At 34.5% G+C, this 576,716-nt stretch overlaps 3 protein-coding genes across 3 annotated transcripts; 1 reads left to right on the forward strand and 2 right to left on the reverse strand.

Moving 5' to 3' along the window:
* Positions 1-507: 507 nt before the first annotated feature.
* On the reverse strand, positions 508-26,132 carry LOC129224383 (vacuolar protein sorting-associated protein 29). Its single transcript, XM_054858824.1, has 4 exons — positions 26,015-26,132; positions 25,650-25,841; positions 12,060-12,295; positions 508-868 (listed from the first exon to the last, which is right to left on the reverse strand). The coding sequence occupies exons 1-4, from the start codon at positions 26,015-26,017 to the stop codon at positions 751-753; spliced, it is 549 nt and encodes a 182-aa protein (XP_054714799.1). The 5' UTR covers positions 26,018-26,132; the 3' UTR covers positions 508-750.
* Positions 26,133-26,802: 670 nt separating this feature from the next.
* LOC129224719 (hydroxymethylglutaryl-CoA synthase 1-like) lies at positions 26,803-112,678 on the forward strand. Its single transcript, XM_054859265.1, has 9 exons — positions 26,803-27,078; positions 64,528-64,972; positions 76,062-76,187; positions 77,842-78,009; positions 80,244-80,403; positions 92,348-92,518; positions 98,936-99,168; positions 105,252-105,394; positions 110,751-112,678. Exons 2-9 carry the CDS (start codon positions 64,534-64,536, stop codon positions 110,847-110,849), a joined length of 1,539 nt encoding a protein of 512 aa, XP_054715240.1. The 5' UTR covers positions 26,803-27,078; positions 64,528-64,533; the 3' UTR covers positions 110,850-112,678.
* A 23,315-nt stretch (positions 112,679-135,993) lies between these two features.
* On the reverse strand, positions 135,994-467,741 carry LOC129225066 (tyrosine-protein phosphatase 69D-like). Its single transcript, XM_054859614.1, has 27 exons — positions 467,732-467,741; positions 466,758-467,060; positions 438,439-438,671; positions 379,701-379,770; positions 372,905-373,020; positions 355,465-355,684; positions 324,812-324,920; positions 320,229-320,378; positions 314,754-314,961; positions 302,046-302,094; positions 279,998-280,139; positions 274,824-274,924; positions 246,402-246,514; positions 237,776-237,866; positions 209,359-209,435; positions 198,089-198,223; positions 190,373-190,498; positions 182,083-182,237; positions 180,139-180,274; positions 166,143-166,292; positions 161,611-161,704; positions 153,374-153,447; positions 147,744-147,875; positions 146,249-146,377; positions 142,031-142,191; positions 139,411-139,546; positions 135,994-136,117 (listed from the first exon to the last, which is right to left on the reverse strand). Exons 1-27 carry the CDS (start codon positions 467,739-467,741, stop codon positions 136,034-136,036), a joined length of 3,504 nt encoding a protein of 1,167 aa, XP_054715589.1. The 3' UTR covers positions 135,994-136,033.
* Positions 467,742-576,716: the final 108,975 nt, after the last annotated feature.

Here is a 576,716-nt window from a genome sequence, read left to right on the forward strand (position 1 = left end):
ACTGTAGAGACATGTTTCAGGGTTACAGGTAACGCCTTTTTCAATGCAATTTCATCCATAAGCTCATTACTTTTTGCATTGAAAAAGGCGTTTCCTGTAACGCCGAAACAAGTGTCTGCAGCAATCTGCAATTTGTGCTTTTTCGACATTGTTATTTCTTACTTTACCTACCTAGGATCTGATCTTTAAACGCGTTTTACTCAAAACTTGAAAATGTCCACTTGCATCCCTTTGCTTCTCACTGCCTCAAATGTAATAAATATATTTTACATAATCACGGCAAAAGAAATCATGTAGGCAGCACCACTCAAAATCCATAAAAGGATTTCTTAAACCCTCTTCCCCTCCCCTCTATCTCATAAAATTGCGTTACGATTTGTCAAGACTCCAGGATAAAATTTCCCCGACATCAATCTAACAGCTCAAGTAATGCCCAATGTTTTCTCTACCTTCAAATCATGAGAAATTACTCATAGAAAGAAGAGAAATACAAAATTATAATTTAGGAATATTTTAATTTACCTATTAGACACTCTGCATCATCTTGCTAACTTTCAGTTTCAACAACAATATGACCACCAAGCTGATATACATATAGTGTATATATATATATATAATATATATTGGCAATGAATATATAGTTTTATGAGTACAAAACGAATCACAATAATCGTTGATGTATTTACAAATTTACCAGCCAGGTGTTTATAATGGAATAATTTTCTATATGAAAGTTAACAGTTCGGACTATCATGCTTTCTTGTACTCGATCCTCTCGACTTTCACGTCGTCTCCGACAAGTTGATATACGTATGTCACAACTGTAGCTGACTGGATGTCCATTAAGACAAACGATGGTATGACAGAACTGGAAGAGAAAAGAGTAACTAAACTTTTGAACAAGCAACGATAAAACTTTTTTTTTTTTTTATTTCTAATGGCTGGCAGCAAGAAAAGGTTACAAAGAACAAAATAGCAAAAACAAACACAATACACAGAACAAGGAACAATACAGGAACAATCATAGGCGGATTAAAGACTGAGTTCCTGGGGGGGCAGGATTTTTTTTTTTTTTTTTGGAGCAGCATTTTTAATTCCCCCCCCCCTTCCCATGTTTTTTGTCTGTTTTCTGCGATGTGTAAGGCCATTCTTTACTTTTTATGTGTCGTTTTCATTACTGTGTGTAATCATGTTGTCCTTTTTAAATTGACCTTAAAAGAAAGGGGGCTGGTATTAAGAGAGTAACGCAGTGCTCCCTTTTAAGTGGAATATAGAATATCTCCAGTTTTAGGGGGCCCGGGGGTTACTCCCCCGGGGGAAATTATCTAAAATGGATATAAAATTCTGCATTTTGAAGTCTTTTAAGGGTTAATTGGAAATAATAGGCAAATAATTTTTTTTTTAAGTTTTACGCTTTAAAAGTGCTTTGTGATGCAAGTTAATTCTTTAAAAGAAATGGTGCACAGATTTAGAGAATAGGTATCAAGAGAGTACATACTACAAATTTGAACAATTCTTAATTTATACACTTGATAAGAAATAAAATTGAAGCACACTTTGCTTAGGAGTTTCAAAGACTTGCCTAATTATTTTCAAGGTTTGGTTGGTTAGATTGGGATTTTCATTCAAGAGCCCTTGTAGGCTATACTGCGCCAATTCTTTTCAGGGATTTTAGAACCTATCAATAATTTGCACTTTCCAGCATCTGAAATTGAGTAGTAGATTATACACTTGTACAGTAGTGTTCAATCTTCGTAAGAAACGGCTATTTTAAGTTTAAAAGAAAAAATAAACTTTAATTTCCTTTTCAAAAAAGAAAAAAATCATGATTTTTTTTGTAAGATTTTGGAAGCTAAGTTGTTACTATATAAACTCTTCCCAAAACTGGGGAGCATTGTCCCCTTTGCCCCCTTCCCCCCCATAAATCCACCCATGCTCTTCTGAACTATTCAAAAACGAAAAAATAATGATTCTTTTTTTTTAATTTTTGGAAGATGTGTTGTTACTACATAAAGTCCTCCCAAAACTGGGGGGCATTGCCCCCCTCTGACCCCCCAAAAATCCGCCCATGGGAACAATAGAGTGAAATATTTAGCTGCCTCTTGCTTCCCAATAACGGTCACACAGGCTACGTCTGGAAAGCTGGGTGCAAGTGTGCAGGTGACGAATGTCCATTTCTTCGTTTGAATTGCAAAGGGGACAATTGGGACTCTTGACAACCTTCAAGCGGTGAAGGTGTTTTGGTTAACAGTCATGGCCAGTTAAACGTCGAAACAAAGCTACCGACTCGGCTCTTGGTGCTTGAAGGCACAAAACCACGGTTTATAAACCAAACTTTGTGGTTGCTTCTAGCTTTTAGGTCTTGCCGAAAAAAGACTCTTGATTTTTTTCCTCATACATAACTTTATTGCATTGTATGGGACTGGCTCATTTGGTAGTTGAACAATAGCAGACCCCCTCTTGGCCAGAGCATCAGCTAGCTCGTTTCCTCCAATCCCACAGTGTGCAGGGATCCACTGCAACACCACTTTTATATTCTGCTTCACCAGATCGCTAATGAAACTGCGACATTCAGAAATTTCCTGCGATTTACAGCTCTTTATCGATGCTATCGCCTCGATAGCCGCTCGAGAATCCGATAGGACGACACATTTCTTAAGTTTAAAATCACGGTATTTCAACTGATCTAGAGCCAGGTGTATAGCTTTTACCTCTCCATCGAATGCAGAGGCATATTTACCAACAGGCAACGATAAAATTAAAAATTTAAAAAACCTCCGACCGAGTCGCAACTGCCGAATCAAGAGGGAAAATTGAAAACCCCTTTAAAAGCCTTATATTATTAAAAATCAATGTCAAGTATTTGATTTGCTATTGAATAGAAACTGGCAACTGATGAAAATTTTAAATCGTTGCTTTTACTTTCCTTGACGGCCAACAATGAATTCAGTTACTAACCGTTCAATAAAGTCTTGGCCGTTATTAAAATCTGCTTTAAAAAACATTATAATTCGAATTCTATGAAACATGGAGGTTCCAAACACATTCTATCGAACATGGAAAAAATTCTCTTTATTTCGGTTCTAAATTTAAAAATTTTCAACTATGTTTTCACTGCAAAAATCGCAGAAAACCTTTTAGAGGTTTTTAACTACTGTCTTTGTTAATTAATGACATCCAAAGATGCAACCCAGCTAAGAACACTCTCGATCAACTCTCCTTTTGAACAAAATTTTTTTTTTTCAAAATCGATCCATCCGTTTAGGCGCCAGAGTGCCACAGATAGACACACAGATACACAGACACGTCAAACTTATAACCCCCTTCCTTTTTGTGTCGGGGGTTAAAAAGGCATTGTTCAAAATATTTTAACACTAGAATTACGGGAGGGGTCATTTTGACCACAAGCAAACTTTTTTTGCTAACTGCTCTTCTGTATTTACATAAAATGCTTAATCTTCCTTTGACTTTTCTTAAATCATCGTGCCATGTAATACACCAGCGTTTCTTAATTTGTTTGATAAGTGGAACACTTTTGAATGTCCACTTTCTTCGTGGAACCCGTGTTATCCTAAAAAGCATAGTTTGCAGCAATATTCTAGGAATAGTTTATTTTCAATAAAAGCCCTTTTTTGTTTAAAAAAATATTTTTCGATTTAAAACACTAATTTAAAAATTAACTCTAATTTCTCGGTACAGCTTGTTTCAAAGTAAATTTGAAAGGTTTTATATTAAAATTTCTTTGGATAGTATTATTTTAAATTACTGGTGCAAGGAAGGATCATTTGCCGTTTCAATAAAAGTCATTTTACAGAGATGACATGATTGAAGGTCGCATTGACAATAAAATGACTTTTTAATCCACGATTGATGTTTTCTCAGCGGAAAATACTCATTAGACACTTAGCTCAAACCTAATTTTTAAGTGACTAATTTGACCTTTTGTTAAAAAAAAAAAAAGCAAGTTTCGTAGAACCCTAGAGTGATCTCCATGGAACCCTGGGGTTCCGCGGAACACAATTTAGAAAACGCTGTAATAATGCAAATGCAAATTTGGCGACCAGCAACAGGCTCTGGGCCCAGCTAGGCTGGTCCTAGTCAGTTTATAAGTCCCCAATGAAGATTGATGGCCCTCTTAAAGCTATCCACCCCCTTGCTCATTACCACCTCTTCCGGTAAGCTGTTCCAAGTGCCCACGACCCTACTAAAGTAGTAGTTTTTCCTCATTTCCAGGTTAGCCTGAGATTTGAATAGCTTAAAACAATGACCCTTCCTCCTGCTTTCTGTGCAAAAATGTAATCCATTGGAGTCTTTCATTTTGATAAATTTAAACAACTGAATATGTTCCCTCCGACTTTCCTTTGCTCCAGGCTATACATGTTTAGCCTCTTAAGTCTGTTAGCATAGTCTAAATCTGAAAATCCCCTTACTAGTCTAGTAACCCTTCTCAACACAGAAATATCTTTCTTGAGTTAAGGAGGCCAAAACTGAACAGCATACTCCAAATGAGGTCTTACTAAACTTCTACATAAATTTTTCAAGTAGATTGTACTTTTTTAAAACCCAAACTAAAGGGTGATGCCTAAAAGTGTGGAGAGGTGTCATTTTGATCCTTTTGAGGTGGGGGAAAAAAAAAAAACATTTACTGATGCTGAAACAGAGTACAAACTCAAAAATGTCTCTTAGAACATTTTATTGTAAGAACTTTAAGCATCCATAATGTTTTTGTAAGTAAAAAGGAGCATTAGCAGCTAGTTCCTGAAATGCATCTGAAACAGTGCTAGTTATTTCAAGGATATTTAAAACTTCCTTTAAATAATTTATTCCATATCCATAAAATCATTACATCTTTTACATAAAATGCATTTATTCTAAATATGTTTATTTTAAACTAATTTTTGCAAATTGTGTAGGGAACTATTTATAATTTCTTTTTAGGAGTCAAAATGACCCCCGTCGTAATTCTAGGTACATGAAGACAACTGTAATTCTAGTGTTAAACATGGGCGGATTTATGGGGGGTCAGAGGGGGGCAATGCGCCCCCCAGTTTTGGAAGGACTTTATGTAGTAACAACACATCTTCCAAAAATTAAAAAAAAAAAAAAAAATCATTTTTTCGTTTTTGAATAGTTCAGAAGAGCATGGGTGGATTTATAGGGGGGGGAGGGGACAATGCCCCCCAGTTTTGGGAGGAGTTTATATAGTAACAACTTATCTTTCAAAATCTTATAACAAAAAAATCATAATTTTTTCTTTTTTGAATAGGAAATTAAAGTTTATTTTTTCTTTTGAACTTAAAATAGCCGTGTCTTACAATACTGTACAAGTGTATAATCTACTACTCAATTTCAGAGACTGGAAAGTGCAAATTATTCATAGGTTCTAAAATCCCTGAAAAGAATTGGCGCAGTATAGCCTACAAGGGCTCTTGAACCAAAAACCCAATCTAACCAACCAAACCTTGAAAATAATTAGACAAGTCTTTGAAACTCCTAAGCAAAGTGTGCTTCAATTTTATTTCTTATCAAGTGTATAAATTAAGAATTGTTCAAATGGGTAGTATGTTACTCTCTTGATACTTTATTCTCTAAATCTGTGCAACATTTCTTTTAAAGAATTAACTTACATCACAAAGCACTTTTAAAGCGTAAAACTTTGCCTATTATTTCCAACTAACCCTTATAAGACTTCAAAATGCAGAATTTTATATCCATTTTAGATAATTTCCTCCGGGGGAGTAATCCCCGGGCCCCCTAAAACTGGAGATATTCTATATCCCACTTAAAAGGGAGCACTAGGTTACTTTCTTAATACCAGCCCCCTCTCTTTTAAGGTCAATTTAAAAAGGACAACATGATTACACACAGTAATGAAAACGACACATAAAAAAGTAAAGAATGGCCTTACGCATCACAGAAAACAGACAAAAACATGGGAGGGGGGGGGGGGGCGGCAATCAAAAATGTTGCTCCAAAAAAAAAAAAATCCTGCCCCCCCAGGAACTCAGTCCTAAATCCGCCTATGGTGTTAACATCTCATATGAACGGGGTTTGTTGAATTGAATTAATGAATTTGTCTTAAATCATTGATTTAAAGAGCATGCATCACGGCAAGATTTGGGAAATTTATCTGCTGCAAATTTTTTGAACTGGTAGTTTTTAGACGTTTCAGGATAAGGCCAAAGGTATTTTGCAAAACTATGATATAAAGTACATGAAATACACCGGCAGCTCAGTTAATTCCAGCCTAGGACTGCAGTTTCGTGCTTATTAGCACTCATCGCCCCGGCATAGGAATGACTGAGCTGGAGGTGGAAAACCTCTTAAGGAAAGCCTAGAGTGCCAAACAAATAATTCTGTATTAGCTACCAGTTTGTTTTTCTGCCTTAGATCTGGCTATAGGGCGGTACCTTACTGAATATGATATAAAGTACAAAATCTGGTGAGCTAAAGGTAAGGCTATTAAAAATGCTAATTGCCAAGAAGAACCATAGAGGATGAACTCTATCTTCAGACAAAATGCAAACTCTAAAAGTCTGACCTTGTAACTTCAAACATTGTAAGTTATTCATTTGATGGGACAGCTGGTATGAGAGCACAATTTTGTGGATTGCATGCTCAATAGGGAAGTTGTAACCTATTAAATATTCATATTTTGGCTATTGGATATTGTTAATTGACCCTTAAAACTAAAAAATTCACCATCGCCGAATTTTAAAACACCGTGATTGATTTTTAATGAATTTTTAAAAATCCACGCGCAAAAGTGCGCTCTTCTGAAACGTCACGAGCTTACGTCACAGGGCACTAATGGGCAGCCTTCCGCCGAAGATCCCTTGTTTTCGCTACGGACATTTTGAGTGCGCTGATATTTTTATTTTTTAGAACTTCAACAATCCTTTTGAACACACTATGGGGGCCGGATTCGTTAAAGCACAATCTAAATAATCTTCCTCATGTAACATCAATGATGATATTCAAATATTTCCGAGAGGATGAGAGGTTTAATATTCCAGAAACGCGAGGAGTTAAATGCGCAGGGCCCGATCAAGCCAAACTGGTGCCCAGGTCCTGAGTAGAATTTGTTGCCCCCCCCCCATGAGAAAATCCTTTCAATTTTAAAGTCAATGTTTTATACTAGAAGCCGATTGTACTAGAAACTACATTTTAAAGGAACATTACTACATTTAAAAGGAAATCTCGGATTTGAATACCAAACACTTGATAGTCACCAAACTAATCACAGTTAAAATTGCCTCTTAAGGCAAAAAAGAGTTAAAAAACAATTTAAAACTGAAAAAAACACTTACTAATTCTGACATCAAGCTTTAAAAAGGCTTTTTTCTGGCTTTAACAGAGGCAAATGTGTCCATCAAATAATCGAAATCTATGTTTGATGTCACAGCATTTTCAGTGGTCAATAAGGAAAACACCCGTGAACAGGGCCGTATCCAGAGGGGGGGCCTGACGGGCCCCCCCCGAAACCCGAAATGTTTTGTACCGTAAAACAGAAGAAGGTTTTTTTTTTCTTTTTTTAAAATTCCTATTGTCAGAAAAGGAAAATAGCAATTTTTTTTTTATTCTTAATTTTGCTACTATTCAAAATTCATAATATTTTGAAGAAATACAGAAAAAGCAGTTCTAGTTCTCATTAGCTGCAAGGCACGCTTGAAATTTAGACCTTTAATTAGGACTTCCTGCTCTCTTTCCCAATTCAATTCAGGGCAGTCCAGGGTCAAGGCAGGCCCTTTGTCAGTTCGGTAGACTTTTCAAGTCTACCAAACTGACTTCTGTGCACTTCCTCTTCCAGAGGCGTGCACAGAAATTTTGGGGCTGTCACAAATGCTTTTTTTTTGGCCCCCTCCATATTGTTTACCCATATTTTCAACCCTAGGTTTAAAAATATTGGACCCCATTTAAGCTCGGGCCCGGGCCAACAGGTGTCCCTTCTCCCCTCTATGCAGGACCCTGCCCTCCTCCCCCTAAAACTCTTATAAAACTTACACTGTACTGATTTCGAGCCGAGGACTCCTCAAAGGCTGGGCCCCTAGTTTCCGATTAGGCGAGTATCTTGTTACCAAGATGTGCCAAATTCAGCTCCTTGATACATCCTGAGTAAAAAATGCAAAAATCACGATTCTCGCGTTTCTGTAGCATAATTTTCGAGATCATTTTTGTGACTGATATGTTTCTTGTCTTGCATTTATTTAATGCCGAATTCAGTACCATGGAAGTTCTTTTGTTATTGCTTGTGTTTTTTTTCTTACTTCTACTGCATACTGTTAATACCTTAAAGTATGAGAAAAAAAATAACACTTACTCTACTCTCTTTAATTTTCTGCACTACTTGTGATTGAAAAAAAAAAGTTTGTTTCGAGAAATATTTCGTTGCATTTATTATTTTTAACTTAAAACGGGTGTGTCTTACAAAGTTATAATCGTTTTGTAAGACTGTGCAATCAACTTCTGAAAAGTGTAAATAAAAAGTTTCAAATTATTTCAACTGTTTGAGAGTCTTTGAAAATTATTTAAGTTTTTGAAATTCCTTGAAAAGTTCTTCAATTTTGTATCTTATCAAGAAAATAAAGTATAAATTGTCCAAATGGCCAGACTATTGCTCTTACGTTCTTATTTTCTGAATGTCTACACCATTTCTTTTAAACTGTTTTGTACAATTTTCATACTGTAGGGCATTTAATGGGAAAAAATGGGGGTAGGGGGAGTGATCAAAAACAAACTTCACTAAAAGCCGATATGAGCAGATGGCGGGGTGCTTCTCTTTTCTCCTCTCTCGTTTTTCCTCTCTATCCACTAAGTTCCATGATTTGTCGAGCAAGCAATTTTTATTTTGTTTGATCTTGATTTGCAAAAGAATGTATAACTTTTAAAAGACTTTGTTTGCCTATTTTTTTTCATATTTTTGTAGTCTCAATTACCTAATATAAGACCTCAAAATACAGATTTTTTTTTTTTTCAAAAATTTCTCGGGGGAAAAACCCCCGGACCCCCTGAAATTATGGATGTTCTACATCCAACTTAAAGGGACACTCTCCTGTTATCCTTACCACTACAAGGTGAATAAGAAAAATAATAAGAAAATAACAACAGTCCAAACAGTGGCATCATTAAAAATCGAGACAAAAAGTCTTCTATGTTAACATTTTTATGCGTTTGGTGTGTCTATATATACTATGTGTGTGTGTGTTAGGGCAATGTGCTAATCCGGGCCCCTCCCGAAAAAAATTTCTGGATACGGCCTTGCCCGTAAATTATTCTGAGAAACGCAGCTTCTCAAATGATTTTTGATTCTTTTCAAAAATGAAAAGTAACGTTCACTGGAACAGCTGCTGATAGGCAAGGTAAGAAGAAGCTGGAGGGGTGAATCCACATTATGAAATGTATGTGTAATGTTTAGTGATCTTATCCTTTTAAAACATTCTCCAGCAGAAGGGTTACCTTTTGCAAAAATTTGAAAGTATATTAATTCTTCTGGAAAATGTTCATCTATGTCATCCGAGGAATTTTTTTTTGGAATTCCAGAGCTAAGGGACAACGACTTCTTTACGCGAAATTTTTTTTACTTTATGAGTTTTTGAGCTGATTTTTAAAAAATTTTGAGCGCCCTTTCCCTTAAAGTTGAGAAAAAGTAAAATGAGCTTTAAAAAAAAAGTAAGTAAGTAAGTGAATTTAGGCTAGGCTATTTTGGTGCCCAGGTCCATGGACCCGCCGGACCGTGCGTTAATCAGGCCCTGTAAATGCGAGGAGATAAGCCTTTTACATTTCGTCTTCGAAGTCGAATGCACGTTCTTCGGTTTCTCCCCTATCGGAAGAGCGCATGACGTCACTTCCTATGCCATTTGACATCACAAGTGCTTGAACTTTAAAAATTAATTAAAAAAAACTACTTATTGTATCGCAAAATTTCTTTTCTCGGATGATTTTTCATCCAGAAGCTCACACCTCTTTGCATTGAAAAAGGTGTTTCTTGTAACACCAAAACACGTGTCTGCAATATTTTGCAATTTTTGTGCTTTATAATGTTGGATTACTGATTTTTTGAATGTTTGACAGGATTTTCTTTGTTTTAGACAGGAAAAAAAAGCAAACATGAATCAAATGTTCACATTCAATAGCAGCTAACATCGATGATTTCAACTTTGAAATTACAGTATAACTTTGATTCAACGATACCCGATTAAACGATTTCCACAAATTAATGATGCATTCCACTGGTTCGGATTTGACGGCATTGAATGTCTATGTTCCTCGATTTAACGATAATTTTTTCCAGTCCCTTGACAATCATTAAACCGGGGTTGTACCAGTGGCGCAGCCACGGGAGGGGGTTTTGGGGTTGAAACCCCTCCCAGAACACAAGCACATTCATTTCCTCTGTTAAAAATCAAGGGGGAAAAGCAGAGTATTTGAGCTTTTCCAATCGGAATAGGTTCCAACAAAATATCTTAACTGAGATAAACAATTTTAATAAATTATTTCATTCAATTTCAAAGTTTTTTTTTTGCATTGTTTTGGAAGAGTGCTTTGATAAACTGTAACATAATTTTAATGCTGTTAAAATTTTACTTCCAACTTCTGGAGTCTATGAATTTTACAATACTTGGTATTATTCATGTTTATGGTAAAAAAAGAAGAAGAAATATAATAGTTTGTCCACTGTAATAGGAAATTTGAGTTTATTGTTTCAAACAAGTTTACGTATTACCGGTAGAATTTGATATGAAAAACATTATTATCCAGTATCGCAGGTTGTCAGGCAGTATTTTGAACATAATACGAACAAATATGTAAAGTTATATCACTGAGCAAGAACAAATAAGACATGGGTGCCCCCTGCAAAATTAAGGGCGCACCACCCTAAATATCACAAAAAAACCCCCTAGATAGGAAGCCCCCAAAAACAAATACCCCTTAAAACATACACCCCCCGCCCCCCCCAAAAAATTCAACGACACAATCTGCGCCATCACCCCTCTAGGTGGACACCCCTGGTTAAATACAAATACATTTTTTTTTTTGCATTGTTTTGGAAAAGTGCTTTGATAAACTGTAACATAATTTTAATACTGTTAAAATTTTACTTCCAACTTCTGGAGTCTATGAATTTTACAATACTTGGTATTATTCATGTTTATGGTTTATACTGCCTTCATCTTAAAACTAAGTAACAAGTTAAGAGAAAAACAGCAAAATATTTATTGATATGTAATTCAGGATTACAAGGAACATTTCTTTCTAAATGTTACTCACAACTTATTTCTGAGATGATCATGCTTTAGAAAAAATAAATTTGATAATATTTCATATAAATACTAAGCTGTTTTCAAATTCATATATTTTTTTTCTTTAATTTATCATTTTTTACAATAATTTTGAGTAAAAATAGTTGCGCGATTAAAAATTATATATCAGTGACGTGACTGGGGGGGGGGGGGAGGAGGGGCGATATTGTACATTGAAATTAGAAAAAAAATCAAGCTTATTTTAACATGGAAATTGCAGCATGGTATATACATATTTCTTTAAGGTATTTTTGGTGCATACGCCTATATTTCTTTAATACGTTATTAGACTTCAAAAGCAAGACACCATTTTAAAGATTTGTTCACCAATATCAGTGAAAAATAAAGAAACTTTTTTTTGTCACTTAAAATGTTACTTAAACTGGGTTTTTTAACTTTCAGTCAAGTGTGAATGTCACATATAGGTCAGCTAGTAGCTCTATGATAAGTAAAAGTAGCAAAATAATAGTTTGGCATAATGTTTATACACAACGGATTGAGATTAAAATGATTCTTTAAAAAATCGAAAAAAGCTCGGGTTTTTCAATAAAACCTCAGTTATTGCTTAAAAATCAAGGTGGGCTGAGCTTTCAAAAAAAAAAAGCAAAGCCGGGTTTCTATCAAATTTCCCCTCATTAAAACCAACAGAACAGTTTTAGAACAGATTTTGGAGCTCTCTAAAGTCGGCAACTTATTTCTTGCTTATATTTTGAAGAGTCATGTTTGGCAGCAAAATTTTGTACAAAATTATATTCTTACCTGTCCAAAGGATTATAAGCTCCAGTAGCTGATCCTGGATTTATGTAAAATTTATTTTCATGTTCATAAGCTTCAAATTTATGGGTGTGCCCAGATATTAAAATGTCCACATCCAGCTGCCGTTGTACAAGGGCGAGACTGTCTGGGTCACCCCAAGGTACCACTTGATGCCCATGGCACAACCCGATTCGAAACTGTCCAACAGTTACGACCTTCTGCTCTGGATAATTTAGATTCTGAAAAGGCAAACAAAAACATAAGAGTCACATTTAACAACTAGTATGTTGTGGCCATCACGAAACTTTCTTCTATATTTTTCCTTTTTCTGATCCCTCCCCATGCTTGACAATATGCAATATTCCCAACAAAAACAAAATTACACATGCAAAAACTAGACGACCATCCCAATGTCTGAATTATTGCAAAAGCAAAGCAAAGAGCAAAAATTGAAAGTTATTTTAAAAGCCTTGCTTGAATTAATTACAAATATTTTATTTGTTAACAAACATAAGATGGCAACAGTTAAAAATTTTAAATCATTGAGATAATATTTTTGATCATTTCCATACAATTAAAATCGCGAGAAATAAGCAGACGAAAATCTATTACGATTTATCTTTCTTATTGTTGCATTAATAAAGCTATTTTTATTCGCAAAAAAAAAAAAAAAAAAAATCAACACCTCTTGGAGCGATTGGCATCAAAATTGAACCAAAGCCTGTTTACGTATGGATTCACATATATTCCAAATTTCAACCAGAACGTAGCATTACTTCTTGAGATAGGGCACTCACAATGGAAAAAAAGAACGGGCGATTGCGTTACTCCCTTGTTAGCTGTTGACACCAAAATAAAATCAGTTCTTATACCCACTAAGGGCTACTTGCCGATAAATTTTTCTTTCATTGTGTTCATTATTTCTTGAGATACAGCAGTCACAATTGACGACAAAAAACGTTCTATAGCTCAACCCCCGTTTGAGTTATTGACACCAAAATCGAATCAGAACCTGTTCCTGCTGATGACAACATATGGACCAAATTTTGTTTGATTCCGCCAGTTACTTCCTGAGGAATAGCAAGCACGCGTAACTCAAAAAAGGTCCCATTGCTCCACCCCCCTTGGAGGAATTTGCGCTAAAAACCAATGGGCACAAGTTCACATAGGGGCACATATGTGTACTAAATTTCGTTCGATTTCATGCGGTAGTTTTTGTTGTAGAGCGGCCACAAAAAACTGGTCACACACAGACGTGACACACATACATACACACACACACACACACACAGACAGACAGACATTTTCCAAAAATGGTCGAAATGGACTCAGCACACCTCAAAACGTTCGAATCCGTCAAAATTCGAAATTCGAAAATTTGCACGAATCCAATACTTTCTTCTATATATTAGATATAGAAGAAAGTAAAAATAGTCTAAATGGACTCGCACACCTCAAAACGTTTGAATCCGTCAAAATTCGAAAATTTTCACGAATCAAATACTTTCTTCTATATGTTAGATATAGAAGAAAGTAAAAATAAGGCACTCTAGTAGTCATTTTTCAAAATACAGTGAAACTTCGACCAGTTGAAAACTTCAAGGAGCCTCTGCTTTTTTTCCCCCATCAATCTTAATGGAGAACTTACAGGTATATTTTTTTGCAACAAGCAGAACTTAGCTCAGTTAAGATATTTTATTTCATGACTTTCAGGGGATTTTCCTAGCTAACTCCCCCCCCCTCCCATTAGATGAAAAAGGCTTTTTTTTCTTGCAAAAATATATTTTTGATGTAAGACTAGTTTTCTCCGGGAATTTATTTTTTCTTGAGATGCGCAATCTTCCGAGGGAGCAAAAACCCCGCCAAAAGCGCCAACACACGCACATTTTTACTGCTCGCGAGGCCAAAAATAAGTAACATGTAATGTCAGCATTACAGTGTCTGCATCTATTTAAGCAAACATCTCATCGAAATCACACTACCCACAGTTAAAAGCCTGTCCTTACGTCCAAAAAATTGGGAAAATGATTATCCAGTTCATGAAGACCTCTTCTGCCCTTACACTCTAAAAAATTTCCGTAAATTTAGGCGCATTGGCCATAAAATTATACGGTAAGTGCCCTTCTTCGAGGAAACAGGGCAGTGACCGTAATTGTAAAAAAACTACAGTAAATTTAAGTTGCGTTGACCGTAAAATTACGGGGCAGTCGTCCAGTCCCTTAATCTGTGCAGAATACGGTCATTCCCCGTAATATGCTAGCTGATAAAGATCACGTGTCGTTGTCACGTGTTTCTACGCAAAGAAGCGGGAAGGAGAAAAATCAAGATGGATGGCCTGTGTTGAACGAATGTTGTCTTCCAACTAGAGTCCCTTCCAACAACTTAACGTTTTAAATATGTAATGTATGATATAAGTCCCACAATATCTGAACCAAATATACGTATTGGAGAGTAGGGACTCTGACATACAGGCTATCATCTAAGTATTGCGCCTAGGCATCGAAAGAAAGATGTTGTCTTCGTGCTTCGTCGCCTCGCCATGTGATTCCAATGTCTGGATTCAAAATATTAAGTAAGTAGTTTTTTTTCTATACTATTGTTTAAGTGTAATTTTAATCCACTGTTCTTTTTTTATTAGCTATTTTGATAACAATAATTTGTGAGCATTGATTGATGGCGAGTACCGAAGCGTCGCTGTAACGTTGAAATTTATAGCATTGATATTGATTACATAGTACAATGCATGCAAACGTGATGCAATATAAACGCACAAATGAATATCATATTATGCTCCATGTGTTTTAATTTCCATAGTTTCATTAAAAAATTTCTGCAGTATTTTTCTAAATTAATGTAATTAATTAAAGATGTTGTGCATGAGGACAAAATGAATTATTTACTAATTCTCTGCATGCTTTATATTCCTGGTTTTAAATAACCATGATCAATGACTAATAGGAATTGGTTACATTTTTTAGATTGTTTTTAATGAACTCAAATGTTACATTTAAACCAATAAAATAAAACATAGGTACGTAGTTGAAAATAAATTGCTTTAGGCTACCTCTTAACGACAGATTCGTTTTTAGTACAAAATATAAATAATGACATCATTGTTTTCATTAGTTTCACAGCTATAAATGTTTAAAACATGTTTCATAAATTTTTTTTTTGTAGCTAAATCTTTAAACAGTTATTCATACAATTATTATAAACCAAAAATAATGTGATGTAACATGTATTTCTTATCAACTTTCAACACTTAATTAATTACTGAATTGTTTCTGGTTCAATGTGCCTAAACTTATAAATTAAATGTAAATTTCTATAATAATACTATGTTTTACTATAACTTACACGAACGTAACGAATACCTATTATACTTTTTTCATTTAATAGGCTTGTTTCATGCAGTACTTTCAAAAACGTTTAAATCGTGCTTACTTCAAGTTTTCTTATATACGACTAATGAAATTATATGCGAAACACAAATATTTTCATTTTTGAATTTTCTTGGTCATTTCAATTTGGGTCTAGATCCATGAACGCTCCCCCTGGTTGTACTGCTGTGTTTTGAAGTGTTTCCTTCAAATAGTGTTATAATCGAATGTTTGTTGTCAAAGGCGCGTTTCATATTATTCTTTTGAATGATTTGGTTCTGGTATGAATGTTTTTGACTGGAATGTGTTTTAATCATAATGGCAGGTTTATAAGAGTCATGGTTGCAGGTCCTTGAAGTGGGGGAGGGGCAGTGGTGGATCCACAGAGGGAGCAATTGGGGTGATCCCCCCCCCCTCCGAATTCACGAACCTAAATTTACCTTTGCAAATTTAAATTTGTAAATTCGAAAAATTTCCGGAAAAGGTCTCCAAACCTCCCCCCCCCCAAACTCATCACAAAAAATCGCCAACTGTATTTTTACGACTTTAGTTCCAAAATTTTTTCAGGGGAGAGTCCTCAACCCCCTCTCTCCAATGTCATCAAAGATCGCCAAAATTTTTGAATTTTTCGATCTTCAATTTCGAAAAACTACCCGAAATCGAAAACGTTTTCGAAAATGTCGTTCATTCAAACTTTACGGGGTTCTTGAATCAGAAAGGAATGGGCCGTTACTGTTGATCCTTCTGTTCTGCTTTTGAATTTATGCTTTGTCTTATGTGTGTACGGTTATAAAACTATTTCAACGGTGTAGTTATTTAGTAGTACTTAATACATTCTAAACTACTGGGCTTATACATTTTTCTTTTTAGTTTTTTTGGTTTTTACGCAGTCGGGTTTTTGTTTTTATTTAATAATTTTTTATTTAATCTGGAGTTTTTTTATATAAATGATGCATAATCATACCTACCATTTTTTATTTTGTTCCATATACTTAGTTGAATTTTCTTTCACCCAGACAATCCTTGCTTTTAAGTTTGATCCAGTTTGCACAATTGGATGAAAAATAATTTCTGGATCAAGAAGTGTTTCATCGGAATTTATTTAGAGGTATGTATTAATATTTTATTTTAAGAAATGTTTTTCTAAACTCTATTGAGCGACGATCAGTTTCTTTGCTCTTAAACTAACAATTTTAATTTTTCTACTTGTTACTTGTATTCAGTGCTTTTATTTCTGGTCGCTGTTGTATTTAATATTTAAATGTTATCAATATGAAATAATAAAATTTTATAATAAATTTAAAAGAATATAAAATGTTCAGTATAATTGTGCCACAGAGTGATGTCTGATGAACTGGACACGAAAACAGAACTCTTCATTTTGTAATCTTAGGTAGTCTATTTGTATTGTATAGGTATGAGAACACGTCCTATTTGTATTGTATTGTATAGGCAGGGCGCCCATATGCAAAGTTGCAGGGGGGGGGGGCTCAAATATTTTCCCTGTGGTTTAGCTATATGTTTTCCCCATGGAAACTGATTTCAGGACAGATTAGAGTCATTAAAATTTGACATTTTTAATAACTTATTCATTAATGGCTGGAGAAATGTTTTTACATTTTTGCAAGGAAAAAAGTACTAAAAGCAAGGAAATTCTAATTTCAAGGGGGGCTCTAGCCCCCCTTCACCCCTATATGGGCCCCCTTGCCTTATACGTATATAAACTACTGTATTTCGGATTGGCAACATGTGCTACAACCAAGGATACTTGGGCAGCTTTCAACAGTTAAAATCTCAACCCTGGCTGTCCCACTGCATACCCATCCATGCTCGTCATTGGAGGGGGGGATTTCCCCCCTCCCTTTCTTCCAAGAAAAAAAGATGAGCATGGCTAGGGTATGCACGGACGCTGCCAGTTAGGAGGTTTTAGGGGCTCAATTCCTCCCAGAATCCTTGGTTTTAACCCCATTGCCGATCCTAATGCCTAACGCATTCACAGTAGTTAAAATGCCGGGCCTGATCCTACTTACGACAAAAGAAGTGCATTAGCCATCTTTTGTGGTACAACTTGTAAATTATGAAAATGTTGATATCAGGGGGTTAGATACTGCTATTTTAGGGCTGATCATGCTGAAGAATATTTTTAAGGTGCATAAAAAATTCTGAAAATACTTGGGTGTCAATTAAAGCAATAACTTATCCAGAAATAAAGCACCTTGTGGGACATAAACAATACTAATTAATTTTAAAAGCAATGAAAGGAAGTTGTATTCCAGATTTTTACTTTAAAAAATATTAAGTGAATTTAAAAAAAAAAAATACTCCAATTGTTTGCAGGTTATTCATTAAGTATATTTGAGCACAAAGTGATTGGATAATAATGTCGGCAGAGAATTATGACCCTCACCTTGTATCCATCGTTGCATGTAAGATGCACAGATTTCCATATTTATTTTGAAAATACAGTCAAACCTTATTAAAACTAACTCCAAGGGACCTTTATAATCTATTGGCCTTCACCTTAGTTTATCTTATCCAAATATCAATCATTAACAATCAAAAGGACAGGGATCACAAATGTAGTTTATCTTAGCAGAAATTCATTTTAAGCGTGTTCAAAATAGTATGATATGTTTGATATTTTGTTTTCCAATTGCGATGTTTGCAATCTAAGAATTATATTAATCATATCAGTAACACTCATTTACTATTGAAAAGAACCAAAAGTAGACTGCTAATAAAATTTACTGTAAGGGTGTCTTTTTTAGGAATGTCCTTCTTTGAGGCACCGTCTTTTAGGGGATGAGCCTCCACTATTGTGGAACAGATACCTTTGTGTTTTTTAAATGATTGTTTCTTTAGTGTTTTAATTAAATAGTGTTATAAAAGAATGTTTGTTGTCGAGAGTTTGGTTATTGATTTCTTTTGGATTATTTGATAGTTCAATTATGTTTTTGAGCGAATATTTTATTAGAATTCTAGTCGAATATTTGACTGAAGACTGAATATTTGGCTAAAAAATGTAATTTTTGTATTTTTATTTTATGGCAATTCAGAATTGAGAGGATGCTTATCTATTTTCTGTAGATTAATTATTTTGTTTTAAGCATTACATAATATTTTGAATGGTAAAACTTCCGAAATCAAAATGCTGCAAAATTTAATTTCTGAGTGTTTTCTTTGCACGTTATAAATTGCCTTTTTTAAACATTTGTGAGACGAGAAACGTTTCACAAATTAATTTTTTCTGCTTAGTGTTTCATACCTAAGAAGTCCAGTGGCACTTTGTGCCTCCTCATTGCAGATTTGAGTTTAATTCCCCGTTGGGCACAGTTGATTCGACCTTTCATCCCATAAGTGGGTCAATAAAATGAGTACCAAGCATGCTTGGAAACTAAACACTGGAGGTTCCACGTTCGGCTGTCCACCTTACTAGAACACCTGCCTTTGCACCCCACAGCCCTCTGTCATGAAGATTGATATGGGCACGGTGGGATTGCCTCTAATTTTGCGCCACTGAGTTTAGTTTCATACTTATGACTTATAAGCGGTTAAAAAAAAATGTTTATGTGGCGTAAGATATAAAAGAAAGTGAAAAGCTACGAAACTTAAATGTAACATCTGAATGTTTTCTCTTGCACTAAAATCACCTTAAATGAGTCATTCTTCAAAAAGTAACTTTTCTGTCACATGCCTTTTACAGTAAAAAATTTTAGGAACAATTCATTTAACAATGATTTTTAATTTCATCAAAAATATATCGATTTAAACCGCCACCAATTTTTGAATAATAAGTTTTATTTTAGTTTATTTTTGGTTCGTAATGTGTGAATTTCATTTCCGTGGCATGTCACACACCTTGTGTGGCTGTTTATGTTGCTTAATAACTTAATTAAAAGTATATACTTATTTATTAATTATTCCTTTCACAAGTGCCTCAAATGATAATTGTTTAAGTATATTTAACTTTTTAATATTGTGGTTTAGTTCATTTTAGTAGTATTTTACATGTATTTGAAACTACTAATTAAACCATACTTTAATTAAGAGAACTTAATATTATATTCCTACTAATCATTAAAATAGCTGATTGATTGCACAATTAACAAAACTACTACTTTGATATTAAATTGGCCTCAATTTTTAAATACTAAAAGTTTTTTTTTCTTTTTTTAAAAAAAATTTCTACGAACAAGGGATTATTTTATTTTTTATTTATGCGTAAAATAATTAAAACTTAGCTGGGCCATTGTTTATGGTTACTTCTAGTAGGTAACACTTTCATGTAAGAATGGGAAAAAAAGGAAACAAAATTTTTCGAGATTGAAAAATATTTGCATTCAAAAGTTACGTTTTCTGAAGAATTACCCAAATGTGATAATATTAGTAAATAGCAGGTTGGAAGTTTGTACTAGAGTACTATACATTCATTGTATAAAAAATTGTTTGCCTACTAATTGTCAACTATTTATGTTATTTACTATTCAATTGCTGACTAAATATTAAGGTATTCAGCCAAACCAAGTATTCGGTTTTGTGTGCCAAATAGCCATCAGTATACCAAAAATCAACTGCATACTCAATGTATCCCTAATTTAAATGATGAGCTTTTTCAAAGTTGGTGGGTATGCATGTTTAAACCCAGTGTGCATGTGTGGTTGAAAACATTGTCCTACTATTGATTGCAGTAATTTAGTGTAGTTGAGTAGTACTTAGGATGATTACTGAGTACTCGACCCAAGTTCTTGCTACTGGGTCAAGTACCGAATATAGATCTTTTTTTAACAATCAACTGACATACACAAGGGAAAATTTTCACTTATTGGAACATCTATATGGATCTTGAGCATGAAATAAGTTTTCAGTTAAAAAGGAAATCCAAAAAGATTTAAAGTTTAAAATTTAAAACTAGATTTTTCTGAATGTATGGAGGAAAAAATTGAAATTGATTTTAAAAACTTAATTTTTCCATGACAGTTCTTTCAAGCATTAAAAATTGGTTAGTCATACATTGGTTAGCTTCTTTGCACTTAAAAAATTTTTGACCAATAAATTTGCTGTCTCTTATTTTGGGGTAAAGGAGTTGAAGATTCCCGGAGTTTCTTTTTCCTTCCAACAATGCAACATGTTTTCTGTCTTTACTTTTCCTTTCGAACTTGGAAAAAAAATACAAATATTAAACCAGTACAAATGCATCCTTTAGGACTGGACTCGGACTCCGATATTATTCCCATAGCGAACAAAAGTGGTTTTATTCAAATATGTTTTATGTTTTTATTTATAAAATTTGTTTAAAAGTTTTATTTATGTATGGGAAAATGAATGAAAATTTATCTAATAAAATAGTTTATTTTTATTTATCCCTTGTGGCCCCCCTTAGCCCCTCTATTAGAAAATCTGCTACCATTCTTATGTATGGGGTCCAAAAGCTTAGATGCTTATGCTCTGAAAAAAGGAGTTTTCAATATCTGTCTATCATACTGTAGATGCCCGTCAGGAAATAGCCCAGTATTGGCACTAAAAATGCCAAAATGTTTTTTCCCTGAAATTTCCCCTTATACTTGTACTACAGTTGCAGGTTACCCCCGAGATCTTTGCAAGACTCCAAAGTGCTTTATGTTTAATTATATCTCTTAATGATCATCATTATTGTTTATGTTTTCAATTGATTTTCTTTCTTTTTTTGAAATTCATGTTCACTAAATATTCATAACCTCATTTTGTTTTCTTTTCAAAACAGACCACATATTTTGAATTGATGTCGGAAAAATGCTTTTCTTTGTCATTCGTTTGATTTGATGAAAAATGTTTTTCGATATTTACATGTTTACCAGCTTTTATGCATTAAGCTTAAGATTTATACATTTTAGCAGTTACGATGTCTTTTGATCTAGCCTTAATTTTTTGTTTAATTTTATTATAGCTTATATTTCTATGTATGCATGTGCTTTTTCCTAGGATTCCTGGAAATTATGTAAAAATCCTTTGAACATCATATTAGGGAGGAAAACCTTATGAAACCAGGGAAAGGGGTGAAAAAAAAATAGGGTGCTTTAAAATGCTTTATTTTGATTTTCACTATTTAGTAGAGACGTACCGAGTACTCGGTAACTACTCCGTACTCGGCCTACTGGGCCAATTTGCCGAGTACACTGTACTCGGCTAAATTCTGATCAGATACTCGGCCAATACCGAGTAGTTCCAAAAAATTGAATATTGTCCAAGACAGATACTAAAATTTATAAAAAAAAGAGCGAGCATTATATTCTGCAATCATTTACAATTAAAATTTATAAGTCAAATTTAAATTTTGAGAATAATGAAGTTTGTAATGCTTCAATGGAATAAATCTTAATTTTAATGTCCCCAAAGTTAATAAAACTTATTTATTAAAAATTACGCAAGAAATGTAAGTATAGAAAATATGGAATTTTTATATTAAAAATGGATTTTTGCTACAAACAAAAATTAGTTATAAAAAATGTAAAAATACCTTTGCTTAAAAAATAAAACAACCTTAAAAGTACAATGCAGGAACTCTGCAGACACGTGTTTTGGCATTACAAGGAATTCCTTTTTCAATGCACAAAATGGGGGCTCGTAGATTTAAAGGCATCCGACAAAAGTCATATTTTTTTGTTGAATGTCTTTACATTCTTTAACTCACATGTTATGCACTGAAAAAGACGTTCCTTGTAACGGGGGGGGGGGGGGGGCAGAAACACGCGTCTGGAGTGTTCCTGCACATTTGTTTTATCTGCTTTTAAAAATTATTTATGTTTGGCAGATTAAAACTATAATTGATTGGTATACAGTGAAACCCTTCCTAACGGACACCCCTCAAAGGCGGACACCCCTCTTATGCGGACAATTTTTAATTCCCCAGTTCCAATGCAAATAACATTATTAAACCCCTGTCCTGCGGACACCTCTATATTGCAGAAAAAAAATTTGTCCTGTTAGTATCCGCATTAGAGGGATTTTACTGTAATTTGTTTTAATTCCAACTTGATTAATCATACCTTTTATTTATTTATTTTTAATTTAAAAAATTTATTATTTTTATTTTTTGTAAAATTTTTGACACAAACAAAATTGTATATATATAATGTGTAATTAAATTTCAGCAGGAATTTAGTTTTAAAAACTATTATATGGACAAGGAGGTTTATACTACTATTCCAATAAGTTCAAAATTCATCACATGTGTGTCAGTGGTTCTTCTTAAAACATAATTGGTACTTGAAACTCTGCCAAGTACTCGGTAACTCGGTACTCGGCCGAGTAATAAAAGGCCGAGTACTCGGTACTCGGCCAAAGTGCTACTCGGTACGTCTCTACTATTTAGTCAGAATACTGCTCTGCTTTAAATGTGTGAAAAATAAATCGTTCTTAATTTTCCTTATGGTGATTTCTTTTTAGGGCAATATTTTGGATAAGTTACTGAACTAAAGGATCCAAAAGGAATAAAGATTTGGAAAAAGTGATTCAACCAAGTTTTGAAAAATTTGACCATAATTTCTCTTCAGAAAAAGTTTATTTGTAATTATGTTGTTATTTAACTTGTAATTAGTGTAAAATAAACCTTTTTGATGTTTTAAACTCTTTGTTTTCATTGTTGACACTTCTGGATATTGTCTCTTCTTATTTCTTATGTAGACATGCTCACATATTTTTTTGGTAATAATTTTTGAGCTAAAATTCTTTCTCTCGATAAAATTGTTTTCGAGATGCTTACCTTTAATGGATACTTATGGTGTTTAAAAATTAATTTATCCACAAGTTTATGCTAGCTAGTAAAAAATGTAGTCTATTTTTGAAGTCGACTGTTTTTAATTTATGTATAATTTAATTAATTTATAACTTTTTAAATATGAAGTATAAATATGTTTTTTAATAATTTATATAACTTTTTTGAATGTTCTATGTTCTTTGAATGAACGAGGTTAGCAAACAAGTAAAGGCAATGGACGAACCATTAAAAAAACACTAGTTGCCAATATTGGTAACATGTGTTTTAGTGATGAAACAAATTATTGTGTATGTAAGCATTTTACATAAAATATTAAGTGTTGTATTTTACTATAATCCATACAGTAAAAAAGCTTTACTGAATTTGTTTTTTGGTTTTTTTTTCCAGTTAAGTTTCCCTTATTTCACGGGATTTTTTTCTATATTTCTTTTTCTACTTCTCTCTCTTAAACATGCATTCTCATTTTTAGAGATCATTTAATAGAATATTTATAATTCTGGCAACTGCGGTCCTCAAACTGCATTACTAACAGTGTTAGCCTATTTTACGCATTAATTGAATTGTAAAAATGACTTGCATTTTATTGTGTTCTTAAAACTTTTATTTATAACTTGGTTCTTATATGACAATAAACTAAGTTTTAAAGCACCTAATAATTTGTGAGCAGTGACAATAAAGAATGACATTTTTTTATGAACATCATGTTAATTTACAGGAGGCAGTGACCATAGATAAGTTTTATGAGCATAACGCCAATTTACGGGCAGTGATCCTAGAAAACGAATTATAGCTTTTACGGAAGTAATATCAATTTACGGGCAATAGGCGTAGAGAATAAATTCTAGCTTTTACGGGAGCAATATCAATTTACGGGCAATAGGACTAGAAAACAAATTCTAGCTTTTACGGGCACATCGTCAATGTACGGGCAGTGGCCGTAGAAAAAGGAATATAATTTTCACGGGCACATTGTCAATTTACGGTCACTCCCCTTTTATTTTACGGGGAGGAAATTACGGGCAAACCTATTATTTTTACGGTCATGAAAGATTACGGGCAGAATATTATTTTTACGGGCAGTGACCGGACCATTTTCTGCCGGTCACTGACCGTATTCTAACGGTGAAATTTCTTAGAGTGTATATAGAAGTATGGTAAGACCCCATTTGGAGTATGCTGTTCAGTTTTGGTCTCCTTATCTTAAGAAAGACATTAATGTATTGGAAAGGGTTCAAAGGCGGGCTACAAGGCTAATAAGTGGACTTTCCCACTTAGATTATGATTCCAGGCTTAGAAGGCTAAAAATGTACAGTCTTGAGCAAAGAAGAGACCGAGGACACATGATTCAGCCGTTTAAATTCATTAAAATGAGAGATGTTACGAGGCTGAAGTTTAGCACTGAAAACAGGACAAGGGGTCATTGTTTTAAGCTATTTAAATCTCAGGCTAACATGGATATTAGGAAAAATTATTATTTTAGCAGGGTAGTGGAACCTTGGAACAGCTTACCGGAAGAGGTGGTAATGAGCAAGGGAGTAGATACTTTTAAGAGGGCCATTGATCTTCACTGGGGAATGTAAATTGACTAGGACCAGTCTAGCTGGGCCCAGAGCCTGTTGCTGGTCGTCACTTTTGTATGTGTATTTGTAAAAGTCCAGTATGACATACAGTCACCCCATATATAGGAAATTTGAAGGGACTAAATAAAAATTTTGTTATAGCTGTTTTTTCCTTTAAAAAAATTAAATGCCCAGTGCACTACTTATGATTTTCCTGCAAACAACCCCCCCCCCCCCTGGATGTATTTGAATTTTACCTCTTCAGAAAGGCATTCGAGATCGTGTTAACAACAATCTTCAAGCTTAGAAACCACCAAAATATGATTTCCTTTCAAGAATTTCATGAGGCAAAAAAGGGACATAATAGGATTGCTTCGTTTAGTCAACAGTACTACTTTCAGTCACTGAAATTGATAGAATAAGAAAAAAAAAAAAAAAAAACAGAGCGAAAAAAAACTTTCATTTTTCCCCCAACGCTTAATATTTAATTCATTTTTTAATATGTCCAATTTAGAAAATTAGGCCTGGTCTGCACACCTTGGCTCCTTTTAATCATAACTTTTCACATTTGTGTATTTTATAACTGAACAGTAACTTAATAAATAAATATTTTTTTTTGCATTTATGATTTATCTTAAAATGTGCTATTAATTATAAGGAAGAAGTAATGGTGAGCAGATAAACGTCCTATCCGGCTTTTTTTCGAAACCCAGTCTACCCTACAAGATTGCGTCGGAAAGTCGAATGTAACTTTAAACTAGTTGTTCTAGCACTTTCCTATCAGGTTCATATAGAAGGAGGAAGTTCACAAAATACAATGGGAAAGACTGGTTAAAGGACTGAAGATTAAGTTTATCAATACCTTAGAATAGATTTCATTTGCAAAAGTATCTAACAGTACCTCATCAAAGTCTCCTCGGACTACATGGACATCACTAGCCAGCGTTTTCAAGTAGTCGTAAGATTCTTTAGTACATAAGTTACCAGTACATAATATATGCTGAATCCTTCCTGGTACTAAGAGCTTTTTGAACTTCAGAGGTAAGCTGTGACACCTGTGGGGAATATGTAGATCTCCAAGCACCAGGACCAACTGTGAAATGGAAAAAATGACAAGTTAGAGCTATGTTTTCGGCAATTATAATGCTGTTTAATAGCCGTTTACTAAGTCTGAAATAAGGAATACAGCTAACAGACATTTGAGACATGCCAAGGACTTACTTAGCAAGCAAAATTTTAATAATTTGTCAGTACAATTCAGCTTACCATAATTTGAAAATTTAATTCCGCCCCTTCAGGCAAAATTTAAAGCACAGCAAGACGACATTCTCGAGTTGAGATGTGAGATCAGCTGGTTATTAAATCCGAGGCTTCGTTTGAGTTTGAACTGTCAAAAAAGAGTACTTTTCAGAAATATTTCACAGGAAAGTATGAATGAAAGCAAAATGCATTACTTTTTGTTTGTTCAAACGACATTTCAATTTTGCATTACAGCAGACGAGAAAATGTATTTTTTAAAATGTTCAAATCAATCAAATTCCAAAAATAAATAGTCACTCCTGCTTTCTTCGATGCAAGATTTTTTCAAGTGTTTTGATGCTTTTCATTTTTTTCATTCTTACTTCTCGTTTAGAAATGTTCTTATTTAGAGTCACAACTGACTTCAACTGTATTTATGTCGAGGACTGCATATTAAGTGCCTTGCCTCCGTTATTTTATATACCGATAGATGGCAGCACCATCACCGGATCGAACAGTTAATGAGAATTTAGAACTAGTCCAAGAGCTAATAGCTACCTGGTGCTAGCACCCCCAGAGGTATTGTTTCACTTGGAGGACCTTTAATGACGACGGTGGGTCTTCGACCAGCGAGGATCGAACCCGAGACCCTCCGGCCCCGAGTCCAATGCCTTACCGATCAGGCTACTACGGCCCTTCGTTTAGAAATGATTTCATAGTTTTCTGAAGTGGCATCATAACAACCGGTAGTGACGTAAACGTCCACGATACGTAACATGCGGATGTGATTCGAAAACTTGAGTCGTGAACTTGGCCGTGACTTTAATGCCTTCCCTCGAGGCATGAATTTTACCCTCAGGATGTTAAGAGTAACTTCCTGAAATTTTGACGAAATTATTAATATTTGGTGCTATTAACCTGTCTTTAGGCTTCAATCTGACCACCTCCATCAATTACTTTCCCAAATACACCTGATTCATCTTTGACTCATCTTCCCGATCACTACATGTTAATGTTTTGAATTTTTGTTGTGACGTGTGCTACTGTGTTTTCTGTACTCACATTTTCCATCGGCAAAGGCGCATATTGAGGTGAGTGTTTATTGCTTTGTTTCTCGTAATTCAAGAAAGTTGAGAGCCGGCGGTGTTAAATTTCTGGGGTTAATTCTTAGTCCGCAGCTTTGTATTCTTGTTTTGATTTTGTGGATGTAAAAAGAAAAGCATAAACAAACTATGAATCTTGTCATCGGAGAGCTTGCTGCATTGTATATAGGACCTAACTTTTACTCAAATCATTATGGTGTTAAATTGTTTTGTCTTACAGTCGCTTTCATCGTTTTTGTTTATTTATTATTATTATTTTACAGAACCCTTGTACTCATTGCTTTTGATGTTTGGAGCCTTGTTTTTCTGTAGAAATTTAAATGAACCATAATTTTGTGGATTTTGCTTACTTTCAAAATAGAGCTCCTGTTTTAGCTTTTTAATTGAAGTATAGTAGTCATACAAATCGATCTACCAGTACGCTCTTTCATTTGCTCTTAGACATTAATCAGTTTTCTTTAAAGTTTCAATCTAGTTTGTTGAAATTACTTGAAAATGAGATTTCTTTTATGTAACTGGCACCTACAATATTCGTTATCCTGATAGTTTGCTAGGCCTATGTTCAGGAAATATATTGCTTTATTGAAGTATGTAGGAAGAAGTACATAACTGTTACTATAACTCCACTCAGAACCACCTTGCATCATTTTCTGAGGGATTTGCACCCCTCCCCCCCACTTTGTGTAAGCCCTCGTAATTGCTGATACTATTTATAAGGAAAAGATTTTGAGAATTAGTAACTAGGCATTTCACTTGTAAAGAGCTGTACTAAAGCAAATAGGCTCCCTTTGGCAAAATTACATTTGAGGCTTTCTCCTCTAGGGCAGACGTTTTCCATGTCCAAGCCACCACGGACCTAGTGGCACAGGCAAAATTTTTTTCTGGGAGCAGTTTTCAAAATTAAAAATTGTTGCTTTCTTTCATGTTCATTTATTATTCAAAAATATTCGATGGACTTTGAAAGAGTTTCTATGGATTAGAAAATATTTAAATATAACTCCTTTCAAAACAATAATTCGTATTGATATCACTATGACTTTAAAACAAAGAAAGCAGAAAAAAATACAGAATATATATATATCATTGGTTTTACTTTTACATTATATTCATTTTTTGGGGTCTTTTAAAACTTCATCATCATCAAGATTCATCTTCAAATACATCAATATCTTTACGAATGTCCTGTTGCGCTTTATTGAGAACGTTTCATCTTTTTTATAAACCATAGCTTTCTTATACATTCATCATGAAATATCGTATATTTAAGAATTGGAAAGTAGTTTGCAACTGCCTCCCTATCATAAAAAGCAGTAAGCATAGTAAGATAAAAATGCAAAGTATCTGCGCATACTGCTCAAAACTATCTGCAAGTATTTAAAACAATATACAGTGGGTAGGATAAAATTTTCATTATGCTTATTTTGCTTTCAATTATGTATCCATGAAAGCAAGAGATGAATTTCAGTAATTTAACTGCAGATTTTCAAGATAACCATTGTTTAATATTGATATTAATTAAAATTTTTTGAGCAAAGTACATATTTGCAGCAAATGTGTCTGCACAGTGGCAAATGTATCCATGCACGGACTGCGCCTGTGTGCTTCTACATTATCTAGCTATGGCAGTAAGATATTTTGTTGAAACCTTCCTCGCTTGGATAAGTTCAAATACTGTTATTTCCTTTAATTTGAACTGGGAAAATGAATGTATTCGAGTTCTGGGAGAGATTTTAACCCAAAACCCCTCCCGTTGCTGCCTGCACTGCACGGAACCCCACCTGAGCTCGTACCAATCTTACACAATAGAAAAAAAAAAAACTTTATATGATACGTTGTTTTCTTATTTTATGACTAGTGATACCCGCACGGCTTTGCCCGTAATAGAAAAATCAAAAGGTCTTTTGGTTCGCCTGTATATTTACAAATAATGTATGGTGAATTTTCTCGCCAGTTGGCTCGTACCCATCTTACGGTTCCACGTTATGATCATTTCGTATCTCGCCAATTGGCTTGTGCCCATGTTACGGTTCCACGTTATGATAATTTCGTAATTTATGATAGTTTTTTTCTTAAAATTGGAATAGAAAAGGAACCACATCGAATTTTCGAAAAATCGCTTTGAGGTGCACACCCCCATGCTACATACTAACTTTGTGCCAAATTTCATGAAAATCGGCCAAACGGTCTAGGCGCTATGCACATCACAGACATCCTACAGACATCCAGACATCCTCCGGACAGAGAGACTTTCAGCTTTATTATTAGTAAAGAAGATAAGTACACAGTAGAACCTCGTTTATCCAGACTTACTGGGACCAAAAGCAGTCTGTATAAACAAAAATCTGGATAGTATGGGTACTAAGCAAAACACATTTTGTAAATAAGCAGACTTATCTTTTATTGCAGCAAAAAATGCTGCTTTGTAACAAAATTACACAGAGTTGTAGTTTTAGCTGAACAAAACCTATTACAGTAGAAGACCGTTATAACGCACACCTTGGGACCAGAGCTTTTGCGTTATATAGATCATTTCACAAATTTTGAAACTAATATTCAGAATATATCTATATATTAGCACTTCAGAATGAGTTTTATCTGCAATGAGTATTAAAGCACTAATATTACAATTAGTTATTCACAAATAAATATGTTTCACACTCAAAATCCTGCACTTCTGCTAGCTTCATGGTTTGCATAAGAGCTGCATTTTCAAGAACCATCTGGTATTTCCATTTTACTGTGAATGCTAATTTTCATTTAAAAGCTTTGAATTAAGATGAAAAGATGAAAAACTGATTCAAAATTTAATTTTCCTAACAATTTTCATGTTTGCAAGGCAAAACAGAGGGATTTTTTAAACTTCAAAACCAATTGTTTACTTCTAAAAAGTAGTGCGGTTTATAGAGAATTGCGTTATACAGGTCGGCGTTATAACGGTCTTCTACTGTATGGCCATTCCATTGTCAAAAGCCGGCCAAAACTATTGCATAAAAGCACACTAATGTGTATACACATACAGTTTGTATGCATAATTTTGCACATTTTAATGCATAGTTAAAATAAATAGGATGTCTATTTATCATTATTAAAATAATTTTTAAAACTGATTTCTTGATTTAAATGCAACTTTTCTTATTAACATTAAAAATTGTTCACAACAAAGGACACTGGTTTATTAGGAATTTACGAAACAACTTGCAATATAAACTAATAGCTATTTTTCAGAATTCAACAAATTAAAAAATAAGTACTGTTGGAAACATATTTTTAAAGAATGATATATTATGACATATTTCTCCTATGATGTGAATAATCTTAAACATGCTGTTCCTTTATTACTTGCCTAGGGTGTAAAGTTACTTGTTTACTTAAATAATGAATAGTGACTGATCATGGGATTGGTGTTTCATATGACTTTTAATTAGGTACTCATTTATTTTTATTTCTAATTTTATAATTTCGTATATCCACCTCCAATAGCCAAAACTGATTTTATCCAAGCTGGTTTTAACCCGTTTTACCCATGTTTAAAACCACCACTGGCCAAAACTCATACAACCCTGAAATTACATAGGATTGTTACTCGCAAGCACTTTATCATATTCAGTTCAGCTGCAGTGGTGTCGGACTGACATTGCATGTTTGTTAAATGAGAAAAATTTATTTTGCGATCAATGCAGGAGTTGTGCATTGTATGAATTATGTTAATGGATTAAACTTTTGCACCGAAAAACAGGACGAGGAGTCATTGTTTTAAGCTATTAAAATCTCAGGCTAACCTTTAAATAAGAAAAAAACTATTACTATAGTAGGGTGGTGTGCACTTGGAACAGCTTACCGGTAGAGGTGGTAGTGAGCAAGGGGGTGGATAGCTTTAAGAGGGCCATTGATCTTCATTGGGGACTAATAAATTGACTAGGACCAGCCTAGCTGGGCCAAGAGCCTGTTGCTGGTCGTCACATTTGTATTTGAACCAAAATGAAAAGCAAGTATATTTGGCATATTTAAAATTTTATTCTTACCTTCATAATTTCAAATTATCACTTAAGTGTATATTTTTTTAACTCGAGAAATTTGATGTGGTGGATAAATCAGAGATCGGATAAACATGGTTCTGCTCGACTAAAAAATTGTTGAATATATTTATTCATTTTTCTGTTTAGTTTTTATAGCTGTCTAGTTTTTATAACTTAAAGTATTGTTTTAGTTTATGGTACCATTGTATATACTCTTGTACAAGTGTATCTCGCACGTAAGTCGACCCCCCTACTTTTAGGAGGGAAATCGGAGAAAAAATCGAAAACCTGCGTATAAGTCAAGCTCCTACTTTCTGAAAAAATCGGGAACGTTTTGCTGCTAATTTTCAATATAAACATTATAAAAAGGAGGAAAATGAAATGCAGTGAACATTTTTTATTTTAAAAAACATCTCATAATTTTGTAGTAAGTTATCGCCCTAAGCCAGAGCTAAGGCAGAAATACTTAAAATACACCACCTATATTTTGGCTCTCTTGGCTCCCTTAAGAGGATTTTCGCCACCAGCTTATGTGATTCCTGTTCCGGGCTGATGAGTGCTAAAAAGCACGAAACTGCAGTCCTCGGATGGAATAACTGAGCTGGTGGTGCATTTTAAGTATTTCTGCCTTAGCCCTGGCTTAGGGCAGTAACTTACTACAAAATACCATGCCTTGCCATCAATCTTTGAGTTGAACCGCACCATTGCTGCGGTCACTCATCTGGTGTTCTAATTCTACATCAGCTACCAGTTTGTTTGGCTCTCTTGGCTCCCTTAAGAGGATTTTCGCCACCAGCTCATGTGATTCCTATTCCGGGCTAATGAGTGCTAAAAAGCACACAACTGCAGTCCTCGGATGGAATAACTGAGCTGGTGGTGTATTTTAAATATCTCATTATTATTCTTTTGCACAAAAAGGATTCATTTCTGCAATCGCGATTTTTGTAAAGGGCTTGATTTTGCTACGACGATTTTTGTTGCCTGTTGCTTTTATTTTGAATAAATATCAATAAAATTCTGCCCTGTAGCCATTTTTTATTATTGTTTTAAAAAATGAGTGTTCATTCTCGACTATCGGGAAAATCGGCAAATATGGCAATTCCTGTACTTTTCTCGTAGTCGGCCGTTTGCTGCAATTATTTAGTCTTTATTTCAGTCATACCATGTAAAATTATAGCAGAATGTGTAAGCATTTACTCTATAGCATCTGCTTAAAAGGGTTGGGCTAAAATCGGAAAAATGTTCACGTTTTCAAGTGTTTTTTCTTCCAAGAATTGTTAGCAAAAATATTTTTTCGGAATTTCTGCCCCACGTATAAGTTAACCCTTGAACTTTTAATCTCGCTTTTTCTAACAAATTTCTCGACTTATATGTGACTATATACGCTAGTAAAAATTAATTGAAAAGGGAATGTTAATGAATAAATGTTGTCAAATTATGTTTCTATTACAAGTTTACCAGTAATAATAGACTTATTGGAGTTTGTGAACAAAACTGTTTTATAGCTTTCTTTAGGTGAGATCATTCTTCATTTGAGTTGTATATGTACTAGGATTTTAAATTACATTACCAAAACACACTAATGAGTTTAATTATGTGTTGAAGATCGTCAGTCCGTATATAACAGTTCTTAGCCGATTTCAAGATGTTTGACATAAAAATTACACTAATTTTTTACTCATTAAGACCGAAACTTCTAGTGGTGAACAATTTTGAAACTGATCAAAATATTTTTTTCTATTACTTACCCATATATGTAGAATAATTTAGCATGAAAAGAATTTTTGCTAAATGTTCTCATTAAAAATGAGTGAAAAATAAAACGTTTGACTTATTTTGTCGGACGTAAGTGCTGAAACTAAAAATTGACTTGCAAAACAAAAATCTGAGATTCAGGTCAATTATTGAATTTGCAATATTGTGTTATGCTAAAAAGCAGTGATGAAAGATTAATAATCTCATAAATATTTTTAAAAATTGTAGTCGTATTAAGCTGCAAAATATGGATTTTGGTTTTGGTGACGGGTTTAGACAAAAGTGTTTAAAACCAATATTAAGTAATTATTATTGTTGAATATAATCTTGAATAACATGTTAAACACAGTAAACTCATGTATTTATATTATTACACATTGAAGAATTTCAGTAAATGGATATTGTCCCCTACTTCCAATTGGGATATGGGGAGAAATTATTTTAAGAATTTTTCTTCATGTAACAGATTAAATCCACTTCTTTTGGTTATTTAAAACTAGTGGTAACTGCACGGCTTTGCCCGTAATAGAAAAATTAAAAGGTCCTTCGGTTCGCCTGTATATTTACAAAAAATGTATGGTGAATTTTCTCGCCAATTGGCTTGTGCCCGTGTTACAGTTCCACGTTATGATAATTTCGTATCTCGCCAATTGGCTTGTGCCCATGTTACGGTTCCACGTTATGATAATTTCGTAATTTACTCGTCCATCTTATGATAGTTTTTTTCTTAAAATTGGAATACAAAAAGAACCACATCGAATTTTCGAAAAATCGCTTCGAGGTGCACACCCCCACATGCTACATACTAACTTTGTGCCAAATTTCATGAAAATCGGCCGAACGGTTTAGGCGCTATGGGCGTCACAGACATCCAGACATCCTCCGGACAGAAAGACTTTCAGCTTTATTATTAGTAAAGATAGCCACTCATCACGGGAAACCAGCATAGTCAAGCAAGAATGAAGGAATGTTTCCTGCAAAATGTTTACCACAAACAAATGAAAGATAAAGGAAGTAGCTTTTATGAGTCCTTATGGAGAGGCGATAATGAGCAAGAGGGTGGATAGCTTTAAGCGGACCATTGATTGTCATCTTCTTTATCTTTACTAATAATAAAGCAGAAAGTCTCTCTGTCCGGAGGATGTCTGGATGTCTGTAGGATGTCTGTAGGATGTCTGGATGTCTGTGACGCGCATAGCGCCTAAACCGTTCGGCCGATTTTCATGAAATTTGACACAAAGTTAGTATGTAGCATGGGGGTGTGCACCTCGAAGCGATTTTTCGAAAATTCGATGTGGTTCTTTTTTTATTCCAATTTTAAGAAAAAAACTATCATAAATTACGAAATTATCATAACGTGGAACCGTAACATGGGCACAAGCCAATTGGCGAGATACGAAATTATCATAACGTGGAACTGTAACACGGGCACAAGCCAATTGGCGAGAAAATTCACCACACATTATTTGTAAATATACAGGCGAACCAAAGGACCTTTTAATTTTTCTATTACGGGCAAAGCCGTGCGGGTGCCACTAGTTACTAATAATGAAGCTGAAAGTCTTTCTGTCTGGATCTCTGTGACTCGCTTAGCCCCTAGACAGTTCGGCTGATTATCATGAAATTTGGTACAAAATTAGTTTGTAGCATGGGGGTGTGCACCTTGAAGTGATTTTTCGAAAATTCGATTTTGTTCCTTTTATATTCCAATTTTAAGAAAATTTTGCCGAGCAAATTATCACAACATGGACGAATAAATTACGAATTTATCATACCTAATGTGGAACCGTAACACGAGCAAGCAAATGAACGTAGCAAATTGGCGAGAAATTCATCATCTATTATTTGTAAATTTACAGGCGAACAAAGAAATTAATTCCTAATGTTATTTTCAATAATGAATTTCTATGAAAGGGTATGGAGGTAGGATGCTATCGTTTAAGTTCACCTGGAATCATCTTTATTTTTCATGAAGAGCATGATATTCCTTGATATTTTTACTAAGTGTTAAAATTTTTTGAACTCCTTTCGTGTAAAAAGGGGGTTAAATTTCATTTGATGGATGTCAAAAAGAGCTCCCCACCCCCCTATTCAAATTTCAAACTTGACTTGATTTCGCGAAACATTAGTTCTTGCACCGTTTCATGAAAACATTTTTTTAAAAAACTATCATAGCATAAATGAAATGCATACAAGAAGACGAAATTATGAAAGCTGAGTGTGTGTGATGTAGAATTTGGTTAGGAGAAGCTTCTTTGCCAGTCAGCCACAGCAAAACATGGTGCTCAGGACTTCTAACCTCGTCGATTTTTTTTTTGAGCTAATGGGAGTAATGCAGTACCTCTGGGGACCCCCGTGTGCATGCCTCTGAGGGTTTCGGCAGGAGTGGCTCTCGTCAAGGGAGCAGCAACTGGGGGGGGGGGGCATTTCGACTAACTTACAAAAAACATAATTGGGGCTTTTTCTTTTTTTTGAATTTTTAAAAAAAATAATCATATGGGTAGAAAAGGTTTTTGTAAATAAAATAAACTTTCTAAAAAAAGAGCTAGAGGGGAAAAATGAAACAATCCTTAATTCTCAAAAAAAAAAAAAAAAAGGGTTGGGGGGATTTCACTTGTGGCTTGAAATTGTATTCTGATTCATTGAGTTAGCTAAACACACACACAATTTGTATGCCAGAGAGCGGTGGTCGTTCGATGCCTGATGATTTCATTTTTTTTCAAGGAGGAGGCGATATTTTTTCGTGTATAGCTTTTCTTAGGCTAAGTATTTATTCTCATTATAATTAATAATCTAAGCATAAAAAGTCTTATTTGAACAAAATATTGGGAGGCTTACATTAGCAAATATATCGTACTTTTGTTTTGGCCGTATGTAAATAGTCATGTTTTTTAGTCAATTTCAGATAAGCCATGCTTATTGTGTTTGCTTTGCTCTCCTAATTATAATAGAATTTTTTTATTACTTTGATTTTTACACTCCTGTTTGTGAAAAATGCAACACCACGAAGGATTTACGCGAGAGAGCTGAAAATTGCATCAAATGTAAAGTAGGGCATGATATGCAAATGATTAGAATTGCAGACCGGTAGCGCATGCGTATGTTGAGCAGCGCCATCTGAACGGCGCACAGTGGAGTATTTGACTGAAAATCCTGGCCAAAAGTCCAAAATTAAAAATTTACCCGATTTTTATGAAAATTTATTCCATGATAGTTGACTAACTGGTGCATCGATCGGCACCTGTTTTGAAAACTTGAGTCACATACAATTTCTGATAGCCTCGGTGAAAGATGAGATTTCTATAAGAATTTTCGCTTTTTTGTTACGTTTCAGCTTAATTATTACGTTTCAATGTAGATTTTTTTGTGGCTTTCTAAATGAATGGAATTGAACCAAACCAATTTTACGGTATAAAGAAATGTCAGGGCTTAGTGCTAATTATAAATAAAAGTAAATATTTTTATTTTCTTTTAGTGAAAAAAATAAAGAAAACTTGGTACGTGAGATTTTTAAAGGCTTTTCGCCTTAATTTATAACTAGAGAAAGCTTTTTAAATGGGTGTCGGGCTTGGTCGGGCTGTTTTGAAAGTTGCATCGTATTTGGCAAAGTCTCTAGTGCTAATTTCAGCAAAAAAATCTTCCGCCTACAACTGCCCTTTTTTTAAATGATTTTTTAAAAAAAAAGTGCATAATCCGATCTTTTTGTGACAAGTCATGATTTTAAACTGAATTTACCTACAAAGATTTAATAAATTTGCAAAAAAGTTATCATAAGTACTACTGAATGAAAAGATCGACATATTTGAGCGCACAAACAACAATAAAATTTCAGACACGAGTTTCATGGTTATGAGAAACCGCTTCATCAATGTGTAAAGATGTAAGTTATGGAATGAGAATCATCCAATTAATTTCGAAAACGCTTACCTATATGCATCGCTAAAGAGATTCACTGCACCCCTAAACCATGTGTTTGCGTTCAGTTATATTAATTTTCTCATGTACGTTAATGAGTTAATAAATTAAATTATTTTGTGATCTCGCTAAGAAAATGTGCTCTTCCTTAAAATTGAGATAGATTTTAGATAAAATAAATAAATATTTATATTTTTTCAGCTCATTGCTGCAAATAATGTGCCGGGGGAGGGGGGCTTTCCCCCTTATACGTAGAAAAAGGGGGGAAATACCCCCCCCCCCCACCACACACACACACTTGCTAGCGTTAGGAGACAATTGTAATTGTCTCCTAACGTTCCTACGCTAGCGAGCTATCCATATTTAAGACATTTTACCTACTCATTGTGAAATTAAAGTTATATAAAATTTTAGTTCCAAATTTGTTCGTACAATTTTTAGCGGGACACATCACACGATGTAAAACTAAGGATCGACCCAAGGTACGAGCACAATATATACAATTCAAAAACAAAGAGCTTTTGAATATCCATTTTCGAGTGTTTTTACAGTTAAAATATCCTAGTTCATTTATTTATTTATTTATTTATTTTCAATAGAAAAAAGGTTCTTTGTAAACCCGAAACCCTTGTCTTTAATTCTTTTTGTGCATGATTAACTCGTGGTTTTAATAATTGAAACCAAACGAAAATAATAAAATTGATTATTTTTTTGGTTTCAAATTAGTGTTTTGTACAGAATACTAGGATTTTTTTAACCGCTTTTTGCTCTTTCCCCCATCGAACAGTGCACTTAATTACATATCTTCAAAGGAAAACAGCAATTCGCATCGAACATGTTTACTTATCACTTGTCTAAGCATTATTGGCAAAGAGCCAACCGTGGCATTCATTTCGGATCGAGTGAAAATTATTGAAAATTTTTATTTCAACTCATTGAAAAAAAATTCATTATAAATCAGTGAAAGAACATAACTTCACCGTTTTCGCTGTAAATGAAGGTAAGGTGTTTATATTATTTCCTTAAAAAGTTTCAGAGCCATAACATTATTAGAATATTAGATGCGAGAATTTTAGTTTACATGGATTGAATAATTGAAAAAAGTCGAAAAAGTGACCTCCCTTTGTAAATTCTTAGAAATTCGGTTAATTACGTTAGAACTTCAAACAAACCATAATCTTGAAGAAAATTATTTTTCCTATCTAGTGATGCATTGGGTTTTTTTCTACGTTTACTAGGATCGTTTTTACGGTCGTAAACATGCAAAAGTCTAAACCGTGGATAAAATATTAAATATTTCATTTTCTAATTCAAATTTTAAAAATCGAGTTTCAAATTGTAACATTAGACATTTCAGACAACTTGTATACCAAGTTTCATGTCTATAAGTGGGATAGCTTCGCCGTACAGCGCACAAACGCACACAAGGATGTCGCCTTCAGAAGGGTGAAAATTTCAAACTAGTTTTGGCCAGGATTTTCAGTCAAATACTCCACTGTGCGGCGGATCGAACCGAATATAAATAGACGGCTGTAGCGAGGCGTCTATGATTATCGGCGGTTATATGTTAGAGTAAACGTTAAACTGAATCTTTACTATGCCTCTTCGACGAAAGAAAGCGAAATCTGAGCAAATTTTGGAGTTTGAACGGGGCAGAATTGTCGGCCTTCGTGAGGCTGGATTGTCTTATCGTGCCATAGGCGCTCATGTGCAGCGTAACAGCAGCACAATCATGCGCCTTTGGAAGCAGTGGACGGACGTTGATCAAACGGCTCAGAAATCCGGGATTGGACCCCGAAATGTGATGTCAGCTCTCGAGGACAGACACCTGGTGCGTATGGCATTGACGGACCACACAGCTCCTTCTAGACGATTTGCAGCACAGTGGTCAACAGCTACAGGTGTTTCATTGTGTGCTTCATCAATTCGGAGACGTCTGCTGCAGCGTGGGCTGCACGCAAAGATTCCTTTATACAGGATTCCTCTCATGCAAAACCATCGCCGCCTACGGCTACAATGGACCAATATGCATAGGAGCTGGCATGCTGATTGGAAGCAGGTCGTCTTTTCTGACGAATCCTGCTTCAATTTGTGGCACCATGATGGCCGAATTCGTGTCGGGCGCTATGCCGGTGAACGACACATTCCGGAATGCATTATCGAACGCCACAGTGGACAAATACCCAGAGTTATGGTCTGGGGTGCCGTAGCATATTATGGACGATCACAATTGCTACGAATTGTGGGCAATTTGAACAGTACCCGATACCTAAATGAAGTTTTACAGCCCCAAGCTATTCCTTTCCTGCAAGGATTGCCAGGGACTATATTTCAGCAGGATAATGCCCATCCACATGTCGCCAGGACTGTCAAATCCTACCTTGATTCGCAGCAGGTACAGCTTCTTCTTTGGCATGCATATTCCCCGGATATGTCACCGATTGAACAGGTGTGGGATTTCGTTGGGCGGCATCTCGCTCGTGATCCTCGTCCTGTTGCTTCGACAGACAAACTTTGGTTGCGCATACAAACAATATGGAATACTGTTCCGCAGGCAGATATTCAAACTTTGTTTCACTTCATGCCAAGTCGTGTAGCAGCTCTTATTGCAGCGCATGGTGGCCACACAAAATGCTAATTTCCACCTCTTTTTATTGTTTGTTTGGTTAGAAAATGTAATCATTTATTTGTACCATTACCATTCAACAGTATATTAAATTTCATTCAACTATGATGCTTCCTTCATGGTGTTGTAATTTTCACCAACAGGAGTGTATTTAAAAAAAAAAAAGGTTTCTTTCTTTCTTTTAGTAAATGTGTAAATTATATTTATTGTACATTCTCCTAGTTGTTTGAAATAAATTCTATAAAAAGTTAAAGCGGTTTTGAAAAAAATAGTAAATACATTGCTATCATTGCTATAAATAGAACTGAGAAATGTTTATTGGTTTTATTGATTTAATGTGAAATGATGGGGGGGGGGGGGACTAAAACTTTTGGGAAGGAGAAAATTCTCAATTTGCCAAATGAAATCCCAACTTTTCCAAATGATAAAATTTGAGCATATACACATATATATACATAACATCTACTGCAAAGGAACATTGGGCATTATTATCATTGAAGAAAATTAAAAAAAAAAAAAAAAGAAATTAAGAATATTAAAATTACAATACTGTCTCCTAATTTGTCAAATCATTGAGTCAAATGTTCTCCCCAAAATTTTTTGGGAGTTCACAGTGACCTCCGGTGACTTCCCATCAGGGCAATCCAGGGGGGGGGGCGCAATTTCTTAAGTTTGCAAGAGGCGCCAGACTCTGTAGGTACCCTACTGGTCTGGAGTAGCTAATACCATGCTCAAGCAAAAACCTCATATGAAGCTGAGTACATTATCACATTGGTTGATAAAAATACATTCACCTAACAGAAAGAGGTGTGCAAACATTGTATGCCTCCCTATTAAAAAAGTGAAGATAAAAGCTAGGGTATAAATGTTATACCCCAGCTGTTGCTAGAGAGAGGTAGTAGTCAAAAGAAACGGATGCGTGAAGGGGATCAGGACCCTCCGTAGAAATTTGTAAAATTGGTGTCAAAAACGCTATTTTCGGAACGTTTTAATGGTAAGGTTGGGTGAGATGGGGTTGAGGTTCCTTCCCCGAGTATTTTTCCTTACTATAGTCAATTTCAAGCTATCTTTTGCAATATTAGGGGATTGAATGCTCTTTCCAGAAATTTTCACGGATAAAAGTCTTCATAAGTCGAAGCTTTCATACTCTCGCCCTATTCATCTTCCTTCAGGATCATTGATCAAGTTTTTAAAATTTATTTTTAAACGCAGTAAACAAGAGAATTCATAAAATTTAAAATAAGTTTAAAACTGACATTCTTAATGTGCAACTTATTACTTTGAAGCAAAATGGATACTAAAAGTCACAAGTCTTAAAACTCCAATAGTAAACTATCTCTGGTTCGTCAGAAGAAGGACGTAGGTAGGGGGGCATCGGTGGAAGCCCTCAAAAAGTTTTCGAAATTGAAATTCTAAAAACACTTTTAGAGATGTGTGTATGGATGAGGGAGCTACCAGGAAGAAATTTTCAAAATTTGAAAACCTCTAAGGATCTGTACAGAAATAGTTCGACGTTGAAGCACAACCCAGGACATATTTGGTAATGATAGAGAAAAGGAGAGGAGGTTCCCTCCTGATTTTTTTTTTTCAAAACTGAAGTCAATTTTAGGATATCTTTGGAAAAGAAGAGTTTGGAGACCCTCCCCTGAAAAGGTTTCGAAATTAAAAAGCCCAATTTTAAGTTATTTTTAGAGTTGAAAAGTGTTAAGGAGCAGTTGAGATCTCCCTCCAAAATTTTTTAAAAATGAACTCTTAAAAAGATCCATTTCAGGACCCTCCTCCGGAAATGTTGTGAAACTGATGTTCTAAAAAACGCCTAAATAAATGCATTTTTAGGACATCAATTTCACATTCTTCTCATATTATTCTCCGTCTCCGACAGACTAATTAAACCTTTTTCTAAATTTCTTGCGTGGGAGAAGAGCTATGAAGGTAGCATTTTGAAGACGTATTTTAGATTGACTGGAAAAAAAAAGGGTAGTGAAAAAAAAGAGAGAGAGAAGGGAATTTAAATTTGCTAACCAATAATCTACATCGTTAGAAAATTTTAATTTAAAGATTTATTTTTAAGAGAATTAAGATTTTTTTCCAACATTACTTGCTTTTCTTATTAAAATAACTTTGTTTTTCCCAAGACACGCTCTTTTCTTTTCTTAAGTAAGGGACGCCCTGGACCCTCTGGTTGCACCACTGCCTGGTGTCATCTAATGTATTATTATTATCATTCATTCTTTCTTTTTTTTTTTGAGGCTAAAAGTTTGGAAATTATTTGTGAGCAAACTAAAACCAAGTAATAATAGCTACCTGTAACTTTTAATATCTTAATAAATTCAGATTTTGGGAGGGGCCAGGTTCCCCTCGGCCTCTCCCTCATACACTCCCTTGACTTCTAATGTGGCTTTATTAGAAAATTTTGAGCAATTAACAACTCATTGCTACCTCGAATTTCTACTTCATCAAATAAAACCAAATTGGTTTTACTCAGTGCTGTAGGTGGAGTGAAAAAAATAGGAAAACTCAACTTGGGGGTTGGGTTTAAAAGAAACAGTGGTTTGAAGCTAATTTGTACAAGATTTTCGTTATTTGTACTCTAAAAAACCAAATATAATTCGGGGGACGGTGCCCAACTACATCACTGGCTTTGCCAATTAAGCATGGTTAAGTGGTCAGGGAAAACATGGAACTGTTAAAGAATTTCATTTTGATCATAAAAGTCACGGGAAAATTATTAATTTTGTCAAAAACCTAAAAAAGTGTAGTGGGAGGGGGGGGGGGACGAACCTAGCATGAAATACATTGTTTTTTGCATTATAAACTGTTACTGGATGCAGGTTAGTGAACTCATCAAATAAATTTACTCAAGATCAGTTCGTAAAAAACATAATTTGGAAATTTAAATAATATAAAAATAAAATTGAAGAATAATTTAAATAAAAATCATTAAAAAACTATATATTTTTTTTGCATTTGTTACAGAGGAAATCATACTGTTTTGATTCATAACAAGAACGTCGCAAATTCAAAAATTGAGTCTGGAATTTTTTAGAAATTTTTCGTTGGAACCTGGAAACGTCAGGGTGTGTGAAAGTGAGTGGGAACCTCACTTTCACACAAGTCGTTCGTTTATGTCGTTCGTTTGTGATTAGCAGTGCAGTAAATATAGCGTTACATTCAGATTTCTTAGTTTCTATTTTTTTCCTGCAATTCATTAAATGCTATTGAAAAAGAGTTTAATAATTTATTTAAAACAGTTAATATGAATCGTTTAACAATCAAGTCCCTTATGCTCTTAATTAGTTTAGAATACTTTTAAGAACCGAATAAACACTAAAAAATTTTTTTTTTTTTTATTCTGATAGGTACTAGGGGCAAAAAGTGTTCAGACAACAAAATTGGGTTATATGTGTCGTTAAGAAATTATATTGGCAATATTACTTGCATCTCAAATTGTGAGAAAAATATCAAAAGAGTTTTATTAATCGACGAATTGGAGCCTGCCTATTCGCAACTCCAGAGCTCGAATACGCTACCTTACTGTGATAAACAACACTAAAGCAAAAGGTAAAACATTCCATTCCACCTGTTTTCTTTGGGGTAAATTACAGGCTTCAGGCAGTTTGTGATGTAATGTAATTTCAGAAGAATAGAAAAGAAAGCTTCCGACAAACACGATGAAAAATTACTGTTATGCACTAAGCTTCAAAGCAAGTTACAAGTTATGGCATTTGTTTGTTTTACCTTTTCATCCGCCATTAGACAGTGGCTGCAGCGACCCCTATAGTTTATTGGGGTTGCGAATACCAGTAGTTGGCAAAAATGTTTTTAGGTCATTTGATCAAGAACTATTTTTTTTTTTGTTGAAAAATTCTGAAAAAAAAAAGAAAAGAAAAAGAAATTTCTCTCTCAATCAAATATATGGAAGAGCCAAACTTTAAAACACAATATCTCAGCTTGAGCTCAACTGCAAATTCCATTTTTGTGCTTTGCACGGCAGTATACAGAGTGCGGCAAAAAAAAAAAAAAAAAAAAACTTGGAAAAAGATTGCATAATCGAATGGAAGTAAAATCATTTTAATGAGTTTCTTATTTATTTTTGCTTCTCACTTTATTAGAAAATAATTTACAATGTATCTCCTAGTTTATGTATTGTTTTTCGGTTTTCTTATAATTTTAGGCTAAAGATCAGATATTTTAAAGTGGTTTAACCAAGTAAAACGACAGTTCGTTTGCTTGTTGTGCCTCGGCAAACGGTATTTCATGCTGTATGCCGCTTCATGTGGCTTGGAAAGGATAGTCGATGTCCAGGAAGTGTACAAAAACAAACAGTGGACATTTCAGTTAATCTTCAGGTCATCCAAAAGTGAGTTCAATGAAATCCTTGGGTTTACACGAGAGTAGTCATTCGTGAGATGGGGAATTTGTGGCCGATAAGTGCGACTAAGGGCAAAAGCAGCTCAAACAGAAGTTTTACGAGTTCCAAAAAGTTCAGGCATTCGTATGACTCCAAAGATGCCAGAAACGTTTAGAACGGGCCGCAAGTCCACGCTGGAAGAGATACCTTTCGCTGATTTACCGTTCAACCAGCTCATAACCTCCAGAGCAATAGGATTTGGTTTGAAGCACTATAGTTTGAAGGACACTCCAAACACCTTAGAAAATGTTAGCGCCGAAATCAGAAGTCACGCTTTGTCTGTGACAGAATCAGCACAAGCGACAAAAAATCTTTTTTTTTTTTTTTTTTTTGTGGACGAGGGCCATAAAATGAATCAAAAAGTGTACCAGAAGGACATTTTAGAAGCTGTTGTACTTCTGTGGACCTAAGAGCACTTCAGCATAGCAATGGGACATTTCAATTTGACACACCAGTTCATACGACCAAAAAGACAAGAGTGGTGCAAGGCGTTGTTTTTGACATAATATCATCTTTAGAGTGGGCGCTCTACTCGCTAGACCTCAATTCCATTTATTACACCGTACCACGGGCGCCCATATAATGGAGAAAGTGGGGGCTCGAGCCCCCCTCCCCCTTAGAAATTAGAACTTCCTTGCTTTTAGTACTTGTTTCTTTGCATAAACGTAAAAACATTTCTTCTCCAGCCATTAATGAATAAGTTATTAAAAGTGTCAAATTTTAATGACTCTAATCTGTGTTGAAATCGGTTTCCATGGGGAAAATATCATGCGAAACCATGGAGAAAATATGAGGCCCCCCCCCCCCCGTACTATTTTGCATATGGGCGCCCTTGCACCGTATGGCCTGTTTTAGAGTCAAAGGTCTACCCTAAACTACACATAAGCTTCGACTCTCTAAACCAATTGCTTTATAGGGAATAGGATTGATTAAAGGACTTGCGGGGCCCTTGAATGAAAATTTGAATAAGCAGTTGCACCTGTGTATTACTGCAAAAGGCGGCCAGTTTGAAACCAATTAAATTTTTGATTGCCAAAGGTCTTCTCATATGATTTTTTGTGTTTTGTTAATTTATTTTTTTAAAATAATGTTACATGGAAAATTGCTTGCCCGGGTTTTTTTTTGCCGCACCTGTACATTTGGTTCGCGGTCAGTATAAACAGTTCTGTGATTAAAGTTATGCTTGTTTGTATAATGAAGAAGGAAAATATATTCTTCACTAAAGATATTGGTTTAATTTTCTTTGCAAAAAGTATTAAAAGGTTTTTGATCTATATGCAGATTATATTATCATACAACAACTTGCATTATCAAAGTTAGACAGTATTTTAACATACAAGGAGAGGGGGGGGGAGTTAATTGCATCAGAATTTAAGTATGAGAAATTTCTAATCACTTTTTGTTAAGAATTTCAATTAAAACTTCCTGAAAAGTTAAAAAAATTCATTTTTTCAATTTTTCCGGAGTGGAAATTAACCCCTTCGGAAAAAAAAACCGGTTTTTTCCGAAATTTTCCAACCAAAAAGGAAGGTTTTTTGCCAAAAACCTTCAAATAAAATTCACAGTTTTGAAAGAAATGCTCATATCTTCGTGAATATCAGTGATACTTTCTCAAAAAAAAAAAAAAAAAAAAAAGTAAACTAATTGTACATATTCAGCTAACTAATTTCTGTAATTTACAGCTTATTCTCAGCTCTTTACGATGAATGATGATCGAAAACCTTTTTTGTTTTCCTCAATTTGTTACTGATCCTCTAAACGCAAGAAGAATGTACCTTTTATTGGAAAATGACAGCTGGAGCATACCCTTTTGGTGACAAAAGTTGCAAAGCAATTGGTCTTTTATTTCTTTAGAAATTCTTAAAAATGTGAATTTTTGAAAGTGTCCCAATACTTTTAGTCATATAGTGTACTAGCATTCCCGTACCCGGCATTGCTCGGGTAATGGAATTAGCAAAGGGTTAACAGTGCTTTGGTGCACCTAGTTTCGAAAATCCCCTATAATAATTACTTATTACCTATAATTTTTTTGTAAATTTGGGAGGATCCCGGGGCCCCTGGACTCCTTATATATATGCCATTGTCCTTAATTGATCTTTAACGGTTATTAACGATCCTTTTAAAGTATTGATTATCTTTGTAAACACAGGCCATCCACATTTTATAGTTATACCTAGTTGAAGCAAGAACTTTGTATACAAAATTTTTAGTTTTTTTTCTGGTGCTCTAAACTATTAAGCTGCTTGATGAACTGACTTTGGAGCGAGCTACATAAAATTGGCCGTGTGAAAAAAAGTCTTCTCTTAAATCGATCCCTGCTACTTTTAATGTCTGTCCTTGTGACTTATCAACGGTTATTGCAAAGCAAACTTTTACAGGAAACTACACTCTTCTAAATTCAAAAGGATAGTCCGCCTGTGATGATGTTCTTAAAAACTTCGTTTCTAGTTTTGAAAAAATGAACGCAAAAGACAGAAACATTATTATTTGACTTGAGAAAAGCCTCAAGGAATCACGTGAGAAACAAAAAAAAAAAAAAAAATACTAAATTTAAAATTCGCTATCGCCCAAAAGTTGAGATGAAGTACTGAATAATGATTTGAATGAAGGAAAGCCTCCGAAAATAAATGATTTAAATTTCAATGACAGGTTTTAATTTTACAGGAATTAAGGGGTTTTAATTAATTTCTCCTAAACTAATTGATATTTCGGCTTCAGCGGTATTGGCTGTGCGTTGATATATATATGTTATCTCAGGACATTGATTTTTATATATTAAGATATCCGAGAAGAATACCAAGCTTCCTGAGCTTTTTTAGCAATCAGACCCTGATCCCTCATACAATGTTTTAAACACCAACAATTCTTCACTCTACACTTTCCCACGGGTAGTTTAGTCTGAATCACTACAAAATATAAGTTTCGTTTTTCCCCCCCGAGTCCGTTGCGGTGGTTAGGAATGTAGGTTGCATTCTTTGCGTCGGAAAAAAAAAAAAAAAAATCGAAGCACACCAGAGTGTAAGGTGTGTAACTCCGATGCAATATGCTTGTTCCGGGTTTAACTCAGAGCCGCCGAAATAACAGGGCAGCGCTCATCACTCGGGCTAGTTTCAGGCGTTACGAGGTTAACCCAGACTCAGTGACTTGGGCACGGGCAGGACAAGGGGATCGATGAATGGTGTGTCAGAAGAAATTAGGCCAGTGAGATTTTTCTTTTTGTTGGATGTCCTGTATTTAAATGAAGTCGGTGTATTCCTCTTCGCTTGCGTTTTCATCTCCGGGCCATGCGACACAATTTCGATTCCCTTCTTCAGCGGTGATGACCCTTGGTCTCGGTGGGAAAAGACGAAGAACCGAGTTTTGAAAGTAGATACATTGCCTTCGGCACCATCAAAGGCGTTAGTTGCTATTATTACTTATATGTATGTCGTTCGTGCTATGGGAACGTAGAAATGGATAGCGGAGCATTAGTTTTTTGGTTTTTTCTTCTTCTTTCCATTAATTATGTCATTTGGAAGGAAAGTAGAGTCATGCGAAATGTGTGATCTTCGGTAACTTGCTGAGAAATGCTGGAAATTTCCTTTCTGTGGATGAGTTTCCTTAGTATCAAGGTCAAAAATAAAAGGGCATTCCTTTTAGTGTCGGTTTGACGAAAAAAATTAAAAGTTTTCTTTTTTAAGCTTTTGATAAGTCTTCTATGTGTTTGAAAATGTTTTGTTAGTTGCATCTGTTTTGACCTGATTTCATTGCTTTTTTTTTACTTTCCCCAACAATCTTTGCACGTGCCATTTTCTCTGTGTTTTTTGTATTCTTCTAAATCTTCTATTGCTAGGCATAGCCAGAGGAGTCCCGAAGAAGGTCATGGGAGGTCAGTGACCTCCCAAAAAATTCCTCTTGCGGAAAATTTAGTCTGGCGATTCGGCAAAATTATCATCCGGTAAAACTTGGTGTTTCATTTGGCAAAATTATCATCATTCGGCGAAATTTGGAGTTCCATTCCGCAAATTGAGAATTTCCGCCGTTCCAAATATTTAAGTTCAGGACGCCCCTGGGCATAGCAGACAATACCGCTCCTTCCTATTTCTATTATGTACGACGTTTTCTTCTGACGAATATGAAGATAGTCAGGTAGTCAGGACCCGATTAAGATGCCGTTAGGGCCTACGGCCAAACACTTTTTCGGGGGTCCTTTGTAGTCAAACCTTACAATTTTAGTCAATAACTAAAACAATTTTAGGAATTTGGGGGCCCCTAAGAAAGAGCAGACCCAAGGCTTGGCCTAGTCGGCGTATTCAGTAATCCAGGCCCTGAAGATAATCCATGGTTGCTTCTCAACATCTACGCTGTTTTCATATTTAATAGTATTCTTTCGTGGGCAAATAAAGGGCAATAACTGCACATTTTTCATTTTTTTTTTAAATTTTCGTCTTCTATTGTACTTTAGCCTTATTGTACAAGCTTGCTTATTTGGTTTCCGCTGAAAAATAGCGCGAAAAGGACATCTAATTTCGACACCTCCCTATTGTTAGTATTGAATCCAAAACGCATTTCTTTAACTATCTCAAAAGCTCATTTCTGCAAATACTGCCGTTTACACTGCCCACGGCAGTGTATTCTAAGCTGTTCATCTGAACCTTTGAAATTTCGGGTGTAGAAGTTCCATTGACTTTTAGTATCAAGGAATTTCACTTTCATCTACTTTCTTTGCTCACGAGATTTTATTTTTTAACATTTCATACAAAATTAGTTCAAACTGCGCTTTACATATAACTTCTACACAAGTACTTGCGTCACAACTTTCTGAATTTGCATAAATTTACCTACGTTTTTGACGTATTCAGCAATGTGTTTTTTTAAATTTTGTTACACGGCATTTACAATGCTTCCTACTAAGGAAGTAAAAATGCGACTGGTTTCATTTTTTGCTTCCGCGATTTGAAGATTCCGATTGAGCGAGCGAGGGTTATTGTACGATCCGTTTTGTGATTCAATAAAACGTCCTAAGTTCAGTGAGAAGCAAAGGCATCAAGTGGACTTTGTAAAGTTTTTAGTAAAATGCATGCAAAGTTCACATTCTTTAGGCATTCTTTCATTGGAAAGTTTTTCTAAATCATGCTTTATAAGCATCACCTACCAACACTACTAGTACTGTAGAACCTCGATTAACCGAGGTTTCTGTTAACCGAGCCGATAACGAAATCTATTTTTTGTAGATAGGTAAGCCCTGACAAAGATAAGACGCTTCATTTCTCTGTTGTTCAGGTGTTTTATGCGTTTTTTTTTTTTAAACAAGAATGTACATTTAATGAAATGATGAATTTTTTATTTTAAAATAAAATATTTTTTCGGAAATTTCTGTTTTAAACTTGATATTGTAAAAATATTTAATTGACTTTATTAAACTTACTACAAGTTATTTTCACTTTTAGTTTTTTAACTGTAAAACATTCCTTTTTATTAGTTCATTTCCATCCTTTAAGAATATTCTATTGTGTTTTTTATTGATACTTTTTGAAATTTGCGATCCTGACAAGTTTTTGTACAAAGTTTCCACTAACCGAGATTTCCAACATCCGAGATAGTAGAGATCCCAATTAGCTCGGATAGTCGAGGTCCTACTACCAATCTCTTGCCCCTAAACAGATGTGGGTTTCTTCTATCGTTTGTTCTAGTTCTCTCTATATTTTTAACTTTGGCCTATCCTTTGCTTTAAAGTGTTTTAATTTGGCTTCAAGTTATTTGTCGTGAGAATTGAATCAATGAACTGCGTTTGTGACTTCATTAGCTCTTCGTGGGAAAAAAAAAAAAGTTTATCTTCTTATTATAAATGTCAATGTGGTACTTTAACGCTTATTTGATTAGCAGTCTTCAAAATAACTACATTTCCAGTATTTCAGCAACTTATTATGATTTTAACTTTTAATTGTAGATGTCTTGATTGATTCTAATTTGATTGTGGAACCATAATGACAAGGAAATAAAAGTGTAGAGGGCAATGATCGAATAAAAGTCTTTCATTCTCTGATTTTACGAGGTGGGAAGAATGCGTGTTAAGTAGTAGTAATGTAGTTTTTCTTTTCCTCTAGTTTCATGTTCTCATTTTATATTATGTGTGTTTTTTCCGGAATTTGTTTTCGATGCCATACAGTTGATACTTTATTTAAGCACTAGTGGTACCCGCACGGCTTTGCCCGTAGTAGGAAATCAAAAGATCATTCGGTTCGCCTGTATGTTTACAGATAATGGATGATGAATTTCTCGCCAATGTGCTAAGTTAATTTGCTCGTACACGTTATGGTAATTTGCTCGTCTATGTTATGGTAATTCGTTCGGTTCGGAGGAATTAAGTTCACCAATGGTGGTAAAAATAAAATCATAGAAAAAGAACAAAATCGAATTTTCGAAAAATCGCTTCAAGGTGCACACCCCCATACTACAAACTAATTTTGAGCCAAATTTCAAAAAAATCGGCCTAACGGTATAGGTGCTATGCGCTTCACAGAGATCCAGACATAGACTTTCAGCTTTATTATCTTAATATATAAAAATCTTCTGTGCGTATGTTTGTCACCATAAGGCTTTTAAACGGCTGGACCGATTTTGATCAAATTTTTTGTATGTAATTAAGTTGTGGCAAGTATGGTTTCGAAGCGTGATGGATCGAATCGGAAACGTTTTTGTTAATGAATTAATTAATTTAAACATTGGATGGTAATATCTCCCAAATGATTAATATTTATTTTAACCTATTGTTGAGCGAGAACTGAAATAAATATTTAACCCGTTGCCAAAGGACAATAAGAAAGCCAACTCTGCTTTTTATAATGAAATTTCCTACTGTGATATGTCAAATGAGAATAGACGTAGAGAGAGAGAGAGAGAGAGTGAAGCCTTCACATTTCTTAAAAGCAGCGATTTTAGATCCCGTGATATATTTTAAGGTATAAAGTACTGGAAGGTTCACGCAAAAATTGTGTTCTTTCGTCGTAGTTGAACAATGTGACTGGATCGGTGCTTTAGGTTTTCTTAACCATATGATCAGAAAGTACCGTACCTAGCAACATTTGTTTCTAGGCTCAAATCCATCTGAGTTTTGGCACCAATGTCAAGAATACTTGAAGGATTATCTAACTAATTATTAAATAACATCATTAAATGAAAAGATGATGGAATTTAAAGACGAAACAAATTTTATTTTGGTCCAGATAAATTACAACAGGATGATTCTGTACACAAAAGATCAGTGCAGTGGAAGATCTTTATCTTTGGTGGAAAGAACAAATTTGGCAATATATGAAGTTTTAAAGGTTTTTGTTCAAAAGATCGGATTGCTAATGGGTCGGAGTTAGCTTCACGCACTGATCGGCTGGATTACAGTAACGTGGTGGCTTGACGACTTTGGCTTTAAACAATAGAGTTGCGTGATCATTTCTTTCCATTTTAAAGCTACTGTTAATGTAATTGATTGTGTTTTTTGTTTATTTGGCAAAATATTTCAAATGAAAAGAATTGCTTTTCGTTTTTAAAGAGTTTTTAGGCATTTTAGTTAAAGAATGTTTATTTTACATCGGGAGGGGGGGGGAGGGATGAGTGATTATTTCTTATTTAGAGAACTGTTTTTACCTCTATCATTTTTTAAACGATATACTTTCGATTGTTTTATTCTTTTTCATGTGGAGGATGTTGCACCGGGATTTCCCGTTTGTTCTAGATGGATTGTCAGTTTTTTACACTTAATATCTGAGGGCGCTTTTTATCCTTTGAGTATGGCTGAAGGAACAAACCATCAAGTACGGGAGAAAAAATAGTAAATAAAACAACTGCTCAGTGGGTATTAGATAAATCAAGTTGTAATAAATATACACATTCTGACACCAAACAGCTTAAAACATTTTCTTTTTTCTTCAACAAAACGGTTCAAACACTTGATAGTTTATTGAAATTTTTTAACTCTTCAATTTCGAAAGTTTGAACAGAGCAACGTCTGTCGGGTCCTCTAGTTAGTAATAATAATAATAATAATAAAGAAAAGATTCAGGTTAAAGATAATTTCGATTTAAAGTGTAAAGTTTAAAAAATTGAACTCTTTTGATCTTCTGAAATTCAGTGACCAGGAATTGACCTAAAGCATATTTCTGTACTTGAGAACAACACCGGCCGTTGTCAAAATTCTGCAAAAAGTGGTATTGAATTTCTTATTATTTTTTTCCTGGCTCTAACTTTTTATCTCTATTCCAGCGAAATTTTGAATACTTTAAGAGATTTTTGTCTTTTGCTACATTAGAAACGAACACACAATTAGAAATTATCTTAACGATAGGATTATTTAGGATTTAGGTAATTGTGATTACTTACCATACTTGCCAACTGTACTGTTTTTAACTGGAGACTCCTGTTTTTTGCTTCCATCTCCCGATTTCCCGTTTTTGATGATTTTCTCTCGTTTTTGCAGTTTTTTCAGTCAATCATCAAAAAGTTTCATTTTCTTGGCATGGCACCCTTTTCTAGTCTACCATGTCAGGGAATAAGAATTTTTCTAATTAATAGTTCATTTAGTAAAAATTAATTTTTTGGAAGCTTTCCACATAGTTCCACTGTTCAACGAAGCACGTGCTTTGCCGAAAATTGCAGCAGATTTCAATCCTTTTGCATCTTGAAAATATTTCAATTATTTTGAAAGTTTGAAGTAATTTTAACATTTGCTGCCCTATACCTACTTATTTTATATTTTATTTTCATCATATATTGATTTTTTTTTTCGGATTTTAGTAATTAATTTTTTGTAGCAACTTTTTTTGGTAAAGACTGGGGAATGTACAAAACTAGAAGCAAATTCATTCCTTATTATTTGGTTTTTCCTTTGCAGTATGTTTGTCTTGCAACGTGCTTACGTCTGCAAAAAATCCCCATTTCACTTTAAATTTTGTGTTCATGTTATTTAAAAGCATAATTTAATAAATCTGTTGTGAAGATATGTCGCTGGTGAATCATCTATATATACCTCTGGTGGAATCTCCTGTTTTTGTTTCTTCGAAGGTTGGCAAGTATGACTTGAGAGTCAAGTATGATTGAGTACCCAAAGCAGAATACTCCAAAATTTGCGACGTATGTCGCAACAGATGCCTGAGCTGCAGAACAATTCTGTTCAAACGTGAGATTAAAATTCAGACAAATTTTCTGCAGAAATTCTACAGATTTCTGTGAAATTTCTGCAGATTAATTCGGCGGAAAGCCCGCTAAAAATGTTGTTTTCTATTATAAGTCATTTGCAGGAACTTTAGTTTTACCTTGAACTTAAAGAAATCTGCAGAATTTGTGCAAAATTCTATCTTGAGTTGGAAGGTATTCGTAGAAAATTTGCAGATTTTCTGCAAAAATTTCCTATTCTAAATCTAAAAAGATTCATATTTTTCTTGCGTTTTTGGTTCCCCTTTACCTTATTTTTTCAAATCGATATTCATACAGTGCAATTTCTTCCACAAACGTATGTTTTGGAAACATGCCCCCCCCCCCCAACATTGAGGCACATCCATCGCCGAAAATTGCGTATCTTGTTTGAGATTTCAATCCTTTTGCATCCTGAAAATATTTTAATTATTTAGAAAGTTATGACTTACTCAATACTCAGACACAAGTTTTGGAAATACCATATCCTTGCATTAATAACAATTTTGTCTACCCATCACATAATGTTTTTCGTGCCAAAATGTCAAATTTTGAGCCGAAGAAGCGTCACTAGCCGGGACTTGAAATTTACTTCTACTTAAAATCAATATGTGTAAATTGTGCAAAACGCAGAACTTCTGCCGAAATATTTCTTTGATTTGAAAATATTTGCAAAATAACCTGCAGAGTTTTTGAACAAATCTTGCAGAATTTCTACAGAAAAATTTGCATTATTGGTTGTCCGCAGGGCCGCCGAGAGCCAAGGCGGGCCCTTGTCAGTTTGGCCGTTGGACCCCCCTCCCACCATGAAACATTAAATTTACATTACGACGACGAGGCTGTGACATGGCCTCTCGTCGGCTCTCTCTGCAGGGGTAGAAGTAGTCCTATATATCCTATATTTCCTATATTTTCAAAAAAAAGAATCAAAAGTGTCCTATATTTCCTATATTTTTGAAATTGTCTTATATTTCCTATGCTCTTATAGTTTGTTGTAAAAAAATTGTAGGAAATCACCATTGAAAAACCTTTTGGTCACTTGATTCGCACTTTCTTTCACGACTTGACAATTCAAGACTGCTTAAAAACAAGATGCTTGTTTATAAATATATATATATATATATATATATATATATATATATATATATATATATATATATATATATATATATATATATATAATATATATACAGTAAAACCTGTAAAGTTGACCACCTGTCTATGTTGACCATTTTTGTCAGGAACGGAATTTGTCATATCTCATATAATGAAGGAAAACCTCTGTAACTTGACCACATCTTGACCACCTGTCTATCTTGACCACTATTGTACGCCGAATTTGGTTTGAAGTATTGTAAAAAACCCTTTGTAAGTTGACCACTTGGTTTATTATTTTAAACTTTCTTCAGCAAGTTATTTTATTTTATTATTTATTAATTATTATTATTATTATTATTTTTATTATTATTATTTGATAGCTTTCTAAGAATGTTTTTAATGCTTTGATGACAGACTAGCATTTTACTAACTAAACAGCATAAAGCTTATGCTGCTCTTTATTCTCCAAACTTGTTTTTCATTTGTTGTTCTATTTGAGATAGCTTTTTGTTCTCTGTTCAATGAAAATAGGTGTCAGTAGAAATGTTCAAAATCTTTTCTTTCAGTTGCAATTGGCAACACAGGAATTGTGTAAAAAGAGCTGGCCCGGATCTAGATATTTTGGGCCTCTTTGCAACAAAATATGTTGGGCCCCTACCTAGTGGCCAGCAGTGTCTATTTGTAAAGTGCATAATAAGTCTTAGTGCTAGTTTTTTTCTATTTTATCTTCAATTTCTAGGGTCATTAGCCCCTTTAAGGACGCGGGCCCCTCGTACTGCGGGTACACAGATCTGGGCTGCTAATGAGTAAAGTTACATGTTTCTGGTGCAAGGGATTAAGAGATAGGACATTTTAATTTTGCCTTTATGAACTGGGAGAGTCGAGCTTGTTACTCTTTGTGCTATACATAAAAAGGTTTCAAAAAGAAAGTTAGTTGAACTTGAGATTAATAAAAAGTATGAAATATTAAAATTAATTGAAAAAAAGAAATCCAGAGGAAATTAGCTGGCATATATGGAATTTATAAATCTACAGTGTTTAATATATTTAAAAACAAGGAAAAAATAACAAAATGATTTTTTGTTTATTATTAAAAAGACTAATAGGTATTTTTAATTATTGTTTCACTTTCAATAATGTTAAACACTGAAAGTGAGTTTAACAGAAAGAGTAAGGGTGAACTCCTCAAAAAATGAATACATGATGCAAGAAATGACAAAAAAAAAAAAAAAAAAAAAAAAAAAAAAAAAAACATTACCGCCCTTTATAAGTTGACCACTTGTCTAAGTTGACCGCCAAAGTGCTGAACCGCAAGTGGTCAACTTACACAGGTTTCACTGTATATATATATATATATATATATATATATATTGGAATCTCTACCAGCACCTGTCTCTTTAAATTTTGTAGAGTATTTTTGACAAAATTTTCAATTTGTTTTAATAGAAAGCTTCAATGATCTATATTTTATGACAAGCTCTCCAAACTATTGATGAAGCACTTTGCCAATGAATTTTCACTAACAACAAAATGTGGGAAGATTCAGCCGCTATTAATGTTTAAACGAAAGGTATATTTGAAATATTTAAATGTTGGTAATTATGCAAAAAAAATAAAAAATAAATAAATAAATAAAAATAAAAAAGATAAATTAACCCTGCCTGGCTTCAAAATTTGAACTTCTTACTAAAATCAGAATTTTACATTATTTGAACACTATATTTTTAGCAGAATTGGTTATTGAAAAAAAAGGCTTTTCAGAAATTTAAAAAAAAGAAATAAAATTTTTACAGGATCCTTCCATTGATACGTCACCATCTTGCTAAAACTTATGCGGAATGGGGATCGGATGTTACTTGGATGTAAATTAATTCATTTTGGAAAAATACTTCATAATGATAAAAATTGATCAGCTTTCTAGATGCAAATACTTAGGTTTTTTAGTAGTGAAAAACTTAAGCACCTTTCATAAGATGTAGCATCAGTTGAAAGAGGTTTTTCTCGCAAACAAAAAGATACTGACAGAAGAAAGATCATCTTAAAGCATTGACACTATAATACGAGTTTTACGGTTAATTAAGGTACTGCAATTGGGAAACCAATAAATTATGCATGCATTACCAAGGAAAGAGTTCTGTTTTATCATGATTTATTATAGTACTAAATACAAAATTCATAAAGAAATGGGAAATTCTTGTAGAGATGCATAACAATCAGAGGCAAAAGAAAAGGTTCATGAACCTTCCAAAAAAAAAAAAAAAAAAAAATAGTGAAACTTAGGGAAAAAATTGATATTGCAGTCTGATTAATGTAGGCAGTCAAGGCATAGAAAATGGCCTTAAACGTAAATTCATATATATGTATAAACTTTTTTTTCTGAAGCTATTCATTCAAAAACTGCATACTCATTCTAAGTAAAAGTTATAACTTTTATTTGGGTTTTTTAACTGTATGCAATATGATTAATTGAAGTCATTGATAATAATTTATTCAAGAATATCTAGATTATATATACTATGTATTGTTTATTTTTTTTATATCAGTATTATTCATCAAACGTGTCCTATATTTGTCCTATATTTTTGGTGGAAAATGTCCTATGTATTAAAAGTTGACTACTTCTACCCCTGTCCCTGTCGCTCCCACTCAAGGTTCGAAAATATCATGATATTTTCGAAAATATCCGATGTTTTGATATATATATATCGGATATTTTGATAGATATCCGATATTTTCAGTTAGCACAAACTAAAGTCTTCAAAATAGTAAATATATCCTTAAATTACCCTAATTTTTTCATATTATGATTTGTATATGTAGACTTAAAATCAATGCTTCTTTCGGGATTTACATCTAAAATTTCATTTTGCATTTATATCAATTTTAATGGAGTTAATTTAGCATTTAGCTGTTTTACTCATTTTTCTTCTGCTAGCTACTTTTACAGTAATATGATTCAGAAATAAATAATATGCATTAGTCGGTGCACAGTCAATAAAACATTTTCTTTTTTTTCTGAGCAATGTTTAAAATTGAACTAGGCACTTTTAATGTGAACTAAAATTGTTACATTACTAATAATTTTATGAATATAAAATACAAGTAAAAAAGGAATATGATAAATTACTTTGTTATATTACTGATGACATCATAATATACTCTCGATTATCCGTGTGCGGATTATCCGGTTTGCGGATTATCCGTGCATCATTTCGGAATCACACTTTTTTAAAGCTTCTTTTAGGAGCTAAAATCAAGGTAATACGAAGCGTACCCTACTATCCGTGCACAGAGGTCAAATCGGGCACGTGCCCTATCCATATTTTGGATGCAGTGCATGGTATAGCAGCTGCATGGTCAAAGGTAAAATCAGTTACCCTTGCAACGATCTTGGAGAAAAATCTTGCCACAAGTGTCATTGGATGAAGAATCATCTTCGATTGCCGAAGATAATATCGATAACATCATTGAGGAAGTTAAAGAAATCGAAGGTGTCGAATCAGTTGACGCTGAAAATGTCGAAGAGTGGTTTAAAAGCGACGAATGTGAATCAGGATTTCAATGTCTAATTGACGAAAATATCGTTGAACTTGTTACTGAATCAAACGCAAGTGATGATACGGAAAACGAAGATGAAGAACATGAAGAAAATACAATTTCACATTCTACGGCTCTACAATCTGTGGAACATTTATTGGTATACATGAGTGAAAGAGGTTACGATTACGGAGAAATAATTGCAGTTAGAAAAAATTTGTACGGACATACGCAACAATTTAAACAAACAAGGAAAACAACAATGTATCATCGATTTTTTAAGCAATACATTTCGAAGAAAAGTTCTTGGTCTGTGTTAGTATACATATATATATTATTTAGTTTTTTCTAATTTATCCTTAAATAGTTAGCCTGCATATTCCTTAAATGATTTTTCGGATTATCCGTGTTTTTCGATTATCCGTGCTACGCCGCCCGGTGATTAGCACGGATAATCGGGAGTATACTGTAGTACATAACTTATTGGTTATTTTTTATATAATAAATGAAGAATTTAATTATGATTAATATACTTTTCATATTAAAAATACCATAATTGAAAAAAATAAATATCGAAAATATCAAAATATCATCATATTTTCAAAATAAATATCGGATATATACGCACCCTGCATACCAATGATCGACCAATATGAGATCAAGACTATAATGACTCTTCGCACGGAAAACTTATCCTTCTACCTTATGATCAACTTTTTTTGTATAGCTCTTGGTTGTATAATATGCACCAGTTAATTGTGGCATAAAATCACTGTTTTATTTCGATTTGGGAACTAAAATTATTTAATGAGGAGTTTGACTGAGAATACAATTCTGGCAATTATAATGACACCTGCCTTGTGGTCACGTGGAAAACTAGTTTCTTGCAGTCAAAACTAGATATTTACAGACATGTCTTGTTGCAGTCGGTTGTCCAAATATGCTAAATGTATTATTATTTCTGGAATTATTACTGTCAGAAATGGTGTTAGTCCTTGTTGATATCTAATAATAAGGGTAAAAGTAGCGCCCCCTACTGTTTTATGGGAGTTGCTTAAGGTTTTCCTTAACAAGACGTTATCTTATATTTAAAGCAGAGAAATTCGGTATGAAGTTAAGTTCTTTAGTGCTCGAAGCGTGGAAGGACTAAACTTCGTTTTTCTCTCCTATTTGCAGTTACTGAATTATCAAAGTTGCTGCACTTTAGTGTCCTTTCTTCGTTCAAACAATTCGCTTTGTTGTTGTTAAGCAATTATTGTCATTTTCCAGGTAGGTTTTGTATTCATTTAAAAAGCGTCTACTTAATAACCATTTGGTTGTTTTGTACATTTCAGATACCATTCCTTTTTATTGTATCAGACAGTATTAAGAATCGTATTTGATAGAATCTATTGCTTAAAAGTCTGTTTTCCCTACTTTTTCGGATTTTAAAACGATATCTTCATTGTATTCACAATTTCGAAAAACGGCCTTGCACCCGAAAACCGACATTTTTTAAATGTTCATTTTTTAAATGTTTCATTCATTACTTCTGTTATTTCATACAGTTTATTTAAAATAATGTTGAATATTAGTTCAGTTTATTTAAAAAATGTTGTTCTGTTCATTCATTACTCTGTTCATAACTTCGTTTTTCTCTCCAATTTGCAATTACTAAATAATCAAAGTTGCTGCACGTCAGTGTGCTTTCTTCGTTCAAGCAAGTCGCTTTATTGTAGTTACGCAGTTATTGTCATTTTCCAGGTAGGTTTTGTATTCATTTAAAAAGCGTCTACTTAATTACTATTTTAGTTTTGTACATTTCAGATACCATTACTTTTTATTGTATCAGACAGTATTAGGAATTGTATTTGACAGAATCTATTGCTTAAATGTCTGTTTTCCGTTCGTTTTCGGATTTCAAAACGAACTCTTCACTTTATTCACAACTTCGAAAAACGGTCTTACACCAAAAATCAACATTTTTTAAAATTTCCTTAAACGTCTAAATTAAACTATTATCTTACTCAGTTTGAATTTCATTCTGATCTAATGTCTTATTTTCCGATTATATATATTTTTTTCTTCTTAATTAAAAAGAAAAAAAAACGCATTTTTAAAACGTGAAAATTTCGTTTGACGAAATTGACTGCATTTTCTCAATTTATCCTCATGTAACAAAAATTCGCTATCTAAAGCTTGAATACGCTACCTTGCGGTGATTTAAGAAACTACCAAGGTGAAAACATTCCGTTCCATGTTTTATCTGTGTGATAAAATATGGGCTTCAGACAGTTTATAGTGTAGTGTAATATCAAAAGAATAGAAAAGAAACCCTCCATAAACACGGTGAAACATTACTGTCACCCACTTAAAACATATTATAAGTTACGGGGTTTGTTTGTTTTACCTCTTCTGCTGATATTAGCTACAGTCAGAGATTGCTGGGTCATTATATATAAAAAAAAAACGTAGGTTTTTGAAGTTAGGATTCATGAAAAAAAAAAAAAAATCAATTTTTTTAAAAGTTACTTTATATTGTTCCTTTTAGGCACTTTTTTACTCTCACATAGTTAGTCATTCTTTATTGGTTATTTTGTAATTTTCTTTGTAGTTAAAATTTTGGATGTGAACGGAGGGTAACGGATAGTAAATATATCTTTTAAGTGTTATTTTTAAACTTTTCATTTAAATAAACATTGCATCTTGTATGAGGAACGCGATTTGAACTGATTAAAATGTACACATCTTTCTTAAAATGGATTTTTAAAGAAAGTTGTATGCTCCATTTCTGATTGTGTATCCTCCATTACATCTATACTGTGACGGAGGATACAAATACTTATGTTTTGCTATGATCATTGTGTTGATTTAGGGTTAACGCAACATGTTATTTAGAATTTACTTAAAAAAAGTGATTCAATTTTAACTATAAATTATTATTTTTTTTTTTTGTGCACAAGCAATTTTTTCCTTTTTAACTCAAGAACGGAGGGTACAAAAAGTTAAGGACCTATTTGACTTCAAAGAGAATAATGCTGAAATAATAATTCGTTCACACTAAGTTCTTTAGCTTCAGTACGAAGATCCAGAGTTGAAAAGGGCTAACTTGTGATTCTAAACCTCTGTAATGAGCTGCCAGTTCTGCCGTCTATAGGGAATTCTATTACTTAATTAAATCCTGAACGGAGGATACAAGAAAGACTGTGACAGCGATTCAAAAGATTATGAATGCTATACATTTTTTTTTATTTTAAAACATAATTATTTTATCCTATTAAAAAAACATCAAGTGATTCAACTTTCACTATTAAATCTGTTATATTTTTTTTGTATTGAGTAAATAAATGAAAAAGTACATGGGAGGAAATGTGTTGGGACATGTAACGGAAGGGCATACAAGTATCCCTCCGTTCAGTGAAAAAAAAAAAACATAAAAAAAATTTATAACATTATTAATTTGTATTGATCATTTTCAAAATTTGTTATACTTTTCTAAATCTCATAAAAAAGTGTTTAAAAATAAATATTTTTGAAACTAAACACCCTGGACCTAAAAAAAAGCGCGTTTTTTGTAGAACGACCCTGCTGTGCCTCTCCTATAGTTTATTGGAATTGCGAATAATAAAAACAGAACAAAAATGAACCGTACAAAATATTTTTGCTAATTTTATTTTTTAAAAGTATATCATCATATTTGTTCAATGATACGTGAAATTTTATTATGAAACTTGACTTAGATTTTTTTTCCCTCAGAAAAACGCTTAAGTTTCATTTTTTGTTGCTTCCAAATCATACAATATTCCATATTTCGGCCCTCAGTGGGTTTGAAACTTCAAAAGACTTTCCGTTTTGAGCTGATTATTGACTTAGAGTTGCGAGCAGCAGTTTATTATTTTGATGCCCTACTTTCTGTGAAAATCGCGTGCACTGGTGCACGTGATTCGTTTTGCGGGGGAACCTTTCTTCAGCATGTATAAAAAGGGGGTGGGGGAGATAGGCAGGTTCGTCATTTGGGCATTCAGGGGGAGGGGGGGGGAATCAATTGCCCCTCCCCCACCGAATTTTTAAAACAATATAATTATACTTTTTTGCTTATATGTATTTCGTTTTTTCCCCCTATGAAATGCATTAAATTCATAACCTTTGTCAACCCCTTGCAAACGTTTGAAATGGGGGCCTGAAGGGGGGGGGGGACGTGATTAAAGGGTGTAAGTACTAGTAGTATTTGCTGATTTTTCACAATCCATTTCTTTAAAAAAAATTCTAACTTTGCAACATCATATAAAAGCTCGATTTCCCGGAGTTTACTGAAATTCATCAAAACAGATTCTTTTTGGGTCTTAATTTGCCAAAGATTCGTGTTATTTAATATTGGGTTTGTTTATGAACTAGCGGTACCCGCACGGCTCTGCCCGTCGTAGAAAATTAAAACGTCATTTGGTTCGCCTGTATATTTGGAAATAATGGATGATGAATTTCTCGCCGATTTGCTCGCCCATGGTCGCATATGGTAGTTCGCGCTTATGGTATTTGCTTGTACTAGTTATGATAATTTGCTCGATAAGATGTTCATGAAATTGGAATAGGAAAAGAACGAAATCGAATTTTCTAAAAATAACTTTTAGGTGCGCACCCCCATGCTGCGAACTAACTTTGTGCCAAATTTCACGAAAATCGGCCGAACGGTCTAGGCGCTATGCGCGTAACAGACATCCAGACAGAGACAGATCCGGAGACAGACTTTCAGCTTTATTATTAGTAAAGATAAAGATCTCACAATTCTCTAAATATTGGTGATCGATATAAAATGAAGATTTTTTTAAACGGCAGATGCGCTATTTCACTTTGACATGTTCGCCTTTTCATTCCATGTGTAACCTTTCGGGTGGGCTAACACGCCTCGGATACATTGATAATACATTCGTGAGCAATGTTCTTTTCTTCAAAAATCATTTGAAACTAGTGAGTTCTAGTGAAAACATTCTAATTTCATTATCGTCATGCATTAAGGACATATTTTAAAAGGTTTTCCTGAAACAAAAATAGCAGATGATAACTTTGCTGAAAGCTGATCCTTCGTGTACAATGAAACGTTATTTTTTTCTTCTACTTTGAATTTTCAACATTGAATTGTTTTATCTTTTGAAGCAAATTGTAAAGCAATATTGTTAAGAAAATTGTAAAACAAGTCACAAACTTGAAACTCCCAAAGCAGAATACTCCAAAATTTGCGACGTATGTCGCAACAGATGCCTGAGCTGCAGAACAATCCTGTTCAAACGTGAGATTAAAATTCAGACAAATTTTCTGCAGAAATTCTACAGATTTCTGTGAAATTTCTGCAGAAAATCTGCTGATTAATTCGGCGGAAAGCCCGCTAAAAATGTTGTTTTCTATTATAAGTCATTTGCAGAAACTTTAGTTTTACCTTGAACTTAAAGAAATCTGCAGAATTTGTGCAAAATTCTATCTTAATTCTGGAAGGTATTCCTAGAAAATTTTCAGATTTTCTGCAAAAATTTCCTATTCTAAATCTAAAAAGATTCTTATTTTTCTAGCGTTTTTAGTTCCCTTTTACCTTGTTTTTTCAAATCGATATTCATACAGTGCAATTTCTTCCACAAACGTATGTTTTGGAAACATACCCCCCCCCCCCCAACATTGAAGCACATCCATCGCCGAAAATTGCGTGTCTTGTTTGAGATTTTAAATCCTTTTGCATCCTGATAATATTTTGATTATTTAGAAAGTTTTGAAGCGTTTTTTTATATACTAACCTAACTCAACTCATTTTACTTGATACTTTAGTAATTTATTTATTTATTAACATTATTTTAATTGCGCCTTCATATCATGCAAAATTAACCAAAGAAAAAAAAAAGTGGTTTGATATTTAGGTTGGGATTTTTATAAAAATTTGTATCTTTGCTCTTTCTATGCATTTTAGAAAGAATATAAAATATTTTTGGAGAATCTCAATCGGCGAAGGTGCTACAGAAATGCATAGCAACAATGAAGTTAAAAAAAAAAAAAAAACTGTATGAAACAATTTTGATTTAGGGCTCCTGATTTGTAGATTGTCCTCATGTTGGTTGCTTGGGTAAACAATGCTTGAAGTACTTGCAGAAAAATTTTGGTCAAATGATTTGATGTTGCAGAACAGTGTCAAGTATTCTGCGTTGGGGCTCGAAACTAATCTTAAATAAGTTCATGTACAGTTTCTTTTTTGGTGTCTCTTCTGTTTTTAAGTTCAATAAGAGGTGCATTTTTTTTTCAGTCAAAAAAATCAGCCCCCCCCCTCAATATATTTATTGTTATTAGAGTTACAGAATGAGTATGTGTATCAAAGAAATAATATTTTCGAATAATAGATTTTCCTTGAGTTTATAGATGTTAGGCTTATCCTGAAGTACAACTTGATCTGTGTAAGAATGAAGGCTTTCATGTTCACAGCCTATATCAATCATGTTGTAAGATTCTGGGCTGTTGTGCTGTGGTCTGACTGTTATTACCCCAAACGTTTCAACCATGGCAGTCACCTTCAGTGCCAGTCAAGGACGAACATTCTCAGCCAATCCTGACCCAAAACGAAGTGAGAGCTCTAGATCTTCTTACATAAATATGGACAACACTTTGATATCTGCATCAGTTGCTAGGAAGTCGCTTCTCTGGAAGCTTCGACCATGTGAACACTGAAGATGACCGCCGCAGATGTGGTCGAAACGTTTTGGGATAACAACACTCAGACCACGGCACAACAGCCCGGAATCATACAACATGATACAACTTAATTTACTGGATTTGCTTTGTCAGTTGTTAAAGTTATCTGTGCTTTTAATTTTATTTAATCTATTTAATATAGATATTGAAAAAATAATCTTGAAAATCATTATACTTCTTGCCGACTGTCTTAACCCTGTTTATTTTTGCAGCAAAAGATGAACAAACAAAATGGACATCACAGCTGGCCTGAGGATGTTGGCATCATCGACATTGAAATCTACTTTCCTGCCTATTTTGTGGACCAAGGAGAACTAGAAGTGTTTGACAATGTCTCGAAGGGAAAGTACACGATTGGACTCGGCCAAAATCGAATGGGATTTTGCTCGGACAGAGAAGACATCAATTCTCTGTGTCTCACAGTTGTGGAACAGCTCATGCGCAAGCGGGGACTGACTTACAATCAAATTGGAAGGCTAGAAGTCGGCACCGAAACTATTATAGACAAATCTAAAAGTGTAAAGACTGTCCTGATGGAACTATTTAAAGACTGTGGTAATCACGACGTGGAAGGCGTTGACTCAACAAATGCTTGTTATGGAGGCACTGCAGCGCTTTTCAATTCAGTGGCATGGGTTGAATCTAGTGCTTGGGATGGTAAGGTTTTTATTAAACTGTTTCAAATTTAGCTGTAGAGAACTGAAATTTTGTATTCTGGATCTGTATAAGGTCTAGTTGAACTCTTCTCTTATGGTTGCAATCAGATGTTCCAAAATGGCTGTTAAGTCGTTTTTTTTTGGTTAATGTTTCAATGCAAACAATGCCAAACTTCATAGACTGGCTACCACTACCACTGGCTATATATTGCCAAGTTTTTAATTTCCAATTGTTTCTCGCCAACTTGGCGATATAGTCCATAATTTTTGTCGCTTTTTGTTTTTCGCCAGTTTCACGATGTATCGCTTGTCAACAACTAGGAGGTATATTGCCAAGTCGGCGACAAATTTGGTCCCTGAAATAAGTTGCTAAATTCAGTGTTAAAAACAGCATTAATGCTGTAAAAAAATAGGCATTGCTTTTTTGAAACATATTAATTACAAACAGATTTTGAAGTTATACATCTCCACACATGAGTTTCTTTTTAAGTGTTTTTATAAAAACAAAAATTAAACTTTTTATAGGGGATTTTATATAGATGAAGCCATTGAGTTCTTTATACAATGTAATTATTACTATTATAGAATTAGTTAAAAGATCTTTTTTTTTTTAAATCCACGAATGCATAAGTTTTTGCTCTTGTTACATTTACTCCTCTGTCTGTAATTTAAGGTTTGGAATGAGAGGTAAGAAATAAGAAGTTCAAATTGGGAAAGGAAAAAACAAGAATGTTTCTTCTCTTTTCTAGAAATATATCAGATTTTTTAGTATGTATTTCAAAATGAGGCTTTTATGTGATTAGATTTTATGCATCTATTATTTAATAAAAAGAAAATTTTGTCTGAGGTCACATTGCCGACGCAGGGTGCTGAAAATATTCTCCTTGCACTCTTGCCTACCTTACCTTGAAATCGCTTGCTAATTTTGATTTCTTGCCAAGCCTTAAAATTTGGCTCTTTTCTTAAAATTTTGGCTACCTTTAAAAATATCTCGTTGACAGAAGCACAAGGGCAACTAATGTTTCATCAAAAAAGTGTTTCAATATGCTCTTTCAATTGCTACCTGTTTCAACTTTTTTTCGTTATTGCAGTAGTTGTGTGGTTTACTGGTGAGGACAAACACAGAGCCTGCTCACCGTTAAAAAAAGTTTCTAACTTCAACAATTTGAACTAGTTTACATAACTGGCAGGTTTAACCCAGGAATGTTTTTGTGATCTGAAATTTCCAAAAAGTTTGGATTGCCGTTTCCGAAACTTTGGGCTGACAACACTTTCTAAAACTGAAAAGTTATTTTAAAAAAAATGTTTTTTTTTCAATGATTTTTGTATGCATTTTGAGCTTCCTCTTCCTCATTGTTTCCGAAAATTTCACACTATCTTCAGAAAATTTTACTTGAGTCCACTATCGCCTCTGGATGCCGGATATTATCAGTTGTGGAACATCATTAAAATTTCATTAGTTAAAAAAAGTATTTTCGAAGTTGAACTGTATGCTAATAATTTTGACTAGGGGTATCTCCAAATTTTTTGTTCAAAGAGCCATTTTGGAAAGTTTCTTGAGAGTTGATTGATTACCAATACCCCCCCCCCCCAAATAAAGACAGCTCATCATATGAAATGTAGTTCAGAATCACAGGAAAATTTTTGTATTAAAACTAATAGACATGAAAAATTACATTTTTAACCAAGTTCTGGCACTCCCGGAATTTAAAAACACACCTCAAATTTTAATCAAATCGTCAGTTTTGTTTCAGTCAGTCTGCTAGATCTGGGATTAATCAACACCTAAGTTTTAAGTAAAGCAATATTTCTCTCTTGTCGCTAGAGAACTAATTCATTAATCATTGGGTTAAGAGATTAAATAATCAAAATTAATTCAAAACTGATTCCAAACAGGCTTATTTCAGTTTCGACTAAGGGGCCATTCATTAATTACATAAGGGTACCGAGGGGAGGGGATGTTGGAAAAATCTCTACATGTCCTTACTTTGGGGGGGGGGGGGGGGAGGTCAAACCCATTCTTACATAATATTTTCCAAGTCAATATTTTACATTAGAAATCACACGGTCAAGTGGTTTGGCAGGGATCATATTTCATTTGTATCTGTGGAAGGTAAAAAACATATTAGGATGAGCTGTTTTTTACTTGTTTTACAAAGAATGAAAAGTAAAATATAATAAAAGATTTGCACTATGGTATGACATGTTTTATTTTTAATTAGTATCGTAGCATATGTATTAAAAGTGTCAAAAAAACATTCAGTCCAGAGTCCACCTTTTTAGTAAATATTTCTTTGCACAAAAATATTTAATCATAGTGAATTTAATAACGTTTCCAGTGATTTAAGATTCGTTATATTATTATTTAGAGAAATTAAATTTAATTTTACGTAAAAATAGGGTGAGGGGTTTGAAAAATCTTACGTACCATTACATGGGGGGGGGGGGGGGGGGGGGGGGCAAAAATTTGCAAAATCATCCTTACATAATTAATGAATGCCCCCTAAGTGCAAAACATTGAATTTTTTTAAATTCATCATCGTTTGTTAATATTTGTGAAAAAGTAAATTGATTACTTGTTTCAAACATTTTTATCTAACCTTAAGTCTCTAATTGGCTTAGGAATGTTCTCTAATGATTTTTCAGTACCAATTTACTTATTTCAATTGGAGTCTCACTATCCTTACTTTCCATTGAAGCAAAGGTCATCAAATTATAAGGAACAATTTTAATGCTTGATTAAGGCAGAATACAGGAGCTGAATTACACAATAGTTTAACGCAGTATTTCTCAACCCTTTCTGCCTCGGCAAAGCCTTTTGAAAGAATTCTCTCGCCAATGATGTTTTTTTTTCTTTTCTTTTGTTTTTGTAAAAATAAACTGGCAGAGCGTCAAAAACTTATGAAGAAAAAAAAATCAAAACATTCAGACCAGAGAAGTAGTTCCCTCCTCCCCTGCACACCTTTTTCTTCTTTTTTTAAAAATGTTTTCTTTTTCGGAAAAATAACTAAATGAGTCGCTGAGGGTTCTTTTTTTTTTACAAAGTAAGTAAATAAAATAATAATAAATAAATAAAACTTTTCTTAGTACATACGATCTGTCACAAAACGTTTAATGAATGTAGATAGCTAATTATTTTAATAACTGTCCATAACTAAGTAAGAATCTGAGAAAAATCATAGTTAACTTTGAAAATTAATCACAAAATTCTCACATAAGAGTTATATTATTATAATTGTTATTAGTTGAATTAGGTATTTTTAAAAATTGTGAATGAGAAAAATATCTGATGACCAGCAAAGTTTTACTGTGGACCGGTGCCGATCCCTGGACCACCGGTTGAGAACCGCTGGTTGAACTAATGATATTGCATTTATTTTAATGTATGCTATTAGAAACTCACGAAATTTTAACACGCAAGAATTTATCGCTACAGATTTAAACTTGCCTAGTAGTTATGACTTGTTTGAATATGCAACTAAAACCTGGCACAATGCTGTAGGTCAGATTTTAGATGCTTGCAGGCCACTTTTAGCATGGGGACAATAGTTTGGAGACCCCTGGTTTAACCTACAAAAACGAAACAGTAAACATAACATCATAAATCTTTTGGGTTTATTCAGAGGTGTTTGTGATCCAGAAATTTTGGGTTGCTGTTCCTGAAAATTTTGGGCATTCTAAAACTGAAAAATGATTACAAAAAAAAAAAAAACTTTTTAAAAGTTTTTTTTTTTTTTTAAATTATTTCAATGACTTTTGGATGCATATTTGAAGAGTTTTAACGGGGGGAGGGGGTCGATCTTCTTCATAGTTTCCGAAATTTTCACACTGTCTTCAGAAAATTTTATTTGAGTTCTCTACTACCCCTGAATATCTGGGTATATCATACAAGGTGCCAAAAATAAAAGGGGCCTGTAAAATACAGAATGTTATATTTTCTGGGCCACTTTCATGTGCCACCTTGTTGTGTTCGAGAATAACTCGGTTAAAAGTAGCAGCCACCAATTTATGCCAAGCCTTTATTTTCTCCAATGTTTTTTTGGAGTTGTGCCACTATTGTTGCTGATGAGCCATATGTTTTATTGCTTACGCTTAATAAGACCAAAGCTGTTGTTGAACAATTTGTGTTTTTGTCTCTGAAATTGATTTTTTTTAAAACAACAGTGAAGAGAGTTGGTTATTTCAACCAGGTATTTAAAAATTTTCAATCTACTGCTGTTCTCAAATGTGGAGTAGCTTTCTGCTGCTGTTGAATTATCTTAAATCAAGTAAAAAATATCCCTATTAAAGTTTAGTTTTTAATTGAGTATTTAAATTTTAAAATTCTATTGTTCATTTTTTTTCAATCTTTCTGAAAAAAAAAAAAATTAAATAAATAAAATGTGGCTTAATGAAACAATTAAAACTATCTTAGGATATGTATGCAACATATACAGGGTATTTCGTTTTAACCTGCAAGACCTTTATTTTCGCAACCGTTAGTCCCTAGATGTATACTTCCAATTGCAAAAATGTTAAAAATCAAATGCAGAGTTGAAAGTTTGAAGCAAAAATAAAAATGTCAAAAAATTCAAAGTTTAACTTTTTATACGGTCCGCAGATCCCCTAACTTATGTTTAGGGAAATAATCTCTACTGAAAAACAATTCCAACACAAAAAGTTTGAAATTAGTACGACCAATATTCATGGAGGTATGAAGCGCATCATTTTGTGACTTACACCATTTTTCACTCGCTGTGAATAACACCTTTTGGGGGAAAATATAGTGGTTAACAAGGGTTTTTAAAATTACATGTGTGCATAGAGTGTGATTTTTCAAATTATTTGAGGTTTTGTAGTGTGTTCTTGCGTATCACCGCATAACATTTTCATTTATTTTTGAATAACAATGAAAAATATAAATACCTTGTTTCTCTTATTTTGACGACCTGTCATTCTTCTGAAAGGGCGATCAGTTCCAATCTCATCTTCTGTATGGTGCCTTAAAACTTTAAACTGGAGTATCGCCTTGAGTTTTGGTCGCACAAATGTCAAGTTTTTTGTGTTAGTAATAGTTTTCAATGGATATTATTTCTTTAAATATTAGTTAGGGGACCTAGGGCCCGTATAAAAAGTTAAATTTCATATTTTTTGACTCATTTTAATTTTTGCTTAAAACTTTCAATACCTTATCTTTTTTTGGTTTAAATGCATGAATTATTTTTATTTCATGCTTCTTGAACTAATGGTACCGCTGCCCATTCTATTGGTGAAACGGAGAGTCTCCCAAGTTTTCAAACTGTAATCTCCTAAACTTCTGAAAAGAATGAAAATCAGTTTTTTTCCCTAAATTCTTTCTTTCTCTCTCGCAGAAAAGGAATCAAGATTGCTAGTATTATTGATTATTCCTAGTCACAAGGGAAAATCAATGTTCTTATTATAGTTGTTATTGAACACTTGGTGTGAGTATTATGTCTCACTGCGGATAATTTAATAAATTAGTTTCCAAAATTATATATCCAAATAGTAACAACTTACTAAACTTACAACTTGCAACTTTTTACCTATTAAACTTACAACTTAAGTAAGTACTATTGTACTTAAATACAATAGTAACTAATAATAAATATAATAAGTTAATTTTATTTAGTTATAATAGTTACAAATAATATATGCTTTTAAATTTAAGTTTTGGTTGGAGTTAGGAATCACATTGGTTTTTTATTTGAATAATGAATCAAAAATGAAGTGAATAATGTTTAATATTTAAGAAAAATAAATGTTCTCAATTTTAATCTCGTAAAAAGATCCGCAGTTGCAGAGGAAATGAATTTCTGTGAAATGTACTGAAATCACAAAATTCAGTGTCTTTAACAAGGGAGCTTGATTTTTAAGTCGATGTAGGTACAAGGAAGTTTAATATGAATGATTTATTAAAAATGTACATTTATGTACAATACCCAGCAATGTTTTGCAATGAGTGTCTTTGTGAATTTTAAATTTTCACTTTTATTTTGATATCCTGGGTATAAGAAAAATGTAATGTTTTAAATTTTAATAAGTTTTTTTTTTAAATTTTAAATTCGATTTGTTTTATTTTTCAAAAAAAAAGAAACTTTTTAATTTATATTTACAAATATGACAAATGAGTTGATATTTTAAAAAAATGCACATACGTTTATATTTCCAGTTATGCAGTCCATTGTTGCGGGTGTGACATTTTTTAAAAATATATTTGCACTTTATTCCAGGAATTTTAAATTGTGGGCTTTAATTTTCATACATTAAAACCCACAGCAAATAGGAAACCAAAATGTACCTTAGTATTTAGTATCAACTATTTAATAAAAAAGTATATTTATACAAATACAAATACAAAAGTGACGACCAGCAACAGGCTCTGGGCCCAGCTAGACTGGTCCTAGTCAATTTACAATCCCCAGTGAAGATCAATGGCCCTCTTAAAACTGTGCCCTTGCTCATTACCACCTCTTCCGGTAAGCTGTTCCGAGGTTCCACTACCCTGCTATAATAATAATTTTTCCTAATATCCATGTTAGCCTGAGATTTAAATAGCTTAAAACAATGACCCCTTGTCCTGTTTTCTGTGCTAAACTTCAGCCCCGTAACATCTTTCGTTTGAATAAATTTAAACAGCTGAATCATGTCCCCTCGGTCTCTTCTTTGCTCAAGACTGTACATTTTTAGCCTTCTAAGCCTGGAATCATAATCTAAGTGGGAAAGTCCACTTATTAGCCTTGTAGCCCGCCTTTGAACCCTTTCCAATACATTAATGTCTTTCTTAAGATAAGGAGACCAAAACTGAACAGCATACTCCAAATGGGGTCTTACCAAACTTCTATATAAGGGCAGAAGAACTTCTTTAGATTTATTTGAAATAGATCTATTGATAAACCCAAGCATCTTATTGGCTTTGTTGCTAGCAATGCTGCTTTAAAAAAATGTACGGCATGACATAAAAATTACACATAAGTCACACAAATAAGGGAGGGGAATGGAAAGAAAACTATCTTTTTGAAATGTTTTGTTACAATTTTTTTTAACGTCTTGAACTGAGAAATATTTTCTTAACCATCAGATACCTAAAGTTCCATTTAAGAAATTTGCTAATGCTTTGACAACTATCATTTGCATTTTTTACTTAAAAATAGGTTTTTATGTGTTAATGCATGTCTAATTTAAAATATATTCTTTAAATGCTTGGATTTTGCTCTGAGGCAAAAAGGAAAGAGGTTATAAGTAAAAACCCTGAAAAAAAGATTAGTGCAGTGAAACCTGTGTAAGTTGACCGCTTGCGGTGCACTCAGGGTTGGCTTTTTGCCGGCAGAAACTTGTTTTTGCCCTGCCAGTGGCAGAAACTGGTTATAACCGGTAAAAACCGGCAGAAACTGGTAGAAACTGGCAAAAACTAGAAAACGCTTTGAATAGCTCTAGTAATTACTTAATGACAGGCAATTAAGTAAAATAAAAAATATAACTCTATTTCGTCATTGCAAAAACTTAATATAATAGTTATTTAATAATTAGTGTAAAAATATGTTAAATAACAAAACTGACATTTCCAAAGCAAAGTAAAATTTATCATAGTTGAAATTGCTATGTGTTAGAAATTTTAGCCTTGTAATGTTGTAACAAATTTTTCAGTTTGTTGTTTATAATTATTTTGTTTGCATTTAATATAAAGTGTTATATATATATATATATATATATATATATATATCTCAAATATTTAAATAAATACAGATTTGTTTTATTTCATTAAACTCTAAAATTCAAGAACTTCTCATTTTACAATTAATATAACTGAACAAAGCTATTCTCAAAGAGCTTAATCAAGCAGTTACTGATAATCATTTACTCTCCTATATGCTCCATCCAAAGTATTTGGGAGTAAATTTATCATGTAATCAAGAAGAAAGTGCATGCACTTTACTCACAAATATTAACCCTGATTATGTACCTTATACCATTGCTTTACAAAACAAATCGGCCCCTTTTCCCAAAACCTATTTTTCCAATCACGTTGTAACAACTACTCCAAATACCGCATGGTGGTCCAGTTTCAAAAAATGTGCTATAGATGAAAGTTATGTGAATCTTGCTTGTTCTTTGAGGATAATGCCAGCTAGTTCTGCTGGGATTCAAAGAATCTTCTCAAATTTCTCCTTTGTGCACAACAAATTGGGAAATTGGTTAGGTTTAGAAACAGCGTCAAAACTTTTATTTTGTTACAGGCTGCTGCAGTGGGAAAACAATGTAAAATTTGATTTTGAATGGTGATAGTGTTGTAAATAAATTGTATTTGGGTTAATATTTAATTATTTTTCTTATACATTTTCTGTTGTATGTCAGGAGTTGCATTTATGTCATTTTTTGAGTTTCTGCCAGTTTCTGCCATAAATGTGGCAGAAAGTGGTTTTTGCCATGCCGGTTTTAACCGGTTTCTACCAGTGGTTTTTACCTTCTCGGCAGAAACCTGCCAACCCTGGGTGCACTACTTTAGTGGTCAACTTAAACAGGTGGTCAACTTATAGAGGTTGAATTATATGATACTAGCAGTACCCGCACAGCGATGCCAGTGCTAAAAATTTAATGGAAGTCCGTTGAATAAAAAAATTTGACTCCCCCTCCCCCTCTGATGTAAAATGAGAATTTTTCTTTGTATAAAATGCATACACACCTTTTCAAAGAAAAAAACCTATTAAAGTTTCTTTGGAATTTAAAACTTTTCGTTAAATTATTAAATTAGATTTACAGTTGCTTTAAAACTCTATTTAGCGAAGTGAAGCGGTTTTTACTGCAATTTAAAATACTTCGCCAAATAAACAGAAAAAGACATCAAATAATGTAAGACTCCTAGTTGTCAAACTCTTCTCCCAATTTCTACATTGTCTGGGGGAATTATCATAACGTAGATCGTGAAATATGCAGAATTGGCGAAAACATTTCCCTATTGCTTATAATTCCGTTGCGCCAAGTTCGTGAAACTTTAAGAAATTAAAATGAAGCGAAGCTAAAAGACATAACCATGGCAATGCGAAACAGAACATCAGTAATTTTAATGGATATTAGATTTATTCGGACTTTATTTTTAGCGGCTTGTAACTTTTTTTCCTTTGGAGATAGAAGGTTATTTTTTCGACCATAGGTCGAGAGAGATCTAGAGTAAAAAATCTCGCTTTTTCCAACGGTGTCAAAACGAAAACTGTGGGGCAATTCCTTCACTTTTTATTGATAGATTTAATGAAGAAAGTATTGCCAAAATTCCAGCTAAGCCTAAAAAAGTTCGAGATAAAAACGCAAATTGCTCCCGTCGTAATGAAGTTAGAGCATTGAAACAAATTGCTTAGAACGCAGAAAATTCTACCCTTTTTAACGATATAAAATATTAATACGTGCAAGTACTTTTTCCTCCTCTTTAATAGCCAATAATAGGCAATTTACGTGAAATTTGGGCTTAAATTGGAATAAAAAAAGAACTATTTATCGGATTTTTTTTGAATTATAGCCTATGTCACTCAGCAAGAAAGCACCTTTCATATAGTGAAAGAATTTTTAAAATAAGTGCAGTGGTTCCGGAGATTACCTCGAACATATAAACACACAAAAATCCGCTCTCTCTCTCTCTTTATAATATTAGTAAAGATAGATCTAATTCTGTGTCTGAAAATAGGGGTCAACTTAGATAGGTGGTCAACTTACAAGGGTGGTCAACTTCACAGGTTTTACTGTACTTATCGAAAGAACAAATTCTTTTGTGTCTGTTGGAATTTTTTTTGAAACTTCGAAGTTATATACAACTTGAATTATAGCCTTTAGAGCAGATTTGAAATACAATTATTATTTTTTGTTCATGTGATTGATAATGATTTCATTATTGTAAAACAAGGACGGACAATGATTTTAAAATTTTTATCTGTTTCTAGTTTCTATTTTATTAATGAATAAAATAATTTCTAATTCATTTTTAACTTCTGATGCAACAAGTAAGGGGTTAATAAGTTTGATGTGTGTGTGTATCTGCTTGTGGCTCATGGCTCCTATATGGATGAACCAAGTTTGATAATTCCTTTAAGAGTAGCTTTATTTCACAATTTTGGTCATGAAAACATACAGTGCAGGCAAAAAAATCCTTACATATGGTTGGCAATTAAAAACTTTACATGCAAACTTCTTGTCATAATGTTATTGGCATGCTCCCTAGTGATTTGGCCGAATACCAAATATTCGGCCTAGGTTGTGGCCAGGTATTCGGTATTTGGCCAAATCACTAGGGTGCATGCCAATAAAATCACAACAAGAAGTTTGCATGTAAAGTTTTTAATTGCCAGCCAAATGTAAGGACCTTTTTGCCAGCACTATACTTGCACATTTAAAAATATTAGTACTAAAAGAAAGAGCGCTGTATGTTTTTCTGCTTCTGAAATTTGTGTGGAACTTTCAAGTTACATAGAACTGGAATTATGTTACCTTTTTTAACAGATATTGAATAAAATGTAGGCTTTTATTTGGTTGATAAGGGAAGTTGCCAGTTTATATCTGTTAAGATATAAAATACTTGTAATTCACATTAGCATATGAGAAAGGCTTTTCAATTTTTACTCTTTATTCTGCTTTTGCAACTGGCAAATTTTAGTTGTGATTATCTTTATTTTTATGTGTGTTCCACATTATTTAGAAGTGTTAAGTGCATTTAAATTTTGTAAAAAATTGATGCCAAATTTATTGTAATATAAAGTCGGAAATATGCTCATGGTTTTTAAAGATTTTTAATTTTATATTCATTATAGTCAAACTGTTACTATTTTTTAAAGTAAAATCTGGATTCATATTTAATTCAATTTATTCCAAGTTAATTAATAATCTATTCTGAGTTTAGCGAGATGTTGATCATATATAATAAGACTACACTTAACTGTACTATTTTAAAATAACAAGAAATCTCTTGATTTTTGTGATTTCCAAAGGAGTAACTGATTAGTTGCTCTCAGCATGACAATCTCTTATTGTGATGTGCAAAATTTATATTTTGTGCTCAAGATTATTTAAACGGGCAGTGTAATTTTTCTCTTGTATTTTTCATGTTTTAGGTCGTTATGCATTGGTTGTCGCTGGAGACATTGCAGTATACGCTGAGGGAAATGCAAGACCTACTGGAGGGGCTGGAGCTGTGGCAATGCTTATTGGTCCTAATGCACCTATTGTGCTGGAAAGAGGTTAGCTGTAACAATTCATCTGCTACATTGATTGAGGCTTATTCAGGAGACTCCTATATTTGATTATTGGATGATTTTAATGCATTTTTTCTCACTTGAATGCTGATTTTCTTAAAGTAAAAATCAAACAATTGTATTTTTTGGGACATAGGTTTCAAATTTCTTTTGTTCCATATATTAGTTTATCCTGTAAATTGAGTCATGTGTAAAATTAAAAAAAAGTTAAATAGCAAAATTCAAAAATGAATTCATCAGATCTGACCGTTTTCCGTATTTTGACGGATTTCTGTCTTTTTAAAATAATTTGTCACGAAATGAGACAAAACAAGATAAAAGTTTAAAAGTGATTAAGCGATCAGTAAAATGTTTGAAATATGGGATATGTTTAGGTACTACACTTTCTAAATAAGCTAGTACATATTAAAAAGAAAACTTCTCATTAATGAGTAATAAAAAATAAATTATAATGAAATAAAGTGAGAATTTTATATAATTTTATTTTTTAAGCAATCGGTTTAATTCTCGAATATATTTTATGTGTATTATCTATTTTTGACCATCTTGCAGAAAACAGTTTTAGGTATACAACTCTATGTTCAATCCTTATATGTAGGGGTATCAAAAAGTAAGGTAACAAGAGCTCTGACGGGTGTGCAAATTATCTGTATGAATAAAAATCCCTCTGAAGGTAACGGAAACAATCACAGCATTCAAACGCTGTCGGTAGATGGAGCTGGTAGGCCGGTAACATGAAGAAATTGGAGTTAGAAGATGGCCGCCTTGACAGAAGCATGGTCCACAATTGAAATAAGAAGTGTGATACGGTTTTTGCGTTTAAAGAAAAATTCTCCAGCTGAAATTAATCTTCAATTGGTGGAAGTGTATGGTGCCAGTGTTATGTCACGAAAACAGGTGTGGTTTTGGTGCACAGAATTTGACAAAGGCAGAACAGATGTGCGAGATGAGGAAAGATCAGGCCGACCAAGCACGTCCACCTCAAATGACAATGTTTGCCATGCTGAAGCTTTGATTCAATCTGATCGTTGCATTAATCTGCATCAAATTGCGGTCGGGCATGAGAATGCCCGACTGCATACGGCCACAAGTACGCACAATTCATTAGAGCGTTTTCGGTGGCAGATCTTGGACCACCCTCCTTACAGTCCCGACCTCGCACCAAGTGATTTCCATTTCTTCTGACCGTTAAAGAAATACTTGGGAGGTCTGCATTTCAGAACTGATGCTGAGGTTCCGCAAGCCGTCTTGATGTGGTTGCACAACCTTGACGCTGATTTCTTCCGTGCCGGTTTTGATGGTTTGGTGTACCGATGGAACAAATGCTTTGATAGACATGGTGACTATGTAGAGAAGTAATATGTACTTGTGCCTTCCTTCATTGTATACATTTTTTAAAATTCCTGAATAAATGTTTTCTCTGATTGGGCTTGTTACCTTACTTTTTGATACCCCCTCGTACTTTGTTTGAAATTGAATTCTGAACATCCCCCTTTTTTTTTAAATTAAAATAAATTCCGTTTTGAGAATTCTTGATAGTACTGCATTGAAGTTATTTTAATGTGCTAGGCCTAATTTAAAATCATTTATTTCGATTTTGCTTCTCGAAATATATTATTCATTTCTTAATTTGATTTAGGTCTTCGATCCACATACATGGAGCATGTGTATGATTTTTACAAACCAAACTTAATGAGTGAATATCCTACTGTTGACGGAAAACTTTCTGTTCAAAGTTATGCCAAAGCTCTTGATAAATGCTATGAAGGATTTTGCAGAAAAGCTGAAAAGCTTTCCAAAGGGAAAGGTAACTTTTTCATCTTTTTATTGTAATTTGTTTGTATATACAGTGAACCTTTTGTGACTAACTATCTTTCTTAAGAACCAAAATTGATGAAAGCGAATTTCATCAACTAATTTGAGGCCAACTTGTTTTCCATTAAATGACCTCCCTAAAATCCCACTCTCTCTCAAAACAATCATGTTTTCCCTAGTAGATCTTTTCTTTTTTTTTAAATTCTGTATTTTACTATCTGATCAACTAGTTAAAGGGTAACTGGAGCAATTCTTAAGTCGACAGCAGCAGTTCCATTAGTAGACACTTTTTTGAAACTTTTTTTCTGCTTTAAGTGCTTAGGGATATGTTTTTTTAATTTGTTGAAATTACCATCCCTAAACTCATTAATTAATGCAAGTAATATATTTTTAGTAAATTAGTTTATAAAGTTTGCCTCTCGTTTTTGGTGGAAAGAATGTTACCAATTACTTAATGTCTTTTGTATACTTTAAAATCCTTAATTAATTTTTTTAAAGAGTGCAATTGATCAGCATTTGGCAGATAATTTTTTAAAAGCCATTTAGCATCATTTAAGTTAGACGCTATGACCACAAAAGCACTGCATTATTTTTTGTTATTAAGCGGATTTTCCCCTAGCTTGCATATAATTGAACAACTACAACAATTACTGCATGAGAAAATCCAAAGCATGTCTTGGCTGTTGTCCAAGAAAATCCTCATGGAACTTTTCAAGGTGTACTTTTTGGTCTTTCTGATGCATGATTCATTCAAATTTTTTCACTTCTTTCTGGCATAAGCATATTAATTACTCTCTCATTTCCCCTTTGCAGAAGTTAAACTTCTCTGGATTCTGTGTTTTTTAAACTAACAGGCTGGAAGAATTCAGGTTACAAAAAATTTAAAATAATTTTGCTATGACTTGTGAATCAACATCCAGAATCATTATTAGTAAAGATGTAAATATGTTTAATACTTTCAATATTGCAAAGTAAAATGTATTATTAATGGCTTTTCCCCTTCAGTTCAAAAACATATAGAACAGAAATTCTTAACAGCTGGTCTGTGCTAGCTTTAGTTAGGAGAAAACTTAAACAAATTCTCAACTTTTTTGCCTATGCACATTAAAAGAGTCCCCCCCCCCCCCCCCGAAAAAAAAAATGCAAATTTACTCCATGCTTTTTTGCTGAAAACATTAACTTAGGACCTGGAATCCATTATTTTGTTATTGGAGGCTGGCAATATTAGAGTATGCTCATTATTTTTCACTTGTTACATCCCACTTTTTTAAAACTTGAACTATTTTAAATAATAATTTCTCATTCTTTTCAAAAGTTAATTCACTCATCTTTACTAATAAGAAAGCTGAAAGTCTTTTTGGATCTCTGTCTCTCTGTCTAGATGTCTATTACGCGCATAGCGCCTAGATCGTTTGGCCGATTTTAATGAAATTTGGCTCAAAATTAGTTCGTAGGATAGGGGTGAGCACCTCGAAGCGATTTTTTGAAAATTGTATTTTGTTCTTTTTCTATTCCAATTTTAAGAAATTTTATTGAGCAAATTATCATAACGTTGTCGTGTAAATTATCATAACATGTGCGAGCAAATTACTATAACATGGGCAATGAACATAACAAATTGGCGAGAAATTTATCATCCATTATTTGTAAATATACAGGCAAACCAAATGACCTTTTAATTTTATACTACGGGCCAAAGCGGTGCGCGTACCGCTAGTACATAATAAATATAATCATTGCTTATCTTAACTGTTTTATTAGAGCAGTGATATTAAAAGTGATACTATTTGCTTCTAAAGTAATATTTTGATGATGGGGGGGAAGGGGGGGGAGGATCATCAGTCCCTGAAATTACCTTAAATTTAACTGGCCTGTGGGCCAAAAAAAGATTGGGAAAGGTGTCTTGAATTTTTTTCCTTTAATAAATCTGGATTCATCTCTATTCATGTATGCATTTATATTTTTTTATTTGTATGTTTGTGTTTTGTTAATAATTGAAATGATCTGCAAATAGATGAAAATTAAATTTTAGTTATTAATTTTGAACTGCTACGGCATTGAAGTTGTTGCAGTTGAAGGGACCATTATTTCTTCATGTTATAACCATATTGTTATTATTGACAAAATGGCTATGATTAAGTGCAAAGGTAGTAATTTGATTACATGTAAAGAAAAAAAAAAGAGTATATGTATTGAAATGCATGCTAATTTTCTTTAATGTTTCAGACAAAAAGTGCTTCACGTTAAAAGACTTGGATGCTATGCTTTTTCACACTCCCTACTGCAAACTGGTCCAAAAAAGTTTAGGTCGTCTTTCATTCAACGATTTCAAAAGAGATCCCGATCCTGACATGCATCTTGAATATAGGGGCCTTGAAATTTACAGGTAAGTAATTCAAATTAAAACAAGCTGATGTGTGCATCACATGACTTCCTTTTACTCCAATTTAATGTCATTTTCCCCATTATTGGCAATTTTAATGTGATTTAATTATTTACTCTCTAAATATCCCCAACAGTGGCCAAATTTAAACCAAATTAAAAAAAAAAAGCCAAATTTGTTGCCAAGTTGGCGACCAAAAGACTGACGATATATCGCCAAGTGTACGACAAATTATAACACCACTTGAGTTTACATCGAAATTAACAATGATTTCGCCACAAAAAAGCTCAAAAGACCCCCTTAGGAACATCCGAATGCAACCGAAAGGGAAGATGCACAACTAGACCCCACTAGAAGTCTACATACCAAATTTCAACTTTCTAGGACATACCCTTTTTGAGTTAAGTGAGATACATACGCACATACGTATGTCACGATAAAATTCATTGTAATTAACTCGAGGGTCGTCAAATTGGATATTTCGGGTGTCTGTACGTTCCTAGGCATATATCCACGTGTGGTCGGGTCGAAAAAAAAACTCAACATTCATTCGGGGGTATGCAAAATGGAAATTAAGGCTGATTTTTGAGTGAAATTTTTTTCGCAAATACAATACTTCCTTTTTTGTAAAAGGAAGTAAAAAACGCTTTCAGGTTTGTCTATGCAGTCAAATACGTTTGACACGAAAACTCTTTTCATGAAAAATTAGTTAATATGAAGTGATATAGCGGTCCAGATGGTATCCCAAGCACTTTAATACAAATCTTTTAGCACGAAATTCTTTTAACATGAAAAGCTTTTCCGGCCCCTTCAGCTTCGTGTTAAACGTTTTCCACTGTAGTTCTATATTATTTTGTACTAATTATACATTCAAATTTTGCTATTAAGTATACAAAAATTATCAATTTGAAGTATTTTAGTCAAGGTTAATGTTGTTTGATTGATAATTTAAATGCTTTAACTATAATATTGAAGTGATTATTTTATAGAAGTTTTTTTTCTTTTATTTTTATTATTTTTTACACCATGCACCTGAACATACAGTGTGACATTTGGAAAATTAGTGCCAATCGTGCATTGGCACACAAAAAGAAGAAGAAAGTGGTTATATTAAATTTAACAATAGTAATCGGAGCACCTAGAAACAAAGGGGTGTAAATCTCAGTATCAAAAACTTGGAGATGCCTAGTACAAATTGTAGGAGAAACCTTTCTTCTGTTTTGTGACTAAAGATGCTACCAAACAAGCCCTGGTAAATGCTGCTGTACAATATGGAAGTATGGGAAGGAGCCCGAAATTTTTTTTGCTTTGTTTTCATTCAATTTTATTAAATTTTTCCGTAATTCTAAAATTTATTCTGAGCCCCTCTAGGGTCCCAGAACCTATTGGCTTAGAGCCCGCCCACGATTAAGATATCAGAGGTCGTAGGTCAGACACTTTTTCGGATCCCTCTTGTAGCCAAATTTTACAATTTCTACCATTTGCTAAAACAGTTTTCGCCATTTAGGGGCCCCCAAATATCAGGGTCTCAGTAAACAGGCCCTGACATTAGGTGGCGGAATAGCCCCCAACTCCAGACATCCCAATTTAAAGAAAAGAAATTTAAATAGCTACTTTAAACTTTTGTTTGGGAGGGGGGGGGGCAATTGCTGATGTTTTACCTACTAAGTTCTCAAATTTTTTTTTCCCCAAAATAAATAAAAGATTGGGACTGAGCTAAAAAGGTGGGGAAGAAAGGATTCTAAAACTAAATAATTTCCTATTATTTCACCAAAGACAGCTTATTGTGTTTTTAAACTTCAATTTAGGAAACATTCTGGGAGATAGTCCGAAAAACCTCCTTCTCTCTAATCTGTCCAAAAATCGCTTAAAATTGCTGTTTTAGAACTTTGATTTTGAAAAACTCTGGGGCAAAAGTTCCAAACCTCATCCCATTCCAAATTTGTGATGTTAAAACTTTGATTTTGAAAAAATGCCGGGAGAGCCCTGGAACCCTTCTCTTTTGAACCCTCGTTCCTTTTAAAAGTACCGAAGATCATCTAAAATTGCATTTTGGGAACTTCAATATGAATTTTTTTTTCCAGAAGTCTCATCTTTGAACAGCTTCCCCTTACGTAACATCCTAAAAACGTCCTGGGGAGAGCACCCGAACCCCTCCCCCTTTTTTATTAACATAATGAAGATTGTCTAAAATTATATTTGTGAACTTTAATATCGATAGATTTTCCGAAGAGTCCCTGACTCCTTCCAAATTTACGGGTAAGGCCTTCGAAGCTTCCATTCTTTTAACATTAAAACACCACAATGTAATCATTTAAAATCACTATTTTGGAAATTTGAAAAACTCCGTTGGAAAGTTCTGAACCTCATCCTTTCACCTAATGTCACCAAAGGTGTCTTATTGCATTTTTACATGTTCAATTTCGAAAAATTTCCGGGGATAACCCCCGAATCTGAACTCTGTTGTTTTAACATCATCGAAGGTCTTTTAAAATTGTGTTTTTCAAACTTCCAATGACAAAATATTTGTGGAAGAGAGTCACTGATCCCTTACGTTTCAAAAAATGTCTTGCAATCGCATTTCTAAAACTTGGGAAAATTTATGATGGATTGAAACTTTCTTCTTCCACATATAGTCTAAAATTCCGTTTTTAAACTAGAATTTCAGAAGAATTTTAGAAACTCACCACTAACCCCTAGTTTTGTTCAAATATTATCTTTACCATTAAATTCATATTGCTAATTCTTTTTCTCCTCATTGTGATGAATTCTCCGGATTTCTATAGCTAATGATCACTTTGCAAACTAAAAACTCAACTCTCCCCTCTCTCTCTCTCTCTCGCTCCATGTATTGTGTGTGTGTGTTAAAAAAAAATTGTGGGTCCTACAAAATCGAAAAATTGTACTACAAATATACATTAATACAATTTTTAGTAGGGGGGAGGGCAAAATTAGATTTTGCACGCGGTCCCAAATTTGAAGTTAGGCTACTGCCTGGTGGCTTTATTTCTCCTTTGGAACTGTGATTAACCCTATCGTCAATGACCGGGTACCCAGGTATCTTTTTTTGACTTTTATCATAATTTTTACCCTTTCTAACTAAGTCTTGGTAAAATTGCTTTTAATCCATGTTATTTACATGAATATAAACTAAAGAAAGTTGTAACTGTTTTCAGAAACATTTTTCGGGGGAGTTTTGTAACATTTAAAATTTTTATACCTATATTCAATAACTGGATACCCATTGCGCTGCACACAAAGGCGCCCATATAGGGGGCAAGGGGGGGGGGGGGGCTCGAACCCCCCCCCCCCCCTTGGAACTTCCTTGCTTTTAGTACTTTTTTCTTTGCAAAAATATAAAAACATTTCTTCTCCAGCCATTAATGAATGAATAATTAAAAATGTCAAATTTTAATGACTCGAATCTGTCTGAAATCTGCCTCCATGGGGAAAAAATCCTGTTAAACCATGGTTAAAATTTCTGAGCCCCCCCCCCTTACAATTTTGCATATGGGCCCCCATGGCTGCACATGAAAAAGTACCCCTTCAAAATGCTTCTGACACCATTTTTGATGATTCTCATGTAAAATGAGCCCTTGAATCAAATCATGACTACCGTTTTCCCCAATCACTCCCCCCGCTTTTTGATATCTTGCCCCCTAATTTTATTCAGTTTTCGGCAGTTACAAGCAATTATTTATATTTGATAGGAGAAACAACATTGTACTCACCATTAATATTCTTCTGAAGGGTTAGGGAAATGTATAGTTTATCTCTCCTTTGGAGAAATATGATCATTTGTAGCAAGATGAGACACTCAAGCCAGTACTCCTCCCCCCTCCCCCCCCCAAAAAAAAATCTGAAAAATCCTCTCAAACAATTTTTTTTTTGATAAAGGTTTGTTTTACAATTTTTTCACTTATTTTCTTGGTGTAAAACCGAAGTATTGAACTCGCTTCCCATACACAAAAATTTTTGTCCCTGTAAAAGAATAAAATTAACAAACACTTGAAAACATTGCATATTACATACGCAATCACACTGCAGATAAGTCACACTGCAGATCTTAGATGCAAAGAATCTTTCCGTATTATAGACATTTATTCAAATTACTTTTACAGACATAATTAAGATTTTAAATGAAATTAAATATACTCATGATAGGGATTAATGTATTTTTATATTTCAGAGGGCACCCATTGTTTATCACCATTCGATCAAATGCTTCGAAATTATCGAAGCATTTGATCAATCGTGTCAACACCAGATTTTCTTTTGTTATAAAACAAAATAGTTGTGACTTTTGGTTGCTCCAGAGTTGCTTTTGTTATGATGTCAAGTGGAAAACAATATCATGGCTTTTTTTTCTTTTTGCTGTTGTACGAACATATTGTTACATTGTCAGTGATACCAAATTAGGAACTTTTTGTCTCTCGAGATGTAGACACTATTTCAGTTGGAATATATGCCCTGTCTCTTTTTTTGAGTATATCAAGGAATGTCAGATGCCATGACAACAAAGGTTGAGCAAATGATAGTGATGATAAAAATGACAGATAATATTTTTAGATGCAACGGGCCACATGTATGAGCTTCGTGATACCATTGATGAATGATACCACCTGTTAACTGTAATACTTCTTGCAGAGTTAGTGAAAGAACTAACATTTCATCTACTTTCTGTGAATAACTGATGAAGAGACTTCTTTAAAAAATAACTAGAATTTATTAACAAGTGAAAAAATGTAAATATAATTGTATAAACATAACTGAAGCCAAAGGTAAAAAAGATTAATTAAATATGACTAGCAAGTTAAGCTCATCCTAATACGGCTCGCTAATCTATTACTACGATCAGCCAAGCACAGTCGGCAATCCGCCGAACAATACGAGCTCTACCCTAGCTACCTTTTACAGGACAGACATCACCGAACGAGTCTTAAAAAAAAGAGAGCCAATCTCAGCTCCGATCGCTATTAAATAGTCTGTCCTCATCATTATTCACATCGATGCCCTCACGTCCACGCAACCAATGAGGATGCACCAAGTGGCAGAGACGCCTCCCTGCTAAGCCAATGGCGGGAGTCTGTTACGTCACCCTTCCGATCCGATCACTCTCTTCCGATTCACTCGGATCGTTGGTCCGAACAGGCTTCGGTTGATTATCTTGAAGTTCAGTTACCTGGGCAAAAGTAAGTGTAGAGATATTTGTAGAAATTCTATTTCTAACAATGCCCCTCCTCTCTACATCTTACAAGAAACATCTAATAAAATTTTTTTTCAAAAAAAAACATCTTTGGCTTCTAGTTTCACAAATCCATTCTATAACTTCATAGAAAAGTGAAAATATAACAATAATTAAGCATAATACAAAACATCGTTCGGCGATATAACACATTCCATCAGGACGAAAATACATGCATCCAATCGCAAATTACAATCCAGACTTTAATCTAAAACTCGAGAAGAAAAAAAACATTTGCAAAGACACAAGTATAAACACATTCGTAATAAAGTATGCAAAAAAAGTGTACATATTAAATTTTTAGCTAATTACTACAGTGTATATTAGAGCTGTAATTTGCAAAAAAAATTCTAACATGAAAATTCAACACCCTAAAATTTCTCATTTAAATTCGATTGTATAATAAAATTTCGCGAATATTTCATTTTTGAGAAAATTACACAATACAGAAAAGTATTTCCAAATACATAAAATTTCCTGATACAATGTCGAAATTACATCTTTAAAATTGAATATTCATCGTTAGCAAAAGTGATTAATGAAAAACTGTTTCACAAAATTTTACAAGTTCAGTTCCAGAAAGTGGTTTTGTAAATACGTCAGCTTGGTTTTCTTTACTTCTTACAAAATTAATGCAGAAAATTTCTTGATAAATTAAGTCCCTCACAAAAAATAATTTAACATCGATGTGCTTCGTTCTATAATTTTCAATTGGGGATTTACAGAAATCTATCGTGGCCTGATTATCCGCATACAATATTGATTTTACTTTCTGGCTATTGGTAATTCCAAAATTAATGCACTCATCTAAAATTCTGTCAAACCATAGCAATTCTTTTGCTGCTTCCGTAAGTGCAACGAATTCTGATTCCATGGTTGACAAGCATATGCTTTTTTCTTTGAACGTACGCCAAGAAATCGGAGCATTATCAAGTGAAATTATTTGTCCCCCCAAGGAAGTTCTGTCATCTTTGTTACTGGCGAAATCAGCATCGCTAAATCCCACGATTTGTAATTTGTTACATTTTAGACTGAGTTTGAAATCTTTAGTGTGAGACACGTAACCTAATAATTTAAGTAATCCTCCCCAATGAAACATTCCAGGATTTGACTGAAATTGGCTGAATATGTTTACGGCGTAGCAAATATCCGGTCTGGTCCGGTTTGCAATAAATGCGAGACAACCTAACAAATTTCTATAAGGAATTTTAGACATTTCAAGTTTTTCACTTTCTGATTGAGGACAATTTGAATTGGAATAAACTATACCTTTACTTATAGGTAATGAAGAAATTGGAAAGTTAAAATGCCTAAAACGGTCACAAATTTCTGTAATATAATTTGTTTGATGCATTTTAATTTCATTTTCATATTCTTCAAAAATTACACCAAGTAGTGTCTTGGTTTTTCCCAAATTTTTAAGGTCAAAATGTTTATTCAACAAGTTTAAAACAAATTCAATATTTTTACTATTTTTCCCGAATAACACAATATCATCAACATATAATAAAAGTATTACTTTGGATTGAAAAATATAAACACAATTACACCTTTGAAATTTGTTAAAACCTATATTTGCTAAAACGCTGTCGATTTCATAATACCAATTTCGACCACTTTGATGAAGTCCGTAAATTGCCTTTTGAAGTTTACACACATAGTTTTCCTTCCCTTTTTCAACAAAACCGGGAGGTTGTTGCATAAACACATCTTCTTTTTAAGGAGCATAAAGGTATGCACATTTTACATCACACTGGACATTTTCCCACTTTTGAAAAATTACAAGAAATGCGAAAAAGAAACGGATTACACTAAATGATACAACTGGGCTGAATGTTAAATCGTACGAATCAAATTGAACTTGTTTGTGACCTTGTGCACACAACCTTGATTTCCACCTTACGATTTGGCCCTGTTCGTTTCGTTTAACAGTATATACCCATCTACATCCTATTACATTCGCGTTTTCTGGAAGTGGTGTCAAAGTCCATACCTTTCTTTCCCGAAAAACTTTCATTTCTTCCTTCATGGAATTTTCCCAGTTTTCCCTCTGTTTTGACTTTAAAAATTGTTTGTAAGTATTGGGAATAATTATCTCTTCTTCATCTAGTCATAATTGAGAAAAATTCGCGCTCGTGGATTGACCATTAACTTCCCCTTCATACGTATTTTTACCTTGGAAATTAAAAATATGCGGTTCAAAAACTATAGCATTTCTGTTACAATACTTTCTGATATCATGAATAGATCTTAACCGTTTCGAACTATTTTTTTCGTAATAATACACATCCGTTCGCGATCCATCTTTCCGCGGTGCTATTTTTCTAAACCAAGTTGTTTCTTTTAGGGGTCTAACTTCTTCATCAATGGAACTTTCATCTTCCGACGTAGTGTCGATTTCGCGATCTGAACCCGTAGAATTTTCTACGTTCTGGGATTGGCTCGCATCTTCGTACACGGAACTTTCATCGTCTGAAGAAAAATTAGATTTATCGTCAAAATGACAATGGCCCATCACCGCTCCACTGCGATTACTTTTAAATTCATTTTTATAGAATAAATTCTCATTAAAGGAAATATTAATGCTTTCTACAACCTTATCAGTTTCTGGGAAATAAACACGATAACCCTTCGTCTTAAAGGCATATCCGATGAGAACACCTTTTCTAGCTTTTAAGTCTAGTTTATTACGTTTCTGCTTCGGAACTCCGACGTAAGACACGATTCCGAATGGTTTAAGGTGTTTTACTGAAGGAATATTTCCCCCATAAAGCTCAAATGGTGTTTTTCTTTGACCCGAATGGCAAACTCTGTTCCAGGTGTAAACGAAGTGCAGCATTGCATCTGGCCAAAACTTTTTATCTAGACCGCTTTCCTCAAGCAATACAGTGGCCCCATTAGCAACTACCCTGTTAAATACTTCACTGACACCGTTCTGTTCTGGACAAAAAGAGTTTGTTAATTCGTGAGAAATACCAGAATTCTTACAAAACTGTTGAAATTCATTATTGACATATTCCCCTCCGTTATCAGTTCTTATAGCTTTCACTTTACTTCCTAAAAATCTTTCAGCCCTCCTGATATGCTGAATAAGGATACCAGTTACTTGCCTCTTTTCTCTGATCGGATACAGCGAAACTCGTTTGGAATAGTCATCAATGACTGACACGAAGTATCTCTCCCCATTTCTTCCTTTTACGGGATATGGTCCCCAAACATCAGAATAAATTAAATCAAGAGGTTTTTCAGATTTAACTTTATTAATGGGTTTGAAGGATACCCTCTTAAATTTTCCCAATTTACAATCTTCACAATTAAATTTCCCCCCTTTGAATTTCGGCAAACCCCGTACACTTTCTAAGTTGCTGGTTTTCTTTATACAATCAGCATTTACGTGGGCTAATCTTTTATGCCAAATTTCTAAGGATTCAACATTTGAAGATTCAACATTAACGATATTACGAGAAAAATGACTAGAGTTTTGTTTATCCTTCAAATTTACGTTATCATGACTAGACTTTGAATGTTGAAAACATTTATCAACATTTTGGGGTTTTACATAATATATACCATTATTTAAAAAGGCTTTAAAAATAACACCTTTCTGGTCTGATACCGTCAAAATACCATTTTTAGCTTCAAATTTTGCCCCACCTTTATCAAATTTAGATCCCGAAATTAAATTTCGTCTCAATTTGGAGGAGTAAAGTACATCTTTTAAAACAATTTTTCTTTTACCAAATCTTAAATAAATATCCCCCTTTCCCTCAATCGGGAATGTTTTACCTTCAATGGCTACAGCCATTTCTTTGTTACTTAATTCTACAAAGTTATGAAAAATGTCTCTGTCCTTTGAGAAGTGGTGGGTGGCGGCACAATCAAAGATATATGAACTGGATCTATCCATTAGACAGTTTGCCTCACTTAAAAAGAAATCTTCATACTCACAAAAATCAGCCGATGGAGAACGGTGGTGGTCATCACTTCGCCGTTGAGAACCGCGCCTTTTCCATCTCGAACGACCTCTCCTTGGACTTAAGGGACGACTCTTTGCTTCAGGACAATACCTCTTGATATGACCAGTCTTTCGACAACGGAAACACGTTACGCTTTTGTTGTAGTCCTTGTTCACTGCGAAAGTTGTCTTGGCTTGAATGTCAAAATCATCATTTCTCAAAGATAGACGATTTTCCTCAGCTACCAGGTCGGACACAATCTTTGAAAAAATGAAATCTTCATCACTTCTCCGCAGTATACTCTGGACAATTCCGTCGAAACAGGATGGGAGGTACCGGAGCAGTTGGAATGACAGAAATTCCTCCGAAAATGGGGTCTTGAACTCCTTCATACGATCGTAAATTCTCCTCAATCTGGCTGCGAATACGTTGATTTTCTCGTTTTCTTCCATTCTAGATGAGGTTAACTCCGAAAAGAGCTTCATCTTGATACTTCTGTTGTCTGGAAAGTAGTTTTCCCTCAATTGGTTCCACGCTTCGTGGGGATCTTCGGTATTCTCAATAATTTTCCTGAATTCATCTCCGACGTGTAGTTATATCACGGCAACAGCAGATTGTCTCCTAGCTTCGAAATTTGCGACGTCTTTCGCGGTAACCCCTCTATCCGTGCTAATTTCGGGCTTGGTCTCTTTTCCAGTGACGATATTCCATAGATTCCGGTCGATGAGAACAAACTTCATATCACTGCACCAAGAAGAGTAGTTGTCATCCTTCAATTTTTCTATCATTATGCTAGAGCACGCCATTCTCTAAAAATATAATTCCAAAAATCTTCGGCCCCTCCTTCACCAACAGTCTCAATTTCTCACAGAAAGCAAGGTTTTTGAAAAAAAATTTGCGCGTGAAATGTCAGTTATGGCAGGAATCGCCCATAACCATCTTGATACCATTGATGAATGATACCACCTGTTAACTGTAATACTTCTTGCAGAGTTAGTGAAAGAACTAACATTTCATCTACTTTCTGTGAATAACTGATGAAGAGACTTCTTTAAAAAATAACTAGAATTTATTAACAAGTGAAAAAATGTAAATATAATTGTATAAACATAACTGAAGCCAAAGGTAAAAAAGATTAATTAAATATGACTAGCAAGTTAAGCTCATCCTAATACGGCTCGCTAATCTATTACTACGATCAGCCAAGCACAGTCGGCAATCCGCCGAACAATACGAGCTCTACCCTAGCTACCTTTTACAGGACAGACATCACCGAACGAGTCTTAAAAAAAAGAGAGCCAATCTCAGCTCCGATCGCTATTAAATAGTCTGTCCTCATCATTATTCACATCGATGCCCTCACGTCCACGCAACCAATGAGGATGCACCAAGTGGCAGAGACGCCTCCCTGCTAAGCCAATGGCGGGAGTCTGTTACGTCACCCTTCCGATCCGATCACTCTCTTCCGATTCACTCGGATCGTTGGTCCGAACAGGCTTCGGTTGATTATCTTGAAGTTCAGTTACCTGGGCAAAAGTAAGTGTAGAGATATTTGTAGAAATTCTATTTCTAACACTTCGTGGGCCTCATATGGTCCGCGGGCTGTAAGTTGAACATCACTAGTATAAATAAATAAAATACTTTGAAATTCCATATACTATGAAATACCAAAGCGTAAAACCTTATAGTACATCCAGTATAGCAAAAAACTGGAGAAGTGCATTTTTTTCTAACAGACCATTTAGCGCGAAACGAAAACATAAAATGCTGGAAAAACAAAAAACCGTTTCGTTTTTTGGTAAAAACAGGATACACACGTTTCCCAAGATGAGGGTGGAAGAAAAAGTTCCAATTAAATAGAAGAGGTGTAAGAAAAGAAAATTATTTTTCTGGTCTAAATCTTCAAAATTCAAAATGTGTACCTGAATACCTGGTTATTGAGAATAAGGGAAAAGATTGGTCATTGACGCTAGGGTTAAATTGTTGAGATGATGGTAAATGTTGCCCTCTATCAGTCCTGGCCAAGCTTCGCCCTTATGTAGGCCGCGCTTTCACAGTAGCTGATCCCTTCTGCTTTCATTTCTATTTGCTATATTATGCAAATTAGACTTCAGTCTCCCAAGTAGTATTGTTTAACTACCAACACAACATCAAGTGACTAACAGTTAATGTGTTTTCATGCAAATTTTTTTTACTGCAAATTAATTTTTTAGTAAATTTTATGATTATGGCTAAAATATTTTGAAAAGTTAGTGTTGTACTTAAAATAGTTTTAAATGTGTTAGTTGCCTAAACGGATTGATATGAACATAAAAAAAACACAAAAAAAAAAAAAAAAAAAAAACCTCAACATTAACCCTTTATTTGGTTTATTATGGCTTTAATCACATACAATCTTTACAATAGCTTCTTATAATGGTTGTTAGTCGAATTAAGTGTTTAGTATCCAAACCAAATCAGTTCATGAAGTTTCAAAAGCTTTTTCCTTCCTCGGAACTTCGTACTTCTTGCTGAGTACTGTCCAGTACAAAGGAATTTATAATGAATCCAGATCATTCAGGTCAAAATCTGAGGCCAAAAACCAGATTTATTTAAGACAGTTCAATCAGTGAATGTTTTTTTTTGTCTCCTTATGTAATATTTAAAAAAGTGCATTGAATAGGATTTGGTACTAAACATCTCATATGAAAGTGTAACAATGCTTCTAACTTATCTACAAAATAACTTCCAACTCTTTTGTTTTCAGAGACTTAAATCTGGAAGACACTTATTTCAACAAAGACGTAGAAAAGGCTTTTGTCGACCACAGCAAAGCTATGTTTGAAAAGAAGACAAAACCTAGCTTACTTATAGCAAAAGAAGTTGGGAATATGTACACTCCTTCGTTATATGCTTGTCTTGTTTCTTATATTGCCAGGTATTGATAATTTTTACAAATTTACTAGAACTTTTTGTTCAAAATGTAATATTAATGTTGGTTGTAATGCTTTTGGTGCAAAATGTATAATTATGAACCAAGTAAGCAATGTTATGTAACAAAATGTAGCTAACGATTATACTGTCAATTCCGGTTAATAGGGCCACATTAGGACGGGACCATTTTGGTCCTAGTAACCGGCTGGTCCAATTAAGCGAACAAGACCTGTGCAGCTTGACCCAACAAGCTATATACAAAACATTTAAATGCCCTTATTATTACTGTGATAATCATATGTATGGTGAGCACTACCGCAGCCAGAAAAATCTTCTGGAGAGAGGGTGTTTTGATCAAAAATACCTTCTGGAAGAGTTTTTTTGATCCATAATACCCAGTGAAGCAGGTTTTTGATCAAAAATACCTTCTGGGGTTGTTTTTTTTTTGGCCAAAAACACCTTCTGGGATTTTTTTTTTTTTTTTTTTGACCAAAAACACCTGGCTAGTTTTTTAAAAATCAAAACAGTCCTATCATATGTTTAAACTACCGTATTAGAATACGCAACCATGTTAAAATCAATGCCTGGGAGGGGGAGGGGGTTCAACCCCGCCTTTGCTGCGCCACTGATGGTGAGCACACCAAGAAGAAAAATTGCTGTTTACAAAAATTTTCCATTACAAAATGAATTAAAATAAAGCGAATAATTCTTTTACAATTATTCAACAGCGTGTTCAGACTGATACAGTTTTAGTTATTCCTTCGAGTCAGTAACAATTCAGTTCAATAACCAGAAGTAACTAAGAATGCGATAGTGAAAAAATAAGTGCTAAAAAGTATTAATTGGTCAAAAAAAAAAAAAAAAAAAACAATTGAATGTAAAATACGTATTTTATAAAAAAAAAAAAAAATTTTTTTTGAAAAGATTTACATATTTTTTGAACGTGTTTACTGAACTGAAAAATTTGAAATTTCACTGAAATTTTGATCATTGCTCGAACAGTGCCGCCATGCAATGGCAGTTTCATTAACTTTTTCTTCCTGTAATTATTGCTGTGTTTAATTGAAAGTTACAAGGAACCATTATTAATTTTTATTGCACTAACTATTAAGTTTGTTGAACCACTAGAAACTTGCTTCAAGATGGCGATTTAAATTTTTTTTTTCAATCTGTATTCATGTTCCTGGCCGAGTAAACGAATTTTTGGTTCCAATAATCGAACAATATTAGGCTTGTGTAATGAGATTTGTTTCAGTTTTTTAAGATTTGGTCCGAATAAGCAGCTGGTCCGATTAACTGATCCACTGTATCTACATATGATCGTTAACAATATAAATGGATGAATAAAAACACCATTTTGAAAGCAAGGTGTTTTTAACCCGTTCGCACCCAGCGTCACACGGACGCTACGCAACGATTCCTCTCTTATCAGCCCAGCGTCACTTCCCTGCTACGCGCTCTGATCGACGCTGACGTCCCAGCGTCACATATATGCTTTCTCGAAATGGAACGATTGAATGGAATATTTAAACGATAATAGATGGCGCTAAATGGCTATAACTTTGATCATATTCGAGTCACATGGTATTTGACCTTCATGTACAGGCTTTAGTTTCTTATTTGGGCCTCTCAATGGGATATATTTTTTCAATGTAAACAACAGTGAATCACTGCTCTGTGCATATGATTTATGAGGTCTCAATTGCTCTTGTTTATATCTTTGCTTCTCTTTTTTTGTTACGAGTGGTTGAAAGAGATATACAGCTAGCTTAATAAATTATGGGGGAGGGAGGAAGGTTAAAATATTTTTGCCTATGTGTTCCAGACTTTTGGGATTCCCCATTCCATGAGAGTGCAGGAATGATTTCAAGTGCACTGAAGTTTATGATTATTTTTGAATCCTTTCTAATATTGTTCTTCTTTATTTATTCTTTTTCATTTGGAGATTAGAAAACTGCAATAAAAATGGTTAGCGAAGTGAAAGAAAGGGAGTGTTTTCGAGTGAATTATGAAGTAGTTTTGAGACTTGTCGTGTGGGAATTTAACTAGTTTAAATTCGTTGACCTAAGTTGTTTTAATTAAAATTACACAAGGAACATATTTTTTTGCTACATTTCTTTTTCTTTCATTGCACACTCACAACGTCTAACTCTAACTTTGTTTTTGTGCACATATCATTTAACTTTGTGCACATAGTTAAAGTTTTAGTATTCTACTTATTTCACTCCCTTCTAATAATGTAATCGTCTTTATATTAATAATTAGTAATCAGTAGTACATTGTTACAGCAAATTTAAAATTTCAAGTCATTATTTTGAGATGCTGATTTTATATGAATATTTTTGTTCAGTTAGGCTTAACTGCTGTAAATGCTCGGGCCGATGGCGGCGTTCCATTTCGGAACGTTCGGTCTCGTAGCTGCACTTCGTTTTCCGGTCCTCAAGGGGTTAACATGCCTTGGATAGCTGCAGTAAACTCTCAAGTGCTATTTTTTTCTAATCATTAAAACAAATATTCAAAGCCCCCAAAAGTATAATTTTTGTTAAATTTTAATTGTGTTGCTCAACTTTTCAATTTAAAAAGAAAACGACCATAGAGTGCTATGTAGAAGAGAGCTACCGCAACGTTTTTATTAAAGTTATGGCAAGTTATTCGAAAATCTAGAATTAAATGCTTTAAAATTAATAAAAAGAAATCGACATCTCGCTTACAATGCCATTTGCATCAGTCTCTGATGAACTTGTATTCTTCCACGCAACTTCGATTCACTTCCCTCGAAAGTATTGGAAATTGTTTACATTTAAAAACTTTTCTAATAATACGAGGTGTGGCTAGAAAAAAACCGAACTGATGCTATAAAAAATTTCTATTTTCCATTATTTACAATTTGATGTTATCTCCTTCAATGTACTCTCCTCCTCGGTCTATACACCGCTCCATACGAATTTTCCACTGTTCATAGCAATGCTGCAGATCATTTTCGGTAAGTCCATACATTACTTCCGTCGCTTTTTCTTTTACTGCTTCAACACTCTCAAATCTAGTTCCTTTCAAAGCTGACTTGACTTTAGGGAAAAGAAAAAAACCACAGGGGGCCAAATCAGGGGAGTAGGGTGGATGGTCTAAGGTGGGAATGTTGTGATTGGCTAAAAAGTCTTCACTGACAACGCATTGTGAGCTGGGGCATTTCATGTGATTCAAACTTTCATGAAGAATCTGCCTAACACTTTCCTTGTCAATTCCTGTCAACTCAGACATTGCTCTGGTTGTTAAACGGCGATCTTCTCGAACAAGTTTACCGATTTTTTCAATGTTGGCATCAGTTTTTTCTGACAATGGTCTGCCAGCGCGAGTGTCATCACTCGTGTCTTCGCGGCCATCTTTAAATCGTTTAAACCACTCAAACACTTGTGTTCGCGATAAACAATCATCGCCGTAAACTTGTTGCAACATTACAAACGTTTCACTTGCAGATTTTCCAAGTTTGAAAAGAAATTTGATGTTAACACGCTGTTCTTTCTGTACACTCAACATTTTTCCGACGCACAGACAAAACGTCAACTACTTAGAACAGACGCCACGGGCAGACTGAGTGCAGGAGGCAGATGAAACTCGAGCAGTAGGCGGAGCAAGAGTCACGTGACAGGCCAGGCGACTTTCAGCGTTATTGCATTCGTTTTATTGTTTCACCTGTGCTAGTTCGATTTTTTTCTAGCCGCACCTCGTATATCATTGATAAGTGAAGTCCAGTTTTGTAAACTCCAACTACCCATTAGTTGGAGGAACAAAAATCTTGCTAAGTAATATTGTAACTGTACTGTTACTGCTATTTTAATTTATCGTCTCCTGTATTTTAAATTTGATGTCTATGTATCGTTGACTTATCTACTATCATCTGCAATGTTTCTGCTTATTTGCATTATTTAATTTTTTTTTAAAATCATCTGCACTATCAGTTGTCTTTTAGTAATGGTAATGGTGAAAGAAACGAGAAAGGACTGTTGAAATATTTTGATGGAATGTGAATGTTGGTTTTTCTCGGCCATCGTTGGCGGGGAATATAATTTATTTTTAGGCAATTATGTAATTAAGTCTTTTTTTTTTAAATAAAAAGTGATAAAGAGTTTGATATATTTACTGTTGTGCACAAATAAGTTTATTTATTAAAATTCCTAAGAAGCAAAAAGGAAGAAATAAACACTTCAAGCAAAGTAAGCCATGTGACTAATGTGCGAGAGGAAACGATGCCTGACCAAACAGTGTAACATTTCAATAGAAAAGTGTTTCTCCAAAGTCTTTTGACCATAGGATATTAATGTGTAATGCAGCATTCAAAATCATCGTCAGTTGGTTCGAGCCTACTGGAATCTGATTCGGACCACCACAAAATGAAACTCATTTGTCCGCAGGACTGGTGACCGTTCCCAGCCAATCAAGTAATTTCATAATTTTTACCTACCTTAATCATTATCTTTTTTTACATACAATTGCAGTGCATTTTATGTACGATATTTTACTATCGATATTTTATGTACAATTTGTTTTAGATGTGAGGAGTTTGATGTTTTAAATACTAAATAAAAGTTATTAGTCGATAAATTTTGCTGCTTTTATGAAAAATAAGTAAGGTGTCAAATACTTTTGTGCTTAGGTAGACATACAGTGGCTCCCAAAAGTGTTCGTACACCTTGAAATTTTTTAGTAAAACCAAAATAGCACAAAACTGAATTCAAATATGAAGTCCAATTTTTTTTTGCACCATTCCTATGCCATTATGAATAAAACCCAGTAGTTTTTTTCAAAATATTGCCAGATTTTATTTTTGAAATTTGTCAAAAAACGAAGAGATGGAAAAAATGCGCCACAAAAGTCATCGTACTCTGAAATATTTTGGAATAAATTCATGATTAAAACTATCATGTGTCGTTTTTTTTTATTATTTTTGCATTGTAATGATACTGTAAAGTCATTACGCTTTAATTTTTTGTTTATTTATTCCCTAATATTCTGTTCATTATTTTAAAATGGCTGGTATGAGTAAAAACCAAAACGCGATTCGAAACTTGATTTTTTTCCCCTCGCAGTAGCCGTAAATTGGTTTGAAATGTCTCTAAATTAGTTAATTTATACCATTCTATAGTGAAGTGCTTGATAAAATGCTTTAAAGACAAGAATCAGGTCGAAAACAAGGTAAGAAAAGGTCAACCAGCGAAGTTAACAAAGCATGATCGGACATTTACAGGTTAAAAAATTATGAAAAATACAACATTTGAGTGCTGAAAAAGTTTCTGCAGAATTGAATGAAACATTTTACGTTTGATTTTCTTCTAAAATTGTTCGCCAAGTTCTCTGATTACCTGGGTTAAATGGGATCTCGATAGAATAGATATGAATAGATGAAAATACATTCAACATTTTGGGTCAAATTGTTGTATAATTGTAAATGGAAGAAAAAATGAGGAATTTAATCTTAAGAACTTAGTTGGATCAGTTAATCAGTACAGTGAAGGTGTTCTTGTGTGAGGGTGCATATCAACATCAGAACTTGGAAGTTTGGAATTTTTTGATGAAATAATGAATCATGCTGTTCATTTAAATATTTTAAAAAACAAGTTTAAACTATTAGCCCAAAATTTGGTAATCAGAAACAACTTTGTTTTTTATCAAGATAAGAAGCACTCGTTTGCGTTTGGTACCTCAAAAATTGTCCTTACGCTTAGAAATATCTCCTCAATCGCCAGATTTAAACTTAATGGAACATATTTGGATATATCTGGTGGCTAGATTACGAAAATACATCATTGAAACGAAAAGCGAACTAGAAACAGCAAGACTCGAAGTGAGACTGAACACTTACTCAGAAATTGCACAAAAAAGAAAGAAAAAACAATGAAATCTGTTCCCAGACTTTGAAAAGCTGTTGTTAATACTGCATGATATTCTTACTTAATAATAACTTAGTAAAAAGTCAGATTATTTACTAATTTTTTGACATTTTTTTCAAAGTGTACGAAGATTTTTGTGAGATCAAGTTTCTGGCACTTTTTGATTATTGATTTCTTAAAAATCAAGTTTTATTAGGTTATTAAAAATTTTCATGTAGTTTTGTTGAAAATAGATAATAGGTCTTAAAATTAAACACCCATTCCAAAATACTAATTTTAACGAATAGATAATGGCTTATTTCATTGAAAATCGTAAGTGTACGAACACTTTTGGGAGCCACTGTATGTATTTCATGTTAAATTTGAAATGGACTAGTCTCATTCTTTGCGGACGAGTACATCTTTATACTTACTGGTCAGAAGAACCAATAACTTTTTAAAGGCTTTTAACTGTTGTAATGATATGAAAATGCAGTTTAGTACATACATTTTACCACCTGTGTTACAAGTTTCTAGTGTGTGTTTCTTCTTTCTAGTCAGAGAATTGAAGATCTTTTGGGAATTCGTGTTGGCATGTTTTCGTATGGGTCTGGTTTGGCAGCTACTTTGTTTTCCTTACGTTTCACAGAAGATATTGCTAAAGGTTCAGAGCTACGCTACTTACACGAGAGTTTACAGAATGTTCAATCGAGACTTACCAATCGAATTAAAGTGAGCCCGGAAAATTTCACGGAAATATTGAAGCTCAGAAATGTTACCCATCACCAAGGTAATTTCTTTGAAATCATCGTTACTTTATTTGTTTAACAACCCCTATCTTCTTTCAATTGTGAGTTTGATATTTGCTGATTTGATCTTATTTTTAACCCCTGACACACAAAGGAAGGGGGGTTATAAGTTTGACATGTCTGTGTAACTGTCTCTGGAACTCTAGTGCCTAAACAGATGCAACCAATTTTGAAAAAAAAAAAAAATGTTTGAAAGTAGAGTTGATCGAGAGTGTTCTTAGCTAGGTTGGGTCTTCGGATGACATTAACTAACCAAGATTTTAATTAAAAACCTCTGAAAGGTTTTTCGCAATTTTTGCAGTGAAAACATGTTTAAAAATTCAAAAATTCAGTACCAAAATAAAAAGTAATTTTTTTCTGTATCTGATAGAATGTGTTTTGAATATCCATGTTACATAGAATTCGAATTATAACATTTTTTAAAAGCAGATTTTAACTACGGCTGAGCACGATTGGAAAGGAAATTCATTGTTGGCCAACAAGGAAATTAAACACAATGATTTAAAATTTTTATTTGTTGCCAGTTACTATTTGTAAACAAATAAAATACTTGTAATTGATTTTTAGCAGTATAAGGCTTTTAAACTGATTTTCAATTGTCCCTCTTGATTCTACGTTTGCGACTCAGTCAGGTTTTTTAAAAATTTTAGTTACATGTTATAAGGAAGAGAAAAGTTATACAACTCATAAATTTTTTTCTTTGGAGATACACATATGTGTATATGCTTTCTTACTTAGTTTAGTTCCATTCCATAAATACTAATCTTCCTTCATGTTAGTTCTTTGATATAGGGTAATACAATCAGGGTTGCCAGACGTCCCGGATTTCAAGGGACAGTCCCGTATTTTGAAAAAGTGTCCTGCATCCCGGGAACTTCCATACGGGACGGTTAAAGTCCCGTATTCTAGCTGATAATAATATTTTACAGAACGAGACATTATTTTACGGAAGAAAAATAAAGCTAAACAAGAAATGTGAAATGATGAGCAATAAGAAAATTATGTGGCAGCAAACGCAAAAATTATTTTCCTCTTTATTTGGTTTGTATGTTTTTGTTTTGGGCGGCAGACCATGAGGAACCGAATGGTTGCTTCTTTTTGCTCTTTGACTCATGTTCGAAATATATCTTTGCGCATGCGTCGTCAAACGCAATGAAAACGATTTTTATACTTTGATAGGCAACACTTTGTGAGGTTTAATGCTTGGTTGCCATGGTATTTTTCAGATTTATCATGAATAGACGTCTCAAAAATATCCCCTTCCCCCTTTTCACACCTAGAAACCTGTCCCGTATTTACTGTTCTTGATTCTGGCAACCCTGGTAACGGCACCAGTAACATACATGCTTAAGACATCGCTCTCAGATTAACTCAGTTTTCTGAGCCTTTTAATGTATTTGGACTTTTAAAACTATTTTTCTCTCATGCAACTACATCTCGTCTAGCGTTTGGCTGCTTCTGGATCCTTTGAATGAGTTAAGTGTTTATCTGCTCAATTTCGAATAAAGGTCCGGCCCCCCAGTAATAGACACTGAACATTTTGACCATGCCCAGCAACAGATAGGATGAGGAAAGGATGAGTCATGGACAGAATTTCCCTTTTCTCTTCAAAATGTGCAAAAGTTCTTTATTTTTAGAACTAAAGCCTTAATATTGTTACAAATTCTGTTAATAGTAATTATTTTTGTGATTAATTTGTCGTAATCTAGCTAAATTTGGTCGTTTATTCCATTATCTTTCATCTAAAATTATTGTAGTAACGTAACCTGTAAATAGTTTCTTGTAATGAATATGCAACCCCCTGACATTCGACTGAAGTATACGTTCCTCCTTTTTTTTTTCATTGATAAAATTTGTGAATGAATAAAAAGAAAGTATGAGATATTTGTAGAATGTTATCGAAACTTCTCAATGGAACATTGTGGAAACTTTTCAAGGATTTATAAATAGCCCCCGCAGCATAAAAAGTCGGTCTCGATTGAGAATTTGCACTGAGAGTGTATTAGCTCTGTTTATTGCGAGGCATTTCGCTGTGTTGTTTTCGTATTTGGAAGTATATACGTGTGTAAACGTTGAGTTTATGGTGTTGTGTGATAATTGCTTAATTGCTGATGAATAATTTTGCAGTTGTTGACGATCTTTCCTGTACATAGTGTAAATAAATTTCCTGTATTTTTCATCAAGAACTGTGTCGTCCTTTCAAGAAATTTGAAGCTGCACCGGGACCTGTAACAATATAGTGAAGCACCGTTTATACGTTTTTGAAGAGACTGTATAAAAAAAACGTATAAACGAAAAAACGTATAATAGGTTATTGTGTATTAGACTTTGCTGGGACCAATTTTAAAAACGTATAATTGATAACAACGTATAAAAGAGAAACGTATAAACGGTGCTTCACTGTATATTCACCATGAGGTCTGCTGGTGTTTCATTGAACATGAAACACCAGCAGACCTCATGGTGGCTGTTCATTACCTTTCACCACTGCCTTGTAAATACCAACAGGCTCATGAAATTCATTCTGACAACACTAGGATGGTGGCACCGTATTCATGGTCGCAGCAACATCAGCTTTACTCACCTAAAATTCTTATTATTTAAATCCAAATTTACGACTGTCTGTTACTTGGACCTTTGTCTGTTACTGGTGCCTTTATTCTAGTCAAGCTACTTAGTGAGATGCCCTTTTTATAGAAAATATTAATGATTTCCATGCTGACAATGTTTCTAAAATTAAAGTGATTTTAACAGAAAATTTCAGACTTTTAAACTTTTTCACCTTTATAATGTGCATATTTATTTTATTAATGACTAGCTGCGTTTCCCGGCTTTGCCCGGTCTACCTTGAAAAAAACCATTGTGTCGAGTGAAGTATCTTCAATAACCAGGATTAAATGAAAGAAAAAAAACCATCATGCAAAATTTTCTCGCCAAACAATGACGACAGATACTAAAATAATTTTGAGAAATCAAAATAAAATGAGAAAGGCATAACCATGGAAACACAAAATAAAATAAGTTTAAGAATTGAAAATGAGAAAGATGGAAATAGACAATGGATTCAAAAAGCGTTACCGTGGAAACGCAAAATAAAATGGTTAAAACTTGAATAGAGAACAGATTTTTGACCTTCATTTAATTCGCTTGTAACTTTTTTCTAATACAGATAGAGGGTTAAACTTTCGACCTTAGGTCGAGTTAGGTCTGGAGTTAAAAAAGCAGCTCTTTCCAATGATGTCAAAAAGAAAACTGTGGGACAATTCCTTCACATTTTATTGATGGATTTAATGAAGAAAGTAGTGCCTAAATTTCAGCTAAGCCTAAAAAAGTTCGAGCTAAAAACGTAAAAAACTCCCGTTGCAATTAAGTTGGAGCATTGAAAGAAATTGCGTAGAACGCGGGAAATTCTTCCCTTTCCAATGATATATAATATTACTATTTGCGAGTAATTTTTAACCCCCCTATTCGGGAATTTATGTGAAAATTGGGCCTAAATTGGAATAAAAAAAGAACTATTCATCGAATTGTTTTCGAACTGGTCTGCAAACCTTCTCAGGACTTAAAGGAACAAACTGTGAAAATTTCAGCGAAATCGGCCAGGTAGTTCTCGAGTTTAGCGAGTTTAAACACACAGACGCTTTTTGGAAACTTCATTTTATACTATGTAGAGATTTCAACGAAGTCACTGCAGGCTTGTGGAGAAAAATCTTTGATGCTGTTAGACATACTTCAAGGCACCTTTATCTGTGACTTTGTCTGTGTTGAAATTTTCTACCATTTGTTCTGTTGAGCTGTCGAAAATGTGAATTGGTTATTTTTCTGTGTTTATCAAATAAAGCAATATTTCTATGGATGCTAACACTAATAAATTTGTTGAATTTTCAATTCCTACTAACTTGTTTTTTTTTTTTAATTCCTTTACTTTGCATGTACTTACTGCAGTGTAAAAAATAAACCATCAGCTAAGCTTCAGTTAATGCAGGTTTAATTCAAATCAGGTTTAATCAAGGTTTAATGTTGTGTTATTTTGTTAGTTTCGTTTTGGTCAATCTGAAATCAAATTGAATGATATGATCAAACTGTGAAATCTTGAAACCTGAAGGTAGTTGGCAAACACTCAAAATATCTTTTTTCTGGAGTATCATTGCACCTGTTTGAAATTTAACATGATTATTTATTATTATTTAAAAAAAAAAAAAAAAAAAAAAAAAAAAAAAAAAAAAAAAAAAACTTTGAAACTCAAGAACTTCCTTTTTCTTTTGTAAGAAGCCTTTTTTTTTTTTGCAACGACTAACATTTCCTGAGCACTTTCAGTGTGCTCAGTTTTTCTTCAACTTTTGATTTTTCTGTCTCACTCTTTGTTGGATACCAGAAAATGCAATGACCTCCAAAACTATAAATTAGTAACTAAAATCAAGTATTACAAATAAAATTTTGAAATTTCTCTGGAAAACTTGACCCTCCCCCCCATTTTCATTTATCATTATGTGGAAAACAAATATTGCATGTACATAACATTTTTGAGCTCTATTGAACAGTAGTATGTGAGTTAACAATTTTGCAAAGTTTCAAAAGTATAGTTTATACTCTTTTTGCTGGAGCTAATCGCGGTAAATTAAACTTCTAAAAGATGTTTTTGAGAAAATTAAGGGAAAAAAAATAATTTCAGTTAAATTAGTTCCTTTACGTTTTTCTTTTCTAGTTGTGTGTGTGTGTATATATATATATATATATATATATATATATATATATATATATATATATATATATATATTTTTTTTTTCTTTTCAGCTGGTTGTTATCAAAATGTTTAAAATGAACATGAAAAATTACACAACATTGTTCTTCCATTGCCAACTCCCCTGGCATTCTATGTCTGAATTATATTTTGTTTTCTGTCATACAGAGCTGATAATATACAGGGCGTTCCGTTTCAACCTGCAAGACCTTTATTTTCGCAACCGTTACTGAAAGTTTTAAGCAAAAACGAAAACGAGTCAAAAAATATAAAGTTTAACTTTTTATACAGGCCCCAAGGCCCCTTATGTTTAGAGAAATTTTCCCCATTGAAAAATGATTCCAACAGAAAAAGTTTGACATTAGTACGACCAATATTCACTGAGCGATGAAACACAGCGTTTTGTGACTTGCTTGTATACTTCCAATTTCAAAATGGTTCAAAATCAGATGCAGAGTTAAGATATTGAAAGTTTGAAGCAAAAATAAAAATGAGTCAAAAAATACAAAATTTAACTTTTTATGCGAGCCCTAGATCCCCGAACATATATTTAGGGAAATTATCACCATTGAAAACTATTACTAACACCAAAAAATTGAAACTTGTGCGTCCAAAACTCAAGGAGATATTCGAGTTTTAAGTTTTCAGGGACCACACAAAAGATGAGATTGGAACTTATCGCCCGTTCAGAGGAATGTCAGGTTGTCGAAGTAAAAAAACTAAGTATTTATATTTTTCATTAGTAATTCCAAAATAAATGCAAATTTTATGCCATGATATGCAATAGCACCCAACAAAACCTTGAACAATTTGAAAAATCACACTTTATGCACACATATATTTTTAAACCCTTGTTAATCTCTATTTCCCCCCCCCCCCAAATGGTGTTAATTATGGCGGGTGTAAAGTGGTGTAAATCACAAAACGCTGTGTTTCATCGCTCGGTGAATATTGGTCGTGCTAATAATAAACTTTTCCGTAAGGGGACTTGGGGCCTGTATAAAAAAGTTAAACTTTGTATTTTTTGACTCGTTTTTATTTTTGCTTAAAACTTTCAGTATCTTAACCCTGCATCTGATTTTGAACATTTTTGCAATTAGAAGTATGCATCTAGGACTAACGGTTGCAAAAATAGAGGTCTTGCAGGTTAAAACGGAACACCCTGTATTCTTTGCTTAATACATTAAGAAAAACAAAGTCTCACAGAATTATTAGATATTGCTACAAAAGCAATTATGATAAGTAGTGATGCATGTTTTAATGAACTTAAATTTACTCTTTTTTTTAAAAAATTGTGATACATTTCTTTTTATACTTTTGTAGCACCATACTCTCCAATTGGGACAGTAGAAGACTTGTTTCCTAAGACGTGGTATTTAGAATATGTTGATGATAAACACAGAAGAAATTATTCTCAGCTTAGAGGTGCTCCATGCATTACATTAAATGGACATATATCAAAAGTAGTAAGTGAAGCTTCAGTAATTTTCATTCTCAACCAAAATTTTATTTAACAAGTCTTAACACATTTTTTTCAGTAAGTTACCACCCTATAGCCAGGGCCAAGGTAGAAATACATGAAATACACCGCCAGCTCAGTCATTCCGGGCGAGGACTGCAGTTTCGAGCTTATTAGCACTCATCAGCCCGGCATAGGAAGTGACTGAGCTGGAGGTGGAAAACCTCTTGAGGAAGCCAAGAGTGCCAAACAAACTGGTAGCTAATATAGAATAGCATAAAGAATTGATTGGTCAGTGCTAATTCTATATTAGCTACCAGTTTGTTTGGCACTCTTGGCTTCCTCAAGAGGTTTTCCACCTCCAGCTCAGTCACTTCCTATGCCGGGCTGATGAGTGCTAATAAGCACGAAACTGCAGTCCTCGCCCGGAATGACTGAGCTGGCGGTGTATTTCATGTAAGTCTTAACACAGTTTATGCAAACTAAAATTTGTAGGGAAGAAAATGTACCAGCAGTTTTATTTAAAACTAGTGGCACCCGCACGGCTTCGCCCGTAATAGAAAAATTAAAGGTCTTTTGGTTCGCTTGTATATTTACAAATAATGTATGGTGAATTTTCTCGCCAATTGGCTTGTACCGACGTTACAGTTCCACGTTATGATAATTTTGTAATTTATGATAGTTTTTTTCTTAAAATTGGAATAAAAAAAGAACAAAATCGAATTTTCGAAAAATCGCTCCGAGGTGCAACACCCCCATGCTACAAACTAATTTTGTGCCAAATTTCATGAAAATCGGGCAAACGGTTTAGGCGCTATGCGCGTCACAGACATCCAGACATCCTACAGACATCCAGACATCCTCCGGACAGAGAGACTTTCAGCTTTATTATTAGTAAAGAAGATAGCATTAAATATTTATGTAAAATGACATGTGATTGTACCAGCTGCTTGCACAGAAATTTTGGGGCCCGTCATAGATGACTTATTGGTCATAGATGACTTATGGCCATTGGTCATAGATGACTTATGGCCACTCTCCATATTGTTTACCCCATGTCTCTGCATGTATTTCGCACCTCATTAAAAAAATCTTGGGCCCCCTGCAGGCTCGGGCCTGGGACAACAGGTGTCCCTGCTCCCTCCCTGTGCACTCTCCTGGGTTGTACACTGTATGTGAAGACAGAAACTAGATAAATAAGGTTATTTATTGAAGAATATTTTAATTTAGCAATTGCTAGCTGCGTTGCCCGGCTTTGCCCGGCCCACCTTGAAAATAAAAATTGTGTCTAGTGACGTATATTCAACAATCAGGCTTAAATAAATAAATAAATAAATAACATCATGCAAAATTTCCCTCCCAAACAATAACGACTGATATTACAGTACTTTTTAGGAAATTAATCCAGAAAGATGGATTTAAAAAGCGTAACCATGGAAACACAAAATAAAGTAAGTTTAAGGAATTAAAATGCGAAAGAAAATGGTTAACAATTTGAATGGAAATGAGATTTTTTGAACTTGATTTAAAAAGGCTTGTAAGAGATAGGCTTGTTTTGAGATAAAAGCTTAGTTTTTCGACCATAGGGGTCGAGTTGGATCTGGAGTAAAAAATATCGCTTTTTCCAATGGTGTCAAAAAAAAAAAAAACTGTGGGATGATTCCTTCACTTTTTATTGATAGATTCAATGAAGAAAGTACTACCTAAATTTCAGCTGAGACTAAAAAAATTCGAGCTAAAAACGCAGATAACTCCCGCCATAATTAAGTTAGAGCATTGAAACAAATTGCGTAGAACACGAAACATTCTACACTTTCCAACGATATGTAATATCAATATGTAGAAGTAATTTTTCACCCCCATATTTGGGAATTAATGTGAAAATTCGACCTAAATTGGATTAAAAAAAGAACTACTCATTGAATTCTTTTGTGACCGGTCTGCAAACCTCAAAAAGAAAGATACTGTGAAAATTGGCTGGGTAGTTCTCAAGTTTTGCGCATTCAAACAAACAGACGCTTTTTGGGGACTTCATTTTATACTATGTAGAGATAAATTGAAAACTATTGTTGTTATAGACTCGCCTAAATTACCATATTCTTGATAGCTTTTTAAATTTATGATTACTAAATTATTCGTCTCAAAGTAACCATATTTATCTAGTTTCTATCATCAACTGCAATTTTCAACTTCACTTCATATAAATATTTAATGCTATTTTTTACATCTGTTGAGACATTTTCTTCCCTATAAATTAAAAATGCACCAATTAATGGGCCATAACTTGCCACATTGCCCATTACTTATAATCGGCTCCAATTAATTGATGGGATAATATGTTTTGGTTAAAATTAATGTAAGTATGCAACAAGAAACTATGTAGAATGAGTTCATGAACAATAAGTACACCCAAATCTCTTTTTGTGCAGTGGATAGGGACCGCATAAAAAAGAATCGCATAAAAGATGTTCGTTTGTTTTACAAATAACTTCGTCCGTTTTATAAATACTATCGTCAATTGAGTCCCAATCTGACTGATATTTTCATACACCGCACAAAAAAAGTCGCACAAAAAAAGACTGCGCAAAAAGAGGTTTTGGGTGTAAATGAAATTTTCTTATTTTTGTTTTTCAGATATTGTTTGTATTCACTGTCTATATACATAACTACAACAAACATTTAGCAATTTGTTTGCAAAATTGTTACTTTTTCATTCTAAAAGAAAAAACTGTTATTGTTGTTTTGATTTTTAAAACATGCTTTATTTATTTTGTTTTTTAGAAAAAAATAATGATCATAGCAATGTTAATTGTTTATATTTAATTTTACTACTTTATCTACAAAATTATATGTTCCAACATGTGTCATGAGTCAATGCTATTTTCTACTGTTCTACCTGTATCATAGTGTTTTAAGATTACTTTATAATTTTCATGAAGAATAAAAGTCCTGGATTAAGTGGCTTCTAATAAAATAAAAAGAAAGCTACCTCATTAAAAGTGTATACTGATCATGGGCAACTAACTAAATATTTGAATATTTATGTTTAGTGTACAGAATACAACTTTACTACAATAATAAGAAAATTGACTTGCAGAATTTGAATAAAATTTTAAGTATTTTTTCCAAAATAACCTTGAAAATGGAGGAAAAAAAATCATTTATCAAGTGTTTCTGAACAGTTAAAATTATTTAAAAAATAATAAAATAAATAAATAAAATAAAAATAAATTAATTTAAAAAAAATATTGATAAAAAATAAATGGTTATGGAGAAATCATAGCATTAAAATCCTAATCATTTCTACTAATTTGCTGCCAGTTAATCAGTAATTGACAGATTATCTTCTTCCAATTAATCGTTGACACTAGAAAGACTGAAATTTTCTGTATACCTAAAAATACCGAAGGGGCCAGTGTGGTCCCTACCCAATTTTTTGGGTGAATACTTTTAAAAATTCTTCCTGAGTGAGTCCACATGTCCGATGCACCTTCTTATATGACTAAATAAGAACTTAATATGTTATTATTTTCCGCTTTTCTGTCTTTACTTGCCAAAAGGTAGAACTAGTTTATCTTTCAAAGAGCAATGGCCACCGTTTGGCTGGTAAGCAATCGGTGCTGTTTATAGCATTTATACATCCAACCGACTGCGTGAAGAGAAAGTTACAGGTTAAACTAGAGTGAGTAGTATTTGTTATATGTTATAGCAATTAGGTGAAAGTTAGAAAAATATCTTTTTTTATTGTAAAATAACTTAGGGGCCACTGTGGCCCCTCCCGTCTTTCTAGGTATAAAGATCAATATTTACAGTACTATGAGGCGAATCATTAAATGAATAAACAATTATTCAAACCGTGACTTATAATGAAAAGTCAGAAAGTTCCATCAAGCTCCGTTAGATATTATTCAAGTTATTGCACAACAAACTACGCGAGGGGCCACACAGATCCCTCCATCTTTCTAGTGTTAATTGGCCAACTTGTATATTCATGCATCCTTGCTACAAATTAAGTCTGCTACGGTGGAATTGCCCTTATGTAGGCTTGCCAGACGTCCCGGTTTGACCGGGACAGTCCCGGTTTTCAGGGAAAGTCCCGGTGTCCCGGCCAGTTTACTTCAGGTCCCGGAAAATTTGATTAGATGACCAAAATAGTCTAAAAAGTATTAACTGTGAAGGATCATTTTGGATAATTACTTTGTCATTTTAAACACTGACTTGTAAAATTAATATCGAATCAGCTTGTGAGGATTTTTACAACAACATTAAAACCAAAGACTTTTCAAAAAAAGTCCTAGCGAATGAAAAATACATGTAAATATTGTTCAAGTTTTTATTCCTCATTCAAAGTTTTTCTTCTTACTAAAGTAACTAATAAATATTAACACGTAAAAAATAAAATGTTTAAATTTATCTGCTTGTGTCATTTATTATTACCCCTGGTTTAGGCTCATAATCAGTATTTATTCATAGCATTGAGAATGAACTACCCTCTTAAATATGCTAAGAACCAGCGATGGGGTGTGTTCCCTCCCTTAAGGGGCGTTTGTGATTCGAAATTTCCAAATATTTTGGGCTGACATCACATTTTAAAGCTGAAAAATTGTTTAAAAAAAACTTTTAAAATGTTTCTTTTTAATAATTTCTGCTTTCATGTTGCAAAATCTTTTATGGGGGGGGGGGGGATCGAGTTCCTCATAATTTTTGAAAATTTCACGCTGTTTTCAGAAAATTTTACTTGAGTCCACTATCACCCCCTGGTTTCCTTTTGAGTACTCGCGACAAGGGGGGGGGGATTCCGGTGGGTTTCGATTGGCCTTTTCAGAAATCTGGCAAGCCTACCCTTATGTAGTTTGTGCATTTATGTGGTTTATGCAGTTACTTGGTGTGCATTCAAATGGTTGGGTGAAAATGAAGACTGATATTTTCTGCATTAATAGCATGTGCTATTCATTGGTTTTCTTTACTGATAATAAAGCTCAAAGTCTCTCTGTCTGGATCTCTGTGACGCCTGAACCGATCGGCCGATTTTCATGAAATTTGACACAAAATTAGTTTGTAGATAGGGGTGTGCACCTCAACGATTTTCGATTTTATTCTTTTTCTATTCCAATTTTAAAAACATTTTACCCAGCAAGTTATCATAAAGTTTAAGAGAAAATTACAAAATTATCATACCGTGGAACTGTAACATGGGCGAGCCATTTCTTGCAAATTGGCGAGAAATTCATCATCCATTGTTTGTAAATATACAGGCCGACCAAACGACCTGTTAATTTCTACTACAGGCAAAGCCGTGCGGGTACCGCTAGTTGACTTTTAATCCATTCCAATATAAAAACATTTTTCTTTTTGTCCGACAGAGCAATTCTTTGCACATCGAGACCAGCAAAGTTACGGATGAATTTTGCAAACCCAGTGCCACACCAATTTCTATTAAGGAAGGACTCCAACTTGTTTGATTGGTCACCCTCAGTGTCTCGCGTCTTGCAAAAATGGAAGCTGTGCACCTGAAGGTATACAAGCAATTGTCTACTTGTGTCGATGTAATCATTTTAAAGTTCGGAAGCTAATAAGTTATTGGAAAAATATTAGACAAAATAGCATTTCTATTTTTTGTACATCTACTTACTCATGTCTATTCATATTGAACAAAAAGAACTGTATATTGTTGCTGAATAATGGCAGCAATTTCACAAACCTTATATTTTATTTGTTATGTTTTTTTTTTCTTGTGGGAGCCAGTTTTAGCTTTTGTTTATAATTACTTTTCCCTTTTCAACTGTTCTCTTATTTGTTGATGGTCTAATGTACTTGTTGGATTTATGGTTCTGTTAATGTTGAATGATCAAATGAAGAAGGTTTAAGAAATAATATTGAGATTTTATAGTTCTTTGTTTTAATCTTGTGCATAAAATTTTTTAAGTAAATTAACCAAGCGTAACCAAAACTGGAACACACTGTCTCATGTAAATATTGTTGGGTAAATCTGTGAAAGTGATTACCAGTGTTACTGTTTAATAACAAAATTCCTAATAGTTATTTATTGCTTAGTTTTAATAATCAAGTTAAATAAGTGTATTTTAAGCGGAGAATCAATAAATAGTAAAACATGAAACATTATCGTTTATTCAGGAACAATAAGTAAAAAAAAATCAATATTAAAAAAAACACCAGTTGAAAAAATACAGTAGACATGTGTTTTTTAACGTTGTTTTTCTTACTTTATTGTTCAACAAAAAGGTGTTTATTTATCTTATGTATTTTAGGGTTAAGCAAAAGTTCCTTCATTGAAGCAAAGGTTGTAAGCATTGAGGTGTAAGAAATTTTATTTAGTGTATTTAAGGAAAAGTGACAGCAGAAGTGAATTTAGAATTTTGTTGTTTGGTTGCCAACGTTAACCGCATTTACGATTTTCCCGCTGAATGGGCTTTTTGTTTTTCACTGAACCAAGCTTAGAGGCAGTTTGTTTTTTTGTTTTATTAAAATTTTCAAGCTACCACGCATGAAATTTATGCAAATGGAAAGCTCATGCATTCTTCCTTCAGAGGATATCAATTGTTTTGTAAAAGTATGGATTTATAATGGAAGTTCAGAATGAAATTGCAAAAGTAAACAAGCACGCGTAGCTCAAAAAACGTCCCATTGCTCCACCCCCCTTGGAGGAATTCGCGCCAAAAACCAATGGGCACAAGTTCGCATAGGGGCACATATGTTTACCGAATTTCGTTCGATTTCATGCGGTAGTTTTTGCTGTAGAGCGGCCACAAAAAACTGGTCACACACAGACGTGACACACACACGGACACACACACATACACACAGACAGACATTTTCCAAAAATAGTCGAAATGGACTCGGCACACCTCAAAACGTTCGAATCCTTCGAAATTCGAAAATTTGCACGAATCCAATACTTTCTTCTATATATTAGATATAGAAGAAAGTAAAAATGTTTATTACTTACAAAAGTTTTTGCTCAAAATGTCTGATTCCAGTCTTACCACCTCAAAGCAGACCAGAGTGTTGCGAAATGCCTCATTGCTTCACAGTTTTCATTTCTTTACCTTGGCTATCACTTCTCATTGATTACGCTCTAGCTGTCTTAGTAATGCTATTTTTTTATTTTACTAGTATGTGCAGCTTGTTTGTGGAGATAATGCTTGATGATGAACTTTATTTCCAAAATAGATAAGCATTATGTAGAAAACTGGTTTATAATTTTCATTGCATTTGAATGTGCATTGATTATTTACTGCATTTATTTATTTATTATTTTTTTTAAATTTTTGCGTGCAATAGGGAAAGGGGAAAAAATGTGTAGGTACTTGCTCATTTGCAATACTTATGCTCACTTGCCTGGACCAATGCTGTAGTTTGGAAAAAAAAAAGTTTACTGGTACTCACCTTGGGGGTGAGAGGGGGGGGGGGGGACTCACCTCAAAAAAAAAGTGGTTTGAAACCAACTTACATTGAATTTGCATCGTTTTTACTATACGTTTCAATAATGTTTTTACAAATACAGTCAATTCTCAAAAACTCGAAGTTCGAATTATTGGTAGGTCTAGTTATGAGAAGTTTCCACAACAGACTCAAGAATTTGGGACCCTCTGAAAGCTTAGAGATAAAGGAATATTCAAGTTATACGCTTTGAGGTATCGAGATTCGACTGTATTTTGGGGGGCCCCCCCCATCACTACAGCACTAGCCTGGACCATTGTTTTTAAAAACTAATCAAACTATACATTTATGTTATCATTTAAAAGTTTGTCCTGCACCTTAATTTTCATTTGGAAAAACGGCTATTTTGAGGTATAATACGTTTTCAATGAATGGCATCTAAGCTTTTTGAAGCTTCAATGCTAATCAGAGCAGTTAAAGCAAAATGAACTTAAATTTGAAATGAAATTTTGATTGAAACTCACCTCTATTTACATGTACAAGTGAAGCAAAGTGAAATTTGCTCACTCATCTGAAAAAATAACTTTATTTCACAATCTATCAACATCAACTATATTTAAGTGCTTAACCACAATAAATAATCAATTTAGTTGAGGTTTTTTTCCCCAGAAAAATGCACTTTTTGCTTCATTTGATTTGCTGTTGATGTTTTGAGATTTTATTGTGTAGAAAGACTGTATTGTGTTGAACACTAAAAATAGTTTACGATATTCCATCTAAAATTCAATGAAAAGTGGGATGCTGGAGTTTTAAAAACTGCTATAAATATATTTCCCCCTCTATTTTTAAATAAGTTTGTTTCGTTTATTGCCAAATGCTTCTTGCATCGAAACGTAAACCCCGAATTTGGAGGAAAATTACAATTGTTTAGCCCACTCTCAACATGTACTCCAGAAATTTAACATGTGCATTACAGTTTTTGATTGACCAAAAATGGTTTGCTGATTCAGTTTTTAAAGGTTTTCAATCCTGTAGTGTACGCTTGACACCATATGAGGCAGTTTGAAATTTATTGAAATGAATTACATATAAAATTACTAGTTCTTCAATATTAATTTCTATTTGATTGCCTTTGCATTTTGCTAAGTGTATGCTAGTAGTAACTATAAACAAAGCTAGCCTTTCCAATTAAATCCTTGTTTACTCTATTTCCACTGCTGTATTTAAACACCAAAGTGTTACAATAAATTCAACAAAATTATGTAAAGTTTAAATTGTATTTTTTTAAAAAAATATTAATCAATTTTTGTTCAAAAAGAAATATGCTAGGAGCTAAATCTGCAATATTTAAACTACTTATTCAAAGGTGTGCTTATTTTTTTCTGTTGTAGCAATATTTTCTTGTGAGATGTTGCGTTGTAGAATGTAGAGTTATGTTGATGCTTGCGTAAAGTTTATTATGTAGATTTTTGATTGTATAAATCTTGTATTTGTATAAAAATCCTGTTTTATGCTCAGTTTTCTGCATTATATATGTAATATATATTATATATGTATTATACATATGCATCAATTTGTATGCAGTTTAAATTTTATTTTCTTTTTGGGTTTTAAGGTGTTCCATGAAACTATATCATACATATTTGTTATCATAATTATTTAACCCATCTTTTCTGTAGTGTGGTGTAAGGTGCGCAAAATTTAATCACTAATAAATGGGATGGCTTATTACTATCGTAATAATATGTGATATTGAAATCATGTATGTTTAAGCAAATTTAAAAAAAAAATCATTAAAAGCTTTAAAAATCAAATTTTTGTACAGTAAAATTTGATATTAATGATTTGTTACCTATTTTACTATGACAACTGAATTTAATTTTTGTTTGGTTAGTTATAGATCTAATTAAGGACTGAGTTCCGAATGCATAAAGTAATATTTGTTCATTTTTTTTCTTGATCAGAGTTTTTAAAAAATGATTAAAGAATTTCAGTGATCATTATCAAAAAATAAATATTGATTCATTGTACGGTAGGAACTCGATTATCGAAGCTATAATTGGGACCTCTAGTGCCTCGGATGTTGCAGGGGTGCCCATCCCCCCCCCAGAAAAAAATCCTCAACCCTTTTTTATTTTAAGCTCACTTTTTTATTTTATTTATTTTTTTTAAATATTGTTTATTTATTTTTAATTATTTTATTAGAAAAGTTCTGTGCTATGCTAATGACATACACACATACTAAATAAATAAATGAAATAAAATATAAACAGAATAAAAAAAAAATAAAAATAAATCTATGAATAAACTTAAATAAATAAAATTAAAAAATCCCCCCCCCCCAAATTTTGATGTCGCAACTTGCGCCATAATTCCCCCCCCCCCCTCCTGTGGGCACCCCTGGAATGTCGGTAATCTCGGTTGATGGAACACTTGTCAGGATCGCAAATTTTTAAAATGTGCTCGTTAAAAATACAATTGACTATTTTTAAAAGATGAAAATGAACATATATAAAAGTAATGTTTTACAGTTGAAAAACTGAAGTAGGAAAATAACTTGCAAGTTTTAAAAAGTCAATTGATTTTTTTTTACTATTCCAAGTTAAATATTGAATGCATCATTAAAAAAAACACCAATTTCTCAAAAATATTTTTATTTTCAAATTGAAAATTGATCGTTTTATTAAATTTACGTTATTTTTTTAAAAAGTCTGTTACCTTTCTTTGAAATTATCAGCTCGGTTAATGGAAACTTTGTATAAACACTTGTCAGGATCGCAAATTTTTAAAATGTGCTCATTAAAAATACAATTGAGTATTTTTAAAAGATAAAAATGAATATATATAAAAGTAATGTTTTACAGTTAAAAAAAACTGAAGTAAGAAAATAACTTGTAAGTTTTCAAAAGTCAATTGATTTTTTTTACAGTTCCAAGTTAAATATTGAATGCATCATTTAAAAAAACACCAATTTCTCGAAAATATTTTTATTTTCAAATTGAAAATTCATTGTTTTATTAAATATACGTTATTTTTTTAAAAAAGTCTGTTACCTTTCTTTGAAATTATCAGCTTGGTTAACAGAAACCTTGGTTAATCAAAGCTCAATTTATTGAGGTACTAATGTAGTTGAAGGTTTACTATCTATAAGCCATACTTAAAAAAAAAAAAAAAAATTGAAAAAAATGTATTTAAAAAGTTATAACACCACTGTGTTCTTGTATCTCTCATCTCTTTTTCTTTATTCAATCCTTTTTCTTAAGTGTGAAAGACATGGATAAAAAAGTTTCCCTCAGGTTGAATCTATTAGAATCTAATAAATTAATTTTCTGGTGAAACATTGTTGCAGACATCTTTTTTTTTTTTTGAATTTTCAAGCTTGATTTGCTGAAGGTAGGATCATTCTTTAAAAAAAAGGAGACCAATCAGCTGAAATACTTGAATGTGACCTCTATTAATGAAAAGTTTGGTTGCATTTTTTGGTAAAAAGCAATATTTTACTGTAATAAAATTTGATTTTGAACCTTTTGAAATTTCATTGTTTCCAAAATTTTGCTATTTCTCTGCCAGTAATCTATATATCTCTTTTACGGTTTGCCATGTGAGCGCATACTGTTTTTGTAGTTTTTCATTACATATCTTTGTACATTTATTTTTTTAGAAGTATTAGAATTTTTAGGTGCTTTTCTGAGACAAAAAAAGTTATATTCCTTGTTGATCAAGTGTAATTTTTATGGAAGGTAATAAAATTTTTATTAGCAAACATACTTTCTCATTTATTCTCTTGTTCAGTAGAGAGGTCATTCCTAATTTCTCAGCTATCATGTGCAGGGCCGGATTTAGGGGAGGGCAGGTGGGGCTACTGCCCCCGGGCCTCCACAACAAAGGGGCCCCCACAATACAATTTTTACAAAATATCCTAACTTTCAATAATTAATAACTTTCAATTGTTAAAAATTGCACATTGAAGTAAAGTAAGTATTTTCAGTCATGTTTCATGTTTCGGATAATTAGTAGTACCGTTTGGGGTACTTTTCTTATTTCTTTATTTTGTCTTTTTTACTGATTGAGTGTTGATATATTAAAATTAAAAGTCAATTGTTAAATGTTGTGAATTTTTGAGGTTGTTCGGTAAAATAGAAAAATGCTTTTATTTCATTTTATCAGAGGCGTAAGAAAAGACATGGTGTCGAGATCTGGAAGCCTAGCTTGAAGCTCAAAAGCAATCAATTCCTATGAAATATAAGTTCCTTTAAAATGCAATCATATAATGAAAATTTAAGTTTTTCTCTTTTGTTTAAAAGATGCATTTCATCAGCTAAATCAATTTTATGTATCTGTATATCTAGTCTATGTAAAATTTAAATCAAATTACGACTGGATTTATCTCAATTTCAAGTAGCCGAGTTGCACTATGAATACTATGAATGAAATACTTTTCACTTTCAAGAAAGGATTAAAAATTTGAAGGTTGAATTCCTTCCACTTTCAAATCCTTTCTTGCAGGAAATATTCGTGCAAATGGTAAAAAAACGTTTGGATTGACGAATCGTTTCAGTAAACGAAAGAAAGAATAAATAATTTATAGCAATATTCCATGTTCAAATGAGCCAATATATCAATCTGAGTAATTTTTTCATTCAATCCTCAAACGGTGAGTATGTGTATGTTATTTATTTACTTATTTTTTTAAAAAGTAGCGAAGTAGCGACTACATTTCAAAAGTAGTTTGTAGTTGCTACATTTCGAAAAAAGTAGTTGTAGTTGTAGTTAACTACATTTGTGCTAAAGTAGTTGTAGTTCGCTACAAAAAAAAAATGTAGTTTTTCCAACCACTGGGATATATACATATGTATCAAATTATTCGGATATATATATCAAAGTGTCGGATATTTTCGAAAATATGATGATCTTTTCGAACCCTGATTAGGGGCCTCCACACTTCCAAATCCGGCCCAGATCATGTGCACTAAAGAAACAAGTAAGGTGAATAAAATATGACAACGTGTATAAAGTACAATTTCAGAATGAAAAAAGGTTAAAAAACCAGCAAACAGCTGTTTCGGCACTCTAAAATACAAGTGCCATCATCAGTGCAATTAAAAACGAAGACAGGTTCAACCCGACTAAAACACAGTCGAGGCGAACAATGGAATGAGAGACGAGTTGTAAAAGATATGAGAACAGTACCGGAAACGATGACGTCAAGGTTACGTCAGAACTCAGGAGGACAGTTGCACTCAGTAGAAAACGTCAAGGACAAAAAATAAATCAAAAAGCAGACTTCCAAACATTAGGAAAAGGGGGAGTGCTAGACAAATCATTGACGATTAAATTAGCATTTTTCCATATGTAATATGACTCCCAAAAATCTAAATCATGAATGGACGAATACTCGTGAATAACTTTGGCGGAAGAAAAAATAAAATTATGACCGCAGGACCAACAATGTTGAGCAATAGAGGAGCGTTTGAGATCCTGTTTTTTTGACGTAATTTTCGTGTTCTTTTATCCGGAATTTGAGGGATCGTCGAGTACCCCCCTCTTTTCCTAATGTTTGGAAGTCTGTTATTTGATTTATTTTTTGTCCGTGACGTTTTCTCCTGAGTGCAACTGTCCTCTGTAGTTCTGACGTAACCTTGACGTCATCGTTTCCGGTACTGTTCTCATATCTTTTACAACTCGTCTCTCATTCCATTGTTCGCCTCGACTGTGTTTTAGTCGGGTTGAACCTGTGTTCGTTTTTAATTGCACTGATGATGGCACTTGTATTTTAGAGTGCCGAAACAGCTGTTTGCTGGTGTTTTAACCTTTTTTCATTCTGAATTTGTACTTTATATACGTTGTCATATTGTATTCACTATGCAGTACAAAGTTTTCGACTACTTTTTATGTAAACAAGTAAGGTGTCGGTCAACATATCTCACCCCAGAGAAGAAAGTACTATATTACTCCGCATTATCCGGCATGCCGGATAAAAGCGAGGTTGACCAGCCTGCCGGGAAATTCGAATTTTGCGGCATGCCGGACAATTTGAGGTTTATTTTGCGAGAAAACAAAAGTAAATTTCTCCATTCAGTTCCAATCAGAAAGCAAACCACTGTAAGGAAGAAAAAAAAAATAATAATTTGAATTTTGACCTCTTGAATTCAAATTATGTTTTTCGCAATCACGAGTGTGTGTATGTAGGCGTGTGTGTTTGTGTGTGGGGGGTATGTGTGTTTGTGTGTAGTTGTATGTGTATGTGTGTGTAGGCATGTGTGTTTGTGTCTGTGTGCAGGCATGAGTGTGTGGGTAGTTGGGTGTATGAATGTGTGTGTGTGGGGGGGGGGTATGTGTGTAGGCATTTGTGTCTGTGTGCAGGCATGAATGTGTGGGTAGTTGTGTGTATGTGTGTGTATGTGTAGGTGTCTGTATGTTTGTGTGTGTGTATGTGTAGGTGTCTGTATGTATGCGTGTGTGTATGTGTTTGTGTGTGTAGGTGTCTGTATGTATGCGCGTGTGTATGTGTTTGTGTGTGTAGGTGTACGTGTGTGTATGCGTTTGTGTGTGTAGTTGTGTATGTGTGTGTAGTTGTGTATGTATGCGCGTGTGTGTAGGACATGGATGCAACCTGGAGATGGCTTTCGCTATAGGAGCAGCATCATGAGGAGGGTGGCGGTGGGAAAGATCAAAGGAACGTCAAAAACAGTCAAGCGAGAACAATAAGCAATCGTGATTGCTCAAAAAAAAAAAAAAAAAAAATCCCGAAAGTAATCTTTTTTAAAAAAAATATGCATTGCCTATAATATGTGCTTGCTATTTATGGTAGGTCATTATTAATGGATTTGATTATATGCCAGTCAAGTAATCAATTCAGAAGCAATCATTGTTACTGCGATTTTCTCATATTTTTTTTAAAATAAATTATTTTGGGTTCCTTTTAGAGAGGTAAGTTTAATTTTTATTTATTCAATATCGTAAATTCTTTAGCACAGTTTAGTGGCGGTAATTTACTGCTTAAATGTTTGCTTACTTAGTTTTAATTTAGTTTTTATAAAATTATTCGTCATTAAACAATATTTTTCTTGTTAAAATAACAAATGACATTGTTAGTAAATATTTTTTGCAAAATTAAACTGTTTATTAATAACAATAAGATATGCATATAACTTATATTCATTTTTAAGTTGAACATATTTTTTATAGCATTATTTTTTTTCCTTACCTAGATTTTTCTGGCATGCCGGAAAGGACCGGGCAGGTGTTATTGAAAATCTGGTGACCCCCGAATTTTGCGGCATGCCAGAAAATGCGGGGTAACACGGTAATAAGACTCAAAAAAGAAACAGCATTGGAGAAAATGACTTTTTCATGCAAATAGTAGTTTCAAGTGTTTTTGTCTCGAATAATACAATATGCTCAATTAAATTAAGATGTGATATTTACTGGTTAGTTTTTGTAGTCTAAATTAAAAATGATTACTTAAAGTTCAAAAAATTTTCTTTTACATTATTTAATTTTAATGATATGTCACAGTTGATTATATTGTTTTTACACCACCGTACCGTAGTCATGTAAGCTAACTTTGTGCGAGTTTTATGGCAAGAAAGAGCATTAAATTTAGATTTTGAATTGATAGTTAGTACGTTTTTCCGAAACTTTGAGTTATGTCACTTCTATTGGCATTATGCAATATGCTGAAATCTTCTTTTAAATTGCTTTGATAAAATTTAATAAGGGGCTGTATTCATATTAAAATGAATTCTAACTTGGGAATTAAGGCAGTGAGAAGCAAAGGGATGTAAGTGGACTTTTGAAAGTTTTGAGTAAAATGCGTTTCAAGATGTGGTCCTAGGTAGGCTTAAGTAGGCCCAAAGTTCAGGGACTGATTTACGGCGGGCATTCGGGGCCCGGGCTCGGGGGCACCAAAGGAAAGGGGGTACCAAATTTCTGTCATTTTTTTTTTTTGAGCAAAAAGATAGAAAAAACTCCAAAACAGTTTTATGATGGACAATGTGAAGAATTCATATAAGACTCTAAGCAAAGTTTCAAGGTTTCCTGTTTTTATGTAATCTGTGATAATTCGATTACAAAACTAAAATTCAGGATCTCAGCCTATGATGGCATATTAAAGAAATTTTCTTGCTTGTTTGAATGCGACAAGCAAAATATTCGAGAAAGTGCAAAAGATCTTTAAAAATCTTTCTCCTGTGATTTGGAGGAATTTTTTCCTGATGAATTTATTCATATTAGTTCAATCATCGGAAAAGGGGAAGTTTAATGACCGAAAAATCCATAAACTTGGTAAATGGATACTTTTGCCAACGTAGATACAGCCCTGAAGTTATTTTTGGCTTTGCCAATCTCCAATTGTAGTGGAGAACGATCATTTTCGCTATTGAAGAGAACTAAGTGTCCTTTGTGTACTCTCATTTCTGATAGTAAATTATCTTCATTAGCTCTATTATCAATAGAATGTTTACCGCAAAACTTGGTTATAAGGACATTATAGAAGAATTTACTACAAGAAAACAAAGGAGAAAACAGAGGAACGCAGAAAGCACATTATGATTTACCTTAACCATCATAGTTTCTCCATCTGCGACTGTAAAAAATTTTCTTACATGAAAATCAGGAATTTATTTTAAAGTTTTCTTTCTACCAAAATAATATCCAAAAATTACCTTCACATATATATCTATTTTGAGGGGGGCACCATATTTGTCAGTGCCCCGGAGCACCCAAGTGTGTAAATCGGTCCCTGCCAAAGTTCGAACTCTATGTTGGCTTTTATTGAAAAGTTTTTTCTAAATCATGCTGTATAGCAGCACCATCTGTTAACCTTATACGGACGATGTCCCAACATTTCTACCACTTGTACTGTCTGCTCATGGTTGCTATGGAATTGGCAAACGTCCAGTTAAGAGGAGTCGATTTGAATGAGGATGGAAAAGTAAAAATTTGATGCACAACGTTTTGTTCATTTCAATGTAACTCTGCTTCCTTTAGAGGTTAACACATATCTGAAAAAGCTGGTATCCCTGAAAACAAATAGATGCGTCCATTTTGGCCTGTAAACTAAATGCTAGCCTTTACATCTTGTCCGTGGTCAGACAGTACTAGTTATCTCCAAATTTTTAATTTTGCTTCTAGGTGCTCTCTCTTAACTCTTGGCTTCTAGGTGCTTCAGTTCTGATTGGAATGTCATGTTTTTGGCAACAAGAATGAATTTAGAGGGCTTAATTCAGCCTAAATACCATTTTTCTTTTGCAATCTGATCATTGTATTGAAAGATATTCATAAAGTGACCACCATTATTTGTTGCATACTAGTTTCCAGGTAGAAATTCCTGAAGCAATGGAAGCAAACATCAAGGTGTCCAAAAGAGAAAAGACGTTTGCTGTTTGCTCTAACACGTAAGTTAAAAGTGACTCCTTATAAATTATCGTGGTTTTTTAAGGTTTTGTTGCATTTATCAAAGACTAGCTGCGTTGCCCGGCTTTGCTCGGTCTACCTTGAATAAAACCATTGCGTCAAGTGAAGTATCTTCAATAACCAGGATTTAATGAAGGAAAAAAACTATCATGCAAAATTTTCTCGCCAAACAATGATGACAGATACTAAAATACTTTTAAGAAATTAAAATAAAATGAGAAAGATGGATTTAAAAGGCGTAACCATGGAAACACAAAATAAAATAAGTTGAAGAATTGAAAATGAGAAAGATGGAAATAAACTATGGATTGAAAAAGCGTTACCGTGGAAACGCAAAATAAAGTGGTTAAAAAATTGAATAGAGAGCAGATTTTTGAACTTCATTTAATTTGCTTGTAACTTTTTTTCTGATGGAGATAGAGGGTTAAACTTTCGACCACAGGTCGAGTTATATCTGGAGTAAAAAAAGCAGCTCTTTCCAATGCTGTCAAAAAGAAAACTGTCGGACAGTTCCTTCACTTGTTATTGATGGATTTAATAAAGAAAGTAGTGCCTAAATTTCAGCTAAGCCTAAGAAAATTCGAGCTAAAAATGTAAAAAACTCCCGCCGCAATTAAGTTAGAGCATTGGAACAAATTGCGTAGAACGCGGAAAATTCTTCCCTTTCCAACGATATATAATATTACTATTTCCGAGTAATTTTTCACCCCTATATTCGGGAATTTATGTGAAAATTGGGCCTAAATTGAAATTAAAAAAAAAAAAACTATTCATCGAATTGTTTTCAAACTGGTCTGCAAACTTTTTCAGGACTTAAAGGAACAAACTGTGAAAATTTCAGCAAAGTCGGACGGGTAGTTCTCGAGTTTTGCGAGTTCAAACACACAGACGCTTTTTGGAGACTTCGTTTTATACTATGTAGAGATGTGATATTTCATACATTCATGGATGGAATACAGTCCGAAATGGAATACAGTCCGAAATGTATATTTTTAATCTTATCAAAATGACTGTTCAAAAAGGATTTTTTACAATTGAATGGGTATTTAGAAGAAGGGCATGTGTCAGGCTTTGGGTATCGAGAAGGGCATATATCAGGCTTTTAAACATAGCACGTATGCCTTTATTTTATATACTCATTCAATCATCCTTGCTCAGTTGAATGAATGATGTCAAGTATTTATTTTGTTTAATTTTGTAAAAATTTTGATAATAATCTAGAAATCACACTCAATAAGAGAGCGTCACAAAATTAATTACACCACAGTCTCCTCTTTTGACAATGTTCTGAAGCTTAATAGTAGTGTCATTTTGATTTGTATCTGTAAATGTAATTAATACTTTCTGAGTAAACTTAAATAATAGGTGTATTGTGATTGTAAAAAATATTGCAATTTTTGCTCTATTATTTAAAGACTATTTCTTAACTTATTTTTTCTGTCATAACGACCACATTTTGCTTCCATTTTTAAATTATTACTTAAAAAAGAAAAGTAATAGTAATTATAACCAATTAGTGTTGGTTATAAATTTACTAATTAATTTCAATACTAAACATAAGCAAGCAAATATTTGCGGATTTTGACCGTTTTCAAGTTTCAAATAATGGAGATTTTTGAGCTTTCTTTGATTCAAGTTAAGTCACGAGTTTAAAAGCGTTTTAAAAGCTTTTTTTTTTTCTCACTATACTTGCTCAAAATTGCCTTTAAATTCTATCACTTGCAATATTTAGAGTAGATAACAGTAAATATAAGCTGTTCTCTACGTGCTGCATTGCGCTTATATACCGCACACAAATATAGGTGTTTTAGTAAAAGCTATTCGTACAGAGCTGTATAATGTGTATTTCATCTCTAAAATTTTATTGGTTGCTTTAGGTTGCTTATTGGTTATGTTTAAAACTAAACATAACAATATTAAGATTAACTGCAATTTTTGAGTGTGGTAATCAAGAAATCATATACTTATTTTATTTTATACTTTTTAGTTCAAACCAAGCTTATAGAATTCTAATAGAATCTTTAGAATTAAAAAAAAAAAATTTTTTTTTGCATATTTTTTATTTATTTGTTTTGAAATTTATTTTATTTTGGAATTAAGTTTTTGCCTTAGTAAACAGTTTAAGTTTTTGCAGATATGAAAGGTAAAAAATTGCAAAGAGTAAGTGCATCCTCTCTTTGTAGTCTGAAATAATCATTGTAGTACATGAAATACACCGCCAGCTCAGTCATTTCCAGCCGAGGACTGCAGTTTCGTGCTTATTAGCACTCATCAGCCCGGCATAGGAAAGTGACCGAGCTGGAGATGGAAAACCTCTTAAGGAAGCCAAGAGTGCGAAACAAACTGGTAGCTAATATAGAATTAGCAGACCAGACGAGTGACCGAAGCAATGGTTCGGTTCAACTCGAAGATTGAACGCGAGGCATGGTATATTCAGTAAATTACCGTTGACTGCTAATAAGCACGAAACTGCACTGCCGTGCTAAGCACAAAAGTGGTATCTACACTTTTTGTCCAAATTTAATTACTGTCACGAGGTGGTTCTTTATAACATGTTTTACCTATATGCAATGTTTTATTGTCATTTGTGAATAGGAATTATTTTTTAAAAAATTCTAAAAAAGTGGAATCTGAATCAAATACATGGAGGCGTAAAACTTTAAATAGCAGTTTTTCGGTTTGAGCTCAGCTGCAGATACGACTTTTGCGCTTAGCACGACAGTGCAGTCCTCGGCTGGAAATGACTGAGTTGGCGGTGTATTTCATGTATTTCTGCTTTATCCCTGGCTATTGGGCGGTAATTTACTGAATATAATCATTGTAGTGCTTAAAATAATTTTTATAAAGGGTTTATTTTAGAATTTGAAAATGGTTTCCCTTCGAGGATGCAAAAATATTAATTTTGTTTATCATTAAATTACTTGTGCAAATTGAGTTCTAAAAGTACTTTTTTCTTATTGGAATTATTTATAAAATTGAAATTGTCTTATAAATGTAGGTATATCATCAACTTTTATAAAATTTCTTGTTTTGAGAAATTTTTAAAAAGTCTCTGTGTTCCCCTTCCCTTCCCTTCCTCTAAAATTTTGGAGTTACCCAAGTTCTCAAGTTGAGTTATTGTTTAATCTAGTTATTTATAGATTTTTTGAAGTTAAGACAAATCTTGGGTTAATATCCATCGACCATCATCCAATAGGGAAGTTGCAATCTATTAAATGTTCATATTTTGACTATTGGATATTGTTAATTGACCCTCAAAACTAAAAAATTCACCATCGCCGAATTTTAAAACACCGTGATTTATTTTTAATGAATTTTTAAAAATCCACGCACAAAAGTGCGCTCTTCTGAAACGTCACGAGCTTACGTCACAGGGCACTAATGGGCAGCCTTCCGCCGAAGATCCCTTGTTTTCGCTACGGACATTTTGAGCGCGCTGATATTTTTATTTTTTAGAAATTCAATAAACCTTTTTGAACACACTATGGAGGCCGGATTCGTTAAAGCACAATCTAATAATCTTCCTCAAGTAACATCAATGATGGTATTCGAATATTTCCGAGAGGATGAGAGGTTTAATGTTCCAGAAACGCGAGGAGTTAAATGCGAGGAGGTAAGCCTTACGTTTCGTCTTCGAAGTCAACTTTGTGTATAATTTTTGGGTTCAAAATATTTTGACTTAGGCTACAGAGCGATAGTGTAAAAGCTTTTGTTTTGTTTTCTTTAGAATAGGTTTCTCAAGTTTAATAAGTATCGTGTTTGTTTATTATTTAATTATTATTACTTTTTAAAACTTAAGATGGAAGATAGTCATTTGTAGGTGTGACTAAAAAAGTACCCCCTACATCCCAAATTAATTACTATATTTGTATAATTTTATATTGATTATTGATACTGATGAGATTGTAGAATTTTGTTTATACATTTTTTAGAGATTTCAGAGTGCTATGCTATCAATTAACTATATCTTCTTATCAAGTATATATAATAAAAAGTACCCCCTCCATCCTAAATTAGTTGCAATATTTGTATAGTTTTATATCGAATATTGATAATGATGATTGTAGGATTTTGTTTATACATTTTTTAGAGATTTCAGAGTGCTATGCTATGCAATTAACTATATCTTCTTACCCAGCATTCCCTTCTTAAATCAGTTTCAAAAATCCAAAGTTCGCCCACTCTTAAGTCATGCCCCATTTTGTAAGGACCCTTAACACCAGTATAGCAGAAAGGTCTGTTTAATTTCAGGGTGGCGACAGATCAGGGAAAAGTCAGGGAACTTTATTAATCAGGGAAAATCAGGGAAATATCAGGGAATTTTGAAAAAATAACAAAAAAATCAGGGAAAATTGATTTTATGAAGGAAAAAAAAAATTTTTTTGCTTTACAAAATTAAGTACCCTAATTCCCTACTCATTTTCCGCCAATTATCTGTTTAAAAAAAAGTAAAATTAATGAGGTGCGATTATACACTGCCGCATATTCCTGCATCTTTTTTCCTCAACGTCAAAGTATTGAATCTTACTTATTAATCACAGGATGAACTTTCTATGATTGCTTCTGTGTCTGTTAGGTTGTTTATTTTACCTAGCTTGAAATTTCCTTTTACGCTTTCACTGCTACGTAAAATAAACAACCACACAGGCAAAGAGGAAGCCTTCATTAATGCCTTAGCTCCTTTGCCTTTATTCCATTGTCTCGAAGTAATTAGCGTACTGTAATCACGATTTCAAGAAGAAATCTTTGGTTTTTGAATTATTACTATAAAAGCTTAAAAGTTATTACTTCTTCAGGTTTTTAATTTAATTGCTAAAATTGAACTTTCAATAAAAAAAAAACTTTGTTTTTTGCCGTTATACTATTTGTTGTCACCGCAGATTATAAAGGTATTCTTTTCTTCAGACTTAGGTAATTCTTTAATTTTATAACCAAGTTGTATTCTTCTTTTATATATTTTGAAATTAACTAATTGCTTTCTTTTCTCTTTTTTTTTCTTGCATTTCAAAGTTGTTTGTTATAAAAAGCAATCTAAGATTTTTTTTCGTTACATACTGCAATCATTTGATTCCTATGTTCTTGATTAGAGAAAAGCTCCTTATGAATGGATGTCAAATGGTTTCATCTGTTTTGTATAAATATGTCAATTAGTTATATAAGAATAACTACATTACTTCTATTCTTTCACTATTACTTGTTATTCTTGCAAAAATTATTATACTGTTTGAAAACTTAGTTCAAAATAATTTCAATTACTTTTTAGTTCTATCATAAATACACATATGTTTTTAAGAGTAATTTTAATCGTTTCTTAAAATTCTTATGCTAAGTGATTTCTGGAAGTAAAGTATTTTTTTTTAAATTTTTCTATAATCTTTCCATGTATAAAAATTTGTATACTGTTTTGTAGGTTTACCCCCCCCCCCCCCAAAAAAAAAAAATCTTTTTTTTTTTTTAACCATTTTATTAAAAAAGTAGCATCTTTTTGAAATATATCTTTAGTTCAACAACTTTACACAACTTAAAACGTTTAAAGTTGCATTACTGCATTTTATAGAAACATACAATGAATTTCAAGTAGAGCAAAGAAAGAAAACCATTATCATTGGTAACGTAAATCAGGGAAATTTGGTGAACTTAATCAGGGAAAAGTCAGGGAACTTTTTTTTCACAGTTCCTGTCGCCACCCTGAATTTCCAGTGAATTCATGATTCATTAGCGTAAGGCGATGCTGGTGGACCTTACAAAATGGGGTGTGGCTTAAGAGTGAGCTAGAGTGCCTTGAATGATCAGAGTGACGACAACACACCCCCCTTGAGAAGCGGGGAAGTGCCTCTGTCCGCCGGAGGGCATCTTGACGAAAGTCTCGTAGACTTAACATGGGAAGATTGGATGGGTCTCAGAAAAACGCTTTTTTTGTGAATAATCAGTTTTGTACTGACATTTCACCTTATGTCTCAAGTGCATAAATGTATAGGCTATCACTTTTTATCATTTTTGGAACTCTAAGCGAGAAATTGATTTAATTATAGAGCATTGATCTTGAGATTTTGTATTCCGATAGTATTGGCGGGCTTTTTGGCTTCACTAACGTTGCGGCAACCATTCTCCGCTTCAGGAGCGTTTGGTTTTCGGGTCTTAGAAGTTAGTTTTGCTTGTAAATGGGTTTCATCCCGTAATATTTTTGCTCAAATGAAATAATTATCTGAGAATAAAATGCATCTTGTTTGTAAGAAAAAGAAATACATATTAGTTGTTATATGGAAACTATTTAAAGTTTATTCTATGAAGCTGCTTGTTATTTATGATTCATTATAGAGAAAATTGAAAGTGGTGCACATTTTTACTGTTTACACACAGAAACCATAAAGGGGGGTGGGGGGATGTGAAACTCAATTCCAATAACTCAGTGTGAATATTCAAAATTAAATAAGTTTAAAGTTAATTTTAAATCATTCATATTTCGGTATATCCTAAAGTACGCAAATTCAACTAGGTATTTCTCATATTGTTTCGAAAAAAATCAAGGGATTAGTATCTTTTCACGAAATTAATATATCATTAAACCACCATTTCGTAAAACATTCAACTTTGCCCAAATTTGCAGTTACCTAGTTGTAGCATTCAGCTGACGATATACTTTTAATTTTTTTCTAATTTCTTCGAAGTAGAAGGTTTTTTTTTTAAATATACGTTGCGATAACCATTCGAAGTTAATTGTTTATTTTGTTCAGAATTTGTCTGCATTTATACAGTGAGAAACTATAATTGAATTATTTTATCAAGAATTCTCAATTCAACATTTTTAAAACAGTACATTTCAGTATAGCTAATAGTCTGTTTTGATTTTTTCAATTCTTATTTTCGTAAAAACTGGATATAGTAGAAATTAGTTAAACTTATTCGTATGCATGTATCTGTACCCGGGAGGGAAAGGGAATTTAGTCACAAAAACAAAACCAAGAGACGAGTTAGAAATTTTTCTTTTCTAATAATTTTTATTACTCAATTGGATTGCCGTTTATGAGCTTATAGAATGAAAATTAGTTCATTGAAATCTTCGCATATAATTTTCTTGTACTTCTAAATAGAGTGTAAAATGTTGAGTAAGATAGTGCAAAAGACTCGTGCAAAGATCTTGAATCGGGTGATTTGCCTTGAACCGCCCAGCTATAAATATATTATTTTTCCAAATTTGCTTCAAGAGGAACTTTTTTTTATTGCACGTTACAATAAGCAATGGAAATTCATTATTTATTTTTCGAATTTTCTCTCGTTGAAAAACAATTATCATAGCTTTTTTTTTTTCCAAGAAGACTCATTTTTAACACCCGACAAACAATGGAAGGGGGTTATAAGTTTGACGTGTCTGTGTATTTGTGTATCTGTGTGTTTGTCTGTGGCACTCTAGCGCCTAAACGGATGGACTGATTTTGAAAAAAAAAAATTTGTTCGAAAGGAGAGCTGATCGATAGTGTTCTTAGCTAGGTGAACATAAATTAACGAAGATATTAATTAAACCCGTCTAAAAGGTTTTTCGCAATTTTTGCAGTGAAATCACTGTTAATTTTTTAAAATTTAATACCAAAATAAAGAGAATTTTCTTTCTGCGTCTGATAGGATGTGTTTGGAACTTCCATATTTCATAGAATTCGGATTATAACGTTTTTTAAAAGCAGATTTTAATAACGACTAAGCCTTTATTCACGCGATTGATAAACGAATTCATTGTTGGCTGACAAGAAAATTAAAAGCAATGATTTAAAATGATATTTTAATATGTTGCCAGTTTCTATTCAATAGCAATTAAAATACTTGACATTGATTTTTAATAATATAAGGCTTTTAAAAGGATTTTCAATTTTCCCTCTTGATTCTACAATTGCGACTCAGTCGGGGGGTTTTAAAATTTTTAAAGTAATGGTCTTTCTTCTCTGATTCGTTTCTCCTGTGAAAGTTAAAATTTGTCATTTATTTTGTTTTCATTCACGCACACATAATATGTGAAGAAAATGATGATGTTGCTTATCATTTTCAATACGTTTTTCTTAGAAATCTTATGTATGTATTTGTTTTTAGCGGATAAGTGAAAAGAAAGAATGGAGAGAAACTCAGTAGCCTCTGCGAAATGCTTCAGAAACTGAAGCCATGTCTGCTGCCAAAACCGCGATAACGATTCACACTTGGTGGCAAATCGCCAAACGGTCAAAATTTTCTCTCGTCGCATCTGGACGAAAGTTGCGGCCGCGCTTGTCCGGGGGGAAAAAACACCGCTGTTGTCGCCACTCTGTTCTCAAGGCACTCTAGAGTGAGCTAACTCTGGATTTTTGTAACTAATTTAATGCTGATTTAAGGAGAGAATGTGTTTGGCAGGGAAATGTTGATTGTTTGCATAGCACTCGGAAATACAGTCAACTCTCGATAACTCGAAGTCCCAAGGGACCGACTGAAACATTTGAATTATTGGTTGTTCGAGTTGTGGGAAGTTTCCACAACAGTCTCAAGAGTTTTGGGACCAAATGAAAGCGTTGAGATAAAGGAATATTCGAGTTATAAGCTTCGAGTCATAGAATTGCGAGTCTATCTAAAAATGTTTAATTAAAATCATCAGTAATAATTAGCAGGCTCATGATTTTTTTGATTTAAAAAAAAACCCAAAAAAGTTGGATTTTTTTGATTTAAATCAGATTTTTTTGATTTTTAAATTTTTTTTCAAAGATTTGGAAATATTTATTACTTTACATTTATAAACATAATATATTTCATACAATAGATGAATCCACTCAATTTACTTTTAAAATTAAGATAAGTTCTGTAACTATTCAATGATATTTTAAGATATATAAATATGTTATAATGCTTAGATAAGATGTGATTTTGTTTTATGCTTTGCTTAAAGATAAGGTTTCCATTATCATGTACGTTTTTAGTGTAAAATAATATGTTGAACAATTATTTTTCTGAACTATATTAGTCATGGTGCATAAGAAAAACTCAAAATTTTTATTTTGTTCTAAACTAATTTTGGAGTAAAAACAAAAGAGTGAAAATCTGTTACACCCACAGAAAGAGGGATCTACGTAGTTTTGTCTGTGGAGGTTAAGAGAGTATTATGCAGTGTAGTTAAATTTAGAGTAATACATCCTAAGAAATGCAGAATTAATTTATAAAAGTAAAATCAACTGATTTTAAGTAATGATTTTGTTAAAAAAAATCACTTAATTCAAATCAATTGATTTAAATCAATGTTTTTTTTTAAATCACTTGATTTAAATCATGATTTTAATCACGATTTAAATCAAGCTGATTTAAATCAACAAACCCTGATAATTAGTACAAGCTTTTTAGACTTAAATGTAGCAACTAATTTGAGATGGAGAAAATAATACTTGAACTTTCAATTTAAAAATTTGCAGAATACTTTGTTCATCCAGAAAATTGATTCCTGCATAATTTTATGTATGTATGTATGTAGGGATAAAACACGAAAGGAAAAAAGAATTAATAAAAATTAAAATTGAATATACGCAAAAGCATTTTCAACAAATCAGTAAACAATTTATTTACAATATTTTCTATATTAGAGCTTCAAAGCTACAGAGTCTTTTTTTTTTTTTTTTTTAGACGGTGTGAAGAAAAAAAGACGAGTTCTGTATATATATAGATATATATATCTTTGTTTTTATAGATGTGATTTTTCCCTTCTGACCAAAGGGAATGTTAGGCACTCTGTTTATAATTATTGTTTTGAGCTGAACCATACCATGGTTCATGCTGCTGATTTAAACTGGAGACAACAAGTGAAATTGGTTTATATTTCCTCTAATAAGATCTCATCACTTATTAATAAGCTTCAATATCAGTTAAAAGTTTTTTCTAATTTTTTTGCAGTTTCTAAGTGGAATTTTCAGCATGATATGTTATATGACACTATCTTTTAACCCCCCATTATTGTTTTTAAACATATTTTCTTCGAAATTGTGAGTTGTTTTGCAGCATGTTCTATCCAAGTTTGCTAATGAAACAATCTAGCGTACAAGAATTTACACGTCTAGGAAAAAACCCTTTTCTTTTTCACTTTAAATTTGTTGTAATTAAAGTTAAGTATTGCAATTAGAAATTTGTAAGTAATAATTTTGTAACTATAGCTCACATAACATTATTGTTTAGTATGGAAATTATCTGTGTTAACTTACCAAGCCTGAAGCGCAAAATGTGTTTAGGGGGGGGGAGGAGAGGGGAACCTTCTTTTACATGGCATACTTCATAAATGAGTTAAGTTTAAAAACTAATGCCAGGTATTTTTTTTCGCTTCTTGCATTTCTGCCCATCATTTATTTGTTTTATGCATTTCTTTTATTATTTTGTGAATACAATATCATGTTACTCTAAAGTATTGCTATTGCACCTATTGTATGTTAGGTTAAACAATATGTTAACTTAAATGTTAACATATTGTTTAACCTAACATACAATAGGTGCAATAGCAATAAATTCATAAGCAATAAATAATGTTCAAAATTTTTTCAAAATGTTGCTTTTTCTACTTAAGGGGGGGGGGGGGAAGGGGGCGAAAATCTGTAACTATGTAATACATGCACAATTGGTGGATTTTCTGCCTTAATGCCATTTTAAAACTGTATCAGTAAAGTTTAATTGCTTTTATTTTGATGTATTTTTAAACATATGGCACAATTCAAATCTAACTATATTGAATTCTATTTCCATATATTGTTTACTTTCTTCAGTATCTGTTCTTTAGAAGTTCCTAGTCACCATATATTTTGAATTTCACTGATATTTTTTCTATATGTGAGCTAAATATGAGAAAAACTTCGTCGTAAGTTAACATTTTTTTAACATTATTTGTAGGTGTTTATTGTTTAATAGTTAATAAGTGTGTCTTGAAAATTATTGAATATTTGTCATAAAAACATTATAATAAGTTATGTAGCTGTAAGCGAATGTCTTGCTTTTTTTTTTTAAGAGTTTAATATTATAACAGAAGTGCTCAGTCAGTTAGTAATCAACAGAAAATTTTTGTACATGAAAAAGCAGTGATGTGTGGTTTGTTTGTTGTTGGAATCGACGTAAGAAATCTTTTTCTTACAAAATATCTTTATTTTAAAATTGTTATTCAGCGTTTTTTAATCTCAATTAGTTATACAAAAAAACACAATTTCATCATCTGTTGTCTCCATTAACAACACATAATATAAACAACAGTCTAGGGCGTGAATTTCTCTTACAATACCAACAGTAGAACTTTCAAAAAACTGAAGCAACTTGAAGTCCTTCTTCAATTTCAACAATTCTATGTGCACAATATTATCTATTCAGAGTTCCAACAATTCAAGCTTACTTGGCTTCTTCTGACGTTCAAAGCTTAAAATAAGTCCTCTTATGTCAGAACTATTGATTATAAGACAGTGAATTTGAAACATATAAGATACAGTAGGCGCCGCTTAATGTAGTCACGGTTAATGTTATCATTCGCTTAATGTTATCAGAATCACGAAGTTCCGGAACACTTGTATGTTAACACACATAAAAGAGTCGGATATTGTAATCAGCGTCTTCGTTTATTATTATCACTTTTTCATAAACTTTCAATTTTTTCTCCGTTTTTGTTCATCAATTAACAGAAATACATAGGCAAACCCTGACGAAACTAACTTTCTGTGTGTCGCATTCTGTAGTTTTCAATAGCAGTTCAAAATTTTTCTAGGAATGAAGCTACAGAAAGTTCGCCCCCCAGTGACCACAAACTCCCCCTAAGAAAACTTCCTTTTGCACCTAAAAAAATTCAGTCGCTGGACATGTTGCAGGTATTGATGTAGGACCTCCATTGTTGCCATTACTTTGTAAACTATTAGAGAATTGTGTCGAGAATGAAAACAAAGCGAAGTTAAATTAAAATTTAAACAACAAGCAAAACCATGCTGGAAAAGATAGAAAAGCTGAATGTGCTTTGAAACTGGTTTATGAATGTTAGGGAAACGGTCATATTTTACTGCACCTATTACTATGTGATTAAAAATTGCATAATTTAGCTTTAACTTTTTATAATTCAGATATTTCCATTCTGTTAATTTAATAATTAATAATTCAAAACTGCGTTCAGTTGAGTCATTGTGATTTTAATTTGAGGTTGCCAAAATAAATGCACCTTAATTGAAAAAAAAAATAATTATTTTGTGTCTCCTGGATTCTTTTCGGTTATTGTTATCAAATTGTATTTGTGCCATAGTGATCGCATTAAGCGGCACCTACTGTATGTTTAATATTTACTACCCACGTGACTTTAATAATTTTCTTTAAAAGGAATACAGTCGTTCAGGGCACCTTTGAGCCATGCCGGTTAACTTCAAATTTTTGCATCAATGATTCTGAAGTTGCTGCAACTATTTTTGAATTTGCTCTTCCTACATCGTAATATTCAATATAAATTGCAGAAATCTCGTGATGTTGTGAAATACAAAGGGGGAGTTTAACATTTAGAATGTTATTTTACTGCGTTAATGTTGTACTACTCTTAAAATAATTAATTTTGCATCCCATTTCTGATGTGGCTCAAACGACCCTAAATTGCCTGGATAGCTTTGAACCAGGATAGTCACTAATTTCATGCTGGCTGGTGGCGTGATGGTAAGGCGCTGGCCTTCTAAACCTTCGACCCAGGTTCTGACCCGAGGTGGCCAGTCCGTGATTTTGGAGATGTAGAAAATAATCTGCGCCCATGTCGTATGATTATGCAGCATGTAACAGATCCCTTGGGTATTCGTTTGGCTTTGAATTCCTTCGGTAAAATTAAATTCTTGGTGCAGTTTCGCATCAAAGAGAGTTGAGGGGCCTCCATCTGGTGGAAACTGGGCGTCAAAAACTACTTGTGTCATACATCAGCACCTTTATGGTGTCACATGAAAAACTGATGTCTTGTTGGGGAGCGCATTAGGTCTGGTAAAGGATAAATAGTTTCTTACACAGCCCCATTGGGGAAAAAAAAACCTGATTTCCTTTCAAAGAAATTTAATAATCATCATTTCTTAATTTTGGACAACTATCCAATAACTTAGGAGTGTTACTTCCGTTGTATACCAACAAATACAATAAGTGTCTTATGAATGGCGGTTTAAAATCTAGAAATTGTGGCTCCAAAATACCCTCATTGACTGTATTAACTTTAAATACCTATATGACTCAAGTAAGGATCATTAAAATGAATAACTAAACAAAAATAAATAAATGTAAATAAATAAATGCTAAAGTTATTACATTTTGTACATAATGCAAAAAGTGATCAAGAATAACTCAACTACTGAAATGATTTTTTCCAATTTAAAAAAAAATCTGATATTTATTAACTAAAAGAAAATAAAAGACCCAAGAACTGCTAAGTTGATGTCAAGTTGTCTTATTTTTCTAAGTTGAAGTTTTAATATTTCAAAATTCGTGTGTACCATGAAGTTAATCGACACTTAGCGCCAGGAATGTTGGTAAGATTTTTAAAACTGTCGTAAGCTCGTTTTCTCGTACTTGGTATTTGCTAACTTTTTTTTTTATTGAACATAACTTTACGAATTCGTTATCCACAAATTTCTTTTGGTGACATTTCAAACTTTTTTTTTCTTTTAAAGTATTATTGCTTAAGTTTGAATGTCATATATTCACAAGCATGCAGCCGTGTCATAGGAACGTCAGAAGAAGATGTAAGTTTTTTTTCCACACTGATTCACGCCACTGGCAGCAGTACCTTGTCCATAAATGTGGCAGTGGGGCTGACGCCGGGTTTTAATGGCTGGTTAAGGAGACTAGGGTCCATCAGCCATCATAACTGAGTGTCTCCCATATTGCAGAGATTGTATCGCTCCACGTAATGAATGAGTCCTCGGTACAGGAAGTCGTATTGCTCCTGAAATGAAGTGAAGAGAGTTAGGTATAGCGTAATTAGTTGTGAGTAAATACGACATGTAAAATAATGTACAAATAAAAACAATTCAAAAGAGTTAAAAACTGCAAACAGCCGTTTCGAGGCTGTAAACCAAGCCTCTTCATCAGTGAATGAAAGAAAAATGGTTCAAAGTCCGAAATAACGGACAAGTGAACGACAAATGCAAGACAAGTAATAAATAAACTAGAATTGGCCGGAACCGGAAACGTTACGTCGTCAGAACAGCAAGAACATCTGAACTTACGAAAAAAGTCATAGACCCAAAAGTTTTTTTTTAAAGGAAAGATTTCCCAAACAGCTCATTTCTTAGTACAAAGTATTTCGACTGCTTTTTTTTTTTTTACATATTTTTATGTAGTAACTAGTTGTGTTTGAAATTTTACATTTCAGTTTGAAAGTTGAGGGAGAGAAAAGTCATAGCTAATATAGTAAGACAATACTGTGCTTTTTTGACCCTCAAATATATTCAGTGCGTTTAGAAGAACACTGGGAGTGTATTTGGATGACCCATAAGTATATATGACCCTAGAGCCTAGACCAATAAAAATTGAAAAATCTGAGCCGACAGGGGAAAAAGGTACCAGAATGATCAGCTTTCAGAGTTTATAGAACAATTTCAGTCACCAGTAATTTTTTAGTCGGCCGAGATTTTTCGGACCCTGTATGTAGCACAATATAGTTTTAGTGACATTTAGCAGCATGCAACATAATTTGGATTTAATTGAAGCACGAAAAATGTGTTGTAACTGGGCAATTCCACATGTAACTGACTGTCTTTTTTACGCAATATCGTATGCACTTTATCACCTTTCATGCGAAATATGCATTATTTTAAAAATATTTCTCCTGGATTATTGCTCTTTTTAAAGCTAAATTTGATGATATAATTGAATTCCCAAAAAATATTTTTTGGATGATTAAAAAAAAAAAAAATAGTTAAAAGCATGGTAACTGACTTTAATGCAACCAACATGTCAGTTACCATATTTTAAACTATTTTTTTTAAAAGCAACCAAAATTATTTTGAGAATTTTACTACACCTTTTAATTTAGCATAAAAAGAACAATAAAAGAGGGGATAAGAATTTTAAAATAACGAGTATTTTGTGTGGAATGTGACAAAATGCTTTGGTTTGCTTCGAAAATACTATGACTCAGAATTAGGTTGCTTTTCCTGCATTGACACTACACTGGCTGTGGAACAAGTTTTACAGAGTTCCTTTTCGTGTTTGAATTGAAGTAATTTATTTGAAAATAAGTTATCAGGATAAGTAAGAAGCAAATGTTTTTTAAAGCTCTAGAAAAGACTTTGACTTAAGTTTAAGTTAGTTTTCGTTGTTTCATTCACAGATGTAAGTTCGTTGCATTATTAACTTCAGAACTAGGATTTTTTTCCCTTCCATTTATTTGTTTGAAAACATTCATGTGTTTTTAAGTATGAAGGAATAAACTCAACCTGAAAGTAAGAATTCAGTCTGAAAAAATGGAAATCTATTTTGGAAATGTATTAGTCTTGTTAAAAAAACCTTTTTTGTTGCAATTGTCCTAAGAAATATATGGGAGTCAGTTTTGCCCCTTTTTAAAACAATTTTTCTCTCATGCAACTACACCTCATCTAATGTTAGGCAGCTTTTGGATCCTCTGAATTAGTTAATTCTATTTTTATGTGCTCAATTTCGAAAAAAGGTCCGACCCCCCCAGTAACAGACACCGACAATTCCGATGATACTCAGTAACAGATAAGATGAGGAAAGGATGAGTCATGAACAGAAACCCCCTTTTCTGTTCAAAACGCGCAAAAGTTCTTTATTTTTAGAACTAAAACCTTATTAAATTCAAATGAACATGAAACACCGGCAGACCTCGTGGTTACTGTACATAACCTTCCACCACTGCCTTGTAAATACTAACTGGCTCGTAAAATTCACTCTGATAACACTAGATGTTGGCACCTTATTCACGGGGTTGCAGCAGCATTAGTTCTACCCGCCTAAAATTATTATTATTTAAAACCAAACTTATGACTGTCTCTTACTGGAACCTTGTCTTTGAGATTTACGTTTTGCGAAAAACCTTGATGTGAAAGAACAAAAAATATATATTTTTTCAGTATTCAGTGCTAAAATCAGACATAAGAATCGATTATTTGAACCAAAGAAACGCTATGATCGCTAGTTAGCGTTTTCGATTAAGATATAATTTTTTTTTGTATAAATTGATCTATTTTTTTTTACAATTAATAAGAACTGCTACCAGGGTACAGCTCTACAATAGGAATTCTGAACAGTAGCCACTGGCTAACAAAGTCACAAAAAATGGCAGTCGCTTTTGCACTTTTGATAGCCATTTTTTAAAAATGTATTTGTGCAGCGCAGAAAGCAAATATCCTATTTGCTAATAGTATTATTAACAACAAGTTAAAAGATTATGATATTTTACAAAAACAACAAACAAAATTTCAGAAGATATATTTTTTCCGAATTACGTTGACTAAGGGGGCCGATTGATGCGCTGAATGAGACGGATAACAGAATAGAATGGGGTTGTTTCCTTCAGTCAAAAATACTACTTTTAGTCACTGAAATTGATAAAATAATAATAATAATAACAATAAAAAAAAAAAACATGAAACGATAAAAAAAACTTTCATTTTTTTAAATGTTATTTTTTAATTGATTTTTTTTAAATGTTCATTTTTGGAAATAAGGCGTGGTCTTTATGACGTCACAAGGGATGTACTTTGGCGCGCTACTCCATTGTCGCCCTAAATGTTTACGCTTTGCTTCAACCGCATTGCCAGGTTATGATAATGTGTGCTGTGCGCTAATGGCATCAGTGAATGACGTTTCATCACTTGTGATGTCATGTGCAGAAACGTAAAAAAGGAATTTCAATCTGTGCACTGATTAAAATAATTTTAAAAAGTATTAAACTTTGTTAAATTATTTAAAAAATGGTTAAATCCTATGGTTTTAAGCATGCTCTTTCAGAAAAAAATACTTTTAAAATTTCAAAAAACAACCCTATTGAAAGCGCGTTGTCGTAGTGCGATATTATTTTTAACAAATAAGGAATCACATGGTCGCCACTTTTGGCGACTGAAACTTGATTCTTCGGTAGCCATTTTCAATGAAATGGTTACCCGTTGGCGACTGCAAATCTAGAGCTTTATACCAGGGACAGCATTTTTTTCTTTGCACATTAGAAACTTTTTAAAATTTTAGTCCAATCGTAATGATGCAAATAATGATTACCAAAGTCTGTAATAAGCAGTGCCTCTGCGCCCTGGCATATTTAGTGGTCTGGAACACATCTACTCTCTCATCACAGCGAGCTTGTTCTATGAGATCGCTTAGGGCAACGTAGATGCCGCTCCGGTCTCCACCCCCACTGCAAAAGAACAACATTTGGGTTACATTTTTGGATTGGATTTGTTACTCACAACGCATTTCTTTTAATTAACTGATATCTTTCCCTTTAATGCATATTAACAGTTTGAGTAAATTGTGTTATAAAAGCTCTAACGATGATATTCACCAGTCGATTCGAGCTTCCGTCCGGTACTCGAACCGAAGATTGAAGCCTTATTATTGGTTGAAGAAGACTTCGATCGCTGTTCGACTTAGCTCGTGAATACGACCGTAAATAACGAGCACGTGGGAACTTCGACTTATTGTTACTAAATTTTAATAAATATGCATTGAGTTTACCAAATCAATACCATCATCCTCCCCAATCAATACCCATCATCAATAACTTCTAAATTAAGGTAAAACACCAGTAGTGGCCAGTGCTTTAGTTGTGGCCACTTCAAGTTTACTTATGTACTTTGAAGAAGGAAATGAACAATAATAATGTGATTTTTTGTTGGTACTTAATGTAACTAAACATACTGAATGCATTTTATTCATCAGCTATTTCAATTTAAAGTAAGTAATGTAAATTCTTCGGATGGGAGAATGTCAGATGGCCACTCCTGAAATGTTCAGATTTTGGAGTGGCCCCTACTGGACCAAATTTGAGGTTTGGGAAAAAAAATGGATAAAAAATCGAACAAATTGAAATTGTGGCATTTTTAGAAAATGGGACGATTAAGGAAGAGTTGGGTTATAATACGCTCGTTGAGTTTCAAGAAAGGTAATTAATATTGTAGACTCACTTTTTAAAAATATACTGCCCTGTGGCCACTACATACCGTGGCCTCGACTGCCAGCTTACTTGACAATGGAGAAATACGCTAAGGCCAAGCGAAGGAAATAGTTCCTAGCGCCTTGTCTGACATTCGGGTGAAACTACGCTCTTCACTTTAGAAATCGGATTAGTTAATTGAACCCACGCATACGTAACCTTTTTTTGTCATAATTTCTGTCAATCGTTAAATAATTTCAATTTTACAAGCGAAGCAGCGCGGAACTCTTTACATCCGTTTGAATCAAACGCGCCAGTTAGTGGCAGCTCATAGACAGGTGACGATCTTCTCTTATTCACGAAGCAGGTAGGGTAGGTAGCTAGTAAATGTCTCATCCGACATTTACTAGCTACCTAAAACTTATCCGACATTTTGGATCCAAAATTGTCGGGGGACAAAATTAGCATTTGTACAAAAGACTCGTTGCAGAAAGCTGGTGCCCAAGCTTTGGACGTGTTGCTAGATTGATGTTTGATTATTTTATTCTGTCAGGAAAGATTTAATTTACAGAAATTAAAAACAAGAAAGGTGTGAAAATGAGATTCGTTGCAGAAAACATTTTCTTGAATTTGTGAAAAAAGTAATCTTTCTAGATTTACCTTAAGTGACATTTTACTCAACTTAACATCCATTGATTTATGACATTGCAACCAGCGAACGTATTTACTTTGGTCAATCAGAAAGTTTGTTGTACTACTTCGTAAAAATGTTCAGTCTAAGACAATTTTGATGAAACTGTACCAACACTTCAGGCATTTGTACCTTTATCGTGTGACGTAGTGGTTTCCCCAAGGCAAGTTTAGCTCTTCCTTGATAATCAGTCACAAACATGTTTCGACAGCTGCAAGTAGCGTCCAAATTGGAATTGTGTGCAGTAATTCAATTTTGTGGTCAAAAAAGTGTATCTGCACTGAGGGAGAGAGACATTTATGGGGGAAGTAGCATAAAATGTATGGTGAAAATGCAATGTTACGTTAAGTTATCATGAAATGATGCAGCATGTGTGAGAATGGACGTACAGCTATTGACGACGCTGAGCGCGAGGGAAGACCGAATTTAGGTGGGAAGTGTGGGATCGCCTAACCTAGCCGCCTAAACCTTTCACCTCCTGATTTCAATGCTTTTGGCCCCATGAAACAATGGCTTTCAAAGCGACGGTATCATTCGAATGAAGAAGTGAAAGTGAAAGCTGCAACCCTACAATGTTTATCGGATATTGCACGGGATTTCTTTGCAGAAGGCAACGAAAAACTAGTTCCATGCCTCGACAAATGCATAAATAACGGAAGTGGTTACGTTAAAAAGCAGATTTTTAATGGAACCTTAAGATAACAATGTAGTTATTATAAAAATTTCAATCCTTTTTTTGTTTTCTTGAGCAGTGCAACTAACTTTCTGACAGACCCTCGTATAAATACAAGAAACAAGGTTGGATCCAAAGCTGTCTTGGAACCAAAATGTCGGATAAGTTGGCCTATCCTATTCAAGGGGTTCTAGGTTTTTCTTCCGCGCGTCGAGACGTCACTTTCAACTTAAGTTGCATGCATGCGTTTTAAACTTTGAAGTGGCAGCTACTGAAGCACTGGCCTCTACTGGTGTGTTTACCTTACATTTTTATGCTCCATTCATGAAAACGAATTTTTTGGTTTTTACGACGAAAGGCTTCGTCGTGCAACAGGGCTCACCTGCAGTGCACCGTGATGGGTCCCGAGGATGGCTGATTGTTGTAGTGCTGCTGCACGTGTTCGATGGCCACTATGAGGGAGGAGAGGTTGTCCGGGACGCCCGATCCGCACAACGACCAGTTCACCAGCTGGAACTGACTCAGCAAGTGCTTCTGATCATCCTGGAGGGAAAAGAAAGATTGAGATGCTGATTACGTCATCTTACTGGTAGTTACAAGAACTAATGTTAAATAAAAAAAAAAGGGGAAGAACTTAAGGTATCCGGCTAGGTTCGGAGCAGTTTTTTTTTTTTTTTTAAACCTCATTATGAAATAATATTAATGCTTTTTTTAGAAGCAGAAGGATCTTAAAACATTCATTTCGCTTAAAAACAAATCACAATATCATTAATTTTTTTAAATGGGTGATATTTCGGTATCACCCATGATGACTGAAAAACGTAAAAAAAATGACTGAAAATTACCAGTTAAGAGAAACACTATTAAAAAATAATAATTAACTAGCTATATACAATTTGCTTAGGTTATTTCACATGTCTGAATGTTACAAATGAAACAGTCCGCAGGTTAAGAAATGTTTCAAGATTTATGACAAATTACGTGAATTGATTCAGAAATTTCTCGAAAATTAGTCACCTTTTTTGGTTAAAAAGGCCATAAATAAAAACATATTTTGTCATTTACATAATCTGCAGTCTATTACACTCACAAGTACTCTTGTGACAGGCATGCCAAATTTCATGCTCCAATACTGAATAGAATTCGTAAAATCATGTTTTCCGTAGCCAGTACCGAGCGAAACTTGCATTCTTCAAAAAACGTAAGTACTAAGTAAAGATTAGACTTAACACGTGTTATACTGCAGACACTCAGTATTCAAATGCTTAGAACGTGAGTTCTAATTTGCGTAGATTTAAAATCTAAAAAGTTTTACAATCTTAAAAAAGTGGACTGTTTAATAAAATCATTTTAAGAAAAAGTAAATTAAGGTCGAAAGTCGCCTTTTCAACCTAATCGGATACCGAACTTAAATTCGTTTCTGACAAATGAAAAGTTTTTAGAACTGCATCCAGGTGTTCACTCAATGTTTCTAAAAGTTGTAATGTTACACAAGTTACAGTTTACCTTTTCATTTTTTTTTATTCATTTTAAATATTCATAACAAACATTATTTTATATTTTAAAGACTTCGTTGCAACCAACTAATATTTAGCGCGCGTCTGCAGCATTTCCTTCTTTTCTTCACTGGCGAGAGAGCCCAGAATGGGCCTCAGCAGTTCTTCCATAAAATAGTTAAAAATAAACCCATTTTAGGTGAACCACCTGACAATCAAATTTGATAGGTGGAAGTAATTTTATTGCTCTTTCCAATCCTCACATAAATAATACCCAATGATCGAGTAACTGCGTGTTTCAACAATGAAACTCGCGTCATGGTATGATCATTTGATATGTTTTGGTAATGTTTGACATGCAGGGAAAGGCTTTATTGTGACAAGGCTGAACTCGATCCGGTCACTTAACTGTTTTACTGGTAAGACTGTGTCATTTCAGGGGAATGAAGAAACGAAAAAATAGTCAACAATGAACGCTACCTACTGGAGTTTAGGGTTAATCTACTGGAGTTTGGGTTAAAATTTCCAACTATCAAAATATCTTAATAAGCAATTGCTTCGTTCGAATGCAGAAGAGTAAAAGCAATTTTCACTAGTCATACCTTGATGGGCGACTTTCTAGTTTCGGAATGATAACGATACAATTTCCAACTATAAATGCTGACCAAAAAAAAAAACATCGGCTCATTTTACTATTAATGAAACTCTCTTTCTACCGGAGTAAAACTGAAAATTTGATATCATGAGGAATTTTAATTGTACCCATAATTCTCTTTAGCGAGAATCCTCTTGCATTGCTTTTGCACAATGCAGTAAAATCTCGCACCTCCGGATCAAATTGTAGCTTAAAAAAATTTTTAAAAATTATTTTCACATAGATAATTTTAATTTACGATAAGAAGAACACGGCTTTTACTATGCCGAGCATTCACTTATTGATTGAATATACAGGATGTATCAGAGTACAGCGTTGACAGACATTTAGGAAAGATAGATTAGACCTAGACGATGGGAAACCATATGGCAATGCATGGTCGGAAACGCTTTCCTGGCGCGGTAGTGACGACACAAATCACCAAAAAGACAAGACTCGAATAAGAGAAGAAAACATGTGTATTATCCTTAGTACAGCAAAAAACTAAGAAAAAAGATCATTGAAGAAGCCAACGATCTTCATCAAAATAAGTGTTCGATATTACGACCCCGGGCCGTGATACATGTTTCGCATCTCCGGCTCATTGAAGATCGAACGTCAAAACGAGCGCGGCAACAAAAACCGCGTGTGCGCATGCACCGTCATCTGATGCTTCGGTTTATGTAACGACATCTATCGTGTACACCAGAGAAAAAATTCACAGTTATTTTTGCTGCATTAAAACTAATAAACATGTTTTCTCCTCTTATTTGTGTCCTGTCTTTCTTGTATTTTGTGTCGTCACTATGGCGTCAGGAAATCGTTTCCGACCATGCATTGCTGTGTGATTTCCCATCGTCTAGGTGTACTCTATCTGCACTGAAAGCATGTAAATACTGTACTGATACACCCCTTTATACAGTAGTAAATCATGGTAATCTAACAAATACTACTGAATTGGGCTTTCCCCCATTTTGTAAAAATATTTTTTTGTTGAAAGAGCATGGTCGAAAACATGGGGTGAGTTACTTTTTTTCTTGATTTTGAGTTATTTACTCTCTTAAAAAAGTAATCTTTGAAGACGTTCAGTCGTTGTTTTCACGTTCGCTGCTGACATCACAAGTGCATACGCTAGGGTCACCAGATAAACTTTCAGGTCATTGCCAAATTTCGCCATATTAATTTGTTAAACAATACTCGTTCTGCTAATGATTGTTCACAGTGAACAATCACTAAAAGGCGATAACCTGCCAGAAAAGACGACCACGTGCTGCTCCGATTCAAGATGGCTGTCTTCACTTGTGACGTCATACGATGAAACGTTTTGTTTTAGAAATATGACATTTTGAAAAAATAAGTAGAAAATAAACGCTAAGAAAATAAGTTTCTCTGGTTCTATGTTTCTTTTTGCTTATTCTATCAATTTCAATGACTAAAAGTAGCAATTTTAACTGAAGGAAACACCCCCATTATCATGATGAAGCGTTAGATTGGCCGTTCTTTATTCAAGCGATACACGTGTTTGAGCCAGAAGGCAGTGGATATTTTTTCTTAAGAAATGAAGTGAAAAATTGTTTTGATATTTTTAAATGTCTTTTAAATTCTATGTAATTTTGTTGAAAAATATGGGTTTTTATCGTAATGAACGGTAAGTGCCTGCTTAAGGATTTGCTTTGTTTATTGCCCATACTACCCAGATTGTCCGGATTTTCGACTATCCGGATCACTTTTGGTCCTAGTTAGGGCGGATAAACGAGGTTGTACTAAGATCTGGATTTTCGATCATCCGGATTGCTTTCAGTCCTAGTTAGTGCGGATAAACAAGGTTGTACTAAGATCCGGATTTTCAATTATCCGGATTGCTTTCGGTCCTAGTTAGTGCGGATAAACGAGGTTGTACTAAGATCCGTTTTTTGGACTGTTTGTTTTTGATACCAGTAGCATGTTATTTGTGTTTGCAAGTTTTGAGTTCAAGAATTATTGACTAATGCTTTTTTCTGTAGGACGACGTGAGAAATAATAATAACATGGGTAGTATGATCGGGTACCTACAGGGGTGTGGGGGGGGGGGATAATGGCGCAAGTTGAGCCATCAAAATGTGTGGAGGGGGGTATATTTTTTTAAATTTATTTATTTAAATTTGTTTTTTGATTTATTTTTATTTTAAGGTATTTATTTTATTTTATTCTGTTTTCATTTTATTGCATTTATTTATTTAGTTTGTGTGTGTGTATGTGTATGTATGACATTAAAAGTCAGAACGTTTCTAATAAAATAATAATAATAGTAAATAATAATTATAAATAAATAAATAAAAAATATTTTTAAAATAAATAAAATAAAAAAGAGAGAAAAATTCTGGGGGGGGGGGGGGGATTTGCGCCATTGAACTGGGGGGAGGAGAATGGGTCATCCCTGAGCATAACGAATACAACATATTAGTTCAATTCCCTCGAATCTGAATCATACCTCCATATCTGTGACGATGAACTGCCTGAGAATGTAATGCGAAGTGTGGCTACAACTTTTTAGCTTCACCCGCACTGTTTCGTAGATCTCTTCCTCTTCCTCGTTTGGCCAGTACTGAGGGCACTTGTTCTAAAAGAAAGAGGAGAAAAAGAAAACATCAGCTTCATTCTCGTTTATTGTGCTTTTAATCAGCTAATTATATCAGTGTTTTAAAACCGTTTTTTAGTTGACTTTTCGCTAAAATATCTGAAATCGTTCACAGCACACCTGAACATGAAAAATGTAATGAGTTCTACGTAGTCTGTCCAATAAATACGCGAACTCATGCAATCTAGTGACCATGACGCGGACTATAGTCCCACTAACTGTCGGCAATAGTTGCTTAACACCCAATGAGCTGTCAGTACTTGGCAGATCGCCAACCTGCGCGTATGTTGCAAGTTAGGTTAATTTCTGTTGTCCTTGTTTTTACTGTTTGCGAAAATGGAAATTGATGAAATCACGGAAATTGATGAAATCACAGTTTTCAAACGTTTTAGAGATCGAGTGCATCGTGTGTGACCAAGTTTGACTCAAGGCAATGGATGGATCCTTCACCATGACAATGCACCAGCACATTGAGCATTGATTGTTCGCCAGTTTCCGGCAAACAATTCAATCACCATCCCTAATCATCCTCCTTATTCGCCAGATCTCACACCCTGCGTTTTTTTTCTGATTCCCAAAATGCAAAAATGTGATGAGGGGACATCACTAGGAAGATTTGGACTCAATAAAGCGAGAAACGACGAGACATCTAAAGAGCTGAGGACTTCCAAAGGTGCTTTAAAGAGTGGAAAAGAAGATGGGATAAGTGCTTAGCAACGAAAGGAGAGTACTTTGAAAGGGACAAAATCAATGTGGATTAAATTTTGCAAAATAAATTTTTTATGGCCTCAGTTCGCGTATTTACTGGGCAGACTACGTACGATACAAAAACAAAATAAAAGAGTTATTTAAGCAATACATAGAGACTGCCTGTTTATGTCATTCAGAGACTGCAGTTTCGTCCTAATTATGGCCTCATCAGCCTGAAATAACCAATAATCGGAACACGGTTATTGACTAGTTACTGTCTGTTCTCGAACTCCGCGACTAGCAGCTGCGAACGGTTCCAATTGAAAAAGTTGTGATGGTTTAAGGAGGCGTACTTCCCGATGCATTCAGTTTTTGCTTGCTCATTACTTCCTTCTTGCTATCACCCCTGTTTTGATAAAATCAGAAGAGACCTGACGCATGCGCAAATTCGAGTAAGGTTTCGCGTTAAAATGTTGGACAGTAGATAGTCTGCGGTATAATTTATCTTGCATTCTTACATGTAGCTAGAATTTGCGCAGCTATCTGAAGTTTTATCTTGTTTGTATTTATCTTCTGGAGCAACAAACGCTTTTCTAACACTGATGCTTACTATGGAAAAAAAAAAGTAAAGGATTTGGCTAAAGACCAACAGACTCACCAGATCCGGGCCGAGTTCGGAGAGCATGACAAGAGTGGTGATGTGCTGTTCCTTGACCATCCTCCAAAAATCCCAGATGGTCTGCGGCAGGGGGTCTTGGGTGATGATGAATGACAGAGAGCGATAGTAACCCTGCAACCAAACAGACAGTTTAACTCATATGCCTAGTACCGGGGGGGGGGAGCGGTCCTCCTCAGGGTGACATACTTTTGGGAGGGGGGGGGGGAGGCACCCAAAAAGGGTTTAAGATTTTATAGAAAGTATCAATAGTTCAATAATTTATATTTCGTAGAAAATAGAGCACAATTTTGCGCGGAGGGGGTGGTTATTGCAAACTTTACATAAAATTATCTCATAATTTATTAATGTTGACTTTTGTTACACCAGATTAAAAAAAAAGAAAAAAAAAACTTTCGAATTTTCAAAATTAATTTGAATTCTGAAATTTTTAATTCAAATTATGTTTTTCGCAATCAAGAGTTGCGACAGGACCCTACTCATTGGTTACTACCCCACTCGCTTGTTTCTAGAAACGGTTCCTGTCCCTCCTCTTGGGCGGTTGCGTGTGTATAGTTGTGTATGTATAGGTTTGTGTGTGTGTGCACGTTGGCTTGTGCGTATGTGTGTAAAGACGCGTGTGTGGATGTGTGTGAGTGTGTATGAGCGTGCTTGTGTCTAGGACATGGACGCCACCGACCAGGAGCAGCGTCTACCGGGGGACAGTGCTCAGACCAGAGGAGTCGCGCCTGCAGAGGGCGGTGGGGTTGAAAAAGGAACCGGACATCAAGGACGGTCAAATGAAAAGAATTAGCAATCGTGATTACTCAAAAAAATCTGAAACCGCAAATTGCCACTCCGCGTGACACCCATGCTAGGAACGGCACTGCTTATGCTTTCACTAACGCAGTATAACTCGAGGATATTCCGAACATGCAACACATGAGGCAGTGAAAAGCAAAAGAATGTAGGGTAAGTTGGGGTTATAGGAAACATGGGGTAAATGGGAACATACTCTATTACCGCACTTGTGGTGATTTTTGAAACTAAACTGTTGGTGACGTATGGAACATACTGTTAGACAACGGATTGTATGCAATTTGGCAATCTGCCAAGTAAAGACTATTCCATTCGAATTAATCTAGCAGGGGAGAAGGGAAAATAACGATGGCATTTTTTGATGCACGCTTTTTATAATGTAACTAGTGCCTTATTCATTTATTGCATTCTCTAAAATAAAATGAAGGGAAACAAAAATAGTTACCATGGAAACAACAAAAGAAAAGATAATATTTTCATTTCGTTCAGGAACGTAAGAGCAAAATGGTAAGCTCAAAACTTTGTTGTGAATAAATCAATCAATTAATTTTTGCCGTGAGAATATAGATCGAATACACTTTAGATTTAAAAAATGTTGCTGTGAGCAAATTTTCATTCTTACAAAACAAAGGCTAAATAATAGAGAGGCAAAAGTGCACATCTGTAGCAAAGCAACTAACACCCCTATAAACTAATAGATACGTCCATTTCCGCCTATAAACCGGATATCAGCCTTTCCATGTAATCGATGGCCAGACAGTACATAAGGCGTTTTTGAGGGTTCCGTCTGCTTTCAAACAATTCTACATGTCATTGTTGTCTGTACAGGGTGTCATGAAATAGACTGACGGTTTTCAAAAATTTATAACCTTCGCCTCTCCCTACTTTGAGAACCTCTAGCAAGGGCGCAGATATAGGGGGGGGGGGGAAGGGGGGGCTCAAGCCCCTCCCCACCTTTAAAATGAGAACTTCCTTGCTTTTAGTGCTTTTTTCTTCGAAAAAATTTATTAAAAGATCTTTTCCAGCCATTAATGAATAAGTTATGAAAAATGTCAAATTTTAATATCTCTAATCTGTACTGAAATCGGTTTCCACGGGGAAAGTATTCTGCTAAACCATGGGGAAATTTTTAGAGCCCCCCCCCCCTTAAAATTTTTCATATGGGTGGCCTTGACCGATAGTGAAGATTAACCGACAAATCTGAACAACTTCTTGTTCGGGAAAAGTAAGCAGTAAGAATTTAGAATGATTGGGGTAGTTGTAAATCAGTTGATTAGCTCTAATGTTTATTCCTCTGAGTTTTATTTCTCGTAACGTACAAAAAACAATACAAACTAGCATCGAGAAACATTCTCCAAAAAAGTCTAGAAAAAAATGCATCAACTACATTATAGCGTAAATATATTGAGACATTGTATAAATTCGCAAATTTACGACTAATTATGCGTAGTTAGCAATTAACAGCAGATATTATACATACTCTTACCAAATATTATATATAAATCCTATTCAAGACTGAATATTAATCAGTTATGTATATAATTGGAAGATAAATGCCTTGAATTTCAATGGACTAAGCGAAGGATACCAAAATCCGAGAGATCAGACCAGCTAGAACCGGAATGAAGCCATGATCGCAGTCTTAGTTCTGTTGAATGATTATAATACAAACCGTGTCTATGGTCGAGACAGCGTAACAATAATTAACTACAAATTGTTGTTAACGCGCGGTAACTACAATTTGTTATACTCGAAGTTATGTTATTTCGCGGTCCTCATCCACCATACGTTTAATTTATGAAAGCAAATATCTACCATTCAAACAGTAAAAATTTTCTTGCTGTGTTCCAAACAAAAGTTCCATTTTACTGATATACGATTTTTACTCTAAAGTTGGTCGTACAAGAACTTAATTCCCCATTTACTTGCTTAAATGCCAGAACTAAGCACTTTTTTTTTTGAAACCGATTATACCGACTTTTATTTTTAAATACCTATGGAGATATTTTTAAGTAGTTAAGTAATAAAGTATGCAAAACTATCCCAACTGTTTTAACCGAATTTCACCATTAAGCACATCTCAGTTTTAGCCCGGTAGCACCTATTGAGTGTTATATTTCGTAAATATTTCGCCACCTACATTTTTTTTCTTTGTAATCGGTAGGTTTTATCCATAATCAGCCGAGCTATGAATCTTTATCCATAGTTTTATATTATTTACCTCTTATAAACTGTTTTCCCAGCTCACCATTCGCAGGGCCCGACTAACTAAAAGTGAGGCCCAAGGCCCACAATAATTTGGAGGCCCCCTAAAGGCTATTATTTTAAAAATGTGTGTAGTTTTTGTATAGTCGTAATTCTATGCATAATTTTTTAAGTAATTTGGGGCCAATTAGGAAGAGGAGGCCCCAGGCCTTGTAGGCCTGTGCGGTAATCAGGCCCTGACCATTCGGGTAACGCGAAAGGGTCTCTTTTTGATTTGCCCGAACGTCGCACGGGCAAGGGGCCATTCATTAATTACGTAAGAACGATTTCGGCAAGTTTTGACGCCCTACCCCCATGTTTAGGGGAACGTAAGATTTTTCAAATCCCTCACCCTATTCTTACGTAAGACTTCATTTCGTTTTTCAAAATTATTAAATGTTGTTAAAAAAGAATCAGTTACACTAAAACTCCCAGTTTGACGTAAATCAAAGATTTTTATTTTTCAACAGATAAGTTACTATCTGACCATCGATTATATGGAAAGGCTAATTTCCGGTTCATAGTCGGAAATGGACGTATCTATTAGTTTATAGGGGTGTTAGTTAGTTTGTTACTGATGTGCACTCTTGCCTGTCTGTTATTTAGCCCCAGTTTTGTAAAAATGAAAATTTGCTCATGGCAATATTTTTTTATATCTAAAGTATATTCGATCTATATTCCCACTACAAAATTAATTGATTTATTTATTCACAACTTTTGAGCTTACTATTTTGCTTTTACATTCCCGAACGAAATGAAAGCATTTTATTTTCTTTTTGTTGTTTCCATATCAACTATTTTTATTTCCCCTCATTTTATTTTAGAGAATGCAGTAAATGAATAAGGCCCTAGTGAAATTATGAAACGTGTGCATCAAAAGCCCATCGCTATTTTTCCTTCTCCCCTGCTAGTTTAATTCAGATGGAGTAGTCTTTACTTGGCCGATTGCCAAATTACAAACAATCGTGGTCAAACAGTGTATTATTTTATTGCTCTCGCTGACATCGTGGTTGGTCCACGTTACCTAAGCACTTTAAGTACTGTTACGCGCAGCGTTATTAAAAACGCTGCGCGTAACATAAACAAACATCTCAATACAATTCTTTGTCTATTGTATACGAATCTTACACCACTGGAACCGTGATTAAATTCACTATTACTAAATTATTATTTAAAAAACTTTTTTGTGTAAATAAATATTTACTAAAAAGTTAGAATTTAGACTGAATGTTTTTTCTGGTATTTTTTTTTTTTGTGTATGATGCGATACTAATTAAAAATAAACATGCCGTACATAGTGCGATTCTTCTATCTAAATTTTACACTATTCATTTTTTGTGAAACAGTTAAAAAACAGCTCATCCTAATAAGTTTTACATTCCAGGCTCAAATGAAAAATTATCCCTGTCAAACCACTTGACCGTGCGATTTCTAGTATAAAATACCGGCTTGGAAAGTTTTACGTAAGAATGGGTTTCACCCTCTCCCCCTATGTAAAGATTTTTTTTAACGCCCCCTCCCCTCGGGACCCTTACGTAATTAATGAACGGTCCTCAACATATTTTTCCACGCCACTCAGTTGATTAGCCTGAGGTTATCTTTTTTTTTTCGTTTACAATGCTTTCAGTAGATGCTTATCGTTTTTTTTACTTCCTTTTACAAAAAAGGGAGTATTGTATTCGCGAAAAAAATTTCACTCAAAAATCGGCCTTAATTTCCATTTTGCTCACCCCCAAATGAATGTTGAGTTTTTTTTTCAACCCGACCACACGTGGATATGTGCCTAGGAACGTACAGACACCCGAAATATCCATTTTGACGATCCCCGAGTTAATTACAACAAGTTTTCTCGTGACGTCTGTATGTACGTATGTGTGTATGCCGCATAATTCAAGAACGGAATGTCCTAGAAAGTTGAAATTTGGTACATAGACTCCTAGTGGGGTCTAGTTGTGCACCTTCCTTTTTGGTTGCATTCGTATGCTCCAAAGGGGGTCTTTTGCCAGTTTTTTGGGGGAAATCATTGTTAATTTCGATGTAAACTCAAGTGGTGTTATAATTTGGCGGACACTTGGCGATGCATCGCCAGTCTTTTGGTCGCCAAGTTTTGTCGCCAACTTAGCGGCAAATTTGGCGAATTTTTAAAATTTTTTTTAAATTAAAAAAAAGAAAAAAAACTGGTTTCAATTTGGCCACTGTTGGTGATATTTAGATAGTAAACTATTGAATCATATTAAAACTGCCAATAATGGGGAAATGACATTAAATTGGAGTAAAAGGAAGTCATGTGATGCACGCATCAGCTCGTTTTTTAGCAAAGAATCGTTCGAAAAACCACCGTAAACCAGTTTCACGGTTGGATAAACAAGGTTGAGTTAAGTGAAAACGCGGGTAGTTAAAAATGCACATAAATTAATAAATACAATGCTTGAAACATTTTCGACTGCAGGTTTGAATTTATGTAATTGACTTGAACACAGATTTATTTAGCGCCAGAAAGTGCTTATTTTTTGACACAACAGGACCAAAAAAATTTTTTTTTAAATGTTTATAAAACTAAAATGAATTACCTGAATATGAGATGCATTGATATAGGACGATTGATCTGTGATGGAAGGCAAAAGGATGACTCTGTTCATGTCATCTGGAAAAATAATAATTGAAATTGAGTCAATTTCCTTACTCAAAACAACTCACACAAGCTTCATACGATAACAAAATAGGATTGTTTAGATTAAACAATGAAAAAATTTTATGATTTCCCATTACCCTCATTAGAATTAATTAAAACAGTGCCCAAAAATCCCCAGTACAATCCCGATATTAGTCCCCGAAAAATCCTTACTTGAGTGAGGACAACAGTCCTTAAAAATACCCGTCTGTGTAAGGTCAACTGTCCCTAAAAATCCCCATTAGAATGAGGATAATAGTCTCCGAAACTTCCTATAAGAAAAAAGAAAAATATTCCCTAAAATTCTCCATTAGTAAAACGGCATCAGTTTCTAAAAATCGCCGATAGAATAAGTGTTACAGTTTTCAGATTACGTCAACAGTCTCTTTAAAAATATCTATCTGCATAAGTAAAATAGTTCCAAAAAACCCTTTCAGAATAAAAAAACAGTTTCCAAATAATACAGACATTTTTTAAAAACCCCCATAGAAGAATACCATAAAAAAATCTCTTTTGAGTAAAAAAATATCAAAAGGGAAACATTTGTAATTCCCCCCGTTTCAACAAAAGGAAGAATTTTATTTGTTCCCATTTAAGCAAAAAATGGCAGCCTAGCCTGTGCAGACGGTAAATATCCAATTTACAGTTGATTTTTACTTCCTTAATAATGTTTTACAACTTTTTTCCTGGTTAATTTGCGCTTTGGGGGTTTTCAAATCCGAAGAAATACAGTTTTCTAAAGTGGTTTTTTTTTCACGGGCTTATCGATGAAACTAAAACCGAGATGGTACGATCATTATTTCGTGCAGAGAGAGTCTTTTTCGGGTCTTAAAATTAAAATTCGAACGGTTCGGTGCTTCAAAACAACTTAAAATGACAAATTAGGTTGTGTTCTAATTATCCCCCGAACTTCAGGTAGATTTCACCTTGTACAACTTTTTGAGGGCTTTAACAAGTATCGAACAAATATGACCTTCTTTTGATGTGATACTCTCAAACTTATGATTTTATTTAAAATTGGAATGAAAATTGTGGAATATTTTTTTTCTAAACGAAAGGTATTCTATGTTTTATTCTGCACCTCTAATTACGTGTGTACAAAATTCCAAGATCAGTTGAGTAGTCAAGGCGTGAAAAGCGTAACAAACAAACAAGCAAACAAACTCACTTCCCGTGAACCGGAAAATTTTTTTGTAAAAAAATAGAACCGACTTCAAAATTGCTGTAAAAAGTGAAATTTTTTTTATTCTTTAAACACCATCGATAATGCTTTTAAACATAATTTTTGAAGTTGGCGCAAAAACAAAAGGTAAAATCCAGTGTAACCATGCTTCGTTCAGATTTTTTTCAGAAAATCATCCAAAGTTAGGAACGAAACATGTATATCGTTACTCAAATATGCTGTTATCATTGCATAATGTATGTGGTAGTGAAGAAACTGGGCCTGGTTAAATTTATAGTTGTAGTTGAGTTATGGCTGTGAAGGATTTATCTATCGTTTCTGCGCCAACTTCAAAAATTATGTTTAAAAGCATTATCGATGGTGTTAAAAGAATAAAATTATTTTTTACTTTTTAGAACAATTTTGAAGACGGTTCTATTTTTTTTACAAAATTTTTTTATTTCATTCCTTTGAGTGTAAATATGCTTCAGAAATAGTAAGGAGTTACCATCACGAAACTTCACCTTATTTTTTTCATAAAAATGCTCCATACTACGCGATTGGCACTAAAAATTTATCTTTGTTCATCTCTGAAATTCATTTGTGTGTTAATGTAATTATAACCGTCTAAATATTACGTTTTCCCTCACTAATTTACATTTCACAGCATACAAGTTGCTTGTGGTGCAATCCTGTATCTCCTTACTTAGCCCAGATCACCTGTTATTGGCATAGATAACAACGATAAAAATACCACTGTGTGTGTGTGTGGTTGAAGTAAACCTAACCTGGTAGCACTGTGATGGCGACGCAGATCCTAATCACTGCATTACCTCGCTCCCAGGTTAGGTTTACCTAGAGCCGCTATATAGATAGGCCGACGCATCAGCTCAAGTTTAGCCATTTTGGATCGAATTTTTTATTGTTGCACTGTTAGGGTTACCACAAAAAAGTTTGGGGTTTCGCCAAACTAGCCAAAATAATATTTAATTCACGAGCAGCTAATAATTGTTCCCAGTGAAAACTCAACAACTCGATAACTTGCCAGAAAACACAACCACTCAAACACGCGCTCCGATCCAAAATGGCTGAACTTAAGCTGATGCGTCGGCTCGTATATATAGGGGCCTTAGGTTTACCTCCACTAAAGAGCAATGACACTGAAGAAACTTGATGCTTGCTTCAGAGAAGCCTTCATTCAAAATTAGCATTACAATTTCTATTAATTTTACTGCTGTATGGCACCAAACTTTTGTAACAATGGGTTTCATATTTAATCATTTAATAGGGAAATTGCATGAAATTTACTGTTTTTTTGGCAAAAAAAAAAAAAAAAAAAAAAAAGCACATACATACGGTATGAACTGATAACCGTCTCCTTTTTGAAGTCGGTTAATAACTTTGCCAAGTGGGACATCATCGCGGGAGCTCTACTTAGTCCTGAAACCAACTAATAGACTTTAAAGAGGGCCAAATAGCATCGTTTTCAAAAACGCGCGAAGATGTCCCTCTTGGCAATGATGTCCGGTTATGCTTGTTGTGAGGGTATTCAATAGAGTGAAATTAATTTCGCTAGAGCGCTGAGTAACATTTTATAGAATATGAAATTAATTTCTTGAGCGTTCTGAGTAACATATTTTATAGAATATGAAATTAATTTCTTGGAAGCCCTGAGCTAGGTACTTTATGGGAATGGTCAATTAATTTCTTAGGAGCGTCGAATTAAGGCCACTATATATACGAACCGACGCATCAGCTTAAGTCCAGCCATTTTGGATCGGAGCGCGTGTTTGAATGGTTGTATTATCTGGCATCGTGTTTGGTGATTTGTCACTGCGAGCGATAATTAGTGGCACGTGGATTATTTATTAAATAAAGTATTATTTTCGGCAATTTTGGCGAAACACGTAACTTTGCTGAGGTAACCCTAACTCCGCAACAATGAAAAATCCGATCCAAAATGGCTAAACTTAAGCAGATGCGTCGGCCTATCTATATAGCGGCTCTACGTCGAATTAAGGCCCCTATATATACGAGCCAACGCATCAGCTTAGCCTTTTTGGATCGGAGCGCGTGTTTGAGTGGTTGTCTTTTCTGGCAGGTTATCGCGTTTGGTGATTTTTCACTGTAAGCAATGATTAGCGGCACGTGAATAAAATATTATTTTCGGCAAATTTGGCGAAATCTGAAACTTTGCTGTGGTAACCCAAGCAGTGCAACAATGAAAAATCCGATCCTAAATGGCTAAACTTAAGCTGATGCGTCGGCCTATCTATATAGCGGCTCTACGTCGAATCACATATTTTGTGACGTTGGAATTAGGGTTTATGTTGTAGTTAGTGGAGGGGCGGAGAGCAGGTGAAGGAAAGTAAATTTTCATGCATTTTTAATCCATATTACTGTTTTCAGGATATATACTGTATAAAAGTTCTATAATTATGAGATAATGAAAAGTAGGGGGAAATAATTCTTAATTGGGCCGTTTCCCATTTTTCAAAAACATTTTTTTTCTCAAAGAGTATGGCCGAAAACATGAGTTTTTGAGAATGAAGTGAGATGAGTTTAATTACTTTTTTTCCTTAATTTTGACTTATTTTTTCTCTTAAAAAAAGTATTTTAAAGCCGTTCAGTTGCTATTTTCATTTTCGTTGCTGACGTCACAAGTGAACAAGTCGCTAGGGTTACCAGAGCGAAGTTTCAGAACATTACCAAACTTCGCTAAATGAATATTTTATTTACACTTCTAACAATTGATCGCAGTGAAAAATCACCAAAAGGCGATAACTTGCCAGAAAAGACAATCACGCGTTCCAATTCAAGATTGCTGTCTTCACTTGTGACGTCACACGAAACATTTTGTTTTAGAAAGCCGACATAAAAAAAAAATTAATCTAAATTTTGCAAAAATAATATGAATAATTTTTGGCTCCATGTTATTATTTTTCATTATTATTCTATTAATTTCAGTGACTAAAAGTGGTACTTCGGACTGAAGGAAACATCCCCATTCTCAATTGTGACATAAATAATCTAATTTTTATTATAAGTGCCGATGTGTGCAAAATCCGAATCTCCAAACTAAATAAAAAGAACATAATCTATCGATTCCTCGAAAACCGTATTTTATTTTCTTCTTTCCTGATTATTTTGGCCTTTGTTTATTAATTTAATCTGACATTAGATAGAGGAATAAAAAGTACTTCCGATATCTTGCTGTTCTTAATGGAGCACTTCACTCAGGATTAAAGAAAAACCTTTTGTGAGGGGAATGCGATGCCGTAGCTCCAATAATTATTAAATAAAGGCTTTTAATTCTGATTAAAATCACTTTTGACCCCGATAAATAGCGAAGTAAAACATTTTTCAAGCATTTCATGGGAAAGTGCATTAAGGCTATAAATTCATAGCTATTATTAAATACCGTGAAGCAGGGATGTGAAATCTGTTAGGCATAAAATGCACATGACTAAATTTGAACAAGATTACACAACTTTATGAATGACTCAGTTTTAGGCAAGGATAAAAAAAAAAAAAAAAAAAAAAAAACACTGGGTGTCGTAATGATAGTACAATTTTTAAAAAGAAAAATTAATTTGAATTTTGACATCTTGAATTCAAATTATGTTTTTCGCAATCACGAGTGTGTGTATGTAGGCGTGTGTGTTTGTGTGTGGGGGTATGTATTTGTGTCTGGGGGTTATGTGCATGTGTGTGTAGGCATGTGTGTTTGTCTCTGTGTGCTGGCATAAGTGTGTGGGTAGTTGTGTGTATGAATGTGTGTGTGTGGGGGGGGGTATGTGTATATGTGTGTAGGCATATGTGTTTGTGTCTGTGTGCAGGCATGAATGTGTGGGTAATTGTGTGTGTATGTATATGTGTGTATGTGTGTGTATGTATGTGTGTGTGTGGAGGGTATGTGTGTGTAGGCATGTGTTTGTGTCTGTGTGCAGGCATGAATGTGTGGGTAGTTGTGTGTGTAGGTGTATGTGTGTGTATGTGTGCGTGTGTAGTTGTGTATGTGTGCGCGTGTGTGTAGGACATGGATGCAACCTGGAGACGGCTTTCGCTACAGGAGCAGCATCGTGAGGAGCCGGTCGACGGTGATGGTGCGGAGGGTGGCGGTGGGAAAAATCAAAAGACGCCAAAAACAGTCAAGTGAGAAAAATAAGCAATCGTGATTGCTCAAAAAAAAAAAAAAAGTTTAAAATAAGTAAATATAAAGTGTGATTCCAAATGAATGGTTTCTATCGATTTTGGAATAGTGAACTTACAAGTTTACAATGGATATTAACAGATATCTCTGCGTATAACCGTATGTGTCTCTCTTGTTATTTATTATTTTGTTTGTCAAAATGGCAATCAATGAAGAGGTTCTTTAGCCCTTTCTGATCAGCACCAGACCTTACACCATGTGATTTTTTCCTGTGGGATATGTAAAGGATATTGTTTTAATACTATCTTCACAACGAACTGAAAAACTGGATCCTGCCGCTGTTGATCCTGTGACTGCGCATATGTTGGTTACAGGTCCACCGTCATTTAAGTGTGTTAAAAAATCGTTTTTGTGCTATTTTTACTCTTAGAAATATACATATTTGAAACCTTCCGTTCTTTTAGAACCACCCTATATAATGAAATAAAATTACAAAAACGATTTATGGGTATGCACAACTTAAGATAATTTAAAAAAGTTTACAGCATTATTTTTGAAGCAAATTTCACCGCAAGCAATTTTTCAAAACAATTCTTATATCATGGCCAGATGATGTGTGAAGAACGAATCCATTATTGGTCCAGTAAAATTTTGGTTCAAATTTAGGAAAACGTTTCTCGTCCGCACTCAGTCAGCTTTTAACCTTCTAAGCTTATTTTTGTGTAGCATGATCGAAAATTCAAATTTTGTGTTCCTTTCATTTCGTGTATGGTCCCTTGCCAAAAGTTCATTTTAATAATTTTAAAGAAGACAATCGACACGTTTTTTTCTTTCGTCAAAGTTATGCATTCGTTGGATTACCACCATGGAATTTATTATTTTTGCAACGATTTTTGAAATGAACACTATTAGTAGTCTGAGCATTCTAATGTTGAAAACCGAGGCAGATTTGCACCAATAGCGACAGAGTATCATAGCTTACGTTCGACGAGCACGACCGGTAGCGACCGGTTAGTTAATCACGTGACAGCTAATGATCACGTGCTCCAATCAGCTGCTTAGAATGGTAACCGATGCGGTAACTGGTTGATCATAGAACGCTGTGGTTAGTAACCGGTTACTTACCGGTCGACCGGTGAGGTTCGTCGAACGCAAGGATGGACAGATATCCGTTTGTTGCCTATGTCATAGAATGATGACAGAGTGTCATAGAGAAAGTGTCAAGTCAGTCATAGACCTTTTAAGCACATCATTGGTATCCCGTTCCACATAGTTTAATTAAGACGCTCTCAAGCTGTCTGTCATTTATTCACACCGGCATTTTTTAATTCTACCTTTGAAAATTTCTTTGACTCACCCCACCATGATTGTATGATCTAAGGCCCCTATATACACGAGCCGACGCATCAGCTTAAGATCAGCCATTTTGGATCGGAGCGCGTGTTTGAGTGGTTGTATTTCCTGGCAGGTTATCGCGTTTGGTGATTTTTCACTGCGAGCGATTATTAGTGGCACGTGGATTGTGTATTGAATAAAGTATTAAACTAAAAACTGAGCGTATGTGCCTATGTATATACCTATGTATCTATGTATGTACCTATGTATGTCCAAGCTTCTTCTCCCGAACGACAGTGAACTGACCATCGAACCAGGTATCGATGGATTCGTCATCTTCCCGTCTTTATGTTTGGCTATTTAACATAATCCGCCGGTAATAATTAGTGGATATATCAATTAAAAACTATTAATTATGACGCTTAGATTTCGACATAAAACCCCTGTTTTTCGAAGGCTTTCCTCCATTCAAAATACTATTCAATGCTTCATCTCAACTTTCCGTAACAATGCTTTTGTTAAAATTTGTAGCGTGAAGAAAATCATTGAGACGAAAGATCTGCTGCCATTTTGTTTCTCGAATATGAACAAATAAAATTCTGGCTTTTGTTTTAAAGGCTTTTCCTGTAATCGGGAGATTTAAAATGTTTACTTTTTGGTTATTTTTCCGCAATCCGCCGCAAAATTTTACTGATTTTTTTTCCGTTCAAGCCTGATTGTTGAACACGCGTCACTCGACATAACTTTTATTTTTGAGGTAGACCGTGCAAAGCCGGGCGATGCAGCTAGTAAAGTATTATTTTCGGCAAATTCGGCAAAACCCGAAATTTTGCTGTGGTAACCCTAGTATGATCTAGTATGATCTTGAGCCGCTATATAGATAGGCCGACGCATCAGCTTAAGTTTAGCCATTTTGGAGCGGATTTCTCATTGTTGCGCTGCTGGGGTTACCACAGCAAAGTTTCGGATTTCGCAAAATTTGCAGAAAATAATATTTTATTCACGTGCCGCTAATAATTGCTCACAGTGAACAATCACCAAACGCGATAACTCGTCAGAAAAGACCACCACTCAAACACGCGCTCCGATCCAAAATGGCTGATCATAAGCTAATGCGTCGGCTCGTATATATGGGGGCCTTAGTATGATCCAGATGATGGCACAATGACGTCATAAGGAACGGATAAGCTCTCGCAATGAATGGATATTTAAAGCCACTGTCGATTGCAACGGAAGTTATCCTCAGTTTCGCCGACATTTCAAATTTGCCGCCCCCCCCTTTAATATATCAAAAGGTATGATTAAACTGAAAAACAGGGGGGTGGGGAGATTCATGTCGGCGGAAACTGGGGAGACACCATTTCGTTGGTGTATAACAATCGATGTGGATTTAAGATGGGTTTCATAAGCATACGGATTTAGGTAGCGTATTTTAGAAGATAACTCATCAACAAACAACTCAACAACATAAAGAAAAAAAACTTACATGGGATGATACATTCATATCTATTCTTACACCTATTGACATCCCACGCACCTACACAGTAGGTTTTGGGCTCTTCGAAGACATCATTCAATTTCTAAAGACAAAAATGGGAATCACTAAAATATGACGATTAAAAACAAATTCAGTAACATGAAAAAAAAATGATTAACTTAATTCAATAATAAAATTTTCTTTAAATATGAAAACAGCTTGAAAATGAGGTTAAGCAAGCTTTTAAAAAAAATACTTGTTTATTTTGATGAGCGTAAAAAAAAAAAAAAAATGTTTTTACGAAACGGATTGAAGGGGGGGGGGGGTGCAAGTGAATGGGCTAAGTGAAATGGTTAAGATGACTGAGTTTTTTCAAAACGAACAAATTGGAAATTTATTTTGAAAATTACAGTGCAAGAAGAAAGGACACTGTATTTTATAATAAAACTTGCGTTAAAACAGTATTTTTTATTTTTAGCAACTAATTTAAGTCTTCAAAAAAAGTGGAAATTTTTAATTTTTTATTTCATGGAGCAAAGTGAAAAATGCAATATTTTTCTAATGAAATATTTTGTATTCGAAAACAAAACATATTTTTGATCGAAAGAATCAATAAATAAAAGGTTGAATGAATAAATGAAGAGATAATGAATATAAATAAACGAATAATAAATAAAAGAATAAAGGTATAATAAATAAAAGATACGTAATAATAAACGAATAATAAATAAAAGAATAATAAATAAACGAATAATAAAATGAATAAATCAATTAATATAGGAAAAAAAAATAAATGAGCGAGTAAAAGAAAGAATGAATAAGAAAATAAGTGAACAACTAAAGGAAGGAATGTAAATGAATTAATAAATGAAAACGAAAGTGATTTATATTAAATGATTGAGTGAGTAAATAAAACAAACTATTTCACTTTACCCCATCCACTTTGCCCCGTATGTACTTGATTAATTGTACAATTTATTCAAAAAAACAAATAAGCTTAGTATTAACTAAACTAATTCTGCATTGAATATAAAAGGACTCAATTAATATTTAAAATGCAATAAACAAGAAAATAAACAAGAACTTGTTTATTTTCGGGCAACAAAAATAATTTTTGACTTACAACAAAATACTACAGTACCAATTTTTAACTAGTATGTTGTGGCCATCACGAAACTTTCTTCTATATTTTTCTTTTTTTTTTTTCTGATCCCTCCCCATGCTTGACGAGGAAGCAATATTCCCAAAAAAAACAAAATGACACATGCAAAAACTTGACGACCATCCCAATGTCTGAATTATTGCAAAAGCAAAGCAAAGAGCGAAAATTGAAAGTTATTTTAAAAGCCTTGCTTGAATGAATTACAAATATTTTATTTGTTAACAAACATAAGATGGCAACAGTTAAAAATTTTAAATCATTGGGATAATATTTCCTATCATTTCCATACAATTAAAATCACGAAAAATACGCAGACGACAATCTATTACGATTTATCTTTCTTATTATTGCATTAATAAAAATATTTTTATTCGCAAAAAAAAAAAAAAAAAAAAAAAAAAAAAAATCAACACCTCTTGGAGCGATTGGAGTCAAAATTGAACCAAAGCCTGTTTACGTATGGATTCACATATTTTCCAAATTTCAACTAGAACGTAGCATTGCTTCTTGAGATAGGGCACTCACAATGGAAAAAAAGAACGGGCGATTGCGCTACCCCCTTTTTACTTTCTTCTATATCTAATATATAGAAGAAAGTATTGGATTCGTGCAAATTTTCGAATTTCGAATTTTGACGGATTCGAACGTTTTGAGGTGTGCTGAGTCCATTTCGACCATTTTTGGAAAATGTCTGTCTGTGTGTGTGTGTGTGTGTATGTATGTATGTGTGTGTGTGTGTGTGTATGTATGTGTGTCACGTCTGTGTGTGACCAGTTTTTTGTGGCCGCTGTACAACAAAAACTACCGCATGAAATCGAACGAAATTTGGTACACATATGTGCCCCTATGTGAACTTGTGCCCATTGGTTTTTGGCGCGAATTCCTCCAAGGGGGGTGGAGCAATGGGACGTTTTTCGAGTTACGCGTGCTTGCTATTCCTCAGGAAGTTACTGGCGGAATCAAACAAAATGTGGTCCATATGTTGGTATTATCAGGAACAGGTGCTGATTCAATTTTGGTGTCAATAACTCAAACGGGGGTTGAGCTATAGAACGTTTTTTGTCGTCAATTGTGACTGCTGTATCTCAAGAAATAATGAATGGAATGAAAGAAAAATTTATCGACAAGTAGCCCTTAGTGGGTATAAGAACTGATTTTATTTTTGTGTCAACAGCTAAAAGGGGGGTAGCGCAATCACCCGTTCTTTTTTTCCATTTTGAGTGCCCTATCTCAAGAAGTAATGCAACGTTCTGGTTGAAATTTGGAATATATGTGAATCCATATGTAAACAGGCTTTGGTTCTATTTTGACGCCGATCGCTCCAAGAGGTGTTGATTTTTTTTTTTTTTTTGCGAATAAAAATATTTTTATTAATGCAACAATAAGAAAGATAAATCGTAATAGATTGTCGTCTGCGTATTTCTCGTGATTTTAATTGTATGGAAATGATCGGAAATATTATCTCAATGATTTAAAATTTTGAACTGTTGCCATCTTATGTTTGTTAACAAATAAAATATTTGTAATTAATTGAAGCAAGGCTTTTAAAATAACTTTCAATTTTCGCTCTTTGCTTTGCTTTTGCAATAATTCAGACATTGGGATAGTCGTCAAGTTTTTGCATGTGTCATTTTGTTTTTGTTGGGAATATTGCTTCCTCGTCAAGCATGGGGAGGGATCAGAAAAAAAAAAAAAAAAGAAAAATATAGAAGAAAGTTTCGTGATGGCCACAACATACTAGTTAGCTGTTGACACCAAAATAAAATCAGCTCTTATACCCACTAAGGACTACTTGCCAATAAATTTTTCTTTCATTCTGTTGATTATTTCTTGAGGTACAGCAGTCACAATTGACGACAAACAACGTTCTATAGCTCAACCCCCGTTTGAGTTATTGACACCAAAATTGAATCAGCACCTGTTCCTGTTAATGGCAACATATGGACCAAATTTTGTCTGATTCCGCCAGTTACTTCCTGAGGAATAGCAAGCACGCGTAACTAAAAAAACGTCCCATTGCTCCACCCCCCTTGGAGGAATTCGCGCCAAAAACCAATGGGCACAAGTTCACATAGGGGCACATATGTGTACCAAATTTCGTTCGATTTCGTGCGGTAGTTTTTGCTGTAGAGCGGCCACAAAAAACTGGTCACACACAGACGTGACACACACACACATACACACATACATACACACACACATACATACACACACACAGACAGACAGACATTTTCCAAAAATAGTCGAAATGGACTCAGCACACCTCAAAACGTTCGAATCCGTCAAAATTCGAAATTCGAAAATTTGCACGAATCCAATACTTTCTTCTATGTATTAGATATAGAAGAAAGTAAAAATTGTCTATACTACCAAATGCTTTAATCTTCGGCGGTAGTTTTTTCCTGACTGGAATAGACTACATATGGTACTATATAGTTAAAATAATGCCAGATAGGTGGAGCTAAAAGCAGAGTAAATATTTCACCATTTCACTTTGCCCCTCTAGTTCACTTTTCCCCATGTTTCCCTACATAACTATGATGCACAAAAATTCAACATTGTAAAAGTGAAGCAAAATAACACTATATCAAACTACGCAAAAGTATTGTATCTATTTCAGAATTATTTACAAATGGTAACAGACATTGTCATTTTTATATGTTTTATATTTATATTATTTAAAAGGTAAAAAAAGGTCTTTTATCATATTTCTTGGGGGGGGGGGGTCTTCATTTTAGGAGTGATTTAGTGAAGTAAAAAGAAAACGTTAAATACCCATCACTATAAGAGAAAATAACAAAAACACTATGAGAAAATTCTACAAGAAATATGACACATAATACATTAAAAGGAGAAAAATGGCGCTTTTAAAACATTGTGTTTAAATAATTGATATTTCCGAATTCAAAAGCATTTTATGATTATTACTGTTTTTATGCGCTTTCTCGGAAAGCTGCTATTGGGGAAATTAATATTTGATGTGTTTCTAGTATTTTCTTTTTGAAATATTTCATTTTCTTGTCTTTTTAAAAGAGAATAAATTATAATTTTGACACACGTGATTCTAAGAATACTCCAAACACACTCATATCAAAATACATAACCCAAATCATGTCGTGAATAGGTTTCGAAACTAGTTTGAGAATAAAACATTCTAACCAGATTAAAATGTCCTTGCTGATTAAATTCTGACAAATAGAAACCTCAAATTGCCAAACTTTTATTTAAAATTGATCGCAGGATTTGACACATGATAAATGACTTCTTACGTCCAACTCTGCGGGGAGGATTTCGCCATTTCGCTTACAACAGCAGACGAGTCCTTTCGGATTTGGAATGATTAATTACTGCTCTGGTGTGGATATTGCTGAATACGTACCTCGAATTCGACCTCTAAGCCAGTCCTACAGTTGTCTCGCACTTTCCCCTTTAGTAGCTCGTAATGGTCCCGCAAATGATGCAGCTCTAGTTCTGTGTCGCCGAACTGCGCATGCTCCATGAGGGCCCGATACACAAACATGTACTCTTCCTGTAAGAAATGACATAAATTTACATTACTCGGTTTGTGATGCTCCAGAAAAAAAAAAAACAATTTGGAGGAGGTCGCCCCAAGATTCAGTTATTTATTCTTTGTCCTGGATTTATTTAAGGTACTAAATAAGTTCTAAATTATATGAGGGCCATACTTTTCACTTCAGGGTCCCCAGGGACCACTCCAGGTCCTCCAGTACCTTCCCCGTATCAGTTGGATGGGACCTTGAAGACTGCTCTAATTTTTTAATCAGGATCGCAAAACGAGCTGTTCCTGGTCCAGCACCCCCAGAGGTATAGTTTCACTTGGAGGACTTTGTGACTACGAGCATACTTAATGTCCCCCAGTCACCATTAATTTAGACAGTGGATCTTCGACTAACTAGGATTGAACACGGGACCCTCCGGTCACAAGTCCAACGCCTTACCGATCAGGCCACCACGGCCCTTGAGGACCATACCGCCGTGTTAAGCATAGAAGTCGTATCTGTACTTTTCAATAAAATGAATTTGTTGTCACCAGTTGGCTTTTTGATACTTATTTTACCTAAATACATTGATCTATGGTCATTTAAGAATGGGAAATATATTCAAGAAAAATCTGAAATAGTGAACCAAACGTATGGAGGCGTAAAACTTTGAAAAGGAATTTCTCAGTTTGAGCTCGTCTGCGGATACCATATTTGTGCTTGACACGACAGCATATCGCACTATAGATGTAGCATAACTAGATGCGCAACGCCGTCGCAATAGCCACTGGCTGCCTTTGAACCTCGCGAAACTTGAAGTAAACGGGCAAAGCCTACGAGGATGCAACGCTATTTGCATCCTACCATCAGGCTGTGGTAAAAGTTGTTAGCGCGCATGCGCTTTTCGGATGCTTGCCCGTCTACAAGAACGGCTCGGTTGCCCATGGAACTGATTTCTCGTTGTGTATCAAGCAAATACCACATCTATCTATCGCAAAGGTTGAATGAAACGAACACATCTATAATGGTAAATACAGTGGAATCCATTGTGGACTTAATTGAATCGGTGGTTAATTGAATCAACAGCTTTATTGAATCAAATTGTCAAAAACAGAATAAAATCCAGCTTTATTGAATTTGCCGCTTTATTGAAGAGACATTTAGAGTTGTGCTGCTTTTATTGTATGTGTGCAATTTGTTGAAATTTTGTAAAATGGAAGCATTCAACATGCTGTTACATTTGAATTTCTGTTAAAATAAGCCAAATAGAGGAACACACATAGCTTACGTTCGACGAGCACGACTGGTAGCGACCGGTTAGTTAATCACGTGACGGCTAATGATCACGTGCTCCAATCAACAGCTTAGAATGGTAACCGGTGCGGTAACCGGTTGATCATAGAACGCTGCGGTTAGTAACCGGTTACTTACCGGTCGACCGGTGAAGTTCGTCGAACGCAAGGATACATATGTATGTATGCATACAGTGATGATGCCTGCCGTTTTGCGCGGGACAATCCCATTTTGAGGACGAATTTGCAGTGGTCACGGGCACAGTTTTGGGAAACCAAAATGTCCCGTTGTCTGAATTAATCACCTGGATGAGAAATTTAACCAACAGTAAACTTTTTTTTTTGATGTACGAGACCCGACCACTGACATGAATTTGAACCATGCAACCATCGGCATTATTATTATTATTGAATATATTATTCAATAAAGCATCCGTACGTTTTTGTTTGAATGAGATTAATGTGAAACATATATCTGTTCAAAGAATATAATAGAACATCTTATCAATACTATTCAATACTGATCATAGACTAAAAATAAGAGTAGACCGAGCTTTCCCAGACTTGCTAATGAAAAAATTGGTTCATGGATGCATCATGTGACTGGTGGGAGGCTTGGCGAAAACTTTGGCAGCATGGTTGCTAGATGGCAACATTATCTGTAATTTGGCACTCGACATGTATTTTAAGACGTAATGCGTTTTCATTACAATTTTTTCCAGGTGCAGAGGTTGAACTGTTTTTCTTTTAGTTATGCATTATTTTGACATTAGTAATTTGTTTTTGATCACAGTTTTCAGTAACTTTTATTTCATTTGGAACTGCTAAGTCAGCGTTGGCGTGAACGTAATGGCGTAAACGTTTTGCGTTAACGCAAAAATGTACTAACCGGCATCTTAAATTGAAACTGTAGGTAAAAATCTTACCGTTTGCCGATTCTTTTTGGGCGCTTGCATCTTTAATTGCTTAGAGAGTTATTGAAATTGACTAAAGAAAATGCACAGTACTATCTAAACGAAAAACTCACTATATTAACAAAATATTTACAACTTAGAATAACAAATTTACAAATCGGACTCCATAAAAGATCATTCTTCCGTGTTCCATCAATTCTATTTATTTTATTTCTCGCGGGCGTTGATCGTCTGCTACGATCAACGCCCGCTGTTGCTAGGATATCCACCAGTCACATGGTTTGGTTTATGAGCAGCAAAAGGATTGCCATAGCTCGGTCTATTCTTATTATTAGTCTATGATACTGATGTATTGAATAATGTACTATTTAATGTCTAGGCACAACTGCACAGTTTCGCTAGAAGCTGAAACATTTTGAGTTATGCTGTTGGTGTAATCAAAGCTACTCAGCCGTGGGCAGATAACTGCAAATTTGTTCTTTTTTTTTTGCATTTTTGCCATTTATTGTACGTTGACTTTATTTTACAAACTTTCTTAGTAGTTTCCGTTGAAAAAAAGCGCGAAAAATGCCTCATTCTATTATTTCCCTATTGTCAGAACGCGTTTCTGCAAATATCTCGAAAATTCATTTCTGCAGATACTGCCATTTACCTGCCTTAAGGGGTCCGGGACACATTTTGAAAATTTTTTTATTAAATACTTTAGAGTTTTGAAATTTTTTGCACTGATTCACGATCTATTTAATAAGCAAAATCATAACATAAACACTAAAATTTTTCTTTTTTTAAATTAATTTTTTTTTAAAAATGGGGTTGCTTTAAATTGATATAACTCAAAATATTATTAGTCAATTTTCAATTTTTTTTCAAAAAATTATGCACAAATATCTAAGCTTTAATTTTCATTCGGCGATTTTAATAATATTGATTCAATAAAAAATAGAAAATATTTGAAGAAAAATTTCGAAAAATTTGAAGATACTTTTTTTTTTTTTAATCATATTTTTTGCAGTAAACGTTTTTTTTCAAATTCGCCGAATAAAAATTAAAGTAAACTGTTTGAAAAAGATATGCTTCAAATTTCATTACTTTATCTCTATCGGTTCCTGACTTATACGAGTTTGAATGCAAGAAATCGGAAAAAATTGCATCATGGAGAAAAACGCGTTTAAAGTTTTAAAGTTAAATACACATTAGTTAGGTGCATGCAACAAAAATAATTATATCTTTCGTTCTAATTAAGATAAAAACAAGGTTGAAACGTCCTTTTAAGCAGATGAAAAAAGTAATTTTTCAAATGATAAAAAAAAAAAATTGCAAAATTTGACGATTTTTGTGTCCCTGGCCCCTTTAAGGTAGTGTTGTAGTCACAAATGATGCCAATCTGCAATTGATGTACATTGGATATCAACATAAGCCCTAGCGAAAAAGCGCAGTGGAGTAAGGTTTGATGATCATGGAGCCCAAATAATTGCAGGGCCCGACCAATTCATCTCCGAAGTTTTTTGTTTTGGTTACGAGGCTTGTTTTTAAAGTAAGGTCCGTTTAGAAATAAAAAAAGAACGAGTATAGGTAGAGCAAAGTCATTTATTGCACAAAAATCTACCACCCTTACGCTATATTTTGACATTGCTCCAGGGATTTTCCAAGCATTTGTCATAGCGTGGTACAGATTTTTGTATACCTATTCGTACAAATTTGCCGCCTGTGTAGACGACCATGAGGATTCTTACAGGACTTTGGCTGGGACGATTTTGAACATTCTCTGGTCTGCCCCCACCTCGCTCGCAGCAACTTTCATTTGTTTCGGCATCTAAAGTCTTTCCTAGGTGGTCTGTGGCACAACAGCAATAATGAGCTCAGAGAACATGTTACCCCATGGTTGACTACACAGGCGGCAATTTCCTACGAATAGGTATACAAAAACCTGTACCACGCTATGACAAATGCTTGGAAAATCACGGGAGCAGTGTCGAAATGTAGCGTAAGGGTGGTAGATTTTTTTGCAATAAATGTCTTTGTTCTATCTGTACTTGTTCTTTTTTTTATTTCTAAACTGACCTTACTTTAAAAACGTCTTTCGTATTTATCTCACGTTGAACTGATTTTTTCTGTCGCGTCCCAGTTCAGTTAATTCTTTTTCCAACAATGTAAAAGAGAGAAGCGATAGGAATTTTCGAACCTGTCAAATTTCTAATGTCATTGCAATTTTAGATGAAGTGGAAGAAAAGTTTTACTTTTATGTCAGTTAGGAAAAGCAAATAAAAAGCTTTGTTACAGGCCAGTTCTAGAAAATATATTATATACAATGGGGTCGTTTCCGAAATTTTAAAAGTATTTTTTTCTGAAAGAGCATGCTTAAAAACATAGGATCTGACCGTTTTTTGATAAATTTGTTTACGTTTAATATTTTTAAAAAATTACTTAAATCGGAGCGCTCTCATTGTTTATGTCTTCTGCCGATGACATCACAAATGATGAAATGCTATTCCGTGTTGCCATTCACAGTGCAAAATATTTAATTCGCATCTTTACTCACGTGTATTGGCAACGATAGGGTTGGTAGCAAGCGTAGAGCGCAATTTTAATTCGCTGCTTGATTATCATAACGTGGAAACGTAGTAGAAAGATGCGGCAAAGTGCATCATTTGTGACGTCATCAAGACCACGCCTTGTTTGAAAAATCGGACATTTAAAAAAAATTAATTAAAAAAACTGTTGGGAAAATGAAAGTATTTTCTGTTTCCATGTTATATTTTTTGCTCATTCTATTCATTTCAATGACTAAAAGTAGTACTTTTGACTGAAGGAAGCCAGCCCATTAAAAAAAAACTTCGCACCTCTTTTCAACATATGGAAGAAGCAAGAAATAGTAAACGAAATATGCCCTCATTACGAAAATGGCAGAAATAAAATGTGAAAAGCATAGTATAAGTACTGGTAGAATATTTGCGCCTCCGCTTAACAATCTCACATATAATTTTACAATCATTCATTATTATATTAAATAAATGAGCGAAACGTTTGAAAATAATAGGGTCTGTGTAAAGTAGGAAAGCAAAAGGCGTAAGATTTCAATTAAGGAAGTAATGGTATCAATTCTTCAAGAAATATGTTTAAGAAGATTTTGAACCTTACAAAATTAAATACTTAATAAAAGCGAATTTTAGTTTTCATTTAAAATTACGTAATTCATCTGCATATCTTTGTCTTCTTTACTAATAATAAAGCTGAAAGTCCCTCTGTCTGTAGGATCTCTGTCCGGATCTCTGTCTGTCAGGATTTCTGTGACGCGCATAGCGCCTAGACCGTTCGGCCGATTTTCAAGAAATTTGGCACAAAGTTAGTTTGTAGCATGGGGGTGTGCACCTTGAAGCGATTTTTCGAAAATTCGATGTGGTTCTTTTTCTATTCCAATTTTAAGAACAAAATTCTCATAAGATGGACGAGTAAATTACGAAATTATCATTACGTGGAACCGTAACATGGGCACAAACAAATTGGCGACAAAATTCACCATACATTATTTGTAAATATACAGGCGAACCAAAAGACCTTTTAATTTTCTATTACGGGCAAAGCCGTGCGGGTACCACTAGTATAATAAAAGCAAATATTAATTCTCATTTAAAATTACGTAATTCGTCTCTATATTTATTATAAAAGATAACATCACTAATCGCGATGCTGGAATTAAAATACATCACTAAAATCGCATTTAATCAGTCATTTCTTTTGGAATTTCTAAAATAATGAATTTTATGAACGCATTTAACCAGATTATTTTTAGCAGCTTGAATTGATCAGAGAGCACTTCATGCGTGAAAATTTAATCAACCAAATTTTCAAGTGTTTTGCTACAATAGGTAATTTTTCCGATTGAATTTATTAAATCAGATTATCTCCTCCGAAAAATGTGTTTCTAATCGGATTAAGTTTCTGTCGAAACTTCATTTAAATAGAAAACTCATTTGGGGATATTTTTAATTCGAAGAATAAATTAATGAAAAGGAATTTTCATAGATGCGTTATTTCAAATTTGGCGTCATCATTATAAATAATGTCATTTCTATCCGTGCCAAAAAGTTTAAATTGAAAAAAAAAAAAAATGTGTTTTTAAATTTTACTTCTAACTAGCAAACACATCCAGTGTTGCCTGGGTTGATAATAATATTGAGAAGCAATTTATACTTTCCTTTATTTATTTTTAGATGTGCCCCGCGGTATTAATATAATATAGAAAATTATAAGTATGAGAAATATATTTATTTCTCGTTATTCTCTTATGTTAACGTTTCCACTAAGAGCACAAGTTTATTAATTAATTCTTCGCTTGATATTATGACTCTATTTTTCGAGACAGCTATTAAAAAGTTTTGAATCCAAAATCCGGTTTTTATACTTCATAATTTTTCCTTCATCCTTATAATTTTTGTTTGTATTCTGTGTGTCTTTTTGATGCCTCAAAAAGAGTATCATTTAATTTATATTCTTATGATTGTAACATTTGTGCCTGTCGATTTATAGATGTCATGAAATAGAAGCAAAAAGTTAGGCACATGGTTCATTAAAAGCATTTCATGAACATTTCATCTGCACTTTGTAGACATTGATACATAATTGAAATGCATTTTGAATTGAATGTGTTATTTTTACTAACACAATACAAAAGAAATAAAAAGAAAACTCCCCGAAACAGGGAATTGAAATTAAAAATGCATTCCTCTGAAACTACATAAGTCTACATTTCTATGATCGGTCGCGTATAAAAGTACCTGTTTGAGGTAAACAGTATTTTCTATATTTAGGACATTTTCCACACTTGCATAAAGTACAAAATAAACCTACCACCTAACTATTTTAATTCTGTTTACATAAAAACTAGTTATACTACTTTTTTGACAAAAAGGAAGTCAAATTTTCTTAACATGTGCACAGGTGACTGCAAAAAATTCATTTTGTCTTGAAGGTATTTTTCAATTAGTTCTTATTTACATAAGTAAAACTTTTCGAGGCTAAAAATTCTATTTTTCAAACTACTTTTAGAAAACTAAGAGATTGACTTACGTGTTTTTTATTTTCTGATTGGAAAACAGAATGGAAGTTTAAGAGGCACCGATGAAAGAACTTCGTCCGCAAAGTAAATATTTAGAGTGGAGCTAATCAAAAGCTTCAGTTAATCTACTTTAGAAAGTCGAAAAAAGAGAATTCAGCATTTTTTTTAATGTAGAATTATAACTGAAAATTACTCCACCAGGTGTCCGAAAAGATCCTTTTGTATAAATTCGACTTTCAATAAAATTTAAGAAGTTAATTCAGCAAAAATAGAAATGTAAGTTTTTTTCGTTGAAATTCAGCCATTAACTTATCATTGAGGATATAAGAAGAAAGACACGATGGAGAAAACTTAAGAATGTACTTGGACGTATACAAAAATAAAGGATATGAAAAGTGTTGTTATTAAAAAAATTCACTTTACCTTAACATTTTACAAAATTTTTGGCGATTACATAGATGCCGTGAATACGGGCTAGTTTGGCCCGCATTTTGGAGCTATTTTCATCTTTTCCCATTATTTTGTTACTATTTCTATTTTTAAGCAGTGGTAACCCTTTTTTTCTCATTTTGAGAACTCTTAGTTCAATTTTTGAGTAGTTATAATTCTTTTCAAAGAGTTTTCATCCTTTTTAACTGTATTTTTATTTGGCGCAATTTTACTTTTTCACTTAAGTTACCACGGCCCAAGAAGGTTTTACCTATTTAAAATTATTTTGTAACTAACTACAGCCGAAGACAGACTTGTATTCATACGAATGTATTTTTTTTTGAAGAAAAATACATTTCACATGAAGTTGAAACAGATTTGTTTTGAGGGAATATATTTTTTAAAATGTGAGTGTAGGCCTAGTTATAGTTGCATCGACGGAGAGTTGAATAATTTCATTAAAAGAACACCATTTGTTGAAGAAAGAATCCTTAATTGTCGGCCACTTCCGAAACTTACTGGTGTACTCCATGTACTCAACAACTGTTCCTTCTTATTTCACATCAACAGCCCCTGGAAACCTGAGCCCAAACTATAACAACAAAATTCCCTAAAATTTCCAACAAATTTCCCAAAATTTCTAAAAAATAGATTCAAATGGGTAGACTTCTGCGGAACTACCAACAAATTCCAGCTCCTCTTAATCTTTCAACTTCTATACTAAAAACCATTTTACTATATCCTGATGAGCTGAAGCTGTAATCAACATCTCTTCATCCATTGACGAGACAGCCCAGTTTTTTCTTGTGTTTTTCCTGTTCAGAGATTTACTTTTAGCTTTTCTTTTCTTTTCTTTTCTTAGTCCTTCTGACGGAATTTTTTTCAAGTTTTTAAGCTGGTCCAAAGAAGGTCGTAATTTTGAGGTTAAGAGAGCTGGTGTTATTGCGAAATTTTTAAGTGAAAACCTTAACGGAAATGAGAAGTATACATCTTTGCTACTGTACGAAATAATAAATAAGATTTTTAAATAGGTATTTTACAAACTCTTCGCAGATGTAGAACTGTTTCCACATCTAAAAATTAATAGGTAAAAAGAAACGTGTTAGCCCAAAGTGAACAAAAACACTAAAAACAAAAATACTAATTTGAATTCTGAAATTCTGAATTCAAATTATGTTTTTCGCAATCACAAGTTGCGACAGGATCCTACTCATTGGATTTATTGTTTCTATGGGCGGTGGTGATGCAGAGGCCCCTGGTCCAAGCTGAAAAAGGAACATCAAAGGCGGTCAAGTGAGAGCAGTAAGCAATCGTGATTGCTCAATAATGCTCCCCCTGTGCTGTCCGACCATCGATTACATGGAAAGGCTAATATCCGGTTTATAGGCGGAAATGGACGTATCTATTAGTTTATAGGGGTGTTAGTTGGTTTGTTACAAATGTGCACTTTTGCCTCTCTATTTATTTATCCTTAGTTTTGTAAAAATAAAAATTTGCTCTCAGCAACATTTTTTTAATCTGAAGTCTATTCTATCATATTCTCACGGCAAAAATTAATTGATTTATTTATTCACAACAAAGTTTTGAGCTTACCATTTTGCTTTTACGTTCCTGAACGAAATGAAAATATTATCTTTTCTTTTGTTGTTTCCATGGTAACTATTTTTGTTTCCCTTCATTTTATTTTAGAGAATGCAATAAATGAGTAAAGCACTAGTGACATTATAAAACGCGTGCATCAAAAGCCCATCGTTATTTTCCCATCTCACCTGCTAGATTCATTCAGATGGAATAGTCTTTACTTGGCAGATTGCCAAATTACATACAATCCGCGGTCAAACAGTAGGTAGCTGTTAGGTCTCTGGTTAAACTGCTTGGCACATATCACTGCGTGCTTGATGCTACTCCTTATCAGAAACTGTTAAAATTAATTTAGAAACTGACTCCTGTAGATCAGCACAGAACGTTGTATTTTTTTCTCAGTTTGGGCCAAAGAAGGATCCCAGGGCCAAAGTAGCCGGTATTCACGGTACTAAACACATGCCAATTAGCTATATACCAGACAGCCCGGCTATCACATCCTGAGAATGCAGTTTCGTTCCTATTACAACTCTTCAGTCAGGAATAGTGAATCACCAAGCTGGAGGCAGATGGCATCTCATTGAAGCTGAGGGTGGCAACAAACTGGTAGATAAAGTGACTATATCTCACCAGCGAGTGTCTGCAGCATGGTGTGGTTCGACTCGTAAATTGAAGGCAAAGTGCTTCGCGTCAAAGTAAGTTTCTCAATTCAAAAATTCTTACCGCACATTTAACTTCTAAACGCTTTCCAAAAGTCGCCGGGCAATGAAACTATTTGAACTGATCTTCGGATATTCTTCCTTGTAGAAATTGTTACGCAAGCACATTTGGACAAACACAGGAACTTTTAACTGAGAACTATTTAATTAACACATCAACTACAATGTTAGACAGAAAAAAAAAAAAACCTTGTTAGATAACAAAAATAACCTGTATAAGATTTCATTACTTTATACAAACTCGGCCGAACTGTCATGAACTGTAAACTGCTGAAGACTGCCACGACGTGCGCGAGTCCGGCTGATTTATAGAACATAAACTACAGCAGACCCTCGTTTTACGCGGGTTTATTTTACGCGGTTTCGATTATACGCGGTTTAAGATTTGACACGTTTATTTTGTTTTACGCGGATGAGTTTCGGTTTTACGCGGATGCGGCAATGCACACAGATAACATTTTCCTCTCTTTCAAAACTCCTCAACTCCTAAAGACTGCAGATTACGCGTAATCAACTGCATTTTGGCGTGCTAATAATCAAGCTTGGGCCAGTGGAGACATTTTATTCGATTGGTTCCAGAGCTCTTTCCAGAAGTAAAGTTATTAAACTCACACAGTTCAGAACTCACTGGAAGAAGAGCTTTTAAGAGTGCCAAAAGAGGATAAAACCAACGAGGATACCGACGTCGGTGACGCACAAACAAGAACGTTCAGATTGAAAAATTTGAGCCTTTTCTAGACAATAGAAATGATCTTTCTGATTTGTTAGTGAAAAAGATTCTATCATGGAAATGACTCAAGTGATCATGGATGCGTTAATGCTCTGCAAAAAATTAGAGAGAAAAATTCTTAATGACTGCCAAAAGACTGTCATAGCCAGCTCCTCTTTATAAACAGGACACGAAATTAATTTAAATGTTTTCTTTATGCCTGTTGCGCATAAAAGTCGATATAAGCACACATGAAACTTATTATACAAATAGTCATCACTAGAATGAAGTATTTTGTTATCTACGGAACCAAACCCCTATTTTAAGACTAGTATTAGGTCTCAATTTACGCGGTTTCGATTCACCCGGCATTTCCGTGGAACGTAAACCCCACGTAAAACGAGGGTCTACTGTACTCAGTTCAGTTCTTAAAGGCGTTTTTCACACAAAGCTTGCTAAGTACCCAAGCTTTGCCTTCAATTCACGAGTCAAACCGCACCGTACTGCGGACACTCGCTGAAGAGATAAATTCACTTTACCTACCAATTTGTTGGCACTCTCAGTTTCAATGAGGTGACAGCTGCTTCCAGCTCGGATATTACAAATACAAAAGTGACGACCAGCAACAGGCTCTAGGCCCAGCTAGGCTGGTCCTAGTCAATTTATTAGTCGTGAATGAAGATCAATGGCCTTCTTAAAGCTATCCACCCCCTTGCTCATTACCGCTTCTTCCGGTAAGCTGTTCCAAGTGCCCACACAACCCTACTAAAGTAGTAATTTTTCTTAATTTCCAGGTTAGCCTGAGATTTGAAGAGCTTAAAACAATGGCCCCTCGTTCTGCTTTCCGTGCAAAAATTTAATCCATTAACATCTTTCATTTTGATAAATTTAAACAACTGAATCATGTCCTCTCTGAATCTCCTTTGCTCCAGGCCATACATAAAAAATATTCACCATTTCTGACTGAGGAGTTCTAATAAGAACGAAACTGCAGTCTCAGGATGTGATAACTGGGTTGTCTGGTATATTGCATGCACGAGGCACGATTTTAAAGTAAGTACCGTTTTGAAATAAAAAAAGAACAAGTACAGATAGAGCAAATAAATTTATTGGACAAGAAATCTACCACACTTACGTATTTTTCGACATTGCTCTTGGATTTTTCAAGCATTTGTCAAAGCGTGGTACAGGTTTTTGCATACCCTGTTCGTAGAAAGTTGCCGCCTGTGATTCACATGCGGCAACTGTGAAGACAACCATGAGGACTCTCACAGGACTTTGGCTGGGACATTTTTGAACATCCTCCGGGAACTGCCCGACCTCGCTCTCAACTTTCACTTGTTTCTGCATCTAAAGTCTTTCCTTGGCGGTCGATCGCACAACATCAATGATGATCTCAGGAACATGTTACTCCATAGTTGACTACATAGGCGGCAACTTTCTGCGAATAGATATACAAAAACCTGTACCATGCTATGACAAATGCTTGGAAAATCATGGGAGCAATGTCGAAAAATAGCGTAAGGGTGCTAGATTTTTGTGCAGTAAATTTCTTTGCTCTATCTGTACCTGTCCTTTTTTTAATTTCAAAATGGTACTTACTTTAAAAACATGCCTCGTAGTTCTGCCTTAGCCCTGGTTTAGGGGCGGTAACTTATTGCTACATATCAATTTGTTAACATCGAAGACAGTTCACCCAGTTTTATCGATTCGGAAGGTGCCGTAAAACTGCTATATAATATACAGGGTGTTTCAAAAAGATTGACCCGATTTAAATTGCGTATATTATGAAAACTTTTGAAAAAAGAAACTTCAGATTGATTTAATATTACATGGATAATGATAAAGTTTTTTTACATACAAATTTAAAGGTGCTCAATAGGTCCACCTTTGGATACGTGGCATATGTCTACACGGTAGTCAAATTCGTCCCAAACTTTTGCAAGCATGTCTGCATCGACTGCTTCCGCTGCTCACACAAAAAACCCGTGTCTTTGAATTGCTTATAACATCTTCTAGTGCTCTTCGAGGCAGGAGGTTCACCACCAGGGTATTCTCGACCAAAATCACGCTGGACAGTTATGGACTCGCACTTCGTGAAAAGTAAAACAATTCGATTTTTGTAGTGCCGTCGCCATTTTCACAAACACTGAAATGGCGGGCGAAGAAAGAGAGTTAGCGCTACTTGTCAGCAACTCCGAGAAACTCGAGATTTTCCCCATTCTAACGATACCTTTATTTAATGAAACGTATTAAAATCTAAATACAGTAGACCCTCGTTTTACGTGGGTTTATTTTACGCGATTTCATTTATACGCGGTTAAAGACTTGCCACTTTTATTTTATTTTACGCGGATGAGTTTCGGTTTTAAGCAGAGGCGGCAATGCAAACAGATAAAATTTTCCTCTCTTTCAAAATCCAAACTCCTAAAGATTGCAGATTGCGCGTAATAAACTGCATTTTGGCGTGCTAATAACCGAACTTGGGCTCCTGGAGACATTTTATGCGATTGGTTCCAGAGCTCTTTTCAGAAGTAAAGTTATTAAACTCACACAGTTCAGAACTCACGGGAAGAAGAGCTTTTAGGAGTGACAAAGGATACCAAAACCAACGAGGATACCGACATCGGTGACGCACAACCAAAAACGTTTGCATTGAAAATTTTGAGCTATTCCTAGACAATAGAAATGATCTTTCTGATTTGTTAGTGAAGGAAGATTCTATCATGAAAACGACGCAAGTGATCATGGATGCGTTAATGCTCTGCAAAGAATTACAGAGAAAAATTCTTAATGACTGCCAAAAGACTATCATAGCCAGCTCTTCTTTATAAACAGACACACGAAATTAGTTTGTTATCTTTATGCATGTTGTGCATAAAAATCGATATAAGTACACATTAAACTTATTATACAATTAGTCATCACTAGAATGAAGTATTTTTTTTATCTACTGAACCTAACCCCTATTTTAACACTACTATTAGGTCTCAATTTACGCGGTTTCGGTTTACGCGGCATTTCCGTGGAACGTAACCGCCGCGTAAAACGAGAGTCTACTGTAGTTGTGATTTTTTTTTTGTAATCGGGTCATTCTTTTTGAAACACCCTGTATTTTCTTGATAATTTGTACTTTATTTACGTTGGTTTTTTTTATTTCAACCATATATCTTACCAGTGTTCTTATGAGATGGCTTCTGTGGTACCTGAGGTGAGTGACGAAAGCAAAGATGTCTACAATACCCTCTTCATCCAGCTGCTGCCTCAGCGAATCGATGGCGACGTACGTCCCCGTTCGACCGACGCCTTCGCTGTATTTCAGAAGAAAGAACGTGAATTGAAGTAATGACAATAGATAACAAGTAACTAAAATTAAAACATTTAAAAACCCCCGACTAGAGCCGCTGTATAGATAGGTCGACGCATCAGCTTAAGTTTAGTCATTTTGGATCGGATTTTTCATTGTTGCGGAGCTAGGGTTACCCCAGCAAAGCTTCGTATTTCGCCAAATTTGCCGTAAATAATATTTTATTTAATAAACAATTCACGTGCAGCTAATAATCGCTCGCAGTGAACAATCACCAAACACGATAACTCGCCAGAAAAGACAACCACTCAAACACGCGCTCCGATCCAAAATTGCTGATCTTAAGCTGATGCGCCGGCTCGTATATATAAGACCTTTACCCCCGACTGGGTCGCAAATGTAGAATCAAGAGGGAAAATCCTTTTAAAAGCCTTATACTATTAAAAACCAATTACAAGTATTTTATTTGTTAACAAATAGAAACTGGCAACCGGTAAAAATTTTAAATTACTGCTTTTTATTTCCTTGTCTGCTAACAATGAATTCGGTTACTAACCGCTGAATAAAGGCTTAGCCGGTATTTAAAATCTGCTTTAAAAAAGCGTTATAATTCGAATTCTATAGAACATGGAAGTTCCAAACACATTCTATCAGACGCGGGGAAAAAAAATCTCTTTATTTTGGCATTAAAATTTTAAATTTTTAAATATCTTTTCTCTGCAAAAATCGCGAAAAACCTTTTAGAGGTTTTTAATTAATATCTTCGTTAATTAATGTCATTGGAATACGCAACCTAGCTAAGAACACTCTCTATCAACTTTCCTTTCGAACAAAAAAAAGTTTTTTAAAATCGGTCCATCCGTTTAGTCGCTAGAGTGCCACAGACAGATACACATATACGTCAAACCTATAGCCCCCTTCCTTTGTGTGTCGTGGTTAACCACAGACAGATACACAGATACATAGATACATAGATACGTCTAACTTTCAGCCTCCTTCCTTTGTGTCGGGAGTTAAGGGGTCTAAGGACCCTTAACCTTCAAAATTTTCGACTTTCTGGAAAAAATATATGTTATGCATAGTTTGATTCTGAACAATTTGATACCTTATTTTTTACCATACGCCAAAAACTTTTCAAGTTATCGTAAAAATGCGTAAACTTTCCCCATAGAGATTTATGTTAATAGCAGCTGTTTAAGCCTCTTTTTCTCAGGTACCGGTTTCTTCGGTTTTCTCGTTTTGCGCGCATAATATCTCAGAAAGTTTCTTATATATTTCTGTAAAACTTTTTATACATGTTTGTCTGGTATATATTTATGATCTGAACCTAATTTTTAACTAAAAATGAAAGGTAATATTAAAAAATATATATACTTTTGGCCAAAATTTTGGAAATTTTTGATTATGACTTGTAAAATTTCAAAAAATAAATAAATAATTTTAAAAAAATTAAACAAATTTAGGTTCAGGTCATAAATATTAACCAGACAAACAAGTATGAAAAGTTTTACGGAAATATATAAGAAACTTTATGAGATATTATGCGCGCAAAACGAGAAAACCGAAGAAACCGGCACCTGAGAAAAAAGAGGCTTAAACAGCTGCTGTTAACATAAATCTCTATGGGCAAAGTTTACGCATTTTTGCAATAACTTGAAAAGTTTTTGTCGTATGGTGGTAAATAAGGTATCAAATTGTTCAGAATTAAAATATGCATAACATATATTTTTTCCAGAAAGTCGAAAATTTTGAAGGTTAAGGGTCCTTAAATCCCTTAAAAAGGTTTAGCAAGACTCAGTCAGCAGAACTCACCTGCAATGGACGAGAAGAGGACCTCTGTCCGCCGAATAATGTTCGTTCACTCTTTTGATGAATCTGAGAAGCCAAGAGGGTTGGCCAGGGCTCAAGAAATCACTCCACATTAGGAAATGGAAATGTAGGACTTCCCGTTGGCACGTTTCTTCATTCTGAAACGGAATGACGAATTGGACATGTTCAACAAGCAGCAAGGAGGTCACTGCAGCAAAATAGGATGGATAGTACTTAAAATACACCTCCAGCTCAGTTATTCCATCCGAGGACTGCAGTTTCGTGCTATTTAGCACTCATCAGCCCGGGAAACCACCCTAGGGCGGTAACTTACTACAAAATACCTTAGCTTTGCCATCAATCTTCGAGTTGAACCGCACCATTGTTGCGGTCGCTCATCTGGTTTGCTAATTCTGCATTAGCTACCAGTTTGTTTGGCTCTCTTGGCTCCCTTAAGAGATTTTTCGCCTCCAGCTCATGTGATTCCTATTCCGGGCTGATGAGTGCTGAAAAGCACGAAACTGCAGTCCTCGGATGGAATAACTGAGCTGGCGGTGTATTTTAAGTATTTCTGCCTTAGCCCTGGCTTTAGGGCGGTAACTTACTACAAAATAATGATGGATAGTATTTAAGAACACACACGGGGAAAGCCGTCTGTGAGTACAAAGATAAGACTGAAGTTTTCGCAGTTGAACTAATAACTTTTCAACAGACCGAACCGTTTGGAGCAGTGCAGCTTGACTTTTTTTGGGCCATGGACTACCAAATCATATTTAAAATTTTCATGTCCTTCATGATGATCCAACCACTCATGATATGCTGTTGCCTTTTTATTTATACTGTCAAAAACTCAGGAAACTTTTACGGTAAATATTGCTGTAAAATCTAGTGTTTACAGTGAATTGTATTGAAAAAAAAAAAAAAAATTAATTTGAATTTTGACATCTTGAATTCAAATTACATGTTTTTCGCAATCACGAGTGTGTGTATGTAGGCGTATGTGTTAATGTGTGTGGGGGTATGTGTTTGTGTGTAGGGTTATGTGTATGTGTGTGTAGGGGGGGGGGCATATGTGTTTGTGTGCAGGCATGAATGTGTGGGTAGTTGTGTGTATGTGTGTGCGTATGTTTTTGTGTGTGTATGTGTGGGTGTCTGTATGTATGCGTGTGTGTATGTGTTTGTGTATGTGTTTGTGTGTAGTTGTGTATGTATGCGCGTGTGTGTAGGACATGGATGCAACCTGGAGACGGCTTTCGCTATAGGAGCAGCATCGCAAGGAGCCGGTCGACGGTGATGGTGCGGAGGGTGGTGGTGGGACACATCAGCGTAACGCCAAAAACAGTCAAGTGAGAACAATTAGCAATCGTGATTGCTCAAAAAAAAAAAAAAATAAATAAATAAATAAATAAACGATTGCAGTGCCAATTGATACACGACGTGACTTACAGTGCAAAGCATATAACACCGTATTTTCCTCATTCGATGAGCCTCAACTAGTATGGTGGTTAGCAAAGCCGCCTACCAATACGAAGGTCCCGAGTTCGAACCTGCTGCTCGCATGATGCTATTTTTTAACTCTCGTTTATTGTACTTTAAAAGTTTGCAGTAAAATAGGATTTTACGGTAAAAGTTACTGACAACATGGATGCCAGCAACTTTTACGGTAAAGTTTCAGGATTCTTTTAAACAGTGTAGGGAAACACTAAAAACTGCCTTCAAATGACAAGTCGGATTTTTTTTTAAGGTTAAAAAAATAAATAAATTTAAACCCAAGTCAGAACGGTTACTATCCGTAGTCGCTGCACTGAGGGGAAGGCTCTTTTAGAGTTTGGCGGATGTTAGCTGTATTTTTAAGCAATTTTTATTATGGAAATGATTTAACCATTTTTTCCTATAAAAATAACTTTGAAATTTATAAAATGTTCAGTTTTTAAAAAAATTTAAAAGTTTCTCGTGGTGCGGTTTGACGCTGAAGTCAAAGTGGTACTCTTTGAACGATATAGTGCTAAACCTTTTAACTAAGTAAGCATATTTATTTCTTTATCAAACTCATTTTATTTATCAAAAACTCATCGCACGATCTAAAACGACATTCAAATTCTGAGTTCAATTTCGTGCCAAAGAGATGGTGAAAATTTCTTTCTTCCAGAACATTTTCCCCCGAAAAAAAAAATCTCTTGGTGCCATTTTGTAAGCTAAATGAGGATGAAACATTCTATTTATTCAACATTTCCGTGTTTGGTATTCTTTAGCGAAAGAATCATTAGATAATGATGAAAAATACATTCCTACGAATTACAAACGCATATAAAATTTTATTTAAAATTAGTGTCTGGAAATGTGTCTTCGGGACCAGAAGGTAATCGAGATATTCCCGCAAATTATGCCGTGCCACACGAAAGACTCATCAGCAAGTTTTAAATTAGGTGTTTAAAGATGTGATTCAGGCTTGAAGCATGGAGTCAGATTGCTTGCTGACACGTCATTTGTTAATTAAGATCTTGCATATTTTGTTTGTTTCATTTGGTTGAAGCCTAAGCGCTTGCATTTTTTTAAGCGTTTTTGGCAGTTTTTACAAAACAAATCAAGCACGCAATCATTGCAGTCAGTAAGAATATTGGTTAATGTTCAACTAAACTTTGTTGTTCGAAGGATTCATGATTATGAATTTTTCAGCCCGAAGACAAAAATAATTATTTCAACTGGACAGACTTTCGTAGATCTCAAGATAAGAACAAACACTTGTTTGTCGAAAAAATTAAGAACAATTTTCCGCTAATTTTTTGTTATGAGAAAAAGTTAACTACTGTTGTTGTTGTTGTAGTCTTGTGCCAGCTAGGCTGGCAGTGTTGGGCATTAATCAATTATTTTTTAATTGCCTTGTTAATTGATTAAAAAATTGCAATTAACTCAATTGCAATTAAATTAATTGCGATTAAACTATTAATTGCACTTTGCAATTAATTTAATTGGATTAATGTACGTTAATCGTTTCTCACAATTAAAATAATTGCAATTAATTTTTTTAATTGTTTTATGAAACAATTAAAACTAACAATTAACTTTATGTATCAAAAGGTACAGCGCAGGGTACAGAGTCAAAAGTATTATTCAATTTCGTATTTTCGTTCAGTGCTGATCGCTTGCTCGCCGCGGGAACTAGTCTCGTCTAGGCAAGCTTTTTCCACACGTAAATGTTTGTGTTTTAATTAAGTGTTTTAAGTTTGTGTAAATCATTGTTTTTTAGCGAATAAAATATGACAACGTATATAAAGTACAAATTGAGAATGAAAAAAGGTTAAAACACCAGCAAACAGCTGTTTCGGCACTCTAAAATACAAGTGCCATCATCAGTGCATTAAAAACGAAGACAGGTTCACCCGACTAAAACACAGTCGAGAAGAACATTGGAATGAGAGACGAGTTGTAAAAGATATGAGAACAGTACCTGAAACGATGACGTCAAGGTTACGTCAGAACTCAGGAGGACAGTTGCACTCAGTAGAAAACGTCAAGGACAAAAAATAAATCAAAAAACAGACTTCCAAACATTAGGAAAAGGGGGAGTGCTAGACAAATCATTGACGATTAAATTAGCATTTTTCCCATATGTAATATGACTCCCAAAAATCTAAATCATGAACGGACGAACACTCGTGAATAACTTTGGCGGAAGAAAAAATAAAATTATGACCGCAGGACCAACAATGTTGAGCAATAGAGGAGCGTTTGAGATCCTGTTTTTTGACGTAATTTTCGTGTTCTTTTGTCCTTGATTTTTATCATGTCTGACATTAATAGGTTTTGTAGCCTACGGGTTAAAAAATTTAAATTTTTAGATTATTTATCCTTTTTGTGTGAATGTAAAAGGAGACGAGTTATTCCTAATTTTATTTCACTTGAGTGCAATTTATCTCGGTCAACGAGAATTGATAAAACTTTGCTCAACTTTAAATTGGCTCTGTTAAGAGCTGTCATCCAAGATACGCGACAAAAAGTTGCAATGATTGGGCAGGAGCTTTTTGATTTACATTTACGTGTTGCTAATTCTAGTCGTCATTTTGAATTTTTTGACAGGAGGTCTTGGCAGAGAGCTGCTTTTTGTTCAAACAAACACAAATCAGTACTTAATAAAAAGTTAACCAGTTTATATAAAGTTTCTTCTAATCTTACAACTTATAACTTACCAAAAGTTAATGTTAATGCTGTCGTCAATCTTTCAGATGTTTCCTTAAATTCTGTTCAAGTTAATGCTTTAAAATTCAATAGTAATTTTGCGGCTCCATCTAAACCGTCGTTTCCTCTTTTAATTGCTCCGATCGAAAAGGCCTTGAAATTTAGTACTTTAACTTCCACACAGAAGGCTTCAATCCGTCATCTCATTTCTAACAACATCAACTTCAATTCACAGTTCCATAACAACAAGCTATATAATGTAACTCGTACCGTAAGAGATTTATGTGCTAACTCTGTGTGTAATTATGTGCTATTCATTACAAACGCTGATAAGGGGGGCCAAATTGTTGTTCTAAACAAAAAAGATTATATCAACAAATGCAATAACTTAATTTTAGACGGGCCGTATGAAAAAAAAAAAATCAAACAAGATCCTTGTGGTAAAGAATTAAAAACTATCAGTAACGCCATTAAGTCATCTCCGTTGATTCCAGATTTTCACAAAAAAACGCTTGATTCCTTCTGTTGCACAATGTTCCAGATTCTACGCTTTGCCTAAAGTGCATAAACCACTCATTCCTCTCCGTCCCATTGTTTCTAACATTGGTAGTGCTTCTTATAAATTGGCCAAATTTTTAGTTTCCGTTTTTTCACCTCTTCTTTCCAGCAACTGTTTTACTGTTCGGAACTCTCTTGACTTTGTTCGCAAACTTCGAATTTTTCAGTTAAATAACCATAGAATGGCCTCTTTTGATGTGAAATCACTCTTCACTAACGTGCCTGTTGAAGGTGCGTTAGACTGCCTTAAAATGCGATTAACTGAACATCACTTTTCCTACCTTGAGATCAATGAATTGTGCAATTTAACACGCTCTTGCTTAAAACTTAACACGTTTGTTTTCGACGGTAATTTTTTCCGGATGACTGAAGGTCTTGCTATGGGCAATCCTTTGAGTCCAATTCTAAGTGATTTGTACATGCACTATTTCGAACTTAAATTATTTAAAATTATACAATTTGATTTTTACGTCAGGTACGTTGACGACATTTTTGTGCTTTTAGACTCGTCTGTCAGTGACCTTGATAACCTTTTATCCATCCTAAATACTATTGACCCACATATTCAATTTACGGTGGAATTGGAATCTGGTAATCATCTTTCTTTTCTTGATGTGTCCATCACTCGTCATGACAATACGTTTACAACTACTGTTTTCCGTAAACCCTTTGCTGTTTCTCTTCCCCCCCCACAAGTTATCCGTTCATCCTCCTAAACAAAAATTGGCTGCTTTTAGATCTTTTATTTACCGTGCTTTAGCCATTTGCTCAAATTCCAATTTACTTTCATCTGAACTGAATTACCTACGAAGTATTGCGGTGGATCGGGGATTCACATCGGATATTATTGATACCATTTATAAGAAGCTATGTAGCTCAACTAACAAAAATCAAACACTTGCTCCTGTGAACTATTCGAGTTCCGTTGTCTTACCCTTTTTTCCTAAAATCAGTCTACAAATTGCCAAAATCTTAAAAAAGTTTCATTTTTCCGTCACTTTTTCTCCTGTTAATAAATAAAAATTTTCACAGCTTAAACACCCTGTTCAGAACCTTGACAAATGGGGCATTTACAGTGTTTCCTGCCAGTGCAATTTGACCTACATTGGGCAGACTCGACGATCCCTCAAATTCCGGATAAAAGAACACGAAAATTACGTCGAAAAACAGGATCTCAAACGCTCCTCTATTGCTCAACATTGTTGGTCCTGCGGTCATAATTTTATCTTTTCTTCCGCCAAAGTTATTCACGAGTGTTCGTCCATTCATGATTTAGATTTTTGGGAGTCATATTACATATGGAAAAATGCTAATTTAATCGTCAATGATTTGTCTAGCACTCCCCCTTTTCCTAATGTTTGGAAGTCTGTTTTTTGATTTATTTTTTGTCCTTGACGTTTTCTACTGAGTGCAACTGTCCTCCTGAGTTCTGACGTAACCTTGACGTCATCGTTTCCGGTACTGTTCTCATATCTTTTGCAATTCGTCTCTCATTCCAATGTTTGCCTCGACTGTGTTTTAGTCGGGTGAACCTGTCTTCGTTTTTAATGCACTGATGATGGCACTTGTATTTTAGAGTGCCGAAACAGCTGTTTGCTGGTTTTTTAACCTTTTTTCATTCTCAATTTGTACTTTATATACGTTGTCATATTTTATTCACTATGCAGTACAAAGTTTTCGACTACTTTTTATGCATTGTTTTTTAGTTTAACTTATAAGAGGGAAGGTGAGAAAGAAGGACATAACAGGGGACGTGGCTCTGTTTTAATATTTTTTTTATTTTAATCATGTACATAATTAGGATACATTTCTGAAATTTCTCTCAGATGTTATTTAGATTTTTATTAGTAAAAAAATAACAAAATTAGGAGAAAAAATGTTTTTGAATTTTTAATTGAAATATACCTTTTCTGAGGAAATTTCGCAGGAGCCATAAGATTTTTGAGAAAAGTCATATGCTGCAGTAAATAATTTATTGCTCGTAATAAAGTTACTGTTGAGCATTGATCTTTTATTAGTTGCTAACATGTTGATTTAACTAGATAATAATATGGTATCCGTCCAGCGTCCACAACGACCTGTCGCCTGTACAGTATATTATACAAAACCAGTAATTTTTTTAAGAGTTAGTTTTACTTAAAATTCACAACACAATTGACAATTGTTAATTGTGATTTTCTGCAATTACAATTGATCAATTGTTAGTTGTTGTGGTTACATTTACCAATTAATCAATTGTTAATCTTTAATTGTACATGCAATTAAAATTTTCCCAATTCTGTAGGCTGGCAATTGGGGGTGCGCTGCCTCACTTTTCCAACTGTACAGTAATGTGGTGTGAAGTCCGAATTCTACAGTACACACATGCCATAAAGACCCATTTATAGGGTAGACAACCATTCACAGCACAACACATTCACACAAAGAAAGGACAACGACAGGATAGAGAAAGTACATCCATGCACGAGCCGGGATTCGAACCCGGAACCTTCCCATCGCATCCAGACTAGTGATGTTCCGGATATCCGTATCCGTATCCGCGGATATCCGAGGAAAAATAAAGATCTGTATCCGTATCCGTATCCGTTACTTTTTTGACGGATCTTAAACGGATCTTTTCTATTCTAAAAATTTTTAAATATTTGAATAAAAGACTTAAATTTCGTTTAAATTAGGTTTTATTCCCTATTTAAATTATAAGGTATCATTTCAGAAGCCAACGGCCATATGCGTTATTATTATTATTATTTTTTTAATTTTTAGTTTAATATTAGTTTTTGTTATTGATGTGGGGTTTCTGTTTTTCTTCATTTAGGTTTTTCCCGGCATCCTTCAAAAAAAGTGAGACAAAAGGCTCTATTTACTGTTTGTAAAGGTGTTCTCGGCTCTGTTATTTCGTCGGTCGGAGTAATTTGGGTGGAATGGGTCAGCGCTGCATTTATGCTGAAATAAAATGCGAAAAATTATTTCTAGCCTATCTAGTAGCAGCTTTACATTCTTGCTCCTGTATCCTACACTACCGAGCAAGATAGAAATAATTTTCACATTCTATTTAAGCATTAATGCTGCGCTGACCCGTTCCTTCCAACTCTCCATCAGTTTTAACGGAGATTTCTTCAAAGAGTAAATCATAGTCTTTATTATATTTTCGACGTAGATGACATTTTTTGAAGAAACAGTGTTTTTATAGTGACGGGAATACCTTCCGTAATAAATTTTACATTTTGGATAGTTGAATTGGGCAAAAACATTTTGAGATCCGTATCCGTATCCGTATCCGCGGATCTTGACAATAATGATCCGGATCCGGATCCGTACCCGCGGATCTACTTTTTTACCGATCCGGCACATCACTAATCCAGACCACTAGACAAGGTGGCCAACAGTTAACTACATTGAAATCCTGATGTAAAGAATTTGTTGTACAGAATCGGTAGATTTCTGCGTATACGATACTGCGTTAAAGGAAATGAATTAAACACAAGTTAAAAATTTAAAACTGTCTTTTAAATTTATTTATTAGTTTTCTATACACAAGATAAATTGATTGTCCACTTACTTTGGAGCATTTGAGGATGAGAGTTCGAAGAATGTAGTCGGAACATTTTTTGAAACTGACGAGTGTCACACTAAAATAACTTATTTCTAGAGGTTTTCCATCGGACCAATATTGGGCACATTTTTCCTGGAAGAAAAAGAGAAATATTTTAAATTCGCAACACAAAAAATACTCTCTAGCACTTAAAAACCAATTGCTCGAAAGTTCTTAAAAATCCTTGCGATTTTTTGTGACGCGAATTCAAAAAATGCTGAATCTGAAAAATTCTACAAAAAGCTAACCGGTGACATTTAGAAGTGAAATGATTCTTCAGAGTGGTAAATTTTATAACCGTCAATAATAGTTTTGTGTAAATTATTCATTTCTTAGTGTCCTTTTATTTCTTATGAGAATGGTGGGATATACCCACTCTGCAGCAAGAAAAAATAAATAAAAACAAAATCAAGAAAAAAAAAGTAAATAAAAAGCATCATTTTCAGCAAAGCTTTCCAAAATAAACATTTACCTAAAATAAATATTTTAGATTAGCAACAAGTATGTGAAATATACAAGAAAATTTGTACAATTTATATCTTTTGCACTTCAAGGTCTCAAACTTGAGTACTAGTCCTGAAAATGCTGGGTAATTTAGCTAGTACTCTTCAAAATACTTTCAAATCATCACATAAAGTATATGGTCAACTTTTCTTGCATGTAATGATTAACTCTAAAAAGCTGAAGAAATTTATCTGTAACTACACTGAGAGACAGGTGCATTCAGTAAGGAGCTGAAGAAATTAATATACTTTTACACTAAAGGGCAGGTATGTTCAGTAAGGAGCTGAAGAAATCTAACCTCATAATAAATAATTAAAAAAAATACTAAGCACTTTTCATAATGCACTCAAAAGGACAAAATAACTTTTCTGGGTCAGAAAGGACAATATTTAAGCATTCCTGTAGTTTTCAATTATTCTAAGAAAATGACTCCACAAACGAGAAAAAGTGTGGCTCAAGTCAGGCAGAGGATTTCTTATCATTATCTAACTTTCTGTCCTAATTTAAGTGTTGAAACATGCATATTTTTCTGGGAAATTTTGGTTTGAAATGACTTGAGCCGCACTTTTCCCCGTTTACGGAGTCATTTTCTTAGAATAATTGAAATTTACAGGAATACTTAAACATTGTCCTTTCTGACCCAAAAAAAAAAAGGTAATTTGTCTTTTTGAGTACATTATGAAAAATACTTAGTATTTTTTTAGCAAATCATTTAGTGAAATTCCAAAGTCTCTAAGTAGTCTAGTTGCTGTGATATAAGCAAAAACTAGCCTCAGATTTTTCCGTGACAACCAGAACAAGTATAATAAAAGTGCTCAATAAAAACGGGTGCATTCAGTAAGGAGTTGAAGAAGTTAGTCTAATTCTGCCCTAAAAACCAGTTGTTTGTTTAAATAGTTATTTTAATAGTGTTTAAAAAACTATTTTTCAACTTTTTTCGTACTCTTTTGGCGAAACAAAAGTGTGTAACTAAATAAAGGAAATTTTTTAGTCTTATATCGATGTTCTTCAAACAAGCTCAGAAAAGCTGAAAGTACACACAAAACACAAATTTTGTGTGTGAGTGGGAGGGGGGGGGGAATAACCGAGAAATTTCTTTTTTTTTTACAACAACTACCGACATTAAGATCTTTTCCGAAATAAAATTAACGGTGCAGACTATTTCTGAGGGTATACATAAATATTTTAAAAAAGAATTTGATTATTAACAAATTCCGGATCGTCCATCGTTAATCGGTAAACGAAGAAGCAGTCCATTGAAAATTTTTTTCACGAAACTGTTACTAACTTGCTCACCTTGTTATTTCATTTATTTTCACGCTCATAAAAAGGCAAAAATCGGTGAAATTCAAAACATTTTTAAGCGGCTAAAGGGAAATTTGCTAAAGAAATTTAAGAAAGGTTAATAAAAAAAAAAAATCCAAAGAATATCTCATCCTTTTTTAATTGACGAAATTGTTCCTTTTGTGTATTTTGGCGAATACTTGTTCATTATCTTTGAATTCGATAACTCTTGCCGATTTGATTATGCGTATCCCATTTCAGAGCTTTATTAGGATAATCAATTCTCTGTAGCTAGCCTAATTGTTTAAGATCGGAGTAGATGTATCAATAATCAAGGTAATGAAATTTATGGTTTAATTCAGCGAAGTTGCCGAGCTATATCTAATCACGTGAAACACGATCAAGATACTTCTCATAGAGAAATTTTGTGGTATATTCTTGCTAGAGTAAATGTTTCCATTCTTTCTTGTTGAAAACGGAAAAGAATTTTTGAGTGTTCTAAAATACTGTTTGACTGCGGATTGTATGTAATTCGGCAATCTGCCAAGTAAAGACGATTCCATCTGAATAAATCTAGCAGGGGAGAAGGGAAAACAACGATGGGATTTTGATGCACGCGCTTTATAATGTCACTAGTGCGTTATTCTTTCATTGCATTTTCAAAAATAAAATAAACGGAAACAAAAATAGTTACCTTGGAAACAACAAAAAGAAAATACAATATTTTCATTTCGTTCAGGAACGTAAAAGCAAAATGGTAAGCTCAAAACTTTGTTGTGAATAAATAAATCAATTCATTTTTGCCGTGAGAATATAGATCGAATATACTTTAGATTTAAAAAATGTTGCTGTGAGCAAATTTTCATTATTACAAAACTAAGGCTAAATATTAGAGAGGCAAAAGTGCACATCTGTAGCAAACCAACTAACACCCCTATAAACTAATAGATACGGCCATTTCCGCCCATAAACCGGATATTAGCCTTTCCATATAATCGATGGTGAAACAGTACTATTTAAAATTTATTGTTTGTAAAAAAAAAGTGATGCGATTCGCGCAGTTCTAAAGCTTGAATTCGCCTCATTGCGGTTGTTTAAGAAACTATCCAAAGAGGTAAACATTTCAATTTTGCGCGGACACGACAGACGTCTCATTGGACAGATCATATCCTACGCAAAGGGATCTGGCTTGGCTTTTCTGCTTTCAGCCAGAGACTGCAGCGCCTGCTATTGTTGAATGGTGTTGTTTCCATCAATCAAAAATGCTACTTTTAGTCACTGAAATTGATAAAATGAACAAAAAAAAAAAAAAAAAAAAAAAAAAAAACATAAAATTTGAATTTTGACTTCTTGAATTCAAATTCTGTTTTTCGCAAATCACGAGTGTGTGTATGTAGGCATGTGTGTTTGTGTGTGTGTGGGGGGGGGGGGTGTTTGCGTGTACGGGGTATGTGTGTTTGTGTCTGTGTGCTGGCATAAGTGTGGGGGGGGTATGTGTATGTGGGGGGGGGGGGGGGGTAAGTGTATGTGTGTGTAGGCATATGTGTTTGTGTCTCTGTGCAGGCAGGAATGTGTGGGTAGTTGTGTGTATGTGTGTGTATGTATGCGTGTGTGTTTGTGTGTTTATATGTATGTGTGTGTAGGTGTATGTGTGTGTAGGTGTATGTCTGTATAGGTGTATGTGTGTATAGGTGTATGTGTGTATAGGTGTATGTATGTGTTTGTGTGTGCGCGTGTGTGTGTGTAGTTGTGTATGTATGCGCGTGTGTGTAGGACATGGATGCAACCTGGAGACGGCTTTCCGCTATAGGAGCAGCATCGTGAGGAGCCGGTCGACGGTGATGGTGCGGAGGGTGGCGGTGGGAAAATAAAATAATAGGACATCAAAAACAGTCAAATAAAAGCAATAAGCAATTGTGATTGCTAAAAAAAAATTGAATTTTGACGTCTTGAACTCAAATTATGTTTTTCGCAATCACGAGTGTGTGTATGTAGGCGTGTGTGTTTGCGTGTAGGGGGTATGTGTGTTTGTGTGTAGGGGGTATGTGCGTGTAGGCATGTGTGTTTGTGTCTGTGTGCTGACATAAGTGTGTGGGTAGTTGTGTGTATGAATGTGTGTGTGAGGGGTATGTGTTTGTAGGCACATGTGTTTGTGTCTGTGTGCAGGCATGAATGTGTGGATGAGTTGTGTGTATGTGTAGGTGTCTGTATGTATGCGTGTGTATGTAGATGTATGTGTGTGTGTGCGCGTGTGTACGTGCGTGTATGTATGCGGGTGTGTGTAGGACATGGACGCAACCTGGAGACGGCTTTCGCTGTAGGAGCAGCATCGTGAGGAGCCGGTCGACGGTGATGGTGCGGAGGGTGGCGGTGGGAAAATAAAATGATAGGACGCCAAAAACAGTCAAATGAAAGCAATAAGCAATCGTGATTGCTCAAGAAAAAAAAAAAAAAAGCGAGGAAATTTTTTTATTATCAAAAGTTTATTTTTTAATTATTTTTTTTAAATGTCTGATTTTTCAAACAATGCGGGGTCTTTATGGCGTCACAACTGATGAACTTTGGTACGTACTTCACTGTCACGCTGAATGCTTTTCTTGCGATCTATCGCGTTTCCAGCTTAAGTTATAATTGTTTTCCCCTATTCATAAATATAATGGAACTCTTTTTGTCAACTTGCGGTAAATCTTAAAAATTATGTCGGTACTTTTTGAAAAGCTGCTTTCTAATAAGCAAACTAAATTAGAAATGTAACTTTATTTTTCTGAAACAGAAAAGGTTTTCATATTTTGTTGTTGCAAAGATTAACAATTGCTTGAACTTAAAAAAAAAAAAAAAATGTATTATATGAGTACTAAGTAGTCAACGTTAGTTCAGAAAAAATTGAGTATATAAATGTTTTTGGAAAAAAAAAAAATGTTTTTTGTTATATTTTGAAAACCTAGCAGAATTTGTTTTATCAAAACTCACCAGAAAAAAAAGGCAACTGCATTGGTTACTGAGCAACTCATGCATTATGTGGGTGATTTTCAAAACGATTGACAGTTTGGTGTCCTGACTTGATCCGCTAATTTTTATGCTGAAAAAAAATTTTTTTTTTTGGCATTGCAAAAAAGCGTAGTAAAGTATTGTTTTACACTTAATTCATTGCATTCAGTTCTTTTTTTCGCGACTGTTGATTAATAAGTTTTTTCTTAGTTACTTTAGTTAGCTAGTACAGGAAATTTCCTTGTCCTGACAAGATAATTCACATTTTCTAAATCTTTTTTGTACGCTTTAAAGCAGCTTTTTTACTTTTTGTTTATTGAAGAAGGAAGTAAAATACGTGAAATACACCGCCAGCTCAGTCATTTCCAGCCGAGGACTGCAGTTTCGTGCTTATTAGCACTCATCAGCCCGGCATAGGAAAGTGACTGAGCTGGAGATGGAAAACCTCTAAGGAAGCCAAGAGTGCGAAACAAACTGGTAGCCAATAAAGAATTAGCAGACCAGACGAGTGACCGAAGCAATGGTTCGGTTCAACTCGAAGATTGAACGCGAGGTAAGGTATATTCAGTAAATTACCGCCCATTAGCCAGGGCTAAAGCAGAAATACCTCCAGCTCAGTCACTTTCCTATGCCGGGCTGATGAGTGCTTATAAGCACGAAACTGCAGTCCTCGGCTGGAAATGACTGAGCTGGCGGTGTATTTCACGTATTTCTGCTTTAGCCCTGGGTAATGGGCGGTAATTTACTGAATAAGGAAGTAAAATATTTGTTAGTTACACACAGCTAAAGTAGATTTTACTGAACTGCTTATCTAAAAGTTTAAATTTTCAATGCAGTCTGTGCCCTTAAGTGCAACTCATGAGAGGTACCCCAGGGAGTTATTTTTTATGTGCAAAATATTTCTTTATCGTAGTTAAGCAATAGTGTTATAGAAGCCATATTTGTTTCTTAGAATGTGTAAGTCTAAAATGGATATATTTATTCCTTATATGTTGCATATTGAAATGTACAATTCAATGTAAAGAGTATTTTAATTATCTCTCATGAGTGTTACCCATTTATTTTGAATATTTTTAAGTATAGAAATATACAATTAGGCAGTAATGTATTTTTTGTTAAGGAAACAAGAGACCTAATTAAATGTCCAAAAACACCAATATAACTTATTTCAGCGAAGAATTCTTCTAAAAATCTCATGAGTGTTACTTTTAACAGGTAACATTCATGAGAAGGGAGTAACATTCATAATAAAAGAAACATTTGGAGAGAGATTCCAAATAATGAGCAGATCCATAGTCAGAGATAATGTATTATCTTTTTCTTATACCTTTATCAAACAGATATATTTTTTCACGCATTTATGTATAATAAATTCAATTTTATTAAAAATTGAAGAGTGAACATTGACACAAAGCTAATGTTTGCAAAAATGAAATTTGTCTGCGTTGTTTAGGAAAGTCTAATTATCAAAATATGGAATTCAAATAACTACATATTTTAGAAGAATTACTGCCAAAACTCTACAATGAATAATTTAATGAGTCCATCAATCATGAGTGTTACCGTCTCACATGAGTGTTACTATAGCTAAAATTTGGCATTTGTATTAAAATCTTGAATCTTTAGAAATTGGTTTCGACATTGAAAATTTTTAGCTCTTCATGGTAATTGCAATGAAAACATTTAATGCTTAATTCAATGTGATTTTATCGTAAACTTTACCCTTTATTTAGGAAACAAATTAACACTCTTGAGTCCATCTCTCAAGAGTGTTACCGTCTCTCATGAGTGTTACTATAGCTAAAATTTGGCATTTGTATTAAAACTTTTTCTCGAATCTTTAAAAATTGGTTTCAATATCAAAATTTTTTAGTTCTTCATGGTAATTGCAATGAAAACATTTAATGCTTAATTCAATGTGATTTTATCGTAAACTTTACCCTTTATTTAGGAAACAAAGTAACTCTCTTGAGTTCATCTCTCAAGAGTGTTACCGTCTCTCATGAGTGTTACTATAGCTAAAATTTGGCATTTGTATTAAAACTTTTTCTTGAATCTTTAAAAATTGGTTTCAATATCAAAATTTTTTAGTTCTTCATGGTAATTGCAATGAAAACATTTAATGCTTAATTTAATGTGTTTTTATCGTAAACTTTACCCTTTATTTAGGAAACAAAGTAACTCTCTTGAGTCCATCTCTCAAGAGTGTTACCGTCTCTCATGAGTGTTACTATAGCTAAAATTTGGCATTTGTATTAAAACTTTTTCTTAAATCTTTAAAAATTGGTTTCAATAGTGAATTTTTTTAGCTATTCATAGTAATTGCAATGAAAACATTTAATGCTTAATTTAATATGTTTTTATCGTAAACTTTACCCTTTATATAGGAAACAAAGTAACACTCATAAGAAAACTTTTTTACAAATGCTTAAAGTTTTTTAAAGAAATAAATATTTATACCATTTTGATCTAAAACTGAGTATTTAAGACAGTTCAATCAAGATTTGTAAGATTATTGAATTTTAGAAAATAAATTACAGGATGTTTTATAAAGGTAACACTCATGAGAAAAACGGCGACATGCCAAGATGTTTTTTGGAATTTCTTGAATCTAAGCAAAGTAACTCATAAATAATCACCTGGTTAGAAAGCTGTAAATTGCAAGGAATTTATAAATAGGAAAGTTTTAATGTTTATAACAATTTTTTTTCTAATCGTGTCGAAACTAATGTGTCAATGCATTTAAAAATCACCCATGTACTGTAAATCATTTTTTAAATTTGAAATGCAAAGGGAAAAAAACGCAGAGCGCAATAAATAGGTCTTTTATGACCATGAACGATTGTACGTCAGTTATGTACGAATTGAACTACTTATTAATTAGAGGGGAAAAAAAAACTCAGGTACCTCTCCATTTTCCTCTAGGCCAGTGAGCATGACGATGACGGACACGCCTTGCTGCCAGATCATCCTCCAGAAATCAGATATCGTGTGTTTGAGCGGAGCTTGAGCACAAATGTAAAGTTTCCTTTCCTTGTAGCCCTGAAACAAAATACAACACTCAAAATGGTGAATTAAATGCACGTTAACTTTTAGGATTTTGTGACCAAGAAAATATTTAACGGGCCCCAGTCACTACTAACGAACACGGAGGACCTTCGACCGGCTGGCATCGAACCCGGGATCCTCCAGTTACGTGTCCTACGCCAATCAGGCCACCACGGTATTTGACGCCCACTACCGGTGAACTCAACATGGATTCAAATACCGTTAAACCACGATGGAAACCAGACGTGCCAGATTAGATGTAACCCTAGTTCACCCCTCACTTTCAATGGAGAATTGAAAATTTGAATTTTGCTAGTGTTTGAGTTTGTAAATTATGAATATAGTAGTTTATTTAAATATCCCTTTTCATAATTTACTTGTTTATTTTAATTTAAGTTGCTACAGTTGCTTTTCAAAGGCATTATTATACAACTAGAAAGTCGCCCGTCAAGGTATGACGGGTGAAAATTGCTTCTACATTTGAACGAAGCCATTGCCTACTTGGTGATATTTTGATAGTTGAAATTCTAACCCTAACTCCAGTGGATTAACCCTGAACTCCAGTAGATAGCGTTCTTTGTTGACCCCTTTTTCGTTTCTTCATTTTCCTAAAATGACAGTTTGACCAGTAAAACAGCTAAGTTACCGGCCTTGTCACGATAAAGCCTTTCTCTGCATGTTTAACATTACCAAAACATAATATCAAATTATCATGCCTTGGCGCGAGTTTTATTGTTGAAACATGCGCGTTACTCGATCATCGGCTATTACATATATGAGGATAGAGCACAATATACTGTGAATAAAAATATTCAAAATTATTAGTACAGTTGAGCCCGCTCAGTGGAATAGTCAAATTTCCATGGAGCTTTATGTTAATAAGCGGGATTAAAGTAATTTGCAACTCCGGCGCTCGAATACGCTACCTTGCGGTGATTTAGAAAACTGCCAAAAAAACTAAAACAATGCGTTCCACGTGTGTCTGTTGGTAAACACAAGCAGTTTGTTAGGAGCATTTATTAACGCATTCGATGTGTCTTAGATTGCTTTCAGAAACAGAAATTGTTTCATCCCTTAATGGTATTCTCGAGCTTCTCAAAATAATGTTAGTTTTCATTATTTCCCTCTAAAAAGTGAGATGATTGTCGTAAATGGTGAAAGCGTAAATAATGACAAGCAAACTCTGGATTAACTAACTTCGCATTTGCTCTGTTCGATGCATTTTTTTTTTGAAGAAAAATAACGATATACCAGGTAAGTTTTTTTTATTTTTTTTTTGTTTATTGTTTTGTGTGAATTTGTAAGAATATGGATTATTTTTTTTTTTTTAAATCTTAAGCTCGAAAGAAGGATTTAATAACACTAGCAGAAGAATTTTAGAGCTTAAATCTCCGCCTAGTTTAAAAATAATGAATTTAACTAACCTTTATTTTACTGCAGCATTTAGTTGGAATGGATAGTACTATGCAAAATACTTTGTTGAATACATTATGAACGAAAGGAAAAATGCTTAACTGAGAAAGAACGTTTAGAATTTCCAAAAACAAAAGCTGAGAATTTTTATCGCCAACTTGTTTAGGGTTATAGTTTTAGTTATTGTTAGGGTTATTGTGCGAGCAAAGATACCTTTGGCGAGATTTTGCGTGTCAGTTAAACCATTTTTATTTTTTATCATGAGTTGATTAAAATGGTAGAAAGAATACAGAATTCGATAAGTTTAAAGAAATAATGGAAGATCAATTAATAAGAAAACTACCACCATGTATCCATGAGAATTTTTAGTGATGTTTTGCATTGCGTGACGAAATTCAATCATTTAACCAACAAAAAAACTTGCGGAACGGAAAAAATAAATAAATACCGATTAGACAATTTGAGAAATAACTCAGCTACAAATGTCAAACAATTAACGCTTGCCAAACAAGACAACGAATAATCATCTTCCTCTTTTAATAATCAATCGTAATATCATACAATTAAATTATCTAGCATTAAATCTTGTCACAATAAAAATGTAGTCCCATCAAGAATCGATAAATATCGAATTCAACATCGTGGAAATGGCTGCTTAGAACTACGAACTACATAATTTGCATTAATTTCTGACGTTTAGTAATGCTTCTTGAATTCTCGTTTCTTTCTACGTGGACCAGAATATCCACAAAACTTTAAAAAATAGTTAAAAAAAAAAGTCATGCGTACAAACAAAAATTACTAGGCTTATTAGCATTTTCTACGCTACTGCGTGCGTCTGTTTTACCTTTTTCATCCGCCATTAGACGGTGGCTGCACTGCCCCCTATAGTTTGTTGGAGTTGCGAATAGAGATTAAAGACTTGGTACATTGAAAATGCATTACATTAAGCGGGATATTCTTTTAAACGATATTCTAAAAAGTGTGTTTGGCTGTATTAAGTACCGTCCTAGAAATTTATTTCTTTGTTTTAATTCAACTATTTTTGTTTCGAAAAATTATTCTAAACACGAGTACGTGCATAAAATATAGTTGCTACGCTTTAGATTACTTTAATTTGATGTTTTCCCCTAAAAATTTCATGCCTAGATATTTTTATAAAGAGAGTGGCAACGGAACGGTTTTGACAATTGTTGTTGGCATCACGGAAAAAAAAAAAAAAAAAAAAAAAAACATTACCAAGTAACTCCGCACTTGATACCGCGTTTGAGGACTGAAGTTGGGGGGGGGGGGATCATTAGGATTTGAAGCATCAACTATAACATCTAAAGTTGACACAATTGATTCAGAAACTTCGCTGCGACATCATAGCGTGAGATGCATTTTGGAAATTGTGTTCCCGAAAGTTACTTTCGTGTTTTATTTTTATTTCAGATACATTTTTGAAGAGATAGTTGCGAATTTTTCTGCTTCAGTAACTCGAATATGATAAAAAACATTTTTCTTCATTCATTTCGTTGATTCTGTGGTATTTTGTTTTTAATGGATCGGTTTTTTTCTTTTTTTTTTAAATTCAAAATACATTGCTTGTGTATAGGCTTTAATATTTTTCCAATGAGTTATCTAGAGATTCAGTTTTATTTCATTCCAATTCGATGATAGTATTTTTTGAAATAAATTGAACAGAAGCTGAAGTTTACATTTATACTTGTGATTAGTATGTGAAATTTACATTGTTTGTGTATAGGCTTTAATATTTTTCCAATGAGTTATCTAGAGATTCAGTTTTATTTCATTCCAATTCGATGATAGTATTTTTTGAAATAAATTGAACAGAAGCTGAAGTTTACATTTATACTTGTGATTAGTATGTGAAATTTACATTGTTTGTGTATAGGCATTTATATTAATTGCTTTGCAATGAATTATTCGGAGTTTTAATTTTATTACATTCCAAACTGATGATAGTATTTCTACTTCCTTTTGCAAAAAAGGAAGTATTGTATTCGCGAAAAAATTTTCACTCAAAAATCGACCTTAATTTCCATTTTACTCACCCCCGATTGAATGTTGAGTTTTTTTTTTCGACTCGACCACACGTGCATACATACCTAAGAACGTACAGACGCCCGAAATATCCATTTTGTTTTTCCCCGAGTTAATTGCAACGAGTTTTCTCGTGACGTCTGTATGTACGTATGTATGTGCGTATGTATGACGCATAACTCAAGAATGGTACGTCCTAGAAAGTTGACATTTGGGACGTAGACTCCTAGTGAGGTCTATTTGTGCACCTCCCCTTTTGGTTGCATTCGGATGTTTCTAAGGGGATCTTTTGCCCCTTTTTGGGGGGAAATCATTGTTAATTTTGATGTAAACTCAAGTGGTGTTATAATTTAGCGGACACTTAAAGATATATTGCCAGTCTTTTGGTTGCCAACTTGGCGACAAATTTGGCGTTTTTTTTTTTAAAATCCGATTTTAATTTGGCCACTGTTGGTGATATTTAGAGAGTAAAGTATTGAATCCCATTAAAATTGCCAGTAATGGGGAAATGACATTAAATTGGAGTAAAAGGAAGTCATGTGACGCACACATCGGCTCGTCTCTACATAGTATAAAATGAAGTCCCCAAAAAGCGTCTGTGTGTTTGAACTCTCAAAACTCGAGAACTACCCGGCCGATTGCGCTGAAATTTTCACACTTTGTTCCTTTAAGTCCTGAGAAGGTTTGCAGACCAGTTCGAATAAAATTCGATGAATGGTTCTTTTTCTATTCCAATTTACGTCCAATTTTCACATTAATTCTCAAATATGGGAGTGAAAAATTACTTGCACATATTAATATTACATATCGTTAGAAAGGGTAGAATTTTCCGCTCTCTACGCAATTTGTTTCAATGCTCTATCTTTATTACTGCGGGAGTTATTTGCGTTTTTAGCTCAAATTTTTTTAGGCTTAGCTTAAATTTAGGCACTACTTCCTTCATTAAATGAATCAATAAAAAGTGAAGGAATTGTCCCAGAGCTTCCTTTTTGACGCCATTGGAAAAAGCGATCTTTTTTTACTCCAGATCTAACTCGACCTATGGTCGAAAAAATAGGCTTTTATCTCGAAAGGAAAAATAGTTACAAGCCTTTTTAAATCAAATTTAAGAAATCTCAATTCCATTCAAATTGTGAACCATTTTCTTGCGCATTTTAATTCCTTGAACTTAATTTATTTTGTGTTTCCATGGTTACGCATTTTAAATCCATCTTTCTGGATTTAATTTCTTAAAAGTATTTTAATATCTGTCGTCATTGTTTGGAAGGGAAATCATGATGTTTTTTTTTATTTATTTTTTACGGCTGATTGTTGAATATACGTCACTTGTCACAATTTTTATTTTCAAGGTAGACCGGGCAAAGCCGGGCAACGCAGCTAGTTTGAAATAAATTGAAGAAAAGCTGAAGTTTGCATTTATACTTTTGAACAGTATGTGAAATAAACGTTGCTTGCCTTAATAGTAACTGCTTTGCAATGAATTACCCAAGATTCAATTTTATTTCATAAACTGTAAACAATAACTATCCGTTAGAAAGTTGATTCAACTGAGTTGTCCCGTGTGTAGAAGGCCTAAAACTGAACCGAGCTGGCTCATCTAGTTTACTCGTGTGTAGTGGTAACGCCTCGCAATGTCCCAATGAGTTGAATCAACTAAAAAGTTGAAATTGATTCTCACGTATTGCGAGTGTGACTTTAATGTCACACCCACAACACGCACAAATCATTATTTTTTAAGTACAATTTTTTTTAGGGAGTTGACACTTTAGGTATATTATGATGTATAATGGTTTTTTTAAACTCAAATACAGTTAAATTAGTAGGCAAAGTTTAAAACTCCTGGATTTTGATGCTAATTTACACTTAAAACTGTCACAACTAGCAAATTAATTGAGCTTATAGCAGCGTTGAAAGTGCGGAAATAGCAATACGAATTGCAGACAAGTTTTCTGGGTCACCATCATAAAATTGAGGGAGTGAAGACTTTCATTCGTGAAGCAAAGACCTCAAGTCACGCGATAGATTTTAAAGCAAAGCATTGGAAGATATCAGGTTTCGTTCGCTCGTTTAACGCAAATCGTGCCAACCATTCGTCGTTGTTGAGTCACGTGGCTTGGGGTCTTTGCTTTAGTTTTTGCTCAGCCAATGATTGGACTTGCTTCCTCCATTTATTAATTCCTGCACTAAAATCACCACTATTTCAATAAGGAAGAAGAGATAATAGATGAAGAGATACAGCAGCAGAGATGAACAGCAGCGACGAAATGAAAAGAAAAAAGCCGGATTAAAAAAAAAAGAAAACAAAAGGTTATTTTCTGCACCGAAGAAGGAGCTCCCTGCATCCCTGAAACACGTGTCTATAACTCTTGTTGATATTGGCATTTTCAAACTTATTATAATGGCTTTAATTTTATGTTATTATCATCTTTCGTCAGCCTTGCAGTCAACTATATTACGTTCTTGTCAGGATCACCCCAATAGGAGAACACTGGAGGTCTCTGTGACCTCTCAAAAATTTCCTCATTCGACAAATTTGGCCGAGGATTCGGAAAATTTGGAGACACTATTGCAAAATTCATATTCTTTTTTCTTTTTAAAGTTTTTAAATTGTTTTTTTAATGACGCCTAATAATCTTATTAGATGTGTGCGTGTTTGCATTTTATCATTCGGTAAAATTGGAATTTCATTCAGCAAATTGAAAACTTCTCCCCTCCCAAAAATTTCAGTTCGGGGTGCCTCTAGTTCTTGTTCTTTCTCGTTCAACGTTTGTTTATTATAATTTTTTCCGTACTATCTTCAAATATTACATTCTTTGTATATTTAACATTGCATTTTATGCCATTTTGATCTTAATCCAAATAAATTAATGCAGACACATCTCTTCTGCTTATTTTCATAGTTTCGTCATTCAAGCTAGAAATTTCAGACGAAGTTTTCTTAAAAGATTAAAATTTCAGACTCATTTAATTTAAATTTGCTATGTTTCGAAAAAAAATTGAATAAAACAATTGCTTTGACTTGATTAGAGTAATGGCCAGAGCTGTTTTATATTCAACAGAGAAGAATTAAGGATGGGAACCCCACTTACCATTGTTTAGAAACAAAGCATCCCAGAAAGAAATATTGTCTAAAGTTTCGAGTAAAAAAAAAGCAATATACCGATGCATCCGTACAGAATAAACGATAACTGTTCTATACAGGAAAAAAAGAAAACCAAGCACACACAAAAAAAAAAAAACTTCATTGAAATAAAAATGGAAAAGAAATCAATTCTTCAGAGGAACCACGTCCCTGTAGCTTTCATTTCGTTTTATTTTTGTCATTATTTACTACAGAGATTTCAAGTTCTTTCCTCCGCATGGAGCTTTCTCCGTTTTTCATCGTCGTCACTCCAAGCTTTAAGTCCGTTTCCGTTTTTTCCTTCTTGTATAAAGTACGAAAAAAAAAGAAAGAAGGAAAAAAAAAAAAAGAAAAAAGGATGTTTCCGTACGGAAGCATTTCTCTTGTTGAGGATTCTTCTTTACTTGCGTTCGTATTTTTTACTAGCTATTTTGTTTGGTCTGGGAATAGTGAATGGAAAGGATCTTTTTTTTTAGAAGGATAATGTGGGAAATTTATTTTTAAGCGCTATCTGTAAAATTTAGTTCTACGTGATAATAATAGAAAAAGGACATTATATAATCCGATTGTGGAGATGTGATAGTCAATGAATGTTGTTACGTTTTTATTCTGTGTTGGGTGCGCATGCATTCTTTTAAAATATCCGACTAGGTTCGGAGCAGTTATTTTGAAAACCACATTATGAAATAATGTTAACGCTTTTTTAGAAACAGAAGGATCCTAAAACATGAATTCTGCTTAAAAATAAGCCATAATATCATTAATATTTTTAATGGGTGATTTTTCGGTAAAAATGACTGATCAACGGTTTGGTACATTGAAAATGTACTAAATTAAGCGGGAAATTCTTTTAACCGATATTCTAATAAGTGCGCTTGACTGTATTAAGCACCGACCTAGAAAGTTATTTCTTTGTTTTAATTCAACTATTTTTGTTTCGAAAAATTATTCTAAACACGAGTACGTGCATAAAATATAGTTGCTACGCTTTAGATTACTTTAATTTGATGTTTTCCACTAAAAATTTCATTCCTAGATATTTTTATAAAGAGAGTGGCAACGTAATGATTTTGACAATTGTTGTTGGCATCACGAAAAAAAAAAAAAATCGTTACCGAGTAACTCCGCACTTGATACCGCGTTTGAGGACTGAAGTTGGGGGGATCATTAGGATTTGAAGCATCAACTATGACATCTAAAGATGACACAATTGATTCAGAAACTTCGCTGCGACATCATAGCGTGAGATGTATTTTGGAAATTGTGTTCTATTAATTTCTGTATCTTTCCAAGTCTGGAAAGTTCCAGCACTTTCTTAAGTTGTATATAAGGAGATGTAACGTTCATTCGTGGTTCTGAATAAAGATCTCGAGTTGAGACTAACGAGTATTCGCTTCATTTGGCTTTCACATTGTCTTCGCTATCTTCATCTACGCGACAATAGGAAACTCATTGTTATAAAAGTTTGGTGCCATATATAACAGTAACATTAATAGTAATTGTAATGATAATTTTGAATAAAGGCTTTTCTAAAGCAATACAGTGATATAGAGCCGAACTTCTTACTAGGTAACTTCTTACTTTTACTGAAATATCTGCATTTACACTAAAAAGAATAAAATAAAAAAATTTTGAAAAAAAAAAAAAAAATAGAACCGACTTCAAAATTGCTCTAAAAAGTGAAAAATAATTTTATTCTTTAAACACCATCGATAATACTTTTAAACATAATTTTTGAAGTTGGCGCAAAAACAAAAAGTAAAATCCATTGTAACCATGCTTCGTTCATATTTTTATCAAAAAATCATCCAAACTTAGGAACGAAACATTTATATCGTTACTCAAATATGCTGTCATCAATGCGTAATGCATGTGGTAGTGAAGAAACTGGACCTGGTTAAATTTATACTTGTAGTTGAGTTATGGCTGTGAATGATTTTATCGATCGTTTTTGCGCCAACTTCAAAAATTATGTTTAAAAGTATTATCGATGGTGTTTAAAGAATAAAATTATTTTTCACTTTTTAGAGCAATTTTGAAGTCGGTTCTATTTTTTTTTTTTCAAAATTTTTTCGTTTCTTCATTCCCTTGAAATGACACAATCTTACCAGTAAAACAGTTAAGTGACCGCATCCAGTTGAGCCTCGTCAAAATAAAGCATTTCCCTGCATGTCAAACATTGTTAAAAAATATTATCATGCTATGGAGCGAGTTTCATTGCTGGTGCACTGTAAAAAAAATCCGTAAAATTTACGGAAAAAAACTGTCAGCCAGGACGCCAGTTTCCTTCCGTTTATTTTGCAGAAATCTTCCGTATTTTTATTATTTATTCAAGCTGATTTATTATTTTATGAAGATTAAAAAATGAAACTATACTTTCATAAATACATTTCAATATTTACTATACTACTACGAAATACATGTATACAAAGGTAAATTTCCGAATATGCCTCTGTAACAGATGACAAAAAAACATAATAATAAAATATTGATTAGGATGCAATGAAATGGAAGTTGCAAACGATTTAAGATTTACTCGCTTTAAATAAATATAAGATCAAAAACTCGAGCACGAGAACCAAAATCCAAACACGCGGGCGAAATTTCGAAGATTCGAAGAAAAACAAAGTATAACCGGTTACAGATTCAAAAAAACAGAGAAATCCTGTATTTTATTACGAACAGTTTTTTTCTGTAAAAAATACGGATAACTTCTTCAAAATGTACAGTTTTTTTTTACAGTGTGACGTCAGGAGCGTTACGCGATCAGTGAATTCGCTATTATATATATATACGAGGATACTGTATAAGCAACCTTTCTATTGAGGCTACTTTTTTTTCCCGCATCCGTTTTTGCTCTCGGCGACCCTGCTTATAACAATTGGAATAAAAGTGACAAAATATTTTTTTCCCAAAACGGAGGCATTGTTATGTCTACCATTTGTAGTACACAGCAGGCTCTCGTTATATCCTACTTGCCGGGAGACAATAAAAAAGCGCGATATATCCGAAAACACGGAGGTCATTAACAAAAACGATCTCTCTAACCTTAAAGTAACCGATTATGTGCATGTAAAATCAATCTAGCCTATTCCTATATTAAGCTGAATTTCGGAGCAAAAAAAAAAAAAAAAAATTGAATTTTGCCATCTTGAATTCAAATTATGTTTTTCGCAATCACGAGTGTGTGTGTATATGTAAGCGTGTGTGTTTGTGTGTGGAGGGTATGTGTGTGTGTGTAGGCATGTGTGCAGGCATGAGTGTGTGGGTAGTTGTGTGTATGTGTGTGTGGGGGTATGTGTATGTGTGTGTAGGCATGTGTGCTTGTGTCTGTGTGCAGGCATGAGTGTGTGGGTAGTTGTGTGTATGTGAGTGTGTGTTTGTGTGTGTAGGTGTATATATGTATATGTGTGTAGGTGTATATATGTATATGTGTGTAGGTGCGTGTATGTATGCGTGTAAGTGTAGGATATTGACGAAACCTGGAGACGGTTTTCGCTAGAGGTGCAGCATCGTGAGGACCCGGTCGACGCTGATGCTGCGGAGGGTGGCGGTGGGAAAAATGATAGGACATCAAAAACAGTCAAATGAAAGCAATAAGCAATCGGTGATTGCTCAAAAAAAAAAAAAAAAAAAAAAAAAAAAAAAAAAAAATTATCTTACCAAATGCTTCGAGAAAAGAAAATAATTGAAATACAGTAAACTCGTGATTATCTGCGGAACAGGGTGGCACGGTAACCGCGAATAATCCGAATAATAGGTAAAAAACTATTAGTTTTGTTAGTTACTACAAGTTTTGGCTGAAAAGGGAGGAAAGGAATAATCCCGGGAAATACAATTATTTTACTACTTAAGTGATCTCTCTCAAACCTAAGTTTTACTTTCTTTATTTTTTCGGGAGACAGACGAAAAGCTTCGAATGCACCATATAACGAGGCGCGATATAAAAAGGGGTTACAGTAGTTGGGGCAAACCTAACCTGGCAGTGTCGTAATGGTATGATGACAATCCACGTAACCTTGGCAGTGCTGCCCAGGTTAGGTTTGCCACAACTGTAGTTGTCTCCAAATCTTTGATTTTGGCACTTATTGCTCAATGCTTCTAGGTAATTCACATGTTGTGTTTTTTCTGTTATGTCCATGCATGGCCGCACTTGATTCGCTTACGCTTTAAGGGCCTAGACAATTCATGACTTTTCTGTGTTAAACCGATGCAGCTAGTAGCCTAAGATGATCTGCTCTTGAAATTCTCGAAAAATACGCCTTTTGACCGCAAGAGGCGTTGAACCCAATCCTGTGTATCCACCAATCAATGGCAAATTTTTCAAAGTTAAAAATGGGAAACAGGGATTGACCGCAAGAGGCGCTGAATTCAATCCTGTGTATCTACCAATCAATAGCAACGTTTCAAAGTTAAGAATGGGAAACAGGAATTGCCTATAGCGCCTTCTTTGTTGGCCTGAATTTCAGTGATTGTCACGGCCTATACGCGTAAGCGAATCAAGTGGTCTATGTCATTTCAAATAATCAACAAGTAAAAGAGTGCATACCTCGATGAAATTGGCATTGATGTAATCGGACCCCACAACGTCCACATCTGATGATAGCCGAACCCGGGTTTGATCATCTAAATGAAAGTAAGACAAATGTTTAATATTTCAATAATTAAAACAAAATTATATATTTGATATTTTAGGGATTTTTAGTTACATAAACTTTTTTTTGATAAACGAAAATTAGGGAATAAACATCTAATGAACGCAAATTTTGTTATATTTCGTACTGTAGTAGTTTTAGAAGAACATGAACGAATTTTTCTGTTGTATACAGAAAGTTTGGAAACTGATTTGATGAAATAAGAAGGTTTATATTGCACAACGAGCAAAACAATACCCCTTTAACAGTCATTTACACATTACTTTTAATACTCAAGTTGAACTTCAGAAGGAAAAGGGACGATAATATTCGATATAACTGTATACTGCACTGCTTCGTTTATTTAGATAAGAAAGATAAGTAAATGCTTATTAGCAGGGGCGTGCACAGAAATTTTGGAGCCCGTCAGAAATGAGTGTTCCATTTAAAATTTCATGAAAATAATAACGTGAGAAAAATTTAAAACACACACTTACTCAATTCTTCTTTGTTTTAAACACGTGAATTCATCTACAGTCACGTTTTTTGATCGATTGATAATTTTAAACTTAGAAAAGTAGAGGGGCAGGGTCCCTTTGATTTTGAAAGTTAGGGGGCAATCTTCGCCCCCCTTGCCTCCCCGTACGAGCCGCCTATGCACGCGTTAACAATATTCACCGAATTTCTTTCAATATTCCTGTGTTTCTTTGGTCAGTCCTTTTCGAGAACTAAACTCGATTTTTCCGGGACACATTTTGAAAAATAAATTATTAAACAGTGTATAGTTTTGAAATTTTTAGCACTCATTCACCATCTATTTAATAAGCAAAATCATAACATAAATATAAAATTTTTTTTTTCTTTAAACGTGATGTGTTTTTTTTTTTTTAATGGGGTTGCTTGAAATCGCTATAACTCAAAATATTCTTGGTCGATTTACGCTTTCTTTTTTCAAAAAATTATGCTCAAATATCTAAGTTTTAATTTTTTTTCGGCGATTTAAGAAATATTTATTCAATAAAAAGTAGAAAATATTTGAAGAAAAATTTCGAAAAATTCGGAAATACTTAAAAAAAAAAATATTTTGCAATAAACGCTTTTTTTTTCAAATTTGCCGAATAAAAATTAAAGTTAACTGTTTAAAAAAAGATATGATCCAAATTTCATTGCTTTATCTTTATCAGTTCTTGCCTTATAAGAGTTTGAATGCAAAAAATCAGGAAAAAATGCATCATGGAGGAAAACGCGTTTTAATTATCAAAGTTAAATATAATATTAGTTAAATGCTTGAAACAAAAATAATTAGATCTTTTCTTCTAGTTAAGATAGAAAGAAGATTCAAACGTCCTTTTAAGCAGAAAAAAAACGGAAAGGTTTTTGAAATGATAAAACAAAATTGCAAATTTGACGATTTTTTGTGTCCCGGTCCCCTTTAAAGAATACATTTTATGAAATTTCCTTGTGGCAACAACGACGTACCGTAAGCTTGAGCATTCTCTCCCAACCAAGCCTTTTCTCCAAATTCGAAGTACATAAGAATCCAATAGAATCCATCGACAACAACAAACCAAATTGAATGCTCAATTCATAAGCACTCTCCAAATGATCAACTAATGTATCCATAAAGCAGACGTCATACTCCCCGTTCCCAATATCAATAGATATCCCACAATGCAGCATCCTTTCATACTCGTACGTGATATCCCGTTAATCCACGGATGTCCTGAAGGACATTCGGGACCATCCTTTTGGGATTATAACGCTTGTCGCATTAATGGGTAGCAACATTATCAGCCATTTGCATTGAGGCTTTTACGTGAATTAGTTATGCGCGAGACGCAGACGTAATGTCAAAATTGTGACTATCGTAATGGATGAAACCGTGTGATGTTATTGCTGAATCATGTCCGTAAAGCATAAATGTAGTTAAGAGTAAGAGGCAAAATAATAAGAAGTGTGATAAGATAAAATAACCAGTATACATATACAGGTGTCCCTCGTATAACACGGTTAATTCGTTCCGTGTAGTATCGAAACCGTGTTATACGAAACTTTTTTTAAAGAATTTTTTAAAAATAACATTTTTACTTATTTTAAATACTAGTTATGTATGTGCATGAGAAAAATCAGGTCACACAAAATGTATCGTGTTATATCGAAACCGTGTTCCGTGTCATATCGAAACCGTGTTATACGATACTTTTTTAAAAATAACATTTTTACTTATTTTAAATAATAGTTATGTATGTGCATGAGAAAAATCAGGTCACACAAAATGTATCGTGTTATATCGAAACCGTGTTCCGTGTCATATCGAAACCGTGTTATACGATACTTTTTTAAAAATAACATTTTTACTTATTTTAAATACTAGTTATGTATGTGAATGAGAAAAATCAGGTCACGAGATGTATCGTGTTATATCGAAACCGTGTTCCGTGTCATATCGAAACTGTGTTATACGAGACTTTTTTAAAAATAACATTTTTACTTATTTTAAATACTAGTTATGTATGTGCATAAGAAAAATCAGGTCACGAGATGTATCGTGTTATATCGAAACCGTGTTCCGTGTCATATCGAAACCGTGTTATACGATACTTTTTTAAAAATAACATTTTTACTTATTTTAAATACTAGTTATGTATGTGCATGAGAAAAATCAGGTCACACAAAATGTATCGTGTTATATCGAAACCGTGTTCCGTGTCATATCGAAACCGTGTTATACGATACTTTTTTAAAAATAACAATTTTACTTATTTTGAATACTAGTTATGTATGTGCATGAGAAAAATCAGGTCACGAGATGTATCGTGTTATATCGAAACCGTGTTCCGTGTCATATCGAAACTGTGTTATACGAGACTTTTTTAAAAATAACATTTTTACTTATTTTGAATACTAGTTATGTATGTGCATGAGAAAAATCAGGTCACACAAAATGTATCGTGTTATATCGAAACGGTGTTATACGATACTTTTTTAAAAATAACATTTTTACTTATTTTAAATACTAGTTATGTATGTGCATGAGAAAAATCAGGTCACGAGATGTATCGTGTTATATCGAAACCGTGTTCCGTGTCATATCGAAACCGTGTTATACGATACTTTTTTAAAAATAACATTTTTACTTATTTTAAGTACTAGTTATGTATGTGCATGAGAAAAATCAGGTCACGAGATGTATCGTGTTATATCGAAACCGTGTTCCGTGTCATATCGAAACTGTGTTATACGAGACTTAGAAATAATGTAAATCAATGGATTTGCACCGTGTTATATCGAAACCAAGTGTCATAAAAACAAAGTAAAAACTTATTAGAGTTATCAACCATTAACAGAATGTATTAAACAAAAATTAAATTCATACTTTTTTAAATATAACATTCGAGTTATTTCAAAACCATGAAGTATGAAATTCAAGTTTCGTACCGTGTAATATCGAAACCGTGTTATAGAAGTACCATGTTATACGAGGGTCGCCTATATAAGAATAGTAAACTAACAAGACTAATATTTAGTCCCAACTTTGAAATAGTAATATCTTATATCTTTAAACGAGCAATTCTTGTGGGTATCGGTATATATATATTTCGTATCTCGAAAACGCTCTAACGATTTGGATGAAATTTTGGATTTAATTGTAGTTTTGCATTCTAAGTTCATCTACATCAGTGTTTTTTCTGTAAAAACGCGATTTTTTACAAAAAACAGTTTTTTATTATAAAGTCTAATTAAGTTAAGCCTTGAAGTAAACTGTGAATTAACGCATCAGGCAGACGATTTGCAACCATAACAATGAAAATGTGCCACTTTTTGCTTAAAATTTTAACCTTGCTTTGGGTTGCCAGGCTTGGCTGATATTGGCCACTTTGGCTAATTTCAAACACTCTTGTGTTTGAAATTAGTAAGTCGATGTAAGGCTTTTTTCTTTTTTAAGTGAAACTATTGTTTGACCGTCTTATTTTATTTTATTTTATTTATTTATTTTCTTTTTACACTTCAAATAGTTTAACATGTTTTTTAAATCACGCATCTAAATTTTATTTCGAAGAAACGTATTTCTTGAGACTGTTTATGTTTTGTTAAGACAGTTGTTATCATTTGTTGGAATGGTTTGTTGATCATCAGTTTTGATGGATATCATGCTGTATGTAGCATTTTCTGGCGTAAAGTGACCAACTACACTAAAAGTACTTATTCAAAAAAAAATCTCGATTGGGATAAAATCGTGAAATGCATCATAGTATGAAAGGAAGTATTCGGTTAAAAACCGATTTCCCCATAGCAAAACTGGCTAAGGTCAAAATATTTTAATTACTGAGAAGAAAATTGTATAGTGGAAACAAAGTAACAGATAGTTTAAAGCAAAATGTTAATTTAATTACATTCAGAATCTTCTTTGTTTGATACTTTAGTATTATTAAGAAGGTCGAGTGCTTAATATTTCGTTAACGTGAAGCTTTTCAATTATATTTGAAAAAGTATTGAACCTTAAAAAAACACGAGTTGACAAAAAATAATTCTTTTAAAGCCGAGCGAAGCTCGGTCGTCCAGGTACTAATTCTTAAAATGAGCAGAAGTGTACAGGCGCGGATCTATAAATTTTGATCCTCCCTGCAGCATAATCTGTAGGGTTCCTCCCCAGAGGCCAGCAGTGTATATTTGCAACATTAATAAATCTTAGTGCTGGTTTTTTCATTTTTTTCAATTTATTGGGCCATTGGGTCCTTTAAGGCCCTGGCCCTCCCCCCACTGCGGGGTCTACGGGTGCGCAGATCCGTGACTGGAAGCGTAACTTTATTACTTGTTAGATATCTAGAAAAATTCTGACCAGAAGGATTAGGATATTACTCTTATTTTGTTTTTAAACCCCTAAAAGCCGCTTGTTGTCATTTGACAACGTACCCATGCAAACACCCATACATGTATTATTTATGCAAAAATGAGATTGAAATTACTATTAATTAAAACTATAAATTAAAAGTTAATTAATTTGATCGCGGAATATTGTATTGTCACTGTGGGGGGGGGGGGGGGTCTGAGGTCACATTCCAAATTTCAAAAGAATCCGACGGCAGGAAGTGGGTGAAAATTGAGTTGCGAGATTCCATTGCGTACATACATACATACATACGTACATAAAGGTGAAGCTGATAAAAGCCTGTTAAAAAAGTCTTTCAAAGTAACTTTGAGTTACAATTTCTCTCTTTTAAACTACTCTACTCACATATTAAAAGATTTATAGTGTTTTCTGGTATAGAACGATTCAAATTAGCCTGGTTTAAAGCTATGCTGCCATTGGAGGTCACTTAAAGGCACGTCTCAGAAATTCGATGCAAAATCAATTATTTTGACTAAATTAGTGTAATTTTAATGCAGAAAAATAATTTTTAAATGTTTAAAAACTCTCTCTTTTTATGTCAAAACCTCACAAGGTTTTTATTACTTACTAGCATTCCCGTACCCGGCATTGCTCGGGTAATGGAATTAGTAAGGGTTAACAGTGTTTGGGGCACCAAGTTTCGAAAATCCCCTGTAATAATTACTTATAACCTATATATATATTTTAATTTTGGGAGGATCCCGGGGCCCCTGGACTCTTTATGTATATGCCCTTGTCCTTAACCGATCTTTAACTGTTATTAACGATCCTTTTAAAGTATTGATTATCTTTGCAAACACAGGCCATCCACATTTTATTGTTGTACCTAAGTTTAAGCAAGAACTTCTTTGTATAACAGATTTTTAGGTTGGTTTTTTTCTGGTGCTAAAATTATTAAGCTGCTTGATGAACAGACTTTGGAGCAAGCTACATAAAATTGGCCGTGTGAAAAAAAAAAAAGTCTTCTTTAAATTGATCCCTGCTACTTTTAATGTCTGTCCTTGTGACTTATTAACGGTTATTGCAAAGCAAACTTTTGCAGGAAACTGCACTCTTCTAAATTCAAAAGGATAGTCCGCCTATGATGATGTTCTTAAAAACTTCGTTTCTAGTTTTGAAAAAATGAAAGTAAAAGACAGAAACATCATTATTTGACTTGAGAAAAGCCTCGAAGAATCACGTGAGAAATAAAAACAATATCAAATTTAAAATTCGCTATCGACCAAAAGTTGAGATGAAGTACTGAATAATGATTTGAATGGAGGAAGGCCTTTCAAAGGGGGATTTAAATTTCAATGACAGGTTTTAATTTCGCAGAAATTAACGGGTTTTAATTAATTTCTCCCGAACTAATTGAGATTTCGAAAAATCCTTTCTTAGTGGTTACTTTCGTAATCATGCGGACATGCCTGCCAAATTTCAAGTCTGAGGTATCAGCGGTTTCGGCTGTGCGTTGATATATATATATATATATATGTATATATTATGTTATCTCAGGACATTGATTTTTATATATTAAGATTATATTGCATATAATATTTCAATGTAAAAGAGTACTTTCAACAACTTCAAAATTAGCCCTAAAACAATAGTTTAAGAATTATTGAACATAGACTAATTGAATGATGTAACTGGCTGGGCAAAATATTGGCAACTTTTTTTTTTTTTGCAAAAGAAAGAGTAGAAAACTTATTTAATGACCTTGCCGAGAGAGTGCAGCACTGGACCATCTAAGTATTTTTTAAAAAATTAAAAGTACTGAAAAAATTGAATAGGCTGAAAGCATGACTGAGTTCGAAGTGCAGTTGTATTTTATAAAACAAATAGAGGTAACATTTTAAAGAGAACAATAAACTGTCCACTTTACAAAATGTTTTAATTTACAAAATATCCAATGTATAAAAACGGATATTGATTAATTTCATAGCATTAACCGGAAAAATTTGCAATACTAAAAGCTAGATGGCCGGCTTAGTAGAAATTATCAGACATTAAAGAAAATTAGTTTATGATACACGAAAATAATAATAAAAAAAATCCCTAATTTATTTTCTCTGGAGAATGAAGGGAAAAGGGAAAACATGTTCTAATGACGTAATCAATTCCCTAATGAGAAACTTCAGTCTTCAAATCAATGAAATTCATTTACATAATTCATTAATTTATGACCTTTTGACGCCAAACGAACATCTTCTACAAATTGGAAATGATCGGGCCGTCGTAGGATTTTCAACCCGGTTCATCTGTTTACAAGGATATTTCTAGACTTCTAGGGCATTGTTAGAATGTCGTATACTAATGGCTTCATTTGAAAGGATACGCGGCAAAAGTTGGCTCATGAACTTTTAGAACAGTGAAATTTTTAAAGGTCTTAAAGTAATGTGTTATGACGGGTGCAGTTAATGCCGCTCGGGGTGTAAAGGTAAGCTGTTCGTTTTCGCTCTGTATGTTTAAGCTTCTATAATGAACCCTAATAATCTTTTACTGAAATATTTATTTTATTTCAAATTTATTTTAGCGATAAAGTAAAAAAACTAAGCTCACAAAAAATACTTTAGTGTATCCTCATATATATATATAATAGCGAATGATCGAGTAACGCTGACGTCATCAACAATGAAATTTGTTCTTCGACATGATAAATTGATGATATTTTTTTGTAATTGACATGGCAGGGAAATGCTTTATTTTGACAGGGCTAAACTCGATCCGTTAACTTAACTGTTTTACTGGTAAGACTGTGTCATTAGAGGGGAACAAAGAAACGAATGAGTGGTCAACAATGAACGCTATCTACTGGAATTTAGGGTTCATCCCATAGACTAATAATAAGAATAGACCAAGCTATGGCAACCCTTTTGCTGCTCATAAACCAAATCATGTGACTGGTGGATATCCTAGCAACAGCGGGCGTCGATCGTAGCAGACGATCAACGCCCGCTAGAAATAAAATAAATAGAATTGATGGAACACGGAAGAATGATCTTTTATGGAGTCCGATTTGTAAATTTGTTATTCTAAGCAGTAAATATTTTGTTAATATAGTGAGTTTTTCGTTTAGATAGTATTGTGCATTTTCTTTAGTCAATTTCAATAAACTCTCTAAGCAATTAAAGATGCAAGCGCCCAAAGAGAATCGCAAACGGTAAGATTTTTACCTACAATTTCAATTTAAGATACCGATTAGTACATTTTTGGGTTAACGCAAAACGTTTACGCCATTGCGTTCACGCCAACGCTGACGTAGCAGTTCCAAATGAAGTAAAAGTTACTGAAAACTGTGATCAAAAACCAACTACTAATGTCAAAATAATGCACAACTAAAAGAAAAACAGTTCAATCTCTGCACCTAGAAAAAAAAATTATAATGAAAACACATTACGTATCAAAATACATGTCGAGTGCCAAACTATAGATAATCCTGCCATCTGGCAACCATGCCGCCAAAGTTTTCGCCAAGCCTCCCACCAGTCACATGATGTATCCATGAACCCATTTTTTCATCAGCAAGTCTGGGAAAGCTCGGTCTTCTCTTATTATTAGTCTATGGTTCATCCACTGGGGTTAGGGTTAGAATTTCAACTATCAAAATATCACCAAACAGGCAATGGCTTCGTTCAAATGTAGAAGCAATTTTCATCCGTCATACCTTGACGGGCGACTTTCTAGTTTTCTAATAACACTGAAGAAGATACTAAAGTTTAAAATTCAGCCATGAAGCAATTACCATACGTTCAAACTTCAAAACCATTTCTAAAGTTCTTTGAACGCAATATTTGTTATATTTAATGCTTTATCAGTTAAAAAAATATATTCTACTGTATTTTTTGATAACGGTGAAGAAAGTACAAAAGTTAACTATGAACAACTACCATATATTTAAACTTAAAAACTATTTCTAAAGTTTTTGCAATACAATATTTATTTTAATCAACACTTTTTTAGCAAGAAAAAAAATTAATTTGAACTTTTTCCTCTTGAATTCAAATTATGTTTTTCGCAATCACGGTTGTGTGTGTGTGTATGTAGGCGTGTGTTTGTGTGTGGGGGTATGTGTGTTTGTGTGTAGGGGGTATGTGTATGTGTGTGTAGGCATGTGTGTTTGTGTCTGTGTGCTGGCAAAAGTGTGTGGGTAGTTGTGTGTATGAATGTGTGTGTGGAGGGGGGCATGTGTTTGTGTCTGTGTGCAGGCATGAATGTGTGGGTAGTTGTGTGTATGTGTTTGTGTATGTTTTTGTGTGTGTATGTGTGTGTATGTGTGCGTGTAGTTGTGTATGTATGCGCGTGTGTGTGTAGGACATGGATGCAACATGGATGCAACCTGGAGACGGCGTTCGCTATAGGAGCAGCATCGTGAGGACCCGGTCGACGGTGATGCTGTGGAGGGTGGCGGTGGGAAAATAAAATGATAGCACGCCAAAAACAGTCAAGTGAGAACAATAAGCAATCGTGATTGCTAAAAAAAAAAAAAACCTACTGCATTTTCTAATGATATTGAAGAAGAATTAAGTATAAAGCAACTCCCATACATTCATATACTTAAAAACTTACTCTAAAGTTAGTTAAGAACAGCATTTCCATTTCACATTTGTTTCAGCAAATAGGAAAAACAAAAATACCTAATACAAAAGAATAGTTTACTGCATTTCGCAATAACGTAAAAATAAATTAGAGAAATGTGGGGATAAGTGAAATAGATAAAATAATTTACCGTTTTGAAAATAAAGAAATTGGAAAATTATTGTGCAACAAGAAGGAACAATGCAAACTTCTGATGTACACAAAGCGAGCGAAGGAAATGCCATAACGGAAATGCGTTTTTACTGCAATAAGCGTTACGTTGTAAAAAAGTCACAACAAAGGGCATTTAAAGTAGATGGGGGGGGGGGGGAGTGAGGATAAATGACATTTAAATCAACTTACATTTATCGAAATGAACAAATTGCAAATATATTTTGAAAATGAGTAAATAAAATAGTGAATTAATAAGAAAATAAATAAAGCATTTCCTTGCACGTCAAGCATTACCAAAAAAATATTATCAAATAATCATGCTATGGCGCGAGTTTCATTGTTGATGACGTTAGAGCATTACTCGATCTGTGAATTTTCTATTATATATATGAGAATACATTTTATTAAATTGATTTTTTGATGAGAGAATAAGCTAAATTGAATATTGAGCAATTTATTTCTTGAACATCCTACGCAAGCCAAGTGGGCCGCTCTCACTCATCTACTATTAGGAACATTATTTTTGTTTAGTTTTGTATATTATCTGAAGCACAAAATGCTTCCTAATTTCTCTGCAACATCTATGCAATAGATTTCAAGAGAAAATATTGTTGAGTAATCCTCATATATATTATATGAGAATGATATAATTAAGTGATTAATAAGTGAAGGAACGTGAATGAATTAATAAACAAATGACTAAGTAAGTGATTTAATAATTTACTGAATGAGTAAACGAAATGAACTATTTTAACTCTTCCCCATTCACTTTGCTCTGCATGTACTTGACTAATCGTACAAAATATTATGAAGAAGCTTAATGTTTAATAAATAAATACTGCTCCGAATATTAGCTGGTCTCAATTAATATTTAAATTTCAATAACACTAGTTTTATCTTTTTAAAATAACAAAAAATATTTTTCGACTTACTACAAAATATTACAATATGAGTATCAATTTTTGAAAATTTCTTGCTTTACCATATGTTTTGATCATCAGAGGGTTTTTTTTCTTCCCCTGACTGGAATCGACTCAATGTGCTACTGCATAAATAAAAATCTGCCAGATTGGTGGCGCTAAAAACAGACTAAATATTTCACCATTTCACTTTGCCCCATATTCTCCTACATGTGCCCGACTATGATTTTTGAAGACACTGGGCAAGAAATTCATTTGGTGCCCCCTCCCCCCCCCGTCTGCTTATTCTATAGTGAAGACCTTTTGATACTTAGTGTTAACGCAGCCACGTGCTAAATATCGCGGTACCTTTTATTGCTATATAATATACTAGCAGTACCCGCACAGCGATGCTTGTGCTAAAAATTTAAAAAAAATCCGTTGAATTAAAGAAAAACAAATGACATCAAAATTAAATTTGCAGTAGCTTTCAAATGTAAAAAAACTGCATAATTCATCACCAAATTCGCTAAGCGACTTTCTAATTGAAAAGAAAATCAATTACCATACGCACAATGAATTGAAAATAAAGTAATGACAGTAAAATATTCATAAGCAACGAAGCAACTTCCTCCAAAATGTTTAAAAAGAAAGTAATTGAAAAATTGTCTGGAAAATGGACCTAGTGTTATGGTTGAAAATTGTCTGGAAAGTGGACCTAGTGTTATAGCAATTTCTCGAAAGAGAAGCCTTGAAAATTGGCTCAATTAGAATCGTTTATATCTCCTGTTCTAATTAATTGAGAAAAATGGAACAAACATCATCTTATTCGGGAAAGAAAACCCTTTCCAATGATAACTAATGTTAGGGGGTGGAGGGATTTTTTCAAGTACCAATTTGGCGAAACATGTGAATTTTTAGCTTAATTAATTACTAGAAAGAAACTAATTCGAAATTTAGAATTCGGGCTTCGAGGTGCACCCCCCCGGGGTACGTTCAAATTTTGTGCCAAGTTTCAGGGCTGTAGGTGCTATGGGTTCTTCTGGCTATCGGGTACAAACAAAGAAACACCGTCACCTTTATGTGATGAGACAATGCATTATAAAAGTAGAAGTGATACAGCATAAAATAATAATCCATTATAATATACGTAAGATCTTTTCAAGCTTTGCCCGTAGCTGTAAGCCGTTAATAATAAAAAAAAAGATCTATAATACAACTTAAAAAAAAGCAAAAGTGCGATATGCAATGAGTTCAACATAAGCTTTAACTACAGAATTGGTGCCCTCCAAATGTTGGTGCCCTGGGACCGTGCCCCATGTGCCTTAACCTGACCCTAGAAATTTAACTATAAAGCAACTATCAGCGAAAAAATTTCTTTTTTAGAGATCTGATTACCATTTACTGGTGAATGATTTAATTGAAATAGATGCTTTTGTGTGTGAAACATAACTTTTTCGGAACAAGTGATGTCACTTTGAACTGCTGTGAAAATTCTAGCAAGCACAGAAATCCATTTTGAGCAAAAAATCTGCCGAAAACTGAGAAAATACTAATTACTGGAAAATCGTCCGTCAAGATATGACGGGTGAAAATTGCTCCTACGTTTGAACGAAGCCATTGCCTGTTTGGTGATAGTTTGATAGTTGACATTTTAACCCTAACTCCAGTGGATTAAACTTAAACTCCAGTAGGTTCATTGTTGACCAGTTTTTCCTTTCTTCATTCCCCCGAAATAACACAGTCTTACCAGTGAAATAGTAAAGTGACCGGATCCAGTTCAGCCTTGTCGCGATAAGGCCTTTCCCTGCATGTTAAACATGACCAAAACATATTATCGAATGATCATGCCGTGGCTCGAGTTTCATTGTTGATGACGTCAGGAGTGTTACTCGATCATTGGCTATTTATTATACATATGAGGATTACTCAACAATATTTTCTCTTGAAACCTGTTGCATAGATGTCGAGGTGAAATTAGGAAGTATTTTGTTCTACAGATAATACAAAACTGTAAACAAAAATAATTATCCTAATAGTATATGGGTGAGAGTAGCCGACTTGGCTTGTGTAGGATGTTCAAGAAATAAATTGCTCAATATTTAATTTCACTTATTATCTCATCACTTACGAAGACTGAGCTCGTGAAAAAATCAATTTAATAAAATGTATCCTCATATATATGATAGCGAATTCACTGATCGAGTAACGCTCCGACGTCATCAACAATGAAATTCGCGCCATAGCATGATTATTTGATAATATTGTTTTGGTAATGTTTGACATGCGGGGAAATGCTTTATTTTGACGAGGCTCAACTGGATCCGGTAACTTAACTGTTTTACCGGTGAAACTCATTTTAAGAGAGTAAAGAAAAGAAAAAGTGGTTAACAATGAATGCTATCTACTGGAGTTATGGTTAAAATTTCAAGTATCAAAATATCACCAAACAGGCAATTGCTTTGTTCAAAATGTGGATGCAATTTTCACCCGTCATACCTTGACGGGCGATTTTTCTAGTTGTTTAATAGTTTGAACGAATAAATTTCATATCATTTTTATATTACAGCAATTCTACGCGTAATTGACAGTCATTTTTAAAACAAAACTAATTTTATACCTAATTTTATTGCTGTAGGTCACTTGGGTATCGCAAACGAACAAATAAAGGTCTCTATTTTATTTGTAGGTATTAGATATCGAGAAAAAAATAATTCACATTTAGAAGTTTTATTACTTCAAACACACTATTATTATCCGAAGATGAAGAATTTGGACTACGTTACTAATCAATACCGAACTCACTAAGTAACAAAAAGTAGATCGTCAAGGTCAGGATAATTACCCTTTTGTACGCAAGGTCTTTTCGACTCAAACTCCGCATCTTACTTAGTTAATGTGCTGTAATGAGTGAAGGAAATATTTTAAAGCGAAGAAAATTTTTAAGTCTATTAGATGTTAAAAGTCGAAGAGAGTTTGACTGTTAAAGTTCAAACGTTGCGTCATTTCGAGTTTGAATTTCATGAATATTTTGTCAATGGAAGTGAAATTGAGTAGTTTTTATAATGAATAGTATCACACAGGTCGAAATAAATATGTCTAGCAAGGATGATGGTTACTATAAATAGGGGTGAGTGTTGTATCTCGGGACGCTTTTCATATTTTAATTTTTAAAATCAATTATTTAAGTCAAATTTAAAATATAAAAGTCACACTAAAACACCCCAACATATTTCTCTGCAATACTATATTTTTTAAAATTCAAACAGTTTGAAAAGAAAAAAAAATGCCTGCCATTTAAAGCAAGATTTACAAACTGTCCAAATTGTACCTTAGGACACATCCTGTTGTACCATAGGACACTCGTCATGATTCAGGAAACAGCCGTGATTTAAACCAATTTTGCACAAAAAAAAAAAAAAATCTTGCGGCAATGAATTAAATTATGAATAATGAACAATCTTTACTAATAATAAAGCTGAAAGTCTCTCTGTCCGGAGGATGTCTGGATGTCTGTAGGATATCTGTAGGATGTCTGTGACGCGCATAGCGCCTAGACCGTTCGGCCGATTTTCATGAAATTTGGCACAAAGTTAGTATGTAGCATGGGGGTGTGCACCTCGAAGCGATTTTTCGAAAATTCGATTTTGTTCTTTTTCTATTCCTATTTTAAGAAACAAAAAATATCATAAGATGGACGAATAAATTACGAAATTATCATGACGTGGAACCGTAACATGGGCACAAGCCAATTGGCGAGATACGAAATTATCATAACGTGGAACCGGAACGTGGGCACAAGCCAATTGGCGAAAAAATTTACTACACATCATTTGTAAATATACAGGCGAACCAAAAGACCTTCAATTTTTCTATTACGGGCGAAGCCGTGCGGGTGCCACTAGTGAATCATAAATAACGAATTAATGAATTATTATCTAACATTAAGTATGTTTAAAAGACTACATCAGATTAGAACATTTTTCCATATTCCTAACATATCTTCATTATTAAGAACCATGCATATGTTGAACTTTGGGACGTGTCCTAAGGTGCAATATGTTCGGCTGTCTCGAGGTACAATCACCCCGTGGTTAATGAGAACCCAAAATGGCGGTCAATCTAGATATACACTATCATTATTTTCTCATAACCAAAATATTTAAAGTACTTCTCTTTTGAAACAAAATTCTGTTGATTAGTTTTACAAGTACAAAGACAGAAAATGAAATAGAAATGAAGAAAATATTTGCTTTGGAGTTGAGTAATTTTCTTTTCGTGTATTTAGACCAGCGAATTGGGTTGATAGCCATTTTTAGATAGTGATGACTGAAAATTAGATCGTGACTTGTATTCAATCACTTATGGAGTGTCACTGCATTCAATACCATGTTGAAATGTTAACTAAGTTGCTACAGTGCTCGCCGCTTATTAAAATCACATTCGTTCTGAGGACGTTTGATTTTATAAAGCGGCTGATTTTATAAACCGGCATACCTTAAAAAAAAAACATTTAAAAAAATTAAAGGTTTTGAAGTTTAAGTACTCGAAAAACGTAATGAATTATGTTCATTTATGAGTATTTCAAATACAGTTGTCATTTTAACTAAATATGAGGAGCGTTCTCTAATACTTGCACAAGAGTCTTAAAATATCGACGCATTCTTGTTTGGTTGACAGAATTGCAGATCAAAGATCCAATATCGTTTGAGAGTTCACAAAATGTTTTGCAACGTTCAACATTACATTTTTCTCTTTGCTCTAGTTCATCGTATATCAACAAGCGCTTTTCTGACATCTATTGAAAGGACAAATTTGGCACTTTGATTTCTTCATCTTCTAGGCCGATTCCTTCACTTCTTGCTGCTTCTTTATCAATTTTTTTTAACACGCTTTTATTAGCTTCACCTGTATGTATGTATGTATGTATGTATCTTGTAATGGAATCTTGCAGCTCAAATTTCGTTCACTTCCTGCGATCGGATTCTTTTGAAATTTGGCACGCGATCTCAGACCCGATGACAATGCAATATTCTATAATCAAATTAATTAATTAACCCTTTTAATTGTTAGTTTCCTCCAATTTTAATCAATATTTTGGCATAAATCCAACAATGTGAAAAAGGAAAAATTTTAAAAAATACATCAAAAAATGCTCGCAAAAATTATTTAAAAATATCTACAAAAACCTTTAATTTTCCTGCATCAGACAAAATTTGTTCCAATGTTCCATGGTAATTAGAACATGAAACATATTTGTTTTTAACTAATTTCATGCCAAAATTTAGGTGAGCCTTCAATTGGAAATTCATTGCTGATCAGACCATTGTTAAACAAAACTTTTATTCAAATGCATCTCAAATTTTCAAAGTAATATAAATATGATTTCCGCAAACATACATCGGTGACTCACAGTAACTTCCCATCGGGGTGCCCTTGTCTTAACTTTATGATATTACCTCGCACTCGTTTTATAAATAATTTCGTCGCTTGATAATTCTCCAACATAAGACTAAAAAGCAGAAAAAATAAAATAATAGTTTAAAAAACTAAAAAAACACGCTTTCGTAGCAAAATGAACTAAAAAGTGAAAAATAATCTTTGGATGATAGTAGTTGACCAATCACTTAATTTTAATGTAATACAAAAAAGCGTGGGGGGATTCTTATCAGTTGTCTTGAATTTCTTCCATTTGTTGTCCAAGCAAAAATGTAAATAGACAGCACCCCACGCTTTTTTGTATGACATTAAAATTAAGTGATTGGTCAACTACTATCATCCAAAGAGTATTACACATGACGCCCAAAAGTTTGATTTTATAAAACGGTGAAAGTGATTTTATTAAAGGATGATTTTAACTTGTTTTGGTATTGCAAGGATTCTGTTCTTTTAGATTTGATTTTAAAAAGCGGCTGATTTTATAATCCAGTGATTTTATTAGTGGCGGGCACTGTACTATCAATTTATGCGATATATTTCTCATAAACTATTTTCACCTCTGAGTGCCATTGAAAAAAAATACAGAAATCGGCCTTAAAGTACTTAGGCTGAGGATTTCATTTTGAAGGAGTATCTGACGTAGGTTGACGTACGAATATCATTTATGGCTAGGATGTTTCTGCACAGAGTGATAAATCTAGAAAACACCTCTCATGGCCTAAGAGTTACTTTTCGCAATTTTATGATTGCCCCTAATACAGCCAAAAAAACATTATCTCTGCATACAGGTAGAGAGAACTGAAGCAATCTCATTTGTCCGGCAAATCATAAGTGTCTTGTAAATATGTTGAGCGCTCGTGAGAGCAGACCGAAGACAAATCAAAACTAAAAATGATTTCACGGTAACTTCTTTCCGACAAGAAAAAACAACCAAGTACCGTCCGGGAAAATTAAACGCCGATGTTGATCGAAACTAATTAGAGACACTACACACATTTTTTTTCTTAAAAAACTTTTTTTTTTTGTTTTAATAAAAGATCCGTCACTACATGAAAGTTAACACTTCGTCGAGCATCATGGATCTTTGAAAGAAATGGATGAGCTTGTCTCATCTGTCTTTCCCCGGCTGAAGTGGCGTGTAACAAGTACTGAGGAATGTGATCGCTTATTTCTTACGCTAGCATTATTTTCAGTTTTTCAGAAAAGTTTCGATACGCGAAGCTAGGTAAACATCGTGACGAAAGATTGCTGTTTAAGGATTCTTTCGAACAAAAGCGTTTTATTTTTTAATTAATGGTACCCGCATGGCTTTGCCCGTAGTTGAAAATTAAAAGATCATTTGGTTCGCCTGTATATTTACAAATAATGGATGACGATTTTCTCGCCAATTTGCTATGTTCATTTGCTCGCCAATGTTACGGTTCCACGTTATGATAATTTCGTAATTTACTCTTCCACGTTGTGATAATTTGCTCGGTAAAATTTTCTCAAAATTGGAATGGAAAAAGAACAAAATCGAATTTTCGAAAAATCGCTTCGAGGTGCACAGCCCCGTGCTACGAACTAACTTTGTGCCAAATTTCATGAAAATCGGCTGAACGGTCTAGGCGCTGTGCGCGTCACAGAGATCCAGATATCCAGACAGAGAGACTTTCAGCTTTATTATTAGTAGAGATAATAGCAGAAATAGCAGAAACATTGTGAGTCTAGGAGAAGTTGAGCTCCGACTCTGACAATGTTTACCTCTGTTTCGGAAAATAGGGAGGGGTAATTGGCACTAAGTTGAGTTTAGAAACTTATCAGTAGTTTTTCAAAAATATTCCGACTAAAATCCAAGTCAATAACACGTCTAATTTTCACTAAGCTCCCCTAAAACAGGTAAAGATAGTGAAGGTCACAGCTCAACTAACCAGCACTGCACTGTTCGCTAAAATTATCGCAATTTAAGAAATATGCTAGTGTATTTTGGAGAATATGCGCAAAAATTATTTTTGTTTCTATTTGGCTGATGTTTATTAACGTCAATATCTTAAAGTACATGCTCAGTCCACTTATACAAGGGAGGCAGTGAGAAGCATAGGGATGTAAGTGACAAAATTAAACATTTGGATATAACATGTACAAATGAGGCCCCTAGTTTCAAAACCGGACACTTGTAGAAAACCAAATTTTACAGGAGACGTAAAAGTCCGGTTTTGAAACTGAGGCAGACCTTCCCGCCCCATTTCAAGGGGGAAAGAAGCGGTTTTTGAACCTAATATTGAGCAGGCAAATAAGCCTTATGATTCTCTACAAGATTAACAAAAAAAAAAAAAAAAAAAAAAATCGAATTTTTTGCAAGCATCCGGTTTTGAAACTAGGGGCCTCAAATCAATAGTAGTAGCCATGGGCGCCCATATGCATTTTTTGGGAGGGGGGGGGAGGGGGCTCAGATATTTCTCACATGGTTTAGCAGGATATTTTCCCCACGGAAACCGAGTTCAGCACAGATTAGAGTTATTAAAGCTTGACATTTTTAATAACTTATTCATTAATGGCTGGAGAAAAAATGTCTTTTACATTTTTACAAAGAAAAAAGTACTAAGGGAGTTCTAATTGCCAAGGGGGGGGGGGGGGGGCTTGAGCCCCTACTTGCCCCCATATGGGCGCCCATGGCAGTAGCCCTGGTAGGTTTTGTTAAACAGCATAACATAGAAGAACCTTTCAATGAAGGCCTACCTAGGACGTTATCTTTAAGCGCGTTTTGCTCAAAACTTGAAAATGTCCACTTGCATCCCTTTCCTTCTCACTGCCTCAAATGAGTTATTTTGACGCATCTATTTTCCGGAATTTTAAACTTAAACTTTTAATTCTGATATATTCAAATACCAGAAACCATTGTTTATTATAATAAGAAGTATCAATTCTTTGAAAATAATTTTTATACATGCAAAATACCGATTCGTACGTGTTACGGATGTGACCGCATGGTCACGCCCGTTTTTGAGCGCAAGAAAACTTTTTAAAAAGTTGATACTTCATAATGACATACAATATGGCCGTTTCCATGGACACTTTCGACCCCGGAAAAAACCTGCTTTTCACCGCATTCCGGTTATTTGCGGGGTTTATGTGGAATCTTTCTACTCCTGCTAGCTTCTGGAGTGAAAGCGGTGTTTTTACACAGAATGCATTACGCGAAAACAAGTTCGTCTACTAGCCGCTAAGGATGCTGGGTAAAAACCGCTTTCTCTGGTACTTTATGGGAGAACCTCTTTTTACATGGAAACGGGGAATTTTTCAATCGGTTTTTTGCGGATTTACCGGGTCGAAAAGTGCGTTATAAACGTGGCTAATGATTCCTCATATTCGAGAGGGTCGGGTATACTGCCGTGTGCAGGTAAACGGCAATATCTGCAGAAACGACTTTTCGAGAAATTTGAAGAAATGTGTGTCGGATTCAATACTAACCATTGGGACATCTTGGAATTAGACGTCTTTTTCGCGTCTTTTTTTCAGCAGAAACAGTTTTTCACAAACAGTAAATTAACTTACGTTACTCTTAGTTTAAATGCCTGGTTTGCAGAGCAATAGTTGATTGTTTAATTTCTAATTTCTTTGGCAAAGAAAAGTTGATTATTTATCAAGAAAGCTTTTAGAAAAGCTAACGATTGTTAAATTTATTATATTATCCATGTTTTAGTCTTTTTGATGAACACTAACATGAGTTTTAAAAAGTAACATTCTCTACTTCATGTTGAGCAATCACGATTGCTTATTGTTCTCACTTGACTGTTTTTGGCGTTCCTATGATTTTATTTTCCCACCAGCACCCTCCGCAGCATCACCGTGGACAGGCGGGCTCCTCACGATGCTGCACCTCTAGCGAAAACCGTCTCCAGGTTTCGTCAATATCCTACACTTACACGCATACATACACGCACCTACACACATATACATATATACTGCCGTGTGCAGGTAAACGGCAGTATCTGCAGAAATGAGTTTTCGAGATAATTGAAGAAACGCGTTTTGGATTCAATACTAACTATGGGAAAGGTTGGAATTACACGTCTTTTTCGAGCCTTTTTTTCAGCTGAAACCAAATAAACGAGCTTATACAATAAAGATGTCGTACAATAGATGACAAAAATGCAAAAAAAAAAAATGAAAAATGAAAAATTTGCAGTTACTGCCCTTTACCTGCACACGGCAGTATAAATAAAGTCCATTCCTGGGGACGAGGACGCCACCGCCCAGGAGCAGGTCTGCGGAGTCTGAGTCTGGTTGCTTTTGGGGTATAAGAGTCCGAGTTAGGAATGGAAAGTCTAAAATTACATGAGTTGGAGTCAGTTATTTTCCCTCTAAGTCCACGACTCTCTCAGTGCTTGCGGAGTAGGAGTCTAAGCGTTTTAAGGGTAAAGAAGTCTGGAGTGGAAGGTCTAAAATTCAAAGAGTCACAGTCGGTTTTTCCCCCTCTAGATCCAAACTTCTGACAGCGCTTGCGGAATCGGAGTCGAACTGTTTGAGGGTAATGGAATTGGAGTCGGAGTCGGGAGTGGAAGGTCTAAAATTGCAAGAGTCGGAGTCGGAATTTTTTTCGGAAAAGGAGTCGGAGTCGGGAGTAGAAAGTCTAAAATTCCAAGAGTCGGAGTCCGTTATTTTCCCTCTAGGTCCACAATTCTGCCAATACTTGCGGAGTCAGAAGTCGGACTGTTTTGGGGGCAAAGGAGTATGAGTTTGACTATTTTGGGGATAAAGAAGTCGGAGTCGGGAGTGAAAGGTCTAAAATTCCATGAGTCGGAGTCTGTTATTTTGCTTCTTAGTCCAAATTTCTTCCAGTGCTTGGGGAGTGGGGAGTCGGAGAAGGACAGTTTGAGGGTAAAGGAGTTGGAGTCGGGGGTGGAAGGTCAAAATTTCAAGAGTCGGAGTCGATTACTTTCCCTCTAAGTCCACAATTTCGCCAGTACTTACGGAGTCGGACTATTTTGGGAGGAAGGCAGTTGGAGTCGAATGCTCTATTCCCGGAGTCAGAGTCTGTCATTTTCCCTCCGATTTCGCATCCCTGCCCAGGAAGAGGAACGTGCTCGCGGAGACCCGTGGACCAGAGGAATTTGTATTGTTAGCACAGAAAAATAAAATCAAAACAACATCAACTACGGTCAAGTGAGAGAAACAAGGAAACATAGGAGTTACCCATTTTTGAAATACTTTGACAAAGTTTAATATTTTTAAACAACTATTTTAATCGATGCGCAGATAGAAATTCATTTTTCACGTTTCTGCACATGACATCATAAGTGATGAAATGCCAGTCACTGATGCCATTAGCGCACAGCGCAAATTATCATAACCTGGCAACGCGGTCGTAAACGTTTAGCGCGGCAATGGAGTAGTACGCCAAAGTACATCACTTGCGACGACATAAAGACCACGCCTTTTCCAAAATCGGACATTTAAAAAAATTAAATAAAAAATAACTGTCGGGAAAATAAAAGTTTTTCTAACTTCGTGATTTTTTTGTTTGCTTATTCTTTCAATTTCAGTGACTAAAAGTAGTAATTTTGACTGAAGGAAACAACCCCACTCTTGATTGTTCAAAAAAGAAATGAAACTTTAGGCTACTTTTTAGCCAATCGAAATCACCGAAGAATGCCAACATTATTTCGAGCCAAACACTCCACCGAAGCTCATGTATGTTAATTTCATTACGGCTTGCACCTGACATGCGATCGCTAGATCGAAGAGCCCCAGAATCCATTAAACGAAATGCGATCGATTATTAAAATCCAACTCTTGTTTGCTTGGTTCCGTGCACCGGCAGCGCTCATCAGTGCAATACAAATACAGACGACCACTAGAGGAAATGCTAATGGTTATTTTGATATGTAATTTCCAGCGCTTGTAGTGTGCTTGTGAACATTTAGAACTCTGGGAACAACGGCAGGCATGAATATTTACATACTGGATTTATGTTAAGCATCTGCTAGAACTATAACTCATAAAATGCTAGTAAAATGCTTTTTGATGTTCAGTTTTTGCACCAGGTTTTTGCACTATGTATCGTTTTAGTTTTTTATGTATTCGTTCGTTGTGTTCTGTACCCAGCAGCAAAATCTTACTACTATTATATATGCGAAAGTTTGTCTGTATGGATGTATGGATGTTTGTTACTCTTTCACGCGAAAACTACTGAACGGATTTTGATGAAACCTTACAATAATATAGCTTATGCATCAGAATAACACATAGGGTAGTTTTCGTCCTGTTATGGGGGGCAAAACCCCCTTAGGGGAGCAACAAAATACAATTTTTGTATAAATTCTCTAATATAGGGATGAAAAAATACTTGCACATATTTACATTATATGTCCATCGAAAGCTCTGATTTTTCTGCTGAAGATGGCACCTATTCGAAATTTCTAAGTAGAATAAAAAACGAGTTATGAGCTTTTTAGTTCCATGTTCGAAGGCTTTCCTCAACTCAATACAGTATTTAGTGTATCATCTCAACTCCCTGTCGATAGCGACAATTGTTGTATTGTTGACTAATCTTTGCTTTTCGTGACTGTTCAAGGCTTTTCTCAAATCAAATCTTGAAGTAAGATTTTTGCACAAGATTGGCAAATAATATATGATTTGGCTGACCATTTTCCATTTAAACGGAACTTTAATATAATTAATGGTTTTTATTATTATTTATGCTGATTGAACACTTACTCATTATCCAATCCACCAGCTGATCGCCAAAATTTTTGCAGAAAGATTTCCGTAGCTGATGCATTTGGCAGTTTTTTTCAACGTCGCTGTTTTTGAAGCCGAAGACTACGTCATAATGTTTCTCAGCTTTCACCATGTAAACAAAATATCGCCAATCAAAGAATCTTTAAAAAACTTTTTTTACTGTGTTAAATAATCCAGCAACTAAATTAGGCAAATCCATAAACAGCACAAAAACTTCCATTAATTTTTCCTTTTTGCACAATTTCAAACAATCGCCAAATTTTACTACTTATTTTGGAAACATTTCGGATGAAACTCTTTAGCGCCATTTTATGGTGACCAAAAGTATCTCAGCACCAGGCGATAATATCTTTGTAACGAAAATTAATACCATATCGTTTTACAAAGTAAGGAAAGAAGGAGGGAGCATCATCGAAGGTATCCCAAAACAATTCCCGCAAATTCGGTAAAATCGCACCAAGAGCCCACAATGATTGAAATTTCCCAAAATAACTAAAGCAAGTATAAGGGGATTACGAGCAACTTCAATAGCAATACAGAGAAGGTTTTAGACTCCATGTTAAGAAAAAAAAAGTATCAACAGATTAATCTTTTTAAACATGAGAAGAATAATTTCATGTTTTGGAAATTTGTATATGCTTAAATATAGTGCTTTCGTTTCTAAATCAATACTATTTTGTTCTTTATACTTATTGCTATTTTACTTTTATGGGTAAGGAAGAAACTCGATTTTTAATCACGTCAAAAAGATGTGTTTTAAATTCTTTCACTTAAACCAGAAAACAAAATCAAGTAACGATTTTTTCTCATAATTATTACTGACCCAGGCAACGCCGGGTAATTTTGCTAGTATTAATATATAGCGTTATATTCCTAAGGTATGAAAACGAATGCATTTCATTGCCACGTAAATGATACAAATAACGTTATTTAAACACAAAATTTGAAGCACGTGTTTTGGTGGCACAATGTCAAAAAAGTTTTACGCTACGCAGTTGTCATTGTTACACGGTATAAAATTTGAATTTTATATTGCGCGGTTTTGATTTTAAAATAATTTTAAAAGATTGAATTTTAACTTTGTTTAATACACTGTGAAAAAATTATTTGTAAAAAAGTCAACATCCACTATAATATTAAAATCTGTTCGCGTCCGTCTGTCTGTCTGTCTGTCTGAAGATCGATCTCCTCAAGAACCGCTGCGAATCGAGAGTCGAACGAGATACCGATCAATTCGAAATTTTCCAAAGAAAACAATAGAACCAATCTCGTAATTGTACGTCTTTAATTAGCGGAGATATTAATTAAAACGTTAATTAACATAACGTTATTCAGGAATTTTTATTTCTTTCCTGTTGCCATTTTGCGTATGAGCAAATAAAATTCTAATAATTGTTTTAAAAGAGATTTTTTTGGCTGCTGTCCAAATCTTAAAACAACGTTTCCATCTAGAATTTCATTTCAAATAAGTTTAAAATTGGTTGCTCTATTCGGATATAGCCTTTATTTTATCGTCTGTCCTTTTTTTATTTTTTTACACTCGACGTTCTTAACTCCTTTCAGCATAGGAAAGTTGTTTCTTTAGATATGTTTATTGATTGTAGTGCAAGTTTATCGTTCACCGGCCTCATATTTTGATACATTTAGGATGTGCGACTAATTATGTTTATTTTGTTGAACTTTTTCCCGTTACATGGGTGAGTTTTCGTATTGCAATAACTTTCTTTTTCTTTCCTGTTTCTATTTTTGAAATACAGTTTGTATCGTTAAAAGAACATGTTAAATTAAGAGTGGTTGGATTTCTTTAAGTGAAACAGAGTTGAACAAAAAAAAAATTGTTTTTAAGGATTTTAACTAAAGCTAGCTTGGAATCTGATGACTTGGTATTAAATTAATGCTTATTGGTATTTATTTAGTCTTGGTGCTTTAGTTTCACATAATCAATCAAAATGCGTGTGTCATTTTATGTAAAAAGATGATCGTAATTGTACATAAATGTTTCAGATATAGTCTATCAGATTTAATTCAGTTTAAAGTGACCAGAGATTATAGTTGATAATGCATATATTTTCATCTTTTGTGCTAATTGAAAATACTCATAACTTGTATCAATGATAACTATGATTAACGTTAAAGAGAATTTTGACAAAAATATGCTCTACTGGTGTTTTACAAACCTTGCATTAAGCGTATTTATTTACTCCTTAGCGCTTTAGAAACTGATGTCAGAGTAATACAAAAACATCAATTGGACATCTCTTTAATTTTTTAAGTAGCCCGTGCAACGCCGGGCACACAGGCTAGTATTAAATTATAAAATTTCATGACAATTCTCGTTTTGAAAATATGTAGAAAAAACATTTCAACAATATAGTTGGCAGAACTTTGCAAGGATCTTTTCAAGGCTTAAAATTACACAAAATTTTCAACTAGATGCTTTTGTTTACGATTGTGAAAATTACTAAAATTTCTTCAGCAATTAAGAACTGAAAAATACTTTTCCAGACGAGGACAATAGTGTGAAAACCGAACATGGGTACTATAAAAAATTATCCTTTGTTTTTACATTTATATCTTTATCTTTACTGATAATAGAGCAGTAAGTCTCTCTGTCCGGAGGATGTCTGGATGTCTGTAGGATGTCTGTGACGCGCATAGCGCCTAGACCGTTCGGCCGATTTTCATGAAATTTGGCACAAAGTTAGTTTGTAGCATGGGGGTGTGCACCTCGAAGCGATTTTTCGAAAATTCGATGTGGTTCTTTTTCTATTCCAATTTTAAGAAGAAAATTATCATAAGATGGACGAGTAAATTACGAAATTATCATAACGTGGAACCGTAACACGGGCACAAGCCAATTGGCGAGGTACGAAATGATCATAACGTGGAACCGTAACATAGGTACAAGCCAACTAGCGAGAAAATTCACCACACATTATTTGTAAATATACAGGCGAACCAAAAGACCTTTTAATTTTTTCTATTACGGGCAAAGCCGTGCGGGTACCACTGGTTTTAAATAAATTTCCATGAAAATGAATATTCGCCATCCTAAATTAAGATATTGATTCACATATGAGGCTGTGAGAAGTAAAGGAATGTAAGTGCTAAAATTAAAAATTTGGAGATAACCAGTACAAATAGTAAGGGAGCCTCTCCTTTGTCTTGGAGCAGGAAACAGTACTAGTAGCCCTGGTAGTTGCTGCTGTACAGCATTATTTAGAAAAAAAAAACATTCAATGAAGGCCTACCCAGGACGTTACCTTTAAACGCGTTTTACTCAAAACTTGAAAGTGTCCACTTACATCCCTTTGCTCTTCACTGCCTCATACTGGAAGACGACAATTTTCTACATGTACTGTAGCATTTTATTAAAATACTAGTGGCACCCGCACGGCTTCGCCCGTAATAGAAAAATTAAAGGTCTTTTGGTTCGCCTGTATATTTACAAATAATGTATGGTGAATTTTCTCGCCAATCGGCTTGTACCGACGTTACGGTTCTACGTTATGATAATTTCGTATCTCGCCAATTGGCTTGTGCCCATGTTACGGTTCCACGTTATGATAATTTCGTAATTTATGATAGTTTTTTTTTCTTAAAATTGGAATAAAAAAAGAACCACATCGAATTTTCGAAACATCGCTTCGAGGTGCACACCCCCATGCTACATACTAACTTTGTGCCAAATTTCATGAAAATCGGCCGAACGGTCTAGGCGCTATGCGCGTCACAGACATCCTACAAACATCCTACAGACATCCAGACATCCTCCGGACAGAGAGAGTTTCTGCTTTATTATTAGTAACTAGTGGTACCCGCACGGCTTCGCCCGTAATAGCAAATTAAAAGGTCTTTTGGTTCGCCTGTATCTTTACAAATGATGTGTAGTGAATTTTCTCGCCAATTGGCTTGTGCCCACGTTACGGTTCCACGTTATGATAATTTCGTATCTCGCCAATTGGCTTGTGCCCATGTTACGGTTCCACGTTATCATAATTTCGTAATTTATTCGTCCATCTTATGATATTTTTTTCTTAAAATTGGAATAGAAATTTTTTTCTTAAAATTGGAATAGAAAAAGAACCACATCGAATTTTCGAAAAATCGCTTCGAGGTGCACACCCCCATGCTTCATACTAACTTTGTGCCAAATTTCAAGAAAATCGGCCGAACGGTTTAGGCGCTATGCGCGTAACAGACATCCTACAGACATCTAGACATCCTCCGGACAGAGAGACTTTCTGCTTTATTATTTAGTAAAGAAGAAACTACGTTTAATCGCAGAAAATTGCAGCTTACTGCAAACACGTGTCTTATGGTTACATAGAACCCCGTTTTCAGTGCAAAATAAATGGGCTCGTGGGTGAAAAGATGTCCAACAAAAGCATCATATCTTTCAATCCACAAGCTCACTCATTTTGCTTTGAAAAAGGGGTTCCTTATAACCCCAAAACACGTGTGTGCAGTAAGCTGCAATTTGTGCTATTTGACGTTGTTGTTTCTTATTTTACTTTCTTAAGCACAAAGATAATTATCCAACTTTATGGTATTTTCTACAGATGTCATTTTGAACCTCTAAAATATAGCAACCCTTTCCCGTAACCACTTTAGAAAACTTCGCTCCTACACTCAAACAAAGTTAATTACCTTCTCATTTAATTTTGGGAAGTAGTTTTGTTATCTTCATCTTTCATGACCTAAAGAGTAAGTACCATTGACCAACTCAACGTGGTTATTGTTTCCTTTTACGGGCAAAACTTCTCATAAAACCCTTTTGTTAATTAAGCATTATTATTACTACTGAATTCCCAGATAAACTTCCGAATCTTCCCTCTTCAGAGACAACTTTTGATATCGCCTCTTTAATTAGCTAAATTTTCCCATCGGCTTCTTACGAACTAAAACTTTTGATGGTGTTTAATATTTGAACTGAGTATTGTTGTCGTTTCATTTTAAACTTTATATTTACTCCTAACTTCTTTGTTTCGACTAAGATAATTATTTAAAAGCTTCTATATTTTCTGGAAAATTAGCATTAGACTTGTTTTAACCCCTTCAAACCTGGTGTCCGGTATACCGGACAACCACTTTAAACAGCTGCTAATTACTTAATAATTAATTTAATTAGTTGATTTTTTTTTGTAGTTGACTCTTACATTCTGCTTATTATAATCTGTGAAATAATTTTTCGTTTTGGGATTGACAACACTGATATATAAGGATTGAGAGATAGAGAGTGGCTCATTTTTCCAACCATGGATTTACATCTGAAAAGAGAGTTTTTTTTTTCCTGATTTTTTTGAAAATATATAATCTTTAATTAATCGTTTCAAACGCTTATATTATGTTTTATAATTGTTGGTAGAACATTTTATAATAAAGATTGTTTGGTATTTTATCGTTTTTGTATATGAAATATTGATTTCAAAAATATAAGTCCGGAATATTGGACGTGCCATAACTCTTAATTTTTCTCCTACAAACTCAAAATGTTGTCTATAAGATACCCTTTACCATAGTACACTGTGTACCAAATCAACATTTTTGGTCAAATATTTCATAATTCCGACTGAAGGGGTTAATAGATAAATAACAAATGAAATGTTTTATCGATTATGAAAAGTCAAACATGTGTTTTCTTACATGCTTTGATTTCCGGATACCTGTTCTTGCACGCATTTTCTATACAATCAGATGCTGTGGTTGATCTGTCACGAAACACATCTGGCAAAGCCTAGAAAAGAAAACACAGTTAAGTATGAACATTGTATGTTTTATACTGATAACAAAATGATTTAAGCAAATGGACTAGCTAGGGCTAGAGCCGCTATATAGACAGGCCGACGCATCAGCTTAAGTTTAGCCATTTTGGATCGGATTTTTCATTGTTGCACTGCTTGGGTTACCACAGAAAGTTTCGGATTTCGCCAAATTTGCAGAAAATAATATTTTATTTTACAAACAACTCACGTGCCGCTAATATTTACTTACACTAAACAATCACCAACGCGATAACTCGCCGGAAAAGGCAACCACTCAAACACGCGCCTTGATCGGAGCGCGTGTTTGAGTGGATATCTTTTCTGGCGAGTTGTCGCATCTGGTGATTGTTCACTGTAAGCAATGATTAGCAGTACGTGAATAAAATATTATTTTCGGCAAATTTGGCGAAATTTGAAACTATGCTGTGGTAACCCTAGCAGAGCAACAGTGAAAAATCCGATCCAAAATGGCTAAACTTAATCTGATGCGTCGGCCTATCTATATAGCGGCTCTAGCTGGGGCGATAGAGGGACTCGATAGCAGTCCTAAATAGTCGTAAATACCTTTCCCAGTCTCACGAAATCTATAGGGTGTTCCTTTTTAACCTGCAAAGACCTTTATTTTCGCAACGGTTAGTCCTAGATGTATGTTTCCAATTGCAAAAATGTTCAAAATCAGATGCAGGGTTAAGATAATGAAAGTTCAAAGTAAAAATAAAAAGTCGTTAAAAAATACAAAATTTAACTTTTTATACGGGCCCCAGGTCCCCTAACTTATATTTAGAGAAATAATGTCCATCGAAAAATAATTCGAACACAAAAAGTTTGAAATTAGTACGACCAATACTCACTAATATATGAAACGCAGCGCTTTGTGACTTACACCACTTATCACTCGCCGCCAATAACACCTTTTAGGGGAAACTATAGCTGTTAACAAGTGTTTAAAATTTCATGTGTGCATCGTGTGTGGTTTTTCAAATTGATTGAGGTTTTTTAGTGCGTTTTCGCGTATCATGGCATGACATTTGCATTTTGTTTTGAATGGCAATGAAAAATATCAATATTTTGCTTTTTTACTTCGACAACCTGTCATTCAGCTGAAAGGGCGATAAGATCCAATCTCATCTTCTATGCGGTTCCTTAAAATTTTAAACTCTAATATCTCCTTTAGTTTTGGTCGCACGAATGTCAAATTTTTTAGGTTAGTAATATCTTTCAATGGAGATTATTTCCCTAAATACAAAATAGGGGACCTAGGGCCCGTATAAAAAGTTAAATTTTGTATTTTTTGACTCGCCTTTATTTTTTCTTCAAGCTTTCAGTATCTCAACCCTGCATCTGATTTTGAACATTTTTTGCAATTGGAAGTATTCATCTAGGACTAACGGTTGCGAAAATAAAGGTCTTGCTGGTCAAAACGGAACACCCTGTATAAGCCTTTCTTCGTTTTTTCACTGCGTTACTCATTAACGGTTGTTCTGAATAACGGCTGATACGAATAAATTCGAGGGTTTTTGACATTTCGTATTAACAGAGTTCAACTGTATTTACATAGCGTAAATCATGGCTATATGTACTGTGTTGTATCGAAACCGTGTAATACGAATCTTTAAAATAATGTAAAACAAAACAATGCGTCCCCTTTTCCCTAATGTCAAACAAGAAATCGATTGAGACCCTGCAGTAACTAAAAGTAAGAAAACTGCCATCAAGACCTAAAAGCTGCCACTCTCCATTAAAAAAACAGAAAAGATAAATAAGAAGGCGTGAAAAACGAAGCTCGTTGGAAGAATCAAAATCTCCAAGTTTAAAACGGAACACCCTGTATATACAGTGAATTCCTTCATACGTGGTATTTTATAGAGCAAAATTGCATGACATTGCAATCAAATACCTCAAAAACATGCAGTTTTCAACTTTTTTGATCACAATTCGGTTTATATTCTTCGGAAATATGTTGTTAACGAGAAAAAAAAAAAAATGCAATGATTGCAGATAAAAATTGTTGCTTCGGTAATACCCACCAGCAAACAAGCTCTGATGGTGACCGCCCATGGACAGCAGCTTCTAACTCTACTATTTCAGGAGGAAAAGATTAAAAAAAAATTACAAGGTGTACTTTAAAATATTGTTACAAATTCTGTAAATAGTAATTATTGTAGTAACGTAACCTGTAAATAGTTTCCCGTAATGAATATACAACCCCTATACATTCGGCTAAAGTATACGACCCCCCTATTTCTTTTTTGTTCACTGATAAAATTTGATAACGGTCTACTATTTTCGAGAAGCGTTTGGAATCTTGTGGAATATTTGAGAGATTTCTTTTCGGTGTGTATATAAGCCGTTTCGCTGGATGAAGTGTTAGTTTCGATTGAGAATTTGTGCTGAGAGTGTATTAGCTCTGTTTATTGCGAGGCATTTCGCTGTGTTGTTTTTCGTATTTGGATGAAAATACGCGTGTAACCGTTGAGTTTACGGTGTTGATTGATATTTGCTTAATTGCTGATGATTAATTTAGCAGTTGTTGACGATCTTCCCTGTACACAGTGTAAATAAATTTCCTGTATTCTTAATCAAGAACTGTGTCGTCCTTTCAAGAAAGTTGGAAGTCTCACCGGATCCGTTGCAATATGACTAAAATATCCTCCAAGTTAAAAAAAAAAGTTCTATTTTTTTCCCGTTTAAAAACCCACGAAAAACACTAAAATTGTGGCCTCCTAAACATATTTCAGTATTGAGAATCCTTTTTGAGCGCGACTTTTTCAATAATGCCATAAATAAACATGATTTAGTCGAAAACAAAACTCTATCACGAATTACTTTTATTTATTAGTTAAATTTAAAATGCTTTTTCGTTACTTGATCAGAAAGAAAATGAAATTGTATCTCCGTAAATAATTACACATATTTACATGCCTCAAAATGTAATTGCTAGTTGAAAAGAAACTACGTCGAAAAATGTTATCATGTTAAAGAAATTGAAAAAATAAAATTCATTCTTTGATTATTCAAATAATTTCTCAATTGCTTAATTTTTCCGGAAACTAAACGTAATTTTCAGAAAATAAACTTTCAACTTTAAAATATAACAGCATTCGCTTTCATTTAAATCTAAAATAAAAAAGATAATTTTTTCATCCTATTATTCTTATCCACTTCAAGAAGAAAAACGTAAAGAAACAAATTTTAAATGGTTTATATCGAAAGAAAAATTATATATGTTCTTTAGTAAATTGCTTGTTTTTTTGTATTTCTTAGAGATTCAATTAAATAAAAACCTAGTGAATTTAAAATGGGTTTGTGTATTTAACAGAAAAATAATTACCGTGTACTTTTTTACTTCAGATAAATTTTAAATTTTACTTTAGTCAATCTGAACCAAAAATCCTTTTTTCATGCAAACTTGTATCTTTTCAAATCACTAATTAACGCGTTAGAAACAATCAGTCGGAAAAAAAAGTTTAATTAGAAAATTTTAAACAGTAACGGCATTTTAAATACATAATGAAAGCGATATCTCTTGCAAATGTAAATTAAGTAAATATTTAATGATCGTTTTGTTTGTTGCACTCTTAAGTGAACTTTTTAACCAAAAGTTTCTTATGGTTAGTTCTTAATCAAAATATTGCATAGAAGAAAAGTATTTCGAATTGAAAGCTTTCAAAAAACACATTCTTAAGATATTTTGAAGGAAACTTATTGTGAATAAGTTCTTTAGGAAATCATTAGACTTCGGAAATTTTGCAGTAAACTTTTATTTTACGAAATAAGAGAGAGAGAAAAAAAAGGAATACAAACTAAGGAACTTTCATGCATTCCATAATAAAAAATAAATAAAAAAGAATCTAAATGCGTTTTTAGAAAATTAAAAATTTTGCAATCAGGAGTTGCAGTAAGGTTTTAATTTTTAATTTTTATAAACATTAAAAAACATTTTTTTTGAATTTTTTTTTAAAAAACCAATCGCTGTTTTCTATTTTAAAATGTTATTATTTTTCTTTTTCGAAACAATTACCCTTTTTTCCTTCGCAATGGGATCGTTTCCAAAATTTTTAAAGTATTTTTTTCTGAAAGAACATGCTTAAAAATATAGGATCAGATCATTTTTTAAATAATTTGAATAAGTTTAATATTTAAAAAACATTACTTTAATCGGTGCGCTTTCATTGTTTACGCTACTGCCGATGACGTCACAAATGATGAAATGCCATTCATTGTTGCCATTCGCAGAACGTAATATTTAATTTGCTTCTTTACTGTCGTGTACTGACAACGATAGGGTTGACAGCAAGCGTAGAGCGCAATATTTAATTCGCTTCTTGATTATCATAACGTGGAATCGCGGAAGACAGATGCGCCATAAGTACATCATTTGTGACGTCATAAAAACCATGCCTTGTTTGAAAAATCGGACATTTAAAAAAGTTAATTAAAAAATAACTTTTGGAAAAATGAAAGTGTTTTCCGGGTTCATGTTATTATTATTTTTTTTTGCCTATTCTACCAATTTCAGTACTTTGTAGTATTGTAACAAAGTACTACAAAGTACTACTTTTGTAGTATTGTAATTGGCACAATACTACAAAACTAGTATTGTACCAATACTAGTTTTGTAGTTATGGTACAATACTAGTTTTGTAGTATTATACCAATTAAAGTACAAGTACTTTAATTGGTACAATAATTAAAGTAGTACTTTTGGCTGAAAGAAACAGCCCCATTTTATAACGAACTCAAGTAAAATAATTATTTTTTTAATCGTTTTTGCTGAAACCTTGTCTTGCCATAATGGGATACTCGCTTTAAAAGAATTTTCGTAAACTGCATACTTTTTTCGTTTCAAGATTTGAGAATGTGTAGCACTGATTTCTGTGTCATGATCCATCATTACTTAATCTGCGCGTAGATGCAAATCCCAATTATCATTTGTATTCTCAAAAAATGTCTTATACGAGAAGGTGGGGCAAGTGCGGTCAAGGATTAAGAAACTCCTGAACATTTTTTGAATGCTAGCACCAGCGCAGCCAGAAATAACTTCTGGAGGGGTTTTTTTTTTGATGAAAAATACCTTCTGGAGGGTTTTTTCTGATGAAAAATACCTTCTGGAGGGTTTTTTTCTGATGAAAAATACCTTCTGGAGGGTTTTTTTCTGATGAAAAATACCTTCTGGAGGGTTTTTTTCTGATGAAAAATACCTTCTGGAGGGTTTTTTTCTGATGAAAAATACCTTCTGGAGGGTTTTTTCTCATGAAATATACCTTCTGGAGGGTTTTTTTCTGATGAAAAATACCTTCTGGAGGGTTTTTTTCTGATGAAAAATACCTTCTGGAGGGTTTTTTTCTGATGAAATTACCTTCTGGAGGGTTTTTTTCTGATGAAATATACCTTCTGGAGGGTTTTTTTCTGATGAAAAATACCTTTTGGAGGAGATTTATTGATTAAAAATACGTCCTGCAGGGTTTTTTTTGATGAAAAATACTTCTGAAGGGGATTTTTAGATCAAAAACCCTTTCTGAATTTTTTTCTATATTTGATCAAAATAGCCATTTTATATGCATAAACTGCAGTATTAGAATCTTCATTTATGTTATATCCAATGGCTCTGGGGGGTGTTTTCACCCCAAAACCTTCTCTCTTCGCTGCGCCACTAAATGCTAGCAGAAGAAATTTCTACGATACATCGAATGTATCATGAGATGTTCATTCCCCAAAGGTGATAGCGCATCTCCTTAAACGCTCTGGAGTGCCTCTGTAGGGCCGCAGAGAGCCAAGGCTTGTCATTTATGTCCCACGCCCCTTCCGCTACCCCCCCCCCCCCCCCAAAATGAAAAAAAAGAGGAAAAAAAAAGAAAAGGGAGAAGGAAGAAAGAAGAGAAGGAATAGAAAAGGGAGGGGGGGGAGAAACGGGGGAATAAGAAGAAAACGGAGGGGGGAGGGGAGAGGAGGGAAAAATAATCAAAACCGTTTACTAGAAAATAATGAACTCTATTTTAAGTGCCACAATAGTAAATATTAAAAGAGTAAACTTTACTTAATCTTTACATTTTCTCTTAGTCGTAGTCCTCCCAGTAGCGGATACAAAAGGCGAGTCATGGAGGTCATGAATCCCCCCCCCCAATTACAACGTCCACAATATTTTCCGTTCACATTGTATTCAAACACTTTATGGGCCATTCCACCGTCATGTGCGGGACAAAAATACGCTTAAATGTCATTTTATCATTTCGTCATATCTCTTAATATTTTTATGAAACAGGGGTAAGCGATGTTTTTAATCTTTGCATTTGATGCAAAGATACTCTTGACGCAGTAATATTTTTATTAAACAATTTTGTTAATTTATTTATGTGGTTCACGTGCGGGCCATCCAAAGTCAACCTCTGGTAACTTGCTTATGAATAAGCTAATATGTTTGCTCTATTAATACAGCAATGACGAAACAAATTGTAGATTTTGAAAGCTATGGTTCCAACGCAAAGGAAACATATCTCATTAGTTTAGAAATTATTGTTTAAACCATTGAAAAAAAAATGTGTGAATGCTCATTTCATTGGAAATGGTCATTTTGTCCCGCACGTGGCAATTCCTACATTTCATAACAAAGAAATAATTTTTGAAGAAGGTTTTTGCTTAAGAAGTCACACATGCGTTTGTGATTTCTTAAGCAACAAAGTTTTGTTCATCATCCTTTTAAATTAAATATTTTTAATGAAATAACGTGCGGGATAAAATTACCGTTTCCCGTGGAATGGCCCTTCTGGATAAAATGTAGACGACTTCAGTACTTTTTTCAATTCTTATTATTTTTTAAAAGTGCAAAACGTTCATGGAATGGAATTCATTCTAAAAGTACAAAAGTTCATTACTTATTATCCTTTATATTTATTAATTATTTTTTTTCAAGTAAATACTTGAAATACTACTTCTTTTAATTGTTTATAAAATTAACTAGTGACTTTTTTTCTCCTATTAGGTGCTATATTCCTGATCAATGTGGTGTTTTTTTGTTAACACCTAAGCAGTTTCAGAAAATTTTCACACCTAAAACCATAAGTTTATTAATGAGGGTGGAGTGGTTACTCTTTAGCATGATCCCCCTCCCAAAATAGTAGTCTGTATCCACCCCGAGTTCACCCCCTCTTTTTCTTTCTTCCTTTCTCCCCCCCTTCTTTTCGGATTTTTTTTTTTGAGCAATCACGATTGCTTATTGCTTTCATTTGACTGTTTTGATGTGCTATCCTTTTATTTTCCCGCCAGCACCCTCTGCAGCATCACCGTCGACCGGCTCCTCACGATGCTGCTCCTCCAGCGAAAGCCATCTCGAAGGTTGCGTCAATATCCTACACTTACACGCATACATACACGCACGTACAAACAAACACATACACACACATACATACACCTACACACATACACAAACACACACGCATACATACAAACACCTACACACAACTACCCACACACTCATGCCTGCTCACAGACACAAACACATATGCCTGCACACACATACACATTCCCCCCCTACCACACATAACTACCCACACACTCATACCTGCACACAGACACAAACACACACGCCTACATACACACACATTCGTGATTGCGAAAAACATAATTTGAATTCCAGATGTCAAAATTCAAATTAATTTTTATTTATTACTAGCTGTACCCGACACGCGTTGCTACGCCAACAAAAAAATACATCATTATACTGATTTTCATGACAATCGGTTGAACGGGGCAGAAGTTGCTACTCTGCAGTGCCACCTGGTGGCGAGTGGCTTCAATGAGCATATTATGCACCTTCTCCGTGGAAAAATACATATATATATAGAAATTTTCATAATAATCGGTCCAGGTATCAAGTGAAGCCGTGACTATACTCAAATTCTGTACTCACGCAGCTTGCAAGATCAATCCATCGCTAAAAATATCAAACAGAAAAAGTTTTAAATCCCCCCTTTGCATGAAAAGCCATAAAACAATAAAGAAAGAATTTATTTGTTCAAACTCAAGAAAAATGGCAACAGCTAACTTCTTATCAATGAGATCTTTCACGCGAATTAATTTCTGCAGCCGATCATTTTATTCGTATTTATCCAATGGATTGTGACTTAAATTGGAATAAAAAAGGAACTATCGATCGGATTTTTTTCGAACTGGTCTATAAACATTCCCAGTACCAAGAATAACAAACGGTGAAAGTTTCAGCCAAATCTGCCGGGTAGTTTTTGAGTTCATGGATGACATACAGACAAACATTCATTTATATATATATAGATTATTAATTTTTTTTTTGCGTCAGTGTCACCCCTCCCCCCCCCCCAAGCCCCGGGCTCCTAGTTTCCGACTAGGCTGACATGGCCTCTCGTCGGGCCTGCCAAAATATACATCCCCCTAAAAATTTCAATGATGCTGTCCGAGCCAGGCCCCCGCTGTTAAAAATTCAGGAACATTGCTGAAAGCAGTGACTTGCTGGGAGGTGCAGAAACTGTGTTTACCTCGAACTCGCTGCGGAAGAGTAGGTCGGTGTCCAGATGCTTTTCTGCGTAAACAGCCGGAAGCTCTTCAGCGGCGATGGGTCCGAAATACGGAAGTTTTGCTAAGTGACTACCTGAGGGAATAGACAACAGGAAAAAGAAGTATTAGTAGAGAAATAAAAAATAAATAATGTTTGCGAATGCTGAAAAATCAAGAAAAAGCACAGTCGGGAAGTTTCAACCAAGGGTTGCGGAGTCAGAGTTGGAGTTTTAGAGTAGAAATAAGTAAATTGAAGGAACTAGTCTAATCTAAGGCCCCTATAAACAGGGAGCCGACGCATCAGCCATTTTGGATCAAAGTGACCGTCTGTTTTTCAGCCATTGCCATAGTGTTAAGATCATAAAAATAAGTGAATGTGCCACAGTGTACTGCGCTAATAGTTCACAGAAAGGATTTTGTTTTTTTAAATTTCAAAATTAATAACCCAAGATAAAAAATCAATTTTATTGACGATTTGCTGGAAATTCGAAGCTAAAACTCGGCAGTGCGAAAGCAGTAAACATTGTTATGTAAATTCTCGGTACTACTTTTATTGCCATGGAGTAATTTAGTCTGAAGAAATATGCTTTTTTGTTTTTTTTATACAACTGTTGCATTTTTAAATCTGTTGATAAATTAATTGCTAAGATCCAGAAACGCAATGCTGCCAAAAATAGGATCAATTCATTATATTGGAAATTCAAGTATACAGTATCAGCACATAAAAATATATAGTTACACTAATACTACTAAGAGCATTAATAATGTAAAGTAATACTAGTTTTATAATTAATTAGCAAGTTAATTAAACATACAAATAACCGGATAATAATGATGTATGTAATATTTCACCAATTGAAATGTTTTCGATTTCTTGATGTTTTGTTGGTTTGTTTATTTGTTCAAAATATGACACTCTGTAGTTCTAATAACAATTCGGGACGAAAACGAATGCATTACGCCAACATAAAATGAAGCTGAAAGGAAGCGAAAACACATCGAGTGTGGTAATATTTCTCCGACTTTTGATCCAAAATGGCGGACATTTCGGCCTGGTATATGTAGGGGCCATAGACTAATAATAAGAGTAGACCGAGCTATGGCAACCCTTTTGCTGCTCATAAACCAAACCATGTGACTGGTGGATATCCTAGCAACAGCGGGCGTTAATCGTAGCAGACGATCAACGCCAACGCGAAATAAATTAAATAGAATTTATGGAACACGGAAGAATGATCTTTTATGGAGTCCGATTTGTAAATTTGTTATTCTAAGTTGTAAATATTTTGTTAATATAGTGAGTTTTTTGTTTAGATAGTATTGTGCATTTTCTTCAGTCAATTTCAATAACTCTCTAAGCAATAAAAGATGCAAGCGACCAAGAAGAATCAGCAAACGGTAAGATTTTTACCTACAGTTTCAATTTAAGATACCGATTAGTACATTTTTGCGTTAACGGAAAACGTTTTCGCCATTTCGTTCACGCCAACGCTGACAGCTCCAAATGAAATAAAAGTTACCGAAAACTGATCAAAAACTATTACTAATGTCAAAATAATGCATAACTAAAAGAAAAACAGTTCAATCTCTGCACCTGGAAGTTTTTTTTAATGAAAACACATTGTCTTAAAATACATGTCGAGTGCCAAACTATAGATAATGCTGCCATCTAGCAACCATGCTGCCAAAGTCTTCGCCAAGCCCTTCCACTAGTCACATGATACATCTATGAACCAATTTTCTTCATCAGCAAGAATGAGAAAGCTCGGTCTACTCTTATTATTAGTCTATGGTAGGGGCTCTAGTCTAATCATGAGCTTATCTAAAGCTGGGCAAAAGACCCCAAGCCACGTGACTCAACAACGACGAATGGTTGACAAGTTTTGCATGGCACCAGCGAAAGAAACCTGATTTCTCCCAATGCTTTGCTTTAAAATCTATCATATGACTTTGGGTCTTAGCTTCACGAATGAAAAGTTTTCACTCCCTCCGTTTTATCTCTTCTCAATGGTTGGAGTCGTGAAGTCGAAGTCTGCTGACTTAGAGGTAACGAAGTCGGAGTCAGTCATTTTTCCTCCACGATCTTCCTTGTCTGCCGAGTCTAACTGATTTTATTGTGCATGAGTCGGAGTCGAAGGTTCTGAAATTCTCGAAGTCGGAGCCGGTCATTTCTCCTCCGACTCCGTAACCCTGGTTTCAACCGGCTATACAAAGCTCTATTAGATACTCTTTAACCTACCTACAGTAACCTAGCTCTTAAACGGACAAGAAAGTTTTTACGTATTGATTAGAATCTTAGTCAATTAATATCGAGTTTTAATAATTTTTTTTCAGATCCAAATTTGGCAAAAAGAATTGCATTTATGTTTCACGAAATTGTTGTTTGAAACTTTAGTCGTTCAGTTAGTTATGTTGCACATTTATTACGAGGTTTTTTAAAAAATATTTTTTGCAGATTCGCGTACTATAGAAACTTTGTTTTCAAGTAACTCTGTGAGTGGGAAACAATTAAGAATTTCTAGTGAAAAGATTTTTTTCTTTTGACAACGTGATTGCTTTTCAAATTAGTTTTGTTTACAATATTACTAACGTCCGCATTTAAATCATCACACCAAAGTTAACTTAGAATTCCATATTTTATGTGCTTTTTTTTGCGATAAAGCTGCTTTTTAAAAAACCTATCATTATATTGCTTAGTTTGTTAACAGTCAAGTAAGAAATAACAACATCAAAAAGTACTAATTGCAGATTACTGCAGACACGTGTTTCGGCTTTACAAGGCGCGCCTTTTTCAATGCAGAGGAAATGAGCGTATGGATGAAAAGACATGCGAGCCAGATAAGCAAACAGCTTGAAAGATAAAAATAGCGGATTAACCAAACACCAATGAGAAAATTATAAACCATTAAAGAACCAATAGGAATGCAAACAAAAGGCAAGATCTCTCTCATTTCTTTTGCTTTGAAAAAGGCGTTCCTTGTAACGTCGAAACACGTGTCTACAGTAATCTGCAATTAGTGCTTTTTGACGTTGTTATTTCTTACTTTACTTCTCAGCACAAAAGTATTTATTTATCTTATGGGTTAACAGGTTTTCAAATTTCTGGCCAAATTTATAGATTTTTTCATCTAATATTTTTACAATGTAATAGTATACTTTTTAATACCAAAAATACTTCTCAACATTTTTAATTCAAAGGAAATTCAACAGAACAAGAAATCCATGTAGACCATGTTTTTTAGAACTCAGAGTATCTTCGTCAAATACCACAAAATCGTAGCTATTCTGCAAGATCAAAGCTTTAAAGATCAAAATTATTTTTTTCTCTTTGCTTGGAAACATGAATTCCAAAATTTATATATTCTCCACTCAGCTTAAAGAAAGAAAACTTTTCCAATAAAATGAATTCCCTTTTTTTTTTCTTTCCCGTTTAAGCTCAAAATAAGTATAGAATTTCATCTCCTACGTTTTAACTTCGTTGGAGGGGAAAAAACATTGTGGATACTTTTTTCAAGTTTTTGTTTGCATATATGAATGCGTAAACATTTACGCGTAGTTAATTTATGCGCAAAAAGTATTTGTAACGGATACTTTAGATTTTTTTTTCGTTTTATTTTTTATTTGATGAAAACATTGAGGGAAAATTTAAATTAATCATTAAAATTACTCCCGTTAAGGTATGACGGGTGACATATGCTTCTACATTTGAACGAAGCCATTGCCTGTTTGGTGATATTTTGATAGTTGAAATGTTAACAGTAACTCCAGTGGATGAACCCTAAACTCCAGTAGGTAGCGTTTCATTGTTGACCCTTTTTTCGTTTCTTCATTCCCCTGAAATGACACAGTCTTACCAGTAAAACAGTTAAGTTTCCGGATCGAGTTCAGCCTTGTCACAATAAATCATTTCCCTTCACGTTAAACATTTCCGAAACATTATCAAATTATCATGCAGTGGCGCGAGTTTCATTGTTGAAACACGAGGGTTACTCGATCATCGGCTATTATACACTAACTACCAATAAGTATTTGGACACCTGTGATAGAAAAGAAAAACTAACTTTATTCAAAATCAATAGTTGGTAGAGCTTCCACGAGAGGAAGTCTTTGTATGACAGCTAGTGGCATTTTCTTCCACTCAGCTTGGAGAAGACATAGAAGTTCCTTCACCGATTTTGCACGGGGAGTGCACCCCTGAATTCGGCGATGCAACTCGTCTCAGAGGTTCTCGATCGGGTTTAGGTCTGAGCTCTGGGCAGGCCAGTCCATTCGATGAACTCCATTGGCACCATACCAAGCTTTGGTTAACGTCGAAACATGACAACTGGCATTGTCGTCCTGAATGTAACAGGGGTCCAACCCGTAAAACTGCCACAACGTAGGAAGCACAATGTCATCCAAAATAGTGCAGTAGGCATCGGAGTTGAGCTTACCATGAATGGGGACCAAGGGTCCCAGCCCATACCAAGAGAAACACCCCCAGACCATAATTCCACCTCCGCCGAACTTGACTATTGGCACAATGCATTCTGGCAGGAGACGTTCTCCAGGTAGACGCCAGACCCAGACCCTGCCATCCGAACGGTAAAGGGTGAACCTTGATTCGTTACTCCAAAGAACCTGTTTCCACTGATCTACGGTCCAATTTCGATGTGCTTTGCACCTCATTAACCGATCAGCGCGGTTAGACTTTGTGATCAAAGGCTTATGGGCAGCATCACGACCATGAAAACCAAGCAGATGTACTTCCTTACGGATGGTATTATATGAAACAATACTCCCGGAAGCTTGTTGAAACTTCTCGCAAATGAGGGCCATCGTTTGGGTGCTGTTCTTCCGAATTTCTCGGGACAGCACTCGTCGGTCTCTATCTCCCAGTTTCGTTGGTCTGCCGACTCGGGGCACATTCCGACAATGACAACTCACCCTCCACTTCTTAATCACATAGGCCACTGTTGATTTTGGGTACTTCAGATCGCAAGTAATGTCCCTTAAGGATCGGCCACATTTGTGATACCCAATAGTTATACCTTTCTCGAAATCAGAGAGCTCCGAACTGCGAGGCATCTTGCATGCGCCTAAAGCCGATGCTGTTTCCTACACGATATATACCGGCGGAGGCCGTGACGTACCTTAGGACCGCAGATATCGACATTTGCATAGGTGTTCAAATACTTATTGGTAGTTAGTGCATATAAGAGGATTCTTCGTTAACATTTGGGGCGATACTTGAACTGGGTTTCTTAGGTTCACCAACCGTACTCAAAATTGATGAACAAAACCTATGCTGCTTTCTGGTTGAATGGGGTTGTTTCCGAAATTTTAGTATTTTTTTCTGAAAGAGCATGCTTAAAATCATGGGATCAAACAATTTTTTTAAAAAGTAATTTGACAAATTTTAATATTTTTTAACAATTATTTTTATTGGTGCGCAGATTGAAACTCATTTTTTACGCTTCTGCATATGCCATCACAAGTGATGAAATGTCTTTCTGATGCCATTAGAGCACGGCGTAAACTATCATATCCTGGCAATGCGATTGACAGCAAACCGTAAATATTAAGCGCGACAATGGAGTAGTGCGCCAAAGTACATCACGTGTGACGTCATAAAGACCATGCCATATTTTCAAAATCGGACACTTAAAAATATTAAAAAAAAGAAAAACCAATTTGAATTTTGACATCTTGAATTCAAATTATGTTTTTCGCAATCACGAGTATGTGTATGTAGGCGTGCGTGTTTGTGTGTAGGGGCTATGTGTATGTGCGTGTAGGCATGTGTGTTTGTGTATGTGTGCAGGCATGAATGTGTGGGTAGTTGTGTGTATGTGTGGGTGTCTGTATGTATGCGTGTGTTTGTGTGTGTGTATGTGTGTGTGTGTAGTTGTGTATGTATGCGCGTGTGTGTAGGACATGGATGCAACCCGGAGACGGTTTTCGCTAGAGGAGCAGCATCGTGAGGAGCCTATCGACGGTGATGGTGCGGAGGGTGGCGGTGGGAAAAATCAAAGGAACGTCAAAAATAGTCAAAAGAGAACAAGAAGCAATCGTGATTGCTCAATAAAAAATAACTGTTGGGGAAAATAAAAGTCTTTTTCTGGCTCCATGTTATTTTATTTAATTTTTTTTTAGGTTATTCATCAATTTCAGTGTCTAAAAGCAGTACTTTTGACCGAAGGAAACAACTCTATTGTGATATTATGCCACATTGCTTCTAGCATTTCGTATTTTTAGTATTTGTGCGTTTTTTTTCACTCATGAAGTAATAAAAAACAAATAATTTTAATTTAGTTCTGACAGATCAGATTAAGTACTACCCTTCTTCGTGGGCACCCATTGTAGTTATTTTTCAACGCATAATATGATCTTTCCCTAAAACTTGCCGAAAATACAAACGTGCTTAACATTTTTTTACAAACTAAGATTGAAACAAAATATCTATCCTCACATAAATAGTAGCCGATGATCGATTAACCCCCGTGTTTCAACAATGAAACTCGCGCCACGGCATGATAATTTGATAGTATGTTTTTGTCATGTTTAACATGCAGGTAAAGGCTTTATTGTGACAAGGCTGAACTGGATCCGGTAACTTACAGTTTTACTGGTAAGACTGTGTCATTTCAGGGGAATGAAGAAACGAAAACAATTAAAAAAAATTAATTAATTTGAATTTTGACATCTTGAATTCAAATTATGTTTTTCGCAATCACGTGTTTTTTTGCGTGTGTGCAGGCATGTGTGTGTGTGTATGTGGGTATGCGTGTGTGTGTATATATATGTGTATGTGTATGGGTATGTGTGTGTGTGAGTCTGTAAGTGCGTGTTTTTGTGTGTGTGTGTGTAGGCGTGTGTTTGTGTGTGTGCAGGCATGAATGTGTGGGTATGTGTGTGTGTGTGTGTGTGTGTGTATGTGTGTACGTGTAGGTATGTGTGTGTGTATGCATGCGTGTGTGTTAGTAGGATATGGACGCAACCTGAAGACTGTTTTCGCTAGAGGAGCAGCATCGTGAGGAGCCGGTCGACGGCGGTGCTGGCAGAGGGAGGCGGTGGGAAAATAAAATCAGCGTAACGCCAAAAAAACAGTCAAGTGAGAACTAAGCAATCGTAATTGCTCAACATTTAACGCTATCTACTGGAGTTTAGGGTTAATCCACTGGTGTTAGGGTTAGAATTTCAACTATCAAAATATCACCAAACAGGCAATTGCTTCGTTCAAATTTAGAAGCAATTTTTACCTGTCATACCTTGAAAAGAAACTTTCTAGTATATTTATAAGAGTGACGGTGTTTTTTTTTTGTCAGTCCTGAAGACGAATAAGAACAAGAAATTTTGTCCATTTTTCCCTTTCTAATCTATTGGGAGGGTTCCCCTAAATTACTTTCTTTCTTTGTAACCAATGGCCAGAAAACCCCATTGCACCTACAGCCCTGAAACTTTCCACAAAATTCGAACGTACCCCGGGGGTCTGCACCTAGAAACTCAAATTCTACATTTCGAATCAATGTTTTCATAACTAACTAATTAAGCACAAATTTCACTTTTTTTTTCACGTTTTTCGTCTAATAAGAGGGTAAAAATTCCCCCCACCCCCTAACATTACATATCGTTGGAAAGGGTTTTCCTTCCTAAAAAGGATAATGTTTGTTCCATTTATCTCAACTAATTAGAACGGAAGATATAATATTACATAAAACTAAATTACTTTCTTTTATATGACAACTAACCATAAATCCCTAATAAATTATTTTCACATGATTTTATCTAGTAATAAAAACTAATTTCCTTAATAATATTATTTCCTTTTTATAATGTCTCTTGGCAATTTACATTACGACATAGCATAACTAATGACATTAGGCTGATTTTGCGATGATTTAATTACATGACGAAAACGAAGTAGTCAGAAATGATATTAAATGTTTTCTTCTGCATAGGAATCTTTTTACAAAAATATTTCCTACTTGACTGCAGTAAACGATTCACAAACAGTAAATTCAATTACGTAATTCTAAAAGGCCTGGTTTGCAGAGCAGTAGTTGATTGTTTACCTTCTAATTTCTTTGCCAAAGAAAAGTCGATTATTTATCAAGAAAGCTTTTAGAAAAGCTATCGATTGTTAAATTTATATTATCCATGTTTTAGTCTTTTTGATGAACACTAACATGAGTTTTAAAAAGTAACATTCTCTACTTCATATTGAGCAATCATGATTGCTTATTGTTCTCACTTGACTGTTTTTGGCGTTCCTATGATTTTATTTCCCCACCAGTACCCTCCGCAGCATCAGCGTCGACCGGCTCCTCACGATGCTGCTCCTCTAGCGAAAACCATCTCCAGGTTTCGTCAATATCCTACACTTACACGCATACATACACGCACCTACACACATATACATATAGGGTCAGGTGGGGTAAAATGGGTATAAAATAGCCTACTTTTGGATTTTGACTGAAATATTTTTGTCAAAATATTTTGTTTCTAATTTTTTTTTGTTTTATGTATACATTACATATGTTGAGAGTAGAGTTAAATGATTTTCACACATAATTTGATACAAATTTATTTTTGAGAGGAGTGTTTGTGACTATATGTTTTCTATACCCATTTTACCCCACGCAGGTGAAAATGGGTAGCCTCTGGGGTAAAATGGGTATTGAAGTCTAAGAAGTGATAAAAAAGCAAACTATTTGTTCAATGCAGTGTGATATTATAGACTTAAGAGTCCGTTAACAAAATTTTACAATTTAATTTTAAAAAAATAATGCAAACAGTAAATTTGACAAAATATTAATGAGGTTTCTTTCAATGCATGATATCCATACTTGTCATTCTTTAAAAAAAGTAATGGCCTCTATTGTTAAATTGTGGCTCATTAATTTTTTTATTATTTGGTGTTTTTCAATGAAATCCATGCCGTCTATATCAGGAAAAATAAGAAAACTCCCCCATCTCGGATTTTAAAAAATATTTCATCTCATAATATTTCCCTCAACAGCCATATATTTGTGAATAAATTCTTTTTTGGTTTTCCTCTAAGTATAATATTTATACCAAGACACCTGTGGTTAAACTTTGCTTCATAAGCATATTTTTAGCAGTTTCTATTCCAGATACTTCCTCTGAATGGAAACTTTCTTTTTCCACTTTTTTTTATTTTCTTGTTTTTTAATTCATTATTTTTCCCACTTTCAACTCTTAGCCTTTCTGAAATATCTTTGCCAATGTTACCTGTATTTGCCAGCATACATTTAAGTTGTTTTAAATAACTCATGCAGGTAGTTGTCAAATCTGAAGCTCTTGTTGAAATTGCAGACAATATTGCACTTTTCAAATCTTTATAAGGTGACGAAATCGTGCTTTGTGACGTATAATTTCCGGATTGAAACGAGGATGTGTTCTGAGAATTTAAAGGTACATTAGAGAAATTGGTAGCATCTGATTGCAATCAAATACAATGGTGACGACCAGCAACAGGCTGGGCCCAATACATTCCGAAGAAATTGTTATTTTGTGCGCAAGTGTACAAAAACTCTAGAATAAGTATGCTGCTGGCTTCTTATTTGTTATGATAGAGCGAAGTTTATTTTATAAAGTCATGGCATTGCATACTTTTATGTTTCAATCATTTTAAATTAACCACAAATGAATTAATATTCATTTAAAGGAAACTATGCTGTCGTATCTTTTAAAACAACTTGTTGGAATGATAAGCCTAACCATATACCCATTTTACCCCATTTTCAAAATATGAAATTAAAAATTGAAAAAAATTTTTTTTTCTTCCCTGTAAGTTGAAGCAGCAACAAAAATGTCCAACTAAAGATATTATGACACAGTAATAAAAATTTCTCAAAAGTCACTAACTGGAGATAGAAGTTTAAGCAGACAACATGCGGCTTGAATTTATCTACTTCAATTTAAAGTGTTACCTCTCACTAAAAAATAATCTATTGGAAAAATATATTTTGTGAAACAATATTCAGAACAGTCAAGTATAATGTCCCACTCAAAAAAATGCAAATTTGATTTAAAATAATTTGTTTTTAAAACCATATATTTTGACTACCCATTTTACCCCACTACCCATTTTACCCCACCTGACCCTATACCCCTACACACATACATACACCTACACACACATACATACACCTACACACACAAACATACATACACCTACACACACATACATACACATACACACACATACATACACATACACACATACATACATACACCTACACACACAAACACACACACACCTACACACTCACATACACACAACTACCCACACACTCATGCCTGCACACAGACACACATGCCTACACACGCATACACATACCCTTCCCCCACACACCTACACACATACACACAACTACCCACACACTCATGCCTGCACAGAGACACAAACACACATGCCTACACACATACCCCCACACACAAACACACACGCCTACATATAAACACACACACTCGTGATTGCGAAAAACATAATTTGAATTCAAAATGACAAAATTAATATTAATTTTTTTTAATTTCAATTGTTTTTATTTTGCACTGAAAGAAAAATCCAAAATGACAGAGATTATTTTTTAGCAACGTTCGTGATTTCGCTGGTTTCTAGTTTCCTGTGAAACAAGTGTCCCAAGTCGCTCAAGTTTCATAAATAAAATCCTTTGACTGTTGTGAAAGCATTTTATGTACCAGTACGAAGATGTACTCAGAGTCTTTATTAAGTGTTTTGTCTCTAGCTCAGTTACTAGTTTGACCGAGGTTTGACCAGGGGCGAACGAGTGTCTATAAATATTTTAGCTTTTCAAGAATTGAACGCAATGGGGCTGTTTCCAAAAATTTAAAATTATATTGTTCTGAAAGAACATGCTTAAAAACACAGGATTTGAGCCTTTAAAAAATAATTTGACAAAGTTTAATATTTTTTAACAATTACTTTAATCGGTGAGCAGATCCTATTTCATTTTTTACGCTTCTGTTCATGACATCACAAGTGATGAAATGCCATTCACTGATGCCATTAGCACAGAGCATACAATAAAAAAGCTTTTAAAGATAATTTTACGCTCTTTGATTCATCAAATATCAATTTCGTTCGCAAGTAAATAGTTTTTGAGATAGTAGACGAAAACTGAAAAAACACGCCTATATATATATATATAAAATCCTAGGTGGCGCTACGAGCTCCCCCTACCACCGGGGACTTTTAGTATGTTCATCAGGAGTACCTTCCTGTACATGTGTGCCAATTCTCAAAACTGCATGTTTCTTTGTTTTTGTTTTTTAACCCTTATTTTGGCCTTCGTTTACTAGACGATTAATTAGGGATGCACCGATAAGCAAATTGGCCGAATACCTTTTAATCAGCTGTTGGTAATCAGTCGATTAATGATCGTAATGATTATTTTTAATGCTACCAATTCCTCCATCACTTTTTTTTTTTTGACTTTTAGAAATAGTTAACAGTTTTCTTCTGAGGTCGATTTTTCTCCCCTTTCTTAATGTCCCAAAAATTATTTCAACATTTCAACTTTGTAGTGTCATATGAGTTTTAGCTGTTAGAATTGTTCTTTAGTATTTCATTCAGTTTTACGCACTTTCTAAACTATTTGTTTTTACTCTGTACACTTTCATACAGCAGTTCTAAAACAATGTTTGCAGCAAATTACGTTTATCTATCTTTACTCTTTACTAACAATAAAGCTGAAAGTCTCTCTGTCTGGATCTCTCTCTGTCCGGATCTCTGTGACGCGCATAGTGCCTAGACCGTTCTGCCGATTTTCATGAAATTTGGCACCGAATTAGTTTGTAGCAGGGAGGTGTGCACCTCGAAGCGATTTTTCAAAACTTCAATTTTTTCTTTTTCTATTCAAATTTTAAAAACATTTTCCCGAGCAAAATTATCATAAAATGGACGCAAGCCAATTGTCGAGAAATTCACCATATATTATTTGTAAATATACAGGCGAACCAAAAGACCTTTTAATTTTCTACTACGGGCAAAGCCGTGCGGGTGCCACTAGTTGCTCATAAATGTATTCATCATAGTTTCTTGTTGAAGTAGGCTTAAAAAATTTAGTTTGAACAATATTGTTTTACGCCGATTAATCGACAGAATTTAGCCGATTATAAATAATCGGCGAAGTGGCCGATTAGGGCCGATTAATCACCGCATCCATAGTATTAACGCTGTAAAAAAACTTTCAGAGATAGTGATAAAAATAAAAAAAATAATTATGTTTAAACCTCAATTTGATTAAGGTGAAAAAACAACGTAAATAAAGCACAAATATTCGAGAAAATGCAGCATATAGCTATTTCAAGGCTACAATGGAGCCTCTTCATCAGTGCAAAAAGCTCACCAACACAACCAGAAGTTGCGAGAGAACTGACAAAAAAAAAAAAAAAAAAAACTTTTTTTTTTTTTTTTGGTAGCACAAAGCTTATATGATAATTTTTCATTTAAACCTCAATTGTTGTATTTTAAAAATTAAATTTTCCTTATCATTGCAAGATTTTATAGACACCCTGTATAATAATGTTGGGGTTATTTACAGTCCACGTTACCTCTTACGTTTCGAAAAAAATAACTTCACCAAAACTAAACGAAAAAAAAAGCTTTATCTATCACCACATACTAATTCTATAGAAACCTATACTAAATAATTACTATCGACTCACCGGTAAATCATTTAACGCCTGGTTATACATCGCCTGGAAATATCTTTTGTATACTGCGTGCAAGAAACTGAAATCAACCGAGGAACTCCCCCAAAGGCGTAACGATCTACTTAAGTAGGCTTAATTATTAACTAAGGGAATGGCGGTAACTTAACTTTGCATCCCCTAATCCTTTAAGCTAATGAAACAGAATTAAAAGAAATGTCCAATCTCTTGAAACTCGCCTCGAACATTTAGGCAGAGTTTAATTCAGTTCAGCCTCTTTAATTATGGGCTGAAAGATTTGGCTCCAAGAGCTTATCGCGTTAAAAGATTTAGGGCAAGTTTTAGTTAAGAAAAATTTGAGGATGAGCGTCGCAAAAGTTTAATGTCCGATGACTTCGGTTTCTTAAATTTATGATTTAACTCGAGATGGATATTGTCTTTATGTTGCCCATACGGAAGATGGGGGTGATCCCTGACAAGAGTGGGGGTGATTCACAAATTGCAATAAGTTTTATCATAGTGTATACAGGTCAGGGGCGGATACAGAAATCCATTTTAGGGGGTGTCATGCGAAAGAATGACCTCACCCCCCCCATAAACGGACCTACTGTTTTAGGGATGAAAAATTTCTGAAACTGCTAGGAGGTCAATGAAAAGCATCGAGTCGCCCATCTAATTGGGGATAAACGTTGCAAATTAATATCATGAGCAATGAAACTAAGTAGTAGTTCAAGTATTTACTTTAAAAAATAATCAAGGAATTGAAAATATGCAGTAATCGTTTACATTTTATGCATAAAATGTTTGAACACAATATGGACGGATACTGTTGACGACGATTTATTATGGGGGGGGGTGTCATGACCCCCATGACCCTCCCCTTGTATCCGCCACTGATGCAGACAACATACCGTTCGATTGCCTCTTCGTTTTTTCTTTACTAATAATAAAGCTGAAAGTCTCTCTGTCCGGAGGATGTCTGGATGTCTGGATCCCTGTGACGCGCATAGCGCCTAGACCGTTCGGCCGATTTTCATGAAATTTGTCACAACGTTAGTTTGTAGCATGGGGGTGTGCACCTCGAAGCGATTTTTCGAAAATTCGATGTGGTTCTTTTTCTATTCCAATTTTAAGAACAAAACTATCATAAGATGGACGAGTAAATTACGAAATTATCATAACGTGGAACCGTAACAAGGGCACAAGCCAATTGGCGAGATACATAATTATCATAACGTGTAACCGTAACATGGGTACAAGCCAATTGGCGAGAAAATTCACCATACATTATTTGTAAATATACAGACGAACCAAAAGACCTTTTAATTTTTCTATTACGGGCAAAGCCGTGCGGGTACCACTAGTATTTAATAATACTGTAAAGTCCAAAGAAATGGCTACAAACTATGCTTTGGTGGCTTTTTTGGACGTTATTTTTATCAGGGGGAGGATACAAGGAGAAAGTCACCGGGGTCATGAGCCCCCTTAGCTGTCGAAAATTTTATCTGTCCACCTTGTGCTCAAACACTCAATGAATAAAATGGAAATGGGCGATTCTTGGAAAAATGTCCCGTGCGTAACGCTAAGCTTTTTATTTTATTCAAGTAACTGTTAATTAAATATGGGATTAAATGTTATGCTTTGATAGTATATTCAAGCATGTGTTGTTCACCAAGGGCATTATTTTTTGAAGGATTTGGTTAGCTGGAAGAAATAAAAAACTTAGCGTTACGCACGGGACATTTTTTTGAGAATCGCCCAAATGATTTCAGTAGTCTGTTCAATTCATTAATTATTTTGAAAGTATTTCAACTTCTTTTCATTGCTTATGAAATTAATTTCCAACTTTTATGACCAGTTAGATGCCTTATTCCAGGCAGATTTACTGATTTTTATCGACAACGAAATAGTTTCAGAAAATTTTCCCCCCGAACCCCAAACCGCTGCTTCATTCTTTCAGCATGTTTCGCCCTAAAATGGTGTAAGAAATTATGTGCTCCACGTGGTTACATTGCGTAAAACTTGACAGGGATCCCAAGATTAATAACGTGGGATCTCCATAATTGCGCAATGTTGCTTTACACGATTGACTTCTGCGCAGATGCATGAGAGCGCCTGAGTTCATATGGCTATAGGCAGCTATGAAGGCGTGACTGCCAAAAAAAATCTTCTGACCGAATAGCGGGATAAATTTATGGATATCTCTTGACCGCTATTCGGGATAAAGGGCAAATTGGCTGCCCATCATGTATACTGTTTCCGTATATAGAAAATAAATTAGTTTGTGTGTTGCGAATGAACGTAGTCTCTTCAGTTCTCTCCCTCTCCAAAGTTGATACATGGGAAATGTGACAAAGAAGAAGGGGCGAAAATCCTCTTCAAATGGTAACCTGTGTCCGTCCCTGATTCTTATTATAGTGAACAGTTATTATTTCAATTGTTGAAAACAGTCCAGCAAAATCTACTGTTAAGGCAGTTACTAGTAGTATACACTCATTAAATAACTGTTCTTTGCAGTTTACAGCCTTCTTACTTTGATTTAAAAGAACAAGACGATATTGATATGGAGGAAGTGAAATGAATTTATTTTAAGGTCTTCTAAGTAGTACAAATAGGGAAAAAAAACGAACTAATAGTAAAAATAAAATAAAAAACCCATACATTTTGCATCTATTATTTCACAATATTTTCAATTTTAACCTTCTACCCCGTCCCCCATGACTTGGAGGTCACAACTGTCAAGTAATTTCATTTATAAAACTCAAAAAGGTCAGTTAAGTGTTCTTGGAGAGAACAAAAATGCCTTCTCTGGTACTTGAAATAGAACGTAAATTTAGTACAATAAGCAAATTTTTCAGATTTTAGAATTTTTTTTAAATTCGTTTCATGTGTGGATTATAAGTGTAATCGGATCACATTTTATTTCAGCTTGATCCATGATATTCTTTACTAATAATAAAGCGGAAAGGCTGTCTCTGGATGTCTGTGTGTCTGTGTCTCTGGATCTCTGTATGTCTGTTACGCGCATAGCGTCTAGACCGTTCGGCCGATTTTCATGAAATTTGGCACAAAATTAGTTCGCATCATAGGGTTGAGCACCTCGAAGCGATTTTTCGAAAATTCGACTTTGTTCTTTTTTTATTCCAATTTTAAGAACATTTTCTCGAGTAAAATTATCATAAGATGGACGCGTAAATTACCAAGTTATCATAATGTGGAACCGTAACATATGAGAGCAAATGAACATAGCAAATTGGCGAGAAATTCATCACGCATTATTTGTAAATATACAGGCGAACCATATGACCTTTCAGTTTTTTACTACGGGCAAAGCCGTGCGAGTACCACTAGTCCCTAATACAGTCTGCTCACGGATGATACGGAAGTGGCAAACGTCCAGTTCAGACGAGTCTATCTGCATGAGGGGTAAAGTAAAAATTTGATGCGCGTTTTCGCAAATCAATCTGACTGTACTTAGTTTAGAGGCTCTCACACACACCTGCAAAAGCTGGCATCCCTAAAAACTAATAGATGCTACCGTTTCTGCCTGTAAACCGGATCTTCGTCTTTCCATCTCATCGATGGTCGGACTATCTACACTGAAACAGCACATTGCACCCTACAGTCTGAACAGAATAGACGAAACGGACATTTGTCAACTGCTCAACTAATTTGTACAAATTAAACTTCGGAGTTCAATTGTATACAGGGTGTTCTATTTTAACCTGCAAGACCTTTATTTTCGCAACCGTTAGTCCTAGATGCATACTTCTAATTGCGAAAATGTTCAAAATCAGATGCAGAGTTAAGATATTGAAAGTTTGAAGTAAAAATAAAAATGAGGCAAAAAATACAAAATGTAACTTTTTATACGGGACCCAGGTCCCCTAACTAACTTGTAGGGAAATAATCGCCATTGAAAAATAATTCCCCATGTAAAAAGTTTGAAATTAGTACGAAAAATATTCACCGAGATATGACACGCAGCGTTTTGTGACTTACACCACTTTACACTCGCCGTCAATAACACCTTTTGGGGGGAAATATAGCGGTTAACAAGTGTGTAGAATTAATGTGTGCATAGAGCGTGGTTTTTCAAATTGTTCAAGGTTTTTCAATGCGTTTTTGCGTATCACGGTATAACATTTACATTTATTCTTGAATAGCAATGAAAAATATAAACAACTTGTTTTTTGAGCAATCACGATTGCTTATTGCTTTCATTTGAATGTTTTTGGCGTCCTTTGATTTTATTTTCCCACCGCCACCCTCCGCACCATCACCGTCGACCGGCTCCTCACGATGCTGCTCCTACAGCGAAAGCCGTCTCCAGGTTGCATCCATGTCCTACACTTACACGCGCATACATACACAACTACACACAAACACATACACACATACACCTACACACATACACACGCATACATACAGACACCTACACATACACACTACAACATACACACAATTACCCACACACACAATTATGCCTGCACACAGACACAAACACGCATGCCTACACACACATACACCTACCCCCCACACACAAACACACATACCCCCCACACACGAACACACACGCCTACATACACACACACACACTCATGATTGCGAAAAACATAATTTGAATTCAAAAGGTGAAAATCTTCTGTATCACTTCTGTATGGTCACTTAAAACTTTGAACTGGAATATCTCCTTGAGTTTTGGTCGCAAAAATGTCAAGTGTTTTGTATGAGTAATAGTTTTTAATGGAGACTATTCCCCTGAACATAAGTTAGGGGATCTAGGGCCCGTATAAAAAGTTAAATTTTGTATTTTTTGACTTATTTTTATTTTTGCTTCAAACTTTCAATATGTTAACTGCTGATTTTGAACATTTTTGCAACTAGAAATATACATCTAGGACTAACGGTTGCGAAAATTAAGGTCTTGCAGGTTAAAACGGAACACCCTGTATATTCGAATATGAGGGAGGATTATGCCTCATAATATGACGTGTCCACTTTATAAAAAAAATTTTATGCTTGAAAAATAATGATTTGTACTTGTTGCGGGCGTAAGCGTACGGTCATTACCGCCATACGTACATATCATTATTTTTCAAGTACAAAAATGTTTTTTTGGAAAGTTGGCTACTTTATGTGACACATAATGGTTCCTTATATTTTAATATACCTTAATTAAAAACTAAAGCTTAAATTTCACATATAAAGTGAAAAAAAAAAGGCTTAAAAATTTCTAATTTGTGCAAATGGATTAAGCAATACTCAGATTTTCTTTACTAATAACAAAGCTGAAAGTCTCTCTGTCCGGAGGATGTCTGGATATCTGTAGGATGTTTGTAGGATGTCTGTAGGATGTCTGTGACGCGCATAGCGCCTAAACCGTTCGGCCGATTTTCATGAAATTTGGCACAAAGTTAGTATGCAGCATGGGGGTGTGCACCTCGAAGCTATTTTCTGAAAATTCGATGTGGTTCTTTTTCTATTCCAATTTTAAGAACAAAAATATAAGATTTAAAATTGCGAAATTATCATAACGTGGAACCGTAACATGAGCACAAGCCAATTGGCGAGATACGAAATTATCATAACGTGGAACCGCAACATGGGTACAAGCCAACTGGCGGGAAAATTCACCATACATTATTTGTAAATATACAGGCGAACCAAAAGACCTTTTTTTTTTTCTATTACGGGCAAAGTCGTGCGGGTAACACTAGTTTAAAATAAAAGCAGAACAAACTATCCTTAAAGATAGAAATTTAAATCATGCACAAGACTCCAGGAAATTCAAGTAACCCTATTCTCCAAACCTCATTAAAAATAAAAACATCACAATGATAACAAAAAAGACCCAAAACTAGGCCTTTTCTTGCAGTGGGACATTGGAGACATTTACTAAAGTATATAATCCTATCTAAGACCTCTACTTAAAACTCCTAAAGCTCATTTCCTATTCACTGTTAAATAAGGCTTGGAACTCCAAATTGCCCTAATTAGATTACAGTCCTGAAGACGAATAAGATCAAGAATTTTTGTCCTTTTTTCCCCCCTCTGCTTGTTAAGGGCAAATGACGGTAAAGTTTCGTGTTTAAAGTAAAGCCATTAATATAATTAATCGAACCATCAGGCGTTAAGAGAAAAGTAACAATTTTACGCCTAATTACATTGGGCACTGTGATTCTAGCAGGATAGTGTGGGGTGGACAAAATTTGGAGATTTTGATTCTTCCAACGAGCTTCGTTTTTCACGCCTTTTTATTTATCTTTTCTGTTTTTACTTCCTTTTCCAAAAAAAAGGAAGTATTGTATTCGCGAAAAAATTTTCACTCATAATTCGGCCTTAATTTCCATTTTGCTCAACCCCGAATTAATGTTGAGTTTTTTCTCGACCCAACTAGACGAGGATATGTGCCTAGAAACGTACAGACACCCGAAATATCCATTTTGACGACCTCCGAGTTAATTACAACGAATTTTCTCGTGACGTCCGTATGTATGTGCGTATATGCGTATGTGTGTATGTATCTCAAAAACGGTATGTCCTAGAAAGTTGAAAGTTGGCACGTAGACTCCCAGTGGGGTCTAGTTGTGCACCTTCTCTTTTGGTTGCATTCGGATGTTCCTAAAGGGGGTCTTTTGCTCCTTTTTGGGGGGAATCATTGTTAATTTCGATGTAAACTCAAGTGGTGTTATAATTTGTCGGACACTTGGCGATATATCGCCAGTCTTTTGGTCGCCAAGTTTTGTCGCCAACTTGGCGACAAATTTGGCGATATTTTTTTTTCTTTCTTTTAATTTTAAATTTGGTTTCAATTTGGTCACTGTTGGTGATATTTAGAGAGTAAACAATTGAATCACATTAAAATTGCCCCGAATGAATGTTGAGTTTTTTTTTTTCGACTCGACCACACGTGCATATATACCTAAGAACGTACAGACGCCCGAAATATCCTTTTTGTTTTTCCCCCGAGTTAATTGCAACGAGTTTTCTCGTGACGTCTGTATGTACGTATGTATGTGCGTATGTGTGACGCATAATTCAAGAATGGTACGTCCTAGAAAGTTGACATTTGGGACGTAGACTCCTAGTGAGGTCTATTTGTGCACATCCCCTTTTGGTTGCATTCGGATGTTCCTAAAGGGGGTCTTTTGCTCCTTTTTGGGGGGAATCATTGTTAATTTCGATGTAAACTCAAGTGGTGTTATAATGTGTCGGACACTTGGCGATATATCGCCAGTCTTTTGGTCGCCAAGTTTTGTCGCCAACTTGGCGACAAATTTGGCGATTTTTTTTTTAAAATTTGGTTTCACTTTGGCCACTGTTGGTGATATTTAGAGGGTAAACTATTGAATCACATAAAAATTGCCAATAATGTGGAAATGACATTAAATTGGAGTAAAAGGAAGTCATGTGATGCACACATCAGCTCGTTTAATAGAGAGTGGCAGCTTTTAGGTCTTGATGGCAGTTTTCTTACTTTTAGTTAGTGCAGGGTCTCAATCGATTTCTCGTTTGACATTAGGGAAAAGGGGACGCATTGTCTTGTTTTACATCATTTTAAAGATTCGTATTACACGGTTTCGATACAACACAGTACTGTTTGACCGCGGATTGTATGTAATTTGGCAACCTGCCAAGTAAAGACTATTCCATCTGAATGAATCTAGCAGGTGAGATGGGAAAATAACGATGGGCTTTTGATGCACGCGTTTTATAATGTCACTAGTGCCTTACTCATTTATTGCATTCTCTAAAATAAAATAATGGAAGACAAAAATAGTTACCATGGAAACAACAAAAATAAAATGAAATATTTTCATTTCGTTCAGGAACGTAAAAGCAAAATCTTAAGCTCAAAACTTTGTTGTGAATAAATAAATCAATTAATTTTTGCCGTGAGAATATGATAGAATAGACTTCAGATTAAAAAAAAATGTTACTGAGAGCAAATTTTCATTTTTACAAAACTAAGGCTAAATAATAGAGAGGCAAAAGTGCACATCTGTAACAAACCAACTAACACCCCTATAAACTAATACGAGGCGTATCCGGAAAGTAAGTACCGTTTCGTTTTAATGCCGTTGCAGCGCTGCTGTCGGCGCTCAGTGCATGCGTACTTGTTTCCTCTGTTCATCGACTACAAACTCGCGCCATTACGATTGATTTGTCTTGCGTTTTGCGTTTACTGTGGCCGTATATAATTTTTAAAAAAATCAATGATCCCGCCGACTGTGAAATTCGTTCTGTGATCCGGTTTTTGAATGCAAACGTAGAGGAATGCTCAGTGCAGAATTGTGTTGCTGCATGACAATGCTCGGCACCATACTGCTCGTGACACTCAAAGACTAATTGAACAGTTCGGTTGGGAGCAGTTTAATCACCCGCCGTACAGCCCAGACTTGGCACCGTCTGATTTCCACTTGTTCCTGCACATAAAACGAGAACTTGGGGGTAGGCACTTTGCTTGTGATGACGACGCAAAAAACGCTGTAAATTTATGGTTCTCTTCATTGGCGGCAAGTTTCTTTGAGGCAGGTATAAATAAGCTGGTGAGCCGCTACGACAAGTGCCTCAACAAAGGTGGAAACTATGTTGAAAAATAATTTAAGGTATGATTTTTCATGTAAACATTAAATAATCTTTAAAAAAATTTTTTTTATAGCTTTTTTTTCAAAACGGTACTTACTTTCCGGATACGCCTCGTAGATACGTCCATTTCCGCCAATAAACCGGATATTAGCCTTTCCATGTAATCGATGGTCGGACACTACATATTGCTCGGATTTACGCTATGTCAATACAGTTGAACTCTGTTAATACGAAATGTCAAGAAACCTCGAATTTATTCGTATCAGCCGTTATTCAAAACAACCGTTAATGAGTAACGCAGTGAAAAAAAGAAGAAAGGCTTATACAGGGTGTTCCGTTTTGACCAGCAAAACCTTTATTTTCACAACCGTTACTCCCCCTAGATGTACACTTCCAATAGCAAAAATGTTCAAAATCAGATGCAGAGTTAAGATATTGAAAGTTTGAAGTAAATATAAAAAAAATAAAAAATAATTTGAATTTCTGGCATCTTGAATTCAAATTATGTTATTCGCAATCACGAGCGTGTGTGTGTATGAATGCGCGTGTGTGTTTGTGTAGGCGCGTGTGTGTGGATGCTCGTGTGTGTGTATGTATGCATGTGGGTGCGTGTTGTGTATGCAGTGCTGTGTGTGTACGAGCATGTGCGTAGGCGTTCGTGTGTGTAGGAGCGCGTGTGTGTGGATGCATGGGGGGGGGGAGGAAGCATGTGTGTGCGTGTTGTGTATGCAGTGCTGTGTGTGTACGAGCATGTGCGTAGGCGTTCGTGTGTGTAGGAGCGCGTGTGTGTGGATGCATGGGGGGGGGGGAGGAAGCATGTGTGTGCGTGTTGTGTATGCAGTGCTGTGTGTGTACGAGCATGTGCGTAGGCGTTCGTGTGTGTAGGAGCGTGTGTTTGTGACTGTGCGCAGGCATGAGTGTGTGTATGTGTGTGTGCATGTTCGTGTGTGTGTGTGTGTATGTATGCATGTGTGTGCGTGTTGTGTATGCAGTGCTGTGTGTGTACGAGCATGTGCGTAGGCGTTCGTGTGTGTGTATGTAGGCATATGTGTTTGTGTGTGTGCAGGTGTGTGTAGGAGCGTGTGTTTGTGACTGTGCGCAGGCATGAGTGTGTGTATGTGTGTGTAGGCGTGTGTGTGTATGCGTGTGTGTGTAGGATAAGGACTCAACCAGGAGACGGTTTTCGCAAGAGGAGCAGCATCGTGAGGCCGGTCGACGCGATGGTGGTGCTGGCAGAGGGTGGCGGTGGGAAAATAAAATGATAGGAATTCAAAACAGTCAAATGAGAACAATAAGCAATCGTGATTGCTCAATAAGTCAAAAAATACAAAGTTTAAACTTTTTATACGGGCCACAGATCCTCTAACTTATATTTAGTGAAATAATCTCCATTGAAAACTAATTCCAACACAAAAAGTTTGAAATTAGTAAGACCAATATTCAGCGAGATATGAAACGCAGCGTTTTGTGACTTACACCAATTTTCACTGGCCGTCAACAACACCTTTTGGGGGGAAATATAGCGGTCAACAAGTGTTTAAAATTATATGTATGCATAGAGTGTGGTTTTTCAAATTTGTCCAGCTTTTGTTGTGTGTTTTTGCGTATCACGGCAAAACATTTACATTTATTTTTGAACAGCAATGAAAAATATAAATACCTTGTTTTTCTTACTTTGACGACCTGTCATTCTTCTGAAAGGGCGATAAATTCCAATCTCATCTTTTGTATGGTCCCTTAAAACTTTGAACTGGAATATCTCCTTGAGATTTGGTCGCACAAATGTCAAGTTTTTTGTGTCAGTACTAGTTTTCAATGGAGATTATTTCTCTAAATATTAGTTAGGGGACCTAGGGCCAGTATAAAAAGTCACATTACCCCACACACAAACACACATACCCACCACACACGAACACACACGCCTACATACACACACACACTCATGATTGCGAAAAACATAATTTGAATTCAAAAGGTGAAAATCTTCTGTATCACTTCTGTATGGTCACTTAAAACTTTGAACTGGAATATCTCCTTGAGTTTTGGTCGCAAAAATGTCAAGTGTTTTGTATGAGTAATAGTTTTTAATGGAGACTATTCCCCTGAACATAAGTTAGGGGATCTAGGGCCCGTATAAAAAGTTAAATTTTGTATTTTTTGACTTATTTTTATTTTTGCTTCAAACTTTCAATGTCTTAACCCTGCATCTGATATTGAACAGTTTTACAATTGGAAGTATACATCTAGGACTAACGGTTGCGAAAATAAAGGTCTAGTAGGTTAAAACGGAACACCCTGTAGAATATTTAGAAAATATGAATACTAATGCACACACTATTATCTATTAGTACATTCAGAAAAAATAAAAATCATTTATTTCTTATAAATGAATGTTTTTGGAAAATATTGAAAAACGGAAAATGATAATCGACAATCGAGGAACAGGTTGTAATCCACAATGGAAGATGAACAGTTTAACTAGAGTAAATTGAAATGTCCTTGCGTAAAAAAATGAACGGGCTTTATTTTCTATGCAAAATGTTTAATATTTTCTTCTCGATACACAATGGGAATTCTACTACCTAACAAAATGAGGAATAATTTCTAAAAAATAAAATTACAGTATTCAACCACGAACATTTCAGGGAAAGAGGTCAGAAATTTTTGTTCGCCTTAGCCGAGGCTTTCAATTTACTGTACGTATTATAAGCAAAATTTTTAATGTAATTCGATAGCAAACCAAACTTAACGAACAAAATATTCGTTTTAGTCATGATTTCGTATTATACGTGATCGCATTAAGAGAGATCAACTACAGATATAAAATTAATAAAATGATAATTCAACCCCTTCAGACCTGGTGTCCGGTATACCGGACAACCACTTTAAACAGCTGCTAATCATTTAATAATTGATTTAATTAGTGGATTTTTTTTTGTAGTTGACTCTTTACATTCTGCTTATTATAATCTGTGAAATAATTTTTCGTTTTGGGATTGACAACACCGACATATAAGGATTGAGAGATAGAGAGTGGCTCATTTTTCCAACCATGGATTTTCATCTGAAAAGCGAGGTTTTTTTTTCTTGATTTTTTAAAAAATATATAATCTTTATTTAGTCGTTTCAAACGCTTATATTATGTTTTATAATTGTTTGTAGAACATTTTATAATGAAGTTTGTTTGGTATTTTATCGTTTTCGTATATGAAATATTGATTTCAAAAATATAAGTTTGGAATATTGGACGTGCCATAACTCTTTTAATTTTACTCCTACAAACTCAAAATTTTGTCTATAAGTTCCGACTGAAGGGGTTAAATAAATTTCTTGATATTAAAAATTTCCGTGGTACTATGCACTCGTAATGAACTCCATACTGGTCAAATATTTGCTGCAAATCTTAAAAAATTATTAAATTAAGAGATAAAAAAACCATAAGTCTGCCATTTTTGTACCTTATGTTAAATCTCTTACATAATTAAAAACTGAGCGTATCTATGTATGTCCAAGCTTCTTCTCCCGAACGACAGTGAACTGACCATCGAACCAGGTACCGGTGTATTCGTAATCTTCCCGTCTTTATGTCGGGCTATTTAACATAATCCTCCGATAATAATTAGCGGAGATATCAATTAGAAACTATGACTCTTAATTATGACTCTTAGATTTCAAAATAAAATCCCTATTTTTCGAAGGCTCTCCTCCATTCAAATTATTATTCAGTGCTTCATCTCAACTTTCCGTAACAGTGCTTTTATTAAAATTTGTAGTTGAAGCGTGAAGAAAATCGTTAAATGAAAGATTTGTTGCCATTTTTTTTTCTCGAATATAAACAAAAAAAAAAAAAGGTTTTTGTTTTGAGGCTTTTCCTGCAATCGGGGTTTTAAAATGTTTACTTTTTGGTTATTTTCCCGCAATTTGCCGCAAAGCTTTACTGATTTTTTTTTTTGTTCAAGCCTGATTGTTGAACACGCGTCACTAGACATAACTATTATGTTCGAGGTGCACCGTGCAAATCCGGGCGACGTAGCTAGTATTTAATAACAAATTGAAACACTTCCCCAGAAATCCGGAAATGTCACGAGCATATCTTCCACACTTAACAAAACGAACACCACTTTCTTCGCATGACACTTCCCTTTTTGACACGCGGAAGTTAACTACTCATTCTGAACTTAATGATGACGCATCGCTTCAGCGAGATGAAACAATTTATCAGCGCTGCAGAAGATTTGTTAGAATTCGAGATGATTTATGAAGAATTTCACACTTGTTTCCTTTCTCGGCTTGTCATCAGAGGGACTGGTAATATTTCTGAGTAGTCAACTCGTGGAGAACTTTATTACTTCGCGTGGATTATTTAAATTTTTCGTCTCCAACACGGCTCCTGCTGAATAAGTTAGGAGAGGAAGACATCGAGAAGGGATGGTGAATTTCTAATCAAATCTAGATGAGGAAACTGAATTAATACATTCCATAAATTGAAGCTACTATTATTCGGATATTTCAGGCACTTGAAAGCTCTTCTCGTGGAATATGTTGTACTTTAAAAATATTGCTATGTATCGAAGAAATAGTTCGTAGTAAGTTACAACTTGCAAATACGCGTTTCGGGCTTAAAAGAAATACCACTTAAGGCAATATGCACCCAAACCTGTTTTTATGCGGTCTTTTTTTATGCGATTTTTTTTGTGCTAATTTATTTATTTATTTATTTTTTTGTGCAGCAAAGTAAAATTTCAATCAGACTGGGATTCAATTGACGAAATTATTTTTAAAACGAGTGCGAGGTAGTATCTTCAAGTGACGACATAGGCACTCCGATGGGAAGTCACTGTGACCTCCCAAAAATTTCCTTATTCGGGAATTTTTGTCCGACTACTCGGCAAACATTATTGTCACTTGGTTTATTTTGATTTCTTTAAATATTACAATTTTGTAAGCTTTTGAGTTATTTTCTATGTGATACTTTTTCATGCGATCCCTATCCGCCGCATAAAAAAATTTCTTAACTGTGTTGCCAAAACTACATTTTAAAGCTACTCGTGAAGTTTCGAACAATTTTTTTATGCGATTTTTTATGCGGTCCCTATCCCCCGCATAAAAACAGGTTTGAGTCTAAACTGAAATAGAGAACACACACACACAAATTTAAAAAAAAAAAAAAATCATTTTGATGCCTTGACTCAAATGTTTTTCGCAATCATGAATTGCGATTAGACCCTACTCGTTTAGTTTCTTGTTTCTACAAATGGAATGGAATGGCTAAGTAATTTGTACCCATCATATTATGACTGGTGATTTTCTAGAATAGTTAATACGAGGCATATCCATAAAAAAAGAAATAGTGATTAGGATTTAGGAAAAGATCATTTGGTTCGCCTGTATATTTACAAATAATGGATGATGAATTTCTCGCCAATTTGCTATTCATTTGCTTGCCCATGTTACGGTTCCACGCTAGGATAATTCCGTAATTTATTCGTCCACGTTGTGATAATTTGCTCGGTAAAATTTACTTAAAATTGGAATAGAAAAAGTACAAAATCGAATTTTCGAAAAATAGCTTCGAGGTGCACACCCCCGTACAATAAACTAATTCTGTGCCAAATTTCATGAGGTCACGGTCTAGGCGCTACGCGCGTCACAGACATCCAGACAGACTTTCAGCTTTATTATTAGTAAAGAAGCTTGCTTATTTGGTTTCGAAAAATTGCTCCAAAAAACCTCTAATTTCAGCATATTGTTATCATGGAATCCGAAACGCGTTACTTCAAATATCTCGAAAACTCATTTCTGCAAATACTGCCGTTTGCCTGCCCCCCGGCAGAATCATGCACTCTAAGTTTTTCAAATTATGCAACAAATATTCTGATAACATTGATAATTTTAATGTGAACACGTTCAAAAATAATGTAAAAAATGTTTTAAAAACGTTCAAAGAATTTTAAATTTTCGATTCTTTAATGTCTGCGAGAAACGTTTTCTTAAAAAGCAATGTCCGGAGAGGCGCAAATTTTTGTGCAGTTTTATCAGACCCAAAAGAAAAAAATATTCGGTTGAAATTCAACCAATTCAAAGCATCTTAGCTCTATTGTTCCTTACCAATAACATTTTTTTTTAAATCTTCAAGACTTATTTGCGATACTTTGAAGATTTTGTGGACTTTTTGAATTTTTTTGGGAACATAAGTTAAATGTTTTTTCCTTGTTATATGTTCAGGTTCTAACTGATTGAAAAGTTTTTTCGAAGCTCTGTTTTGAATGAAAAAAATGCATAAAAAAAAATTACTGTAGATTTTTGCGTTTTATTATCGCTGTAGAATTCGACGAAGTGTATTTGGATTGATTAGCCAATTATTACTTTATTACTGTTGTGGGCTTAGCGATTTGTTCTTTATTGTTGCTATTGGAATAGACAATCCGTACATTATTGTTGTTGGATTCGACAATTTGAGCGTGATGTTTTCTGGTGAATTTAACGAGTTGTGCTTCATTATTGCTGTTAGTATTGGCGATTTGTGCTTTAATGTTGCTGTTGTAATTGGTGGTTTAGGCTTTATTGTTGTTTTTAGAATTATCGATTTCGGCTGTATTGTTGCTGCAAAAATTGGCGATTTCTCCTTACTTGCTGCTGATGGAATAGCCGATTTGAATTTTATTGTTGTTGCTAGAATTTGAAATTCGTGCTTTGTAGCTGCAGTTGGAATTGGCGATTTGTGTTTCATTGTTGCTGTTGTAATTGGTGGTTTAGGCTTTATTGTTGTTTTTAGAACTATCGATTTAGGCTGTATTCTTGCTGCTAAAATTGGCGATTTCTCCTTACTTGCTGCTGCCAGAATAGGCGATTTGAATTTTATTGTTGTTTGCTAGAATTTGAAATTCGTGCTTTGTTGCTGCAGTTGGAACTGGCGATTTGTGTTTAATTGTTGCTGCTAGAATATGAGATCTGTGCTTTGTTGCTGCTGTTGGAATTGGCGATTTGGGTTTCATTGTTGCTGTTAAAATTGGCGACAAGTGCTTTATTGCTGTTGGAGCAGTTAGAGATTTGAGCTTTATTGCTCATACTGGGTAACAATCAACATAGTTGGATTGCTTTAGAAAAGAATACACAAGAAAATTACTCACCTCTGGCCAGATGGGAACTTCTGTGAACGGTTCTTCTGAGCAGGGCAGTGAGACCTAAATGCTCCCCATCGTCACCGTCATAAGGACAGCTGTTACGACGCCTGGAAAGTAAATTCATTTTTTTTTTGTCACTTTTTCAGATTAAAATTGTTTTTGTAATCATCTTTTATAACATTGTCAATGGAAATTATATGTTGTTTTCTCTCTCAAATACACGAACAAAAAGTATGTACGCGCAGAAAGAACTTAGGAACCCTTCTACAGAGAAAATGTTAAGGGGGGTCAGTACCCCCTATACCATCAATATTAATTTGCAAAGGTTCATGTACCTTTTTCTGAAAATCTATTAAAGATACAATAATGAAATTTTTGCTGTACCTTAAGTAGACTCTTTTCTCTATACTGAAGTAAAATTTTACAGAAAAGGAGCTTACCTTTTATTTAAAAAATTCTAATGCGTAAGTCACTGTATTTTTTTCAAAAAATGCCATTTTGCAACACGAAATCAGTTCTATAAAAAATATTTTTGGAATATGAGAAAAATTTTACTTCAGTATATGCAACTAGATATATGGAATAGGTGATAAAAATTTCAAATCCTAACACAATTTAGTTTCTGAGAAAAAGGAACATTTAGTTTCAAAAATACCATTTCGAGATATTGCAATTTAAAGGGGGAAAATCATACCTTATCAACATATGTTTACCTTTTTTTGAAGCACTTTTTAACTTGCTAATATGAGCACGATCAAGAAATTTGTATCATTAAAAAGGTATTGAAATGGAGTTTCAAAATATATAAAAATCAAAAATCAGATTTTTGAAAGTATTCAGGGTACTGACTCCCCTTAACAATTTTACAGAAAATCGAGAGAGATATATAGTAAAAATTACAGACGCGATAAATCGACATATGACAAAGACAGAATGAAAATTAAACAAATACAAGCTGAGATAAGAAATCAAAAAGAAGCATTAAAGGGAGAAAATCTACACGGGTGTAAAATTCCACAGATGTAAAACAAACACATCATAAAACAGAAAATGAATTTCAACTTACGAAAACTAGTCCCACCACAAACACAGAACAATTGAATTCGACTCGAAAGTTTTTTGGAATTGCACTTTTTTGAAGCTCATTCGTTTCGAATCTGAGATTTTGTTTTGATCTTGAAAAACTGAAGATTCTTCAACGTCTAATACGCAGAATGACATTAATAATGCGCACTATTTTGAAAATGCGTTATTTTAAATGTACCACGAAAGTTGCAGGAGCGCATTTTGTAAAGAATCAAAATAAATCGTCATGGTTTTCGTACAGTATGGTTCTGAAAAGTAGAACTATGACTTGACAATGTTAACCTTGGTATATTCAGTAAATTCATTTCCAGCCGAGGACTGCAGTTTCGTGCTTATTAGCACTCATCAGCCCGGCATAGGAAAGTGACTGAGCTGGAGATGGAAAACCATCTCCAAGAAAAGAAAAAGAAAAAAAGAAATTTAAAAATGCCGGCAGCCCCTATGAAGTTATGTTTATTTACGTATTCATTTTTTACTTGACTGACGCTTGTCATAGATTTGTACTAAACACTGAATACTTTCTTTCTGAACTACTTTCTAAACTACTTGATACTTTTTTTCTTTACTTCTTACTGAAACGTTCGTTTCAGCGCTCCTCAGAGGTAAATCATAAAGCATAACCTTGCTTGGATGTTCCTAAATAATATTCAGAGATTGCATTTGCCCTCAAATTTTGTAGAAAAAGCTCTTTTTGACACTTTTATTCTATTTGTTCACTTATCATTTTTATTACATGTTCTTAAGATCGTAAAGGTTTCCTTTCTGCTTTTTTTTTTCATTACTAATATGAAATTGGTGACGCTATTTCTGAAAAACTGGGCGGGGGGGGGGGTAGCAAAACCCTTCTTTGTGATGGCTCTGGGGCCGGTGCCCCCCCCCCCAAAAAAAAAATGTTTGGTTATGCTACGTCTTTGGTGCTGATTTTCGCAGGCTGCGGAGTAGAGCCCACTTTCCCGCATTTCGGCAACCAAGAGTGTTTAAACAGTGAAAAAAAAAAGGTGAAAGGGAATTCAAGTGCACTGACCACTCCGTCTGCTCACTGCTTTTGTTGCTCATTGGGTAAATTCCGAAATTCCCAAAAAAGGCAGATCACATTTTTGAAATCAGGTTTGAGGTAAACAATGTACGGCAAAAAGCAGCAGTGCAAGAATTTTCCGGGGGAGCTAAGCCGGTCTGAAATATTCCAGGGGAAGCTCAAGCTCCCTCAGCTCCCCCGGTTCCGACGCCTATGTCTGCTGATACAGTTGAAAACATAATCGAGCTTTCAAGGGCGTAAGTAATTTATTTAACGCTATTGAAACTTCACTGAGGTATATTTTTACAATGACAGGAAATCATAAATTAAAAGCAGTCCAATGATCTTGTCAATATGTAAACCGTAAAAAAATAGCTGCTTCACTTTTCAAGATTTTATACTTCACTTCTTCCGCTTCTTCAACCAGTCAAACATCTCCAACAATCGATTGAAAAATCCTACTTCAAAAATCTGAAACTTCGGCCTGGAGTTGAAAGATTGCCAGGTATTAGAAAAAGCAGACGATTTCGGATTACAAATCTGGCAACCAGCATCGAAATTTTACTGGCACATATCCAGATATGATGCTCTTAAGACAAAAAGTTGTTATTGGAATACACTCAGGTTTTCAACTTGTATTGCTTTTTTTTTTTTAACTAGTTAATGTTGTGGTTCTTGTATGAAATTTTTCAAAATCGATTCTAAGTAATGAAGAACCGTTAGATAATATATTTTATGGTAAAAATATAGTGCAAATAGACTTTATTATCGAACATTGCTTTTCCAATATTTATTACTGTATCGAGATCGCAAAATTATTTTATTTTAATTTATTATAAATAGAATATTTTGCAAACGAAGCGCCCTTATATTTCTGAATTGAGCATGGTTATCTTACTTTTAGTTCTTGGCGCTTTTTTAAAAATTTGTATTTAGAAGGGAAGAAGTAGCTCTCCTGCCATTTTTTCTTTTTCTCAGATTTAGGCAAATATAATACATATTTCAATGTAGTTTGTGTAAATTATTAAACTGTAAGTAAACGTGGGAGATTTTTCTGTAGATACTATTGTAAAAATTTCAATTTAATAAACTTAAAGTTTTTTAAACTTTCTGTATAAATAAGTTTAGTTCAAATTCTGATCCCATTGATAAGTTGATCTAAATCTTTTTCTATTACTATATACTGTTACATTAACACACTACTTTCAAAGAGTAAGCAGTACGTAAAGATAACGTGCAAAAGTTCGTGTGAAATAATATGTTTTCCAGATGAAATTGTCACTGATCAGCTTTTAGATAATTGGAAAGTAATTCACGATTATGTTTGATTTTTTTAGTATGTATTTAAATAACTAAAATAAAATAGAGAATATAAAACACCAAATTGAGAAAGATATAACAGTATAAAAAAAACTGATACATTTTAGCTTAGATTTTTTAGTTGAATTTTTTTAATCATTAACGAAGCATCTAATAACGAAAATAAAAGCTTTTTGAATTAATAAAAAGCTTGAATTTAAAAAAAAAATATGATGAAGCTAGAATGAAAATTTTTGCACAAAAATAATAAAAACAGAGAAAGTTTCTGAATATATCTTTAGTTTTTAAGGAATAAATACATTTTTCTTCGAACAGTCTAGCATTAAAAAAAAAAAAAAAATACACATGACTAGATCTTACTAACAATTTACTGATGCTGAAAAGAAAACCGTTTTGAATTTCGCAAAAGAAAAATGTCAGGAAAAAATTATTTTTATACTGCATTGCAATTTTAATAAACTTGTATGATGCTATCTACTGATAACAAAAAATTTTACTGGTGAATTAATTATGTCTTGTGTCTTTGTTTTCGTATGTATGCAAGTTTATGAGAGTATGGTAATGACATTGATTTTGTGATCAAATTTCTACATTCTTTCTTTTGGTTTATGCTTTTTTTTGCTTTATAGTAGTTCTTTCATTTATGTTTTAACTTAATTTTTTTGTGTTTGATGTATCTTTTTTGATGAAGTAAAATTTTTTTTGGAAATGTGGCATTATTTCACCTGTATTCATTATTTTGATAGTTACTCAACATTGAGGCTTTTAAAAATAAAACCACGTATAGAAAGAACGGGATCATCAATAATTGCTATTGATAAAAAGCAAATTTGCCGATGAGACAAATGGCAAGAATATAAGTAACAAAGACAACAGTGACTAAAAAAAAAAGATAATAATTTGAATTTTCACATCTTGAATTCAAATTATGTTTTTCGCAATCACGAGTGTGTCTATGTAGGCGTGTGTGTTTGTGTGTGTGTGGGGGAGTATGTGTGTTTGTGTGTAGGGGTATGTGTATGTAGGCATATGTGTCTGTGTGCTAGCATAAGTGTGTGGGTAGTTGTGTATATGAATGTGTGTGTGTGGGGGGGTATGTGTATGTGTGTGTAGGCATGTGTGTTTGTGTCTGTGTGCAGGCATGAATGTGTGGGTAGTTATGTGTTTGTGTATGTGTGTGTGTATGTGCGTGCGTGTGTGTAGTTGTGTATGTATGCGCGTGTGTGTAGGACATGGATGCAACCTGGAGACGGCTTTCGCTATAGGAGCAGCATCGTGAGGACCTGGTCGACGGTGATGCTGCAGAGGGTGGCGGTGGGAAAGTAAAATCAAAGGACATCAAAACAGTCAAGTGAGAACAATAAGCAATCGTGTTTGCTCAATAATTACAATAATGAAAGAAACTTGTAAGTAACGGTTGGTTGGTTGGTTTATTTAATTTTAATGGCACAAGAGCCCTTGAGGACTATACTGCGCCAAACGTTTTCTTTATGTAATATTATTTATATGAAGTCATGATATTGTAATGGTAAACTTGTTTTGAGGTAAAAAGTATTAAACTTCAGTACTTTAAAATAAGTAGTGAAGAACATGTATACATTAAAAACATTTAAATAGATAAAACAATAGTTTGACAATAACCTTGGTTAACAAGAAGAGGACAAAATCACAGTTTGACGACGTTGTAAGTAACATTACAACGTTCAGAACCACTTGTTGATAAAAATGTGATCGTTTATTGATGAAACGAAAGTTTTACCTGATGAGACATATGACAAGAATGAGAACAAGCACAACCAGGATGGTTCCGCAGATGACGCCAAAGAGAAAGGTCATAGGGCTGTCGGCGGGTCTCACCGGGGGTGCGGTACCAGCACTCGAACCCGAACTTGACAGTGAACCTGAGGAAAGAGAGAGAAAAAAAAAAGAGATAACCCCTTTTATATCACTATTTTATTCCAGCGTACTTAGGAGCCATTCATTAATTACGTAAGGGTCCCGAGGGGGGAGGTGGAAAAATCTCTACATACCCTTACTTGGAGGGGGGGGGGAGGGGGTCCAAACCCATTCTTACGTAATATTTTTCAAGTCGATATTTTACATTAGAAAATGCTGGGTCAAATTGTTTGGCTGGGATCATATTTCATTTGCGTCTGGAAGATAAAAAACTTATTAGGATGAGCTGTTTTTTATTTGTTTTACAAGGAATGAATGGTGTGAAATAAAAAAAAATCGCACCATGTGTGGCATAATTTATTTTTAATTAGTATCGCATCATATGCAAAAAAAAAAAAAAAAAAATGTCAAAAAAACATTTAGTCTCGATTCTAACTTTTTAGTAGATATTTTTTGATACAATAAGGTTTAATTTAATAATAGTGAATTTAATAACGATTCCAGTGATACAAGATTCGTGTATTCGCTGTTTTATTATTTTGGAAAACAAAATAGAACCTTGCGTAAAAATAGCGCGGAGGGGGGGGGGTGAAAAATCTTATGTACCCTTACATGGGGGGAGAAGGGGGACAAAAATTGCCAAAATCATCCTTACGTAATTAATGAATGACCCCTTACGCCGTAACCATATTTAACATTTTATACACACGTATAGAAAAATAAATAAACAAGGTAGATAAAAATATGGATGCAAAGAAAGAAAAATATTTTAGCAAAACCAGAAAAACTGAGTAAATGTGCAATTACTTTGGTATTGCATTTTAATAATTAGTTATTATGATGAAAAAGTGGCAGAATACTATTTTTTTAGGGCCGGTTGCCAATCCTAATTCTCCTTTGGTTGGGCTTTTAGTTGTGCTAGCAATGGCTGCGTATCTGCTTTATCTGTTTAGATTCTTTGACTTTTCAGCCTGTATTTCATCGATATTTTCACAAAGTAAAAAAAAAAAAACATACAAACTTTTATAAATTGGGCCCATATTGACACTAAATGAGAAGAAGAGGGGGAGCGAGGGGGGGGGGGGGGGTAGAAAAAAGTTAATACTTTCCTTTTTTTTCACTCCGATATAATTCTTGTAGGTAAATAGGTGCCAAGTACCAAACATTACACCTTAACAGTAAGAAAGCAGTTGATGATTGAGAAGGCATCAAGCATTCAGTATATTTGTTGCAATGCATAATGATAGTCGAAAAAAAAAAAAAAAGCATTCTCAACAAGAAGATTACCCGGAAAACTAACTACAATCAATTTCTTTTTGTATTTTTAGACAAGTAGTCTATGGGTCAACTAAACAGGCAGCGGCAATGTATGTGCAAAGATTCTAAGAGCTAGAACTAGAGTATAAAATACCAACACATATTCAAAATAAATATTTTTGGGCCGACTATAGCAAGAAATGAAGCAAAATAATGAGGTAGAAAGACAAATGAAAAAAAAAAAAAAGCTGCAGCTCTGTTTTCAGGTACTTAAAAAATGTGTTCTTTAAAACTCCAAAACACTTGGGTACGATGTGGCCGGAATTTGTTGTTGTTCCAGAACTTGTGTTGACCGGAATTTGTATTGTTTAGAAAAGTTTCTTGCTTTTTCCAACTTACATGCCAATTGCATTCATAAATTTTTCTGTTACTTTTGAACTTACCCACAGTTGTTTCAGAAATAAGAAGCAAGTCTTTAGTTTTTATTTTTATTTTTTTATTGGATATTAATTGGACAAACCTAGCAACTAACAGACTTAACTTAAGAGCAAACAATGCTAACTAATAAAATATTTTGTCGGAATGAATGTTGGCTGTTGTACAATTTGCGAATGAAGGTTTGCATATTTGACATACAGTATAACTTCGATTTAACGATGCCCGATTTATTTCCTCAATTTAACGATACATCTCACTGGTCTGGCTTTGACTGCACTGAATGTCTAAGCTCCTCGATTTAACGAGATCCTTGTTTTAACGATACCTTTTTCCAGTTCCTTGCCAATCGTTTAATCGAGGTTATGCTGTATAAATGAACTGATGCGTACATTCACAAATCAGCTTAGTGTCTTTATTTACCACTAGCTGCGTAGCTCAGCGTTGCACGGTCTACCCCGAAAATAAATGTTATGTCAAGAGACGCATGTTCGACAATCGAACTTAAATAAAAGAAAATTAATAGCAAAAAATTACCCATCAATGTGCAGAAAGGAACAATGTTATAACTCAAAATTTTAGTTTAGACCTCTTTTGTTTTTTACTTCCTTTTACAAAAAAGGAAGTATTGTATTCGCGAAAAAAATTTTCACTCAAAAATCGACCTTAATTTCCATTTTGCTCACCCCCGAATGAATGTTGAGTTTTTTTTTCGACTCGACCACACGTGGATAAGTGCCTAAGAACGTATGGACACGCGAAATATTCATTTTGACGATTCCCGAGTTAGTTACAACGAGTTTTCTCGCGACGTCTGTATGTACGTATGTGCGGATGTGTGTATGTATGTCGCACAACTCAAGAACGGTATGTCCTAGAAATTTGAAATTTGATACGTAGACTCCTAGTGGGGTCTAGTTGTGCACCCCACTTTTGGTTGCATTCGGGTGTTTTAAGGGGGTCTTTTGTCCCTTTTTGGGGGGAAATCATTGTTCATTTCGATGTAAACTCAAGTGGTGTTACAATTTGGCGGACACTTGGCGATAGATCGCCATTGTTTTGGTCGCCAAGTTTTGTCGCCAACTTGGCGACAAATTTGGCTATTTTTTTTTTTAAACCTGGTTTAAATTTGGCCACTGTTGGTGATATTTAGAGAGTAAACTATTGAATCACATTAAAATTACCAATAATGGGAAAAATGACATTAAATTGGAGTAAAAGGAAGTCATGTGATGCACACATCAGCTCGTTTTTTTTTTTGGAATTGCAAATATTCTGTTAATGTTATTAATCGACGTAAACGTTACGTTTCACGGATTTTTTTCCGCAAAAACCTCCCTATGTGAATTCCGGAGCATCAATGACCCTCTGTATCAAATTTGTCAAGTATTCAACGTGGATAAGTAACACACACACACGCACACAAACAGCCACTATATAAGTACGTCTACAGCCGTTTATGTAAATAAATACAAATACAAATGTGACGACCAGCAACAGGCTCTGGGCCCAGCTAGGCTGGTCCTAGTCAATTAATTAGTCCCCAATGAAGATCAATGGCCCTCTTAAAGCTATCCACTCCCTTGCTCATTACCACCGCTTCCGTTAAGCTGTTCCAAGTGCCCACAACCCTACTGAAGTAGTAGTTTTTCCTGATTTCCAAGTTAGCCTGAGATTTAAATAGCTTAAAACAATGACCCCTTGTCCTGCTTTCCCCGCAAAAATTTAATCCATTTACATCTTTCATTTTGATAAATTTAAATAACTGAATCATGTCCCCTCTGACTCTCCTTTGCTCCAGGCTATACATGTTAAGCCTATTAAGTCTGGTATCATAATCTAAATCTGAGAGTCCCCTTACTAATTTAGTTACCCTTCTTTGAACCCTTTCCAATACAAAAATATCTCTCTTCAGATAAGGCGACCAAAACTGAACAGCATACTCCAAATGAGGTCTTACTAAACTCCTATATAAAAGCAGAAGAACTTTCTTAGATTTGTTTGAAATAGCTCTATTGATGAACCCAAGCTTTTTGTTGGCTTTGTTACTAGCAATACTGCACTGTTGACTAAACTTGAAGTCCTGATTTATAAAGACACCCAGATCCATAACATTTTCTGCCTGATTTATGACTGAACCCTGTAGACGATATCTCATACGCTTATTTCCATGACAACATATAGATTTCATCGCAATAATGAAGTATCAATGCTAGAATAACTTTTTTACTCAAAACCTCTTAGAACGTGACAAAACAAAATTGATGCTTAAGAATTTAGCATTGATAATCTTATTTTGATAAAAAATTTAAATTATATTAGAGAAATTTACAAAATACTAAGAGCATTAAAAATAGTTTACTTTTCTCTTGAAGCATGTAAAGTATATTAATTATTGATTTTCTATGTAGTAAGTGTTTTTGAAAAAGGTTAAGTTTTTAATTGCACCGTTTTAATTGATGTATTCAGAGAAATAATTATTTAAAGCTTCAAAAATAAGAAAATGCCACAGCTATACTTAGAGTAAAAAACATTGATTGACCTTTTTTTTAGTTAAAAGGACCATAATGACCAATTAAAGAGTAATCAATAAATAATTTTTACATTGAATAACAAAGCTATTTTAAATACCGTTAGGAAAGAAAGTTATCTGATTCCAAAGGCTTACAGACACTTGGTAATAGTTTTAAAGAGTTGTTTGCAACAGAATTAAACTATCGACAATTGAAATTGCGTAATTGAACAAAGATTATTTAGCAATAGTTTTAGCGAAAATGTTTAATTTCCTCTTTCACAAAGTAGCATATTAAAAAGTTTTCTTTAATTATAATAAAGCTGAAAGTCTGTCTGGATCTCTCTCAGCCTGGATATCTGTCAGGATCTCTGTGACGCGCATAGCGCCTAGACCGTTCCTCCGAGTTTTATGAAATTTGGCACAAAATTAGTTTGTACAGCCTGAGTAAAAACTTTAGATTTTCTTTGAAAAAGGGAAAATGAAATTAAAAGGATTTTAATATTATTGTATTATTAATTATTAATGTTCATTGGTAAGAAATAACGCAACAGACAGGATTTCTAAAGCATGCAATAACCAGAAAAGCAGTGGTTTATTCAAAGTTAGCATTTCAGCTTGAGTAAAAACTTTAAGGCTACTAGTATTTTTTAAAAAACTGCAAGTACTTATACTGTAATATATAAATGTCACCTCATTTAACAAGATTGTGTAAACCCTTTAACTTGCAGTTTTGTGATTAATTTCTTCAAAGTTTTTGTCCTACTTGTGACGATATTGTAAGGTGAAAAGTTAACTGTTCAAGAAAGAGGGCAGATTGAAGCTTTTTCTTCAACAAGGATAAGAAGCGTACTATTGCGAAAAAATAGGAAGATCGAAGACTGAAGTCAACATTTTTGTTTCACAATTAGGGTAAAAAGAAAACCCGGGAAAACTCAAAGCTTTGTCCTCGCGTCATGGAAGAAGAGTTTGGAAATTATTACATTACCTGAAAAGTACTTAACCAGGAAACTTACTCAGACGATAGGTTTAAAGGTTTGTCAAAAACGATATATAACACAATTAGAAGGTGTGGAAATTTTATGAATGCTGCAAAATTGCTTAAACTTCATTTATTGAAAATGCACAATATAGAGCGTTTCAACTTCAGCTAGGAAATCATGACCTGGGATAACCAATGAATACAAATAATTTTTTCTAATGAAAAGAAGTGGAGTTTGGATGGACCAAACGGACGGAAGTGCTATTGGCATGATTTACGAAAAGAAAAAGAAATATTCTACAAGCGCAAATTAGATGGAGGTTCTGTCATGCCCTTGGGGGTGCTTTGCTTACAATGGTGTGTGCTCAGTTGCGTTTGTTTCAGGTAAAATGAACTCACAAGCATATCTAAATGTCCTCCCAAGTCATCTTTTATCAAAAGCTGAATTTATTGCTGAAGAAAATTAAAAATATCAGCAAAACAATGCATCTATCCATCCGAGTAACAGTGCAAAAAATAGGCTCCAAGTAAACAATGTTGAAACTTTGAACTGACCGACTAAGTCTCCAGATCTTAACCTAATAGAGAACTTATTGGGTGACTTAGCAAGAAGAGTTTATGCAAAGGAGAGACATTTTACTTCATCAATAGAGCTGAAATCTATCATCGAAGATGAATGGTAAAAAATACATCCCGAATTTTGTCAAAAACTAGTTTCATTCATGAAAACAAGAATATTTGAAGTAATTTGAAGGAATGGCTCTCACACAAGCTTATAAATATTTGAATTTTTGGTCCTCATATGCTTTTTTCTATGTTGGCCTTAAAGATTTTACTCAGGTTCAAATATTGATCTGTAGTATTTTCTGATAATGAAACACTTACAATTAAACTTTTTTGTCTTTTTTACTTGTATTTAAGGTTAATAATTATCACTCATATGACCTTTTGATCCTAAGATTAAGGTGTGTCCAATTTCTCAAAAAGTGGACTGGACTTAAAGTTTTTACTCAGACTGTAGCATGGGGGTGTGCACCTCGAAGCGAGTTTTCAAAAATTCGATGCTGTTCTTTTTGAATTCCAATTTTAGGAACATTTTCCCGAGCAAAATTATCATAAGATGGACGAGTAAATTACAAAGTTATCATAACGTGGAACCGTAACATGAGCAAACCAATTGGCGAGAAATTCACCATACATTATTTGTAAATATACAGGCGAACCAAAAGACCTTTTAATTTTACACTACGGGCAAAGCCGTGCGTGTACTACTAGTATGAAATACAAAGGATAGAAAGTACAAGAAAATAAATTGTCATCAGACGATTATTATTCTAGGATCCCAGACAAAAATGAGTATTATTGTCTGGGTTGTTCCAGTCTAAGTCTTTGCTAATTGAGCAACAAAAATATTGATCATAAAATAGTAAAAAAAAACTTCTCATAAGTTCATAATTATTTACATGGGTTTAAAATAACGGAGTTTTCCCTCCGAATGTAGACTTTTGTGATGATTTTATCGGTAGGTAGTGATGAATTTCTTTAATTCTATTTTTTTTAATAAAAAATATGAATACATTTAAATATTGTGCGATGCGGGAAGGTCGATAATATATGCATTATTTTTATGCTTTTGAAGTGACACAGAAATAGAGAAAATAAGTATTGCCAAAGTTTAAAATTTTAAAAAAGCGCGAGTATAGATAACTGTTAGGTTGTTTAAAAGGCGTAAGAGCACTTAGATAAAAGTGAGACTTATTCATATTAAACACATTGTTTGATGACCAACTAATTTTGACATTTTTCTATTTTATGATTTTATGAATTTAAAAATTTTGAACTTGAAAAACTAAATATATTTTCTGCGTAAATTCCAAAAAAAAAAAACAATGAATTTGTTCATGTGAGATGCTATTTGTACTAATTTTTATACGTAAAATTTGCAAAGAACAATCACGACATGCTCGTTCAAAAAGAATTAATATTTGTTACTACTTATACATACATTGTGGCCTGATTACCAGTACATTTGGAAATATTAAACTTACTTCTTAAAATTTAAAGTTTTTGGAAAAGAAGGATGATAAAATGTACAATGGAAGAATATATGGTAATCATATATGGAATATATAGATAATTTAATTCCCAAGAAAGCTGCTATGTTCTCAATTAGACATGTCTGCGGGCTTTATTCCCTATACTAAAAGATTGAAGAATTATTTTTCGATACATGGTAAATTTTCCGAACCTCACAAAATATTGAATAATTTCTTTAAAAAAAATCGGTGCATTAAATTTCGAAACTTTTCAACGGATAGCTCAGAAAAAATTGTTTGTCGTAACTGAAGAGTCATTTCCATGTTACGTAAAATGTATGAAATTTTTGATGCAATCAAATAACATACCTAACTTAAATAACAAGATTTTTTAGGCTAATGAAATTAATGTTTAATCCACAACGCGTTTTAAATACACAAGCTAAAATTTTATCCTGGGGTTCTAAAGTTATTTTTAAACTTAAAACTTTTTTATAGTAATTCGCGCAGAACTATTATTACAACAAAGAGTTTTGTATGAACACTACATGCAGTTCAAACACGTTTGTTTATTGCGAAGTTATTGTTAAAAACTTAACAATAGACCGGATTAAATATTTTTCAGAGTTTTAAAACTCAATCAGAAACCATTAAATGTTTATTGTAACAGAAAATAAGGTTTGTTAATTGACTGAACCAAAAAAAGTTTAGTCTCATTTCAGCAGTTGGATTTTGGAAAAGATTTCAACTGTGAAATTAAGTAGCCAGTATAACCGCCGAACATTTTTTCCGGTTTGTCTTCTAGACTATCTCCAAAGTTTTGTTCTTTCAATCCATCTGTATTTGTTGGTAGTATATTTTTATTTTTACTGTAGTGTAGGTTTTAAGTATTTTAAACAAATATCGATTGCATTTTAAATTTGGAATAATCTTATTCGTTATTGTATTGTTTCAAAACGATGGTCGAAGCGAATATCATTTTTTACATCAACAAATATTCGTATTCATGCAATCCAAAAATGTATTTTATTCCTCTGTTTCGTTTACTCAAATGGTATTTAGACACGAGTGTTCTTTAAGCTCGCCTATCTGTTTTCGACCCACCATTAAACTGTTCTACAGTATTTTTGAAAAAATTAAGTTACAGTTTTTCTCTTATATGCTGATGTTACGTTAACATGCTATTTCTGCTATGTACTTCAGATGCTTTTACGAAAGCAAAAAAATAGCTCGTACTAAATGAACCCCACGCAAATGCTTATATTTGATTCCGAAATTTTTAAAGCATCTGTAATATCTTGTATGGAAAAATGCTTTTTAAGTTATGATAAATTTCATTTTATAAAGCATTCGCAATCACGAGTGTGTGTATGTAGGCGTGTGTGTTTGTGTGTGTGTGTGGGGGGGGGTGTTTGTGTCTGTGTGCTGGCATAAGTGTGGGGGGGTATGTGTATGTGTGTGGGGGGGTATGTGTATGTGTGTGTAGGCATATGTGTTTGTGTCTGTGTGCAGGCAGGAACGTGTGGGTAGTTGTGTGTATGTGTGTGTATGTATGCGTATGTGTATGTCGGCATATGTGTTTGTGTCTGTGTGCAGGCATGAATGTGTGGGTAGTTGTGTGTATGTGTGTGTATGTATGCGTGTGTGTTTGTGTGTGTATGTGTTTGTGTGTGTAGGTGGATATGTGTGTATGTGTTTGTGTGTGTGTGTGTGTGTGTGTGTGTGCGCGTGTGTGTGTAGTTGTGTATGTATGCGCGTGTGTGTAGGACATGGATGCAACCTGGAGACGGCTTTCGCTAGAGGAGCAGCATCGTGAGGAGGGTGGCGGTTTGAAAAATCAAAGGAACGTCAAAAACAGTCAAATGAAAGCAATAAGCAATCGTGATTGCTCAAAAATCGCCAAATTTTCCACAAAACCTGACGGCCAAAAGCTTGGCGATATATCGCCAAGTGTTTGACAAATTATAACACCACTTGAGTTAGCCTTGAAATTTACAATGATTTCCCCTCAAAAAGGTGTAAATAATCCCCTTAACATCCGAATGCAACCAAAAGGGAAGGTGCACAACTAGACCCCACAAGGAGTCTACGTACCAAATTTCAACTTTCTAGGACGCACCGTTTTTGAGTTATGCGAGATGCATACACACATACATACGTACGTCACGAGAAAACTCGTCGTAATTAACTCGGGGATCGTCAAAATGGATATTTCGGGTGTCTGTACGTTCCTAGGCATATATCCATGTGTGGTCGGGTTGGAAAAAAAACCTTAACAATCATTTGGGGGTGAGGAAAATGAAAATTAAGGTCGGTTTTTGTGTGAAAATTTTTTCGCGAATACAATACTTCCTTTTTTGTAAAAGGAAATAAAAAACAGCCGAGAAACTTTGTACTAAGAAATGGGTAAAATACGACAACGTATATAACTGTACAAATAAAAGCAATATAAAACAGAGTTAAGAAACTCAGTAAACAGCTGTTTCGAAGCTATGAGACAAATAGGTTTGAATTTGAATAGTTATAGCCTCGGAATAGCTGTTTGCTGCGGTTTCAACTCTTTTTTTTTTCTTTTGCTTTTATTTGTATCGGTATACACGTTGCCGTATTTTACCCACTTATAACGTTGTTGTATTAAGTTTCACGTTTTACATCAATGTTATTATTTCTCAGAATTTGAATGTTGTAAAATTATTATTCCCTTAGAAATACTAACGATAAGTATGTAAAGAATTTTTTTCTGAAAATCAAAAGAGTTATAATGCTGACTTGACCTTTCAGACTTTGAAGGTGTTCTTTATACCTGACGAAACAGATAGTCTGACCACCAATGAGATGGAAAGGCAGACATCCGGTTTATTAGCGGAAATATGCGCATCTATTAGTTAACAGTGGTGGTAGTTTGTTTGTTACAGATATGTGCTTTTGCCTCTTAATTATTTGGATGCAGTTTTGTAAAAATGACGATTTGTTCACGGCAATAATTTTTCAAGTCTAAACTATATTCGATGTATAATTCTGACTACAAAAATTTATACATTTTTTTTTTTACAACATAATTTTGAGCTTACCATTTTGCTTCAAGGGCGCCCATATGCAAAATTGTAAGGGGGGGGGGGCGGCTCAGATATTTTCCCCATGGGTTAGGAGGGTATTTTCTCCATGGAAACCGATTTCAGGACAGATTAGAGTCATTAAAATATTTCATTTGTAATAACTTATTCATTAATGGCTGGAGAATAAATGTTTTCACATTTTTGCAAAGAAAAAAGTACCAAAAGCAAGGAAGTTTTAATTTCAAAGGGGGGGGGGGGCTCGAGCCCCCCCTTGCCCCCCTATATGGGCGCCCTTGTTTTGCTTTTACATTTTCGGACAAGGTGAAAACATTTTACTTTCTTTTTGTTTCCACTCATTTTCAGCTAAGAGAATGCAATAAATTAATAAGACCCTAGTGACATTATAAAAAGCGTAAATGGGTCATTCCATGTCAAGTGATCCAAAATTTGGGAAATTTTTTCCCTCACCCTTTTGTATTTCTTTGAAATTTGGCTCATCGATTGTACCCTTTGAGGTAATCAAAAGTCCATATTTTTAGATTTTTATCTCTATTATTTTTTTATTTATGACACTTTGATTTTTCGAAAAACCCGCTTTTTTTCATGGATGCTTGACATAAAATGGATGATAACTCAACATCAAATATAGATAGAAAGATTTGGTAAAAAGCATTTTAAAGTACATTAGTTGCTGTTTAATGGGATATGCATTATGACTAATTTCAAAAAAATTTAATTTTTAAAAAATGAAATTTAAATTTTAAATTTAAATTTCTCAAAAAAGGTATAATGAATTTTTTTTTAAAAAATTCTCAAAAATTTGTGTGTATTTTATCTTCATTTGTGCAAAGTTTCAAGTTGGGATCTCAATGGGATCATATTTTTATGAATTTTTAAATAAAATTTGACTTATGAAATAATGACATTTTTTAGATTCCAACTAGTTAAATATGGGGTTCTCTTACTGGGGATGGTCTAGTAAGTAGTAATTGATCATAACTATGCTTGAAATGAGCTGACGTGCATTTGTAAATTGGCAAGCACCCCCCCCCCCGCACCATCACTTTTATTTATTTTATTTTTTTTTTTCAAAACTATTTTCAAAATGTAAAAAATAAATAAATGAATAAAAAACCAAAATGAATAGTAAACTTATTAAAAATTGGTAAATATTCTTCTTTAAAGTAAGAAAAAGACCCCTTCCCCCGGGCCACCACTTTTATTATTTTTTTCCAAAACTATTTTTAAAATGTAAAAAATAAATAAATAAATAGAATAAAACAAAATGAATAGAAAACATATTAAAAGTTGGTAAATGTTCTTCTTTAAAGCAAGACAAAGTACATTACCCCCCCCCCCCTCACATTCACTCACACATACGATTAACACTATACTATTATCACGCTTTACCTGATGCTTTTTTTTTCAGACCAAGCCTTTCTTTTTCAATCCGAACTTCAGAAAGTGTACTTGATTATTTCACTATCTGATAAGGAAAGTTATGATTCATTTCGTCTCTTACCCCTGCACCAACTTACAATTTTGGATGGAGGAAAGAAATAGTTTGCCCCAAAATCACAGCAAAATAGGAGTGTTTCCCCCCATGTTGTTTCATTCTTTTTACACTAAACTAAAAATAAATCTAAGTATCAGGTCATATGTCTGTCCGCATAAAACTGTCTTTCTACAACATTTGCAGTGCAGCTGTTTTTTTCTTTTCTTTAATGCTAGTTTTCTTTTAATTTCACTTGTAAACGAGAGCAATGCAGCGAGATCTATTTATACATATATTAAAAGCAGTTATAGATCAAACAAATTTTGCTAATTTGAGCATAACTTTCTTTGTTATTATGTTTCATTCCAGATTGCCCCCCCCTCCCCCTACCGTTCCACTTTCCGAAAGAAAAAAAGCTGCAAATGAGTGGTTCTCTTCAGTTTTTCTGACTTTTAGTTTTTATGACCCCCCCCCATTTATAAGCTTTAATCACTACTGATGTTTAGCTGCGTGCGTCCCAGTTTATTATGGTTATAACTCTTACGTGCCGGCTTTTTTTTAAACACAGTTTTGAAAAAAAAAAGATAAAAAGTGGTTGTGTGGCGGAGGGGGGGGGGGGGGGGTACTAATCTACAAAGTCATGTCAGTTCATTTCAAGCATAGTCATGATCAATTACTACTTACTAGACCATCCCCAGTAAAAGAACCCCATATTTAACTAGTTAGAATCTGAAAAATGTCATTATTTTATAAATCAAATTTTATTTAAAAATTCATAAAAATATGATCCCATTGAGATCCCAACTTGAAACTTTGCACAAATGAAGATAAAATGCACACAAATTTTTAAGAATTTTTTAAAAAAAATTCATTATACCTTTTCTGAGAAATATAAATTTAAAATTTAAATTTTATTTTTTTTAAATTAAAATTTTTTTGAAATTTGTCATGTTGCATATCCCATTAAACAGCAACTAATGTACTTTAAAATGATTTTTACCAAATCTTTCTATCTATATATGGTGCTGAGTTATCGTCCATTTTATGTTCAAGCATCTATGAAAAAAAGCGGGTTTTTCGAAAAATCAAAGTGTTATAAATAAAAAAATAATAGAGATAAGAATCTAAAAATTTGGACTTTTGATTACCTCAAAGGGTACAATCGATGAGCCAAATTTCAAAGAAATACAAAAAGGTGAGGGAAAAAACTTTGGATCACTTGACATGGAATGACCCAAATCCCATCGCTATTTTCCCTTACCCCCTGCTGTATTCATTCAGATGGAATCGACCTAGCTTGTCCGTTTATCAGATATGACACATCTTCAGTGGTAAGCTTGTAGTTATAAACCGTCCAAAATATTATTTCTCAATATATAACAATAAAATTTAAAAAAAAAAAAAATAATAATTTGAATTTTGACATCTTGAATTCAAATTATGTTTTTCGCAATCACGAGTGTGTGTATGTAGGCGTGTGTGTTTGTGTGTAGGGGGTATGTGTATGTAGACATGTGTGTTTGTGTCTGTGTGCTGGCATAAGTGTGTGGGTAGTTGTGTGTATGAATGTGTGTGCGTGGGGGCGGGGTATGTGTATGTAGGCATATGTGTTTGTGTCTGTGTGCAGGCATGAATGTGTGGGTAGTTGTGTGTATGTGTTTGTGTGTGTTTGGAGTTGTGTATGTATGCGCGTGTGTGTAGGACATGGATGCAACCTGGAGACGGCTTTCGCTATAGGAGCAGCATCGTGAGGACCCGGTCGACGGTGATGGTGCGGAGGGTGGCGGTGGGAAAATAAAATGATAGGACATCAAAACAGTCAAGTGAGAACAATAAGCAATCGTGATTGCTCAAATATATATATATATATATATATATATATATATATATATATATATATATATATATATATATATATATATATATATATAAATACGCTGTTCCTCTCCCTCGTAAAAAAAAGGACACAATTTAGAACTCAATATCACAAAATATCCGTTTTATAAACTTGGCCGAATAGCTCCGAAATAATTGTTCCAACGACAGTTTATGCCCCAACTTTCTCTTGGTGACAAGACTATTTACGCGTGTAACTGGATATTTCACCGGCTTTTACGCCGACAAAGCATATCTCGGACTTAATAAATTCACGCAGGTGCTGTACAACTCCTGTCTTAGACACCGCTAAAACTTCTCAAATCTATCTCTTGCAAGAAGAAAAATGCTCTTGAGACTGTGTTTTGGAAACAATGATGAACGACGAGAAGCTGAGGCGAGTAAGAGCACAAAAGACGCTTTCAAAATTAGGGAGTTACCCAGTGAAGGGGAGGTGACGTAAAGAATAGCACAAAATTTACGCTTCGATGTGTGTTTATAAAACCTTGAAGACGCCTTCTTGAAAGAATGAAATTGTGTCATGGTAGAAATAAATTATGATATACTATTATAAAAGACAAAATGTCTTTATTAATTTCTGAAAATATTTCAGCATTGTTTTTTTCTTCTAAGATTGATTAAACTCTTGGAACATAAAACAATTCGTTGTTTCAACACTTCCTCTTTTTATTTTTAAAAAATGTTCTTCCATGGAAGAAAAAAACCATATTTTTAAGAGATTTCTATGGATCATAACTTCGGAAACTACTGAATAAAGTCTTAGGCGCTTCCGAAAGCAACTGCTGATACTGAATCGAGGTAGTAAGAAGCAAAGGGGGTAAAAGTGAATTTTATTCTGTTTTGAGGGGTAAACTGAGCTGAATAAAGCGCTCAGTGAATCCAATACTCAATTGAGGCAGTAAGAAGCAAAGGGGTATAAGTGGATTTTATTAAGTACTAGTGGTACCCGCACGGCTTCGCCCGTAATAGAAAAATTAAAAGATCTTTTGGTTCGCCTGTATTTACAAATAATGTACTGTGAATTTTCTCGTCAATTGGCTTGTACTCATGTTACGGTTACACGTTATGATAATTTCGTATCTCGCCAATTGGCTTGTGCCCATGTTACGGTTACACGTTAAGATAATTTCGTAATTTATGATAGTTTTTTTTCTTAAAATTGGAATAAAAAAAGAACCACATCGAATTTTCGAAAAATCGCTTCGAGGTGCACACCCCCATGCTACATACTAACTTCGTGCCAAATTTCATGAAAATCGGCCGAACGGTTTAGGCGCTATGCGCGTCACAGACATCCTACAGACATCCTACAGATATCCTACAGACATCCAGACATCCAGACATCCTCCGGACAGAGAGACATTCAGCTTTATTATTAGTAAGTATTAAGCAAACCGCGTGCAACTGAAATGAATAAAGCGCGAAATGCTTCCAACAGCAAATTTAATTTAACGTTTTTAGAAATCCTGCTACGTAGCAGCACTTATGAAGGCTAGTTTGATTCCATTTCCTACCCCGAAACAGATAAGAGTTTCTTCTACAATTTGTTCTAGTTATCTCTAAATTTTTAGCTTTGACACTTACACCCTTTCACTTCAACGCGCTTGAATTCTAAAAATAGATTTCACTATTATTCTTTCTCGTGTTCAGGATTCGTTTCTGCAAATTATTTTGAATCTAAAGATTTCTGCTGACAGTTGAATCGCTGCTTAAACATATTTTAGAAATATTTCCCAATTAGTTATCAAAATTTCAATACCATTGTGTTATTGCGTATACTGAGGCCAAAATTTATCGATATTTTCGATACTATAGAGTTCTAGAAGTTGTTTTGTTCTGTCTGCCATAAAGGGCACGTGACATTTCAATATTTCTACATTACCTACTCTTATTACGTGTCAGAAATCTCTTTACAAAACCTTAAGCTTCATTTCAAATAGAGACTCTTATTTTCTTCGAAAGATAAAAATAGCTGAAAATATTCAAACGTTAAAAATACATTGTTTGCTTAAAAAAAATAAAGTTCTGAAGAGAAGTTTATTATTGAAAAAGAATTTTTTATACATGTGCCAAGTACTTTTTAATGAATTTTGTTCTTTTTCTTTCTCAAACTTCTCCAGTACTAATATTATAGCAAAAACAGTTCATGGTTGGATGATTTAGAAAGCAAATTTTACTTCGTAAAGTTCCAGAACTAACTCAAAATTCTTCCGTGCATTTTCATCCTTCAGTGTTAAGTATACAAAGTGGTGGGTGGTTTAAACCTAAATAATCTTCATTTTTCTTGTCCTTTTCTTTGTCCCTTGAGGGTGTTTCATTCAGCGATTAAATTTCGCTTTAAAGTTTTCCCTAATACTCTGACGAAAAGTTTAGAAATTTCAAAAACATATTTGAGCAGTTTTAGGTCAACTTTAGTTAAAAATAGGCCAGTGCCAATAATGTTTGAGACCAAAAAAATTTAGAACAGGATAAAACCAGTTCGAAAGGTAAGAAAATCTAATAACATTAACAGGAAAAATAAATTACGGGCGAGCTGAGTTCGGGAAGGGGGGTGTAGAGGGGTTTAAGGGGGGGGGGAAAACGGTTCATCACGATTTCCGGAAAAACTAAGAGTCCTATCGAGTAAAACTAAATTACAAAGTAGTTGGTAGTAAAAAGATCTACAACTTTTGTATTTGCACTTTTTTTTCTATAACTCATAATATACCCGAAAAATTCAAAAAACCGACTTTTTGGTTTTTTATTTTTATCTCCCACAAAAAAAAAAAAAAAAAAAAAAAAAAAATTTCACTAAATTTAATGAAAAGTGACCTTATTATGTCCCAAATACACTGTAATTGTTTGGATTTAAAATATTTATTTTTTCTCCTTATTTTGATTCAGTAGTAAAAAAGCATCAGAATTTTCAATCAAAAAATCTCACATCAAAATATCTGATTTTTTTAAAATATCGGAGCAAGTTTTTTTCGTTGGAATCTCTACTTTTTGATGGTATAAAAACAATATACAATACCATGGAAACTTTTCGCAAAAAATGAAGAAAATAAAAAAAAACTCGAATTTGAAAAAAAAAATCATCACTATGTAAAATTTTAAGCTATTTATTAAATTAAGAGCAAACAAAATAATTAGCAGCAAACACAATTTGAAAACTGATTATTTTTCATAAAATTCAAGGTAACGCAGCTCAAAATTGCTGAAGTAGCTCATTTATCCCATCCTACAGTGTAGCTTGGTATTCTCCAAAAAAACTATTGGGGGCACTGCAGTCACCGTCTAATGGTGGATGAGAAGGGTAAAACAAACGCATGCTGTAGCTTGATTTTTAATTATTGTAGTATATTTTTATTTTCAGTTTGTGTCAATGTAACATGGAAAATTTCATTTTTCGAGTAATTAATTTGTACATTTTAATAAAGAGCTTAAAATTTTTACATAGTTATGACTTTTTTTTTCAAATTCGAGTTTTTTGATTTTCTTCATTTTTTGCGAAAAGCTTCCATAGTATTGTATATTGTTTTTTATACCATCAAAAAGTAGAGATTCCAACAAAAAAAACTTGCTCCGATTTAAAAAAAAAAAAAAAACAGATATTTTGACGTGAGATTTTTTGATTGAAAATTCTGATGCTTTTTTAATACTGAATCAAAATAAGCAGAAAAAATGAATATTTTAAATCCAAAAAACTACAGTGTATTTGAGACATAATAAGGTAACTTTTCATTAAATTTAGTGAAAAAAAAATTTTTTTTTTGTGGGAGATAAAAATAAAAAACCAAAAAGTCGGTTTTTTGAATTTTTCGCGTATATTTTGAGGTTATAGAAAAAAAGTGCAACTACAAAAGTTGTAGATCTTTTTACTACCAACAACTTTGTAATTTAGTTTTACTCGATTGGACTCTTAGTTTTTCCGGAAATCGTGATAAACCGTTTTCCCTCCCTTAACCCCCCTACACCCTCCTTCCCGAACTTAGCTCGCCCGTAATTTATTTTTCCTATTAATGTTATTAGATTTTCTTACCTTTCTAACTGGTTTTATCCTGTTCTAAATTTTTTCGACTTTTTACCATTTTCAAAGCTATTGGCACTGGCCTAAAAAGACTGTCAATATCTGTTGATTGGCATTGGTCTTGAATTCAAACAGCCGATAATAAAGAAATCAAAAGGGGTTTAATTCAAAAATGTGAACTATTTTTTGAATTCCCAGTTTAAAGATTTTTTGGTGTGAAAAATAGATAAAAAAGAGATTCACAATTTTCTCAAATTTTATGCCAGTTTGAAGCTGCCAGAAAACAGCGTCAGATGGAGTTTGTTTGAAAAATGTTCAATAAACTGAGTCAAATAACTGCTATTAATTACTCTTTGTGAGACAAGACCAAAATAATGTATTCTTTTTCCACTGAACTTTTGAAGAGTAAGCTAAACCCTGTTGGTTGACAAAGAACTTGGAAAGAAGGGTTATATGGTATGAAAGATATTATTTGATATGAAATGATTTAAAGAAATATTTTTTGTCATTATGGTTAAAATCTGCTTAAGAGAATTTCTTCAAACTGAAGTGTTGACTACAACAAAACTTTAATGCAATCAATTGTTTGGCTCTGGATTTCCCAGAAATGTTGCTGATGCAAACTTCTTTTTCAGAGATCCACGCCCCCTCTTTCGATTGATCTCAGTCTTAGGTGAAATTCGCACTCTGTGACGCGACGTTTTGTACAGGGGTGGATTGTCATGGGGGGCCATGACCCCCTAAATCAACAGATAATGTTATCCATCCATTATTATTGTATGTGACAATAATTTAATAATTGCATGCAAGATGGATTGATGTACAATATCATGCAATTATGTATTATTTATTACACGTTCTGTTCCAATACTTTATGAATAAAGTGTAAGTATTTTTCATAACAATTTTGATTTATTATTTGTTTAAGTAAATATTTGAAATAATGCTTCTTTTCATTGCTCCTGATATTAATTAAAAAAGTTTTTGCCATACTAGGCCCCGTAATCCTTGTCGATTTGGTACCTTTTACTGACACCCAAACATTATGAAACATTTTCCATACCCAAAACACTACATTGACTCCCAAAACACTACTCTGAAGTTTGGGAAGGGCCGTGGTAGCCCGATCGGTAGAGTGTCGGATTCGGGGCCGGAGGGTCCTGCGTTCGAACCTCGATGGTCGAAGACCCACCGTCGTCATTAAAGGGGAATGGGCGACGTTAAATATGCTCGTGGTCTCAATGTCCTCCAAGTGAAACGATACCTCTGGGGGTGCTGGCACCAGGTAGTTATCAGTTCCTGGACTAGTTCTAAATTCTCATTAACTGTTGGATCCGGTGATGGAGCTGCCATCTATCGGTATATAAGATAATGGAGGCAAGGCACTTAGTATGCAGTCCTCGACATAAATACAGTTGTAGTCAGTTGTGACTCTGAATAAGAATAGGAAGTTTGGGAACCTCTGCTTTAGATGAACGAGACATATTTTATTTCTAGACATTCTTAAAATATTTAAAAATTAGGTTATAAATAATTTGCGACTTTAGCTAATTTTGAGAATTTTGATCACATACTAGAAAGTCGATATTGGTATACGGGAAAGTAGGCTCGTTTAGTTCTAGACGAACTTCTTGTTTTCGAATCAACTCATCAGTTGCTACTTAGGTGCAAATGTGGTAGCCGTCAAAAGTGCGTAGTTAAGGCGTAAGTAGCGTAGAGCCTTTTTTAAACTTTTACTCCACCCCCCCTACTTCCTCGAGTAGTGAACATATCTGGTATTTTTTAAGATTCTATGTTTTAAGATACTGTCTGGTACTTCTTTAAGGATAAAATGCGTCTCCATTTTGTTTGTCTCTTGGAAAAAAAAAACTTCACGCATTTTTTGTGCTATTTATCGATTTAGTATGCATTTATACAGGGTGTTCCGTTTTCACCTGAAAGACCTTTATTTTCGCAACCGTTAGTCCTAGATGTATTCTTCCAATTGCAAAAATGTTCAGAATCAGATGCAGGGTTTAGATATTGAAAGTTTGAAGTGAAAATAAAAATAAGTCAAAAAATACAAAATTTAACTTTTTATACGGGCCCCATGTCCCCTAACTTAAATTTAGAGAAATAATCTCCATTGAAAAACAATTCCAACGCAAAAAGTTTGAAATTAGTACGATTAATATTCACTGAGACATGAAACACAGCGTTTTGTGACTTACACCACTTTCCACTCGCCGTCAATAACGCCCTTTTTTTTGGGGGGGGGGGGGGAGTAGCAGTTAACAAGAGTTTAAAACTATACGTGTGCATAGGAGAGTGGTTTTTCAAATTGCTTGAGGTTTTGTCGTGTGTTTTTGCGTATCACGGCATAATATTTGCATTTATTTTCGAATAACAATGAAAAATATAAATATCTTGTTTTCCTTACTTTGACGACCTGTCATTCTTCTGAAAGGGCGGTAAGTTCCTATCTCGTCTTTCGTACGGTTCCTTAAAACTTCGAAATGGAGTATCTCCTTGAGTTTTGGTCGCACAAATGTCAATTTTTTTTGTTTGGTTTTTTTTTTCTTTTAATGTAGATTATTTCCCTTAATATATGTTAGGGGACCTGGGGCCCCGTATAAAAAGGTAAATTTTGTATTTTTTGACTCATTTTTATTTTTGCTTCCAACTTTCAATATCCTTACTCTGCATCTGATTTTGAACATTTTTGCAATTGGAAGTATACACCTAGGACTAACGATTGCGAAAATAAATGTCTTGCAGGTTAAAACACCCTGTATAAAGAAAATACAACCGGTAAAAGTCGTGCAAAACGAAATAGCTGATGAATGAAGAGGCAATTTTTCAAAGGACATAAATAAGAAATAACAATGAGCTTATCCGTATCTTTTGTATTCAAAAATTCATTGATTGTCAGAATTAAAAGTTCTTTTTTGCATACATGACTTTTTTGAGAATTAATAAAATGATATCCAAATACTGACATTTTGGGAGAACAAGATATTTTTAAATACATTGTAACTGTAATTTACACTCATTTTCAAAATACATTTTTCGTAATAGAAGAACAGTAAAAAACTTCAATTAAATCAATTTTTCTTTGAAGGAAATTAAAATATCATTCAAAAGAGAAGCATAAAAAATAGATAATAATTGCTTCCCCATTAATGAATGAAAAAACAAAATCTTTGAGAAAATAAAACTTATTACCTTTAAATATTTTAAAAAGTACGAACTCACGAAACCTAATTAAAAACAATAGTTTAATCTATGAGACTTTGAAAAGAAAGTTTTTTTTTTTTGAAAAAGGGGTCTTAACTTAAAACTTTAATGAAACGAAATCGTTTTTTTTTATTGCATTGAACTTTGTAATAATGTTTGAAAGTGTTATTTCTTGAAATATTCATTACATACAGGAATTATTTTCTTGTATGTACTTTATTACGTATTAATGGTACCCGCACGGCTTAGCTCGTAGTAGAAAATTAAAAGGTCTTTTGGTTCGCCTGTATATTTACAAATAATGTATGGTGAATTTTTCGCCAACTGGCTTGCCCATTTTACGGTTCCACGTTATGATAACTTGGTAATTTACACGTCCATCTTATGATAATTTTACTCTGGAAAATGTTCTTAAAATTGGAATAGAAAAAGAGCAAATTCGAATTTTCGAAAAACCGCTTCGAGATGCACACCCCCCAGCTACAAACTATGTGCCAAATTTCATGAAAATCGGCTGAACGGTCTAGGCGCTATGCGCGTCACAGAGATCCAGACAGAGAGACATCCAGACAGAGAGACTTTCAGCTTTATTATTAGTAAAGATAATTATTTCTTAAGTAATGGAGATGTTCTTTTTGAATTTTGCTCAATATTTTACTTATTTTCAGATCTTGCTTCGTTCAAAAGATTAGTATTAAGATCTGCAGACGTTTAAGAGATTTTTAAATTACTTAATCAAATTCTTAGCACTATAAAAGAAAATTTTTATGCATTTAAATAAAATTGTAATTTGTATATTGTTACTGATATAATTGGTTTATTAGGTCACTAATATTTTTAAAGTATTTGATCGAATTCAATGAACATACAATAAAAAACATAGTTGGAATATTAGAAAAAGTGGTGTGATTTTTTTAGTGATAATGAACAAAAACAATTTCTTTGAAAATAAGTTTCAGCAATTAGTAAAAGTGATAAAGGTAAGGATGAAAAGGAGGAGATAAAAATGATACTAACACTTACTAGTCTGAGCTGGCTTGAAATATTCACTCTGTTTGGCTAAAATCTGAAAAAATAAAAAGATATCTATGTGTATGAATATATATACATGACACGCAGAAGAGTTACAACAGTTCAATCTGAACTTTAAAAATATAGGAATACCGGAAACTATGAAAAAGTGCATACAACATGAAAGCGTGTAATCACTTTCTGAAAGGGGGCATTTTCATGAAATGGGAATATTTCCCTGAAATTGCTATAAAAAATGTTATAGCTAAATCAAGAGTGTCTACGAGGGGGGACCCGAAAGAAACCGGACTAATAGTGCGATGCCAATTCTAGATGTAGTAGAGTGTTCTCCAGCTAGATAACTCTAGTAGAGACCTTCACAAACCAGCTGTGCAAGTGGCGTCAGTTTAATTGATACCGTCTGATCGTCGGGTTGGTTTTCTCAGGTGCTGTTTCTTTCCGCCTGCGAACTCATTACATGGCAGATTTAAAAGAACAAACTAAACTTGAAATTTTGCTTCTCCTGCTTGAAAAGTCGGCAACGGATTAGCTTACCAAATGTTTCAACAAGCTTTCAAGACCGATGCTATGAGCCGTACATAAGTTTTCGAGTGGTTTGGGCGCTTTAAACGTGGTAGCCTGAATGTTGAAGATCATGCTCGCTCTGAGCGCCTTTCAACGTCTCGAAATGATGAAAACGTTGAAAAAATCTGCCAAAAAATCAACGAGAGTGGTCGTTTTACGATTGACGAAAATTTAGAAGAAACAAAAGTGAGTTGTAGCTCACTAGGGCGATTGGAAGGAGGGTTCCTTCACAATGATAACGCTCCCGTACACACAACCTTTACTATTAACCACTAATTGTCTTCTCAGGGGTGGCTAGTCGTTCTTCGACCCCCGTATTCGCCAGACCTAGCCCCCTGTGATCTTTTTCTGTTCCCGAGGATGAAAAAAAATCTGAAAATGAAGCGTTTTGATGATGTAGAAGCTGTAAAAACTACTTCGCAACGGGCACTGGACATGGTCAAAGTTAGAGAGTTCCAGGGGAGCTTTTAACAGTGGAAAAAAAGAATTGACAAGTGTATTGCATCTAAGGGTGAACACTTTAAAGGAGACAAAAGAAATTTTGTGAATAAACTAATATATAAATATTTTAGAACAAAAATCCGGTTATTTTTGGGTCCCCCCTCGTACTATTTATCATTGCGTTATACAGTAATATAGTTTGGAGGGGGGGGGGGAGGCGGGAGCGGACGCGTTGAAATGTCGTTTCTTGAAATCCTTGGATTATTTAATGTGAATTAGTTTAGAACATCCCTTTAAAAAAAAAAAAAAAAAAATCCAGCATCCATTTGAATGCAGACGTCTTGAATTCAAACTATGCTTTTATGGCAATAGGACCCTACTCGTTGGACTTCTTGTTTCCACAAATGAAATGGAATGGCCAAGAAATTGCACTTGTCATGTTATGACTGGTGATTTTCTGGAATAGGTATCACGACGCTGATCCATAAGTGTAGAAATGGTGATTAAGATGAGGTAATGAGGATAAATATGACCGATAGCCACCTGTACACACATCATAGAGATTACATTACAGCGTATAACGTCATGTATTTGTATTCCTTATCAATCTTAAATGGTGCGCATTAGTAATCTGGAAATTTTATATTTAGATGAAATTTTTGCTTTTTAACACGCTTTTATTAGCTTCACCTGTATGTATGTATGTATGTATGTATGTATGTATGTATGTATCTTGTAATGGAATCTTGCAGCTCAAATTTCGCCCACTTCCTGCGATCGGATTCTTTTGAAATTTGGCACGCGATCTCAGACCCGATGACAATGCAATATTCTATAATCAAATTAATTAATTAACCCTTTTAATTATTAGTTTCCTCCAATTTTAATCAATATTTTGGCATAAATCCAACAATGTGAAAAAGGAAAAATTTAAAAAAATACATCAAAAAATGCTCGCAAAAATTATTTAAAAATATCTACAAAAACCTTTAATTTTTCTGCATCAGACAAAATTTGTTCCAATGTTCCAAGGTAATTAGAACATGAAATATAATTGTTTTTAACTAATTTCATGCCAAAATTTAGGTGAGCCTTCAATTGGAAATTCATTGCTGATCAGACCATTGTTGAACAAAACTTTTATTCAAATGCATCTCAAATTTTCAAAGTAATATAAATATGATTTCTGCAAACATAGATCGATGACTCACAGTAGCTTCCCATCGGGGTGCCCTCGTCTTAACTTTATGATATTACCTCGCACTCGTTTTATAAATAATTTCGTCGCCTGATAATTCTCCAACATAACACTAAAAAACAGAAAAATAAAATAATAGTTTAAAAAACTAAAAAAACACGCTTTCGTAGCAAAATGAACTAAAAAGGGAAAAATAATCTTTGGATGATAGTAGTTGACCAATCACTTAATTTTAATGTAATACAAAAAAGCGTGGGGGGCTTCTTATCAGTTGTCTTGGATTTCTTCCATTTGTTGTAAAAGCAAAAATGTAAATAGACAGCACCCCACGCTTTTTTGTATTACATTAAAATTAAGTGATTGGTCAACTACTATCATCCAAAGATTAGTTTTCACTTTTTAGTTCATTTTGCTACGAAAGCGTGTTTTTTTAGTTTTTTAAACTATTATTTTATTAAGTTCATCTATATTGATGTGTTTCCTGGATTAAAAAAAAAACACCCGCAATTTTACACCCCCTTCCCGTTTTGAAAGTAAAACGCGCTTAAGTTAATACCTGATTGAACGTTAACAATCGGTAAGCATGGTGACGAAAATTTGGCCTCGTGGCAATCTGAAAAATCATAACAACATCAACTTTGGTCAAATGAGGATAATAAACTATTCGTGATTTCTCAAAAAGAAAAAAAAAAAGGTCAGCTTTTTAAACTAAGGCTGGCATAAATAATGAAAACTGGAATTTTCTGGTCTTACAAAAATACCGTAGACCCTCGTATTACGTGGTTTCGATTATACGCGGTTTAAGATTTGACACCTTTATTTTATTTTAGGAGGATGAGTTTCGTTTTCACGCGGATGCAGAAATGCAAACAGATAAAATTTTCCCCTCTTTCAAAATCCAAACACCTAAAGATTGCAGATTACACGTAATCAACTGCAGTTTGGCGTGCTAATAATCGAGCTTGGGCCACAGGAGACATTTTATGCGATTGGTTCTAGAGCTCTTTCCAGAAATAAAGTCATTAAACTCACACAGTTCAGAACTCACTAGAAGAAAAGCTTTTAGGAGTGAGAAAGGAGGCCAAAACCAACGAGGATACCGACTTCGGTGACACACAATCAAAAACGTTCACATTGAAAATTTTGAGCCATTCCTAGACAATAGAACGGATCTTTCTGATTTGTTAATGAAGGAAGATTCTATCATGGAAATGACGCAAGTGATCATGGAAGCGTTAATGCTCTGCAAAGAATTACACCAGAGAAAAATTCTTAATAACTGCCAAAAGACTATCATAGCGAGCTCCTCTTTATAAACAGAACACGAAATTAATTTATGTTTTCTTTATGCATGTTGCTCATAGAAATCGATATAAGTATACATTGAACTTATTATACAATTAGTCGTCACTAGAATGAAGTATTTTTTTTTTAATCTACGGAACCAAATCCCTATTTTAACACTACTATTAGGTCTCATTTTACGCGGTTTCGATTTACGCTCTTTTCCGTGGAACGTAACCCCCGCGTAAAACGAGGGTCTACTGTATGTCAAACTACAGTAAAATCCCTCTAATGCGGACACTAACGGAACAAAAACTTTTGTCCGCAATAGAGAGGTGTCCGCAGGACAGGGGTTTAATAATATTATTCGCATTTGAACTGGGAATTAAAAATTGTCCGCATAAGAGGGGTGTCCGTTAGGAGGGGTTTTACTGTATAACACCAATCCTGTAAAGTTTCGGTTAAACGTTTCAGAACTTTTAAGCTGGTTAGGGGACACTATGATGATTTGGAATCACATACATTGCAGAATGGGAAATAGCTATTTGATGCTATAGAAGGCGTTCTACAGGAATTCGAAGACACAAAAGTGTTCGCTTAGGATACTGAATGCATAGGAAGAGTTTAATTTCATGCACTCGTACTCTTTCTTTTAAACACTACAAATGTAACAAAATAAACTTCTTTAATGTAATAAAACAATCATGCTTCTTTGGTCGCTCTTGCTTAGCGTCGTAGGCTCAAAATTCTTCCCCGTTGGTAAAAAACATGCGTATCAGCAATGTTGCAATTTTTGTGCTTCGACAATGTTTATTTAATCCTTTAAAATAAACTGTTTCAAAGAATCTAGTACCCAAAAGGAACAACCTGCGTGCTCTCAAACTCTCTCAAAACTTGTGAGGTATTTGGAGATAATATTATCATTTGCAGATTCAGTTAATTAAAATGTAGCTTCTTTTAATATTTATTGTTGTTTTGATTTGAAGTTTCAAGGAAAAAAAATAAATCAATGAAAAATTCTTAATCTTCATTATATATTACTTCATTTTCAAAGCTCCAGAAAGCCATACGAGGCAGTGAGAAGCAAAGGGATGCAAGTGGACATTTCCAAGTTTTGAGTAAAACGCGTTTAAAGATAACGTCCTAGGTAGGCTTTCATTGAAATTTTGTTCTAAATCATGCTGCATAGCAGCAACTACCCGGGCTACTAGTACCATCTCTTGCCCCAAGACAGAGGAGAGGTTCACCTACCATGTGTACTGGTTATCTCCAAATGTTTAATTTTGCCACTTACATCCCTTTGCTTCTAAAGCAAAGCGATGTAATTAACAAAAGAAAAAAAAATGGTGATAACCAGTACAAATAGAGGGTAATACTTTCCTCTGTTTTGGGGCAAGAGATGGTACTAGTAGCCCTGGTAGTTGCTGCTATGCAGCATGATTTAGAACAAAATTTCAATGAAAGCCTACCTAGGAGCTAGTCTTTAAACGCGTTTTACTCAAAAAATGAAAATGTCCACTTGCATCCCTTTGCTTCTCACTGCCTCATATGATAGTGCAATGATGAAAAAAAAATAAAAATAAAATAAACAAGAAGCAAGTTTAACAGCACAGTAAAACCCACTTTTGGACGCATAAATTATTTGCCCTTGTGCCCTTGTTATCGAAATGTAAGGTCTTTAAGTTTGCCAAAACTTTAAGAAAAATCGCCAAATTTAGCGAATTTTGATGAGAAGTGGATGACATCTTTCACACGCCTTGCAGATGGATGTCTTGCCAAGGTGAAATCTCACAGTACATTCCATTTCTCGCCAATGCTTCTAATTAGGCGACTTTTCTGAAATTTCGGTAGACATTAAACCCTTATATTTCGATAACGGGGGGGGGGGGGGGGGCGAGGGCAAAAAAAAAAAAAAAAAGAATAAGTCTCAATACGGTCTTTTGATTGCTTCCTATATAATTTTTTTTTCATGATTACATTTTTTGTGTGGTTCTCTGCTAAGAAGGAAAAAAAGAGAAATAATTTTTAACGATATTTTAAAGATCAATTTATTCCCCTCCGCAGCTGTAAAAAGTTTGTTCTAAGGTTATTTGAAATCTCTAAGTTAAAAAAAATAATTAAGGAGCAGTAAATGAAGAATTTAAAAAAAAGTTATGCAAACTTTCCTTTTTAATTACCTTTCATGGATTTAAGCAAAATTGTTAGCATCATGAAAAAATACGAGCAGTTGTTTAATTTTTAAAATGGTTTTCTTCTACTTAACTTTTGATCTAATAAAAACTGCAAATCTAAACATTTTGAATCTAAACAAATTTACAATCTAATTTCAAAACCATTAGCTTTTTTTAAACATTCTACTGTTAAGTTTCATCGGATTTTTTTTTCATTTAATACTAAGTATTTATATATTATACTTAGTTCACAGACGGAAATTTCATTTCGTTTATAAACGCTTTTTGGTAATGGAAATACATAATTAAATTTTAGCGGCATAGATTCGGAAATAAAAGATTTAAGAAGTTTTTCAAAGTAAAATAGAAAACTTAAAAATATTTAATTTGCAACAACTGCAAATCAATTTTAGCACTGTTATAAAACTGGTTAAAATTTGAAAAGCACATACAGTAAGTTTTTGTGTTTATACAAATGCAATTAATTATTTTTCACGAAGTTGCACACAAAGCTGATATTCAAATGTACAAAATATCTTTAGAACACTCTTATTCGTATAAATAAGGGCACATACATAAACGGATACATATTTATCGAATTAACCTTATTTATGAAACATACATTTCTAAAACAAAACCTGTGCAATCTGAAACAAAAGCTTTCCATCTTACGGTTTAACCACGGATTGTATGTAGTTTGGCAATGTGCCAAGTAAAGACGATTCCATCTGAATAAATCTAGTAGGGGAGAAGGGGAAAAAACGATGGGATTTTGATGCACGCGTTTTATAATGTCACTAGTGCCTTATTCATTTATTGCATTCTCAAAAATAAAGGGAAACAAAAGTAGTTACTATGGAAACAACAAAAAGAAAAAAAAACTTTCAAATTTTAAAAATTAATTTGAATTCTGAAAATTTGAATTCAAATTATGTTTTTCGCAATCACGAGTTGCGACAGGACCCTACTCATTGGTTACTACCCTATTCGCTTGTTTCTAGAAACGGTTTCTGTCCCTGCTCTTGGGCCGTTACGTGTGTATAGTTGTGTATGCGTAGGCTTGTGTGCGTGCAAAGAGCTGTGTATATGCACGTTGGCGTGTGTGTATGTGTGTGAATGTGTATGAGCGTGCGTGTGTGTAGGATATGGACGCCACCGACCAGGAGCAGCGACTACCGGGAGACGTCGCGCCTGCAGAGGACGGTGGGGTTGAAAAAGGAACCAAACATTAAGGACAGTCAAGTGAAAACAATTAGCGATCGTGATTGCTCAATGTTTTTATTTCGTTGAGGAACGTAAAAGCAAAATGGTAAATTCAAAGCTTTGTTGTGAATAAATAAATCAATTTTTGCCGTGAGAATATAGATCGAATATACTTTAGATTTAAAAAATGTTGCTGTTGGCAAATTTTCATTTTTACAAAACTAAGGCTAAATAATAGAGAGGCATAAGTGCACATCTAAGTTAAATCAACTAACACCCCTCTAAACTAATAGATACGTCCATTTCCGCCTATAAACCAGATAGTAGCCTTTCCATGTTATCGATGATCAGACAGTAATGGGGTCGTTTCCAAATTTTTAAAAGTATTTTTTTCTGAAAGAACATGATTAAAACAAGAGATCTACCCATTTTTTAAATAATTTGATTAAGTTTAAGATAAGTTAATATTTTTAAAAAAATACTTAAATCGTTGCGCTTTCATTTTTTACATTTCTTGCCGATGACATCACAAATGATGAAATGCCATTCTGTGTTGCCATTCAAGGAGAAAAATATTTGATTCGCATCTTTACTCACGTGTATTGGCAACGATAGGGTTGATAGCAAGCGTAGAGCGCAATGTTTAATTCGCTTCTTGATTATCATAACGTGAAAACGCGGTACAAAATGTGCCAAAGAGCATCATTTTTGACGTCATAAAGACCACACCTTGTTTGCAAAATGGGATATTTTAAAAAATTAATTAACAAATAACTGTTGGGAAAATGAAAGAATTTTCTGGGTCCATGCTACTTTTTTTTTTTTTTTTTGTTTATTCTATCAATTTCAGTGACTAGAAGTACTACTTTTTACTGAAGGAAACAACCCCATTGTCGCTGATACGCATTCAAGTTTGACTTGAATCACTCTTCTATACTGCCGTGTGCAGGTAAACGGCAGTATCTGCAGAAATGAGTTCTTGATTTATTTGAAGAACTATGTGTCGGATTCAATACCAACAATAGGGAAATGTTGGAATGAGACGTTTTTTTCGCGCCTTTTTATTCAGCGGAAACCAAATAAGCAAGCTTGTACAATAAAACTAACGTACAATAAATGACAAAAAAAAAAAAAAAAAAAAAAAAATTTGAATTTTGACTTCTTGAATTCAAAATATGTTTTTCGCAATCACGAGTGTGTGTATGTAGGCGTGTGTGTCTGTGTGTGGGGGTATGTGTTTATGTGTAGGGGTTATGTGTATGTGTGTGTAGGCATGTGTGTTTGTGTCTGTGTGCTGGCATAAGTGTGTGGGTAGTTTGTGTGTATGAATGTGTGTGTGTGTGGGGGGGTATGTGTATGTGTGTGTAGGCATAAGTGTTTGTGTTTGTGTGCAGGCATGAATGTGTGGGTAGTCGAGTGTATGTGTGTGTATGTTTTTGTGTGTGTATGTGTGGGTGTCGTCTATATGTATGCGTGTGTGTATGTGTTTGTGTGTGTGTAGGTGTATGTGCGTGTATGTGTATGTGTGCGTGTGTAGTTGCGTATGTATGCGCGTGTGTGTAGGACATGGATGCAACCTGGAGACGGCTTTCGCTAGAGGAGCAGCATCGTGAGGAGCCGGTCGACGGTGATGGTGTGGAGGGTGGCGGTGGGAAAAATCAAAAGACGCCAAAAACAGTCAAGTGAGAACAATAAGCAATCGTGATTGCTCAAAAAAAAAAAAAAAAAAAAAAAAAACGGAAAATGAAAAATTTGCGGTTATTGCCCTTTACCTGTACGCGGCTCGGTCCGATTCCTTGAGTATTTACTAATAGCTTTGGATTTTTATTTTTACAAGTGAAAGGTGTTGTCTGCATGCGTTCGTGTAGGCATGTGTATGTGTGTGTATCTGTATGTATGTGTGCATATGTATGTATATATGTACGTGTGCATATGTATGTGTATTTGCATGCGCATATGTACGTATTTATGCATTATTTATATATGTATGTGTGTATGTATGCATAGGTACCTGTATGCATTTACGTATGTGTATGACGGAATGTATGTACCTGTATGTATTTATGTATGTGTGTGTGTGTGTACGTGTACAATGTCCTCACAAATCTACCCCATTTGTGGCCGTTCAATTAGAGGCACACATAAACTGAAAGCTCAGACAGTACCCGAAACTTTAATAAAAAATATTTTTAATTAGAGAATGTTTCATTTAATCCTTTGTCTTTTTTGGCTGTGTTGTCATGTGTATTTACATGTAGTATACCATATCTTAATAACTGCAGAAAAAGAAAAATAGCGCAATTTTTATTCTGGTGAAGTCTCGTACAGGGAGGAAAGAATGCATTTTCAATGCAGAAAAATCAGTTTCAGTCCAATTAAAGGGAAATGCGTACGTTTTCATGGTATCGCAGGGAGGCTTACTAAAATTCATTTTCCTTCATCGAAAATGCATTCTAGTCCAATTGAAGGAAAATGAGTATGTTTTCACGTGAACTTCTTTTACCCGTTCAGACCTGGTGTCCGGTATACCAGACAACCACTTTAAACAGCTGCTAATCATTTAATAATTGATTTAATTAGTGGATTATTTTGTAGTTGACCCTTTACATTCTACTTATTATAATCTGTGAAATAATTTTTCGTTTTGGGATTGACAACACTGACATATAAGGATTGAGAGATAGAGAGTGCCTCATTTTTCCAACCATGGATTTTCATCTGAAAAGCGAGGTTTTTTTCCTGACTTTTTACAAAATACATAATCTTTAATTAATCATTTCAAACGCTTATATTATGTTTTATAATTGTTTGTAGAACATTTTATAATGAAGTTTGTTCGGTATTTTATCGTTTTTGTATATGAAATATTGATTTCAAAAATATAAGTCCGGAATATTGGACGTGCCATAACTCTTTTAATTTTTCTCCTACAAACTCAAAATTTTGTGTATAAGATACCCTTTACCATAGTACACTGTGTACCAAATATCAACATTTTTAGTCCAATATTTCATAATTCCGACTGAAGGGGTTAATTAGGAAAAATACTTTCCCAAGTATTGATAATCTATTACATTTTAAAGCAAAATTCAAAGGAATAGTTTAGATTTAGACCATTAACACATATTGAGAAACATTCCTTTTTAGAATATTTTTACAATCTGGCAAGAAGCCAGTAAGGGAATTTCATATGAATGAACGCGTGATAATGAAAAGTTCATCATTCAGTTCTCAGCTACTAGTAATAAATAATTCTCTGCTCTAAAGACAGATAATTGAGCTGTTGCGTTAAAGATAAGAAATAACCGTAGTAGGTCACGCAATTTTGCACATATTTAAATCCAATGAAAGGTTTTCCACTTGTCAGATACAGGTCTTGGAGATAAGTACAGTCCATGCACGGTGGAAAAAAGTTATGATTTAAAAACATTTCTATTGTTCTGTTAGGTGTTCAATATCTTAAGAGTTTCATTAGGCTATGCAAATTACTTGGCAACACTCTTGGCAATTACTTTGATGCAATAAATGTTAGAAGAGCTGCTAGGGGAAAATGGTGGTTCTTTTAGGGGTAAACCACGTGACGAGAATAAGGTCGACTTCATACGAGGCAACCTACAGTTCATTCAGCAAGAATTGATAGAAGAAGGAAACAAAGAGGACTGCTATTTGGATTCAATATATGCCACTGTCATGAATCACGCATTGGATTGGCGATTTCGCTTATATGTTTGGCATTGTTTTCGCCTTCCCATTGTCAATCAGACAACGGTATCGCCAATTCCCAGTTGCTCTGTTTACTCTACCACTATCAGTTATTGCTGAATTCACTATAGTTGAATCAACTTTCGATCGGAGTTCTTAACAGAATGTGCAGCCAGGTAGAAACGTGAAGGAGTCGCCCGGCATCCTTCACACGACATTCTACTCATCAGGCCACACTTGCCTCTACCATTCTTATCCAGAAGAGTTGAATCAAGTTTTTAGTTGATTCAACTCATCGGAATATTACCAAGCGTTTGCTCTACGCACGAGTAAACTAATTGAGTCAACTAAGTTCAGTTTTGACTGCATTATGGATCAGCTGCTGGGATGAATTCTGCTTGTTGGAAGAAAAATGATTCAACTAAGTTGTCTCGTGCGAAGACAGCGAAAAACACCCGTCAACTAGTTGGCATTTCAAACTTTTTGAAGCATTGATTCAACTTACCGCCACGTGTGGCCTAAAGCATGCAATTTCTGCGTCGGAATCTTTTCATGATGTTAGAGGGAATATGTTAGAGGATGTTAGAAGGAAGATGTTAAAGGAGGAAAGAGGGACGATGTTTAAGCGGTTTGTTACAAGCATGCACGCTTGTTAGCTGGACTGGACACATTTTGAATGGGATGGAGCAGAAAAAAAGACGAAAAAAAATTATTTTCTATTTAAAAATGACCATAAAACATTGACAGATAAAATATGTTATAAAGAACCACCTCGTGACAGTACCTGAATTTTGATGAAATCAAATGTCTATACGACTCAATAATAGTCCTTTAACGAGTGATAAAATCTTTACACTGAGGATTTATTCACGTCGACATATAATTGCAGGCATAAGATAATTCAGTTTACTCCTCTAACCCTTTCCTCTAAAAAAATTAGAGGATCACAATACCATCATATACCCTTTGTTCTAACAAATGTTATAGGATCACACTTACTTTCTCTACTTTCTGTTTTTAGGAATATTGTAGACTCACCCTTACATCTAACATTTCTATTTAAAGAGATTTAGGGGAATCACAGTTCTATCCGCTAATTTTTTCTTTAAATCGTTATGCTGTAGAGAATAATGTTTCCATCCTCTAACCTTTCGCTTTAAAGACAATAGAGGACCACAAACCTCTAAACTATTTTCTTAAAAATATTAGAGGAAAATGCTCCATCTTCTAACCTTTCCTTTTAAAGACATTAAAGAACAACCCACCTCCAAAGTATCTTCTTGGACCCTTAACCTTCAAAATTTTCGACTTTCTGGAAAAAATATATGTTATGCATATTTTAATTCTGAACAATTTGATACCTTATTTATTACCATACGCCTAAAACTTTTCAAGTTATTGTAAAAATGCGTAAACTTTCCCCATAGAGATTTATGTTAACAGCAGCTGTTTAAGCCTCTTTTTCTCAGGTGCCGGTTTCTTCGGTTTTCTCGTTTTGCGCGCATAATATCTCAGAAAGTTTCTTATATACTTCCGTAAAACTTTTCATACTTGTTTGTCTGGTGTATATTTATGACCTGAACCTAAATTTGTTTAATTTTTTTAAAATTATTTATTTATTTTTTGAAATTTTACAAGTCATAATCAAAAATTTCCAAAATTTTGGGCAAAAATGTATATATTTTTTAATATTACCTTTCATTTTTAGTTAAAATTTAGGTTCAGATCATAAATATATACCAGACAAACATGTATAAAAAGTTTTACGGAAATATATAAGAAACTTTCTGAGATATCATGTGCGCAAAACGAGAAAACCGAAGAAATCGGTACCTGAGAAAAAGAGGCTTAAACAGCTGCTATTAACATAAATCTCTATGGGGAAAGTTTACGCATTTTTACGATAACTTGAAAAGTTTTCGGCGTACGGTAAAAAATAAGGTATCAAATTGTTCAGAATCAAATTATGCATAACATATATTTTTTCCAGAAAGTCGAAAATTTTGAGGGTTAAGGGTCCTTAGACCCCTTAAAGACATTGAAGGATCATACTACCATCCTCTAACCTTTCTCTATAAAGACATTAGAGGAACATACTTCAATCCTCTAATCTCCCCAACATCGACTCACCTGTCCGTCGGGTCCCCAGACCTGCACCTCGACATAGCCCGAGTAGTTGGTGTCGGGATCGAGAGCTCCGTCGTACACCCTGAGCGTCCTCTCCTCCTCCTCTATCTCCTCCTCCGTGGATCTCCTCAAACGGAAGGGGGGCTCCGATCGAGGATCGCAGAGGCTGAACTCGCCGTCCCCGATCACAACTTCGCTCGAAAAGTTTTCGCTGGAAGGAAGGCGACAGATTAAAACGACATGTTACTACAGACAGCTACAGAAAAGAAACTACAGTTGGCTCTCTGTTTAACGACGCTCTATTTAACGACTTTCTCTATTTAACGACGGCTTTTAACGGTCCCTGATGGCCCGCTGTAGTGTTAAAAGCATTCTATTTAAGGACGTTTTCTACTTAAGGACGATTTTTTTGTGGTCCCTTGAAAGTCGTTAAACAGAGAGCCAACTGTATTATGCAACAGCAGGTCTAGTTTTCGAGATATTTGAAGAAATGTGTGGTGGATTCAATACAAATAGGGAAATGTTGGAATTAGACGTTTTTTTCGCTCTTCTTTATTAGCATTAAAACAAATAGCAAGCTTCTTTATCTTTACTAATAATAAAGCTGAAAGTCTCTCTGTCCGGATGTCTGGATGTCTGTGACGCGCATAGCGCCTAGACCGTTCGGCCGATTTTCATGAAATTTGGCGCTAAGTTAGTTTGTAGCACGGGGGTGTGCACCTCGAAGCGATTTTTCGAAAATTCGATGTGGTTCTTTTTCTATTCCAATTTTAAGAAAAAAAAACTATCATAAATTACGAAATTATCATAATGTGGAACCGTAACATGGGCACAAGCCAATTGGCGAGATACGAAATTATCATAAAGTGGAACTGTAACGTCGGTACAAGCCAATTGGCGAGAAAATTCGCCATACATTATTTGTAAATGTACAGGCAAACCAAAAGACTTTTAATTTTTCTATTACGGGCGAAGCCGTGCGGGTGCCACTAGTGTACAATAAAGCTAACTTACATCACATGACAAAAACGCAAAAAAATGACAAAAAATTGCAGTTGCCGCCTTTTGCCTGCCAACGGCAGCTACTTTTCATTTTTTGTTTTTGTTGTTTGCTCCATCCATTTTCACGAATATGACATTTTTACGCATAAATTTGCACTTTAACAACTGGAATTCAAATTTCCCGTCTTTCAATTGTGATGTATCGGAATATAAGGCCGGCTGAGTCACGTGGCGGTAAGGCATTGTTCTTGTATGCCTCGGTAAGGGCTCTGACCCGAGGTGGCTTGTCGGCGGATTTTCGAGATACAGAAAATCGTCACATCCCATGTCAGATGATTTTTGGGAATGTAAAAGATCCCTTGGGTATTCGTTTGGCTTTTGAATTTCCTCGGCAAAATTGAATCTCTAGCGTAGTTTCGCATCAAAGAGAGCCCAGGTTTCGAAATTATCGAACATATCTATTCGATAGTTTCGAATAGATATGTTCGTTCGAATATATATATATATATATATATATATATATATATATATATAAGCCAATCTCCCGGTCCTGCAGTCTCCCTTTGCTTGGAACGGCTTGCTTGGTTTCGAATCTGAAGAAGAGTCAACAGCGATCTCGTGTCATTGGATAAGAGCCACGGCGACACTGTGGTCATGGCAACACCCCTTCAGTCTTCGTGCATTGGTTGTTCGAATTGTTGTTGCTGCTTGTGGTTTTCTCTTTTCTTTGCCTGCTATACTTATTCCGGAGAAATCGCCGTTTGGGCGACTAATAAATGCTTTTTAAACTTATTTTCAGTGAAAGTCAAGATAAGAAAAAAATTTACAATTATTATTATGAGCATACAAATGAGGCAGTGGGAAGCAAAGGGATGTACGTGCCAAAATTAAGAATTTGGAGATAACCAGTACAAATGGAAGGTGAAGCTCTCCTGTCTTGGAGCAAGAGGTGGTACTAGTAGCCCTGGTAGTTGCTGCTAAAAAGCATGATTTAGAAAAGAATTTCAATGAAAGCCTAACTAAGACCGGAACTTTAAACGCATTTTACTCAAAACCTGTAAATGTACATTTGCATCCCTTTGCTGCTCACTGCCTCAAATGAGAAATGAAAATTGTTTTTGGAGTGCCCAAGCCCTAGCCTCTGTTTTGGCGAACCGCACGACACTGATATCTATCTATCTATATGTATACATAATAATTATTATTAATTTAAAAATATACAAGCATGTGATTTTCACCTAAAAGATCTTCCAAACGTGCTCTTAGTTCCATCGCTCGAATACGCCATCTTTCGGTGATTTTAGAAATTAGCCAAAGAAGTAAAACTTTTCAACTTAAAGTAGATGTCTCGTTGGACAGGTCATATCCTATGTAAGTGCATTGGTCTTGATTTTACCTCTTTCAGCCGCCATTAGACAGAGACAGCAGCGCCGCCTGCAGTTTGAGTTGTGAATCGAAAAATCGTTTCCTCGCTTTTTTTGTCAGTCAAATTTTCTTTAACTCTCGCTTCCCAGTGATCGTTCCAGTGTAAATTAGAAACCTGTATCATTATTATTGTTACTTTCACGTTTACGAAACAATACTTCTGAGACATCAGGACTTACTATTAATTCTTCGGGCTTAACAACTAAACTCGTAATTTGTGATTGAGAATCTAAATTATGAATCATCTCTTTGTGAGGGTGGAAATTAATTATTTACCAAAAGAAACTTCGAGTTTTACCGAACGTTAAAATTCGAGCAAACACACATCCTTGCATTAAAACCAGACCTTAAAAAAAAAAAAAAAAAAAAAGGGCCAATCGTCAAATCAAGTTTACCAGACAAAAAAAATCTTTTGAAGGTCACACACACCCTTTGGGAGGTCACCTTTCTAGACCTCCCGTCGGGGCACTCGTGCCTCTAAAAAAATTTTATTCAATCTCATCATCAATTTTTTTTAACAAACTTCAATTTATTCAGTTAGTTGTGAGATGTAACAAATTGTACAGTGGACACTTCTACGTATTTTTTAGGACAGAGCATTTCATAGCGAGCTCTTTACACCAACTTTAAGCGCCAATTTTAATGTTCACATATTTATAGAATTTGTTGTAATTTTTAAATCTAAACAGTTGGAAAAATAATTATCCTACCTATTTAGGTAACGTAACTTAAAAACAAATAGTACATTTTGTTAACGTAATAACTATGAATGTTTCTTCTATTTGCACCCATGAAAACAATTTCAACTTCTATATACCTTACAAAATTGTACAAAACCAGGAACGTAGCTTTTAGGACAATAATTATGCTATGACGAGAAAGGGAAAAGGTAAAAAGCTTTTACATTGATTAAAATCTTACACTGAACCTTACTGTACGTCTACGAAAAGAACTGCTGCCACCGCTCGAAAGCTAATTCTGTATCAATAATAAAAAAAGAAAGTAAAAAGTTAACATGGAGGCGGACTTCATTCCAAGTTTCCAATTTCGAAAGAAGCTACTTTTCGTAAATGCAGTCATTTCCCAACATCACACGGGGCGCCCCGAGAGAGAAAAAAAGCGGGAAAAGATATAACAAAAGAGTCCTGTACTTACGGGTATCACGAAAACTGGACATCTTTCCCATCTTGCCCGCTGCGAGCGCCATTATGGACGGAATAATTGTTTTTTCGCCGAGTCAAAGAGTCAGGGGGTCATCTATGAACAGGGCATTCGCGATCATTTACCCGAAGGTATCGTCTGAAAGGGAGGGCTTTTCCCAGACGAACACCTTTGTGTCGGCTTCGGACCAATGTCGGTTACGTTCGCTGCGTGCCCGCCGATCGATGGGGGTTACGTCACGAGTCGGGATCACGGACCCGTGCCAAGAGCTTTACTACGCGTTCAATTTCGGATTCACTACGGGATAAAAACATTTTTGTACTTGCGGAAATTCTCGCTCTAAATTGCTTGTTTCCATGAACTATACCCAGGAGCGGCCTGAGTTGTTATTCGGGGCTGCGGGTGTGGAAATAACAGAAGGTATTCTATACACAAATTTAGAGGGAGCAATGTCGGAGGAAAGATGATGGGTAACTTAGGCTAAAATATAGAAAATAGGTACATAGAATTTTTATGAAACACATCTCATTTGATTGTGCGAAATGCACAGTTGTCTATAATCAATAATAAGCATATAATACGTATTAAAGACAAAACAACAAAAAAATATGATGAGATTTATACTAGAAAAACAGGCATTTTTGTCTATCAGATGTTGCTGTGAGTAATTTTTTAAGTCATTATTTCTGAAATATACTTAAAAAAAGAAAAGGACATCAAATTCCTTCGAAAGCAGGAGTAGACTAAGAGCCAGTAGGTATTCGGAGTATGCCCTAGAATACAGTACTCATTTTATTTCTGCAATGCGTGTCAGCGTGTCTTTTAGTATTCTCGAAAAAAAAAATTATAATAACAGCATAAGTACCAGAAAAAACATTTCAAAATATCACATGCAAGTTTTTTCCATATTCTAATAATGAAATTACAAGATAAAAAACAAACTGTGAGCTACGCCTGATTTCTTACGTACGAATGTCATTCAGTAACTGAAGAGAAAAACTGACCTGGAGAGAAAAACGTTTAGTTCTACAAAACAAGACTGCTTTTCAACATACTCCCTTCAATACCTATACACTTGTTAACGGGTTACTAGATTTTTTTACACCGGCTGCAAAGAAGTTTTTGTCCTGGTGTTGAAACCCATTTTTCACTAATTTCTGTGCAGCTTCATTATCCTGGAATCATTTCCGCGTACTGCCTGCTTCAATGGGCCAAACAAGCGGAAATCAGATGGTGCTAAATCGAGGCTAAAGGGTGATCAAAGCAGCCTATTTTATTAATGGTTCACAACGTTTCTCTCTCATGGACACCTTCTTTAAAAGCATATCTGAGTAGTATTGGTTGTTAATTGTAAGCTTTTTTGCGAGATAATCCCAACATGCCGCACCTTCAATTTGCCTGCCAGAACCATGCTCGACAGACAATGATTCTCGACCTCTTTTGAACTGTTCTACCCACTTATAAAAAATCTTTACGGTTCATATAACTTTCACCATACACACTAGTCATTTTAGCTGGTTTTTCACTTTAGCAACCAAAAAACAAATCACAGAAGTTTTTCAACAAGCGTGGAATTATCAAGAAGATCCGACGTGGTCCAACCTAATTTTAAGATTATAAACAGAGCAAGATGATTAGAATTATAAAGTTTGTACGAAGCTTTGACCAAACATGGCGCACAATAAGAGGTTTGACATTCAATTGCAAACTAGGTTCCAATCGCTGAAAATCATTATAATGCCTATGTACTCTTAGTCTACACCTTAGCAAAAAAAAAAAAAAAAAAAAAAGAATATATATATATATATATATATATATATACACACATTTATATCGATAACTTCTTTGTTTTTGTTCGCTATAATAGGTTTTGAGGCTGTGTAAAAGTACCTGTCAAATGCTTCGGCCAGATAAGCTCCTCTGTTGTCAGTTTCTTGATGAACTTCTTCATACGACGTGAGATTAATGTAATGAGGGTTTTGTGGTAGGGTTGATATTGAATCTCCTTTCCCTAACTTGATTACAACCACCCGATAACATCTGTAATAATAAAAGTTTCTTAATCATAAAGAAGCTTGAAGAATAACAATATCACAAACACATTAAAACAGCCATTGAAAATTTAACAATTTTCTTTTTTTACTTTCTTCTATATCTAATATATAGAAGAACTAGCAAAAATACCCGGCGTTGCCTGGGTCAGTAATAATTATTAGAAAAAATCGTTACTTGCTTTTGCTTTCTGTTTTAAGTGAAAGAATTTAAAACACATCTTTTTGACGTGATTAAAAATCGAGTTTCTTCCTTACCCATAAAACTAAAATAGCAATAAGTATAAAGAACAAAGTAGTATTGATTTAGAAACGAAAGCACTATATTTAAGCATATACACAAATTTAAAAAACATGAAATTAATCTTCTCATGTTTAAAAAGATTAATCTGCTGATACTTTTTTTTTAACATGGAGTCTAAAACCTTCTCTGTATGGCTAATGAAGTACGAAGTGATTAAAAAAAAGTAGCTGCGCTCGTAATCCCCTTATACTTGCTTTAGTTATTTCGGGAAATTTCAATCATTGTGGCTCTTGGTGCGATTTTACCGAATTTGCGAAAGTCGTTTCGGGATACCTTCGATGATGCTCCCCCATTCTTTCCTTACTTTGTAAAACGATATATTAATTTTCGTTACAGAGATATCGTCGCCAGATGCTGAGATATTTTTGGTCACCATAAAATGGCGCTAAACAGTTTCATCCGAAATGTTACCGAAATAAGTAATAAAATTTGGTGATTGTTTGAAATTGTGCAAAAAGGAAAATTAATGGAAGTTTTTGTGCTGTTTATGGATTTGCCTAATTTAGTTGCTGGATTATTTAATACAGTAAAAAAAGTCTTTTGAAAATTTTTTGATTGGCGATATTTTGTTTACATGGTGAAAGCTGAGAAACATTATGACGTAGTCTTCGGCTTCAAAAACAGCAACGTTGAAAAAACTGCCAAATGCATCAGCTACGGAAATCTTTCTGCAAAAATTTTGGCGATCTGCTGGTTGTTTGGATAATGAGTAAGTGTTCAATCAGCATAAATAATAATAAAAACCATTAATTACATTAAAGTTCCGTTTAAATGGAAAATCATCAGCCAAATCATGTATTATTTGCCAATCTTGTACAAAAATCTTACTTCAAGATTTGACTTGAGAAAAGCCTTGAACAGTCACGAAAAGCAAAGATAGTCAACAATACAACAATTGTCGCTATCGACAGGGAGTTGAGATGATACACTAAATACTGTATTAAGTCGAGGAAAGCCTTCGAACATGGATCTAAAAAGCTCATAACTCGTTTTTTATTCTACTTAGAAATTTCGAACAGGTGCCATCTTCAGCAGAAAAATCAGAGCTTTCGATGGACATATAATGTAAATATGTGCAAGTATTTTTTCATCCCAATATTAGAGAATTTATACAAAAATTGTGTTTTATTGCCCCCCTAAGGGGGTTTTGCCCCCCATAACGGGACGAAAACTACCCTATGTGTTATTCTGATGCATAAGCTATATTATTGTAAAGTTTCATCAAAATCCGTTTAGTAGTTTTTGCGTGAAAGAGTAACAAACATCCATACATCCATCCATACATCCATACATCCATCCATACAGACAAACTTTCGCATATATAATATTAGTAAGAAGTATTGGATTCGTGCAAATTTTCGAATTTCGAATTTTGACGGATTCGAACGTTTTGAGGTGTGCTGAGTCCATTTCGACTATTTTTGGAAAATGTCTGTCTGTGTGTATGTGTGTGTGTGTGTGTGTGTGTGTCACGTCTGTGTGTGACCAGTTTTTTGCGGCCGCTCTACAGCAAAAACTACCGCATGAAATTGAACGAAATTTGGTACACATATGTGCCTCTATGTGAACTTGTGCCCATTGGTTTTTGGCGCGAATTCCTCCAAGGGGGGTGGAGCAATGGGACGTTTTTTGAGTTACGCGTGCTTGCTATTCCTCAGGAAGTAACTGGCGGAATCAAACAAAATTTGGTCCATATGTTGCCATTAACAGGAACAGGCGCCGATTCAATTTTGGTGTCAATAACTCAAACGGGGGTTGAGCTATAGAACGTTTTTTGTCGTCAATTGTGACTGCTGTATCTCAAGAAATAATGAACGGAATGAAAGAAAAATTTATCGCCCGTTATTTTTTTCCATTGTGAGTACCCTATCTCAAGAAGTAATACTACGTTCTGGTTGAAATTTGGAATATATGTTAATCCATATGTAAACAGGCTTTGGTTCAATTTTGACGCCAAACGCTCCAAGAGGTGTTGATTTTTTTTTTTTTTTTGCGAATAAAAATAGCTTTATTAATGCAACAATAAGAAAGATAAATCGTAATAGATTGTCGTCTGCGTATTTCTCGTGATTTTAATTGTATGGAAATGATCGGAAATATTATCTCAATGATTTAAAATTTTTAACTGTTGCCATCTTATGTTTGTTAACAAATAAAATATTTATAATTAATTCAAGCAAGGCTTTTAAAATAACTTTCAATTTTCGCTCTTTGCTTTGCTTTTGCAATAATTCAGACATTGGGATGGTCGTCTAGTTTTTGCATGTGTAATTTTGTTTTTGTTGGGAATATTGCATATTGTCAAGCATGGGGAGGGATCAGAAAAAAAAAAGAAAAATATAGAAGAAAGTTTTGTAATGGCCACAACATACTAGTTTCTTTTTGGATGTCTTATCATCTATGAAGTCATTTCCTTTTCGTACATTGAAACAGAAACACATTTCTGCAATTTTAATTTCCGATGAACAAATGTTCAGTCAGAAGCAAATGATGAACAAATGTTCTGTATTTTCTGAAAAATGCTCAGAAAATACATTTTTAGTGAACGACATGGACTTTTTACGTGACATTTCAGGAAGTGAGAAGTAAAGGAATGTAAGTGCCAAAATTAAAAATTTCAAGATGAACTGTGTAAATGGTAGGTGAACCTCTCCACCGTCTTGGGGCTAGAGATAATAGTAGTAGCCCTGGTAGGGCATGATGCTACGCAGCATGATTTAGAAAAAAAAAATCAATGAAAGCCTACCCAGGATCTGAACTTCAAATGCTTCTTTCTCAAACTTAGAGTAATCCACTTACGTCCCTTCGCTTCTTACTGTCTCATTTGTACTTATAAATTTCGGCCTGATAAAAAGTTTGAAAACACTTTTGTTAAACATTCATGTATTTTTGAAAAATTCTTTAATTACTAAACTGCTTCTTTTACTTTAATTTCTCCTTCCCCCACTACAGAACTTTTCACTTAATGTTTTCGTCTAGGGAGCAATTAGTAAATAATAATTAGAAAACATTATAGGGATTATTACTACAAAACTATTTTTATTATGCTACATAACATCCAGTAATATTTATGCATCTTTCACATATGTTATGATTTATGCTAAAAGATGTGATAGATGCACAAATAAAATACATGCATCATTATCCTATCTGTTTTCATGTCTTTTTGCAGAAATTTACTTGGGGAAGGGGGGGGGGGTTGAGGGGGCTGTACGGCATGTTAAGACTTTATCTCGAGCCTTTTGCTCCTCTACAAATATTTTACCATCCAATTTTTCCATAGACTAATAATAAGCGACTCTTATTATTAGTCTATGAATATTTCCTCCAACTAGTCAACTGTTTTTGCGAAAAAATTTTTACTATGAGCGAGAAACATTTTTTGAGAAAAGTTTATTCGTTAAAACCTTTTCCCATGAAAATTGAAACAGCATGGTGAAAATGTTTTGTACGAGCCATCTGTCCTACAACCACTGATTGCTATTTTGAGTTCAAACTGCACTAAGTGTTGTTCATTTTCTAACAACTCGTAGCAATTCTACTCATGCGTAGAAATGTTACGAGTTGTTAGAAAATGAACATAATAAAGCCTATGATGATGATCTAGTATTTATTAACAATATTTGAAGATATTTATCACTATTCAATAATATGAAAGTAGCTTAGTTCATATTTAATACATTGAGTTTATTTTCAAGGATTCATTCCGTTCATCCTATTTGAATTTATCTTTTATTTACCTTATTAATCCCTTTTTCGTTCGCATTTTTTAAAGAACCTTTATTTTTTGTTACTTTTCTTCTTATATTACCCTTTATCAGTACTATGTATAGTAGAGCTAATTTTAAGTACAAACATTTTGGACCTTATTTTGTTATCCTTATCGATTGGTCCATTTACTGAAAACTCATTTGGGATAGAGAGAGAAAAAAAAAGAAGTGAATAATTGAAGTGAAAATACTTATTTTACAAGTTTTCATCAAAATAAGAAGGGATAATACGTCTTTTCTAGCCAACTAATTAACCGAAATACGTAGTTATCCTGAGGAAGCAATGAGTACACTATATTTCTACAGATAATTAATTATCAAGCAACTGGTTTCCTCAACTCTTCTCACCTGATAAAACCATTTCTTTCGGAAACTCTTTGCAGCTTGAGCCTCAATTGGCGACACTTCTCCGGGCCTTCTAAAGTGCCTAGCTCGAAATCTGGCATCCATGCAGGAACTGAAAAATAAATCGATAAATTATTTCATTATAAATTCAGAAATTTTAATGTCGAAAATCCAAAAACTCAAAAATCCGAACGCACTCCCATAAGTTTTAATAAACTCAAAAAAAAAAAAAAAATTCAAATTTCTCTCAGCCGAAAATCGGTGATTTTTTTAAATGAGTTTAAGTCAGTGTTTCCTGACATAAATTAGTTCAACTTTTTTTGTGCGAAGTCTGTGCATTTTTAAGAAATTCATTCAATTTTCTTTGTTTGATTACTACATACTCCATAATAGCTCCTCACAGAGTACATAAAGTACTGTAAATATTTTACATGTTTCCTTTGTGTTCAGTAAAAAATGAGAGTTAATTTTTGTAAAATTTTGTTAAAAAATGTAATTAAAGTATACAATCGTTTATCCACCCCTCGTTTACCCGGATCTTTGGATTAGCGGTTCCCAACCCATGGGCCGCGAACAGCGTGTTACTGGGCCTTGGAAGAATCTGAACCAAGCAGTGGCGCAGGGGGTCCGGGCCCCTCTCATAGGGGGTCCGGACCCCTCCCATAGGTCCTGCTTTTTTCTCCGATTGATTAAGATTCTACGTATTTTGTACGTAGGATAATTTTAAACAAAGGTTACAGTAATTTTAGTTGTAATAAGTGAAAAAGTAAAATCATCACGCTAAAAGGTTTAAAAAAATACTGTGCACTTTTCCTCTTACGAATTGCCTATGAGAAGCAGAATGGTGATTATAAATGAATACACTGTAATAATCATATTTTTAATTTTGTAATTACAGGTTAAAATGATATTCAATGAACTTGAATCCATCATTTTTTAATATAGGAAAAGTAAAAGCGTAAATTATTTTGCTCTCTGGTTATTTATTTACGTAAATATATTTCATTAAACAATGCTAATTATTTATTCAGTAGTTTATTTTTTCCTTTTTTTTCGTTCTCGGGAATCGATAAAATCACGTCAATAGGTTTGGCGGCGTATTGGGGTATAATATGAGAATGAGGCTTTCGACTTTTTGGACCCTCCCCTTGCAAAATTCCTGTGTGCGCTACTGGAACCAAGATATATCTTGGGGCATTAATTTCCGTTTTTTGCGAAAATTCGTGGATATACCGTCACTCAGAAACTCTTCCTGGCTCATCGCCAATGAGGAACTTTAGGATTAAGTTTTTTCATATTTTTAGGAACTTTCCCCTATAATTAAATATATGAAATCTAATGAATCAGAAACTTCTTTAATGAAAATTGCCAAAGAAACTAGGTGCTTTTCGACAACCTACCTATTTGAACAAGACTTTTCATTGCAGTTTAAAAGAAATAATAACGCAGAAATGCATTGAATGTTGCGAATTATTTGAGACTAAAATTTTTCAGTTTAAATTCAGATATCAAATCCCTCGTAGAAGAAAAACAACACCAAAAATCCCATGGAGCTTTAACTTCGAAGACTTTTCTTTGAGTTTTCTTACAGCTATGCTAGTTAAGTGAATGCAATAAAGTTATTTTCTTCCTTAAAAATTCTTTTAAAAATTGTTCTTGTACAGTATATTTATATCTGTGGTGTAACATAAAGGGAAAAGGGGATTAACATCTTCAGAACCCTCGTTTTTAACGCACTTTCAGTCCTAATACGGTATGTTACTTACACTTAAGAACAGTTATGAGCAGGTGCTCTCCCTCCCCCCCCCCTTGAAAAAAAATTTTGGCTGGGCAAGTAATTTATAGTAGTTAGTGGGCCTCAATCGTGTTTTCTACAAAACTGGTGGGCCGCACAATCGAAAAGGTTGGGAACCGCTGGATTATTCAGATCAAATTTGTAGCTAAAAAAATATTTGTGTTTACATTAGATAATTTTAAATTATGATAGCATGGACATAACTATAAGTTCACCGAATTATTCATACACATCATTCGCTTTAATAAGATATACAGCTCCTGCATGGGTCGTACAACAAATTATGATAACTTAACAAACACAACTGTAGCTGAACAATAATAATAAAGCGTATTTTTTTTTTTTATCGTGCTTTATTCAAACACTTGTTTGAACCTGAAGACGGTGGACCAATTAATTGATGGAAAGTTATGTGAAAAATGGTGTTGATATTTTTTAACCTCTTTTAAGCAATTTTATGTAATTTTGCTCCTAAATATAGCTTCTTGTAATAATGAACCTGAGGTGCTCTTCTCAATCAATAATGTTCCAACGTAATGATCATCTCTAGTAATATATACCTAATCCATATTTAATGTATTTCAATTGATAAATACATTTATTTATTTCACTTTAACACAAACTGCCGAATGGCAACACCTCATTGTTGAAAAGTAAAAGACGCACGAGATCGTGTTCGATAGATTTTTAATTTAACTGAGCGACGACTTCTTGAGGTGTAACAACGTTATGTGCGATGTTAATAAAGTTTGATTGATTTTTATAATGTAACTAGCAAAAATACCTGGCGTTGCCTGGGTCAGTAAAAATGGGGTTGCGTCCAAAATTTTAAAAGTATTTCTTTCTGAAAGAGCATGTTTAAAAACATAGAATCTGATCATTTTTTAAATAATTTCCTTAAGTTTAATATTTAAAAAATTACTTAAATTGGTGCGCTTTCATGGTTTACGATTCTGCCGATGACATCACAAATGATGAAATGTCATTCGCTGTTGCCATTCAGAAGAGCACAATATTTAATTCGCATCTTTACTCACGTGTATTGGCAACGATAGGGTTGATAGCAAACGTAGAGCGCAATTTTAATTCGCTGCTTGATTGTCATAACGTGGAAACGTAGCAGAAGGATGCGGCAAAGTGCATCATTTGTGACGTCATGAATACCACGCCTTGTTTGAAAGATCGGACATTTTATAAAATTAATTAAAAAATAACTGTTGGGAAAATGAAAGTATTTTCTGATGGGTCCATGTTTTTTTTTTTTGCTTATTCTATCAATTTTAGTGACCAAAAGTACTATTTTTGATTGAAGGAAACAACTCCATTGTGAGAAACAATCGCTACTTTCTTTCGTTTTCTTCGCCTTTGGTCCCAGTTAGTTCGAATAAGCGAAATTGTATTGTACATATTGTAACGTTGTGTATTGTACTGTATGTTATGTACGTACATATTGTATAACAACTTAATTTGAGTAAATGGCATACTTCCTTAACGGTATTTTCTGATTGGTTTCGAAAATCCGAACAATTTGAAAATCCGAACTACCTACGGTCCCCGAATTTTTGTCGTTCCAGTGTATATGAATAAGTAAATGCCATCGTCAGTATTCGACCAGGAGTAGGCTGGGCTCGCTATTTGGAAAAATGTCGAGAATAGCCACTAAGAATTAGAAATTTAGTTTAATCAAAGCACACAGATTCTCGATGCCTTCTAGCCGACTAGCGAGAAAATTTTAACCAGTGTCAACCTCCTAACCAACTAAATCGTATACAATTCAGATGGCACATTGTTACAATGACAAATTAGAAAATTTTATACAGGTAGACGGAAATTTTATTGCGTTTGGAACGTTAGAGTTCCTTCACGTTGGAATACTTCAATCGATTTTTGAGCAGTAAAATAGATTTTTGAACATCAATGTCAACAGTAAATCTTTTACACTTATTTAATTTTTGAATCAACATCTTAAAAAAAAACCCTGTGTTGCGAAAAGATAACTACATTACTAATAAAAATTAAAATGCAAGTGGATATGTTCTTCAAAACGATAGCAGTATACCAGACAGCTTAAGGCGTTTCAAACAAACTTTTATTAAAAAGCAGTTGATCGATAATTTCCTTCACAAAAATAAGAAGGATTCAAAGATATAAGACAAAAAAAAAAAAAAGTTTTTGAACACAAAAATAAATTCAAGAAACATCTAGAGTTTCAAAAATTTCAATGACATATAATTTTGTAACAGTATATTTAACTAGAATTTTTTATACAAGATAACACTTTTGTAAAGATGTCAGAAAAATTATACTGAAAAATGGTGTGAATGGAAATTCCTACCAAACATGACTAATAAAGTATTACAAAGAAGTTTTTTTCGCACGTCTTTTTGGATGAGTTCTAAAATTTAATGCAGCAAACAAAAATTTAATATTGTCCAGGTAATCACAAAAGCGAATTTTCACCAAACTTAAGAGAAAAGCTTTTAAGTAAAGTGAACAATTCTAATTAGCTATAAAAACTTCTTGCTCAAATGCATTTCTTTCTAGTGAATTTAATTAAAATTCACAGGGACATACAAGAAAATTGAAAGGTATTTTTTTACCCTTATCTTACACATCACAACACATTATTCAACTTCCTTAAAACCAAGCTGATTAATTAAAATTTAAATTAATAATATCTTCTTTTAATATTAAAAATGAAATATTTTCGTTGTTAATCTAATTTCTTTTAAAAAAGAAATTCCGGTATATAATGAATTTCCCATGGCTACGATTTTCTGCTTTTATATTTCTTCAGCATTCTCTCAAGTAAAATAAGGTATTGATAGATTAAAGAACATGATAATACAAGAAAATTTTGTTTAATTGCTAAACATCTTACTTTATAATTTTTTTGACATAGCTAGCTAGCAATAATTGGATGATACTTTCTAAGTTTAGCATTATAAAAAAAATTTAAGCATATTTCAAATGGAAATTGTTGGTGTGGTTCAACATGTTTTGCTTTTATTTTATAACTAGTGGTACCCGCACGGCTTTGCCCGTAATAGAAAAAGTAAAAGGTCTTTTGGTTCGCCTGTATATTTACAAATAATGTATGATGAATTTTCTCGCCGATTGGCTTGTACCCATGTTACGGTTCCACGTTATGATAATTTCGTATCTCGCCAATTGGCTTGTGCCCATGTTACGGTTCCACGTTATGATAAATTCGTAATTTACTCGTCCATCATATGATAATTTTGTTCTTAAAATTGGAATAGAAAAAGAACCACATCAAATTTTTTCAAAAATCGCTTCGAGGTGCACATCCCCATGCTACAAACTAATTCTGTGCCAAATTTCATGAAAATCGGCCGAACGGTCTAGGCGCTATGCGCGTCACAGAGATCCTGACAGACAGACAGAGATCCTGACAGAGAGAGATCCTGACAGAGAGGGTCCAGGACCCTCGGCTGTGATGTCCGGATCTCAGACAGAGATCCGGGCAGAGAGACTTTCGGCTTTATTATTAGTAAAGATTTTTACAGAAACCAGAATTTTGACAAGGACTTTAAAATGATGTCTCTGATGATAAAAAAAATTAAAAGGTTATTGGTTACGGCTTTTTGTTAATTTATCGGCTGCGATGTTTTGAATTTAATTTTACTTTTAATTATCGTTTGCAATGTAAACAATTCTTCTAAATATATATATATATATATATATATATATATATATATATATATATATATATATATATATATATATATATATATATATTTATCGTCTGCGCTTTCTATTTTTTTATTTTAATGGCAACAGCAAAAGAAATGATGCAGAACCATAGACTAATAATAAGAGTAGACCGAGCTATGGCAACACTTTTGCTGCTCATAAACCAAACCATGCGACTGGTGGATATCCTAGCAACAGCGGGCGTTGATCGTAGCAGACGATCAACGCCCGCGAGAAATAAAATAAATACAATTGATGAAACACGGAAGAATGGTCCTTTATGGAGTCCGATTTGTAAATTTGTTATTCTAAGTTGTAAATATTTTGTTAATATAACGAGTTTTTCGTTTAGATAGTATTGTGCATTTTCTTTATTCAATTTCTATAACGCCCTAAGCAATTAAAGATGCAAGCGCCCAAAAAGAATCGGCAAGCGGTAAGATTTTTACTTACAATTTCAATTTAAGATACCGATTAGTACATTTTTGCGTTAACGCAAAACGTTTACGCCAACGCTGACGTAGCAGTTCCGAATGAAATAAAAGTTACTGAAACCTGTGATCAAAAACTAATTACTAATGTCAAAATAATGCATAACTAAAAGAAAAACAGTTCAATCATCTCTGCACCAGGGAAAAAAAGTTATAATAAAAACACATTACGTCTTAAAATACATGTCGAGTGCCAAACTATAGATAATCCTGCCACCTAGCAACCATGTTGCCAAATTTTTCGCCAAGCCTTCCACCAGTCACATGATGTATCCATGAACCAATTTTTTCATCAGCAAGTCCGGGAAAGCTCTGTCTACTCTTATTATTAGTCTATGTGCAGAACAGTTTAGTTATTGTGATGGAATCGTGAATGTGAGTTTTTCCCCACCCTATACTGGCGGAGAACCTAATTAATACTGTTTACAATTAAAAGCCTTTTTCTTTTATACTTGGTTTATTTATTGAAGTGTAGAATTATATTCATATTGAATTTCCTAAAGTTGAAAAGAAAAAACAATTACATATAAAAAAGGGAATTCTAAAATGTGAACTGTTACTATTATGTTTCAGTTAAATATGGCTTTATCACAGTACTTAACTAGTATGTTGTGGCCATCACGAAACTTTCTTCTATATTTTTCTTTTTTTTTCTGATCCCTCCCCATGCTTGACGAGGAAGCAATATTCCCAACAAAAACGAAATTACACATGCAAAAACTTGACGACCATCCCAATGTCTGAATTATTGCAAAAGCAAAGCAAAGAGCGAAAATTGAATTGTTAAAAATTTTAAATCATTGAGATAATATTTCTGATAATTTCCATACAATTAAAATCACGAGAAATACGCAGACGACAATCTATTACGATTTATCTTTCTTATTGTTGCATTAATAAAACTATTTTTATTCGCTAAAAAAATAATGATAATAAAAATAAATCAGCACCTCTTGGCGCGATTGGCGCCAAAGTTGAACCAAAGCCTGTTTACATATAGATTCACATATATTCCAAATTTCAACCAGAACGTAGCATTACTTCTTGAGATAGGGATGGAAAAAAAGAACGGGCGATTGCGCTACCCCCTTTTTAGCTGTTGACACCAAAATAAAATCAGCTCTTACACCCACTAAGGGGTACTTGCCGATAAATTTTTCTTTCATTCCGTTCATTATTTCTTGAGATACAGCAGGCACAATTGACGACGAAAAACGTTCTATAGCTCAACCCCCGTTTGAGTTTGACACCAAAATTGAATCAGCACCTGTTCTTGTTAATGGCAACATATGGACCAAATTTTGTGTGATTCCGCCAGTTACTTCCTGAGGAATAGCAATCACGCGTAACTCAAAAAACGTCCCATTGCTCCACCCCCCTTGGAGGAATTCGCGCCAAAAACCAATGGGCACAAGTTCACATAGGGGCACATAAGTGTACCAAGTTTCGTTCGATTTCATGCGGTAGTTTTTGCTGTAGCGCGGCCACAAAAAACTGGTCACACACGGACGTGACACACACACATACACACACACATACATACACACACACATACATACACACACACATACATACTAGGGTGTGTCTTATAATGCACTTTTTAAAAAAGTTTTGAATTTCTTATGGGGCACCCCTTTAATTGCTTCCTTTTGATGAAAAAATACACACATAAAAGTTTCATAGAATTTGAACATAATTTAGGGGGTGCTACCAGTGATTAAAAATTACATTCATTGTGAAAAAAATGGTTTTAAAAATCAACTCCCCAATACATCTTGTCATATTTTTAATCAACATGAAATTAGGTTGGTTGGGTTTAACATAACACAAATACCTATTCTTATATATACAAGAAAATAATAAGAATTTCATGGTTGTCATTTTTTTGTAATAATGTCAAAAAAGCATCCAAAGGTTCGGTCATTCATATCACAGGTTTACACTTTCGGTCTTATACATTCAGCAATATTGTAATTTTTCTCTTTGTTACTTCCATGTGACAATACAAGCTTTTTACTGATTGCTACTAATTATCCAGACTAAATAAATAAATTTAAAAAAAATAAAAAAAGAGAGAGTTGACAAATTTTGCAGCTGTGGTAGCACCCTCTAAATATTATTCAATTTTTATTTTTCGGATATGAGAATGTTTTTTTCATCCAAAGGAACACAATGAGAGGGTGCCTCATGAAAAAACAACACCTTTAAAAACAAGACGCACCCTAATACATACACACACACAGACAGACAGACATTTTCCAAAAATAGTCGAAATGGACTCAGCACACCTCAAAACGTTCGAATCCGTCAAAATTCGAAATTCGAAAATTTGCACGAATCCAATACTTTCTTCTATGTATTAGATATAGAAGAAAGTAAAAATATCTTTAATAAAAACTACTTCATGATTCTTACACGTGTACTTCATATTTTTTTTTGGGGGGGGGGGGGAGTTTCTTTTCTGCTTCGAAAATGTTTTCTAATTCATAAAAGTATTTATGTATGACGATTAGTAATTGCATGTTATTTTTGATTTAAATTGTTTGTAGCAATTTACGAGGCTATTTAAGTCGCTGATTTAGTAATTTGATTTAAAAAAAAAACGATTCTTGAAATTGTGAACAACAATAACTGATTTGAGAGATGAAAAAAGTTGTGAAACATTTCTGTAAGTCTACGGAACATATGTAGATGATATTCTACGCATTTTCAGCACTGCTTTACAATAAGCCTCATATATATATTATAGCGAATTCACTGATCGAGTAACGCTTTTTACATCATCAACAATGAAACTCAGGCCACAGCCTTATAATTTGATAATATTTTTTGGTAATGTTTGACATGCAAGGAAATGCTTTATTTTGACGAGGTTAAACTGGATCTGGTAAATTAACTGCTTCACTGGTAACACTCATTTTAGGAGAATAAAGAAACAAAAAAGTAGTCAACAATTAACACTATCTACTGGAGTTTAGGGTTCCTCCACTGGAGTTGGGGTTGAAATTTCAACTTTCAAAATATCACCAAAGAGGCAATGGCTTCGTTCAAACATAGACGCAATTTTCACCCGTCATACCTTGACGGGCGATTTTCTAGTTTAAAATAGTTTTCTAATGGCGTTGTTTCCTTCAGTCAAAAGTACTACTTTTAGTCACAAAAACTGATAGAATTAGCAAAAAAAAAAAGCGTGGATCCAGAAAATAATTTTCCCAACAGTTGTTTTTTAATTAATTTTTTAAAATGTATAATTTTTCAAACAAGGTGTGGTCTTTATGACGTCACAAATGATGTCCTTTGGCGCATTTTTCACTGCGTTTCCACGTTATGTAATTGTTCGGATTTTCGAAACCAACCAGAAAATACCGTTAAGGAAGATAGTATGCTATTTACTCAAATTAAGTTCTTATACAATATGTACATACATAACATACAATACAATGCACAACGTTGCAATATGTACAATACAATTTCGCTTATTCGAACTAACTGGGACCAAAGGCGAAGAAAACGAAAGAAAGTAGCGATTTTTTCTCACAATGGGGTTGTTTCCTTCATTAAAAAATAGTACTTTTGGTCACTAAAATTGATAAAATAAGCAAAAAAAAAATACTTTCATTTTCCCAACAGTTATTTTTTAATTAATTTTATAAAATGTCCGATCTTTCAAACAAGGCGTGGTATTCATGACGTCACAAAAGATGCACTTTGTGCCGCATCTTTCTCCTACGTTTCCACGTTATGATAATCAAGCAGCGAATTAAAATTGCGCTCTACGCTTGCTATCAACCATATCGTTGCCAATACACGTGAGTAAAGATGGGAATTAAATATTGTGCTCTTCTGAATGGCAACAGCGAATGACATTTCATCATGAAGTCATCGGCAGAATCGTAAACCATGAAAGCGCACCGATTGAAGTAATTTTTTTAAAATATTAAACTTAGTCAAATTATTTAAAAAATGGTCAGATCCTATGTTTTTAAACATGCTCTTTCGGAAAAAAATACTTTTAAAATTTTGGAAACGACTCCATTGCGATTTTGTCGCACACTTAGTTGCGCCGATTTCGTAAATTCATGAATGCTTCGTCTCAAGACATGCTGGGCCATTTCCACGGAAAACGGTAATTTTGTTCCACACGTGACGCTTCATATATTTTATAAAAAATAATAATTTAAGAAGATGATGAACAAAATTGTGTTGCTTAAGAAATCACAAACGCATGTGTGACTTCTTAAGCACAAACTTTCTACAAAAATTATTTCTTTTTTATGAAATGTGGGAACCGTCACGTGCGGGACGAAATGACCATTTTCAATGGAATGCGCATATGCATATTTTTTTTTCAATGGTTTGAATAATTATTTCTAAACTAATGAGATGTGTTTCCCTTACGTTAGAACCACAGCTTTCAAAATCTACAATTTGTTAAGTCATTGATGTATTAATAGAGCAAAAATATTAGCTTGTTCATAAGCAAGTTACCAGAGGTTGACTTTGGGTGTTCCGCACGTGACGCACGTAAAATAAATTTTATTTTAAATAACAAAATTGTGTAATAAAAATACAATTGTGTCAGGAGTATATTTGTATCAAATGTAAAGATTTAAAAAATATGGCTTACCCCCGTTTCATAAAAATATTAAGAGATATGACGAAATGTTAATGAAATTTAAGCGCATTTTTTTCCCGCACGTGACGGTGGAATGAGCCTGCTACTGAAAACACAAAACAGTTGCTGAAACTTGAATGTAACTTGATATGTAAAATATTTAACAACAAAAGCAAACCTTTAAATTTTAAATTTCATTTAATCCTTACCTAACCCGAGAATCTCGTAAATAACTGAAATATCTTATTCACTAACTTGTCCTCAGGCATTCACAAGACTGGTAAATAATTAAAATTCTCCAAATAACTGTACCCAAGTACTAGAGATTTAGAATTTTAGAGTGCAGAGAATTTTGAATAGACAAAAATGAAACGTTAAAAAAATCTTTAAAAATTAAGAAAGTTGAACCTCTTTTGAAATTGATTGCTTTAGAAATAGGATTAACAACGAACATTTGCTGTATTTTTATGTAAGACCTAATGTCTTCACATAAATCAATGTCTTAATTAACTTGCTCAGTTTTATGTAAAAGTTGGAAATTAAAGTCTACATTTTTCACTGAATGCTTTTTATTATTTCACAGACTTTTTGGTCTTTTCCTATTTGTTTTTGAAGATCTTCTTACATTTCGCAAGTGATCGTTTTCTTGGAGAATATTCATTTCTTGCTGCGTTATAAGCATGTGTGTAAAAAACGATCAAACATTCTTTATGTTGAACTACAATTACAACCAATAACCAAGTTACTCAAAGCATAAATCATGAAGAAAATACTGCAAATATGTTCATATACACACGCAATCCTACACACACGCCTACATACACACGCCTGCACACACGCACGCCTACACGCGTGAACGCTTACACACACGCGCTACATACACACACACGAACGTCTACAGACACACGAACGCTTACACACACACGCACGAGCATACACATGCACGAGCATACACACACGCGAGCGTACATACATACAAATGCACCGTAAATACACACACACACCTCACACGCTCGTGATTGCGAAAAACATAATTTGAATTCAAGATGCCAAAAATTCAAAATTCTTTTTTTAATTTTTTTTTGCATTGAATTGCTGTCACGTGGTGTCACAAATGCTGCCAAATAGGATGGGATTTCTTGATTGCACCCTTTCCCCCGCCATGCATTGCTCGACAGCGGTTGACAGCTGCCACGCGAAATTGCTGTCAAATTAGCAACAAAAACTACTGCTATAGTCAAATGAGTTTTCTGCAAATGCTTTCAAAAAATGTACCGTAAAGCAGTGCTTCTCAACCTTTTTTACTTTGCGGCACACTTAAGAAATTTCTAGATCAACGGGGCACACTGAACCTAACTTCGTAATGGTAATACAAAAATGTTTTTATCATTCACTGGTAGAAAGACGGGGGGGGGGGGGGCTTTTTCAATATAAATAAAACAATTATAACTAACGTAGTGTATTTTAATTTATTCAGAAAGTAGAAATACTTCAAATGTATTGAGGTTGATAATGAACAACAAAATTACCTATATCAGACTTTAAAGAAAATTATGCTTCATATGTTTCAAAGCATTTCCATCAAGCATGTCCTTAAAGTGTGCACACTGCAATTAAACGATTTATCAAATAATGTTTCAAAAACGAAGCAAGCACCTATAACTTCCGTTTGACACTAATAAGACACTTCAGCCTACCTTGAGGAGCAAAGACGTTTGATGGTCGGCTCTATCCTGGAAAGAGCTACATGAAGTTCTGGTTCCAGGCTTAGAGATGATTTCTTGCTGTTTTTTTATAAGTGTGAGGGCTGAGAAGCTGAGTTCGCAAAGATATGTAGTTGAAAATGGTAGCAGCACATCAATAGCAAGAAAAGAGATGGTGACATACTCATTTATAACCAGCAACCAAAATTCGTTCAGAGCGGCACTTCGCTCAACATTGAGTACGGTCGCTCTTAAGGTCCATAAATTCTTCTCGCGGCTTCAAAGAAAAGTCTTTAACTGATGCATCGGCAGATAAAGAGAATGGATCGCGAATCCAGTCATACCGTTCTATGTCAGTATTCTTGAAATAGTGCTTAAACTTGTTCTGAAGTATGACTAAATGATCCGCTACCACATTCAGTAGCTTTTCTGCCATGCAATTTCCTTCACATACCACGTTGACGGTCTGTTTGAACATGTCCAATGAGCCACGATCTACTTCTTCTCTCCACAGCTGAATTTTTGATTTGAACCCGTTTAGCTCGTTCATACATGTAACCCAAATTCTCTCCTTGTCTTTACATTTTCCGATTCAATTCGTTAAGGTGTTCAAAAATGTCAGCCATGTACGTTAGTTTTGCCAGCCAATAGTTGTCTTGCAACAAACTGCTGTACTGCATTTCGTTTTTTAAAATCAAAAAATGGGGTACCTCATCCCTCAATTCGAAAATTCTTGATAGTACCTTACCACATGAAAGCTAGCGAATCTCTGTATGAAGAAGTAGGGAGTGGTGATCTGCCCCAGTTCTTCACAAAGTATACGGCGAAAAGGCGAGAATTAAGCGGCCTCGATCTTATGAAATTCACGATTTTCACGACTTCAGCTCATCTGGTAAGTTCTTTGCCATGAGAGCTTCACGATGGAGTTAACAGTTTATGGTTTTAATTTCCAGTTTGTTAAGTTTCAGAATCGAACTTTGAGAAACTACGATAAAATGAAATTAGTATCGGAACTGGAAAAGAGGAAAACAAAGTTAAAGCTTGGGCTAAAATTCTGGGCGGGGAGGGCACGATCTTTGACTGGAGGAGGCGGCGATATTCCCGTTTGTGAAAAATTTAGAAAAAATTCTGCATAATTAGTGCATTTCGTGGAAATTAGAATCCGTTTTCGCAAACTGAAAATAATAGGATCGTGAAAAGTTTAAAAGAGGTGGGGCAGAAAATCTCGCCTCTTTGATTCTTGGGTATGTCTTATTGCACATGACCGACAGGGTGAATTGAGAAGTTGCAGAACGATACAAACGCTATTCGATCGTAAGGTTAAAATAAAATACATCAAGGCTCTTTCTTTTTATACAACTACGAAAATACCGCGGCACACCGGGTTCCTTGTTACGGCACACCAGTGTGCCGCGGCACACCGGTTGCGAAGCCCTGCCGTAAAGCATTGGTTCCCTAGGAGGGAATCGCCGACCTTCGGCGTCGCTTCTCGCCGAGAGGAAAACTTGATTCTTCTGCGCATGCGCGCCCGACCAAAACTGACGTTGTGAGTGGCACGCCGGAATCACTTGACTTTGATTTCAGCGTCACGCCGAGCAGCGACGTCAAATCGCGGTGATTTCGCTTCTAATAAACCAGGGCTTTAGGTGTTCCGTGTACGGCCATTCCGCGAAAACGTCAACCCTTTGTCCCGCCCTTGATTATTCATATATTTCATTAAAAAGTAATAATTTCAAAGTGCAATGACGAAATTTTTTGCTTAAGAAATCACACATAAGTTTGTTATTTGTTAAGAAGAAAAAAATTGTTCATTAATTTTCTTAAGTATTATTTTCAATAAAATATATGAGGCGTCACGTGCGGGACAAAATGACCGTTCTCCGTGGAATGGCACTACAAAGTGTTCTAAAAGAAGAGAGCAAGTGTTAATGTCCAAACAATGTTATCAAAAGTTTTAAAATGCGTTTTAAAAAATGGAACATGTTTCAGTGTTAAAAAACTAATCTTAAATGCGTTTCAAAATGTGTTTAAAAAGTGTGCAAAGAAGTAGGTGTTCTGAAAATTGTTCTCAGAAGTGTTCTGAAAGCTGTTCTAAAAAGTGAACTTCAAAGTGTTTTTAGAAACAGGGACAAGTGTCCCGTGTTACAAAAGTTCTAAACATGTTCAAAAAGTGTATGAAGTTTTGCAATGTACACATCTAGGGGAGTGTAATTAAACTCCCCCCCCCCCAACAAAAACAAAGTTCATTATCCAAAAATATAAAATCGTTTTAGTTGAAACTATTTGGAATGCGCTCCAGGAAGCTATTTTAGTAAAAACAGATATTCCCACATTTATCTATAGCGTGTGCGTCGAAACATTCCATCTGCCTTAAACATTTTCGAGTTCAAAGAACAGTTTGTTGGTTTTTCCCAACAAGAGAAAATGAAAGTGAATCACGAAAAATATCGATTATTGTGTGTCACGCTCCAAACGATTCATTTTAACTTTTCCAAGAAGATCAGAGCTCCCTCTGCAATGAAATATGGGAAATAATGTCGGTATTAGTATTAAACTCTTTTTAAATAGCCTATGATTACGAATGTTCAAGAGTTATTACGTCACGTCATCTTATACAATGCCGTGCTGGAGTTATTCAAATTGAGTTATGATCCGAGATTTTATAATTATTTGATACATTTTTTCAAAAGTGATAGTTTATTTTATTTGTTAAAATAACCAGGGCTGCGGAGTTGGAAGGAAAGTGGCCGACTCCGACCCCGAGATTTTAAAACGACCGACTCCAGATTTTTTAAATTTTTTTAAATTGTATTTTTTCAACTCCCTCTCTCCCTTCAGGGGAAGGGGGGAAAACCTCTAAACAGAGATTGAAATATTAATTCCTTTTTATGAAAATTTCGCATTTTGTTTTTTATTGCAAACCCAAGACGCATACAACGTTAGAAATTCAATTTAAAAATCAAATTTTCCAATAGTTACGAGTTAAATAGTGAGATGACTTAAAAATCCCTTTTAAAAAATTTGAAAAAGATTATCTGTAATTTACCCCCCTTTAATGTTTAACTGATAGATATTGATCAAATCGTGTGCTTTCAATTTTTGAAAGCTGTAACTTGAGAAGAAAAAAGCTTTTTTTTCTAAATCCAAGTTCTTGAGAGGGGGTGGTTTGCCCCGGGTTACACCCATCTGTTAGATGACACCCAAAGTTAATTTCAGAGTTTATAAAAAATATAAATATTTTAATTCTGAAAATTTTCGCGAATATATTTTAAACTACATTTCATCAATAAAATTTCGTCGAAAATAAGGCACATATACGCCAGGAGCTAATTTTACACAAAATGCGGCGGTATACAAATTTGTACGAATAGCTTTTACTATACCTATATTTCTTGTTCGCTAAATTTTTAATTTAAATTTTATTGGCTGCTTTAGAATTAACCTTAATATGAAGATTTTAAGATTACCTGCAATTATTGAGTGTTGTAATCAAGAAATCATTTACAGTTATTTTGTTCCATACTTTTTAGTGAGAACCAAGTTTATAGAAATAGTCTTAATAAAGAAAAAAACATTAGATTATTTCATCGAATCTTTTGGATTCGTGCTTTTGCGCCAGAACTTCTTTGAATTTGCAGATCACCCTCAAACGTTTCAATTTTAGCTACGGGCCTCAACTTACTAAATTGTTACGTTCCTTTTACTATTTTATAACTGAGATCGAACCCAAAACACTATATTTCTATTTTTATTTGAAAGTGATTACTTGAAAATGTTAGGCAACAAAATTGTTTGCTGACAGTTGCTGTTAGTTAATTTAAAAAGCAAGCAAACTAGGGGACGGCTACAGAAAGTTCGGTAAGCATTCAAGCTATGTCATTGCCATAATGGCAGTTATTTTCTCATTAGTATCTTTTTATACATGTAATCGAACCAATTGGCAGTCAGTTTTTAAAAAAGGCAAGGAGAGTCAGTGAAAAGGAAAGATAAAAAGAAGCCCGGAGTCGGCATGTTTTCTAACGACTCCGACTCTTTTACCCCAAAATCAGTCCGATTCCGACTCCACAGCCCTGAAAAATAACCATAGCGAAAATTCTAGAAAAAAAATATTAAAAAATAAAAGAGCTATAGTGTAAGCGAAGTTCAATCGCTATATTTTAAGTCAGTTCTAGCGCAAGTGACGCGATATTTTTGATATTATTTTCAAAAGACTTACACAGTACAAATCTAATTACCCGACACTTCGGTTATCTGACACTGTGGTTACCCGACTTGTAAATAGTATTAAATTCAAAATAATGTTAAAATAATATTAAAATCTCACATCTAAAGCAAATTTGATACCAAAATTTGCGATTATTGGTACGATTAATCCAAAATCCGGCTGCTAGAAAGACACAGCCAAGCAGAATATACCAAAATGTATCACTGACATTTTCATGTCATTATTTAGGGTAAAAAAAAAAAATAAATAAAATAAAAATACAGGCGTCCCTAGTATAACACGGTTAATCCGTTCCGTGTAGTTTTGAAGCCGTGTTACATGAAACGTTTTTAAAAACGAGCTGATGTGTGCATCACATGACTTCCTTTTACTCCAATTTCAAGTCATTTTCTTATTATTGGCAGTTTTAATATGATTCAATAATTTACTCTCTAAATATCACCAACAGTGGCCAAATTGAAACAGCTTTCTAAAAAAATCGCCAAATTGGTCGCCAAGTTGGCGACAAAACTTGGCGACCAAAAAGATTGGCGATATATCGCTTAAGTGTCCGCCTAATTATAACACCACTTGAGTTTATATTGAAATTAACAATGATTTCCCCCCAAAAAGGGGCAAAAGACCCCCTTTGGAGAATCCGAATGCAACCAAAAAGGAAGGTGCACAACTAGACCCCACTATTCAACTTTCTATGACATTCCGTTCTTGTGTTATGTGACACACATACGCACATACATACGTACATACAGACGTCACGAGAAAACTGGTTGTAATTAACTCGGGGATCACCAAAATGGATATTTCGGGTGTCTGTACGTTTCTAGGCACATATTCACGTGTGGTCGGGTTGAAAATAAAGTTCAACATTCATTTGGGGATGAGCAAAATGGAAATTAAGGCCGATTTTTGGGTGAAATTTTTTTCGCGAATACAATACTTCCTTTTTTGTAAAAGGAAGTAATAACTTCTTAACTTATTTCTTACTCTAATTAATCATGTACATAGTAAAAATCATGTCAATATGCATCGTGATGTATTGAAACCGTGTTTCGTGTTATATCGAAACCGTGTTATACGGGAGTTGGAAATAATGTAAATCAAGGGATGTGTATCGAAACCAAGTTTCATTTAAAAAAAAAAAACTTTTTAGTTATCAAACATTAACAGAATGTATTTAACAAAAATGAAATTCCATCTTTTTTAAAGATAACATTCGAGTTACATCAAAACCAACTAGTATTTATAATCAAGTTTCATACCGTTGAGGGTGTTGTGAAGGTTTATAACAACACCCTAATTTTGTATAAGAATTTGACTCCATTATTTTATAAAAATCGACAAAACTTAATTTACATCACATATACTTCAAGAAGTCGTCATTTTTATTTTTCTCAAGGCCAAATTCGTGGAACACGATCTCGTGCGTCTTTTTCACTTTTATTAATTACGTGTTGCCATTCGGCAGTTTGTGTTAAATAGAAATAAAATAATTAAATTTAAGAATTAAAAGACATTAAAAATATGGATGAAAATATAATACTAGAGAATTATCATTACGTGGTAATAATTGACTGAGAAGGGCACTTCACCGTGTAATATCGAAACCGTGTTATAATAATCGCAAATTTGGTACCGTGTAATATCGAAACCGTGTTGTACAAGAACCGCGTTATACAAGGGATGCCTGTACAACATTTTTTTAAAAAAAATTATTGCAGCTCGTACTAATTTTTCGCAATTTTATTCATAGTTTAATGTTAATGAATTTAAAAGCTTGACGTGAAATGTCCCCCAGATTATCCAAGGATTTCGTTGCTCTGACACACCCCTCTGATTTCGAAGGTGTCGGCTAGTCGGGGTCCTTCCCGTATTCCAAATATATAATACGATTTCTACGCACCTTAAGGGGTATCCATAAATTAAATCACCCTTTTTAAAAACATTTTTCATCCTCTTTTTTCTCTTGTCACAAAATATCGCACTTCAACTTACGCATTCCCTCCCCTTTGTCACATGTTACGCTATTTTGCATTAACATCTATATATATATATAAATGAATGTTTGTCTGTATGCCATCCATGAACTCAAAAACTACCCGGCAGATTTGGCTGAAACTTTCACCGTTTGTTATTTTTGGTACTGGGAATGTTTATAGACCAGTTCGAAAAAAATCCGATCGATAGTTCCTTTTTTATTCCAATTAAGTCACAATCCATTGGATAAATACGAATAAAATGATCGGCTGCAGAAATTAATTCGCGTGAAAGATCTCATTGATAAGAAGTGAGCTGTTGCCATTTTTCTTGAGTTTGAACAAATAAATTCTTTCTTTATTGTTTTATGGCTTTTCATGCAACGGGGGGATTTAAAACTTTTTCCATTTGATATTTTTAGCGATGGATTGATCTTGCAAACTGCGTGAGTACAAAATTTGAGTATAGTCACGGCTTCACTGGATACCTGGACCGATTATTATGAAAATTGCTATATATATATATATGTATTTTTCCACGGAGAAGGTGCAAAATAGGCTCATTGAAGCCACTCGCCACCAGGTGGCACTTCAGAGTAGCAACTTCTGCCCCGTTCAACCGATTGTCATGAAAATCAAAATAATGATGTATTTTTTTGTTGGCGTAGCAACGCGCGTCGGGTACAGCTAGTATTCTCATAAAAATATGTGATGTCTCACTACATGTTAGCCCCTCCTCCCCCTTGTCACAAATTGTCACAATTTCACGAACCAGGCGCAAACGTGACATCCATTGTGGATAACCCTAAATGTAATTAGCATTCGTAAAAGAAACGGTAATACAACCTTTAAGCAAGTTCAATCGTTAAGTTAACGCACAAACGTCTAAAGAAATCAAGTTTCAATGTTTGTTCGAGTTGGTTTGTTTAACCCCTTCAGTCGGAATTATGAAATATTGGACCAGAAAAGTTGATATTTGGTACACAGTGTACTATGGTAAAGGGTATCTTATAGACAAAATTTTGAGTTTGTAGGAGAAAAATTAAAAGAGTTATTGCACGTCCAATATTCCGGGCTTATATTTTTGAAATCAATATCTCATATACAAAAACGATAAAATACCGAACAAACTTCATTATAAAATGTTCTACAAACAATTGTACAACATAATATAAGCGTTTAATTAAAGATTATATATTTTTAAAAAAAATCAGGAAAAAAACCTCGCTTTTCAGATGAAAATCCATGGTTGGAAAAATGAGCCACTCTCTATCTCTTAATCCTTATATGACAGTGGTGTCAATTCCAAAACGAAAAATTATTTCACAGATTATAATAAGTAGAATGTAAAGAGAGAAAAAAAAAAAAAAACAACTACCAAAAAAAAAATAAAAAAATCAACTAATTAAATCAATTATTAAATGATTAGCAGCTGTTTAAAGTGTATGTCGGTATACCGGACGCCAAGTCTGAAGGGGTTAAGGAACTTTCAAACTGATGGTTTGTATTCAGCAGTTTTCCGGATGAGTAAAACCACACCTTATGCCTAGTTAGCCACACCGATGTAGGTCCTTAACTCACTGGTGCTTTATAATAAGCATAGTTAACTCCCGAATTATCAGCGGAATAGGGTGACACGGTAACTGCGGATAAGGAAATTCACAAATAATCTGAATATAGGTAAAAACGATGCTATTGTATGCAAAAGCTTAAAAATATCAATAACACTCGCTAACACTAAAAAAACTGAAAACAAGATTTTGTAAAAAAAAAAAAAAAAACTGCATGTTAAAGCTAGAATAGGATCCAACGTTATTGCAAACGGATTACACACGTATCAAATCGTGCTACCGGATTAACTGTAACAGATGAAACTGGGTTACACAAAAAACGCACAGGAGAGAGGTGGAGAATTTCTTCAAGCGAGGCCCAATCACTCGTTTGCGCGTGTAACTAGTGTAGATCTATTTTGTAGTAAGTTACCGCCCTAAAGCCAGGGCTAAGGCAGAAATACTTAAAATACACCACCAGCTCAGTTATTCCATCCGAGGACTGCAGTTTCGTGCTTTTTAGCACTCATCAGCCCGGAATTGGAATCACATGAGCTGGAGGCGAAAAAACTCTTAAAGGAGCCAAGAGAGCCAAACAAACTGGTAGCACTGGTAGTCTGGTTTGCAAATTCTGCATTTGCTACCAGTTTGTTTGGCTCTCTTGGCTCCCTTAAGAGTTTTTTCGCCTCCTGCTCATGTGATTCCAATTCCGGGCTGATGAGTGCTAAAAAGCACGAAACTGCAGTCCTCGGATGGAATAACTGAGCTGGTGGTGTATTTTAAGTATCAGTGTAGATCTATTATACGGTAAGTGGGGTGGATCGAAAAATCAGTAAGTAGTGTCGATCTAATGCAGTAAGTAGTACAGATCTAACTAGTATGTTGTGGCCATCACGAAACTTTCTTCTATATTTTTCTTTTTTTTTCTGATCCCTCCCCATGCTTGACAATATGCAATATTCCCAACAAAAACAAAATGACACATGCAAAAACTAGACGACCATCCCAATGTCTGAATTATTGCAAAAGCAAAGCAAAGAGCGAAAATTGAAAGTTATTTTAAAAGCCTTGCTTGAATTAATTACAAATATTTTATTTGTTAACAAACATAAGATGGCAACAGTTCAAAATTTTAAATCATTGAGATAATATTTCCGATCATTTCCATACAATTAAAATCACGAGAAATACGCAGACGGCAATCTATTACGATTTATCTTTCTTATTGTTGCATTAATAAAAATATTTTTATTCGCAAAAAAAAAAAAAAAAAAAAATCAACACCTCTTGGAGCGATCGGCGTCAAAATAGAACCAAAGCCTGTTTACATATGGATTCACATATATTCCAAATTTCAACCAGAACGTAGCATTACTTCTTGAGATAGGGCACTCAAAATGGAAAAAAAGAACGGGTGATTGCGCTACCCCCCTTTTAGCTGTTGACACAAAAATAAAATCAGTTCTTATACCCACTAAGGGCTACTTGCCGATAAATTTTTCTTTCATTCCGTTCATTATTTCTTGAGATACAGCAGTCACAATTGACGACAAAAAACGTTCTACAGCTCAACCCCCGTTTGAGTTATTGACACCAAAATTGAATCAGCACCTGTTCCTGTTAATACCAACATATGGACCAAATTTTGTTTGATTCCGCCAGTAACTTCCTGAGGAATAGCAAGCACGCGTAACTCGAAAAACGTCCCATTGCTCCACCCCCCTTGGAGGAATTCGCGCCAAAAACTAATGGGCACAAGTTCACATAGGGGCACATATGTGTACTAAATTTCGTTCGATTTCATGCGGTAGTTTTTGTTGTAGAGCGGCCACAAAAAACTGGTCACACACAGACGTGACACACATACATACACACACACACACATAGACAGACAGACATTTTTCAAAAATGGTCGAAATGGACTCAGCACACCTAAAAACGTTCGAATCCGTCAAAATTCGAAATTCGAAAATTTGCACGAATCCAATACTTTCTTCTATATATTAGATATAGAAGAAAGTAAAAATCATGTTTCAACTAAACAGATATCGATGACCCTGGAAGGTTCAATGTCATTGGAAGGGAGAGTTAAAAAAAAAAAACAGGAATGTCAAAAAAATAGGTTTTCCACATGTTAAGTTAAAATGTGTGCCATTTGATTTATCTACATTCACCTAATCATCCTTTTTTACTTTCTTCTATATCTAATATATAAAAGAAAGTATTGGATTCGTGCAAATTTTCGAATTTCGACAGATTTGAACGTTTTAAGGTGTGCTGAGTCCATTTCGACTATTTCTTGAAAATGTCTGTCTGTGTGTATGTGTGTGTGTATGTGTGTCACGTCCGTGTGTGACCAGTTTTTTGTGGCCGCTCTACAGCAAAAACTACCGCATGAAATTGAACGAAATTTGGTACACATATGTGCCCCTATGTGAACTTGTGCCCATTGGTTTTTGGCGCGAATTCCTCCAAGGGGGTTGGAGCAATGGGACGTTTTTTGAGTTACGCGTGCTTGCTATTCCTCAGGAAGTAACTGCCGGAATCAAACAAAATTTAGTCCACATGTTGCCCCTAACAGGCGCAGGTGTTAATTCAATTTTGGTGTCAATAGCTCAAACGGGGTTGAGTAATAGAACGTTTTTTGTCGTCAATTGTGACTGCTGTATCTCAATAAATAATGAACGTAATCAAACAAAAATTTATCGACAAGTAGCCCTTAGAGGGTATAAGAAATGATTCTATTTTGGTGTCAACAGCTAAAAAGGGGGTGGCGCAATCGAACGTTCTTTTTACTTTCTTCTATATCTAATATACAGAAGAAAGTATTGGATTCGTGCAAATTTTCGACTTTCGAATTTTGACGGATTCGAACATTTTGAGGTGTGCTGAGTCCATTTCGACTATTTTTGGAAAATGTCTGTCTGTCTGTGTGTGTGTATGTGTATGTGCGTCACGTCTGTGTGTGACCAGTTTTTTGTGGCCGCTCTACAGCAAAAACTACCGCATGAAATCGAACGAAATTTGATACACATATGTGCCCCTATGTGAACTTGTGCCCATTGGTTTTTGGCGCGAATTCCACCAAGGGGGGTGGAGCAATGGGACGTTTTTTGAGTTTTGCGTGACTGCTATTCCCCAGGAAGTAATTGGCGGAATCAGACAAAATTTGGTCCATATGTTGTCCCTAACAGGTACAGATCCTGATTCAATTTTGGTGTCAATAGCTCAAACGGGGGTTGAGCTATAGAACGTTTTTTGCCGTCCATTGTGACTGCTGTATCTCAATAAATAATGAACGTAATCAAACAAAAATGTATCGACAAGTAGCCCTTAGAGGGTATAAGAAATGATTCTATTTTGGTGTCAACAGCTAAAAAGGGGGTGGCGCAATCGAACGTTCTTTTTTTTCCATTGTGAGTGCCATATCTCAAGAAGTAATGCTACGTTCTGGATGAAATTTGGAATAAATATGAATCCATATGTAAACAGGCGTTGGTTTAATTTGGAGCCAGTCGCTCCATGGGGGGCTGATTTTTTTTTATTTGTGTGAATAAAAATAGCTTTTTAATTGCAACAATAAGAAAGATAAATCGTAACCGACTGTCGTCTGCGTTCAGCTCGTGCTTTTAATTGCATGGAAATGATCCGAAATATTATCTCAATGATTTAAAATTTTTAACCGTTGCCATCTTGTGTCTGTTAACAGATAAATGTTTGTAATTATTTTAAGCAAGGCTTTTAAAATAATTTTCAATTTTCATTCTTTGCTTTGCTTTTGAGATAAATCAGGAATTGGGATGGTCATCAAGTTTTGGCTTGCGTAATTTTGTTTTCGTTGGGAATATTGCTTCCTCGTTAAGCATGGGGAGGGATCAGAATTATAAGAAAGATATAGAAGAAAGTTTCGTGATGGCCACAACATACTAGTTTTCCATTGTGAGTGCCCTATCTCAAGAAGTAATGCTACGTTCTGGTTGAAATTTGGAATATATGTGAATCCATACGTAAACACGTAAACAGGCTTTGGTTCTATTTTGACGCCAATCGCTCCAAGAGGTGTTGATTTCTTTTTCTTTTGCGAATAAAAATAGCTTTATTAATGCAACAATAAGAAAGATAAATTGTAATTCGGAACTCCGGCGCTCGAATACGCTACCTTGCGGTGATTTACAAAACTGCAAATGAAACTTAAACATTGCCACGTTGCGTTCCACGTTTGTCAGTTGACGTAAACACAAGCACTTTGTTCTGAGTATTTATTAACGCAATCGATGTGTCTTAGTTTGCTTTCAGCTACAGAAATTAATTCGTCCCTTAGTAGTATTCTCGAGCTTCTCAAAATAATGTTAGTTTTCATTATTTCCTTAATAATTGGTGAAAGCGAAAATTCTGGATTAACAAACTTGGATAACGTTATACAAGGTAAAAAAATTTATTGTTTTGTATGAATTTGTAAGAATATGGGTTTTTTTTCAATCTGGAATTAATTAAACTTACCATATTTTACAGCAGCATTTAGTTGGAATGGACAGTATGCAAAATATTTTCTTGAATATATTGTTACAAATCCTGTAAATAGTAATTATTGTAGTAACGTAACCTGTAAATAATTTCCCGTAATGAATATACAACCCCTTAACATATGGCTAAAGTATACAACCCCCTATTCTTTTTATTTTCATTGATAAAATTTGATAACGGTCTACGCATTTCTCGAAGCAGAAAGAATGTTGTCGAAAGTTCTTGGATGTTTATAAAAGCCGTTAGCGATGGATAAACGGAGAGTTTTCGATTCAGATTTCGAACTGTGAGTTTGTATTAGCTCTGTTTATAGCGAGGAATTTCGCTGTGTTGTTTTCGTATTTGGAAGTAAATACGTGTGTAAACGCTGAGTTTACGGTGTTGTGTGATAATTGCTTAATTGCTGATGAATAATTTAGCAGTTGTCGAAGATCTTTCTTGTACATAGTGTAAATAAATTTCCTGTGTTTTTATCAAGAACTGTGTTTTCATTTCAAGAAAGTGGAAGTCGCACCGAATCCGTTACAAATTGGCGCCCAACGTGGGGCTACTTCAGGACTTTCTTGCAGTAAGTGTGACTTTGGACTTTTTTTTTTTTCATAAAGACTTTTTAAATTTGGACTTTATTTTTATGGTGATTACTCGCGCAATGGATGAACAATTAAAACAACTGCTTGATGCAATCAACTCTGTGAAGAGTGATATGGCGGCTAATCAAGAACAATTAAAAAATGATATGGCGGCTAATCAAGAACAATTAAAAAATGATATGGCGGCTAATCAAGAACAATGGAAAAGTGATTTAATGGTGCTGAAAAAGGATTTAGCTTCTAACCAAGAGGAAATTAAAAACGACCTTACTTCGGTAAAGACTGTGATGGAAAATAAGTTTAATGAGATAGAGCATCGAGTTGATGCTTTTGATGAAAAATTTGAAACAGTAGAAAACCGTATCGCAACAGTTGAGAATCATGTGGATGAGAAAATTAAAGACATGGAAAGGAGATTGGCGACCGCGGAAAGCAGCTATGTACAGTTTTGCGCTCCCACATCTGTTGCTCGACCGTCCATTAAACTGGCCACATTTGATGGGAAAAGTTCGTGGCAGGTGTACAAAACCCAATTCATGATACTGGCGGAAGCGAACGGATGGGACTCTGCTACCAAGGCCTGCCATCTTGCAGCATCCCTGAGAGGTGACGCAGCGGACATTCTTCAGACCCTTCCGGACAGCCAGCGCCTGGATTTCGCCGCCCTCACATCTGCGTTGGAGCTTCGCTTCGGTGAGAAGTGCCAGAAAGATTTCAGCCGACTCCAGTTGAAGTCCCGTTTCCAGAAAACCGGGGAAACCCTGCAAGAGCTTGCGGCGGACATCGAGAGACTGTCTCATCTTGCTTTTTGCGACTGTCCTGCGGATGTTCGAGACAACCTGGCACTCAACTACTACGTCGACGGGGTTCGAGATCCGGAAATCCAGAAAGCTCTACGGATGGCAGATGTCAAAGACCTGAATTCTGCTGTTGTGTATGCGATGAAGTTGGAGGCCGCCCAGCAAGCAACCCGTGTGGATCGCCATCCCATCCGAACTCTGGAAGCTGATGAGTCTGATTCCAGGTCGTCCCACCTCGCTGAACTCGAGAGACAACTCGGTGACTTGGCAAGACATCTGAGCAGCATAACAGCCCAAAAGAAACAAGAGCAGAAGTGCTGGAAATGCGGTAGTGAAGGACACCTGCGAAGGAGTTGTCCGGCTCGCCAAGCTACGCGAGGGAAGGAAATCACCACCACCAGAGCTCTGCAGATTTCCTCTTCTAGTAGTGGCAGTGATGGACTTTTCATTTACGCTCATGTAAATGGGAATCCTTGCAAACTGATTGTCGACACTGGAGCCAATGTGACAATCGTTAGGACAGATGTGGCTCGTGAATTTGGATTGAAACTGCTGTGGATATCGCCACGCGTAAGTCTCCAGACTGTGACAGGTGACAAAATTGAGATTGACGGTAAAGTGGACTTGGAAATAGTGTTTGGGAATGCCACCTACCATCATACGGCATTCGTCGCTAATATCACGGACCCCTTCATTCTCGGATTGGACTTTTTGAAGAAATATGACTTCACTCTCGACTTCAAGACTAATGAGCTGCACTCCATGAGAGAAGACATAGCCGTTTTCCCTGCAGAGAGTGATGTAAAATCCGCTCATCAAATAATAGCTCAAACAGATTTATCGATTCCCTCAAGGTCAGAATCATTAATACCTGGCTCCCTTGAAGAAAGCAATAGTTTTCGATTTGGACTCATTGAATACCCTAACCTAAGCAATAACCTAAAAGGAGTGCTGGTAGCATCTACGCTTGTGGACCTTTCCAAGGATGTAATTCCTGTAAGAGTCGCCAACGTGAGTGAAAGGCCAAGGAATATTCGGAAAGGTGAAGTGTTAGCAACTTGTACTCCAGTAAACTGCATCATTAGAAGAATCAATTCCCCCGAAACTGTGTCTTCTGAGTCCTTGACATCGAAGTTAATTGGGAGTGCACCCTTATCGAAAGATCAAAGAACTGCTGCGGAACAATTGGTGGATGACTTTAAGCATCTGTTTTCATCTACATCGGAGGATGTTGGCCGTACGAATTTAACGCAGCATAGGATCTACACTGGAGAACACCCACCTATTAAACAGCATCCAAGACGACTACCGTTCGCCAAGAAGGAAGAGGTTGAGACCCTCCTGAAAGAGATGAAGGAGAATGATGTAATCGAACCCTCATCCAGTCCTTGGGCCTCTCCCATCGTCTTGGTCCGAAAGAAAGATGGCTCCACCAGATTTTGTGTTGATTACTGACGGCTGAATGAAATCACCAAGAAAGACAGTTACCCTCTTCCACGGATAGACGACACCTTGGACACTCTTTCCGGACACAAGTGGTTTTCGACCCTGGACTTGAAGAGCGGCTACTGGCAGGTTGAAATACACCCTGACGACCGAGAGAAGACAGCGTTTACAACTGGACAAGGCTTTTGGCAGTTTAAAGTTATGCCCTTCGGCCTCTGCAATGCACCAGCTACGTTCGAGCGTCTTATGGAGACAGTGTTAAGAGGACTTTCCTACGAATCCTGTCTGGTCTATTTAGACGATATCATCATCGTGGGACGCAGTTTCGAAGAACATCTGGCAAATCTTAGGAAGGTGCTGCAAAAGCTTAAGGAAGCCAATCTGAAGTTAAGCCCGTCCAAATGTAATTTGTTCCGCCGGGAAGTGAACTACCTTGGTCACATCATCTCTTCTGAGGGTATTCAAACCGATCCAGAAAAGGTGTCTGCTGTCAAGAATTGGAGTCGTCCCGAAAACATCCATCAGTTGCGAAGTTTCCTGGGGCTCTGCACCTACTACAGGAAGTTTGTAAAGGGTTTTTCCAACATTGCACGACCTTTGCATAAGCTGACGGAGAGCAAGCAAAAGTTTGAATGGTCCAAAGAATGCGAAGATGCATTTCTACGACTGAAGGAGGCTTTAACATCAACGCCTATCCTCGCCTATCCTCAGCCTGAAAAATCCTTCATCCTGGACACTGATGCGAGCAACGAGGGCATCGGAGCTGTTTTATCCCAAGAAATTGACGGAAATGAACATGTCATCGCTTACTGGAGCAAGTGCTTATCAAAGTCGGAGCGAAATTACTGCGTCACCAGAAAGGAGTTACTGGCCATAGTGAAAGCTGTAGAACACTTCCATCATTACCTCTACGGCCGAAAATTTTTGCTTCGGACAGATCATGCCTCCTTAACTTGGCTTTTGAACTTCAAAAATCCGGAAGGCCAGATAGCCAGATGGATACAGCGGCTCCAGGAATATGACATGGAGATCAAGCATCGAAAAGGGTTATCTCACGGTAATGCTGACGCTTTATCAAGGAGACCCTGTCCTGAGAACTGCCACTATTGTTCCCGAATCGAGAAACAGTATGGAACGACTAGCCCTACCGCCTATCAGGTGACAGTGACTCCAACATCATCAGAACCTGATCCATGGAGTGACGACCAAGTTCGAAAAGATCAACTTGAAGACCCCGACATAAAACCAATTTTGGAGTTCATGGAAAGTGGAAGTCGCACCGAATCCGTTACAATTTGGCGCCCAACGTGGGGATTGTACTGCCCGGGACGTGCAGTCCTTAGGAAGGGGGCAATGTTACAAATCCTGTAAATAGTAATTATTGTAGTAACGTAACCTGTAAATAATTTCCCGTAATGAATATACAACCCCTTAACATATGGCTAAAGTATACAACCCCCTATTCTTTTTATTTTCATTGATAAAATTTGATAACGGTCTACGCATTTCTCGAAGCAGAAAGAATGTTGTAGAAAGTTCTTGGATGTTTATAAAAGCCGTTAGCGATGGATAAACGGAGAGTTTTCGATTCAGATTTCGAACTGTGAGTTTGTATTAGCTCTGTTTATAGCGAGGAATTTCGCTGTGTTGTTTTCGTATTTGGAAGTAAATACGTGTGTAAACGCTGAGTTTACGGTGTTGTGTGATAATTGCTTAATTGCTGATGAATAATTTAGCAGTTGTCGAAGATCTTTCTTGTACATAGTGTAAATAAATTTCCTGTGTTTTTATCAAGAACTGTGTTTTCATTTCAAGAAAGTGGAAGTCGCACCGAATCCGTTACAATATTACCGTAGAACAAAATGAATAACCGAGAAAGAATTTACTTTATTCCTTTTATTCTCAGCTGAAAGGTTTCGCCAAATTTGTTTAGGGTTATAGTATTAGTATAGTGCGAGCAGAGTAGCCTTGGCGAGATTTCGCGTTTTTAGTTAAACCATTTTTAATTTTTATCATGAGTGGAATAAAATGGTAGTAAGATTACAGAATTCGATAAGTGAAAAGAAATAATGGTCAATCAACTGAAAAGAAAACTACTACCATATATCCGTGAGAATTTTGTTGATGATTTGCATAACATGACACAATTAAATCGTAACTCAGAAATTAGAAAATCGAAACAGAAAATTTTTAAATGAACCGATTCGGGAATTCGAGAGAAATAACTCAGCTACAAATGGAAAAAAAATAAGCGCTAGCCAAGCAAGGCAAAAAAGTATCATCTTCTTTCGATAACAATTTGTAATGTCACATTGAATTTTCTAGCATTAATTGCTATTCTTGTCAGGACACAATTATTATTTAGTTTCATCAAGAATTGATAAATATCGAATTCAACATCGTGGAAATAGCTGCTTAGAACTACGAACTACGTAGTTTGCATTAATCTTTGACGTTTAGTAATGCTTCTTGAATTCTCATTTCTTTCTACGTGGGCCAGAATATCCACAAGACTTTGAAAATTAATTTAAAAAGAATAAAGCGAAAAAATCATACGTACGAACAAAAATCACAACACTTTTAGCATTTTTTTCGTTACCATGTGCGTTTGTTTTAGTTTTCAATTCCGCCATTAGACAGTGACTTCAGTGCCCCCTATAGTTCGTTGGAGTTGCGAATAGATTGTCGTCTGCGTATTTCTCGTGATTTTAATTGTATGGAAATGATCGGAAATATTATCTCAATGATTTAAAATTTTTAACTGTTGCCATCTTATGTTTGTTGACAAATAAAATATTTGTAATTAATTCAAGCAAGGCTTTTAAAATAACTTTCAATTTTCGCTCTTTTCTTTGCTTTTGCAATAATTCAGACATTGGGATGGTCGTCAAGTTTTCGCATGCGTAATTTTGTTTTTGTTAGGAATATTGCTTTCTCGTTAAGCATGGGGAGGGATCAGAAAAAGGAAAAATATAGAAGAAAGTTTCGTAATGGCCACAACATACTATTTTTTTTTTAAAGTGTGAAAGGTCGCGGATAATCAACCCTGCGGATAATCGAGAGTTTACTACAGATTTATTTGATTCATATTGATTGCTTGTACAACGTGACCAATAAGTTCTCTTGCGAGTTCAAACTGTTATTACAGTACCACAATTATATCTCGCGAAAAAGTTTCTTAGTGTCAACAGGCTTCAATAGCAGAAATGAATATTGATTAAGCTTACCTGAAGGTGGAGAAATACAAGATGATTTGTCTGTAGATCTGCTGACTGGTCCACAGCCTGCTCTGTTGACAGTACAAACTTTCACTGCATATTTTGTGTTGGGGCGGACGGTCCTCTTAAAAACTTGACTTTCTTTTGGAACTTCATTGAATTCCTCGAAGTTGTCTGGCACTATGAAGCCGCTGTCGTTCCTGTAGCGGGTATTTCCTTCCAAAGTTATCTGTAAGGATGAATTTAGTTACACACATTTTTTAAGTCAATAATTTTAAACATCAGTCGATAGAAATAGGAAATACAGAAATCCTTCGGTGTGCCCCTCACTCTTTTATATCAGGGGTTTTTCTTTGTCTGAAAAACAGAAGTTGAAAATTCTTCGCTTTAAATTTTACACAACTAATATAAGGTGAAGAAACCTTTGAGAAGAGAAAGACTCCACGTCGAGTGATAGATTTTAAAGCGAAGCATTGGAAGAAATCAGGTTTCGTTCGCCGGTTTCATGCAAAACGTGTCAACCATTCGTCGTTGTTGAGTCACGTGACTTGAGGTCTTTGCCCAAGCTTTTGCTTGGCCAATGATTGGACTTGACCCTCCATTTACTAATTGGATGCTTCACTTGCCAAATCGATTAACACCATAAAACAAAAGTTCAATAAAAGTGATGAAGAAGATGGTGTTATATCCGTAGGAGTGAATAGGCCCTCGTGTTACATTTTCTGCCATCACAGGATCTGAAATGTACTGAACCAAAAGTTTAACATAAATTCACATTCTAAGCATTGATTAAGCACTATTAGGGGGACGGTGGACCTTGAAAGCTTTTTCTTTTATTTATTAATTTTGAAATGTGAAACTGGGTATAAAAGTTAGTAAGTTTATTAGCATGCAAAATATCAAGCAAAAAAAGAGCAACAAAATAAAAATTTAGTAAAAAATTAAAAAGTTTGAAATTTAAAATAAAAACTTTAAAATGCTCCATGCGACTCAATTTTTGCTTTTTTCTCAAACAATTAGTATTTTATCAGAGAACAGAAGATTGCCAAGAACTTTGGGTATCCATTTAAGGATTGTTCCATTATTAACTGCACAGTATTTTTTTTCGCGTAAAGCAATAGTTTTTGTTGCGAATATTACATAAAAATCAAAACTTTAATATTTTTAAGCAGCATAAAATTCTCTTAAACCTTAATGCATACCCAGTTTTATCAAACTACTACCAAAGTAGCATATTCTGAAATTTGAAGCATATCGAACAAAAATTAAGTCGCATGGAGCTTTTTTCAATCTGTGTCAGCATCGAATTTTCCAGTCCGAGGTAAATGACGTTAAAGTCTAATTTCACCTTCATTTCATGATCTTCGTATTTTAATACCTCCCGAAAAATATTTTCACGATGATTAAATATTTGACATTAATACCAATGTAAGAATTTATTGAAACTTAGTTTACATGTTTGACACTTAGTTTTACTTAGTTTTTCGATTTTGTTTACATGTTTTACAACCATTTTAATCGAAAACACGCTCTGTTTACTTTTTTTTTAAACGCATATAACTTCGCGATAAAACATCAAATCAACAAGCTGTTTTTTCATACGATTCAGCACACTTCATACATTGTTACTTCCACGGAATAAAAAAATCATATTTTTGACCGATTTGAGCTATTTGGAAAAATGAGGATTTTTTAAAAAAGTGGAGTTAATCGATTATGCAACCGAGGCATCCAATTCCTGCTCTAAGGAACAAACCAAAGTATTTCTTACGAAAAGTATTTTTTTATCCTTCATATAGTCAAGGGGGAAAAATGTATGTTTTCTATTCACTTACAATAGTTCACCTAAACAATACAATTTTATTGCTGCGTTTGACTTCCATTTTATTAAAAAAAGAGCTAAAATATTTTAAATTGATTTTCCTTTGAAAATAAATTTGATACTCCTCTTTTGTTGATTTCATTAAGATGCCCTCCAATGTAATAATAAACTAAATTTTTGTAATTGCTCACATCATTTACTGATACGTTCGCTTACACAAAAACTTTTTTTTTTACTCACCTCTCTTATATCACACTAGCTTGCGTTGCTCGGCTTTGCCCGGTTTACTTTGAAAATAAAAATTGTGTCAAGTGACGTATATTCAACAATCAGGCTTAAATAAAAGAAAAAAATCCATCATGCAAAATTTCCCCTCCAAACAATGATAACAAATATTAAAATAATTTTAAGAAATTTAAATGAGAAAGATGGATTTAAAACGCGTAACCATGGAAACACAATTTAAAATAAGTTTAAGAATTGAAAACGAGAAAGATGGAAATAAACAATGGATTCAAAAAGCGTTACCGTGGAAACGGAAAATAAAATGGTTAAAAACTTGTATAGAGAACAGATTTTTGAACTTCATTTAATTCGCTTGTAACTTTTTTTCTAATGGTGATAGAGAGTTAAACTTTCGACCATAGGTCGAGTTAGATCCAAAGTAAAAAAAGCCGTTCTTTTCAGTTCTGTGAAAAAGAGAACTGTGGGACAATTCCTTCACTTTTTATTCATAGATTTAATGAAGAAAATAGTGCCTAAATTTCAGCTAAGCCTAAACAAATTCGAGCTAAAAATCCAAATAACTCCCGTTGGAATTAAGTTAGATCATTGAAACAAATTGCATAGAACGCGGAAAGTTCTACTCTTTCCAACGATATGTAATATTAGTATATGCAGGTAATTTTTCTTCACCATAATTGGGAATTTATGAGAAAATTGGGCCCAAATTGGAATAAAAAAGAACTATTCATCGAATTTTTTTCGAACTAGTCTGCAAATCTTTTCGGGACTTAAAGGAACAAACTGTGAAAATTTCATCGAAATCGGCCGGCTAGTTCCCGATTTTTGCGAGTTCAAACGCACAGACGCTTTTTGGGGACTTCATTTTATTCTATGTAGAGATTTTTGAATGTAACGCGCTTTTTTCTTGTCTCCTGAAAAATGCGTTATTACGAGAGTCTACGATACGAAAATTAATTCTTTAAAAGCTCAACAAAAGGGGTATTCACATAATCAAAAATCACGGTAAATTATGTACGTGGCATCACACACACACGTTCAGAAATCTTTGTATGTTCTAAATCTTATTCTGAAATATTAAAGGGAAAAAAGTTATAACCGATTTCGTAACATCATGTCTGCTGTGATCCCTTTAAATTTCCTCCGGTAGTTCACATCCATTAAAAACTTTAAATGCGTTTTTCTCAGTTTCTATTTTTTACATCTTTGGTGTATTTAAAGTGCAAAGGCTTTTTTTGTATTTAAGATAGCAATTTGAAATTTTTTGCACATGTTTATAAGTATTTGCCTCACATAATTGGGTATTTTTGAAACTCTAAGTGAAACATTTTTTTTTTTAAATCGAACTTTAAAATAAGAGATTTTTACCAATTTTTTAGACATACTGTATAAAAAAAATCATAAATATTTTTCTATCGCTCTGATATTTTAAAAAATACCTAGTTTTATGTAAAAGTGTTTGAATAGTGTTTTAAAAAAGGAATGGATTCGATACGACAAAAATTGTAGAAAGAGATAAATTTTTGAATTTTTTTTTTAAAAAGCTAAAAATTTTACATTAAATAATGAATTAACACGGCTTTTTTTGCTAAATTGTTTTATTGTATTAAATCATAAACATAAAATCATAAAAAGTTTTGAGTTAAAATGAATATAAATTTTTTTTTGATGTTTGGTACCGCGTCCCCTTAAGCTGCTACGTGATATCACGTGACTTGACTCGAAGAAGATAATTCATACAACGTGGGATGTTCATTAAAATATCCTCTTTATGGCCACTAGAATGTTTTTAAAAAGTTACTCTCATTTTCTAGGGTACGGTGAACTGAGCAGCCTGGAAGCGTTTAATTACAGTCACTCAAAATAATAGCCGAACAAAAATACCATTGCATGGTGTTTGATAACTGAATTAGTTCCTAATTTTTCACAAAAAATAAGTCAGGTGAACTATAATAAAAATGTCATGAACTGATTTTAATAGAATTTGAATTATTGTGTCTTAAGATTTGGTCGGAACCTTGGGGGGGGGGGGGGGTTTCTATACTGCACTATGGTAAAGATTTATATGAGAATGTTTTTGTTTGAAAATGAGAATTATAAAAAAAAAAAAAAACAGTTTGAACCCTATTCAGAGAGCCTTATATAAATAATAGCTAATGATCGAGTAACCCGCGTGTGTTTCAACAATGAAACTGACATGATAATGTGTTTTTGTTTTTTGGTAATGTTTAACACATGCAAGGAAAAGGCTAAACTGGATCCGGTAAATTAAAAACTGTTTTACGGGTAGTATCATTTCAAGAGAATGAAGAACATGTAACGCTATCTACTGGAATTTAAGGGGGGAGGGGGGGGGGAGAGAGTTTCTATCAAAATATCAGGCAATGATTTAGTTCAAATATTACAAGCACCCGTCACTGGTGACTTTCTAGTTTTAATATAATTGTTGTATAATTTTCAACGATTTAAAATGATTCTATTGCTTTCTCTTAAATAATAACAAATTATGTTTTTATACCCATTCAATCCCACACCTGATCCTACCTCATTTTATTGGGAAAAAGGCTTCAAATGACTGTTTTATGAAATAGTGATAAACTCAGTCAGAGGTTTGAAAAAATAATAAATTAATTAATTAATAATTATAAATAAATAAATAATATATTTTTTTATATGAATTATTTTGTTTTACCGTTAACACAAAAATATAGTAATCAGATATATTTAATAGCAATATAAGCCTTGTTACGATAAAGCCTTTGTTATTATTTAAGAGAAAGCAATAGAATCATTTTAAATCGTTGAAAATTATACAACAATTATATTAAAACTAGAAAGTCACCAGTGACGGGTGCTTGTAATATTTGAACTAAATCATTGCCTGATATTTTGATAGAAACTCTCTCCCCCCCCCCTCCCCCCTTAAATTCCAGTAGATAGCGTTACATGTTCTTCATTCTCTTGAAATGATACTACCCGTAAAACAGTTTTTAATTTACCGGATCCAGTTTAGCCTTTTCCTTGCATGTGTTAAACATTACCAAAAAACAAAAACACATTATCATGTCAGTTTCATTGTTGAAACACACGCGGGTTACTCGATCATTAGCTATTATTTATATAAGGCTCTCTGAATAGGGTTCAAACTGTTTTTTTTTTTTTTATAATTCTCATTTTCAAACAAAAACATTCTCATATAAATCTTTACCATAGTGCAGTATAGAAACCCCCCCCCCCAAGGTTCCGACCAAATCTTAAGACACAATAATTCAAATTCTATTAAAATCAGTTCATGACATTTTTATTATAGTTCACCTGACTTATTTTTTGTGAAAAATTAGGAACTAATTCAGTTATCAAACACCATGCAATGGTATTTTTGTTCGGCTATTATTTTGAGTGACTGTAAGTTTTAGGGATGTCGTCTCCCAACTCCGACTCCTGTACCCTAAAACTAGTCAGACTCCGACAACTCGACTCCGACTCTTACTCCGCAGTTTCGACAGAAATTCACAGGGGAAATGTCCGACTCGGACTCTTGGAACTTTAAAGTCTTCAACTCCCGACTCCAATTCCTTCACCCCAAAATCATCCGACTTCGACTCTGCAGCCCTGATTTTTACTGTGAACTAATGTTTGTTGATATGATTTGTTTTTATTTTCATTCTAAAGTTTTAATTTATGAATTCTATTTTTGGCATTGGCGAATAAAACGAAATTTGGAGTACTTTATACCATAGACTAATAATAATAGACCGAGCTATGGCAACCCTTTTGCTGCTCATAAACCAAACCATGTGACTGGTGGATATCCTAGCAACAGCAGGCGTTGATCGTAGCAGACGATCAACGCCCGAGAGAAATAAATATAATGGATGGAACACGGAAGAATGATCTTTTATGGACTCCCGATTTGTAAATTTGTTATTCTAAGTTGTAAATATTTTGTTAATATAGTGAGTTTTTCGTTTAGATAGTATTGTGCATTTTCTTTAGTCAATTTCAATAACTCTCTAAGTAATAAAAGATGCAAGCGACCAAGAAGAATCAGCAAACGGTAAGATTTTTACCTACAGTTTCAATTTAAGATACCGATTAGTACATTTTTGCGTTAACGCAAAACGTTTACGCCATTTCGTTTACGCCAACGCCGACAGCTCAAATGAAATAAAAGTTGCCGAAAACTGATCAAAAACTACTACTAATGTCAAAATAATGCATAACTAAAAGAAAAACAGTTCAATCTCTGCACCTGGAAGTTTTTTTTAATGAAAACATTGTCTTAAAATACATGTCGAGTGCCAAACTATAGATAATGCATTTTCTTTAGTCAATTTCAATAACTCTCTAATCAATTAAAGATGCAAGCGCCCAAAAAGAATCGGAAACGGTAAGATTTTTACCTACAATTTCAATTTAAGATACCAATTAGTACATTTTTGCGTTAACGCAAAACGTTTACGCCATTACGTTTACGCCAACGCTGACGTAGCAGTTCCAAATGAAATAAAAGTTACTGAAAACTGTGATCAAAAACTAATTACTAATGTCAAAATAATGCATAACTAAAAGAAAAACAGTTCAATCTCTGCACCTGGAAAAAAAATTATAATGAAAACACATTACGTCTTAAAATACATGTCGAGTGCCAAACTATAGATAATGTTGCCGTCTAGCAACCATGCTGCCAATGTTTTCGCCAAGACTCCCACCAGTGACATGATGTATCCATGAACCAATTTTTTCATCAGCAAGTCCGGGAAAGCTCGGTCTACTCTTATTATTAGTCTATGCTTTATACTTTAACATGAAGAGCTGGGCAGATGATTTTTTTCATGATGAAAATTATTTCTTGAAACTTTCTTTTTTACTTCTTATGTATTTTTAATGAGTAATGATAAAATGATCTTCAACCTGTCGCACCCCGGCAAGGAAAGTGCACAACTCAAAATTTTGGAAAAAAACGTACTAATAATTGATTTAAAATTAAATTTAATATTTTTTCTTTTCACAAAATTCGCACAAAGGTAGCTTACATAACTGGTACGTGGTGGCGTTAAAACGATATAATCAATGCTGACACATAATTAAAATTTCATAATTTGGAAGAAACATTTCCGATCTCTAAGTATGGTACTTTTGATTAGGGCACCAAAAACTTACCAGTATCACTCACTCATGGGTGGAGAAAGAAAGCAGCCTTCGTTATTTGCAAGAACTTGAGCACCAAAAAAACTGCTCTGTGTTCCGTAGTGAGCTAATAGCCATAGATGAAGCCCTAGACTCTCTAGAGCTTCTCCCCCACGAAACCGAAATCTGGATACCTTCTGATAGCAGAAGAGCAATACAGCACCTGACCAGATGGCAAAGTGTGAGAGATAGTGTAGGAGTTTCAATACTCACAACAAACTAAAACAACGTTCCGTCTCTCATCAAACTCACATGCAGTGGATCCCTTCCCATGTGGAAATTGAGGGTAATGAGATCGCGGATACCTTGGCGAAAGCTAGTGCTGCTGAGGTCTCAGAGCCAACGGCATCACTCACCTTTCAGGAGATCCACTCAAAGATTAAACACCGGGATAATATCACTTGGATTGTCCATCCAGAACGCCATTGGTACAGATGTTCACGACCTGGTGGCTGCCTGATCCCTGGGTTTGACAGACAGGAACAAACAACTCTTGCCCGTTTTCGTAGTGGACATCTTAAAACTTTAAAATTTTCGGAGGGGTCGAAGACCTTTCAGACTTTTTCCAAGTGTTCTGTTGAGAGTTGAGCAGGCTTTGCCTGACCATATACTGTCGTGCCTGGGGCTCTCCACACTGTTAAAAATTTTCCGGAAAATTTACGGTAATTGTTACTGGCATCCATGTTGCCAGTAACTATTACCGTAAAAATCAAATGTTACTGTAAAATTTTACGGTTTCCTCGGTAGGCCACAGCAACCAGTTGGCGCTGGGATCGCTTATTTCTCCGGTATAAATTACCGTAAAAATCAGCGATGCGTCGGCGATGCAATTTTACAGTAACAATTACCAGAAAATCTTCCTGAATTTTTAACAGTGCTGGAGGGATTTGACTGAAGACCCAGTGACAGTGCTGGATTTCTTGAGAGTAAACAAACTCACGGACCTGGTCTAGCACTGCTGACCATGAGGGCATGCAACAACAACAACAAAACTTACCAGTAAACATCACATCATAATGTTTTTGCCTATGCTGTAATATTTGAGACTAAATCACTTATAATCTAATGCGTGAAACCTTTATTTTCTTCAATGCTGTTTTATTCTATTTTCTCCGTAAATGTAAAAGAACGAAGAAAGAAAAAAGCATGGAAAAATACTTAAAGCATCTTAAAAATATTGCTGTAAACAAAAAAAAAAAAAAAATCAAAAATAAATTAAATAATTAAATAAATATCGAAAAATTAAAAATTGGAAATTAGGGTTTTGAGAAGAGCAAACTGTGTGTCTGTCAATCTTTTTGGCCTCTTCCCCTCCTCCAAAAAAGTTTTGAGTAAATAGTCCAACTTGAACAAACTTTTTTTGAATATAATTGTCACAAGTTTTTTTTCTCGCAGTAGTTTTTAATTTATAATGCAAAAAAAAAAAAAAAAAAAAAAAAAAAAAAAAAAAAAAAAGGAAAAATCTCAAGATTCAAATTTAACCAATACACAAGTAACGTACCCTGAAGATGTCACAGAAGGCAAATTCTATTATTTTCAACAAGGAAAGGTATTATTACCTCTTCAACAAAACCAATTTTAAAACCAAGTACTGAGTCAAACCAAAATTACCCGAGATAGTTTTCATTTTTGTCTGAAGTTTCAAATTCCAGCGTTAACTAGAAGATCACATCCTTCATTAAGGGTTTACTTCTACTCATTAGTGAAATAGCAAAAAATAACGAATGTAATCAACAAGGATGATAAATATTTATAGCGGATACAAGATTGCATCAAAAGCAAAAGAAAGAAAAGACTTAACACAAAACGAGAACAATTAGTGCTAATTAACTAATTCACTGCTTGAAAAAATAAATAGAAGTAATTACGAAGCAAAGAGCAGTCTATTAGCATTATCATGATTTTAAGAGAGATCTTACGTGCTATCGTATTACAGTTTTGTAATTAAATTATTTATATTTCTTAAATAATCATTTAATTCTTCGCTTTGGAGAAGTTAATGATGGATGAGGTTTTTGTTAGGGAGCATGAAAAATGTTTTGACAGTTTCTTTCTTTTTTTCTGACAGAGCAGATATGAAGATTTTAGATTTTACACGTACTTTACAAAATACTTTGTTCGTACTGGTTAGGAACCATAGATGTAGTATAACTAGATACACAACTCCGTATCGGCAACCACTGGCCGCCATTGAATGCAGCATGATTGGCGAATCTCGAAATAAATCGGCAAAAGCTGTTTGCATCGCAAAAAACGAAGGCCTTCCCCGTTCGTTGAAATTGGCAATCGTTTACCTAAAAAATTTAACACTAAAACATTCTTATTGAAATTTCACACAGGATTTTTTAAAATCGATTTTTCAGACGCTTGTCCGTTTACTGGATGGTCTCGTTTGTTCGTGGAACTTGTTTCTCGTTGTGCATCTAGTTCATACTATATCTATGGAAGAGAATATGAGAAAAACTATTAGTGATTTAGAGGCTTACTCTGGGACTCACACGGAATCATTTTGCTTCGTATTGACGTCATAGCTCCTCCCTCAAACCGTCTTCATACAAAATTTTCCCACAGAGAGACGATTTGAGGGAGGAGTTATGACTGGATGATTATAATTAAATTAATTTTTTTAATAAAATGCCTACATGAACTGTGAAAAGCCCAACGCAATTACGCCAAGTTCACTGTTGTTCAATCTTAAAATAAGCCAACTAAACTGGAAAATGAAGGCTTTGTTAGCACAGTATCAGGACCTAATGTTCCGCAAACAGAACTATGTTTATCCTTAACGGAGAATTGGTTGCTCATGAAATTAAACTTGGATGCGATGAATGGAATCTCGGAACAGCGGCTTATGCTAAATGCACCTAATGGTAAATGTAGCGATTTAATGATTAGCTGCTGATGGTAAACTAATTGCGAATGGGGTGGTTTCCTTCAGTCAAAAGTACTACTTTTAGTCACTGAAATGGATAGAACGAGCAAAAAAATAACATGGACCCAGAAAATACTTTCATTTTTCCCAACAGTTTTTTTTTTTAATTAATTTTTTAAAATGTCCGATTTTTCAAACAAGGCGTGGTCTTGATGACGTCACAAGTGATGCACTTTGCAGCATCTTTCTACGACGTTTCCACGTTATGATAATCAAGGAGCGAATTAAAATTGCGCTCTACGTTGCCAATACACGTGAGTAAAGATGCGAATTAAATATTTTGCACTGTGAATGGCAATACCAAATGGCATTTCATCATTTGTGATGTCATCGGCAGAAGCCGTCAGCAATGAAAGCGCTCCGATTTAAGTAATTTCTTTTTAAATATTAAACGTAAACAAATTATTAAAAAAAATGGTCAGATCCTATATTTTTAAGCATGCTCTTTCGGAAAAAAATACTTTTAAAATTTTGGAAACGACTCCATTGTGGACAAATTTTTATAATCCGCTGTTATATCCACGGTTTACACACTATTCCATTCCTGAAAATGAAATTCCAACTGTAATCGTTAAATGGGCATAATTTAGCATGCTGTAAATCACGATCATAAAAACTGCTGATTTTTTTTTTCTGACGATGTGCTCTAACTTTTTATCTCACATTATCAAGTTTCGGAAGTAAGATACCATTTTAAGCATTTTTTTTTCACTCTATCGGAGAAAAATAAACAAAAAATTCACATTTTGGCTGTTTTCAAAAAAATATTTATATAAAACAGATTTTAAAATTCCTCCTGTCACATAGAAACAAGGTGTTTTTTAAAAATCAGAGTAAGTTCACTGATATGTTTTTTTTTAAATTTCAGTCAGTTCCCATGTTTTAACATTTTTTTTTAAATCATTCAAAATGTATTTCGACAGTTCAATTATACCACTGAATTCATAAATAACAAAAACAGTATTCTAGGAGGAAATATCGTTTTAAAAAGTACACTTTGCCTTGAGTGTTACAAAATACTTTCTGGTTTGCATCAAAAAGTTTAGTAGTTACCCGTGAAACTGCCGCAATGGAATTTTCATTACAAAAGCATATCATAATAATAAAGCCATATTCTGTCTTGGCACAGATTACATATGTTATTAGAATTTCCCGAATAATTTGACACGTAATTTATGTTCTCTTGCTCGCCTATATTTTTTAACGTAATACAGGGTGTTTCAAAATGAATAGCGGGGTTTTAGCATGTTATAATATTTATTACACCGAACTTACAGCCACAAGTGATATATCAAATGAAAGAGAAACTCAAACAGTTTTACATAATGGCCTACAAGTGTTCAATCTGAGCACCATTCGTCACTCGGCACAAGTCAAGACGATATGCGAGTTCTTCCCAAACTTTGATGAGTGTCTCATTAGTAATTGCTGCAACAGCTGTTTCAATACTGTTCCTTAATTCGGGAAGGTCGGCTGGCAGTGGAGGCACATACACACGGTCCTTAATGAACCCCCAAAGATAGAAATCACACGGCGTTAGGTCGGGTGACCGTGGAGGCCATGGGAAACAAGCCCTGTCATTACGGCCAATCCAGCGGTCGGGTACAGTTAGGTTAAGCCAATCGCGTACCTCATTATGCCAGTGAGGCGGCGCACCATCTTGCTGAAAGATAACACACAAAACGCTTTCTGTTCTTTAGTCGCCATCTTTGCTACAAGCGCTTTCTAGCGGATTGCAGCAGAAACATTCCACGTGCATGCGCACTGATGCCAACAAACAAAAAAAACTGTTTGAGTTTCTCTTTCATTTGATATATCACTTGTGGCTGTAAGTTTGGTGTAATAAATATTATAACATGTTAAAACCCCGCTATTCATTTTGAAACACCCTGTATTTTAAAACTTATTTGAAGAAATATCGTGTGAGATAAAAACCTGTAAACATGTCATTTCCAACTTGCATGATTTAGAGGCGCTTTAAATCCAGTAGGTCTCAAAACCTCAGAAGAGTCATAAAAGTTTATGATGCTGCTTTTAATCCTCCAGGATAACTTTATTTTTGCCTTTGATGTTTCAACTCGTAATGCCACGTGAATCCCAAATGAAAAGTTTCCTTTCGTGTGGTTTGAAAAAAAAATTTAAACAACCTTATTTCTCCAAAATAAATAAGGGTCTTAAGACGAACTTTGCTAAAAAAGGTGAACCATTGCTTATTTTTACGATAGAGTCTTTTTTAAGGACAACTTGTTGATTCGTGTGAAGCATTCGAGAGACCTATGCATCGTTTTTTAGGTATATTCAGAGTACCATTTGTTTTGAATTAAGTTTTTACAATCTAAATTACATTTTGTTTGTGAGGTTTTTATTGCGATTCAGTATACCATGCGTATAATAGGAAATCAGTCACTAACTAGGCTTGGAAAATATTACAAAACATCATTTCTATAAGAAGATCGTAACTAAGATTAACTAAAAAATCATGAAAAGTAACTAAAAAACAAAGTAAAGACGGACGCAATTTTCGTAAAGGACTCATGTGATTTATAGTTCGTCCAAAATATTTACATCCAGAAATTTGTTCTCTCAAAATGGCAACACTTTGTTTACTTCCCATATTTTCCGAATAAAGGTACAAAATTTATCAGAATTAAAAACACCAGTTGGGGAAAACCTAATCTGGCAGCATTATGAAGGCTACGCAGATTCTACACTGTTAAAAATTCAAGAAACTTTTATGGTAAATATTACAGTAAAATGGAGTGTTTACAGTACAGAAAAAAATTGCTGTAAATTGTACCAAAAACAATAAAATAAAATAAATAAACGATTGCAGCGTCAATGATACACCACGTGACTTACAGTGCAAAGCACAAAATACCGTACATCCCCTCACCTAGTCTCTCGAGATCGAATGCTCCTCGCATGCTGCGCTTTTTAACTTTCGTTTTTTTTTACCGCAAAATTTTACAGTAAAATAAGGATTTTACGGTAAAAGTTACTGACAACATGGATACCAGTAACTTTTACCGTAAAAGTTCAGGATTTTTTTAACAGTGTAATAATAGCATTACGACTGTTAGGTTTGCCTCAATTTTAGCTACAACAATATTTTTTTTCTGAGGGACTGCGGTAGAGGCGGTGCCTTTTGCAGACCAAGTGCGATCCCCCGGCATAAGCAACCACTCTTTCACGTGGCACTACTATCAGTGGGATGCCATTGCCACGAGAATTTCGACGCCCAGTTTCCCCACTAGATGGAGGCACCTGGGCTCTATTTGATGCGAAACAGCACTAGGAATTGAATTTTGCCAAGAGATACTCTATGCCAAATGAGTAATCGAGAGATCTTTTACATGTCGCATAATCATACGACATGGACACTGCCGATTTTCTTCATCTTGAAAATCCACCGACGAGAGCCAGGAACGAACCTGCGCCTTTGGGCGTAAGACACCAGCGTCTGACCACTACACCACTCTATCGGCACACACAGTAATAATTTCAAGAAAGTCTTTTTGATCGCTTTGAAGTCATGTGTTGTAGACTTACTTAATTTAATACATGGTACTGAAAAAATAACTTAAACTATTACATTTCTATTATTAATGAACTTAGAAAAAAATTTCAAGAAAAAATTCTCAAAGTTCCAACAAAATAACTTACAAAAAGCGCTTTGCATTTCACCAGCAGACCCCATTTCATTGTTGGCAAAACAATTCTAATGACCTTTACATCTGTTTTTACGAGCTTCAAACTCCGTATAATTAATGAACCCCGGACATAAACAGAATAGTAGCTTCTTTTGTCCGCGCATTAACTAAAATTTATCAGTTTATTTTCACAAATTTGTTTCTTGCGTTTCTCTCATTAACTCTCCTTGATCATTAGTCTGACTTTCTTTTGGGAGGGAGGTTTTGCTCGTTTGCATTACCGTAAGTGAAACAAATTGTATTATAAAACGCATTCTTTTAAGAACAGTCATTTATTATTCAAGAAGTCATAAAAATGCATCTCTGTTGTATACAAGTATTTATTTTTTTGAATACATTGCTAAACGCTTACCTAATTGGCAGACCTGCTAATGCTATTTCATGTTGAATAATATTCTGAAACAATTTTGAAAATTTCTTATGTCAAAAAAAAACTGATTGATGGTTTGATGCAATTATACAGGGTCCATTATGAAAGTAATGAGCATAATGTTATTGTGACGCGACGATAGATGGCAGCACGGTAAAACTGGCTGGAAAATGTGGTGGGGGACATGCCCTTTCAATGCATCCGGTCGTCAGTTGAGTTCGAGCAGTGTGAGAGGAGATACGTGCCTCCGCTTGAAGTGTGTTTTCAACTTTTGTAACATGACACGATGGAGCGTTCGCTTAAACAACGAAACGCCGTAAAGTTTTGCCTGAGGCTTGGAAAAAATGCAACCGAAACATTCCAGATGTTGCAAGAAGTCTTCAAGGACGATTGCATTTCAAGTCACAAAGCCTTCATCATTACCAATTTCCTGGCTCGGAGCAACTACCCGGTGATCCCTCACCCCCTTACAGTCCCGACTTAGCTCCATGTGACTTCTTTTTGTTTCCGCGACTCAAGAGAAAGATGAAAGGAAAACATTGGGAAACCGTGGAAAACACCCAACACCATGTTACAACGTTCCTGAGAGGCATTTCCTTCAAGGAGTTTCAGGGTGCCTTTCAGGCGTGGCTAACACGTCTCCGCAAGTGTATTGATGCAGGAGGAATGTATTATGAAGAATATTGAACATTTGTACAAATTACGATCAATAAACAAATTTTGCCAGTAAATGCTCATTACTTTCATAATGGACCCTGTATTTAAGAAGGGTTTACATTCTTCTTATATAGGGGAGAGTGACCCAAAGCGGGAAGGCCTTCGTATGCTCCCCCCCCCCTCCCACGGTGTGTTAGCGGAGATGAATACGTATGTCATGTTTACCGAAACACCCCCGAGTTATCAGTCCCAGCGAAGCAGCTGTGAAGCGACATGGCGCAACCGGGCTTAAAATTAAAAATATATATATATATATATATTAATTTGCGTTTTTGGCATCTTGAATTCAAATTATGTTTTTCGCAATCACGAGCGTGTGAGTGTATGAATGCGCGTATGTGTTTGTGTAGGCGCATGTATGTGGGTGCATGTATATGTGTGTATGTATGTGTGTGCGTGTTGTGTATGCAGTGCTGTGTGTGTAGGCGTTCGTGTGTGTGTATGTAGGCATATGTGTTTGTGTCTGTGTGCAGGCATGAGTGTGTGTATGTGTGTAGGAGTGTGTGTTTGTGTCTGTGCGCAGGCATGAGTGTGTAGGCGTGTGTGTGTGTATGCGTTTGTGTGTAGGATATGGACGAGTCTACTGATGTCTAGACAGACTTATGTTAGTAAGGTGATTCATTAGCACCTCTGAGCAAGAGACTTTTAAAAGTTTAATGTCTGTTTCCAAAGAAAAGTGAAAACCCGATGTAAAAGCTACTGCTAGACCTCCTATACACGAGGCTGTTATTTGCATCAACTCTTTGAAAACGTTTGCCTGTCAACTAGTTTTCGTGGTTTTCGCACGAAGCATCTTAGTTGAATCATTTTTTTTCTTCCAGTAAACCGAATTAATTCAAGCAGTTGCTCCACAACGGTGCTAAAACTGAACCGAGTTGACTCGACTAGTTTACTAGTGTGTAGAGTGAAAGCTTTGCAATGTCTCAATGAGTTGAATCCCCTCAAAAGTTAAATCACTTTATCGGGATGAGAATAGAAGCTGCACATATGCCTGGTGTGCCCGATTAGTTGACTGTCGCGAGAACGATGTCGGGCGATTTGTTCATTTTTCTACATGGTTAAACATCCTGATAACCGCCCGTTCGAAAGTTGATTCAACTAAGTAGCCTTCTTTCTAGTAAGTTACTACAAAATACCATGCCTCGCCATCAATCTTTGAGTTGAACCGCACCATTGCTTCGGTCACTCATCTGGTGTGCTAATTCTACATTAGCTACCAGTTTGTTTGGCTCTCTTGGCTCCCTTAAGAGGATTTTCGCCACCAGCTCATGTGGTTCCTATTCCGGGTTGATGAGTGCTAAAAAGCACGAAACTGCAGTCCTCGGATGGAATAACTGAGCTGGTGGTGTATTTTAAGTAAGTAGCCTCCTGTAAAGGATACCTTACTGCTATTTGTAAATGTATCGTCTGTAGTGCTTTATATTTCTTATTTTACGGCCTTTTTTACAGGAAGGAACTTAGTTGAATCAGCCCATCGAGACATTGCTAAGCGGCCGCTTGACAAAACGAGTAAACTAGTTGAGTTAACTCAGCTTACAGTTTTAACAGCGCTGTGGAGCAGCTGCTTGAATAATTTCGGCTTATTAGAAGAAGAGTTGATTCAACTAAGTTGTCTCGTGTGAACACAACGAAAAATGTCAGAAACTGGCTGACGAGCAACTTTTTTAAAAGTCGATTCATTTAAACGTCTCGTATGTATGAGGCTAAATATCGTCGGCGCTAACTACTGTTTTTTAGCCTACTTTCCAAGTAATAGTCAGAGAAAGAAAAAAAAAAGCATGAAAGAAGACTTAAATGCATCTTGAAAATATAGCGAAAAAGGAGAAAGTAAAAATATATATATATATATATGTGTGTGTATATATATCCAATTTGAATTCTGACACTTTGAATTCGAATTATGTTTTTCGCAATCAGTTGCGACAGGACCCTACTCATTGGAGGCTATTGTTTCTAGAAACGGCTCATGTCCTCCCAAGCCTGCCCCTCCTCCTGGGCGGTTACGTGTGTGTAAGTGTGTAAGGACTTGTTTGTGTGTATGTAGGAGTGTGTGTATGCAGGACACCGCCTAGGAGGAGGGGATTCCGGTTTACAGTGCTGCTAGTGGAGGCTAGGACCAGAGGAGCAGCTCCGTCCCCCGGTGGACGGCGGTGCTGCAGTGGCCCCTGGTCCATTCTGAAAAAGGAACCGGACATCAAGGACGGTCAGATGAAAGCAATTAGCAATCGTGATTGCTGAAAAAAAAAGTAAATATCGAAAAATTAAAAATTGGAAAGTAGGGTATTGATATGGGAAAAAATGTCTGTCGGTCGGTCTGTCTGTCCCCCCCGAATACATTTTGAGTGAATAGTCCGATTCAAACAATTTTTTTTCTGTTCGAAAGATCTTTAAAAAAAATAGGTAATGGCTTATAGGTAATTAAATTTTACAATGAAATAAATCTGAAACAAATTGAGCAAACTTACATTATAAGCTTGGACACTTCCTCTGGCATTTTTGGGTGTATCCCACGTAACAACAACGTAGTTAAGCGTGCTGTCATGAAAACAGCGCATCTCCACGTTTTCGGGAGGGTCTGCCACTAGAAACAGAAAAGCAGAAAGTTTTATAGCAGTAAACTTGGAAAAAAAAAAAAAACAACATAAAACACTGTAGTAATTTTTACAGAATAATTGTCTGAGCTTGAGCTCATGCAGGGGAATGTAAGGCAAAGTGAAATGGTAGAATATTCACTCTGCTTTTAGCACCACCAATCTTGTAATATTTCAATTATGTAGTAACACATGTAGTCTATTCCAGTCAAGAAAAAAAAAATCGCTCGAAATAATAGAACATACAATCAACTTTTAAAAACAGATACTTATAAAGAGATGCTTTGTTGCTAGTCTGAAAAGTATTTTTGGTATTATTAAATGATAAAGGTCATGTAATTAACATTTTAAGTATTAATTGAGACTTTTTAATATTCGGTTCTGTATTTATTTACCTAATATTAAACTTACTTGTATTTTAAATATTTTGTACAATCAGTCAAGTACATGCAGTGCAAAGTGGATGGGGCAAAGTAAAATAGTTTATTTCACTTTGCCCCATACTCACGCAATCATTTACTAAATCACTTACGTATTCATTTATTAATTTATTCTCATTTCTTCATTTAGTAATTCTCCTATTTATTCATTCATTCACTCACTTATTTTCATATTCATTCACTCTATACTAACTCATTTATTTTCTTCATGTGATAATTAATGAGTTTATTTAATTATTCGTCTACTGTTTCAATATCTCTTCGTTTATTCATTCAAACTTTTATTCACTGATTTAGTTGATAAAGACAAAATTAATCGAATAGAAAATATTTTATTGGAAAAATATTTTATTTTTCACTCAGCCTCATGAAAAAAAAAAAAAGTTTTTTCACTTTTTCCTGAAGGCGCAAATTTACTGAAGAAAAATATAAAAACATTGTTTCAATGCATGTGTTTTTATAGAAGACAATGTTCTTTCTCTATGTGTTGCAGATTTAAAAACAAATTTCCAATTAGTTCATTTTGAAAAAGTTCAGTCGTCTTAACTATTTCACTTTGCCCCACATTCCCCTACTATTCTAAGAGGGGGCACACCTTTGAAGAAAGGGGAGGGGGCAGAGGACAGACTAAGGACTCTTCTTCGTCCAGAGATTCTACGACAGTTCTTCAAAAGCAAAAATTATGAGTGGAGGGAAAATAGAAAACCAAAACAAAATGCAAGTGAATTAATGCAATTAAATTATTAATTCATTACCTCAATTAGCGAGTTTGAAAATTGATTTAGAGAAAAGAATTTAATCAGTCCTAGTCTTTTTTTTTTTTTTTTTAATATTGCCTCTACTAGAAAAGGAAAAATGGAACAAAAAAGTGGGTGTGCGTGTATCTAACTCATTAATCACTTAAAGCCCTATCTTATTTAGAAACGTTTGCTACTGTGCTTCAATTAATGTGTAGGCTCCGTAATATTCATTGACCCGAATAACAAATTTTATCGAAAATGCTACGCAAAACCTCATGAATTAAAGGACTACTGTTATTTTGCATTTAGGAATTTCAAAAACAAGTAGTAAATATAGAATAAATTATGGGAGAGAGTTGAGGAACAGATTTCGTTTTTTCCCCCCCATAACTTGAAAGTTAAATTTAAGAAAAGTGAAGCTTATAAAAATATTATAGCATATTTTTAAAGATATTAAAAAAAGAGAGTAAAATTCAAAAACTTGATCTGTTTTGCATATTTTTAATTGGTTAATTTCAGTCCCAACCCTCCCGCACATAAGGGTGGTATGGAGCACACGTGCGAGAGGGCTGCGACAGAGTTCGGAAACATTAAATTTAACGAATACACACACACACACACACACATATTATATATATATATATATATATATATATATATATATATATATATATATATATATATATATATATATATATATATATATATATATATATATATATATATAGAAACACTATCATATATTGTATTTATAATCTGGACAAGTCAACCAAAATGAACTTCACTACTCAGTTCAATAGGCGCCACAGGCTGCTCTATGATACTGGTAGACAACACATTTGATAGCAATATAAGGATTGAACAAGAACGAAAAAATCTTTTAAAAGGAAAAAATGAAAAAATCCCAAGATACCCTGGGGCCTCATCAGGGGGTACTTCCCCAAGGGTAGGGAAAAACCATGAGATGTTTCGTGAGTGCTGCTGGCGAAATTTGCCTAAAAAAGCAGCACTAGTCCCCGACATCTCACAAAACAAGCAAGTGGGTTACTGAAAGTCCAGAATATCAACATGACATGAAATACAAACATTGAACCTTTTAAAACGAAAAATACAAGTTTTATCTAAAGAAAATAGAACAACATTTAAACCACAAGAGAAACAAAATTCATACCTGAACTCAAAATCAAAAGAAAGAACGGGCAACCATCAAATTCATTTAACAGAAAAATAAGGAACTGACAATTGACTATCGCTAGCCCTCCACAAGACTGCAAATGAAATGCTTCGTAAAGATGCTCCGGATACTGGTTTTCAGTTAGGGTAGCAGTTAAAATTCGAATCGCTGTTTTCAGATTTGTTTTATTATTGCATATTTTTTTATATCTAATAATTTCTGAAATGATTATATTTTTGAACACTTTTCTACTGACACAACTGTGAAAATGAATTAAAGAATACACTTTAAAATCAAAATCCTGACGTTTATCATACAAAGCTATACTGGGAACTTTATTATTCAGTTGAATATTGAGATCAAGGAAATTAACCGACTCATCCTTATTTGTTTGTTTCAGCAGTAGTTCATTTGGGTAAATTTGGGTAAAGTTACCCAGTATAGCGGTGTGAAGTACAACATATTCATGCTACAATTTTTCGCTTTTCTGTGGGTTTTTAAAAAATGTGTCAAGAACTTTTCGGACAACCTATATATTATTATAGCAGTAAGTTGTTGCCCAAAGCCAGGACTGAGGCAGAACTACATGCAAAATACCGAGATCCCGGTTTGACATACAGAGACTGCTGTTTCGTCCTTGTTATGGACTCATCAGTCTGGAATAGTCAATAACTGTTCTCTCATTGAAGATAAGATGACCAACAAACTGAAAATTAATTTGGTACCGCATGCCATGGTGCAGTTCAACTCGAAAATTAAGGTAAAAACTTTTGTATTCAGCACTAAGTTGCCACCCTAAGCCAGGATTAAAGCTGAACTACATGCAATATATATATATATATATATATATATATATATATATATATAATATTAATTTTGAATGAAGGCTTCTCTGAAGCAAGCATCAAATTTCTTCAAGGGATATTTCCATAATGGGGAATCTGGCGCTGTCCTCTCATTTTTGGCGTAAATTATTTTATTTTAGTAACCCTGCTGATTTATAGTAACCCTATGTGAATGATCAAAATCTTCCTTTCTTCAGTGCTATTGCTCCATAGTAGGGGTAAACCTAACCTGGAAGCGAGGTGATGCAGTGATTAGGATCTGCTTAGCCTTCACAATGCTACCATTAGGTTTGCCTCAACTACTCTGTAGTATTTTTATCGTTATCATCTATGCCGATAACAGATGATCGGGGCTAAGTAAGAAAATACAGGATTGCATCATGAGCAACTTAGATGCTGTGAAATGTAAATTAGTTAGGAAAAACGCAATACTTAAATGGTTATAATTAAATTAACTTCACATGATTTCCAGAGAGGATCAAAGATAAGTTTTTAGTGCCAATCGCTTGAAGTTTAACGAGTGTCAATAGTTTTTTTTTTAGTATAGAGCATTTTTAAGAAAAAAATGTGAAGTTTCGTGATGGTAACTTCTTACTATTTCTGAAATACCTACATTTACACTAAAAAGAATGAAATAAAAAAATTTTGAAAAAAAAAAAAAAAATTAGAACCGACTTCAAAATTGCTCTAAAAAGTGAAAAATAATTTTATTCTTTAAACACCATCGATAATGCTTTTAAACATAATTTTTGAAGTTGGCGCAAAAACGATAGATAAAATCATTCACAGCCATAACTCAAATACAACTATAAATTTAACCAGGACCAGTTTCTTCACTATCACATACATTATGCATTGACGACAGCTTATTTGAATAGCGATATAAATGTTTCGTTCGTAACTTTGGATGCTTTTCTAAAAAAAATATGAACGAAGCATGGTTACACTGGATTTTACGTTTTGTTTTTGCGCCAACTTCAAAAATTATGTTTAAAAGCATTATCGATGGTGTTTAAAGAATAAAATTATTTTTCACTTTTTAGAGCAATTTTGAAGTCGGTTCTAATTTTTTTTTTTCAAAATTTTTTTATTAACACATTTAATTTGCAGAAGACTTTTAACAAGAGAACTAAAAACCTATTTCTGACTAATAACAGTTGCAAAATCCCTATAAGTCGGTGTCCCCCACGGCATTCACCATTCTTTATTTATTGTAGAACGAGACTTTCTTGGATAAGACAAACAGTATTTCAAGCTTTTTTTACGCTTATCTGAAAAAACACCATCGTAATTAAATTAATTTTTATAAGAAAAAATATGTTCTTTCTAATGGTGGCAACGAAAAGAAGATGCAAGATGACAAAGTTGACCTACAGCGCATTAAAAATAGGCTATTTTTTCACGTGAACAATTTTGACAGCTGCTTTAAATGCCAATATCTTTTAGAAAATCAATACTTACGCTCTGCAACTATAAACCATTAAAAAACATGTATATTGACACTAGAATTGCAAAAAAAAAAAGCTTTTGAATCATTTTGGTTTAGAATGTATGACATTTTAAAATCCAGTAAAAAGGTTCTCCGCTGCGTTTGTCTTGCGACTTTGCATGCGTGCTACATAAAAGTTAATGAACTCACATTCATAAAAAATACTAAAACGTATTGACAACCAAAAGTACTTTAAACCCCTAAAATTTCAGGCTTCCAGTAAGATAAAAGTTTCTGTAAACATAGTCTAAATATGGCAATTTGGCACAAAAAGCTGATCCGCCATTTTGGATCACATTTTTCGGAGATCCTAGATCCTCAGGATTTGGATCTCGGAAGCTGAAAATTTGCGTAGGTTAGTTTCAAAAGCATCTCTACACCCCTATAAAATTTCATCGAAATCGGAGATGGTCTAGTGGGGATGATATGAAAAATTAGGTCAGTTGTGTGTGTGTGTGTGTGTGACGTGGAATGACTTGTTTATTGTTTGTTGATATGGTATGAACTTGAGTACCGTTTAGATGTCGTTCGAGCAACATACTGTGCGCCTATTTAATTCTGGTAATGGAAGGTATTGTTTTCTGTTTAATAAAATGATTAAACATCTCACTTGCACGTTTTTTTTTCTTTTTCTTCGATTTCATACTAGCGGCACCCGCACGGCTTTGCCGGTAGTAGAAAATCAAAAGGTCATTTGGTTCGCCTGTATATTTAAAAATAATGGATGATGAATTTCTCGCCAATTTGCTATTTTAAATGGTTTACCCATGTTACGGTTGCACGTCATGATAATTTCGTAATTTACTCCTCCATCTTATGATAATTTTGCTACGGAAAATGCTCTTAAAATTGAAACAGAAAGAGAAAAAGATCGAATTTTCGAAAAATCGCTTCGAGGTACACACCCCATGATACAAACTAACTTTGTACCAAATTTCATGAAAATCAGCCGAACGGTCTAGGCGCTATGCGCGTCACAGAGATCCGGACAGAAATCCAGAGAGACTTTCAGCTTTATTATTAGTAGAGATTTCTACGATATCAAGGAAAATTCTTCAACCTGTGAAATAATATGGAGCAAACCTCATATTCATACGACATTTTTGTTGCGTTATATGAATGTTTAAAATGTGTCAAGGACTTTTCGGACACTCTACGTACTGCTGTTTTCTTGATTTATCAAAAGTGAAAGAAAATAGAACTGAGCTCATTTGGTCCTACCAAATATTTGAGGTTGTGACAGTTTCCTTAACATTCAATTTTTTCTTTCTTGCTTCTCTAAAATCATTTTCTAGTGGCGAAATTTCCTTTTTCATTATTTTTCATATGCTGCTGAATGCTCCGTATTTCTGTTGGTGTCATTCACTTTGCCAATACAAGCAATTATCCTGTTCACAAGAGCCGAGTTAGATATCTTATTCTTTTTTCAATAAAAATAGCACATAATGTTTTCCTTAAATAAATTTTTGAAAACAGATTGAGAATGAATCAAACTATAATGAGTTCAAACTCAGGGGTGCCAGAATGGGAGGACACGGAAGGTCACTGTGACCTCCCAAAAATTTCCCTCTGCGGCAATTTTTTTTCTGACGATTAGGCAAAATTTGGAGCTCTATTCGGCAAAACTGGCATCATTTGGCAAAAGAGTTCTATTCAGCGACATTTGGAGTTCTATTCGGTAAATTGAGAATTTCAGCCTTCCGAAAAATTTAAGTTCTGTTGCGCCCCTGTACAAAGAAGATTATCTTCTTGTTTACACAACTAACACAAAGGCGATCATGGATGGGAAACCAGTTTTCCATCTCACCAAAAATAATGACGCAATAGTATACATTTCGTATATGGTAATTAAATAAATATATTTTCCAATACGTAAATAACGTAATAAAATACGTTGTCAACTCCGAGAAATACAAACATAAATCGAAAAAAAAAATGTAGGAGAAATAATAAAGTTTTTCTTTATAGAGTTGAATACATACTTCCGTCTGCTGTAATAGCGTCTAGTTCGTCAGACCAACTGCCGCAACCAATGGTGCTGCAAGCCTGCACCTGTAAATGCAAAATGGCGAACTGTTATTCACAATAATGAAAATTTACTTTTTCAGTAAAACAATTTTAAGCGAGACTGTGCGAAAGAGTAATTGATTAAATATGTAGTTGTTAGATATTGTTTCGTAAAAATTTTAAAAACAGTTGTTTTTATGAACAAATAACATCACGATGGTTTTGCTTGTTGGGTAAACGAAATATTTAGTTAAAAGTCTACAAACATGCTTTCCTAAGGAAAACCAGGCAGTTCAACAAAGTTTTGTTATCACGAAAACAGTTTTTTCAATTTAAATCATCTTTTATGAAAATAATCGAGGTTGAAGCGATTTTTTAGGAACTATTACTTAAAATTGAAATAATAATTTTCCAACTATCAGTTTACTTTTAATTAACTCCTTAAACAATCAAGCTAAAAACTAAAATGAACGTTTAAATTGAATGATTTTAGCGAAAATATGTCCATTATTCACTTATAGATGAAATAAATTACGATTTTTTTAACGTCAAAATTTACAAAAATTTTCAATTTTCGCTTCGGAAAAGCATGCAAATGTATTCAACAATTAAAACCTCAAAAATAACATCGGATCATTTCCCAAGATCTAAAGTAATATTTTATGATGTTAGAATTGAAATTATACTTTTTCGTATGCATTTAAAATGTGTTTGAAACTAGAAGAACTAAGGTGAACACAACAGTAGTGGCCAGTGTTTTGTAGTGTTCAGTAGTAGCAACTTCAAGGTTTATATTTCAAAAAATAGGATTCCAGGTTTCCCAATGGATTCAAACGTTTAGGAGATAAAACCTCCTGCACGTTTGATGCACTTTTGAATCCATTGGGAGACCTGGAATCCTATCTTTAACACGCTTTTATTGGTTTCACCTGTATGTATGTATGTATGTATCTTGAAACGGAATCTTGCAGCTCGAATTTCGCCCACTTCCTGCGATCGGATTCTTTTGAAATTTGGCACGCGACCTCAGACCCGAGAACAATGCAATATTATATAATCAAATTAATTAATTAACTCTTTTAATTGTTAGTTTCCTCCAATTTTAATCAATATTTTGGCACAAATCCAACAATGTGAAAAAGGAAAAATTAAAAAAAATACATTAAAAAATGCTCTCAAAAATTATTTAAAAATATCTACAAAAACCTTTAATTTTTCTGCACCAGACAAAATTTGTTCCAATGTTCCAAGGTAATTAGAACATGAAATATAATTGTTTTTAACTAATTTCACGCCAAAATTTAGGTGAGCCTTCAATTGGAAATTCATTGCTGATCAGACCATTGTTGAACAAAACTTTTATTCAAAAGCATCTCAAATTTTCAAAGTAATGTAGATATGATTTCCGCACACATACATCGATGACTGAGATGGATTAGCTGGATTTGACAATTACTCCACAGGCAATTTATCAGCAAAATTGAATGTTTTTAGAGCTCGGCTATTACACTTTAAGGGGCACAGTTGCTCTTTTTGGAATTCGAGAGACCACGTTTCGAATGCCACCCGAGACCTTTAGTCGCTTATTTTGGGCAAATTTAATGAATATAAAAGATTTTGAACAATGATGAAATGAATATTTTTTCGTAAAACAAGTTAAACTAAAAAGAAGAAAATAAAATAATAATTTAAAAAACTAAAAAAAACACGCTTTCGTAGCAAAATGAACTAAAAAGTAAAAAATAATCTTTGAATAATAGTAGTTGACCAATCACTTAATTTTAATGTAATACAAAAAAAGCGTGGGGGGCTTCTTATCAGTTGTCATGAATTTCTTCCATTTGTTGTCCTTGCAAAAATGCAAATAGACAGCATCCCACGGTTTTTTGTATTACATTAAAACTAAGTGATTGGTCAACTACTATCATCCGGAGATTATTTTTCACTTTTTAGTTCATTTTGCTACGAAAGCGTGTTTTTTTAGTTTTTTAAACTATTATTTTATTTCAAATATAAACCTTGAAGTGGCCACTACTGAAGCACTGGCCACTACTAGTGCGTATACCTTAGTTTAACATTACAAAAAACATAACTGTATAGTATACAATGCATACAGCCCTATTTTTGTTTTGATTGTAGAATGAGAATTCAAACAAAAACAATAATTACAACAACATCTCAATTAAAAAAAAAATAATTTTAATTTTGTGATCTTGAATTCAAATTATGTTTTTCGCAATCACGAGTGTGTGTGTATATGTAAGGGTGTGTGTTTGTGTGTGGGGGGTATGTGTGTGTGTGTAGGCATGTGTGTTTGTCTGTGTGCAGGCATGAGTGTGTGGGTAGTTATGTGTACGTGAGTGTGTGTTTGTTTGTGTATGTATGTGTTTGTGTATGTGTGTAGGTGTGTGTAGGTGTATATATGTATATGTGTGTAGGTGTATATATGTATATGTGTGTAGGTGCGTGTATGTATGCGTGTAAGTGTAGGACATGGATGCAACCTGGAGACGGTTTTCGCTAGAGGTGCAGCATCGTGAGGAGCCGGTCGACGGTGATGCTGCGGAGGGTGGCGGTGGGAAAAATGATAGGAACGTCAAAAACAGTCAAATGAAAGCAATAAGCAATCGTGATTGCTCAAAAAAATGTAGACATTTGCGCCTGCTTTTCGACGAAGAGGGAGTTTACCAAAATTTTCTCACTGACATCGTTTTCAGAAAAATAAATTTGACTTTGGGCAAGCTTTTGTTTCGATGTTGCTAAAGCTGTTTATTCAACAAGTCTTAGTAAGACCATTTTGTCCAAAAGGTATAACTGGATAACAATTCAACGAGCTTTACTTTTACGCATTGATCAATCTTAGTTTTTGCACTAATCTAGACTTTAAACTGTGCCAAAAATTAAGTTAGAGTAAATCTCTTGTTTTAGCGCATTATCTTATTTATGAAGTACTAGCTGTACTCGACGCGCGTTGCTACGCCAACAAAAAAATACATCATCATTCTGATTTTCATGACAATCGGTTGAACGGGGCAGAAGTTGCTACTCTGCAGTGCCACCTGGTGGCGAGTGGCTTCAATGAGCATATTATGCACCTTCTTCGTGGAAAAATACATATATATAGCAATTTTCATAATAATCGGTCCAGGTATCAAGTGAAGCCGTGACTATACTCAAATTTTGTACTCACGCAGTTTGCAAGATCAATCAATCGCTAAAAATATCAAATAGAAAAAGTTTTAAATTCCCCGTTGCATGAAAAGCCATAAAACAATAAAGAAAGAATTGATTTGTTCAAACTTAAGAAAAATGGCAACAGCTCACTTCTTATCAATGAGATCTTTCACGCGAATTAATTTCTGCAGCCGATCATTTTATTTGTATTTATCCAATGGATTGTGACTTAAATTGGAATAAAAATGGAACTATCGATCGGATTTTTTTCGAACTGGTCTATAAACATTCCCAGTACCAAAAATAACAAACGGTGAAAGTTTCAGCCAAATCTGCCGGGTAGTTTTTGAGTTCATGGATGACATACAGACAAACATTCATTTTTATATATATATAGAGATTACAATGAAAATGATATAGGTCAGGAGTGATTTTTACGGTCTTACTAAATTTTAAATTTATGAACCTTAATAAGAAAAAAAAAACTGATGTATCTGAACATTTTCCGGCTTCTGGTAGCGTGCCACTGGCACATAAGTTTCGGAGTTGTTTGACGTATGTTAATTTTTTAAACCTACTATGAACGTGTGCGCATGTGCATGAAAAGGTAACCATTAAAAAGCATGTATTTTAACTTGCTTATCACACAATACCATTCAGTTCCGATTCAGTATTTGGTATGGGATTCTACTAATCAACGAGCAGCCAGACTATTTGTGTTAGGCAACGCAGTAGAGGCAATGAGAATTAAACAAAGGCTCGTTGGTTTGACATTTTTGCAACAAAATGGCTACTATAACACTAATACTAATTATTATGAAGGTTACTATTATCATCATAATAACCATAATTATAGCTGTAATACGAAAGAACTGGCTTTTTATTTTACAGCTTAATTGCCTATACTTAGAGTGTTAGGCTTACAATGTTAACAATGCATTTCAGAAGAAGTAGTGTGAGTAACGTATTGCAAAATTGTTAATGCAATACAAATAATTAACTGACTATTTAAACTATTAACCAAATCTGTTCTTTTTTTATGGAACTTTGCATGGGTATTTAAGTTTGGTCCCAAAATGTATCAATTTATGATATTTTATTCACTTATCTTATTACACAGTTTACGGAATTGTTTGAGGCTTAGTGGTGCAAGGTCACTTCCATTCTTTCTAACAGCGCTAAAGGGATAATAAAAGAAAAGATCAGATGGATGGAGTGGTAGCTGCTACTCTGGATAGATGGATTGGAAGACTTAACAGTTGGTGCGTTCAAAAAAAAAAAAAAAAAAAAAAAGAGCAAGATAGATCGAAGTATTTGAGGCATACCAAGATTTTCAAGTTTTTTTTTTCTGTATGGAGCATTTATTTGTTATGTTAGTTGGCAATGGGGTTGTTTCCTTCAGTCAAAAGCACCACTTTTTGTCACTAAAATTGATAGAATAAGCAAAAAAAAAAAAAAAAAAAAAAGAACATGGACCGAGAAAATAATTAAAAATTAACTCTTGAGAAGATTAAAGTAAGTTTTTAAAATTTCCGATTTTTCAAACAAGGCGTGGCCTTTATGACGTCACAAATGATGTACTTTTAGCGCATCTGTCTGCCGCGATTCCATGTTATGATAATCAAGAAGCGAATTAAATATTGCGCTCTACGCTTGCTATCAACCATATCGTTGCCAATACACGTGAGTAAAGATGCGAATTAAAGATTTTGTTCTGTGGATGGCAACACTGAATGGCATTTCATCACTTGTGATGTCATCGGCAGAAGCGTAAACAATAAAAGCGCACCGATTTAAGTATTTTTTAAAAAATATTAAACTTAAATTATTTAAAAAATGGACATATCCTAAGTTTTTAAGCATGCGCTTTCAGAAAAAAATACTTTTCAAATTTTGGAAACGACCCCATTTAAAAATTCTTAATTTCCTAATGCATCGCGATTTATTAAAAAATAGAAAAATGCAGAAAACGGAGCAAATATAATTTTAATCTTTAGGTTATTTTTTTAATGGACTCAAAATGAAAAAAGAAACTCACCTATATCTTTTACTCAAGATCTAACTTGTACTTACTCGTATGCACAAATAGATCTTGAGTTTAAAATCGCATTACTATGAAGAAAAAAGGATCAGGGTAACTAAGTTCTCATTCCACTGTATCTGTGTGGAACGACAAGGATAGTTTTTCCCTAAGTAGACTTATTATATCACTGCGGTACTGCACACATACACGAACAATGACGAAAACTATCCAGGTGTCAATATCAATTCCTTTTTAATTACTGATAAAAAAATTGTTTACGTCAAATGAATATTTTTAATAAGTAAAACGTATGGGTGCGAGTACATATACACGAGCACTGGAAACTATATATTCGCCATGAACGAATATCTTTCGAGACATTTCAGTACACATAAAGAAATGGTAGATGTAGAGAATTTTACTTTCAAACGTAAACAGAAATGATGATTTTATTAGTATATGTGATCTAAAATTGTATAAAATCTTGATTGAACGTTTGTAATAAACAAAAATACAGTATAACAAGCCCATAGAGTGTGCAAGAAAACAGTTCAAATAATCATAATCTTAGTTTGTCACGAATTGATGCAAAAAATTGATGCAATGTGTTCGAGACTCATTTTCAAAGTGTCGACAATTTGAACATGATTGAATGGCTATCTCGTCAACTATCGCTAACAGCGCTAAATTGAAATCAGGTTCAAAAAATCCTTTTTTCGCTACATCTGACGTCAACTAAGCGATATATCGCCAAGTTGGTGACAAAACGTTGTCAATAAATACTTGACGACATAAAGCGTGGCGATGTATCAGCAAATGGTCGCCAAATTATAACATCACTTCTGATAGCAGTGAAATTGACACCGATTTGTCCCAAAAGACCCAATTTTAGAATTTCCGGATGCAACCAAAAAGGGAGGTGCGCAACTTTACCCCACTCAGAGTCTACATACAAAATTTCAACCTTCTACTGCGTGCAGGCATACGTACATACAGACGTCACAAGAGAACTCATGGTAAGGGCTAAAAATAAACAATAACGTAATCATAATTCACCACCGTTGAAGGGGAAAAAAATGCGAAAAGATCCACGGATAACCCGAAACGTGGATAATCCGACCGCCGATAATCGGAAGTTTTCTGTACTATATTTACTATATAAAAGGAAGTAAAAATGGATCTTAAATTTTATTACTACTCGTGTTATTTAATACGAAACCCACTTATCAAGCGAGAATTATTTTAAAGCCATAAAATTAAATTGCATAACTTATTACCAACTGTACTTTCCCTACCTCCTCTATTTTCGCGCCAAATAGATAAACAAAAACAGATATCGAATCCTATCGCCCTATTAAGATACCCTACGATGTTGTGTTAGATCACAATGACGGATAAGGAATTACGATTTTTAATCCGTACCATGTCCACACAGTTCGATGAAAATTGTGACATTAATATTTACCACAATGTTTGTTTATGCGTTTGTTGGGAATGTCTTTGTAATTAAAGTGCAAACCTAAGTCAGGATTTCATGAGTAAAACTCACACACGACGTTCTACCAAAGATTGGTTCTACTACTTCAGGAAGAATTTTAGTCAGAAACCCAACTAATAAAATCTTCTTAGATGCAAATATTCATTATGGAGGCCTTTCATTCGCAGGCCTTATCGTTTTTATTCGTATCGAAATTCATTTGGATGATTTTTTTTTTTTTTTTTTGAAAATTCAACTAGTGTTTTACAAAGTTTACATTTCAGATATGCTGTTTCATATGATATACAGGGGATTTCTAAATTCTTGCATTATTAAAGATGTGCTTACAACATATTTTAGATTATTACAATTATTTTCGAGTAATGACTATATGCTTATTTAGCTCATCTGGTAATTTTTGATGTTCCTATGATTTTGAATGACGACGAGAAAAAGTCTAGCACGTTGTTTTTAATATTTATTTAGAGACTAATTTTCGTTGCCATGGTTGCAAATCGTCTGCGTTAATGCGACTCAAGCAGATTTTACACTAAACAATTTTCTTTTCGTGTAAAATCACGTTTTTTAACGAAAAATACCTGTACAGGTAACTTTAATAGCAAAACTTCCTCTTAATACAATATTTCTTGATTACTAATTCCCATTTTTTAAGGTTGATTAAAAATAAAAACATTATACGCAATAAATATAATATTTATGAAAGTGCGCTGGTTCGAATTGGTCACAATATCTATATCTTTATAACCGTATCCTAATTCTTCTTCTTATTTTTTTTTATGGGTTTGCTTCGTATTACCTAATCTAGAGAATAACCAGTCGTAATATGATGGGTGCGAATTTCTTCTCCATTTCCATTCCTTTCCATTTGTAGAAGCAAGGCATCCAATGAGTAGGTTCCTATCGCAATTCGCGATTGAGAAAAACATAATTTGAATTCAACACGTCGAAATCCAAATGAATACCAATGGCTCGATGATGGATTTTTTTAACACGCTTCTATTAGCTTCACTTGTATGTTTGTGAGTAACTCTCCTTTGGACTAATAGCTAGTGGCTTATTACTGTTAGTACATTCCACCACTTTATGAGCGTTCGTAGCCGAGCGGTCTAAGGCGCGGGTCTTCGCTGACGTCCATCCCCGGAATCATTGGACGTGCGTTCTAATCCCGTCTGCACCGAAATTGAATTTATAGTCTTGCAACTCAATTTTCGCCCACTGTTTGTGATCGGATTCTCTTAAAATTTGGAATGCAACCTTAAACCCGATGACAATGCAATATTTCATAATCAAATTAATTTATTAACGATAAGTTATTAGTTTATTCTAATTAACACGCTTTTATTAGCTTAACTTGTATGTTTGTGGGTATGTTTGTGATAAAACTTTCCTTTGGACAAATAGCCAGTGGCTTATTAGAATGACTTACAACGTACAAATCAGTACAAACAGTGTAACAATGTTTGCACATGAATTTACCAGAAAGCATTCAAAATGTCTGATGCAAATAATGCAATAGAATACTGAGATACATTCCATTATGAAAATAGTTTAAATAACTAAAAAAACACGCTTTTTTAGCAAAATGAACTAAAAATTAAAAAAAATAAATTAATAGTTTAATAAAACTAAAAAAAACACGCTTTCGTAGCAAAATGAACTAAAAAGTTAAAAATAATCTTTGGGTGACAGGTATTGACCAAACACTTAATTTTACTGTAACAGAAAAAAAGCGTGGGGGGCTTCTTATCAGTTGTCTTAAATTTCTTCCACTTGTTATCCATGTAAAAATGTAATAAGCAGCACCCCACGCTTTTTTTCTATTACAGTAAAATTAAGTGTTTGGTCAATTACTTTATATACTTGTTATCCAAAGATTATTTTTAACTTTTTAGTTCATTTTGTTTAATTTTGATTTATTTATTTTGATTCTTCTCTCGCATAATGTTTACTACAACGTGATTATACTTCTACCTGTGTAATGTTCTCAAATTTGTTCAGGGAACTCGTGTAGTCGGAATTTAATTTTAGGAGGTGGAGGTTCGGTCACCGCATTCCTAATGTGAACACAAATCGCCTTATTTAGATACGCCATAGTTGTTAAAATCAAGGCTCACTAGAAATTGTTTACCCCCCCCCCCCCCCCACTTTTCTACTGTTTAATGCATAGTGCGGGAAACATCCCGTATCCAGAAAAATAGCCCAGATCAATTACAAAATTCTTATGGAAATAATCAGCTTCATTTCTATGAGGTGGCGTGGTTAAATGTTTGTGGTAACGCAATTTAACATCCAATAAAACATTTTGTACAACAGTTTAAAACTTCATTCGCTATTCAAGTATATCAAAAGCAAAATCCCCCTATTTTACGTTAATACAAATTCTTTAAAGAAACACGAATTTAACACCGGAATATATGAATACACATTGAACAAAAACCCTAAATCAATTCTCACTCTTAAATCAAATCGGACAAATGCTGACATTGAAACCTATTAAAATACTAACCATTCATCACATACATTAAAAACATTAAAATAACACAGTAGTATACCAGTTAAAACTACTCGACGTTAAATCCCGGTTATCACAAATTTGCCATTTCAACTACGCTTGCGCGCGGACTTAGCTGATTTCAAAAATCTTGCAAAAATTAATTACAAACATTTTAAATTTGGTAATAAATATGACATAGCAACAGATAAAAATTAGAAATCACAAAGTTCTCTCTGATGTAGTTTTTAGGCCTCGGTAAAGATTGAATTTTACGTCTTAATTATTAATGGATTCGGTGTCTGATTTGTCTGTCATTTTTCAGAAATAAATTTTTAACCTCAGAAGAGCGTACTAGAATTGCAGCATCACTTCTTATACAAAGCCGAACCCTCAACCTACATAAAAATGTAAAATACTAAGTTGTTTACGCCTAACGTAAAATATCCGCAAAAGACGGATTTCTGTGCTAATATTCCAATTATTTTTGAAGTACACAACGTGTTTTACATTTACATTAAATTATTATTTCCAAACTAATAAATATTGAAGTGTCATTTTTCTCTTAAGATTATCAGTTATTCATATCCGTAGTTTCATATATTATATCACGAAATTGCTGTGAAAATATTCTAATCGCATTCATTAATTTGGTGGGACTCTCGCTCAGCCTAAATATAATCAAGCAACAAGAAATCTTAAAACAGAAAGCCCAAAAAGCTAAGTCCGCGCGCAAGCGCTGTTGAAATGGCAAATTTGTGATAACCGGGATTTAACGTCTAGTGTTAAAACTCCCCACTGAAGTCATCTAAAGTTCCCTTAACAGACAATAATCGAAGAACTATAATAACAACAGAAGAAATATCTCACGCAGAGTTCAATCGCCGTAAAAGAACCAACACGAATCATCACCTTTTTACATTCCTTTTAGGCACGACACAATTCTACGAAATTCCAAGCGGGCGAGAGCGTCAAATTGCAAATCCCATGACAAGCACGATGGATGACTTAGATACTTGTTCTCTGGTCAATTCCAATGGGCGCGCTAAGACACCACAAGATCTTTCACTTCGATCGCTAGCCTCTTAAAATATACTTTCTAGATCGTAGGCTCCTCGTTGAAGAATTTGCTTTGTCAATCATTCCTTTTTCACCAAATCAACATACTCGCAATCACTTTTCCAAAATTCACTCGTTCCTTGTGCAGAAATCACAACGCAGCGCCAGCTGCGCAAGAACTGGCGATGCACGTTCGAAGTCCCAACTCATTTTCATTTCATTTCATTTCATTAGACGCCATAAAGCGCAGTGTTTTTAATGTGAGGAATCGAAAACGAGTCCCTACGATCCAGTACTCATATGAGGCAGTGAGAAGCAAAGGGATGTAAGTGGACATTTTCAAGTTTTGAGTTCCTATTCCTATTCAGAGTCACAACTGACTACAACTGTATTTATGTCGAGGACTGCATACTAAGTGCCTTGCCTCCATTATTTTATATACCGATAGATGGCAGAACCATCACCGGATCGAACAGATAATGAGAATTTAGAACTAGTCCAGGAGCTAATAGCTACCTGGTGCTAGCACCCCCAGAGGTATCGTTTCACTTGGAGGATATTGAGACCACGAGCATATTTAACGTCGCCCGGTCCCCTTTAATGACGACGGTGGGTCTTCGACCATCGAGGTTCGAACTCAGGACCCTCCGTCCCCGAATCCGACACTCTACCGATCGGGCTACCACGGTCCCAGTGTTTTTAATGAGAGGAATCGAAACCGAGTCCCTACGATCCAGTACTCATATGAGGCAGTGAAAAGCAAAGGGATGTAAGTGGACATTTTCAAGTTTTGAGTTAAACGCGTTTAAAGATAACGTCCTAGGAAGGCTTTCATTGATTTTTTTTTGTAAATCATGATGTATAGCAGCAACTACCAGGGCTACTAGTACAATCCCTTGCCCCAAGACAGAGGAGAGGTTCACCTACCATGAGTACTGGTTATCTCCAAATTTTTAATTTTGCCACTTACATCCCTTTGCTTCTCACTGCCTCATATGATGTAACTCAGGGCTGTCTAACAGGCGGCCCGCCAACTTCTTATTCAGCATATTTCTTTTTTCGACATGTTATGGCATCTAGAAGCATTCGAAACTACCATTCTTGGTCAAGCCGGGGTCCCCGAAATTTCCTCTTGATCGCTCTTTTACTGAATTCGATATATTGGGAGAAAAAGGTACAGGACATCTACAGGTCAAGGTCAAGCAGTCCTAACCGGCACGCTGGTGTTCAAAGAAATTCCAGAAATAGTATTTCCTCGCGTTGGCAGGGGGAGACTGGGAGGAAAGAGAGTTTTCCTATTAAAATGTGAGCAAATTGCTTTATAATCCTTCTGTTTCATTGTTTTGTAATTAATAATTCAACTATTAATTGTTATTGTGTAAGCGGTTATTGTTCAACTTTTTCGAACTGCGGCCCGCCAGGTGATCAATGACCGGAATTCTGGCCCGTGGGCTCTTTGCAGTTGGACAGCCCTGATGTAACTCACATATTGGTTTAGACCATTGAGAAGAGATAAAATGGAGGCAGTGAAGACTTTCATTCATGAAACCAAGAACCCAAGTCACGTGATATATTTTAAAGCAAAGCATTGGAAGAAATCAGGTTTCTTTTGCTTGTTTCACGCTAAACGTGCCGACCATTCGTCGTTGTTGAGTCAAGTGACTTGGGGTCTTTGCGTCAACTTTTGCTAAGCCAATGATTGGACTTGCTCCCTCCAGCCTTAGACAGCGCCCAATAGATGGTAGCACCTTCTTTCAACATTTCGTTAGCTTGAAACCTTACCAGAAGCCGAAAAACTCCTGGATTGGCACCCTCAGAGGTATCGTTTCACTTGGAGGACTTCGTGACCACGAGCATATTCAACGTCCACCCGTCACCATTAATGAAGACGGTAGATTTTCGATCCAAGTAGGATCGAAGATCAACCCTCCGGTCACAAATCCGACGTTCCAACTCATTTTCGCGCCACAACCTTTTCCTCTTCTCTTCACTGTTACCATTCCATATTGGCATTTTGAGCAGCATACTTTGCCACATCCCTGTCACCAGGTAACAGTTATAACGTATCTGTTGTTACTGATGATATCGTATCGATTATTATTTATTGCAATGCATCAATATTGGAGGCTAGTGAGCTAACACTTCGTCTTTGACAAATCTCCACTGGTAAAAGAACGTACCGACTTTCTTTATTTTTCTCCAAGGCGCAATTTGTGGTTTCTGAAGTTAGAATCACCTACACCACTTTGTGTACTACTTGACATTTTGCATTCAAATTATGTTTTTCGCAATCACGAGTGTGTGTATGTAGGCATGTGTGTTTGTGTGTGGGGGGGCTGTGTGTTTGTGTGTAGGGGGCATGTGTGTGTAGGCATGTGTGTTTGTGTCTGTGTGCTGGCATAAGTGTGTGGGCAGTTGTATGTATGAATGTGTGTGTGGGGGGGGGGTATGTGAATGTGTGCGTAGGCATATGTGTTTGTGTCTGTGTGCAGGCATGAATGTGTGGGTAGTTGTGTGTATGTGTGTGTGTATTTGTGTGTGTGTGTGCGTGCGTGTGTGTGTAGTTGTGTATGTATGCGCGTGTGTGTAGGACATGGATGCAACCTGGAGACGGCTTTCGCTAAAGGAGCAGCATCGTGAGGACTCGGTCGACGGTGATGCTGCGGAGGGTGGCGGTGGGAAAATAAAAAGATAGGACATCAAAACAGTCAAATGAGAACAATAAGCAATCGTGATTGCTCAAAAAAAAAAAAGCATAAATCTGATTTTTTTTTAAATCAATGAAACATTTCTTCATTAGAGCAAGACTTCATCCATCATCCTGAATAATTTTGTTATCCATATTTGTTTCGATGTTAGAAGTTTTATTTTAGTACCTCTTATAATTAATATTAAAATTGATTTAGTCAGTGATTCTTGTGCGACGGAGCGCACATAAAATTTCAAAACATTTGAAAGCTTTCCAAATTACATGGGAAAGAAAATATGGTAGGAAAGAAAATTGCAAATCAATCGTTATTATCAATTACTGGTTGCTTATTTTATTAATTGCATCTATTTCCCAGAATCCAATTTCGGATCATTTGTTTTCCCTAAATGAGTGAAATCGTGACTAATCGTATTTTTCGATTAGTAACATTGAATAAAACAAACGGGCCACACGAGTCAGCTTCGCGGATCGCATGTGGTCCACTGGCCATAGGTTGGGAATCACTGATTTTAGTCAATTAAAAATACAAGAAGTCCAAAATCAGATGCAGGGTTAAGGTATCGAAAGTTTGAAGCAAAAATAAAAATGAGTCAAAAGTACTAAATTTAAATTTTTATACGGGCCCTAGGTCCCCTAACTTATGTTTAGGGAACTAATCGCCATTGAAAGATATTACTAACACAAAAAATTTGACATTTGTGCGACCAAAATTTATGGAGATATTCGTGTTCAAAGTTTTAAGGGATCATATATAAGATGAGATTGGAACTTATCGCTCCTTCAGAAGAATGACAGGTTATCGAAGTAAAAAAAAAATAAATAAAATAGAATTAATTTGAATTTCAGAAATTTTGAATTCAAATTATGTTTTTCGCAATCACGAACTGAGACAGGACCCTACTCATTGGAGTTATTGTTTCTAGAAACGGCTCCTGTCCCCCCCCCAAGTCTGCCTCTCCTCCTGGGCGGTTACTTGTGCATAGTTGTGTGTGTGCGTAGACCTGTGTGTATGCACGTAGGCGTGTGTGAGTGTATGTGTGTGATGTGTGTGAGTGTATGTGTGTGAACGTGCGTGTGTGTAGGACATGGACGCCTCCAACCAGGAGAAGCGGATAGCTCAAAACCGGAGCAGCCGCGCCGCGCCGCCAGCAGAGGACGGTGGGCGGTGGTGCTGCAAAGGCTTCTGGTCCAAGTTGAAAAAGGCACGGACACCAAAAACGGTCAAATGAGAACAATAAACAATCGTGATTGCTCCAAAAAAAAAAAAAAAAACCAATTTTTTTTTCATTGCTATTCAAAAACAAATGCAAATGTTATGTTATGATACTCAAAAACAATGACTACAAAATCTCAATCAATTTGAAAAATTACACTCTATGCACACATATAACACATATATTAAACCCTTGTCAACTGCTATATCCCCCGAAAGGTGTTATTGACGGCGAGTGTAAAGTGGTGTAAGTCACGAAACGCTTCGTTTCATATCTCGGTGAATATTAGTCGTACTAGTGTCAACTTTTTTGTGTTGAAATTATTTTTCAATAGAGATTATTTCCCTGAATATAAGTTAGGAGACCTAGGCCCCGTATAAAAAGTAAAATTTTGTATTTTTGGCTCATTTTTATTTTTGCTTCAAACTTTCGATACCTGAACCCTGCATCTGATTTTGGACATTTTTGCAATTGGAAGTATGCATCTAGGACTAGCGGTTACAAAAATAAAGGCATTGCAGGTTAAAACGGAACACTCCATATATATTTTAAAAATACATATTGTTCTGAACACAAGTTAATTGAAATAATTTTTATGATGATATTGAACATATTTCTTTCTAGAAATGTCCATTTATCAACCAAGAGTGGAAAAACACATCCTCTGCTATTATTGAGCAATCACGAGCTTATTGTTCTCATTTGACTGTTTTTGACGTTCCTATCATTTTATTTTCCCACCGCCACCCTCTGCAGCACCACCGTCGACCGGCTCCTCACGATGCTGCTCCTATAGCGAAAGCCGTCTCCAGGTTGCATCCATGTCCTACACGCACGCGCATACATACACAACTACACACACACACGAACACACATACACACGAACACACACACACACAAACACGAACACACACACACACACACACAAACACATACACACAAACAAACACATATACACACACAAACACACAAACACATACACACAAACAAACACATATACACACACACAAACACACATACACACACAAAAACATACACACACGCATAAACACAACAGACACAAACCAAATGCCTGCACACACATACACATACCCCCTACTCACAAGCACACATACCCCCAACACACAAACACACACGCCTACATACACACACTCGTGATTGCGAAAAACATAATTTGAATTCAAGATGTCAAAATTCAAATTAATTTCCTTTTTTTTACATTGTTCTGGAAAAGGCAATTTACGTCGGAAAATAATATATTACACTCATAATTGTATTCCCACACAAATACGATTTACCTTTAAAGTGCCTGAGATCATCTTGTGAAACGCATTCCTACACTCGCATCGGGATCATTAAATAAATTTAATATCAAAGAAAAGGGAAAACGAAATTAAACTCGAGATGAAAAAGAATAAAAGTCCATCGATTTATTTCTTATGTCTTTATGTCCTGAGCGGATTAAATCTAAAATTAGGGAAGAAGGAATCTTTTAATATCAAATTCTGTTTGACGAATTCGTCCGTTTCGTACGTTCATAAAATTTTATTGACTTTTTTTCATCGATAAAAAGCCGAGAAAGCAAACAAGAATAAAGGAAAAGAGAAACACTGGTAGAGTCTACAAAGAGTAGGAAAAATATTATTATTAATGCGCATTTTTATGATTGAATTGTTGCTATTCAATTTTAAGCTAGTTTTATTTATTCATTTAAATAGTATCTAATAAATGTAAGATGATGTTAAGATAAAAGAGAATATGCATGTTTTTGTTTTTCTTTTTTGAAGCAGAAAATGGAGCGTTATTTATAAATACCCTGGAGTTTGAAGCGCTATAGCAAGAAAACTAACGACCAAACGGCACGACTATGAGGGTCGCGGATTTGGACAAAATTCTAGCTATAGGTCCATTCCCACTAAATATGAGTGCAGGCAGGGGCGTAGCTAAGGGGGGGTTTTTGGGGACAAACCCCCCCCCCCCGAAAAGTTAGTCTCAAAAAAAAAGTGAAAAAGAAGAGAGAAGTGAAAGAAAAAAAAAGAAGAAAAGGAAAAAATTCCAAGCGATTATACATATATATATATATGTATATATATATTTATATATATATATATATATATATATATATTTATATATATATATTTATATATATATATATATGTATATATATATTTATATATATATATATATATGTATATATATGTTATATATATATATATGTTATATATATATATATATATATATATATATATATATATTTATATATATATATATATGTTATATATATATATATATATATATATATATATATATATTATATATATATATATATATATTTATATATATATATATATATATATATATATATATATATATATATATATATATATATATATATATATATATATATATATATATATATATATATATATATATATATATATATATATATATATATATATATAGAAGTAACCCCCCCGAAAGTCGGGTCTAGCTACGCCACTGAGTGCAGGTAAAGCGGTTTGACTGCATAGGCCCTAGTTTCTTTGCAACGACGGTCTAAATTTGCAAGCTCGGCCCCAGAAATGCAATGGCGTTTCCATTGGAATTTCAAAATTCGACACTTATGTTCGATCTCCCAACACCTTTGGCATCTTTTGTTAGTAAATTGATTATAAGGGAGAACACGGATTTATTTATGAGCATAATATAAGTTATTTGAAAAGTCGAAAGGATCTTGAATTTTTGTACTTTAGTGTGTCATGCGCAATAAATCAGAGCTTTTTCTCTTCTAACATTTTCTGCTTATCAATGTGGGATACCTTTGATAGCAGACGCTAAATATCCAGTTCAAGTAAATGTTTTTATCAGCAAACGATAAATACTTTTCACTAGCAGACGATTAATATAAAACGAAATCAATTAGTTCCATTTGCAAACGATAAATATCCCGTAACTCTGTTATTTTGGTATTCAAGTTAGTGAAATTAAAAGTAGTTGCCAATTTGAATTTGAGAACTGTTTATTAAAAATTAGTATTCAAAGTAATTAATTTAAAGTTAAGCATGCAAACGGCTCATACTGCAGTACAATAGTAGAAAAAGCGATAAAAAATGGTAATTTTAATGGTAACTCCACTGCATTTCTGGGTACAAATTATCAACTTTGGACCCCCGCTGCAGCCGAACTACGGCCTATGCAGTCAAACCGCTTTACCTGAGCTCATACCTAGTGGGAATTGACCTATATCTAGGATTTTGTCCAAATCCGTGACCCTCAAGGTCGTGCCGTTTGGTCGTAAGACAAATGCAACAACAAAGAACATGTGAAGGAATACAGAAAAAGCTCAAGTTTCATTTGCATATCTTACATTTGAGGCAGTGAGAAGTATTGTGCGGTGAGATTTTATCTATGGAATTATCGCGCCGATGACTAACTTAATTAGTGCCCTTTTGAGCTGCAGAGTGTAATTGGAGTTCTTTGCAGAAAACAATACCTGTTGTTGAAATTATTTCTTTTTATTTCCCCCATGTGGTGATATAATACAGTGATATCCTTGGCGAGCTATTTACATATGAAATATGAAATTGCCAAAATAAGTTCTCTCGAAGCATAGATAATTTAGTAAAACACGCAAAACCAATTATTTGTAAATTTGCAATGTGGAAAATGAAGAGTCATTTATGCAATCGAGGTTTCAGTAATTTTAGCTTAAGGTTCGCAGATCGAGGGGCACGGCAGTGCCCCAGCCAAGTCGAGCGCGAAGCAAACACTGCCGTACCATCTTTACTGGAACCATTTCGTCGCATTTTCAGGCCCCTATTTGAGAACCTTCTGATGAGACCAGAACGCAGAAATTTTCGTCATCCAGTAAGCTATAATCACATACTTAAAATCCGAAATTTCAAGTCTGTAGGTCATTTAGTTCCGAAGTTAAGCGAAAGCAAAGTTTCGCATTTATGACACTCACTCACTCATGATCATCAAAATAGAACTAGTACTTCCCATAAACTCAGAGAGGTGAAATTTGGTACAGAGTTAGGGTTTGATGACTACATAAAGGGAAAACTATAAAAACTAGGCTAACCGCCTTTACAAAAAATATTCAACTTGGTGGGCCGCTTCATTTGATGTCAAAAATCGAAAGTCTGAAGTATCTAATGAAGAACCCTCAGCTGGTCTCAGCTGTATTGGACATATGGTAATGCCCCCTTCTACTCTTGGTACATCGAAAAATCGACTGTCATTGCGAAAGTCCAGCGTAGTGGGACACATCTTCTAATTTAATCTAGCCTAACTTTAGTCTACTCGAACATCACACAAATTTGAAATCCCACCAAAAACATTCTGTAAAAAACTAGCCAAGTCTCGATGGAGCTGTTTGTTTATCTCTAAAAAGTAATGAAATCTAAACAAAGTCATGACAAGTCGAAGGTTCCTTACTGCGATTTCTTTATTGTTATAGTTAATGTTGTGTGACTTAGCCGTTAAAGAGTATACACAAGGGTACAAAAACAGGTGCTCCATGACACGATTGCACCAATCTGTCGCCAGAACCGCTACCCATTGACGATGGAAAATTGCCACTTGGAAAACGTGTAAACAAAATTGACTTGTACCCACTAACGTATAAAGAATGTTTTACGGCCAAGTCACACAGCATTAACTATAATAATAAAGAAATCGCAGTAAGGAACCTTCGACTTGTCATGACTTTGTTTAGATTTCATTACTTTTTAGAGATAAACAAACAGCTCCATCGAGACTTGGCTAGTTTTTTACAGAATGTTTTTGGTGGGATAAAGTTTACAGTTATAAAATGCCTAATCGAGAGCATGACGGCAAACAGCCGACTTGGCTGACCATGAAATTAAAATACGGCGCCTTAAAAGAGAGAGAGAGAGAGAGAGGGCGCAACTGAGCTACAGAAGCAACATATATAATCAGCCAGAGTCATTTGCATGGGTTTCAAGACATGCATTTGAGATGCGCATTTCCCGATGTTAGAACGGCGGCCAATCAAATGGAAAAGAGACTTCGTCATTTCATGACGTAATGCACGCACGTGTAAGATCGGGAAATACGTTACAAACATTGAAATTAGCATTTGTGACTTTGCAAGATAAAAGAAAATAGGGATTTAATTAAAGCCAAATATATCAAAATAAACGTGAATTATTGATAATATTATTTGGAATTCCCAACAAGAAGCATCGGGATGTAAGTGAGAAAAGGGAAAATTTGCAGATAACCGGTACAAATGGTAGGGGAACGTCTCCTCTGCAAGGGGAGAGTAGGGTAAAATAGTACTGGTAGCTCTGGTAAGTGTTGCTATACAGCGTGATTTAGAAGAAAAAAAAAATCAATGAAAGTCTACCTAGGATCAGAACTTCAAATGCGTTTTTCTCGAAACTTCTAAAAAAGTCCACTTACATCCCTTTGCTTCTGTTGTTGTTGTCTTGTGAAAGCTAGGCAGACGATTCGGGGTGAGCTGCTTCACTTTTCCAACTGTACCGTAATTTGGTGTGAAGTCCAACTTCCACAATACACACTTGCCATAAGGACCCGTCACAGCACAGCAACACACTCACACAAAGAAAGGACAAGGACAGGAGAGAGAATGTACATCCATGCCCGAGTCGGGATTCGAACCCGAGACCTCTCCATCGCAGTCAGACTTCTCTGACCTCTAAACAAGGCGGCCGGCCCTTTGCTTCTCACCGCCTCAATTGTTCTAGGTGTTAACCACAGAGCAAGTATGAAGTAGAGTTAAGGCTTTTGTTTTTCAATCCAGAAAGCAGAAACTAGCTGTCAGCAAGAAGAGAAATTACTGCTTAAATCAGTGGGGAGATTTTCTATACTAGGTATCTTTCTCTCCAAGTATGTGTTTAACTAAATTTGCACATGCTTCAGTCCGCTTCATTTGCCGAGAAAGAGGGCTCAAAATTACGTTCATTGCATAGACTAATAATAAGAGTAGACCGAGCTTTCCCAGACTTTCTGAAGAAAAAATTGGTTCATGGATACATCATGTGACTGGTAGAAAGCTTGGTGAAAACTTTGGCAGCATGGTTGCTAGATGGCAACATTATCTATAGTTTGGCACTCGACATGTATTTTAAGACGTAATGTGTTTTCATTAAGATTTTTTCTCCAAGTGCGGAGATTGAACTGTTTTTCTTTTAGTCGTGCATTATTCTGACATTAGTAATTAGTTTTTGATCACAGTTTTCAGCAACTTTTATTTCATTTGGAACTGCTACGTCAGCGTTGGCGTAAACGTTTTGCGTTAACGCAAAAATGTACTAATCGGTATCTTAAATTGAAATTGTAGGTAAAAATCTTACCGTTTGCCGATTCTTTTTGGGCGCTTGCATCTTTAATTGCTTAGAAAGTTATTGAAATCGACTAAAGAAAATGCACAGTACTATCTAAACGAAAAACTCACTATATTAACAAAATATTTACAACTTAGAATAACAAATTTACAAATCGGACTCCATAAAAGATCATTCTTCCGTGTTCCATCAATTCTATTTATTTTATTTCTCGCGGGAGTTGATCGTGTGCTACGATCAACGCCCGCTGTTGCTAGGATATCCACCAGTCACATGGTTTGGTTTATGAGCAGCAAAAGGGTTGCCATAGCTCGGTCTACTCTTATTATTAGTCTATGGTTCATTGTGTTGTTGTTACTTATGCCACCTGCAATGTTTTTTCAATTTGGGCTATGACAACTCTAGTTGCTTAGAGTACGTCCATAAATGATGTAATGGGCCACTCTACCGTCACGTGCAGGACAAAAATACGCTTAAATTTCATTAACATTTCGTCCTATCTCTTAATATTTTAATGAAACAGGGATAAGAATTTTTTTTTAACCTTTACATTTGATACAAAAGTACTCCTGACACAATTATATTCTTATTAAACAATTTTGTTATTTAAAATAAAATTTATTTACATGCATCACGTGCGGAACATCCAAAGTCAACCTCTGGTAACTTGCTAATGAATAAGCTAGTAATTCTGCTCTATTATTACATCAATGACGAAACAAATTGTAGATTTTGAGATCTATGGTTCCCCAACGTAAAGGAAACATATCTTATTAGTTTCGAAATAATTATTTAAGCCATTGAAAAAAAAAATGTATAAGCCCATTCCTTGGAAATGGTCATTGGTGACGGTTTCTATATTTTATTTAAAAAAAAAAAATGAAGAAAGTTTTTTGCTTAAGAAGTCACACATGTGCGTTTGTGATCGCTTAAGCAATAAAATTTTGTTCATCATCCTTTTAAATTATTATCTTTTATGAAATGCTAGTGGTACCCGCACGGCTTCGCCCGTAATAGAAAAATTAAAAGGTCTTTCGGTTCGCCTGTATTTACAAATAATGTATTGTGAATTTTCTCGTCAATTGGCTCCTACTCATGTTACGGTTACACGTTATGATAATTTCGTATCTCGCCAATTGGCTTGTGCCCATGTTACGGTTACACGTTATGATAATTTCGTAATTTATGATAGTTTTTTTTTCTTAAAATTGGAATAAAAAAAGAACCACATCGAATTTCCGAAAAATCGCTTCGAGGTGCACACCCCCATGCTACATACTAACTTTGTGCCAAATTTCATGAAAATCGGCCGAACGGTTTAGGCGCTATGCGCGTCACAGACATCCTACAGACATCCTATAGATATCCTACAGACATCCAGACATCCTCCGGACAGAGAGACATTCAGCTTTATTATTAGTAAAGATATGAAGCGTCACGTGCGGGACAAAACTACTGTTTTCCGTCGAATGGCCCTTATGCGTTGAAAAAGGAAGGGGTTCGTGAATTTGTGAAAGTTTTTGACAAGAGAGAGGGGGGGGGGGGATTTCAAGAAGTGTGACATGAAGCCGTTTTTTACTCTATGTTTATAAAAGGACTGTCATATTGGATGTCACACTTTTAAAAACTTTTTGACTCTCCTCCTTCTTTGGCACGAAGTGTCGCACTTCAACTAACCCCCTTCCCGCGTTTGTCACATGTCACGATGTTTTTCGCAAACATATTGTTACAAATCCTGTAAATAGTAATTATTGTATTAACGTAACCTGTAAATAGTTTCCCGTAATGAATATACAACCCCTTTTCATATGGCTAAAGTATACGACCCCCCTATTTCCTTTTTGTTCATTGATAAAATTTGATAACGGTCTACTATTTTCCGGAAACGTGTGGAATATTTGAGAGATTTCTTTTCGGTGTGTATATAAGCCGTTAGCGACGGATAAAAAGTTTAGTTTCGTTTGAGAATTTGTACTGAGAGTGTGTATTAGCTCTGTTTATAGCGAAGCATTTCGCTGTGTTGTTTTCGTATTTGGAAGTAAATACGTGTGTAACCGTTGAGTTTACGATGTTGAGTGATATTTGCTTAATTGCTGATGATTATTTTAGCAGTTGTTAACGATTTCTCCTGTACATAGTGTAAATAAAGCTCCTGTGTTTTTATCAAGAACTGTGTCTTCATTTCAAGAAAGTGGAAGTCGCACCGAATCCGTTACAATATTTTTATGAAACAATCGTGATGTCAAACTGTCACAATTTCATGAAGCCCCCTCCCCTCTCAAACCGCGACATCATTTATGAACAGCCACAAATACAGCGCGTCATGTGCTAAGGGGAGAGATAAGATAAAGTGCGCACACTGTTTAAAATTCAGGAAACTTTTATGGTAAATATTACTGTAAAATGGAGTGTTTACAGTAAAGAAAAAATTAGTTATTTGTACCGAAGAAAATAAACTATTGCAGAACCAATTGATACATCACGTGACTTACAGTGCAAAGCACATAACACCGTATTTCCCCTCACTTGACGTGTCCCGACTCGTAAAGCCTTGGTTTCCTATGAGCGAACACGCCTAGCGTCGGCGACGCTCCTCGCCGAGGCGAAAACTTGATTCTTCTGCTCATGCGCGCCAGAGCTAAATCATAGTCGTGAATGGCCACGCCGGAATCCACTTGACTTATGATTTCAGCGTTACGGCGAGGAACGACGTCGAAGATCGGCATTCGCTTACCAATACGAAGGTCCCGAATTCGAACCTGCAGCTCGCATTTTGCGTTTTTTAACTCTCGTTTATTCTACCGTAAAATTTTACAGTAAAATAGGATTTTGCGATAAAAGTTACTGGCAACATGGATGCCACAGTAACTTTTACCGTAAAACTTCAGGATTTTTTTTAACAGTGTAAGATTCCATAACCCAGTAATCTTATAATTTTTCAAGGGGAAAATAAATTGAAACACAGAACTTTCCCGGATTTCAGAGAACACAGAAAAGTCAAAAGCGACACTCCAAATTCGATTTAGATCCACAAAATATGCTAATAGCATTTTATGAATCTGTATAAAAAAGTCAGCTCTATGTTTTTCAAAACCTTTTTGGAAATTCAAATGTTTTTTTCAAGAATAACCAACAGTTTTCTTCCCCTTGAATTTGATACTATATTTCTTTTCAGATTATACGTTTCTGCTGATTCTGACTCACTATTTTGAAAGTTCGTAAAATGCAAATTCTAAAGCCTTTTTTTCTTCAATTTTTCGTTACTTAAACATAAATGAATTCCGAAAGGGAAAATATAAACTAAATCTATATTATTGAAAAGAGAGAAGGGAAGTAAAAAATACATTTATAATGCCGTTTCGATATCAAGGTATTGGCGTAAGAGTTTTAAAAGTTTTTTTTTTTTTTACTTAATCATTAAAGGGGCTGCCATTAAAAAGATTTCTTTTATTATCCCAAAGGGCAGTTTTTTTCTTCTGTAAAGCAAAAAGTTTCTAAACGTAGCATAATGTGATTAATTGTTATTCAATGAAACTGAAACACAAAGAGAAAAAAAATCACAATGAATAATTCTATTATAAATTCATTCGTACGTATTAAAGTGTTTTTAAAATTTTGGCGTTTTATAAATCCCCCCCCCCCCAAAAAAAAAGAACAACACCGTTAAATTACATCTAGAGTCTACATGAGTTAAATTCTAATACTGAAATGAAATTCTTGCCATTCAAATGCTCAAAATTTTGAAGCAGGTTCTGAAGCTTTGAAAATGCATTTGTGGTAAAGAAAGTTTAGTTTGAAAGAAAATAAATGTTACATTTATGCTTTGAATTTTGGACTATTGTGTTAAACCGTTCATCGCGCTTTCTTGGACGAATCTTTTGACGAGACATTATTAGATGGTGAACCATTTGAAAAATCGGACTTTAAAAAAATAGTTAAAAATTAAGCGTTTTGAAAATAAAAAGATTTTTTTTTCGCTTCATGTTTTTTTTTTTTTTTTTTTTTGCTCATTCTATCAGTTTTAGAGACTAAAAGCAGTTATTTTGACTCATAGAAACAACCCCATTATGCTTGATGTAAGAATGCTAAATTTACTTACAGAGCAATTATTCACACGTTTCACAAATGATGCAGTGAGAAGAAAAGTCATGTAAGTGACAAATTAAAAGTTTTGGGGATAACCAATTCAAACAATAAGGGAAGCTCTCCTCTGTAATGGGGCAAGAAATAGTATTAGTGGCCCTGGTAGTTGCTGCTATACAGTATGATTTAGAAAAAAATAATCAATAAAAGCGTACCAAGGATCTGAACTTTAAATAAGTTTTACCCCAAACTTTAAAGAGTCCACTTACATCCCTTTGCTTCTTGCTCCTTCAAATATTTATTGATTTTTCGTTAGCATAAGACTTAAAAATTAAGCCTTTACTAGCTACGTCGCTCGGCTTTGCTCGGCCTACTTCGAAAATGAAAGTAACGTCTAGTGGCGTGTGTTCAACACTCAGGCGTGAACAAAAAAAAAAAAAAAAAAAAAAAAAAAAAAAAAAAAAAAAAAAAATCAGTAAAGTTTTGGGGCAGATTGTGGAAAAATTCCCAAAAGGTAAATATTTTAAATCCCCCGATTACAGGAAAAGCCTTTAAAACAAAAAGAGAAATTTTACTTCTTCATATTCGAGAAAAAAAATGGCAACAGTTCTTCCGTCTCAATATGGTTTACTTCACGCCATAGACTAATAATAAGAGTTATTATTAGTCTATTATTAGTCTATGCTTCACGCTATAAATTTTAATAAAAGTACTGTTGCGGAAAGTTGAGGTGAAGCACTGAATAATAGTTTGAATGGAGGAAAGCCTTCGAAAAATAGGGATTTTATGTCGAAATCTAAGTGACCTAATTAATAGTTTTTAATTGATATCTCCGTTAATTATTATTGGGGGATTATGTTAAATAGCCAAACATGAAGACGGGAAGATGACGAATCCATCGATACCTGGTTCAATCGTCAGTTCACTATCGTTCGGGAGAAGAAACTTGTACATACATACATAGCTGCACAGATATGTACATACGCTCAGTTTTTAATTGTATAAGAGACAATAGAAATTAAATATTTGTCTATGAAAATCGTAAGTGTATTTTTGATCCCTTCTCCATGTGTATTTACATTTTTAATATGCTCCATTCTCAGCGAATACAATTTCTTGTTTTTACATATTTCATTTAATTACGTATATTAGAGAAATATGTTGAACATCAATTTATTTTCTCTCGCGTAGATATTTGTAAAGATAATTTTTTTGACACATAAAGCATCAGTTATATTGTCCACTTAACTGACAATTTATCAATAACAACAAAGCAAATTTAAATCCCAAAATTTTTCTTATACGTTTTAAAATATTGTCCTATGTACAATAGTATGACGTTTATTTATTTAATGGATGACTAATTATTGGACATGCATTCGAGCGTATTTTTTTACACACCAATTATTTACACAAATGAGAAATAGAAATAAATTTGTTTGTAAGTAGATTGAACAATGCAGCTAGATTCTTTGCCTGTAAGCAACTGATAATAGAACTGAAGCAAATATAATTTAGAGAGAAATTATTAATAAGTATGTTTGCAATAGCATTGTTCTATTTTCTGAAATAATACTCTCATAAGTAATGCCTCCTTTGATGCAACTGACTCCAAATGTTTAAAAACGTCGATCCCAAGTTTATTTACAAAACTATAATTTACTTTCATAACAACAATCATCTACTTTCTATTAGAAATAAATAATTTTAGATTCTTTTCTCTCCTAAAGACAAATATTTGGAGAGACAGAAGCGAAAATTTTCCGTGTGAGTTGCGAAAAAGGAAATAATTACCATTGTTTTGCCACAAAAAGAAAGATAAGAGGTCTTTTGGTGCATTTGATTGTAACAGAAAAGGTAGGTGCACAAATAGACGATGTGCAGGTTCTGCATACGAATTTAAACATTTTACCGTCTGACCACGGATTGTATTTATAGGCAAACATCCGGTTTACAGGCGGAAATGGACGCATCTATTAGTTTCTAGGGGTGTCAGCTTTTGAAGATGTATGTTAACCTCTAAATTAAGCACAATCTCATTCAAATGAGAAGAACACGCTCCATCAAATTTTTACTTTTCTAACCTCATTCAGATAGACTCCTCTTAACTGGACGTTTGCCAATTCCACACATTCCCCCCCGTGGTTAGACTGTAAGACAAAACCGCTCTAGTGTTACCCAAGATACATACGCACGTACTGACGTCACTAAAAAGGGGTTCAAAGTGATTTTTTAGTATTTTCTCTCAGCAAGTGCATTTTATCGATGAAAATGATTTATTATTCTGATAATCGATGACGGCAGTTGATATTGTTTCCGTTTTGATGCTAACTGTGTTTATTTTTGTTTCAGATTTGGCCACTTTTTAAAAAACTATACTACGTACCAACTCATGTAAAATATACACGAACGTATATTACCTCCATTTTGGTGATCAAGCTCAGGGATGCATTTCATTTTATTTAGAAATGGATCGATAGATAGATAGATAACAACTGATGTATCGATATAGTTGTTTAGATAGAAAGATAAAAGATTGATAGCGATATATATACATATTAGGGTGTCCCAAGATATAATGGCGAAAAAAAAATTTGTGAAATCGAATACGCATACCCTCCAAATTTTTTCCATTTCACCTCAGAAACATGAGAAAAAAATTTTATTGCAATAAAATAAGGGGAACCCGTGCCGACTTGAGGTCAAAGTTGGATCTGAAATCCTGTACTGCGACTACAGTGGAAAGATTGCTAACTGTATGATTCTTTACTACGCGCAACATCAGTTTATTTAAAGCAGATATTTACAACAATATTAGCCTACAAGAAACATTACTGTACATATTTTTATTTCAATGTTTGCTTTTTGCAGTCAGGATAGAGCTTTCGGAGCTCTTGAACGCAACGTAACACAAATTGTTTTTGTTCCTCATCAGCTGTTAGCAAACCATGTAAGTCCTGCATCATTTTTACCGCTCTTTCAGCTGCATCGTTTACTGCTCTAAGCACTGAGACAGTCTTTTACACATCAAGGAATGAAATATTATTGATCATACCATAAAAGCTGGATGAATTTTTGTAGAGCAGCTTTTGAGATAATTGGGTCCACATTTTCGTACACTTGTTTCAAAAAGCACAAATCTTTTTTGGGTGCTTTGACTGCCAAAATGCATTGAAGCCATGGTTTCACGTATGGTCACACTAAAAACAAGCAGACATCAAACAATGCTTCATTTTCCTTCGTATCTAGTTTTAGTTGTGAACTAAACAACAATAGTTTTAGGGAGTAAATCGCTCGAACCATCCATCGAGCTTGGTGCAAGGCTCCCGATGGTCTTACTTTAATTTTTTTTCCGTATCTCCACCTAAAAATATGATAGGCAGTTCCATCAAATCTTGATAGTCATCTCTGACCGTAGTATCAGTAAGTTTAGCACGGTAAAAGTCAAGTAAATTTTCCAAGTTAGTGTACAGTTCGGGACAACTCCGCAGCTCCTCCATAGCACTGTATTTTAGCGGGATAGATCAGTTCATATATATGATGGTAGTAAGCAGAGGAAAGCATTTCTCTATCAATTGTTTGCTCAAGAATAGCGCAAGAACCACTTAAAGGACCTGTTTTGGAAGCTGTAGTATCATAACAGAGAGTTTTAACTTTGTCTTCGAGATTCCAATCTAAAACTGCCTTTCAAACAGCCTGTGTTTGTGCTTTTCCTGTAGAATTACCCGGTTTAGACTCAGCAATGAGTTGTTCGTCACATCCATATAAAATAACTATAGATAAGCGATCTTCTTTTGATTTTTGAGCACCCAAAGCAGGCAACAGTTTCATATCCCAAGGTAAATTCACTACATATGGTACCTCGTATTGAAAACTAATTTCTATTCTTTCCTTGTGCTCCTTCCGCTTTTCGGTTCGAATTCTTTGAATTGAAGATTTACCTATGGGAAATTCATCAGTGTTACACCCAAGTGCGTCAATAGTAGGTTCAAAAATAAACACATAATCTCGCATACTTGTCCAATGAAGCAACTGATTTTGGAATAATAAAATCGCTGCTCATTACATATTTACTTGGTCCAGGTTCTGATATACTTGTTCCAGGTTATAATATACTTGTTCCAAGTTCTGATAAACTTGTTCCAGGTACTGATTTATATGTTTCTTTCAGGAAAATCTTCTGAATTGTCTATTTTCACTAGATTTCGAAAATGTTGATCTTCTTGTACAGGTTCATACAATTCCGAGGATATTGAAGTGGAATCGTATTTAATGCGCCTGTTTTCTTCTTTGACAGCTCAAAGAGAAAATCCCATCTTCCTATATTTTGATTAACCGAAGTGCATAAGCATGTGCGATATTGAATAAATTGTTTAAATTACTCTCGAATTCTTGCTGCCGCTGCCTGAATACTTCTTGCAGTTTCTGTGCATCTTTTTGTAAGTCTCTCCAAACTTGATACAGGTTTTTAAGTTTATTCACACAATTTAGCAACGATTTGGTGGGAATGCGTGCCTTTTCCCAAAAGATGATGCTTTCCCAAATAGCGAGATTTGTATTTTCACTGACAGTTAAATTTACTTCTCGAATGTCATAAAACAAAACAGACAGAACTTGTCCGTTAGAGGAAAGTTTCAAGCCCGTAATTTGGTGTTTTACGCGACTCCTATTAAAAATATCTCTTTTTTCGAACTTCGTAATTCCACTGCCATGTTTCGTTCCCCTATGGAAGGACTATACTGCGCTTCCTGACCGCAATGTATTCGTACTGACACGTTTGACGGTTTGCAAATTGCCACGAATAAGCCCCCCCCCCCGACCCTAACATATGTTTTTCTGTTTTCGTTTGCACTATTCACAGCTGATTTGAGCTTCGCAAAGTATCGCGTCGCTAGCGTTCGCTTGCTTATTGCACGTGCTATTTGACGTTTAGGCCTTTAGGCGCAAGTCGGCACGGGTTACCGTGCTTCAAATTGCATGAAATTTTTTTAACAACGGTTTTGATATAAAAGGAAAAAAATAAGAGGGTATGCGTTTAAAAAAGACGACTTTTATTTTTTTGGGACACCCTAATACATACATATATATATATATATATATATATATATATATATATATATATATATATATATATATATATATATATAGAAAGATAGATAAATAGAGAAAGGTTGATGGATTTGGAGATAAAGCTATATAGAAATATATACGTAGAATATAATAGAGAAATCAATACTGATAAGTAGATATAGATAGAAAGACGCACCTATAGAGATAGATAAAGATAGAGATATAGAAATAAATACTGATAGATAGATATAGATGGATAGACTGACATATAGAGTTTGAGATAGATAGATAGATATAGAAAAATAATGCTGATAGTTGGATATAGATGGATAAACAGACATATAGAGTTAGCTAGATAGAGAAATCAATAATGATAGGTAGATATATATGGATAGACAGACATATAGAGATAGATAGATACAAAAAAACACAAATGAACAAATATAAAAGATGAAAATAGGTAGATAGAAAGAGGTATATCGCTAGATAGCGATAGAGATATAGCTATATAGTGATAGAGATTGTGTGTGTGTGTGTGTGAGATAGCTAGATAGAGCTATACAGGTAAGTAGAGATCGATAAAAATTAGAGAGATATCATTATCGATATACCTTCAATAATGAATCTGTTTTTACTGCCACGATTAACTGAACTATTTGAAATATCCCAAACATCAGTCGCATACCAGAAACCAAACTTAAAAATTACATTATAAAACAATAGATAATTCAGAATCTATTGAAACGAACTTCTTTTTTTTTGGAAATTTAACGTTTTAATCTCTACTGTTCGAAAACATTTCCGTCTCATTCGATTAAGCTCACCGCAGTTTTTTTTTTTATTAGTAATCAATGCCAGACTTTATTATCCCGATTCGAATAGATTTTCATTAAAAACATTGTTTTTTAAATTAAGAAGTCGCTTTCTGTGAAGGAAATCGATATTAACTTTTGAGAATCTGTAAAAGTTTCTTGGAGAGAATAAATGGACATTTCTACTGAGAATGAATCTTTTTTCCCTCTTTTTCTTTCCTAACAAAGGCGAAGTTTTTATTGAGAAAGAACGCTTTTTTTTTTCTTTATTGAAAAATCACTTATTTTTGCACTAAGAAATTTATGATCTCTTCCTCCAGTGCTATTTATGATTCTCTTTCGGCGTTTCTTCAATGAAAATGAAATAGCAGTTGTAGAGAATAGAAATGATTTGGATACATTCCTCACAAAAAGAAATAAAAAAAAGCTTACGTCAAAGTAATAATGAAAAACAAAAAAATCGTACAAATTATTTTTGGTTTTAAGCGCAGCTATTTGAATCATGTTTGTTTTAAACAGTTTTGATTCAATAAAGGGGCTGATTCAATAAAACAAAAGTGTATGTTTTTTTAATGTGGAATTTTACATAGAAAGAAAGAAAACGTTATTGAATGTTTTGTCAAAAGTATGCCGTTCTCTCAAAACATTCATTCTTTGATTGTTTTCCCATTTTTCAGGAGTCATGTAATGAGTGCAAAATTTGGAAGCGATTGAAGCATAAATGAGTCAGATACCCGGCCCCTTGAACTTTTGTCTTGTTTGGTGAACTTATTTCAGTTATTTATTGCAACGAAATACGCGTACGAGACATAAATAATGCACCTCCCAAATTAGTACGATATTAGTAAAAATATAACGAAAATGAATTACAATGTGAATATACAGTTGTTTTTAAAAAGAATGACTCGATTAAAAAAAGTCATAACTAGATTTTAATCCGTTTCATCGAATAAGGTATCGTTAGAAAGGGGAAAATCTCGAGTTCAACACAGTTTCCGACAGGTAGCACTAACCCTCTTTCTTCACCCGCCATTTAAGTGTTTGTGAAAATGGCTGCAAAAGTTTGGGACGAATTTGGCTACCGTGCATCCGAAGGTAACCATATTGAGCACCTTAATTCAGTATGTAAAAAGCCTTTATTATTATCCAAAAAATAAAAAAATTATCTGAAGTGTCCGCTTTTCAATAATTTTCATAATATACGCATTTCAAATCGATTCATTATTTTTAAAACACCCTATATTAGACTTCATGGAATGAGAAATGTAAGAAAATTAAGACATCATTTGTTCCCGTTTTACTAAATTGAACTCATATTTTAATTCGTAGAATCTGCGGTTTTGGCGGACATCCATCTAAAACGGTATTATTTTTATGACCTAAATTTACTCCACTTCATTTTGTAAAGTGTGCTTAAAGTATAAAAAACGCAGATATTAATCAAATATGCTATCATTTTGAACCTGTAGCTTACCGCAAATGAAAGTTCTCAGTAAAATTTTTATTTTTAAGAACCTGCAGTTTCATCTGTGCGTCTATCCCACTAGCGCAAACAATTTATGCATTCTAAAACATGTTTTACCGTGTCAGTGGTTCCCAACCTTTTAGGACCAATCAACCCCTCCGCCCCTAAAGAGGTTGACTGACACTTATTGCCCTCCGTCCTACTTTCTTCTTTAAAAAATCTTATCTTGGCGGAGGAGAACATCGATATGATTGAAAATATAAATGCCTATCTGTAATTTTAAGCAATCTCTTATATAATTAAAAACTGAGCGTATGTATGTATGTCCAAGCTTCTTCTCCAGAACGACAGTGAACTGACCAACGAACCAGGTATCGATGGATTCGTAATCTTCCCGTCTTCATGTTTGGCTATTTAACACAATCCTCCGATAATAATTAGCGGAGATATCAATTAAAAACTATTCATTATGAAGCTTGGATTTCGACATAAAATCCCTATTTTTCGAAGGCTTTCCTCCATTCAAATTATTATTCAGTGCTTCATCTCAACTTTCCGTAACAATGCTTTTATTAAAATTTGTAGTTGTAGCGTGAAGAAAATCGTTAAATGAAAGATCTGTTGCCATTTTTTTCTCGAATATATATATAAAAAAAAAGGTATTTGTTTTGAGGTCCTGCAATCGGGGTTTTTAAAATGTTAACTTTTTGGTTATTTTCCCGCAATCTGCCGCAAAAATTTCTGATTTTTTTTGTTCAAGCCTGATTGTTGAACACGCGTCACTAGACATAACTATTATTTTCGAGGTGCACCGTGCAAAGCCGGGCGACGCAGCTAATATGTATGAAACACTGAACTTTGGTCCAATCATTCTTAATCTAAGTGGCTACTTCTGTATATGTAAGGATATCCGGGATAATCTTCAAAACTACTGGACCGATTTTAACCATTTTTTCACCACAGATGGCTACATTATCAGGAAGCAACATAATCTATAATTTATTTCTAAAAAACTCAGACTAAAAAGTAAAAATAGAAAAGAGTAAATTTCAGATAATTTCCCCATTAAATGATGAAATAGAAAACCAATTGTTTTACCGAAATTCGTTGCCTTAAGCCTTGATTCAAATGGAAATTTTGAATCAAGGCTTCTCCGGAGCAAACATAAATTTAAAGTTATTTAAATGTTTGGAAACTCTACTTTTTGCACACTTAGGTTAACATAGTAGAGACGTGGTGTGTGTGTGTGTGTGTCCTGTTTAATTAAATAAATAAGGCGCACTGTTTTTTTAGTGATCTTTGTTTTTGTTCGTTCATATTTTGGAAATTCTCCTAATTTTTATATGCTCAAATGTCTTCCTTTCGTTTCTAACTGAATACTATTTCGTTCTTTATACTTATTGCTGTTTGACTTTTATGGGTAAGGAAGAAGCTCGAATTTTAATCTCGTCAAAGCGGTGTGGTTTGAGTTCTTTCAGTTAGAACAGAAAATGAATGAAAGTAGCGATTGTTTCTCACAATTATTTCTGACCCAGGCAACGCCGGATATTTTTGCTAGTCTTTACTAATAATAAAGCTGAAAGTCTCTCTGTCTGGATGTCCGGAGGATGTCTGGAGGATGTCTGGATCTCTGTGACGCGCATAGCGCCTAGACCGTTCGGCCGATTTTCATGAAATTTGGCACAAAGTCAGTTCGTAGCATGGGGGTGTGCACCTCGAAGCGATTTTTCGAAAATTGGATGTGGTTATTTTTCTATTCCAATTTTAAGAACAAAACTATCATAAGATGGACGAGTAAATTACGAAATTATCATAACGTGGAATCGTAACATGGGCACAAGCCAATTGGCGAGATACGAAATTATCATAACATGGAACTGTAACATGTGTACAAGGCAATTGGTGAGAAAATTCACCATACATTATTTGTAAATATACAGCCGAACCAAAAGACCATTTAATTTTTCTATTACGGGCAAAGCCGTGCGAGTACCACTAGTAATACATAAAAAAATAAATAAAAGTATCTTTTTTACGTTTCCCCCTCCAAACTGATAGGTATTTAAGGGGAAATACTTAACTAAGATCATGGATCATTCCTTAAGGTTCAACCAGAGGCGTGAAGAGGAATTTCGCGAACTTTACTTTGCTTCTTTTTCAACTTGTGATTCCTCATCTGATCTTCCGACAATCGATTTCGTATGGGTTTTCAGTTTCGATATTCCCTGATTTTTGTTTATTAATATTTTGTCTTTTAAAGACTCATCCCCCCCCCCCATAACTATGCCCTTCCGATTGCAACTGATTTAGTTTTTTTTTCATTTTTACGCTATCTTACAGATGCCTGGTAAGCACTACAGGTATTACAAATAGAAAGTAGTTACAAATGAAATGAATAGCTGCAATGTGAGCTGACTTATAAAGATGTCCACAAATATGTTATTAACAAACTGTTAACAGGAGTAAGCAAACAGTTATCTACAAAGCTTTCGAATTCCATTTCTTAAGAAAAAAATCCTAAACTAAGAGACTTTCTGATTCATTTGTCTCAATTTTTCAAAATACCACTTTTTCAATATATATATATATATATATATATATATATATATATATATATATATATATATATATATATATATATATATATATATACACACACACACACAGTAGAACATCGTTACTGTAAATGTTATCGTTATACCCTGGCTTATTTTACGGGGTTTTGATTATACGCGGTTTAAGATTTGACACCTTTATTTTATTTTACGCGAATAAGTTTTGATTTTACGCCCCGTATGCGGCATTGCACAAACCGGAGAATATTTTACCCTCTTTCTAACTCCAGACTCCCGATATTGCAGATTACGAGTAATGAACTGCATTTTGGCGTGCGAATAATTGAACCTGGGCTATTGGAGACAATTTTTGCGAATGGTTCCAGAGCTCTTTCCAAAAATAAAGCTATTAAACTCACACAATTCAGAACTAACTGGAACAAGAGCTTTTATAAGTGACAAAGGGGGACGAAACCAACGAGGATATGGACATCGATGACATAGATCCAAAAACTTTCACATTGAAATGCTTGAGCCATTTCTTGTAAATAGCAAATGATCTTTCTGATTTGTTAATGAAAGAAGACCAAACTCAAGAAGTGACGCGACTTCTTTTGATAAGGGAAGATCCCTTCATCGAAATGACGTGACATGTCACAGATACGTTGTTAATGCCACACAAAGAACTACAGAGAAAAATCCTAAATGACTGCCAAAAGACCAACATGACCAGCTCCTTTTTAAAAACACAATATATTAATTTGTATGTTCTTTATACATGTTGTGCATATTTATCGATATAAGTACACATTAAACTTATTATATAATTATTCTTCACTCGAATTAAGTACTTTTTTTACCTATGGAACCTGACCCCTATTTTAACACTACCACTATTAAGTCTTAATTTACGTTGTTTTGGTATACACGACAATCCCCGCGTAAAAGGATGGTCTGACATACAATTTCATTTTTTATCTGTTAAAACCTTGATGAATAATTTTTATTCAGCTTTAGATAATTTGAAGTACGTCTAAATTTTTGATCAATGGCATGGAGAAAGAATTCAGAGAACATTGAGATTTTTACTATCCAAAAGAAGTTCTCATTATATGAATTTATGAACAAATTATGGGAATTTATTGGAGAGGATTTCAGAAAGTAATTTCAGGAAGAAAATTCATGAAAACTGCTAAGTCTATTCCTTTCTCTAATAAGGAAACATTTTTTCTCGATTTGAATTGAAATCGTTTTTAATGCTTGAAGGAAGCGAATTGTTTGCTCCATCCATTCCATCAAAACTTTCATTGAGCCTTAAATCATAAAATATTGTTTTTAATCGGGAAATTGATTTTTTTTTAAATTCATAAGCGTCTTAGATTTTTTTTCTCTTGAGATTTCTGGCAGCTGGTACAAATATGGTCTTGACATATTGTCAAGGTCATGTAATTAATTTAGTAAATTATAGTTACGTTTTATACACAAAGTAGATTTCAAGAATCGTTTAATTTTCTAGTTCTTTATGATTTATTTTCTACATTTAAATGCACAATTTTGTTGTGAATATGCCTAAGACAGGGGCAGAAAGAACAAGGGCGTGGCGTGAGAAAATATAAAAGTTTTACTTCTATATTGTGTCTTTAGGATATACATTTTATTTTTCTTAAGATTTCGATAAAACACACCATTTAAAGTAGAAGTGACGGATTTTGTCTCTCTAACTAGTAATTTGCAGTATCTTATTAAAAAATTCAATAATTAGTGGTAGAAATTTTATTTAGGTTAGTATATTTTAGTATTTTCGCGCAATCGGTGCACTTAATAGCTGAACTAAAAAGAAACCCCAAATGTAAGTTTAACTCTAATCGAAAAATTTTCGACCTACACCAGTATTATTTTAACCCGTCTGTATTTTACTTTTTCAATCATTAGCTTATTTTTAAGAGCGAAGTTCAATCAGATTTTCAATCTCATTTTTGGTTAGAAAAGAAAATTTGTTACGTTTTTACTTTCTTCTATATCTAATATATAGAAGAAAGTATTGGATTCGTGCAAATTTTCGAATTTCGAATTTTGACGGATTCGAACGTTTTGAGGTGTGCTGAGTCCATTTCGACTATTTTTGGAAAATGTCTGTCTCTGTGTGTGTGTGTGTGTGTATGTGTGTGTGTCACGTCTGTATGTGACCAGTTTTTTGTGGCCACTCTACAGCAAAAACTACCGCATGAAATCGAAGGAAATTTGGTACACATATGTGCCCCTATGTGAACTTGTGCTCATTGGTTTTTGGCGCGAATTCCTCCAAGGGGGGTGGAGCAATGGGACGTTTTTTGAGTTACGCGTGATTGCTATTCCTCAGGAAGTAACTGGCGGAATCAAACAAAATTTGGTCCATATGTTGCCATCAACAGGAACAGGTGCTGATTCAATTTTGGTGTCAATAACTCAAACGGGGTTTGAGCTATAGAACGTTTTTTGTCGTCAATTGTGACTGCTGTATCTCAAGAAATAATGAACGGAATGAAAGAAAAATTTATCGGCAATTAGCCCTTAGTGGGTTTAAGAGCTGATTTTATTTTGGTCTCAACAGCTAGAAAGGGAGTAGCGCAATCTTTTTTTCCATTGTGAGTGCCCTATCTCAAGAAGTAATGCTACGTTCTGGTTGAAATTTGGAATATATGTGAATCCATACGTAAACAGGCTTTGGTTCAATTTTGACTCCAATCGCTCCAAGAGATGTTGATTTTTTACTTTCTTCTATATCTAATATATAGAAGAAAGTATTGGATTCGTGCAAATTTTCGAATTTCGAATTTTGACGGATTCGAACGTTTTGAGGTGTGCTGAGTTCATTTCGACTATTTTTGGAAAATGTCTGTCTGTGTGTGTGTGTGTATGTATGTATGTGTGTGTGTATGTATGTGTGTCACGTCTGTGTGTGACCAGTTTTTTGTGGCCGCTCTACAGCAAAAACTACCGCATGAAATCGAACGAAATTTGGTACACATATGTGCCCGTATGTGAACTTGTGCCCATTAGTTTTTGGCGCGAATTCCTCCAAGGGGGGTGGAGCAATGGGACGTTTTTTGAGTTACGCATGCTTGCTATTCCTCAGGAAGTAACTGGCGGAATCAAACAAAATTTGGTCCATATGTTGCCATTAACAGGAGCAGGTGCTGATTCAATTTTGGTGTCAATAACTCAAAGGGGGGTTGAGCTATAGAACGTTTTTTGTCGTCAATTGTGACTGCTGTATCTCAAGAAATAACGAACGGAATCAAACAAAAATTTTTTGACAAGTAGCCCTTAGTGGGTATAAGAGCTGATTTTCTTTTGGTGTCAACAGCTAAAAAGGGGGTAGCGCAATCGCCCGTTCTTTTTTTTCCATTGTGAGTGCCCTATCTCAAGAAGTAATGCTACGTTCTGGTTGAAATTTGGAATATATGTGAATCCATACGTAAACAGGCTTTGGTTCAATTTTGACTCCAATCGCTCCAAGAGGTGTTGATTTTTTTTTTTTGCGAATAAAAATAGTTTTATTAATGCAACAATAAGAAAGATAAATCGTAATAGACTGTCGTCTGCGTATTTCTCGTGATTTTAATTGTATGGAAATGATCGGAAATATTATCTCAATGATTTAAAATTTTTAACTGTTGCCACTAATGTTTGTTAATAAATAAAATATTTGTAATTAATTTAAGTAAGGCTTTTAAAGTAACTTTCAATTTTCGCTCTTTGTTTTGTTTTTACAATAATTCAGACATTGGGATGGTCGTCAAGTTTTTGCATGTGTAATTTTGTTTATGTTAGGAATATTGCTTCCTCGTCAAGCATGGGGAGGGATCAGAAAAAGGAAAAATATAGAAGAAAGTTTCGTGATGGCCACAACATACTAGTTTTGTTTTGCCTTTGGTTGTTTCATGCTGTTACTTTTTCTAGTGCAAAAATAAATAAAATTATATGAGAAAAATCTATATTAACTGCAGTCAATAAACATTTTTCATAAAATATGACGCAATTCGAGTCACCTTAAATCCTATCGAAGAACCTGCATTTAACTCAGTTTCATGATCAAGTTATTTTTTTTTTCTATATTTCCAAAAATTCAGTAGCTTCAAATTACGACAAACAATTTTATTTGTTATTGTAATTTCTTTCAAGAATTCCAAGATTAATTTCCTATTTCTATAAAACTCATTTGTAATGATTGATCGATATTTCCCTCGACTTCACAGACATTCATTTGTTGAAGAAAACTTTATTCGGTTTTTAGAGAAAAAGATTTCATTCTTTAAAATATTTTCTCTTTTTCATTTCTGAAATGGAAGTAATTAGCTTTTCTTACCGATTTTTTTTCTTTTTTTTTTCGCTCCCTCGGGTCTATTTTTCAGGTGGCTGAATAGAGAACATTTTTTTTAAAGCAGAAAAAAAAAAACTTTTTTTTTCTTAGTTTGCGATAGGCATCTTCAACATTTCTTGCAAGGAATGAAACTTTGCCAACGGCGCACTATATAGATGATTTAAGATCGAATTTCCAAAGAAGTGTTCTTTTGGAGATTGGATATAAATGGGAAGATTTTTCAGGAAAAGCTGCTTCATGTAATTTCTGAAATTTAAGTATTGTAGTGATGCTATTCTTTTCCAACACTTTTTCTAATGCTGGGAAATATTTCTACCGACGTTAATGAAAGCGTGAAAAAAAAATGGAACAGTGTTAATTGCTTTTTGTCAACATTTTTAATATTAAAATAAAAGCAATTTTGTAAATTCTGATGTTTTAGGGAAACGCAACTTCGTGTAAATTCTGAAATTGAAGTACAGTAGAAGCTCGCTTATCCGGCCTACGCTTATCCCGATCTCCGTTTAAACCAGACCAAATTTTCAAAATTTCAAAAACTGTTTACACAGTCAGATCCCGATTTAACAAACCTCTATTTATCGATTTTTTGAAAATTCGATTTTGTTCTATTTCTATTCCAATTTTAAGAACATTTTATCGAGCAAATTATCATAACGTGGGCGAGTAAATTAGCAAATTATCATAAGGTGGAACTGTAACATGGGCGAGCAGTTTGGCGAGAAATTCACCATCCATTATTTGTAAATATACAAGCGAACCAAATGACCTTTTCATTCTCTACTACGGGCAAAGCCGTGCGGATACGACTAGTTTATCTAATAAAAGATTCGTCTGTTTATTTTGGAGTTTGTTTTGTGTGTGTGTGTGTTTCAATTAATCAGCTATTCAAGATAAAATCAGGATGATCATAAATTCAGTCTATGATTTTAGGAATGTTTTGTTTAAAAACATTTCTATTTCGTGCGATTGACTAGTAGGGGGCCTAAATGTTATATAATGCTCTGCGAAAGTTTCAGCACTATCGACATTCTACGTTGCTCCCTAGTGGCATATTGAGATTCATTGACGGAAAGTCATTTAACTAAAAACTTTAAAAATAAACTTTACAAAATATCGAATCAAATGTATAAAAACCGTATTAGTTTTTTAAAACTGTGTTCTTATTGTTACAGAAAACCTCGATTAACGTTGTGTATAATGGTGAACATCTTTTAACAGATGTTAAATAACACAATAGCATATTTTTTATTCAGTAATATACCGCCCAATAGCCAGGGCTAAAGCAGAAATACATGAAATACACCGCCAGCTCAGTCATTTCCACCTGAGGACTGCAGTTTCGTGCTTATTAGCACTCATCAGCCCAGCATAGGAAAGTGACTGAGCTGGAGACGGAAAACCTCTTAAGGAAGCCAAGAGTGCCAAACTGGTAGCTAATATAGAATTATAGCAATGGTTCGGTTCAACATGAGGATTGAACGCAAGGCATGGTATATTCAGTAAATTACCAAAGCCCAATAGCCAGGGCTAAAGCAGAAATGCATGAAATACACCGCCAGCTCAGTCATTTCCAGCCGAGGACTGCACTGCCGTGCTTATTAGCACTCATCAGCCCCGCATATTGTTGAACCGAACCATTACTTCGGTCACTCGTCTGGTCTGCGCTAATTCTATATTAGCTACCAGTTTGTTTGGCACTCTTGGCTTCCTTAAGAGGTTTTTTATCTCCAGCTCAGTCACTTTCCTATGCCGAGCTGATGAGTGCTAATAAGCACGAAACTGCAGTCCTCGGCTGGAAATGACTGAGCTGGCGGTGTATTTCAAGCATATTTTTTGTTAACACTACTTAAAAAAAAAATCGGTGAGTAAACTTAGTTGTAAATTCTTTCGTGATGGACTAAATATATAATGGAAGATACAAGAAAAAGTGAAAGTTTAGAATATTTTACTGTGGTTACGGCGCCACCTGTCTGTCAATACTTGAACTATGTCAATAAACGTGTAGTTGATTACAGTCAAAAAATAGTTACCTTTAAAGATTAAAGTATGTGATAGTACAATCCATTTCCAAAATTTGATAGAGATATTGAAATATTTTTTGGCTTATTAAAAGCTAGTTTTTGTTAATATTAATTGATAGTTTTCGTGTTATTTACGTTTCAAATTGGAGACATACTAATATTTTGTGCAGTAATTATTTGTTTAAAACAAGTTGAAGAATTTTATTTTTTACCTTTGAGCAAGAGGGCAACGATGCAATTGTAAAAAAAAAAAAAATGATTTTTTTCTCGCTTAAGTCTTATAACTTTTCCCCTCGTTAATTAATCACCTCCGTTCTTTTTTACCGTAGGTAGAAAATGTTCTACAATGTACAGTGTGTTTCAAAATGCATAGCGGGGTTTTAACATGTTATAATATTTATTACACCAAACTTGTAACCTAACTAACTTGTAACTTGTTTTGTTGTTACCTAAACTATGTAAAACTCAAACAGTTTTACATAATAGCCTACAAGTGTTCAATGTGAGCACCATTCGTCACTCGGCACACGCCCAGACGATATGCGAGTTCTTCCCAAACTTTGATGAGTGTCTCATTAGTAATTGCTGCAACAACTGTTTCGATCTTGTTCCTTAATTCGGGAAGGTCGGCTGGCAGTGGAGGCACATACACACGGTCCTTAATAAACCCCTAAAAACAGAAATCACACGGCGTTAGGTCGGGTGACCGTGGAGGCCATGGGAAACGAGCCCTGTCATTAGGCCCCTTACGGCCAATCCAGCGGTCGGGTACAGTTAGGGTAAGCCAATCGCGTACCTCATTATGCCAGTGAGGCGGCGCACCATCTTGTTGAAAGATAAAACACAAAACGCTTTCTGTTCTTTAGTCGCCATCTTTGCTACAAGCGCTTTCTAGCGGATTGCAGCAGAAACATTCCACGCGCATTCGCACTGATGCCAACAAACAAAACTGAGTTTCTCTTTCATTTGATTATCACTTGTGGCTGTAAGTTGGGTGTAGTAAATATTATAACATGTTAAAACCCCGCTATTCATTTTGAAACACCCTGTATTTATTCCGCTCTTTCGAATGAAAATATTTATTGATTTATTCAGTCATCAATTTATCTTATATATTCATTCATAAGTTCATTCACTTATGTGATCATACATATTTATTCAATCATTCATTAACGTAATGGAGTCTGATTTGAATGCTTAGGCCTGGTGCCCATAAAATTCGTGTTATATTTAAAAAGATCAATTCATTTATTTCTTTTAATTTATTAGCTTATTCAATCATATTTTTATTTATTCAAAGAAAACTATTTTTAATGATTAAATAGAAAATAAATTTAACTAGAAAAAATATTTGAACAATCACTTGGGCAAAGCGAAAATTTTAACCTTTTATATAAAGGTATACATTACCCCCCCCCCCAATTCAAAAGCTTTTATATTTCAATGCAAGTTCTACTATACAATACATTGTTCTCTATCTATTGTTATTTACAAAAGTGTTTTATTTATTTATTTATTTTTTTTTTGAAAAATGCAATTGATCTTAACATTTAGTCCCCCATTTCCCTTCTCTGTTTTGTTGTGAAATGGCATTCCTTATCTCTATACAAAAAACCGTTTACATTTAAATATTGCTCTTAAAAAATTCTTTTCATTTGCATATAAAACATTTCTTAGCAGCAAATTCATTTGATAAAAGAGTTATTTATTCCTTCATAAACAGAATAACTCTGACTGTGTTTTGAACTTTTTACTCAGTCTAAAAGCGGATGATAAAACCAATTTGCGGTGCTTTTTCTTATTACTTTAAAGAATAAAAAAAAATTGTTCTCCACGAACTCATTTGTTCCTTTAAGCGACTTAAGAAGCATAGATTTGCAGCACGGAAGCAAATTGTATTGTTAGAAACAAGATTTGAGTCTTAAAATATTTTCTTTGTAACATTCTGAAATGAAAATATTTATTTTCGTGCCCAATTAGCATTTAGGCGTTTGCTCCATTTTATTTTCTTATGAATAGAGTTTCCTGTAATCTTTTATTTCATGTAGGCGTATTTAGAAACTAGTTCGTTCAGGTTACGAATTTAATTTTAGTTAGTCTAAAAATATGTACTAAATAAAGTAAAAATAGAAGTTTGCTCCATTTTGCTTCCATTAGAGCGTAAGTTTGCGTTTTATTTCAAAACTAGTGTTACCCGCACAGCTTTGCCCGTAATAGAAAAATTAAAAGGTCTTTTGGTTCGCCTGTATATTTACAAATAATGTATGGTGAATTTTCTCGCCAATTGGCTTGTACCCTTGTTACGGTTCCACGTTATGATAATTTCGTATCTCGCCAATTGGCTTGCGCCCATGTTCAGGTTCCACGTTATGATAATTTCGTAATTTATTCGTCCATCTTATGATATTTTTTTTTCTTAAAATTGGAATAGAAAAAGAACCACATCGAATTTTCGAAAAATCGCTTCGAGGTGCACACCCCCATGCTACATACTAACTTTGTGCCAAATTTCATGAAAATCGGCCGAACGGTTTAGGCGCTATGCGCGTCACAGACATCCTACAGACATCCAGACATCCTCCGGACAGAGAGACTTTCAGCTTTATTATTAGTAAAGAAGGCACATTTAGAAAATAGTTTAGAATCAAGAATTTGATTTTAGTTACGATCTAAAAATATGTATTAGTTGAAGTAAGAATACAAACGGATTCCTTCCAATTTAGTTTATTATGAAAAGAATCCGACGTAATCTTTCATTCCATTAGGGAGTATTTAAGAAATTGCATGAAAATATCAAGACTTTAATTTTAACTATAGCGTAAAAATATGTATTAAATAAAGATAATTGCTACATTTTATTTTTCACTAGTGATACCCGCACGGATTTGCCCGTAGTTGAAAATTGAAAGGTCATTCGTGTCGCCTATATATTTACAAATAATGGATGACGAATTTCTCGCCTATTGGCAATTTTCATTCGCTCTTCCATTCCACGTCATGCTAATTTCGTAATTTACTCATCCATCTTAGGATAATTTTTCTCCGGAAAATGTTCTTAAAATTGAAATAGAAAGAGAACAAAATCGAATTTTCGAAAAATCGCTTCGAGGTGCACATACAAACTAACTTTGTGCCAAATTTCATGAAAATCGGCCGGACGGTCTAGGCGCGTCACAGACATCCTACAGACATCCAGACAGAGAGACTTTGAGCTTTATTATTAGTAAAGATGAGCGGTGCCTTAGGTAATTTTTCATTTCATTAATACGTTCTTATAAAATAGTATGTAAAGAGCAATAATTTAACTTTAGTTACTGTCTAAAAATAAGTGTTCAATATAGTGATAAAAATAAAGACGTTTGTTAAATTTTAATTATTTTTGAACGGAGCTTTATGCATATCTTTACTTTATTACCGGATGTTAAGGAAATAGTATGTAAGTATCAAGAATCTTAATTTATGTAGGCTGTTCAATAGGTAATAAGACTAATTTTACTGCCGCGAAACCAGAGATCGGAATGTTAATTCCTGTGGCATGAGAAATGTCTGTTGTCTGTATTAACAACTAGCTGTACCCGACGCGCGTTGCTACGCCAACAAAAAAATACATCATTTTACTGATTTTCATGACAATCGGTTGAACGGGCAGAAGTTGCTACTCTGCAGTGCCACCTGGTGGCGAGTGGCTTCAATGAGCATATTATGCACCTTCTCCGTGGAAAAATACATATATATATAGTCAATTTTCATAATAATCGGTCCAGGTATCAAGTGAAGCCGTGACTATACTCAAATTTTGTACTCACGCAGTTTGCAAGATCAATCCATCGCTAAAAATATCAAATAGAAAAAGTTTTAAATCCCCCCGTTGCATGAGAAGCCATAAAACAATAAAGAAAGAATTTATTTGTTCATGCTGAAGAAAAATGGCAAGAGCTCACTTCTTATCAATGAGATCTTTCACGCGAATTAATTTCTGCAGCCGATACTTTTATTCGTATTTATCCAATGGATTGTGACTTAAATTGGAATAAAAAAGGAACTATCGATCGGATTTTTTTCGAACTGGTCTATAAACATTCCCAGTACCAAAAATAACAAACGGTGATAGTTTCAGCCAAATCTGCCGGGTAGTTTTTGAGTTCATGGATGACATACAGACAAACATTCATTTATATATATATATAGAAAGGTACCGTTAGTTGGCGCGTACAGACTCTTGTTCCTGAGTATCACGTGATTGAATTGAATCCTGTTGGCGGGCGCATACAAGAAGCAAGACTAACTTTACTGCTGCGAAACCACTCATGGGAATGTTAATTTCTGTGGCATGAAAAATTTCTGTTGTCTGTATTAACAAAAGTTACCGATAGTTGGCGGGTACATACTCATGTTCCTGAGTATCACGTGATTGAATTGAAACCTGCTACCGGACTCCTACAAGACGCAGCCAGTTGACAAGATGGAAGCGTCGTTGGAGCAAAGCTATGCGATTAAAGTTTGTTTTCTTCTGCAAAAATCAGCATCGGAGATCTCTGATATGAGATACTTGAAGTTTTCAACGATGAAACAATGTTTAGAGTCAGTACTTCTTGCTGGCATTAAGCTTTTAAGGAAGGCAAGCAAAATATGGAAGATATTAAACGTGAGGGACAACTTTCACCGTCCATCACAGAGACAGTGATTAACACCGCTGCTAGTATTATCAAGGGGAATCTCAGAATTATTTTACACTAGTGGAACCCGCACGGCTTTGCCCGTAATAGAAAAATTAAAAGGTCTTTTGGTTCGCCTGTATATTTAAATAATGTATGGTGAATTTTCTCGCCAATTGGCTTGTACCCACGTTACAGTTCCACGTTATGATAATTTCGTATTTTATCATAGTTTTTTTCTTAAAATTGAAATAGAAAAAGAACCACATCGAATTTTCGAAAAATCGCTTCGAGGTGCACACCCCCATGCTACATACTAACTTTGTGCCAAATTTCATGAAAATCGGCCGAACGGTTTAAGCGCTATGCGCGTCACAGACATCCTACGGACATCCTACAGACATCCTACAGACATCCTACAGACATCCAGACATCCAGACATCCTCCGGACAGAGAGACTTTCTGCTTTATTATTAGTAAAGAAGATGAGTCAGTTCTGGCTGTTTCCTCAACTTAACAAACTATTACGAGGCAAACATTTTGAAAGCAACAAAGCATGTCTAAACTCTACGGAGGCGGTTTTGAAATAGCTCTCACAAACTGAACGTTCACAAGTTTTTAAGAAGTGGATAAAACGTTCGAATAAATGCATTTAGAAAATGTTATTTTCAAAAAAAAAAAAAAAAAAAAAAAAAACATGTAAATCATGACGATTAAAGTTGTATTTTTTTATAAATTTAGTTTTATCACTTATTGAACAGCCCTCGTAGTAAGTCAAAAATCTGTACCTCACAGCAAGAGGGACGTAAGTACCATTATAATTTTACAGGAGAGAGGAAAAACTTTTTTTGGCTCATGCCAAGGACGAGACGCGCGCTCCTTTAACCCTAGCAAAAAATTAAAAAGGATTTTTTTTTTTTTGAGCAATCACGATTGCTTATTGCTTTCATTTGACTGTTTTTGACGTTCCTTTGATTTTTCCCACCGCCACCCTCTGCACCATCACCGTGGACAGGCGGGCTCCTCACGATGCTGCTCCTATAGCGAAAGCCGTCTCCAGGTTGCATCCATGTCCTACACACACGCGCATACATACACAACTACGCACACACGCATGCACGCACACACACATACACACATACACCTATACACATATACACCTACACACACACACACACAAACACACACGCATACATACACACACATACACACAACTACCCACACATTCCTACCTGCACAAAGACACAAACACATATGCCTACACACACATACACATACCCCCCCTACACACACATACACATACCCCCCCACACTTATGCCAGCACACAGACACAAACACACATACCCCGTACACACAACCCCCCCACACACAAACACACATGCCTACATACACACACTCGTGATTGCGAAAAACATAATTTGAATTCAAGATGTCAAAATTCAAATTAATTTTTTTTTTTTTTAAGATGACGCTCACAAGGCTCGATGCGGAATATGTTTCTACATACAATGCACTAATAAACGGAAAATCGCATTTTTAACCCCCGACACACAAAGGAAGGGCATTATAAGTTTGACGTGTCTCTGTGTGTGTGTATCTGTCTGTGGCACTCTAGAGCCTAAACGGATGGACTGATTTTGAAAAACAACGTGCTGATGTGTGCATCACATGACTTCCTTTTACTGCAATTTAATGTCATTTCCCCATTATTGGCAATTTTAATGCGATTCAATAGCTTACTCTCTAAATATCACCAACAGTGGCCAAACTAAAAGCAAATTAAAAAAAAATCGCGAAATGTGTCGCTAAGTTGGCGACAAAACTTGGCGACCAAAAGACTGGCGATATATCGCCAAGTGTCCGACAAATTATAACACCACTTGAGTTTACAACGAAATTAACAATGATTTCCCCCTAAAAAGGGGCAAAAGACCACTTTAGAAAAACCTGAATGCAACCAAAAAGAGAGGTGAACAACTAGACCCGACTAGGAGTCTACGTACCAAGTTTCAACTCTCTAGGACATACCGTTCTTGAGTTATGCGACATACGTACGCATATACGCACATACATACGTACGTACAGACGTCACGAGAAAACTGGTTGTAATTAACTCGGGGATCGTCAAAATGGATATTTCGCGTGTCTATACGTTCTTAGGCACTTATCCACGTGTGGTCGAGTCGAAAAAAAAAAACTCAACATTCATTCGGGGGTGAGCAAAGTGGAAATTAAGGTCGATTTTTGAGTGAAAATTTTTTCGCGAATACAATACTTCCTTATTTTGTAAAAGAAAGTAAAAATTGTTCGAAAGGAGAGTTGATGGAGAGTGTTCTTAGCTAGGTTGCCTCTTCGGATGACATTAATGAACGAAGATATTAATTATAAACCTCTTAAAGGTTTTGTGCTATTTTTGAAGTAAAAACATATTTATTTATTTTCTTTTTTTAGACTAGTACCAAAATAAAGATTATTTTTTTTCTGCGTCTGATAGGATGTGTTTGGAACTTCCATCTTAAATAAAATTCGAATTATATCGCTTTTTTAAAGCAAATTCTAAATGCGGCTAAGTAAGCCTTTATTCACGCGATTGGTAACCGAATTCATTGTTGGCCGACAAGAAAATTAAAAGCAATGATTTAAAATTTTTATCTGTTGCTAGTTTCTATTCGTTAACAAATAAAATACTCGTTATTGATTTTAATAGTATAAGGCTTTTAAAAGGGTTTAAGTGTTCTCTCTAAGCTTGCGTTCGACGAGCACGACTGGTAGCGACCGGTTAGTTAATCACGTGACAGCTAATGATCACGTGCTTCAATTAACCAATCAACTGCTTAGATTGGTAACCGGTGCGGTAACCGGTTGATCATAGAACGCTGCGGTTAGTTACTGGTTACTTACCGGTCGACCGGTGAGGTTCGTCGAACGCAACCTAAATTCCACATTTGCGACTCAGTCGGGGGTTTTAAAATTTGTAATTTTTCAATTTCGTTTTTAGCCTACTTTCCCAGTAAAAGTCAGAAAAAGAAGAAAAAAGCATGAAAGAAGGCTTAATGCATCTTAAAAATATCCCGAAAAACAAAAAAAAGTCAAAAATAAATAAAATAATTAAATAAATATCGAAAAATTAAAAATAGGAAAGTAGGGTATTGAGATGGGGAAAAATGTCTGTCTGTCTGCCCCCCCCCCTAATAACTTTTGAATGAATAGTCCGATTCGAACAAACTTTTTTTTGTTCGAAAGATCTCGGCAAGGACACCTCATTCCCATATTTTGCTTTTTGGTTTGAACTATTTTTTGTTCAATTTTGAACAGTTCAAAAAAACTTAACATTAGCTCCTACGGGGAAATTCAAGGCAATTCCGAACTGTGAGGCGAATTTGCTTCAAACAAACTTTGTAGGAAAAAGATTTTGATGAAAAACTTGTATGTAAAATATCTTTTTGATTTGAACAATTTTCCGTTCAATTTTGAACAGTTCAAATCCCTTAACATTAGCGCCTACGGGGAAACTGAAAGTCAATGTAGATTCCGTACTTGAAGGCGGATTTACTTCAAACAAATTATGTTGGAAATAGCTCTTGACGCCGAACTCCAGACTCCGACTCCGAGAATTTAGGGGCACCTGAATCCGAATCCGACTCCTGTGCCCGACAATTAATCGGACTCCGACTCCCCGACTTCGACTATGACTTCCTAGCTTTGGCAAAAATTTATACACGGACAAATGACTGACTCCGATTCTTGGATATTCGACTCCGACTCCTTCATCCCAAGATTAGAAATTAGATTGACTCCGACTCCGACGCTATGGTTTTAGCTGTGAAATAATTATTGTTGATGTGATTTGTTTTTATTTTAACGCTAAAGTTTTTATTTAGGTATTCAGTTTTCGGTGAATAAACTCGAAGTCATTTATGTTTCTACATAAAGATACGCGCAGACGATTTTTTTTTTTGACAATGAAAAGTATTTCTTTACGTTGACATTTTATTGTTTTTATTTATCTTGATAAGTGCATTAATTCATTAAAAAAAATATTTTTGGCAACAGGGGAAAAAGAAACGATTTTTTTTTTTGATAGGATGTATTTATTTTAATGAGCTTATTAATTTTTATTATTTTTTTTTCGTTTTGAAAGCTGTTGAAGAATTTTTTTTTTAATGGAAAAAAGTGTATTAGCTGCTTTGTTTAAAAGTTGCTGCTATTTTTTTTTGTTCGTTTTTTTTTTTTTCTTTTTTTTTACGCATCTAATTTTTTTAGATGAGTGAGGAATATTTTATTCCTAGAAAGTAGCTTAAAATATTGGAAAAATATGTTTGAAACAATTTGCGATTTTAGCTATTTTGAGAACATTGATCAGGTACTAGAAAGTAGTATGGGTATACGGGAAAGTAGGCTCGTCTAGTTCTGGACAGAACTTCTTGTTTGGACTTGCATCCTGCTGGCTCTGAGGTATAGAAATAATGCATTAACTGAAGTAAAATTAAAATTATAGCGTCTGAAAAGAGCGGCTAAATTGGAAAATAAAAGTTAACGGATTAGATTTTTAAGTTAATAAGAAGTTTTGATAGCAAGTTACTTGATTTTTCAAATGTGAAATCAAGATTTTTTAAATTTTATTTATTTATTTTTTTTTTTTTTTACGTTTTAAATGTTTGCACGAAATATGTTAATAACTTTTTCGCATTTTTTGTTGAATGTAGTCGTTGTACAACGTGAAAGAATCTGTAAAAAGTGATGAATCTAATTCTGAAATTTACTAGTTGCACATTAAAACCGAATTTTAAATGCTCCAGTACAGGTAACGTTTTTTTTCACCGGAGATTTTCGTAAAAATAAATATTGAAACGAAAATAGCCGCCCTGTTTCTTTTTACTTAAAATCAGACTTATTGTTGACATTTTTTCCATGGCGTGAAAATGCTCCTTGACAATTATTAGAGTTGCGAAATTAACTTTGAAGCTGTGAAATTTTAGAAAACCGATTTAGATTGTAATAATCTTCAGTTTCACAAAAAACGACTACTATCTTTCTGACTGAGAATAGACGATAAGATGACAAAGAAAGGAGAGATTCGTACTATTTTGATTTTTGACATTTAGAGTGTCCGACATTTTGCATCAAGGGAAAAAAAAAACTGAAATGTAAATTTTTTTTAGTCCAATTGCTTTTTTTTTTTTCATTTAAAACGATAGTATTTTTTTTTAATGCAAAGTGAAAATAAGCTTTAACAAATATTTGACGCGTAATTCCGATTTTCAATGCGCGAAAAACTTTTTTAGACGCATGAAAAATGTTTCTATTTGAAATATTATTGCGAAAGTTATTTTTGAATAATTACTTAGCAATAAGACATTGGTAATATTTTAATATGAATCATTTATCTTAAATGATAGTCCACATAAAGCTGATTAGTTACCAAGGGCGACTTGTAAATAAAAGTTCAGTTTTAGATACCGTTCCGACATCAGTTTTTTAAAAATCACTTTTTGCAGGAAAAAAACTTGGGGATATTTCGATAATTGGGAATCTGGCGCGGTCGTCGTATTTTTGGCGTAAATAATATTATTTTGGTAACCTGCTGATTTATAGTAACCCTATGTGAATAGATGTTTCCGTTCTCTTTGTTTAGAATTGCAACGAAAAATACCGCACGCGAAGGCGCTGAAGCCAAAAATTGACGCCAATTAAGAAAGATCGCCAGATTCCCAATTATCGAAATCTTCCCAAAAACTTAAAACGTATTTCAACCTTCCGTCATGAAATTAGTTTCACTGTTCACTAATATAATGGTATTTGTGATAGCACTGTGAAACTGGTGAAACGTATCACCAATGTTGTCGTTGAAGCTAAATTTTTCGCTAGATGAAACCAATTAGTTTCTTACTGAAACCGAAATTTTTTTTAACGGTGTAAATGGTTTCATGTGTTTCGACATAACGTATTACCCTAACGTCAGTACCCTAAATACTTTGAAAAATTCGCTGGGCCTCTGAAGAGGGCTATAAAGAAGGGTATAAAGTAGTGATGGGCATAATCGAGTACTCATAATCGAATCACTCGATTATTCAAAATCATTCGAGAACTCGATTATCATGAGTTCTCGATTATCGTATCTCGAGTTCTCGATTATCACTTTTCGAGTTCTCGAGCGATGAACTTCTCGAGTTCTCGATTATCACTTTCCGAGTTCTCGAGCGATGGACTGCTCGAGTTCTCAATTATCACTTTCCGAGTACTCGAGCGATCAACTGCTCGAGTTCTCGTTTGTCCTTTCCGAGTGCTCGAGCGATCAACTGCTCGAGTTCTCGCTTTGAACTTCTCGAGATGTTGAGTTCTCGAGATGTTGAGTTCTCGAGATGTTAAGCTCTCGAGATATTGAGTTCTCGAGATCTTAATCACTCGAGCAGTGTAATTTTTGATCGATTTGAGAATCGAATGAACCTTTCAATATAGTTGACTTCTGACAGGGGTGCCCACCTTGGAAGGTGGGGATCGTGGCGCACACTGCGCCATTGACATTTTTAGGGAGAAGGGGTGTTTTAAGGGGTATTTTTCTTATTTTTCGGGGGGCTCTGTGACATTGAGGGGGTGCGCCCTTGACGTTAGGGGGCACCCCTGCTTCTGAAGTGATTCAATTGCAGGGGTGGATCCGTCATTTAGTGGGTCAGAGGGCTGGCTTTGAAAAGTTAATGATTTTATTTATGAATGGTCATGGTTTTTGTTGCCTTCCGAAAAGATATGCATTGAGATTCTTTAACCCTTCCCCCAGAAAAATTTGGAGTGACGGGTTGAGCTGAGGTGCCCACTGGGGAGGTGGGTCATAGCGCAGACTGCGCCATTGAAATTCTCAATGGACGTTAATCTTTTTTAGGAAATGTCCTTTTTGAGGGGGGGGAAGTGTTTTGAGGGATATTTTTCGCTTTTTTTTGGCGGTGGGGTTGTCTATGCGATATTGAGGGGGGTGCCCTTGTCTTCAGGGCGGGTGGGCACCTCTGCTTCTGAAGAGTTTCAGTTGCAGGGGCGGATCCGTCATTTAGGGGGGTCAGAGGGCTAGCTTTGAAAAGTTAATGATGTTTCATTCGAATAGTGTTATAATTGAATGTATGCTGTCGAATGCTTGATTATCAAATGATTATTTGGGATGCTTTGGTAGTCTAATGATATGTTTGGTGGAAGTGGGCGCGCTAATAAGGTTCCAACTTGAGAGGCATTAAAATTAAAATTATATTTCAGGTAAAAAGGTGGAATACTTAAGTTGAAAACTTGAGGGAAGTCTTTCCCCTTACGTCCACCTTCGACTATACCATTAGGTATTGATACAGGTGTAACAGGCAACAACAAACGTTTTAGAGCCCAACTATACAGATTACTGCAGACACGTGTTTCGGGGTTTCAAGGAACCCTTTTTTCAACACAAAATAGTGAGATTGTGGACGTAAGGACATTACTGGATGTCTTTAGGGACCATTCATTAATTACGTAAGGGTCCCGAGAGGGAGGGGGGGCTTCAAACCCATTCTCACGCAATATTTTCCAAGTTGATGTTTTGCATTTGAAATTGTGCAGTCAAGTGGTTTGACGGGAATTATATATTTTATTTGCGTTTGGAAAATAAAAAACTTATTAGGATGAGCTGTTTTTTATTTGTTTTACGAAGAATGAATCGTGTAAAACATGATAAAAGAATCGCACTATGCATAGCATGTTTTATTTTTAATAATTATCGCATCATACACAAAAAAAAAAAAAATGTCGAAAAAACATTCAGTCTAGATTTCAATTTTTTAGTAAATATTTCATTACACAAAAAGGATTAATTTAATAATAGTGAATTTAATTTCGATTCCCAGTGATGTTAGATTTGTTATTTTATTGTTTTGAAAAACGGAATGGAATCAATCTTACCTAAGAATAGGGGGAGCGGTTTGAAAAATCTTACATACTTTTACATGGTGGGAGGGGGGTCAAAAAAATGCCAAAATCATCCTTACGTAACTAATGAATGGGTCCTTGCACGCAAAAGCTTACTATTTTGTTCAAAAAAGGGTACCTTAAAAACTCCAAAGCACGTTTCAGCAGTACTCTGTATATTTAGGACACAAAACGTTTGTTATTTCATGTTACTTCTCGGCACTAAGGTATTTACTTATTCCTTAATAAAACAAGTGGTTTACTTCTTGTGTATTTCCTTCCTATGGGTGCAAATAAGAGGGGAGAGGGGGGGGGGGAGTTTTGACGCAAACTGCGGGATTGTAATTTTTAGGGGATTTTGTCTCATTTGGGGGTATTGCTCTTGGGGAAGAGCTTCATAGGTGGTGCGCCTTCGCTCTTGGGATGGATAGATTTGGAATGATTTTAAAATACAATGAATGCTTTTCGCTTGCTTTATTCGAATGGGGTTATAGTTGAATGTTTGGCGTCGAATTTTCGATAATTGAGAGATTCCTTAATAATCAAACGATATTTTTCGAACGAAAATTGTTTATTATCATATGAGCGGATTTATGGAGGGGTATGTGTTGTGTGAGTGGCGGATACAACGGGAAAATCATGGGGGCATGTCCCCCCACCCTAAACCGTCGACAACAGTATCCGTACACATTGTGTTCAAATACTTCATGCATAAAATGTCAACGGTGACAGTATCTTTTCATCTCATTAATTATTTTTCTAAGTAAATATTTGAACTACTACTTCGTTTCATTGCTCATGAAATTAATTCGCAGCGTTTATTCCCAATCAGGTGCCTTATTCCTGACCGATTTGGTGCTTTTTATTGACTCCCAAACAGATTCAGACATTTTTCGTACCAAAAACGGGAATTTCGTTCATGGGCGTGGGGGTGGGGGCTTTCTTCAACATGAGCCCCTCTCCCCCAAAAAAATGGTTTTCTGTATCCGGCCCTTTAGTGATCTGGTAGTGAAATCTTGAAACAAAGAGTAGAGAAACGCTTTCCATACTGTTTTGAACTTGACAATTATTAAGATCAAATATGTACAATTTTTATTAAAAAGTGAGGGATAACGATAATATGGGCGGGTCTTTGGGCGACACTAGCAGGTTTAAACTTGAGAATTGTTAAACTTAAAAATATATTGAACCAGTAAGTAACCAGTCGTGTAATTGAAAATTTAAGGTGGTCTTAGGTCTTTTTCGGATTATTGTTTCTTAGGGGGAGGGAGAAATTTTCATAAAATGCGTGCCATTGCTCACAGGGACAGACGGACACCCCTGTCATTCTCTAAAGTTTCAGAATCAAATAATAGCTTCTCAAGTGCTTTTTTTCGAATGGGGTTACTCAGAGAGCACACTTTGTTGAGATAAAGGTTTTTAAAACGATTGTTAACGCTGTGACAGTCATGTTAAAACGTTTGTGAAACGTTTAAACGCAATGTGTTTAAAATGCAGTGGTGCCCATTCCCCCCCCCCCCCTGACGATGACATTCATCTCTCAAATGCGACGGAGAACCCCCAGAACGAGAGCCCCATAAAATAAGACTAAATGCCCTCTTATAAGTTACCCTCTCCTCTTCAAAACTTTAATGGCATGGTCTGCGGCATGAACCCCCCCCCCTCTGCCCTCTCAATCGTGGGGGATCCTTGTTTAATATATTGCTTGTTGTCGAATGTTCGGTTATCGAGCGTCTCGGATGATTTGAAAACCGGATACGTACTCTGCTTTTTAGAGAAAGTTTGTAATCAATTTGAACCTTTTTGAGGACCAACGCACAGAAAATCAAGCGCAGCTATGAAACTAAGTTCCGAAATGGACCGTCGCGAGCCAAAGCATTTTCAGCATCAACTTTACAATAAATAAATAAATAAATAAATCTCATACAATCAGCACATCAATTGACTCCAAATTGTTAAGTTGAGTGAATAATATACTAATCAACATTTATGAAAATATAAGGAATATCACATTGAAAATATAAGGAATATGACTTAAACAGAAGCGGGTAAAACAAGAAAAACATTTAAATTCAACTACGCACGCGAAAATAAATGCTACGCACAAAAGTCATAAATATCTTACGTATGGAATTTGAAAGAAAAAAAAACTGTATAAAATGTTATTTTTATTTTTTAAAAAATGGGCCAAAGAGTGGAAGCTAATATTAATTCCACACGACAAACTTCCATATTTCTTTTTAATGCATTCAGAAATATTTCAACTTTACTCCCTACACTTTTATACTGTTATTACATATTTCCCAAGTCAGCGAATGAAAAAGAAAAATAACAAAGAGCGAATCAAGAAAGAAAAAAAATAATCATGAACTTCAATGCAATTATTCAAGCCACACTTTCAATGCGCCGGGAATCCCAATCTGCTGGAAAACGCAGCCAGAAATATTTTACCCGCCCTCCACATGTATCAGTCAGATAAATATAATTCCACTAATAACAAGAACATAAAAAAAAGCAAAGCAATAAATAAGAATAAATGAGTCCTTTTGCGCAGAGAGAGCAACGATTCCCCTACTTGTTTACAATATTAACTTTGTGTTTGAGTGCCCGAAACCATTTGAAATAACCACGTGATATCTGAGAATCATTAGTTTAAATACATGACCGTTCGAATAAATCACTCAAAATGAATGTAAAAAAAAAAAAAAAAAGAGAAATCAATCCGTTACAGAAATTGAAATGAAAGGGGGAGGGGGGTGATACCATTTCAATCGCTACGGGGCGTCCCTTGAGGGCTACCAACAGTCAAGGGCACATTGCCAGTTTTCTAGCCGCTACCAATAAACCTATAAAAGTTTATACTAGTCCGAGCCGGGTCGCCCAAATGCCGAACTCCTAGTTTCTGACAAGCTAACAGGGAATCTCGTCGAACCAGCATCCCCCAAAGATTGCGACCCCTAAATGAAGACTAAAATCTATCAAATTGACCCCCTGAAACAGTCTTGCGTTTCGAACTTTTCTGGAGGGTAGGGGGGCAAGGGTGTATCTGCTCATTTTATCGGAAAACAACAAAAAAACTAGACCCACTGAAACGTAAAAACTAGATTTTTTCAAGGAATTGGGGGAGGGGGGCAGGCCGTTATTTCGAACTTTACAAGAGAGGAGGAGGGATTAAAGAGTATCCTACGAGTTGCATATTATGCCGAATAAGAGTAAGAATTTCATTTATATGAGTACAATAACTTCTAAAAGCCAGGAGGGTTCGCCCCTTATTATACCCCTAAATGATAGGCTTGATGGCACATTCCTATTTCGAGCGCACCCCTGCCAATACAACTCGGGAATTCAACTGTTCCAAAAGTCAAAGGTATCCACCCCCTCCCCTTCGCAGGGCGATGGTGCACCCTCTCAAATGTTACGGAGCATCCGTCTAGAAAGAGCTCCTCCCTCCCAAAATGCGATTTAAAAAACCCTCTTAAAAAACCACTTTTATAGAAATTTCGGTTTCGCAGGCAGCGCCATGGACCCCCCACCCCCTCCCGAAAATGAGATTTAAAGAACCCTCTCAAAAACCCAGCCCTAAAAATTTTAATGGCACAGGCTGCGCCATGCCCCCACCCCACCCGAAAATGAGATAAAAAACACTCTGAAAAAACCGGCCAATGGCGCAGGCCGCATCATGCCCCCTCCCCCTTATAGTGGGGCGCCCCTGTAGCAGTCTACTCAATTCTGGAAAAGCTCAGAAAATGAACTACTTGAGTGCTCGATTCAAACGTCTCGAGATCTCGATTTGAAACATCTCGAGATCTCGATTAAAAACATCTCGAGATCTCGATTTAAAAGATCTCGAGAAGTTCATTGCTCGAGTATTCGATTCAAAAGATCTCGAGAAGTCAATCGCTCGAGTACTCGATTCCAAAGATCTCGAGAAGTCAATCGCTCGAGTACTCGATTCCAAAGATCTCGAGAAGTCAATCGCTCGAGTACTCGATTCCAAAGATCTCGAGAAGTCAATCGCTCGAGTACTCGATTCCAAAGATCTCGAGAAGTCAATCGCTCGAGTACTCGATTCCAAAGATCTCGAGAAGTCAATCGCTCGAGTACTCGATTCCAAAGATCTCGAGAAGACAATCGCTCGAGTTCTCGAATTCAAAAGATCTCGATTATCAATCACTCGAGTGATCGACTTGAAAAGATCTCGATTATCAATCACTCGATTATCAGAAGTACTCGATTCCCGAGATCTCGATTATCAAAAGATCTCGATTATGCCCATCACTAGTATAAAGTATGACCTGTATATCGTCACCTCAGAACAAGAGTAGGATATCTTATTGTTATTTCTGGGATTCGATATCTTACTGTTGCTCTAAGGCGACCATATGGCATCTAACAATGAAACTTGTAGGTGGAAGAGATAAAAAATTGAAAATTAAGTTTGATTTTTATGTATTTTGAAACTTCATTTAACTACCTTTTTAATGATACAAACTTCTTGATCGTGCTCCTATTAGAAGTAAGTTAAAATAAGCTTTAAATAAAATTTAAACCCATTTTGATGAAGTATGATTTTTCCCTTTAAATTGCAATATCTTGAAATGGTATTTTTGAAACTAAATGTTTCCTTTTCTCAGAAACTAAATTGCGTTAGGCTTTGAAATTTTTACCACCTATTCCATACATCTAATTACATATACTGAAGTAAATTTTTTCTCATATTCGAAAAATATTTTTTTATAGGGCTGATTTCGTGGTGCAAAATTGTCATTTTTAAAAAAAAATAGTGACTTACACAATAGAATTTAAAAAAAAAAAAAAATCTAAGCTTTTTTTTCTGTAAAATAATAGCGAACCTTTCTTACCTGCTGGAATGTCCTTCAGTGTAGAGAAAAGAGTCTATTTAAGGTACAGAAAAAAAAATCATAATTGTATCTTTAATCAGAAAAAGGTACATGAAACTGTGCAAGTTAACATTGACGGTATAGGGGATACTGACTCCCCTTAACAGGCCTCAAATTTTATTACTGCAATATTGTGAGCAAGATAGGCTCTTAAAGGATAAAAGTTTGCAACTTTTTTGTTTGTTTCGGTAATCCATTGCTTGATATGAACTTTAACTCGCTAAAACAAAAACAAGTTAATTCTGATTCATAAACCAGCAAAAGTTCTGGGATTGAATGTATTTTTTCCCCCTCCGTGTATGAATTCTTTAGTATGTATGACTCAGCCCTGGTATCAAGTTTTCCATGAATTATCCATGAAGTTACCTGAAAGGCGTAACATTCTCCTGGCTCCAGGCCGACGAAAATGAATATGTAATTCTGTTTCTCGGATGGCAGAACCGGGAGTGTTTCGTTGGCGACAACTTTCTGTTCTTGGCTGAGCTGGACTACGTAATTGCTGATTTCTGCGCCGTTGTCGTGGCTTGGCCGTCGCCAACCGAAGAGCAGAGTTTCATTCGTAGAAGCCATCATCTGCACCCACGTTATCTTGGGAGGAACTGCAAAAGAATACTCAATAAATATTCAAATCTAAGTAATTGTAAAATACATGTTTGGAATGGAATTTTTTTTAATTGAACATCACGGTTGCTCATTGGTTTCACTTCGCCATGGCTTCAACTTTTTTCATGCCGTCAATTGGGATGACTTTGCCAGTCCAAAGGTTGTAAAGTAAGAGCCCACGAGTGGCAGACCTACGTCATAGTATAAAGGCCCAAAATTTTTCTGCGTATGGACACCCCAGCAGGTAATAAAGGTTCGCTATTATTTAAGCTGAGTCGCGCTGGCTTTGGCAGGAAACAGGTAGCAAAGTTGCGTCAAAAACTGAGTCATTACATGTCAAGTGACCGCTTCGTTTCCACTCGAGGTATAATTTTGATACCCCCCCCCCCAAAAAAAAAAAAAAAAAAAAAAAATTACGCGCCAAATCTGGAACTCCCTACGGACTTTTTAGGGTTGGTGTTTTTTATTTAGGTGTTGCCAATTTAGGTTTCTTCAGCTTTTAGGTTTTTGCTGTTGCCAAATTTATTGTATTTTGTACCATTTTTTTGAGTTTTTTTTTTTTTTTTTAAAGTTTTGTGGCAACTATTTTTGGATTTCATATATGTTTTAGCGCCATTTCATTCATTCGCCATTTCTTTGTGAAGTGATCAAGCAGATTTCTGACTTGCTGTATTTTGCTGCAAATCTAGTTGTTTTTTCCAATTATATTTTTTTTCTATTAATTATTTTTATCTTTTAGCTTTCAATACGCCTACTGTATATAGTTTTGTTGAAAAGTTTCAGGGAATTTTGAGTCGGAAAATTGTAGTTGTTCTTCATTTTCGTCGGGGTATTTTGCTTGGCGAGGAAAAAAAGTCGCCAAATTTCCGATTTGGGGGGAGGGTATATACAAGTAGTTCCCCACTCGACAATCTCCGATTCTAACGAAATTTTATAGAGGTGCAGACATGCCTTTGAAACACATCTGTACAAATTTTCAGCTTCCAAGACACAAATCCTGAGGATCTAGGATCGGAAAAAAAGGGAGGCTCCAAAGTGGCGGATCAGTTTTGTGAAATGAGTTGCTTTTTTTGGCACGGTTTCCCTATTGGTGGCCATTTTGGAGCTGACTTTTTCTTTTCTTTGTGAGGTATCCTTGATCCTCATAATTTGTGTCTTGGAAACTGAAAATTTGCATAGGGTAACTTCAAAGATATGTGTGCACCTTTGTAGAACGCCCTCCAAATCGGGAATGGTTGGATGGGGACTATCAGGTCACGCGACACGGAATGAACCTATGATGCTTAACTTTTAGCAGCAATCTTACGCACCTTTGCTACCTGTTTCCTGCCAGATTTAGCGCGACTCAGCTTAATTAACAGCAAACCTTTCTTACCTGCTGTGATTTCATTACGAAAAAAAGTTTTGAGCCTTAATACTATGACGTAAGTCTGGAACTTATCGGCTCTTGAACTATTTATTGGTGTGTGTCATTTCTGAAGTATAGATGTAGTATTTACTAGAGCCGCTATATGGATAGGCCGACGCATCAGCTTAAGTTTAGCTGTTTTGAATCGGATTTTTCATTGTTGTACTGCTAGGGTTACCACAGCAAAGTTTTGGATTTCGCCAAATTTGCCGAAAATAACATTTTATTGAAAAAAAAAAACAATTAACCTGGCGCTAATAATTGCTCGCAGTGAACAATCACCAAACGCGATTACTCGCCAGAAAAGACGCGCTCCGATCCAAAATGGCTGATCTTAAGCTGATGCGCCGGCTCGTATATATAGGGGCCTTAGAAAAACCGAGTTAACAGATAAAACGTCACACTTTCTAGCTACCTACTTGGCGAACTAGAGGAGATCGCCAAAAGTCGCTGTTACTATCTGGTGCGTTCGATTCAAATGGATGAAAAACTCCGCGCAGCACCGCTCTTAAAAATGAAAATATTTAACAATTTCCGGAAATTATGAAAGAAGAAAAAAAAAAAGGTTACAAATGCGTGAGTTTAACCAACTAATCCTATTTCTAAAGCAAAGTGACGAATTTCACCCGAAATTCAGACACCTTGCTGTGAACTACTTTGCTTGCTCTCAGCTGATTTCTCCATTGCAAAGAAAGGTTGCAGCCGAGTATAACTGAAATTTTCAAAACAAACTGTAAATTTTAATCGATGAGCGTAGGATGTCTTTCTTTTATGCGTTCTTTTGTCTGTTTACTTTCGAAACTTACCAATGGGGACGTTTCCAAAATTTTAAAAAGTATTTTTTTTCTGAAAGAGCATGCTTAAAAGCATAGGATCTGACCATTTTTTAAATAATTTGACAAAGTTTAATATTAAAAAAAAAAAAAAACTTCAATCGGTGCGCTTCATTGTTTACGCTTCTGCCGATGACATCACAAATGATGAAATGCCATTCAATGTTGCCGTTCGCAGAACGTAATATTTAATTTGCTTTTTTACTCACGTGTACTGGCAACGATATGATTGATAGCAAGCGTAGAGCGCAATATTTAATTCGCTTCTTGATTATCATAACGTGGAAACGCGGCAGACAGATGCGCCAAATTGCATCATTTGTGGCGTCATCAAGACCACGCCTTGTCTGAAAAATCGGACATTTAAAAAAATTAATTAAAAAATAACTGTCCGGAAAATGAAAGTGTTTTCTGGGTCCATGGTTTTTTTTTTTTTTTAAGGTTATTCTATCAATTTTAATGACTAAAAGTTTGACTGAAGCTTTAGACTGAAGGAAACAACCCCATTCTCCCGTGTTCAATGGCGGACAGTGGTTGCTGCAACGGTCTTATGTATATCTAGTTATACTACACCTATATTCTGAAGCGTGATAGTAAACGAAATCAATAAACCTTTTAGTCAATACAGTTCTTTTATTTAAACGCAAAAATTTAATAAAGATGACAAATTTCCAGAAATGATAAAAACTAGCACTCCAGGAGAGGACAAATTCATCCCTAATATGGCAAATTCACCCTGGTAGGCGGTATCTATTGTCTCTCTGATTGGTAAATATCGAGTCAAGTGATCCATTTTTTTTTTCATTTGTTCATTTTTGAGCAGACAACAATTCTTTTCGCACCTTATTGATGCTTTTTTTTTTAAATTTATATATTTACTAGCAGTACCTGCACAGCTTTGCCCGTAGTAGAAAATTAAAAGGTCATTTGGTTCGCCTGTATGTTTACAAATACTGGATGATGAATTTCTCGCCAATTTGCTATGTTCATTTGCTCTCCCATGGTCGCATGGAGGGTAGTTTGCTCGCCCACGTCATGGTAATTTGCTAGTCCACGTTATAATGATTTGTCGTCCACGTTATGATATTGCTTTTAAAAACGTTCATAAAATTGGAATAGAAAAAGAACAAGTTGAATTTTTGAATAATCGCTTCGAGGTGCTCCCCCCTATGGATGCTACGAACTAATTTTGTGCCAAATTTCATGAAAATCGGCCGAACGGTCTAGGCGCATGCGCATAACAGACATCCAGAGAGACAGACTTTCTCTCTCAGCTTTATTATTAGTAAGGATTATATTTTTTTTTCGCAGGAGATAGAGCTTTTCACTTTTCATTTATACATTTTCTTCGCGTTAGTTACCATTATTATTATTATTATTATTATTATTTTTATAATTATTATTAATACTACTGCAGATTAGAAATCATTTCGCTTCTCAAAGCTCGAAGCATATGAAATGCGTGTTGGATTTCATAGCAGCTCTAACGTGCGTTAGAATCAATGAGGTAACCATTTTTGGTTCTAACGCTGCGCAATCACAGAGCTAATACGCGTTAGAGACATACCAAGTGTTCTATAAAATACGCAGTGGTTCAGCGATTACGCTGCGTAGGCAGCCAATATTCCAAATCTTCGAGTTGATCTTGTATTGTACCTCTATTGAAACTCAAAAATGATCATTTCATTGAAAATGATCATTTCTTTTGGATGAACGAAAAAAATAAAATAAAAATAAATAAATAAAAACCTAAGGAACACGACTATTGGAGTATAATTTTTGCACTCCAAGCAAAATTATCAATCATTGTTAATGAATAAAAAGTATTTTAAACTGACTGGAAAAAAAGTGCAGTTTTTTCGGATGAATCGAAAATACGCGTTGGATGTGTACATAATGTTTAAAGGTTTATTTTTCATCAATTAAAAATAAACAAATTAATAAAACCCTCTCAAAACTCTTTGATACACATTCGATATTTGTTGAAAACATACATTTCGAGTTCGCGTACTTGACTTTGATATAAACACCTTATTTATATTTTCCAGTCTAAAAACATCTATATCGGTTACAGTTAAAGCGATAATTAAAAAAATAAAAATAAATAAATAGATATAAACCTGCTATTTTTTTACTGATGACTGCCGTCATAAATCTTTGGCATAAATAACTTCTTTATGTATTCCAGGTTAATAACATCATATATCTTTTACAGTTAATGCGATAATTTTATTGTTCATCAATTAAAAATTAATAACTACGTAAGTATAAACCTGCTATTTTTTATTGATTAATACTCTCAGAAATCTTTTATAAAAATGCCATCTTTATATTTTCCAATTAAGAAACATCATGTATCGTTTACAGCTGAAGCGATAATTTTATTATTCATCAATTGAAAATCAATAAATAAATAAAAACCTGCTATTTTTTATTGATTACTGCTCTCAGAAATCTTTTATAAAAATGCCATTTTTATATTTTCCAATTAAGAAACATCATGTATCGTTTATTGCTGAAGCGATAATTTTATTATTCATCAATTGAAAATTAATAAATAAATAAAAACCTCCTGCTATTTTTTACTGCGATAATTGCTCCCAAAAATCTTTGATATAAATACCTTCTTTATATATTCCAGTTTAATAACATCATATATCTTTTACAGTTAAAGCGATAATTTTACTGTTCATCAATTAAAAACTAATGGATAAATATAAACCTGCTATTTTGTATCGATAAGTGTGCTCAGAAATCTTTTATATAAATGTCATCTTCAAATTTTCCAATTAATAAAACATCTTGCATCTTTTACAGCTGAGGGGATAATTTTATCGTTCGTCAATTAAAAATAAATAAATAAAAACCTTCTATTTTTTACTGCTATAACAACTCCCAAAAACATTTGATATAAATGTCTTCTTTATATATTCCAGTTTAATAACATCATATATATTTTGGAACTAAAGCAATAATTTTATTGTTCTTCAATAAAAATCAATAAATAAATAAAAACCAACGATTTTCTTACTGCAATAACTGTTCTAAGAAATCTTTTACATAAATGCCATCTTTATATTTTCTAATTAAAAAGCATCCTATATCTTTTACAGTTAAAGCAATTATTTTCACCCACATGAAAATGAAACTTTCAGACGAAAAATGTCAATGTTATGTTTTCAAAAATAATCTTAAAACGTTCTTGTAATTTAATTACAATCAATCAAAATACAAAAGAACGTCAGAATTGATAAATAAAAATGTGGCCAACTATTGTCTTTTTGCCAAAGAAAAAGATCGCAAATTTAATTGCATTAAATGGAATTCTTAAATTATATTATGTCCGATGATATTCTGACACTAATATAGATTTATTGTGTTATGAATGGGTTATTTACAAAGAGGAAGTGTACGCCATTTTGCCATTCAAAATGATCTCTCAGCTAAACCTTTTTACAGAACATTTTTTACTCCATTTTTGACGGTAGTCTGCATTATTAAATTTTCTCCCTGTCGTGCAATTTCGGCCATTTTTTATTCCATTATTTTTTTTCAATCTTTCCCGGGAAGCGTTTTTCAGTATGCAGCTCAGAAAAGCAATATATATATATTTTTTTTTGGCGGGAAGAGGTATTTTTTCTTTCTTAAAGGATGTTTGTATTCTATGGCGGTATTTTTTGCTTTAAAATTTTCGTTCTTTTTCTTTTGACTACTTAAAAGAAGAAAATGAAAATTAATTTCATATACAATATCAAATTTTTGTAAAAGATTATGAACTACCTTCTGGCTTTATATTAAAGTTTGATTTACATCAAAGTTGATGTTGATTTTTGTGAACTTTAATTTTATGAAAGAAAAATGCATTTCGTGGATAAATTATATTTCGAACGAAAATAGGCAGTTTCTCTTAACAAAATATTTTCATTTAATAAGACAAAAACTTCAGTATTATTAACTGCTGTAACATTTTACAGTTTTGACAACTGAAAATTACTACTAAATTTATTATTATCGATGACAATAATCTACTGACTGTGAAGCTTAAGCGATTAAAAAGTTTCTCCTGGCTTTTCCTGGAAACTGGATTTAGCTCACCTCAAAACGTGAAAATTCGGATAAATTTGAAATTTGAAAATGTTCGCAAATCCAATTACTTATTTTTTTTTCAGAATTCTTCTGTTTCTAGAATAAAGTTAAAATTGCATCAATTTGATGCAAAATTGTAATTCCGAACTTTTATATTATTTCTACTTACAGATCATCCGCAGAATTGGTTGGCACAAGTCCTGCGGACAAACAAAAATTGCGGAAAAATCGCAAAAAGGGATAAAATAAGGAACAAATAGGGAAAAAACTGTTCCTTCTCAAGAACTTTTTTCCCTCTCAGTTTTTTTTTGTTATTTCTTAGTGTTTCCGGAAAAAGAAAGACACTTAAAAATTTGACAGTTAAATTATTACACGTATCAACTTGACCCAAACAACGGCATTACAACAACTCTAAAACGGTGTAAAAACAGCTACGAATATAAACTTTTCTTAGGTTAAATTACGCTCTCTAGTCAAGGAACACAGTAGTACTTGCTATAATGTAATATAATTACTTAAACACCTCATGCAGTATTAAAAGCAAATAATAAAAAATTACTTAGATGCACAAAAACCAAAATAACTCTCACACAAAAAGAGTGGCAGGTTTTCCCTCGGACGTAGGTAAAATCAGCCTAAGTCTGTAACTTAATCATAAGACTCGCAATGGGTTAGTTTCCAAAAATTTAAAAGTATTTTTTTCTGAAAGAGCATGTTTAAAAACGTAGGATCTGACCATTTTTTTTGAATAATTTGCTAAAGTTTAATATTTTTAAAAAAATACTTAAATCGGTGCGCTTTCATTGTTTATATTTCTGCCGATGACATCACAAATGCTGAAATTCCATTCAGTGTGGCCATTCACAGAGCAAAATATTTAATTCGCATCTTTACTCACGTGTATTGGCAACGATAGGGTTGATAGAAAGCGTAGAGCACAATGTTTAATTAGCTTCTTGATTATCATGACGTGGAAACGTTGTAGAAAGATGCGCCAAAATGCATCATTTGTGACGTCATCAAGACCACGCCTTGTTTGAAAAATCGGACATTTTAAAAAGTTAATCAAAAAATAACTGTTGGGAAAATGAAAGTATTTTCTGGGCCCATGTTATTATTTTTGCTTATTCTATCAATTTCAGCGACTAAAAGTAGTACTTTTGACTGAAGGAAACAACCTCATTTTGGGTACATACACACTACAGAATTAAAGTTCTTGTATTAACTTTAACATGTATCAACGGGAACCGATCTCCCCTATACAAAACAAAATGACGCAAATCTTAACATTGATTTTTCCTAAATAAATGCAGTTTTTACAAGGCCCATTGAAAGAAATGCTAGTCGAAGTTAAGTTTCAGCTTCTTGAAAATTAATTTATATTAATTAGATGCATTTACACACAACGCTATCCTTATTTTCTGCGGTTTACTACGTTCTGACTATTATTTCCATATTTTAAACTTAAATCATGTAACTTCTGGCTATATGATTCGGGTTGCTTTTTTATTTATCGTGATAAATACTTAGAATCCATCTACATTTAATTAAAATTTAATCTAATATTTGATGGGAAAAACATTGTCCAAAATATCGATCTGAAAGTAAAACAAATCAGTGGTTCAATCGACTTTCCTTTAGATACATTGCTTTCTTTATTTTTTCCCCCTCCACCCACCTCCAATATTTTAATGAGCTACTTTCAGTTTTTCTAGTTAGTCAAAAAAAAAAAAAAAAAAAAAAAAAAAAAAAAAGAGTTTGTTTTACAAAACGTATTCTTTGAGTGATTAATAAACATTGTTTTTTAAATTTTTCCAAGCAGCAAGTTTTAAGAGTAAATGCAATGCTTGACGCTGTAAACACTTTTTCTTTCTTCATGAAATATGTAAAAGAAAATAATTTGGTGGAAAAAGTTATACATAATAATAAAAATAATTAAACTTCCCGAGATAAATAATTTACTGTAAAATCGTTTGCAAAAATGAAGTGAAAAAACGACATCTATAGTATAAAATCAAACTAACAACACTGAAAACATTTCGAAAATTTCTTCTTTAAAACACTAGCTCGCATTATCACTAAATGGAATTTTTTCTACACGTTTTCTTTGTCATTTGAGAACAGCCATTACTTTAATCAGGACGAAAAAATAAATTCCTTGCTATATTTGAAAAGAGAAGGAAAAAAAAGAAATAAAGTTTCGGATTCTTCTGAAAATATTGCCAGTCTTTTAACTCTGCCATGCCCGCATAATAAAAGAATTCCAGTTTCTGTCTTAAAGACGTCAGGGGTCAGGGATGGAAACGGATGGTCCCTTTATAGTCTCGAGTCCCGCCTTTGTCGTGTTTCACCTGCGAATCGATATGCGCTCCACCCAGATTGTCGGAATTAAGGACGAGCCTCAGTGAATGATTTCCGCGGTCGAGGTCGGTTATTTCTCTGCGCGGGGTGGCAACGGTGATGATGCTCTGCGGGTTCCTCAGTAATGGAGGGAGGAGGGCCGGGAATCAGTAAACTGTTAGGATAATCTGATTAATCTGGGAACATGATGCGTGGAATTGATTGAGCAAAGTCGTTTCCGCATTTAAAATGATAAAAAGTGAACCCATCGTCGATGTTCAGTTTATCGGATTTGATAAAACTTCCAAAGTATTAGTCAATAGAAGGAATAACTGCAATTGTACAGTTTTTAAATCGAACTACGTTAAATTTTACATAAATGCAATTTGGTTCTAGAATTTCTTTTTAAAACTTAATAAATAAATTGGTGTAAGGAAGAAAAAGTGAAGGAATTGTAATATAGAAACAATTGCTATTATGCTTGATATATTATTGCTGCTGCTTAAAGCTATCTTTCAGATGATGTAGATGGTTAAATAGGTACAGTTTAAGGTGTATCTTTAAATCAGTAGCTGAACTAATAACCTTTTTTTTTTCATCAGTTTTTATATCAGCATTATTTCATAATTCGTCATTTTCGATAACGTACCATAAATGATTCGCTAATGAGCGTTGAAGGCTCATTATTTGCCTTCTTTTTTAAATAATTTCATTCTTATTAGTGAAAAAAAATGCATTAATTAAAATACTATGTTAAGTTCATTAAAAATGCATAAAAACATTTTTTAGATTCCATATAATTAATCACCATGAACAAATAAATTTAATGGAGGTCGAACTACATTGAAAAATGAATATACCAAAGAATCCATACCTTTGAAAAATTATATGTCATTTTTTCTTCAGTACAAAATGTTCAAAAGATGACCACTAAGTTTTGAGTAAAGGTATTTATTTGGTGATATGTGAGAGACTTACATCATTTTTACTTCCTTTTACAAAAAAGGAAGTATTGTATTCGCGAAAAAAATTTCACTTAAAAATCGACCATAATTTCCATTTTACTCACCCCCGAATGAATATTCAGTATTTTTTTCGACTCGACCACAAGTGGATAAGGGCCTAAGAACGTACAGACACGCAAAATATCCATTTTCACGATTCCCGAGTTAATTACAACGAGATTTCTCGTGACGTCTGTATGTACGTATGTATGTGCGTATGTGTGTATGTATCTCGCATAACTCAAGAATGGTATGTCCTAGAAAGTTGAAATTTGGTACTTAGACTTCTAGTGGGATCTAGTTGTGCACATCCCCTTTTGGTTGCATTCGAGTGTTTCTAAATGGGTCTTTTGCCCTTTTTTGGGGGGAAATCATTGTTAATTTCGATGTAAACTCGAGCGGTGTTATAATTTGGCGGACACTTGGCGATATATCGCCAGTCTTTTGGTCGCCAAGTTTCGTCGCCAACTTGGCGACACATTTGGCGAGTTTTTTTTTTAACCTGATTTTAATTTGCCCACTGTTGGTGATATTTAGAAAGTAAACTATTGAATCACATTAAAATTGCCAGTAATGGGGAAATGACATTAAATTGGAGTAAAAGGAAGTCATGTGATGCACACATCAGCTCGTCTTTAAATTGGAGTAAAAGGAAGTCATGTGATGCACACATCAGCTCGTTTTGTGATATTTTTACGCGATTTTTTTTACAAAAAAAAAGAATTTTACCATGATTCTATACAAAAAGCAATATAATAAAGTCAGAGCGTAGTAAACCAATGGAAAACAATACCGTGACGCACACTATGCAACAAAGTTGCATACACGTGCTTGTTAATTGCAAAGATACCCCTTTTTAATGAGAAAAGGGTACACTTCAAACAATAAACTATACTACTACCGCATGTATGTCCGTCACTTTTCACTTTTCACTCCAGGGTCCCCCGTACCTACCACTATTTGTGGTTTAACCGGTTGGATGTGACCCTGAAGACAGCTTTGATTTTTTGATCCAGATTAGAAGCCGCGCAATCCCTGGTCCAGCACCCCCAGAGGTATCATTTAACTTGGAGGACTTTGTGACCACGAGCACATTTAACGTCCCTCAGTCACCATTAATGATGTATGTCCGTCAAATAGTCGCTTCCGATTGGCCGTTTAATGGATATAATTGGTATTTCTTCTTTGACTGCCTTTTTTGTATATTAGTCTCTTCTGATTGGCTGTTCAGTGGATCTAATTGTTATGTGGTTTTTGTTGGTTGTGTGTATGGAATATATTTTTGAATAACCCATAGGCGCATGTACAACCTTTGCTTTGCTGGAGACCATGTAAAAATGTGGAGACTGTCGATTGGCTACAACATAAAATCTTCTTAATATAAAAGAGAATAAAAACATTCTTAGCTTCTTTACTTCACTAATTATGGGCTCGCTCTTGGGATAAAAATATCAGAGAATTGGGAAAATAGGAACATGACATTTGTTCTCATGTTAATCTAATCAAACAATTTGAAACTAATAAGTTAATTACATGAAATAACCCGCCAGCTCAGTCAATTAAGTTAATTATTTCACCTAAATAACCCAAAAAATAAAGTTAAGTTTAAGTAATGAAAAGTTGCTAAAAATAAGTAAGAAGGTAATAAATATTGGTAAAAAAAACTTGCGGAATTCGTAATCATTCACAGATATGTTTTTAAATATTCAATAATCGTCTTTAGAGAAATAGAAACAACATAAATAAATGTTGTTTCTATTTCTCAATATAACAGTAATGTTCTTGGAATATATTATCGTAGTATCTATTTATGATTTACATATTCGATATTTCTAATTACTTATGCTTAACCGTATTTTCGTTTTCTTACCTTTATTCTCATCCTGACATTTTTTTAATATGAATTATTTTTTTTACTCCACAAATGCATAGAATAAGAATGATTTAATTTAATGATTTTTATGTTTAACAATTAATGTATTCATATACAGTTTATTATTATGAGTAGGATAGCAGTTACATGTTAAACAAAAATATCCAACCGATCGCTAAAGGAAATATGGATTTAAACTTTTTTCCGTAAAAGAAATGCTATGAAGTTTAAGCAGTGCCCATTTGACAGCTGCCAGTTTGAGTCAGTGTGTAGTTTCTGAGATGCGATAGCCATACGGTGAAAGGTTTACGTCTTTACAACAAGAAACTTTCCGGATTTTTGTGTTTTCATAACACGGTGGATGTCAAAATTTGTTGCCGCACGGGAATAAGTTTTAAGCAGTTTTTTTGCGTGCAATGTTCATATATACTTTTATGAAAAATATCAATACTTGCATTTGTTTAATAAAATAATTCATAAAAAAATATTTAATGTTAATATAGCAATAGCGGCCCCTTAAGGACATTATGTTACGTTTAATATAGTACACTCTTTCATGTATTTTGTTACCAGATAATTTGCAGTATACAGATAGTCTAGTACATTGAATAAAAACAGCTTTTTTTAGAGCAATCACGATTGCTTATTGTTCTCATTTGACTGTTTTTTTTATGTTACGCTGATTTTATTTTCCCGCCAGCACCCTCTGCAGCATCGCCGTCGACCGGCGGCCTCACGATGCTGCTCCTCTTGCGAAAACCGTCTCCAGGTTGCGTCCATACCCTACACACACACACACACATACATACACACACCTACAAACTCACACACCTATACACACACAGCTACACATACACACACTCCTACACGCAGACATACACACACTCAAGCCTGCACACAGACACAAACACACATGCCTACATACACACACACACACACACGAACGCTTACACGTACACACACACACACACGAACGCTTACACGTACACACACACACGCACACGAACGCCTACACGCACAGCACTGTATACACAACATGCACTTACATGCATACATACACTCACACATACACGCACCCACACACATGCGCCTACACAAACACACACGCGCATACATACACACACGCTCGTGATTGCGAAAAATATAATTTGAATTCAAGATGCCAAAAATTCAAATTAATATTTTTTTTCTTCTTCTTTTTTATAACAAATATGCACCAATGAGTGGCTTAATTTAGGGGATGGGATTATTGGAACTATTATTCCTATTACTATAGTTTAAAGAAGGTTAAGATTAAATTTTTTTAAAGCAAGGTATACTATAAATTAACGATCTGGAAGCAAAGATATTCTTATAGAAGTTGAGATTAACTTCAATCTGGTAGCTAAAATTACTTTAACGTACCAGCGAGCCACGAGTTTGTTTGTAATCCCAGCTTCAATGAGAGAACATCTGCCTCCAGCACGGTTAATAACTATTTCAGAGTGATGAGCCCGTAAAAAAGACGAAACTGCAGTCTCTGCATGTCATAATTGGGATGTCGGTATATTTCATGTACTTCTGTCTTAGCCAAGGGTGGTAATTTACTGCTTATAAGATCCATCATTACCCGAACATCCATACTTCATTATTAATACTTAAAATTATAAAAGTATACCCTTACCTTTAAAAAATAATTTAATCTTAACCCCCTCTAAGTTCTAGTAATGAATATGCAGACATTTATAATGCCCCTTTTCTCTAAATTGAGCCACTTAGTCATGCAAATTTATTACGAAAAATGGCTGTTTTTTTTCAATGTTATTAAATATTCAAGAAGTACAACCGTCAAAAATGTAACTATGTCCATTTTTAAGTGTGCCACTTGCTTTTATTTGTAGTAAGCCAAAATGGTACCAATAACGTCGTGCCACAAGTAGATCAACTAAGGGATCCTTTGGATCATTACTAGATCTGAACATCAGATAACAAATTAAAACACGTAGAAAATCTAAGTAAAGCACAACCTAAACAGGAACGTACCAAATTAAAAATTACTTTCTGATCTAGTAATTAGCCAATATATGGCTATTAATACAGCAATTAAACAATACATGATCCTAAAATGGGATTTAAACAGGGTGAGGCAAAGTGAAATGGTGAAATATTTAACCTATTCGTGAAATACACTGCCAGCTCAGTCATTTCCAGCCGAGGACTGAGCTGGCGGTGTGTTTCACGTATTTCTGCTTTAGCCCTGGCTAATAGGCGGTAATTTACTGAATATACCTTGCCTTGCGTTCAATCTTCGAGTTGAACCGAACTATTGCTTCGGTCACTCGTCTGGTCTGCTAATTCTATATTAGCTACCAGTTTGTTTCGCACTCTTGGCTTCCTTAAGGTGTTTTCCATCTCCAGCTCAGTCACTTTCCTATGCCGGGCTGATGAGTGCTAACAGCACGAAACTGTAGTCCTCGGCTGGAAATGACTGAGCTGGCGGTGTATTTTACGTATTTCTGCTTTAGCCCTGGCTAATGGGCGGTAATTTACTGAATTTAACCTATTATTAGCGCCATCTATCTGGTAATGTTTTAACTATGTAATAAAGCATGCTATTTATTCCAGTCAGGGAAAGTTATCTCTGAAGATAAAAGCATGTAATTTTACTAAAATTGATACTAGTATTGCAATATTTTGTTGTGAGTCAAAAATATTTTTTTAATTACAAAATGTTAAAGTTCTTGTTAATAACCTTTTAAGAATGAATTGAGATCTTCTAATATTCGGTGCAGTATTTACCTATTTAATATTAAGCTTATTTGTATTTTACGTCTATTGTTCAATAAGCCACGTGGGTAAAATGAAATAGTTAATTTTTGTTTACTTATTCAATAACTTACTAAATCACTTATGTATTCATTTACTAACGATTTCATTAACATTCCTTCATACTTATTAATTAATTCATTAACTTAATTTCTTATTCATTCACAATTTCATTCACTCATTTATTTTTTCTCAATATTAATTCTTTTATTGATTTATTTATTGTTTCATTATCTGTTCACTTATTAATACGTTGTTTATAAGTACTGTAACTTGATTTGTTAAAAAATATTTTTAGTAAGCAAATGGAAGGTAATTCATCAGAAAAATGTTCTGTTCTTTACTTGGCCCAAGAAAAAAAGGGAAAATATTCTACTATTGTTTCAAACAAACACTTATTCATACTTTTTACTGTGAAGAGCACTTTTTATAAAACGTTCTTCCTTGAGTACAGTTAATCAGAGTGACTCTCAATTTTAAATTGCTCCAGTCAAATTTAACTCTAAGGACCCTTAACCTTCAAAATTTTCGACTTTCTGGAAAAAATATATGTTATGCATGATTTGATTCTGAACAATTTGATACCTTATTTTTTACCATACGCCAAAAACTTTTCAAGTTATCGTAAAAATGCGTAAACTTTTCCCATAGAGATTTATGTTAACAGCAGCTGTTAAAGCCCCTTTTTCTCAGGTGCCGGTTTCTTCGGTTTTCTCGTTTTGCGCGCATGATATCTCAAAAAGTTTCTTATATATTTCCGTAAAACTTTTTATACATGTTTGTCTGGTATATATTTATGATCTGAACCTAAATTTTAACTAAAAATGAAAGGTAATATTAAAAAAAATATATTTTTTTGCCCAAAATGTTGGAAATTTTTGATTATGACTTGTAAAATTTCAAAAAATGAATAAATAATTTTTAAAAAAATAAACAAATTTAGGTTCAGGTCATAAATATAAACCAGACAAACAAGTATGAAAAGTATTACGGAAATATATAAGAAACTTTTTGAGATATCATGCGCGCAAAACGAGAAAACCGAAGAAACCGGCACCTGAGAAAAAGGGGCTTTAACAGCTGCTGTTAACATAAATCTCTATGGGAAAAGTTTACGCATTTTTACAATAACTTGAAAAGTTTTTGGCGTATGGTAATAAATAAGGTATCAAATTGTTCAGAACTGAAATATGCATAACATATATTTTTTCCGGAAAGTCGAAAATTTTGAAGGTTAAAGGTCCTTAGACCCCTTTTAATTAGTTTCATTGCATTTTTCAATAAACTCTAAAGATAAAATATAGTTATCCGAAACCAAGGAATGATAATTGAAACCCATTTAAAATGAGTTGTTCCTCTCTCATAGAAGTTCAGATTACAAACAAACTGTTAGCTCGCTGGTTTAATACTAGCTACCATTTTTTTTTCTGTAGTTTCAAAAATTCAATGAGAGAACATTTGCCTCCAACTCGGTCGTTGACTATTGCAGACTGATGAATCCATAACATGAACGACATTTTTCAATTTAAGACTGCTTCACTTGAACATTTCAACAGTTTCATTGTATCTTTAGCAAAAATCGGAAGAAAAGCTATCTAGTTATTCAAAACTATGAAATGATAATTAATGAATCTATGTAAAATAAATTGTCAGTCTGGGTTTTCGATATTCTACCACAAACGGTCAGTTTGACACAGGTCAAAAATGGAATGCAAAATAAATTACTACAATTAAAATAGAACAACACGCAGAAAAATAAAATTTGTAAACGTTCCTAAACTTCCCCTTTATACTTCATACCATCACAAGATGTCTTTGCTTTGAAATATTACATTGAATATTACAAAGGAAGAAGAGCACTTTCAAAAACTTAAAAAATAACTTCTAAACCGTCACTTCAGAATGATTGAACGATGCAATGTGTTGTGCACAATATTGCCAACTTTTTTTTTTTTGTAAAATTGAGAGCAGAAAAGATATTTTATAACCTTGCTGAATGAGTGCAGCACTGAGCTAGCTCGTTTTCTTTTTACAGTTAAAATATACTTAAAAATTTGAAGTAACGAAAAGTTGACAGGAATAAATCTAAGTTACCCTGAATAACCAGGGCTGAGGAGTGGGGGTCGGAGTCGGACTGATTTTGGAGTAGCGGAGTTGGAATCAGATTGATTTTGGAGTAGCGGAGTTATAGAGTCGGACTGCTTTTGGAGTTGAAAAGTCGGAGTCCGGAGTCAAATGTTTAAAATTCCAAGAGTCCGATTCGGACTGATTCTGGAGTAGAGGAGTCTAAGTCTGGATTTTTCAAGAGATGGAGGCTGACTGATTTTGGAGTTAAGGAGTCGGAGTCATGAGTCAAAGGTTTTAAATTCCTATAGCCGGAGTTGGAGTCTGTCATTTCAAAGTCCGCAGCTCTGTCCGTACTTATGGAGTCGGAGTGACTTTGGAGTAGGAAGTCGCAGTCGGGAGTCAATGGTTTAAAGTTCCAAGATTCGGAGTCGATCATTTCAAAATCTGCAACTCTACCAGTGCTTGTGGAGTCAGAGTCGAGCTGATTTTGGAGTAGTGGAGTCGGACTTAATCTGGGGTAAATTCGGAGTCAGGAGTCAAAGGTTCAAAATTTTCTGACTCAGAGTCGATCATTTGAAAGTCCGAAACTCTGTCAGTTACTTTTGGAGTCTGAGTCCAACCGATTTTGGGGTAAAGGACTCAGAATTGGGAGTCAACGATTTAAAATTCCAAGAGTCAGAGTCGGTCATTAAAAATCTGCAACTCTACCAGTTCTTGTGGAGTCAGAGTCGGACTGATTCTGGAGAAGCGGAGTCTAACCTATCCTAAGGTAAAGGAGTCGGATTCGGGAGTCAAAGGTTCAAAACTGTCTGAGCCAGAGTCGATCATTTGAAAGTCCGAAACTCTGTCAGTTACTTTTGGAGTCTGAGTCCAACCGATTTTGGGGTAAAGGACTCAGAATTGGGAGTCAACGATTTAAAATTCCAAGAGTCAGAGTCGGTCATTAAAAAATCTGCAACTCTACCAGTTCTTGTGGAGTCAGAGTCGGACTGATTCTGGAGAAGCGGAGTCTGACTTATCCTAAGGTAAAGGAGTCGGATTCGGGAGTCAAAGGTTCAAAACTGTCTGAGCCAGAGTCGATCATTTGAAAGTCCGAAACTCTTTCAGTTACTTGTGAAGTCTGAGTCGTACCGGTTTTGGAGTAAAGGAGTCAGAGTCTGGAGTCGAAGGTTTTAAATTCCAAGATTCGGAGTCAGTCATTTCAAAGTCCTCAACTCCACCAGTGCTTATGAAGTCAGAGTCTGATTCTGGAGAAGCGGAGTCTGACTTATCCTAAGGTAAAGCAGTCGGAATAGGGAGTCAAAAGTTTTAAATTCCTAGATTGGGATTTGGTCATTTCAAAGTCCTCAACTCTACCAGTTCTTGTGGAATCAGTCTTTGGTAAAGGAGTCGGAGTAGGGAGTTAAAGGTTTAAAATTTTAAGAGCCGGAGTCGAAGTTGGCCCTTTCAAAGTCCGCAACTCTGGCAATGCTTGTGGAGTCGGATTGATTTTGAAGTAAAAGAGTCGAAGTCGAAGGTTCTAAAATTTCCGTAGTCGTATTCAGAGCCAGAGTCAGTCATTTTTTCTTTAACTCTGAAGCCCTAATATGGGTACGTTACCTACATCAACTTTTACATGCATGGTTTTTTTTAGAAATAAACACATAATTTCTTAAAAATTCACTAACATATTCCTATTTTCATCAAATCACTACAGAAAGATATTTGTTGCCTACATTGTTGTTAGCCATTGTGCACTTTATTCTTGCCCTTTTCGACCCTCATTACTAACAAAACCGCCTTTTTCGAACTCCCCCACAGAAATGATATTGCCACGTTTGAGTATCCCCGCTCTGTAGGAAAAGGGACTGCTGCTAACAAGGCAACCGAAATGCTTCCCTCGCACTATCTTATCAGAGAAAATAAGAAATCCTGGCGACTGAATAAGAGAGCGGCCTCGTGATTAAAGACTTCGGCCGGTTCTTTTCATGCTATTCAAAGCCTTAGCGACGTCATCGTGCGTTAAAGCCTTTCATTGAAAGGGATTTTTCTTTGAGCGACGAGAGGGATTTATCCCTTGAAGGCTTCAGCTCGAATTGAGGTGGGGATTTTTTTTTTTTTTGGTTGGAATTTTCCCGCGTTTCAAATAAGTAGTATCATGTTGCTCTGAAATAACGCATTTGATTTTAAGAAATTTTGCTTTGGTGGATGTCTTATTTTTTATTTTATTGGTTCAATGGAAAAAGAATACTTTTGAATTTAATGTTCGAAAAAAAAACCTAACGCAGAGTTTTTTTTTTTGAAATTGTATATGTTGTATCAGGATTTTGAAAATAATTCATAAGTTTTCAGAATTAAATTCTCGCAGACAGACGAGGAATGTTGAAGAATCAAGTGAAATTTTGTTCGCTATCCGAATGATTTTTTTAAAGGGGGGGGGGGAGGCGAATGAATAATTTTGCTTTAAAATTAAATTTTGAAGTTGCCACATGATATTTCTATGCCTTTTGTCTTCGACTGAAAGTTTTAGAACTGCTTCTTGGACAAAACCTTACTTTCCGTTTCACTGTTCTAAAGCTCAAATATAAATAAAACACAGAACGTGATTTCTTTTAGAGTACCGCTTAGGAAAGGGTCTAAAACTAGAAAAAAAATGAGCGGGTGGTTCACGAGACAAGAAGTCAATAAGTTTCTGAAACTTCTGATCTATACCAAGACGAGAAAAGGAAATGCCATAACGGAAATGCGTTTTCACTGCAATAAGCGTTACGTTGTAAAAAAGTCACAACAAAAGGCATTTAAAGTAGAGGGGTAATGTTAGGCAAAGTGAAATTGTTAAGATAAATTACCTTTATCAAAATGAACAAATTGCTAATTTATTTTAAAAATAAAGTACATATTGAAGGAACAATGTATTTTGTAATAAAACTTGTATTGAAACATTTTTATTTTTGGCAGATAAATTTTTACTTAAAAAAAAGGACAATTTTCTCTTTTTCATGAATCCAAGTCAAAAATAAAATATTTTTCTAATACTTACCTTCTATTTTATTACTTGATATATTCTTGATCAATTGAATGAGTAAAAAAAAAATGAATGAATAAATGAATAGAAAATGGATCAAGAAAAGAATAAATAAATAAATGAATAAAAAATTAAAAAAAAAAGAATAAATAAATAAATAATTTAATGTATGAGAAAATATAAATAAGTGCATACAATAGTGAATGAATAAAAAAATAAGCTAATGAATGAATAAATATTTATTAAATGAATAAATGTAACTTAATGAATTAATCAATTAATTCGTAAGTGATTTAATAAATTATTGAATAATTAAATGAAATGAACTATTTCACTTTGTCCTGTCCACTGCACTGGACTAATTGCACAAAAAATCTTTACTAATAATAAAGCTGAAAGTCTCTCTGTCCGGAGGATGTCTGGATGCCTGGATCTCTGTGACGCGCATAGCGCCTAGACCGTTCGGGCAATTTTCATGAAATTTGGCACAAAGTTAGTTTGTACCATGGGGGTGTGCAGCTCGAAGCGATTTTTCGAAAATTCGATGTAGTTCTTTTTCTATTCCAACTTTAAAAACAAAAATATCATAAGATGGGCGAGTAAATTACGAAATTATCATAACGTGGAACCGTAACATGGGTACAAGCCAATTGGCGAGAAAATTCACCATACATTATTTGTAAATATACAGGCGAACCAAAAGACCTTTTAATTTTTCTATTACGGGCAAAGCCGTGCGGGTACCACTATTTTAAAATAAAAAAGCTTAATATTGAATTAATAAATTTTGCTCCGAATATGCGTAAAACTCATTTATGTTTTAAAATGTTAATAACAAGAAGTTAATATTTATAATGACAAAAGTGATTTTCGACTTTGAAAAAAATATTGCAATATTAGTGTGAATTTCTGGAAACGGCTTGTATTATAATATGCTTTGATCTTCGGAAGTAACTTCTTCCTGGCTGGAATAAACTATATGTGTACAAAGCTAAAATTTTGTCAAACATAGTAAATATTTCACCATTTCACTTTGCCCCGCATTCCTATACTTTAGGGAGCACAATTTAATGTCTATTTTTCATTAAAATAAATAAACGATGTTCAATTCAGATTCTCAATTCAGTAGCTCAACTCAGTTAGGTCAGTCAACAGGAAGCTTTACAGTGTGCTGTGTTTTTGGTGGAAAAGAACAGCAGCATGCTTGAAACTAATCCAGAAGAATACTTTTTTTTCCTAGGAAGAGCCATATCAGTTTTACTTGCTTTTCTTTAGCAAAAATGACATTGAGTTGATTTCGGCGAATATAAGGCAATACTAAAACACTAAAAACGCTTTTTACTTCCTTTTACAACAAGAGGTTCTGTCTAGAACTAGACGAGCCTACTTTCCCGTATACCCATACTACTTTCTAGTACCTGATCAATGTTCTCAAAATAGCTAAAATCGCAAATTGTTTCAAACATATTTTTCCAATATTTTAAGCTACTTTCTAGGAATAAAATATTCCTCACTCATCTAAAAAAATTAGATGCGTAAAAAAAAGAAAAAAAAAAAAAAAAAAACAAAACGAACAAATAAAATAGCAGCAAATTTTAAACAAAGCAGCTAATACACTTTTTTCCATTAAAAAAAAATTCTTCAACAGCTTTCAAAACGAAAAAAAATAATAAAAATTAATAAGCTCATTAAAATAAATACATCCTATAAAAAAAAAATCGTTTCTTTTTCCCCTGTTGCCAAAAATAATTTTTTAAATGAATTAATGCACTTATCAAGATAAATAAAAACAATAAAATGTCAACGTAAAGAAATACTTTTCATTGTCAAAAAAAAAAAAAAAAAAAAAAAAAAAATCGTCTGCGCGTATCTTTATGTAGAAACATAAATGACTTCGAGTTTATTCACCGAAAACTGAATACCTAAATAAAAACTTTAGCGTTAAAATAAAATCAAATCACATCAACAATAATTATTTCACAGTTAAAACCATAGCGTCGGAGTCGGAGTCAATCTTATTTTGGGATGAAGGAGTCGGAGTCGAATATCCAAGAATCGGAGTCAGTCATTTGTCCGTGTATAAATTTTTGCCAAAGCTAGGAAGTCATAGTCGAAGTCGGGGAGTCGGAGTCCGATTAATTGTCGGGCACAGGAGTCGGATTCGGATTCAGGTGCCCCTAAATTCTCGAAGTCGGAGTCTGGAATTCGGCGTCAAGAGCTATTTCCAACAAAATTTGTTTGAAGTAAATCCGCCTTCAAGTACGGAATCTACATTGACTTTCAGTTTCCCCGTAGGCGCTAATGTTAAGGGATTTGAACTGTTCAAAATTGAACAGAAAATTGTTCAAATCAAAAAGATATTTTATATACAAGTTTTTCATCAAAAGCTTTTTCCTACAAAGTTTGTTTGAAGCAAATTCGCCTCACAGTTCGGAATTGCCTTGAATTTCCCCGTAGGAGCTAATGTTAAGTTTTTATGAACTGTTCAAAATTGAACAAAAAATAGTTCAAACCAAAAAGCGAAATATGGGAATGAGGTGTCCTTGCCGAGATCTTTCGAACAAAAAAAAGTTTGTTCGAATCGGACTATTCATTCAAAAGTTTTTAGGGGGGGGGACAGACAGACAGACCGACAGACAGACCGACAGACAGACAGACCGACAGACAGACAGACAGACCGACAGACAGACAGACAGACCGACAGACATTTTTCCCCATCTCAATACCCTACTTTCCAATTTTTAATTTTTCGATATTTATTTAATCATTTTAATCATTTTTGACATTTTTTTGTTTTTCGGGATATTTTTAAGATGCATTAAGCCTTCTTTCATGCTTTTTTCTTCTTTTTCTGACTTTTACTGGGAAAGTAGGCTAAAAAAGGAAAAGGAAGTAAAAAGCGTTTTTAGTGTGTATTGTATTCGCGAAAAAATGTTCACTCGAAAATTGGCCTTAATTTCTATTTTGCTCACCCCCGAATGAATGTTGGATTTTTTTTTCGACTCGTCCACACGTGGATATATGCCTAAGAACGTACAGACACCCAAAATATCCATTTTGACGATCTCCGAGTTAATTACAACGAGTTTTCTCGTGACGTCTGTAAGTACGTATGTATGTGCGCATGTGTGTATGTGTGTACGTATCTCGCATAACTCAAAAACGGTATGTCCTAGAAAATTTAAATTTGGTATTTGGACTCCTAGTGGGGTCTAGTTGTGCACTTTCCCACTTGGTTGCATTCGGGTGTTTCTAAGGGGGTCTTTTGCCCCTTTTTGGAGGGAAATCATTGTTAATTTCGATGTAAACTCAAGTGGTGTTATAATTTGGCGGACACTTGGCGATATATCGCCAGTCTTTTGGTCGCCAAGATTTGTCGCCAACTTGGCGATTTTTTTATTTTTATTTTTAAATCTGGTATCGATTTGGCCACTGTTGGTGATATTTAGAGAGCAAACTATTGAATCACATTAAAATTGCCAATAATGGGAAAATGACATTAAATTGGAGTAAAATGAAGTCATGTGATGCACACATCAGCTGTTTAAGTTGATAGAACAGTTCATATGTATTTGAAAGTAATGACTATTTTAGAAAATTTCATGCACGTAACTCTTTGTCATTAAAAACTCAACGCTTCAATGACATATGCAAGAAAAAAGTTTTCTGTTTATTTGAGCTGGAAATGTTTCTCCGCTCCTTGCAATTGTTAAAACGTATTGTTATAACAAAAAAGTTTTTTTGAAGACCGTTCTGTTCCTGGTTATTTGATGTTCAGCTACTAAGCTTAAATAATTTGTAATAGGCTATCGTTAAAGATTTGAAACTAGTACCTTCCTAGCATGAGATGTCTCCAAGTTTCCGTAATGAAAATAACTTTATGCCGTAAATTTCGCAAAAATCAAACGATTTTCGAAACAGAGGATCAAAATGCGTTAATTAAACCAACATCAGCTGATCGCAGCATGCCAAGAGTCTAACAACGAATTAGTTGTAATAGTTATGGCAAAATGTTGATCTGAGGTAATTTAATGGCGCCCCTCGAGGTTCTTCGACACGAAATTTTCTCCCTCTCTCTCTCTTTCTTATTTTTCCGTTTCAATCATACCTTTTGATACATTTAAGGGGGGGGGGGAGAGGAAGTTTTAAATGTCGCCGAAACTGGGGATAAACCATTTTAATAATTAATATCATATATTTAAACTGGTGCATTTCAATACGCATCTTTTGATAGTACACATATTATCAAAAATAAACAACGTCATAAGTACTTGTGTCAGAAATTTGGGTTATGCTCAACTAATATTCCCCTTGACAAAAGTTATTAAATTATTGGCTAAAATGGTTAAGAAAAACAACTAAAACCTATTTCCTGTTTTTCGCATTATAATTAAGAAGTTCACCATTATCTTGAAACAAAGGTAGAAAGTAGTCTGTTACCTTTGTATTTCATTTACCAAAATCTCTTCTATGAAAAGAGAAAAGAAAAAAAGATGTTAATGAGAAGTTAACTATGCTTTTTTTAAAATAAATATTTTGGAACGAAATAGTTTTGGACAATGAAATTGCTTTTTACTTTGAAACAGCATTTCGCATAATGCGTTGTTTTTTTGTGCGAAAAAAAGCGTTTTGTTTACCAAGATAAATAGGTTTTTAGAATCTTCATATTAGCGCCGTTAAGTTTCATTAAGCAAGAGTTTTTGAGTTGGGGAAGCGAAACATTTTGTTAAAATTATCCAAGTTTCTAAGTATTAGACACAAAGCTAAGATAATTACAGTATAGTTTTTAAGTCAAAATGAACGTTAGAAAAATAAAATCGCAATTATAGCTCATTCGTATTCATACGGGAAAAAATATTAATTACGCTTTTATAGATCACCTCGGGGCTTTTAAAAATAATAAATTAATGTGTATTATAGGAAAAATGAATGCAGCAATGAATAAATGAAATGCATTTCATATTGTCTTTCCTCGATGTGAATGAACTGCTTTTAATAGTCTTGGTTTCTATGTCAAAGAACTGGATAAAGGGCAATTTTGTCTGTGAAATATTTTATAAAGAAGATGTTTTTAACTTGGAAGTAATACAGCGTTTGGCAACATAATTCCGATTTGGAAGAGATACTGCGTGGCTAGAAACGTCTGTAATTCATTTTAATACATAGATCTACTGCCATTAATATTTACTGTATTTTAACGTTTTTGTATTTTCATTGAAATCAAGTTTGTTTCCTTTCTTTCTAACAGGGCTGTGTTTGGTGCCTTAACCTTTGCAGACTTAGTACGACCCCCGATATGCTACCCGATCTTTCAAAGGCTACCATTAAGGTCAATGGCACGGATAATGCTGACGCCCAGTTTCCACCAGATAGAGGCACCTGAGATCTATTCAATGCGAAATCGCACTAGAGATTTAATTTTACCAAGGGTATTTAATGTCAAACGAGTACCCAGGGAATCTGTCACCTAATCATTCGACATGGGTCAACAACTCGGAAATAAGACGTAGAAGGACAACGCCTTAGCACCACGACACCCAGCCGACATTGAAACTATGTAGTCTAAACACTTGTCATTGAAAATAAATAAATAAATAACTACAGGGTGTCTCAAAAGGTCGTTTACAAACTTAACATGCTGGTCTGTCATATCATGATGAACAAGATTTACATAGGAACATGTGTTCGCAAACGCAATGCTGGCGCACTCCATGCACACAAAGTCAGACACTAACGGATGCACAACATGTCACATATCTTTTATGCAAAGACGGTTTTATACAACATTTTAGTCTTTTAGGAAAGCTTAAAGCAGTTGCTAAAATTTGAGTCCTGCCAACTCTCATAATCACGTTGCAACGACAACGCAGAGATCAGAGAAATCTTGTCAGAATGGATCGTTATTACGACGGTCGGTACTTCGTTTGTTGCGACGGTGTCTGACAGTTACAGGCAGCAAATTTCAACAACAGCTATAAGCCTTCCTTGAAAGCTAAAATGTTGTGTAACATCGTCTTTGTGTAATAAATATGCGACATGTTCTGCATCCGTTAGTGCCTGACTTGGTGTGCGTAGTGCGCCAGCATTGGGCATGCGAACGTATGTTACTACGTAAATCTTGTTCATCATGATATGGCTGACCAGAATGCCTAGTTTGTAAACGACCTTTTGGGACACCCTGTATATTGTCTGACCACCGATGAGGTGGACAGGCTAATTTGGTTTATAGGTGGAAATAGACGCATCTGTTAGTTTTTTGGGATGCCAGCTTTTTCTGATGTGTGCAGTGATGTATCAAACCCATTTTTCTGAGGGTATACTCCCAGTAATCAGATACGCAAAATAAGTGTGTGCGATCGTATGCATAATAGGTCATAATATGAAAATTTTTAAAGCTTGAGGGTACACGCTATATGGATGCCTCAGTTGCCAAATCGATTAACTCAACTTAAAAAAAAAAATCCTCATTTCTGCTTTAATGCTCGTAATCAATGCTTAGAATGTTAATTTTTGTTAAACATTCGGTTCAGTACATTTCTGATCCTGCGATGGCAGAAAATGTATCACGAGGGCCCATTCACTCCTATTGGATAACACTATCTTCTTCATCACTTTTCTCGACTTTTGGTTTTATGGAGTTAATCGATTTGGCAAGTGAAGCATCCATATGTCTAAAAAATGTTTGAGAGTATAAGGCAAAAATGGAGTATACCCTATGGGAACACCACTGGATGTGTGTTACCTTTAAATTAATCAGAGTCACATCAAAATGAGCGAACCGCGGGCATCAAATGTTTATACTCTCCCTCATTTAGATAGACTCGTCCGAACTGAACGTTTGCCAAATTCCACATTTGACACTTGACAACCTCAGAGACCACCCGCACCTACCAATTGCTCGGTTTTCTCGGTTTCAAATGCTCAGATAAATCTTAGCAAGTGGATCTCTGAGGAACTTTATTTAAATATATAAAAAATTACATTATTATCAGTTACAATTTTGATTTGCTATTGACGAAAATTCTGGTAATTTATCATCAATATATCGTCGCCTCAGAGCAACAGTAAGACATTCAATGCCAGGAATAACACTAAGATATCCTACTGTTGCTCTGAGGCGACGATATGTAATAAAGTTGACGAAAACAATGCATAAAATATTTACAATAATACAATAAAACATAATACGCTATTAGAGAGTTGTTACTTAACAGAGCATAACGTGTTGAAGTGTAGAAAAACAAACTAAATTTAAACGACATTAAACCCCCTATACCGTCAATGTTAATTTGCACAGGTTCATGTACCTTTTTCTGAAAATCTATTAAAGATACAAGTATGAATTTTTTTCTGTACCTTAAGTAGACTCTGTTCTCTATACTGAAGTAAAATTTTACAGAAAGAAAGCTTAGTTTTTTTGTAAAAAATTCTAATGTGTAAGTCACTGTATTTGTTTCAAAAAATACCATTTTGCCACACAAAATCAGATCTATTAAAAAATAATTTTCGAATATGAGAAAAAGTGTACTTCAGTATATGCAGTTAGATGTATGGAATAGGTGGTAAAAATTTCAAACCGTAACACAATTTAGTTTCTGAGAAAAAGGAACATTTAGTTTAAAAAGTACCATTTCGAGATATTGCAATTTAAAGGGGAAAATCATACCTCATCGAAATAGGTTTTACATTTTTAAAAGCTTATTTTAACTTACTTCTAATATGAGCACGTTCAAGATGTTTGTATCATTAAAAAGGTATTGAAATGGAGTTTCAAAATATATAAAAATCAAAAAATCGAATTTTTGAAAGTATTTAGGGTACTGACTCCCCTTACTATTGAAAATAGATAAAATATATATATTAGTCAACGGCTTGAAACGTGAAGCCTTCTTTAGCCAAAACACTGAAAATTGATTAAGTCTGATGCGGGTATGATGTTGCGAAAGGGCGATTAGTATGTTTTTATTGAGTGAAAGACTATGATTTCGTCTGATATGCAAATGCGATGTTAGTGGACAGAAGAAAATGTAATGTCCCGGGGAACCTAATGTTGCGGGGAACGCAAAAGCAATGTGGTTGTTTCCTTCAGTCAAAAGTAGTACTTTTTGTCACTGAAATTGATAGAATAAGCACAAAAGATAACATTGACCCAGAAAATACTTTCATTTTCCCAATAGTTATTTTTTAATTATTTTTTTAAAATGTCCGATTTTTCAAACAAGACGCGGTCTTGGTGACGTCACAAATGATGCTCTTTGGCGTATCTTTCTATCGCGTTTCCACGTTATAATAATCAAGAAGCGAATGAAAATTGCGCTCTACGCTTGCTATCAACCCTATCGTCGCCAATACACGTGAGTAAAGATGCGAATTAAATATTTTGCCCTGTGAATGGCAACACGGAATGGCATTTCTTCGCTTGTGATGTCATCGGTAAAAGCGTAAACAATAAAAGCGCACCGAATAAAGTTTTTTTTTTTTTTTAAATAATAAACTTTTTCAAATTATTTAAAAAATGGTCGGATCCCATGTTTTTTAAGCATGCTCTTTCAGAAAAAAAAATACTTTTAAAATTTTGGAAACGACCCCATTAGCAGAATCAGAAAGCGAAAATCTGGGTGAAGATATTGTGGGAATGGTTATGGGCACAGACTGTACTTACCATCTGCAGGCATGGTGAGGTTCTTGGCCTCCCAGTTGCTGTGTCCGGCCTCGTTGACGGCCGCAAGCTGGAATCCGTAGGTGACCGCCGGTGCCAGGTACCTCACGGTGTAGCTGGTTGCGTTGGCCGGAATCTTGTCGTCCATGTCGAGCCAGTCGGCCGACCCCCCGGCCGTGCTGTAGTTCTTCATCTGCAGGTGGTAGCGCTTGATGGGCAGGTTGCCCTTGTACTCGAGGCTCCACCGGAGCAGGGCCGTCCGGGAGTCGAGAGCCTCCACCGAGTCCACGGAGATCTCGGCAGGTTCTGGAAACGAGAGAACACGAGAATTAGTCCAGTGGTACCATTTCAAGCGAATAGCTGCAAAGTTTTTATTTCCAATGTCTGGCAGCAAGAAAAGTTACAAAGAACAAAATAGCAAAAACAAACACAATATAGCGCAGCTCTGGTTATTTGAGCTGTGACCTTGACTGTGTTTACCTGTTTTAAGGGAGTTTCGTGAAAAATAGACATGTTATTGCACGACGATTTTAGTTGGAATATTTCGAAAAACCACTAAGAAAGTTTCTCAACTCGACTTAGCGCCAGTTACTCCCTCTCTATTTTCCGAAACAGAGGTAAACATTGTCAGAGTAGGAGCTGTACTTTTCAAAGCCTCACAATACACAGAACAGGGAACAATGAAATGAGACATTTAGCTGCCGATACGCTCTCTTGCTTCTCAATAACGGTCGCACAGGCTACGTCTGGAAAGCTGCGTGCAAGTGTGCAGGTGGCGAATATCAATTTCTTGGTTTGAATTACAAAGAGGACAATTGGGACACTCGACAATCCTCAAACGGTGAAGATGCTTTGAGAAACAGTCATGGCCAGTTAAAAGTCGAAGCATGGCTACTGACTCTGTCCTTGGTGCTGACGGGACAAAATCACGGTTTATTAACCAAACTTTGTGGTTGCTTCTAGCTTTTAGGTCTTACCAAAAAGCATCCCTTGATTTTTTTCCTGATATATAATTTTATTGCATTGAATGAGACTAGCTCATTTGATAGTTGGACAACAGCAGACCCCCTCTTTGCTAGAGCATCAGCTCCACAGATAGCTGCAAAGTTGATGTCAATAAAACGAATCTTTAGTACGACCCTTGAACGTATGTTCATTGCGAGAAAGTATAAATATAGCAAAAAGAGGAATGGCACCTGAAGCAATTTATTGATTAATTTTTATTGCTCAGCACACTGGCGTAGACAATTTATTTCAACTTTTCACATCGCCTCATAAACTTCTAACCACTAATTTGGAGGGGAGGGGGAGACTTTTTTTAATGTCAAACATTATAAGAATTGCTTGTAAGAAACACGAAAAAGAATTAATTTGTTAAAAAATCTAAAGCACGTATTTGCCATACACTTGCTAGTTGTGAATTTGCACTGGTTTTTAGTCAGAATCCCTCTCAAAACCTTTAGGGGAGAAGCACAATGAATTAGGAAAAAAGTCCTCTAGAAGGTGGTTCAGAATTCTCTCTTTAAAATCGTAGCTTCGTTACTTTTTTTGAAAATGCGAGTTCTGATGTTAGTTGCGAGACGACATGTACTGTGGCTCCCAAAAGTGTTCGTACACTTACGATTTTCAATGAAATACGCCATTATCCTTTCGTTAAAATTAATATTTTGGAATGAATATTTAATTATAAAATCTATCATCTATTTTCAACAAAACTACATGAAATTTTTTAATAACATAGTGAAACTTGATTTTTAAGAAATCAATAATCAAAAAGTGTCAGAAACTTAATCTCACAAAAGTCTTCGTACAATTTGAAAAAAATGTAAAAAAATTGGTCAATAATCTAACCTTTTACTAATTTATTATTTAGTAGAATATCATGCAGTATCAAGAACAGCTTTTAAACGTTTGGGAATAGATTTCATTGTTCTTTCTTTCTTTTTTTGTGCAATTTCTGAGTAAGTGTTCAGTCGCACTTTGAGTCTTGCTGTTTCTAGCTCGCTTTTCTTTTCAATGGTGTATTTTCGTAATCTAGCCACCAGATATCTCCAAATATGTTCCATTAAGTTCAAATCTATCGATTTAGGAGATATTTCTAAGCTTAAGGTCAATTTTTGAGGCACCAAACGCAAACGTGTGCTTCTTATTGTTATCTTGATAAAAAACAAAGTTGTTTCCGATTACCAAATTTTGGGCTAATAGTTTAAAAATGTTTTTTAAAATATTTAAAGAAACAGCTTGATTCATTATTTCTACAAAAAATTTAAAAGTTCCAAGTCCTGATGCTGATATGCACCCTCACACAAGGACACCTTCACCGTCCTGATTAACTGGTCCAACTAAGTTCTTAAGATTATAAGTTCCTAATCTATTCTTCTTTTTACAATTATACAACAATTTAACCCAAAATGTTGAATTTATTTTCATCTATAAGTAAGACGTTGTTCCGAAACGTTTTAAGCTTATTTATCATTGATTTTACGACAGAAAGCGTAAGCTTTCTGTTTTTTGCACGAACAAGAGAATTTCTGCGGGAAGAGGTCCCATTTAATCCAGCTAATCAGAGAACTTGGCGAACAATTTTAGGGGTAAATTAAACGAAAAATGTTTCATTCAATTCTGCAGAAACTTTTTCAGCACTCAAATGTGTATTTTTCATAATTTTTTTAACTGTAAATCTCCGATCACGCTTTGTTAACTTTGCCAGTTGACCTTTTCTTACCATGTTTTCGATCCGATTCTTGTTTTAAAGCATTTTATCAAGCACTTCACTATGGAATGGTATAAATTAACTAATTTAGAGACATTTCATACCAATCTACGGCTATTGTGAGGGAAAAATCAAATTTCGAATCGTGTTTGTTGTTTTTTACGCATACCTGCCATTTAAAAATAATGAGCATAATATCAGGGAATAAATAAACAAAAAATTAAAGCCAAATGACTTTAGTGTCATCACAATGCAAAAATAATAAAAAAAGACATATTATAATTTTGATCATGAATTTATTCGAAAATATTTCAGTGTACGATGACTTTTGTGGCGTATTTTTTCTCTGTCTCTTCGTTTTTTGTCAAATTTCAAAAATAAAATCTGGCAATATTTTGAAAAAAAAAAAAGAAACTACTGGGTTTTATTCAGAATAGCATAGGAATGGTGTGAAAAAAAATTGGACTCCATATTCGAATTCAGTTTCGCGTTATTTTGGTTTTACTACAAAATGTCAAAGTGTACGAACACTTTTGGGAGTCACTGTATATTTTTTTGTATAAGTGACCACTATTCATTATCTAGAACACTGGTTCCCAAACTTTTTTTCGATTCGTGGCATTCTTTGAAGAAACCTATGTCATAATATGCCCTAAAAGAACTGTAGCTTCTTATACTGCGGTCGCCTTTTAACTGACAATGGTTTGCCCATAAGTTTAAAGCTTTCTTTCCCAAGATGGTATGACGGTTATCATAAAACACTAGGTGTTTTTTAATGTCTAACGTAACCCTGTTCATTGAAGAGTTCTCATGGAATTTATCTGAAAGATCAAAGTATAATTTAAAAATGCGGTCCTACCCATAAGCCACCGCCTTCAAAACATCAGAAACCAAATAGATACAGGAAGGCAGTACCTTCTATATTAAAATACTACATGGATATTAAAACAGAGTTAGCATCCTCATGTAAATAATAACCGTTGATCGAGTAACCCGCGTGTTTCAATAATGAAACTCGCGTCGATCCGGTCCTGTCATTTCAGGGGAACGAAGAAACGAAAAAACGGTCAACTATGATATCTACTGGAGTTTAGGGTTAATCCCCTGGAAGTAAGGGTTACAATTTTAATTATCAAAATATCACCAAACAGGCATTGGGGTAGTTTCCAAAATTTTAAGATTATTTTTTTTTCTGAAAGAGCATGCTTAAAAACATAGGATCTGACCAATTTTTAAATATTTTTTTTTTAAAGTTTAATATTTAAAAAAAAATAAATAAGTATTATTTCTGACGTCATAAAGACCACGCTTTGTTTGAAAAAATCGGACATTTAAAAAAAAATAATTAAAAAATAACTATTGAGAAAATGAAAGTATTTTCTGGGTCCATGTTATTTTTGTTTTTGCTTATTCTATCAATTTCAGAGACTAAAGGTACTACTTTTGACCGAAGGAAACAACCCCATTGTTTCGTTAAAATGTAGAGGAAGAGAAGTAATTTTCACCCGTCAGATCTTGACGGGCGACATTCTAGTATTAATTAAAAAATAATAATAAAATAAAATAAAAGAAAATTAATTTGAATTTTGTCATCTTGAATTCAAATTATGTTTTTCACAATCACGAGTGTGTGTGTGTGTGTGTGTGTAGGCATGTGTGTTTATGTCTGTGTGCAGGCATGAGTGTGGGGGTAGTTGTGTGTATGTGTGTGGGGGGGGGGGTATGTGTGTGTAGGCATATGTGTTTGTGTCTGTGTGCAGGCATGAGTGTGTGGGTAGTTGTGTGTATGTGTGTGGGGGGGGGTATGTGTGTAGGCATATGTGTTTGTGTCTGTGTGCAGGCATGAGTGTGTGGGTAGTTGTGTGTATGTGTGTGGGGGGGGGTATGTGTGTAGGCATATGTGTTTGTGTCTGTGTGCAGGCATGAGTGTGTGGGTAGTTGTGTGTATGTGTGTGGGGGGGGGGGTATGTGTGTGTAGGCATATGTGTTTGTGTCTGTGTGCAGGCATGAGTGTGTGGGTAGTTGTGTGTATGTGTGTGGGGGGGGGGTATGTGTGTGTAGGCATATGTGTTTGTGTCTGTGTGCAGGCATGAGTGTGTGGGTAGTTGTGTGTATGTGTGTGGGGGGGGGGGTATGTGTGTGTAGGCATATGTGTTTGTGTCTGTGTGCAGGCATGAGTGTGTGGGTAGTTGTGTGTATGTGTGTGGGGGGGGGTATGTGTGTAGGCATATGTGTTTGTGTCTGTGTGCAGGCATGAGTGTGTGGGTAGTTGTGTGTATGTGTGTGGGGGGGGGGGTATGTGTGTGTAGGCATATGTGTTTGTGTCTGTGTGCAGGCATGAGTGTGTGGGTAGTTGTGTGTATGTGTGTGGGGGGGGTATGTGTGTAGGCATATGTGTTTGTGTCTGTGTGCAGGCATGAGTGTGTGGGTAGTTGTGTGTATGTGTGTGGGGGGGGGGTATGTGTGTGTAGGCATATGTGTTTGTGTCTGTGTGCAGGCATGAGTGTGTGGGTAGTTGTGTGTATGTGTGTGGGGGGGGGGGGTATGTGTGTGTAGGCATATGTGTTTGTGTCTGTGTGCAGGCATGAGTGTGTGGGTAGTTGTGTGTATGTGTGTGTGGGGGGGTATGTGTGTGTAGGCATATGTGTTTGTGTCTGTGTGCAGGCATGAGTGTGTGGGTAGTTGTGTGTATGTGTGGGGGGGGTATGTGTGTGTAGGCATATGTGTTTGTGTCTGTGTGCAGGCATGAGTGTGTGGGTAGTTGTGTGTATGTGTGTGTGGGGGGGGGGGGTATGTGTGTGTAGGCATATGTGTTTGTGTCTGTGTGCAGGCATGAGTGTGTGGGTAGTTGTGTGTATGTGTGTGTGGGGGGGGGTATGTGTGTGTAGGCATGTGTGTTTATGTCTGTGTGCAGGCATGAGTGTGTGGGTAGTTGTGTGTATGTGTGTGGGGGGTATGTGTGTGTAGGCATATGTGTTTGTGTCTGTGTGCAGGCATGAGTGTGTGGGTAGTTGAGTGTATGTGAGTGTGTAGGTGTATGTGTTTGTGTGTGTAGGTGTATATATGTATATGTGTGTGTGTAGGTACGTGTATGTATGCGTGTAGGTGTAGGATAATGACGAAACCTGGAGACGGTTTTCGCTAGAGGAGCAGCATCGTGAGGAGCCGGTCGACGGTGAGGCTGCAGAGGGTGGAGGGGGGGGGATAAAATGATAGGACCTTAAAACAGTAAAATGAAAGCAATAAGCAATCGTGATTGCTCAAAAAAAAAAAAAAAAGAACTAGAAGCTTAAAAACAGCAAAAGAAATAAAGTATGAAGTTTCCAAAAGTTTAAACCAATAATTCCATGGTATCCAATTGTTCGTATTGAAGTCCACTTGCATTTTTAAAAAAAAAAAATTATAACAAAATAAGAAGCATTTTTTTTTGAAAGTGACAACCTATTATCACTAGTCATAATATACGCTCATGATGAATTAAGGATCATTTGTTAAAAAAAAATAATAAAGTTAATTTTGGTAATTTAAATGGCATTTCATAATACCAACCTCTCCATCTAAGACTTACTAATACATTTTGAGACAAGTATTTTTTTTAAAACATAATCAACGCTTTATCTGTAAGTCCGCAGACTAAGGCTCAATTCAATTTATTGAAATGTATTCCACCTTGACATTCGGTAACGGATTATACCATCTACATTTCACATCCATGTTTAATCAAGGAAATTTCTGAGGACCGCGTAACAAATTATTTAATGGTAAACGCATTAAAACCGCTCACGTAACTCAAATCAGATAAGACGATACCGATGATCGACCATCGATGCGTGCTGGAAATCGATTATTTCCACTGCTAACGTCCAGGAATCTGCGGAGATCGATAATCTTTGTCGAACGTGATCAGATCTGTTTGGCATTAGTTCGTTGTGTTTGAGACATTTGTTGGAATGCATTTGTAAAATATAGAAAGACGGACCGTTAGACGACGATAGATTCATAAATTCATGTTTGAGAGATAAATTTATCGTATGGTCTTCTTAAAAGGATAATTATGACAACGTTGTTTAAAATATACAAAAAAAAATTGAATTTTGACCTCTTGAATTCAAATTATGTTTTTCGCAATCACAAGTGTGTGTGTGTGTATGTAGGCATGTGTGTTTAATGTGTGTTGGGGTGTATGTGCGTTTGTGTGTAGGGGGTATGTGTATGTGTGTGTAGGCATGTGTGTTTGCGTCTGTGTGCAGGTATGAGTGTGTGGGTAGTTGTGTGTATGAGTGTTTGTGTGTGGTGGGGAATGTGTATGTGTGTGTAGGCATGTGTGTTTGCGTCTGTGTGCAGGCATGAGTGTGTGGGTAGTTGTGTGTAGGCATGAGTGTGATAATGGTGTGGGTAGTTGTGTGTAGGCATGAATGTGATGAGTGTGTGGGTAGTTGTGTGTAGGTGTGTGTGTAGGTGTCTGTATGTATGTGTAGGTGTCTGTATGTATGCGTGTGTGTGTATTTATGTGTTCGTGTGTATGTGTTTGTGTGTGTATGTGTTTGTGTATGTGTGTGTAGGTGTATGTATTTGTGTGTGCACGTGTGTGTGTGTGTAGTTGTGTATGTATGCGCGTGTGTGTAGGACATGGATGCAACCCGGAGACGGTTTTCGCTATAGGAGCAGCATCGTGAGGAGCCGGTCGACGGTGATGCTGCAGAGGGTGCTGGTGGGGAAATAAAATGATAGCACATCAAAACAGTCAAGTGAGAACAATAAGCAATCGTGATTGCTCAAAAAAAGCTTAAATACAGGGTAACATGAAAGAAGGATCGGATTTAGTAAAATTATATTTTCAAAACTATTTCACAAATTAAAACATTTGATGCACTTAAAAAATAAAAGTATGCTAGGTATTTTAAGTTACAAATGCTTAAGGTGTGAGCCTTTTGTTACATGAGAAACATCTAATAAATATTTCAGATGAGTAAATGTGTACATAGATATTATTAACACCTTTACAAGCCCGTTCAATTTTCACGCCTTGAAAATTGAAAATACGCGTCAGAAATATAATCAAGCGTGTTTTAATGCTTTGCATTTTGAGTTCAAATTTAGGATCGTGTAAAAATGGCGGAAAAAAAAGAACTGAATTTCTTAAGTGTTACATTTAAATGTTGTTATTCTGTTAAATAACGAGCTGACGTGTGCATCACATGACTTCCTTTTACTCCAATTTAATGTCATTTCCCCATTATTGGCAATTTCAATGTGATTCAATTGTTTACTCTCTAAATATCACCAACAGTGGGCAAATTAAAATCAAATTTAAAATTTAAAAAAATCGCCAAATATGCCGCCAAGTTGGCGACAAAACTTGGCGACCTGAAGACTGGCGATAGATCGCCAAGTGTCCGCCAAATTATAACACCACTTGAGTTTACATCGAAATTAACAATAATTTCCCTTTAAAAAGGGGCAAAAGACCCCCTTAGAAATACCCGAATGCAACCAAAAGGGAAGGTGCACAACTAGACCCCACTAGGAGTCCACGTACCAAATTTAAACTTTCTAGGACATACCGTTCTTGAGTTATGCGAGATACATACACACAAACACATACGCACATACATACGGACGTCACGAGAAAATTCGTTGTAATTAACTCAGGGGTCGTCAAAATGGATATTTCGGGTGTCTGTACGTTCCTAGGCATATATCCACGTGTGGTCGGGTCGAAAAAAAAAACTCAACATTCATTCGGGGGTGAGAAAAATGGAAATTAAGGCTGAATTTTGAGTGAAAATTTTTTTGCGAATACAATACTTCCTATTTTGTAAAAGGAAGTAATAATATAATAAAATATATTACGAGGCAGTGAGAAGCAAAGGGATGCAAGTGGATATTTTGAAGTTTTGAGTAAAACGCGTTTAAAGATAACGATGCATTTCAACAGCGAAACTTTCATTTTTGGAGCAGAGCCAAAGAGTAGTTTTAAAGCGGTAAGATCTTTACTCTAATAATAAAGCTGAAAGTCTGTGTCTCTGGATCTCTGTATGTCTGTTACCCGCACAGCGCCCAGACCGCTCTGCCGATTTACATGAAATTTGGCACATAATTAGTTCGTAGCATAGGGTTGAGCACTTCGAAGCGATTTTTCGAAAATTCTATTTTGTTGTTTTTCTATTCCAATTTTAAAAACATTTTCCCGAGCAAAATTATCATAAGATGGACGAGTAAATTACTAAATTATCTTAACGTGGAAACGTAACATATGCGAGCAAATGAACATAGCCAATTGGCGAGAAATTCATCATCCATTATTTGTAAATACACAAGCGAACCAAATGAAGTTTTAATTTTTTACTACGGGCAAAGCCGTGCGGGTACTGCTAGTAAAAAATAAAAACAAACAACTTCAACAGTTTTAGAATGATAAAACTAATTATTTTGGGGACACTCACGAATAGTTCTTTTAAGAGATAATGGAAAATCTCCTTGGAATCTATAATAAATTATTTCTAAAAAAATCTTTCTGTGTTAATGTGCATTAATTGAAAAGATAAAACGATAATACTTACAAAAAAATGGACGATACTTTAAAAGTGAACTTAAATGTCTTCTTTACTAAAACATCTTTTAAAGAGCAGTAACATTTTTTTTTTCATTCAATGAAATTTAAATTGGTCTGAGATGAAGAAGACAAGATGACAAAAATTCTCTCTTTTTAATTCGGAGGCAATTAGAGAAAAATACTGTTTGAATATTTAAAGTTTTCAAAAGTACCATTTAGCATATTACTTTGAGGCATAAAATGATTCAAAAAGAAAATGTTTCCAAGCCTCTTTTTCCATTAGTACATCCATCTTAAAAAATAATTACAGTTAAATTGAAAATGTTTAAGTGCCCTCAACATTAAACGCTCGGATCATAATTTAAAAACTTAGTGACCTGGATAAATTTTAACTTAAATGTTTCTTCTCCTAAATAACGCCAGGAGAAAACATGTTCTAAATGCCATTTTAATAATAAATAAGTAAATACAAATTTGAAATTGAATGCAACAAAAATGAAACTTATGAAAACTGAGATCGCGCGGAATCTCTAAAAATTTTCAATTAAAGCGTCAGTTCCTCATTTCTTATTTATGAAAAATGGAAGTAATTGGTTTTTCGGGTCCAATTTCTGAGATGCAACTTTCTGTATATTTTTTTTTTCAAGTGCAAAATATAAATGCTTTTTTTCCCCTTAATTTTGAAGAAAAAGAGTTTATTTTTATCTATCCTATTGGTTGATACTTTTTTTCATGCTGAAAAAGAAGCATTGTAATTTGTAAACAATTTTTTTACATAATATTTTTCTGAATCTTTGAAGGTTCAGGAATTTTTCTGGCAGTGTGTGTCAAAAAATCTTTGCTTGTGGAGACTACAAAAATTGTAATTTGAGTAACTTTTTTCAGTACTTTAAAACACAGCCACTTACATGATTAAAGGAGAGAAATGATACGTTAGTGAATTATAAGAAAATTATGAAAAGTTACATTATTTCCGGGCAACGTTCCCGGATTTCACGGAGTTACATCAGTTTCCGGTGAAAATCAAGTAATGATAATCAAGAAGCGAATTAGAATTGCGCTCTACGCTTGCTATCATCCCTATGGTTGCCAATACACGTGAGTAAAGATGCGAATTAAATATTTGGCTCTGTGAATGGCAATACTGAATGGCATGTCATCATTTGTGACGTCATCGGACAGAAGCGTAAACAATGAAAGTGCAGCGATTTAAGTAGTTTTTTAAAAATATTAAACTCAAACAAATTATTTAAAAAATGGTCAGGACCTATGTTTTTAAGCATGCTCTTTCAGGAAAAAAAAAAAAAAAAAAAAAAAAAAAAAAAAAAACTTTTAAAATTTTGGAAACGACCCCGTTAAAACATATAGCTAAGTATGAAGAATGAAATGCATCCCTGTTTTGTTATGAGCTAGAGATACAATGTTTTAAATACTTAAGTGATCTCAAATTTAGAAGGAAGTTTGATAAGGTTTTGTTTTTTAGCGGACAGAGAAAAAGCACGATATATCCGAATGAGCGATTTGATGAGTGGCGAAATAACGAGGGGTTACTGTACTAGAAATCAAAGAAACGTTTTGGTCTAACGTCTTGCTTTACATCGTCAAATTTAGCTTGAAAATAAAGTGTTCAAGTATTGTATTTTCATTTATGGAACAAGAAGAAATTTTTATTGAATGAAAACAGGTATTACACAGACATTTTTGTACAGTATCTTTTTTACTAATAATAAAGCTGAAAGTCTCTCTGTCTGGATCTCTCTTTCTGTCAGGATCTCTGTCTGTCAGGACCTCTGTCTGTCAGGATCTCTGTGACGCACCTAGCGCCTAGACCGTTTGGTCGATTTTCATGAAATTTGGCACAGAATTAGTTTGTAGCATGGGGGTGTGCAACTCGAAGCTATTTTTCGAAAATTCGATTTTGTTCTTTTTTCTATTCCAATTTTAAGAACATTTTCCCGAGCAAAATTATCATAAGATGGACGAGTAAATTACCAAGTTATCATAACGTGGAACCGTAACATGGGCAAGCCAATTGGCGAGAAATTCATCATACATTATTTGTAAATGTACAGGCGAACCAAAAGACCTTTTAATTTTCTACTACGGGCAAAGCCGTGCGGGTGCCCCTAGTAGTAGAATAAAAGTAGTAGAATTTCCCTGAAGCCGAAAATTAGTTTTTGGAAGTAGAAAATCTTATATTCTACGCTTCCTTAGAGAAAGCTTTTAAAGCTCTATTTTGAGCGGTAAAAAATGCTTTATGTGAAGCTCTCAGCAAGTTTTTCTGTGGTTTATTTTTGATGTTTTAGTAGTGTTTTTCTAAAGTGTCAAGTTAAAGTCTCAAACTTGCTTTTGAACTCCAAGTGAAAATTTATACAAAATTTTGAATAAATTTTTAACATTCAAATTAAATGATAAATTATGGATTTCTAAAGGGTCAAGATAGTTCTATAAATTTCTAGACTTTTTTTGTACGGTTTTAGTCAGTTCTATTAAAAGAAAAAAAAAAAAAACATTAATAGCATCAAAAATGACTCCCAAAAACATTTGCTATTTAAATAAGTGTAAAAAAAAAAAAAAAAATAAAAAAATAAAATCTATTTTTGTACAAAACAAAAATTATTTTTAATCAAGGATTATTTAGTTTTTTCACCTTTGTCAAAAAAAAAAAAAAAAAAAAAAGTTTTTTCTTTTGAAAAAAAGCCCTTTAAAAATTTATTTTAAAAGAAATTTTCACTTTTACACAAAATCGGAGCCAAAAACAAAATTGAGGGATAGGAATTATAAGGTTTATTTGAAAATGAAAATTTTCGAGATCAATATCGATTTGCATCAAACATAAAATCGTTTGCATTTTCTCGTGCTTTGAATTATTTATGAATTTTTCTCCCCTTAAACTGTGCCGTGCATAATAATTTCTAAAAAACCAAAGATATTTAAAAGAATTTATTTAAAAAAACGTTTAATCTTTTCTTTTTTTCAGTAAATTTTTTGAGTACTGTTTAAACATAAGTTTTTATGTTTAAAGAATAAAAATTATGTGGAAATAAGTTTATAAACATTTCTAGATTACCCTCTAAAGTTTCGCTTGAAATTCTATATCGAACAACATGCACTGTTACAGCTTTTGAAAGGCATAAAATACCCAAACATTGCGTTATTTCAAACAATAAATATGTTTTAGTGCAATTCTTCGATAGTTTATTCGGTTTATAAATATGTGTGAGGTTTTTTATGGCCCAACTTTTAAATCCCGCACTATCACAAATCACATATTATTTACGATTTTTTTTTTTGGAAAAGTGTACATAACAAGAACAATAAAGTGGCTTAAAAAATAAATACGGTTTCTCTGTTTTTTATGATACACAAGTACGTAGGTTCATCCAAAAAAAAGTTTACAAGCGGAAGCATTTGAAACGTAAACATTGTGGAGTGAATATTTCCAACCAGGGTGGTTGACAGATGGCGCTAGTTGTCCTACAGAGGTTCGACGAGTAAGTAGCGTCAGTACACATAGCAGGGATGCCAACTTAGGGGTTTTCCCCCTAAATTTAGGGGGAAAATTTTAGAATGGCATTTTTTAGGGGGATAAAATTTTTAGGGGTAAATTTAGGGGTTTAAATTTTAGAGTTTAATAGGTAAAAATGTTTGTCGTTTACCTATGAAAATGCTTATTTTGCATTGTTTCATGCATTTTTTTTACTTACATATACTTTTTGAACCTTTGTTACCATTGGCTTTGATCAGAAATGACATAAAAATGATAAAAATGACTTTATTTCACTCAGCAACGAAAAATAGCATAGATCTTTTAATCCCATGTGTGACGTCACAGTTAAAGGATCACGTGACTTTCTGACGTCATTTAGGGGTTTTATGAGTTGAGTTTAGGAGGAAACATTTTTAGGAATTGGCAACCCTGACACAGAGACGTAAGAGCGACAGTTAAGGCAAGACGTCTAGAAAAATGGTCTCGCAAAGAGGTGCGAGCCGTAATTCGATTCTTATGGGCCAAGAATGTGGCCGCATCCGAAATTTACAGACAATTCGTTGAGGTATACGGGCATAGGCGTCGGAAGCGGGGGAGCTGGGGGAGCTTGAGCTCCCTCTATAATATTTCAGACCGGCTCAGCTCCCCCGGAAAAATTCTAACCGTATAGCTCTTTGCAGTACATTGTCTATCTCAAACCTGATTTCAAAAATGAGATCTACCTTTTTTAGGAATTTCCACATAATAACCAACAAAGAAAGGGGAGAGATGGAGTGGTCAGTACATTTGTGTTTCCCTTTTTTCAAACCTCTCGATTCCCGGAAGAAAAAGAAAAGTATTGAAGACAAGTTATCTACATAGGGGTGTTTTCCGCCCTCTCCACTTTGAGCTCGTCTTTCGCAAGTGTATTACGCATTACACTGTAGCTCAGTTTAATGTTCTTACTTTTGCATGCCATTTGTATCTCACACTTCCACTAAAAAGAGATAATCGTGAGCCAGTTTTGTATTTAAATATGAAGGTGCTCCAGACACGTATCAAAAAGAAGGTTTCTAAGGTAAACAACATCTGACCTTCCGGAAGCTATCTAAAGAATCTCCGGCGAATCTTTTTAAATTCGTTGATTAAAACAAACTTGCAAAATATGAAACGAAAGTTAAATTAAAATACTGAGTGGTCATATAATATTTTTGTTTATTGCTATTATCAAAAAAAAAAAAAAAAATGAAAGAAAGAAAGAAAGAAAAAAAAAACAATGCAGAGGAAGAAAAGAAAAAAAGTCCAATTTACAAACAAATTTATTTAGCATTTTTATCCATCGTTTCTTTCTCTTTTTTATTTTTTTCATTTCTTCATAAAAAGTTCAGCCCCGATCAAAGAAAATTCTTTAGCGAGTTCTCAAAAGTTTAGCAATGTAGTTATACAGTGGTGGACAAAATTATAGACTCAATTTTTTTTTCTTTTGTTTCAATTACAACATGACTCAGTTTAAATTATTTTCATTGAAGTAAAGATGAATAGTTGAAGAAATAGTTCGAAAATTAGTACATCTTATCAATTAAATTAAAAAATTCATAAAGTTAGAAAATTTGCAAATTTAATATTTTATCATTACGTGAAACCTGGACAAAAGTATAAACTCAGAGGTAAAAAGTCCAGGATTACGAGAAAGTTTCGTTCCAAAATGTTAATTTAACGCCATAGAATGAATAAATATTGCCATCAGTAATTGCTAAAAGTTTTGTTTTTGGAAATTAATGAGAAACATATAAATGCACCGCTGGACAAAATTATAAACTCATTTTTTTTTTTTTTCATTTTTTCAATCATAATTTAACTTAGTTAAAAAAAGTAAGATAAATTACTGACTAAATAGTCCTAAATTCAGTATAACTCATAAACTTTATAAAATAAATAATTTAATTAAAAAAATCTCAACTTTAATATCTTTATAATACATGAAACCTGGACAAAAGTATCAACTCATAAGTAAGAAACTCTGAGGTTTGGTAAAATTTTATTCAAATACTTAATCATTTAATATCCAAAAATGAACCAATGCTAAATTACAAACTTACAATAATGCGTAAACACAATTATAAGCTGACAAAATTTTATTTATTTATTTATTTATTTATTTATTTGAGTTTAGTTAAGTTACATTTGCAATTACTTCAGTAAAACAAAAGCATAGATTTAGGAAAATGTAATTTTGCTATTAACATGGATAAATTGAAAAAAAAAAAATCAATATTTGAAATGTTTTAAAAATTAACACTGCATTAAATCTAGCCAATCTATAATTTTGTCCACCACTGTAGAACAAATAATAATTCTAAACTAATTTTCGAGAGATTATGATCGTATGTTTCGGGTGTTTAATTCCACGTTTCGATCAAAAGATACGATCAGATTGCGAAAATATCATTATTTGATGGTCTATCGAAACCAAAAGTGATCTTCTGTCATGGGAAATAGACTATAAGCCTGATATACATATTTTTCGAACAAATTTTTAAAATTCTATAAAAGTTTTATTTATTATTTTTGATTGAAAATATTGTCAGAAGAAACAACCTAAATCAGTAACATACCCAGAAATTACTTTTGCAGATACAGATCATTGCTGTGATAATAATTTTAAAAAAAAATCCATTACTATCCCACGGTAGAAACTAAAAAAAAAAAACTTTTTATCCATTATTTTGTTATATTTAAACCGTGAGGGATTGATTTTTTTCATGAAGTTAAAAATTTGCAAAGATAAATATAATTTAAAGAATTCTAAGGTACTACAACATAAAAACAAAAATTCTCACTAAACAAAATCGGTAGTGAAATCTCCATTAGAATATTTATATAAAAAAAAAACTTTAATAATACTGTTACGATGTTAAAAACTGCGAGTTTATTGAAAACAATTTTTTTTTTTTTTTTTTTTGAACATCTAGACTTTATGAAGTTATATTTATTCTTCTTTTTTTGTTTTCTCAAAATTAAGGGTTTTTTTTTTTTTTTTTTTTTTTTTGTCACAGATATGTTTTCATGCTAAAAAAAATGCATGTGGAAGAGAGCACTTGAGCACCCCTCAAAATGTTTGAGGTTCTGGGAAACTTTTCATATCCATTTTCACGATTAAAAATGTTCCTTTTCACTTATTATTGTTAGAAAAAAGCACCAACAATATTTCATAGTTTCTCTGAAGTACTTTTACTTTCATTTATCTGAACTATACAACGAACGTTTTATTTAAACACATTTCAGGCGCACTGTTTCTCTTCTCCTTTGTTTCTAGTTCTCATAAAAGAAAGTCTTCTAAATGCTACGCTGCAGAAGCCCTCCCCTACCTCCTAAATTATTAAAAAGCGTTGCAATGTTCGTCTTTAGAGAGCAATATCCTGAAAATTCGCGGAAGAGAGCCCATGACTGAACACCTTGCCCTCCACAATATGATAGATTATATAATATTCCGTTCAATTTCAAAACATTGCTATGCCTCTAACTAGAGACGTACCGAGTAGCACTTTGGCCGAGTACCGAGTACTCGGCCTTTCATTACTCGGCCGAGTACCGAGTTACCGAGTACTTGGCCTTTCACTACTCGGCCGAGTTACCAAGTACCAATTATGTTTTAAGAAGAACCACGGACACACATGTGATGAATTTTGAACTTATTGGAATAGTTGTATAGACCTCCTTGTCCATATAACAGTTCTTAAAACTAAATTCCTGCTGAAATTTAATTACGCATTATTTGAAAAATTTTGTTTTTGTCAAAAATTTTACAAAAAAATTATTTTTAAAATTAAAAATAAATAAATAAAAGGTATAATTAATCAAGTTGGAATTAAAACAAATTATACCAATCTATTATAGTTCTAGTCCGCCAAACATAAATAATTTTTAAAAGCAAATAAAACAAATGTGCAGGAACACTGCAGACACGTGTTTCTGCATTACAAGGAACGTCTTTCTCAGCGCATAAAATGTGAGCTAAAGAAGGTAAAGACATTCGACAGAAGAATCCGACTTTTGGCGGATGCCTTTAAATCCACGAGCTCACATTTTGTGCATTGAAAAAGGAATTCCTTGTAATGCCAAAACACGTGTCTGCACTGTGCTTTTAACATTGTTTTATTTCCATTTATTTTTTAAGCAAAGGTATTTTTATATTTCTTATAACTAATTTTTGTTTGTAGCAAAAATTCATTTATAATATAAAAATTCCATATTTTCTACACTTACTTTTTTTGCACAATTTTTAATAAATAAGTTTTATTAACTTTGGGGACATTAAAATAAAGACTAATTCCATTGAAGCATTACAGACTTCATTATTCTCAAAATTTAAATTTGACTTGTAAATGATTGCAGAAAATCATATATGCTTGCGCTTTTTTATAAATTTTAATATCTGTCTTGGACAATATTCAATTTTTTGCAACTACTCGAGTATCTGATCAAAATTGGGCCGAGTACCGAGTGCTCGGCAAATTGGCGCTACTGCTTCTGTCCTTTGAATCCCTATCTTAAGCCCCAGCTCCCCCTACGTTTATATACTTCCTACGCCTCTGTATACGGGGATAAAGCAATGAGTAGACAACAGGTAGCGTACATGAAATACACCGCCAGCTCAGTCATTTCCAGCCGAGGACTGCAGTTTCGTGCTTCTTAGCACTCAACAGCCCGGCGTAGGAAAGTGACTGAGCTGGAGATGGAAGACCTCTTAAGGAAGCCAAGAGTGCCAAACAAACTGGTAGCTAATGTAGAATTAGCACTGACCAGACGAGTGACCGAAGCAATGGTTCGGTTCAACTCGAAGATTGAAGGCAAGGCATGGTATATTCAGTAAATTATCGGCACAATTAGCCTGGGCTAAAGCAGAAATACATGAAATACACCGCCAGCTCAGTCATTTCCAGCCGAGGACTGCAGTTTCGTGCTTATTAGCACTCAACAGCTACCAGTTTGTTTGGCACTCTTGGCTTCCTTAAAAGGTTTTTCATCTCCAGCTCAGTCACTTTCCTATGACTTTCCTATTTGTAGCATGGGGGTGGGCACCTTGGAGCGATTTTTCGAAAATTCGATTTTGTTCTTTTTCTATTCCAACTTTAAGAGCATTTTCTCGAGCAAAATTATCATAAGATGGACGAGTAAATTGCCAAGTTATCATAACGTGGAACCGTAACATGGGCAAGTCATTTGGCGAGAAATTCATCATACATTATTTGTAAATATACAGGCGAACCAAAAGACCTTTAAATGTTCTACTACGGGCAAAGCCGTGCGGTGTCACTAGTAAGGAATAAAAGAAAACGATCTAGTAACAATTTAATATCTGAGATTTTTGATGAAATATTCCAAGGAAATGCATCAGAACCTTTATCCACACATTTCATTATATGTGTGAAATGCATTTTCTCTAACCCGAAAGTCATTCTTTTAAAAGAAAAATTACTCTGTCATACCCAGAAAAGACCCATGAACAAGTTCGAAACAATAATTGATTGCGTTTTTTAAGCGGTACTTTTAACTCCGACTCCCGACTAATTAATTTGAAGACATTGCTTTATTCATTGAAAATAAAAGCTCACGGCAGTCACTAAGGCAGAGAATCATTAAACTTGGAAGAAATAATTCTGATTAATGCAAATAAAAGAATGTTAAAACAATGCATTAAAAATTAAACGTTTCTCTCAGATAATTAACCTGTTAAAATTTATTAAAATGAAGTATTTCAAATCCTTCGCTTTTTATGGTCTCGAAACTTATAAAGAAACACTCTTTTCTAATTGATATATATTTCTGCTACCCATTGCTAATTAAGTTTAGGGCGAATGGTAATTGCTTTTCATGTCTTGCGCGGTTTATCATGTCTTTGAAATAGGAACTCGGCTAGTGACTTATTTCGAGATGTCTTCGAAATGTTTTACGTTTATTTTTATTCGGCAGCTGCAATTAATAACGTTTATTTTTCGTTCGTAGTTTCTCTGATGCGAAAATATCTCCGAAATATGAAATTCTTTTAAGCTTAGTTACATGTTAAATTACGTTTGTGGTGTTTTAAGCTTGTTTTTTTTTTTTTTTTTTTTTTTTTTTTTTTTATTAATGTGATAAAATTTCAAATCCCACCATTTGAATAAAAAACAAATTGAAAAAAAGTGCTTTGTTCCGAGTTTTCCCAGTTGTTGTAAGAGACCAGCTTGCTGTTTGAGTTATCCAGACTCGACTACATATGAGGCAGTGGGAAGCAAAGGGATGTAAGTGGACATATTCAAGTTTTGAGTAAAACACGTTTAAAAATGAAGTCCTAGGTTGGCTTTCATTGAAATTTTTTCAAAATCATGCTGTATAGCAGCAACTACCAGGACTACTAGTACCATCTCTTGCCCCATGAAAGAGGAGAGGTTCACCTACCATGTGTACTGGTTATCTCCAAATTTTTAATTTTGCCACTTGCATCTCACTGCCTCATATTTAAAAAAAAAAAAAAAATCGACATGTGTCCTACATGGGGACATTTGAACACGCTTGGGATACATTTGGGCACCATAAATAAAACAATAGCACTTTAGCAGTTAGTTAAGCACTTTATATCTTCAATTTTCTGTAATAACTTATAGACATACAACATTGGAAGCACATTTAGCCTGTCCATATGTGCCCAAAAAATTATCAAATATGCTCCATAGATATAGATGTTTATAATTTCGTTAAACTATCCAACAGCAATTTTTTTGACACATTTGATTAATGAATCATTATATTCAATAAAAAAGCTACTTACTTTTACATAATTAATTTTCATATCTAAATCTAAAGATGTATTATTTAGCATACAAACAAATCCAGCAAAAATTACTTTTAAGCTTCAACACTGCTTGATTGACATAACTTACTGGGAAATATTTACCCATAATTGCTTCAAATTTTCTTGGAAAATGAATCATAGTATTGTCATTGAAGTATATTTTTTCATAATTTTCAATTTTTTTAAGAGTGAGGGAGAAATTAAATTGTCCGTATATGCCTCTGACCAAATGTGTCCCCCTCATCCATACCCTTCATACTGATGAGTTTGAAAAGATAAGTACAGAGAATATCAGTGGTTGAAATAAAAATTAAAATGCAGGGAATACCTTTGCTTATCCCAAAAGAATGTGTCTGCAATAAAAATGTAAAAATTATACTTAATTGAATATATATTAAATTTTCGATTGGAGAAGACAAAGAAAAAAATATTAACAGATATTAAAATACCCAGTAGCTCTTTTTTAACTAAATGTTATGCAGTTATTCTAGTTTAATTTAAATTCGAAATTATTTTTGGAACTTACACTGCATTACACTCATAATTTCGAAAAAGTAATTTTGAAATTCCAATTTGAAATCTCTTTTCTTTCTTTCATTCCGAACATTTAAGATTATGTGTAAAAAATGCGTGATTTTTACTCTATAATAATATTTCTTAAAAAAAAAAAAAAAGTTTATTTAAAGTTTTTCTGGTTTTAGCGAAACCCTTTTGTGTCTTGCTTGATTTAATCATATTCTTAGATACTGTTACGTAAGATTAATGGAATTTTCGCAATTAGTTTTGGATTTAAGAAACGAAATGCCATGGAAAATTCTTAATATTTTAATATAACAAAAATGAACATTGGCTGTAGTCTTTTAGTAAACTTTGCAGGTATGCAAATGCTTCCTTTTTTACCGGTTAATCTTATTGTAATGGCGTCTTTTTAAATACATTTTATGGCAATCTCCCTGATTGTAATTCGTTTTTCATTAAATTCTTACCTCACGATGTTTTTCAATAGAATGAAGAGTTAAGTACTTTCTAAACTGAATATGACAGAAAGTTTTGTTTTAAGTTAGGAAATTCTAAAATTGCTTTTGCAATAATACAGCCAAAAGTTCTATAATCGTTCCACAAATACAGTATTTGTTCTCCAAATTTTAATTGGCGAAATCAATTCAATGCAGCAACCTCTTTTTATATTCAGCCTTGTTATTTCGCTAATTTTCCAATATATCTTGGTTTTTCACTGAACCCCGGCAAGCCCAACTTAAAAACTACCTCGATTTAAATTAAAGTTCACTGAAGAAAGACTATTAATTGTACTAAGTGCCCGAAAAATAATTGACATAGTTTAAAAATTTATAGAAATGCCAAAAATTGCAGTATGAATATGCGGTTAGAATAATAATACTTCATAGGTTCAAGAAGTTTTTAAGACAACGCAAAAAAAGGTGTAATCTATACTAATAATATAAAGCTGAAGAGTTTGTTTCTTTGTTTGAACGCGCTTATCTCATGAACAACTGGTTCGAATTGAAAAATTCATTTTATATTGAATAATCCATTTATTGAGGAAGGCTATAGGCTATTTTTTTATAATCAGATTGATCGAAATATTTGAAATTGCAAATTAAAAGCTTAATTAATTGCTTAGTTCTATGAATTCCTAATAGATGGCGGGGTAAGTTAACTCATCGAGAGGGCGCTGGCAAAGAGTGTCAATAGCTAAGCTATTGTGGGACTGTTGCTGTCCACGTTTTTTTCGATATTCGGGTACATAATTTGATGATAGGATTTTTCTATTGGGTATACTTTCTTTATTTCTTAAACGTTTTTGTTCTTATAGTTGAAGATAGTTACTTAACTAAGCAAATAATTTGATTTGTCGTATTATTCAATTGTGATTATTCTTCATAACGTTTTTATTATAGTGTTATTATATTGTTTAGTTGGCGAAACATTTTAAATTGCAGAAAAACAAAACAGCTTCACTCGCTAAAGGGCAGGGTTACGGTAGCGTGGTTGCTTGGCGCGTTAAGCAATGAGCTATACAGTTGAAGGATTATTTTGTGTTTTAAAATTTACTGTTAATCTTTTTATGTGTTTTGGTGAGTAGTTTTTAGTTCTAAAGAGACTTTGATAGGTTTCTTTGAAAAGGTGTGTACGCATTTTAGTTGAAAAAAAAATGATTATTTCACATCAAAAGGATTTTGGAATGGATTTTTTTTTTTAAATTTATAACTTCCCCTAAATTCCTAGCACGGGCATCGCCGTGCGGGTACTGCTAGTTATAAATAATCACTGTATCGTCACAGTGAGAAAAAACAAGCGTCATGTGAGGTATTTACTCAATTTATTAAGCCTAAAGCAATACTTTTCATTACCAGAGTTCAATGTGCGTGCTGTGTGTAGAAATGGCATGAACTGGAGTACCGTTCAGATGTGGTTCAGAAAGCATACGGTGCATTTATTGAACTCTGGTAATGAAAGGTATTGCTTTCTATTCAAGAGTCACAACTGACTACAACTGTATTTATGTCGAGGACTGCATACAAAGTGCCTTGCCTCCATTATTTTATATACCGATAGATGGCAGCACCATCACCGGATCGAACAGTTAATGAGAATTTAGAACTAGTCCAAGAGCTAATAGCTACCTGGTACTAGCACCCCCAGAGGTATCGTTTCACTTGGAGGACATTGAGACCACGAGCATATTTAACGTCGCCCAGTCCCCTTTAATGACGACGGTGGGTCTTCGACCAGCGGGGATCGAACCCGAGCCCCTCCGGCCCCGAGTCCAATGCCCTACCGATCAGGCTACAGGTATTGCTTTCTGCTTAATAAAATGATTAAACAACCTCTCTTTACGTTTCTTTTTCCTACCATGACAACTCAGCGATAACTTATAATTAAACTTTTTTTTTTGTTTTCTTTTTACTTCCTTTTACAAAAAAAAAGAAGTATTGTATTCGCGAAAAAAATTTTCACTCAAAAATTGACCTTAATTTCCATTTTGCTCACCGCCTAATGAATGTTGATTTTTTTTCTACCTGACCACACGTGCATATATACCTAAGAACGTACAGACGCCCGAAATATCCATTTTGACGATTCCTGAGTTAATTACAACGAGTTTTCTCTTGACGTCTGTATATACGTGCGTATGTACGTCGCATAACTCAAGAACGGTATGTCCTAGAAAGTTGAAATTTGGTACGTAGACTCCTAGCGGGGTTTAGTTGTGCACCTCCCCTTTTGGTTGCATTCGGATGTTCCTAAGGGGGTCTTTGGCACCTTTTTGAGCTGAAATCATCGTTATTTTCGATGCAAACTCAAGTGGTGTTATAACTTGGCGGACACTTGGCGATATATCACCAGTCTTTTGGTCGCCAAGTTTTATCGCCAACTTGGCGACAAATTTTGTGATTTTTTTTTTAAATGTGGTTTTAATTTGGCCACTTGGCCACTGTTAGTGTTATTTAGAGTGGGAACTATTGATTCACATTAAAATTGCAATTAATGGGGAAATGACATTAAATTGGAGTACATGGAAGTCATGTGATGCACACATCAGCTCGTTCTTTTTTACCTTTTGTTTTTTATGATGTCATAAAAAAATCTTGAACTTGTAAAGCATTATGGCACAAACCGCATATTCATACAATTTATTTTTGCTTTTTATATGATTTTTTTAAATGTGTCAAAGACTTTTCAGACACTTCATGTTTCGTACGAAAAATCTGGTTTTTTTAAGTCATGAAACACACTGGGATGGTTTCCATTCATTTAAATTATCCGCAATTTACTCGCAGAATTGGATTAAAATTTCACCAAAATAAGTAAAAAAAAAAAAAAAAAAATTACATTTTTAAAAAAACTTTAATTACTATTTGGTAAGTCAGTTTTTGTTTTCTAAGAATGTCGTTTGAATATGATAACAACCATTTTAGGAGTATAGATATTTTACTTGTACATTAAATGAATCGTAGCCTTTCATAACATCGGTTATAATCACGTTTTCTGATATACCTCGCTTTCTGGTCCCCCCCCCCCCCTCCTCGACATGCACGATATAAGGAGATACTGTGTTATTTTCACAAAACTACTTTTGTAAAGAAGGATCAAACTGTTTAATTTTCATTTATGAAATAAATTTAATTTTATGAAAAATCATACACAGTTTATTTTGACAAGCTTCTTGAAGACAGGAAATCCAATAATAATAGTTCAACGTCAGTGGAATAGTTAAACGGCGATTAACTATTTCCATGGCATTAAAAACTTTTTACAGACATTTAAATGCAATTTTTCAGAAAGTAATTTATCTCTCTCTAATTTTTCCGTTATGATATTTTTGATATTCACATTCAAATACCACTGAGAACATTCATGAGAAAGCCCACAAGAGCTGAAAACGTCTTCAGCGTTTATGTCGTTTAAGAAAAAGATTAAAGTTTTGTTAACAAACAACTCAATTTACGAGTACAGAACTTCATTGGCTTCAGATTTAACTCTCGGAATAGAACACCAATTCCTCTGCATTTGATAAACTGCTTGTATTTAAGCTAAGCAACTGCATTTCTTCAGAGTAATTTGAATATGGTTTTATGTTTTTTAAAGCTTATTAAAAAAAAAGTAAAGAATAATCATTTTCTATTAATCACGTTTAGATGAAAATATTTGAAAGTTTGATTTTGAATTCGAAAATAGAAGATATAGTTAGGGATAAACAAAAAGCCAATGAGGCATTGAGAAGCAAAGGGATGTAAGTGGACATTTTCAAGTTTTGAGTAAAACGCGATTAAAGTTCCCGTCCTAAGTAGGCTTTCATTGAAAAGTTTCTCTAAATCATCCTGTATAGCAACACCTACCAGGGCTACTAGTACCATCTCTTGCCTTAAATTAGAGGAGAGGTTCATCCAAAATTTGTATTGGTTATCTCCAAATTTGTAAATTTGCCACTTGCATCCCTTTGCTTCTCGCTGCCTCAATTGAGGCGGTGAGAAACAAAGGGATGTAAGTAGACGTTTTCAAGTTTTGAGTAAAACGCAATTAAAGTTCCCGTCCTAGGTAGGCTTTCATTGAATTTTTTTTTCTTAATCATGCTGCATAGCAGCAACTACCAGGGCTACTAGTACCATCTCTTGCCCTAAGACAAAGGAGAGGTTCACCTACCATTTGTACTGGTTATCTCCAAATTTTTAATTTTGCCACATACATACCTTTGCTTCTCACTGCCTCAATTTCATTTTGATTGCCCCTATTAACTCAAAATAAACGACAACTAGTGCACACCTAGGATCAGTTGGTGCAAATAATTGCAAGTTGTCTAACCACACATTGCTGATTTTGAAAAAAGGTAATGCGATTTTATGCGATATATTTCTGCAAAAACTTGTTGATGAGGTTTTGTCTTTGAAACTTTCAGTCACGCTACACGTTTGCATAAAATATTCTTACCATAAGTTGAAAAAACTACCATTTACCGATCTACTTCCATTGTTTTTTCGCTACGCTGTGCACCATTGGGGTTTAAAATGACCCCATTGATGTTTCTACATTTTTTTTTTAAACTTGTGGCAAAAATATTACAATTTAATTTATTGAACCCTATAATTTATTAACAATATAAACTAAATTGATATTTCTAAAGAAGCATTAGTATACTTCCCACAGAACACAACTTCAAGTACTAATATGTTTTAAAACAATACTAGGGGCTTCGCTCCCTTCTCATTTCGTTCAAAACTAACGTGAACAAAAGAAAGCAAAAAATATGCAATTGCACATGGACATTGGCATATCATCCTGGCTTTTTTCCTCACGGAAAATGCTGAAATGCAATTTTAAATTCTCGCAAAAAACAAAATACCCGTCGATTCTGAAGCAAATGCTGTTGTATGCTGTTGATGCTAGCTCATTTTATGAGGAAATTTAAAACATAGTTTTATAAAAATAGTTTGAATTTTGAGATTTTGAATTCAAATTATATTTTTTGCAATCACGAATTGCGATAGGGTTTCACGCGGGGTTTCTTCTTTCTACTAATGGTTTTTATTGCAACCATAATTTGAATTCAAGACGTCAAAATTCAAATGATTGCCTGGGGCTGGACGCTGGATGTTATGTGCCGGATGCTGGATATTGTTTTCGCGTAAAGAGGATTGTTTAAAGTCGCGAGGGTTCCTTTATAAATGAGTCGATTTTGAGCCAAATGGACGCCTGCATTATAAGCATAGAAAATTAAAACCAAAGGACGGACGTCATTCAACGTTCAAATGAAAACAATAAGCAATTCGTGATTGCTCAATAAAAATCACTGAGCAGGAAAACTCTTCAATACTCATTCAGAATAACATCATGCAACATACAAATAACCATACCCTAATATGCTTGTAAAACAACTTGTTCAAGCAAAAAAGCACTGAATCCATAACTTTGAATTCGGAATGAGAAAAAAGGAGAATAAATATATCTATATATCATTTCCAAATTTCTTGTTTTCCACACACAAGCATTCCATCCCCAGATTAAATGACACGCAACCCACAAGGAGATTAAGGCTCCTTGGAATATGAATGGTTATGAGAAAAGAACGATAGAAATAGAAGAAAAAAAAAATGGAACGAGGGAGCATCCAGTGAGAAAACATAAATTATCTCACTTATCGTTTTAGCTCCATCATTTATTCAAAGGGCAAACACATTATTATTAATGAGCGAGCGAAGGACGAAATGCAACAATCGCGTTACGTCGGTCTATGTGGGAGTAGCTGGGTCGGGGATTGATTCATTTGCATAGCAGATAAAGGCGCAGCGTTGACAATCAGTCTTGCAGATGGCCTTTTCTTGAGGAGAGGAAGCCGCCAAAGTGATTGCCGGAGAAGTTATAAATAGGATATTATCGTGAATGAAGACATTGAAACCTGGTGTTTGAATTCAGATGATTGGGTGCTCTGATAAAGGAATTTGCTTTTGCGGTTATATGCATTCATTTGAAGGGAGTGAAAACAACTTTTTTTTATGTATGGATATTGATTTAAAAATTATGTCTCTTGGCCTGTTTTAGTGAGACTGTCTTTTTTATGGCTGCTCTTTTTGACAATGTAATGACATGATTGTTACGTTTTGAGCAAGCTTTTGTGTATTTTTGTTTACTATATATTCTTAAAAACGGTAATTTTCGTAGGAAATGTGAACTGTGGTTGAATCAAAGTCTGAAAGATGATTTCTTTCATTTAAATTCAATAACTTTTTTGTGTGTGCAAACTTCACATTGCTAAAAAAAAATATCCTTTTGAACTACTAGTTTTAAAACGCTGTTTAGGTTAGTATCTCAAACTCGCAGAAATTTTACTGGAATTTTGCATTTAAGGGGGGTCCGGGACACATTTTGAAATTTTTTTTATTATATACTTTAGAGTTTTGAAATTTTTTGCACTGATACACCATTTATTTAATAAGCAAAATCATAAATTAAATATGAAAAAAAGAAAATTTTTTATTTAAATTTAATTAGTTTTTTTTTATAAAAAATGGGGTTGCTTTAAATTGCTATAACTCAAAATATTCTTAAACAATTTTCAATTTTTTTTCAATGAATTACGCACAAATATCTAAGCTTTAATTTTTATTCGGCGATTTTAAAAATATTGATTCAATAAAAAATAAAAAATATTTGAAGAAAAATTTCGAAAAAATCGAAGATACTTTTTTTTAAAAAAATCGTAATTTTTGCAGTAAACGTTTTTTTTCTAATTCGACGAATAAAATTTAAAGTAAACTGTTTGAAAAAGATATGCTCCAAGTTTTATTACTTTATCTTTATCGGTTCCTGACTTATAAGAGTTTGAATGCAAGAAATCGGGAAAAATTGCATCATGGAGAAAAACGCGTTTAAAGTTTTAAATTTAAGTACACATTAGTTAGGTGCATGAAACAAAAATAATTATATCTTTCGTTCTATTTAAGATAGAAAGAAGATTCAAACCTCCTCTTAAGCAGAAAAACACGGAGTAATTTTTTACATGATAAAAAAAAATTGCAAAATTTGACGATTTTTGTGTCCCGGACCCCCTTAAGAGGTTTAGAAAACTCAACTTTCCTTTTTGATAGCACTAAGGGTCAACGCAGACCGCCAAAAACTTTCCCACTCATTACAAACACTTAACAAATAAATTCCCCCTCATGAATCTGATAGGCTGTTGGATGTCATGTACCCTTGTGGATGGTCACGTAACAGTGATGACCTATGAAGTTCAAAAAGTTGCCAAAGTTTCAGTGAAAAGAGCAGCCTGAAACAATGCCAACATGGTCATATTTCTTCAATTTCTCGCCAAGCCCATAAACTCCAAGCAGCCCCAAACTCCTATGGTTAGAGCCGAATCAGTGAAAAGAGCCGCCTGAAACAATGCCAACATGGTCATATTTCTTCAATTTCTCGCCAAGCCCATAAACTCCAAGCAGCCCCAAACTCCTATGGTTAGAGGCGAATCATCATCGTACGAGGCACTTCGCCACACGGTGTGATTAGGATGTGCTAAGCCCTCACAATTCTGCCATGTTTAGGTTTGACAGAGCTATAGTTGAATTTTGATCAATACTAATGTGCGGCTCCGTTCCTGCTCGCTTCGCTCGCCAACGTCCGATCTTTAAACGTGGTGGTTCAATGCCGCTTCAGTGGGTAACAATTGATGATTTCAATGTTTTTTCTCCTGTATATCCGACACCCTAAGGTTTGGAGGGATGAGACATATTGGAAAGCCTTCCCCTTGGATGTTTTGCCATCTAATAGTACCAGTATTATCCTGGCAGACATGTACAGCCCGGAAGAGACAGGATTACAGACCTACAGACACACGCACATACAGACGTGCACAGGTTTTAATAGTATAGACTAGGGACTCCACCCCCCCCCCCCCTGCTCGCCACCTGCGGTGCCTCAATGCTACCTGCGGCGAGTGACAATTGAAGATTTTAACGATTTTTACCCCTGGATATCCAGTCCCAAAAGGTTTATAAGAGTGAGACAGGGCGGAATGGTTTTCCCTGGATATCCTGCATCTAACGGTACTAGTATTGACCTGTTAGACATTGCCAGTCCGGAGGACATAGGGTCACAGACAGACGTGCACAGAAATTACTAAATAGTATAGATTTTTTTGTTTTTCCATTGTTATACTTTGAATTTACAAGCCTTTATAGTAAACTATAATACACTTAAAAGTAATCAGTGTTTAATATTTTATCGGTTTAGGTGTTTTCCAGCTCATACTACTTCCCAGGAAAAGGTGGTTTTCTTTACTAATAATAAAGTTAAAAGTTTGTATGTCTGAATCTCTGGATGTCTGTTACGATAATTTTCTTTTGTTGGTTTTATTCAAAAGTTCGTCCCAATACAAAAATAAGTTATAATTATTGTAGACGCATACATCAGTTGCTTGAATGTTAGTTCAATCCTTAAGTTTTAAAAAAATCGGTTATATCGCGTTTTCGGATATACAGTGCTTTTTTTATTGTCACCCGACAAGAGCGATATAACGATGCACTGCTGTACAAAATGTAATTTTTACTAATAATAAAGTTGAAAGTCTCTCTGTCCGGATCTCTCTCTGTCTGTGCTCGGCCGATTTTCATGAAATTTTGCACGAAATTAGTTCGTAGCATAGGAGTGAGGCCTTCGAAGTGAGTTTTCGAAAATTCGATTTTGTTCCTTTTCTATTCCAATTTTAAGCCTATTTTACCGAGTGCATCACCACGGCAATGAAGAGTAAATCACCATAAACATTTACGAGCAAATTACCATAACATGGACGAGCAAATTAACACAGCTAGAGAAATTCATCATCCAATGTTTGTAAATATACAGGCGAGCCAAATAAACTTTTAATATTCTACTACGGGCAATGCCGTGAGGGTACCGCTAGTAATTACATAAGCGCCGAAATTCAAAGCAAGAACGTGAAACGTTTTCAAAAAGAAAAGAATAAATTGGCCTTCACATAAAACCCGACATTCTTCCCAAAAAAAGAAAACTCGCACAAAAGGGAAAAATACAGTGCGAACATACACATACATCTGTCCACCCCACCCCACCTCCCAACTCCTTCGAAATGGATCACTGGGGAGGGGCTGAGAAAGGGCGACTTCGTGCGAGAAACCGTTTTCCAATTCCCCGGGGATGCGAGTGTGGCGTGACTCGGGGAGCTAAATTCGAGCCGAGAAAAGGGCAGCGGGGGGGGGGGGGGAATGAAGGAACTATAAGACCTAAATTATTTATCACCTTCGGAACACTACACTTTCATCGTTGGGACTTGCTTCCTCGTATTTTAGGGCTGGAGGCTTAAAGACCTTTTACCCGCGCCGCCCCGCTTTTGGTGGATGGCCTTAATAAAGAACTCTTCAGAGTTTGCTGGGTTTTGTGTGCCGATGTACAATAAATGAATGGTTTTCTGAGGAATATCTGATAGAAAATGAATAAAGGCAAAACTGTGATTACATGAATAGTTAATTTTTCGGTTCAGAAATATTTTATTTGTGTATCCCAACACATTCTTTGAAAATCAATTAGGTAAAAGGTTTTAGCCTAGAAGTTGCTCTGCTTCTGCAAAACTAAATAAATACAAGTAAGAAAAAAAAACTTGCATAAAGTCTTTTTGTTTAATTTTACCTTGTTTAACATCACACTTCTCATGCTGACTTTAGGAATTGAATAAATACCTTTGTGCTCAAAAAGTAAAAAAAAAAAATTTGAATTTTGACATTTTGAATTCAAATTATGTTTTTCGCAATCACGCGCGTATGTATATAGGCGTTTGTGTTTGTGTGTGGGGGGTATGTGCGTTTGTGTGTAGGGGTATGTGTATGTGTGTAGGCATGTGTGTTTGTGTCTGTGTGCAGGCATAAGTGTGTGGGTAGTTGTCTGTATGAATGTGTGTGGAGGGGGGGTATGTGTGTGTGTGTAGGCATATGTGTTTGTGTCTGTGTGCAGGCATGAATGTGTGGGTAGTTGTGTGTATCTGTATGTGTTTGTGTGTGTATGTGTAGGTGTATGTATGTGTTTGTGTGTGTATGTGTTTGTGTATGTGTATGTGTGTAGGTCAGTGTTGCCAGATGGTCAAATCCAGATATCCCCAATTCCCTTCCTACTTTTCCCCAAAAAGCGATGTTTTCTATCAAAATTCCCCAAATTCAAAAATTATTTTTCCACTAATATTTTCATGAAATGAATCGACTTCCTTTAATATCTTTGTCTCCTGAAATTTTTTTTCCCCCAAATAGCCAAATTTTCTTATAAAATTCCTCAACTTTTTTCTTCTTCCCATTTTCATTTTTTTTGTCTTCTTTATCTTTATCTTCTTTAGTAATAATAAAGCTGAAAGTCTCTCTGTCTGGATATCTCTCTGTCTGTCAGGATCTCTGTGACGCGCATAGCGCCTAGACCGATTTTCATGAAATTTGGCACAAAACTAGTTTGTAGCATAGTGGTGTGCACCTCGAAGCCGATTTTTCGAAAATTCGATTTTGTTCTTTTTCTATTCCAATTTTAAGAACATTTTCCTGAGCAAAATTATCATAAGATGGACGAGTAAATTACCAAGCTATCATAACGTGGAACCGTAAAGTGGGCAAGCCAATTGGCGAGAAATTTATCATGCATTATTTGTAAATGTACAGGGGAACCAAAACACCTTTTAATTTTCTACTGCGGGCAAAGCCGTGCGGGTGCCACTAGTCATAAATACAAGCGTCTGACCGAAAGATGAGAAATAACCAAACGTTTTTTTTTCTACTTGCATTTACTACTCTGCTTCTGTATGTACATTTAAACTATGATTTTTGTACATATTTATCCAAGAACATTCTTCATCACACTTATTTTTACCTGTTTCACGAATCAACTAGTTACTCACGCAGAACATTCATGCGAATTCCGTAGCATAATATTCCACATAATGCGAAATGCGAATTCCATACAGTTTAGCGAAGCTAAACCAACGCTGTTTGATACAATGTAACTACTACTTCTTGTCGTGAATCTCAATACGAAAAAAATTATTTTTTCCCAGAGATTTTTTCTTTCTCCAAGTTTTCCCCAAGAAAATTTTTTTTCCCCAAAAAATTCCCCTCAAAATTCATTTCCCGAAAATTTCCCCAGAAATCACCAGATTTCCCCAAAATGGGGAAATTTCCCCCAATCTGGCAACACTGGTGTAGGTGTATGTGTTTGTGTGTGTGTATGTGTGTGTGTGTGTGTAGTTGTGTATGTATGCGCGTGTGTGTAGGATATGGATGAAACCTGGAGATTGCTTTCGCTATAGGAGCAGCATCGTGAGGAGCCGGTCGACGGTGATGCTGCAGAGGGTGCTGGCGGGAAAATAAAATGATAGGACGCCAAAAACAGACAAATGAAAGCAATAAGCAATCGTGATTGCTCAAATAAATAAATAAATAAATAAATAAATAATAAATAAATAAAGTTGACGTTTTTGGAACTATTTTTTAAGTTATTAAAAATGCTCTTCCTTAGTTGTAATGATCTATGCAACATTACAAATAATAGAAATATTTTTGCGTTGTGAAGCTTAAACGAGGCGTTTTTAAACATTTACAAATTTACTTTTCTGAAGTAATGTTTCTCTACTTTTTGCATCTTATTTTTGACGTCAATGACAGTAACCCTAAAAGACAGGATAGTTATGAAACAGGCTAATAATTTATTTTGAACTTGTTTAATCAATATTACTTCATGATTTTGTATAACTTATGAGTTTACATTCCGTTTAACAGCAACAAACACAACAAAACTATTAATATATGAAGGAAATAGAGAAAATAAGGCTCAAAGTTGCCCTGTAGGACTGTACAAATACAGTAAACAAAAAATTTAAGTAAGTTCACTCGGTAAAGTAGCAATGTCTTCTTTTACTCAAAATTTCAACAAATCGATTAATGTCCTCCCAATTAGCTGAGAATGAGTTCGTTTCCAAAATTTTAAAAGTATTTTTTTTCTGAAAGAGCATGCTTAAAAACATAGGATCTGACCATTTTTTAAATAATTTATTTAAGTTTAATATTTTTAAAAAATTACTTAAATCGGTGATCTTTCATTGTTTACATTTCTTGCCGATGACATCACAAATGGTGAAATGCTATTCTGTGTTGCCATTCACAGAATAAAATATTTAATTCGCATCTTTACTTACGTGTATTGGCAACGATAGGGTTGATAGCAAACGTAGAGCGCAATTTTAATTCGCTTCTTGTTTATCATAACGTGGAATCGCGGTAGAATGATGCGGCAAAGTGCATCATTTGTGACGTCATCAAGACCACGCCTTGTTTCAAAAATCGGACATTCAAAAAAAAAAAATAAATAAATAAAAAAAAATAATAAATAAATAAATAAATAAAATAACTAAAAAATAATTGTTGGGAAAATGAGAGTATTTTCTGGGTCCTTGTTATTATTTTTTTTTTGCTTATTCTATCAATTTCAGTGACAAAAAGTACTACTTTTGACTGAAGAAAACAACCCGATTGCAAGACTCTAGTCTACACCCTCATAAAATGTACAAGAATAAAATAAGATTGGATAAAATACAATGCTTCATATGAATTGCTGCAGTTGAAGAAAAAAGCAAATTTCGACCTGAGATTTTCGGCCATATTTAATGATTTATTATAATGAGTTTTCGAACATACCTGATAGTAAAATCATTCGAACTACAAATCGTTTTTTCGGTTACGGTCGTAGACGAACTCATAAATCAAGCACCAATGCTTCTCGCACAGAAGAAATTTTCATTCATTTTTAAGTATCTTGTTGAAAGAATATTTCAGTTCCAGAAATTGTTTGGCATAATTGCGGATTTGTGTGATCAGAAGGAATTTGAAATAATAAAGGAAGTTAGTTAAATGCATTGAAAACTTATTGGTTTCTTTTAACCACCACACAATAGTGTTACATTTTTTTTTATTAAACAAGTGCATGGTAAAAAAAATAAATAAATAAAAATTAATTTGAATTTTGACATCTGGAATTCAAATTATGTTTTTCGCAATCACGAGTGTGTATGTAGGCTTGTGTGTTTGTGTCTGTGTGCAGGTATGAGTGTGTGGGTCGTTGTGCGTATGAGTGTTTGTGGTAGGGGAGAGGGAATGTGTATGTGTGTGTAGGCATGTGTGTCTGTGTGCAGGCATGAGTGTGTGGGTAGTTGTGTGTAGGTGTGTGTGTATGTGTATGTGTGTGTGTGTCTACGTGCGTGTATGTATGCGTGTAAGTTAAGGATATTGACGCAACCTGGGGATGGCTTTCGCTAGAAAAGCAGCATCGTGAGGAGCCGGCCGACGGTGATGCTGCAGAGGGTGCTGGCGGGAAAATAAAATGATAGCACATCAAAACACTCAAATGAGAACAACAAGCATTCGTGATTGCGTAAATAAAAAAAAAAAACCCTTTAAAATCGATAATTTGAATCGAGAAAGTACTCGTAAACTTGGCTTATTTTCAAAGTTTTAACAGTTCATTATCTATAACTCTACGCTTGCGTTTCCACCTCGAAATAAATTTGTTAACTTTAATCCTAATTAACTTTATGATAACTATTAACTTTTAATAAATATTATTCATTTTAATTTTTGCATCGATTAAAGAACTTGTCCTTACCAGGACAAAGCAAGTATAATGAAAGCTTATAAAACGTGTTTTGTAAATTTCTTCTTCGTTGTTATTTTTTTCTCAAATTTCGTTTTGGACAATAATTGTTTTGTTTGCGAAAGCATTGTTTCGCCCATAACTGCAGACGGATTTTAGTAGAATTTCAGCACTATGTTTTAAAAAAAATAATTAGCATCCAAGCATTTTTTTATTTCGTTGATGAAACCGTGTTTATTAAACAAAGCTTGCTACACCCATTGAGCTTAATAAGGTAACTGGAATGCCATTTTGATTGAATTTACAAAAAAATAAATGCAAGAAATTAAAAAAAAAAAAAAAACACTTTGTAAACATGTACAAGAATTATATTTTTACTGTACAAAAGAGGAAAATTATAAATTTTCTTTTATCATTTCGTCGCAAGTGTACTTTAGCAATTCATGGGGGAAAAATTTAAATTCCGCAAGATATCTATCTTTTGTAAGTAATATTTCAGTGATTTTCAAAAAAAGGGAGATGAATTCTTAGGGTTTGCTTAAAAAACGTGTTCACACTCATTCAATTCAGCTAGGATATGATTTGTGATAACAACCGACTATTTTTGAACAGTCCTCTTTCGGTATCTTGGAAATACAGCTAACTAGATCGTGGTAATATTGGAAAATTTCAATTTCATCCAACTAACTTTTTTTCTATAAGTGGCTATACAGGGTTGATTGATCTCCGAGGAACAACCGGACTTTCGGAGTTTTTGCAATTCGGTATCCTGAAGTTTCAGACTGTTCACGATGTTTCGGGAGTACGCACTCGACATTCATAATTGTAACTGCCGCTTCCCCTAGGGGAGAAACCAGCTTAGACTGGTCAAAAAAAAAAAAAACTTTTTTTGTCATAAAATGTTAGTAAAACTGCCAACATTTAAGGGCAACAACAAGTTGCCAACATTTGAGGGAAAAATTCCGATTAGTTCCGATGCTATGAGCACTTAAAGTTACTGGAGATTCGAAAACGTTCACAGCATTTTTTTTTAAACGCGTTTTTCTCGATACGGCTATACAGGGTTGATTGATCTCCGAGGAACAACCGGACTTTCGGAGTTTTTGCAATTCGGTATCCTGAAGTTTCAGACTGTTCACGATGTTTCGGGAGTACGCGCTCGACATTCATAATTGTAACTGCCGCTTCCCCTAGGGGAGAAACCAGCTTAGACTGGTCAAAAAAAAAAAAAAAAAACTTTTTTTGTCATAAAATGTTATTAAAACTGCCAACATTTAAGGGCAACAACAAGTTGCCAACATTTGAGGGAAAAATTCCGATTAGTTCCGATGCTATGAGCACTTAAAGTTACTGGAGATTCGAAAACGTTCACAGCATTTTTTTTTTCAAACGCGTTTTTCTCGAAACAACTTTTTTTCAACTGGTGTGCATTCTAGCTGAAAGAGTTGTTGACCAATTGTTCTGAAAATTTATGTGAATGTTCTTTATTCAATTATACTCTATATGGACCTAACTCTTTAATGATTTTATTAATAAAAATGTTTTTTTAATGCAAGAAGTGTGAAAAAAAATGGTAGAAAAACATAACATTGTAATCAAACACCTCAAAAACGTGCAATTTTCAACTTTTTTGATTAAAATTACGTTTATATTTTAGGGAAATATGTTGTTTTCAAGAATGAAAAATTGTAATGATTACAGACAAAAATTGCGGCTTCGCTAACGTACACCACCAACAAGCTCTAACAGCAGCTTCTAACTCCACAAATTCTCGTACAAATGACTTGAAAAAATGACAAGGTGTACTTAAAAAGATAAAAAAAATATTCTTCTAGTTTAAAGAAATTTTGATTATTTCTTTTCTATTAAAAAAATACGAAAAACACTAAAATTTCGGCCTCCTATACTGGTTTCCCCCCTTAAGAAATAGTCAAAGCAAATAATGAAATTATGCATTATTTTAACAATGGTTTTCAGGAGAAATGTTCATAGCATATTGGCTAGGACTTTTTTTTAACATTTGAGAGTGATAGGAGGTGTAAAAAAGACTTTGATTTTACTGCAGCAGTTTTCCGAATTTTAAAGATTGAGTCATAACATTTTTCCTTGGGGGGGGGGGGGGCTTTGAAATCCATATATATACATAAAAATATCTTTCCAACAGGAACAGTACAAAAATAATTCCTTTAAATGTTCATATTTTATCAAGTATGTACTGTTTGATCCCATTTAGTATGGGAAACTATCAATTGCCCAGAGGGCCAGCTAAGATGGTTTTACGTGAATGAGTCTAATAGGTAATTGTGAATATCGTTTCGTTCATTTCGATGTCCTACTTCCACTTCGATAAACTGGCATCTGTGCAAAGTAGTAGATGATTTCGTTTCTATCATTAAACCAGATTTGTTCCTTTCTATATCATCGGGGGTTGAACAGGCGTCTACCCCCTCAAGTTTTAACATAATATTTCTCTTCTGAAATGTCAAGGTTTCTTAAGGTTTGGTGAATTTTCATGAAGTTTGGTGAGTGTTATCAGCCAAGAGCATGGGTAATAAATGGGGAGAGTTTGTGTAGAAAAACTTCATCCTTATGAATATAATTTTATCAAATTACATAGAATAAGTGCACACTTTACGACACAAGATGATCAAAAATTAATCTTATTCTTCAACCTATTGTTGGTCATCTAAATACTCGCGTGACTAAAATTTAAATAGATAATTGTTATATTAAATTCTTTACATATGAATGAATTTACAGAATAATCAATTGCAGTTTTTCTAGAAATTAAAAAAAAAAAAAAAAAAAGAAAAAAAGAAAAAAGAAAAAAGTCTAATACAGAAATGCCCATTGAAGTTAGCTAAATCACACTCACAAAGTATAAATTAAATCTTTAAAAAAATGTTTCAGATAAGTTCAAAAGATTTCTAGAAAGTTTTAATAAGAAAATTCTCTTTTAATGCTGTCAAAGGAAAAAAAAATGTAAAAGTTAAATTAATTCTTGAATTCTTACAACTTAAAATTTTCCTTACATGTATACTGCACACACACACAGACACAGAGAGAGGATAAAGTTCTGTCTACATCTTGTTTTTCACCGGTACGAGGAGACTTACTTGGACTCCAAACTTCGAACTTTTAACTACTCTTAGCTGTTTTTATACATTTATTAGTTAGAATTTCGTTTTTGAATGCTTTGCTTCTTTAATGGGGTTGTTTCCTTCAGTCAAAAGTGCTACTTTTTGTCACTGTTATTAATAGAATAAGCAAAAAAGAAAGAAAAAACATAGACCCAGAAAATATTTTCATTTTCCCAACAGTTATTTTTTAATTAATGTTTTAAAATGTTCAAATTATCAAACAAGGCGTGGCCTTTATGACGTCACAAATGATGCCCTTTGGCGCATCTTTCTATAGCGTTTCCACGTTATGATAATCAAGAAGCGAATTACATATTGCGCTCTACGCTTGCTATCAATCATATCGTTGCCAGTACGCGCGAGTAAAGATGTGAATTAAATATTTTGCTCTGTGAATGGCAACAGTGAATGGCATTTCATCATTTGTGATGTCATCGGCAGAAGCGTAAACAATGAAAGCGCACCGATTAAAGTTTTTTTCTAAATATTAAGCTTAGTCAAATTATTTAAAAAATGGTCGGATCCAATCTTTTTGAGCATACTCTGAGAAAACAATACGTTTAAAATTTCGGAAACGACCCCATTGTTCATTTGTGAAACTGACGGATTCGCATATAACGAGCCCTGATTTGACGAAGACCCATATTAAACGATAAAACTATATGTATTTGGTTGATATAATGTTAACTCTATAGGAGCATATCTCCGTTTTAAATAGTAAACCCCACTTAGAGCGAACAATATTTTTAAAATTTTTTGAAATTACCCCCCCCCCCCCCATCCTCGAATCTTATCTTTTCTTAAAAAAAAAAAAAAGAAATCCTTGACCTTTCTCAATCAATTAAAAGTCATTCGTGAGTCTGAAATCCTAAAAACATATGATGAACTTAAAAAAAAAAAAAAAAAAACATTTGAAAAAGCATATATTTGTTGACGCCAATATTACCATTTACGAGGAAAAAGTACAGTTCCTAAAAAAATAAGCGTACAGTAAAACTAATAGAAAATTGTAAAATACATATTTTATGGCCGATATGAGTTCTTCAAAATCCGTTCCTAAAATTTATCATTTAAAAATGGATTTCAATAGCAGTATCACCTTTGGGACGTTGTGAGCTCCAAAGATGTCCCACTAGCTAGTTTCGAAATTTTGTATTAAAAAAAAATTGAATCGCAAAGATAGCTAAACTTAATGTGTACTACTAAATGTAAAAATTAGCGTAAAAGAAGTCACACACACTCAGCTTAACAGAAAATCAATAAAACTTAACTATGCCTCAACGTATTTTTATAATAAACGCCATTTTTTTTCAATGCATTATTAATTCCCTTTATACATAACCAAGGGTCCTACTGACACTGCGATTTTAAGTAAACAACACATACCGAATCATTGGTGCGGAAAGGACAAGTTGCTTTCTTTGCATTAAAACTCTGTTGGTAAAGGAAACACATTTACAGAATTCATTCCGTGTCCTTGTCTTTAATAATATTACTTGAATGAATGAATTACCAACGTTTGGATGCACAAAAATTGCAAGTAACTGCATACACGTATTTCAGAATTGCAAGGAATACCTTTTTCAGTGCAAAGAAGTGTGAGCTTTTGGCTCACTCTTCTTCCGAGCTAGGATTCAAGCTCAGGACCTCCCCATCGCAGTCAGACTTTTCTGACCACTAGACAAGGCGGGCGGCAAATACTTACTTCAAAACATCAATAAACTTAAGGAAAACGGCCAACACTTACAGGTATAATTCCTTCAGTCAATAGTTCTACTTTTAGTCACTGAAATTGATAGAATCAGTTAAGAAAAAGAAAAATAATTTGAATTTTGACATTTTGAATTCAAATTATGTTGTTCGCAATCACGAGTGTGTGTATGTAGGCGTGTGTGTTTGTGTGGGTATGTGTGTGTGTAGGTGTGCGTGTGTATTTGGGTGTGTAGGTGTCTGTGTGTAGATGTGTGTATATATGCGTGTGTGTGTGTAGGATATGGACACAACCTGGAGACGATTTTCGCTAGAGGAGCAGCATCGTGAGGAGCCGGTCGACGGTGGTGCTGGCAGAGGGTGCTGACAGGAAAATAAAATGATAGGAATTCAAAACAGTCAAGTGAGAACAATAAGCAATCGTGATTGCTCAAAAAAAAAAAAAAAAAAAAATTGAATTTTGACATCTTGAATTCAAATTATGTTTCTCACAATCACGAGTGAGTGTATGTAAGCGTGTGTGTTTGTCTGTGGGGTATGTGTTTGTGTGTACGGGTTACGTGCATGTGTGTGTAGGCATGTGTGTTTGTGTCTGTGGGGGGAGGGGGTATGTGTATGTAGGTATATGTGTCTGTGTCTGTGTGCAGGCATGAATGTGTGGGTGGGTGTATGTGTGTGTGTATGTTTTTGTGTGTGTATGTGTGGGTGTCTGTATGCGTGTGTGTATGTGTTTGTATGTGTGGGTGTTTGTATGCGTGTGTGTATGTGTTTGTATGTGTGTATGTGTGTGTAGGTGTATGTAGGTGTGTGTATGTGTTTGTGTGTGTAGTTGTGTATGTATGCGCGTGTGTGTAGGACATGGATGGAACCTGGAGACGGCTTTCGCTAGAGGTGCAGCATCGTGAGGAGCCGGTCGACGGTGATGCTGCAGAGGGTGGCGGTGGGAAAAATCAAAGGAACGTCAAAAATAGTCAAGTGAGAACAATGAGCAATCGTGATTGCTCAAAAAAAAAAAAAAAAAAAAAAAAAAAAAAACCTAAAACAGAGGAAAAAAAGCTTCCTCTTCCCTTTTTTTTTATTAAAATTCCATAATTTTTGATTAATTTTTTAAAACGTCCGATTTTGAAAATAAGGCGTGGTCGTAATGACGTTCACAAAGGATGTACTTTGGCGCATCTTTCTATCGCGTTTCCAGTTTATCATAATTCAGAAGCGAATTAAATATCGCGCTCTACGCTTGCTATCAACCCTATTGTTGCCAGTATACATGTGAGTAAAGATGCGAATTAAAAATTACTCTCGGTGAATGCCATCAGTGAATGGCAATTCATCATTTGTGACGTCATCGGCAGAAGCGTAAAGCACACCGATAAAATAATTTTTAAAAATATTAAACTTAGTAAAGTAATTTAAAAATGGTCAAATTTTATGTTTTTAAGCATGCTCTTTCAGAAAAAAATACTTTTAAAATTTTTAAATAACTTTATTAAATTATTATCCCATACAGTAATGGTGGATGAATAACATTGCAGATGGTTTAGAGGGAGGGGATCATGATATCCTTTTTATCGGTCCCTTGCTCAAATAAAGTTTTCAAAATACATAACACACATACACACGCACAAGCAGACGCCACAGAACACAAATACCCACATAAAGATATGTACTAAAAAAGAAAATCTTCATAAACACTGCAACGTAAATCACAGAAGAGAAATGGGTACAGGTTGCACCGGCAGGAACTAATTCGCGCCATGAAACTGCCAGCAGGGCCTGTGAAGCGTGTAAAGAACCCAATTTGTTACTACCCAAGACATTGCTCGAGAGCAACAAAATCCAAAATATATCCGCGCTGATAAAAGGGGACTTTGTACGGGGATAAGATTGATTTAAGATAAAGCTGGCTGCAGCACGATGAAACTATGCTGTTTCTAAAGTAATAAATAAGTTAAGATTAATTCGTACGCGTTCAGTAATAAATTCTGACTTTTTCTCAAGCAGTCTAAATTAATTTATAACGTTGGGCAGCAATTCTAACTTTCAGAAACGCTTTGAAATATGACTTTAGGAGAATACCACTCTTCCAAAGTTTTGTCCCTCGGTGAAATAGCAAATGAATTGTTTCTGCGTTTGTGCTTTGCAGGATGACATATCTCTGAAGTTTTTATTTCCTTTTACAAAAAAGGAAGTATTGTTTTCGCAAAAAAAAAATTTCCCTCAAAAATCGACCTTAATTTCCATTTTACTCACCCCCGAATGAATATTGAGTTTTTTTTTCGACTCGACCACACGTGGATACGTGCCTGAGAACGTATAGACACGCGAAATATCCATTTTGACGATTCCCGAGTTAATTACGAGTTTTCTCTTGACGTCTGTATATACGTGCGTATGTATGTCGCATAACTCAAGACGGGTAAGTTCTAGAAAGTTGAAATTTGGTACGCAGACTCCTAGTGGGGTCTAGTTGTGCACCTCCCCTTTGGGTTGCATTTGGATGCTTCTAAAGGGGGATTTTGCCCCTTTATGGAGGGAAATTATTGTTAATTTCGATGTAAACTCAAGTGGTGCTATAATTTGGCGGACACTTGGCGATATATCGCCAGTCTTTTGATCACCAAGTTTTGTCGCCAACTTGGCGACAAATTTGACAATTTTTCTAAAAATCTGTTTCATTTTGGCCACTGTTGGTGATATTTAGAGAGTAAACTATTGAATCGCATTAAAGTTGCCAATAACGGGGAAATGACATAAAATTGGAGTAAAAGGAAGTCATGTGATGCACACATCTTCTGTATGGTGAAACCACTTATTCGAGCATAAAAATGATCTCATTTAATGTATGTTTAATGTTACTATCGTCTCTTCAGTAGCATGGAAATTGTTCATATGTTGTTATTCTATGATTTTTCGAAAGAATGATTTTGAGCGATAAAGTACAATTTAAAGGGAATAAAACATGGTGCAGTAAATAATGCATCATATTGTTTTTGTAATTTTTTGTGCGCTATGCAGGGTGATTCTAAATTGTTTTTACAAATTAAAAAGGGTATGAAGTAATGCAGTCGAATAAGAATTACATTGGAATACTTAGTTGCATGCGGAGCTGAGTGAAAAAAAAAGAAAGGTGGAATATTATAATAGGGTTGTTTCCTTCAGTCAAAAGTAGTATTTTTAGTCATTAAAATCATTAAAATTGATAAAATAAGCAAAAAATAAATAAATAAATAAATAAATAAATAAAAATAACATGGACCCTGAAAATTCTTTCATTTTTCCAACAGTTATTTTTTAATTATTTTTTTTTTTAATTTCCGATTTTTCAAACAAGGCGTGATGTAGATGACGTCACAAATGATGCTTTTTTGGCGCATCTTTGTACCGCGTTTCCACGTTATGATAATCAAGAAGCGAATGAAAATTGCTCTCTACGCTTGCTTTCAACACAATCGTTGCCAATACACATGAGTAAAGATGCGAATTAAATATTTTGCACTGTGAATGGCAACACACAATGGCATTTCATCATTTGTGATGTCATCGGCAAGAAATGTAAACAATGAAAGATCACCGATTTAAGTAATTTTTTAAAAATATTAAACTTAAACAAATTATTTAAAAAATGGTTAGAACCTATGTTTTTAAGCAAGTTCTTTCAGAAAAAAATACTTTTAAAATATTGGACACGACCCTACTCTAAACAGAACTTACAACAGTTGTGGAAAGTGAATGACGGATACTAAAAGTTGCACAGTCAGATTTGTTGTTTACTGACAAAACGCACAGCAAGCGTACAATTAAAATAAAACATACTCTAAAAAATTCAAGGTAAAAAAAAAGGGGGGGGGGGGTGTATTTTTGAGCAGACAAAAAATGAAGTTGAAAAATATTTACATAGATAAAAAATTTTAGCGTAAAGAAATTTTTAAGGTTGATAGAAGCGATGCTTTTAGTATCAAACTCTTTTCACATCTGCCGTCCAGGAAAAGCATGGGTTGAAATGGCTTTGAAATTAAACCGGTTATTAGCGCTGTGTTCGACTTGATTGGGAGGAACTTGTTCCAAATCACTTTGCTCGAAGATAGTATCGACTAACCAGTATTAAAATAAAAGAGAAAAATACTTTTGAAAAAAAAAAGAAAGAAAATATTTTTGACATCTTTAATTCAAGTTAGGCTTTTCGCAATCACGAGTGTGTGTGTACGCGTGTGTGAGTAGACGAGTGTGTAAGGGCGTGCGTGTGTGTGTGCAGACGTGTGTGTTCAGGCATGTGGGGTAGGTGTGTGTGATGTGCGTAGGCATGTGGTGTAGATGGGTGTGTTGCGTGCAGGCATGCGGTGTAGATGGGTGTGTTCTGTGTAGGCATGTGGTGTAGATGGGTGTGTGTTGTGTGCAGGCATTTGGTGTAGATGGGCGTGTGTTGTGTGTAGGACATGGACGCGACCGCCCAGGAGGAGCTGATTAAGGTGGGCAGTGCTGCTGGTGGAGGTCCCCAGGACCAGAGGAACACTACCTGGAGACGGCGGAGCTCGCAGAGAACGCGGGCAAAAATCATAGGACGCGGACGTCATTCAATGGTCAAGGGAAAACAATAAGCATTTTGTGATTGCTCAAAAAAAAAAAAAAAAAAAAAAAAGAGGATAATATTTATTATTTAGAGACAAAAAAATGTTTTCCATATTAATTTATTTTTAAATGAATGTAACCGTCACGAGTGATAAAAGTAAGCTATGTTAGCTTCAGTAAAGCTTTCTGAAAACAATAACGAGAAAGGGGCACGTTTTAATAGTGTTAACTTGCCGCCTTCTGCACATACAACTACGATCAATAGCTAGATAGCGCTTACGTGCTTCACGTAATAATATGGTCATACATTTATGGAATCTATTGACTTGGCAAGAAATATAAGAGATACATTTTTGGCAATCGTCGTCAGTCACGTGACACCCAATAGCCACTTAAAATCAGCCCTTGATCGGACACAGATAGATGTATATGAACATACGGTCGGATCATAATTGCGTAGAAAAATATCTTCTTCAATTATTCAACCTAGAGATGAGATCGGGTATTCCTTGGAAAATTTTGATTTTTTTCGTACCTGTCTCGACTGCTAAGACCCGGTCGTTCTCGATGAGGTAACGCAGCATACATGCAAGCAGACATACTTTTGTTTGAAAGAATAATTTTGAAAACGGAGTGGGATTTCTTGCGATGAAAAAAGGACAATAATATTATGAAAATATCTAAATACTTCCAGCAGTATGAAAATGATTTCCTGAAATGTATCTCAACCTTGCATCATGAAGAACTAAATGATTATATAAAACAAGTTAGCATTCAAATCACGTATATTTCATATTTTTTCCTCACTAGTTTTGTGATATTAAGTTATGTACAAAGATAAAAGTGCGAATGGAATTTGAATTAGTTTGATTGCAAACACTTTAGTAGCACTTTAAATCATTGGATTACTCGCATAAACCACATTTCTAAAATTCGAACGCTTCTAATTCAAGTGTATTAGAATTACGACAGAATAGTTGAAGAATTTCTCTGTTTAGTCAGGAGAATTGATAGTGGAATTAAACACAATATGCAAATTATTTCACATTTGTCTCCGATAGTCCATTCTTTCCCAGACATAAATTCTCAGTCCTTCCTCCTGTACAGAGCTTTAACGTGAAATGTCGTATAGCGGAATGGAACTGTGCTAGCAATCTTTCATTCTAAGATTAGAATGAGATCGGGAAGTTTCAATCCATAGTTGATATTATGAGAAAGGGTGTGAGGATTTAGACTTTTAGATAATGTAAAACATAAGCAGACACTTTATAGGACTACGTTCAATTAAATACAAGAATAACTTTTTAGTTACAAGCCACGCTGAAATAACTTCAAGATTTTTATTTCCGTTTTTAACATTGCGTTTCAATTTTAACTAGGTTCAAGCGATTTCAATTTTTTTTTGTAAGTGTAAAATATTAATTTATTGGAGCATTGGGCGCATGTACTACATAACTCTAACTGTGTAAGGAAAAGCTATCAATGAAAAAACTTATACCTTAGTTTATAATATTTGTGGAGCGATAAAATTGTTAGTTAAATGATAAATGCAAGAATTGTTTATTGCATGAACTATTTTTTTCTTTTTAAAGCTCACAAGTATTTTAATAGCTATTAAAAGCTCACAATCACAAATTTTCCAGACAATCTGCAAGAAATTCTGAAAATCTATGAGGCTTTAAATCTACATGAAACTTAAAGAAACTATTTCATACTTTTTAGTTCATTTCGCAAGCATGGTACATTAAAACTCTTTTATTTCATTAATTATTTTTAATTGCAAGAAATGTGTAGTTGGCGAACTATTTAACATTAAATCGAGCTTTTGCAGCTATTTCATTTAGTTTGCGAATTGTTTTACATTTTATGGACCTCCATACTGTCATTTACTAACTTGCCTTAATGTTTTGGAGGATTACTTCATTGTAATGGCTTAAATTCTCTATTTGGTGGAGATTCTTTTCATTCATTGGAGTTTTTAACCTTGGTTGATTGTTTTTTTTTTTTTTTTTTTTTTAAATAGCTTGAAAAGGCAAAATAATGATTGATATCGCCAAATGGGTAGTTTTCATTTAACTTTGCCCTAACATGGCGGCAAAAGCAATGGCTGCAATAGAGTTGTAGAACGTCGCCAATATTGGAAATCACTAGTTTCCAATACCGCTAAATCCATTTTATCGCCAATATGTACACTTATTTTACTATCTAGCTATTTTTTTAAAGTTCCAAATAACTTTCAATGAGCTCAAGCTTTACACTTCAGTTAGAAACCGCGTTTGAATAATTTCATCTTCTCTTTTGTTTCAAATCAAGTTTTGATGAACTTAAGAAACGTTAAGCACAGGGCCGGATTAACATCTATTTACGCCCTAGGCCAAACTTAGAGATTACGCCCCACCTCACATATCCGAACTGTATCGAAATCGTATCCCCCCAGCCATTACCAGAGACGTAGTAACGTCCAGTGACAGTTGAAGATTTTGTGCTTCCCCCCTCTTTGACAAAAAGAGGGATGAGCTTCTTTCTTTGTTTTCCTTCGATAATGTTAAAAGGAGGGGCGAGGGGTTGGGGTGCTTTCCGGGTATTTTTTGATACTGAAGCGTTAGAAATGCAATTTAAGGCCATTTAAAGCTATTTAACGGGAAGTAATGGCATTTGGAACTCACCCAGGAAAGTTTTCGTAACTGAAGTCCTACATTCACCCTTGTGAAAATTAATTGAAACAAAATATTTTTTCCATTAATTTTAAAATCATTCCAAGTATTTTTCACTAATCAAACTTAAATTTGCAAAAATATTTATGGGATGAATAAATCCTTTACCTGACATCAATTTACACAAATCCTGGGAGTTCTGAGAGCGCATGTGCAGGAATTTCTGAAGATGAAAGCTGCAGCTATAATCACGTCAGTTGAGATTTCACTATCGTCTGCGATGGATGGGGCACCGCGAAAGCGTACAAAGATTGTTACTCTTTCGTCACGTCTATAGAGAAATTTCAAAGGTAGTTGGCGTTAGTATTGCAACTGTGAGCCGAATTATAAAACAAAATGGAGAAACAGGAGCCATATTTCCAAAGTGGAGAGGGAAATGTGGACGAAAATCGAAATTAACACCAAGAAATGACTCTTTTCTACTTATTCATAGTAAAAAAGACCCTCCAGATACTAGCGCAGCATTTAACAGAGATTCAAAAGAGAATGGAATAAGCATTAGCCCATCTACTGTTCGGAGGCGCCTTTTTGCAGCCTATCGGCCGATGAAGAAACAGCTTCTGACCCAACGAATGAAGAAAAAGCGCTACTTTGTGGAAGATAAAATATAAGAATTGGACTTCTGAATATTGAAGCAAAGTGCTATTTAGCGACGAAAGCAATTTCATTACCTTACGCCAAAGAACTCAACAAGTGCAGAGATCTCCTGGCGAAAGAACATGAAACAATTTGTAAAACACCCTCAAAAGAATCTGTTTTGGGGTTGTTTCGGTTACGATGGGGTTGGTTCTTTGCAGCCTGTTTAGGGTATGAAGCTTTCTGAGCAATATATTACCATTCTGGAAAAAAAGGTTTTAGTAGAGTTGAAAAAGCGATACCCAAATGGAACGGGGATTTTCCAACAGGACTTAAATCGTTTCCACTCTTCCAAAATGGTCAAGAAATCCATGTCTAAGAACCAAATTGAGGCATTGGAATGGTCGCGAAACTTTCCTGATATCAAGTCAATTGAAAATCTTTGACATATAGGCAAGAATAATCTGTTGCATACGAACTGTTCAACTATGGAGAAGCCAAAATTTGCTCTCATTCATTTTTGGGACAAAGACCAAAACATTATAAATGATTGTAAAAAAGAGTGGATTTCTCGCGGAATCGTGTCCAAGTGTTCGTAAAAAGTTCTAGACATCATATTATGCACTATACTGTTATAGTGCATAATATACACATATTATGCACTATAACTTCTGATTTTATATAAGTTCAAATAAAATACGATTTCTTCTTAGTTTTCTCAATTTTTCGAGTTTGTTTCAATTAATTTGCACAAGGGTGTACGTAATTGTATGTTATCTTGATGATGTTAAAGAAAAGAATGAGTTCGAGAACACTTCTTCCCCTCCTCCCGGAGAAATTAGCTTTTGAAACGAAATTTTCGACGATCTTTTACCAAGGGTGTCCATCTCCACAAGATCAAGGGTGCACCCTCCCCCCCCTAAAATAACGCGAAGACCCACCCCAAAAATAAGAGCCTCCCCACCTAAAAATTAGAAAAATACCCCTCAAAGCAAATCCCCGTAAAAATTTCAATGGCGCAGTTTGCGCCATGACCCCCTCTACGTGGGCACCCCTACTTTTACTTATTATGCTGGGGAACGAGGGGAGTCGGGAGAGCCCTCTTGAAAATTTTTTTTAAATTGAGGTCCTACAGCGCAACTTTTAACGATAGTTTTTTTTTTTTTTTTTTTGATGCAGGCGATTGGTGACTCTAGCGAGGAAACTTTTCGTAACTGAAAACCAAGAAATTATAGGACACCTTTTCTGACGTCCGGACATAGATATGGGGTTTAACCGTTCTTCCTTAGAAAGGTTTCGAAATTGAAAACTTAAATACGCAATTTTGAAACCATTTCTGATGACATTACGAGAAGGAATAAAGTTCGGTAACTTGTAGTTGTTTCGAAATTGAAGTCGTCGAAAAAAAAATTTTGGAAGATTTTTATAATGTTGGAGAAGGGCTGCAATCGAGAGCGCTCTCAGGAAAGAATTTAAAAATTGAGATCCTAAAAACAAAATCTTAGACGATTTTCAATAAGGTAGAAGGAGGGCAGAAATCAAGGTCAAGCTCCAGGAAAGTTTTCGAATTTAAGGTTTTAAAAGCAAAATTTTAGACTATCTGATACAATGTGGAGGTGTAGCGTTTTAGAGATCTTTCTCCTAGAAAAGAAATTTGAAATGAAAACTCTAAATTTGCATTTGTAGGATCTATAATGCTGGGTGACTGTATAGGGTTTGAGAAATCTCCTCCGGAAAATGTTTAATCATCAAAATGTTGGGAAAGGAACGGAATTAAACGAAATTGTTTGCTTTCTTCGATGATGTTAGGGAGAGAATTAGTGTTTAGGACCCCCCCCCCCCAGAAATTTTTTATATTTCAGTCCTAAATGCGCAGTTGTCTTTGATGACGTTGTAGGAAGGGATGTGGTTCGTTGAGTCTCACGCGGAAACTTTTTGAAATTGGTGTTTCATAAAAAAAACAAGTTTCGATAATCTTTGAAGATGATAGTGGAAGCGGGATTAGTGAATCTCCTCCGAAATTTTTCTATTAAAGTTATGAAAATGCAATTTTTGACGTAAAACAATGGGGATAGACTTAGACAACTCCTCCTTCTCTCTATTTTGCTTTGCCCATAATTTTATTTTTATTTTTAAAATTATGTTGTAAAACATCCTGACCCACTATTTCTTTAACAAAAACATTTAACTGTTTTAGTTTTTTCATAATAGAATTTTTAAAATTTTGTTTGTTTGAAAAACAAACGCTTTTAGCCCCCGAAATTTTTTTTTTATTTTGACATCTTGAATTCAAATTACGTTTTTCGCAATCACGAGTGTGTGCGTGTGTGCTTTGTGTAAGTGTTTGTGTCTGTGTGCAGGCATGAGTGTGTGTGTGTGTGTGTGTGTGTATGTATGTATGCGCGTGTGTGTAGGTGTGTGTATGTATGCGCGTGTGTGTCGGATATGGACGCAACCTGAAGACTTTGCTCCGCTAGAGGAGCAGCAGCGTGAGGCGGCCGGCCGACGGTGGTGCTGCAAAGGGAGGCGGGGGGAAAATAAAACCATAGGAATTCAAAACAGTAATAGGAATTGAGAACAATAAGCAATGTGATTGCTCAATAAGAAAAAAAAAACTTTTGACGCTTTGGCCTGAGGTGATATTTAGCAGTGATATCTTATATATTTTTTTCCTATTTAGTTAAATTTAAATACCCTGGCTTTTGAATTTCTTCATGCACTTTGTTTTCTATTCATTTTTTTTTCACCTTAGAAAAATTTAAAACTGCTGGTGTCTCTACCTTACAATGTTCTGGATCACTCTTTCTCACTATATTTTTTCTTCTATTTAAAACATATTTCGGGGCATCCCACTTATTTTTATCCACTATGTTGTGATCTTTATGACGAAATTTTGGATAAAAATATTCATAAAAATAATATGCTGGAAGCAAACCCTGATAACCTACATCATTATACATCATCGCAACTTTTTTTTCGCCCTCGAACCTGTGCGCCGTTTGGGAGTCAAGGTTGGGGACCATTTGGAGGACCCAGTCCGCCCCTGGGCAAAGCTATATTTTAAAGAAATTATTGCTCAAATCAAAAATGTTGAAAATTATTTGCTTTGACCAGAAAAGGAACTCGACTCAATCATTACACCACTTCCCTATCCTCCAATTGCTTTTTTTTTCTGCCTAACGGACTGGTTGCAATCTCTTCTAGTTGAACTTTGCTTCTTAATTCATATATACTAGCGCGCCACATTTTTTTTTCAACAAAATATTTATTAATTTTTTTTCACTGTGATGTGCGCCCTTTTCAGTTTGCGCCCCTAGGCCAGAGCCTAGGGTGGCCTATTGAGTAATCCAGGCCTGGTTAAGTATACATTACACATTTTGGTAAATAATTAAGTAAAAGTAAAGACTCGACGAACGTTCAGTTATAGGTCTGTCTTTAGGAGCTGAGTGAAACTAAAAATGTGTTAAATTTCACGCAAAACGTTAATTTATTTTTTTTTTTTTAATGTGTAATTCAGCGATGAGAAACTTGGGCACTAATGGGTAATGTGTAGTAAGACATAACACAAGCTGTATGATTTTACGTGCAGAGTTATTGAACACAACTCGTTTAGTTTTGGATGAACTGTGGTTAATCAGAATAAAAAAATATCAACATTATTTGAACTCATACTACACATTCAGTGCAGCATACATACGTATTCCAAAAATCAGGTAAACGTGAAGACCAAAAACTTGATTAAAAATCTTCATAGGAATGAAGAAGCAAAGGGACTTTCAACAGCAACTGCTCAAACTCAAAATTCTTGAGCATCCCTGGAAACGTTTTACAGCATAACCGTGTTTTTGTTGAAAAACAGAGCTTTTGGTTTGAAAGGAAAACTTTTGTTGAAAAAGTAACAACTAGATGCGCTTGTTTTGTTCATTTCAATGTGACTTTGCTTAATTTAGAGGGTAACGCACATCTGTAACACCTAACTGGCATCTACATAAGACTAGAAAATCGTCCGTCAAGATATGACGGGAAAAAATTGCTTCTACATTTGAACGAAGCCATTGCCTGTTTGGTGATAGTTGGATAGTTGAAATTGTAACCCTAACTTCAGTGGATTAACCCTAAACTCCAGTAGGTAGCTATCGTTGTTGACCCCTTTTTCGTTTCTTCATTCCCCTGAAATGACTCAGTCTTATCAGTAAAACAGTTAAGTGACCGGATCCAGTTGAGCCTTGTCACAATAAAGCTTTTCCCTGCATGTCAAACATTACCAAAACACATTATCAAATTATCATGCCGTGGCACGAGGTTCATTGTTGAAGCACGCGGGTTACTCGATCATCGGCTATTATTTATATGAGGATATTATTAGATCTGTTTTAGTCTTGCAGTTTCCGGGAGACATTGACAAGCCCAGTGAGCTGAGGATAACTAGAGAAAGAATTCGGCGAGGAAAAAAAAATGTTATTCCCAGTTTTGCCGACACTTAAAATTTTCGCCCCCCCCCCCCCGGCCTCCAAATGTATCAAAAGATTCGATTTCGATTTCGAGTCACAACTGACTACAACTGTGTCGAGGACTGCATACTAAGTGCCTTGCCTCCATTATTTTTTTATACCGATAGATGGCAGCACCATCACCGGATCGGACAGATAATGAGAATTTTGAACTCGACCAGGAGCTAATAGCTACCTGGTGCTAGCACCCCCAGAGGTATCGTTTCACTTGAAGGACATTGGGACCACGAGCATATTTAACGTCGCCCAGTCCCCTTTAATGACGACGGTGGATCTTCGACCATCGAGGTTCGAACTCAGGACCCTCCGGCCCCGAATCCGACACTCTACCGATCAGGCTACCAGGGCCCAAAAGGTTCGATTGAAACTGAAAAACAGGAAGGATGGGATGGGGGGGATTTCGTGTCGTTGAAATTTGGGGGACATCGACCAGTAAAACAGTTAAGTGACCGGATCGAGTTCAGCCTTGTCACAAAAAAGCCTTTCCCTGCATTTTAAACATAACCAAAAATTATTATCTGTGGCAACGGCCTAAACTCAGAGAAACAGCGCATGCAAATCTGGCAAAGTTTATTTAAAAGTCTCCAGCTGAGTTGGCAAGCGCGCGGTATCTGGATTGAAGTGTTATGTGTAAATGTTAGATTATTCCGAGATGGAACTGATTAATTTATATTTATTTCTTTTAATGGTAATGTGTTTTGTTGCAATTTACAATAAATGTTCGCTTTTAACAACTGGATTACCCGTCTCTACATTGGTGACCTGAACACGCAGTTATCAGTTGGTAGCGAAATGATTTCAAGAAAGAATGGGTCGCAGCAATTCGCCGGAAGGTAATTTATTTCGACGAAAAACTTCAATTTTTTTCAACTGTCTTGCTTTTCTGTGCATGTGTCCTTTGAGGTTCTTGAGTGTAGCATTGTACCTAAGCTATTAGTTGTTTCATGTTAGTATGGAAACAAAAGAGAATTTAGATTTGACTCAAAAGGAAGTAAGTGCTGAAAACTTAAGTTGCAATAGGGTTTCTGTAAAAGTACCTAATTTTTGGCCTAATAATGCGAAGTTATTTTTTGTACAACTTGAAGCTAGTTTTAGGTTAGCTGGCGTTACGGTTGAACAAACTCAATTCGATCATTTGGTTGCGTCGCTAGATGCAGAAACTTTGTCTCATGCTACCGATATTTCATGTCAGCCGCCAGAAAAACCATACACCGCACTTAAAGAAAGATTGTTAGCGGAGTTCGAATTTTCTCAGAGTCGTAAAGTAAAGACATTAATTGAAGACTTAGAATTAGGTGACAAATCTCCATCTATGTTATTACGAAAAATGAAAGAATTAAGTGAGAGGCATGTAGATGATGATTTTTTAAAAAATATTTGGCTTCGTAGGTTACCGGTACCAGTGCAAACAATTTTAGCGGTCAGTTCTGAAAATTTAGAAAAGTTAGCGGAAATGGCAGACAAGATTTGCGAATATACTGGGTTGGTTGTAAACTCAATTGATAAGCAAACTTTTAAATACCAAACTGCTAGTACTGAAATTCAGTTGGAACAATTGCAACTGAAAGTAGACGAACTTACTAAAATTGTAAAAACGCGCAGTCGCTCAAGGTCTCCAAATCGATCTCAGGGCCGTAAACAATTTAATTTGAGAGCTGAAAAGCGAAATAATTGGTTATGTTGGTATGATTTTAAATTTAAAGACAAAGCTACCAAATGTGTAAAACCATGCGCTTTTGAAGCGAAATTTTCAAATTTTTCAAAATCGTCGGAAGTTTCTATGACTTTTACTAAAAAAGGATTTAGTCGCAGACTGTATATCACTGATATTTTAACTCAAACGAGCTATCTAATTGACACAGGTAGTGATGTTTCTTGTTACCCAAAATCCTTTTTGAATTTAGACAGCGGAAAAAAAGAATTCACTTTGTACGCTGCAAATGGATCTGGGATTGATACTTACGGTACTAAGTTATTAAATTTAGATTTCGGGTTAGGACGCAGATTGAGATGGCCGTTTATCATAGCTGACGTTACAAAGCCTATAATTGGGGCGGATTTTTTGCAGCATTTTGGATTGCTAGTCGATTTAAAGAAAAGGCGTATTTTAGATCCGGTGACTATATTTCGTGCAAGCGGTCGATCGATATTTTGCGAGGTTCCGAATGTGAAAACAATTTATGGGAATTCTGAATATCAAGAATTGTTAAAGAAATATATTGAGATCACACAACTTAATGTTCTTTCACAAAAGGTAATGAAACATAATACAGTTCATTTCATTCCGACTGAGGGACCCCCTGTTGCAGCTAAAGCGCGTCGGTTACACCCAACGCAACTTCAAATAGCTAAACAGGAATTTGAATATATGCTTGACAAAGGGATTTGTAGACCGTCAAAAAGTAATTGGGCTAGTCCTTTGCATATGGTCCCAAAAGGCGAGTATGACTGGAGACCAACTGGCGATTACAGAGCACTAAATCGTATAACAGTTCAGGACAAATATCCAATTCCTCACATTCAAGATTGTGTTAGCATTTTACACGGGAAGAAAATATTCTCGAAAGTTGACTTAATAAGGGCGTATCACCAGATTCCTGTGAACCCCCCTGATATTCCGAAAACGGCTATAATAACACCTTTTGGGTTATATGAATTTCCGTTTCTAAACTTCGGGTTATGTTCAGCAGCACAAACATTTCAACGCTTTTTGGATGAGGTTTTGAGAGGGTTGAATTTCTGTTTTCCATACCTGGATGACATTTTAATCGCGAGTGAAAATCACCAGCAGCATAAAAAGCATTTAGAAGAAATTTTTAAACGTTTCCTTAACTACGGGATCGTTATAAACGAATCAAAATGTGAATTTGGGAAAGAAACTATAATTTTTTTAGGACATATGATAAACAGTAAGGGGTGTATGCCAGATCCAAAAAAGGTGAAGGCAGTGGTAGAGTTCCCTAAACCCAAAACTATTTCTGAACTTAGACGTTTTTTGGGTATGGTAAACTATTATCATCGCTTTATTCCAGATATCGCCGTGATTTTAGCGCCACTTCATAAGTTTTTAATTAAAGCAAAAAAACGAGATAAGAGGGAAATTCCGTGGGATACTGCTTCAGAAACAAGCTTTGAAAAAATTAAAAGTGCTTTAGCGGAAGCGACTTTGCTTTATCACCCTTCTACTAATGCAGAACTTGCTTTAACAACTGATTGCAGTGATTTTGCGATGGGTGGTGTATTGCATGAATTATCCCCCGAAGGTCCCAAGCCTTTAGGTTTTTTTTCAAAGAAACTATCGGCTACTCAATGTAAATATTCAACTTATGATAGAGAATTGTTGGCAGCATATAGTGCAATTCAGTATTTTCGATACATGTTAGAGGCAAGGAAATTTATTTTGTATGTAGACCACAAACCTCTAACTTTCGCATTTCGGCGGAAACATGAAAAATCCTCCCCCCGAACTATCCGTCAGTTGGATTTCATATCTCAATTTACTACGGATATCAGATATTTACCTGGTAAGGGAAATTTGGTTGCGGACAGCCTATCGCGAATATCGGAGATCACATTTTCATCTCTAGATGATATAGAAATGTGGGAAAAATCACAATCTGAGGATGAAGAACTTCAGGACGTTTTAGAGGGACGAATTAAGTACAGTGGTAAATTAGCTAAAGTTCCTATGCCTGGTACCGATAAATCTCTATATTGTGATACATCAGGAAATTATAATAGATTCTTTGTTCCGCAAATTCTAAGGCGTAAAATTTTTGATACAATGCACGGTTTGTCTCACCCCGGCATACGTGCTACAAAACGTCTTATCGATAGCAAATATGTCTGGCCAAATATAAACAAAGATATAACTGCTTGGTGCAGAGCTTGTGTTCCGTGTCAGCAGACTAAAGTACATTTGCATACTAAATCCCCGTTAGTTCAATTTTTAGTTCCGGATGAGAGATTTTCTCATATTCATTTAGACATAATAGGTCCACTAACACAAGTTCAAAATTTTAAGTATTGCTTGACTATAGTGGATAGATTTACGCGGTGGCCTGAAGTTGTGCCAATTACTGATATAACAGCGGAAACGGTAGCTCGTGCTTTCGTACAATCATGGGTTTCTCGATTTGGTACTCCGCAAAGGATAACATGTGACAGGGGCAGACAGTTTGAATCTGAACTTTTTACGAGTCTATCAAAGATGCTTGGCATAAAATTAGCAAGGACATCGCCGTACAGACCCCAAAGTAACGGTCTGGTGGAAAGATTGCACCGATCATTGAAGCAAGCTTTGATGTGTTACAAATCCGATTGGTTTGAAGCACTTCCATTAGTGCTGTTGGGACTCAGATCTACGTTACGTGAAGACCTTGGCGCGTCCGCGGCACAGCTGACTTATGGGTCAACTCTACGGTTACCTGGACAGTTGTATGAAGAAAAAACTTTATCTAATATGCCTGACTACGTTGCACGTCTTCAAAGACTGATTAGCTCGCTAAGTCCATCTACTCCTATTCGGCATGGTCAACAACGGATTTATATCCCTAAAGATCTGCAAAACTGTACACATGTTTTTGTGCGCTTAGATGCTGTAAAAAAGTCATTGCAGCCGCCATACGAAGGGCCTTATGAGGTCCTAAAGAGAATGGACAAGAACTTTTTGATTTCGGTGAACGACAAGGAAAAGATCGTTCACATCGATCGCTTAAAACCAGCATTTTTAATTGCTGGAGATTCCAATCCAAGGACTCCTGGAGTTACAACAAGGTTTGGCCGCAAAGTACGTTTTCGTCTCCCAATGGTCTTGTGAGACTGGTGAGGGAGTCTGTGGCAACGGCCTAAACTCAGAGAAACAGCGCATGCAAATCTGGCAAAGTTTATTTAAAAGTCTCCAGCTGAGTTGGCAAGCGCGCGGTATCTGGATTGAAGTGTTATGTGTAAATGTTAGATTATTCCGAGATGGAACTGATTAATTTATATTTATTTCTTTTAATGGTAATGTGTTTTGTTGCAATTTACAATAAATGTTCGCTTTTAACAACTGGATTACCCGTCTCTACATATCAAATTATCATGTCGTGGAGCGAGTTTCATTGTTGATGACGTCAGGCTAGTCGATCATTGGCTATCTTCTTCACTAATAATAAAGCAGAAAGTCTCTCTGTCCGGAGGATGTCTGGATGTCTGTAGGATGTCTGTAGGATGTCTGTAGGATGTCCGTAGGATGTCTGTGACGCGCATAGCGCCTAAACCGTTCGGCCGATTTTCATGAAATTTGGCACAAAGTTAGTATGTAGCATGGGGGTGTGCACCTCGAAGCGATTTTTCGAAAATTCGATGTGGTTCTTTTTCTATTCCAATTTTAAGAACAAAAATATAAGATGGAAAATTGCGAAATTATCATAACGTGGAACCGTAACATGGGCACTAGCCAATTGGCGACATACGAAATTATCATAACGTGGAACCGCAACATGGGTACAAGCCAATTGGCAAGAACATTCACCATACATTATTTGTAAATATACAGGCGAACCAAAAGACCTTTTATCTTTTCTATTACGGGCAAAGCCGTGCGGGTAACACTAGTTACTAATAATAAAGCAGAAAGTCTCTCTGTCCGGAGGATGTCTGGATGTCTGTAGGATGTCTGTGACGCGCATAGCGCCTAAACCGTTCGGCCGATTTTCATGAAATTTGGCACAAAGTTAGTATGTAGCATGGGGGTGTGCACCTCGAAGCGATTTTTCGAAAATTCGATGTGGTTCTTTTTTTATTCCAATTTTAAGAAAAAAAATTATCATAAATTACGAAATTATCATAACGTGGAACCGTAACATGGGCACAAGCCAATTGGCGAGATACGAAATTATCATAACGTGGAACTGTAACGTCAGTACAAGCCAATTGGCGAGAAAATTCACCATACATTATTTGTAAATATACAAGCGAGCCAAAAGATCTTTAATTTTTCTATTACGGGCGAAGCCGTGCGGGTGCCACTAGTTATATATATAAGGATGATAGATGCGTCTGTTTTTGCCTGTGAACCGGATGTCCGCCTTTCCATCGCGTCGACGGTCAAGCAGTTAGTTTTGCAGAGCCAAAAAATAAATCGAGTATACCTAAGTAAATGAAGAATTTCGCGACTATAAATAAATCATTGTTTAAAACTGTTGAATTGCAAAGTATCGACAGTCACAAAAAATGTAATTTAATACAACATTCCACGTTAAAATATCTATCGTAGAAAAAAAGTATCAAGCAAAAAGTACATTTCTATACATTCCAGAAGAATTTTCTCAGTCGTAAAGTATTGAAATTCATGCAATACTACGATCCATTTTAGTTTGCTGTGCATTTACCGAATGAAAATGGCTCGGTATGTTTTGGGGAATATGGTTTTTGCTTCTCGTAAAATTTCCTGCAGAATGGGTTGTTGTTTTGGAGAATGAATGTATTGAAAAGCGTGATGCTTTTAGGAAAGTACGCAATTTTCTTCGAAACGATTGTTAGAAAAAGAATCAATTCCAGCAAAAATGTGTTGAGGAATAATTCATTTTTTTGATTTCATTTGAGTAACGCCTTTTGTTTTTCAATTTATAGCTGTTTTCGAATTCAGCTAAATGTTACGTAAATATTTAGTACCTTTTAAATACATTTAATTACTGGAATAGGGTAGCTGCCATCAGTCAAAAGTACTACTTTTATTCACTGAAGTTGATAGAATGAGCAAAAAAAAAAAAAAAAAAATATTAATTTGAATTTTTGGCATCTTGAATTCAAATTATGTTTTTCGCAATCACGACCGTGTGTTTGTATGTATGAATGCGCGTGTGTGTTTGTGTAGGCGCATGTGTGTTTGTGTAGGCGCATGTGTGTGGGTGCGTGTGTATGTGTGTATGTATGCATGTGTGTGCGTGATGTGTATGCAGTGCTGTGTGCGTACGCGCACGTGTGTGTGTGTATGTAGGCATGTGTGTTTGTGTCTGTGTGCAGGCATGAGTGTGTGTATGTGTGTGTGTTTGTGTCTGTGCGCAGGCATGAGTGTTTGTAGGTGTGTGTGTGTGTATGCGTGTGTGTGTAGGATATGTACGCAACCTGGAGACGGTTTTCGCAAGAGGAGCAGCATCGTGAGGCCGGTCGACGCGACGGTGGTGTTGTGGAGGGTGGCGGTGGGAAAATAAAATCATACGAACGCCAAAAACAGTCAAGTGAGAACAATAAGCAATCGTGATTGCTCAAAAAAAAAAAAAAAAACTACTTTTTTGGACGCATTCACGGCCTTTTGCAAATTGCATCCATTTGCTCCTATTATATTAGTGCTGACAACGGGGGGCTGAGGGCATTCAATATGTGTGTATGTAGTGTATGCATATACCGTTATTTAACACCGGATATAGGGGAATGTGAGGCAGAGTAAAATGGTTGAACATTTGTTCGGATTTTAGCCCCACCTATCTGAAAATATTTTAGGGGAGCGTGGGGCACACTGAGACGAAAAATATAAAACTGAAGGAATCTGGAAACTCTGATTCTAAAAGAATATATTTAAGGTGGATTTGTAATGAAGCTTAAGTATGCAAGCTTTTGAAACAAAAAAAAAAAAAAAAAAAAATTAATTTGAATTTTGTCATTTTGAATTCAAATTATGTTTTTCGCAATCACGAGTGTGTGTGTGTATGTAGTCGTGTGTGTTTGTGTGTAGGGGTATGTGTATGTGTGTGTAGACATGTGTGTTTGTGTCTGTGTGCAGACATGAGTGTTGGTAGTTGTGTATATGAGTGTTTGTGTGCGTGGGGCCGGAGTATGTGTATGTGTGTGTAGGCATATGTGTTTCCTTCTGTGTGCAGGCATGAATGTGTGGGTAGCTGTGTGTATGTGTTTGTGTGTATGTGTTTGTGTCTGTATGTGTAGGTGTCTGTATGTGTAGGTGTCTGTATGTATGCGTGTGTGTATGTGTATGTGTGTGTATGTGTTTGTGTATGTGTGTGTATGTGTGTGTATGTGTTTGTGTATGTGTGTGTGCGTGTGTGTAGTTGTGTGTGCGTGTGTAGGTGTGTGTTGTGTATGTGTGCGCGTGTGTGTAGGACATGGATGCAACCTGGAGACGGCTTTCGCTATAGGAGCAGCATCGTGAGGAGCCGGTCGACGGTGATGGTACGGAGGGTGGCGGTGGGAAAATAAAATGATAGCACATCAAAACAGTCAAATGAAAGCAATAAGCAATCGTGATTGCTCAAAAAAAACCCTATACTACATATTTTTGAGATAATATAAAAAAAGGGAGCGTAAAATTTTGTCCGTCTCCCACACATGGGGCACAGAGAGACAGCCTATAGGGTTGAGTAAAACATAATAATGTTCAACGCTTAAAATTAAACTAAATCACAATGAAAATAAGATTCAATTTTTTTCAGTAACTTACCGCCTTAAAACCAGCGTTAAGGCCAGAAATACATGAAATATACCGCCAACTCAGTCATTCCAGCCGATGTGCTAATTCTTTATATTAGCTCCCAGTTTGTTTGGCACTCTTGGCTTCCTTAAGAGGTTTTCCACCTCCAGCTCAGTCACTTACTATGCTGGGCTGATGAGTGCTAACAAGCACGAAACTGCAGTCCTCGGCTGGAATGACTGAGCTGGCGGTATATTTCATGTAAAATTCAAGTTTCATTGCACATTTAAATAAAATTTTAATTTTAAGACCCCAAAAAAGAATGATTTCGCTTTACATCATTTCTTTTCGCAAGAGCTGTTATCAACAATGTAATTTTTTTTTCGAAATTGATGCAACATCTGGTACAGATGGTGAAAAAAAAAAAAAAACATTCAACAGTTTTACTTTTGTGCAAAGAACTAATGTACTAGCCACCATCACAATCACACGTTTTTAAGATCTCCTGCACAGCAGTGATGTGACTTACGTCTGTTGCTTTGAAGTAGAAACATTAGCAAGAAGAAGAGTTTGATTTGAAAAATATGCAGTTTTTGAGCAATCACGATTGCTTATTGCTTTCATTTGACTGTTTTGAATTCCTAGGTTGCTTTCATATCCTACACACACGCGCATACATACACATACACACACAAACACATAAACGCACATACACCTACACACATACGCAAACACATACAGAAACACAATCACACACGCATACATACAGACACAACCTACACACACAAACACATACACACACGCACACATACACACACGCACACATACACACAACTACCCGCATATTCATGCATGCACACAGAAGTAAACACATATGCCTACACACACGTACACATACCCCGCCCCCACGCACACAAACACTCATACACACAACTTCCCGCACACTCATGCCTGCACACAGACACAAACACACATGCCTACACACACATACACATACCCCTACACGCAAACACACCTACCCTCCACACACAAGCACACACGTCTACATACACACACACACACACTCGTGATTGCGAAAAACATAATTTGTGTCGTATATTTGTCGTGTTTAGGCATACACAGTAAAAAGAAATATGTTTTATTGCGTGTTAATGTTTAACATGACGAGATGCATATGTATTACAATTTTCGTTACTCTAAAAGCATAAACACAGAAAAACGAAACGAGTTGAGTTGTCTCGGTTCTAGCCCCACCAGCAGTTCTTCGTCTCAAGGCCGAGATCAATCTTCACAATTTGAATTCAAGATGTCAAAATTCAAATTTTTTTTTGTTGTAAACACGCAAAGTTTAATATTCTACTATCTCTCAAATAGTTAGCTAAACCTACTGAAGAAAAATACACACTTCTATGTACTTCAACCTAGGCATTGAAGTTTCTCTCTCATCAAATCCATTAAATACTTCAAACCGCTGGGCTTCAAAAGACAAACTTTCCATCAATACAAATGATCAAGTTAGGGATGAAAGGCGCATCCATCTGGAGCAGTAATTACCTTTTGAGAGAAAAATAGGCAAAGTAGAGCGCTCAGTTCTACTCGCTGAAAAGTAACGCTTTGAAGTTAAAACACGAAAAAGGGTAAAATAAAATAGAAAAAAAAGAAAACTTCTAGCTGAGAAATGCTCAAATGATTCGAAGTACGAAAGTGTTTTCAAACGCTCTTCCGCACAGAAATCCATCTTGGCGGAAGGGAAAAACTACTCTCGGGGAAAACCATTTTCTAGGTCCTCGCGGATGTAAATGTGGCGTGACTTTGGGAAGCTAAACTTAAAGCGCCCCAGAAGAACTAACAATTTTTAAAACGCAAAGAGCAAGAATCAATCCTAAATTATTTATTACTTCGAGAACGATGCACTTTCATCAAGGAAACCCATTTCCAGAACCTTCCAGACTTTATGCTGGCAGAAACACGTGGTTTTTCTTTCTTGGTTTATTTCCTTGGAGGAGAAATGTTTTCCCAGTAAAACAAATCGGGCACTTCATTTAGTTCGCCTGACGAATTTACTCTTGGAATTAGTTTCGGTTATACAGATTTCGCTCATGTCCTGCCCTTTGATTTACGTTTACCTAAACATGTTTCTTTTTGAAATAAATTTTAACCCGTCAACGGCTTGGTCATATCTTTGATTGAACACATCAAACTAATTTCGCATTGAAATTGCATTTTGGAAGTCATGACACAGATAGACCTTTTTGAAAACTGGTGGCAGGAAAAAAAAAAATGTTGATATTTTTCACTCCGTGAAAAAAAGTTGAAGTTGGGACAGTTTTATAAATTTGTTTTATTAAAAAAGGAAGATTGAATTAAAGATATTTTATAGGTTGTGCCTAAATATTCTATGTATATTTAGGGCAGATCGACCAGTGAAAAATAGCTCGTATTTTTGTTTTTTAAAGTAAAGTTTCAAAAGTTACTTTGAAGATAAATCGGCAGAAAAAAATATTCCTTCCATACATTTATGAAAAGAAAAAGACATTTGCGCAGCTTGTACGTAGGGGAATGTGGGATAAATTAAAATGGCTGAAATGACTGAGCTTTTACAAAATGAACAAATTGGAAATTTGTTTAGAAAATTACAGTAGAAAAGAAATAAAGAAAGAACATTCTATTTTATAGTAAAACTTTCGTTGAAACATTATTTTTTGTTTTTGGCAGTAAATTTGAGTCTTGAAGAAAAAGTGGAAAGTTTCCACTTTCATGGGGCAAAGTGAAAAGTTTAATATTTTTCTAATGAAATATTTTCTATTCGATTATAAAACATATTTTTGATCAAAAGAATGAGTAAATTTTTTTTGAAGGAATAAATGAAAAGAAAATGGAACAATAAAATGATAATTAAATTAAATAATGAATTAATCTTTATCTTTATCTTTACTAATAATAAAGCTGAAAGTCTCCCTGTCCGGATCTCTGTTTGTCTGTCAGGATCTCTGTGACGCGCATAGCGCCTAGACCATTCTGCCGATTTTCATGAAATTTGGCACAGAATTAGTTTGTAGCATGGGGGTGTGCACTTCGAAGCCATTTTTCGAAAATTCGATTTTGTTCTTTTTCTATTCCAGTTTTAAGAACATTTTCCCGAGCACAATTATCATAAGATGGACGACCAAGTTATCATAACGTGGAACCGTCACATGGGAAAGCCAATTGGCGAGAAATTCATCATACATTATTTGTAAATATACAGGCGAACCAAAAGACCTTTTAATTTTCTACTACGGGCAAAGCCGTGTGGGTGCCACTCAGGGTTGGCTTTCTGCCGGCAGAAACTAGTTTTTGCCGTGCCAGTGGCAGAAACTGGTTATAACCGGTAAAAAACGGCAGAAACTGGCAAAAACTTAAAAGTGTCTTTAATAACTTTAACTTTACTTAACTTTTAAAGTAATTACTAAATGATATTCATTTAAATAAACTGAAACATCAAACTTCATTTCATCATTAAAAAAAATAAAATCCTATGCTAATGCCCTTGATTTAGTTTTGGAAAGGAAACTTTTCAATTGTAGATGCTCGTAATATTTGCATTAATCTAACAAAGGACAAACATCAGATGGGTTCTTAGGCAAGAGAAGTGACATACAGAACTAAAAACAGGAAATTACTGATTGTAATTTGCTCGCTTTATATGCTTCATCTAAATTGCTTGTGATTGAAATTATCACGTGCTTCAAGAAGAAAGTGTCAGAATTTTACTTGCCAATATCAACCTAGATTTTGTATGTACCTAATGTCACAGCTTTGCAAAACAAATTGGCCGCATTTCTTGAAACTTATTTTTCCAGTTAAATTTTTACCACTTTCCCAGTTACTAGATGATGGACCAGTTTGAAAAAATATACAACTGATGAAAGTTTCACGAATATTGCTTGTTCTTTGATGCATTGCCTGCTAGCTCTGCTGTTGCAAGAGTACTCTTAAGTTTCTCATTTGTGCACATTAAATTGAGAAAATTGTTTGGATTTTTGAAACCACCTTTTCTAAGAGGCAGGGTCCAAACAATGTAACATTTGTTGCAATGTAACACTTGATTGTGCTTTAGTTAACAAATTAATTATTTTTTCCTTGCATTTTCTACTGTGTGTCAATAATTAATTTTTTGTCATTTTGTGAGTTTTTGCCAGTTTCTGCCGAAAATGTGGCAGAAACTGGTTTTTGCCATGCCGGTTTTAACCGGTTTCTACCAGTGGTTTTAACCGCCTTTGCAGAAACTTGCCAACCCTGGTGCCACTAGTATATGAATAAAAATAACTGACTGAATAAAAGTGTAAATGAATAAGAAAATAAGAGAATGAATGAATAAATAAGTGAATTACTAAAGGAAAGAATGTACATAAATCAATCAATACATGAATACGTAAGTGTTTTAGCAAATGATTGAGTGAGCAAACGAAATAAGTTATTTCACGTTGCTCCATCCGCTTTGTCCCGCTTGTTCTCGACTACTTCAGCAAAATATTTAAAACATAAATAAGCTCAATATTAATAAATATTCCACTGCATATTAGAAGGCCTCAGTTCATACTTAAAATGTTAATAACAAAGAATTTCATTATTTCATAATTTAAAAATAATTTTTGACTTTCAGCAATTAGTACAATAAGAGTATCCATTTTTGAATATTGCCTGTGTTATCATATGCTTTAAATTTTTGGCGGTTATTTTTCCTGACTGGAATAGACTACATGTGCAACTACATTGTTAAAATATTACCAGATAGATGGCGCTACATGCAGAGTAAATATTTCAACTTTTCACTTTGCCCCACATTCCCCTCCTACTACTGCTAACATACCGCTAATGATAAAGCATTATTAAAGAACCAAAACCTGTAGTGAAAATTTTACTGTGACTTCTATTATACCTGCTACAGCATGTCATGAAAAATTCGCCATTTTGTTTTTGTAACTTTCTCACACATGACGTTTTACTGTATAAGCAGCTAATAATTATGTACTTTTTAATGAAAGATTGTTATTTAATTGTGAGAAAAAGTGTTTAATCTTAAATAACAATAAATAGTATCATGTCTACTGCTAGAGGATAGTCACGGAAAGAACGTTTTCTCTCTTGAGATTTCACAGATGATGAGATTAGAGTTGCCCTTCTTTCAACTGGAAGCGACAGGAAAGTCCTCTTTCTTAGTAAAATAAATATTCTCTAAGAAAATATTTCAAGACCTTTTGGAAAAAAAAAAAAAAAAAAAACGTTTTTTTAAGAATGAAAGGCTGTAGCGAAAAGTTCATTGTGACATCTTTTAGAACTTCTAGATAATGTCATGTAATAATTCGCCATTTTGTTTTTTCCTCAGCGTCATGTTTTAGATAAATACGACGTTTTCTTCTTTTATATGTTTCACCTGTGTTTTGAGAACATGGGTTTTAATGTATAAGTGACGTCATCTGAAGAGTATACTTTTAGTTCATGTATTACAACAAGTTCTACAAGTTCAATGCTAAGTATTCTTACAGGCTGTTCAAAAAATGACTACTGATACATTTGAAAAATCAATAAAAAACTAAACGGGCTGCGATATAAATATACCATTTGTTGCATTATGCTTGGGACAAGAGTAAATTTTCAGACCGACAAATTTTCAAATTTAATTACAATGTTCCTCAACAGACGGCGCTACAGGTATTTTAAAGGGTATAAAAGAAAACACAGCCAGTAAGATTGTCAAAATGACCGGTATATTTGAAAAACCAATGCTGCCCGTTTAATTTTTATTGATTTTTCAAATATACCGATCATTTTGGCAATCTTACAGGCTGCGGTTTCTTTTATACCTTTTAAAATACCAGCAGCGCCATCTGTTGGGGAACATTGTAACTAAATTTGAAAATTTGTCTGTCTGAAAATTTACTGTTGTCCCAAGCATATTGCAACGAGAGGTACATTTCTGTCGCTGCCCGTTTAGTTTTTATTGATTTTTCAAATGTATCGGTCATTTTTGGAACACTTTGCAAGTTCTAGTTGAATGAACTTGTCTCAAGTATAAAATAAAAGTCACCATTGTTCATTGATGGAAAGAAGATGCCTCAACGAAAACAGTAGGAGAGTACTGTCTGGCCTTCGATTACATGGAAAGGCTAATATCCGGTTTATAGACGCAAATGGACGTATCTATTAGTTTATAGGGGTGTTAGTTGGTTTGTTAAAAAATGTGCGCTTTTGCCTCTCTATTGTTTAGCCTTAGTTTTGTAAAAATAAAAAATTGCTCTCTCAGCAACATTTTTTAAATCTAAAGCATATTCGATCGATATTCTCACGACAAAAATTAATTGATTTATTTATTCACAACAAAGTTTTGAGCTTACCATTTTGCTTTTACGTTCCTGAACGAAATAAAAATATTTTCTTTTCTTTTTGTTGTTTCCATGGTAACTATTTTTGTTTTCCCTTATTTTATTTTAGAGAATGCAATAAATGAGTAAAGCACTAGTGACATTATAAAACGCGTGCATCAAAATCCCATTGTTATTTTCCCTTCTCCCCTGCTAGATTCATTCAGATGGAATCGTCTTTACTTGGCAGATTGCCAAATTACATACAATCCGCGGTCAAACAGTATAATGGTGGATAAAATCTTGCTGTACTCTAATATGCACAAGAATACAAATGCTTGCGCAATGTGCAGTATTCTGCCGTGCTAAGCACAAACGTAGTATCTACGCTTTTTACAAAGTTTTTCCACCAAGTAGTTCAGCGTAATATATTTTACCTAAATACAATGTTTTGTGGTTATTTGTGAATGGGAAATATTTTTAAAAAGCATTCTGAAAATTTGTAACCTGAATCAAATGAAAGGAAACGAAAAACTTAAAATCAGCAACTGCTCATTTTGAGTTTAGCTGTAGATACGACTTTTATGCTTTAGCATGGCAATATTGCTCTTTTACAACGTATGGTTGACGAGACTCTGGGATAATATAGAGGACAGGCCATAGTTTTGGGAATTTTTTGCATTTTAATCATAGATGTAATATTAACTAGATACACAACTAAAAACCGGTGCCATGGTCAATCGCGACAAAAAATTATACTGTTAGAGGGGCGTTAGTTTGAAAAGCGCATGCTCACGGCTTAGCACATGCGAGCAAACAACTTTCTGCGTTAGCCGATAGGATGCAGAGAGCGTTGCTTCCTTGTAGGCTATGCTTTTGCCTGTTTAGTTCAAGATTCGTGCGTTCAATAGCAGCAGTTTTGCGTCTAGTTATACTACATCTATGATTTTAATCTCGTTTTTAGTAACAGCTTGCGTAAGTAGTTTTAGTTTAAATAATATAAAATGTCTAATAATAAACACTATTTGATTGTTTAGTGTAATTAGGTATAAAATATACCTATCAATACAAACCAACCCTAGAAAAGCCAAAACACACACGGTTTTCTCTCATTTATTCTCTGGGATCATAAATAATATCAGGCAGTTTTTACTCTATAGTGGCCAATCGCATGTAGTAAAAATTTATTGGGAAACTGCTTTTTTTTTTCAATAGCTGCCACATTTTTTAATTCAAAGTTCTAAACAATATCAGCTTTTTAATCTGTTGAGATTAATAATCCAAATTACATTAATTAATGTGTAAAATTAATTAATTGTTTGTGTTCTAGTGGCAATGCGCTCCGGGAAAACTTTTCTTTTCTTTTCTTTTTTTTTGTGCGGTCTAAAAACATGGAACTTGGTATATAGATTGTATAGTTTTGCTAACGATGTACACTTTGTCACCCGAAGTTAGATAAATTAATTAGACTGTATTTGGTGGAAACCAATCGAGGAGTAATCTATAAAACGGAAAAATATTCATTAGTATGAAAAATTCGTTTCTTTTTTTCTTTTACATTTTCTGCATATTTTAGATAGCCTTAATCGAACCCATTAGTCTCCATAAATCCAGATGGAACGAATCGTAGTTTATTAAAGGGTAAAGTTTGATTTTTCACTCAACTTTATTTTTTTCAAAAGCGTACCGAAATCTCTGAGTGTCCGAAATTTTAAAATTATAATCTAATAGTTTTAGGTTCAAGTATTTCTGTATGAGGATAGTGAGGTGGTGATAAATTAGGGTTTTGGGACGTTCAAAAGGGCACCTTTCCTACATGAAAAAATGGCGATATCTCCTTGAATTCCTTTATAATAAAAATTCTTACTCTGAGACATAACCTGTTATCTTTGTGCCCTTTTGTATACCCGGAAGATTCGATAAAACGATTTTACTGTTAGCTGATTTTACTGATTTTAATGTTAGCCCCATTCGTTTTTGTTACTTCCTAAACAATTTTGGAAAATGGCCAATGGAAACCTCCATATATCAAAGTAGCAAATGGCTGGAAAAAAATTCGATATATAGAAATTTCGATACATAGAAACAATCTCATTGTATCCTAAAAATCTCCTAAAACCTTAAAATTAAAGATAATTTTCGTGTATAAAATCCAATTTCTAATTTATACGAACATCGGATTAAATGAAAGTTAATAATTAAAAAAATAACAGAAAGGACATATTTTTGCGTCTTCATACATCTTCATTCTTCGGCAATTCAAACTTGATCCTAAGGGATTTTGGTTTTGACAATGTAATAAATAGAAATAAAAAATATCAATCCACTTTGCTTGAATAATTTTTATTGCAGCTGAAAAGACTAGGAATGATAACCAACAGACAAAAGGGAAGAAATTGAAAACTGATTTTACAGTGTTACTGGTTACAACTTAGATTTGAAATAAACTTGAGGGAATTTAAGAACTCCAGAACGGAACAACGACCTATACAAAAACCTTTCAACTCCAGATTCCTTCTAAGTTTCGTAGTAACCTTTACTGAACATAATATTCTGTCTTAACCTTCATTTTTCATGAGACAAACAGTCTAAAGTGGAAAAAAAATCTACAAATGTCTCGAAAAAAAAATTCGATATAAAGAGATTTTTTCGATGTATAGAAACAATTTTTCTATGTAATGAACATAGAAATTTGCTGGGATTTCGATATACAGAAAATTTCGATATGTGGAAGTTCGATATATGGAGGTTCGACTGTATTCTCTTTTGATAAATTTGTCCAAAATACTTACTATCCTTTTTGAACTTTAATGTCATTAATTATTTTTTTTTGAGGTAAGGATCGAGTGACTTTGGAAAGATGAATTTTTATCAAATTTTGTCACCTTGTGGCCGATGGCTAACACTAATTTCTACATTTATCCGGCACCATGATGCAGGTGTTTATTCAGCGACGCAATTGGTATTCAAATTTCCTTTCTTATTTTAAATTGATAATAGCTATACATTTTACAAACAAAAAGACACAAAGCAGAAATAGAGCCAGCTGAAATTTACATGACAACAGTTATGAAAGCATGCAACTTTCTCTCAAATGTTTACCGTTTTTGCATTAAAAGATAGAAAAGCTAAAACTGTTTGTAAATAACTCTGTTTTACTCAAAATATTTTACAGCCCCTTTGTTAGATACTATTCCCAGCTTACACTCCGGGGAAAAACTGTGCAGCAAAATGTTTAAAAATTCTGTTTCCACAAAAGGATTTTTTAAAGAAGGATTTGCTATTCCACTTTCCTCAACTTTATCGCATTATGTCGAAAATGTTTTAAAGGCGACCAGGAAATTGGTTCAATTTTGAACACCCATGCTTTAAAAAATGTTTGCTTGCTAGAAAATGTAGTAAAATGCAGGTCTTTTCAAAGTATACAAGTTGCACATTATAAAAGTACTCATTATAAAATACGCAGCAGGTTTTCTGAAAAAGCAAAATATGTACATTTAAAAGTTTGCCGTCTTTACATAGTTTCTTATTTGATGAAGTAAATTATACGCAACTAGCTATGAAATGCTTCCACTGATATCTTTAAAAAAATGTATCTAGGAAGACCGTAAGTAAAATGTAACAAACTTCGGTCAAATTTAATCGTAATTTCGGCAGCTCAAGAAATTGTCAAAAAAAAAAAAAAATTAATTTGAATTTTGACATCTTGAATTCAAATTATGTTTTTCGCAATCACAAGTGTGTGTATGTAGGCGTGTGTGTTTGTGTGTGGGGTATGTGTGTTTGTGTGTAGGGGTATGTGTATGTGTGTGTAGGCATGTGTGTTTGTGTGTAGGGATATGTGTATGTGTGTGTAGGCATGTGTGTTTGCCTGTGTGCTGGCATAAGTGTGTGGGTAGTTGTGTATATGAATGTGTGTATGTGTGTGTGGGGGGTATGTGTATGGTGTGTGTAGGCATATGTGTTTGTGTCAGTGTGCAGGCATGAATGTCTGGGTAGTTGTGTGTATGCGTGTGTGTGTGTAACTGCGTATGTATGCGCGTGTGTGTAGGACATGGATGCAACCTGGAGACGGTTTTCGCTATAGGAGCAGCATAGTGAGGAGCCGGTCGACGGTGACAGGGTGCGGAGGGTGGCGGTGGGAAAATAAAATCAAAGGACATCAAAACAGTCAAATGAGAACCATAAGCAATCGTGATTGCTCAAAAAAATCAATTTTTTGTGTGCTCATTAGTTTTAATCAATGGTACCACTGCAAAACCTAACAGCAAAAATCGGGAAATAATTTTCTTCTCGACCCAGCCAAGTATACATGGGCGTATCCAGAGGGGGACAAGGTGGGGCAGCTGTAACCTTATATGCTCAATGCAATGCATTTTACAGGAAAAAACAACGAAATGCATAATTACATGGTCTCTAGAATATGTGGGGAGGAAAATAACAAATCTGAATTTCTTCCATTTCGAGCTGGATACCTCTTTTTAAGTATGCAACGCCCCATAGTCTAAAATCATCATTCACACAAATATAACCCGTTCTTATTTCATCCACAGAAATGTCTGACAAGGATTGGTCTTGCTAATTCGAACATCTTATCAACAATTATGACGTAGATTACCAATTTAAGCTAGTATGTGTGGGGTGGCTATCATGAAGCTTTCTACTGTATTTGTTTGACGAATTCTCGAATCGAACGAATTATCACTCGCTAGCTGCGTTGCCCGGCTTTGACCGGTCTACCTTGAAAAAAACCATTGCGTCAAGTGAAGTATCTTCAATAACCAGGATTAAATGAAAGAAAAAAAAAACCATCATGCAAAATTTTCTCGCCAAACAATGACGACAGATACTAAAATACTTTTAAGGAATTAAAATAAAATGAGAAAGATGGATTTAAAAGGCGTAACCATGGAAACACAAAATAAAATAAGTTTCGAATTGAAAATGAGAAAGATGAAAATAAACAATGGATTCAAAAAGCGTTACCGTGGAAACGCAAAATAAAATGGTTAAAACTCGAATAGAGAACAGATTTTTGAACTTTATTTAATTCGCTTTAACTTTTTTTCTAATGGAGATAGAGGGTTAAACTTTCAAACTTAGGTCGAGTTAGATTTGGAGTAAAAGAAGCAGCTCTATCCAATGTATCCTGTCGAAAAGAAAACTGTGGGACAATTCCTTCACTTTTTATTGATAGATTTAATAAAGAAAGTAGTGCCTAAATTTTAGCTAAGCCTAAAAAAAATTCGAGCTAAAAACGTAAAAAATTTCCGCCGCAATTAAGTTAGAGCATTGGAACAAATTGCGTAGAACGCGGAAAATTCTTCCAGTCCAACGATGTATAATATTATTATTTGCGAGTAATTTTTCACCCCCATATTCGGGAATTTATGTGAAAATTGGGCCTAAATTGGAATAAAAAAAGAACTATTCATCGAATTGTTTTCGAACTGGTCTGCAAACCTTCTCAGGACTTAAAGGAACAAACTGTGAAAATTTCAGCAAAATCGGCCGGGTAGTTCTCGAGTTTTGCGAGTTCAAACACACAGACGCTTTTTGGAGACTTCATTTTGTACTATGTAGAGAAGAAATGTAGTTGCTACTACAAAACTATGCTATTCAAAAAGTGGGAAGATTTCGTTAATTGGGAAATTAGTTATTTTAATTCAATGCCGTTAAGTTTCTGGTACCAATGCCTGAGCAAGGACCGTTTTTCCCTGTAGGCGTAAGGAAAGTGTAGGAAAATATTTTTTGCAATAGAGTTACAACAAAACAATAGGGTGATCAAGTATTAACCGCTAATAAGGGATATCTGTACCAATCTTCGCTCGGTTTCGTAGAGTAGTATTTGGTCTAGAACGGTCCTAAAAACCGGTTACACACATCCGACATAGATACACAGATTGACATTTTCCAAAAATTGTCAAAATTGACTCAGCACACCTTAAAACGTACAAATTTGTCAAAATTAAAAAAAAAAAAAAAATCACGAATCCAATACTATCTTCCTTTCTATATAAAGAAGAAAGCAAAAAGAAGTTTTTAAAGAAACTTTAAAATGGTCTTACAAAAACAACTTCTGAAAAAAAAAAAAAAAAAAAAAAGAAATCGTTTAAAAATTGCTTTTAAAATGTTTATTGGAGTCGAGAAAAGCTTCGAAAACCTGGATTATTTTCAGAGTTTGTTAAGTTTGACAAGTTCATTACCGACACTTCCACGATTGCTTCAATTCAACCTTTAGGTTAATTTATTAAATCTCTCAACACATAATTTTATAATTGCTGTTATACATTTTTGTTTTCGCTTAGATTAAAAAGGTCTTTCCCCAACCAATAGATCGAAGAAAGAGCAAATATAATAAAAGCACGGTAATAAACTCCCACCCCTCTCACCCTAAAAACGTCCTTAACACCATATAACAACTCTTTCTCCACTAATCTAGAAAATGAACCTTAACTCTACCCTCAACTTAAATATTCACTATCTAGACGTTTGACAAGTTCATTACCGACACTTCCACGATTGCTTCAATTCAACCTTTAGGTTAATTTATTAAATCTCTCAACACATAACTTTATAATTGCTGTTATACATTTTTGTTTTCGCTTAGATTAAAAAGGTCTTTCCCCAACCTATAGATCGAAGAAAGAGCAAATAAAAGCACTATAATAAACTCCCACCCCTCTCACCCTAAAAAAGCCCTTAACTCCATATAACAACTCTTTCTCCACTAATCTAGAAAATGAACCTTAACTCTACCCTCAACTTAAATATTCACTATCTAGACGTTTGACAAGTTCATTACCGACACTTCCACGATTGCTTCAGTTCAACCTTTAGGTTAATTTATTAAATCTCTCAACACATAACTTTATAATTGCTGTTATACATTTTTGTTTCCGCTTAGATTAAAAAGCTCTTTCCGCAACCTATAGATCGAAGAAAGAGCAAATAAAAGCACTATAATAAACTCCCACCCCTCTCACCCTAAAAATACCCTTAACACCATATAGCAACTCTTTCTCCACTAATCTAGAAAATAAACCTTAACTCTACCCTCAACTTAAATATTCACTATCTAGACGTGTTGCTATTAAAACGGAGACACAGAACGAGACGCACACACTCGACGTTAAATCCCGGTTATCACACATTTGCCATTTCAACTGCGCTTGCGCGCGGACTTAGCTGATTTTAAAACTCTTGCTCAAACTAATGAAAAACATTTAAATTTGTTAATATGGGATAAGAACAGATACAAATTAGAAATTACAAAGCTTTCTTTGTTTTAGTTTTTACGCCTCGGTAAAGATTGAGTTTTGCGTCTTAATTATTAATGGATTCGGAGTCTGATTTTTCTGTCAAACAAAGGCCCTTTTCAGGGCCAAATTTTTAACCTCAGAAGAGCGTACTCGATTTGCAGCATCACTTCCAATACAAAGTCGAACCCTCAACCTAAATACAAATGTATAATACTAAGCTGTTTACGCCTAACGTAAAATATCCGCAAAAGACGGATATTTGTAATATTCCGATCATTTTTCAAGTACATAACGTGTTTTACGTTAACGTTAAGTAAATATTTCCAACCCAATAAATATTGAAATGTCATTTTTCTCTTTACTTTAAAAAGATTATCAGTTTATAATATCCGTAGTTTCATATAATGTATCCCGAAATCGCTGTGAAAATATTCTAATCGCATTCATTAATTTGTTGGGACTCTAGCACAGCCTAAATATAAACAAGCAACACGAAATCTTAAAACAGAAAGCCCAAAAAACTAAGTCCGTGCGCAAGCGCAGTTGAAATGGCAAATTTGTGATAACCGGGATTTAACGTCTAGTGACGCACACAACTACGTTTTACGATAGCCTGGAACCCAGAACTACGCGAGACTCATAATCCCGACTTCCATGAGCGATGGGGTGCGTCCGGATCGTTGCTGCCCTATTAAGTCTAGTGATAAAAGCTTAGCGATCGAATCTAGTTAGGGGTAAGAGGGGTAAGTTCTCGAGGTATATATATTATGTGGAGCAGCGAATTTTTGAGGGAATATTAAATTAGAATTTCGTATCCGTCAGCAGTGAAGGAGTAATGATTTCGCTCAATGGACGGTGAAAATAATCGAGACTCTAATAAGATTTGTTGGAAGTGAATTAAGTTTGGGAAGAATGAGCCAAGGAAGAGTTGTTGGAGGGATAGAAGGGAGCATTTTTCGAGAAATTTATATATTAGGTTGAGTTTTTCTTTCTCTGTCAACTACCGAACTTATTTTCAGCAAGTTATTTCAGGAGTGATGAACGGTTTTAGATGCTCATTACTTTAGAAAAGCATCAATATAGTCTCTACCGTTTATAGCGAAACCGTATATAACGAATTTATGGCTACAACATTTTTTTTGAGCAATCACGATTGCTCTTTGCTTTTATTTGACTGTTTTTGACGTTCCTATCATTTTTCCCACCGCCACCCTCCGCAGCATCACCGTCGACCGGGTCCTCACGATGCTGCACCTCTAGCGAAAACCGTCTCCAGGGTTTCGTTAATATCCTACACTTATACGCATACATACACGCACCTACACAAATATACATATATACACCTACACACACATACATACGCCTACACACAAACATACATACACACACGCACCTACACACTCACATACACACAACTACCCACACACTCATGCCTGCACACAGACACAAACACATATGCCTACACACACATACACATACCCCCACTCACACATACACACAACTACCCACACACTTATGCGAGCACACAGACACAAACACACATGCCTACACACAAACACACATACCCCCCACACACAAACACACACGCTTACATATACACACACACTCGTGATTGCGAAAAACATAATTTAAATTCAAGATGACAAAATTCAAATTAAATTTTTTTTAGTCTTATGGGGGCTGCGTTTTAGGTAATTTAGCTTTTAGCAGACCTAGTGCGATCCCCCGATACGGTATCTTTCATGTGCCACCAATAAGGCGCGGATGTCAATAGCACGGATAATTTGGACGCCCAGTTTCCACCAGATGGAGGCACCTGGGCTCTCTTTGATGCGAAAATTGCGCTAGGAATTATTTAATTTTGCCGAGGGAATTCTGAGCCAAACGAATACCCAAGGGATCTTTTGCATGCCGCATAATCATACGACATGGGCGCTGAAGATTTTCTGCATCTCGAAAATCCACCGTTTGGCTACGCCAGGTCAGAACCTGGGTCCACAGGCGCAGAAGGCCAGCGCCTAAGCACCACGCCACCAGCCGGCGCGGCTACAACATAATAGTGTCAAATCTTTTCACGTTTTACTGCGTATTATTTACGTTTTTCAGCGAGACTACGACCATAACGCAATTTTTACTTCCTTTTACAAAACGAGCTGATGTGTGCATCACATGACTTCCTTTTACTCCAATTCAATGTCATTTCCACATTATTGGCAATTTTAATGTGATTCAATTGTTTACTCTCTAAATATCACCAACAGTGGCCAAATTGAAACCAGATTTAAAATTAAAAGAAAGAAAAAAAAACATCGCCAAATTTGTCGCCAAGTTGGTGACAAAACTTGGCGACCAAAAGATTTGCGACATATCGCCAAGTGTCCAAAAAATTATAACACCACTTGAGTTTACATCGAAATTAACAATGATTTCCACCAAAAAGGGGCAAAAGACCCCCTTAGAAACATCTGAATGCAACCAAAAGGAAAGGTGCACAACTAGGCCCCACTAGGAGTCTTCGTACCAAATTTCAACTTTCTTGGACATACCGTTTTTGAGTTATGCGAGATACATACACACATACATACGTACATAAAGACGTCACGAGAAAATTCGTTGTAATTAACTCGGGAATCGTCAAAATGGATGTTTTGGTTCCTAGGCATATATCCACGTGTGGTCGAGTCGGAAAAAAAAAACTCAACATTCATCCGGGGGTGAGAAAAGTGGAAATTAAGGCCGATTTTTGAGTGAAAACTTTTTCGCGATTACAATACTTCCTTTTAGGTAAAAAGAAGTAAAAAGAAGTATTGTATTCGCGAAAAAAAATTCACATAAAAATCGGCCTTAATTTCCATTTCGCTCACCCCCGAAGGAATGTTGAGTTTTTTTTTTTTCAACCCGACCACACGTGGATAAGTGCTTAAGAACGTATAGACACCCGAAATATCCATTTTGACAATAACCGAGTTAATTACAACGAGTTTTCTCGGCGATTTCCGTATGTACGTATGTATGTCGCATAACTCAAAAACGGTATGTCCTAGAAAGTTGAAATTTGGTACGTAGACTCCTAGTGGGGTCTAGTTGTGCACCTCTCTTTTTGGTTGCATTCATATGTTCCAAAGGGGGTCTTTTACACCTTTTTTTTGGGGGGGGGGCATTGCTAATTTCAATGCAAACTCAAGTGGTTGTATAATTTGGCGAACACTTGGCGACATATCGCCAAGCTTTTGGTTGCCAAGGTCTATCGCCAACTTGGCGGAAAATTTGGCGCTTTTTCAAAAGAAATCTGGTTTTATTTTGGCCACTATTGGCGATATTTAGAGAGTTAACTATTGAATCACATTAAAATTGCCTATAATGGGGATATAACATTAACTTGGCGTAAAAGGAAATCATGTGATGCACAAATCAGCTCATTTCTTATTCCTCTGACTTCGCTATAAATGAGTGTGACCGTTGAAAGGAGTTCCCTCGTTATTTAGTGTACGTATTAGCTACTGTCCGATTCTATTTTGCTACGGTGACTGTTAAATATTAAATCAATTCGAGTCAAAAGCACGGTGAAAAAATGGGATTGTAATTTATGGGAAAAATGTTACAACCTATCGCATTATTGATTCCATATTGTCAATTGGAGCAAGTTTGCTCAAAAAAATATGCACATTTTCTCTTTTAAACATTTGTTTATATTTTTGCATTGGAAAATAATTTTGATTTAACACTGATCACATACCGTCGCCTCAAAGCAACAGTAGGCCATATTACTGTAATTTATAGGATTAGGTGCCTTACTGTCGCTCTGAACACCAATTTTGTTTGAAACGTGTTTTTCCTGTGAAATAAACTTGTTATTTTTAACATAGCTTTAAAATTGAAAACACGAATACTGAACAACTAATTGTAGAAGAAAAGGTTATTGAGCAATCACGATTGCTTATTGCTTTCATTTGACTGTTTTGATGTGCTATCATTTTATTTTCCCGCCAGCACTCTCTGCTGCACCACCCGTCGACCGGCTCCTCACGATGCTGCTCCTATAGCGAAAGCCGTCTCCAGGTTGCGTCAATATGCTACACACACGTGCATACTTACACGCACCTACACACACATACACATACATGCACCTACACACACACACAAACACATACGCACATGCAGAGACACACACACATGCACACAACTACCCACACATTCATGGCTGCACAGACACAAACACATATGCCTACATACACATACACATACCCCGCCCCCACGGACACAAACACACAACTACCCACACACTTATGCCTGCACACAGACACAAATATACATGCCTACACACACATACACATACCCCCTACGCACAAACACACATACCCCCACACACAAACACACACGCCTACATACGCACACTCGTGATTACGAAAAACATAATTTGAATTCAAGATGACAAAATTCAAATTAATTATTTTTATTTTATTTTTTATTTTTTTGAGCAATTACGATTGCTTATTGCTTTCATTTGACTGTTTTTGGCGTCCTATCATTTTTCCCACCGGCGCGGCGCCACCCTCTGCCAGCACCACCCGTCGCGTCGGCCGGCCTCACGATGCTGCTCCTCTAGCGAAAACCGTCTCCAGGTTGCGTCAATATCCTGCACACACACGCATACGTACACGCACCTACACACACGCACACACAAACACATACACACACATACACAAACACCACCATAAACACACATACCCTTACACACATACACACACGCATGCATATAGACACCTACACATACACACAAATACACACAACTGCCCACACATTCATGCCTGCACACAGACACAAACACATATGCTTACACACACATACACATACCCCGCCACCACGCACACAAACACTCATACACACAACTACCCACACACTCATGACTGCACACAGACACAAACACACATGCCTACACACATACACATACCCCCCCCCCCACACACACATACAAACACACACTCGTGATTGCGAAAAACATAATTTGAATTCAAGATGACAAAATTCAAATTAATTTTTTTTATTTTTTGATTTCTTTCAAATGAAGCACGGGCATTCGATGTTATAATGTAATTAAACAATAGTATGAATGAAGCAAAATTGCATGAATGTAGTGGGCATTCAATTCAACTCAAAATCTATATAAATAAAACAAAGAATATCTATGCGAGCATGTATCTAAGTTCCCTATACAAATCCAGAGTTTACGGCGAATCCCGACCAAATTGGGCAGGGATGTACTTGGGCACCCGAGAAGGAACGTAAGTGGGTTTTCGAAAGCCAAAATGGAATTGAACCGTTCGAAATTTAACTTTAGAACTCGAAACTGGCGTTTTTCTGTCATGTGAAGGCAAAACAAAAAAAAAAAAAAAATCACAAAAATTTGAATAAAATTAGTAAAAAAAAACTCTGGTTTTTCTACATCAGATAAAATACGTTCCAATGTTCCATGGTAAATAGAACGGGAGTTATAACTGTTTTTAACTAATTTCATGCTAAATTAGAATAAAATTAGTAAAAAAACCTCTGGTTTTTCTACATCAGATAAAATACGTTCCAATGTTCCATGGTAAATAGAACGGGAGTTATAACTGTTTTTAACTAATTTCATGCTAAATTAGAATAAAATTAGTAAAAAACAAAAAACCTCTGATTTTTCTACATCAGATAAAATTTGTTCCAATGTTCCAAGGTAATTAGAACGGGAGTTATAACTGTTTTTAACTAATTTCATGCTAAAATATATGTAAGCCATAAATTAGAAATTCATTGTTGAACAATGCTATCATTAAAATTTGTAGCGTGAGGAAAATCATTGAGATGAAAACAAATAAAGTTCTGGCTTTTGCTATGAGGCTTTTCCTGTCATCGGGGGAACTAACGTAATGTTATTTTTACTTTTTGGTTACTTTTTCCAAAATCTGCCGAGAAATTTTACAGATTTTTTTTTTTTGTCCAAACCTGATTGTTAAACACGCGTAACTTGACATAACTTTAATTTTCGAAGTAGACCATGCAAAGTAGTAATAATAGATGCAGCTAATAATAATAAACGAGCTGATGTGTGCATCACATGACTGCCTTTTACTCCAATTCAATGTCATTTCCCCATTATTGGAAATTTAAATGTGATTCAATAGTTTACTTTCTAAATATCACCAACAGTGGCCAATTTAAAATCACATTTAAAAAAAAATCGCCAAATTCGTCCCCAAGTTGGCGACAAAACTCGGCGACCCAAAGACTGGCGATATATCGCCAAGTGTCCGACAAATTATAACACCACTTGAGTTTACATCGAAATTAACAATGATTTCCGTTCAAAAGGGGGCAAAAGACCCCTTTAGAAACACCTGAATGCAAAAAAAGGGGAGGTGCACAACTAGACCCCCACTAGGAGTCTACGTACCAAATTTTAACTTTCTAGGACATACCTTTTTGAGTTATGCGAGATACATACACACATGCACACATACGCACATACATACAGACGTCACGAGAAAACTCGTTGTAATTAACTCGGGAAACGTCAAAATAGATTTCGGGCGTCTATACATTCTTAGGTACATATGTACGTTTGGTCGGGTCTGAAAAAAAACTCAACATTCATTCGGGGGTGAGCAAAATGGAAATTAAGACCGATTTTTGAGTGAAAATTTGTTTGCGAATACAATACTTCCTTTTTTGCAAAAGGAAGTAAAAAGTAGGATTGCTTTACTGTTGCTTCAGTGAACTATTTTACTAATTAAATAGCTACAAAAATAACCGAAATATTTTATGTATTGGCCTCAAATTGATTTGTTGATAAAATTTCAAGCTATTAACTTACTCAGATTATAAAAATCTATATTTTAAGTTGTTTCTAATTTTTTGCTAAAATGGCGGGGAAGCTCTTAAAAACATTTTTTTTTTCATGCTGCATGATTCTCTTATCTTCGAAGAAAAAAGGTACTCGTTACACGTGCCATTCATTGATTAAATTCGAACTCTTCATCAAAAATTTGTTATTTCCTAGATACAGCAAAATCTCATCACCTAGGTTTGGAGCATTGTCTATCTTCGCACCTCTTCGTTAATGGCGTCACGTCCAGACAATAAATACCAAAGTTATAGGTCCAGTTACGAAGTTAAAGTTCAATTTTGAGACAATGACGGAAACATTTGGCACGTTTTAGCTATCGAGTTGCTTAAAATTATCGAACAAGATGTTCGAGAAAGAAAATATCCGCCCTCGTTTAATAGAAGCAAAACTCAATTAAAAGAATTACTTCTAGTTTCTAAAGTCCATGACAGGATGTGTGGGACTATGCCTCTTCTGTTTTCTGAAAATTGCACTTCCGTAGCACTTTAGTCTAAATGACATCCACTTAAAAGCGAAAAATGAAAAAAAAAAAAAAAAGCTTTTTTTCTTAAAAACCTTAACTTTTATGAGCAAATTGCTTATTCTACTTCAAACTTTGTAGTTTTCACCTGGAGAAACATATGTAAATAAACAAACATGACTCATTTTTTTTTATTTTAATTACGACATAATCTATAAAAAGCTAGTTGCAAACTATTACGAAGACTATTTAGAATTTCATATACTTTTCTAATTAGTATTTTAATATCATCATTCGTAATAGTATTTTCCATTAATCCAAGAAAGCAATTTTGAGAGCATAACTGTTTCATCATTTTATTTTATACTAGCTGTACCCGACGCGCGTTGCTACGCCAACAACAAAAAAAAAACATCATTATACTGATTTTCATGACAATCGGTTGAACGGGGCAGAAGTTGCTACTCTGCAGTGCCACCTGGTGGCGAGTGGCTTCAATGAGCCTATTATGCACCTTCTCCGTTGAAGAATACATATACATACCAATTTTCATAATAATCGGTCCAGGTATCAAGTAAAGCCGTGACTATACTCAAATTTTGTACTCACGCAGTTTGCAAGATCAATCCATCGCTAAAAATATCAAATAGAAAAAGTTTTAAATCCCCCGTTGCATGAAAAGCCATAAAACAATAAAGAAAGAATTTATTTGTTCAAGCTCAAGAAAAATGGCAACAGCTAACTTCTTATCAATGAGATCTTTCACGCGAATTAATTTCTGCAGCCGATCATTTTATTCGTATTTATCCAATGGATTGTGACTTAAATTGGAATAAAAAAGGAACTATCGATCGGAATTTTTTCGAACTGGTCTATAAACATTACCAGTACCAAAAATAACAAACGGTGAAAGTTTCAGCCAAATCAGCCGGGTAGTTTTTGAGTTCATGGATGACATACAGACAAACATTCATTTTTATATATATAGATTTAAATTTTATGAATGAAAGATTTGTTACTAAAAAATTGAGAAGTATTTTTTAAAGAAATGCTCAATCCATTTTTGTGCATGGGCATTTTTGCGCATGCACTTTTTAACTACTAATTTTAAGCATTGGATTTTGACCTTTTACGTATTTGAACGTACTTAGCCATTCTGCTGCCGTGGGCAGGTAAAGAGCAGTAACTGCACATTTTTCATTTTTTGCATTTTTGTCACCTATTGTACGTTAGCTTTATTAAACATGCTTGATTGGTTTAAGTTGAAAAAAAGGGCGCAGAAAAAAAAAAAAAGAATTTTGTCACCTGGATTTCAAATTATGTTTTTCGCAATCACGAGCGTGTGTGTGTGTGTATGTAGGCGTGTCTGTTTGTGTGTGTGGGGGAGGTATGTATGTTTATGTGTAGGGGGTATGTGTGAGTAGGCATGTGTGTTTGTGTCTGTGTGCAGGCATGAGTGTTGGTAGTTGTGTCTATGAGTGTTTGTGTGCGTGGGGGCGGGGTATGTGTATTAGGGTGCGTCTTATTTTTAAAGGTGTTGTTTTTTCATGAGGCACCCTCTCATTGTGTTCCTTTGGATGAAAAAAACATTCTCATATCCGAAAAATAAAAATTGAATAATATTTAGAGGGTGCTACCACAGCTGCAAAATTTGTCAACTCTCTCTTTTTTTATTTTTTTTAAATTTATTTATTTAGTCTGGATAATTAGTAGCAATCAGTAAAAAGCTTGTATTGTCACATGGAAGTAACAGAGAAAAATTACAATATTGCTGAATGTATAAGACCGAAAGTGTAAACCTGTGATATGAATGACCGAACCTTTGGATGCTTTTTTGACATTATTACAAAAAAATGACAACCATGAAATGCTTATTATTTTCTTGTATATATAAGAATAGGTATTTGTGTTATGTTAAACCCAACCAACTTAATTTCATGTTGATTAAAAATATGACAAGATGTATTGGGGAGTTGATTTTTACACCATTTTTTTCACAATGAATGTAATTTTTAATCACTGGTAGCACCCCCTAAATTATGTTCAAACTCTATGAAACTTTTATGTGTGTATTTTTTCATCAAAAGGAAGCAATTAAAGGGGTGCCCCCATAAGAAATTCAAAATTTTTTAAAAAGTGCATTATAAGACACACCCTAATGTGTATGTGTGTAGACATATGTGTTTGTGTCTGTGTGCAGGCATGAATGTGTGGGTAGTTGTGTGTGTATGTGTTTGTGTGTGTATGTGTTTGTGTATATGTGTGTAGGTGTATGTGTGTGAGCGTGTGTAGTTGCGTATGTATGCGCGTGTGTGTAGGACATGGACGCAACCTTAAGACGGTTTTCGCTATAGGAGCAGCATCGTGAGGATTCGGTCGACGGTGATGCTGCAGAGGGTGCTGGCGGGAAAATAAAATGATAGCACATCAAAACAGTCAAGTGAGAACAATAAGCAATCGTGATTGCTCAAAAAAAAAGTGAAATTCAGTATTTCCTTATTGTTAGTGTTAAATTCACCATACATTTTTTCAAATATTTCGAAAACTCATTTCTGCAGATGCTGCCGTTTACCTGCACAAAGCAGTATGTATTTTATTACGAAGTATCAACTTTCTAAAAAAATATTTTATATTAAAAAAATAATAATTCGTATAAGGTAAAGTGTGTACATGTGTGACTTTTTACATCACACCCATAACATGTACAAATTACTATTCTTTTCATACAAACGTTTTTTAGAAAAATGTTACTTTATTTTAAGATGCATAATGGTTTTGTGATTAAAATACATAAAAGTTTAAAAATTCCTGGATTGAAGTGAAAATATAAATTAAAAATAAATCTCACAGCCGCAACATTGGGTTGTACAAATTTATCTAATTTTTCATAAGCCATGTGATGCTGAAATTTTTATTTTTGCATATTTGAAAGTAAGGATATTTTGAACCTTTAGTATTGTTCATGAGAGTAATGAAAGCGCGAAATCGAGCTGCAACATAGGTCCGGTTTTATTTTATGTTGTAACTTGGTATATAGTATGCATGTTTTCATAGGCATAAAAATGTATTTTTTATAGGCATAAAAACATAATGTAAGGGAATGGGGGGCAAAGTGAAATGGTGAAATATTTACTCAGCTCTTACCTCCACCTATCTGGTAAAATTTTGACTACGTAGCAACGCATTTAGTGTGCTTCAGTCAAGGAAAAGTTACCTCTGGGAATCAAAGAATATGGTAATAGAACCAATTTTCAAAAATTGGTACTCATTTAATATTTTGTTGTAAGTTAAAAATTATTTTTGGCATTATTAACTGATAAAGTTCTTGTTATGAACGCTTTAAATATTAATTGAGATCTAATAGTTAGAGCAGTATTTATTTGTTTATTATTAAGCTTATTTGTGTTTTAAATATTTTGTAGTTATTCCAGTGCATGCGGGGCAAAGTGAAATAGCTCATTTCGTTTACTTATTCAATCCTGTATCAAATCATTTGTGAATTTATTAATTATTTCTAATTTACATTCCTCCATTTAAAAATTCCCTAATTCATTCATTCATTCACTTTTTTTCTTATTCATTCACTTTTTTATTCACTGATTTATTTTTTCTCGTTAATTATGTGTTTATTTATTTCTTTAATTCGTTTGCTTTTTCCTTTTCGTTTTATAGTTTCATTCCTTATTTTTTTTACTCATTCATTTGATCAAAAATACCTTTAATAGTCAAATAAAAAATATTTCATTACGAAGTATCAACTTTCTAAAAAAATATTTTATGTTAAAAAAATAATAATTCGTATAAGGTAAAGTGTGTACATGTGTGACTTTTTACATCACACCCATAACATGTACAAATTACTATTCTTTTCATACAAATGTTTTTTAGAAAAATGATACTTTATTTTAAGATGCATAATGGTTTTGTGATTAAAATACATAAAAGTTTAAAAATTCCTGGATTGAAGTGAAAATATAAATTAAAAATAAATCTCACAGCCGCAACATTGGGTTGTACAAATTTATCTAATTTTTCATAAGCCATGTGAGGCTGAAATTTTTATTTTTGCATATTTGAAAGTAAGGATTCTTTGAACCTTTAGTATTGTTCATGAGAGTGATGAAAGCGCGAAATCGAGCTGCAACATAGGTCCGTTTTATTTTATGTTGTAACTTGGTACATAGTATGCATGTTTTCATAGGCATAAAAATGTATTTTTTATAGGCATAAAAACATAATGTAAGGGAATGTGGGGCAAAGTGAAATGGTGAAATATTTACTCAGCTCTTACCTCCACCTACAGTAAACTCCCGATTATCCGCGGAATTGGGTGGCACAAGTGCCGCGGATTATAAAAATCGCGGATAACCGAAAAAAGACTAAAATGGGGGACAAATCAGGTAAAAATTGTCCTATCTCAAGTTCTTAACTGTATTGATGCATAACACTTTCTGCAAACAGTGAAAATATATATAGAGTACAGTACAAATGTTTTGTATTTTTGCACAACCGAACTTAACATCAATAACAAACAAGTGTATGTACGATGAAGAACGCACAAAAAAAAAAAAAAAAAAAAAAAATAATAATAATAATAATAATAATAATAAAAAAATTAAATTAAATCAATCAATCAAGCAAAAACAAGAGTGTAAATTTACAATTTTTCAAAAAAAAAAAAAAAAAAAAACAGCCACTGGTATTCGCTTTTTACTGCGAAAATACATGTTCGTGATTGCTGATTGATTCGCGGATAATCCGCCCCACGTATAAACCGCTCGCGGATAATCGGGAGTCTACTGTATCTGGTAAAATTTTGACTACGTAGCAACGCATTTAGTGTGCTTCAGTCAAGGAAAAGTTACCTCTGGGAATCAAAGAATATGGTAATAGAAGCAATTTTCAAAAATTGGTACTCATTTAATATTTTGTTGTAAGTTAAGAATTATTTTTGGCATTAATAACTGATAAAGTTCTTGTTATGAACGCTTTAAATATTGATTGAGATCTAATAGTTAGAGCAGTATTTATTTGTTTATTATTAAGCTTATTTGTGTTTTAAATATTTTGTAGTTATTCCAGTGCATGCGGGGCAAAGTGAAATAGCTCATTTCGTTTACTTATTCAATCCTGTATCAAATCATTTGTGAATTTATTAATTATTTCTAATTTACATTCCTCCATTTAAAAATTCCCTAATTCATTCATTCATTCACTTTTTTTCTTATTCATTCACTTTTTTATTCACTGATTTATTTTTTCTCGTTAATTATGTGTTTATTTATTTCTTTAATTCGTTTGTTTTTTCCTTTTCGTTTTATAGTTTCATTCCTTATTTTTTTTACTCATTCATTTGATCAAAAATACCTTTAATAGTCAAATAAAAAATATTTCATTCGAAAAAAAAATAATTTTTTACTTTGCCCCATGAAAAAAAAAATAAAAAGGGAAAAATTTCCACCTTTTTTTGAGCTACAAAGTTATTGTCAAAAATAAAAATAATGTTTCATTGCAAGTTTGATTGTAAACTATACTGTTCCATATTTATGCGAACTATAAATTTTAAAACAGAACCAATTTGTTCATATTGAAAAAAGTAAGTGATCTTAGCCATTTCAATTTGCCCCACATTCCTCTACATTTTCTAAAATTGCCATCCCAGAAAATGTTTTCCTTTTTAAAATTTACTTAAATTTTTGCAAGCTATGTAACGCATTTTGAATTTTTTTTTTTTACAAATTTAAAAGCAAGGATTGTTTCCAATTACTGTTTTGTTTATGAGACAATGACAAAAGCGCAGAAGTAGGCTGTAATTTCTGTTCAGTTTTCAATAAATAAAGAAGTGAAAGGAATGGGAAAGGGGAAAATTCCTACGTGTGAAGAATTATTTGATCATACTCTTGAGAAACGATTTTAGCGTGACTCTTAAAGCTAAGTTTTCGAGATTTAGTAAGCGCTGAACAAGGATTTTGGGTGATGAAAACAAAAAATAAAAAATAATAGTTTAAAAAACTAAAAAACACGATTTCGGAGCAAAATGAACTAAAAAGTGAAAAATAATCTTTGGAGGATAGTAGTTGACCAATCACTTAATTTTAATGTAATACAAAGAAGCGTGGGGTGCTGTCTATTTACATTTTTGCTTGGACAACAAATGGAAGAAATTCAAGATAACTGATAAGAAGCCCCCACGCTTTTTTGTATTACATTAAAATTAAGTGATTGGTCAACTACTATCATCCAAAGATTATTTTTCACTTTTTAGTTCATTTTGCTACGAAAGCGTGTTTTTTAGTTTTTTAAACTATTATTTTATTTTTCTGTTTTTTAGTCTTATGTTGGAGAATTATCAGGCGACGAAATTATTTATAAAACGAGTGCGAGGTAATATCCTAAAGTTAAGACAAGGGCACCCCGATGGGAAGCTACTATGAGTCATCGATGTATGTTTGCGGAAATCATAATTATATTACTTTGAAAATTTAAGATGCAATTGAATAAAAGTTTTGTTCAACAATGGTCTGATCAGCAATGAATTTCCAATTGAAGGCTCACCTAAATTTTGGCATGAAATTAGTTAAAAACAATTATATTTCATGTTCTAATTACCTTGGAACATTGGAACTAATTTTGTCTGATGCAGAAAAATTAAAGGTTTTTGTAGATATTTTTAAATAATTTTTGCGAGCATTTTTTAATGTATTTTTTAAAAATTTTCCTTTTTCACATTGTTGGATTTATGCCAAAATATTGATTAAAATTGGCGGAAACTAACAATTAAAAGAGTTAACTAATTAATTTGATTATAGAATATTGCATTGTCATCGGGTCTGAGGTCGCGTGCCAACTTTCAAAAGAATCCGATCGCAGGAAGTGGGCGAAATTTGAGCTGCAAGATTCCGTTACAAGATACATACATACATACATGCATACATACATACATACATACAGGTGAAGCTAATAAAAGCGTGTTAAAAAATATTTGCTTTGTGTGTTAGGAGAAGGATTTGAATTGGTTTACAGATTTAAAATTTACCAAGTTGCATTTTTGTACAGCTGTGGTTTTTTTTTTCTTCAGAGATACTGAAAATTCTTTTTGATTTTTGTATTGAAATGAAAAGAAGATTTAAAATCTTGATTTGTTTCTATTCTTTACTAATAATAAAGCAGTAAGTCTCTCTGTGCGGAGGATGTCTGTAGGATGTCCGTAGGATGTCTGTGACGCGCATAGCGCTTAAACCGTTCGGCCGATTTTCATGAAATTTGGCACAAAGTTAGTATGTAGCATGGGGGTGTGCACCTCGAAGCGATTTTTCGAAAATTCGATGTGGTTCTTTTTTTATTCAAATTTAAAGAAAAAAAAACTATCATAAATTACGAAATTATCATAACGTGGAATCGTAACATGGGCACAAGCCAATTGGCGAGATACGAAATTATCATAACGTGGAACTGTAACGTCGGTACAAGCCAATTGGCGAGAAAATTCACCATACATCATTTGTAAATATACAAGCGAACCAAAAGACCTTTAATTTTTCTATTACGGGCGTTTAAAATTTTTAACTGTTGCCATCTTATGTTTGTTAATCTTCTTTACTAATAATAAAGCAGAAAGTCTCTCTGTCCGGAGGATGTCTGTAGGATGTCTCTCTGGATGTCTCTAGGATGTCTGTAGGATGTCTGTGACGCGCATAGCGCCTAAACCGTTCGGCCGATTTTCATGAAATTTGGCACAAAGTTAGTATGTAGCATGGGGGTGTGCACCTCGAAGCGATTTTTCGAAAATTCGATGTGGTTCTTTTTTTATTCCAATTTTAAGAAAAAAAAAACTATCATAAATTACGAAATTATCGTAACGTGGAACCGTAACATGGGCACAAGCCAATTGGCGAGATACGAAATTATCATAACGTGGAACTGTAACGTCGGTACAAGCCAATTGGCTAGAAAATTCACCATACATCATTTGTAAATATACAAGCGAACCAAAAGACCTTTAATTTTTCTATTACGGGCGAAGCCGTGCGGGTGCCACTAGTTATTACTAATAATAAAGCAGAAAGTCTCTCTGTCCGGAGGATGTCTGTAGGATGTCTGTAGGATGTCCGTAGGATGTCTGTGACGCGCATAGCGCTTAAACCGTTCGGCCGATTTTCATGAAATTTGGCACAAAGTTAGTATGTAGCATGGGGGTGTGCACCTCGAAGCGATTTTTCGAAAATTCGATGTGGTTCTTTTTTTATTCCAATTTTAAGAAAAAAAGTATCATAAATTACGAAATTATCGTAACGTGGAACCGTAACATGGGCACAAGCCAGTTGGCGAGATACGAAATTATCATAACGTGGAACCGTAACGTCGGTACAAGCCAACTGGCGAGAAAATTCACTATACATTATTTGTAAATATACAGGCGAACCAAAAGACCTTTTGATTTTTCTATTGCGGGCGAAGCCGTGCGGGTATCACTAGTTACTAATAATAAAGCAGAAAGTCTCTCTGTCCGGAGGATGTCTGTAGGATGTCTGTAGGATATCTGTAGGATGTCTGTGACGCGCATAGCGCCTAAACCGTTCGGCCGATTTTCATGAAACTTGGCACAAAGTTAGTATTTAGCATGGGGATGTGCACCTCGAAGCGATTTTTCGAAAATTCGATGTGGTTTTTTTTAATTCAAATTTTAAGAAAAAAAACTATCATAAATTACGAAATTATCATAACGTGGAATCGTACCATGGGCGCAAGCCAATGGGTGAGATACGAAATTATCATAACGTGTAACTGTAACGTCGGTACAAGCCAATTGTCGAGAAAATTCACCATACATTATTTGTAAATATATACAAGCGAACCAAAAGACCTTTAATTTTTCTATTACGGGCGAAGTCGTGCGGGTGCCACTAGTAAAAAATAAAAGTTATTACATTTATTCATACAATAACACTTTACTGTGGCACTAAGCTGACGTGGACTAACTAGTCAAGGTAAGATGGTAAGATACATATTTCAGTCATAGGCATAACTGTTGCTTTGACCATTGTTATTTTTCACAAAAGTGTTTTGAATCTTTACTAATAATAAAGCAGAAAGTCTCTCTGTCCGGAGGATGTCTGGATGTCTGTAGGATGTTTGTAAGATGTCCGTAGGATGTCTGTGACGCGCATAGCGCTTAAACCGTTCGGCCGATTTTCATGAAATTTGGCACAAAGTTAGTATGTAGCATGGGGGTGTGCACCTCGAAGCAATTTTTCAAAAAGTCGATGTGGTTCTTTTTTTATTCCAATTTTAAGAAAAAAAAGTATCATAAATTACGAAATTATCGTAACGTGGAACCGTAACATGGGCACAAGCCAATTGGCGAGAAATTTCACCATACATTATTTGTAAATATACAGGCGAACCAAAAGACCTTTAATTTTTCTATTACGGGCGAAGCCGTGCGGGTGCCACTAGTAAAAAATAAAGTCTTTTCTAAACATTATTCTAGAACCCCTATATCTGGAGAGGCCGACGCATCCGCTATATTAGAGGAAACGGACCTTTAACCTTCAAAATTTTCGATTTTCTGGAAAAAATATATGCTATGCATAATTTAATTCTGAACAATTTGATACCTTATTTATTACCATACGCCAAAAACTTTTCAATACCGTAAAAATGCGTAAACTTTCCCCGTAGAGATTTATGTTAACAGCAGCTGTTTAAGCCTCTTTTTCTCAGGTGCCAATTTCTTCGGTTTTCTCGTTTTGCGCGCATGATATCTCAGAAAGTTTGTTATATATTTCCGTAAAACTTTTTATGCATGTTTGTCTGGTACATTTTTATTATCTGAACCTAAATTTCAACTAAAAATAAAAGTTAATATTAAAAAAAAATATTTCTTTGCCCAAATTTTTGGAAATTTTTGATATTGACTTATCGAATTTCAAAAAAATAAATTAATAATTAAAAAAAAATAAATTTAGGTTCAGGTCATATATATAAACTAGATAAACATATATTAAAAGTTTTACGGAAATAAAAAAATACTTTCTGAGATATCATGCGCGCAAAACGAGAAAACCGAGGAAACCGGCACCTGAGAAAAAGAGGCTTAAACAGCTGCTGTTAACATAAATCTCTATGGGGAAAGTTTACGCATTTTTACAATAACTCGAAAAGTTTTTGGCGTATGGTAATAAATAAGGTATCAAATTGTTCAGAATTAAACTATGCATAACCTATAATTTTTCCAGAAAATCGAAAATTTTGAAGGTTAAAGGTCCTTAGATCCCTTAAAAGACATTCCGTAGCACACTGCAACATGTTAGCAAAGAGTACAGAGCATTTATAACGTAATGATAGTAAACTCATGAAAAACAAATCGATATTAACCTCACACAAGCGAGCTCCATTTTCAGGCTGCCAGTCACTTCGTCGGCCCTTAACTATAAATTTCTTTTTTTCTTTCTGCATCTGCTGAGCTGAAATCCAACTTTGGAGCTGTTTGTTTAATCAACAGCCGAACAACCCCCCATTTGACTCAATTTAACGTATGTTAAAGAGATGTAAACATCAGCAGCTATGCTATCGCTGCGCAGCACTGGATCAAGTTTGCTCCAAAATGGCGGTTGCGTCGGCTCCTCCACTATAGGGGCCTTACATTATTCCAGAACACTTCTTTATCTTCATCTTTAACTTTATTACTAACTAGTGGCACCCGCACAGCTTCGCCCGTAATAGAAAAATTAAGGGTCTTTTGGTTCGCCTGTATTTTTACAAATAATGTATGGTGAAATTTCTCGCCAATTGGCTTGTGCCCATGTTACGGTTCCACGTTATGATAATTTCGTAATTTATGATAGTTTTTTTCTTAAAATTGGAATAAAAAAAAGAACCACATCGAATTTTCGAAAAATCGCTAAGAGGTGCACACCCCCATGCTACAAACTAACTTTGTGCCAAATTTCATGAAAATCGACCGAACGGTTTAGGCGCTATGCGCGTCACAGACATCCTACAGATATCCTACAGACATCCTACAGACATCCTCCGGACAGAGAGACTTACTGCTTTATTATTTTTAAAGATAGTAAAGATAATGTAGGGTGAAATTTCTCGCCAATTGGCTTGTGCCCATGTTACGGTTCCACGTTATGATAATTTCGTAATTTATGATAGTTTTTTTCTTAAAATTGGAATAAAAAAAGAACCACATCGAATTTTCGAAAAATCGCTTCGAGGTGCACACCCCCATGCTACAAACTAACTTTGTGCCAAATTTCATGAAAATCGACCGAACGGTTTAGGCGCTATGCGCGTCACAGACATCCTACAGATATCCTACAGACATCCTACAGACATCCTCCGGACAGAGAGACTTACTGCTTTATTATTAGTATATAGAGATAATAAAGCTGAAAGTCTCTCTGTCTGGATGTTTGGATGTCTAGATGTCTGTGACGCGCATAGCGCCTAGACCGTTCGGCCGATTTTCATGAAATTTGGCACAAAGTTAGTTTGTAGCATGGGGGTGTGCACCTCGAAGCGATTTTTCGAAAATTCCATGTGGTTCTTTTTCTGTTCCAATTTTAAGAACAAAACTATGATAAATTACGAAATTATCGTAACGTGGAACCGTAACATGGGCACAAGTCAATTGGCGAGATACGAAATTATCATAACGTGGAACTGTAACGTGGGTACAAGCCAATTGGCGAGAAAATTCACCATACATTATTTGTAAATATACAGGCTAACCAAAAGACCTTTAATTTTTCTATTACGGGCGAAGCCGTGCGGGTGCCACTAGTTACTAATAATTAAGCTGAAAGTCTTTCTGTCCGGAGGATGTCTGAATGTCTGTAGGATGTCTGGATCTCTGTGACGCGCATAGCGCCTAGACCGTTCGGCTGATTTTCATAAAATTTGGCACAAAGTTAGTTTGTAGCATGGGGTGTGCACCTCGAAGCGATTTTTCGAAAATTCGATTTTGTTCTTTTTCTATTCCAATTTTAAGCCCATTTTTCCCAGAAATTTAATAAAACGGGAAAGAATGTGTTCTGAAAATTATCTTTCTTTATCTTTCTTTTCTTTACTTCTTTATCTCTCTTCTTTTCTTTTCTTTTTAAATAACGAACCTGAAAGTCTCTCTGTATGGATGTTTGGATCTCTGTGACGCGCATAGCGCCTAGACCTTTCGGCCGATTTTCATGAAATTTGGCACAAAGTTAGTTTGTAACATGGGGGTGTGCACCTCGAAGCGATTTTTCGAAAATTCGATGTGGTTATTTTTCTATTCCAATTTTAAGACCAATTTTAAACAAAACTATCATAAGATGGACGAGTAAATTACGAAATTATCATAACGTGGAACCGTAACATGGGCCCAAGCCAATTGGCGAGATACGAAATTATCATAACATGGAACCGTAACATGGGCACAAGCCAATTGGCGATCAAATTCACCATCCATTATTTTTAAAAATACAGGCGAACCAAGAGATCTTTTAATTTTTCTATTACGGGCGAAGCCGTGCGGTGCCACTAGTTGATAATACAAATACAAATGTGACGACCAGCAACAGGCTCTGGGTCCAGCTAGACTGGTCCTAGTCAATTCATTAGTCCCCAATGAAGATCAATGGCCCTCTTAAAGCTATCCACCCCCTTGCTCATTACCGCCTCTTTCGGTAAGCTATTCCAAGTGCCCACGACCCTGCTAAAGTAGTAGTTTTTCCTTATTTCAAGGTTAGCCAGAGATTTTAATAGCTTAAAACAATGACCCCTCATCATGCTTTCGGTGCAAAAATTTAATCCATTAACATCATTCATTTTGAAAAATTTAAATCATGGACTACGTCACCAGATCAGTTTAGATTAGAAGTTCTTAAGTTTTTTGTTGTTCATATTTCCGTACAAAATGACCCCCCTTCTCTTTAACTAAATAATTTCGGAAATAAATACTTCCTTTAAGTTCTACAAAAAAGACCACGTATCCATTTTGTCTCTCTTTCAATTTCTAACTCTTTCTTCACTTTACATCTCTATTGCAACTTCTACTGTGTACTACTATAAAATGAGACTGAATTAACACTTTCATTCGACAAAAGCAATTTTTAACCAGTTTACTACAAAAAAAAAAAAAAAAAAAAAAAAAAACGCTTATTATCAGACTAAGTAAGAAGAAAAATAATTATCATACGAATTGAAAAGTTTTGGGTGTGGTGAATAAGTGCATATGAGGAAGTGATAAGCAAAGGGTTGTAAGTGGCAAAATTAAAAATTTGGAGATAATTATTAGAAATCGTAGGTGAACCTCTCCTCTGTCTTGGGGCAAGAGATGGTACTAGTAGCCCTGGTAGGTGCTGCTATACAGCGTGATTTAGAAAAACTTTTAAGAAAAGCCTACCTAGGACCTTGACTTTAAACGCATTTTTCTCAAAACTTGAAAATGTCCACTTACATCCCTTTTCTTCTCACTGAATCATCTTCTTTACTAATAATAAAGCTGAAAGTCTGGATGTCCGGAGGATGTCTAGATGTCTGTGACGCGCATAGCGCCTAGACCGTTAGGCCGATTTTCATGAAATTTGGCACAAAGTTAGTTTGTAGCATGGGGGTGTGCACCTCGAAGCGATTTTTCAAACATTCGATGTGGTTCTTTTTCAATTCCAATTTTAAAAACAAAAATATTATAAGATGGACGAGTAAATTGCGAAATTATCATAACGTGGAACCGTAACATGGGCACAAGCCAATTGGCGAGATACGAATTATCATAACGTGGAACCGTAACATGGGTACAAGCCAATTGGCGAGAAAATTCACCATACATTATTTGTAAATATACAGGCGAACCAAAAGACCTTTTAATTTTTCTATTACGGGCAAAGCCGTGCGGATACCGCTAGTATATATTTAAAAACTGAGCGTATGTATCTATGTATGTATGTCCAAGTAACTTCTCCCGAACGCCAATGAACTGACCATCGAGTCAGGTATCGATGGCTTCGTCATCGTCCCGTCTTCATGTTTGGCTGTTTAACATAATCCTCCGATAATAATTAGCAGAGATATAAATTAAAAAACTATTAATTATGACTCTTAGATTTCTAAATAAAATCCCTTTTTTCCGAAGGTTTTCCTCCATTCAAATTATTATTCAGTGCTTCATCTCAACTTTCCGTAACAATGCTTTTACTAAAATTTGTAGCGAGAAGAAAATCGTTAAATGAAAGATCTGTTGCCATTTTCTTTCTCGAATATAAACAAATAAAATTTTGGTTTTTGTTTTGAAACTTTTCCTGCAATCGGGGGATTCAAAATGTTTACTTTTTTGGTTATTTTCCCGCAATCAGCCGCAAAATTTTACTGATTTTTTTTTTTTGTTCAAGCTTGATTGTTGAACACGAGTCACTAGACATAACTATTATTTTCGAGGTGCACCGTGCAAAGTCGGGCGACGCAGCTACTATGTAAATAAAATATTTAAAAATGTTTCAATGTGTATTTTCTAAATTAGATTATGTAAGAAGACGCATGCTTGAATTAGTGGGCCAATAAACAACCCTTATTTTACCTTTACGTAACTTAAGTTTTCTATTTGTGTCTGAGGTGCGAGAAAGTTACTCTTTCTCTGTGCACAGCTTTTCAAATGTTTTCATCAATCAGAGTTAAATGTGCAATGGTAGAAGAAAAGCACATAGCGGATTCCCAAGTGGGTCATGTGTTACATTTTTTGGGCCAGGAATGATTTTTTTTTTTATAGACCACTGTTGGGAGGCCGCTACAAATTTATCAAAAGAAAAGAAAAAAAAAAAAAAAAGAAACATAAAATATGAGTTTTGGTGAAAATGGTATGTGGTAAGCAAACATAATGGGGTTGTTTCCTTCAGTCAAAAGTACTACTTTTAGTCAATGAAATTAATAGAATAAGCAAAAAAAAAAAAAAAAAAAAGAATATTCATTTCCCCAACAGTTGTTTTTTCATCAATTTTTTAAACTGTCCGATTTTTCAAACAAGGCATGGTCCTTCTGACGTCACAAATGATGCACTTTGGTGCATCTTTCTACCGCGTTTCCATGTTATGATAATCAAGAAACGAATTAATGATTGCACTCTACGCTTGCTATCAACCATATCGTTGCCAATACACGTGACTTAAGACCGAATTAAATATTTTGCTCTTTGAATGGCATCAGTGAACGGCATTTCATCATTTGTAATAACATTGGCAGAAGCGTCAACAATAAAAGCGCACCAATTAAAGTATTTTTTTAAAAATATTAAACACTAACCATTTTTTTTTAAATGATCAAATCCTATGTTTTTAAGCACGCTCTTTCAGAAAAAAAAAATTTTGAAATTTTGAAAACGACCCCATTATAGATTTGATATTTTCAGCAAAAAAACAACGCATTTTTATCTAAAATATTTTTTTTTTTTTTTTTAACTCTGTACACTAATTTTTCAGAGAAGCGTATCTACAACTTACGACTTCGCTTCTATAGTGTGGCTCTGGTAAATAGATCAGTTCTTTGGCTGCGCTAACTTGTTTTCAGGTATACGAAAGTTCTTAGATTGGCACAGCGTCGGCCTCATTGACGAAGCCAAGTCGTTTGTTTCAAAAAAAAAAGAAAAAATAATTTGAATTTTGACATCTTGAATTCGAATTATGTTTTTCGCAATCACGAGTGTGTGTATGCAGGCGTGTGTGTTTGTGTGTGGGGGGTGTGTGTGTGTTTGTGTGTAGGGGGTATGTGTAGGTGTGTGTAGGCATGTGTGTTTGTGTCTGTGTGCTGGCATGAGTGTGTGTGTGGGGGAGGGGGGTATGTGTATGTGTGTGTTTGGCATATGTGTTTGTGTCTGTGTGCAGGCATGAATGTGTGGGTAGTTGTGTGTATGTGTTTGTGTATGTATGTGTAGGTGTATGTGTGTGTATGTGTTTATGTGTGTGTGTTTGTGTGTGCGTGCGTGTGTGTGTGTAGTTGTGTATGTATGCGCGTGTGTGTAGGACATGGATGCAACCAGGAAACGGCTTTCGCTATAGGAGCAGCATCGTGAGAACCCGGTGGACGGTGATGCTGCAGAGGGTGGCGGTGGGAAAATAAAATCAAAGGACATCAAAACAGTCAAATGAGAACAATAAGCAATCTTGATTGCTCAAAAAAAAAAAAAAAAGCGACTTTCCTCACCTTCTTTTAAACAAATGGAATCGTCTGAGTTCGAACCAATCAGAATTTTTTTTAAGATTTAAAAACATTTAATACACATTTTGAAATTACAACACAGAAAGTTGTTTTGCATTGCGATGAATTGAGAATGCGTTGGTATAACCATTGCAACCATGAAACGAAAGATTCATTATAGTAAGACAAATGGTATTATGAAAGGGAGTTCTGAAATCACTAGACCATTCATATGAGGCCTCCATTTGGCCGTAAGTTAAATGAACCCGGCTCATTTGCATACGGGACAATGTATCCGGCAATATTTCATAGCCCAATGAACACTTAAATATGATTGGTAAATATAAATTGCATTCAAATTCAACTTCACCCGCGAGCTCAAACTGAATTAAACGACTCTATTAATAGGCTACTCGATGTGAATCACTAAATATATGAGCACAATTATCACCGAAGATGAATTACACCGAGTTATCATTAGAGATATTAAACTATTTACAAAAGACCGTTAGCAAATATGGTGGAAGCGAAAATGAATTTATCCTGTGATACGCCAGGTTGCATTGATTGGTGTAAAATTAGAAATCGAGGTTGTTATCATTTACATAAGGGCTTATTTTTATCCAGATATCTAGCTGAATTGATCAACAAATAAATGTGCTTGAGTTTTTTTTTTTCGGGTAATGCTTGTATTCTGATTACTGTTACCAACTTCTTAACTTATTTTAAGTACTTAGCATAAAGTGTTACTTAAAAATGTATGCGTATTAATATAAAGTTTTAATTATATTTTTATAAGACGTAACAAGTTTTACTATTTTGGAAACACGCTCTAAGTAGAGATATAATGATTTAATAAATTTTAAACCATACAATTTAGAAGCAAAATGTATTATTAATGAATTGTCAAACAGATAGAAAAAGTCCCATTTTAAAATTGCAACTTAAAGTGCTCTTTAGAAACTTAGAGCTCTTTTTTAAATGTTTCATTTAACAAGCTTTAAATTCACCTTTTAAATTTATAATATCCAAAAGCAATATAGAACCTTAAAATCGTTAACTGATCGAATATTTTGCAGAGATCATGCGTCTTTGAGTAGCTACTATGCTATAGTTATAGTGTATGACAAAAATCGAAATTATGCTATCGGTGAAAAACTCAACAATATACGCATCTGCAATCACGAGTTTTGATATTTCCCTTGTTTAATTCCTCTTAAATGAAGCAAAAAAAAAAAAAAAAAGAATTTTGACATCTTGAATTGAAATTATGTTTATCGCAATCACGAGTGTGTGTATGTAGGCGTGTGTGTGTGTTTGTGTGGGGGTATGTTTGTTTGTTTGTGTGTGGGGGTACGTGTATGTGTGTTTAGGCATGTGTGTGTGTGTGGGTAGTTGTGTGTATGTGTCTTTGTGTGGGGGGGTTGTGTATGTGTGAATAGTTGTGTGTATGTGTATGTGTTTGTGTGGGGGGGGGGTTGTGTATGTGTTTGTTTAGGTGTCTGTATGTATGTGTGTATGTGTTTGTATGCATGTGTATGTATGTATATATATATGTGTGTGTAGGTGCGTGTATGTATGCGTGTGTATGTATGCGTGTGTATGTAGGATATGGACGCAACCTGGAGACGGCTTTCGCTAGAGGTGCAGCATCGTGAGGAGCCGGTCGACGGTGATGCTGCAGAGGGTGGTGGTGGGAAAATAAAATGATAGCACGGCCAAAAACAGTCAAGTGAGAGCAATAAGCAATCGTGATTGCTCAAAAAAAAGTAGTTTGCAGAAAAAATCCTTGAGGCATTATGGCTATGTAAATGACTTATTGAACAGAATTAGGGTTGCATTTTATCTAGAACTTATGGGCTTTCTCTGCCTGACCCATCAATACTGCATCATGGGTAATGATACTTGTGTGTGACATCTGAAATTAGCTCTTCCAAGAGAAGTGGTTTGGTTTCTCAGAACAACTCAGAAAGCCTCATATATATAATAGCGAATGATCGAGTAATTCCTGACGTCAGCAACAATGAAACTCAAAAACGGCATGAAAATTTGATAATATTTTTCGGTAATGTTCAACATGCAGGGAAAGGTTTCCTTTTGACAAGGCTGAACTTGATCCGGTATCTTAAGGGGCCTAAGTAGTATTAAACTTCAAAAAAATCTATTTTTTGAAAAAAAAAAAGTTGTACACTGCCATTTATTCGGAACATTTTAGTACCAAGTTTTTATCGATGCGAGAAAAACTTCCCGAGATAGTAAATAAAATACATATATTCAGAATTTGCGTTTGACAGTATACAGCCACGCCCAATTTAAACGCATTTTTCTCAAAACGCAAAATTTGGAGTTTCGCACATGACATTTCAAAAACTTGCTGTTCTATTGCTTTGAAATTTTCTGTGAATGTTTTTTGTATCTTATTTTAAAACTTATACACACAATTTGACTTAAAATATGTGAAAAAAAATATTTTATGACAATTTTTACCCTCAATTTTCAGTTTTTAAAGAAATTTTAGGTTTTATAAGAATGTATCTAACATAAATTAACTTTTCTAAAATATCTAACTTTTTAAATTTTTTTTGAAGAAAGGGTGTATAGTATTTGATTATGATATATTTGTTCAATTTTATACCTTTTTTGTAAACATTAGCCTATTACTCAGCTCAACATAATGCATGGGGTGAAACGGTCAGTTTCCACGATTTCGAAAAAAGGCATTCAGATTTTTCTATTTTAAAGACAATAATTTTTTATTTAAAACTAACTTAGGTATACTAAATTGTTTACTGATATACAGTCGGACCTCGATATAAGGTCACCCCTTGGGACTTCACAAAACTGGTCTTATAAGCGGGTTGACCTTTTAACCGATTCATATATATTCATTGATAAATAAACATTTAATTCATTAAATCACTTCAAAATTTAATACATTCAAAACTATCAGTTAGCTTGGTTATTATAGTTAAATTGATTTGAACCAATTTAAATTTTCGGAATCAGTGAGAAATTTTGAAATTGTTTTCTAAAACTTTCATTTAGAGTAAAGCTGCATTCAAATATCCCCATGCAATCAACTGAAGTGCAGCTTACCTTACTTAAAATTGTCATTAATACAGGACTAATGTGTTTTTTCTTTAATTTAAACACAATGGTTTCTTATTATTTTCTGAAAATTTCTTCACCTTCTCATGACTGGTAAAAGAGTGCAATATGTACACGCTGAGTGCCCGCATTACTGCTTCATTTTTTGTATCACTGTCGTAATATTTACTTGCTACTGCATTCTGTGCTACGTTAATAGGAAAAACGACTTTTCACTTTTTAAGGATCTTATAGTGCGGTGAATTCTTGGAAGTGAATCTGTTAGGCACTGAAATCATTCAAAGAAATCTGACAAAAGTGACCTTATAAGCGATTAATGTATTATGACCTGACCATATATCCTATAATACATGACATAGAATTCCTATTCAGTGAACTGGGACTTTAGAAAAGTGACCTTATATGCGGAGTGACCTTATAAGCGGGTGACCCTATATCGAGGTCTGACTGTATACAGTTAAAATCATTAAAAAAAAACAAATTACTGAATTGTTTTTCTTAGGAGGTACAGATTGTTAAAAATCGAGCTCTCTTTCTACGCGCATTAGCATGGTAACGCTATTGAGACTCCTTAACTTTTTTTACTGGTAAAGCTGTCATTTGAGGAGAATGAAGAAAGGAAAAAGTAGTCAACAATGAACGCTATCCACTGGAGTTTAGCGTTCATCTACTGGAGTTTGCTCAATTTCAAAGACCTGTATTTTTTTACAAACCAAATACACAAAACAATATATATAACATGTATAGTACTTGAACGGAATATTCAGTTGGCCAAGAAATTTTATTTTTAATTAGATCCCCTTTTGGTTTACAAGGGTCTAGAAATGTCATTTTTCTGATCTTTGAGGGGCTGTAACCAATAAAGAGTAGGCAAACACACAGCAACAGTTACATATTCTTATTAGCTTGGTTCCAGTAATTAGTTTTTGCCGTATTTCATTTTGTGTTTCCGTCCCCTACGCGAGTTATCTTCCTTTGAAATGAGTAAAAATTTTACGTTTGACCTTGAACTTTAACCTGTTGCCATTATTTTAATTATTAAGTTACAGTCACGTAACTCAGCATGTAAGACTATCATCTTATGCACTTTAACATCAAAGCGTAAAATTAACTGCCATAAATGTAATTCAAATAGATTTTGGCCAAAATGCAAAGGTCTAAAAGTCCCATTTTTGACTGCAAAAATCACTTTTGATGACCCCTAAAAAATCAAGGGTTAAGGTTAGAGAAAAAATAAAAGTGGTTTTAAACATCATTCATATGCATCTTTTTGGGATATGAGTTTCAAAAAAATTAAAAATGGTCGAGCGCACTCATCCGTTGATGACGGACGATTTTCTAGTTACTTAAATAACCCCATAAATGCGTTCCTTTTTATAGCATTACTAGTGGTACCCGCACGGCTTTGCCCGTAATAGAAAAATTAAAAGGTCTTTTGGTTCGCCTGTACATTTACAAATAATGTATGGTTAATCTTCTCGCCAATTGGCTTGTGTCCATGTTACGGTTCCACGTTATGATAATTTCGCAATTTACTCGTTCATTTTATGATATTTTTGTTCTTAAAATTGGAATAGAAAAAGAACCACATCGAATTTTCGAAAAATCGCATCGAGGTGCACACCCCATGCTACAATCTAACTTTGTGCCAAATTTCATGAAAATCGGCCAAACGGTCTAGGCGCTGTGCGCGTCACAGAGATCCAGACATCCTACAGACATCCTCCGGACAGAGAGACTTTCAGCTTTATTATTAGTAAAGATATCTCTCTTGAAAGTATTTTGATTCAATTCGAAAACTGAAAATGGCTTCTGTGAAGGAAAAAACTCCCGGAGGCTCCGCAAGAGGGGTTTTGAGGGTCAACCTCCCATAGCTTTTAGCTTTAACACTTACTGCCGATCCTAATATGGCACTTAATATCCATATAAGGACTGCTATGACGAAACCTTCCTCTCCCAGATGGTAAACTCTGGCTGCGCTAGTGCCTGCCGTGAAGTTGAAAATGTTCTTAATTTTTTCCAGAACTATAAAAAATGCACACGTAGTATTAACGTTGGGAAGAAATCTTTCTAAAATAAAACTCAAAATAATAATAAATAAAAATTAATTTGAATTTTGTCATCTTGAATTCAAATTATGTTTTTCGCAATCACGAGTGTGTCTGTATATATGTAAGCGTGTGTGTTTGTGTGTGGGGGGTATGTGTGTGTGTGTGTGTAGGCATGTGTGTTTGTGTCTGTGTGCAGGCATGAGTGTGTGAGTAGTTGTGTGTATGTGTGTGTGGTGGTATGTGTGTGTAGGCATATGTGTTTGTGTCTGTGTGCAGGCATGAGTGTGTGGGTAGTTGTGTGTATGTGTGTGGGGGGGTATGTGTGTGTAGGCATATGTGTTTGTGTCTGTGTGCAGGCATGAGTCTGTGGGTAGTTGTGTGTATGTGTGTGGGGGGGTATGTGTGTGTAGGCATATGTGTTTGTGTCTGTGTGCAGGCATGAGTCTGTGGGTAGTTGTGTGTATGTGTGTGGGGGGGTATGTGTGTGTAGGCATATGTGTTTGTGTCTGTGTGCAGGCATGAGTGTGTGAGTAGTTGTGTGTATGTGTGTGTGGTGGTATGTGTGTGTAGGCATATGTGTTTGTGTCTGTGTGCAGGCATGAGTGTGTGAGTAGTTGTGTGTATGTGTGTGGGGGGGTATGTGTGTGTAGGCATATGTGTTTGTGTCTGTGTGCAGGCATGAGTCTGTGGGTAGTTGTGTGTATGTGAGTGTGTGTGTGTGTTTGTGTGTGTATGTGTTTGTGTATGTGTGTATGTATGTGTGTAGGTGTATATATGTATATGTGTGTAGGTGCGTGTATGTATGCGTGTAAGTGTAGGATATTGACGAAACCTGGAGACGGTTTTCGCTAGAGGTGCAGCATCGTGAGGACCCGGTCGACGGGGATGCTGCGGAGGGTGGCGGTGGGAAAAATGATAGGACATCAAAAACAGTCAAATGAAAGCAATAAGCAATCGTGATTGCTCAAAAAAGAATTATGTTTAAAACTGAAGTAGTTTTGTTATAAAGAAATTTCTTTATCAGAGCAGGAATTCCTGAACACTGTACTTCTCATGGAGCTTATGTGGATGGAGATATGGAGAAGTATTTCGTCTTAAACTTAAAATTTATCAATATTTTCCATCTCAGATGAAACTCAAAACTTATCAAAATGCAGAAGCATATTTTAAAATACAATACACCTACTTTTTTATTAATCAACTCTATTCGTCCCATACTTTTTTAACTTTTACGTCTGTTGCCAAACATTTCAATAACTTTTTTTTACATGCTAAATAGCCTCAAAAAAAAAGTTAAAAATTAATTTGAATTTTGACATCTTGAATTCAAATTTTGTTTTTCGCAATCACGAGTGTGTATGTGTATGCAGGCATGCGTGTTTGTGTCCAGGCATGAGTGTATGTGTGTTTGTGCGTGTGTGGGGGAGGGCATCTGTGGGTGTGTTTATGTGTTTGTGTGTCTGTATGCATGTGTGTGTATGTGTTTGTGTGTGTGTGTATGTATGTGTAGGTGTCTGTATGTATGCGTGTGTGTGTATGTGTAGGTGTCTGTATGTATGCGTGTGTGTGTATGTGTAGGTGTCTGTATGTATGCGTGTGTGTGTGTTTGTGTAGGTGTATGTATGTGTATGTATATATATGTGTGTGTGTAGGTGTGCGTATTTATGTGTGTGTGTGTAGGTGTGCGTATTTATGTGTGTGTGTGTAGGACATGGATGCAACCTGGAGACGGTTTTCGCTAGAGGAGCAGCATCGTGAGGAGTCGGTCGACGGTGATGCTGCAGAGGGTGCTGGCGGGAAAATAAAATCATAGGAACGCCAAAAACAGTCAAATGAAAGCAATAAGCAATCGTGATTGCTCAAAAAAAAGCAAAATGCTTTTAATTTTTATTTTTATTTATTCGCTAAACATTGACAAAACACACTGCTGAAACTGACGTTTCATTTTCTACGAATGTTTTATTAAAAATATTATCAATTATACTTCACGAGAAATGTGGCTGCTGCAAAAGGCTATTAAGTAAGTTTTGCCTTCCTTGACGTTTATCATAGAAAACAGGAGCAGTTTGAGCTAAACATTTATAATGTTAGATGTAAACATTAACAATTATTTATTTAAATTGCTCCTTGTATGGACGAAATAATAAAAAAGTAAGAATTAATGAAACGAAATGCAGATCTAAACTAAAATCATTGACATAATTACTAGAAATAATGTACAAATAAGCTATAACCTTTGAATTATTTCTGAAATATGAATGATAAAAATTTGCGCAAGACAAACAAAAGCACATCCCCTTTGAAGACATAAATGAAGTCGAACAAGAATATGAAATCAGTAGAAAATCGTGCCAATGAGCTAAAACTACCGAAAGTGCAATTACACCTGAATTCAAATTAAAGTTGCATTGCATACAAAAAAAATGACTAACCAAATCTCAATACACGGAGAAATTCATTTCCCTATTAAATGTAGCTTTACTTTTCCGTTGATAAGAATAATAAGTCTGTAAACCATTAAACTTCATTCCACGTAATCTTATGCGAAGTTCACACCCAGTATTTAAATTTTATCACCTTCTCCGAATCATAAATTAAGGCGCAATGATTATCACGCACTACGAAAGTACAAGAAAGTACTATTCAATAATTCCTTCTCTATCTAATACGCTCATAAAAGAGCTTCAGCATTTCCCGATCTTCGAATCTTCAAAAAAGATTCGGCTGCAAAAGTTTTACCTCTGCTTTTAATGGGCTAAGAGGTGATCAAAAACTTTATTACTCCACGGATTATGAATTTCTTCGTGGCACACAAAGATGCAAGTCAATACGAGACCGCCATCTTGTTTTCGAAATATGGGCTGGATTGGGTTTTTGAAAGTTATTTACCAATATGAAATATACACAAAATTTAATAAGTTCTTCGCAGTGAGAAAAAAAAGGATTGCTTAGAAAAATGTACATGATAAAATTAAGTTGCTTCTTATTCTTTAAGAATATTTTTTTCTGATAGATCATGGTCGAAAACATGTTGTAAATTACTTTTTTTTTCTTAATTTTGACTTATAGTCTCTCTTAAAAAATAATCGTAAAAAACGTTCAGTCGCTGTTTTCCTTTTTACTGCTGACGTCGCTAGGGTTACCAGAACACCCTGAAGACGATTCTTTCTTCTTGCCGATAGCTATTTAGCAAGTGCTAGCGACAATTGCATTGAATGGGATCTGCAAATGACTTGAGGTTGCTTGACTTCCTCAAAAAAATAAGAAAAGACGAATCTGCTCTACGATTTCGTTTCAATTTCCTGCACTTTTAACTCTCACTTTTTCATACCACTCTTTAAAAACGAATGCTATTCTAGGGTTTATAAATTTATGTACGAAGTATCATAAAATTGATACAAAACAACATTACAAGGAACCTCGAAACACGGGTGTGCAATTACTACTTACAATATTTCGCCATCTATTAACCTTTTTTTTCATTATTTTTATTCTCAACCGAAATGTACTTATTTCTTTCCAGTTTTAGAAATTTAAAAGTAACACTTCGCAAATCAGAGTTTGGAAAGCAGCTAAACAAATCTGCCTAGAGCTTTAACGAGCATGTGAAAATATACTACGCCCCACCACACAACTGTTGCCCAAACAGTAGCGCCCCACAAAGAGTGATAGAGGAGGTTATAATTCTACAAGAACATAAAACTACATAAACACACATAATATGTAAAAATGTATGCATGGTTCGATCAACTGCAGTAATCAGGTCGAACAGGTGACTAAAGAAAATGCCTTTGCTACTAGTTCTCTCAGAATGGGCGAGAGAAAAGAATTTCGTTACGATATTATACAATTTTTAATCTAGCGTATTATCACTTTACCTTTAGAGTTACAAATTTTGAGTAAAGTGATAATTACTAGCAATATCATTACTAATAATAAAGCTGAAAGTCTGCCTGGATATTTGGATCTCTGTCTGGATGTCTGGATCTCTGTGACGCGCATAGCGCCTATACTGTTCGGCCAATTGTCATGAAATTTGGCACAAAGTTTATAGCATGAGGGTGTGCACCTCGAAGCGATTTTTCAAAAATTCGAGTTTGTTTTGTTTCATTCGAAAATACTTCTATTCAAATTTTAAGAACATTTTACTCAGCAAATTATTGTAAAGTGGAAGCGAAAATTACGAAGTTATCATAACGTGGAACAGTAACATTGGCGAGAAAATGAACATAGCAAATGGGCGAGAAATTCATCATCCATTATTTGTAAATATACAAGCGAACCAAATGACCTTTTAATTTTCTACTACGGGCAAAGCCGCGTGGGTAGCACTAGTAATATATATTTGCACTTCTAAAAACTCAATCTCAAAACAGCATTTTCTAATTTTCTTCTGAACAACATGTTAATTATTAATTAGGAAAATTCAGTCATTTTGTCAACATGTAAGTTTAGAACCATGATTTAAAAAAAGGTGAAATCTACTTAAATCTTCAGAAACAGCTGTCTGAAGTGGGATAAACAGAAATTTCTAAGGGCTACTTGACTTTGAAATCATGTCATTTTTGGATTCAGGTGCTTTGAGGGAACTAGCATTTCCTTCAAAGGCAATAATTCAAGCACAATACAGAAATAAATTAAGATTAGAACCAGATCATTGAGTTTTATTGCAAGAATCAATCTTGGCAAATTTCTACTAAGTAATTGAGCAAGTTGCATATTATTTCAGCCGCTAAAGTGTTAACTCAAAGTTTTTCTTTAGGCAAAGACTGATGTGTTAAAGAAATTAAAAAAAAAAAAACTAAAGAATGTAATTCTAGTTGCGCTAATGATAATAAATAATGTATAAAATTGGTAGGTACAGTTTTAAAGTTTATCATTATTATTTTTGTCATAAGGGTGCACAGTCAAAAATCTTTTGACTGTGCAATCTGAGTACAATAATTACTTCTTTTGGGGATCATAAGTTCAACAAGAAAATTTTGAGTCGCTTTGGTTTCAATGATTGTTACATGTAAAACAAAGACACCGTAAAAGTTTTAACGACTGATTTAGCTTGTTATTAACTTTTTTCAACTACATTTTGCAATATATATGTTAATACTTAGGTACTTCATACTTATGTGGCATCTCTCCCACATTATGAGAAGAGATGCCAAACTTTTCAAAACTGTAAATAAAGAGATGTTTTGTTTAGAAATGTTTTTGTTTCTTGAATGCCGAGAAAATTAGCAAGGAAGCATACGGTAATCAGGGGGCAGTGGAGTGAAGAGACCTTAATTCTGGCAGATGAAAAAGTAAAAAAAGGAGAACTATCGAAAAATGAAGAATTATAACTTTATGGAACGCCGTGGGAAATGCTACATCAGGTTTTAAAGCTTGTGGAATAATACCACTCAATCCTAATGCTTTTCTGATCATGTCCTTGCTATTTCTGGTTTAATTCAAGTAGCTACTTTTGAAATTCCTCCTGAAAGTACTGCCTGTCCAGCTCTGTTTCCACATCAACTTTCAGACAAACGTTCACTTAGTAAAGAAACGCCTACAAATATTCTTGAGAAGTCTTATCTAATCCCTAAACTACCTAGCTCGACAGTGAAGCGAAAATACGTTGCTTGTGTGTGCACGGAATGTTGGAAAAATTACTATTAAAAAAGAAAAGAAAGAAAGAAAAACTGACTGGATTGAATGTTCCTTATGCTAAAAATGGCTGCATGAGTCATGTACAATGTACTGTAATAATTCTGGTATGGAAATAATCCGCAAAAAGATCAAAAACAATAAATAATAACATAGATGGCATTTCCCCCACACTATATAAGGCGTCTCTCCCACACGTTATGGGAGAGATGGCCTGTTGTCAATCTACAATTTTATTTGTTATTTTTTTTTTAATTAAGTCTAAAGCTCGTTAATAATAATTTTAATACCTAATAATAGTGTAACTTCAAAATAAAACAAAGGGTTCAGTTATATTGCATCTTTAATTTTTTATTTAATTTGTACAAAAAGTATGGCGTCTTTCCCACTTTTACCCTATAGAGATAGACAGACAGTTGGTAGATAGATTTAAATATGCTGATAAATGTCTCCAGAGATATAGATGTTGATTGAAATTATTTTTATACTGCCATCAAAATTATTTGAGCAGCCAGCGAAGGATGCATTCTTGGAGTAAGAAGGTGAATGGCATAAAAAGCGAAAAAACTACTTGCTGAAGGCGGTTAGTAATATTAAAATGTTTTTGTTTCTTAAAATAAAAATGCTTTATAATTAGTCAGAGCATTATAGCCTTATTTCAATCACCAAATAAAAGAGAAAAATTGAAAAGATCAGTTAGGAGTTTTGTAAATGTTTCGGTTGCTAATATCTAAATAAATAAGTAGTATTTAAATAATTTGATAAGTAATTAAAATAACTCTATGTTTTATAATTTATTTCTTCTGGAGAAGAATAATGGCTATGCTCAAACTTAATTAGTCAATCGAAATCGTGGGAAATTCTTCCAAAACTGTAAGCTACTAGAAAAGTTAGGTATTTTGTGGCGCAGGCTGAATATGATATCCCAAAAAAGAAAGTGATTAGTAATATTATGGGTAGGAATGAAAGGAAACTCATCTGCGAGACCACCGGACAAGTGACAGTGATGGACTTGTCCCCTCTGGCTAATATACTATATTATACTCCATACTATATTATACTCCATACTCCTATAATGCTATAACAAGGATTGATAGCGCATAACTTGTGAAGATGTCCGCTTTTCGGGAAGAACGGGAAATGAGGAAACTTAGATCGTTGCTTTTTATTCATTCTACCTTTTTCCTTCACGCGACTTGTTCTATTTCCCTCTCAGTTTGTGCAAATTGATTTAAATCGGAAAAATGTTTCCAATTTGAAAAGAACATCAATTATCATTAGTTTTATAAGTTAAATTATTGCATGATAAATCTTAAGCTTGTGCTTGAACAGGAATTTTCTTATTTATAATAATTTTTTTTTTCTTTGTTTACCTACTCTAAAAATAAAGAAAACAAGATGACTGTTATGCATCTCGACATAAGTTCAAAAGCTATCGAAGAAACGATAAAGGCATTATTGCAATGGTGAAGAGCTCCACGCGCCCGAAGCGTGAGTGATTAAGGTGACAGCTAACCACGCCTATTGCAATTAGCAAACAGAAGAACTGAAGAAGAGCGGACGAGGGGTCTTCAGAATGGACGGTTCCATTTCTAAAATAGCTTAGGCGAAAAAGTCAGGACTTAACTGTGGCAAAATTTCCCCCCGGCTCGGTCTTAAAGAGTTAACTAACAATTCTCATTCCGCTATGGTTGCAGTGAAAAATAACCAAAAGGCGATAGCTTGCTAGAAAAGACAACCACGCGCTTCGATCCAAGATGGCTAACTTCACTTATGACGTCACCAGATGAAGCATTTCATTATTTCATTTAGATATCTGACACATAAAAAAAAATAAATGTTGGGAAAATTGAAGTAATTTCTGGCTTCATGTTATTATTATTATTATTATTATTATTATTATTATTATTAATTATTATTATTTGTTTTTGTTTATTCTATTAATTTCAGTGACTAAAAGGAGTGTTTTAACTGAAAAAACACACACCTTGAAAATAATAATTTTTTATTTGGTGTAATTAAATTCTCTTTTCTACGGTATAATCACCTAATATGACGATACTTCCTAAAATGTGTCAAAGTTAGTTAGGGAAATGAGAAACAGAGTTTGAATGTTTCAACTTTAGATACGTCTCCTTCTTTTGATGATTGTGATCTAAAATTTTGGTATTGTGTTTAAGATTACACTCTGTGGAAGCAAC

This window comes from Uloborus diversus, chromosome 6, assembly GCF_026930045.1.
Source record: "Uloborus diversus isolate 005 chromosome 6, Udiv.v.3.1, whole genome shotgun sequence".
Lineage (NCBI taxonomy): Eukaryota > Metazoa > Arthropoda > Arachnida > Araneae > Uloboridae > Uloborus > Uloborus diversus.

Coding starts and splice junctions, on each gene's coding strand:
- LOC129224383 (XM_054858824.1), bottom strand. Junction 12,296..25,649: donor TCCGAGGAGACTTTGATGAG/GTACTGTTAGAT, acceptor TTGCCTTTTCAG/AATCTAAATTATCCAGAGCA. Junction 869..12,059: donor GCTTATAATCCTTTGGACAG/GTAAGAATATAA, acceptor TTTCTCTTCCAG/TTCTGTCATACCATCGTTTG.
- LOC129224719 (XM_054859265.1), top strand. CDS start 64,534: ATGAACAAACAAAATGGACATCACAGCTGGCCTGAGGATGTTGGCATC. Junction 78,010..80,243: donor AAAGCTTTCCAAAGGGAAAG/GTAACTTTTTCA, acceptor TTAATGTTTCAG/ACAAAAAGTGCTTCACGTTA. Junction 105,395..110,750: donor ATGGACATATATCAAAAGTA/GTAAGTGAAGCT, acceptor TTTGTCCGACAG/AGCAATTCTTTGCACATCGA.
- LOC129225066 (XM_054859614.1), bottom strand. Junction 320,379..324,811: donor GAAAGAAATGGTTTTATCAG/GTGAGAAGAGTT, acceptor TTATTATTACAG/ATGTTATCGGGTGGTTGTAA. Junction 246,515..274,823: donor AAGTTCCCATCTGGCCAGAG/GTGAGTAATTTT, acceptor CTATTCCCTCAG/GTAGTCACTTAGCAAAACTT.